The sequence below is a fragment of the Saccoglossus kowalevskii genome, chromosome 13, assembly GCF_978046115.1.
Source record: "Saccoglossus kowalevskii chromosome 13, keSacKowa6.1, whole genome shotgun sequence".
In the NCBI taxonomy this organism is placed as follows: Eukaryota; Metazoa; Hemichordata; class Enteropneusta; family Harrimaniidae; genus Saccoglossus; species Saccoglossus kowalevskii.
The window spans coordinates 26824265-27381480 of NC_140653.1; the positions used below are offsets into that span (position 1 = coordinate 26824265).

Here is a 557216-nt window from a genome sequence, read left to right on the forward strand (position 1 = left end):
TCGAATAGAACATATATCAAACACCTAGTATCGCTACAACCAGTTGGCTTTTTATACCATTAGTAGCCATTTTTGTATTTGGTTCATTACATCAAAATGCGTGCAGAATATTTTAATCTCAGTCGACGGTCTCGGTCTTTCCTAATTATTAGCAACGAGGAGAGCTGCAACTGTCTAATATGTTAAGACTATTGACGACGATTTGAACAAAACAAGTCCATCGTGACATAAATGAAGAGCCATCTCCGGCGATTTTTGAACCCACAGCCTCCGAATAACTTTTTCAACTAGAAGTCCGACGCGATATCCGTTGCGCCACGGAGACACTGCATATCGCCTGCTTCGTATGCAAGGTATTTTTATTTTTTACATCACAACACCAAACACCTTGTATCGCTACAACCAGTTGGCTTTTTATACCATTGGTAGCCATTTTTTTTATATTGGTTCATTCCATCAAAATGCGTGCAGAATATTTTAATCTCAGTCGACGGTCTCAGTCTTTCCTAATTATTAGTACCGAGGAGAGCTACAACTGTCCAATATATTAAGACTGTGAACGACGATTTGAACAAAACAAGTCCATCGTGACTTAAAAGAAGAGCCATCCCCGGTGGGATTCGAACCCACAGCCTCCGAATAACTTTTTCAACTAGAATTCCGACTCGCTATCCGTTGCGCCACGGAGACACTGCATAACGCCTGCTTCGTATGCAAGGTAATTTTTATTTTTTACATCACAACGTTTGACCAGATCACACTGTTCCTTTCGATCTTGACTCATAATTGAATACACAATATGTATTTTGAATAACAAAATTTATATTTTATTATAACGTATTATGTACACGAAATTAGAATGACTAACCACGAATAAATGCTTTTCTCAAACAGAATATGAAGCTTCGCAAATGACTAATGGACACAGAGTACGATCTAAATCAGTAATTCCATTAAATGACAAATCTGATGACACGTCTTTACAAGGTGTACTACATATTTCTATTTCACTTTGATAGATGTCTGTCAGGATACCACTGGAATGTGTACTGCAATTTTGTATCTTCGTATCACTACAATGCCTTGGTGTACTACTAGATTGTGGAACACTAATATATTCACTGAGGGAAGGCGTTGCTGGTAGGACATCAAGTCGAGTGTCCACTGATTTTCCTCGACTTCGCACGGACGGAAAACGCGTCGTCGATTCTTTCAACTTTTGTATTGGTGCTTGATGGTGCTTAGCATATAACACGGCATCTCTTTTCCGTTTTTGCCTCCGTTTTTGAATCCGACGATTCTGAAACCACTTCTGAAAAGTGAATAAAATAGATTATTGTATAATATAATGAACAACAAGAAACTGTTCGCTTACATTATAACATACTTTGGTGCATACATAATGCTCTCACTTACCATAATTGACTTTTCCGATAAGTTGGTAATTATGGCGATACGCTTGCGCATGTCGCGATTTAGATACTCTGTAGTAGTTGTAAATATTACTTCTAATAAAACCGACTGTGTCTCGCTGTAGATATGGCGACTTGATTTCCTGCCAACATAACTACCTGTAAAAATAAAAAAAAAACATATTTGTGTCTGTAGCAATCGTGATACAACATTACGTGACCTAAACCACTATAATCCATTTTGAAGTTAATTCGGTGAGACATAATTATTTAAAGTAGAGCACATTTACTTACCTTTGCTGTGCGATTTACCATCTACGAAACCGCAGACATTCTTCCAATCAAACCGACCAGCAATATCTAACACCGGTAATAAGTTCAACATAACATTGGCTGTAAAATGGGTGTTGTCAATATGTAATGCCATAGTATTCTTTATACGATACGCATGGGACGAGAAAGCGTGTAGCAATGATACACATGTGGTACGTTTTGGTTGATTTATAGTTTCGAATTCCTATACCAATTTTCGCATTTGTAAGGATATTCAAGAACACTTTGTCAATGGATTGCCGCCCCCTTCTGTAAAATACCGTCTGTTTACTTGCGCTACAAATGTGTTAACTCGCAGTGTTGTTATGCCAATTAACACTCCATATAACGTGAAAAGACACAGGAACTCGGATGTGTAAAGCTGTTAATTATTGAACTTGCCGGCATTCACCGAGTGATGGCGCTTCGACAAAACAAAAAAACGTGTACTGGCTGCGGCGATTTTGTTGTGTTTAAAAATGAGTATACCATTTCAAAATGTGTATGGAATTATAAATCTCATCCGACGCTCTTCTCTATTTGGTGTTCTTTAATTATTGACACTTAGGTAAGATACTGCTGTTTAATTCGGACAGAACACTGAGGTTAAATTGAACAAAACAAGCCAATAGAGAACTGCTTTTCTTTCAAAAATGCCGGCTTTCTAATATCATGGCAAATGTGTTAACTGTTGGCAAATGTGTTAACAATTGGAATGCTAATTAATAATCCGCGGGTCGTGAAAACTCACTAACTCTGTGATTGTTCTGGTTGATTATGTTTCAACTCATCAACATTTGCCGAGTGACGGCGCTTCAATAACATGTTAAAGAGCATTCAACGTCATTCCATGTAGACGTTGGGGATAGGCAAGGACATGTATGTTGATGGAATTAGGTAATAATTTTATATTTCGGTTGATCTTACAAAGGCTCCTGTAGAACATATATCAAACACCTAGTATCGCTACAACCAGTTGGCTTTTTATACCATTAGTAGCCATTTTTGTATTTGGTTCATTACATCAAAATGCGTGCAGAATATTTTAATCTCAGTCGACGGTCTCGGTCTTTCCTAATTATTAGCACCGAGGAGAGCTACAACTGTCTAATATGTTAAGACTATTGAAGACGATTTGAACAAAACAAGTCCATCGTGACTAAAAAGAAGAGCCATCTCCGGTGGGATTCGAACCCACAGCCTCCGAATAACTTTTTCAACTAGAAGTCCGATGCGCTATCCGTTGCGCCACGGAGACACTGCATATCGCCTGCTTCGTATGCAAGGTATTTTTATTTTTTACATCACAACGTTTGACCAAATCACACTGTTCCTTTCGATCTTGACTCATAATTGAATACACAATATGTATTTTTTATTTATATTTATTATAACGTATTATGTACACGAAATTAAAATGACTAACCACGAATAAATGCTTTTCTCAAACAGAATATGAAGCTTCGCAAATGACAAATGGACACAGAGTACGATCTAAATCAGTAATTCCATTAAATGACAAATCTGATGACACGTCTTTACAAGGTGTACTACATATTTCTATTTCACTTTGATAGACGTCTGTCAGGATACCACTGGAATGTGTACTGCAATTTTGTATCTTCGTATCACTACAATGCCTTGGTGTACTACTGGATTGTGGAACACCAAGTCGAGTGTCCACTGATTTTCCTCGACTTCGCACGGACGGAAAACGCGTCGTCGATTCTTTCAACTTTTGTATTGGTGCTTGATGGTGCTTAGCATATAATACGGCATCTCTTTTCCGGTCTTGCCTCCGTTTTTGACTCCGACGATTCTGAAACCACTTCTGAAAAGTGAATAAAATAGATTATTGTATAATGAACAACAAGAAACTGTTCGCTTATATTATAACATACTTTGGTGCATACATAATGCTCTCACTTACCATAATTGACTTTTCCGATAAGTTGGTGATTATGGCGATACCCTTGCGCATGTCGCGATTTAGATACTCTGTAGTAGTTGTAAATATTACTTCTAATAAAACCGACTGTGTCTCGCTGTAGATATAGCGACTTGATTTCCTGCCAACATAACTACCTGTAAAAATAAAAAAAAAAAACATATTTGTGTCTGTAGCATTCGTGATACAAGATTACGTGACCTAAACCACTATAATCCATTTTGAAGTTAATTCGGTGAGACATAATTATTTAAAGTAGAGCACATTTACTTACCTTTGCTGTGCGATTTACCATCTACGTAACCGCAGACATTCTTCCAATCAAACCGATCAGCAATATCTAACACCGGTAATAAGTTCAACATAACATTGGCTGTAAAATGGGTGTTGTCAATATGTAATGCAATAGTTTTCTTTATACGATACGCATGGGACGAGAAAGCGTGTAGCAATGATACACATGTGGTATGTTTTGGTTGATTTATAGTTTCGAATTCCTATACCAATTTTCGCATTTGTAAGGATATTCAAGAAAACTTTGTCAATGGATTGCCGCCTCCTTCTGTAAAATGCCGCCTGTTTAATTGCGCTAAAAACGTGTTAACTCGCAGTGTTGTTATGCCAATTAACACTCCAAATAACGTGAAAAGACACTGGAACTCGGATGTGTGAAGCTGTTAATGATTGAACTTGCCGGCATTCACCGAGTGATGGCGCTTTGACAAAACAAAAAAACGTATACTGACTGCGGCGATTTTGTTGTGTTTATTAATGAGTATACCATTTCAAAATCGCTTTATTTTACATAAGCTCGAATAGAACATATATCAAACACCTAGTATCGCTACAACCAGTTGGCTTTTTATACCATTAGTAGCCATTTTTGTGTTTGGTTCATTACATCAAAATGCGTGCAGAATATTTTAATCTCAGTCGACGGTCTCGGTCTTTCCTAATTATTAGCACCGAGGAGAGCTGCAACTGTCTAATATGTTAAGACTATTGACGACGATTTGAACAAAACAAGTCCATCGTGACATAAATGAAGAGCCATTTCCGGCGATTTTTGAACCCACAGCCTCCGAATAACTTTTTCAACTAGAAGTCCGACGCGATATCCGTTGCGCCACGGAGACACTGCATATCGCCTGCTTCGTATGCAAGGTATTTTTATTTTTTACATCACAACACCAAACACCTTGTATCGCTACAACCAGTTGGCTTTTTATACCATTGGTAGCCATTTTTTTTTATATTGGTTCATTACATCAAAATGCGTGCAGAATATTTTAATCTCAGTCGACGGTCTCGGTCTTTCCTAATTATTAGCACCGAGGAGAGCTACAACTGTCTAATATGTTAAGACTATTGACGACAATTTGAACAAAACATGTCCATCGTGACTTAAAAGAAGAGCCATCCCCGGTGGTATTCGAACCCACAGCCTCCGAATAACTTTTTCAACTAGAATTCCGACTCGCTATCCGTTGCGCCACAGAGACACTGCATAACGCCTGCTTCGTATGCAAGGTAATTTTTATTTTTTACATCACAACGTTTGACCAGATCACACTGTTCCTCTCGATCTTGACTCATAATTGAATACACAATATGTATTTTGAATAACAAAATTTATATTTTATTATAACGTATTATGTACACGAAATTAGAATGACTAACCACGAATAAATGCTTTTCTCAAACAGAATATGAAGCTTCGCAAATGACTAATGGACACAGAGTACGATCTAAATCAGTAATTCCATTAAATGACAAATCTGATGACACAAGGTGTACTACGTATTTCTGTTTCACTTTGATAGACGTCTGTCAGGATACCACTGGAATGTGTACTGCAATTTTGTATCTTCGTATCACTACAATGCCTTGGTGTACTACTGGATTGTGTAACACTAATATATTCACTGAGGGAAGGCGTTGCTGGTAGGACATAAAGTCGAGTGTGCACTGATTTTCCTCGACTTCGCACGGACGGAAAACGCGTCGTCGATTCTTTCAACTTTTGTATTGGTGTTTGATGGTGCTTAGCATATAACACGGCATCTCTTTTCCGTTTTTGCCTCCGTTTTTGACTCCGACGATTCTGAAACCACTTCTGAAAAGTGAATAAAATAGATTATTGTATAATATAATGAACAACAAGAAACTGTTCGCTTACATTATAACATACTTTGGTGCATACATAATGCTCTCACTTACCATAATTGACTTTTCCGATAAGTTGGTAATTATGGCGATACGCTTGCGCATGTCGCGATTTAGATACTCTGTAGTAGTTGTAAATATTACTTCTAATAAAACCGACTGTGTCTCGCTGTAGATATAGCGACTTGATTTCCTGCCAACATAACTACCTGTAAAAATAAAAAAAACATATTTGTGTCTGTAGCAATCGTGATACAACATTACGTGACCTAAACCACTATAATCCATTTTGAAGTTAATTCGGTGAGACATAATTATTTAAAGTAGAGCACATTTACTTACCTTTGCTGTGCGATTTACCATCTACGAAACCGCAGACATTCTTCCAATCAAACCGACCAGCAATATCTAACACCGGTAATAAGTTCAACATAACATTGGCTGTAAAATGGGTGTTGTCAATATGTAATGCCATAGTATTCTTTATACGATACGCATGGGACGAGAAAGCGTGTAGCAATGATACACATGTGGTACGTTTTGGTTGATTTATAGTTTCGAATTCCTATACCAATTTTCGCATTTGTAAGGATATTCAAGAAAACTTTGTCAATGGATTGCAGCCTCTTCTGTAAAATGCCGTCTGTTTACTTGCGCTACAAATGTGTTAACTCGCAGTGTTGTTATGCCAATTAACACTCCATATAAAGTTAAAAGACACTGGAACTCGGATGTGTAAAGCTGTTAATGATTGAACTTGCCGGCATTCACCGAGTGATGGCGCTTCGACAAAACAAAAAAACGTATACTGACTGCGGCGAATTTGTTGTGTTTAAAAATGAGTATACCATTTCAAAATCGCTTGATTTTACATAAGCTCGAATAGAACATATATCAAACACCTAGTATCGCTACAACCAGTTGGCTTTTTATACCATTAGTAGCCATTTTTGTATTTGGTTCATTACATCAAAATGCGTGCAGAATATTTTAATCTCAGTCGACGGTCTCGGTCTTTCCTAATTATTAGCAACGAGGAGAGCTGCAACTGTCTAATATGTTAAGACTATTGACGACGATTTGAACAAAACAAGTCCATCGTGACATAAATGAAGAGCCATCTCCGGCGATTTTTGAACCCACAGCCTCCGAATAACTTTTTCAACTAGAAGTCCGACGCGATATCCGTTGCGCCACGGAGACACTGCATATCGCCTGCTTCGTATGCAAGGTATTTTTATTTTTTACATCACAACACCAAACACCTTGTATCGCTACAACCAGTTGGCTTTTTATACCATTGGTAGCCATTTTTTTTATATTGGTTCATTCCATCAAAATGCGTGCAGAATATTTTAATCTCAGTCGACGGTCTCAGTCTTTCCTAATTATTAGTACCGAGGAGAGCTACAACTGTCCAATATATTAAGACTGTGAACGACGATTTGAACAAAACAAGTCCATCGTGACTTAAAAGAAAAGCCATCCCCGGTGGGATTCGAACCCACAGCCTCCGAATAACTTTTTCAACTAGAATTCCGACTCGCTATCCGTTGCGCCACGGAGACACTGCATAACGCCTGCTTCGTATGCAAGGTAATTTTTATTTTTTACATCACAACGTTTGACCAGATCACACTGTTCCTTTCGATCTTGACTCATAATTGAATACACAATATGTATTTTGAATAACAAAATTTATATTTTATTATAACGTATTATGTACACGAAATTAGAATGACTAACCACGAATAAATGCTTTTCTCAAACAGAATATGAAGCTTCGCAAATGACTAATGGACACAGAGTACGTACGATCTAAATCAGTAATTCCATTAAATGACAAATCTGATGACACGTCTTTACAAGGTGTACTACATATTTCTATTTCACTTTGATAGATGTCTGTCAGGATACCACTGGAATGTGTACTGCAATTTTGTATCTTCGTATCACTACAATGCCTTGGTGTACTACTAGATTGTGGAACACTAATATATTCACTGAGGGAAGGCGTTGCTGGTAGGACATCAAGTCGAGTGTCCACTGATTTTCCTCGACTTCGCACGGACGGAAAACGCGTCGTCGATTCTTTCAACTTTTGTATTGGTGCTTGATGGTGCTTAGCATATAACACGGCATCTCTTTTCCGTTTTTGCCTCCGTTTTTGAATCCGACGATTCTGAAACCACTTCTGAAAAGTGAATAAAATAGATTATTGTATAATATAATGAACAACAAGAAACTGTTCGCTTACATTATAACATACTTTGGTGCATACATAATGCTCTCACTTACCATAATTGACTTTTCCGATAAGTTGGTAATTATGGCGATACGCTTGCGCATGTCGCGATTTAGATACTCTGTAGTAGTTGTAAATATTACTTCTAATAAAACCGACTGTGTCTCGCTGTAGATATGGCGACTTGATTTCCTGCCAACATAACTACCTGTAAAAATAAAAAAAAAACATATTTGTGTCTGTAGCAATCGTGATACAACATTACGTGACCTAAACCACTATAATCCATTTTGAAGTTAATTCGGTGAGACATAATTATTTAAAGTAGAGCACATTTACTTACCTTTGCTGTGCGATTTACCATCTACGAAACCGCAGACATTCTTCCAATCAAACCGACCAGCAATATCTAACACCGGTAATAAGTTCAACATAACATTGGCTTTAAAATGGGTGTTGTCAATATGTAATGCCATAGTATTCTTTATACGATACGCATGGGACGAGAAAGCGTGTAGCAATGATACACATGTGGTACGTTTTGGTTGATTTATAGTTTCGAATTCCTATACCAATTTTCGCATTTGTAAGGATATTCAAGAACACTTTGTCAATGGATTGCCGCCCCCTTCTGTAAAATACCGTCTGTTTACTTGCGCTACAAATGTGTTAACTCGCAGTGTTGTTATGCCAATTAACACTCCATATAAGGTGAAAAGACACAGGAACTCGGATGTGTAAAGCTGTTAATTATTGAACTTGCCGGCATTCACCGAGTGATGGCGCTTCGACAAAACAAAAAAACGTGTACTGGCTGCGGCGATTTTGTTGTGTTTAAAAATGAGTATACCATTTCAAAATGTGTATGGAATTATAAATCTCATCCGACGCTCTTCTCTATTTGGTGTTCTTTAATTATTGACACTTAGGTAAGATACTGCTGTTTAATTCGGACAGAACACTGAGGTTAAATTGAACAAAACAAGCCAATAGAGAACTGCTTTTCTTTCAAAAATGCCGGCTTTCTAATATCATGGCAAATGTGTTAACTGTTGGCAAATGTGTTAACAATTGGAATGCTAATTAATAATCCGCGGGTCGTGAAAACTCACTAACTCTGTGATTGTTCTGGTTGATTATGTTTCAACTCATCAACATTTGCCGAGTGACGGCGCTTCAATAACATGTTAAAGAGCATTCAACGTCATTCCATGTAGACGTTGGGGATAGGCAAGGACATGTATGTTGATGGAATTAGGTAATAATTTTATATTTCGGTTGATCTTACAAAGGCTCCTGTAGAACATATATCAAACACCTAGTATCGCTACAACCAGTTGGCTTTTTTATACCATTAGTAGCCATTTTTGTATTTGGTTCATTACATCAAAATGCGTGCAGAATATTTTAATCTCAGTCGACGGTCTCGGTCTTTCCTAATTATTAGCACCGAGGAGAGCTACAACTGTCTAATATGTTAAGACTATTGAAGACGATTTGAACAAAACAAGTCCATCGTGACTAAAAAGAAGAGCCATCTCCGGTGGGATTCGAACCCACAGCCTCCGAATAACTTTTTCAACTAGAAGTCCGATGCGCTATCCGTTGCGCCACGGAGACACTGCATATCGCCTGCTTCGTATGCAAGGTATTTTTATTTTTTACATCACAACGTTTGACCAAATCACACTGTTCCTTTCGATCTTGACTCATAATTGAATACACAATATGTATTTTTTATTTATATTTATTATAACGTATTATGTACACGAAATTAAAATGACTAACCACGAATAAATGCTTTTCTCAAACAGAATATGAAGCTTCGCAAATGACAAATGGACACAGAGTACGATCTAAATCAGTAATTCCATTAAATGACAAATCTGATGACACGTCTTTACAAGGTGTACTACATATTTCTATTTCACTTTGATAGACGTCTGTCAGGATACCACTGGAATGTGTACTGCAATTTTGTATCTTCGTATCACTACAATGCCTTGGTGTACTACTGGATTGTGGAACACCAAGTCGAGTGTCCACTGATTTTCCTCGACTTCGCACGGACGGAAAACGCGTCGTCGATTCTTTCAACTTTTGTATTGGTGCTTGATGGTGCTTAGCATATAATACGGCATCTCTTTTCCGTTCTTGCCTCCGTTTTTGACTCCGACGATTCTGAAACCACTTCTGAAAAGTGAATAAAATAGATTATTGTATAATGAACAACAAGAAACTGTTCGCTTATATTATAACATACTTTGGTGCATACATAATGCTCTCACTTACCATAATTGACTTTTCCGATAAGTTGGTGATTATGGCGATACCCTTGCGCATGTCGCGATTTAGATACTCTGTAGTAGTTGTAAATATTACTTCTAATAAAACCGACTGTGTCTCGCTGTAGATATAGCGACTTGATTTCCTGCCAACATAACTACCTGTAAAAATAAAAAAAACAAACATATTTGTGTCTGTAGCATTCGTGATACAAGATTACGTGACCTAAACCACTATAATCCATTTTGAAGTTAATTCGGTGAGACATAATTATTTAAAGTAGAGCACATTTACTTACCTTTGCTGTGCGATTTACCATCTACGTAACCGCAGACATTCTTCCAATCAAACCGATCAGCAATATCTAACACCGGTAATAAGTTCAACATAACATTGGCTGTAAAATGGGTGTTGTCAATATGTAATGCAATAGTTTTCTTTATACGATACGCATGGGACGAGAAAGCGTGTAGCAATGATACACATGTGGTATGTTTTGGTTGATTTATAGTTTCGAATTCCTATACCAATTTTCGCATTTGTAAGGATATTCAAGAAAACTTTGTCAATGGATTGCCGCCTCCTTCTGTAAAATGCCGCCTGTTTAATTGCGCTAAAAACGTGTTAACTCGCAGTGTTGTTATGCCAATTAACACTCCAAATAACGTGAAAAGACACTGGAACTCGGATGTGTGAAGCTGTTAATGATTGAACTTGCCGGCATTCACCGAGTGATGGCGCTTTGACAAAACAAAAAAACGTATACTGACTGCGGCGATTTTGTTGTGTTTATTAATGAGTATACCATTTCAAAATCGCTTTATTTTACATAAGCTCGAATAGAACATATATCAAACACCTAGTATCGCTACAACCAGTTGGCTTTTTATACCATTAGTAGCCATTTTTGTGTTTGGTTCATTACATCAAAATGCGAGCAGAATATTTTAATCTCAGTCGACGGTCTCGGTCTTTCCTAATTATTAGCACCGAGGAGAGCTGCAACTGTCTAATATGTTAAGACTATTGACGACGATTTGAACAAAACAAGTCCATCGTGACATAAATGAAGAGCCATTTCCGGCGATTTTTGAACCCACAGCCTCCGAATAACTTTTTCAACTAGAAGTCCGACGCGATATCCGTTGCGCCACGGAGACACTGCATATCGCCTGCTTCGTATGCAAGGTATTTTTATTTTTTACATCACAACACCAAACACCTTGTATCGCTACAACCAGTTGGCTTTTTATACCATTGGTAGCCATTTTTTTTATATTGGTTCATTCCATCAAAATGCGTGCAGAATATTTTAATCACAGTCGACGGTCTCAGTCTTTCCTAATTATTAGTACCGAGGAGAGCTACAACTGTCCAATATATTAAGACTATGAACGACGATTTGAACAAAACAAGTCCATCGTGACTTAAAAGAAGAGCCATCCCCGGTGGGATTCGAACCCACAGCCTCCGAATAACTTTTTCAACTAGAATTCCGACTCGCTATCCGTTGCGCCACAGAGACACTGCATAACGCCTGCTTCGTATGCAAGGTAATTTTTATTTTTTACATCACAACGTTTGACCAGATCACACTGTTCCTTTCGATCTTGACTCATAATTGAATACACAATATGTATTTTGAATAACAAAATTTATATTTTATTATAACGTATTATGTACACGAAATTAGAATGACTAACCACGAATAAATGCTTTTCTCAAACAGAATATGAAGCTTCGCAAATGACTAATGGACACAGAGTACGATCTAAATCAGTAATTCCATTAAATGACAAATCTGATGACACAAGGTGTACTACGTATTTCTGTTTCACTTTGATAGACGTCTGTCAGGATACCACTGGAATGTGTACTGCAATTTTGTATCTTCGTATCACTACAATGCCTTGGTGTACTGCTGGATTGTGTAACACTAATATATTCACTGAGGGAAGGCGTTGCTGGTAGGACATAAAGTCGAGTGTGCACTGATTTTCCTCGACTTCGCACGGACGGAAAACGCGTCGTCGATTCTTTCAACTTTTGTATTGGTGTTTGATGGTGCTTAGCATATAACACGGCATCTCTTTTCCGTTTTTGCCTCCGTTTTTGACTCCGACGATTCTGAAACCACTTCTGAAAAGTGAATAAAATAGATTATTGTATAATATAATGAACAACAAGAAACTGTTTGCTTACATTATAACATACTTTGGTGCATACATAATGCTCTCACTTACCATAATTGACTTTTCCGATAAGTTGGTAATTATGGCGATACGCTTGCGCATGTCGCGATTTAGATACTCTGTAGTAGTTGTAAATATTACTTCTAATAAAACCGACTGTGTCTCGCTGTAGATATAGCGACTTGATTTCCTGCCAACATAACTACCTGTAAAAATAAAAAAAAACATATTTGTGTCTGTAGCAATCGTGATACAACATTACGTGACCTAAACCACTATAATCTATTTTGAAGTTAATTCGGTGAGACATAATTATTTAAAGTAGAGCACATTTACTTACCTTTGCTGTGCGATTTACCATCTACGAAACCGCAGACATTCTTCCAATCAAACCGACCAGCAATATCTAACACCGGTAATAAGTTCAACATAACATTGGCTGTAAAATGGGTGTTGTCAATATGTAATGCCATAGTATTCTTTATACGATACGCATGGGACGAGAAAGCGTGTAGCAATGATACACATGTGGTACGTTTTGGTTGATTTATAGTTTCGAATTCCTATACCAATTTTCGCATTTGTAAGGATATTCAAGAACACTTTGTCAATGGATTGCCGCCCCCTTCTGTAAAATGCCGTCTGTTTACTTGCGCTACAAATGTGTTAACTCGCAGTGTTGTTATGCCAATTAACACTCCATATAACGTGAAAAGACACAGGAACTCGGATGTGTAAAGCTGTTAATGATTGAACTTGCCGGCATTCACCGAGTGATGGCGCTTCGACAAAACAAAAAAACGTGTACTGGCTGCGGCGATTTTGTTGTGTTTAAAAATGAGTATACCATTTCAAAATGTGTATGGAATTATAAATCTCATCCGACGCTCTTCTCTATTTGGTGTTCTTTAATTATTGACACTTAGGTAAGATACTGCTGTTTAATTCGGACAGAACACTGAGGTTAAATTGAACAAAACAAGCCAATAGAGAACTGCTTTTCTTTCAAAAATGCCGGCTTTCTAATATCATGGCAAATGTGTTAACTGTTGGCAAATGTGTTAACAATTGGAATGCTAATTAATAATCCGCGGGTCGTGAAAACTCACTAACTCTGTGATTGTTCTGGTTGATTATGTTTCAACTCATCAACATTTGCCGAGTGACGGCGCTTCAATAACATGTTAAAGAGCATTCAACGTCATTCCATGTAGACGTTGGGGATAGGCAAGGACATGTATGTTGATGGAATTAGGTAATAATTTTATATTTCGGTTGATCTTACAAAGGCTCCTGTAGAACATATATCAAACACCTAGTATCGCTACAACCAGTTGGCTTTTTTTATACCATTAGTAGCCATTTTTGTATTTGGTTCATTACATCAAAATGCGTGCAGAATATTGTAATCTCAGTCGACGGTCTCGGTCTTTCCTAATTATTAGCACCGAGGAGAGCTACAACTGTCTAATATGTTAAGACTATTGAAGACGATTTGAACAAAACAAGTCCATCGTGACTAAAAAGAAGAGCCATCTCCGGTGGGATTCGAACCCACAGCCTCCGAATAACTTTTTCAACTAGAAGTCCGATGCGCTATCCGTTGCGCCACGGAGACACTGCATATCGCCTGCTTCGTATGCAAGGTATTTTTTATTTTTTACATCACAACGTTTGACCAGATCACACTGTTCCTTTCGATCTTGACTCATAATTGAATACACAATATGTATTTTGAATAACAAAATTTATATTTTATTATAACGTATTATGTACACGAAATTAGAATGACTAACCACGAATAAATGCTTTTCTCAAACAGAATATGAAGCTTCGCAAATGACTAATGGACACAGAGTACGATCTAAATCAGTAATTCCATTAAATGACAAATCTGATGACACGTTTTTACAAGGTGTACTACATATTTCTATTTCACTTTGATAGATATCTGTCAGGATACCACTGGAATGTGTACTGCAATTTTGTATCTTCGTATCACTACAATGCCTTGGTGTACTACTAGATTGTGGAACACTAATATATTCACTGAGGGAAGGCGTTGCTGGTAGGACATCAAGTCGAGTGTCCACTGATTTTCCTCGACTTCGCACGGACGGAAAACGCGTCGTCGATTCTTTCAACTTTTGTATTGGTGCTTGATGGTGCTTAGCATATAACACGGCATCTCTTTTCCGTTTTTGCCTCCGTTTTTGAATCCGACGATTCTGAAACCACTTCTGAAAAGTGAATAAAATAGATTATTGTATAATATAATGAACAACAAGAAACTGTTCGCTTACATTATAACATACTTTGGTGCATACATAATGCTCTCACTTACCATAATTGACTTTTCCGATAAGTTGGTAATTATGGCGATACGCTTGCGCATGTCGCGATTTAGATACTCTGTAGTAGTTGTAAATATTACTTCTAATAAAACCGACTGTGTCTCGCTGTAGATATAGCGACTTGATTTCCTGCCAACATAACTACCTGTAAAAATAAAAAAAAACATATTTGTGTCTGTAGCAATCGTGATACAACATTACGTGACCTAAACCACTATAATCCATTTTGAAGTTAATTCGGTGAGACATAATTATTTAAAGTAGAGCACATTTACTTACCTTTGCTGTGCGATTTACCATCTACGAAACCGCAGACATTCTTCCAATCAAACCGACCAGCAATATCTAACACCGGTAATAAGTTCAACATAACATTGGCTGTAAAATGGGTGTTGTCAATATGTAATGCCATAGTATTCTTTATACGATACGCATGGGACGAGAAAGCGTGTAGCAATGATACACATGTGGTACGTTTTGGTTGATTTATAGTTTCGAATTCCTATACCAATTTTCGCATTTGTAAGGATATTCAAGAACACTTTGTCAATGGATTGCCGCCCCCTTCTGTAAAATGCCGTCTGTTTACTTGCGCTACAAATGTGTTAACTCGCAGTGTTGTTATGCCAATTAACACTCCATATAACGTGAAAAGACACAGGAACTCGGATGTGTAAAGCTGTTAATGATTGAACTTGCCGGCATTCACCGAGTGATGGCGCTTCGACAAAACAAAAAAACGTGTACTGGCTGCGGCGATTTTGTTGTGTTTAAAAATGAGTATACCATTTCAAAATGTTTTTGGAATTATAAATCTCATCCGACGCTCTTCTCTATTTGGTGTTCTTTAATTATTGACACTTAGGTAAGATACTGCTGTTTAATTCGGACAGAACACTGAGGTTAAATTGAACAAAACAAGCCAATAGAGAACTGCTTTTCTTTCAAAAATGCCGGCTTTCTAATATCATGGCAAATGTGTTAACTGTTGGCAAATGTGTTAACAATTGGAATGCTAATTAATAATCCGCGGGTCGTGAAAACTCACTAACTCTGTGATTGTTCTGGTTGATTATGTTTCAACTCATCAACATTTGCCGAGTGACGGCGCTTCAATAACATGTTAAAGAGCATTCAACGTCATTCCATGTAGACGTTGGGGATAGGCAAGGACATGTATGTTGATGGAATTAGGTAATAATTTTATATTTCGGTTGATCTTACAAAGGCTCCTGTAGAACATATATCAAACACCTAGTATCGCTACAACCAGTTGGCTTTTTTTATACCATTAGTAGCCATTTTTGTATTTGGTTCATTACATCAAAATGCGTGCAGAATATTGTAATCTCAGTCGACGGTCTCGGTCTTTCCTAATTATTAGCACCGAGGAGAGCTACAACTGTCTAATATGTTAAGACTATTGAAGACGATTTGAACAAAACAAGTCCATCGTGACTAAAAAGAAGAGCCATCTCCGGTGGGATTCGAACCCACAGTCTCCGAATAACTTTTTCAACTAGAAGTCCGATGCGCTATCCGTTGCGCCACGGAGACACTGCATATCGCCTGCTTCGTATGCAAGGTATTTTTTATTTTTTACATCACAACGTTTGACCAGATCACACTGTTCCTTTCGATCTTGACTCATAATTGAATACACAATATGTATTTTGAATAACAAAATTTATATTTTATTATAACGTATTATGTACACGAAATTAGAATGACTAACCACGAATAAATGCTTTTCTCAAACAGAATATGAAGCTTCGCAAATGACTAATGGACACAGAGTACGATCTAAATCAGTAATTCCATTAAATGACAAATCTGATGACACGTTTTTACAAGGTGTACTACATATTTCTATTTCACTTTGATAGATGTCTGTCAGGATACCACTGGAATGTGTACTGCAATTTTGTATCTTCGTATCACTACAATGCCTTGGTGTACTACTAGATTGTGGAACACTAATATATTCACTGAGGGAAGGCGTTGCTGGTAGGACATCAAGTCGAGTGTCCACTGATTTTCCTCGACTTCGCACGGACGGAAAACGCGTCGTCGATTCTTTCAACTTTTGTATTGGTGCTTGATGGTGCTTAGCATATAACACGGCATCTCTTTTCCGTTTTTGCCTCCGTTTTTGAATCCGACGATTCTGAAACCACTTCTGAAAAGTGAATAAAATAGATTATTGTATAATATAATGAACAACAAGAAACTGTTCGCTTACATTATAACATACTTTGGTGCATACATAATGCTCTCACTTACCATAATTGACTTTTCCGATAAGTTGGTAATTATGGCGATACGCTTGCGCATGTCGCGATTTAGATACTCTGTAGTAGTTGTAAATATTACTTCTAATAAAACCGACTGTGTCTCGCTGTAGATATGGCGACTTGATTTCCTGCCAACATAACTACCTGTAAAAATAAAAAAAAACATATTTGTGTCTGTAGCAATCGTGATACAACATTACGTGACCTAAACCACTATAATCCATTTTGAAGTTAATTCGGTGAGACATAATTATTTAAAGTAGAGCACATTTACTTACCTTTGCTGTGCGATTTACCATCTACGAAACCGCAGACATTCTTCCAATCAAACCGACCAGCAATATCTAACACCGGTAATAAGTTCAACATAACATTGGCTGTAAAATGGGTGTTGTCAATATGTAATGCCATAGTATTCTTTATACGATACGCATGGGACGAGAAAGCGTGTAGCAATGATACACATGTGGTACGTTTTGGTTGATTTATAGTTTCGAATTCCTATACCAATTTTCGCATTTGTAAGGATATTCAAGAACACTTTGTCAATGGATTGCCGCCCCCTTCTGTAAAATACCGTCTGTTTACTTGCGCTACAAATGTGTTAACTCGCAGTGTTGTTATGCCAATTAACACTCCATATAACGTGAAAAGACACAGGAACTCGGATGTGTAAAGCTGTTAATTATTGAACTTGCCGGCATTCACCGAGTGATGGCGCTTCGACAAAACAAAAAAACGTGTACTGGCTGCGGCGATTTTGTTGTGTTTAAAAATGAGTATACCATTTCAAAATGTGTATGGAATTATAAATCTCATCCGACGCTCTTCTCTATTTGGTGTTCTTTAATTATTGACACTTAGGTAAGATACTGCTGTTTAATTCGGACAGAACACTGAGGTTAAATTGAACAAAACAAGCCAATAGAGAACTGCTTTTCTTTCAAAAATGCCGGCTTTCTAATATCATGGCAAATGTGTTAACTGTTGGCAAATGTGTTAACAATTGGAATGCTAATTAATAATCCGCGGGTCGTGAAAACTCACTAACTCTGTGATTGTTCTGGTTGATTATGTTTCAACTCATCAACATTTGCCGAGTGACGGCGCTTCAATAACATGTTAAAGAGCATTCAACGTCATTCCATGTAGACGTTGGGGATAGGCAAGGACATGTATGTTGATGGAATTAGGTAATAATTTTATATTTCGGTTGATCTTACAAAGGCTCCTGTAGAACATATATCAAACACCTAGTATCGCTACAACCAGTTGGCTTTTTTATACCATTAGTAGCCATTTTTGTATTTGGTTCATTACATCAAAATGCGTGCAGAATATTTTAATCTCAGTCGACGGTCTCGGTCTTTCCTTATTATTAGCACCGAGGAGAGCTACAACTGTCTAATATGTTAAGACTATTGAAGACGATTTGAACAAAACAAGTCCATCGTGACTAAAAAAAAGAGCCATCTCCGGTGGGATTCGAACCCACAGCCTCCGAATAACTTTTTCAACTAGAAGTCCGATGCGCTATCCGTTGCGCCACGGAGACACTGCATATCGCCTGCTTCGTATGCAAGGTATTTTTATTTTTTACATCACAACGTTTGACCAAATCACACTGTTCCTTTCGATCTTGACTCATAATTGAATACACAATATGTATTTTTTATTTATATTTATTATAACGTATTATGTACACGAAATTAAAATGACTAACCACGAATAAATGCTTTTCTCAAACAGAATATGAAGCTTCGCAAATGACAAATGGACACAGAGTACGATCTAAATCAGTAATTCCATTAAATGACAAATCTGATGACACGTCTTTACAAGGTGTACTACATATTTCTATTTCACTTTGATAGACGTCTGTCAGGATACCACTGGAATGTGTACTGCAATTTTGTATCTTCGTATCACTACAATGCCTTGGTGTACTACTGGATTGTGGAACACCAAGTCGAGTGTCCACTGATTTTCCTCGACTTCGCACGGACGGAAAACGCGTCGTCGATTCTTTCAACTTTTGTATTGGTGCTTGATGGTGCTTAGCATATAATACGGCATCTCTTTTCCGTTCTTGCCTCCGTTTTTGACTCCGACGATTCTGAAACCACTTCTGAAAAGTGAATAAAATAGATTATTGTATAATGAACAACAAGAAACTGTTCGCTTATATTATAACATACTTTGGTGCATACATAATGCTCTCACTTACCATAATTGACTTTTCCGATAAGTTGGTGATTATGGCGATACCCTTGCGCATGTCGCGATTTAGATACTCTGTAGTAGTTGTAAATATTACTTCTAATAAAACCGACTGTGTCTCGCTGTAGATATAGCGACTTGATTTCCTGCCAACATAACTACCTGTAAAAATAAAAAAAACAAACATATTTGTGTCTGTAGCATTCGTGATACAAGATTACGTGACCTAAACCACTATAATCCATTTTGAAGTTAATTCGGTGAGACATAATTATTTAAAGTAGAGCACATTTACTTACCTTTGCTGTGCGATTTACCATCTACGTAACCGCAGACATTCTTCCAATCAAACCGATCAGCAATATCTAACACCGGTAATAAGTTCAACATAACATTGGCTGTAAAATGGGTGTTGTCAATATGTAATGCAATAGTTTTCTTTATACGATACGCATGGGACGAGAAAGCGTGTAGCAATGATACACATGTGGTATGTTTTGGTTGATTTATAGTTTCGAATTCCTATACCAATTTTCGCATTTGTAAGGATATTCAAGAAAACTTTGTCAATGGATTGCCGCCTCCTTCTGTAAAATGCCGCCTGTTTAATTGCGCTACAAACGTGTTAACTCGCAGTGTTGTTATGCCAATTAACACTCCAAATAACGTGAAAAGACACTGGAACTCGGATGTGTGAAGCTGTTAATGATTGAACTTGCCGGCATTCACCGAGTGATGGCGCTTTGACAAAACAAAAAAACGTATACTGACTGCGGCGATTTTGTTGTGTTTATTAATGAGTATACCATTTCAAAATCGCTTTATTTTACATAAGCTCGAATAGAACATATATCAAACACCTAGTATCGCTACAACCAGTTGGCTTTTTATACCATTAGTAGCCATTTTTGTGTTTGGTTCATTACATCAAAATGCGTGCAGAATATTTTAATCTCAGTCGACGGTCTCGGTCTTTCCTAATTATTAGCACCGAGGAGAGCTGCAACTGTCTAATATGTTAAGACTATTGACGACGATTTGAACAAAACAAGTCCATCGTGACATAAATGAAGAGCCATTTCCGGCGATTTTTGAACCCACAGCCTCCGAATAACTTTTTCAACTAGAAGTCCGACGCGATATCCGTTGCGCCACGGAGACACTGCATATCGCCTGCTTCGTATGCAAGGTATTTTTATTTTTTACATCACAACACCAAACACCTTGTATCGCTACAACCAGTTGGCTTTTTATACCATTGGTAGCCATTTTTTTTATATTGGTTCATTCCATCAAAATGCGTGCAGAATATTTTAATCTCAGTCGACGGTCTCAGTCTTTCCTAATTATTAGTACCGAGGAGAGCTACAACTGTCCAATATATTAAGACTATGAACGACGATTTGAACAAAACAAGTCCATCGTGACTTAAAAGAAGAACCATCCCCGGTGGGATTCGAACCCACAGCCTCCGAATAACTTTTTCAACTAGAATTCCGACTCGCTATCCGTTGCGCCACAGAGACACTGCATAACGCCTGCTTCGTATGCAAGGTAATTTTTATTTTTTACATCACAACGTTTGACCAGATCACACTGTTCCTTTCGATCTTGACTCATAATTGAATACACAATATGTATTTTGAATAACAAAATTTATATTTTATTATAACGTATTATGTACACGAAATTAGAATGACTAACCACGAATAAATGCTTTTCTCAAACAGAATATGAAGCTTCGCAAATGACTAATGGACACAGAGTACGATCTAAATCAGTAATTTCATTAAATGACAAATCTGATGACACAAGGTGTACTACGTATTTCTGTTTCACTTTGATAGACGTCTGTCAGGATACCACTGGAATGTGTACTGCAATTTTGTATCTTCGTATCACTACAATGCCTTGGTGTACTACTGGATTGTGTAACACTAATATATTCACTGAGGGAAGGCGTTGCTGGTAGGACATAAAGTCGAGTGTCCACTGATTTTCCTCGACTTCGCACGGACGGAAAACGCGTCGTCGATTCTTTCAACTTTTGTATTGGTGTTTGATGGTGCTTAGCATATAACACGGCATCTCTTTTCCGTTTTTGCCTCCGTTTTTGACTCCGACGATTCTGAAACCACTTCTGAAAAGTGAATAAAATAGATTATTGTATAATATAATGAACAACAAGAAACTGTTCGCTTACATTATAACATACTTTGGTGCATAAATAATGCTCTCACTTACCATAATTGACTTTTCCGATAAGTTGGTAATTATGGCGATACGCTTGCGCATGTCGCGATTTAGATACTCTGTAGTAGTTGTAAATATTACTTCTAATAAAACCGACTGTGTCTCGCTGTAGATATAGCGACTTGATTTCCTGCCAACATAACTACCTGTAAAAATAAAAAAAACATATTTGTGTCTGTAGCAATCGTGATACAACATTACGTGACCTAAACCACTATAATCTATTTTGAAGTTAATTCGGTGAGACATAATTATTTAAAGTAGAGCACATTTACTTACCTTTGCTGTGCGATTTACCATCTACGAAACCGCAGACATTCTTCCAATCAAACCGACCAGCAATATCTAACACCGGTAATAAGTTCAACATAACATTGGCTGTAAAATGGGTGTTGTCAATATGTAATGCCATAGTATTCTTTATACGATACGCATGGGACGAGAAAGCGTGTAGCAATGATACACATGTGGTACGTTTTGGTTGATTTATAGTTTCGAATTCCTATACCAATTTTCGCATTTGTAAGGATATTCAAGAACACTTTGTCAATGGATTGCCGCCCCCTTCTGTAAAATGCCGTCTGTTTACTTGCGCTACAAATGTGTTAACTCGCAGTGTTGTTATCCCAATTAACACTCCATATAACGTGAAAAGACACAGGAAATCGGATGTGTAAAGCTGTTAATGATTGAACTTGCCGGCATTCACCGAGTGATGGCGCTTCGACAAAACAAAAAAACGTGTACTGGCTGCGGCGATTTTGTTGTGTTTAAAAATGAGTATACCATTTCAAAATGTGTATGGAATTATAAATCTCATCCGACGCTCTTCTCTATTTGGTGTTCTTTAATTATTGACACTTAGGTAAGATACTGCTGTTTAATTCGGACAGAACACTGACGTTAAATTGAACAAAACAAGCCAATAGAGAACTGCTTTTCTTTCAAAAATGCCGGCTTTCTAATATCATGGCAAATGTGTTAACTGTTGGCAAATGTGTTAACAATTGGAATGCTAATTAATAATCCGCGGGTCGTGAAAACTCACTAACTCTGTGATTGTTCTGGTTGATTATGTTTCAACTCATCAACATTGGCCGAGTGACGGCGCTTCAATAACATGTTAAAGAGCATTCAACGTCATTCCATGTAGACGTTGGGGATAGGCAAGGACATGTATGTTGATGGAATTAGGTAATAATTTTATATTTCGGTTGATCTTACAAAGGCTCCTGTAGAACATATATCAAACACCTAGTATCGCTACAACCAGTTGGCTTTTTTATACCATTAGTAGCCATTTTTGTATTTGGTTCATTACATCAAAATGCGTGCAGAATATTTTAATCTCAGTCGACGGTCTCGGTCTTTCCTAATTATTAGCACCGAGGAGAGCTACAACTGTCTAATATGTTAAGACTATTGACGACGATTTGAAACAAGTCCATCGTGACTAAAAAGAAGAGCCATCTCCGGTGGGATTCGAACCCACAGCCTCCGAATAACTTTTTCAACTAGAAGTCCGATGCGCTATCCGTTGCGCCACGGAGACACTGCATATCGCCTGCTTCGTATGCAAGGTATTTTTATTTTTTACATCACAACGTTTGACCAGATCACACTGTTCCTTTCGATCTTGACTCATAATTGAATACACAATATGTATTTTTTATTTATATTTTATTATAACGTATTATGTACACGAAATTAAAATGACTAACCACGAATAAATGCTTTTCTCAAACAGAATATGAAGCTTCGCAAATGACTAATGGACACAGAGTACGATCTAAATCAGTAATTCCATTAAATGACAAATCTGATGACACGTCTTTACAAGGTGTACTACATATTTCTATTTCACTTTGATAGACGTCTGTCAGGATACCACTGGAATGTGTATTGCAATTTTGTATCTTCGTATCACTACAATGCCTTGGTGTACTACTGGATTGTGGAACACCAAGTCGAGTATCCACTGATTTTCCTCGACTTCGCACGGACGGAAAACGCGTCGTCGATTCTTTCAACTTTTGTATTGGTGCTTGATGGTGCTTAGCATATAACACGGCATCTCTTTTCCGTTTTTGCCTCCGTTTTTGACTCCGACGATTCTGAAACCACTTCTGAAAAGTGAATAAAATAGATTATTGTATAATGAACAACAAGAAACTGTTCGCTTACATTATAACATACTTTGGTGCATACATAATGCTCTCACTTACCATAATTGACTTTTCCGATAAGTTGGTAATTATGGCGATACGCTTGCGCATGTCGCGATTTAGATACTCTGTAGTAGTTGTAAATATTACTTCTAATAAAACCGACTGTGTCTCGCTGTAGATATAGCGACTTGATTTCCTGCCAACATAACTACCTGTAAAAATAAAAAAAACATATTTGTGTCTGTAGCAATCGTGATACAACATTACGTGACCTAAACCACTATAATCCATTTTGAAGTTAATTCGGTGAGACATAATTATTTAAAGTAGAGCACATTTACTTACCTTTGCTGTGCGATTTACCATCTACGAAACCGCAGACATTCTTCCAATCAAACCGACCAGCAATATCTAACACCGGTAATAAGTTCAACATAACATTGGCTGTAAAATGGGTGTTGTCAATATGTAATGCCATAGTATTCTTTATACGATACGCATGGGACGAGAAAGCGTGTAGCAATGATACACATGTGGTACGTTTTGGTTGATTTATAGTTTCGAATTCCTATACCAATTTTCGCATTTGTAAGGATATTCAAGAACACTTTGTCAATGGATTGCCGCCCCCTTCTGTAAAATGCCGTCTGTTTACTTGCGCTACAAATGTGTTAACTCGCAGTGTTGTTATCCCAATTAACACTCCATATAACGTGAAAAGACACAGGAAATCGGATGTGTAAAGCTGTTAATGATTGAACTTGCCGGCATTCACCGAGTGATGGCGCTTCGACAAAACAAAAAAACGTGTACTGGCTGCGGCGATTTTGTTGTGTTTAAAAATGAGTATACCATTTCAAAATGTGTATGGAATTATAAATCTCATCCGACGCTCTTCTCTATTTGGTGTTCTTTAATTATTGACACTTAGGTAAGATACTGCTGTTTAATTCGGACAGAACACTGACGTTAAATTGAACAAAACAAGCCAATAGAGAACTGCTTTTCTTTCAAAAATGCCGGCTTTCTAATATCATGGCAAATGTGTTAACTGTTGGCAAATGTGTTAACAATTGGAATGCTAATTAATAATCCGCGGGTCGTGAAAACTCACTAACTCTGTGATTGTTCTGGTTGATTATGTTTCAACTCATCAACATTGGCCGAGTGACGGCGCTTCAATAACATGTTAAAGAGCATTCAACGTCATTCCATGTAGACGTTGGGGATAGGCAAGGACATGTATGTTGATGGAATTAGGTAATAATTTTATATTTCGGTTGATCTTACAAAGGCTCCTGTAGAACATATATCAAACACCTAGTATCGCTACAACCAGTTGGCTTTTTTATACCATTAGTAGCCATTTTTGTATTTGGTTCATTACATCAAAATGCGTGCAGAATATTTTAATCTCAGTCGACGGTCTCGGTCTTTCCTAATTATTAGCACCGAGGAGAGCTACAACTGTCTAATATGTTAAGACTATTGACGACGATTTGAAACAAGTCCATCGTGACTAAAAAGAAGAGCCATCTCCGGTGGGATTCGAACCCACAGCCTCCGAATAACTTTTTCAACTAGAAGTCCGATGCGCTATCCGTTGCGCCACGGAGACACTGCATATCGCCTGCTTCGTATGCAAGGTATTTTTATTTTTTACATCACAACGTTTGACCAGATCACACTGTTCCTTTCGATCTTGACTCATAATTGAATACACAATATGTATTTTTTATTTATATTTTATTATAACGTATTATGTACACGATATTAAAATGACTAACCACGAATAAATGCTTTTCTCAAACAGAATATGAAGCTTCGCAAATGACTAATGGACACAGAGTACGATCTAAATCAGTAATTCCATTAAATGACAAATCTGATGACACGTCTTTACAAGGTGTACTACATATTTCTATTTCACTTTGATAGACGTCTCTCAGGATACCACTGGAATGTGTATTGCAATTTTGTATCTTCGTATCACTACAATGCCTTGGTGTACTACTGGATTGTGGAACACCAAGTCGAGTATCCACTGATTTTCCTCGACTTCGCACGGACGGAAAACGCGTCGTCGATTCTTTCAACTTTTGTATTGGTGCTTGATGGTGCTTAGCATATAACACGGCATCTCTTTTCCGTTTTTGCCTCCGTTTTTGACTCCGACGATTCTGAAACCACTTCTGAAAAGTGAATAAAATAGATTATTGTATAATGAACAACAAGAAACTGTTCGCTTACATTATAACATACTTTGGTGCATACATAATGCTCTCACTTACCATAATTGACTTTTCCGATAACTTGGTGATTATGGCGATACCCTTGCGCATGTCGCGATTTAGATACTCTGTTGTAGTTGTAAATATTACTTCTAATAAAACCGACTGTGTCTCGCTGTAGATATAGCGACTTGATTTCCTGCCAACATAACTATCTGTAAAAATAAAAAAAAACATATTTGTGTCTGTAGTAATTGTGATACAACATTACGTGACCTAAACCACTATAATCCATTTTGAAGTTAATTCGGTGAGACATAATTATTTAAAGTAGAGCACATTTACTTACCTTTGCTGTGCGATTTACCATCTACGTAACCGCAGACATTCTTCCAATCAAACCGATCAGCAATATCTAACACCGGTAATAAGTTCGACATAACATTGGCTGTAAAATGGGTGTTGTCAATATGTAATGCAATAGTATTCTTTATACGATACGCATGGGACGAGAAAGCGTGTAGCAATGATACACATGTGGTATGTTTTGGTTGATTTATAGTTTCGAATTCCTATACCAATTTTCGCATTTGTAAGGATGTTCAAGAAAACTTTGTCAATGGATTGCCGCCTCCTTCTGTAAAATGCCGCCTGTTTAATTGCGCTACAAACGTGTTAACTCGCAGTGTTGTTATGCCAATTAACACTCTTAATAACGTGAATAGACACTGGAACTCGGATGTGTGAAGCTGTTAATGATTGAACTTGCCGGCATTCACCGAGTGATGGCGCTTCGACAAAACAAAAAAACGTATACTGGCTGCGGCGATTTTGTTGTGTTTATTAATGAGTATACCATATCAAAATGTGTATGGAATTATAAATCTCATCCGACGCTCTTCTCTCATTGGTGTTCTTTAATTTTTGACACTTAGGTAATATACTGCTGTTTAATTCGGACAGAACACTGACGTTAAATTGAACAAAACAAGCCAATAGAGAACTGCTTTTTTTTCAAAAATGCCGGCTTTCTAATATCATGGCAAATGTGTTAACTGTTGGCAAATGTGTTAACAATTGGAATGCTAATTAATAATCCGCGGGTCGTGAAAACTCACTAACTCTGTGATTGTTCTGGTTGATTATGTTTCAACTCACCAACATTTGCCGAGTGACGGCGCTTCAATAACATGTTAAAGAGCATTCAACGTCATTCCATGTAGACGTTTGGGATAGGCAAGGACATGTATGTTGATGGAATTAGGTAATAATTTTATATTTCGGTTGATCTTACAAAGGCTCCTGTAGAACATATATCAAACACATAGTATCGCTACAACCAGATGGCTTTTTATACCATTAGTAGCCATTTTTGTATTTGGTTCCTTACATCAACATGCGTGCAGAATATTTTAATCTCAGTCGACGGTCTCGGTCTTTCCTAATTATTAGCACCGAGGAGAGCTACAACTGTATAATATGTTAAGATTATTGACGACGATTTGAACAAAACAAGTCCATCGTGACTTAAAAGAAGAGACATCTCTGGTGGGATTCGAACCCACAGCCTCCGAATAACTTGTTCAACTAGAAGTCCGACGCGCTATCCGTTGCGCCACGGAGACACTGCATACCGCCTGATTCGTATGCAAGATATTTTTATTTGTTACATCACAACACCAAACACCTTGTATCGCTACAACCAGTTGGCTTTTTATACCATTGGTAGCCAATACCTGTAAAAATAAAAAAAAAAAAACATATTTGTGTCTGTGGCATCCTATACCAATTGTCGCATTTGTAAGGATATTCAAGAAAACTGTGTCAATGGATTGCCGCCTCCTTCCGTAAAATGCCGCCTGTTTAATTGCGCTACAAATGTGTTAACTCGCAGTGTTGTTATGCCAATTAACACTCCATATAACGTGAAAAGACACTGGAACTCGGATGTGTGAATCTGTTAATGATTGAACTTGCCGGCATTCACCGAGTGATGGCGCTTCGACAAAACAAAAAAACGTATATTGGCTGCGGCGATTTTGTTGTGTTTATTAATGAGTATACCATTTCAAAATGTGTATGGAATTATAAATCTCATCCGACGCTCTTCTCTATTTGGTGTTCTTTAATTATTGACACTTAGTAAAATACTGCTGTGTAATTCGGACAGAACAGTGACGTTAAATTGAACAAAACAATCCAACAGAGAACTGCTTTTCTTTCAAAAATGCCGGCTTTCTAATATCATGGCAAATGTGTTAACTTTTGGCAAATGTGTTAACAATTGGAATGCTAATTAATAATCCGCGGGTCGTGAAAACTCACTAACTCTGTGATTGTTCTGGTTGATTATGTTTCAACTCATCAACATTGGCCGAGTGACGGCGCTTCAATAACATGTTAAAGAGCATTCAACGTCATTCCATGTAGACGTTGGGGATAGGCAAGGACATGTATGTTGATGGAATTAGGTAATAATTTTATATTTCGGTTGATCTTACAAAGGCTCCTGTAGAACATATATCAAACACCTAGTATCGCTACAACCAGTTGGCTTTTTTATACCATTAGTAGCCATTTTTGTATTTGGTTCATTACATCAAAATGCGTGCAGAATATTTTAATCTCAGTCGACGGTCTCGGTCTTTCCTAATTATTAGCACCGAGGAGAGCTACAACTGTCTAATATGTTAAGACTATTGACGACGATTTGAAACAAGTCCATCGTGACTAAAAAGAAGAGCCATCTCCGGTGGGATTCGAACCCACAGCCTCCGAATAACTTTTTCAACTAGAAGTCCGATGCGCTATCCGTTGCGCCACGGAGACACTGCATATCGCCTGCTTCGTATGCAAGGTATTTTTATTTTTTACATCACAACGTTTGACCAGATCACACTGTTCCTTTCGATCTTGACTCATAATTGAATACACAATATGTATTTTTTATTTATATTTTATTATAACGTATTATGTACACGAAATTAAAATGACTAACCACGAATAAATGCTTTTCTCAAACAGAATATGAAGCTTCGCAAATGACTAATGGACACAGAGTACGATCTAAATCAGTAATTCCATTAAATGACAAATCTGATGACACGTCTTTACAAGGTGTACTACATATTTCTATTTCACTTTGATAGACGTCTGTCAGGATACCACTGGAATGTGTATTGCAATTTTGTATCTTCGTATCACTACAATGCCTTGGTGTACTACTGGATTGTGGAACACCAATATATTCACTGAGGGAAGGCGTTGCTGGTAGGACATCAAGTCGAGTGTCCACTGATTTTCCTCGACTTCGCACGGACGGAAAACGCGTCGTCGATACTTTCAACTTTTGTATTGGTGCTTGATGGTGCTTAGCATATAACACGGCATCTCTTTTCCGTTCTTGACTCCGTTTTTGACCCCGACGATTCTGAAACCACTTCTGAAAAGTGAATAAAATAGATTATTGTATAATGAACAACAAGAAACTGTTGGCTTACATTATAACATACTTTGGTGCATACATAATGCTCTCACTTACCATAATTGACTTTTCCGATAAGTTGGTAATTATGGCGATACGCTTGCGCATGTCGCGATTTAGATACTCCGTAGTAGTTGTAAATATTACTTCTAATAAAACCGACTGTGTCTCGCTGTAGATATAGCGACTTGATTTCCTGCCAACGTAACTACCTGTAAAAATAAAAAAAAACACATATTTGTGTCTGTAGCAATCGTGATACAACATTACGTGACCTAAACCACTATAATCCATTTTGAAGTTAATTCGGTGAGACATAATTATTTAAAGTAGAGCACATTTACTTACCTTTGCTGTGCGATTTACCATCTACGTAACCGCAGACATTCTTCCAATCAAACCGACCAGCAATATCTAACACCGGTAATAAGTTCAACATAACATTGGCTGTAAAATGGGTGTTGTCAATATGTAATGCCATAGTATTCTTTATACGATACGCATGGGACGAGAAAGCGTGTAGCAATGATACACATGTGGTATGTTTTGGTTGATTTATAGTTTCGAATTCCTATACCAATTTTCGCATTTGTAAGGATATTCAAGAAAACTTTGTCAATGGATTGCCGCCCCCTTCTGTAAAATGCCGTCTGTTTACTTGCGCTACAAATGTGTTAACTCGCAGTGTTGTTATGCCAATTAACACTCTATATAACGTGAAAAGACACAGGAACTCGGATGTGTAAAGCTGTTAATGATTGAACTTGCCGGCATTCACCGAGTGATGGCGCTTCGACAAAACAAAAAAAAACGTCTACTGGCTGCGGCGATTTTGTTGTGTTTATTAATGAGTATACCATTTCAAAATGTGTATGGAATTATAAATCTCATCCGACGCTCTTCTCTCGTTGGTGTTCTTTAATTATTGACACATAGGTAAGATACTGCTGTTTAATTCGGACAGAACACTGACGTTAAATTGAACAAAACAATCCAATAGAGAACTGCTTTTCTTTCAAAGATGCCGGCTTTCTAATATCATGGCAAATGTGTTAACTTTTGGCAAATGTGTTAACAATTGGAATGCTAATTAATAATCCGCGGATCGTGAAAACTCACTAACTCTGTGATTGTTCCGGTTGATTATGTTTCAACTCACCAACATTTACCGAGTGACGGTGCTTCAACAACATGTTAAAGAGCATTCAACGTCATTCCATGTAGACGTTGGGGATAAGCAAGGACATGTATGTTGATGGAATTAGGTAATTATTTTTATATTTCGGTTGATCTTACAAAGGCTCGTGTAGAACACATATCAAACACCTAGTATCGCTACAATCAGTTGGCTTTTTATACCATTAGTAGCCATTTTTGTATTTGGTTCATTACATCAAAATCCGTGTAGAATATTTTAATCTCAGTCGTCGGTCTCGGTCTTTCTAATTATTAGCACCGAGGAGAGCTATAACTGTCCAATATGTTAAGACCATTGACGACGATTTTAACAAAACAAATCCATCGTGACTTAAAAGAAGAACCATCTCCGGTGGGATTCGAACCCACAGCCTCCCAATAACTTTTTCAACTAGAAGTCCGACGCGCTATCCGTTGCGCCATGGAGACACAGCATACCGCCTGCTTCATATGCAAGATATTTTTATTTGTTACATCACAACACCAAACACCTTGTATCGCTACAACCAGTTGGCTTTTTATACCATTAGTAGCCATTTTTGTATTTGGTTCATTACATCAAAATGCGTGCAGAATATTTTAATCTCAGTCGACGGTCTCGGTCTTTCCTAATTATTAGCACCGAGGAGAGCTACAACTGTCTAATATGTTAAGACTATTGACGACAATTTGAACAAAACATGTCCATCGTGACTTAAACGAAGAGCCATCTTCGGTGGGATTCGAACCCACAGCCTCCGAATAACTGTTTCAACTAGAAGTCCGACGCGCTATCCGTTGCGCCACGGAGACACTGCATATCGCCTGCTTCGTATGCAAGGTATTTTTATTTTTTACATCACAACGTTTGACAAGATCACACTGCTCCTTTCGATCTTGACTCATAATTGAATACACAATATGTATTTTTTATTTATATTTTATTATAACGTATTATGTACACGAAATTAAAATGACTAACCAAGAATAAATGCTTTTCTCAAACAGAATATGAAGCTTCGCAAATGACTAATGGACACAGAGTACGATCTAAATCAGTAATTCCATTAAATGACAAATCAGATGACACGTCTTTACAAGGTGTACTACATATTTCTATTTCATTTTGATAGTCGTCTGTCAGGATACCACTGGAATGTGTACTGCAATTTTGTATCTTCGTATCACTACAATGCCTTGGTGCACTACTGGATTGTGGAACACCAATATATTCACTGAGGGAAGGCGTTGCTGGTAGGACATCAAGTCGAGTGTCCACTGATTTTCCTCGACTTCGCACGGACGGAAAACGCGTCGTCGATTCTTTCAACTTTTGTATTGGTGCTTGATGGTGCTTAGCATACAACACGGCATCTCTTTTCCGTTCTTGCCTCCGTTTTGGACCCCGACGATTCTGAAACCACTTCTGAAAAGTGAATAAAATAGATTATTGTATAATGAACAACAAGAAACTGTTCGCTTACATTATAACATACTTTGGTGCATACATAATGCTCTCACTTACCATAATTGACTTTTCCGATAAGTTGGTAATTATGGCGATACGCTTGCGCATGTCGCGATTTAGATACTCCGTAGTAGTTGTAAATATTACTTCTAATAAAACCGACTGTGTCTCGCTGTAGATATAGCGACTTGATTTCCTGCCAACGTAACTACCTGTAAAAATAAAAAAAACACATATTTGTGTCTGTAGCAATCGTGATACAACATTACGTGACCTAAACCACTATAATCCATTTTGAAGTTAATTCGGTGAGACATAATTATTTAAAGTAGAGCACATTTACTTACCTTTGCTGTGCGATTTACCATCTACGTAACCGCAGACATTCTTCCAATCAAACCGACCAGCAATATCTAACACCGGTAATAAGTTCAACATAACATTGGCTGTAAAATGGGTGTTGTCAATATGTAATGCCATAGTATTCTTTATACGATACGCATGGGACGAGAAAGCGTGTAGCAATGATACACATGTGGTATGTTTTGGTTGATTTATAGTTTCGAATTCCTATACCAATTTTCGCATTTGTAAGGATATTCAAGAAAACTTTGTCAATGGATTGCCGCCCCCTTCTGTAAAATGCCGTCTGTTTACTTGCGCTACAAATGTGTTAACTCGCAGTGTTGTTATGCCAATTAACACTCCATATAACGTGAAAAGACACAGGAACTCGGATGTGTAAAGCTGTTAATGATTGAACTTGCCGGCATTCACCGAGTGATGGCGCTTCGACAAAACAAAAAAAAACGTCTACTGGCTGCGGCGATTTTGTTGTGTTTATTAATGAGTATACCATTTCAAAATGTGTATGGAATTATAAATCTCATCCGACGCTCTTCTCTCGTTGGTGTTCTTTAATTATTGACACATAGGTAAGATACTGCTGTTTAATTCGGACAGAACACTGACGTTAAATTGAACAAAACAATCCAATAGAGAACTGCTTTTCTTTCAAAGATGCCGGCTTTCTAATATCATGGCAAATGTGTTAACTTTTGGCAAATGTGTTAACAATTGGAATGCTAATTAATAATCCGCGGATCGTGAAAACTCACTAACTCTGTGATTGTTCCGGTTGATTATGTTTCAACTCACCAACATTTACCGAGTGACGGTGCTTCAATAACATGTTAAAGAGCATTCAACGTCATTCCATGTAGACGTTGGGGATAAGCAAGGACATGTATGTTGATGGAATTAGGTAATTATTTTTATATTTCGGTTGATCTTACAAAGGCTCGTGTATAACACATATCAAACACCTAGTATCGCTACAATCAGTTGGCTTTTTATACCATTAGTAGCCATTTTTGTATTTGGTTCATTACATCAAAATCCGTGTAGAATATTTTAATCTCAGTCGTCGGTCTCGGTCTTTCTAATTATTAGCACCGAGGAGAGCTATAACTGTCCAATATGTTAAGACCATTGACGACGATTTTAACAAAACAAATCCATCGTGACTTAAAAGAAGAACCATCTCCGGTGGGATTAGAACCCACAGCCTCCGAATAACTTTTTCAACTAGAAGTCCGACGCGCTATCCGTTGCGCCATGGAGACACAGCATACCGCCTGCTTCATATGCAAGATATTTTTATTTGTTACATCACAACACCAAACACCTTGTATCGCTACAACCAGTTGGCTTTTTATACCATTAGTAGCCATTTTTGTATTTGGTTCATTACATCAAAATGCGTGCAGAATATTTTAATCTCAGTCGACGGTCTCGGTCTTTCCTAATTATTAGCACCGAGGAGAGCTACAACTGTCTAATATGTTAAGACTATTGACGACAATTTGAACAAAACATGTCCATCGTGACTTAAACGAAGAGCCATCTTCGGTGGGATTCGAACCCACAGCCTCCGAATAACTGTTTCAACTAGAAGTCCGACGCGCTATCCGTTGCGCCACGGAGACACTGCATATCGCCTGCTTCGTATGCAAGGTATTTTTATTTTTTACATCACAACGTTTGACAAGATCACACTGCTCCTTTCGATCTTGACTCATAAATGAATACACAATATGTATTTTTTATTTATATTTTATTATAACGTATTATGTACACGAAATTAAAATGACTAACCAAGAATAAATGCTTTTCTCAAACAGAATATGAAGCTTCGCAAATGACTAATGGACACAGAGTACGATCTAAATCAGTAATTCCATTAAATGACAAATCTGATGACACGTCTTTACAAGGTGTACTACATATTTCTATTTCATTTTGATAGACGTCTGTCAGGATACCACTGGAATGTGTACTGCAATTTTGTATCTTCGTATCACTACAATGCCTTGGTGCACTACTGGATTGTGGAACACCAATATATTCACTGAGGGAAGGCGTTGCTGGTAGGACATCAAGTCGAGTGTCCACTGATTTTCCTCGACTTCGCACGGACGGAAAACGCGTCGTCGATTCTTTCAACTTTTGTATTGGTGCTTGATGGTGCTTAGCATACAACACGGCATCTCTTTTCCGTTCTTGCCTCCGTTTTGGACCCCGACGATTCTGAAACCACTTCTGAAAAGTGAATAAAATAGATTATTGTATAATGAACAACAAGAAACGGTTCGCTTACATTATAACATACTTTGGTGCATACATAATGCTCTCACTTACCATAATTGACTTTTCCGATAAGTTGGTAATTATGGCGATACGCTTGCGCATGTCGCGATTTAGATATACCGTAGTAGTTGTAAATATTACTTCTAATAAAACCGACTGTGTCTCGCTGTAGATATAGCGACTTGATTTCCTGCCAACGTAACTACCTGTAAAAATAAAAAAAACACATATTTGTGTCTGTAGCAATCGTGATACAACATTACGTGACCTAAACCACTATAATCCATTTTGAAGTTAATTCGGTGAGACATAATTATTTAAAGTAGAGCACATTTACTTACCTTTGCTGTGCGATTTACCATCTACGTAACCGCAGACATTCTTCCAATCAAACCGACCAGCAATATCTAACACCGGTAATAAGTTCAACATAACATTGGCTGTAAAATGGGTGTTGTCAATATGTAATGCCATAGTATTCTTTATACGATACGCATGGGACGAGAAAGCGTGTAGCAATGATACACATGTGGTATGTTTTGGTTGATTTATAGTTTCGAATTCCTATACCAATTTTCGCATTTGTAAGGATATTCAAGAAAACTTTGTCAATGGATTGCCGCCCCCTTCTGTAAAATGCCGTCTGTTTACTTGCGCTACAAATGTGTTAACTCGCAGTGTTGTTATGCCAATTAACACTCCATATAACGTGAAAAGACACAGGAATTCGGATGTGTAAAGCTGTTAATGATTGAACTTGCCGGCATTCACCGAGTGATGGCGCTTCGACAAAACAAAAAAAAACGTCTACTGGCTGCGGCGATTTTGTTGTGTTTATTAATGAGTATACCATTTCAAAATGTGTATGGAATTATAAATCTCATCCGACGCTCTTCTCTCGTTGGTGTTCTTTAATTATTGACACATAGGTAAGATACTGCTGTTTAATTCGGACAGAACACTGACGTTAAATTGAACAAAACAATCCAATAGAGAACTGCTTTTCTTTCAAAGATGCCGGCTTTCTAATATCATGGCAAATGTGTTAACTTTTGGCAAATGTGTTAACAATTGGAATGCTAATTAATAATCCGCGGATCGTGAAAACTCACTAACTCTGTGATTGTTCCGGTTGATTATGTTTCAACTCACCAACATTTACCGAGTGACGGTGCTTCAACAACATGTTAAAGAGCATTCAACGTCATTCCATGTAGACGTTGGGGATAAGCAAGGACATGTATGTTGATGGAATTAGGTAATTATTTTTATATTTCGGTTGATCTTACAAAGGCTCGTGTATAACACATATCAAACACCTAGTATCGCTACAATCAGTTGGCTTTTTATACCATTAGTAGCCATTTTTGTATTTGGTTCATTACATCAAAATCCGTGTAGAATATTTTAATCTCAGTCGTCGGTCTCGGTCTTTCTAATTATTAGCACCGAGGAGAGCTATAACTGTCCAATATGTTAAGACCATTGACGACGATTTTAACAAAACAAATCCATCGTGACTTAAAAGAAGAACCATCTCCGGTGGGATTCGAACCCACAGCCTCAGAATAACTTTTTCAACTAGAAGTCCGACGCGCTATCCGTTGCGCCATGGAGACACAGCATACCGCCTGCTTCATATGCAAGATATTTTTATTTGTTACATCACAACACCAAACACCTTGTATCGCTACAACCAGTTGGCTTTTTATACCATTAGTAGCCATTTTTGTATTTGGTTCATTACATCAAAATGCGTGCAGAATATTTTAATCTCAGTCGACGGTCTCGGTCTTTCCTAATTATTAGCACCGAGGAGAGCTACAACTGTCTAATATGTTAAGACTATTGACGACAATTTGAACAAAACATGTCCATCGTGACTTAAACGAAGAGCCATCTTCGGTGGGATTCGAACCCACAGCCTCCGAATAACTGTTTCAACTAGAAGTCCGACGCGCTATCCGTTGCGCCACGGAGACACTGCATATCGCCTGCTTCGTATGCAAGGTATTTTTATTTTTTACATCACAACGTTTGACAAGATCACACTGCTCCTTTCGATCTTGACTCATAATTGAATACACAATATGTATTTTTTATTTATATTTTATTATAACGTATTATGTACACGAAATTAAAATGACTAACCAAGAATAAATGCTTTTCTCAAACAGAATATGAAGCTTCGCAAATGACTAATGGACACAGAGTACGATCTAAATCAGTAATTCCATTAAATGACAAATCTGATGACACGTCTTTACAAGGTGTACCACATATTTCTATTTCATTTTGATAGACGTCTGTCAGGATACCACTGGAATGTGTACTGCAATTTTGTATCTTCGTATCACTACAATGCCTTGGTGCACTACTGGATTGTGGAACACCAATATATTCACTGAGGGAAGGCGTTGCTGGTAGGACATCAAGTCGAGTGTCCACTGATTTTCCTCGACTTCGCACGGACGGAAAACGCGTCGTCGATTCTTTCAACTTTTGTATTGGTGCTTGATGGTGCTTAGCATACAACACGGCATCTCTTTTCCGTTCTTGCCTCCGTTTTGGACCCCGACGATTCTGAAACCACTTCTGAAAAGTGAATAAAACAGATTATTGTATAATGAACAACAAGAAACTGTTCGCTTACATTATAACATACTTTGGTGCATACATAATGCTCTCACTTACCATAATTGACTTTTCCGATAAGTTGGTAATTATGGCGATACGCTTGCGCATGTCGCGATTTAGATACTCCGTAGTAGTTGTAAATATTACTTCTAATAAAACCGACTGTGTCTCGCTGTAGATATAGCGACTTGATTTCCTGCCAATATAACTACCTGTAAAAATAAAAAAAAACATATTTTTGTCTGTAGCAATCGTGATACAACATTACGTGACCTAAACCACTGTAATCCATTTTGAAGTTAATTCGGTGAGACATAATTATTTAAAGTAGAGCACATTTACTTACCTTTGCTGTGCGATTTACCATCTACGTAACCGCAGACATTCTTCCAATCAAACCGACCAGCAATATCTAACACCGGTAATAAGTTCAACATAGCATTGGCTGTAAAATGGGTGTTGTCAATATGTAATGCCATAGTATTCTTTATACGATACGCATGGGACGAGAAAGCGTGTAGCAATGACACACATGTGGTATGTTTTGGTTGATTTATAGTTTCGAATTCCTATACCAATTTTCGCATTTGTAAGGATATTCAAGAAAACTTTGTCAATGGATTGCCGCCCCCTTCTGTAAAATGCCGGCTGTTTACTTGCGCTACAAATGTGTTAACTCGCAGTGTTGTTATGCCAATTAACACTCCATATAACGTGAAAAGACACTGGAACTCGGATGTGTAAAGCTGTTAATGATTGAACTTGCCGGCATTCACCGAGTGATGGCGCTTCGACAAAACAAAAAAACGTATACTGGCTGCGGCGATTTTGTTGTGTTTATTAATGAGTGTTCCATTTCAAAATGTGTATGGAATTATAAATCTCATCCGACGCTCTTCTCTATTTGGTGTTCTTTAAGTATTGACACTTAGATAAGATACTGCTGTTTAATTCGGACAGGAACACTGACGTTAAATTGAACAAAACAATCCAATAGAGAACTGCTTTTCTTTCAAAAATGCCGGCTTTCTAATATCATGGCAAATGTGTTAACTTTTGGCAAATGTGTTAACAATTTGAATGCTAATTAATAATCCGCGGATCGTGAAAACTCACTAACTCTGTGATTGTTCTGGTTGATTATGTTTCAACTCATCAACATTTGCCGAGTGACGGCGCTTCAATAACATGTTAAAGAGCATTCAACGTCATTCCATGTAGACGTTGGGGATAGGCAAGGACATGTATGTTGATGGAATTAGGTAATTATTTTTATATTTCGGTTGATCTTACAAAGGCTCGTGTAGAACACATATTAAACACCTTGTATCGCTACAACCAGTTGGCTTTTTATACCATTGGTAGCCATTTTTTTATATTGGTTCATTCCATCAAAATGCGTGCAGAATATTTTAATCTCTGTCGACGGTCTCGGTCTTTCCTAAATATTAGTACCGAGGAGAGCTACAACTGTCCAATATGTTAAGACTATTGACGACAATTTGAACAAAACATGTCCATCGTGACTTAAACGAAGAGCCATCTTCGGTGGGATTCGAACCCACAGCCTCCGAATAACTGTTTCAACTAGAAGTCCGACGCGCTATCCGTTGCGCCACGGAGACACTGCATATCGCCTGCTTCGTATGCAAGGTATTTTTATTTTTTACATCACAACGTTTGACAAGATCACACTGCTCCTTTCGATCTTGACTCATAATTGAATACACAATATGTATTTTTTATTTATATTTTATTATAACGTATTATGTACACGAAATTAAAATGACTAACCAAGAATAAATGCTTTTCTCAAACAGAATATGAAGCTTCGCAAATGACTAATGGACACAGAGTACGATCTAAATCAGTAATTCCATTAAATGACAAATCTGATGACACGTCTTTACAAGGTGTACCACATATTTCTATTTCATTTTGATAGACGTCTGTCAGGATACCACTGGAATGTGTACTGCAATTTTGTATCTTCGTATCACTACAATGCCTTGGTGCACTACTGGATTGTGGAACACCAATATATTCACTGAGGGAAGGCGTTGCTGGTAGGACATCAAGTCGAGTGTCCACTGATTTTCCTCGACTTCGCACGGACGGAAAACGCGTCGTCGATTCTTTCAACTTTTGTATTGGTGCTTGATGGTGCTTAGCATACAACACGGCATCTCTTTTCCGTTCTTGCCTCCGTTTTGGACCCCGACGATTCTGAAACCACTTCTGAAAAGTGAATAAAATAGATTATTGTATAATGAACAACAAGAAACTGTTCGCTTACATTATAACATACTTTGGTGCATACATAATGCTCTCACTTACCATAATTGACTTTTCCGATAAGTTGGTAATTATGGCGATACGCTTGCGCATGTCGCGATTTAGATACTCCGTAGTAGTTGTAAATATTACTTCTAATAAAACCGACTGTGTCTCGCTGTAGATATAGCGACTTGATTTCCTGCCAATATAACTACCTGTAAAAATAAAAAAACACATATTTGTGTCTGTAGCAATCGTGATACAACATTACGTGACCTAAACCACTGTAATCCATTTTGAAGTTAATTCGGTGAGACATAATTATTTAAAGTAGAGCACATTTACTTACCTTTGCTGTGCGATTTACCATCTACGTAACCGCAGACATTCTTCCAATCAAACCGACCAGCAATATCTAACACCGGTAATAAGTTCAACATAGCATTGGCTGTAAAATGGGTGTTGTCAATATGTAATGCCATAGTATTCTTTATACGATACGCATGGGACGAGAAAGCGTGTAGCAATGACACACATGTGGTATGTTTTGGTTGATTTATAGTTTCGAATTCCTATACCAATTTTCGCATTTGTAAGGATATTCAAGAAAACTTTGTCAATGGATTGCCGCCCCCTTCTGTAAAATGCCGGCTGTTTACTTGCGCTACAAATGTGTTAACTCGCAGTGTTGTTATGCCAATTAACACTCCATATAACGTGAAAAGACACTGGAACTCGGATGTGTAAAGCTGTTAATGATTGAACTTGCCGGCATTCACCGAGTGATGGCGCTTCGACAAAACAAAAAAACGTATACTGGCTGCGGCGATTTTGTTGTGTTTATTAATGAGTGTTCCATTTCAAAATGTGTATGGAATTATAAATCTCATCCGACGCTCTTCTCTATTTGGTGTTCTTTAAGTATTGACACTTAGATAAGATACTGCTGTTTAATTCGGACAGGAACACTGACGTTAAATTGAACAAAACAATCCAATAGAGAACTGCTTTTCTTTCAAAAATGCCGGCTTTCTAATATCATGGCAAATGTGTTAACTTTTGGCAAATGTGTTAACAATTTGAATGCTAATTAATAATCCGCGGATCGTGAAAACTCACTAACTCTGTGATTGTTCTGGTTGATTATGTTTCAACTCATCAACATTTGCCGAGTGACGGCGCTTCAATAACATGTTAAAGAGCATTCAACGTCATTCCATGTAGACGTTGGGGATAGGCAAGGACATGTATGTTGATGGAATTAGGTAATTATTTTTATATTTCGGTTGATCTTACAAAGGCTCGTGTAGAACACATATTAAACACCTTGTATCGCTACAACCAGTTGGCTTTTTATACCATTGGTAGCCATTTTTTTATATTGGTTCATTCCATCAAAATGCGTGCAGAATATTTTAATCTCAGTCGACGGTCTCGGTCTTTCCTAAATATTAGCACCGAGGAGAGCTACAACTGTCTAATATGTTAAGACTATTGACGACAATTTGAACAAAACATGTCCATCGTGACTTAAACGAAGAGCCATCTTCGGTGGGATTCGAACCCACAGCCTCCGAATAACTGTTTCAACTAGAAGTCCGACGCGCTATCCGTTGCGCCACGGAGACACTGCATATCGCCTGCTTCGTATGCAAGGTATTTTTATTTTTTACATCACAACGTTTGACAAGATCACACTGCTCCTTTCGATCTTGACTCATAATTGAATACACAATATGTATTTTTTATTTATATTTTATTATAACGTATTATGTACACGAAATTAAAATGACTAACCAAGAATAAATGCTTTTCTCAAACAGAATATGAAGCTTCGCAAATGACTAATGGACACAGAGTACGATCTAAATCAGTAATTCCATTAAATGACAAATCAGATGACACGTCTTTACAAGGTGTACTACATATTTCTATTTCATTTTGATAGTCGTCTGTCAGGATACCACTGGAATGTGTACTGCAATTTTGTATCTTCGTATCACTACAATGCCTTGGTGCACTACTGGATTGTGGAACACCAATATATTCACTGAGGGAAGGCGTTGCTGGTAGGACATCAAGTCGAGTGTCCACTGATTTTCCTCGACTTCGCACGGACGGAAAACGCGTCGTCGATTCTTTCAACTTTTGTATTGGTGCTTGATGGTGCTTAGCATACAACACGGCATCTCTTTTCCGTTCTTGCCTCCGTTTTGGACCCCGACGATTCTGAAACCACTTCTGAAAAGTGAATAAAATAGATTATTGTATAATGAACAACAAGAAACTGTTCGCTTACATTATAACATACTTTGGTGCATACATAATGCTCTCACTTACCATAATTGACTTTTCCGATAAGTTGGTAATTATGGCGATACGCTTGCGCATGTCGCGATTTAGATACTCCGTAGTAGTTGTAAATATTACTTCTAATAAAACCGACTGTGTCTCGCTGTAGATATAGCGACTTGATTTCCTGCCAACGTAACTACCTGTAAAAATAAAAAAAACACATATTTGTGTCTGTAGCAATCGTGATACAACATTACGTGACCTAAACCACTATAATCCATTTTGAAGTTAATTCGGTGAGACATAATTATTTAAAGTAGAGCACATTTACTTACCTTTGCTGTGCGATTTACCATCTACGTAACCGCAGACATTCTTCCAATCAAACCGACCAGCAATATCTAACACCGGTAATAAGTTCAACATAACATTGGCTGTAAAATGGGTGTTGTCAATATGTAATGCCATAGTATTCTTTATACGATACGCATGGGACGAGAAAGCGTGTAGCAATGATACACATGTGGTATGTTTTGGTTGATTTATAGTTTCGAATTCCTATACCAATTTTCGCATTTGTAAGGATATTCAAGAAAACTTTGTCAATGGATTGCCGCCCCCTTCTGTAAAATGCCGTCTGTTTACTTGCGCTACAAATGTGTTAACTCGCAGTGTTGTTATGCCAATTAACACTCCATATAACGTGAAAAGACACAGGAATTCGGATGTGTAAAGCTGTTAATGATTGAACTTGCTGGCATTCACCGAGTGATGGCGCTTCGACAAAACAAAAAAAAACGTCTACTGGCTGCGGCGATTTTGTTGTGTTTATTAATGAGTATACCATTTCAAAATGTGTATGGAATTATAAATCTCATCCGACGCTCTTCTCTCGTTGGTGTTCTTTAATTATTGACACATAGGTAAGATACTGCTGTTTAATTCGGACAGAACACTGACGTTAAATTGAACAAAACAATCCAATAGAGAACTGCTTTTCTTTCAAAGATGCCGGCTTTCTAATATCATGGCAAATGTGTTAACTTTTGGCAAATGTGTTAACAATTGGAATGCTAATTAATAATCCGCGGATCGTGAAAACTCACTAACTCTGTGATTGTTCCGGTTGATTATGTTTCAACTCACCAACATTTACCGAGTGACGGTGCTTCAATAACATGTTAAAGAGCATTCAACGTCATTCCATGTAGACGTTGGGGATAAGCAAGGACATGTATGTTGATGGAATTAGGTAATTATTTTTATATTTCGGTTGATCTTACAAAGGCTCGTGTATAACACATATCAAACACCTAGTATCGCTACAATCAGTTGGCTTTTTATACCATTAGTAGCCATTTTTGTATTTGGTTCATTACATCAAAATCCGTGTAGAATATTTTAATCTCAGTCGTCGGTCTCGGTCTTTCTAATTATTAGCACCGAGGAGAGCTATAACTGTCCAATATGTTAAGACCATTGACGACGATTTTAACAAAACAAATCCATCGTGACTTAAAAGAAGAACCATCTCCGGTGGGATTAGAACCCACAGCCTCCGAATAACTTTTTCAACTAGAAGTCCGACGCGCTATCCGTTGCGCCATGGAGACACAGCATACCGCCTGCTTCATATGCAAGATATTTTTATTTGTTACATCACAACACCAAACACCTTGTATCGCTACAACCAGTTGGCTTTTTATACCATTAGTAGCCATTTTTGTATTTGGTTCATTACATCAAAATGCGTGCAGAATATTTTAATCTCAGTCGACGGTCTCGGTCTTTCCTAATTATTAGCACCGAGGAGAGCTACAACTGTCTAATATGTTAAGACTATTGACGACAATTTGAACAAAACATGTCCATCGTGACTTAAACGAAGAGCCATCTTCGGTGGGATTCGAACCCACAGCCTCCGAATAACTGTTTCAACTAGAAGTCCGACGCGCTATCCGTTGCGCCACGGAGACACTGCATATCGCCTGCTTCGTATGCAAGGTATTTTTATTTTTTACATCACAACGTTTGACAAGATCACACTGCTCCTTTCGATCTTGACTCATAAATGAATACACAATATGTATTTTTTATTTATATTTTATTATAACGTATTATGTACACGAAATTAAAATGACTAACCAAGAATAAATGCTTTTCTCAAACAGAATATGAAGCTTCGCAAATGACTAATGGACACAGAGTACGATCTAAATCAGTAATTCCATTAAATGACAAATCTGATGACACGTCTTTACAAGGTGTACTACATATTTCTATTTCATTTTGATAGACGTCTGTCAGGATACCACTGGAATGTGTACTGCAATTTTGTATCTTCGTATCACTACAATGCCTTGGTGCACTACTGGATTGTGGAACACCAATATATTCACTGAGGGAAGGCGTTGCTGGTAGGACATCAAGTCGAGTGTCCACTGATTTTCCTCGACTTCGCACGGACGGAAAACGCGTCGTCGATTCTTTCAACTTTTGTATTGGTGCTTGATGGTGCTTAGCATACAACACGGCATCTCTTTTCCGTTCTTGCCTCCGTTTTGGACCCCGACGATTCTGAAACCACTTCTGAAAAGTGAATAAAATAGATTATTGTATAATGAACAACAAGAAACGGTTCGCTTACATTATAACATACTTTGGTGCATACATAATGCTCTCACTTACCATAATTGACTTTTCCGATAAGTTGGTAATTATGGCGATACGCTTGCGCATGTCGCGATTTAGATATACCGTAGTAGTTGTAAATATTACTTCTAATAAAACCGACTGTGTCTCGCTGTAGATATAGCGACTTGATTTCCTGCCAACGTAACTACCTGTAAAAATAAAAAAAACACATATTTGTGTCTGTAGCAATCGTGATACAACATTACGTGACCTAAACCACTATAATCCATTTTGAAGTTAATTCGGTGAGACATAATTATTTAAAGTAGAGCACATTTACTTACCTTTGCTGTGCGATTTACCATCTACGTAACCGCAGACATTCTTCCAATCAAACCGACCAGCAATATCTAACACCGGTAATAAGTTCAACATAACATTGGCTGTAAAATGGGTGTTGTCAATATGTAATGCCATAGTATTCTTTATACGATACGCATGGGACGAGAAAGCGTGTAGCAATGATACACATGTGGTATGTTTTGGTTGATTTATAGTTTCGAATTCCTATACCAATTTTCGCATTTGTAAGGATATTCAAGAAAACTTTGTCAATGGATTGCCGCCCCCTTCTGTAAAATGCCGTCTGTTTACTTGCGCTACAAATGTGTTAACTCGCAGTGTTGTTATGCCAATTAACACTCCATATAACGTGAAAAGACACAGGAATTCGGATGTGTAAAGCTGTTAATGATTGAACTTGCCGGCATTCACCGAGTGATGGCGCTTCGACAAAACAAAAAAAAACGTCTACTGGCTGCGGCGATTTTGTTGTGTTTATTAATGAGTATACCATTTCAAAATGTGTATGGAATTATAAATCTCATCCGACGCTCTTCTCTCGTTGGTGTTCTTTAATTATTGACACATAGGTAAGATACTGCTGTTTAATTCGGACAGAACACTGACGTTAAATTGAACAAAACAATCCAATAGAGAACTGCTTTTCTTTCAAAGATGCCGGCTTTCTAATATCATGGCAAATGTGTTAACTTTTGGCAAATGTGTTAACAATTGGAATGCTAATTAATAATCCGCGGATCGTGAAAACTCACTAACTCTGTGATTGTTCCGGTTGATTATGTTTCAACTCACCAACATTTACCGAGTGACGGTGCTTCAACAACATGTTAAAGAGCATTCAACGTCATTCCATGTAGACGTTGGGGATAAGCAAGGACATGTATGTTGATGGAATTAGGTAATTATTTTTATATTTCGGTTGATCTTACAAAGGCTCGTGTATAACACATATCAAACACCTAGTATCGCTACAATCAGTTGGCTTTTTATACCATTAGTAGCCATTTTTGTATTTGGTTCATTACATCAAAATCCGTGTAGAATATTTTAATCTCAGTCGTCGGTCTCGGTCTTTCTAATTATTAGCACCGAGGAGAGCTATAACTGTCCAATATGTTAAGACCATTGACGACGATTTTAACAAAACAAATCCATCGTGACTTAAAAGAAGAACCGTCTCCGGTGGGATTCGAACCCACAGCCTCAGAATAACTTTTTCAACTAGAAGTCCGACGCGCTATCCGTTGCGCCATGGAGACACAGCATACCGCCTGCTTCATATGCAAGATATTTTTATTTGTTACATCACAACACCAAACACCTTGTATCGCTACAACCAGTTGGCTTTTTTATACCATTAGTAGCCATTTTTGTATTTGGTTCATTACATCAAAATGCGTGCAGAATATTTTAATCTCAGTCGACGGTCTCGGTCTTTCCTAATTATTAGCACCGAGGAGAGCTACAACTGTCTAATATGTTAAGACTATTGACGACAATTTGAACAAAACATGTCCATCGTGACTTAAACGAAGAGCCATCTTCGGTGGGATTCGAACCCACAGCCTCCGAATAACTGTTTCAACTAGAAGTCCGACGCGCTATCCGTTGCGCCACGGAGACACTGCATATTGCCTGCTTCGTATGCAAGGTATTTTTATTTTTTACATCACAACGTTTGACAAGATCACACTGCTCCTTTCGATCTTGACTCATAATTGAATACACAATATGTATTTTTTATTTATATTTTATTATAACGTATTATGTACACGAAATTAAAATGACTAACCAAGAATAAATGCTTTTCTCAAACAGAATATGAAGCTTCGCAAATGACTAATGGACACAGAGTACGATCTAAATCAGTAATTCCATTAAATGACAAATCTGATGACACGTCTTTACAAGGTGTACCACATATTTCTATTTCATTTTGATAGACGTCTGTCAGGATACCACTGGAATGTGTACTGCAATTTTGTATCTTCGTATCACTACAATGCCTTGGTGCACTACTGGATTGTGGAACACCAATATATTCACTGAGGGAAGGCGTTGCTGGTAGGACATCAAGTCGAGTGTCCACTGATTTTCCTCGACTTCGCACGGACGGAAAACGCGTCGTCGATTCTTTCAACTTTTGTATTGGTGCTTGATGGTGCTTAGCATACAACACGGCATCTCTTTTCCGTTCTTGCCTCCGTTTTGGACCCCGACGATTCTGAAACCACTTCTGAAAAGTGAATAAAATAGATTATTGTATAATGAACAACAAGAAACTGTTCGCTTACATTATAACATACTTTGGTGCATACATAATGCTCTCACTTACCATAATTGACTTTTCCGATAAGTTGGTAATTATGGCGATACGCTTGCGCATGTCGCGATTTAGATACTCCGTAGTAGTTGTAAATATTACTTCTAATAAAACCGACTGTGTCTCGCTGTAGATATAGCGACTTGATTTCCTGCCAATATAACTACCTGTAAAAATAAAAAAAAACATATTTGTGTCTGTAGCAATCGTGATACAACATTACGTGACCTAAACCACTGTAATCCATTTTGAAGTTAATTCGGTGAGACATAATTATTTAAAGTAGAGCACATTTACTTACCTTTGCTGTGCGATTTACCATCTACGTAACCGCAGACATTCTTCCAATCAAACCGACCAGCAATATCTAACACCGGTAATAAGTTCAACATAGCATTGGCTGTAAAATGGGTGTTGTCAATATGTAATGCCATAGTATTCTTTATACGATACGCATGGGACGAGAAAGCGTGTAGCAATGACACACATGTGGTATGTTTTGGTTGATTTATAGTTTCGAATTCCTATACCAATTTTCGCATTTGTAAGGATATTCAAGAAAACTTTGTCAATGGATTGCCGCCCCCTTCTGTAAAATGCCGGCTGTTTACTTGCGCTACAAATGTGTTAACTCGCAGTGTTGTTATGCCAATTAACACTCCATATAACGTGAAAAGACACTGGAACTCGGATGTGTAAAGCTGTTAATGATTGAACTTGCCGGCATTCACCGAGTGATGGCGCTTCGACAAAACAAAAAAACGTATACTGGCTGCGGCGATTTTGTTGTGTTTATTAATGAGTGTTCCATTTCAAAATGTGTATGGAATTATAAATCTCATCCGACGCTCTTCTCTATTTGGTGTTCTTTAAGTATTGACACTTAGATAAGATACTGCTGTTTAATTCGGACAGGAACACTGACGTTAAATTGAACAAAACAATCCAATAGAGAACTGCTTTTCTTTCAAAAATGCCGGCTTTCTAATATCATGGCAAATGTGTTAACTTTTGGCAAATGTGTTAACAATTTGAATGCTAATTAATAATCCGCGGATCGTGAAAACTCACTAACTCTGTGATTGTTCTGGTTGATTATGTTTCAACTCATCAACATTTGCCGAGTGACGGCGCTTCAATAACATGTTAAAGAGCATTCAACGTCATTCCATGTAGACGTTGGGGATAGGCAAGGACATGTATGTTGATGGAATTAGGTAATTATTTTTATATTTCGGTTGATCTTACAAAGGCTCGTGTAGAACACATATTAAACACCTTGTATCGCTACAACCAGTTGGCTTTTTATACCATTGGTAGCCATTTTTTTATATTGGTTCATTCCATCAAAATGCGTGCAGAATATTTTAATCTCTGTCGACGGTCTCGGTCTTTCCTAAATATTAGTACCGAGGAGAGCTACAACTGTCCAATATGTTAAGACTATTGACGACAATTTGAACAAAACATGTCCATCGTGACTTAAACGAAGAGCCATCTTCGGTGGGATTCGAACCCACAGCCTCCGAATAACTGTTTCAACTAGAAGTCCGACGCGCTATCCGTTGCGCCACGGAGACACTGCATATCGCCTGCTTCGTATGCAAGGTATTTTTATTTTTTACATCACAACGTTTGACAAGATCACACTGCTCCTTTCGATCTTGACTCATAATTGAATACACAATATGTATTTTTTATTTATATTTTATTATAACGTATTATGTACACGAAATTAAAATGACTAACCAAGAATAAATGCTTTTCTCAAACAGAATATGAAGCTTCGCAAATGACTAATGGACACAGAGTACGATCTAAATCAGTAATTCCATTAAATGACAAATCTGATGACACGTCTTTACAAGGTGTACCACATATTTCTATTTCATTTTGATAGACGTCTGTCAGGATACCACTGGAATGTGTACTGCAATTTTGTATCTTCGTATCACTACAATGCCTTGGTGCACTACTGGATTGTGGAACACCAATATATTCACTGAGGGAAGGCGTTGCTGGTAGGACATCAAGTCGAGTGTCCACTGATTTTCCTCGACTTCGCACGGACGGAAAACGCGTCGTCGATTCTTTCAACTTTTGTATTGGTGCTTGATGGTGCTTAGCATACAACACGGCATCTCTTTTCCGTTCTTGCCTCCGTTTTGGACCCCGACGATTCTGAAACCACTTCTGAAAAGTGAATAAAATAGATTATTGTATAATGAACAACAAGAAACTGTTCGCTTACATTATAACATACTTTGGTGCATACATAATGCTCTCACTTACCATAATTGACTTTTCCGATAAGTTGGTAATTATGGCGATACGCTTGCGCATGTCGCGATTTAGATACTCCGTAGTAGTTGTAAATATTACTTCTAATAAAACCGACTGTGTCTCGCTGTAGATATAGCGACTTGATTTCCTGCCAATATAACTACCTGTAAAAATAAAAAAACACATATTTGTGTCTGTAGCAATCGTGATACAACATTACGTGACCTAAACCACTGTAATCCATTTTGAAGTTAATTCGGTGAGACATAATTATTTAAAGTAGAGCACATTTACTTACCTTTGCTGTGCGATTTACCATCTACGTAACCGCAGACATTCTTCCAATCAAACCGACCAGCAATATCTAACACCGGTAATAAGTTCAACATAGCATTGGCTGTAAAATGGGTGTTGTCAATATGTAATGCCATAGTATTCTTTATACGATACGCATGGGACGAGAAAGCGTGTAGCAATGACACACATGTGGTATGTTTTGGTTGATTTATAGTTTCGAATTCCTATACCAATTTTCGCATTTGTAAGGATATTCAAGAAAACTTTGTCAATGGATTGCCGCCCCCTTCTGTAAAATGCCGGCTGTTTACTTGCGCTACAAATGTGTTAACTCGCAGTGTTGTTATGCCAATTAACACTCCATATAACGTGAAAAGACACTGGAACTCGGATGTGTAAAGCTGTTAATGATTGAACTTGCCGGCATTCACCGAGTGATGGCGCTTCGACAAAACAAAAAAACGTATACTGGCTGCGGCGATTTTGTTGTGTTTATTAATGAGTGTTCCATTTCAAAATGTGTATGGAATTATAAATCTCATCCGACGCTCTTCTCTATTTGGTGTTCTTTAAGTATTGACACTTAGATAAGATACTGCTGTTTAATTCGGACAGGAACACTGACGTTAAATTGAACAAAACAATCCAATAGAGAACTGCTTTTCTTTCAAAAATGCCGGCTTTCTAATATCATGGCAAATGTGTTAACTTTTGGCAAATGTGTTAACAATTTGAATGCTAATTAATAATCCGCGGATCGTGAAAACTCACTAACTCTGTGATTGTTCTGGTTGATTATGTTTCAACTCATCAACATTTGCCGAGTGACGGCGCTTCAATAACATGTTAAAGAGCATTCAACGTCATTCCATGTAGACGTTGGGGATAGGCAAGGACATGTATGTTGATGGAATTAGGTAATTATTTTTATATTTCGGTTGATCTTACAAAGGCTCGTGTAGAACACATATTAAACACCTTGTATCGCTACAACCAGTTGGCTTTTTATACCATTGGTAGCCATTTTTTTATATTGGTTCATTCCATCAAAATGCGTGCAGAATATTTTAATCTCAGTCGACGGTCTCGGTCTTTCCTAAATATTAGTACCGAGGAGAGCTACAACTGTCCAATATGTTAAGACTATTGACGACAATTTGAACAAAACATGTCCATCGTGACTTAAACGAAGAGCCATCTTCGGTGGGATTCGAACCCACAGCCTCCGAATAACTGTTTCAACTAGAAGTCCGACGCGCTATCCGTTGCGCCACGGAGACACTGCATATCGCCTGCTTCGTATGCAAGGTATTTTTATTTTTTACATCACAACGTTTGACAAGATCACACTGCTCCTTTCGATCTTGACTCATAATTGAATACACAATATGTATTTTTTATTTATATTTTATTATAACGTATTATGTACACGAAATTAAAATGACTAACCAAGAATAAATGCTTTTCTCAAACAGAATATGAAGCTTCGCAAATGACTAATGGACACAGAGTACGATCTAAATCAGTAATTCCATTAAATGACAAATCTGATGACACGTCTTTACAAGGTGTACCACATATTTCTATTTCATTTTGATAGACGTCTGTCAGGATACCACTGGAATGTGTACTGCAATTTTGTATCTTCGTATCACTACAATGCCTTGGTGCACTACTGGATTGTGGAACACCAATATATTCACTGAGGGAAGGCGTTGCTGGTAGGACATCAAGTCGAGTGTCCACTGATTTTCCTCGACTTCGCACGGACGGAAAACGCGTCGTCGATTCTTTCAACTTTTGTATTGGTGCTTGATGGTGCTTAGCATACAACACGGCATCTCTTTTCCGTTCTTGCCTCCGTTTTGGACCCCGACGATTCTGAAACCACTTCTGAAAAGTGAATAAAATAGATTATTGTATAATGAACAACAAGAAACTGTTCGCTTACATTATAACATACTTTGGTGCATACATAATGCTCTCACTTACCATAATTGACTTTTCCGATAAGTTGGTAATTATGGCGATACGCTTGCGCATGTCGCGATTTAGATACTCCGTAGTAGTTGTAAATATTACTTCTAATAAAACCGACTGTGTCTCGCTGTAGATATAGCGACTTGATTTCCTGCCAATATAACTACCTGTAAAAATAAAAAAAAACATATTTGTGTCTGTAGCAATCGTGATACAACATTACGTGACCTAAACCACTGTAATCCATTTTGAAGTTAATTCGGTGAGACATAATTATTTAAAGTAGAGCACATTTACTTACCTTTGCTGTGCGATTTACCATCTACGTAACCGCAGACATTCTTCCAATCAAACCGACCAGCAATATCTAACACCGGTAATAAGTTCAACATAGCATTGGCTGTAAAATGGGTGTTGTCAATATGTAATGCCATAGTATTCTTTATACGATACGCATGGGACGAGAAAGCGTGTAGCAATGACACACATGTGGTATGTTTTGGTTGATTTATAGTTTCGAATTCCTATACCAATTTTCGCATTTGTAAGGATATTCAAGAAAACTTTGTCAATGGATTGCCGCCCCCTTCTGTAAAATGCCGGCTGTTTACTTGCGCTACAAATGTGTTAACTCGCAGTGTTGTTATGCCAATTAACACTCCATATAACGTGAAAAGACACTGGAACTCGGATGTGTAAAGCTGTTAATGATTGAACTTGCCGACATTCACCGAGTGATGGCGCTTCGACAAAACAAAAAAACGTATACTGGCTGCGGCGATTTTGTTGTGTTTATTAATGAGTGTTCCATTTCAAAATGTGTATGGAATTATAAATCTCATCCGACGCTCTTCTCTATTTGGTGTTCTTTAAGTATTGACACTTAGATAAGATACTGCTGTTTAATTCGGACAGGAACACTGACGTTAAATTGAACAAAACAATCCAATAGAGAACTGCTTTTCTTTCAAAAATGCCGGCTTTCTAATATCATGGCAAATGTGTTAACTTTTGGCAAATGTGTTAACAATTTGAATGCTAATTAATAATCCGCGGATCGTGAAAACTCACTAACTCTGTGATTGTTCTGGTTGATTATGTTTCAACTCATCAACATTTGCCGAGTGACGGCGCTTCAATAACATGTTAAAGAGCATTCAACGTCATTCCATGTAGACGTTGGGGATAGGCAAGGACATGTATGTTGATGGAATTAGGTAATTATTTTTATATTTCGGTTGATCTTACAAAGGCTCGTGTAGAACACATATTAAACACCTTGTATCGCTACAACCAGTTGGCTTTTTATACCATTGGTAGCCATTTTTTTATATTGGTTCATTCCATCAAAATGCGTGCAGAATATTTTAATCTCAGTCGACGGTCTCGGTCTTTCCTAAATATTAGTACCGAGGAGAGCTACAACTGTCCAATATGTTAAGACTATTGACGACAATTTGAACAAAACATGTCCATCGTGACTTAAAAGAAGAGCCATCTCCGGTGGGATTCGAACCCACAGCCTCCGAATAACTGTTTCAACTAGAAGTCCGACGCGCTATCCGTTGCGCCACGGAGACACTGCATATCGCCTGCTTCGTATGCAAGGTATTTTTATTTTTTACATCACAACGTTTGACCAGATCACACTGTTCCTTTCGATCTTGACTCATAATTGAATACACAATATGTATTTTGTATTTATATTTTATTATAACGTATTATGTACACGAAATTAAAATGACTAACCACGAATAAATGCTTTTCTCAAACAGAATATGAAGCTTCGCAAATGACTAATGGACACAGAGTACGATCTAAATCAGTAATTCCATTAAATGACAAATCTGATGACACGTCTTTACAAGGTGTACTACATATTTCTATTTCACTTTGATAGACGTCTGCCAGGATACCACTGGAATGTGTACTGCAATTTTGTATCTTCGTATCACTACAATGCCTTGGTGTACTACTGGATTGTGGAACACCAATATATTCACTGAGGGAAGGCGTTGCTGGTAGGACATCAAGTCGAGTGTCCACTGATTTTCCTCGACTTCGCACGGACGGAAAACGCGTCGTCGATTCTTTCAACTTTTGTATTGGTGCTTGATGGTGCTTAGCATACAACACGGCATCTCTTTTCCGTTCTTGCCTCCGTTTTGGACCCCGACGATTCTGAAACCACTTCTGAAAAGTGAATAAAATAGATTATTGTATAATGAACAACAAGAAACTGTTCGCTTACATTATAACATACTTTGGTGCATACATAATGCTCTCACTTACCATAATTGACTTTTCCGATAAGTTGGTAATTATGGCGATACGCTTGCGCATGTCGCGATTTAGATACTCCGTAGTAGTTGTAAATATTACTTCTAATAAAACCGACTGTGTCTCGCTGTAGATATAGCGACTTGATTTCCTGCCATCATAACTACCTGTAAAAATAAAAAAACCCACATATTTGTGTCTGTAGCAATCGTGATACAACATTACGTGACCTAAACCACTATAATCCATTTTGAAGTTAATTCGGTGAGACATAATTATTTAAAGTAGAGCACATTTACTTACCTTTGCTGTGCGATTTACCATCTACGTAACCGCAGACATTCTTCCAATCAAACCGACCAGCAATATCTAACACCGGTAATAAGTTCAACATAACATTGGCTGTAAAATGGGTGTTGTCAATATGTAATGCCATAGTATTCTTTATACGATACGCATGGGACGAGAAAGCGTGTAGCAATGATACACATGTGGTATGTTTTGGTTGATTTATAGTTTCGAATTCCTATACCAATTTTCGCATTTGTAAGGATATTCAAGAAAATTTTGTCAATGGATTGCCGCCCCCTTCTTTAAAATGCCGTCTGTTTACTTGCGCTACAAATGTGTTAACTCGCAGTGTTGTTATGCCAATTAACACTCCATATAACGTGAAAAGACACAGGAACTCGGACGTGTAAAGCTGTTAATGATTGAACTTGCCGGCATTCACCGAGTGATGGCGCTTCGACAAAACAATAAAAACGTCTACTGGCTGCGGCGATTTTGTTGTGTTTATTAATGAGTATACCATTTCAAAATGTGGATGGAATTATAAATCTCATCCGACGCTCTTCTCTATTTGGTGTTCTTTAATTATTGACACTTAGATAAGATACTGCTGTTTAATTCGGACAGAACACTGACGTTAAATTGAACAAAACAATCCAATAGAGAACTGCTTTTCTTTCAAAAATGCCGGCTTTCTAATATCATGGCAAATGTGTTAACTTTTGGCAAATGTGTTAACAATTGGAATGCTAATTAATAATCCGCGGGTCGTGAAAACTCACTAACTCTGTGATTGTTCTGGTTGATTATGTTTCAACTCATCAACATTTGCCGAGTGACGGCGCTTCAATAACATGTTAAAGAGCATTCAACGTCATTCCATGTAGACGTTGGGGATAGGCAAGGACATGTATGTTGATGGAATTAGGTAATTATTTTTATATTTCGGTTGATCTTACAAAGGCTCGTGTAGAACACATATTAAACACCTTGTATCGCTACAACCAGTTGGCTTTTTATACCATTGGTAGCCATTTTTTTATATTGGTTCATTCCATCAAAATGCGTGCAGAATATTTTAATCTCAGTCGACGGTCTCGGTCTTTCCTAAATATTAGTACCGAGGAGAGCTACAACTGTCCAATATGTTAAGACTATTGACGACAATTTGAACAAAACATGTCCATCGTGACTTAAACGAAGAGCCATCTTCGGTGGGATTCGAACCCACAGCCTCCGAATAACTGTTTCAACTAGAAGTCCGACGCGCTATCCGTTGCGCCACGGAGACACTGCATATCGCCTGCTTCGTATGCAAGGTATTTTTATTTTTTACATCACAACGTTTGACAAGATCACACTGCTCCTTTCGATCTTGACTCATAATTGAATACACAATATGTATTTTTTATTTATATTTTATTATAACGTATTATGTACACGAAATTAAAATGACTAACCAAGAATAAATGCTTTTCTCAAACAGAATATGAAGCTTCGCAAATGACTAATGGACACAGAGTACGATCTAAATCAGTAATTCCATTAAATGACAAATCTGATGACACGTCTTTACAAGGTGTACTACATATTTCTATTTCACTTTGATAGACGTCTGTCAGGATACCACTGGAATGTGTACTGCAATTTTGTATCTTCGTATCACTACAATGCCTTGGTGTACTACTGGATTGTGGAACACCAATATATTCACTGAGGGAAGGCGTTGCTGGTAGGACATCAAGTCGAGTGTCCACTGATATTCCTCGACTTCGCACGGACGGAAAACGCGTCGTCGATTCTTTCAACTTTTGTATTGGTGCTTGATGGTGCTTAGCATACAACACGGCATCTCTTTTCCGTTCTTGCCTCCGTTTTGGACCCCGACGATTCTGAAACCACTTCTGAAAAGTGAATAAAATAGATTATTGTATAATGAACAACAAGAAACTGTTCGCTTACATTATAACATACTTTGGTGCATACATAATGCTCTCACTTACCATAATTGACTTTTCCGATAAGTTGGTAATTATGGCGATACGCTTGCGCATGTCGCGATTTAGATACTCCGTAGTAGTTGTAAATATTACTTCTAATAAAACCGACTGTGTCTCGCTGTAGATATAGCGACTTGATTTCCTGCCAATATAACTACCTGTAAAAATAAAAAAAAACATATTTGTGTCTGTAGCAATCGTGATACAACATTACGTAACCTAAACCACTGTAATCCATTTTGAAGTTAATTCGGTGAGACATAATTATTTAAAGTAGAGCACATTTACTTACCTTTGCTGTGCGATTTACCATCTACGTAACCGCAGACATTCTTCCAATCAAACCGACCAGCAATATCTAACACCGGTAATAAGTTCAACATAGCATTGGCTGTAAAATGGGTGTTGTCAATATGTAATGCCATAGTATTCTTTATACGATACGCATGGGACGAGAAAGCGTGTGGCAATGATACACATGTGGTATGTTTTGGTTGATTTATAGTTTCGAATTCCTATACCAATTTTCGCATTTGTAAGGATATTCTAGAAAACTTTGTCAATGGATTGCCGCCCCCTTCAGTAAAATGCCGGCTGTTTACTTGTGCTACAAATGTGTTAACTCGCAGTGTTGTTATGCCAATTAACACTCCATATAACGTGAAAAGACACTGGAACTCGGATGTGTAAAGCTGTTAATGATTGAACTTGCCGGCATTCACCGAGTGATGGCGCTTCGACAAAACAAAAAAACGTATACTGGCTGCGGCGATTTTGTTGTGTTTATTAATGAGTGTACCATTTCAAAATGTGTATGGAATTATAAATCTCATCCGACGCTCTTCTCTATTTGGTGTTCTTTAATTATTGAAACTTAGATAAAATACTGATGTTTAATTCGGACAGAACACTGACGTTAAATTGAACAAAACAATCCAATAGAGAACTGCTTTTCTTTCAAAAATGCCGGCTTTCTAATATCATGGCAAATAGGTTAACTTTTGACAAATGCGTTAAGAATTGGAATGCTAATTAATAATCCGCGGATCGTGAAAACTCACTAACACTGTGATTGTTCCGGTTGATTATGTTTCAACTCACCAATATTTACCGTGTGACGGTGCTTCAATAACATGTTAAAGAGCATTCAACGTCATTCCATGTAGACGTTGGGGATAAGCAAGGACATGTATGTTGATGGAATTAGGTAATTATTTTTATATTTCGGTTGATCTTACAAAGGCTCGTGTAGAACACATATTAAACACCTTGTATCGCTACAACCAGTTGGCTTTTTATACCATTGGTAGCCATTTTTTTATATTGGTTCATTCCATCAAAATGCGTGCAGAATATTTTAATCTCAGTCGACGGTCTCGGTCTTTCCTAAATATTAGTACCGAGGAGAGCTACAACTGTCCAATATGTAAAGACTATTGACGACAATTTGAACAAAACATGTCCATCGTGACTTAAAAGAAGAGCCATCTCCGGTGGGATTCGAACCCACAGCCTCCGAATAACTGTTTCAACTAGAAGTCCGACGCGCTATCCGTTGCGCCACGGAGACACTGCATATCGCCTGCTTCGTATGCAAGGTATTTTTGTTTTTTACATCACAACGTTTGACCAGATCACACTGTTCCTTTCGATCTTGACTCATAATTGAATACACAATATGTATTTTGTATTTATATTTTATTATAACGTATTATGTACACGAAATTAAAATGACTAACCACGAATAAATGCTTTTCTCAAACAGAATATGAAGCTTCGCAAATGACTAATGGACACAGAGTACGATCTAAATCAGTAATTCCATTAAATGACAAATCTGATGACACGTCTTTACAAGGTGTACTACATATTTCTATTTCACTTTGATAGACGTCTGCCAGGATACCACTGGAATGTGTATTGCAATTTTGTATCTTCGTATCACTACAATGCCTTGGTGTACTACTGGATTGTGGAACACCAATATATTCACTGAGGGAAGGCGTTGCTGGTAGGACATCAAGTCGAGTGTCCACTGATTTTCCTCGACTTCGCACGGACGGAAAACGCGTCGTCGATTCTTTCAACTTTTGTATTGGTGCTTGATGGTGCTTAGCATACAACACGGCATCTCTTTTCCGTTCTTGCCTCCGTTTTGGACCCCGACGATTCTGAAACCACTTCTGAAAAGTGAATAAAATAGATTATTGTATAATGAACAACAATAAACTGTTCGCTTACATTATAACATACTTTGGTGCATACATAATGCTCTCACTTACCATAATTGACTTTTCCGATAAGTTGGTAATTATGGCGATACGCTTGCGCATGTCGCGATTTAGATACTCCGTAGTAGTTGTAAATATTACTTCTAATAAAACCGACTGTGTCTCGCTGTAGATATAGCGACTTGATTTCCTGCCATCATAACTACCTGTAAAAATAAAAAAACCCACATATTTGTGTCTGTAGCAATCGTGATACAACATTACGTGACCTAAACCACTATAATCCATTTTGAAGTTAATTCGGTGAGACATAATTATTTAAAGTAGAGCACATTTACTTACCTTTGCTGTGCGATTTACCATCTACGTAACCGCAGACATTCTTCCAATCAAACCGACCAGCAATATCTAACACCGGTAATAAGTTCAACATAACATTGGCTGTAAAATGGGTGTTGTCAATATGTAATGCCATAGTATTCTTTATACGATACGCATGGGACGAGAAAGCGTGTAGCAATGATACACATGTGGTATGTTTTGGTTGATTTATAGTTTCGAATTCCTATACCAATTTTCGCATTTGTAAGGATATTCAAGAAAATTTTGTCAATGGATTGCCGCCCCCTTCTTTAAAATGCCGTCTGTTTACTTGCGCTACAAATGTGTTAACTCGCAGTGTTGTTATGCCAATTAACACTCCATATAACGTGAAAAGACACAGGAACTCGGACGTGTAAAGCTGTTAATGATTGAACTTGCCGGCATTCACCGAGTGATGGCGCTTCGACAAAACAATAAAAACGTCTACTGGCTGCGGCGATTTTGTTGTGTTTATTAATGAGTATACCATTTCAAAATGTGGATGGAATTATAAATCTCATCCGACGCTCTTCTCTATTTGGTGTTCTTTAATTATTGACACTTAGATAAGATACTGCTGTTTAATTCGGACAGAACACTGACGTTAAATTGAACAAAACAATCCAATAGAGAACTGCTTTTCTTTCAAAAATGCCGGCTTTCTAATATCATGGCAAATGTGTTAACTTTTGGCAAATGTGTTAAGAATTTGAATGCTAATTAATAATCCGCGGATCGTGAAAACTCACTAACACTGCGATTGTTCCGGCTGATTATGTTTCAACTCACCAACATTTACCGTGTGACGGTGCTTCAATATCATGTTAAAGAGCATTCAACGTCATTCCATGTAGACGTTGGGGATAAGCAAGGACATGTATGTTGATGGAATTAGGTAATTATTTTTATATGTCGGTTGATCTTACAAAGGCTCGTGTAGAACACATATCAAACACCTAGTATCGCTACAATCAGTTGGCTTTTTATACCATTAGTAGCCATTTTTGTTTTTGGTTCATTACATCAAAATCCGTGCAGAATATTTTAATCTCAGTCGACGGTCTCGGTCTTTCCTAATTATTAGTACCGAGGAGTGCTACAACTGTCCAATATGTTAAGACTATTGACGACAATTTGAACAAAACATGTCCATCGTGACTTAAAAGAAGAGCCATCTCCGGTGGGATTCGAACCCACAGCCTCCGAATAACTGTTTCAACTAGAAGTCCGACGCGCTATCCGTTGCGCCACGGAGACACTGCATATGGCCAGCTTTGTATGCAAGGTATTTTTATTTGTTACATCACAACGTTTGACCAGATCACACTGTTCCTTTCGATCTTGACTCATAATTGAATACACAATATGTATTTTTTATTTATATTTTATTATAACGTATTATGTACACGAAATTAAAATGACTAACCAAGAATAAATGCTTTTCTCAAACAGAATATGAAGCTTCGCAAATGACTAATGGACACAGAGTACGATCTAAATCAGTAATTCCATTAAATGACAAATCTGATGACACGTCTTTACAAGTTGTACTACATATTTCTATTTCACTTTGATAGACGTCTGTCAGGATACCACTGGAATGTGTACTGCAATTTTGTATCTTCGTATCACTACAATGCCTTGGTGTACTACTGGATTGTGGAACACCAATATATTCACTGAGGGAAGGCGTTGCTGGTAGGACATCAAGTCGAGTGTCCACTGATATTCCTCGACTTCGCACGGACGGAAAACGCGTCGTCGATTCTTTCAACTTTTGTATTGGTGCTTGATGGTGCTTAGCATACAACACGGCATCTCTTTTCCGTTCTTGCCTCCGTTTTGGACCCCGACGATTCTGAAACCACTTCTGAAAAGTGAATAAAATAGATTATTGTATAATGAACAACAAGAAACTGTTCGCTTACATTATAACATACTTTGGTGCATACATAATGCTCTCACTTACCATAATTGACTTTTCCGATAAGTTGGTAATTATGGCGATACGCTTGCGCATGTCGCGATTTAGATACTCCGTAGTAGTTGTAAATATTACTTCTAATAAAACCGACTGTGTCTCGCTGTAGATATAGCGACTTGATTTCCTGCCAATATAACTACCTGTAAAAATAAAAAAAAACATATTTGTGTCTGTAGCAATCGTGATACAACATTACGTAACCTAAACCACTGTAATCCATTTTGAAGTTAATTCGGTGAGACATAATTATTTAAAGTAGAGCACATTTACTTACCTTTGCTGTGCGATTTACCATCTACGTAACCGCAGACATTCTTCCAATCAAACCGACCAGCAATATCTAACACCGGTAATAAGTTCAACATAGCATTGGCTGTAAAATGGGTGATGTCAATATGTAATGCCATAGTATTCTTTATACGATACGCATGGGACGAGAAAGCGTGTAGCAATGATACACATGTGGTATGTTTTGGTTGATTTATAGTTTCGAATTCCTATACCAATTTTCGCATTTGTAAGGATATTCTAGAAAACTTTGTCAATGGATTGCCGCCCCCTTCAGTAAAATGCCGGCTGTTTACTTGTGCTACAAATGTGTTAACTCGCAGTGTTGTTATGCCAATTAACACTCCATATAACGTGAAAAGACACTGGAACTCGGATGTGTAAAGCTGTTAATGATTGAACTTGCCGGCATTCACCGAGTGATGGCGCTTCGACAAAACAAAAAAACGTATACTGGCTGCGGCGATTTTGTGGTGTTTATTAATGAGTGTACCATTTCAAAATGTGTATGGAATTATAAATCTCATCCGACGCTCTTCTCTATTTGGTGTTCTTTAATTATTGAAACTTAGATAAAATACTGATGTTTAATTCGGACAGAACACTGACGTTAAATTGAACAAAACAATCCAATAGAGAACTGCTTTTCTTTCAAAAATGCCGGCTTTCTAATATCATGGCAAATAGGTTAACTTTTGACAAATGCGTTAAGAATTGGAATGCTAATTAATAATCCGCGGATCGTGAAAACTCACTAACACTGTGATTGTTCCGGTTGATTATGTTTCAACTCACCAATATTTACCGTGTGACGGTGCTTCAATAACATGTTAAAGAGCATTCAACGTCATTCCATGTAGACGTTGGGGATAAGAAAGGACATGTATGTTGATGGAATTAGGTAATTATTTTTATATTTCGGTTGATCTTACAAAGGCTCGTGTAGAACACATATCAAACACCTAGTATCGCTACAATCAGTTGGCTTTTTATACCATTAGTGGCCATTTTTGTTTTTGGTTCATTACATCAAAATCCGTGCAGAATATTTTACTCTCAGTCGACGGTCTCGGTCTTTCCTAATTATTAGTACCGAGGAGAGCTTCAACTGTCCAATATGTTATGACTATTGACGACAATTTGAACAAAACATGTCCATCGTGACTTAAAAGAAGAGCCATCTCCGGTGGGATTCGAACCCACAGCCTCCGAATAACTGTTTCAACTAGAAGTCCGACGCGCTATCCGTTGCGCCACGGAGACACTGCATATCGCCTGCTTCGTATGCAAGGTATTTTTATTTTTTACATCACAACGTTTGACCAGATCACACTGTTCCTTTCGATCTTGACGCATAATTGAATACACAATATGTATTTTGTATTCATATTTTATTATAACGTATTATGTACACGAAATTAAAATGACTAACCACGAATAAATGCTTTTCTCAAACAGAATATGAAGCTTCGCAAATGACTAATGGACACAGAGTACGATCTAAATCAGTAATTCCATTAAATGACAAATCTGATGACACGTCTTTACAAGGTGTACTACATATTTCTATTTCACTTTGATAGACGTCTGTCAGGATACCACTGGAATGTGTACTGCAATTTTGTATCTTCGTATCACTACAATGCCTTGGTGTACTACTGGATTGTGGAACACCAATATATTCACTGAGGGAAGGCGTTACTGGTAGTACATCAAGTCGAGTGTCCACTGATTTTCCTCGACTTCGCACGGACGGAAAACGCGTCGTCGATTCTTTCAACTTTTGTATTGGTGCTTGATGGTGCTTAGCATACAACACGGCATCTCTTTTCCGTTCTTGCCTCCGTTTTGGACCCCGACGATTCTGAAACCACTTCTGAAAAGTGAATAAAATAGATTATTGTATAATGAACAACAATAAACTGTTCGCTTACATTATAACATACTTTGGTGCATACATAATGCTCTCACTTACCATAATTGACTTTTCCGATAAGTTGGTAATTATGGCGATACGCTTGCGCATGTCGCGATTTAGATACTCCGTAGTAGTTGTAAATACTACTTCTAATAAAACCGACTGTGTCTCGCTGTAGATATAGCGACTTGATTTCCTGCCAACATAACTACCTGTAAGAATAAAAAAAACCACATATTTGTGTCTGTAGCAATCGTGATACAACATTACGTGACCTAAACCACTATAATCCATTTTGAAGTTAATTCGGTGAGACATAATTATTTAAAGTAGAGCACATTTACTTACATTTGCTGTGCGATTTACCATCTACGTAACCGCAGACATTCTTCCAATCAAACCGACCAGCAATATCTAACACCGGTAATAAGTTCAACATAACATTGGCTGTAAAATGGGTGTTGTCAATATGTAATGCCATAGTATTCTTTATACGATAAGCATGGGACGAGAAAGCGTGTAGCAATGATACACATGTGGTATGTTTTGGTTGATTTATAGTTTCGAATTCCTATACCAATTTTCGCATTTGTAAGGATATTCAAGAAAACTTTGTCAATGGATTGCCGCCCCCTTCTTTAAAATGCCGTCTGTTTACTTGCGCTACAAATGTGTTAACTCGCAGTGTTGTTATGCCAATTAACACTCCATATAACGTGAAAAGACACCGGAACTCGGATGTGTAAAGCTGTTAATGATTGAACTTGCCGGCATTCACCGAGTGATGGCGCTTCGACAAAACAATAAAAACGTCTACTGGCTGCGGCGATTTTGTTGTGTTTATTAATGAGTGTTCCATTTCAAAATGTGTATGGAATTATAAATCTCATCCGACGCTCTTCTCTATTTGGTGTTCTTTAAGTATTGACACTTAGATAAGATACTGCTGTTTAATTCGGACAGGAACACTGACGTTAAATTGAACAAAACAATCCAATAGAGAACTGCTTTTCTTTCAAAAATGCCGGCTTTCTAATATCATGGCAAATGTGTTAACTTTTGGCAAATGTGTTAACAATTTGAATGCTAATTAATAATCCGCGGATCGTGAAAACTCACTAACACTGCGATTGTTCCGGCTGATTATGTTTCAACTCACCAACATTTACCGTGTGACGGTGCTTCAATAACATGTTAAAGAGCATTCAACGTCATTCCATGTAGACGTTGGGGATAAGCAAGGACATGTATGTTGATGGAATTAGGTAATTATTTTTATATGTCGGTTGATCTTACAAAGGCTCGTGTAGAACACATATCAAACACCTAGTATCGCTACAATCAGTTGGCTTTTTATACCATTAGTAGCCATTTTTGTTTTTGGTTCATTACATCAAAATCCGTGCAGAATATTTTAATCTCAGTCGACGGTCTCGGTCTTTCCTAATTATTAGTACCGAGGAGTGCTACAACTGTCCAATATGTTAAGACTATTGACGACAATTTGAACAAAACATGTCCATCGTGACTTAAAAGAAGAGCCATCTCCGGTGGGATTCGAACCCACAGGCTCCGAATAACTGTTTCAACTAGAAGTCCGACGCGCTATCCGTTGCGCCACGGAGACACTGCATATGGCCAGCTTCGTATGCAAGGTATTTTTATTTGTTACATCACAACGTTTGACCAGATCACACTGTTCCTTTCGATCTTGACTCATAATTGAATACACAATATGTATTTTGTATTTATATTTTATTATAACGTATTATGTACACGAAATTAAAATGACTAACCACGAATAAATGCTTTTCTCAAACAGAATATGAAGCTTCGCAAATGACTAATGGACACAGAGTACGATCTAAATCAGTAATTCCATTAAATGACAAATCTGATGACACGTCTTTACAAGGTGTACTACATATTTCTATTTCACTTTGATAGACGTCTGTCAGGATACCACTGGAATGTGTACTGCAATTTTGTATCTTCGTATCACTACAATGCCTTGGTGTACTACTGGATTGTGGAACACCAATATATTCACTGAGGGAAGGCGTTGCTGGTAGGACATCAAGTCGAGTGTCCACTGATTTTCCTCGACTTCGCACGGACGGAAAACGCGTCGTCGATTCTTTCAACTTTTGTATTGGTGCTTGATGGTGCTTAGCATACAACACGGCATCTCTTTTCCGTTCTTGCCTCCGTTTTGGACCCCGACGATTCTGAAACCACTTCTGAAAAGTGAATAAAATAGATTATTGTATAATGAACAACAAGAAACTGTTCGCTTACATTATAACATACTTTGGTGCATACATAATGCTCTCACTTACCATAATTGACTTTTCCGATAAGTTGGTAATTATGGCGATACGCTTGCGCATGTCGCGATTTAGATACTCCGTAGTAGTTGTAAATATTACTTCTAATAAAACCGACTGTGTCTCGCTGTAGATATAGCGACTTGATTTCCTGCCAATATAACTACCTGTAAAAATAAAAAAAAACATATTTGTGTCTGTAGCAATCGTGATACAACATTACGTGACCTAAACCACTGTAATCCATTTTGAAGTTAATTCGGTGAGACATAATTATTTAAAGTAGAGCACATTTACTTACCTTTGCTGTGCGATTTACCATCTACGTAACCGCAGACATTCTTCCAATCAAACCGACCAGCAATATCTAACACCGGTAATAAGTTCAACATAGCATTGGCTGTAAAATGGGTGTTGTCAATATGTAATGCCATAGTATTCTTTATACGATACGCATGGGACGAGAAAGCGTGTAGCAATGATACACATGTGGTATGTTTTGGTTGATTTATAGTTTCGAATTCCTATACCAATTTTCGCATTTGTAAGGATATTCAAGAAAACTTTGTCAAGGGATTGCCGCCCCCTTCTGTAAAATGCCGGCTGTTTACTTGTGCTACAAATGTGTTAACTCGCAGTGTTGTTATGCCAATTAACACTCCATATAACGTGAAAAGACACTGGAACTCGGATGTGTAAAGCTGTTAATGATTGAACTTGCCGGCATTCACCGAGTGATGGCGCTTCGACAAAACAAAAAAACGTATACTGGCTGCGGCGATTTTGTTGTGTTTATTAATGAGTGTACCATTTCCAAATGTGTATGGAATTATAAATCTCATCCGACGCTCTTCTCTATTTGGTGTTCTTTAATTATTGACACTTAGATAAAATACTGATGTTTAATTCGGACAGAACACTGACGTTAAATTGAACAAAACAATCTAATAGAGAACTGCTTTTCTTTCAAAAATGCCGGCTTTCTAATATCATGGCAAATGTGTTAACTTTTGGCAAATGTGTTAACAATTGGAATGCTAATTAATAATCCGCGGATCGTGAAAACTCACTAACACTGTGATTGTTCCGGTTGATTATGTTTCAACTCACCAACATTTACCGTGTGACGGTGCTTCAATAACATGTTAAAAAGCATTCAACGTCACTCCATGTAGACGTTGGGGATAAGCAAGGACATGTATGTTGATGGAATTAGGTAATTATTTTTATATTTCGGTTGATCTTACAAAGGCTCGTGTAGAACACATATTAAACACCTTGTATCGCTACAACCAGTTGGCTTTTTATACCATTGGTAGCCATTTTTTTATATTGGTTCATTCCATCAAAATGCGTGCAGAATATTTTAATCTCAGTCGACGGTCTCGGTCTTTCCTAAATATTAGTACCGAGGAGAGCTACAACTGTCCAATATGTTAAGACTATTGACGACAATTTGAACAAAACATGTCCATCGTGACTTAAAAGAAGAGCCATCTCCGGTGGGATTCGAACCCACAGCCTCCGAATAACTGTTTCAACTAGAAGTCCGACGCGCTATCCGTTGCGCCACGGAGACACTGCATATCGCCTGCTTCGTATGCAAGGTATTTTTATTTTTTACATCACAACGTTTGACCAGATCACACTGTTCCTTTCGATCTTGACTCATAATTGAATACACAATATGTATTTTGTATTTATATTTTATTATAACGTATTATGTACACGAAATTAAAATGACTAACCACGAATAAATGCTTTTCTCAAACAGAATATGAAGCTTCGCAAATGACTAATGGACACAGAGTACGATCTAAATCAGTAATTCCATTAAATGACAAATCTGATGACACGTCTTTACAAGGTGTACTACATATTTCTATTTCACTTTGATAGACGTCTGCCAGGATACCACTGGAATGTGTACTGCAATTTTGTATCTTCGTATCACTACAATGCCTTGGTGTACTACTGGATTGTGGAACACCAATATATTCACTGAGGGAAGGCGTTGCTGGTAGGACATCAAGTCTAGTGTCCACTGATTTTCCTCGACTTCGCACGGACGGAAAACGCGTCGTCGATTCTTTCAACTTTTGTATTGGTGCTTGATGGTGCTTAGCATACAACACGGCATCTCTTTTCCGTTCTTGCCTCCGTTTTGGACCCCGACGATTCTGAAACCACTTCTGAAAAGTGAATAAAATAGATTATTGTATAATGAACAACAATAAACTGTTCGCTTACATTATAACATACTTTGGTGCATACATAATGCTCTCACTTACCATAATTGACTTTTCCGATAAGTTGGTAATTATGGCGATACGCTTGCGCATGTCGCGATTTAGATACTCCGTAGTAGTTGTAAATATTACTTCTAATAAAACCGACTGTGTCTCGCTGTAGATATAGCGACTTGATTTCCTGACATCATAACTACCTGTAAAAATAAAAAAACCCACATATTTGTGTCTGTAGCAATCGTGATACAACATTACGTGACCTAAACCACTATAATCCATTTTGAAGTTAATTCGGTGAGACATAATTATTTAAAGTAGAGCACATTTACTTACCTTTGCTGTGCGATTTACCATCTACGTAACCGCAGACATTCTTCCAATCAAACCGACCAGCAATATCTAACACCGGTAATAAGTTCAACATAACATTGGCTGTAAAATGGGTGTTGTCAATATGTAATGCCATAGTATTCTTTATACGATACGCATGGGACGAGAAAGCGTGTAGCAATGATACACATGTGGTATGTTTTGGTTGATTTATAGTTTCGAATTCCTATACCAATTTTCGCATTTGTAAGGATATTCAAGAAAATTTTGTCAATGGATTGCCGCCCCCTTCTTTAAAATGCCGTCTGTTTACTTGCGCTACAAATGTGTTAACTCGCAGTGTTGTTATGCCAATTAACACTCCATATAACGTGAAAAGACACAGGAACTCGGACGTGTAAAGCTGTTAATGATTGAACTTGCCGGCATTCACCGAGTGATGGCGCTTCGACAAAACAATAAAAACGTCTACTGGCTGCGGCGATTTTGTTGTGTTTATTAATGAGTATACCATTTCAAAATGTGGATGGAATTATAAATCTCATCCGACGCTCTTCTCTATTTGGTGTTCTTTAATTATTGACACTTAGATAAGATACTGCTGTTTAATTCGGACAGAACACTGACGTTAAATTGAACAAAACAATCCAATAGAGAACTGCTTTTCTTTCAAAAATGCCGGCTTTCTAATATCATGGCAAATGTGTTAACTTTTGGCAAATGTGTTAACAATTGGAATGCTAATTAATAATCCGCGGGTCGTGAAAACTCACTAACTCTGTGATTGTTCTGGTTGATTATGTTTCAACTCATCAACATTTGCCGAGTGACGGCGCTTCAATAACATGTTAAAGAGCATTCAACGTCATTCCATGTAGACGTTGGGGATAGGCAAGGACATGTATGTTGATGGAATTAGGTAATAATTTTATATTTCGGTTGATCTTACAAAGGCTCCTGTAGAACATATATCAAACACCTAGTATCGCTACAACCAGTTGGCTTTTTTATACCATTAGTAGCCATTTTTGTATTTGGTTCATTACATCAAAATGCGTGCAGAATATTTTAATCTCAGTCGACGGTCTCGGTCTTTCCTAATTATTAGCACCGAGGAGAGCTACAACTGTCTAATATGTTAAGACTATTGACGACAATTTGAACAAAACATGTCCATCGTGACTTAAAAGAAGAGCCATCTTCGGTGGGATTCGAACCCACAGCCTCCGAATAACTGTTTCAACTAGAAGTCCGACGCGCTATCCGTTGCGCCACGGAGACACTGCATATCGCCTGCTTCGTATGCAAGGTATTTTTATTTTTTACATCACAACGTTTGACAAGATCACACTGCTCCTTTCGATCTTGACTCATAATTGAATACACAATATGTATTTTTTATTTATATTTTATTATAACGTATTATGTACACGAAATTAAAATGACTAACCAAGAATAAATGCTTTTCTCAAACAGAATATGAAGCTTCGCAAATGACTAATGGACACAGAGTACGATCTAAATCAGTAATTCCATTAAATGACAAATCTGATGACACGTCTTTACAAGGTGTACTACATATTTCTATTTCACTTTGATAGACGTCTGTCAGGATACCACTGCAATGTGTACTGCAATTTTGTATCTTCGTATCACTACAATGCCTTGGTGTACTACTGGATTGTGGAACACCAATATATTCACTGAGGGAAGGCGTTGCTGGTAGGACATCAAGTCGAGTGTCCACTGATTTTCCTCGACTTCGCACGGACGGAAAACGCGTCGTCGATTCTTTCAACTTTTGTATTGGTGCTTGATGGTGCTTAGCATACAACACGGCATCTCTTTTCCGTTCTTGCCTCCGTTTTGGACCCCGACGATTCTGAAACCACTTCTGAAAAGTGAATAAAATAGATTATTGTATAATGAACAACAAGAAACTGTTCGCTTACATTATAACATACTTTGGTGCATACATAATGCTCTCACTTACCATAATTGACTTTTCCGATAAGTTGGTAATTATGGCGATACGCTTGCGCATGTCGCGATTTAGATACTCCGTAGTAGTTGTAAATATTACTTCTAATAAAACCGACTGTGTCTCGCTGTAGATATAGCGACTTGATTTCCTGCCAATATAACTACCTGTAAAAATAAAAAAAAACATATTTGTGTCTGTAGCAATCGTGATACAACATTACGTAACCTAAACCACTGTAATCCATTTTGAAGTTAATTCGGTGAGACATAATTATTTAAAGTAGAGCACATTTACTTACCTTTGCTGTGCGATTTACCATCTACGTAACCGCAGACATTCTTCCAATCAAACCGACCAGCAATATCTAACACCGGTAATAAGTTCAACATAGCATTGGCTGTAAAATGGGTGTTGTCAATATGTAATGCCATAGTATTCTTTATACGATACGCATGGGACGAGAAAGCGTGTGGCAATGATACACATGTGGTATGTTTTGGTTGATTTATAGTTTCGAATTCCTATACCAATTTTCGCATTTGTAAGGATATTCTAGAAAACTTTGTCAATGGATTGCCGCCCCCTTCAGTAAAATGCCGGCTGTTTACTTGTGCTACAAATGTGTTAACTCGCAGTGTTGTTATGCCAATTAACACTCCATATAACGTGAAAAGACACTGGAACTCGGATGTGTAAAGCTGTTAATGATTGAACTTGCCGGCATTCACCGAGTGATGGCGCTTCGACAAAACAAAAAAACGTATACTGGCTGCGGCGATTTTGTTGTGTTTATTAATGTGTGTTCCATTTCAAAATGTGTATGGAATTATAAATCTCATCCGACGCTCTTTTCTATTTGGTGTTCTTTAAGTATTGACACTTAGATAAGATACTGCTGTTTAATTCGGACAGGAACACTGACGTTAAATTGAACAAAACAATCCAATAGAGAACTGCTTTTCTTTCAAAAATGCCGGCTTTCTAATATCATGGCAAATGTGTTAACTTTTGGCAAATGTGTTAACAATTTGAATGCTAATTAATAATCCGCGGATCGTGAAAACTCACTAACACTGCGATTGTTCCGGCTGATTATGTTTCAACTCACCAACATTTACCGTGTGACGGTGCTTCAATAACATGTTAAAGAGCATTCAACGTCATTCCATGTAGACGTTGGGGATAAGCAAGGACATGTATGTTGATGGAATTAGGTAATTATTTTTATATTTCGGTTGATCTTACAAAGGCTCGTGTAGAACACATATCAAACACCTAGTATCGCTACAATCAGTTGGCTTTTTATACCATTAGTAGCCATTTTTGTTTTTGGTTCATTACATCAAAATCCGTGCAGAATATTTTAATCTCAGTCGACGGTCTCGGTCTTTCCTAAATATTAGTACCGAGGAGAGCTACAACTGTCCAATATGTTAAGACTATTGACGACAATTTGAACAAAACATGTCCATCGTGACTTAAAAGAAGAGCCATCTCCGGTGGGATTCGAACCCACAGCCTCCGAATAACTGTTTCAACTAGAAGTCCGACGCGCTATCCGTTGCGCCACGGAGACACTGCATATCGCCTGCTTCGTATGCAAGGTATTTTTGTTTTTTACATCACAACGATTGACCAGATCACACTGTTCCTTTCGATCTTGACTCATAATTGAATACACAATATGTATTTTGTATTTATATTTTATTATAACGTATTATGTACACGAAATTAAAATGACTAACCACGAATAAATGCTTTTCTCAAACAGAATATGAAGCTTCGCAAATGACTAATGGACACAGAGTACGATCTAAATCAGTAATTCCATTAAATGACAAATCTGATGACACGTCTTTACAAGGTGTACTACATATTTCTATTTCACTTTGATAGACGTCTGCCAGGATACCACTGGAATGTGTATTGCAATTTTGTATCTTCGTATCACTACAATGCCTTGGTGTACTACTGGATTGTGGAACACCAATATATTCACTGAGGGAAGGCGTTGCTGGTAGGACATCAAGTCGAGTGTCCACTGATTTTCCTCGACTTCGCACGGACGGAAAACGCGTCGTCGATTCTTTCAACTTTTGTATTGGTGCTTGATGGTGCTTAGCATACAACACGGCATCTCTTTTCCGTTCTTGCCTCCGTTTTGGACCCCGACGATTCTGAAACCACTTCTGAAAAGTGAATAAAATAGATTATTGTATAATGAACAACAATAAACTGTTCGCTTACATTATAACATACTTTGGTGCATACATAATGCTCTCACTTACCATAATTGACTTTTCCGATAAGTTGGTAATTATGGCGATACGCTTGCGCATGTCGCGATTTAGATACTCCGTAGTAGTTGTAAATATTACTTCTAATAAAACCGACTGTGTCTCGCTGTAGATATAGCGACTTGATTTCCTGCCATCATAACTACCTGTAAAAATAAAAAAACCCACATATTTGTGTCTGTAGCAATCGTGATACAACATTACGTGACCTAAACCACTATAATCCATTTTGAAGTTAATTCGGTGAGACATAATTATTTAAAGTAGAGCACATTTACTTACCTTTGCTGTGCGATTTACCATCTACGTAACCGCAGACATTCTTCCAATCAAACCGACCAGCAATATCTAACACCGGTAATAAGTTCAACATAACATTGGCTGTAAAATGGGTGTTGTCAATATGTAATGCCATAGTATTCTTTATACGATACGCATGGGACGAGAAAGCGTGTAGCAATGATACACATGTGGTATGTTTTGGTTGATTTATAGTTTCGAATTCCTATACCAATTTTCGCATTTGTAAGGATATTCAAGAAAATTTTGTCAATGGATTGCCGCCCCCTTCTTTAAAATGCCGTCTGTTTACTTGCGCTACAAATGTGTTAACTCGCAGTGTTGTTATGCCAATTAACACTCCATATAACGTGAAAAGACACAGGAACTCGGACGTGTAAAGCTGTTAATGATTGAACTTGCCGGCATTCACCGAGTGATGGCGCTTCGACAAAACAATAAAAACGTCTACTGGCTGCGGCGATTTTGTTGTGTTTATTAATGAGTATACCATTTCAAAATGTGGATGGAATTATAAATCTCATCCGACGCTCTTCTCTATTTGGTGTTCTTTAATTATTGACACTTAGATAAGATACTGCTGTTTAATTCGGACAGAACACTGACGTTAAATTGAACAAAACAATCCAATAGAGAACTGCTTTTCTTTCAAAAATGCCGGCTTTCTAATATCATGGCAAATGTGTTAACTTTTGGCAAATGTGTTAAGAATTTGAATGCTAATTAATAATCCGCGGATCGTGAAAACTCACTAACACTGCGATTGTTCCGGCTGATTATGTTTCAACTCACCAACATTTACCGTGTGACGGTGCTTCAATATCATGTTAAAGAGCATTCAACGTCATTCCATGTAGACGTTGGGGATAAGCAAGGACATGTATGTTGATGGAATTAGGTAATTATTTTTATATGTCGGTTGATCTTACAAAGGCTCGTGTAGAACACATATCAAACACCTAGTATCGCTACAATCAGTTGGCTTTTTATACCATTAGTAGCCATTTTTGTTTTTGGTTCATTACATCAAAATCCGTGCAGAATATTTTAATCTCAGTCGACGGTCTCGGTCTTTCCTAATTATTAGTACCGAGGAGTGCTACAACTGTCCAATATGTTAAGACTATTGACGACAATTTGAACAAAACATGTCCATCGTGACTTAAAAGAAGAGCCATCTCCGGTGGGATTCGAACCCACAGCCTCCGAATAACTGTTTCAACTAGAAGTCCGACGCGCTATCCGTTGCGCCACGGAGACACTGCATATGGCCAGCTTTGTATGCAAGGTATTTTTATTTGTTACATCACAACGTTTGACCAGATCACACTGTTCCTTTCGATCTTGACTCATAATTGAATACACAATATGTATTTTTTATTTATATTTTATTATAACGTATTATGTACACGAAATTAAAATGACTAACCAAGAATAAATGCTTTTCTCAAACAGAATATGAAGCTTCGCAAATGACTAATGGACACAGAGTACGATCTAAATCAGTAATTCCATTAAATGACAAATCTGATGACACGTCTTTACAAGGTGTACTACATATTTCTATTTCACTTTGATAGACGTCTGTCAGGATACCACTGGAATGTGTACTGCAATTTTGTATCTTCGTATCACTACAATGCCTTGGTGTACTACTGGATTGTGGAACACCAATATATTCACTGAGGGAAGGCGTTGCTGGTAGGACATCAAGTCGAGTGTCCACTGATATTCCTCGACTTCGCACGGACGGAAAACGCGTCGTCGATTCTTTCAACTTTTGTATTGGTGCTTGATGGTGCTTAGCATACAACACGGCATCTCTTTTCCGTTCTTGCCTCCGTTTTGGACCCCGACGATTCTGAAACCACTTCTGAAAAGTGAATAAAATAGATTATTGTATAATGAACAACAAGAAACTGTTCGCTTACATTATAACATACTTTGGTGCATACATAATGCTCTCACTTACCATAATTGACTTTTCCGATAAGTTGGTAATTATGGCGATACGCTTGCGCATGTCGCGATTTAGATACTCCGTAGTAGTTGTAAATATTACTTCTAATAAAACCGACTGTGTCTCGCTGTAGATATAGCGACTTGATTTCCTGCCAATATAACTACCTGTAAAAATAAAAAAAAACATATTTGTGTCTGTAGCAATCGTGATACAACATTACGTAACCTAAACCACTGTAATCCATTTTGAAGTTAATTCGGTGAGACATAATTATTTAAAGTAGAGCACATTTACTTACCTTTGCTGTGCGATTTACCATCTACGTAACCGCAGACATTCTTCCAATCAAACCGACCAGCAATATCTAACACCGGTAATAAGTTCAACATAGCATTGGCTGTAAAATGGGTGTTGTCAATATGTAATGCCATAGTATTCTTTATACGATACGCATGGGACGAGAAAGCGTGTAGCAATGATACACATGTGGTATGTTTTGGTTGATTTATAGTTTCGAATTCCTATACCAATTTTCGCATTTGTAAGGATATTCAAGAAAACTTTGTCAAGGGATTGCCGCCCCCTTCTGTAAAATGCCGGCTGTTTACTTGTGCTACAAATGTGTTAACTCGCAGTGTTGTTATGCCAATTAACACTCCATATAACGTGAAAAGACACTGGAACTCGGATGTGTAAAGCTGTTAATGATTGAACTTGCCGGCATTCACCGAGTGATGGCGCTTCGACAAAACAAAAAAACGTATACTGGCTGCGGCGATTTTGTTGTGTTTATTAATGAGTGTACCATTTCCAAATGTGTATGGAATTATAAATCTCATCCGACGCTCTTCTCTATTTGGTGTTCTTTAATTATTGACACTTAGATAAAATACTGATGTTTAATTCGGACAGAACACTGACGTTAAATTGAACAAAACAATCTAATAGAGAACTGCTTTTCTTTCAAAAATGCCGGCTTTCTAATATCATGGCAAATGTGTTAACTTTTGGCAAATGTGTTAACAATTGGAATGCTAATTAATAATCCGCGGATCGTGAAAACTCACTAACACTGTGATTGTTCCGGTTGATTATGTTTCAACTCACCAACATTTACCGTGTGACGGTGCTTCAATAACATGTTAAAAAGCATTCAACGTCACTCCATGTAGACGTTGGGGATAAGCAAGGACATGTATGTTGATGGAATTAGGTAATTATTTTTATATTTCGGTTGATCTTACAAAGGCTCGTGTAGAACACATATTAAACACCTTGTATCGCTACAACCAGTTGGCTTTTTATACCATTGGTAGCCATTTTTTTATATTGGTTCATTCCATCAAAATGCGTGCAGAATATTTTAATCTCAGTCGACGGTCTCGGTCTTTCCTAAATATTAGTACCGAGGAGAGCTACAACTGTCCAATATGTTAAGACTATTGACGACAATTTGAACAAAACATGTCCATCGTGACTTAAAAGAAGAGCCATCTCCGGTGGGATTCGAACCCACAGCCTCCGAATAACTGTTTCAACTAGAAGTCCGACGCGCTATCCGTTGCGCCACGGAGACACTGCATATCGCCTGCTTCGTATGCAAGGTATTTTTATTTTTTACATCACAACGTTTGACCAGATCACACTGTTCCTTTCGATCTTGACTCATAATTGAATACACAATATGTATTTTGTATTTATATTTTATTATAACGTATTATGTACACGAAATTAAAATGACTAACCACGAATAAATGCTTTTCTCAAACAGAATATGAAGCTTCGCAAATGACTAATGGACACAGAGTACGATCTAAATCAGTAATTCCATTAAATGACAAATCTGATGACACGTCTTTACAAGGTGTACTACATATTTCTATTTCACTTTGATAGACGTCTGCCAGGATACCACTGGAATGTGTACTGCAATTTTGTATCTTCGTATCACTACAATGCCTTGGTGTACTACTGGATTGTGGAACACCAATATATTCACTGAGGGAAGGCGTTGCTGGTAGGACATCAAGTCGAGTGTCCACTGATTTTCCTCGACTTCGCACGGACGGAAAACGCGTCGTCGATTCTTTCAACTTTTGTATTGGTGCTTGATGGTGCTTAGCATACAACACGGCATCTCTTTTCCGTTCTTGCCTCCGTTTTGGACCCCGACGATTCTGAAACCACTTCTGAAAAGTGAATAAAATAGATTATTGTATAATGAACAACAATAAACTGTTCGCTTACATTATAACATACTTTGGTGCATACATAATGCTCTCACTTACCATAATTGACTTTTCCGATAAGTTGGTAATTATGGCGATACGCTTGCGCATGTCGCGATTTAGATACTCCGTAGTAGTTGTAAATATTACTTCTAATAAAACCGACTGTGTCTCGCTGTAGATATAGCGACTTGATTTCCTGCCATCATAACTACCTGTAAAAATAAAAAAACCACATATTTGTGTCTGTAGCAATCGTGATACAACATTACGTGACCTAAACCACTATAATCCATTTTGAAGTTAATTCGGTGAGACATAATTATTTAAAGTAGAGCACATTTACTTACCTTTGCTGTGCGATTTACCATCTACGTAACCGCAGACATTCTTCCAATCAAACCGACCAGCAATATCTAACACCGGTAATAAGTTCAACATAACATTGGCTGTAAAATGGGTGTTGTCAATATGTAATGCCATAGTATTCTTTATACGATACGCATGGGACGAGAAAGCGTGTAGCAATGATACACATGTGGTATGTTTTGGTTGATTTATAGTTTCGAATTCCTATACCAATTTTCGCATTTGTAAGGATATTCAAGAAAATTTTGTCAATGGATTGCCGCCCCCTTCTTTAAAATGCCGTCTGTTTACTTGCGCTACAAATGTGTTAACTCGCAGTGTTGTTATGCCAATTAACACTCCATATAACGTGAAAAGACACAGGAACTCGGACGTGTAAAGCTGTTAATGATTGAACTTGCCGGCATTCACCGAGTGATGGCGCTTCGACAAAACAATAAAAACGTCTACTGGCTGCGGCGATTTTGTTGTGTTTATTAATGAGTATACCATTTCAAAATGTGGATGGAATTATAAATCTCATCCGACGCTCTTCTCTATTTGGTGTTCTTTAATTATTGACACTTAGATAAGATACTGCTGTTTAATTCGGACAGAACACTGACGTTAAATTGAACAAAACAATCCAATAGAGAACTGCTTTTCTTTCAAAAATGCCGGCTTTCTAATATCATGGCAAATGTGTTAACTTTTGGCAAATGTGTTAACAATTGGAATGCTAATTAATAATCCGCGGGTCGTGAAAACTCACTAACTCTGTGATTGTTCTGGTTGATTATGTTTCAACTCATCAACATTTGCCGAGTGACGGCGCTTCAATAACATGTTAAAGAGCATTCAACGTCATTCCATGTAGACGTTGGGGATAGGCAAGGACATGTATGTTGATGGAATTAGGTAATAATTTTATATTTCGGTTGATCTTACAAAGGCTCCTGTAGAACATATATCAAACACCTAGTATCGCTACAACCAGTTGGCTTTTTTATACCATTAGTAGCCATTTTTGTATTTGGTTCATTACATCAAAATGCGTGCAGAATATTTTAATCTCAGTCGACGGTCTCGGTCTTTCCTAATTATTAGCACCGAGGAGAGCTACAACTGTCTAATATGTTAAGACTATTGACGACAATTTGAACAAAACATGTCCATCGTGACTTAAAAGAAGAGCCATCTTCGGTGGGATTCGAACCCACAGCCTCCGAATAACTGTTTCAACTAGAAGTCCGACGCGCTATCCGTTGCGCCACGGAGACACTGCATATCGCCTGCTTCGTATGCAAGGTATTTTTATTTTTTACATCACAACGTTTGACAAGATCACACTGCTCCTTTCGATCTTGACTCATAATTGAATACACAATATGTATTTTTTATTTATATTTTATTATAACGTATTATGTACACGAAATTAAAATGACTAACCAAGAATAAATGCTTTTCTCAAACAGAATATGAAGCTTCGCAAATGACTAATGGACACAGAGTACGATCTAAATCAGTAATTCCATTAAATGACAAATCTGATGACACGTCTTTACAAGGTGTACTACATATTTCTATTTCACTTTGATAGACGTCTGTCAGGATACCACTGGAATGTGTACTGCAATTTTGTATCTTCGTATCACTACAATGCCTTGGTGTACTACTGGATTGTGGAACACCAATATATTCACTGAGGGAAGGCGTTGCTGGTAGGACATCAAGTCGAGTGTCCACTGATTTTCCTCGACTTCGCACGGACGGAAAACGCGTCGTCGATTCTTTCAACTTTTGTATTGGTGCTTGATGGTGCTTAGCATACAACACGGCATCTCTTTTCCGTTCTTGCCTCCGTTTTGGACCCCGACGATTCTGAAACCACTTCTGAAAAGTGAATAAAATAGATTATTGTATAATGAACAACAAGAAACTGTTCGCTTACATTATAACATACTTTGGTGCATACATAATGCTCTCACTTACCATAATTGACTTTTCCGATAAGTTGGTAATTATGGCGATACGCTTGCGCATGTCGCGATTTAGATACTCCGTAGTAGTTGTAAATATTACTTCTAATAAAACCGACTGTGTCTCGCTGTAGATATAGCGACTTGATTTCCTGCCAATATAACTACCTGTAAAAATAAAAAAAAAACATATTTGTGTCTGTAGCAATCGTGATACAACATTACGTGACCTAAACCACTGTAATCCATTTTGAAGTTAATTCGGTGAGACATAATTATTTAAAGTAGAGCACATTTACTTACCTTTGCTGTGCGATTTACCATCTACGTAACCGCAGACATTCTTCCAATCAAACCGACCAGCAATATCTAACACCGGTAATAAGTTCAACATAGCATTGGCTGTAAAATGGGTGTTGTCAATATGTAATGCCATAGTATTCTTTATACGATACGCATGGGACGAGAAAGCGTGTAGCAATGATACACATGTGGTATGTTTTGGTTGATTTATAGTTTCGAATTCCTATACCAATTTTCGCATTTGTAAGGATATTCAAGAAAACTTTGTCAATGGATTGCCGCCCCCTTCTGTAAAATGCCGGCTGTTTACTTGTGCTACAAATGTGTTAACTCGCAGTGTTGTTATGCCAATTAACACTCCATATAACGTGAAAAGACACTGGAACTCGGATGTGTAAAGCTGTTAATGATTGAACTTGCCGGCATTCACCGAGTGATGGCGCTTCGACAAAACAAAAAAACGTATACTGGCTGCGGCGATTTTGTTGTGTTTATTAATGAGTGTTCCATTTCAAAATGTGTATGGAATTATAAATCTCATCCGACGCTCTTTTCTATTTGGTGTTCTTTAAGTATTGACACTTAGATAAGATACTGCTGTTTAATTCGGACAGGAACACTGACGTTAAATTGAACAAAACAATCCAATAGAGAACTGCTTTTCTTTCAAAAATGCCGGCTTTCTAATATCATGGCAAATGTGTTAACTTTTGGCAAATGTGTTAACAATTTGAATGCTAATTAATAATCCGCGGATCGTGAAAACTCACTAACACTGCGATTGTTCCGGCTGATTATGTTTCAACTCACCAACATTTACCGTGTGACGGTGCTTCAATAACATGTTAAAGAGCATTCAACGTCATTCCATGTAGACGTTGGGGATAAGCAAGGACATGTATGTTGATGGAATTAGGTAATTATTTTTATATGTCGGTTGATCTTACAAAGGCTCGTGTAGAACACATATCAAACACCTAGTATCGCTACAATCAGTTGGCTTTTTATACCATTAGTAGCCATTTTTGTTTTTGGTTCATTACATCAAAATCCGTGCAGAATATTTTAATCTCAGTCGACGGTCTCGGTCTTTCCTAATTATTAGTACCGAGGAGTGCTACAACTGTCCAATATGTTAAGACTATTGACGACAATTTGAACAAAACATGTCCATCGTGACTTAAAAGAAGAGCCATCTCGGGTGGGATTCGAACCCACAGGCTCCGAATAACTGTTTCAACTAGAAGTCCGACGCGCTATCCGTTGCGCCACGGAGACACTGCATATGGCCAGCTTCGTATGCAAGGTATTTTTATTTGTTACATCACAACGTTTGACCAGATCACACTGTTCCTTTCGATCTTGACTCATAATTGAATACACAATATGTATTTTTTATTTATATTTTATTATAACGTATTATGTACACGAAATTAAAATGACTAACCAAGAATAAATGCTTTTCTCAAACAGAATATGAAGCTTCGCAAATGACTAATGGACACAGAGTACGATCTAAATCAGTAATTCCATTAAATGACAAATCTGATGACACGTCTTTACAAGGTGTACTACATATTTCTATTTCACTTTGATAGACGTCTGTCAGGATACCACTGGAATGTGTACTGCAATTTTGTATCTTCGTATCACTACAATGCCTTGGTGTACTACTGGATTGTGGAACACCAATATATTCACTGAGGGAAGGCGTTGCTGGTAGGACATCAAGTCGAGTGTCCACTGATATTCCTCGACTTCGCACGGACGGAAAACGCGTCGTCGATTCTTTCAACTTTTGTATTGGTGCTTGATGGTGCTTAGCATACAACACGGCATCTCTTTTCCGTTCTTGCCTCCGTTTTGGACCCCGACGATTCTGAAACCACTTCTGAAAAGTGAATAAAATAGATTATTGTATAATGAACAACAAGAAACTGTTCGCTTACATTATAACATACTTTGGTGCATACATAATGCTCTCACTTACCATAATTGACTTTTCCGATAAGTTGGTAATTATGGCGATACGCTTGCGCATGTCGCGATTTAGATACTCCGTAGTAGTTGTAAATATTACTTCTAATAAAACCGACTGTGTCTCGCTGTAGATATAGCGACTTGATTTCCTGCCAATATAACTACCTGTAAAAATAAAAAAAAACATATTTGTGTCTGTAGCAATCGTGATACAACATTACGTAACCTAAACCACTGTAATCCATTTTGAAGTTAATTCGGTGAGACATAATTATTTAAAGTAGAGCACATTTACTTACCTTTGCTGTGCGATTTACCATCTACGTAACCGCAGACATTCTTCCAATCAAACCGACCAGCAATATCTAACACCGGTAATAAGTTCAACATAGCATTGGCTGTAAAATGGGTGTTGTCAATATGTAATGCCATAGTATTCTTTATACGATACGCATGGGACGAGAAAGCGTGTAGCAATGATACACATGTGGTATGTTTTGGTTGATTTATAGTTTCGAATTCCTATACCAATTTTCGCATTTGTAAGGATATTCTAGAAAACTTTGTCAATGGATTGCCGCCCCCTTCAGTAAAATGCCGGCTGTTTACTTGTGCTACAAATGTGTTAACTCGCAGTGTTGTTATGCCAATTAACACTCCATATAACGTGAAAAGACACTGGAACTCGGATGTGTAAAGCTGTTAATGATTGAACTTGCCGGCATTCACCGAGTGATGGCGCTTCGACAAAACAAAAAAACGTATACTGGCTGCGGCGATTTTGTGGTGTTTATTAATGAGTGTACCATTTCAAAATGTGTATGGAATTATAAATCTCATCCGACGCTCTTCTCTATTTGGTGTTCTTTAATTATTGAAACTTAGATAAAATACTGATGTTTAATTCGGACAGAACACTGACGTTAAATTGAACAAAACAATCCAATAGAGAACTGCTTTTCTTTCAAAAATGCCGGCTTTCTAATATCATGGCAAATAGGTTAACTTTTGACAAATGCGTTAAGAATTGGAATGCTAATTAATAATCCGCGGATCGTGAAAACTCACTAACACTGTGATTGTTCCGGTTGATTATGTTTCAACTCACCAATATTTACCGTGTGACGGTGCTTCAATAACATGTTAAAGAGCATTCAACGTCATTCCATGTAGACGTTGGGGATAAGAAAGGACATGTATGTTGATGGAATTAGGTAATTATTTTTATATTTCGGTTGATCTTACAAAGGCTCGTGTAGAACACATATCAAACACCTAGTATCGCTACAATCAGTTGGCTTTTTATACCATTAGTGGCCATTTTTGTTTTTGGTTCATTACATCAAAATCCGTGCAGAATATTTTACTCTCAGTCGACGGTCTCGGTCTTTCCTAATTATTAGTACCGAGGAGAGCTTCAACTGTCCAATATGTTATGACTATTGACGACAATTTGAACAAAACATGTCCATCGTGACTTAAAAGAAGAGCCATCTCCGGTGGGATTCGAACCCACAGCCTCCGAATAACTGTTTCAACTAGAAGTCCGACGCGCTATCCGTTGCGCCACGGAGACACTGCATATCGCCTGCTTCGTATGCAAGGTATTTTTATTTTTTACATCACAACGTTTGACCAGATCACACTGTTCCTTTCGATCTTGACGCATAATTGAATACACAATATGTATTTTGTATTCATATTTTATTATAACGTATTATGTACACGAAATTAAAATGACTAACCACGAATAAATGCTTTTCTCAAACAGAATATGAAGCTTCGCAAATGACTAATGGACACAGAGTACGATCTAAATCAGTAATTCCATTAAATGACAAATCTGATGACACGTCTTTACAAGGTGTACTACATATTTCTATTTCACTTTGATAGACGTCTGTCAGGATACCACTGGAATGTGTACTGCAATTTTGTATCTTCGTATCACTACAATGCCTTGGTGTACTACTGGATTGTGGAACACCAATATATTCACTGAGGGAAGGCGTTACTGGTAGGACATCAAGTCGAGTGTCCACTGATTTTCCTCGACTTCGCACGGACGGAAAACGCGTCGTCGATTCTTTCAACTTTTGTATTGGTGCTTGATGGTGCTTAGCATACAACACGGCATCTCTTTTCCGTTCTTGCCTCCGTTTTGGACCCCGACGATTCTGAAACCACTTCTGAAAAGTGAATAAAATAGATTATTGTATAATGAACAACAATAAACTGTTCGCTTACATTATAACATACTTTGGTGCATACATAATGCTCTCACTTACCATAATTGACTTTTCCGATAAGTTGGTAATTATGGCGATACGCTTGCGCATGTCGCGATTTAGATACTCCGTAGTAGTTGTAAATATTACTTCTAATAAAACCGACTGTGTCTCGCTGTAGATATAGCGACTTGATTTCCTGCCAACATAACTACCTGTAAGAATAAAAAAACCCACATATTTGTGTCTGTAGCAATCGTGATACAACATTACGTGACCTAAACCACTATAATCCATTTTGAAGTTAATTCGGTGAGACATAATTATTTAAAGTAGAGCACATTTACTTACATTTGCTGTGCGATTTACCATCTACGTAACCGCAGACATTCTTCCAATCAAACCGACCAGCAATATCTAACACCGGTAATAAGTTCAACATAACATTGGCTGTAAAATGGGTGTTGTCAATATGTAATGCCATAGTATTCTTTATACGATAAGCATGGGACGAGAAAGCGTGTAGCAATGATACACATGTGGTATGTTTTGGTTGATTTATAGTTTCGAATTCCTATACCAATTTTCGCATTTGTAAGGATATTCAAGAAAACTTTGTCAATGGATTGCCGCCCCCTTCTTTAAAATGCCGTCTGTTTACTTGCGCTACAAATGTGTTAACTCGCAGTGTTGTTATGCCAATTAACACTCCATATAACGTGAAAAGACACCGGAACTCGGATGTGTAAAGCTGTTAATGATTGAACTTGCCGGCATTCACCGAGTGATGGCGCTTCGACAAAACAATAAAAACGTCTACTGGCTGCGGCGATTTTGTTGTGTTTATTAATGAGTGTTCCATTTCAAAATGTGTATGGAATTATAAATCTCATCCGACGCTCTTCTCTATTTGGTGTTCTTTAAGTATTGACACTTAGATAAGATACTGCTGTTTAATTCGGACAGGAACACTGACGTTAAATTGAACAAAACAATCCAATAGAGAACTGCTTTTCTTTCAAAAATGCCGGCTTTCTAATATCATGGCAAATGTGTTAACTTTTGGCAAATGTGTTAACAATTTGAATGCTAATTAATAATCCGCGGATCGTGAAAACTCACTAACACTGCGATTGTTCCGGCTGATTATGTTTCAACTCACCAACATTTACCGTGTGACGGTGCTTCAATAACATGTTAAAGAGCATTCAACGTCATTCCATGTAGACGTTGGGGATAAGCAAGGACATGTATGTTGATGGAATTAGGTAATTATTTTTATATGTCGGTTGATCTTACAAAGGCTCGTGTAGAACACATATCAAACACCTAGTATCGCTACAATCAGTTGGCTTTTTATACCATTAGTAGCCATTTTTGTTTTTGGTTCATTACATCAAAATCCGTGCAGAATATTTTAATCTCAGTCGACGGTCTCGGTCTTTCCTAATTATTAGTACCGAGGAGTGCTACAACTGTCCAATATGTTAAGACTATTGACGACAATTTGAGCAAAACATGTCCACCGTGACTTAAAAGAAGAGCCATCTCCGGTGGGATTCGAACCCACAGGCTCCGAATAACTGTTTCAACTAGAAGTCCGACGCGCTATCCGTTGCGCCACGGAGACACTGCATATGGCCAGCTTCGTATGCAAGGTATTTTTATTTGTTACATCACAACGTTTGACCAGATCACACTGTTCCTTTCGATCTTGACTCATAATTGAATACACAATATGTATTTTGTATTTATATTTTATTATAACGTATTATGTACACGAAATTAAAATGACTAACCACGAATAAATGCTTTTCTCTAACAGAATATGAAGCTTCGCAAATGACTAATGGACACAGAGTACGATCTAAATCAGTAATTCCATTAAATGACAAATCTGATGACACGTCTTTACAAGGTGTACTACATATTTCTATTTCACTTTGATAGACGTCTGTCAGGATACCACTGGAATGTGTACTGCAATTTTGTATCTTCGTATCACTACAATGCCTTGGTGTACTACTGGATTGTGGAACACCAATATATTCACTGAGGGAAGGCGTTGCTGGTAGGACATCAAGTCGAGTGTCCACTGATTTTCCTCGACTTCGCACGGACGGAAAACGCGTCGTCGATTCTTTCAACTTTTGTATTGGTGCTTGATGGTGCTTAGCATACAACACGGCATCTCTTTTCCGTTCTTGCCTCCGTTTTGGACCCCGACGATTCTGAAACCACTTCTGAAAAGTGAATAAAATAGATTATTGTATAATGAACAACAAGAAACTGTTCGCTTACATTATAACATACTTTGGTGCATACATAATGCTCTCACTTACCATAATTGACTTTTCCGATAAGTTGGTAATTATGGCGATACGCTTGCGCATGTCGCGATTTAGATACTCCGTAGTAGTTGTAAATATTACTTCTAATAAAACCGACTGTGTCTCGCTGTAGATATAGCGACTTGATTTCCTGCCAATATAACTACCTGTAAAAATAAAAAAAAACATATTTGTGTCTGTAGCAATCGTGATACAACATTACGTGACCTAAACCACTGTAATCCATTTTGAAGTTAATTCGGTGAGACATAATTATTTAAAGTAGAGCACATTTACTTACCTTTGCTGTGCGATTTACCATCTACGTAACCGCAGACATTCTTCCAATCAAACCGACCAGCAATATCTAACACCGGTAATAAGTTCAACATAGCATTGGCTGTAAAATGGGTGTTGTCAATATGTAATGCCATAGTATTCTTTATACGATACGCATGGGACGAGAAAGCGTGTAGCAATGATACACATGTGGTATGTTTTGGTTGATTTATAGTTTCGAATTCCTATACCAATTTTCGCATTTGTAAGGATATTCAAGAAAACTTTGTCAAGGGATTGCCGCCCCCTTCTGTAAAATGCCGGCTGTTTACTTGTGCTACAAATGTGTTAACTCGCAGTGTTGTTATGCCAATTAACACTCCATATAACGTGAAAAGACACTGGAACTCGGATGTGTAAAGCTGTTAATGATTGAACTTGCCGGCATTCACCGAGTGATGGCGCTTCGACAAAACAAAAAAACGTATACTGGCTGCGGCGATTTTGTTGTGTTTATTAATGAGTGTACCATTTCCAAATGTGTATGGAATTATAAATCTCATCCGACGCTCTTCTCTATTTGGTGTTCTTTAATTATTGACACTTAGATAAAATACTGATGTTTAATTCGGACAGAACACTGACGTTAAATTGAACAAAACAATCCAATAGAGAACTGCTTTTCTTTCAAAAATGCCGGCTTTCTAATATCATGGCAAATGTGTTAACTTTTGGCAAATGTGTTAACAATTGGAATGCTAATTAATAATCCGCGGATCGTGAAAACTCACTAACACTGTGATTGTTCCGGTTGATTATGTTTCAACTCACCAACATTTACCGTGTGACGGTGCTTCAATAACATGTTAAAAAGCATTCAACGTCACTCCATGTAGACGTTGGGGATAAGCAAGGACATGTATGTTGATGGAATTAGGTAATTATTTTTATATTTCGGTTGATCTTACAAAGGCTCGTGTAGAACACATATTAAACACCTTGTATCGCTACAACCAGTTGGCTTTTTATACCATTGGTAGCCATTTTTTTATATTGGTTCATTCCATCAAAATGCGTGCAGAATATTTTAATCTCAGTCGACGGTCTCGGTCTTTCCTAAATATTAGTACCGAGGAGAGCTACAACTGTCCAATATGTTAAGACTATTGACGACAATTTGAACAAAACATGTCCATCGTGACTTAAAAGAAGAGCCATCTCCGGTGGGATTCGAACCCACAGCCTCCGAATAACTGTTTCAACTAGAAGTCCGACGCGCTATCCGTTGCGCCACGGAGACACTGCATATCGCCTGCTTCGTATGCAAGGTATTTTTATTTTTTACATCACAACGTTTGACCAGATCACACTGTTCCTTTCGATCTTGACTCATAATTGAATACACAATATGTATTTTGTATTTATATTTTATTATAACGTATTATGTACACGAAATTAAAATGACTAACCACGAATAAATGCTTTTCTCAAACAGAATATGAAGCTTCGCAAATGACTAATGGACACAGAGTACGATCTAAATCAGTAATTCCATTAAATGACAAATCTGATGACACGTCTTTACAAGGTGTACTACATATTTCTATTTCACTTTGATAGACGTCTGCCAGGATACCACTGGAATGTGTACTGCAATTTTGTATCTTCGTATCACTACAATGCCTTGGTGTACTACTGGATTGTGGAACACCAATATATTCACTGAGGGAAGGCGTTGCTGGTAGGACATCAAGTCGAGTGTCCACTGATTTTCCTCGACTTCGCACGGACGGAAAACGCGTCGTCGATTCTTTCAACTTTTGTATTGGTTCTTGATGGTGCTTAGCATACAACACGGCATCTCTTTTCCGTTCTTGCCTCCGTTTTGGACCCCGACGATTCTGAAACCACTTCTGAAAAGTGAATAAAATAGATTATTGTATAATGAACAACAATAAACTGTTCGCTTACATTATAACATACTTTGGTGCATACATAATGCTCTCACTTACCATAATTGACTTTTCCGATAAGTTGGTAATTATGGCGATACGCTTGCGCATGTCGCGATTTAGATACTCCGTAGTAGTTGTAAATATTACTTCTAATAAAACCGACTGTGTCTCGCTGTAGATATAGCGACTTGATTTCCTGCCATCATAACTACCTGTAAAAATAAAAAAAACCACATATTTGTGTCTGTAGCAATCGTGATACAACATTACGTGACCTAAACCACTATAATCCATTTTGAAGTTAATTCGGTGAGACATAATTATTTAAAGTAGAGCACATTTACTTACCTTTGCTGTGCGATTTACCATCTACGTAACCGCAGACATTCTTCCAATCAAACCGACCAGCAATATCTAACACCGGTAATAAGTTCAACATAACATTGGCTGTAAAATGGGTGTTGTCAATATGTAATGCCATAGTATTCTTTATACGATACGCATGGGACGAGAAAGCGTGTAGCAATGATACACATGTGGTATGTTTTGGTTGATTTATAGTTTCGAATTCCTATACCAATTTTCGCATTTGTAAGGATATTCAAGAAAATTTTGTCAATGGATTGCCGCCCCCTTCTTTAAAATGCCGTCTGTTTACTTGCGCTACAAATGTGTTAACTCGCAGTGTTGTTATGCCAATTAACACTCCATATAACGTGAAAAGACACAGGAACTCGGACGTGTAAAGCTGTTAATGATTGAACTTGCCGGCATTCACCGAGTGATGGCGCTTCGACAAAACAATAAAAACGTCTACTGGCTGCGGCGATTTTGTTGTGTTTATTAATGAGTATACCATTTCAAAATGTGGATGGAATTATAAATCTCATCCGACGCTCTTCTCTATTTGGTGTTCTTTAATTATTGACACTTAGATAAGATACTGCTGTTTAATTCGGACAGAACACTGACGTTAAATTGAACAAAACAATCCAATAGAGAACTGCTTTTCTTTCAAAAATGCCGGCTTTCTAATATCATGGCAAATGTGTTAACTTTTGGCAAATGTGTTAACAATTGGAATGCTAATTAATAATCCGCGGGTCGTGAAAACTCACTAACTCTGTGATTGTTCTGGTTGATTATGTTTCAACTCATCAACATTTGCCGAGTGACGGCGCTTCAATAACATGTTAAAGAGCATTCAACGTCATTCCATGTAGACGTTGGGGATAAGCAAGGACATGTATGTTGATGGAATTAGGTAATTATTTTAATATTTCGGTTGATCTTACAAAGGCTCGTGTAGAACACATATTAAACACCTTGTATCGCTACAACCAGTTGGCTTTTTATACCATTGGTAGCCATTTTTTTATATTGGTTCATTCCATCAAAATGCGTGCAGAATATTTTAATCTCAGTCGACGGTCTCGGTCTTTCCTAATTATTAGTACCGATGAGAGCTACAACTGTCCAATATGTTAAGACTATTGACGACAATTTGAACAAAACATGTCCATCGTGACTTAAAAGAAGAGCCATCTCCGGTGGGATTCGAACCCACAGCCTCCGAATAACTGTTTCAACTAGAAGTCCGACGCGCTATCCGTTGCGCCACGGAGACACTGCATATCGCCTGCTTCGTATGCAAGGTATTTTTATTTTTTACATCACAACGTTTGACCAGATCACACTGTTCCTTTCGATCTTGACTCATAATTGAATACACAATATGTATTTTGTATTTATATTTTATTATAACGTATTATGTACACGAAATTAAAATGACTAACCACGAATAAATGCTTTTCTCAAACAGAATATGAAGCTTCGCAAATGACTAATGGACACAGAGTACGATCTAAATCAGAAATTCCATTAAATGACAAATCTGATGACACGTCTTTACAAGGTGTACTACATATTTCTATTTCACTTTGATAGACGTCTGCCAGGATACCACTGGAATGTGTACTGCAATTTTGTATCTTCGTATCACTACAATGCCTTGGTGTACTACTGGATTGTGGAACACCAATATATTCACTGAGGGAAGGCGTTGCTGGTAGGACATCAAGTCGAGTGTCCACTGATTTTCCTCGACTTCGCACGGACGGAAAACGCGTCGTCGATTCTTTCAACTTTTGTATTGGTGTTTGATGGTGCTTAGCATATAACACGGCATCTCTTTTCCGTTCTTGCCTCCGTTTTTGACCCCGACGATTCTGAAACCACTTCTGAAAAGTGAATAAAATAGATTATTGTATAATGAACAACAAGAAACTGTTCGCTTACATTATAACATACTTTGGTGCATACATAATGCTCTCACTTACCATAATTGACTTTTCCGATAAGTTGGTAATTATGGCGATACGCTTGCGCATGTCGCGATTTAGATACTCCGTAGTAGTTGTAAATATTACTTCTAATAAAACCGACTGTGTCACGCTGTAGATATAGCGACTTGATTTCCTGCCAACATAACTACCTGTAAAAATAAAAAAAAAAACATATTTGTGTCTGTAGCAATCGTGATACAACATTACGTGACCTAAACCACTATAATCCATTTTGAAGTTAATTCGGTGAGACATAATTATTTAAAGTAGAGCACATTTACTTACCTTTGCTGTGCGATTTACCATCTACGTAACCGCAGACATTCTTCCAATCAAACCGACCAGCAATATCTAACACCGGTAATAAGTTCAACATAACATTGGCTGTAAAATGGGTGTTGTCAATATGTAATGCCATAGTATTCTTTATACGATACGCATGAGACGAGAAAGCGTGTAGCAATGATACACATGTGGTATGTTTTGGTTGATTTATAGTTTCGAATTCCTATACCAATTTTCGCATTTGTAAGGATATTCAAGAGAACTTTGTCAATGGATTGCCGCCCCCTTCTTTAAAATGTCGTCTGTTTACTTGCGCTACAAATGTGTTAACTCGCAGTGTTGTTATGCCAATTAACACTCCATATAACGTGAAAAGACACTGGAACTCGGATGTGTAAAGCTGTTAATGATTGAACTTGCCGGCATTCACCGAGTGATGGCGCTTCGACAAAACAAAAAAACGTATACTGGCTGCGGCGATTTTGTTGTGTTTATTAATGAGTGTACCATTTCCAAATGTGTATGGAATTATAAATCTCATCCGACGCTCTTCTCTATTTGGTGTTCTTTAATTATTGACACTTAGATAAAATACTGATGTTTAATTCGGACAGAACACTGACGTTAAATTGAACAAAACAATCCAATAGAGAACTGCTTTTCTTTCAAAAATGCCGGCTTTCTAATATCATGGCAAATGTGTTAACTTTTGGCAAATGTGTTAACAATTGGAATGCTAATTAATAATCCGCGGATCGTGAAAACTCACTAACACTGTGATTGTTCCGGTTGATTATGTTTCAACTCACCAACATTTACCGTGTGACGGTGCTTCAATAACATGTTAAAAAGCATTCAACGTCACTCCATGTAGACGTTGGGGATAAGCAAGGACATGTATGTTGATGGAATTAGGTAATTATTTTTATATTTCGGTTGATCTTACAAAGGCTCGTGTAGAACACATATTAAACACCTTGTATCGCTACAACCAGTTGGCTTTTTATACCATTGGTAGCCATTTTTTTATATTGGTTCATTCCATCAAAATGCGTGCAGAATATTTTAATCTCAGTCGACGGTCTCGGTCTTTCCTAAATATTAGTACCGAGGAGAGCTACAACTGTCCAATATGTTAAGACTATTGACGACAATTTGAACAAAACATGTCCATCGTGACTTAAAAGAAGAGCCATCTCCGGTGGGATTCGAACCCACAGCCTCCGAATAACTGTTTCAACTAGAAGTCCGACGCGCTATCCGTTGCGCCACGGAGACACTGCATATCGCCTGCTTCGTATGCAAGGTATTTTTATTTTTTACATCACAACGTTTGACCAGATCACACTGTTCCTTTCGATCTTGACTCATAATTGAATACACAATATGTATTTTGTATTTATATTTTATTATAACGTATTATGTACACGAAATTAAAATGACTAACCACGAATAAATGCTTTTCTCAAACAGAATATGAAGCTTCGCAAATGACTAATGGACACAGAGTACGATCTAAATCAGTAATTCCATTAAATGACAAATCTGATGACACGTCTTTACAAGGTGTACTACATATTTCTATTTCACTTTGATAGACGTCTGCCAGGATACCACTGGAATGTGTACTGCAATTTTGTATCTTCGTATCACTACAATGCCTTGGTGTACTACTGGATTGTGGAACACCAATATATTCACTGAGGGAAGGCGTTGCTGGTAGGACATCAAGTCGAGTGTCCACTGATTTTCCTCGACTTCGCACGGACGGAAAACGCGTCGTCGATTCTTTCAACTTTTGTATTGGTTCTTGATGGTGCTTAGCATACAACACGGCATCTCTTTTCCGTTCTTGCCTCCGTTTTGGACCCCGACGATTCTGAAACCACTTCTGAAAAGTGAATAAAATAGATTATTGTATAATGAACAACAATAAACTGTTCGCTTACATTATAACATACTTTGGTGCATACATAATGCTCTCACTTACCATAATTGACTTTTCCGATAAGTTGGTAATTATGGCGATACGCTTGCGCATGTCGCGATTTAGATACTCCGTAGTAGTTGTAAATATTACTTCTAATAAAACCGACTGTGTCTCGCTGTAGATATAGCGACTTGATTTCCTGCCATCATAACTACCTGTAAAAATAAAAAAAACCACATATTTGTGTCTGTAGCAATCGTGATACAACATTACGTGACCTAAACCACTATAATCCATTTTGAAGTTAATTCGGTGAGACATAATTATTTAAAGTAGAGCACATTTACTTACCTTTGCTGTGCGATTTACCATCTACGTAACCGCAGACATTCTTCCAATCAAACCGACCAGCAATATCTAACACCGGTAATAAGTTCAACATAACATTGGCTGTAAAATGGGTGTTGTCAATATGTAATGCCATAGTATTCTTTATACGATACGCATGGGACGAGAAAGCGTGTAGCAATGATACACATGTGGTATGTTTTGGTTGATTTATAGTTTCGAATTCCTATACCAATTTTCGCATTTGTAAGGATATTCAAGAAAATTTTGTCAATGGATTGCCGCCCCCTTCTTTAAAATGCCGTCTGTTTACTTGCGCTACAAATGTGTTAACTCGCAGTGTTGTTATGCCAATTAACACTCCATATAACGTGAAAAGACACAGGAACTCGGACGTGTAAAGCTGTTAATGATTGAACTTGCCGGCATTCACCGAGTGATGGCGCTTCGACAAAACAATAAAAACGTCTACTGGCTGCGGCGATTTTGTTGTGTTTATTAATGAGTATACCATTTCAAAATGTGGATGGAATTATAAATCTCATCCGACGCTCTTCTCTATTTGGTGTTCTTTAATTATTGACACTTAGATAAGATACTGCTGTTTAATTCGGACAGAACACTGACGTTAAATTGAACAAAACAATCCAATAGAGAACTGCTTTTCTTTCAAAAATGCCGGCTTTCTAATATCATGGCAAATGTGTTAACTTTTGGCAAATGTGTTAACAATTGGAATGCTAATTAATAATCCGCGGGTCGTGAAAACTCACTAACTCTGTGATTGTTCTGGTTGATTATGTTTCAACTCATCAACATTTGCCGAGTGACGGCGCTTCAATAACATGTTAAAGAGCATTCAACGTCATTCCATGTAGACGTTGGGGATAAGCAAGGACATGTATGTTGATGGAATTAGGTAATTATTTTAATATTTCGGTTGATCTTACAAAGGCTCGTGTAGAACACATATTAAACACCTTGTATCGCTACAACCAGTTGGCTTTTTATACCATTGGTAGCCATTTTTTTATATTGGTTCATTCCATCAAAATGCGTGCAGAATATTTTAATCTCAGTCGACGGTCTCGGTCTTTCCTAATTATTAGTACCGATGAGAGCTACAACTGTCCAATATGTTAAGACTATTGACGACAATTTGAACAAAACATGTCCATCGTGACTTAAAAGAAGAGCCATCTCCGGTGGGATTCGAACCCACAGCCTCCGAATAACTGTTTCAACTAGAAGTCCGACGCGCTATCCGTTGCGCCACGGAGACACTGCATATCGCCTGCTTCGTATGCAAGGTATTTTTATTTTTTACATCACAACGTTTGACCAGATCACACTGTTCCTTTCGATCTTGACTCATAATTGAATACACAATATGTATTTTGTATTTATATTTTATTATAACGTATTATGTACACGAAATTAAAATGACTAACCACGAATAAATGCTTTTCTCAAACAGAATATGAAGCTTCGCAAATGACTAATGGACACAGAGTACGATCTAAATCAGAAATTCCATTAAATGACAAATCTGATGACACGTCTTTACAAGGTGTACTACATATTTCTATTTCACTTTGATAGACGTCTGCCAGGATACCACTGGAATGTGTACTGCAATTTTGTATCTTCGTATCACTACAATGCCTTGGTGTACTACTGGATTGTGGAACACCAATATATTCACTGAGGGAAGGCGTTGCTGGTAGGACATCAAGTCGAGTGTCCACTGATTTTCCTCGACTTCGCACGGACGGAAAACGCGTCGTCGATTCTTTCAACTTTTGTATTGGTGTTTGATGGTGCTTAGCATATAACACGGCATCTCTTTTCCGTTCTTGCCTCCGTTTTTGACCCCGACGATTCTGAAACCACTTCTGAAAAGTGAATAAAATAGATTATTGTATAATGAACAACAAGAAACTGTTCGCTTACATTATAACATACTTTGGTGCATACATAATGCTCTCACTTACCATAATTGACTTTTCCGATAAGTTGGTAATTATGGCGATACGCTTGCGCATGTCGCGATTTAGATACTCCGTAGTAGTTGTAAATATTACTTCTAATAAAACCGACTGTGTCACGCTGTAGATATAGCGACTTGATTTCCTGCCAACATAACTACCTGTAAAAATAAAAAAAAAAACATATTTGTGTCTGTAGCAATCGTGATACAACATTACGTGACCTAAACCACTATAATCCATTTTGAAGTTAATTCGGTGAGACATAATTATTTAAAGTAGAGCACATTTACTTACCTTTGCTGTGCGATTTACCATCTACGTAACCGCAGACATTCTTCCAATCAAACCGACCAGCAATATCTAACACCGGTAATAAGTTCAACATAACATTGGCTGTAAAATGGGTGTTGTCAATATGTAATGCCATAGTATTCTTTATACGATACGCATGAGACGAGAAAGCGTGTAGCAATGATACACATGTGGTATGTTTTGGTTGATTTATAGTTTCGAATTCCTATACCAATTTTCGCATTTGTAAGGATATTCAAGAGAACTTTGTCAATGGATTGCCGCCCCCTTCTTTAAAATGTCGTCTGTTTACTTGCGCTACAAATGTGTTAACTCGCAGTGTTGTTATGCCAATTAACACTCCATATAACGTGAAAAGACACTGGAACTCGGATGTGTAAAGCTGTTAATGATTGAACTTGCCGGCATTCACCGAGTGATGGCGCTTCGACAAAACAAAAAAACGTATACTGGCTGCGGCGATTTTGTTGTGTTTATTAATGAGTGTACCATATCAAAATGTGTATGGAATTATAAATCTCATCCGACGCTCTTCTCTATTTGGTGTTCTTTAATTATTGACACTTAGATAAGATACTGCTGTTTAATTCGGACAGAACACTGACGTTAAATTGAACAAAACAATCCAATAGAGAACTGCTTTTCTTTCAAAAATGCCGGCTTTCTAATATCATGGCAAATGTGTTAACTTTTGGCAAATGTGTTATCAATTGGAATGCAAATTAATAATCCGCGGATCGTGAAAACTCACTATCTCTGTGATTGTTCCGGTTGATTATGTTTCAACTCACCAACATTTACCGTGTGACGGTGCTTCAATAACATGTTAAAGAGCATTCAACGTCACTCCATGTAGACGTTGGGGATAAGCAAGGACATGTATGTTGATGGAATTAGGTAATTAATTTTATATTTCGGTTGATCTTACAAAGGCTCGTGTAGAACACATATTAAACACCTTGTATCGCTACAACCAGTTGGCTTTTTATACCATTGGTAGCCATTTTTTTTATATTGGTTCATTCCATCAAAATGCGTGCAGAATATTTTAATCTCAGTCGACGGTCTCGGTCTTTCCTAATTATTAGTACCGAGGAGAGCTACAACTGTCCAATATGTTAAGACTATTGACGACAATTTGAACAAAACATGTCCATCGTGACTTAAAAGAAGAGCCATCTCCGGTGGGATTCGAACCCACAGCCTCCGAATAACTGTTTCAACTAGAAGTCCGACGCGCTATCCGTTGCGCCACGGAGACACTGCATATCGCCTGCTTCGTATGCAAGGTATTTTTATTTTTTACATCACAACGTTTGACCAGATCACACTGTTCCTTTCGATCTTGACTCATAATTGAATACACAATATGTATTTTGTATTCATATTTTATTATAACGTATTATGTACACGAAATTAAAATGACTAACCACGAATAAATGCTTTTCTCAAACAGAATATGAAGCTTCGCAAATGACTAATGGACACAGAGTACGATCTAAATCAGTAATTCCATTAAATGACAAATCTGATGACACGTCTTTACAAGGTGTACTACATATTTCTATTTCACTTTGATAGACGTCTGTCAGGATACCACTGGAATGTGTACTGCAATTTTGTATCTTCGTATCACTACAATGCCTTGGTGTACTACTGGATTGTGGAACACCAATATATTCACTGAGGGAAGGCGTTGCTGGTAGGACATCAAGTCGAGTGTCCACTGATTTTCCTCGACTTCGCACGGACGGAAAACGCGTCGTCGATTCTTTCAACTTTTGTATTGGTGCTTGATGGTGCTTAGCATATAACACGGCATCTCTTTTCCGTTCTTGCCTCCGTTTTTGACCCCGACGATTCTGAAACCACTTCTGAAAAGTGAATAAAATAGATTATTGTATAATGAACAACAATAAACTGTTCGCTTACATTATAACATACTTTGGTGCATACATAATGCTCTCACTTACCATAATTGACTTTTCCGATAAGTTGGTAATTATGGCGATACGCTTGCGCATGTCGCGATTTAGATACTCCGTAGTAGTTGTAAATATTACTTCTAATAAAACCGACTGTGTCTCGCTGTAGATATAGCGACTTGATTTCCTGCCAACATAACTACCTGTAAAAATAAAAAAACCCACATATTTGTGTCTGTAGCAATTGTGATACAACATTACGTGACCTAAACCACTATAATCCATTTTGAAGTTAATTCGGTGAGACATAATTATTTAAAGTAGAGCACATTTACTTACCTTTGCTGTGCGATTTACCATCTACGTAACCGCAGACATTCTTCCAATCAAACCGACCAGCAATATCTAACACCGGTAATAAGTTCAACATAACATTGGCTGTAAAATGGGTGTTGTCAATATGTAATGCCATAGTATTCTTTATACGATACGCATGGGACAAGAAAGCGTGTAGCAATGATACACATGTGGTATGTTTTGGTTGATTTATAGTTTCGAATTCCTATACCAATTTTCGCATTTGTAAAGATATTCAAGAAAACTTTGTCAATGGATTGCCGCCCCCTTCTTTAAAATGCCGTCTGTTTACTTGCGCTACAAATGTGTTAACTCGCAGTGTTGTTATGCCAATTAACACTCCATATAACGTGAAAAGACACAGGAACTCGGATGTGTAAAGCTGTTAATGATTGAACTTGCCGGCATTCACCGAGTGATGGCGCTTCGACAAAACAATTAAAACGTCTACTGGCTGCGGCGATTTTGTTGTGTTTATTAATGAGTATACCATTTCAAAATGTGGATGGAATTATAAATCTCATCCGACGCTCTTCTCTCGTTGGTGTTCTTTAATTATTGACACATAGGTAAGATACTGCTGTTTAATTCGGACAGAACACTGACGTTAAATTGAACAAAACAATCCAATAGAGAACTGCTTTTCTTTCAAAAATGCCGGCTTTCTAATATCATGGCAAATGTGTTAACTTTTGGCAAATGTGTTAACAATTGGAATGCTAATTAATAATCCGCGGATCGTGAAAACTCACTAACACTGTGATTGTTCCGGTTGATTATGTTTCAACTCACCAACATTTACCGTGTGACGGTGCTTCAATAACATGTTAAAAAGCATTCAACGTCACTCCATGTAGACGTTGGGGATAAGCAAGGACATGTATGTTGATGGAATTTGGTAATTATTTTTATATTTCGGTTGATCTTACAAAGGCTCGTGTAGAACACATATTAAACACCTTGTATCGCTACAACCAGTTGGCTTTTTATACCATTGGTAGCCATTTTTTTATATTGGTTCATTCCATCAAAATGCGTGCAGAATATTTTAATCTCAGTCGACGGTCTCGGTCTTTCCTAATTATTAGTACCGAGGAGAGCTACAACTGTCCAATATGTTAAGACTATTGACGACAATTTGAACAAAACATGTCCATCGTGACTTAAAAGGAGAGCCATCTCCGGTGGGATTCGAACCCACAGACTCCGAATAACTGTTTCAACTAGAAGTCCGACGCGCTATCCGTTGCGCCACGGAGACACTGCATATCGCCTGCTTCGTATGCAAGGTATTTTTATTTTTTACATCACAACGTTTGACCAGATCACACTGTTCCTTTCGATCTTGACTCATAATTGAATACACAATATGTATTTTGTATTCATATTTTATTATAACGTATTATGTACACGAAAATAAAATGACTAACCACGAATAAATGCTTTTCTCAAACAGAATATGAAGCTTCGCAAATGACTAATGGACACAGAGTACGATCTAAATCAGTAATTCCATTAAATGACAAATCTGATGACACGTCTTTACAAGGTGTACTACATATTTCTATTTCACTTTGATAGACGTCTGTCAGGATACCACTGGAATGTGTACTGCAATTTTGTATCTTCGTATCACTACAATGCCTTGGTGTACTACTGGATTGTGGAACACCAATATATTCACTGAGGGAAGGTGTTGCTGGTAGGACATCAAGTCGAGTGTCCACTGATTTTCCTCGACTTCGCACGGACGGAAAACGCGTCGTCGATTCTTTCAACTTTTGTATTGGTGCTTGATGGTGCTTAGCATACAACACGGCATCTCTTTTCCGTTCTTGCCTCCGTTTTGGACCCCGACGATTCTGAAACCACTTCTGAAAAGTGAATAAAATAGATTATTGTATAATGAACAACAATAAACTGTTCGCTTACATTATAACATACTTTGGTGCATACATAATGCTCTCACTTACCATAATTGACTTTTCCGATAAGTTGGTAATTATGGCGATACGCTTGCGCATGTCGCGATTTAGATACTCCGTAGTAGTTGTAAATATTACTTCTAATAAAACCGACTGTGTCTCGCTGTAGATATAGCGACTTGATTTCCTGCCAACATAACTACCTGTAAAAATAAAAAAACCCACATATTTGTGTCTGTAGCAATCGTGATACAACATTACGTGACCTAAACCACTATAATCCATTTTGAAGTTAATTCGGTGAGACATAATTATTTAAAGTAGAGCACATTTACTTACCTTTGCTGTGCGATTTACCATCTACGTAACCGCAGACATTCTTCCAATCAAACCGACCAGCAATATCTAACACCGGTAATAAGTTCAACATAACATTGGCTGTAAAATGGGTGTTGTCAATATGTAATGCCATAGTATTCTTTATACGATACGCATGGGACGAGAAAGCGTGTAGCAATGATACACATGTGGTATGTTTTGGTTGATTTATAGTTTCGAATTCCTATACCAATTTTCGCATTTGTAAGGATATTCAAGAAAACTTTGTCAATGGATTGCCGCCCCCTTCTTTAAAATGCCGTCTGTTTACTTGCGCTACAAATGTGTTAACTCGCAGTGTTGTTATGCCAATTAACACTCCATATAACGTGAAAAGACACAGGAACTCGGATGTGTAAAGCTGTTAATGATTGAACTTGCCGGCATTCACCGAGTGATGGCGCTTCGACAAAACAATAAAAACGTCTACTGGCTGCGGCGATTTTGTTGTGTTTATTAATGAGTATACCATTTCAAAATGTGGATGGAATTATAAATCTCATCCGACGCTCTTCTCTCGTTGGTGTTCTTTAATTATTGACACATAGGTAAGATACTGCTGTTTAATTCGGACAGAACACTGACGTTAAATTGAACAAAACAATCCAATAGAGAACTGCTTTTTTTCAAAAATGCCGGCTTTCTAATATCATGGCAAATGTGTTAACTTTTGGCAAATGTGTTAACAATTGGAATGCTAATTAATAATCCGCGGATCGTGAAAACTCACTAACACTGTGATTGTTCCGGTTGATTATGTTTCAACTCACCAACATTTACCGTGTGACGGTGCTTCAATAACATGTTAAAAAGCATTCAACGTCACTCCATGTAGACGTTGGGGATAAGCAAGGACATGTATGTTGATGGAATTAGGTAATTATTTTTATATTTCGGTTGATCTTACAAAGGCTCGTGTAGAACACATATTAAACACCTTGTATCGCTACAACCAGTTCGCTTTTTATACCATTGGTAGCCATTTTTTTATATTGGTTCATTCCATCAAAATGCGTGCAGAATATTTTAATCTTAGTCGACGGTCTCGGTCTTTCCTAATTATTAGTACCGAGGAGAGCTACAACTGTCCAATATGTTAAGACTATTGACGACAATTTGAACAAAACATGTCCATCGTGACTTAAAAGAAGAGCCATCTCCGGTGGGATTCGAACCCACAGCCTCCGAATAACTGTTTCAACTAGAAGTCCGACGCGCTACCCGTTGCGCCACGGAGACACTGCATATCGCCTGCTTCGTATGCAAGGTATTTTTATTTTTTACATCACAACGTTTGACCAGATCACACTGTTCCTTTCGATCTTGACTCATAATTGAATACACAATATGTATTTTGTATTTATATTTTATTATAACGTATTATGTACACGAAATTAAAATGACTAACCACGAATAAATGCTTTTCTCAAACAGAATATGAAGCTTCGCAAATGACTAATGGACACAGAGTACGATCTAAATCAGTAATTCCATTAAATGACAAATCTGATGACACGTCTTTACAAGGTGTACTACATATTTCTATTTCACTTTGATAGACGTCTGCCAGGATACCACTGGAATGTGTACTGCAATTTTGTATCTGCGTATCACTACAATGCCTTGGTGTACTACTGGATTGTGGAACACCAATATATTCACTGAGGGAAGGCGTTGCTGGTAGGACATCAAGTCGAGTGTCCACTGATTTTCCTCGACTTCGCACGGACGGAAAACGCGTCGTCGATTCTTTCAACTTTTGTATTGGTGCTTGATGGTGCTTAGCATATAACACGGCATCTCTTTTCCGTTCTTGCCTCCGTTTTTGACCCCGACGATTCTGAAACCACTTCTGAAAAGTGAATAAAATAGATTATTGTATAATGAACAACAAGAAACTGTTCGCTTACATTATAACATACTTTGGTGCATACATAATGCTCTCACTTACCATAATTGACTTTTCCGATAAGTTGGTAATTATGGCGATACGCTTGCGCATGTCGCGATTTAGATACTCCGTAGTAGTTGTAAATATTACTTCTAATGAAACCGACTGTGTCTCGCTGTAGATATAGCGACTTGATTTCCTGCCAACATAACTACTTGTAAAGATAAAAAAAACCCACATATTTGTGTCTGTAGCAATCGTGATACAACATTACGTGACCTAAACCACTATAATCCATTTTGAAGTTAATTCGGTGAGACATAATTATTTGAAGTAGAGCACATTTACTTACCTTTGCTGTGCGATTTACCATCTACGTAACCGTAGACATTCTTCCAATCAAACCGACCAGCAATATCTAACACCGGTAATAAGTTCAACATAACATTGGCTGTAAAATGGGTGTTGTCAATATGTAATGCCATAGTATTCTTTATACGATACGCATGGGACGAGAAAGCGTGTAGCAATGATACACATGTGGTATGTTTTGGTTGCTTTATAGTTTCGAATTCCTATACCAATTTTCGCATTTGTAAGGATATTCAAGAAAACTTTGTCAATGGATTGCCGCCCCCTTCTGTAAAATGCCGTCTGTTTACTTGCGCTACAAATGTGTTTACTGGCAGTGTTGTTATGCCAATTAACACTCCATATAACGTGAAAAGACTCAGGAACTCGGATGTGTAAAGCTGTTAATGATTGAACTTGCCGGCATTCACCGAGTGATGGCGCTTCGACAAAACAATAAAAACGTCTACTGGCTGCGGCGATTTTGTTGTGTTTATTAATGAGTGTTCCATTTCAAAATGTGTATGGAATTATAAATCTCATCCGACGCTCTTCTCTATTTGGTGTTCTTTAAGTATTGACACTTAGGTAAGATACTGCTGTTTAATTCGGACAGAAGACTGACGTTAAATTGAACAAAACAAGCCAATAGAGAACTGCTTTTCTTTCAAAAATGCCGGCTTTCTAATATCGTGGCAAATGTGTTAACTATTGGCAAATGTGTTAACAATTGGAATGCTAATTAATAATCCGCGGGTCGTGAAAACTCACTAACTCTGTGATTGTTCTGGTTGATTATGTTTCAACTCACCAACATTTGTCGAGTGACGGTGCTTCAATAACATGTTAAAGAGCATTCAACATCATTCCATGTAGACGTTGGGGATAAGCAAGGACATGTATGTTGATGGAATTAGGTAATTATTTTTATATTTCGGTTGATCTTACAAAGGCTCGTGTAGAACACGTATCAAACACCTAGTATCGCTACAATCAGTTGGCTTTTTATACCATTAGTAGCCATTTTTGTATTTGGTTCATTACATCAAAATCCGTGTAGAATATTTTAATCTCAGTCGACGGTCTCGGTCTTTCTAATTATTAGCACCGAGGAGAGCTACAACTGTCCAATATGTTAAGACCATTGAGGACAATTTGAACAAAACATGTCCATCGTGACTTAAAAGAAGAGCCATCTCCGGTGGGATTCGAACCCACAGCCTCCGAATAACTGTTTCAACTAGAAGTCCGACGCGCTATCCGTTGCGCCACGGAGACACTGCATATCGCCTGCTTCGTATGCAAGGTATTTTTATTTTTTACATCACAACGTTTGACCAGATCACACTGTTCCTTTCGATCTTGACTCATAATTGAATACACAATATGTATTTTTTATTTATATTTTATTATAACGTATTATGTACACGAAATTAAAATGACTAACCACGAATAAATGCTTTTCTCAAACAGAATATGAAGCTTCGCAAATGACTAATGGACACAGAGTACGATCTAAATCAGTAATTCCATTAAATGACAAATCTGATGACACGTCTTTACAAGGTGTACTACATGTTTCTATTTCACTTTGATAGACGTCTGTCAGGATACCACTGGAATGTGTACTGCAATTTTGTATCTTCGTATCACTACAATGCCTTGGTGTACTACTGGATTGTGGAACACCAATATATTCACTGAGGGAAGGCGTTGCTGGTAGGACATCAAGTCGAGTGTCCACTGATTTTCCTCGACTTCGCACGGACGGAAAACGCGTCGTCGATTCTTTCAACTTTTGTATTGGTGCTTGATGGTGCTTAGCATATAACACGGCATCTCTTTTCCGTTCTTGCCTCCGTTTTTGACCCCGACGATTCTGAAACCACTTCTGAAAAGTGAATAAAATAGATTATTGTATAATGAACAACAAGAAACAGTTCGCTTACATTATAACATACTTTGGTGCATACATAATGCTCTCACTTACCATAATTGACTTTTCCGATAAGTTGGTAATTATGGCGATACGCTTGCGCATGTCGCGATTTAGATACTCCGTAGTAGTTGTAAATATTACTTCTAATAAAACCGACTGTGTCTCGCTGTAGATATAGCGACTTGATTTCCTGCCAACATAACTACCTGTAAAAATAAAAAAACCCACATATTTGTGTCTGTAGCAATCGTGATACAACATTACGTGACCTAAACCACTATAATCCATTTTGAAGTTAATTCGGTGAGACATAATTATTTAAAGTAGAGCACATTTACTTACCTTTGCTGTGCGATTCACCATCTACGTAACCGCAGACATTCTTCCAATCAAACCGACCAGCAATATCTAACACCGGTAATAAGTTCAACATAACATTGGCTGTAAAATGGGTGTTGTCAATATGTAATGCCATAGTATTCTTTATACGATACGCATGGGACGAGAAAGCGTGTAGCAATGATACACATGTGGTATGTTTTGGTTGATTTATAGTTTCGAATTCCTATACCAATTTTCGCATTTGTAAGGATATTCAAGAAAACTTTGTCAATGGATTGCCGCCCCCTTCTTTAAAATGCCGTCTGTTTACTTGCGCTACAAATGTGTTAACTCGCAGTGTTGTTATGCCAATTAACACTCCATATAACGTGAAAAGACACAGGAACTCGGATGTGTAAAGCTGTTAATGATTGAACTTGCCGGCATTCACCGAGTGATGGCGCTTCGACAAAACAATAAAAACGTCTACTGGCTGCGGCGATTTTGTTGTGTTTATTAATGAGTATACCATTTCAAAATGTGGATGGAATTATAAATCTCATCCGACGCTCTTCTCTCGTTGGTGTTCTTTAATTATTGACACATAGGTAAGATACTGCTGTTTAATTCGGACAGAACACTGACGTTAAATTGAACAAAACAATCCAATAGAGAACTGCTTTTTTTCAAAAATGCCGGCTTTCTAATATCATGGCAAATGTGTTAACTTTTGGCAAATGTGTTAACAATTGGAATGCTAATTAATAATCCGCGGATCGTGAAAACTCACTAACACTGTGATTGTTCCGGTTGATTATGTTTCAACTCACCAACATTTACCGTGTGACGGTGCTTCAATAACATGTTAAAAAGCATTCAACGTCACTCCATGTAGACGTTGGGGATAAGCAAGGACATGTATGTTGATGGAATTAGGTAATTATTTTCGATATTTCGGTTGATCTTACAAAGGCTCGTGTAGAACACATATTAAACACCTTGTATCGCTACAACCAGTTCGCTTTTTATACCATTGGTAGCCATTTTTTTATATTGGTTCATTCCATCAAAATGCGTGTAGAATATTTTAATCTCAGTCGACGGTCTCGGTCTTTCCTAATTATTAGTACCGAGGAGAGCTACAACTGTCCAATATGTTAAGACTATTGACGACAATTTGAACAAAACATGTCCATCGTGACTTAAAAGGAGAGCCATCTCCGGTGGGATTCGAACCCACAGCCTCCGAATAACTGTTTCAACTAGAAGTCCGACGCGCTACCCGTTGCGCCACGGAGACACTGCATATCGCCAGCTTCGTATGCAAGGTATTTTTATTTTTTACATCACAACGTTTGACCAGATCACACTGTTCCTTTCGATCTTGACTCATAATTGAATACACAATATGTATTTTGTATTTATATTTTATTATAACGTATTATGTACACGAAATTAAAATGACTAACCACGAATAAATGCTTTTCTCAAACAGAATATGAAGCTTCGCAAATGACTAATGGACACAGAGTACGATCTAAATCAGTAATTCCATTAAATGACAAATCTGATGACACGTCTTTACAAGGTGTACTACATATTTCTATTTCACTTTGATAGACGTCTGCCAGGATACCACTGGAATGTGTACTGCAATTTTGTATCTGCGTATCACTACAATGCCTTGGTGTACTACTGGATTGTGGAACACCAATATATTCACTGAGGGAAGGCGTTGCTGGTAGGACATCAAGTCGAGTGTCCACTGATTTTCCTCGACTTCGCACGGACGGAAAACGCGTCGTCGATTCTTTCAACTTTTGTATTGGTGCTTGATGGTGCTTAGCATATAACACGGCATCTCTTTTCCGTTCTTGCCTCCGTTTTTGACCCCGACGATTCTGAAACCACTTCTGAAAAGTGAATAAAATAGATTATTGTATAATGAACAACAAGAAACTGTTCGCTTACATTATAACATACTTTGGTGCACACATAATGCTCTCACTTACCATAATTGACTTTTCCGATAAGTTGGTAATTATGGCGATACGCTTGCGCATGTCGCGATTTAGATACTCCGTAGTAGTTGTAAATATTACTTCTAATAAAACCGACTGTGTCACGCTGTAGATATAGCGACTTGATTTCCTGCCAACATAACTACCTGTAAAAATAAAAAAAAAAATATTTGTGTCTGTAGCAATCGTGATACAACATTACGTGACCTAAACCACTATAATCCATTTTGAAGTTAATTCGGTGAGACATAATTATTTAAAGTAGAGCACATTTACTTACCTTTGCTGTGCGATTTACCATCTACGTAACCGCAGACATTCTTCCAATCAAACCGACCAGCAATATCTAACACCGGTAATAAGTTCAACTTAACATTGGCTGTAAAATGGGTGTTGTCAATATGTAATGCCATAGTATTCTTTATACGATACGCATGGGACGAGAAAGCGTGTAGCAATGATACACATGTGGTATGTTTTGGTTGATTTATAGTTTCGAATTCCTATACCAATTTTCGCATTTGTAAGGATATTCAAGAAAACTTTGTCAATGGATTACCGCCCCCTACTGTAAAATGCCGGCTGTTTACTTGTGCTACAAATGTGTTAACTCGCAGTGTTGTTATGCCAATTAACACTCCATATAACGTGAAAAGACACTGGCACTCGGATGTGTAAAGCTGTTAATGATTGAACTTGCCGGCATTCACCGAGTGATGGCGCTTCGACAAAACAAAATAACGTATACTGGCTGCGGCGATTTTGTTGTGTTTATTAATGAGTATACCATTTCAAAATGTGTATGGAATTATAAATCTCATCCGACGCTCTTCTCTATTTGGTGTTCTTTAATTATTGACACTTAGATAAAATACTGCTGTTTAATTCGGACAGAACACTGACGTTAAATTGAACAAAACAATCCAATAGAGAACTGCTTTTCTTTCAAAAATGCCGGCTTTCTAATATCATGGCAAATGTGTTAACTTTTGGCAAATGTGTTAACAATTTGAATGCTAATTAATAATCCGCGGATCGTGAAATCTCACTAACTCTGTGATTGTTCTGGTTGATTATGTTTCAACTCATCAACATTTGCCGAGTGACGGCGCTTCAATAACATGTTAAAGAGCATTCAACGTCATTCCATGTAGACGTTGGGGATAGGCAAGGACATGTATGTTGATGGAATTAGGTAATAATTTTATATTTCGGTTGATCTTACAAAGGCTCCTGTAGAACATATATCAAACACCTAGTATCGCTACAACCAGTTGGCTTTTTTATACCATTAGTAGCCATTTTTGTATTTGCTTCATTACATCAAAATGCGTGCAGAATATTTTAATCTCAGTCGACGGTCTCGGTCTTTCCTAATTATTAGTACCGAGGAGAGCTACAACTGTCCAATATGTTAAGACTATTGACGACAATTTGAACAAAACATGTCCATCGTGACTTAAAAGAAGAGCCATCTGCATATCGCCAGCTTCGTATGCAAGGTATTTTTATTTTTTACATCACAACGTTTGACCAGATCACACTGTTCCTTTCGATCTTGACTCATAATTGAATACACAATATGTATTTTTTATTTATATTTTATTATAACGTATTATGTACACGAAATTAAAATGACTAACCACGAATAAATGCTTTTCTCAAACAGAATATGAAGCTTCGCAAATGACTAATGGACACAGAGTACGATCTAAATCAGTAATTCCATTAAATGACAAATCTGATGACACGTCTTTACAAGGTGTACTACATATTTCTATTTCACTTTGATAGACGTCTGTCAGGATACCACTGGAATGTGTACTGCAATTTTGTATCTTCGTATCACTACAATGCCTTGGTGTACTACTGGATTGTGGAACACCAATATATTCACTGAGGGAAGGCGTTGCTGGTAGGACATCAAGTCGAGTGTCCACTGATTTTCCTCGACTTCGCACGGACGGAAAACGCGTCGTCGATTCTTTCAACTTTTGTATTGGTGCTTGATGGTGCTTAGCATATAACACGGCATCTCTTTTCCGTTCTTGCCTCCGTTTTTGACCCCGACGATTCTGAAACCACTTCTGAAAAGTGAATAAAATAGATTATTGTATAATGAACAACAAGAAACTGTTCGCTTACATTATAACATACTTTGGTGCATACATAATGCTCTCACTTACCATAATTGACTTTTCCGATAAGTTGGTAATTATGGCGATACGCTTGCGCATGTCGCGATTTAGATACTCCGTAGTAGTTGTAAATATTACTTCTAATAAGACCGACTGTGTCTCGCTGTAGATATAGCGACTTGATTTCCTGCCAACATAACTACCTGTAAAGATAAAAAAACACATATTTGTGTCTGTAGCAATCGTGATACAACATTACGTGACCTAAACCACTATAATCCATTTTGAAGTTAATTCGGTGAGACATAATTATTTAAAGTAGAGCACATTTACTTACCTTTGCTGTGCGATTTACCATCTACGTAACCGCAGACATTCTTCCAATCAAACCGACCAGCAATATCTAACACCGGTAATAAGTTCAACATAACATTGGCTGTAAAATGGGTGTTGTCAATATGTAATGCCATAGTATTCTTTATACGATACGCATGGGACGAGAAAGCGTGTAGCAATGATACACATGTGGTATGTTTTGGTTGATTTATAGTTTCGAATTCCTATACCAATTTTCGCATTTGTAAGGATATTCAAGAAAACTTTGTCAATGGATTGCCGCCCCCTTCTGTAAAATGCCGGCTGTTTACTTGTGCTACAAATGTGTTAACTCGCAGTGTTGTTATGCCAATTAACACTCCATATAACGTGAAAAGACACTGGCACTCGGATGTGTAAAGCTGTTAATGATTGAACTTGCCGGCATTCACCGAGTGATGGCGCTTCGACAAAACAAAAAAACGTATACTGGCTGCGGCGATTTTGTTGTGTTTATTAATGGGTATACCATTTCAAAATGTGTATGGAATTATAAATCTCATCCGACGCTCTTCTCTATTTGGTGTTCTTTAATTATTGACACTTAGATAAAATACTGCTGTTTAATTCGGACAGAACACTGACGTTAAATTGAACAAAACAATCCAATAGAGAACTGCTTTTCTTTCAAAAATGCCGGCTTTCTAATATCATGGCAAATGTGTTAACTTTTGGCAAATGTGTTAACAATTTGAATGCTAATTAATAATCCGCTGATCGTGAAAACTCACTAACACTGTGATTGTTCCGGCTGATTATGTTTCAACTCACCAACATTTAGCGTGTGACGGTGTTTCAATAACATGTTAAAGAGCATTCAACGTCATTCCATGTAGACGTTGGGGATAAGCAAGGACATGTATGTTGATGGAATTAGGTAATTATTTTTATATTTCGGTTGATCTTACAAAGGCTCGTGTACAACACATATCAAACACCTAGTATCGCTACAATCAGTTGGCTTTTTATACCATTAGTAACCATTTTTGTATTTGGTTCATTACATCAAAATCCGTGTAGAATATTTTAATCTCAGTCGACGGTCTCGGTCTTTCTAATTATTAGCACCGAGGAGAGCTATAACTGTCCAATATGTTAAGACCATTGACGAGGATTTTAACAAAACAAATCCATCGTGACTTAAAAGAAGAAGCATCTTGGGTGGGATTCGAACCAACAGCCTCCGAATAACTTTTTCAACTAGAAGTCCGACACGCTATCCGTTGCGCCATGGAGACACAGCATACCGCCTACTTCATATGCAAGATATTTTTATTTGTTACATCACAACACCAAACACCTTGTATCGCTACAACCAGTTGGCTTTTTATACCATTGGAAGCCATTTTTTTATATTGGTTCATTCCATCAAAATGCGTGCAGAATATTTTAATCTCAGTCGAAGGTCTCGGTCTTTCCTAATTATTAGTACCGAGGAGAGCTACAACTGTCCAATATGTTAAGACTATTGACGACAATTTGAACAAAACATGTCCATCGTGACTTAAAAGAAGAGCCATCTCCGGTGGGATTCGAAACCACAGCCTCAGAATAACTGTTTCAACTAGAAGTCCGACGCGCTATCCGTTGCGCCACGGAGACACTGCATATCGCCAGCTTCGTATGCAAGGTATTTTTATTTTTTACATCACAACGTTTGACCAGATCACACTGTTCCTTTCGATCTTGACTCATAATTGAATACACAATATGTATTTTTTATTTATATTTTATTATAACGTATTATGTACACGAAATTAAAATGACTAACCACGAATAAATGCTTTTCTCAAACAGAATATGAAGCTTCGCAAATGACTAATGGACACAGAGTACGATCTAAATCAGTAATTCCATTAAATGACAAATCTGATGACACGTCTTTACAAGGTGTACTACATATTTCTATTTCACTTTGATAGACGTCTGTCAGGATACCACTGGAATGTGTACTGCAATTTTGTATCTTCGTATCACTACAATGCCTTGGTGTACTACTGGATTGTGGAACACCAATATATTCACTGAGGGAAGGCGTTGCTGGTAGGACATCAAGTCGAGTGTCCACTGATTTTCCTCGACTTCGCACGGACGGAAAACGCGTCGTCGATTCTTTCAACTTTTGTATTGGTGCTTGATGGTGCTTAGCATATAACACGGCATCTCTTTTCCGTTCTTGCCTCCGTTTTGGACCCCGACGATTCTGAAACCACTTCTGAAAAGTGAATAAAATAGATTATTGTATAATGAACAACAAGAAACTGTTCGCTTACATTATAACATACTTTGGTGCACACATAATGCTCTCACTTACCATAATTGACTTTTCCGATAAGTTGGTAATTATGGCGATACGCTTGCGCATGTCGCGATTTAGATACTCCGTAGTAGTTGTAAATATTACTTCTAATAAAACCGACTGTGTCTCGCTGTAGATATAGCGACTTGATTTCCTGCCAACATAACTACCTGTAAAAATAAAAAAAACACATATTTGTGTCTGTAGCAATCGTGATACAACATTACGTGACCTAAACCACTATAATCCATTTTGAAGTTAATTCAGTGAGACATAATTATTTAAAGTAGAGCACATTTACTTACCTTTGCTGTGCGATTTACCATCTACGTAACCGCAGACATTCTTCCAATCAAACCGACCAGCAATATCTAACACCGGTAATAAGTTCAACATAACATTGGCTGTAAAATGGGTGTTGTCAATATGTAATGCCATAGTATTCTTTATACGATACGCATGGGACGAGAAAGCGTATAGCAATGATACACATGTGGTATGTTTTGGTTGATTTATAGTTTCGAATTCCTATACCAATTTTCGCATTTGTAAGGATATTCAAGAAAACTTTGTCAATGGATTGCCGCCCCCTTCTGTAAAATGCCGTCTGTTTACTTGCGCTACAAATGTGTTAACTCGCAGTGTTGTTATGCCAATTAACACTCCATATAACGTGAAAAGACACAGGAACTCGGATGTGTAAAGCTGTTAATGATTGAACTTGCCGGCATTCACCGAGTGATGGCGCTTCGACAAAACAAAAAAAACGTCTACTGGCTGCGGCGATTTTGTTGTGTTTATTAATGAGTATACCATTTCAAAATGTGTATGGAATTATAAATCTCATCCGACGCTCTTCTCTTGTTGGTGTTCTTTAATTATTGACACATAGGTAAGATACTGCTGTTTAATTCGGACAGAACACTGACGTTAAATTGAACAAGACTCCAATAGAGAACTGCTTTTCTTTCAAAAATGCCGGCTTTCTAATATCATGGCAAATGTGTTAACTTTTGGCAAATGTGTTAACAATTTGAATGCTAATTAATAATCCGCGGATCGTGAAAACTCACTAACTCTGTGATTGTTCCGGTTGATTATGTTTCAACTCACCAACATTTACCGAGTGACGGTGCTTCAACAACATGTTAAAGAGCATTCAACGTCATTCCATGTAGACGTTGGGGATAAGCAAGGACATGTATGTTGATGGAATTAGGTAATTATTTTTATATTTCGGTTGATCTTACAAAGGCTCGTGTAGAACACGTATCAAACACCTAGTATCGCTACAATCAGTTGGCTTTTTATACCATTAGTAGCCATTTTTGTATTTGGTTCATTACATCAAAATCCGTGTAGAATATTTTAATCTCAGTCGACGGTCTCGGTCTTTCTAATTATTAGCACCGAGGAGAGCTATAACTGTCCAATATGTTAAGACCATTGACGACGATTTTAACAAAACAAATCCATCGCGACTTAAAAGAAGAAGCATCTCCGGTGGGATTCGAACCCATAGCCTCCGAATAACTTTTTCAACTAGAAGTCGACGCGCTATCCGTTGCGCCATGGAGACACAGCATACCGCCTGCTTCATATGCAAGATATTTTTATTTGTTACATCACAACACCAAACACCTTGTATCGCTACAACCAGTTGGCTTTTTATACCATTGGAAGCCATTTTTTTATATTGGTTCATTCCATCAAAATGCGTGCAGAATATTTTAATCTCAGTCGAAGGTCTCGGTCTTTCCTAATTATTAGTACCGAGGAGAGCTACAACTGTCCAATATGTTAAGACTATTGACGACAATTTGAACAAAACATGTCCATCGTGACTTAAAAGAAGAGCCATCTCCGGTGGGATTCGAACCCACAGCCTCCGAATAACTGTTTCAACTAGAAGTCCGACGCGCTATCCGTTGCGCCACGGAGACACTGCATATCGCCAGCTTCGTATGCAAGGTATTTTTATTTTTTACATCACAACGTTTGACCAGATCACACTGTTCCTTTCGATCTTGACTCATAATTGAATACACAGTATGTATTTTTTATTTATATTTTATTATAACGTATTATGTACACGAAATTAAAATGACTATCCACGAATAAATGCTTTTCTCAAACAGAATATGAAGCTTCGCAAATGACTAATGGACACAGAGTACGATCTAAATCAGTAATTCCATTAAATGACAAATCTGATGACACGTCTTTACAAGGTGTACTACATATTTCTATTTCACTTTGATAGACGTCTGTCAGGATACCACTGGAATGTGTACTGCAATTTTGTATCTTCGTATCACTACAATGCCTTGGTGTACTACTGGATTGTGGAACACCAATATATTCACTGAGGGAAGGCGTTGCTGGTAGGACATCAAGTCGAGTGTCCACTGATTTTCCTCGACTTCGCACGGACGGAAAACGCGTCGTCGATTCTTTCAACTTTTGTATTGGTGCTTGATGGTGCTTAGCATATAACACGGCATCTCTTTTCCGTTCTTGCCTCCGTTTTTGATCCCGACGATTCTGAAACCACTTCTGAAAAGTGAATAAAATAGATTATTGTATAATGAACAACAAGAAACTGTTCGCTTACATTATAACATACTTTGGTGCACACATAATGCTCTCACTTACCATAATTGACTTTTCCGATAAGTTGGTAATTATGGCGATACGCTTGCGCATGTCGCGATTTAGATACTCCGTAGTAGTTGTAAATATTACTTCTAATAAAACCGACTGTGTCTCGCTGTAGATATAGCGACTTGATTTCCTGCCAACATAACTACCTGTAAAGATAAAAAAAACCCACATATTTGTGTCTGTAGCAATCGTGATACAACATTACGTGACCTAAACCACTATAATCCATTTTGAAGTTAATTCGGTGAGACATAATTATTTGAAGTAGAGCACATTTTCTTACCTTTGCTGTGCGATTTACCATCTACGTAACCGCAGACATTCTTCCAATCAAACCGACCAGCAATATCTAACACCGGTAATAAGTTCAACATAACATTGGCTGTAAAATGGGTGTTGTCAATATGTAATGCCATAGTATTCTTTATACGATACGCATGGGACGAGAAAGCGTGTAGCAATGATACACATGTGGTATGTTTTGGTTGATTTATAGTTTCGAATTCCTATACCAATTTTCGCATTTGTAAGGATATTCAAGAAAACTTTGTCAATGGATTGCCGCCCCCTTCTGTAAAATGCCGGCTGTTTACTTGTGCTACAAATGTGTTAACTCGCAGTGTTGTTATGCCAATTAACACTCCATATAACGTGAAAAGACACTGGCACTCGGATGTGTAAAGCTGTTAATGATTGAACTTGCCGGCATTCACCGAGTGATGGCGCTTCGACAAAACAAAAAAACGTATACTGGCTGCGGCGATTTTGTTGTGTTTATTAATGGGTATACCATTTCAAAATGTGTATGGAATTATAAATCTCATCCGACGCTCTTCTCTATTTGGTGTTCTTTAATTATTGACACTTAAGTAAAATACTGCTGTTTAATTCGGACAGAACACTGACGTTAAATTGAACAAAACAATCCAATAGAGAACTGCTTTTCTTTCAAAAATGCCGGCTTTCTAATATCATGGCAAATGTGTTAACTTTTGGCAAATGTGTTAACAATTTGAATGCTAATTAATAATCCGCGGATCGTGAAAACTCACTAACACTGTGATTGTTCCGGTTGATTATGTTTCAACTCACCAACATTTACCGTGTGACGGTGCTTCAATAACATGTTAAAGAGCATTCAACGTCATTCCATGTAGACGTTGGGGATAAGCAAGGACATGTATGTTGATGGAATTAGGTAATTATTTTTATATTTCGGTTGATCTTACAAAGGCTCGTGTAGAACACATAGCAAACACCTAGTATCGCTACAATCAGTTGGCTTTTTATACCATTAGTAGCCATTTTTGTATTTGGTTCATTACATCAAAATCCGTGTAGAATATTCAAATCTCAGTCGACGGTCTCGGTCTTTCTAATTATTAGCACCGAGGAGAGCTATAACTGTCCAATATGTTAAGACCATTGACGACGATTTTAACAAAACAAATCCATCGTGACTTAAAAGTAGAAGCATCTCCGGTGGGATTCGAACCCACAGCCTCCGAATAACTTTTTCAACTAGAAGTCCGACGCGCTATCCGTTGCGCCATGGAGACACAGCATACCGCCTACTTCATATGCAAGATATTTTTATTTGTTACATCACAACACCAAACACCTTGTATCGCTACAACCAGTTGGCTTTTTATACCATTGGAAGCCATTTTTTTTATATTGGTTCATTCCATCAAAATGCGTGCAGAATATTTTAATCTCAGTCGAAGGTCTCGGTCTTTCCTAATTATTACTACCGAGGAGAGCTACAACTGTCCAATATGTTAAGACTATTGACGACAATTTGAACAAAACATGTCCATCGTGACTTGAAAGAAGAGCCATCTCCGGTGGGATTCGAACCCACAGCCTCCGAATAACTGTTTCAACTAGAAGTCCGACGCGCTATCCGTTGCGCCACGGAGACACTGCATATCGCCAGCTTCGTATGCAAGGTATTTTTATTTTTTACATCACAACGTTTGACCAGATCACACTGTTCCTTTCGATCTTGACTCATAATTGAATACACAATATGTATTTTTTATTCATATTTTATTATAACGTATTATGTACACGAAATTAAAATGACTAACCACGAATAAATGCTTTTCTCAAACAGAATATGAAGCTTCGCAAATGACTAATGGACACAGAGTACGATCTAAATCAGTAATTCCATTAAATGACAAATCTGATGACACGTCTTTACAAGGTGTACTACATATTTCTATTTCACTTTGATAGACGTCTGTCAGGATACCACTGGAATGTGTACTGCAATTTTGTATCTTCGTATCACTACAATGCCTTGGTGTACTACTGGATTGTGGAACACCAATATATTCACTGAGGGAAGGCGTTGCTGGTAGGACATCAAGTCGAGTGTCCACTGATTTTCCTCGACTTCGCACGGACGGAAAACGCGTCGTCGATTCTTTCAACTTTTGTATTGGTGCTTGATGGTGCTTAGCATATAACACGGCATCTCTTTTCCGTTCTTGCCTCCGTTTTTGACCCCGACGATTCTGAAACCACTTCTGAAAAGTGAATAAAATAGATTATTGTATAATGAACAACAAGAAACTGTTCGCTTACATTATAACATACTTTGGTGCATACATAATGCTCTCACTTACCATAATTGACTTTTCCGATAAGTTGGTAATTATGGCGATACGCTTGCGCATGTCGCGATTTAGATACTCCGTAGTAGTTGTAAATATTACTTCTAATAAAACCGACTGTGTCTCGCTGTAGATATAGCGACTTGATTTCCTGCCAACATAACTACCTGTAAAGATAAAAAACACATATTTGTGTCTGTAGCAATCGTGATACAACATTACGTGACCTAAACCACTATAATCCATTTTGAAGTTAATTCGGTGAGACATAATTATTTAAAGTAGAGCACATTTACTTACCTTTGCTGTGCGATTTACCATCTACGTAACCGCAGACATTCTTCCAATCAAACCGACCAGCAATATCTAACACCGGTAATAAGTTCAACATAACATTGGCTGTAAAATGGGTGTTGTCAATATGTAATGCCATAGTATTCTTTATACGATACGCATGGGACGAGAAAGCGTGTAGCAATGATACACATGTGGTATGTTTTGGTTGATTTATAGTTTCGAATTCCTATACCAATTTTCGCATTTGTAAGGATATTCAAGAAAACTTTGTCAATGGATTGCCGCCCCCTTCTGTAAAATGCCGGCTGTTTACTTGTGCTACAAATGTGTTAACTCGCAGTGTTGTTATGCCAATTAACACTCCATATAACGTGAAAAGACACTGGCACTCGGATGTGTAAAGCTGTTAATGATTGAACTTGCCGGCATTCACCGAGTGATGGCGCTTCGACAAAACAAAAAAACGTATACTGGCTGCGGCGATTTTGTTGTGTTTATTAATGGGTATACCATTTCAAAATGTGTATGGAATTATAAATCTCATCCGACGCTCTTCTCTATTTGGTGTTCTTTAATTATTGACACTTAGATAAAATACTGCTGTTTAATTCGGACAGAACACTGACGTTAAATTGAACAAAACAATCCAATAGAGAACTGCTTTTCTTTCAAAAATGCCGGCTTTCTAATATCATGGCAAATGTGTTAACTTTTGGCAAATGTGTTAACAATTTGAATGCTAATTAATAATCCGCTGATCGTGAAAACTCACTAACACTGTGATTGTTCCGGCTGATTATGTTTCAACTCACCAACATTTAGCGTGTGACGGTGTTTCAATAACATGTTAAAGAGCATTCAACGTCATTCCATGTAGACGTTGGGGATAAGCAAGGACATGTATGTTGATGGAATTAGGTAATTATTTTTATATTTCGGTTGATCTTACAAAGGCTCGTGTAGAACACATATCAAACACCTAGTATCGCTACAATCAGTTGGCTTTTTATACCATTAGTAACCATTTTTGTATTTGGTTCATTACATCAAAATCCGTGTAGAATATTTTAATCTCAGTCGACGGTCTCGGTCTTTCTAATTATTAGCACCGAGGAGAGCTATAACTGTCCAATATGTTAAGACCATTGACGAGGATTTTAACAAAACAAATCCATCGTGACTTAAAAGAAGAAGCATCTTGGGTGGGATTCGAACCCACAGCCTCCGAATAACTTTTTCAACTAGAAGTCCGACACGCTATCCGTTGCGCCATGGAGACACAGCATACCGCCTACTTCATATGCAAGATATTTTTATTTGTTACATCACAACACCAAACACCTTGTATCGCTACAACCAGTTGGCTTTTTATACCATTGGAAGCCATTTTTTTTATATTGGTTCATTCCATCAAAATGCGTGCAGAATATTTTAATCTCAGTCGAAGGTCTCGGTCTTTCCTAATTATTAGTACCGAGGAGAGCTACAACTGTCCAATATGTTAAGACTATTGACGACAATTTGAACAAAACATGTCCATCGTGACTTAAAAGAAGAGCCATCTCCGGTGGGATTCGAAACCACAGCCTCCGAATAACTGTTTCAACTAGAAGTCCGACGCGCTATCCGTTGCGCCACGGAGACACTGCATATCGCCAGCTTCGTATGCAAGGTATTTTTATTTTTTACATCACAACGTTTGACCAGATCACACTGTTCCTTTCGATCTTGACTCATAATTGAATACACAATATGTATTTTTTATTTATATTTTATTATAACGTATTATGTACACGAAATTAAAATGACTAACCACGAATAAATGCTTTTCTCAAACAGAATATGAAGCTTCGCAAATGACTAATGGACACAGAGTACGATCTAAATCAGTAATTCCATTAAATGACAAATCTGATGACACGTCTTTACAAGGTGTACTACATATTTCTATTTCACTTTGATAGACGTCTGTCAGGATACCACTGGAATGTGTACTGTAATTTTGTATCTTCGTATCACTACAATGCCTTGGTGTACTACTGGATTGTGGAACACCAATATATTCACTGAGGGAAGGCGTTGCTGGTAGGACATCAAGTCGAGTGTCCACTGATTTTCCTCGACTTCGCACAGACGGAAAACGCGTCGTCGATTCTTTCAACTTTTGTATTGGTGCTTGATGGTGCTTAGCATATAACACGGCATCTCTTTTCCGTTCTTGCCTCCGTTTTGGACCCCGACGATTCTGAAACCACTTCTGAAAAGTGAATAAAATAGATTATTGTATAATGAACAACAAGAAACTGTTCGCTTACATTATAACATACTTTGGTGCACACATAATGCTCTCACTTACCATAATTGACTTTTCCGATAAGTTGGTAATTATGGCGATACGCTTGCGCATGTCGCGATTTAGATACTCCGTAGTAGTTGTAAATATTACTTCTAATAAAACCGACTGTGTCTCGCTGTAGATATAGCGACTTGATTTCCTGCCAACATAACTACCTGTAAAAATAAAAAAAACACATATTTGTGTCTGTAGCAATCGTGATACAACATTACGTGACCTAAACCACTATAATCCATTTTGAAGTTAATTCAGTGAGACATAATTATTTAAAGTAGAGCACATTTACTTACCTTTGCTGTGCGATTTACCATCTACGTAACCGCAGACATTCTTCCAATCAAACCGACCAGCAATATCTAACACCGGTAATAAGTTCAACATAACATTGGCTGTAAAATGGGTGTTGTCAATATGTAATGCCATAGTATTCTTTATACGATACGCATGGGACGAGAAAGCGTGTAGCAATGATACACATGTGGTATGTTTTGGTTGATTTATAGTTTCGAATTCCTATACCAATTTTCGCATTTGTAAGGATATTCAAGAAAACTTTGTCAATGGATTGCCGCCCCCTTCTGTAAAATGCCGTCTGTTTACTTGCGCTACAAATGTGTTAACTCGCAGTGTTGTTATGCCAATTAACACTCCATATAACGTGAAAAGACACAGGAACTCGGATGTGTAAAGCTGTTAATGATTGAACTTGCCGGCATTCACCGAGTGATGGCGCTTCGACAAAACAAAAAAAAACGTCTACTGGCTGCGGCGATTTTGTTGTGTTTATTAATGAGTATACCATTTCAAAATGTGTATGGAATTATAAATCTCATCCGACGCTCTTCTCTTGTTGGTGTTCTTTAATTATTGACACATAGGTAAGATACTGCTGTTTAATTCGGACAGAACACTGACGTTAAATTGAACAAGACTCCAATAGAGAACTGCTTTTCTTTCAAAAATGCCGGCTTTCTAATATCATGGCAAATGTGTTAACTTTTGGCAAATGTGTTAACAATTTGAATGCTAATTAATAATCCGCGGATCGTGAAAACTCACTAACTCTGTGATTGTTCCGGTTGATTATGTTTCAACTCACCAACATTTACCGAGTGACGGTGCTTCAACAACATGTTAAAGAGCATTCAACGTCATTCCATGTAGACGTTGGGGATAAGCAAGGACATGTATGTTGATGGAATTAGGTAATTATTTTTATATTTCGGTTGATCTTACAAAGGCTCGTGTAGAACACGTATCAAACACCTAGTATCGCTACAATCAGTTGGCTTTTTATACCATTAGTAGCCATTTTTGTATTTGGTTCATTACATCAAAATCCGTGTAGAATATTTTAATCTCAGTCGACGGTCTCGGTCTTTCTAATTATTAGCACCGAGGAGAGCTATAACTGTCCAATATGTTAAGACCATTGACGACGATTTTAACAAAACAAATCCATCGCGACTTAAAAGAAGAAGCATCTCCGGTGGGATTCGAACCCATAGCCTCCGAATAACTTTTTCAACTAGAAGTCCGATGCGCTATCCGTTGCGCCATGGAGACACAGCATACCGCCTGCTTCATATGCAAGATATTTTTATTTGTTACATCACAACACCAAACACCTTGTATCGCTACAACCAGTTGGCTTTTTATACCATTGGAAGCCATTTTTTTTATATTGGTTCATTCCATCAAAATGCGTGCAGAATATTTTAATCTCAGTCGAAGGTCTCGGTCTTTCCTAATTATTAGTACCGAGGAGAGCTACAACTGTCCAATATGTTAAGACTATTGACGACAATTTGAACAAAACAAATCCATCGCGACTTAAAAGAAGAAGCATCTCCGGTGGGATTCGAACCCATAGCCTCCGAATAACTGTTTCAACTAGAAGTCCGACGCGCTATCCGTTGCGCCACGGAGACACTGCATATCGCCAGCTTCGTATGCAAGGTATTTTTATTTTTTACATCACAACGTTTGACCAGATCACACTGTTCCTTTCGATCTTGACTCATAATTGAATACATAATATGTATTTTTTATTTATATTTTATTATAACGTATTATGTACACGAAATTAAAATGACTAACCACGAATAAATGCTTTTCTCAAACAGAATATGAAGCTTCGCAAATGACTAATGGACACAGAGTACGATCTAAATCAGTAATTCCATTAAATGACAAATCTGATGACACGTCTTTACAAGGTGTACTACATATTTCTATTTCACTTTGATAGACGTCTGTCAGGATACCACTGGAATGTGTACTGCAATTTTGTATCTTCGTATCACTACAATGCCTTGGTGTACTACTGGATTGTGGAACACCAATATATTCACTGAGGGAAGGCGTTGCTGGTAGGACATCAAGTCGAGTGTCCACTGATTTTCCTCGACTTCGCACGGACGGAAAACGCGTCGTCGATTCTTTCAACTTTTGTATTGGTGCTTGATGGTGCTTAGCATATAACACGGCATCTCTTTTCCGTTCTTGCCTCCGTTTTTGACCCCGACGATTCTGAAACCACTTCTGAAAAGTGAATAAAATAGATTATTGTATAATGAACAACAAGAAACTGTTCGCTTACATTATAACATACTTTGGTGCACACATAATGCTCTCACTTACCATAATTGACTTTTCCGATAAGTTGGTAATTATGGCGATACGCTTGCGCATGTCGCGATTTAGATACTCCGTAGTAGTTGTAAATATTACTTCTAATAAAACCGACTGTGTCTCGCTGTAGATATAGCGACTTGATTTCCTGCCAACATAACTACCTGTAAAAATAAAAAAAACACATATTTGTGTCTGTAGCAATCGTGATACAACATTACGTGACCTAAACCACTATAATCCATTTTGAAGTTAATTCAGTGAGACATAATTATTTAAAGTAGAGCACATTTACTTACCTTTGCTGTGCGATTTACCATCTACGTAACCGCAGACATTCTTCCAATCAAACCGACCAGCAATATCTAACACCGGTAATAAGTTCAACATAACATTGGCTGTAAAATGGGTGTTGTCAATATGTAATGCCATAGTATTCTTTATACGATACGCATGGGACGAGAAAGCGTATAGCAATGATACACATGTGGTATGTTTTGGTTGATTTATAGTTTCGAATTCCTATACCAATTTTCGCATTTGTAAGGATATTCAAGAAAACTTTGTCAATGGATTGCCGCCCCCTTCTGTAAAATGCCGTCTGTTTACTTGCGCTACAAATGTGTTAACTCGCAGTGTTGTTATGCCAATTAACACTCCATATAACGTGAAAAGACACAGGAACTCGGATGTGTAAAGCTGTTAATGATTGAACTTGCCGGCATTCACCGAGTGATGGCGCTTCGACAAAACAAAAAAAAAACGTCTACTGGCTGCGGCGATTTTGTTGTGTTTATTAATGAGTATACCATTTCAAAATGTGTATGGAATTATAAATCTCATCCGACGCTCTTCTCTTGTTGGTGTTCTTTAATTATTGACACATAGGTAAGATACTGCTGTTTAATTCGGACAGAACACTGACGTTAAATTGAACAAGACTCCAATAGAGAACTGCTTTTCTTTCAAAAATGCCGGCTTTCTAATATCATGGCAAATGTGTTAACTTTTGGCAAATGTGTTAACAATTTGAATGCTAATTAATAATCCGCGGATCGTGAAAACTCACTAACTCTGTGATTGTTCCGGTTGATTATGTTTCAACTCACCAACATTTACCGAGTGACGGTGCTTCAACAACATGTTAAAGAGCATTCAACGTCATTCCATGTAGACGTTGGGGATAAGCAAGGACATGTATGTTGATGGAATTAGGTAATTATTTTTATATTTCGGTTGATCTTACAAAGGCTCGTGTAGAACACGTATCAAACACCTAGTATCGCTACAATCAGTTGGCTTTTTATACCATTAGTAGCCATTTTTGTATTTGGTTCATTACATCAAAATCCGTGTAGAATATTTTAATCTCAGTCGACGGTCTCGGTCTTTCTAATTATTAGCACCGAGGAGAGCTATAACTGTACAATATGTTAAGACCATTGACGACGATTTTAACAAAACAAATCCATCGCGACTTAAAAGAAGAAGCATCTCCGGTGGGATTCGAACCCATAGCCTCCGAATAACTTTTTCAACTAGAAGTCGACGCGCTATCCGTTGCGCCATGGAGACACAGCATACCGCCTGCTTCATATGCAAGATATTTTTATTTGTTACATCACAACACCAAACACCTTGTATCGCTACAACCAGTTGGCTTTTTATACCATTGGAAGCCATTTTTTTTATATTGGTTCATTCCATCAAAATGCGTGCAGAATATTTTAATCTCAGTCGAAGGTCTCGGTCTTTCCTAATTATTAGTACCGAGGAGAGCTACAACTGTCCAATATGTTAAGACTATTGACGACAATTTGAACAAAACATGTCCATCGTGACTTAAAAGAAGAGCCATCTCCGGTGGGATTCGAACCCACAGCCTCCGAATAACTGTTTCAACTAGAAGTCCGACGCGCTATCCGTTGCGCCACGGAGACACTGCATATCGCCAGCTTCGTATGCAAGGTATTTTTATTTTTTACATCACAACGTTTGACCAGATCACACTGTTCCTTTCGATCTTGACTCATAATTGAATACACAATATGTATTTTTTATTTATATTTTATTATAACGTATTATGTACACGAAATTAAAATGACTATCCACAAATAAATGCTTTTCTCAAACAGAATATGAAGCTTCGCAAATGACTAATGGACACAGAGTACGATCTAAATCAGTAATTCCATTAAATGACAAATCTGATGACACGTCTTTACAAGGTGTACTACATATTTCTATTTCACTTTGATAGACGTCTGTCAGGATACCACTGGAATGTGTACTGCAATTTTGTATCTTCGTATCACTACAATGCCTTGGTGTACTACTGGATTGTGGAACACCAATATATTCACTGAGGGAAGGCGTTGCTGGTAGGACATCAAGTCGAGTGTCCACTGATTTTCCTCGACTTCGCACGGACGGAAAACGCGTCGTCGATTCTTTCAACTTTTGTATTGGTGCTTGATGGTGCTTAGCATATAACACGGCATCTCTTTTCCGTTCTTGCCTCCGTTTTTGACCCCGACGATTCTGAAACCACTTCTGAAAAGTGAATAAAATAGATTATTGTATAATGAACAACAAGAAACTGTTCGCTTACATTATAACATACTTTGGTGCACACATAATGCTCTCACTTACCATAATTGACTTTTCCGATAAGTTGGTAATTATGGCGATACGCTTGCGCATGTCGCGATTTAGATACTCCGTAGTAGTTGTAAATATTACTTCTAATAAAACCGACTGTGTCTCGCTGTAGATATAGCGACTTGATTTCCTGCCAACATAACTACCTGTAAAAATAAAAAAAACACATATTTGTGTCTGTAGCAATCGTGATACAACATTACGTGACCTAAACCACTATAATCCATTTTGAAGTTAATTCGGTGAGACATAATTATTTAAAGTAGAGCACATTTACTTACCTTTGCTGTGCGATTTACCATCTACGTAACCGCAGACATTCTTCCAATCAAACCGACCAGCAATATCTAACACCGGTAATAAGTTCAACATAACATTGGCTGTAAAATGGGTGTTGTCAATATGTAATGCCATAGTATTCTTTATACGATACGCATGGGACGAGAAAGCGTGTAGCAATGATACACATGTGGTATGTTTTGGTTGATTTATAGTTTCGAATTCCTATACCAATTTTCGCATTTGTAAGGATATTCAAGAAAACTTTGTCAATGGATTGCCGCCCCCTTCTGTAAAATGCCGTCTGTTTACTTGCGCTACAAATGTGTTAACTCGCAGTGTTGTTATGCCAATTAACACTCCATATAACGTGAAAAGACACAGGAACTCGGATGTGTAAAGCTGTTAATGATTGAACTTGCCGGCATTCACCGAGTGATGGCGCTTCGACAAAACAAAAAAAAAACGTCTACTGGCTGCGGCGATTTTGTTGTGTTTATTAATGAGTATACCATTTCAAAATGTGTATGGAATTATAAATCTCATCCGACGCTCTTCTCTTGTTGGTGTTCTTTAATTATTGACACATAGGTAAGAAACTGCTGTTTAATTCGGACAGAACACTGACGTTAAATTGAACAAGACTCCAATAGAGAACTGCTTTTCTTTCAAAAATGCCGGCTTTCTAATATCATGGCAAATGTGTTAACTTTTGGCAAATGTGTTAACAATTTGAATGCTAATTAATAATCCGCGGATCGTGAAAACTCACTAACTCTGTGATTGTTCCGGTTGATTATGTTTCAACTCACCAACATTTACCGAGTGACGGTGCTTCAACAACATGTTAAAGAGCATTCAACGTCATTCCATGTAGACGTTGGGGATAAGCAAGGACATGTATGTTGATGGAATTAGGTAATTATTTTTATATTTCGGTTGATCTTACAAAGGCTCGTGTAGAACACGTATCAAACACCTAGTATCGCTACAATCAGTTGGCTTTTTATACCATTAGTAGCCATTTTTGTATTTGGTTCATTACATCAAAATCCGTGTAGAATATTTTAATCTCAGTCGACGGTCTCGGTCTTTCTAATTATTAGCACCGAGGAGAGCTATAACTGTCCAATATGTTAAGACCATTGACGACGATTTTAACAAAACAAATCCATCGCGACTTAAAAGAAGAAGCATCTCCGGTGGGATTCGAACCCATAGCCTCCGAATAACTTTTTCAACTAGAAGTCCGTTGCGCTATCCGTTGCGCCATGGAGACACAGCATACCGCCTGCTTCATATGCAAGATATTTTTATTTGTTACATCACAACACCAAACACCTTGTATCGCTACAACCAGTTGGCTTTTTATACCATTGGAAGCCATTTTTTTTATATTGGTTCATTCCATCAAAATGCGTGCAGAATATTTTAATCTCAGTCGAAGGTCTCGGTCTTTCCTAATTATTAGTACCGAGGAGAGCTACAACTGTCCAATATGTTAAGACTATTGACGACAATTTGAACAAAACATGTCCATCGTGACTTAAAAGAAGAGCCATCTCCGGTGTGATTCGAACCCACAGCCTCCGAATAACTGTTTCAACTAGAAGTCCGACGCGCTATCCGTTGCGCCACGGAGACACTGCATATCGCCAGCTTCGTATGCAAGGTATTTTTATTTTTTACATCACAACGTTTGACCAGATCACACTGTTCCTTTCGATCGTGACTCACAATTGAATACACAATATGTATTTTTTATTTATATTTTATTATAACGTATTATGTACACGAAATTAAAATGACTAACCACGAATAAATGCTTTTCTCAAACAGAATATGAAGCTTCGCAAATGACTAATGGACACAGAGTACGATCTAAATCAGTAATTCCATTAAATGACAAATCTGATGACACGTCTTTACAAGGTGTACTACATATTTCTATTTCACTTTGATAGACGTCTGTCAGGATACCACTGGAATGTGTACTGCAATTTTGTATCTTCGTATCACTACAATGCCTTGGTGTACTACTGGATTGTGGAACACCAATATATTCACTGAGGGAAGGCGTTGCTGGTAGGACATCAAGTCGAGTGTCCACTGATTTTCCTCGACTTCGCACGGACGGAAAACGCGTCGTCGATTCTTTCAACTTTTGTATTGGTGCTTGATGGTGCTTAGCATATAACACGGCATCTCTTTTCCGTTCTTGCCTCCGTTTTTGACCCCGACGATTTTGAAACCACTTCTGAAAAGTGAATAAAATAGATTATTGTATAATGAACAACAAGAAACTGTTCGCTTACATTATAACATACTTTGGTGCACACATAATGCTCTCACTTACCATAATTGACTTTTCCGATAAGTTGGTAATTATGGCGATACGCTTGCGCATGTCGCGATTTAGATACTCCGTAGTAGTTGTAAATATTACTTCTAATAAAACCGACTGTGTCTCGCTGTAGATATAGCGACTTGATTTCCTGCCAACATAACTACCTGTAAAAATAAAAAAAACACATATTTGTGTCTGTAGCAATCGTGATACAACATTACGTGACCTAAACCACTATAATCCATTTTGAAGTTAATTCAGTGAGACATAATTATTTAAAGTAGAGCACATTTACTTACCTTTGCTGTGCGATTTACCATCTACGTAACCGCAGACATTCTTCCAATCAAACCGACCAGCAATATCTAACACCGGTAATAAGTTCAACATAACATTGGCTGTAAAATGGGTGTTGTCAATATGTAATGCCATAGTATTCTTTATACGATACGCATGGGACGAGAAAGCGTATAGCAATGATACACATGTGGTATGTTTTGGTTGATTTATAGTTTCGAATTCCTATACCAATTTTCGCATTTGTAAGGATATTCAAGAAAACTTTGTCAATGGATTGCCGCCCCCTTCTGTAAAATGCCGTCTGTTTACTTGCGCTACAAATGTGTTAACTCGCAGTGTTGTTATGCCAATTAACACTCCATATAACGTGAAAAGACACAGGAACTCGGATGTGTAAAGCTGTTAATGATTGAACTTGCCGGCATTCACCGAGTGATGGCGCTTCGACAAAACAAAAAAAAACGTCTACTGGCTGCGGCGATTTTGTTGTGTTTATTAATGAGTATACCATTTCAAAATGTGTATGGAATTATAAATCTCATCCGACGCTCTTCTCTTGTTGGTGTTCTTTAATTATTGACACATAGGTAAGATACTGCTGTTTAATTCGGACAGAACACTGACGTTAAATTGAACAAGACTCCAATAGAGAACTGCTTTTCTTTCAAAAATGCCGGCTTTCTAATATCATGGCAAATGTGTTAACTTTTGGCAAATGTGTTAACAATTTGAATGCTAATTAATAATCCGCGGATCGTGAAAACTCACTAACTCTGTGATTGTTCCGGTTGATTATGTTTCAACTCACCAACATTTACCGAGTGACGGTGCTTCAACAACATGTTAAAGAGCATTCAACGTCATTCCATGTAGACGTTGGGGATAAGCAAGGACATGTATGTTGATGGAATTAGGTAATTATTTTTATATTTCGGTTGATCTTACAAAGGCTCGTGTAGAACACGTATCAAACACCTAGTATCGCTACAATCAGTTGGCTTTTTATACCATTAGTAGCCATTTTTGTATTTGGTTCATTACATCAAAATCCGTGTAGAATATTTTAATCTCAGTCGACGGTCTCGGTCTTTCTAATTATTAGCACCGAGGAGAGCTATAACTGTCCAATATGTTAAGACCATTGACGACGATTTTAACAAAACAAATCCATCGCGACTTAAAAGAAGAAGCATCTCCGGTGGGATTCGAACCCATAGCCTCCGAATAACTTTTTCAACTAGAAGTCCGACGCGCTATCCGTTGCGCCATGGAGACACAGCATACCGCCTGCTTCATATGCAAGATATTTTTATTTGTTACATCACAACACCAAACACCTTGTATCGCTACAACCAGTTGGCTTTTTGTACCATTGGAAGCCATTTTTTTATATTGGTTCATTCCATCAAAATGCGTGCAGAATATTTTAATCTCAGTCGACGGTCTCGGTCTTTCCTAATTATTAGTACCGAGGAGAGCTACAACTGTCCAATATGTTAAGACTATTGACGACAATTTGAACAAAACATGTCCATCGTGACTTAAAAGAAGAGCCATCTCCGGTGGGATTCGAACCCACAGCCTCCGAATAACTGTTTCAACTAGAAGTCCGACGCGCTATCCGTTGCGCCACGGAGACACTGCATATCGCCAGCTTCGTATGCAAGGTATTTTTATTTTTTACATCACAACGTTTGACCAGATCACACTGTTCCTTTCGATCTTGACTCATAATTGAATACACAATATGTATATTTTATTTATATTTTATTATAACGTATTATGTACACGAAATTAAAATGACTAACCACGAATAAATGCTTTTCTCAAACAGAATATGAAGCTTCGCAAATGACTAATGGACACAGAGTACGATCTAAATCAGTAATTCCATTAAATGACAAATCTGATGACACGTCTTTACAAGGTGTACTACATATTTCTATTTCACTTTGATAGACGTCTGTCAGGATACCACTGGAATGTGTACTGCAATTTTGTATCTTCGTATCACTACAATGCCTTGGTGTACTACTGGATTGTGGAACACCAATATATTCACTGAGGGAAGGCGTTGCTGGTAGGACATCAAGTCGAGTGTCCACTGATTTTCCTCGACTTCGCACGGACGGAAAACGCGTCGTCGATTCTTTCAACTTTGTATAATGAACAACAAGAAACTGTTCGCTTACATTATAACATACTTTGGTGCATACATAATGCTCTCACTTACCATAATTGACTTTTCCGATAAGTTGGTAATTATGGTGATACGCTTGCGCATGTCGCGATTTAGATACTCCGTAGTAGTTGTAAATATTACTTCTAATAAAACCGACTGTGTCTCGCTGTAGATATAGCGACTTGATTTCCTGCCAACATAACTACCTGTAAAAATAAAAAAAAAACATATTTGTGTCTGTAGCAATCGTGATACAACATTACGTGACCTAAACCACTATAATCCATTTTGAAGTTAATTCGGTGAGACATAATTATTTAAAGTAGAGCACATTTACTTACCTTTGCTGTGCGATTTACCATCTACGTAACCGCAGACATTCTTCCAATCAAACCGACCAGCAATATCTAACACCGGTAATAAGTTCAACATAACATTGGCTGTAAAATGGGTGTTGTCAATATGTAATGCCATAGTATTCTTTATACGATACGCATGGGACGAGAAAGCGTATAGCAATGATACACATGTGGTATGTTTTGGTTGATTTATAGTTTCGAATTCCTATACCAATTTTCGCATTTGTAAGGATATTCAAGAAAACTTTGTCAATGGATTGCCGCCCCCTTCTGTAAAATGCCGTCTGTTTACTTGCGCTACAAATGTGTTAACTCGCAGTGTTGTTATGCCAATTAACACTCCATATAACGTGAAAAGACACAGGAACTCGGATGTGTAAAGCTGTTAATGATTGAACTTGCCGGCATTCACCGAGTGATGGCGCTTCGACAAAACAAAACAAAAACGTCTACTGGCTGCGGCGATTTTGTTGTGTTTATTAATGAGTATACCATTTCAAAATGTGTATGGAATTATAAATCTCATCCGACGCTCTTCTCTTGTTGGTGTTCTTTAATTATTGACACATAGGTAAGATACTGCTGTTTAATTCGGACAGAACACTGACGTTAAATTGAACAAGACTCCAATAGAGAACTGCTTTTCTTTCAAAAATGCCGGCTTTCTAATATCATGGCAAATGTGTTAACTTTTGGCAAATGTGTTAACAATTTGAATGCTAATTAATAATCCGCGGATCGTGAAAACTCACTAACTCTGTGATTGTTCCGGTTGATTATGTTTCAACTCACCAACATTTACCGAGTGACGGTGCTTCAACAACATGTTAAAGAGCATTCAACGTCATTCCATGTAGACGTTGGGGATAAGCAAGGACATGTATGTTGATGGAATTAGGTAATTATTTTTATATTTCGGTTGATCTTACAAAGGCTCGTGTAGAACACGTATCAAACACCTAGTATCGCTACAATCAGTTGGCTTTTTATACCATTAGTAGCCATTTTTGTATTTGGTTCATTACATCAAAATCCGTGTAGAATATTTTAATCTCAGTCGACGGTCTCGGTCTTTCTAATTATTAGCACCGAGGAGAGCTATAACTGTCCAATATGTTAAGACCATTGACGACGATTTTAACAAAACAAATCCATCGCGACTTAAAAGAAGAAGCATCTCCGGTGGGATTCGAACCCATAGCCTCCGAATAACTTTTTCAACTAGAAGTCCGACGCGCTATCCGTTGCGCCATGGAGACACAGCATACCGCCTGCTTCATATGCAAGATATTTTTATTTGTTACATCACAACACCAAACACCTTGTATCGCTACAACCAGTTGGCTTTTTATACCATTGGAAGCCTTTTTTTTATATTGGTTCATTCCATCAAAATGCGTGCAGAATATTTTAATCTCAGTCGACGGTCTCGGTCTTTCCTAATTATTAGTACCGAGGAGAGCTACAACTGTCCAATATGTTAAGACTATTGACGACAATTTGAACAAAACATGTCCATCGTGACTTAAAAGAAGAGCCATCTCCGTTGGGATTCGAACCCACAGCCTCCGAATAACTGTTTCAACTAGAAGTCCGACGCGCTATCCGTTGCGCCACGGAGACACTGCATATCGCCAGCTTCGTATGCAAGGTATTTTTATTTTTTACATCACAACGTTTGACCAGATCACACTGTTCCTTTCGATCGTGACTCATAATTGAATACACAATATGTATTTTTTATTTATATTTTATTATAACGTATTATGTACACGAAATTAAAATGACTAACCACGAATAAATGCTTTTCTCAAACAGAATATGAAGCTTCGCAAATGACTAATGGACACAGAGTACGATCTAAATCAGTAATTCCATTAAATGACAAATCTGATGACACGTCTTTACAAGGTGTACTACATATTTCTATTTCACTTTGATAGACGTCTGTCAGGATACCACTGGAATGTGTACTGCAATTTTGTATCTTCGTATCACTACAATGCCTTGGTGTACTACTGGATTGTGGAACACCAATATATTCACTGAGGGAAGGCGTTGCTGGTAGGACATCAAGTCGAGTGTCCACTGATTTTCCTCGACTTCGCACGGACGGAAAACGCGTCGTCGATTCTTTAACTTTGTATAATGAACAACAAGAAACTGTTCGCTTACATTATAACATACTTTGGTGCATACATAATGCTCTCACTTACCATAATTGACTTTTCCGATAAGTTGGTAATTATGGTGATACGCTTGCGCATGTCGCGATTTAGATACTCCGTAGTAGTTATAAATATTACTTCTAATAAAACCGACTGTGTCTCGCTGTAGATATAGCGACTTGATTTCCTGCCAACATAACTACCTGTAAAAATAAAAAAAAAACATATTTGTGTCTGTAGCAATCGTGATACAACATTACGTGACCTAAACCACTATAATCCATTTTGAAGTTAATTCGGTGAGACATAATTATTTAAAGTAGAGCACATTTACTTACCTTTGCTGTGCGATTTACCATCTACGTAACCGCAGACATTCTTCCAATCAAACCGACCAGCAATATCTAACACCGGTAATAAGTTCAACATAACATTGGCTGTAAAATGGGTGTTGTCAATATGTAATGCCATAGTATTCTTTATACGATACGCATGGGACGAGAAAGCGTGTAGCAATGATACACATGTGGTATGTTTTGGTTGATTTATAGTTTCGAATTCCTATACCAATTTTCGCATTTGTAAGGATATTCAAGAAAACTTTGTCAATGGATTGCCGCCCCCTTCTGTAAAATGCCGTCTGTTTACTTGCGCTACAAATGTGTTAACTCGCAGTGTTGTTATGCCAATTAACACTCCATATAACGTGAAAAGACACAGGAACTCGGATGTGTAAAGCTGTTAATGATTGAACTTGCCGGCATTCACCGAGTGATGGCGCTTCGACAAAACAAAAAAAAAACGTCTACTGGCTGCGGCGATTTTGTTGTGTTTATTAATGAGTATACCATTTCAAAATGTGTATGGAATTATAAATCTCATCCGACGCTCTTCTCTTGTTGGTGTTCTTTAATTATTGACACATAGGTAAGATACTGCTGTTTAATTCGGACAGAACACTGACGTTAAATTGAACAAGACTCCAATAGAGAACTGCTTTTCTTTCAAAAATGCCGGCTTTCTAATATCATGGCAAATGTGTTAACTTTTGGCAAATGTGTTAACAATTTGAATGCTAATTAATAATCCGCGGATCGTGAAAACTCACTAACTCTGTGATTGTTCCGGTTGATTATGTTTCAACTCACCAACATTTACCGAGTGACGGTGCTTCAACAACATGTTAAAGAGCATTCAACGTCATTCCATGTAGACGTTGGGGATAAGCAAGGACATGTATGTTGATGGAATTAGGTAATTATTTTTATATTTCGGTTGATCTTACAAAGGCTCGTGTAGAACACGTATCAAACACCTAGTATCGCTACAATCAGTTGGCTTTTTATACCATTAGTAGCCATTTTTGTATTTGGTTCATTATATCAAAATCCGTGTAGAATATTTTAATCTCAGTCGACGGTCTCGGTCTTTCTAATTATTAGCACCGAGGAGAGCTACAACTGTCCAATATGTTAAGACCATTGACGACAATTTGAACAAAACATGTCCATAGTGACTTAAAAGAAGAGCCATCTCCGGTGGGATTCGAACTCACAGCCTCCGAATAACTGTTTCAACTAGAAGTCAGACGCGCTATCCGTTGCGCCACGGAGACACAGCATACCGCCTGCTTCATATGCAAGATATTTTTATTTGTTACATCACAACACCAAACACCTTGTATCGCTACAACCAGTTGGCTTTTTATACCATTGGTAGCCATTTTTTTATATTGGTTCATTCCATCAAAATGCATGCAGAATATTTTAATCTCAGTCGACGGTCTCGGTCTTTCCTAATTATTAGTACCGAGGAGAGCTACAACTGTCCAATATGTTAAGACTATTGACGACAATTTGAACAAAACATGTCCATCGTGACTTAAAAGAAGAGCCATCTCCGGTGGGATTCGAACCCACAGCCTCCGAATAACTGTTTCAACTAGAAGTCCGACACGCTATCCGTTGCGCCACGGAGACACTGCATATCACCAGCTTCGTATGCAAGGTATTTTTATTTTTTACATCACAACGTTTGACCAGATCACACTGTTCCTTTCGATCGTGACTCATAATTGAATACACAATATGTATTTTTTATTTATATTTTATTATAACGTATTATGTACACGAAATTAAAATGACTAACCACGAATAAATGCTTTTCTCAAACAGAATATGAAGCTTCGCAAATGACTAATGGACACAGAGTACGATCTAAATCAGTAATTCCATTAAATGACAAATCTGATGACACGTCTTTACAAGGTGTACTACATATTTCTATTTCACTTTGATAGACGTCTGTCAGGATACCACTGGAATGTGTACTGCAATTTGTATCTTCGTATCACTACAATGCCTTGGTGTACTACTGGATTGTGGAACACCAATATATTCACTGAGGGAAGGCGTTGCTGGTAGGACATCAAGTCGAGTGTCCACTGATTTTCCTCGACTTCGCACGGACGGAAAACGCGTCGTCGATTCTTTCAACTTTTGTATTGGTGCTTGATGGTGCTTAGCATATAACACGGCATCTCTTTTCCGTTCTTGCCTCCGTTTTTGACCCCGACGATTCTGAAACCACTTCTGAAAAGTGAATAAAATAGATTATTGTATAATGAACAACAAGAAACTGTTCGCTTACATTATAACATACTTTGGTGCATACATAATGCTCTCACTTACCACAATTGACTTTTCCGATAAGTTGGTAATTATGGCGATACGCTTGCGCATGTCGCGATTTAGATACTCCGTAGTAGTTGTAAATATTACTTCTAATAAAACCGACTGTGTCTCGCTGTAGATATAGCGACTTGATTTCCTGCCAACATAACTACCTGTAAAGATAAAAAAAAAAACACATATTTGTGTCTGTAGCAATCGTGATACAACATTACGTGACCTAAACCACTATAATCCATTTTGAAGTTAATTCGGTGAGACATAATTATTTAAAGTAGAGCACATTTACTTACCTTTGCTGTGCGATTTACCATCTACGTAACCGCAGACATTCTTCCAATCAAACCGACCAGCAATATCTAACACCGGTAATAAGTTCAACATAACATTGGCTGTAAAATGGGTGTTGTCAATATGTAATGCCATAGTATTCTTTATACGATACGCATGGGACGAGAAAGCGTGTAGCAATGATACACATGTGGTATGTTTTGGTTGATTTATAGTTTCGAATTCCTATACCAATTTTCGCATTTGTAAGGATATTCAAGAAAACTTTGTCAATGGATTGCCGCCCCCTTCTGTAAAATGCCGGCTGTTTACTTGTGCTACAAATGTGTTAACTCGCAGTGTTGTTATGCCAATTAACACTCCATATAACGTGAAAAGACACTGGCACTCGGATGTGTAAAGCTGTTAATGATTGAACTTGCCGGCATTCACCGAGTGATGGCGCTTCGACAAAACAAAAAAACGTATACTGGCTGCGTCGATTTTGTTGTGTTTATTAATGAGTATACCATTTCAAAATGTGTATGGAATTATAAATCTCATCCGACGCTCTTCTCTATTTGGTGTTCTTTAATTATTGACACTTAGATAAAATACTGCTGTTTAATTCGGACAGAACACTGACGTTAAATTGAACAAAACAATCCAATAGAGAACTGCTTTTCTTTCAAAAATGCCGGCTTTCTAATATCATGGCAAATGTGTTAACTTTTGGCAAATGTGTTAACAATTTGAATGCTAATTAATAATCCGCGGATCGTGAAAACTCACTAACACTGTGATTGTTCCGGTTGATTATGTTTCAACTCACCAACATTTACCGTGTGACGGTGCTTCAATAACATGTTAAAGAGCATTCAACGTCATTCCATGTAGACGTAGGGGATAAGCAAGGACATGTATGTTGATGGAATTAGGTAATTTTTTTTATATTTCGGTTGATCTTACAAAGGCTCGTGTAGAACATATATCAAACACCTAGTATCGCTACAATCAGTTGGCTTTTTATACCATTAGTAGCCATTTTTGTATTTGGTTCATTACATCAAAATCCGTGCAGAATATTTTAATCTCAGTCGACGGTCTCGGTCTTTCTAATTATTAGCACCGAGGAGAGCTATAACTGTCCAATATGATAAGACCATTGACGACGATTTTAACAAAACAAATCCATCGTGACTTAAAAGAAGAAGCATCTCCGGTGGGATTCGAACCCATAGCCTCCGAATAACTTTTTCAACTAGAAGTCCGACGCGCTATCCGTTGCGCCATGGAGACGCAGCATACCGCCTGTTTCATATGCAAGATATTTTTATTTGTTACATCACAACACCAAACACCTTGTATCGCTACAACCAGTTGGCTTTTTATACCATAGGAAGCCATTTTTTATATTGGTTCATTCCATCAAAATGCGTGCAGAATATTTTAGTCTCAGTCGACGGTCTCGGTCTTTCCTAATTATTAGTACCGAGGAGAGCTACAACTGTCCAATATGTTAAGACTATTGACGACAATTTGAACAAAACATGTCCATCGTGACTTAAAAGAAGAGCCATCTCCGGTGGGATTCGAACCCACAGCCTCCGAATAACTGTTTCAACTAGAAGTCCGACGCGCTATCCGTTGCGCCACGGAGACACTGCATATCGCCAGCTTCGTATGCAAGGTATTTTTATTTTTTACATCACAACGTTTGACCAGATCACACTGTTCCTTTCGATCGTGACTCATAATTGAATACACAATATGTATTTTTTATTTATATTTTATTATAACGTATTATGTACACGAAATTAAAATGACTAACCACGAATAAATGCTTTTCTCAAACAGAATATGAAGCTTCGCAAATGACTAATGGACACAGAGTACGATCTAAATCAGTAATTCCATTAAATGACAAATCTGATGACACGTCTTTACAAGGTGTACTACATATTTCTATTTCACTTTGATAGACGTCTGTCAGGATACCACTGGAATGTGTACTGCAATTTTGTATCTTCGTATCACTACAATGCCTTGGTGTACTACTGGATTGTGGAACACCAATATATTCACTGAGGGAAGGCGTTGCTGGTAGGACATCAAGTCGAGTGTCCACTGATTTTCCTCGACTTCGCACGGACGGAAAACGCGTCGTCGATTCTTTCAACTTTGTATAATGAACAACAAGAAACTGTTCGCTTACATTATAACATACTTTGGTGCATACATAATGCTCTCACTTACCATAATTGACTTTTCCGATAAGTTGGTAATTATGGTGATACGCTTGCGCATGTCGCGATTTAGATACTCCGTAGTAGTTGTAAATATTACTTCTAATAAAACCGACTGTGTCTCGCTGTAGATATAGCGACTTGATTTCCTGCCAACATAACTACCTGTAAAAATAAAAAAAAACACATATTTGTGTCTGTAGCAATCGTGATACAACATTACGTGACCTAAACCACTATAATCCATTTTGAAGTTAATTCGGTGAGACATAATTATTTAAAGTAGAGCACATTTACTTACCTTTGCTGTGCGATTTACCATCTACGTAACCGCAGACATTCTTCCAATCAAACCGACCAGCAATATCTAACACCGGTAATAAGTTCAACATAACATTGGCTTTAAAATGGGTGTTGTCAATATGTAATGCCATAGTATTCTTTATACGATACGCATGGGACGAGAAAGCGTATAGCAATGATACACATGTGGTATGTTTTGGTTGATTTATAGTTTCGAATTCCTATACCAATTTTCGCATTTGTAAGGATATTCAAGAAAACTTTGTCAATGGATTGCCGCTCCCTTCTGTAAAATGCCGTCTGTTTACTTGCGCTACAAATGTGTTAACTCGCAGTGTTGTTATGCCAATTAACACTCCATATAACGTGAAAAGACACAGGAACTCGGATGTGTAAAGCTGTTAATGATTGAACTTGCCGGCATTCACCGAGTGATGGCGCTTCGACAAAACAAAAAAAAACGTCTACTGGCTGCGGCGATTTTGTTGTGTTTATTAATGAGTATACCATTTCAAAATGTGTATGGAATTATAAATCTCATCCGACGCTCTTCTCTTGTTGGTGTTCTTTAATTATTGACACATAGGTAAGATACTGCTGTTTAATTCGGACAGAACACTGACGTTAAATTGAACAAGACTCCAATAGAGAACTGCTTTTCTTTCAAAAATGCCGGCTTTCTAATATCATGGCAAATGTGTTAACTTTTGGCAAATGTGTTAACAATTGGAATGCTAATTAATAATCCGCGGATCGTGAAAACTCACTAACTCTGTGATTGTTCCGGTTGATTATGTTTCAACTCACCAACATTTACCGAGTGACGGTGCTTCAACAACATGTTAAAGAGCATTCAACGTCATTCCATGTAGACGTTGGGGATAAGCAAGGACATGTATGTTGATGGAATTAGGTAATTATTTTTATATTTCGGTTGATCTTACAAAGGCTCGTGTAGAACACGTATCAAACACCTAGTATCGCTACAATCAGTTGGCTTTTTATACCATTAGTAGCCATTTTTGTATTTGGTTCATTACATCAAAATCCGTGTAGAATATTTTAATCTCAGTCGACGGTCTCGGTCTTTCTAATTATTAGCACCGAGGAGAGCTACAACTGTCCAATATGTTAAGACCATTGACGACAATTTGAACAAAACATGTCCATCGTGACTTAAAAGAAGAGCCATCTCCGGTGGGATTCGAACCCACAGCCTCCGAATAACTGTTTCAACTAGAAGTCCGACGCGCTATCCGTTGCGCCACGGAGACACAGCATACCGCCTGCTTCATATGCAAGATATTTTTAATTGTTACATCACAACACCAAACACCTTGTATCGCTACAACCAGTTGGCTTTTTATACCATTGGTAGCCAATTTTTTATATTGGTTCATTCCATCAAAATGCATGCAGAATATTTTAATCTCAGTCGACGGTCTCGGTCTTTCCTAATTATTAGTACCGAGGAGAGCTACAACTGTCCAATATGTTAAGACTATTGACGACAATTTGAACAAAACATGTCCATCGTGACTTAAAAGAAGAGCCATCTCCGGTGGGATTCGAACCCACAGCCTCCGAATAACTGTTTCAACTAGAAGTCCGACGCGCTATCCGTTGCGCCACGGAGACACTGCATATCGCCTGCTTCGTATGCAAGGTATTTTTATTTTTTACATCACAACGTTTGACCAGATCACACTGTTCCTTTCGATCTTGACTCATAATTGAATACACAATATGTATTTTTTATTTATATTTTATTATAACGTATTATGTACACGAAATTAAAATGACTAACCACGAATAAATGCTTTTCTCAAACAGAATATGAAGCTTCGCAAATGACTAATGGACACAGAGTACGATCTAAATCAGTAATTCCATTAAATGACAAATCTGATGACACGTCTTTACAAGGTGTACTACATATTTCTATTTCACTTTGATAGACGTCTGTCAGGATACCACTGGAATGTGTACTGCAATTTTGTATCTTCGTATCACTACAATGCCTTGGTGTACTACTGGATTGTGGAACACCAATATATTCACTGAGGGAAGGCGTTGCTGGTAGGACATCAAGTCGAGTGTCCACTGATTTTCCTCGACTTCGCACGGACGGAAAACGCGTCGTCGATTCTTTCAACTTTTGTATTGGTGCTTGATGGTGCTTAGCATATAACACGGCATCTCTTTTCCGTTCTTGCCTCCGTTTTTGACCCCGACGATTCTGAAACCACTTCTGAAAAGTGAATAAAATAGATTATTGTATAATGAACAACAAGAAACTGTTCGCTTACATTATAACATACTTTGGTGCATACATAATGCTCTCACTTACCATAATTGACTTTTCCGATAATTTGGTAATTATGGCGATACGCTTGCGCATGTCGCGATTTAGATACTCCGTAGTAGTTGTAAATATTACTTCTAATAAAACCGACTGTGTTTCGCTGTAGATATAGCGACTTGATTTCCTGCCAACATAACTACCTGTAAAAATAAAAAAAACACATATTTGTGTCTGTAGCAATCGTGATACAACATTACGTGACCTAAACCACTATAATCCATTTTGAAGTTAATTCGGTGAGACATAATTATTTAAAGTAGAGCACATTTACTTACCTTTGCTGTGCGATTTACCATCTACGTAACCGCAGACATTCTTCCAATCAAACCGACCAGCAATATCTAACACCCGTAATAAGTTCAACATAACATTGGCTGTAAAATGGGTGTTGTCAATATGTAATGCCATAGTATTCTTTATACGATACGCATGGGACGAGAAAGCGTGTAGCAATGATACACATGTGGTATGTTTTGGTTGATTTATAGTTTCGAATTCCTATACCAATTTTCGCATTTGTAAGGATATTCAAGAAAACTTTGTCAATGGATTGCCGCCCCCTTCTGTAAAATGCCGGCTGTTTACTTGTGCTACAAATGTGTTAACTCGCAGTGTTGTTATGCCAATTAACACTCCATATAACGTGAAAAGACACAGGAACTCGGATGTGTAAAGCTGTTAATGATTGAACTTGCCGGCATTCACCGAGTGATGGCGCTTCGACAAAACAAAAAAACGTATACAGGCTGCGTCGATTTTGTTGTGTTTATTAATGAGTATACCAATTCAAAATGTGTATGGAATTATAAATCTCATCCGACGCTCTTCTCTATTTGGTGTTCTTTAATTATTGACACTTAGATAAAATACTGCTGTTTAATTCGGACAGAACACTGACGTTAAATTGAACAAAACAATCCAATAGAGAACTGCTTTTCTTTCAAAAATGCCGGCTTTCTAATATCATGGCAAATGTGTTAACTTTTGGCAAATGTGTTAAGAATTTGAATGCTAATTAATAATCCGCGGATCGTGAAAACTCACTAACACTGTGATTGTTCCGGTTGATTATGTTTCAACTCACCAACATTTACCGTGTGACGGTGCTTCAATAACATGTTAAAAAGCATTCAACGTCATTCCATGTAGACGTTGGGGATAAGCAAGGACATGTATGTTGATGGAATTAGGTAATTTTTTTTATATTTCGGTTGATCTTACAAAGGCTCGTGTAGAACATATATCAAACACCTAGTATCGCTACAATCAGTTGGCTTTTTATACCATTAGTAGCCTTTTTTTGTATTTGGTTCATTCCATCAAAATGCGTGCAGAATATTTTAGTCTCAGTCGACGGTCTCGGTCTTTCCTAATTATTAGTACCGAGGAGAGCTACAACTGTCCAATATGTTAAGACTATTGACGACAATTTGAACAAAACATGTCCATCGTGACTTAAAAGAAGAAGCATCTCTGGTGGGATTCGAACCCATAGCCTCCGAATAACTTTTTCAACTAGAAGTCTGACGCGCTATCCGTTGCGCCATGGAGACACAGCATACCGCCTGTTTCATATGCAAGATATTTTTATTTGTAACATCACAACACCAAACACCTTGTATCGCTACAACCAGTTGGCTTTTTATACCATAGGAAGCCATTTTTTATATTGGTTCATTCCATCAAAATGCGTGCAGAATATTTTAATCTCAGTCGACGGTCTCGGTCTTTCCTAATTATTAGTACCGAGGAGAGCTACAACTGTCCAATATGTTAAGACTATTGACGACAATTTGAACAAAACATGTCCATCGTGACTTAAAAGAAGAGCCATCTCCGGTGGGATTCGAACCCACAGCCTCCGAATAACTGTTTCAACTAGAAGTCCGACGCGCTATCCGTTGCGCCACGGAGACACTGCATATCGCCAGCTTCGTATGCAAGGTATTTTTATTTTTTACATCACAACGTTTGACCAGATCACATTGTTCCTTTCGATCTTGACTCATAATTGAATACACAATATGTATTTTTTATTTATATTTTATTATAACGTATTATGTACACGAAATTAAAATGACTAGCCACGAATAAATGCTTTTCTCAAACAGAATATGAAGCTTCGCAAATGACTAATGGACACAGAGTACGATCTAAATCAGTAATTCCATTAAATGACAAATCTGATGACACGTCTTTACAAGGTGTACTACATATTTCTATTTCACTTTGATAGACGTCTGTCAGGATACCACTGGAATGTGTACTGCAATTTTGTATCTTCGTATCACTACAATGCCTTGGTGTACTACTGGATTGTGGAACACCAATATATTCACTGAGGGAAGGCGTTGCTGGTAGGACATCAAGTCGAGTGTCCACTGATTTTCCTCGACTTCGCACGGACGGAAAACGCGTCGTCGATTCTTTCAACTTTTGTATTGGTGCTTGATGGTGCCTAGCATATAACACGGCATCTCTTTTCCGTTCTTGCCTCCGTTTTTGTCCCCGACGATTCTGAAACCACTTCTGAAAAGTGAATAAAATAGATTATTGTATAATGAACAACAAGAAACTGTTCGCTTACATTATAACATACTTTGGTGCATACATAATGCTCTCACTTACCATAATTGACTTTTCCGATAAGTTGGTAATTATGGCGATACGCTTGCGCATGTCGCGATTTAGATACTCCGTAGTAGTTGTAAATATTACTTCTAATAAAACCGACTGTGTCTCGCTGTAGATATAGCGACTTGATTTCCTGCCAACATAACTACCTGTAAAAATTAAAAAAAAACATATTTGTGTCTGTAGCAATCGTGATACAACATTACGTGACCTAAACCACTATAATCCATTTTGAAGTTAATTCGGTGAGACATAATTATTTAAAGTAGAGCACATTTACTTACCTTTGCTGTGCGATTTACCATCTACGTAACCGCAGACATTCTTCCAATCAAACCGACCAGCAATATCTAACACCCGTAATAAGTTCAACATAACATTGGCTGTAAAATGGGTGTTGTCAATATGTAATGCCATAGTATTCTTTATACGATACGCATGGGACGAGAAAGCGTGTAGCAATGATACACATGTGGTATGTTTTGGTTGATTTATAGTTTCGAATTCCTATACCAATTTTCGCATTTGTAAGGATATTCAAGAAAACTTTGTCAATGGATTGCCGCCCCCTTCTGTAAAATGCCGGCTGTTTACTTGTGCTACAAATGTGTTAACTCGCAGTGTTGTTATGCCAATTAACACTCCATATAACGTGAAAAGACACAGGAACTCGGATGTGTAAAGCTGTTAATGATTGAACTTGCCGGCATTCACCGAGTGATGGCGCTTCGACAAAACAAAAAAACGTATACTGGCTGCGTCGATTTTGTTGTGTTTATTAATGAGTATACCATTTCAAAATGTGTATGGAATTATAAATCTCATCCGACGCTCTTCTCTATTTGGTGTTCTTTAATTATTGACACTTAGATAAAATACTGCTGTTTAATTCGGACAGAACACTGACGTTAAATTGAACAAAACAATCCAATAGAGAACTGCTTTTCTTTCAAAAATGCCGGCTTTCTAATATCATGGCAAATGTGTTAACTTTTGGCAAATGTGTTAAGAATTTGAATGCTAATTAATAATCCGCGGATCGTGAAAACTCACTAACACTGTGATTGTTCCGGTTGATTATGTTTCAACTCACCAACATTTACCGTGTGACGGTGCTTCAATAACATGTTAAAGAGCATTCAACGTCATTCCATGTAGACGTTGGGGATAAGCAAGGACATGTATGTTGATGGAATTAGGTAATTTTTTTTATATTTCGGTTGATCTTACAAAGGCTCGTGTAGAACATATATCAAACACCTAGTATCGCTACAATCAGTTGGCTTGTTATACCATTAGTAGCCTTTTTTGTATTTGGTTCATTACATCAAAATCCGTGCAGAATATTTTAATCTCAGTCGACGGTCTCGGTCTTTCTAATTATTAGCACCGAGGAGAGCTATAACTGTCCAATATGATAAGACCATTGACGACGATTTTAACAAAACAAATCCATCGTGACTTAAAAGAAGAAGCATCTCTGGTGGGATTCGAACCCATAGCCTCCGAATAACTTTTTCAACTAGAAGTCTGACGCGCTATCCGTTGCGCCATGGAGACACAGCATACCGCCTGTTTCATATGCAAGATATTTTTATTTGTAACATCACAACACCAAACACCTTGTATCGCTACAACCAGTTGGCTTTTTATACCATAGGAAGCCATTTTTTATATTGGTTCATTCCATCAAAATGCGTGCAGAATATTTTAATCTCAGTCGACGGTCTCGGTCTTTCCTAATTATTAGTACCGAGGAGAGCTACAACTGTCCAATATGTTAAGACTATTGACGACAATTTGAACAAAACATGTCCATCGTGACTTAAAAGAAGAGCCATCTCCGGTGGGATTCGAACCCACAGCCTCCGAATAACTGTTTCAACTAGAAGTCCGACGCGCTATCCGTTGCGCCACGGAGACACTGCATATCGCCAGCTTCGTATGCAAGGTATTTTTATTTTTTACATCACAACGTTTGACCAGATCACATTGTTCCTTTCGATCTTGACTCATAATTGAATACACAATATGTATTTTTTATTTATATTTTATTATAACGTATTATGTACACGAAATTAAAATGACTAACCACGAATAAATGCTTTTCTCAAACAGAATATGAAGCTTCGCAAATGACTAATGGACACAGAGTACGATCTAAATCAGTAATTCCATTAAATGACAAATCTGATGACACGTCTTTACAAGGTGTACTACATATTTCTATTTCACTTTGATAGACGTCTGTCAGGATACCACTGGAATGTGTACTGCAATTTTGTATCTTCGTATCACTACAATGCCTTGGTGTACTACTGGATTGTGGAACACCAATATATTCACTGAGGGAAGGCGTTGCTGGTAGGACATCAAGTCGAGTGTCCACTGATTTTCCTCTACTTCGCACGGACGGAAAACGCGTCGTCGATTCTTTCAACTTTTGTATTGGTGCTTGATGGTGCTTAGCATATAACACGGCATCTCTTTTCCGTTCTTGCCTCCGTTTTTGTCCCCGACGATTCTGAAACCACTTCTGAAAAGTGAATAAAATAGATTATTGTATAATGAACAACAAGAAACTGTTCGCTTACATTATAACATACTTTGGTGCATACATAATGCTCTCACTTACCATAATTGACTTTTCCGATAAGTTGGTAATTATGGCGATACGCTTGCGCATGTCGCGATTTAGATACTCCGTAGTAGTTGTAAATATTACTTCTAATAAAACCGACTGTGTCTCGCTGTAGATATAGCGACTTGATTTCCTGCCAACATAACTACCTGTAAAAATTAAAAAAAAACATATTTGTGTCTGTAGCAATCGTGATACAACATTACGTGACCTAAACCACTATAATCCATTTTGAAGTTAATTCGGTGAGACATAATTATTTAAAGTAGAGCACATTTACTTACCTTTGCTGTGCGATTTACCATCTACGTAACCGCAGACATTCTTCCAATCAAACCGACCAGCAATATCTAACACCGGTAATATGTTCAACATAACATTGGCTGTAAAATGGGTGTTGTCAATATGTAATGCCATAGTATTCTTTATACGATACACATGGGACGAGAAAGCGTGTAGCAATGATACACATGTGGTATGTTTTGGTTGATTTATAGTTTCGAATTCCTATACCAATTTTCGCATTTGTAAGGATATTCAAGAAAACTTTGTCAATGGATTGCCGCCCCCTTCCGTAAAATGCCGTCTGTTTACTTGCGCTACAAATGTGTTAACTCGCAGTGTTGTTATGCCAATTAACACACCATATAACGTGAAAAGACACAGGAACTCGGATGTGTAATGCTGTTGATGATTGAACTTGCCGGTATTCACCGAGTGATGGCGCTTCGACAAAACAAAAAAAAAAACGTCTACTGGCTGCGGCGATTTTGTTGTGTTTATTAATGAGTATACCATTTCAAAATGTGTATGGAATTATAAATCTCATCCGACGCTCTTCTCTCGTTGGTGTTCTTTAATTATTGATACATAGGTAAGATACTGCTGTTTAATTCGGACAGAACACTGACGTTAAATTGAACAAAACAATCCAATAGAGAACTGCTTTTCTTTCAAAAATGCCGGCTTTCTAATATCATGGCAAATGTGTTAATTTTTGGCAAATGTGTTAATAATTGGAATGCTAATTAATAATCCGCGGATCGTGAAAACTCACTAACTCTGTGATTGTTCCGGTTGATTATGTTTCAACTCACCAACATTTACCGAGTGACGGTGCTTCAACAACATGTTAAAGAGCATTCAACGTCATTCCATGTAGACGTTGGGGATAAGCAAGGACATGTATGTTGATGGAATTAGGTAATTATTTTTATATTTCGGTTGATCTTACAAAGGCTCGTGTAGAACACGTATCAAACACCTAGTATCGCTACAATCAGTTGGCTTTTTATACCATTAGTAGCCATTTTTGTATTTGGTTCATTACATCAAAATCCGTGTAGAATATTTTAATCTCAGTCGACGGTCTCGGTCTTTCTAATTATTAGCACCGAGGAGAGCTACAACTGTCCAATATGTTAAGACCATTGAGGACAATTTGAACAAAACATGTCCATCGTGACTTAAAAGAAGAGCCATTTCCGGTGGGATTCGAACCCACAGCCTCCGAATAACTGTTTCAACTAGAAGTCCGACGCGCTATCCGTTGCGCCACGGAGACACTGCATATCGCCTGCTTCGTATGCAAGGTATTTTTATTTTTTACATCACAACGTTTGACCAGATCACACTGTTCCTTTCGATCTTGACTCATAATTGAATACACAATATGTATTTTTTATTTATATTTTATTATAACGTATTATGTACACGAAATTAAAATGACTAACCACGAATAAATGCTTTTCTCAAACAGAATATGAAGCTTCGCAAATGACTAATGGACACAGAGTACGATCTAAATCAGTAATTCCATTAAATGACAAATCTGATGACACGTCTTTACAAGGTGTACTACATATTTCTATTTCACTTTGATAGACGTCTGTCAGGATACCACTGGAATGTGTACTGCAATTTTGTATCTTCGTATCACTACAATGCCTTGGTGTACTACTGGATTGTGGAACACCAATATATTCACTGAGGGAAGGCGTTGCTGGTAGGACATCAAGTCGAGTGTCCACTGATTTTCCTCGACTTCGCACGGACGGAAAACGCGTCGTCGATTCTTTCAACTTTTGTATTGGTGCTTGATGGTGCTTAGCATATAACACGGCATCTCTTTTCCGTTCTTGCCTCCGTTTTTGACCCCGACGATTCTGAAACCACTTCTGAAAAGTGAATAAAATAGATTATTGTATAATGAACAACAAGAAACAGTTCGCTTACATTATAACATACTTTGGTGCATACATAATGCTCTCACTTACCATAATTGACTTTTCCGATAAGTTGGTAATTATGGCGATACGCTTGCGCATGTCGCGATTTAGATACTCCGTAGTAGTTGTAAATATTACTTCTAATAAAACCGACTGTGTCTCGCTGTAGATATAGCGACTTGATTTCCTGCCAACATAACTACCTGTAAAAATAAAAAAACACATATTTGTGTCTGTAGCAATCGTGATACAACATTACGTGACCTAAACCACTATAATCCATTTTGAAGTTAATTCGGTGAGACATAATTATTTAAAGTAGAGCACATTTACTTACCTTTGCTGTGCGATTTACCATCTACGTAACCGCAGACATTCTTCCAATCAAACCGACCAGCAATATCTAACACCGGTAATATGTTCAACATAACATTGGCTGTAAAATGGGTGTTGTCAATATGTAATGCCATAGTATTCTTTATACGATACACATGGGACGAGAAAGCGTGTAGCAATGATACACATGTGGTATGTTTTGGTTGATTTATAGTTTCGAATTCCTATACCAATTTTCGCATTTGTAAGGATATTCAAGAAAACTTTGTCAATGGATTGCCGCCCCCTTCCGTAAAATGCCGTCTGTTTACTTGCGCTACAAATGTGTTAACTCGCAGTGTTGTTATGCCAATTAACACACCATATAACGTGAAAAGACACAGGAACTCGGATGTGTAATGCTGTTGATGATTGAACTTGCCGGTATTCACCGAGTGATGGCGCTTCGACAAAACAAAAAAAAAAACGTCTACTGGCTGCGGCGATTTTGTTGTGTTTATTAATGAGTATACCATTTCAAAATGTGTATGGAATTATAAATCTCATCCGACGCTCTTCTCTCGTTGGTGTTCTTTAATTATTGATACATAGGTAAGATACTGCTGTTTAATTCGGACAGAACACTGACGTTAAATTGAACAAAACAATCCAATAGAGAACTGCTTTTCTTTCAAAAATGCCGGCTTTCTAATATCATGGCAAATGTGTTAATTTTTGGCAAATGTGTTAATAATTGGAATGCTAATTAATAATCCGCGGATCGTGAAAACTCACTAACTCTGTGATTGTTCCGGTTGATTATGTTTCAACTCACCAACATTTACCGAGTGACGGTGCTTCAACAACATGTTAAAGAGCATTCAACGTCATTCCATGTAGACGTTGGGGATAAGCAAGGACATGTATGTTGATGGAATTAGGTAATTATTTTTATATTTCGGTTGATCTTACAAAGGCTCGTGTAGAACACGTATCAAACACCTAGTATCGCTACAATCAGTTGGCTTTTTATACCATTAGTAGCCATTTTTGTATTTGGTTCATTACATCAAAATCCGTGTAGAATATTTTAATCTCAGTCGACGGTCTCGGTCTTTCTAATTATTAGCACCGAGGAGAGCTACAACTGTCCAATATGTTAAGACCATTGAGGACAATTTGAACAAAACATGTCCATCGTGACTTAAAAGAAGAGCCATTTCCGGTGGGATTCGAACCCACAGCCTCCGAATAACTGTTTCAACTAGAAGTCCGACGCGCTATCCGTTGCGCCACGGAGACACTGCATATCGCCTGCTTCGTATGCAAGGTATTTTTATTTTTTACATCACAACGTTTGACCAGATCACACTGTTCCTTTCGATCTTGACTCATAATTGAATACACAATATGTATTTTTTATTTATATTTTATTATAACGTATTATGTACACGAAATTAAAATGACTAACCACGAATAAATGCTTTTCTCAAACAGAATATGAAGCTTCGCAAATGACTAATGGACACAGAGTACGATCTAAATCAGTAATTCCATTAAATGACAAATCTGATGACACGTCTTTACAAGGTGTACTACATATTTCTATTTCACTTTGATAGACGTCTGTCAGGATACCACTGGAATGTGTACTGCAATTTTGTATCTTCGTATCACTACAATGCCTTGGTGTACTACTGGATTGTGGAACACCAATATATTCACTGAGGGAAGGCGTTGCTGGTAGGACATCAAGTCGAGTGTCCACTGATTTTCCTCGACTTCGCACGGACGGAAAACGCGTCGTCGATTCTTTCAACTTTTGTATTGGTGCTTGATGGTGCTTAGCATATAACACGGCATCTCTTTTCCGTTCTTGCCTCCGTTTTTGACCCCGACGATTCTGAAACCACTTCTGAAAAGTGAATAAAATAGATTATTGTATAATGAACAACAAGAAACAGTTCGCTTACATTATAACATACTTTGGTGCATACATAATGCTCTCACTTACCATAATTGACTTTTCCGATAAGTTGGTAATTATGGCGATACGCTTGCGCATGTCGCGATTTAGATACTCCGTAGTAGTTGTAAATATTACTTCTAATAAAACCGACTGTGTCTCGCTGTAGATATAGCGACTTGATTTCCTGCCAACATAACTACCTGTAAAAATAAAAAAACACATATTTGTGTCTGTAGCAATCGTGATACAACATTACGTGACCTAAACCACTATAATCCATTTTGAAGTTAATTCGGTGAGACATAATTATTTAAAGTAGAGCACATTTACTTACCTTTGCTGTGCGATTTACCATCTACGTAACCGCAGACATTCTTCCAATCAAACCGACCAGCAATATCTAACACCGGTAATATGTTCAACATAACATTGGCTGTAAAATGGGAGTTGTCAATATGTAATGCCATAGTATTCTTTATACGATACGCATGGGACGAGAAAGCGTGTAGCAATAATACACATGTGGTATGTTTTGGTTGCTTTATAGTTTCGAATTCCTATACCAATTTTCGCATTTGTAAGGATATTCAAGAAAACTTTGTCAATGGATTGCCGCCCCCTTCTGTAAAATGCCGTCTGTTTACTTGCGCTACAAATGTGTTAACTCGCAGTGTTGTTATGCCAATTAACACTCCATATAACGTGAAAAGACACAGGAACTCGGATGTGTAAAGCTGTTAATGATTGAACTTGCCGGCATTCACCGAGTGATGGCGCTTCGACAAAACAAAAAAAACGTCTACTGGCTGCGGCGATTTTGTTGTGTTTATTAATGAGTATACCATTTCAAAATGTGTATGGAATTATAAATCTCATCCGACGCTCTTCTCTCTTTGGTGTTCTTTAATTATTGACACTTAGGTAAGATACTGCTGTTTAATTCGGACAGAAGACTGACGTTAAATTGAACAAAACAAGCCAATAGAGAACTGCTTTTCTTTCAAAAATGCCGGCTTTCTAATATCGTGGCAAATGTGTTAACTATTGGCAAATGTGTTAACAATTGGAATGCTAATTAATAATCCGCGGGTCGTGAAAACTCACTAACTCTGTGATTGTTCTGGTTGATTATGTTTCAACTCACCAACATTTGTCGAGTGACGGTGCTTCAATAACATGTTAAAGAGCATTCAACGTCATTCCATGTAGACGTTGGGGATAAGCAAGGACATGTATGTTGATGGAATTAGGTAATTTTTTTTATATTTCGGTTGATCTTACAAAGGCTCGTGTAGAACACATATCAAACACCTAGTATCGCTACAATCAGTTGGCTTTTTATACCATTAGTAGCCATTTTTTTATATTTGTTCATTCCATCAAAATGCATGCAGAATATTTTAATCTCAGTCGACGGTCTCGGTCTTTCCTAATTATTCGTACCGAGGAGAGCTACAACTGTCCAATATGTTAGACTATTGACGACAATTTGAACAAAACATGTCCATCGTGACTTAAAAGAAGAGCCATCTCCGGTGGGATTCGAACCCACAGCCTCCGAATAACTTTTTCAACTAGAAGTCCGACGCGCTATCCGTTGCGCCACGGAGACACTGCATATCGCCTGCTTCGTATGCAAGGTATTTTTATTTTTTACATCACAACGTTTGACCAGATCACACTGCTCCTTTCGATCTTGACTCATAATTGAATACACAATATGTATTTTTTATTTATATTTTATTATAACGTATTATGTACACGAAATTAAAATGACTAACCACGAATAAATGCTTTTCTCAAACAGAATATGAAGCTTCGCAAATGACTAATGGACACAGAGTACGATCTAAATCAGTAATTCCATTAAATGACAAATCTGATGACACGTCTTTACAAGGTGTACTACATATTTCTATTTCACTTTGATAGACGTCGGTCAGGATACCACTGGAATGTGTACTGCAATTTTGTATCTTCGTATCACTTCAATGCCTTGGTGTACTACTGGATTGTGGAACACCAATATATTCACTGAGGGAAGGCGTTGCTGGTAGGACATCAAGTCGAGTGTCCACTGATTTTCCTCGACTTCGCACGGACGGAAAACGCGTCGTCGATTCGTTCAACATTTGTATTGGTGCTTGATGGTGCTTAGCATATAACACGGCATCTCTTTTCCGTTCTTGCCTCCGTTTTTGACTCCGACGATTCTGAAACCACTTCTGAAAAGTGAATAAAATAGATTATTGTATAATGAACAACAAGAAACTGTTCGCTTACATTATAACATACTTTGGTGCATACATAATGCTCTCACTTACCATAATTGACTTTTCCGATAAGTTGGTAATTATGGCGATACGCTTGCGCATGTCGCGATTTAGATACTCCGTAGTAGTTGTAAATATTACTTCTAATAAAACCGACTGTGTCTCGCTGTAGATATAGCGACTTGATTTCCTGCCAACATAACTACCTGTAAAAATTAAAAAAAAACATATTTGTGTCTGTAGCAATCGTGATACAACATTACGTGACCTAAACCACTATAATCCATTTTGAAGTTAATTCGGTGAGACATAATTATTTAAAGTTGAGCACATTTACTTACCTTTGCTGTGCGATTTACCATCTACGTAACCGCAGACATACTTCCAATCAAACCGACCAGCAATATCTAACACCGGTAATAAGTTCAACATAACATTGGCTGTAAAATGGGTGTTGTCAATATGTAATGCCATGGTATTCTTTATACGATACACATGGGACGAGAAAGCGTGTAGCAATGATACACATGTGGTATGTTTTGGTTGATTTATAGTTTCGAATTCCTATACCAATTTTCGCATTTGTAAGGATATTCAAGAAAACTTTGTCAATGGATTGCCGCCCCCTTCCGTAAAATGCCGTCTGTTTACTTGCGCTACAAATGTGTTAACTCGCAGTGTTGTTATGCCAATTAACACTCCATATAACGTGAAAAGACACAGGAACTCGGATGTGTAATGCTGTTGATGATTGAACTTGCCGGTATTCACCGAGTGATGGCGCTTCGACAAAACAAAAAAAAAACGTTTACTGGCTGCGGCGATTTTGTTGTGTTTATTAATGAGTATACCATTTCAAAATGTGTATGGAATTATAAATCTCATCCGACGCTCTTCTCTCGTTGGTGTTCTTTAATTATTGATACATAGGTAAGATACTGCTGTTTAATTCGGACAGAACACTGACGTTAAATTGAACAAAACAATCCAATAGAGAACTGCTTTTCTTTCAAAAATGCCGGCTTTCTAATATCATGGCAAATGTGTTAATTTTTGGCAAATGTGTTAATAATTGGAATGCTAATTAATAATCCGCGGATCGTGAAAACTCACTAACTCTGTGATTGTTCCGGTTGATTATGTTTCAACTCACCAACATTTACCGAGTGACGGTGCTTCAACAACATGTTAAAGAGCATTCAACGTCATTCCATGTAGACGTTGGGGATAAGCAAGGACATGTATGTTGATGGAATTAGGTAATTATTTTTATATTTCGGTTGATCTTACAAAGGCTCGTGTAGAACACGTATCAAACACCTAGTATCGCTACAACCAGTTGGCTTTTTATACCATTGGTAGCCATTTTTTTTATATTGGTTCATTCCATCAAAATGCGTGCAGAATATTTTAATCTCAGTCGACGGTCTCGGTCTTTCCTAATTATTAGTACCGAGGAGAGCTACAACTGTCCAATATGTTAAGACTATTGACGACAATTTGAACAAAACATGTCCATCGTGACTTAAAAGAAGAGCCATCTCCGGTGGGATTCGAACCCACAGCCTCCGAATAACTGTTTCAACTAGAAGTCCGACGCGCTATCCGTTGCACCACGGAGACACTACATATCGCCTGCTTCGTATGCAAGGTATTTTTAATTTTTACATCACAACGTTTGACCAGATCACACTGTTCCTTTCGATCTTGACTAATAATTGAATACACAATATGTATTTTTTATTTATATTTTATTATAACGTATTATGTACACGAAATTAAAATGACTAACCACGAATAAATGCTTTTCTCAAACAGAATATGAAGCTTCGCAAATGACTAATGGACACAGAGTACGATCTAAATCAGTAATTCCATTAAATGACAAATCTGATGACACGTCTTTACAAGATGTACTACATATTTCTATTTCACTTTGATAGACGTCTGTCAGGATACCACTGGAATGTGTACTGCAATTTTGTATCTTCGTATCACTACAATGCCTTGGTGTACTACTGGATTGTGGAACACCAATATATTCACTGAGGGAAGGCGTTGCTGGTAGGACATCAAGTCGAGTGTCCACTGATTTTCCTCGACTTCGCACGGACGGAAAACGCGTCGTCGATTCTTTCAACTTTTGTATTGGTGCTTGATGGTGCTTAGCATATAACACGGCATCTCTTTTCCGTTCTTGCCTCCGTTTTTGACCCCGACGATTCTGAAACCACTTCTGAAAAGAGAATAAAATAGATTATTGTATAATGAACAACAAGAAACAGTTCGCTTACATTATAACATACTTTGGTGCATACATAATGCTCTGACTTACCATAATTGACTTTTCCGATAAGTTGGTAATTATGGCGATACGCTTGCGCATGTCGCGATTTAGATACTCCGTAGTAGTTGTAAATATTACTTCTAATAAAACCGACTGTGTCTCGCTGTAGATATAGCGACTTGATTTCCTGCCAACATAACTACCTGTAAAAATTAAAAAAAAACATATTTGTGTCTGTAGCAATCGTGATACAACATTACGTGACCTAAACCACTATAATCCATTTTGAAGTTAATTCGGTGAGACATAATTATTTAAAGTTGAGCACATTTACTTACCTTTGCTGTGCGATTTACCATCTACGTAACCGCAGACATACTTCCAATCAAACCGACCAGCAATATCTAACACCGGTAATAAGTTCAACATAACATTGGCTGTAAAATGGGTGTTGTCAATATGTAATGCCATGGTATTCTTTATACGATACACATGGGACGAGAAAGCGTGTAGCAATGATACACATGTGGTATGTTTTGGTTGATTTATAGTTTCGAATTCCTATACCAATTTTCGCATTTGTAAGGATATTCAAGAAAACTTTGTCAATGGATTGCCGCCCCCTTCCGTAAAATGCCGTCTGTTTACTTGCGCTACAAATGTGTTAACTCGCAGTGTTGTTATGCCAATTAACACTCCATATAACGTGAAAAGACACAGGAACTCGGATGTGTAATGCTGTTGATGATTGAACTTGCCGGTATTCACCGAGTGATGGCGCTTCGACAAAACAAAAAAAAAACGTTTACTGGCTGCGGCGATTTTGTTGTGTTTATTAATGAGTATACCATTTCAAAATGTGTATGGAATTATAAATCTCATCCGACGCTCTTCTCTCGTTGGTGTTCTTTAATTATTGATACATAGGTAAGATACTGCTGTTTAATTCGGACAGAACACTGACGTTAAATTGAACAAAACAATCCAATAGAGAACTGCTTTTCTTTCAAAAATGCCGGCTTTCTAATATCATGGCAAATGTGTTAATTTTTGGCAAATGTGTTAATAATTGGAATGCTAATTAATAATCCGCGGATCGTGAAAACTCACTAACTCTGTGATTGTTCCGGTTGATTATGTTTCAACTCACCAACATTTACCGAGTGACGGTGCTTCAACAACATGTTAAAGAGCATTCAACGTCATTCCATGTAGACGTTGGGGATAAGCAAGGACATGTATGTTGATGGAATTAGGTAATTATTTTTATATTTCGGTTGATCTTACAAAGGCTCGTGTAGAACACGTATCAAACACCTAGTATCGCTACAACCAGTTGGCTTTTTATACCATTGGTAGCCATTTTTTTTATATTGGTTCATTCCATCAAAATGCGTGCAGAATATTTTAATCTCAGTCGACGGTCTCGGTCTTTCCTAATTATTAGTACCGAGGAGAGCTACAACTGTCCAATATGTTAAGACTATTGACGACAATTTGAACAAAACATGTCCATCGTGACTTAAAAGAAGAGCCATCTCCGGTGGGATTCGAACCCACAGCCTCCGAATAACTGTTTCAACTAGAAGTCCGACGCGCTATCCGTTGCACCACGGAGACACTACATATCGCCTGCTTCGTATGCAAGGTATTTTTAATTTTTACATCACAACGTTTGACCAGATCACACTGTTCCTTTCGATCTTGACTAATAATTGAATACACAATATGTATTTTTTATTTATATTTTATTATAACGTATTATGTACACGAAATTAAAATGACTAACCACGAATAAATGCTTTTCTCAAACAGAATATGAAGCTTCGCAAATGACTAATGGACACAGAGTACGATCTAAATCAGTAATTCCATTAAATGACAAATCTGATGACACGTCTTTACAAGATGTACTACATATTTCTATTTCACTTTGATAGACGTCTGTCAGGATACCACTGGAATGTGTACTGCAATTTTGTATCTTCGTATCACTACAATGCCTTGGTGTACTACTGGATTGTGGAACACCAATATATTCACTGAGGGAAGGCGTTGCTGGTAGGACATCAAGTCGAGTGTCCACTGATTTTCCTCGACTTCGCACGGACGGAAAACGCGTCGTCGATTCTTTCAACTTTTGTATTGGTGCTTGATGGTGCTTAGCATATAACACGGCATCTCTTTTCCGTTCTTGCCTCCGTTTTTGACCCCGACGATTCTGAAACCACTTCTGAAAAGAGAATAAAATAGATTATTGTATAATGAACAACAAGAAACAGTTCGCTTACATTATAACATACTTTGGTGCATACATAATGCTCTGACTTACCATAATTGACTTTTCCGATAAGTTGGTAATTATGGCGATACGCTTGCGCATGTCGCGATTTAGATACTCCGTAGTAGTTGTAAATATTACTTCTAATAAAACCGACTGTGTCTCGCTGTAGATATAGCGACTTGATTTCCTGCCAACATAACTACCTGTAAAAATAAAAAAACACATATTTGTGTCTGTAGCAATCGTGATACAACATTACGTGACCTAAACCACTATAATCCATTTTGAAGTTAATTCGGTGAGACATAATTATTTAAAGTAGAGCACATTTACTTACCTTTGCTGTGCGATTTACCATCTACGTAACCGCAGACATTCTTCCAATCAAACCGACCAGCAATATCTAACACCGGTAATATGTTCAACATAACATTGGCTGTAAAATGGGAGTTGTCAATATGTAATGCCATAGTATTCTTTATACGATACGCATGGGACGAGAAAGCGTGTAGCAATGATACACATGTGGTATGTTTTGGTTGATTTATAGTTTCGAATTCCTATACCAATTTTCGCATTTGTAAGGATATTCAAGAAAACTTTGTCAATGGATTGCCGCCCCCTTCTGTAAAATGCCGTCTGTTTACTTGCGCTACAAATGTGTTAACTGGCAGTGTTGTTATGCCAATTAACACTCCATATAACGTGAAAAGACACAGGAACTCGGATGTGTAAAGCTGTTAATGATTGAACTTGCCGGCATTCACCGAGTGATGGCGCTTCGACAAAACAAAAAAAACGTCTACTGGCTGCGGCGATTTTGTTGTGTTTATTAATGAGTATACCATTTCAAAATGTGTATGGAATTATAAATCTCATCCGACGCTCTTCTCTCTTTGGTGTTCTTTAATTATTGACACTTAGGTAAGATACTGCTGTTTAATTCGGACAGAAGACTGACGTTAAATTGAACAAAACAATCCAATAGAGAACTGCTTTTCTTTCAAAAATGCCGGCTTTCTAATATCATGGCAAATGTGTTAACTTTTGGCAAATGTGTTAATAATTGGAATGCTAATTAATAATCCGCGGATCGTGAAAACTCACTAACTCTGTGATTGTTCCGGTTGATTATGTTTCAACTCACCAACATTTACCGAGTGACGGTGCTTCAACAACATGTTAAAGAGCATTCAACGTCATTCCATGTAGACGTTGGGGATAAGCAAGGACATGTATGTTGATGGAATTAGGTAATTATTTTTATATTTCGTTTGATCTTACAAAGGCTCGTGTAGAACACGTATCAAACACCTAGTATCGCTACAATCAGTTGGCTTTTTATACCATTAGTAGCCATTTTTGTATTTGGTTCATTACATCAAAATCCGTGTAGAATATTTTAATCTCAGTCGACGGTCTTGGTCTTTCTAATTATTAGCACCGAGGAGAGCTACAACTGTCCAATATGTTATGACCATTGACGACAATTTGAACAAAACATGTCCATCGTGACTTAAAAGAAGAGCCATCTCCGGTGGGATTCGAACCCACAGCCTCCGAATAACTGTTTCAACTAGAAGTCCGACGCGCTATCCGTTGCGCCACGGAGACACAGCATACCGCCTGCTTCATATGCAAGATATTTTTATTTGTTACATCACAACACCAAACACCTTGTATCGCTACAACCAGTTGGCTTTTTATACCATTGGTAGCCATTTTTTTTATATTGGTTCATTCCATCAAAATGCGTGCAGAATATTTTAATCTCAGTCGACGGTCTCGGTCTTTCCTAATTATTAGTACCGAGGAGAGCTACAACTGTCCAATATGTTAAGACTATTGACGACAATTTGAACAAAACATGTCCATCGTGACTTAAAAGAAGAGCCATCTCCGGTGGGATTCGAACCCACAGCCTCCGAATAACTGTTTCAACTAGAAGTCCGACGCGCTATCCGTTGCACCACGGAGACACTACATATCGCCTGCTTCGTATGCAAGGTATTTTTAATTTTTACATCACAACGTTTGACCAGATCACACTGTTCCTTTCGATCTTGACTAATAATTGAATACACAATATGTATTTTTTATTTATATTTTATTATAACGTATTATGTACACGAAATTAAAATGACTAACCACGAATAAATGCTTTTCTCAAACAGAATATGAAGCTTCGCAAATGACTAATGGACACAGAGTACGATCTAAATCAGTAATTCCATTAAATGACAAATCTGATGACACGTCTTTACAAGGTGTACTACATATTTCTATTTCACTTTGATAGACGTCTGTCAGGATACCACTGGAATGTGTACTGCAATTTTGTATCTTCGTATCACTACAATGCCTTGGTGTACTACTGGATTGTGGAACACCAACATATTCACTGAGGGAAGGCGTTGCTGGTAGGACATCAAGTCGAGTGTCCACTGATTTTCCTCGACTTCGCACGGACGAAAAACGCGTCGTCGATTCTTTCAACTTTTGTATTGGTGCTTGATGGTGCTTAGCATATAACACGGCATCTCTTTTCCGTTTTTGCCTCTGTTTTTGACCCCGACGATTCTGAAACCACTTCTGAAAAGTGAATAAAATAGATTATTGTATAATGAACAACAAGAAACTGTTCGCTTACATTATAACATACTTTGGTGCATACATAATGCTCTCACTTACCATAATTGACTTTTCCGATAAGTTGGTAATTATGGCGATACGCTTGCGCATGTCGCGATTTAGATACTCCGTAGTAGTTGTAAATATTACTTCTAATAAAACCGACTGTGTCTCGCTGTAGATATAGCGACTTGATTTCCTGCCAACATAACTACCTGTAAAAATAAAAAAAACACATATTTGTGTCTGTAGCAATCGTGATACAACATTACGTGACCTAAACCACTATAATCCATTTTGAAGTTAATTCGGTGAGACATAATTATTTAAAGTAGAGCACATTTACTTACCTTTGCTGTGCGATTTACCATCTACGTAACCGCAGACATTCTTCCAATCAAACCGACCAGCAATATCTAACACCGGTAATAAGTTCAACATAACATAGGCTATAAAATGGGTGTTGTCAATATGTAATGCCATAGTATTCTTTATACGATACGCATGGGACGAGAAAGCGTATAGCAATGATACACATGTGGTATGTTTTGGTTGATTTATAGTTTCGAATTCTTATACCAATTTTCGCATTTGTAAGGATATTCAAGAAAACTTTGTCAATGGATTGCCGCCCCCTTCTGTAAAATGCCGTCTGTTTACTTGCGCTACAAATGTGTTAACTCGCAGTGTTGTTATGCCAATTAACACTCCATATAACGTGAAAAGACACAGGAACTCGGATGTGTAATGCTGTTGATGATTGAACTTGCCGGTATTCACCGAGTGATGGCGCTTCGACAAAACAAAAAAAAAACGTCTACTGGCTGCGGCGATTTTGTTGTGTTTATTAATGAGTATACCATTTCAAAATGTGTATGGAATTATAAATATCATCCGACGCTCTTCTCTCTTTGGTGCTCTTTAATTATTGACACTTAGGTAAGATACTGCTGTTTAATTCGGACAGAAGACTGACGTTAAATTGAACAAAACAAGCCAATAGAGAACTGCTTTTCTTTCAAAAATGCCGGCTTTCTAATATCGTGGCAAATGTGTTAACTATTGGCAAATGTGTTAACAATTGGAATGCTAATTAATAAACCGCGGGTCGTGAAAACTCACTAACTCTGTGATTGTTCTGGTTGATTATGTTTCAACTCACCAACATTTGTCGAGTGACTGTGCTTCAATAACATGTTAAAGAGCATTCAACGTCATTCCATGTAGACGTTGGGGATAAGCAAGGACATGTATGTTGATGGAATTAGGTAATTATTTTTTTATTTTGGTTGATCTTACAAAGGCTCGTGTAGAACACTTATCAAACACCTAGTATCGCTACAATCAGTTGGCTTTTTATACCATTAGTAGCCATTTTTGTTTTTGGTTCATTACATCAAAATCCGTGCAGAATATTTTAATCTCAGTCGACGGTCTCGGTCTTTCCTAATTATTAGTACCGAGGAGAGCTACAACTTTCCAATATGTTAAGACTATTGACGACAATTTGAACAAAACATGTCCATCGTGACTTAAAAGAAGAGCCATCTCCGGCGGGATTCGAACCCACAGCCTCCGAATAACTGTTTCAACTAGAAGTCCGACGCGCTATCCGTTGCGCCACGGAGACACTGCATATCGCCTGCTTCGTATGCAAGGTATTTTTATTTTTTACATCACAACGTTTGACCAGATCACACTGTTCCTTTCGATCTTGACTCATAATTGAATACACAATATGTATTTTGTATTCATATTTTATTATAACGTATTATGTACACGAAATTAAAATGACTAACCACGAATAAATGCTTTTCTCAAACTGAATATGAAGCTTCGCAAATGAATAATGGACACAGAGTACGATCTAAATCAGTAATTCCATTAAATGACAAATCTGATGACACGTCTTTACAAGGTGTACTACATATTTCTATTTCACTTTGATAGACGTCTGCCAGGATACCACTGGAATGTGTACTGCAATTTTGTACTACTGGATTGTGGAACACCAATATATTCACTGAGGGAAGGCGTTGCTGGTAGGACATCAAGTCGAGTGTCCACTGATTTTCCTCGACTTCGCACGGACGGAAAACGCGTCGTCGATTCTTTCAACATTTGTATTGGTGCTTGATGGTGCTTAGCATATAACACGGCATCTCTTTTCCGTTCTTGCCTCCGTTTTTGACCCCGACGATTCTGAAACCACTTCTGAAAAGTGAATAAAATAGATTATTGTATAATGAACAACAAGAAACTGTTCGCTTACATTATAACATACTTTGGTGCATACATAATGCTCTCACTTACCATAATTGACTTTTCCGATAATTTGGTAATTATGGCGATACGCTTGCGCATGTCGCGATTTAGATACTCCGTAGTAGTTGTAAATATTACTTCTAATAAAACCGACTGTGTTTCGCTGTAGATATAGCGACTTGATTTCCTGCCAACATAACTACCTGTAAAAATAAAAAAAACACATATTTGTGTCTGTAGCAATCGTGATACAACATTACGTGACCTAAACCACTATAATCCATTTTGAAGTTAATTCGGTGAGACATAATTATTTAAAGTAGAGCACATTTACTTACCTTTGCTGTGCGATTTACCATCTACGTAACCGCAGACATTCTTCCAATCAAACCGACCAGCAATATCTAACACCGGTAATAAGTTCAACATAACATTGGCTGTAAAATGGGTGTTGTCAATATGTAATGCCATAGTATTCTTTATACGATACACATGGGACGAGAAAGCGTGTAGCAATGATACACATGTGGTATGTTTTGGTTGATTTATAGTTTCGAATTCCTATACCAATTTTCGCATTTGTAAGGATATTCAAGAAAACTTTGTCAATGGATTGCCGCCCCCTTCTGTAAAATGCCGCCTGTTTACTTGCGCTATAAATGTGTTAACTCGCAGTGTTGTTATGCCAATTAACACTCCATATAACGTGAAAAGACACAGGAACTCGGATGTGTAATGCTGTTGATGATTGAACTTGCCGGTATTCACCGAGTGATGGCGCTTCGACAAAACAAAAAAAAAACGTCTACTGGCTGCGGCGATTTTGTTATGTTTATTAATGAGTATACCATTTCAAAATGTGTATGGAATTATAAATCTCATCCGACGCTCTTCTCTCGTTGGTGTTCTTTAATTATTGATACATAGGTAAGATACTGCTGTTTAATTCGGACAGAACACTGACGTTAAATTGAACAAAACAATCCAATAGAGAACTGCTTTTCTTTCAAAAATGCCGGCTTTCTAATATCATGGCAAATGTGTTAACTTTTGGCAAATGTGTTAATAATTGGAATGCTAATTAATAATCCGCGGATCGTGAAAACTCACTAACTCTGTGATTGTTCCGGTTGATTATGTTTCAACTCACCAACATTTACCGAGTGACGGTGCTTCAACAACATGTTAAAGAGCATTCAACGTCATTCCATGTAGACGTTGGGGATAAGCAAGGACATGTATGTTGATGGAATTAGGTAATTATTTTTATATTTCGGTTGATCTTACAAAGGCTCGTGTAGAACACGTATCAAACACCTAGTATCGCTACAATCAGTTGGCTTTTTATACCATTGGTAGCCATTTTTGTATTTGGTTCATTACATCAAAATCCGTGTAGAATATTTTAATCTCAGTCGACGGTCTCGGTCTTTCTAATTATTAGCACCGAGGAGAGCTACAACTGTCCAATATGTTAAGACCATTGACGATAATTTGAACAAAACATGTCCATCGTGACTTAAAAGAAGAGCCATCTCCGGTGGGATTCGAACCCACAGCCTCCGAATAACTGTTTCAACTAGAAGTCCGACGCGCTATCCGTTGCGCCACGGAGACACAGCATACCGCCTGCTTCATATGGAAGATATTTTTATTTGTTACATCACAACACCAAACACCTTGTATCGCTACAACCAGTTGGCTTTTTATACCATTGGTAGCCATTTTTTTTATATTGGTTCATTCCATCAAAATGCGTGCAGAATATTTTAATCTCAGTCGACGGTCTCGGTCTTTCCTAATTATTAGTACCGAGGAGAGCTACAACTGTCCAATATGTTAAGACTATTGACGACAATTTGAACAAAACATGTCCATCGTGACTTAAAAGAAGAGCCATCTCCGGTGGGATTCGAACCCACAGCCTCCGAATAACTGTTTCAACTAGAAGTCCGACGCGCTATCCGTTGCGCCACGGAGACACTGCATATCGCCTGCTTCGTATGCAAGGTATTTTTATTTTTTACATCACAACGTTTGACCAGATCACACTGTTCCTTTCGATCTTGACTCATAATTGAATACACAATATGTATTTTTTTATTTATATTTTATTATAACGTATTATGTACACGAAATTAAAATGACTAACCACGAATAAATGCTTTTCTCAAACAGAATATGAAGCTTCGCAAATGACTAATGGACACAGAGTACGATCTAAATCAGTAATTCCATTAAATGACAAATCTGATGACACGTCTTTACAAGGTGTACTACATATTTCTATTTCACTTTGATAGACGTCTGTCAGGATACCACTGGAATGTGTACTGCAATTTTGTATCTTCGTATCACTACAATGCCTTGGTGTACTACTGGATTGTGGAACACCAACATATTCACTGAGGGAAGGCGTTGCTGGTAGGACATCAAGTCGAGTGTCCACTGATTTTCCTCGACTTCGCACGGACGGAAAACGCGTCGTCGATTCTTTCAACTTTTGTATTGGTGCTTGATGGTGCTTAGCATATAACACGGCATCTCTTTTCCGTTCTTGCCGCCGTTTTTGACCCCGACGATTCTGAAACCACTTCTGAAAAGTGAATAAAATAGATTATTGTATAATGAACAACAAGAAACTGTTCGCTTACATTATAACATACTTTGGTGCATACATAATGCTCTCACTTACCATAATTGACTTTTCCGATAAGTTGGTAATTATGGCGATACGCTTGGCGCATGTCGCGATTTAGATACTCCGTAGTAGTTGTAAATATTACTTCTAATAAAACCGACTGTGTCTCGCTGTAGATATAGCGACTTGATTTCCTGCCAACATAACTACCTGTAAAAATAAAAAAACACATATTTGTGTCTGTAGCAATCGTGATACAACATTACGTGACCTAAACCACTATAATCCATTTTGAAGTTAATTCGGTGAGACATAATTATTTAAAGTAGAGCACATTTACTTACCTTTGCTGTGCGATTTACCATCTACGTAACCGCAGACATTCTTCCAATCAAACCGACCAGCAATATCTAACACCGGTAATATGTTCAACATAACATTGGCTGTAAAATGGGTGTTGTCAATATGTAATGCCATAGTATTCTTTATACGATACGCATGGGACGAGAAAGCGTGTAGCAATGATACACATGTGGTATGTTTTGGTTGCTTTATAGTTTCGAATTCCTATACCAATTTTCGCATTTGTAAGGATATTCAAGAAAACTTTGTCAATGGATTGCCGCCCCCTTCTGTAAAATGCCGTCTGTTTACTTGCGCTACAAATGTGTTAACTGGCAGTGTTGTTATGCCAATTAACACTCCATATAACGTGAAAAGACACAGGAACTCGGATGTGTAAAGCTGTTAATGATTGAACTTGCCGGCATTCACCGAGTGATGGCGCTTCGACAAAACAAAAAAAACGTCTACTGGCTGCGGCGATTTTGTTGTGTTTATTAATGAGTATACCATTTCAAAATGTGTATGGAATTATAAATCTCATCCGACGCTCTTCTCTCTTTGGTGTTCTTTAATTATTGACACTTAGGTAAGATACTGCTGTTTAATTCGGACAGAAGACTGACGTTAAATTGAACAAAACAAGCCAATAGAGAACTGCTTTTCTTTCAAAAATGCCGGCTTTCTAATATCATGGCAAATGTGTTAACTTTTGGCAAATGTGTTAATAATTGGAATGCTAATTAATAATCCGCGGATCGTGAAAACTCACTAACTCTGTGATTGTTCTGGTTGATTATGTTTCAACTCACCAACATTTACCGAGTGACGGTGTTTCAACAACATGTTAAAGAGCATTCAACGTCATTCCATGTAGACGTTGGGGATAAGCAAGGACATGTATGTTGATGGAATTAGGTAATTATTTTTATATTTCGGTTGATCTTACAAAGGCTCGTGTAGAACACGTATCAAACACCTAGTATCGCTACAATCAGTTGGCTTTTTATACAATTAGTAGCCATTTTTGTATTTGGTTCATTACATCAAAATCCGTGTAGAATATTTTAATCTCAGTCGACGGTCTCGGTCTTTCTAATTATTAGCACCGAGGAGAGCTACAACTGTAATGTTGTTGATGATTGAACTTGCCGGTATTCACCTAGTGATGGCGCTTCGACAAAACAAAAAAAAAACGTCTACTGGCTGCGGCGATTTTGTTGTGTTTATTAATGAGTATACCATTTCAAAATGTGTATGGAATTATAAATCTCATCCGACGCTCTTCTCTCGTTGGTGTTCTTTAATTATTGATACATAGGTAAGATACTGCTGTTTAATTCGGACAGAACACTGACGTTAAATTGAACAAAACAATCCAATAGAGAACTGCTTTTCTTTCAAAAATGCCGGCTTTCTAATATCATGGCAAATGTGTTAATTTTTGGCAAATGTGTTAATAATTGGAATGCTAATTAATAATCCGCGGATCGTGAAAACTCACTAACTCTGTGATTGTTCCGGTTGATTATGTTTCAACTCACCAACATTTACCGAGTGACGGTGCTTCAACAACATGTTAAAGAGCATTCAACGTCATTCCATGTAGACGTTGGGGATAAGCAAGGACATGTATGTTGATGGAATTAGGTAATTATTTTTATATTTCGGTTGATCTTACAAAGGCTCGTGTAGAACACGTATCAAACACCTAGTATCGCTACAACCAGTTGGCTTTTTATACCATTGGTAGCCATTTTTTTTATATTGGTTCATTCCATCAAAATGCGTGCAGAATATTTTAATCTCAGTCGACGGTCTCGGTCTTTCCTAATTATTAGTACCGAGGAGAGCTACAACTGTCCAATATGTTAAGACTATTGACGACAATTTGAACAAAACATGTCCATCGTGACTTAAAAGAAGAGCCATCTCCGGTGGGATTCGAACCCACAGCCTCCGAATAACTGTTTCAACTAGAAGTCCGACGCGCTATCCGTTGCACCACGGAGACACTACATATCGCCTGCTTCGTATGCAAGGTATTTTTAATTTTTACATCACAACGTTTGACCAGATCACACTGTTCCTTTCGATCTTGACTAATAATTGAATACACAATATGTATTTTTTATTTATATTTTATTATAACGTATTATGTACACGAAATTAAAATGACTAACCACGAATAAATGCTTTTCTCAAACAGAATATGAAGCTTCGCAAATGACTAATGGACACAGAGTACGATCTAAATCAGTAATTCCATTAAATGACAAATCTGATGACACGTCTTTACAAGATGTACTACATATTTCTATTTCACTTTGATAGACGTCTGTCAGGATACCACTGGAATGTGTACTGCAATTTTGTATCTTCGTATCACTACAATGCCTTGGTGTACTACTGGATTGTGGAACACCAATATATTCACTGAGGGAAGGCGTTGCTGGTAGGACATCAAGTCGAGTGTCCACTGATTTTCCTCGACTTCGCACGGACGGAAAACGCGTCGTCGATTCTTTCAACTTTTGTATTGGTGCTTGATGGTGCTTAGCATATAACACGGCATCTCTTTTCCGTTCTTGCCTCCGTTTTTGACCCCGACGATTCTGAAACCACTTCTGAAAAGAGAATAAAATAGATTATTGTATAATGAACAACAAGAAACAGTTCGCTTACATTATAACATACTTTGGTGCATACATAATGCTCTGACTTACCATAATTGACTTTTCCGATAAGTTGGTAATTATGGCGATACGCTTGCGCATGTCGCGATTTAGATACTCCGTAGTAGTTGTAAATATTACTTCTAATAAAACCGACTGTGTCTCGCTGTAGATATAGCGACTTGATTTCCTGCCAACATAACTACCTGTAAAAATAAAAAAACACATATTTGTGTCTGTAGCAATCGTGATACAACATTACGTGACCTAAACCACTATAATCCATTTTGAAGTTAATTCGGTGAGACATAATTATTTAAAGTAGAGCACATTTACTTACCTTTGCTGTGCGATTTACCATCTACGTAACCGCAGACATTCTTCCAATCAAACCGACCAGCAATATCTAACACCGGTAATATGTTCAACATAACATTGGCTGTAAAATGGGAGTTGTCAATATGTAATGCCATAGTATTCTTTATACGATACGCATGGGACGAGAAAGCGTGTAGCAATGATACACATGTGGTATGTTTTGGTTGATTTATAGTTTCGAATTCCTATACCAATTTTCGCATTTGTAAGGATATTCAAGAAAACTTTGTCAATGGATTGCCGCCCCCTTCTGTAAAATGCCGTCTGTTTACTTGCGCTACAAATGTGTTAACTGGCAGTGTTGTTATGCCAATTAACACTCCATATAACGTGAAAAGACACAGGAACTCGGATGTGTAAAGCTGTTAATGATTGAACTTGCCGGCATTCACCGAGTGATGGCGCTTCGACAAAACAAAAAAAACGTCTACTGGCTGCGGCGATTTTGTTGTGTTTATTAATGAGTATACCATTTCAAAATGTGTATGGAATTATAAATCTCATCCGACGCTCTTCTCTCTTTGGTGTTCTTTAATTATTGACACTTAGGTAAGATACTGCTGTTTAATTCGGACAGAAGACTGACGTTAAATTGAACAAAACAATCCAATAGAGAACTGCTTTTCTTTCAAAAATGCCGGCTTTCTAATATCATGGCAAATGTGTTAACTTTTGGCAAATGTGTTAATAATTGGAATGCTAATTAATAATCCGCGGATCGTGAAAACTCACTAACTCTGTGATTGTTCCGGTTGATTATGTTTCAACTCACCAACATTTACCGAGTGACGGTGCTTCAACAACATGTTAAAGAGCATTCAACGTCATTCCATGTAGACGTTGGGGATAAGCAAGGACATGTATGTTGATGGAATTAGGTAATTATTTTTATATTTCGTTTGATCTTACAAAGGCTCGTGTAGAACACGTATCAAACACCTAGTATCGCTACAATCAGTTGGCTTTTTATACCATTAGTAGCCATTTTTGTATTTGGTTCATTACATCAAAATCCGTGTAGAATATTTTAATCTCAGTCGACGGTCTTGGTCTTTCTAATTATTAGCACCGAGGAGAGCTACAACTGTCCAATATGTTATGACCATTGACGACAATTTGAACAAAACATGTCCATCGTGACTTAAAAGAAGAGCCATCTCCGGTGGGATTCGAACCCACAGCCTCCGAATAACTGTTTCAACTAGAAGTCCGACGCGCTATCCGTTGCGCCACGGAGACACAGCATACCGCCTGCTTCATATGCAAGATATTTTTATTTGTTACATCACAACACCAAACACCTTGTATCGCTACAACCAGTTGGCTTTTTATACCATTGGTAGCCATTTTTTTTATATTGGTTCATTCCATCAAAATGCGTGCAGAATATTTTAATCTCAGTCGACGGTCTCGGTCTTTCCTAATTATTAGTACCGAGGAGAGCTACAACTGTCCAATATGTTAAGACTATTGACGACAATTTGAACAAAACATGTCCATCGTGACTTAAAAGAAGAGCCATCTCCGGTGGGATTCGAACCCACAGCCTCCGAATAACTGTTTCAACTAGAAGTCCGACGCGCTATCCGTTGCACCACGGAGACACTACATATCGCCTGCTTCGTATGCAAGGTATTTTTAATTTTTACATCACAACGTTTGACCAGATCACACTGTTCCTTTCGATCTTGACTAATAATTGAATACACAATATGTATTTTTTATTTATATTTTATTATAACGTATTATGTACACGAAATTAAAATGACTAACCACGAATAAATGCTTTTCTCAAACAGAATATGAAGCTTCGCAAATGACTAATGGACACAGAGTACGATCTAAATCAGTAATTCCATTAAATGACAAATCTGATGACACGTCTTTACAAGGTGTACTACATATTTCTATTTCACTTTGATAGACGTCTGTCAGGATACCACTGGAATGTGTACTGCAATTTTGTATCTTCGTATCACTACAATGCCTTGGTGTACTACTGGATTGTGGAACACCAACATATTCACTGAGGGAAGGCGTTGCTGGTAGGACATCAAGTCGAGTGTCCACTGATTTTCCTCGACTTCGCACGGACGAAAAACGCGTCGTCGATTCTTTCAACTTTTGTATTGGTGCTTGATGGTGCTTAGCATATAACACGGCATCTCTTTTCCGTTTTTGCCTCTGTTTTTGACCCCGACGATTCTGAAACCACTTCTGAAAAGTGAATAAAATAGATTATTGTATAATGAACAACAAGAAACTGTTCGCTTACATTATAACATACTTTGGTGCATACATAATGCTCTCACTTACCATAATTGACTTTTCCGATAAGTTGGTAATTATGGCGATACGCTTGCGCATGTCGCGATTTAGATACTCCGTAGTAGTTGTAAATATTACTTCTAATAAAACCGACTGTGTCTCGCTGTAGATATAGCGACTTGATTTCCTGCCAACATAACTACCTGTAAAAATAAAAAAAACACATATTTGTGTCTGTAGCAATCGTGATACAACATTACGTGACCTAAACCACTATAATCCATTTTGAAGTTAATTCGGTGAGACATAATTATTTAAAGTAGAGCACATTTACTTACCTTTGCTGTGCGATTTACCATCTACGTAACCGCAGACATTCTTCCAATCAAACCGACCAGCAATATCTAACACCGGTAATAAGTTCAACATAACATAGGCTATAAAATGGGTGTTGTCAATATGTAATGCCATAGTATTCTTTATACGATACGCATGGGACGAGAAAGCGTATAGCAATGATACACATGTGGTATGTTTTGGTTGATTTATAGTTTCGAATTCTTATACCAATTTTCGCATTTGTAAGGATATTCAAGAAAACTTTGTCAATGGATTGCCGCCCCCTTCTGTAAAATGCCGTCTGTTTACTTGCGCTACAAATGTGTTAACTCGCAGTGTTGTTATGCCAATTAACACTCCATATAACGTGAAAAGACACAGGAACTCGGATGTGTAATGCTGTTGATGATTGAACTTGCCGGTATTCACCGAGTGATGGCGCTTCGACAAAACAAAAAAAAAACGTCTACTGGCTGCGGCGATTTTGTTGTGTTTATTAATGAGTATACCATTTCAAAATGTGTATGGAATTATAAATATCATCCGACGCTCTTCTCTCTTTGGTGCTCTTTAATTATTGACACTTAGGTAAGATACTGCTGTTTAATTCGGACAGAAGACTGACGTTAAATTGAACAAAACAAGCCAATAGAGAACTGCTTTTCTTTCAAAAATGCCGGCTTTCTAATATCGTGGCAAATGTGTTAACTATTGGCAAATGTGTTAACAATTGGAATGCTAATTAATAATCCGCGGGTCGTGAAAACTCACTAACTCTGTGATTGTTCTGGTTGATTATGTTTCAACTCACCAACATTTGTCGAGTGACTGTGCTTCAATAACATGTTAAAGAGCATTCAACGTCATTCCATGTAGACGTTGGGGATAAGCAAGGACATGTATGTTGATGGAATTAGGTAATTATTTTTTTATTTTGGTTGATCTTACAAAGGCTCGTGTAGAACACTTATCAAACACCTAGTATCGCTACAATCAGTTGGCTTTTTATACCATTAGTAGCCATTTTTGTTTTTGGTTCATTACATCAAAATCCGTGCAGAATATTTTAATCTCAGTCGACGGTCTCGGTCTTTCCTAATTATTAGTACCGAGGAGAGCTACAACTTTCCAATATGTTAAGACTATTGACGACAATTTGAACAAAACATGTCCATCGTGACTTAAAAGAAGAGCCATCTCCGGCGGGATTCGAACCCACAGCCTCCGAATAACTGTTTCAACTAGAAGTCCGACGCGCTATCCGTTGCGCCACGGAGACACTGCATATCGCCTGCTTCGTATGCAAGGTATTTTTATTTTTTACATCACAACGTTTGACCAGATCACACTGTTCCTTTCGATCTTGACTCATAATTGAATACACAATATGTATTTTGTATTCATATTTTATTATAACGTATTATGTACACGAAATTAAAATGACTAACCACGAATAAATGCTTTTCTCAAACTGAATATGAAGCTTCGCAAATGAATAATGGACACAGAGTACGATCTAAATCAGTAATTCCATTAAATGACAAATCTGATGACACGTCTTTACAAGGTGTACTACATATTTCTATTTCACTTTGATAGACGTCTGCCAGGATACCACTGGAATGTGTACTGCAATTTTGTACTACTGGATTGTGGAACACCAATATATTCACTGAGGGAAGGCGTTGCTGGTAGGACATCAAGTCGAGTGTCCACTGATTTTCCTCGACTTCGCACGGACGGAAAACGCGTCGTCGATTCTTTCAACATTTGTATTGGTGCTTGATGGTGCTTAGCATATAACACGGCATCTCTTTTCCGTTCTTGCCTCCGTTTTTGACCCCGACGATTCTGAAACCACTTCTGAAAAGTGAATAAAATAGATTATTGTATAATGAACAACAAGAAACTGTTCGCTTACATTATAACATACTTTGGTGCATACATAATGCTCTCACTTACCATAATTGACTTTTCCGATAATTTGGTAATTATGGCGATACGCTTGCGCATGTCGCGATTTAGATACTCCGTAGTAGTTGTAAATATTACTTCTAATAAAACCGACTGTGTTTCGCTGTAGATATAGCGACTTGATTTCCTGCCAACATAACTACCTGTAAAAATAAAAAAAACACATATTTGTGTCTGTAGCAATCGTGATACAACATTACGTGACCTAAACCACTATAATCCATTTTGAAGTTAATTCGGTGAGACATAATTATTTAAAGTAGAGCACATTTACTTACCTTTGCTGTGCGATTTACCATCTACGTAACCGCAGACATTCTTCCAATCAAACCGACCAGCAATATCTAACACCGGTAATAAGTTCAACATAACATTGGCTGTAAAATGGGTGTTGTCAATATGTAATGCCATAGTATTCTTTATACGATACACATGGGACGAGAAAGCGTGTAGCAATGATACACATGTGGTATGTTTTGGTTGATTTATAGTTTCGAATTCCTATACCAATTTTCGCATTTGTAAGGATATTCAAGAAAACTTTGTCAATGGATTGCCGCCCCCTTCTGTAAAATGCCGCCTGTTTACTTGCGCTATAAATGTGTTAACTCGCAGTGTTGTTATGCCAATTAACACTCCATATAACGTGAAAAGACACAGGAACTCGGATGTGTAATGCTGTTGATGATTGAACTTGCCGGTATTCACCGAGTGATGGCGCTTCGACAAAACAAAAAAAAAACGTCTACTGGCTGCGGCGATTTTGTTATGTTTATTAATGAGTATACCATTTCAAAATGTGTATGGAATTATAAATCTCATCCGACGCTCTTCTCTCGTTGGTGTTCTTTAATTATTGATACATAGGTAAGATACTGCTGTTTAATTCGGACAGAACACTGACGTTAAATTGAACAAAACAATCCAATAGAGAACTGCTTTTCTTTCAAAAATGCCGGCTTTCTAATATCATGGCAAATGTGTTAACTTTTGGCAAATGTGTTAATAATTGGAATGCTAATTAATAATCCGCGGATCGTGAAAACTCACTAACTCTGTGATTGTTCCGGTTGATTATGTTTCAACTCACCAACATTTACCGAGTGACGGTGCTTCAACAACATGTTAAAGAGCATTCAACGTCATTCCATGTAGACGTTGGGGATAAGCAAGGACATGTATGTTGATGGAATTAGGTAATTATTTTTATATTTCGGTTGATCTTACAAAGGCTCGTGTAGAACACGTATCAAACACCTAGTATCGCTACAATCAGTTGGCTTTTTATACCATTGGTAGCCATTTTTGTATTTGGTTCATTACATCAAAATCCGTGTAGAATATTTTAATCTCAGTCGACGGTCTCGGTCTTTCTAATTATTAGCACCGAGGAGAGCTACAACTGTCCAATATGTTAAGACCATTGACGATAATTTGAACAAAACATGTCCATCGTGACTTAAAAGAAGAGCCATCTCCGGTGGGATTCGAACCCACAGCCTCCGAATAACTGTTTCAACTAGAAGTCCGACGCGCTATCCGTTGCGCCACGGAGACACAGCATACCGCCTGCTTCATATGGAAGATATTTTTATTTGTTACATCACAACACCAAACACCTTGTATCGCTACAACCAGTTGGCTTTTTATACCATTGGTAGCCATTTTTTTTATATTGGTTCATTCCATCAAAATGCGTGCAGAATATTTTAATCTCAGTCGACGGTCTCGGTCTTTCCTAATTATTAGTACCGAGGAGAGCTACAACTGTCCAATATGTTAAGACTATTGACGACAATTTGAACAAAACATGTCCATCGTGACTTAAAAGAAGAGCCATCTCCGGTGGGATTCGAACCCACAGCCTCCGAATAACTGTTTCAACTAGAAGTCCGACGCGCTATCCGTTGCGCCACGGAGACACTGCATATCGCCTGCTTCGTATGCAAGGTATTTTTATTTTTTACATCACAACGTTTGACCAGATCACACTGTTCCTTTCGATCTTGACTCATAATTGAATACACAATATGTATTTTTTTATTTATATTTTATTATAACGTATTATGTACACGAAATTAAAATGACTAACCACGAATAAATGCTTTTCTCAAACAGAATATGAAGCTTCGCAAATGACTAATGGACACAGAGTACGATCTAAATCAGTAATTCCATTAAATGACAAATCTGATGACACGTCTTTACAAGGTGTACTACATATTTCTATTTCACTTTGATAGACGTCTGTCAGGATACCACTGGAATGTGTACTGCAATTTTGTATCTTCGTATCACTACAATGCCTTGGTGTACTACTGGATTGTGGAACACCAACATATTCACTGAGGGAAGGCGTTGCTGGTAGGACATCAAGTCGAGTGTCCACTGATTTTCCTCGACTTCGCACGGACGGAAAACGCGTCGTCGATTCTTTCAACTTTTGTATTGGTGCTTGATGGTGCTTAGCATATAACACGGCATCTCTTTTCCGTTCTTGCCGCCGTTTTTGACCCCGACGATTCTGAAACCACTTCTGAAAAGTGAATAAAATAGATTATTGTATAATGAACAACAAGAAACTGTTCGCTTACATTATAACATACTTTGGTGCATACATAATGCTCTCACTTACCATAATTGACTTTTCCGATAAGTTGGTAATTATGGCGATACGCTTGGCGCATGTCGCGATTTAGATACTCCGTAGTAGTTGTAAATATTACTTCTAATAAAACCGACTGTGTCTCGCTGTAGATATAGCGACTTGATTTCCTGCCAACATAACTACCTGTAAAAATAAAAAAACACATATTTGTGTCTGTAGCAATCGTGATACAACATTACGTGACCTAAACCACTATAATCCATTTTGAAGTTAATTCGGTGAGACATAATTATTTAAAGTAGAGCACATTTACTTACCTTTGCTGTGCGATTTACCATCTACGTAACCGCAGACATTCTTCCAATCAAACCGACCAGCAATATCTAACACCGGTAATATGTTCAACATAACATTGGCTGTAAAATGGGTGTTGTCAATATGTAATGCCATAGTATTCTTTATACGATACGCATGGGACGAGAAAGCGTGTAGCAATGATACACATGTGGTATGTTTTGGTTGCTTTATAGTTTCGAATTCCTATACCAATTTTCGCATTTGTAAGGATATTCAAGAAAACTTTGTCAATGGATTGCCGCCCCCTTCTGTAAAATGCCGTCTGTTTACTTGCGCTACAAATGTGTTAACTGGCAGTGTTGTTATGCCAATTAACACTCCATATAACGTGAAAAGACACAGGAACTCGGATGTGTAAAGCTGTTAATGATTGAACTTGCCGGCATTCACCGAGTGATGGCGCTTCGACAAAACAAAAAAAACGTCTACTGGCTGCGGCGATTTTGTTGTGTTTATTAATGAGTATACCATTTCAAAATGTGTATGGAATTATAAATCTCATCCGACGCTCTTCTCTCTTTGGTGTTCTTTAATTATTGACACTTAGGTAAGATACTGCTGTTTAATTCGGACAGAAGACTGACGTTAAATTGAACAAAACAAGCCAATAGAGAACTGCTTTTCTTTCAAAAATGCCGGCTTTCTAATATCATGGCAAATGTGTTAACTTTTGGCAAATGTGTTAATAATTGGAATGCTAATTAATAATCCGCGGATCGTGAAAACTCACTAACTCTGTGATTGTTCTGGTTGATTATGTTTCAACTCACCAACATTTACCGAGTGACGGTGTTTCAACAACATGTTAAAGAGCATTCAACGTCATTCCATGTAGACGTTGGGGATAAGCAAGGACATGTATGTTGATGGAATTAGGTAATTATTTTTATATTTCGGTTGATCTTACAAAGGCTCGTGTAGAACACGTATCAAACACCTAGTATCGCTACAATCAGTTGGCTTTTTATACAATTAGTAGCCATTTTTGTATTTGGTTCATTACATCAAAATCCGTGTAGAATATTTTAATCTCAGTCGACGGTCTCGGTCTTTCTAATTATTAGCACCGAGGAGAGCTACAACTGTAATGTTGTTGATGATTGAACTTGCCGGTATTCACCTAGTGATGGCGCTTCGACAAAACAAAAAAAAAACGTCTACTGGCTGCGGCGATTTTGTTGTGTTTATTAATGAGTATACCATTTCAAAATGTGTATGGAATTATAAATCTCATCCGACGCTCTTCTCTCGTTGGTGTTCTTTAATTATTGATACATAGGTAAGATACTGCTGTTTAATTCGGACAGAACACTGACGTTAAATTGAACAAAACAATCCAATAGAGAACTGCTTTTCTTTCAAAAATGCCGGCTTTCTAATATCATGGCAAATGTGTTAATTTTTGGCAAATGTGTTAATAATTGGAATGCTAATTAATAATCCGCAGATCGTGAAAACTCACTAACTCTGTGATTGTTCCGGTTGATTATGTTTCAACTCACCAACATTTACCGAGTGACGGTGCTTCAACAACATGTTAAAGAGCATTCAACGTCATTCCATGTAGACGTTGGGGATAAGCAAGGACATGTATGTTGATGGAATTAGGTAATTATTTTTATATTTCGGTTGATCTTACAAAGGCTCGTGTAGAACACGTATCAAACACCTAGTATCGCTACAATCAGTTGGCTTTTTATACAATTAGTAGCCATTTTTGTATTTGGTTCATTACATCAAAATCCGTGTAGAATATTTTAATCTCAGTCGACGGTCTCGGTCTTTCTAATTATTAGCACCGAGGAGAGCTACAACTGTCCAATATGTTAAGACCATTGAGGACAATTTGAACAAAACATGTCCATCGTGACTTAAAAGAAGAGCCATCTCCGGTGGGATTCGAACCCACAGCCTCCGAATAACTGTTTCAACTAGAAGTCCGACGCGCTATCCGTTGCGCCACGGAGACACTGCCTATCGCCTGCTTCGTATGCAAGGTATTTTTATTTTTTACATCACAACGTTTGACCAGATCACACTGTTCCTTTCGATCTTGACTCATAATTGAATACACAATATGTATTTTTTATTTATATTTTATTATAACGTATTATGTACACGAAATTAAAATGACTAACCACGAATAAATGCTTTTCTCAAACAGAATATGAAGCTTCGCAAATGACTAATGGACACAGAGTACGATCTAAATCAGTAATTCCATTAAATGACAAATCTGATGACACGTCTTTACAAGGTGTACTACATATTTCTATTTCACTTTGATAGACGTCTGTCAGGATACCACTGGAATGTGTACTGCAATTTTGTATCTTCGTATCACTACAATGCCTTGGTGTACTACTGGATTGTGGAACACCAATATATTCACTGAGGGAAGGCGTTGCTGGTAGGACATCAAGTCGAGTGTCCACTGATTTTCCTCGACTTCGCACGGACGGAAAACGCGTCGTCGATTCTTTCAACTTTTGTATTGGTGCTTGATGGTGCTTAGCATATAACACGGCATCTCTTTTCCGTTCTTGCCTCCGTTTTTGACCCCGACGATTCTGAAACCACTTCTGAAAAGTGAATAAAATAGATTATTGTATAATGAACAACAAGAAACAGTTCGCTTACATTATAACATACTTTGGTGCATACATAATGCTCTCACTTACCATAATTGACTTTTCCGATAAGTTGGTAATTATGGCGATACGCTTGCGCATGTCGCGATTTAGATACTCCGTAGTAGTTGTAAATATTACTTCTAATAAAACCGACTGTGTCTCGCTGTAGATATAGCGACTTGATTTCCTGCCAACATAACTACCTGTAAAAATAAAAAAACACATATTTGTGTCTGTAGCAATCGTGATACAACATTACGTGACCTAAACCACTATAATCCATTTTGAAGTTAATTCGGTGAGACATAATTATTTAAAGTAGAGCACATTTACTTACCTTTGCTGTGCGATTTACCATCTACGTAACCGCAGACATTCTTCCAATCAAACCGACCAGCAATATCTAACACCGGTAATATGTTCAACATAACATTGGCTGTAAAATGGGAGTTGTCAATATGTAATGCCATAGTATTCTTTATACGATACGCATGGGACGAGAAAGCGTGTAGCAATGATACACATGTGGTATGTTTTGGTTGCTTTATAGTTTCGAATTCCTATACCAATTTTCGCATTTGTAAGGATATTCAAGAAAACTTTGTCAATGGATTGCCGCCTCCTTCTGTAAAATGCCGTCTGTTTACTTGCGCTACAAATGTGTTAACTGGCAGTGTTGTTATGCCAATTAACACTCCACATAACGTGAAAAGACACAGGAACTCGGATGTGTAAAGCTGTTAATGATTGAACTTGCCGGCATTCACCGAGTGATGGCGCTTCGACAAAACAAAAAAAACGTCTACTGGCTGCGGCGATTTTGTTGTGTTTATTAATGAGTATACCATTTCAAAATGTGTATGGAATTATAAATCTCATCCGACGCTCTTCTCTCTTTGGTTTTCTTTAATTATTGACACTTAGGTAAGATACTGCTGTTTAATTCGGACAGAAGACTGACGTTAAATTGAACAAAACAAGCCAATAGAGAACTGCTTTTCTTTCAAAAATGCCGGCTTTCTAATATCATGGCAAATGTGTTAACTTTTGGCAAATGTGTTAATAATTGGAATGCTAATTAATAATCCGCGGATCGTGAAAACTCACTAACTCTGTGATTGTTCTGGTTGATTATGTTTCAACTCACCAACATTTACCGAGTGACGGTGTTTCAACAACATGTTAAAGAGCATTCAACGTCATTCCATGTAGACGTTGGGGATAAGCAAGGACATGTATGTTGATGGAATTAGGTAATTATTTTTATATTTCGGTTGATCTTACAAAGGCTCGTGTAGAACACGTATCAAACACCTAGTATCGCTACAATCAGTTGGCTTTTTATACCATTAGTAGCCATTTTTGTATTTGGTTCATTACATCAAAATCCGTGTAGAATATTTTAATCTCAGTCGACGGTCTCGGTCTTTCTAATTATTAGCACCGAGGAGAGCTACAACTGTAATGCTGTTGATGATTGAACTTGCCGGTATTCACCTAGTGATGGCGCTTCGACAAAACAAAAAAAAAACGTCTACTGGCTGCGGCGATTTTGTTGTGTTTATTAATGAGTATACCATTTCAAAATGTGTATGGAATTATAAATCTCATCCGACGCTCTTCTCTCGTTGGTGTTCTTTAATTATTGATACATAGGTAAGATACTGCTGTTTAATTCGGACAGAACACTGACGTTAAATTGAACAAAACAATCCAATAGAGAACTGCTTTTCTTTCAAAAATGCCGGCTTTCTAATATCATGGCAAATGTGTTAATTTTTGGCAAATGTGTTAATAATTGGAATGCTAATTAATAATCCGCGGATCGTGAAAACTCACTAACTCTGTGATTGTTCCGGTTGATTATGTTTCAACTCACCAACATTTACCGAGTGACGGTGCTTCAACAACATGTTAAAGAGCATTCAACGTCATTCCATGTAGACGTTGGGGATAAGCAAGGACATGTATGTTGATGGAATTAGGTAATTATTTTTATATTTCGGTTGATCTTACAAAGGCTCGTGTAGAACACGTATCAAACACCTAGTATCGCTACAATCAGTTGGCTTTTTATACAATTAGTAGCCATTTTTGTATTTGGTTCATTACATCAAAATCCGTGTAGAATATTTTAATCTCAGTCGACGGTCTCGGTCTTTCTAATTATTAGCACCGAGGAGAGCTACAACTGTCCAATATGTTAAGACCATTGAGGACAATTTGAACAAAACATGTCCATCGTGACTTAAAAGAAGAGCCATCTCCGGTGGGATTCGAACCCACAGCCTCCGAATAACTGTTTCAACTAGAAGTCCGACGCGCTATCCGTTGCGCCACGGAGACACTGCATATCGCCTGCTTCGTATGCAAGGTATTTTTTATTTTTTACATCACAACGTTTGACCAGATCACACTGTTCCTTTCGATCTTGACTCATAATTGAATACACAATATGTATTTTTTATTTATATTTTATTATAACGTATTATGTACACGAAATTAAAATGACTAACCACGAATAAATGCTTTTCTCAAACAGAATATGAAGCTTCGCAAATGACTAATGGACACAGAGTACGATCTAAATCAGTAATTCCATTAAATGACAAATCTGATGACACGTCTTTACAAGGTGTACTACATATTTCTATTTCACTTTGATAGACGTCTGTCAGGATACCACTGGAATGTGTACTGCAATTTTGTATCTTCGTATCACTACAATGCCTTGGTGTACTACTGGATTGTGGAACACCAATATATTCACTGAGGGAAGGCGTTGCTGGTAGGACATCAAGTCGAGTGTCCACTGATTTTCCTCGACTTCGCACGGACGGAAAACGCGTCGTCGATTCTTTCAACTTTTGTATTGGTGCTTGATGGTGCTTAGCATATAACACGGCATCTCTTTTCCGTTCTTGCCTCCGTTTTTGACCCCGACGATTCTGAAACCACTTCTGAAAAGTGAATAAAATAGATTATTGTATAATGAACAACAAGAAACAGTTCGCTTACATTATAACATACTTTGGTGCATACATAATGCTCTCACTTACCATAATTGACTTTTCCGATAAGTTGGTAATTATGGCGATACGCTTGCGCATGTCGCGATTTAGATACTCCGTAGTAGTTGTAAATATTACTTCTAATAAAACCGACTGTGTCTCGCTGTAGATATAGCGACTTGATTTCCTGCCAACATAACTACCTGTAAAAATAAAAAAACACATATTTGTGTCTGTAGCAATCGTGATACAACATTACGTGACCTAAACCACTATAATCCATTTTGAAGTTAATTCGGTGAGACATAATTATTTAAAGTAGAGCACATTTACTTACCTTTGCTGTGCGATTTACCATCTACGTAACCGCAGACATTCTTCCAATCAAACCGACCAGCAATATCTAACACCGGTAATATGTTCAACATAACATTGGCTGTAAAATGGGAGTTGTCAATATGTAATGCCATAGTATTCTTTATACGATACGCATGGGACGAGAAAGCGTGTAGCAATGATACACATGTGGTATGTTTTGGTTGCTTTATAGTTTCGAATTCCTATACCAATTTTCGCATTTGTAAGGATATTCAAGAAAACTTTGTCAATGGATTGCCGCCTCCTTCTGTAAAATGCCGTCTGTTTACTTGCGCTACAAATGTGTTAACTGGCAGTGTTGTTATGCCAATTAACACTCCACATAACGTGAAAAGACACAGGAACTCGGATGTGTAAAGCTGTTAATGATTGAACTTGCCGGCATTCACCGAGTGATGGCGCTTCGACAAAACAAAAAAAACGTCTACTGGCTGCGGCGATTTTGTTGTGTTTATTAATGAGTATACCATTTCAAAATGTGTATGGAATTATAAATCTCATCCGACGCTCTTCTCTCTTTGGTGTTCTTTAATTATTGACACTTAGGTAAGATACTGCTGTTTAATTCGGACAGAAGACTGACGTTAAATTGAACAAAACAAGCCAATAGAGAACTGCTTTTCTTTCAAAAATGCCGGCTTTCTAATATCATGGCAAATGTGTTAACTTTTGGCAAATGTGTTAATAATTGGAATGCTAATTAATAATCCGCGGATCGTGAAAACTCACTAACTCTGTGATTGTTCTGGTTGATTATGTTTCAACTCACCAACATTTACCGAGTGACGGTGTTTCAACAACATGTTAAAGAGCATTCAACGTCATTCCATGTAGACGTTGGGGATAAGCAAGGACATGTATGTTGATGGAATTAGGTAATTATTTTTATATTTCGGTTGATCTTACAAAGGCTCGTGTAGAACACGTATCAAACACCTAGTATCGCTACAATCAGTTGGCTTTTTATACCATTAGTAGCCATTTTTGTATTTGGTTCATTACATCAAAATCCGTGTAGAATATTTTAATCTCAGTCGACGGTCTCGGTCTTTCTAATTATTAGCACCGAGGAGAGCTACAACTGTAATGCTGTTGATGATTGAACTTGCCGGTATTCACCTAGTGATGGCGCTTCGACAAAACAAAAAAAAAACGTCTACTGGCTGCGGCGATTTTGTTGTGTTTATTAATGAGTATACCATTTCAAAATGTGTATGGAATTATAAATCTCATCCGACGCTCTTCTCTCGTTGGTGTTCTTTAATTATTGATACATAGGTAAGATACTGCTGTTTAATTCGGACAGAACACTGACGTTAAATTGAACAAAACAATCCAATAGAGAACTGCTTTTCTTTCAAAAATGCCGGCTTTCTAATATCATGGCAAATGTGTTAATTTTTGGCAAATGTGTTAATAATTGGAATGCTAATTAATAATCCGCGGATCGTGAAAACTCACTAACTCTGTGATTGTTCCGGTTGATTATGTTTCAACTCACCAACATTTACCGAGTGACGGTGCTTCAACAACATGTTAAAGAGCATTCAACGTCATTCCATGTAGACGTTGGGGATAAGCAAGGACATGTATGTTGATGGAATTAGGTAATTATTTTTATATTTCGGTTGATCTTACAAAGGCTCGTGTAGAACACGTATCAAACACCTAGTATCGCTACAATCAGTTGGCTTTTTATACAATTAGTAGCCATTTTTGTATTTGGTTCATTACATCAAAATCCGTGTAGAATATTTTAATCTCAGTCGACGGTCTCGGTCTTTCTAATTATTAGCACCGAGGAGAGCTACAACTGTCCAATATGTTAAGACCATTGAGGACAATTTGAACAAAACATGTCCATCGTGACTTAAAAGAAGAGCCATCTCCGGTGGGATTCGAACCCACAGCCTCCGAATAACTGTTTCAACTAGAAGTCCGACGCGCTATCCGTTGCGCCACGGAGACACTGCATATCGCCTGCTTCGTATGCAAGGTATTTTTTATTTTTTACATCACAACGTTTGACCAGATCACACTGTTCCTTTCGATCTTGACTCATAATTGAATACACAATATGTATTTTTTATTTATATTTTATTATAACGTATTATGTACACGAAATTAAAATGACTAACCACGAATAAATGCTTTTCTCAAACAGAATATGAAGCTTCGCAAATGACTAATGGACACAGAGTACGATCTAAATCAGTAATTCCATTAAATGACAAATCTGATGACACGTCTTTACAAGGTGTACTACATATTTCTATTTCACTTTGATAGACGTCTGTCAGGATACCACTGGAATGTGTACTGCAATTTTGTATCTTCGTATCACTACAATGCCTTGGTGTACTACTGGATTGTGGAACACCAATATATTCACTGAGGGAAGGCGTTGCTGGTAGGACATCAAGTCGAGTGTCCACTGATTTTCCTCGACTTCGCACGGACGGAAAACGCGTCGTCGATTCTTTCAACTTTTGTATTGGTGCTTGATGGTGCTTAGCATATAACACGGCATCTCTTTTCCGTTCTTGCCTCCGTTTTTGACCCCGACGATTCTGAAACCACTTCTGAAAAGTGAATAAAATAGATTATTGTATAATGAACAACAAGAAACAGTTCGCTTACATTATAACATACTTTGGTGCATACATAATGCTCTCACTTACCATAATTGACTTTTCCGATAAGTTGGTAATTATGGCGATACGCTTGCGCATGTCGCGATTTAGATACTCCGTAGTAGTTGTAAATATTACTTCTAATAAAACCGACTGTGTCTCGCTGTAGATATAGCGACTTGATTTCCTGCCAACATAACTACCTGTAAAAATAAAAAAACACATATTTGTGTCTGTAGCAATCGTGATACAACATTACGTGACCTAAACCACTATAATCCATTTTGAAGTTAATTCGGTGAGACATAATTATTTAAAGTAGAGCACATTTACTTACCTTTGCTGTGCGATTTACCATCTACGTAACCGCAGACATTCTTCCAATCAAACCGACCAGCAATATCTAACACCGGTAATATGTTCAACATAACATTGGCTGTAAAATGGGAGTTGTCAATATGTAATGCCATAGTATTCTTTATACGATACGCATGGGACGAGAAAGCGTGTAGCAATGATACACATGTGGTATGTTTTGGTTGCTTTATAGTTTCGAATTCCTATACCAATTTTCGCATTTGTAAGGATATTCAAGAAAACTTTGTCAATGGATTGCCGCCTCCTTCTGTAAAATGCCGTCTGTTTACTTGCGCTACAAATGTGTTAACTGGCAGTGTTGTTATGCCAATTAACACTCCACATAACGTGAAAAGACACAGGAACTCGGATGTGTAAAGCTGTTAATGATTGAACTTGCCGGCATTCACCGAGTGATGGCGCTTCGACAAAACAAAAAAAACGTCTACTGGCTGCGGCGATTTTGTTGTGTTTATTAATGAGTATACCATTTCAAAATGTGTATGGAATTATAAATCTCATCCGACGCTCTTCTCTCTTTGGTGTTCTTTAATTATTGACACTTAGGTAAGATACTGCTGTTTAATTCGGACAGAAGACTGACGTTAAATTGAACAAAACAAGCCAATAGAGAACTGCTTTTCTTTCAAAAATGCCGGCTTTCTAATATCATGGCAAATGTGTTAACTTTTGGCAAATGTGTTAATAATTGGAATGCTAATTAATAATCCGCGGATCGTGAAAACTCACTAACTCTGTGATTGTTCTGGTTGATTATGTTTCAACTCACCAACATTTACCGAGTGACGGTGTTTCAACAACATGTTAAAGAGCATTCAACGTCATTCCATGTAGACGTTGGGGATAAGCAAGGACATGTATGTTGATGGAATTAGGTAATTATTTTTATATTTCGGTTGATCTTACAAAGGCTCGTGTAGAACACGTATCAAACACCTAGTATCGCTACAATCAGTTGGCTTTTTATACCATTAGTAGCCATTTTTGTATTTGGTTCATTACATCAAAATCCGTGTAGAATATTTTAATCTCAGTCGACGGTCTCGGTCTTTCTAATTATTAGCACCGAGGAGAGCTACAACTGTAATGCTGTTGATGATTGAACTTGCCGGTATTCACCTAGTGATGGCGCTTCGACAAAACAAAAAAAAAACGTCTACTGGCTGCGGCGATTTTGTTGTGTTTATTAATGAGTATACCATTTCAAAATGTGTATGGAATTATAAATCTCATCCGACGCTCTTCTCTCGTTGGTGTTCTTTAATTATTGATACATAGGTAAGATACTGCTGTTTAATTCGGACAGAACACTGACGTTAAATTGAACAAAACAATCCAATAGAGAACTGCTTTTCTTTCAAAAATGCCGGCTTTCTAATATCATGGCAAATGTGTTAATTTTTGGCAAATGTGTTAATAATTGGAATGCTAATTAATAATCCGCGGATCGTGAAAACTCACTAACTCTGTGATTGTTCCGGTTGATTATGTTTCAACTCACCAACATTTACCGAGTGACGGTGCTTCAACAACATGTTAAAGAGCATTCAACGTCATTCCATGTAGACGTTGGGGATAAGCAAGGACATGTATGTTGATGGAATTAGGTAATTATTTTTATATTTCGGTTGATCTTACAAAGGCTCGTGTAGAACACGTATCAAACACCTAGTATCGCTACAATCAGTTGGCTTTTTATACAATTAGTAGCCATTTTTGTATTTGGTTCATTACATCAAAATCCGTGTAGAATATTTTAATCTCAGTCGACGGTCTCGGTCTTTCTAATTATTAGCACCGAGGAGAGCTACAACTGTCCAATATGTTAAGACCATTGAGGACAATTTGAACAAAACATGTCCATCGTGACTTAAAAGAAGAGCCATCTCCGGTGGGATTCGAACCCACAGCCTCCGAATAACTGTTTCAACTAGAAGTCCGACGCGCTATCCGTTGCGCCACGGAGACACTGCATATCGCCTGCTTCGTATGCAAGGTATTTTTTATTTTTTACATCACAACGTTTGACCAGATCACACTGTTCCTTTCGATCTTGACTCATAATTGAATACACAATATGTATTTTTTATTTATATTTTATTATAACGTATTATGTACACGAAATTAAAATGACTAACCACGAATAAATGCTTTTCTCAAACAGAATATGAAGCTTCGCAAATGACTAATGGACACAGAGTACGATCTAAATCAGTAATTCCATTAAATGACAAATCTGATGACACGTCTTTACAAGGTGTACTACATATTTCTATTTCACTTTGATAGACGTCTGTCAGGATACCACTGGAATGTGTACTGCAATTTTGTATCTTCGTATCACTACAATGCCTTGGTGTACTACTGGATTGTGGAACACCAATATATTCACTGAGGGAAGGCGTTGCTGGTAGGACATCAAGTCGAGTGTCCACTGATTTTCCTCGACTTCGCACGGACGGAAAACGCGTCGTCGATTCTTTCAACTTTTGTATTGGTGCTTGATGGTGCTTAGCATATAACACGGCATCTCTTTTCCGTTCTTGCCTCCGTTTTTGACCCCGACGATTCTGAAACCACTTCTGAAAAGTGAATAAAATAGATTATTGTATAATGAACAACAAGAAACAGTTCGCTTACATTATAACATACTTTGGTGCATACATAATGCTCTCACTTACCATAATTGACTTTTCCGATAAGTTGGTAATTATGGCGATACGCTTGCGCATGTCGCGATTTAGATACTCCGTAGTAGTTGTAAATATTACTTCTAATAAAACCGACTGTGTCTCGCTGTAGATATAGCGACTTGATTTCCTGCCAACATAACTACCTGTAAAAATAAAAAAACACATATTTGTGTCTGTAGCAATCGTGATACAACATTACGTGACCTAAACCACTATAATCCATTTTGAAGTTAATTCGGTGAGACATAATTATTTAAAGTAGAGCACATTTACTTACCTTTGCTGTGCGATTTACCATCTACGTAACCGCAGACATTCTTCCAATCAAACCGACCAGCAATATCTAACACCGGTAATATGTTCAACATAACATTGGCTGTAAAATGGGAGTTGTCAATATGTAATGCCATAGTATTCTTTATACGATACGCATGGGACGAGAAAGCGTGTAGCAATGATACACATGTGGTATGTTTTGGTTGCTTTATAGTTTCGAATTCCTATACCAATTTTCGCATTTGTAAGGATATTCAAGAAAACTTTGTCAATGGATTGCCGCCTCCTTCTGTAAAATGCCGTCTGTTTACTTGCGCTACAAATGTGTTAACTGGCAGTGTTGTTATGCCAATTAACACTCCACATAACGTGAAAAGACACAGGAACTCGGATGTGTAAAGCTGTTAATGATTGAACTTGCCGGCATTCACCGAGTGATGGCGCTTCGACAAAACAAAAAAAACGTCTACTGGCTGCGGCGATTTTGTTGTGTTTATTAATGAGTATACCATTTCAAAATGTGTATGGAATTATAAATCTCATCCGACGCTCTTCTCTCTTTGGTGTTCTTTAATTATTGACACTTAGGTAAGATACTGCTGTTTAATTCGGACAGAAGACTGACGTTAAATTGAACAAAACAAGCCAATAGAGAACTGCTTTTCTTTCAAAAATGCCGGCTTTCTAATATCATGGCAAATGTGTTAACTTTTGGCAAATGTGTTAATAATTGGAATGCTAATTAATAATCCGCGGATCGTGAAAACTCACTAACTCTGTGATTGTTCTGGTTGATTATGTTTCAACTCACCAACATTTACCGAGTGACGGTGTTTCAACAACATGTTAAAGAGCATTCAACGTCATTCCATGTAGACGTTGGGGATAAGCAAGGACATGTATGTTGATGGAATTAGGTAATTATTTTTATATTTCGGTTGATCTTACAAAGGCTCGTGTAGAACACGTATCAAACACCTAGTATCGCTACAATCAGTTGGCTTTTTATACCATTAGTAGCCATTTTTGTATTTGGTTCATTACATCAAAATCCGTGTAGAATATTTTAATCTCAGTCGACGGTCTCGGTCTTTCTAATTATTAGCACCGAGGAGAGCTACAACTGTAATGCTGTTGATGATTGAACTTGCCGGTATTCACCTAGTGATGGCGCTTCGACAAAACAAAAAAAAAACGTCTACTGGCTGCGGCGATTTTGTTGTGTTTATTAATGAGTATACCATTTCAAAATGTGTATGGAATTATAAATCTCATCCGACGCTCTTCTCTCGTTGGTGTTCTTTAATTATTGATACATAGGTAAGATACTGCTGTTTAATTCGGACAGAACACTGACGTTAAATTGAACAAAACAATCCAATAGAGAACTGCTTTTCTTTCAAAAATGCCGGCTTTCTAATATCATGGCAAATGTGTTAATTTTTGGCAAATGTGTTAATAATTGGAATGCTAATTAATAATCCGCGGATCGTGAAAACTCACTAACTCTGTGATTGTTCCGGTTGATTATGTTTCAACTCACCAACATTTACCGAGTGACGGTGCTTCAACAACATGTTAAAGAGCATTCAACGTCATTCCATGTAGACGTTGGGGATAAGCAAGGACATGTATGTTGATGGAATTAGGTAATTATTTTTATATTTCGGTTGATCTTACAAAGGCTCGTGTAGAACACGTATCAAACACCTAGTATCGCTACAATCAGTTGGCTTTTTATACAATTAGTAGCCATTTTTGTATTTGGTTCATTACATCAAAATCCGTGTAGAATATTTTAATCTCAGTCGACGGTCTCGGTCTTTCTAATTATTAGCACCGAGGAGAGCTACAACTGTCCAATATGTTAAGACCATTGAGGACAATTTGAACAAAACATGTCCATCGTGACTTAAAAGAAGAGCCATCTCCGGTGGGATTCGAACCCACAGCCTCCGAATAACTGTTTCAACTAGAAGTCCGACGCGCTATCCGTTGCGCCACGGAGACACTGCATATCGCCTGCTTCGTATGCAAGGTATTTTTTATTTTTTACATCACAACGTTTGACCAGATCACACTGTTCCTTTCGATCTTGACTCATAATTGAATACACAATATGTATTTTTTATTTATATTTTATTATAACGTATTATGTACACGAAATTAAAATGACTAACCACGAATAAATGCTTTTCTCAAACAGAATATGAAGCTTCGCAAATGACTAATGGACACAGAGTACGATCTAAATCAGTAATTCCATTAAATGACAAATCTGATGACACGTCTTTACAAGGTGTACTACATATTTCTATTTCACTTTGATAGACGTCTGTCAGGATACCACTGGAATGTGTACTGCAATTTTGTATCTTCGTATCACTACAATGCCTTGGTGTACTACTGGATTGTGGAACACCAATATATTCACTGAGGGAAGGCGTTGCTGGTAGGACATCAAGTCGAGTGTCCACTGATTTTCCTCGACTTCGCACGGACGGAAAACGCGTCGTCGATTCTTTCAACTTTTGTATTGGTGCTTGATGGTGCTTAGCATATAACACGGCATCTCTTTTCCGTTCTTGCCTCCGTTTTTGACCCCGACGATTCTGAAACCACTTCTGAAAAGTGAATAAAATAGATTATTGTATAATGAACAACAAGAAACAGTTCGCTTACATTATAACATACTTTGGTGCATACATAATGCTCTCACTTACCATAATTGACTTTTCCGATAAGTTGGTAATTATGGCGATACGCTTGCGCATGTCGCGATTTAGATACTCCGTAGTAGTTGTAAATATTACTTCTAATAAAACCGACTGTGTCTCGCTGTAGATATAGCGACTTGATTTCCTGCCAACATAACTACCTGTAAAAATAAAAAAACACATATTTGTGTCTGTAGCAATCGTGATACAACATTACGTGACCTAAACCACTATAATCCATTTTGAAGTTAATTCGGTGAGACATAATTATTTAAAGTAGAGCACATTTACTTACCTTTGCTGTGCGATTTACCATCTACGTAACCGCAGACATTCTTCCAATCAAACCGACCAGCAATATCTAACACCGGTAATATGTTCAACATAACATTGGCTGTAAAATGGGTGTTGTCAATATGTAATGCCATAGTATTCTTTATACGATACGCATGGGACGAGAAAGCGTGTAGCAATGATACACATGTGGTATGTTTTGGTTGCTTTATAGTTTCGAATTCCTATACCAATTTTCGCATTTGTAAGGATATTCAAGAAAACTTTGTCAAAGGATTGCCGCCCCCTTCTGTAAAATGCCGTCTGTTTACTTGCGCTACAAATGTGTTAACTGGCAGTGTTGTTATGCCAATTAACACTCCATATAACGTGAAAAGACACAGGAACTCGGATGTGTAAAGCTGTTAATGATTGAACTTGCCGGCATTCACCGAGTGATGGCGCTTCGACAAAACAAAAAAAACGTCTACTGGCTGCGGCGATTTTGTTGTGTTTATTAATGAGTATACCATTTCAAAATGTGTATGGAATTATAAATCTCATCCGACGCTCTTCTCTCTTTGGTGTTCTTTAATTATTGACACTTAGGTAAGATACTGCTGTTTAATTCGGACAGAAGACTGACGTTAAATTGAACAAAACAAGCCAATAGAGAACTGCTTTTCTTTCAAAAATGCCGGCTTTCTAATATCATGGCAAATGTGTTAACTTTTGGCAAATGTGTTAATAATTGGAATGCTAATTAATAATCCGCGGATCGTGAAAACTCACTAACTCTGTGATTGTTCTGGTTGATTATGTTTCAACTCACCAACATTTACCGAGTGACGGTGTTTCAACAACATGTTAAAGAGCATTCAACGTCATTCCATGTAGACGTTGGGGATAAGCAAGGACATGTATGTTGATGGAATTAGGTAATTATTTTTATATTTCGGTTGATCTTACAAAGGCTCGTGTAGAACACGTATCAAACACCTAGTATCGCTACAATCAGTTGGCTTTTTATACCATTAGTAGCCATTTTTGTATTTGGTTCATTACATCAAAATCCGTGTAGAATATTTTAATCTCAGTCGACGGTCTCGGTCTTTCTAATTATTAGCACCGAGGAGAGCTACAACTGTAATGCTGTTGATGATTGAACTTGCCGGTATTCACCTAGTGATGGCGCTTCGACAAAACAAAAAAAAAACGTCTACTGGCTGCGGCGATTTTGTTGTGTTTATTAATGAGTATACCATTTCAAAATGTGTATGGAATTATAAATCTCATCCGACGCTCTTCTCTCGTTGGTGTTCTTTAATTATTGATACATAGGTAAGATACTGCTGTTTAATTCGGACAGAACACTGACGTTAAATTGAACAAAACAATCCAATAGAGAACTGCTTTTCTTTCAAAAATGCCGGCTTTCTAATATCATGGCAAATGTGTTAATTTTTGGCAAATGTGTTAATAATTGGAATGCTAATTAATAATCCGCGGATCGTGAAAACTCACTAACTCTGTGATTGTTCCGGTTGATTATGTTTCAACTCACCAACATTTACCGAGTGACGGTGCTTCAACAACATGTTAAAGAGCATTCAACGTCATTCCATGTAGACGTTGGGGATAAGCAAGGACATGTATGTTGATGGAATTAGGTAATTATTTTTATATTTCGGTTGATCTTACAAAGGCTCGTGTAGAACACGTATCAAACACCTAGTATCGCTACAATCAGTTGGCTTTTTATACAATTAGTAGCCATTTTTGTATTTGGTTCATTACATCAAAATCCGTGTAGAATATTTTAATCTCAGTCGACGGTCTCGGTCTTTCTAATTATTAGCACCGAGGAGAGCTACAACTGTCCAATATGTTAAGACCATTGAGGACAATTTGAACAAAACATGTCCATCGTGACTTAAAAGAAGAGCCATCTCCGGCGGGATTCGAACCCACAGCCTCCGAATAACTGTTTCAACTAGAAGTCCGACGCGCTATCCGTTGCGCCACGGAGACACTGCATATCGCCTGCTTCGTATGCAAGGTATTTTTATTTTTTACATCACAACGTTTGACCAGATCACACTGTTCCTTTCGATCTTGACTCATAATTGAATACACAATATGTATTTTTTATTTATATTTTATTATAACGTATTATGTACACGAAATTAAAATGACTAACCACGAATAAATGCTTTTCTCAAACAGAATATGAAGCTTCGCAAATGACTAATGGACACAGAGTACGATCTAAATCAGTAATTCCATTAAATGACAAATCTGATGACACGTCTTTACAAGGTGTACTACATATTTCTATTTCACTTTGATAGACGTCTGTCAGGATACCACTGGAATGTGTACTGCAATTTTGTATCTTCGTATCACTACAATGCCTTGGTGTACTACTGGATTGTGGAACACCAATATATTCACTGAGGGAAGGCGTTGCTGGTAGGACATCAAGTCGAGTGTCCACTGATTTTCCTCGACTTCGCACGGACGGAAAACGCGTCGTCGATTCTTTCAACTTTTGTATTGGTGCTTGATGGTGCTTAGCATATAACACGGCATCTCTTTTCCGTTCTTGCCTCCGTTTTTGACCCCGACGATTCTGAAACCACTTCTGAAAAGTGAATAAAATAGATTATTGTATAATGAACAACAATAAACAGTTCGCTTACATTATAACATACTTTGGTGCATACATAATGCTCTCACTTACCATAATTGACTTTTCCGATAAGTTGGTAATTATGGCGATACGCTTGCGCATGTCGCGATTTAGATACTCCGTAGTAGTTGTAAATATTACTTCTAATAAAACCGACTGTGTCTCGCTGTAGATATAGCGACTTGATTTCCTGCCAACATAACTACCTGTAAAAATAAAAAAAACACATATTTGTGTCTGTAGCAATCGTGATACAACATTACGTGACCTAAACCACTATAATCCATTTTGAAGTTAATTCGGTGAGACATAATTATTTAAAGTAGAGCACATTTACTTACCTTTGCTGTGCGATTTACCATCTACGTAACCGCAGACATTCTTCCAATCAAACCGACCAGCAATATCTAACACCGGTAATATGTTCAACATAACATTGGCTGTAAAATGGGAGTTGTCAATATGTAATGCCATAGTATTCTTTATACGATACGCATGGGACGAGAAAGCGTGTAGCAATAATACACATGTGGTATGTTTTGGTTGCTTTATAGTTTCGAATTCCTATACCAATTTTCGCATTTGTAAGGATATTCAAGAAAACTTTGTCAATGGATTGCCGCCCCCTTCTGTAAAATGCCGTCTGTTTACTTGCGCTACAAATGTGTTAACTGGCAGTGTTGTTATGCCAATTAACACTCCATATAACGTGAAAAGACACAGGAACTCGGATGTGTAAAGCTGTTAATGATTGAACTTGCCGGCATTCACCGAGTGATGGCGCTTCGACAAAAAAAAAAAAAAATCCTACTGGCTGCGGCGATTTTGTTGTGTTTATTAATGAGTATACCATATCAAAATGTGTATGGAATTATAAATCTCATCCGACGCTCTTCTCTCTTTGGTGTTCTTTAATTATTGACACTTAGGTAAGATACTGCTGTTTAATTCGGACAGAAGACTGACGTTAAATTGAACAAAACAAGCCAATAGAGAACTGCTTTTCTTTCAAAAATGCCGGCTTTCTAATATTGTGGCAAATGTGTTAACTATTGGCAAATGTGTTAACAATTGGAATGCTAATTAATAATCCGCGGGTCGTGAAAACTCACTAACACTGTGATTGTTCTGGTTGATTATGTTTCAACTCACCAACATTTGTCGAGTGACGGTGCTTCAATAACATGTTAAGGAGCATTCAACGTCATTCCATGTAGACGTTGGGGATAAGCAAGGACATGTATGTTGATGGAATTAGGTAATTATTTTTATATTTCGGTTGATCTTACAAAGGCTCGTGTAGAACACATATCAAACACCTAGTATCGCTACAATCAGTTGGCTTTTTATACCATTAGTAGCCATTTTTGTTTTTGGTTCATTACATCAAAATCCGTGCAGAATATTTTAATCTCAGTCGACGGTCTCGGTCTTTCCTAATTATTAGTACCGAGGAGAGCTACAACTGTCCAATATGTTAAGACTATTGACGACAATTTGAACAAAACATGTCCATCGTGACTTAAAAGAAGAGCCATCTCCGGCGGGATTCGAACCCACAGCCTCCGAATAACTGTTTCAACTAGAAGTCCGACGCTCTATCCGTTGCGCCACGGAGACACTGCATATCGCCTGCTTCGTATGCAAGGTATTTTTATTTTTTACATCACAACGTTTGACCAGATCACACTGCTCCTTTCGATCTTGACTCATAATTGAATACACAATATGTGTTTTTTATTTATATTTTATTATAACGTATTATGTACACGAAATTAAAATGACTAACCACGAATAAATGCTTTTCTCAAACAGAATATGAAGCTTCGCAAATGACTAATGGACACAGAGTACGATCTAAATCAGTAATTCCATTAAATGACAAATCTGATGACACGTCTTTACAAGGTGTACTACATATTTCTATTTCACTTTAATAGACGTCTGTCAGGATACCACTGGAATGTGTACTGCAATTTTGTATCTTCGTATCACTACAATGCCTTGGTGTACTACTGGATTGTGGAACACCAATATATTCACTGAGGGAAGGCGTTGCTGGTAGGACATCAAGTCGAGTGTCCACTGATTTTCCTCGACTTCGCACGGACGGAAAACGCGTCGTCGATTCTTTCAACATTTGTATTGGTGCTTGATGGTGCTTAGCATATAACACGGCATCTCTTTTCCGTTCTTGCCTCCGTTTTTGACCCCGACGATTCTGAAACCACTTCTGAAAAGTGAATAAAATAGATTATTGTATAATGAACAACAAGAAACTGTTCGCTTACATTATAACATACTTTGGTGCATACATAATGCTCTCACTTACCATAATTGACTTTTCCGATAATTTGGTAATTATGGCGATACGCTTGCGCATGTCGCGATTTAGATACTCCGTAGTAGTTGTAAATATTACTTCTAATAAAACCGACTGTGTTTCGCTGTAGATATAGCGACTTGATTTCCTGCCAACATAACTACCTGTAAAAATAAAAAAAACACATATTTGTGTCTGTAGCAATCGTGATACAACATTACGTGACCTAAACCACTATAATCCATTTTGAAGTTAATTCGGTGAGACATAATTATTTAAAGTAGAGCACATTGACTTACCTTTGCTGTGCGATTTACCATCTACGTAACCGCAGACATTCTTCCAATCAAACCGACCAGCAATATCTAACACCCGTAATACGTTCAACATAACATTGGCTGTAAAATGGGTGTTGTCAATATGTAATGCCATAGTATTCTTTATACGATACGCATGGGACGAGAAAGCGTGTAGCAATGATACACATGTGGTATGTTTTGGTTGATTTATAGTTTCGAATTCCTATACCAATTTTCGCATTTGTAAGGATATTCAAGAAAACTTTGTCAATTGATTGCCGCCCCCTTCTGTAAAATGCCGGCTGTTTACTTGCGCTTCAAATGTGTTAACTCGCAGTGTTGTTATGCCAATTAACACTCCATATAACGTGAAAAGACACAGGAACTCGGATGTGTAAAGCTGTTAATGATTGAACTTGCCGGCATTCACCGAGTGATGGCGCTTCGACAAAACAAAAAAAACGTCTACTGGCTGCGGCGATTTTGTTGTGTTTATTAATGAGTATACCATTTCAAAATGTGTATGGAATTATAAATCTCATCCGACGCTCTTCTCTCTTTGGTGTTCTTTAATTATTGACACTTAGGTAAGATACTGCTGTTTAATTCGGACAGAAGACTGACGTTAAATTGAACAAAACAAGCCAATAGAGAACTGCTTTTCTTTCAAAAATGCCGGCTTTCTAATATCATGGCAAATGTGTTAACTTTTGGCAAATGTGTTAATAATTGGAATGCTAATTAATAATCCGCGGATCGTGAAAACTCACTAACTCTGTGATTGTTCTGGTTGATTATGTTTCAACTCACCAACATTTACCGAGTGACGGTGTTTCAACAACATGTTAAAGAGCATTCAACGTCATTCCATGTAGACGTTGGGGATAAGCAAGGACATGTATGTTGATGGAATTAGGTAATTATTTTTATATTTCGGTTGATCTTACAAAGGCTCGTGTAGAACACGTATCAAACACCTAGTATCGCTACAATCAGTTGGCTTTTTATACCATTAGTAGCCATTTTTGTTTTTGGTTCATTACATCAAAATCCGTGCAGAATATTTTAATCTCAGTCGACGGTCTCGGTCTTTCCTAATTATTAGTACCGAGGAGAGCTACAACTGTCCAATATGTTAAGACTATTGACGACAATTTGAACAAAACATGTCCATCGTGACTTAAAAGAAGAGCCATCTCCGGCGGGATTCGAACCCACAGTCTCCGAATAACTGTTTCAACTAGAAGTCCGACGCGCTATCCGTTGCGCCACGGAGACACTGCATATCGCCTGCTTCGTATGCAAGGTATTTTTATTTTTTACATCACAACGTTTGACCAGATCACACTGCTCCTTTCGATCTTGACTCATAATTGAATACACAATATGTGTTTTTTATTTATATTTTATTATAACGTATTATGTACACGAAATTAAAATGACTAACCACGAATAAATGCTTTTCTCAAACAGAATATGAAGCTTCGCAAATGACTAATGGACACAGAGTACGATCTAAATCAGTAATTCCATTAAATGACAAATCTGATGACACGTCTTTACAAGGTGTACTACATATTTCTATTTCACTTTGATAGACGTCTGTCAGGATACCACTGGAAAATGTACTGCAATTTTGTTTCTTCGTATCACTACAATGCCTTGGTGTACTACTGGATTGTGGAACACCAATATATTCACTGAGGGAAGGCGTTGCTGGTAGGACATCAAGTCGAGTGTCCACTGATTTTCCTCGACTTCGCACGGACGGAAAACGCGTCGTCGATTCTTTCAACATTTGTATTGGTGCTTGATGGTGCTTAGCATATAACACGGCATCTCTTTTCCGTTCTTGCCTCCGTTTTTGACCCCGACGATTCTGAAACCACTTCTGAAAAGTGAATAAAATAGATTATTGTATAATGAACAACAAGAAACTGTTCGCTTACATTATAACATACTTTGGTGCATACATAATGCTCTCACTTACCATAATTGACTTTTCCGATAATTTGGTAATTATGGCGATACGCTTGCGCATGTCGCGATTTAGATACTCCGTAGTAGTTGTAAATATTACTTCTAATAAAACCGACTGTGTTTCGCTGTAGATATAGCGACTTGATTTCCTGCCAACATAACTACCTGTCAAAATAAAAAAAACACATATTTGTGTCTGTAGCAATCGTGATACAACATTACGTGACCTAAACCACTATAATCCATTTTGAAGTTAATTCGGTGAGACATAATTATTTAAAGTAGAGCACATTTACTTACCTTTGCTGTGCGATTTACCATCTACGTAACCGCAGACATTCTTCCAATCAAACCGACCAGCAATATCTAACACCCGTAATAAGTTCAACATAACATTGGCTGTAAAATGGGTGTTGTCAATATGTAATGCCATAGTATTCTTTATACGATACGCATGGGACGAGAAAGCGTGTAGCAATGATACACATGTGGTATGTTTTGGTTGATTTATAGTTTCGAATTCCTATACCAATTTTCGCATTTGTAAGGATATTCAAGAAAACTTTGTCAATTGATTGCCGCCCCCTTCTGTAAAATGCCGGCTGTTTACTTGCGCTTCAAATGTGTTAACTCGCAGTGTTGTTATGCCAATTAACACTCCATATAACGTGAAAAGACACAGGCACGCGGATGTGTAAAGCTGTTAATGATTGAACTTGCCGGCATTCACCGAGTGATGGCGCTTCGACAAAACAAAAAAAAAACGTCTACTGGCTGCGGCGATTTTGTTGTGTTTATTAATGAGTATACCATTTCAAAATGTGTATGGAATTATAAATCTCATCCGACGCTCTTCTCTCGTTGGTGTTCTTTAATTATTGATACATAGGTAAGATACTGCTGTTTAATTCGGACAGAACACTGACGTTAAATTGAACAAAACAATCCAATAGAGAACTGCTTTTCTTTCAAAAATGCCGGCTTTCTAATATCATGGCAAATGTGTTAATTTTTGGCAAATGTGTTAATAATTGGAATGCTAATTAATAATCCGCGGATCGTGAAAACTCACTAACTCTGTGATTGTTCCGGTTGATTATGTTTCAACTCACCAACATTTACCGAGTGACGGTGCTTCAACAACATGTTAAAGAGCATTCAACGTCATTCCATGTAGACGTTGGGGATAAGCAAGGACATGTATGTTGATGGAATTAGGTAATTATTTTTATATTTCGGTTGATCTTACAAAGGCTCGTGTAGAACACGTATCAAACACCTAGTATCGCTACAATCAGTTGGCTTTTTATACAATTAGTAGCCATTTTTGTATTTGGTTCATTACATCAAAATCCGTGTAGAATATTTTAATCTCAGTCGACGGTCTCGGTCTTTCTAATTATTAGCACCGAGGAGAGCTACAACTGTCCAATATGTTAAGACCATTGAGGACAATTTGAACAAAACATGTCCATCGTGACTTAAAAGAAGAGCCATCTCCGGCGGGATTCGAACCCACAGCCTCCGAATAACTGTTTCAACTAGAAGTCCGACGCGCTATCCGTTGCGCCACGGAGACACTGCATATCGCCTGCTTCGTATGCAAGGTATTTTTATTTTTTACATCACAACGTTTGACCAGATCACACTGTTCCTTTCGATCTTGACTCATAATTGAATACACAATATGTATTTTTTATTTATATTTTATTATAACGTATTATGTACACGAAATTAAAATGACTAACCACGAATAAATGCTTTTCTCAAACAGAATATGAAGCTTCGCAAATGACTAATGGACACAGAGTACGATCTAAATCAGTAATTCCATTAAATGACAAATCTGATGACACGTCTTTACAAGGTGTACTACATATTTCTATTTCACTTTGATAGACGTCTGTCAGGATACCACTGGAATGTGTACTGCAATTTTGTATCTTCGTATCACTACAATGCCTTGGTGTACTACTGGATTGTGGAACACCAATATATTCACTGAGGGAAGGCGTTGCTGGTAGGACATCAAGTCGAGTGTCCACTGATTTTCCTCGACTTCGCACGGACGGAAAACGCGTCGTCGATTCTTTCAACTTTTGTATTGGTGCTTGATGGTGCTTAGCATATAACACGGCATCTCTTTTCCGTTCTTGCCTCCGTTTTTGACCCCGACGATTCTGAAACCACTTCTGAAAAGTGAATAAAATAGATTATTGTATAATGAACAACAAGAAACAGTTCGCTTACATTATAACATACTTTGGTGCATACATAATGCTCTCACTTACCATAATTGACTTTTCCGATAAGTTGGTAATTATGGCGATACGCTTGCGCATGTCGCGATTTAGATACTCCGTAGTAGTTGTAAATATTACTTCTAATAAAACCGACTGTGTCTCGCTGTAGATATAGCGACTTGATTTCCTGCCAACATAACTACCTGTAAAAATAAAAAAAACACATATTTGTGTCTGTAGCAATCGTGATACAACATTACGTGACCTAAACCACTATAATCCATTTTGAAGTTAATTCGGTGAGACATAATTATTTAAAGTAGAGCACATTTACTTACCTTTGCTGTGCGATTTACCATCTACGTAACCGCAGACATTCTTCCAATCAAACCGACCAGCAATATCTAACACCGGTAATATGTTCAACATAACATTGGCTGTAAAATGGGAGTTGTCAATATGTAATGCCATAGTATTCTTTATACGATACGCATGGGACGAGAAAGCGTGTAGCAATAATACACATGTGGTATGTTTTGGTTGCTTTATAGTTTCGAATTCCTATACCAATTTTCGCATTTGTAAGGATATTCAAGAAAACTTTGTCAATGGATTGCCGCCCCCTTCTGTAAAATGCCGTCTGTTTACTTGCGCTACAAATGTGTTAACTGGCAGTGTTGTTATGCCAATTAACACTCCATATAACGTGAAAAGACACAGGAACTCGGATGTGTAAAGCTGTTAATGATTGAACTTGCCGGCATTCACCGAGTGATGGCGCTTCGACAAAACAAAAAAAAAATCCTACTGGCTGCGGCGATTTTGTTGTGTTTATTAATGAGTATACCATATCAAAATGTGTATGGAATTATAAATCTCATCCGACGCTCTTCTCTCTTTGGTGTTCTTTAATTATTGACACTTAGGTAAGATACTGCTGTTTAATTCGGACAGAAGACTGACGTTAAATTGAACAAAACAAGCCAATAGAGAACTGCTTTTCTTTCAAAAATGCCGGCTTTCTAATATTGTGGCAAATGTGTTAACTATTGGCAAATGTGTTAACAATTGGAATGCTAATTAATAATCCGCGGGTCGTGAAAACTCACTAACACTGTGATTGTTCTGGTTGATTATGTTTCAACTCACCAACATTTGTCGAGTGACGGTGCTTCAATAACATGTTAAGGAGCATTCAACGTCATTCCATGTAGACGTTGGGGATAAGCAAGGACATGTATGTTGATGGAATTAGGTAATTATTTTTATATTTCGGTTGATCTTACAAAGGCTCGTGTAGAACACATATCAAACACCTAGTATCGCTACAATCAGTTGGCTTTTTATACCATTAGTAGCCATTTTTGTTTTTGGTTCATTACATCAAAATCCGTGCAGAATATTTTAATCTCAGTCGACGGTCTCGGTCTTTCCTAATTATTAGTACCGAGGAGAGCTACAACTGTCCAATATGTTAAGACTATTGACGACAATTTGAACAAAACATGTCCATCGTGACTTAAAAGAAGAGCCATCTCCGGCGGGATTCGAACCCACAGCCTCCGAATAACTGTTTCAACTAGAAGTCCGACGCTCTATCCGTTGCGCCACGGAGACACTGCATATCGCCTGCTTCGTATGCAAGGTATTTTTATTTTTTACATCACAACGTTTGACCAGATCACACTGTTCCTTTCGATCTTGACTCATAATTGAATACACAATATGAATTTTTTATTTATATTTTATTATAACGTATTATGTACACGAAATTAAAATGACTAACCACGAATAAATGCTTTTCTCAAACAGAATATGAAGCTTCGCAAATGACTAATGGACACAGAGTACGATCTAAATCAGTAATTCCATTAAATGACAAATCTGATGACACGTCTTTACAAGGTGTACTACATATTTCTATTTCACTTTGATAGACGTCTGTCAGGATACCACTGGAATGTGTACTGCAATTTTGTATCTTCGTATCACTACAATGCCTTGGTGTACTACTGGATTGTGGAACACCAACATATTCACTGAGGGAAGGCGTTGCTGGTAGGACATCAAGTCGAGTGTCCACTGATTTTCCTCGACTTCGCACGGACGGAAAACGCGTCGTCGATTCTTTCAACTTTTGTATTGGTGCTTGATGGTGCTTAGCATATAACACGGCATCTCTTTTCCGTTCTTGCCTCCGTTTTTGACCCCGACGATTCTGAAACCACTTCTGAAAAGTGAATAAAATAGATTATTGTATAATGAACAACAAGAAACTGTTCGCTTACATTATAACATACTTTGGTGCATACATAATGCTCTCACTTACCATAATTGACTTTTCCGATAAGTTGGTAATTATGGCGATACGCTTGCGCATGTCGCGATTTAGATACTCCGTAGTAGTTGTAAATATTACTTCTAATAAAACCGACTGTGTCTCGCTGTAGATATAGCGACTTGATTTCCTGCCAACATAACTACCTGTAAAAATAAAAAAAACACATAGTTGTGTCTGTAGCAATCGTGATACAACATTACGTGACCTAAACCACTATAATCCATTTTGAAGTTAATTCGGTGAGACATAATTATTTAAAGTAGAGCACATTTACTTACCTTTGCTGTGCGATTTACCATCTACGTAACCGCAGACATTCTTCCAATCAAACCGACCAGCAATATCTAACACCGGTAATAAGTTCAACATAACATTGGCTATAAAATGGGTGTTGTCAATATGTAATGCCATAGTATTCTTTATACGATACGCATGGGACGAGAAAGCGTATAGCAATGATACACATGTGGTATGTTTTGGTTGATTTATAGTTTCGAATTCCTATACCAATTTTCGCATTTGTAAGGATATTCAAGAAAACTTTGTCAATGGATTGCCGCCCCCTTCTGTAAAATGCCGTCTGTTTACTTGCGCTACAAATGTGTTAACTCGCAGTGTTGTTATGCCAATTAACACTCCATATAACGTGAAAAGACACAGGAACTCGGATGTGTAAAGCTGTTAATGATTGAACTTGCCGGCATTCACCGAGTGATGGCGCTTCGACAAAACAAAAAAAAAACGTCTACTGGCTGCGGCGATTTTGTTGTGTTTATTAATGAGTATACATTTCAAAATGTGTATGGAATTATAAATCTCATCCGACGCTCTTCTCCATTTGGTGTTCTTTAATTATTGACACTTAAGTAAGATACTGCTGTTTAATTCGGACAGAACACTGACGTTAAATTGAACAAAACAAGCCAATAGAGAACTGCTTTTCTTTCAAAAATGCCGGCTTTCTAATATCATGGCAAATGTGTTAACTTTTGGCAAATGTGTTAATAATTGGAATGCTAATTAATAATCCGCGGATCGTGAAAACTCACTAACTCTGTGATTGTTCCGGTTGATTATGTTTCAACTCACCAACATTTACCGAGTGACGGTGCTTCAACAACATGTTAAAGAGCATTCAACGTCATTCCATGTAGACGTTGGGGATAAGCAAGGACATGTATGTTGATGGAATTAGGTAATTATTTTTATATTTCGGTTGATCTTACAAAGGCTCGTGTAGAACACGTATCAAACACCTAGTATCGCTACAATCAGTTGGCTTTTTATACCATTAGTAGCCATTTTTGTATATGGTTCATTACATCAAAATCCGTGTAGAATATTTTAATCTCAGTCGACGGTCTTGGTCTTTCTAATTATTAGCACCGAGGAGAGCTACAACTGTCCAATATGTTAAGACCATTGACAACAATTTGAACAAAACATGTCCATCGTGACTTAAAAGAAGAGCCATCTCCGGTGGGATTCGAACCCACAGCCTCCGAATAACTGTTTCAACTAGAAGTCCGACGCGCTATCCGTTGCGCCACGGAGACACAGCATACCGCCTGCTTCATATGCAAGATATTTTTATTTGTTACATCACAACACCAAACACCTTGTATCGCTACAACCAGTTGGCTTTTTATACCATTGGTAGCCATTTTTTTTATATTGGTTCATTCCATCAAAATGCGTGCAGAATATTTTAATCTCAGTCGACGGTCTCGGTCTTTCCTAATTATTAGTACCGAGGAGAGCTACAACTGTCCAATATGTTAAGACTATTGACGACAATTTGAACAAAACATGTCCATCGTGACTTAAAAGAAGAGCCATCTCCGGTGGGATTCGAACCCACAGCCTCCGAATAACTGTTTCAACTAGAAGTCCGACGCGCTATCCGTTGCGCCACGGAGACACTGCATATCGTCCGCTTCGTATGCAAGTAGTTGTAAATATTACTTCTAATAAAACCGACTGTGTTTCGCTGTAGATATAGCGACTTGATTTCCTGTCAACATAACTACCTGTAAAAATAAAAAAAACACTTTTATTTCACTTTGATAGACGTCGGTCAGGATACCACTGGAATGTGTACTGCAATTTTGTATCTTCGTATCACTTCAATGCCTTGGTGTACTACTGGATTGTGGAACACCAATATATTCACTGAGGGAAGGCGTTGCTGGTAGGACATCAAGTCGAGTGTCCACTGATTTTCCTCGACTTCGCACGGACGGAAAACGCGTCGTCGATTCGTTCAACATTTGTATTGGTGCTTGATGGTGCTTAGCATATAACACGGCATCTCTTTTCCGTTCTTGCCTCCGTTTTTGACTCCGACGATTCTGAAACCACTTCTGAAAAGTGAATAAAATAGATTATTGTATAATGAACAACAAGAAACTGTTCGCTTACATTATAACATACTTTGGTGCATACATAATGCTCTCACTTACCATAATTGACTTTTCCGATAAGTTGGTAATTATGGCGATACGCTTGCGCATGTCGCGATTTAGATACTCCGTAGTAGTTGTAAATATTACTTCTAATAAAACCGACTGTGTCTCGCTGTAGATATAGCGACTTGATTTCCTGCCAACATAACTACCTGTAAAAATTAAAAAAAAACATATTTGTGTCTGTAGCAATCGTGATACAACATTACGTGACCTAAACCACTATAATCCATTTTGAAGTTAATTCGGTGAGACATAATTATTTAAAGTAGAGCACATTTACTTACCTTTGCTGTGCGATTTACCATCTACGTAACCGCAGACATTCTTCCAATCAAACCGACCAGCAATATCTAACACCGGTAATATGTTCAACATAACATTGGCTGTAAAATGGGAGTTGTCAATATGTAATGCCATAGTATTCTTTATACGATACGCATGGGACGAGAAAGCGTGTAGCAATAATACACATGTGGTATGTTTTGGTTGCTTTATAGTTTCGAATTCCTATACCAATTTTCGCATTTGTAAGGATATTCAAGAAAACTTTGTCAATGGATTGCCGCCCCCTTCTGTAAAATGCCGTCTGTTTACTTGCGCTACAAATGTGTTAACTGGCAGTGTTGTTATGCCAATTAACACTCCATATAACGTGAAAAGACACAGGAACTCGGATGTGTAAAGCTGTTAATGATTGAACTTGCCGGCATTCACCGAGTGATGGCGCTTCGACAAAACAAAAAAAAACGTCTACTGGCTGCGGCGATTTTGTTGTGTTTATTAATGAGTATACCATTTCAAAATGTGTATGGAATTATAAATCTCATCCGACGCTCTTCTCTCTTTGGTGTTCTTTAATTATTGACACTTAGGTAAGATACTGCTGTTTAATTCGGACAGAAGACTGACGTTAAATTGAACAAAACAAGCCAATAGAGAACTGCTTTTCTTTCAAAAATGCCGGCTTTCTAATATCGTGGCAAATGTGTTAACTATTGGCAAATGTGTTAACAATTGGAATGCTAATTAATAATCCGCGGGTCGTGAAAACTCACTAACTCTGTGATTGTTCTGGTTGATTATGTTTCAACTCACCAACATTTGTCGAGTGACGGTGCTTCAATAACATGTTAAAGAGCATTCAACGTCATTCCATGTAGACGTTGGGGATAAGCAAGGACATGTATGTTGATGGAATTAGGTAATTTTTTTCATATTTCGGTTGATCTTACAAAGGCTCGTGTAGAACACATATCAAACACCTAGTATTGCTACAATCAGTTGGCTTTTTATACCATTAGTAGCCATTTTTTTATATTGGTTCATTCCATCAAAATGCATGCAGAATATTTTAATCTCAGTCGACGGTCTCGGTCTTTCCTAATTATTAGTACCGAGGAGAGCTACAACTGTCCAATATGTTAGACTATTGACGACAATTTGAACAAAACATGTCCATCGTGACTTAAAAGAAGAGCCATCTCCGGTGGGATTCGAACCCACAGCCTCCGAATAACTTTTTCAACTAGAAGTCCGACGCGCTATCCGTTGCGCCACGGAGACACTGCATATCGCCTGCTTCGTATGCAAGGTATTTTTATTTTTTACATCACAACGTTTGACCAGATCACACTGCTCCTTTCGATCTTGACTCATAATTGAATACACAATATGTATTTTTTATTTATATTTTATTATAACGTATTATGTACACGAAATTAAAATGACTAACCACGAATAAATGCTTTTCTCAAACAGAATATGAAGCTTCGCAAATGACTAATGGACACAGAGTACGATCTAAATCAGTAATTCCATTAAATGACAAATCTGATGACACGTCTTTACAAGGTGTACTACATATTTCTATTTCACTTTGATAGACGTCGGTCAGGATACCACTGGAATGTGTACTGCAATTTTGTATCTTCGTATCACTTCAATGCCTTGGTGTACTACTGGATTGTGGAACACCAATATATTCACTGAGGGAAGGCGTTGCTGGTAGGACATCAAGTCGAGTGTCCACTGATTTTCCTCGACTTCGCACGGACGGAAAACGCGTCGTCGATTCGTTCAACATTTGTATTGGTGCTTGATGGTGCTTAGCATATAACACGGCATCTCTTTTCCGTTCTTGCCTCCGTTTTTGACTCCGACGATTCTGAAACCACTTCTGAAAAGTGAATAAAATAGATTATTGTATAATGAACAACAAGAAACTGTTCGCTTACATTATAACATACTTTGGTGCATACATAATGCTCTCACTTACCATAATTGACTTTTCCGATAAGTTGGTAATTATGGCGATACTCTTGCGCATGTCGCGATTTAGATACTCCGTAGTAGTTGTAAATATTACTTCTAATAAAACCGACTGTGTCTCGCTGTAGATATAGCGACTTGATTTCCTGCCAACATAACTACCTGTAAAAATTAAAAAAAAACATATTTGTGTCTGTAGCAATCGTGATACAACATTACGTGACCTAAACCACTATAATCCATTTTGAAGTTAATTCGGTGAGACATAATTATTTAAAGTAGAGCACATTTACTTACCTTTGCTGTGCGATTTACCATCTACGTAACCGCAGACATTCTTCCAATCAAACCGACCAGCAATATCTAACACCGGTAATAAGTTCAACATAACATTGGCTGTAAAATGGGTGTTGTCAATATGTAATGCCATAGTATTCTTTATACGATACACATGGGACGAGAAAGCGTGTAGCAATGATACACATGTGGTATGTTTTGGTTGATTTATAGTTTCGAATTCCTATACCAATTTTCGCATTTGTAAGGATATTCAAGAAAACTTTGTCAATGGATTGCCGCCCCCTTCCGTAAAATGCCGTCTGTTTACTTGCGCTACAAATGTGTTAACTCGCAGTGTTGTTATGCCAATTAACACTCCATATAACGTGAAAAGACACAGGAACTCGGATGTGTAATGCTGTTGATGATTGAACTTGCCGGTATTCACCGAGTGATGGCGCTTCGACAAAACAAAAAAAAAACGTTTACTGGCTGCGGCGATTTTGTTGTGTTTATTAATGAGTATACCATTTCAAAATGTGTATGGAATTATAAATCTCATCCGACGCTCTTCTCTCGTTGGTGTTCTTTAATTATTGATACATAGGTAAGATACTGCTGTTTAATTCGGACAGAACACTGACGTTAAATTGAACAAAACAATCCAATAGAGAACTGCTTTTCTTTCAAAAATGCCGGCTTTCTAATATCATGGCAAATGTGTTAATTTTTGGCAAATGTGTTAATAATTGGAATGCTAATTAATAATCCGCGGATCGTGAAAACTCACTAACTCTGTGATTGTTCCGGTTGATTATGTTTCAACTCACCAACATTTACCGAGTGACGGTGCTTCAACAACATGTTAAAGAGCATTCAACGTCATTCCATGTAGACGTTGGGGATAAGCAAGGACATGTATGTTGATGGAATTAGGTAATTATTTTTATATTTCGGTTGATCTTACAAAGGCTCGTGTAGAACACGTATCAAACACCTAGTATCGCTACAACCAGTTGGCTTTTTATACCATTGGTAGCCATTTTTTTTATATTGGTTCATTCCATCAAAATGCGTGCAGAATATTTTAATCTCAGTCGACGGTCTCGGTCTTTCCTAATTATTAGTACCGAGGAGAGCTACAACTGTCCAATATGTTAAGACTATTGACGACAATTTGAACAAAACATGTCCATCGTGACTTAAAAGAAGAGCCATCTCCAGTGGGATTCGAACCCACAGCCTCCGAATAACTGTTTCAACTAGAAGTCCGACGCGCTATCCGTTGCACCACGGAGACACTACATATCGCCTGCTTCGTATGCAAGGTATTTTTAATTTTTACATCACAACGTTTGACCAGATCACACTGTTCCTTTCGATCTTGACTAATAATTGAATACACAATATGTATTTTTTATTTATATTTTATTATAACGTATTATGTACACGAAATTAAAATGACTAACCACGAATAAATGCTTTTCTCAAACAGAATATGAAGCTTCGCAAATGACTAATGGACACAGAGTACGATCTAAATCAGTAATTCCATTAAATGACAAATCTGATGACACGTCTTTACAAGATGTACTACATATTTCTATTTCACTTTGATAGACGTCTGTCAGGATACCACTGGAATGTGTACTGCAATTTTGTATCTTCGTATCACTACAATGCCTTGGTGTACTACTGGATTGTGGAACACCAATATATTCACTGAGGGAAGGCGTTGCTGGTAGGACATCAAGTCGAGTGTCCACTGATTTTCCTCGACTTCGCACGGACGGAAAACGCGTCGTCGATTCTTTCAACTTTTGTATTGGTGCTTGATGGTGCTTAGCATATAACACGGCATCTCTTTTCCGTTCTTGCCTCCGTTTTTGACCCCGACGATTCTGAAACCACTTCTGAAAAGTGAATAAAATAGATTATTGTATAATGAACAACAAGAAACAGTTCGCTTACATTATAACATACTTTGGTGCATACATAATGCTCTCACTTACCATAATTGACTTTTCCGATAAGTTGGTAATTATGGCGATACGCTTGCGCATGTCGCGATTTAGATACTCCGTAGTAGTTGTAAATATTACTTCTAATAAAACCGACTGTGTCTCGCTGTAGATATAGCGACTTGATTTCCTGCCAACATAACTACCTGTAAAAATAAAAAAACACATATTTGTGTCTGTAGCAATCGTGATACAACATTACGTGACCTAAACCACTATAATCCATTTTGAAGTTAATTCGGTGAGACATAATTATTTAAAGTAGAGCACATTTACTTACCTTTGCTGTGCGATTTACCATCTACGTAACCGCAGACATTCTTCCAATCAAACCGACCAGCAATATCTAACACCGGTAATATGTTCAACATAACATTGGCTGTAAAATGGGAGTTGTCAATATGTAATGCCATAGTATTCTTTATACGATACGCATGGGACGAGAAAGCGTGTAGCAATGATACACATGTGGTATGTTTTGGTTGATTTATAGTTTCGAATTCCTATACCAATTTTCGCATTTGTAAGGATATTCAAGAAAACTTTGTCAATGGATTGCCGCCCCCTTCTGTAAAATGCCGTCTGTTTACTTGCGCTACAAATGTGTTAACTGGCAGTGTTGTTATGCCAATTAACACTCCATATAACGTGAAAAGACACAGGAACTCGGATGTGTAAAGCTGTTAATGATTGAACTTGCCGGCATTCACCGAGTGATGGCGCTTCGACAAAACAAAAAAACGTCTACTGGCTGCGGCGATTTTGTTGTGTTTATTAATGAGTATACCATTTCAAAATGTGTATGGAATTATAAATCTCATCCGACGCTCTTCTCTCTTTGGTGTTCTTTAATTATTGACACTTAGGTAAGATACTGCTGTTTAATTCGGACAGAAGACTGACGTTAAATTGAACAAAACAATCCAATAGAGAACTGCTTTTCTTTCAAAAATGCCGGCTTTCTAATATCATGGCAAATGTGTTAACTTTTGGCAAATGTGTTAATAATTGGAATGCTAATTAATAATCCGCGGATCGTGAAAACTCACTAACTCTGTGATTGTTCCGGTTGATTATGTTTCAACTCACCAACATTTACCGAGTGACGGTGCTTCAACAACATGTTAAAGAGCATTCAACGTCATTCCATGTAGACGTTGGGGATAAGCAAGGACATGTATGTTGATGGAATTAGGTAATTATTTTTATATTTCGTTTGATCTTACAAAGGCTCGTGTAGAACACGTATCAAACACCTAGTATCGCTACAATCAGTTGGCTTTTTATACCATTAGTAGCCATTTTTGTATTTGGTTCATTACATCAAAATCCGTGTAGAATATTTTAATCTCAGTCGACGGTCTTGGTCTTTCTAATTATTAGCACCGAGGAGAGCTACAACTGTCCAATATGTTAAGACCATTGACGACAATTTGAACAAAACATGTCCATCGTGACTTAAAAGAAGAGCCATCTCCGGTGGGATTCGAACCCACAGCCTCCGAATAACTGTTTCAACTAGAAGTCCGACGCGCTATCCGTTGCGCCACGGAGACACAGCATACCGCCTGCTTCATATGCAAGATATTTTTATTTGATACATCACAACACCAAACACCTTGTATCGCTACAACCAGTTGGCTTTTTATACCATTGGTAGCCATTTTTTTTATATTGGTTCATTCCATCAAAATGCGTGCAGAATATTTTAATCTCAGTCGACGGTCTCGGTCTTTCCTAATTATTAGTACCGAGGAGAGCTACAACTGTCCAATATGTTAAGACTATTGACGACAATTTGAACAAAACATGTCCATCGTGACTTAAAAGAAGAGCCATCTCCGGTGGGATTCGAACCCACAGCCTCCGAATAACTGTTTCAACTAGAAGTCCGAAGCGCTATCCGTTGCACCACGGAGACACTACATATCGCCTGCTTCGTATGCAAGGTATTTTTAATTTTTACATCACAACGTTTGACCAGATCACACTGTTCCTTTCGATCTTGACTAATAATTGAATACACAATATGTATTTTTTATTTATATTTTATTATAACGTATTATGTACACGAAATTAAAATGACTAACCACGAATAAATGCTTTTCTCAAACAGAATATGAAGCTTCGCAAATGACTAATGGACACAGAGTACGATCTAAATCAGTAATTCCATTAAATGACAAATCTGATGACACGTCTTTACAAGGTGTACTACATATTTCTATTTCACTTTGATAGACGTCTGTCAGGATACCACTGGAATGTGTACTGCAATTTTGTATCTTCGTATCACTACAATGCCTTGGTGTACTACTGGATTGTGGAACACCAACATATTCACTGAGGGAAGGCGTTGCTGGTAGGACATCAAGTCGAGTGTCCACTGATTTTCCTCGACTTCGCACGGACGAAAAACGCGTCGTCGATTCTTTCAACTTTTGTATTGGTGCTTGATGGTGCTTAGCATATAACACGGCATCTCTTTTCCGTTTTTGCCTCCGTTTTTGACCCCGACGATTCTGAAACCACTTCTGAAAAGTGAATAAAATAGATTATTGTATAATGAACAACAAGAAACTGTTCGCTTACATTATAACATACTTTGGTGCATACATAATGCTCTCACTTACCATAATTGACTTTTCCGATAAGTTGGTAATTATGGCGATACGCTTGCGCATGTCGCGATTTAGATACTCCGTAGTAGTTGTAAATATTACTTCTAATAAAACCGACTGTGTCTCGCTGTAGATATAGCGACTTGATTTCCTGCCAACATAACTACCTGTAAAAATAAAAAAAAACACATATTTGTGTCTGTAGCAATCGTGATACAACATTACGTGACCTAAACCACTATAATCCATTTTGAAGTTAATTCGGTGAGACATAATTATTTAAAGTAGAGCACATTTACTTACCTTTGCTGTGCGATTTACCATCTACGTAACCGCAGACATTCTTCCAATCAAACCGACCAGCAATATCTAACACCGGTAATAAGTTCAACATAACATAGGCTATAAAATGGGTGTTGTCAATATGTAATGCCATAGTATTCTTTATACGATACGCATGGGACGAGAAAGCGTATAGCAATGATACACATGTGGTATGTTTTGGTTGATTTATAGTTTCGAATTCTTATACCAATTTTCGCATTTGTAAGGATATTCAAGAAAACTTTGTCAATGGATTGCCGCCCCCTTCTGTAAAATGCCGTCTGTTTACTTGCGCTACAAATGTGTTAACTCGCAGTGTTGTTATGCCAATTAACACTCCATATAACGTGAAAAGACACAGGAACTCGGATGTGTAAAGCTGTTAATGATTGAACTTGCCGGCATTCACCGAGTGATGGCGCTTCGACAAAACAAAAAAAACGTCTACTGGCTGCGGCGATTTTGTTGTGTTTATTAATGAGTATACCATTTCAAAATGTGTATGGAATTATAAATCTCATCCGACGCTCTTCTCTCGTTGGTGTTCTTTAATTATTGATACATAGGTAAGATACTGCTGTTTAATTCGGACAGAAGACTGACGTTAAATTGAACAAAACAAGCCAATAGAGAACTGCTTTTCTTTCAAAAATGCCGGCTTTCTAATATCATGGCAAATGTGTTAATTTTTGGCAAATGTGTTAATAATTGGAATGCTAATTAATAATCCGCGGATCGTGAAAACTCACTAACTCTGTGATTGTTCCGGTTGATTATGTTTCAACTCACCAACATTTACCGTGTGACGGTGCTTCAACAACATGTTAAAGAGCATTCAACGTCATTCCATGTAGACGTTGGGGATAAGCAAGGACATGTATGTTGATGGAATTAGGTAATTATTTTTATATTTCGGTTGATCTTACAAAGGCTCGTGTAGAACACGTATCAAACACCTAGTATCGCTACAATCAGTTGGCTTTTTATACCATTAGTAGCCATTTTTGTATTTGGTTCATTACATCAAAATCCGTGTAGAATATTTTAATCTCAGTCGACGGTCTTTCTAATTATTAGCACCGAGGAGAGCTACAACTGTCCAATATGTTAAAACCATTGAGGACAATTTGAACAAAACATGTCCATCGTGACTTAAAAGAAGAGCCATCTCCGGTGGGATTCGAACCCACAGCCTCGAATAACTGTTTCAACTAGAAGTCCGACGCGCTATCCGTTGCGCCACGGAGACACTGCATATCGCCTGCTTCGTATGCAAGGTATTTTTATTTTTTACATCACAACGTTTGACCAGATCACACTGTTCCTTTCGATCTTGACTCATAATTGAATACACAATATGTATTTTTTATTTATATTTTATTATAACGTATTATGTACACGAAATTAAAATGACTAACCACGAATAAATGCTTTTCTCAAACAGAATATGAAGCTTCGCAAATGACTAATGGACACAGAGTACGATCTAAATCAGTAATTCCATTAAATGACAAATCTGATGACACGTCTTTACAAGGCGTACTACATATTTCTATTTCACTTTGATAGACGTCTGTCAGGATACCACTGGAATGTGTACTGCAATTTTGTATCTTCGTATCACTACAATGCCTTGGTGTACTACTGGATTGTGGAACACCAATATATTCACTGAGGGAAGGCGTTGCTGGTAGGACATCAAGTCGAGTGTCCACTGATTTTCCTCGACTTCGCACGGACGGAAAACGCGTCGTCGATTCTTTCAACTTTTGTATTGGTGCTTGATGGTGCTTAGCATATAACACGGCATCTCTTTTCCGTTCTTGCCTCCGTTTTTGACCCCGACGATTCTGAAACCACTTCTGAAAAGTGAATAAAATAGATTATTGTATAATGAACAACAAGAAACAGTTCGCTTACATTATAACATACTTTGGTGCATACATAATGCTCTCACTTACCATAATTGACTTTTCCGATAAGTTGGTAATTATGGCGATACGCTTGCGCATGTCGCGATTTAGATACTCCGTAGTAGTTGTAAATATTACTTCTAATACAACCGACTGTGTCTCGCTGTAGATATAGCGACTTGATTTCCTGCCAACATAACTACCTGTAAAAATAAAAAAACACATATTTGTGTCTGTAGCAATCGTGATACAACATTACGTGACCTAAACCACTATAATCCATTTTGAAGTTAATTCGGTGAGACATAATTATTTAAAGTAGAGCACATTTACTTACCTTTGCTGTGCGATTTACCATCTACGTAACCGCAGACATTCTTCCAATCAAACCGACCAGCAATATCTAACACCGGTAATATGTTCAACATAACATTGGCTGTAAAATGGGAGTTGTCAATATGTAATGCCATAGTATTCTTTATACGATACGCATGGGACGAGAAAGCGTGTAGCAATAATACACATGTGGTATGTTTTGGTTGCTTTATAGTTTCGAATTCCTATACCAATTTTCGCATTTGTAAGGATATTCAAGAAAACTTTGTCAATGGATTGCCGCCCCCTTCTGTAAAATGCCGTCTGTTTACTTGCGCTACAAATGTGTTAACTGGCAGTGTTGTTATGCCAATTAACACTCCATATAACGTGAAAAGACACAGGAACTGGGATGTGTAAAGCTGTTAATGATTGAACTTGCCGGCATTCACCGAGTGATGGCGCTTCGACAAAACAAAAAAAACTTCTACTAGCTGCGGCGATTTTGTTGTGTTTATTAATGAGTATACCATTTCAAAATGTGTATGGAATTATAAATCTCATCCGACGCTCTTCTCTCTTTGGTGTTCTTTAATTATTGACACTTAGGTAAGATACTGCTGTTTAATTCGGACAGAAGACTGACGTTAAATTGAACAAAACAAGCCAATAGAGAACTGCTTTTCTTTCAAAAATGCCGGCTTTCTAATATCGTGGCAAATGTGTTAACTATTGGCAAATGTGTTAACAATTGGAATGCTAATTAATAATCCGCGGGTCGTGAAAACTCACTAACACTGTGATTGTTCCGGTTGATTATGTTTCAACTCACCAACATTTACCGTGTGACGGTGCTTCAACAACATGTTAAAGAGCATTCAACGTCATTCCATGTAGACGTTGGGGATAAGCAAGGACATGTATGTTGATGGAATTAGGTAATTATTTTTATATTTCGGTTGATCTTACAAAGGCTCGTGTAGAACACATATCAAACACCTAGTATCGCTACAATCAGTTGGCTTTTTATACCATTAGTAGCCATTTTTGTTTTTGGTTCATTACATCAAAATCCGTGCAGAATATTTTAATCTCAGTCGACGGTCTCGGTCTTTCCTAATTATTAGTACCGAGGAGAGCTACAACTGTCCAATATGTTAAGACTATTGACGACAATTTGAACAAAACATGTCCATCGTGACTTAAAAGAAGAGCCATCTCCGGCGGGATTCGAACCCACAGCCTCCGAATAACTGTTTCAACTAGAAGTCCGACGCGCTATCCGTTGCGCCACGGAGACACTGAATATCGCCTGCTTCGTATGCAAGGTATTTTTATTTTTTACATCACAACGTTTGACCAGATCACACTGCTCCTTTCGATCTTGACTCATAATTGAATACACAATATGTATTTTTTATTTATATTTTATTATAACGTATTATGTACACGAAATTAAAATGACTAACCACGAATAAATGCTTTTCTCAAACAGAATATGAAGCTTCGCAAATGACTAATGGACACAGAGTACGATCTAAATCAGTAATTCCATTAAATGACAAATCTGATGACACGTCTTTACAAGGTGTACTACATATTTCTATTTCACTTTGATAGACGTCGGTCAGGATACCACGGGAATGTGTACTGCAATTTTGTATCTTCGTATCACTTCAATGCCTTGGTGTACTACTGGATTGTGGAACAGCAATATATTCACTGAGGGAAGGCGTTGCTGGTAGGACATCAAGTCGAGTGTCCACTGATTTTCCTCGACTTCGCACGGACGGAAAACGCGTCGTCGATTCTTTCAACATTTGTATTGGTGCTTGATGGTGCTTAGCATATAACACGGCATCTCTTTTCCGTTCTTGCCTCCGTTTTTGACTCCGACGATTCTGAAACCACTTCTGAAAAGTGAATAAAATAGATTATTGTATAATGAACAACAAGAAACTGTTCGCTTACATTATAACATACTTTGGTGCATACATAATGCTCTCACTTACCATAATTGACTTTTCCGATAAGTTGGTAATTATGGCGATACGCTTGCGCATGTCGCGATTTAGATACTCCGTAGTAGTTGTAAATATTACTTCTAATAAAACCGACTGTGTCTCGCTGTAGATATAGCGACTTGATTTCCTGCCAACATAACTACCTGTAAAAATTAAAAAAAAACATATTTGTGTCTGTAGCAATCGTGATACAACATTACGTGACCTAAACCACTATAATCCATTTTGAAGTTAATTCGGTGAGACATAATTATTTAAAGTAGAGCACATTTACTTACCTTTGCTGTGCGATTTACCATCTACGTAACCGCAGACATTCTTCCAATCAAACCGACCAGCAATATCTAACACCGGTAATAAGTTCAACATAACATAGGCTATAAAATGGGTGTTGTCAATATGTAATGCCATAGTATTCTTTATACGATACGCATGGGACGAGAAAGCGTATAGCAATGATACACATGTGGTATGTTTTGGTTGATTTATAGTTTCGAATTCTTATACCAATTTTCGCATTTGTAAGGATATTCAAGAAAACTTTGTCAATGGATTGCCGCCCCCTTCTGTAAAATGCCGTCTGTTTACTTGCGCTACAAATGTGTTAACTCGCAGTGTTGTTATGCCAATTAACACTCCATATAACGTGAAAAGACACAGGAACTCGGATGTGTAAAGCTGTTAATGATTGAACTTGCCGGCATTCACCGAGTGATGGCGCTTCGACAAAACAAAAAAAACGTCTACTGGCTGCGGCGATTTTGTTGTGTTTATTAATGAGTATACCATTTCAAAATGTGTATGGAATTATAAATCTCATCCGACGCTCTTCTCTCGTTGGTGTTCTTTAATTATTGATACATAGGTAAGATACTGCTGTTTAATTCGGACAGAAGACTGACGTTAAATTGAACAAAACAAGCCAATAGAGAACTGCTTTTCTTTCAAAAATGCCGGCTTTCTAATATCATGGCAAATGTGTTAATTTTTGGCAAATGTGTTAATAATTGGAATGCTAATTAATAATCCGCGGATCGTGAAAACTCACTAACTCTGTGATTGTTCCGGTTGATTATGTTTCAACTCACCAACATTTACCGTGTGACGGTGCTTCAACAACATGTTAAAGAGCATTCAACGTCATTCCATGTAGACGTTGGGGATAAGCAAGGACATGTATGTTGATGGAATTAGGTAATTATTTTTATATTTCGGTTGATCTTACAAAGGCTCGTGTAGAACACGTATCAAACACCTAGTATCGCTACAATCAGTTGGCTTTTTATACCATTAGTAGCCATTTTTGTATTTGGTTCATTACATCAAAATCCGTGTAGAATATTTTAATCTCAGTCGACGGTCTTTCTAATTATTAGCACCGAGGAGAGCTACAACTGTCCAATATGTTAAAACCATTGAGGACAATTTGAACAAAACATGTCCATCGTGACTTAAAAGAAGAGCCATCTCCGGTGGGATTCGAACCCACAGCCTCGAATAACTGTTTCAACTAGAAGTCCGACGCGCTATCCGTTGCGCCACGGAGACACTGCATATCGCCTGCTTCGTATGCAAGGTATTTTTATTTTTTACATCACAACGTTTGACCAGATCACACTGTTCCTTTCGATCTTGACTCATAATTGAATACACAATATGTATTTTTTATTTATATTTTATTATAACGTATTATGTACACGAAATTAAAATGACTAACCACGAATAAATGCTTTTCTCAAACAGAATATGAAGCTTCGCAAATGACTAATGGACACAGAGTACGATCTAAATCAGTAATTCCATTAAATGACAAATCTGATGACACGTCTTTACAAGGTGTACTACATATTTCTATTTCACTTTGATAGACGTCTGTCAGGATACCACTGGAATGTGTACTGCAATTTTGTATCTTCGTATCACTACAATGCCTTGGTGTACTACTGGATTGTGGAACACCAATATATTCACTGAGGGAAGGCGTTGCTGGTAGGACATCAAGTCGAGTGTCCACTGATTTTCCTCGACTTCGCACGGACGGAAAACGCGTCGTCGATTCTTTCAACTTTTGTATTGGTGCTTGATGGTGCTTAGCATATAACACGGCATCTCTTTTCCGTTCTTGCCTCCGTTTTTGACCCCGACGATTCTGAAACCACTTCTGAAAAGTGAATAAAATAGATTATTGTATAATGAACAACAAGAAACAGTTCGCTTACATTATAACATACTTTGGTGCATACATAATGCTCTCACTTACCATAATTGACTTTTCCGATAAGTTGGTAATTATGGCGATACGCTTGCGCATGTCGCGATTTAGATACTCCGTAGTAGTTGTAAATATTACTTCTAATACAACCGACTGTGTCTCGCTGTAGATATAGCGACTTGATTTCCTGCCAACATAACTACCTGTAAAAATAAAAAAACACATATTTGTGTCTGTAGCAATCGTGATACAACATTACGTGACCTAAACCACTATAATCCATTTTGAAGTTAATTCGGTGAGACATAATTATTTAAAGTAGAGCACATTTACTTACCTTTGCTGTGCGATTTACCATCTACGTAACCGCAGACATTCTTCCAATCAAACCGACCAGCAATATCTAACACCGGTAATATGTTCAACATAACATTGGCTGTAAAATGGGAGTTGTCAATATGTAATGCCATAGTATTCTTTATACGATACGCATGGGACGAGAAAGCGTGTAGCAATAATACACATGTGGTATGTTTTGGTTGCTTTATAGTTTCGAATTCCTATACCAATTTTCGCATTTGTAAGGATATTCAAGAAAACTTTGTCAATGGATTGCCGCCCCCTTCTGTAAAATGCCGTCTGTTTACTTGCGCTACAAATGTGTTAACTGGCAGTGTTGTTATGCCAATTAACACTCCATATAACGTGAAAAGACACAGGAACTGGGATGTGTAAAGCTGTTAATGATTGAACTTGCCGGCATTCACCGAGTGATGGCGCTTCGACAAAACAAAAAAAACTTCTACTAGCTGCGGCGATTTTGTTGTGTTTATTAATGAGTATACCATTTCAAAATGTGTATGGAATTATAAATCTCATCCGACGCTCTTCTCTCTTTGGTGTTCTTTAATTATTGACACTTAGGTAAGATACTGCTGTTTAATTCGGACAGAAGACTGACGTTAAATTGAACAAAACAAGCCAATAGAGAACTGCTTTTCTTTCAAAAATGCCGGCTTTCTAATATCGTGGCAAATGTGTTAACTATTGGCAAATGTGTTAACAATTGGAATGCTAATTAATAATCCGCGGGTCGTGAAAACTCACTAACACTGTGATTGTTCCGGTTGATTATGTTTCAACTCACCAACATTTACCGTGTGACGGTGCTTCAACAACATGTTAAAGAGCATTCAACGTCATTCCATGTAGACGTTGGGGATAAGCAAGGACATGTATGTTGATGGAATTAGGTAATTATTTTTATATTTCGGTTGATCTTACAAAGGCTCGTGTAGAACACATATCAAACACCTAGTATCGCTACAATCAGTTGGCTTTTTATACCATTAGTAGCCATTTTTGTTTTTGGTTCATTACATCAAAATCCGTGCAGAATATTTTAATCTCAGTCGACGGTCTCGGTCTTTCCTAATTATTAGTACCGAGGAGAGCTACAACTGTCCAATATGTTAAGACTATTGACGACAATTTGAACAAAACATGTCCATCGTGACTTAAAAGAAGAGCCATCTCCGGCGGGATTCGAACCCACAGCCTCCGAATAACTGTTTCAACTAGAAGTCCGACGCGCTATCCGTTGCGCCACGGAGACACTGAATATCGCCTGCTTCGTATGCAAGGTATTTTTATTTTTTACATCACAACGTTTGACCAGATCACACTGCTCCTTTCGATCTTGACTCATAATTGAATACACAATATGTATTTTTTATTTATATTTTATTATAACGTATTATGTACACGAAATTAAAATGACTAACCACGAATAAATGCTTTTCTCAAACAGAATATGAAGCTTCGCAAATGACTAATGGACACAGAGTACGATCTAAATCAGTAATTCCATTAAATGACAAATCTGATGACACGTCTTTACAAGGTGTACTACATATTTCTATTTCACTTTGATAGACGTCGGTCAGGATACCACGGGAATGTGTACTGCAATTTTGTATCTTCGTATCACTTCAATGCCTTGGTGTACTACTGGATTGTGGAACAGCAATATATTCACTGAGGGAAGGCGTTGCTGGTAGGACATCAAGTCGAGTGTCCACTGATTTTCCTCGACTTCGCACGGACGGAAAACGCGTCGTCGATTCTTTCAACATTTGTATTGGTGCTTGATGGTGCTTAGCATATAACACGGCATCTCTTTTCCGTTCTTGCCTCCGTTTTTGACTCCGACGATTCTGAAACCACTTCTGAAAAGTGAATAAAATAGATTATTGTATAATGAACAACAAGAAACTGTTCGCTTACATTATAACATACTTTGGTGCATACATAATGCTCTCACTTACCATAATTGACTTTTCCGATAAGTTGGTAATTATGGCGATACGCTTGCGCATGTCGCGATTTAGATACTCCGTAGTAGTTGTAAATATTACTTCTAATAAAACCGACTGTGTCTCGCTGTAGATATAGCGACTTGATTTCCTGCCAACATAACTACCTGTAAAAATTAAAAAAAAACATATTTGTGTCTGTAGCAATCGTGATACAACATTACGTGACCTAAACCACTATAATCCATTTTGAAGTTAATTCGGTGAGACATAATTATTTAAAGTAGAGCACATTTACTTACCTTTGCTGTGCGATTTACCATCTACGTAACCGCAGACATTCTTCCAATCAAACCGACCAGCAATATCTAACACCGGTAATAAGTTCAACATAACATTGGCTGTAAAATGGGTGTTGTCAATATGTAATGCCATAGTATTCTTTATACGATACACATGGGACGAGAAAGCGTGTAGCAATGATACACATGTGGTATGTTTTGGTTGATTTATAGTTTCGAATTCCTATACCAATTTTCGCATTTGTAAGGATATTCAAGAAAACTTTGTCAATGGATTGCCGCCCCCTTCCGTAAAATGCCGTCTGTTTACTTGCGCTACAAATGTGTTAACTCGCAGTGTTGTTATGCCAATTAACACACCATATAACGTGAAAAGACACAGGAACTCGGATGTGTAATGCTGTTGATGATTGAACTTGCCGGTATTCACCGAGTGATGGCGCTTCGACAAAACAAAACAAAAAACGTCTACTGGCTGCGGCGATTTTGTTGTGTTTATTAATGAGTATACCATTTCAAAATGTGTATGGAATTATAAATCTCATCCGACGCTCTTCTCTCGTTGGTGTTCTTTAATTATTGATACATAGGTAAGATACTGCTGTTTAATTCGGACAGAACACTGACGTTAAATTGAACAAAACAATCCAATAGAGAACTGCTTTTCTTTCAAAAATGCCGGCTTTCTAATATCATGGCAAATGTGTTAATTTTTGGCAAATGTGTTAATAATTGGAATGCTAATTAATAATCCGCGGATCGTGAAAACTCACTAACTCTGTGATTGTTCCGGTTGATTATGTTTCAACTCACCAACATTTACCGAGTGACGGTGCTTCAACAACATGTTAAAGAGCATTCAACGTCATTCCATGTAGACGTTGGGGATAAGCAAGGACATGTATGTTGATGGAATTAGGTAATTATTTTTATATTTCGGTTGATCTTACAAAGGCTCGTGTAGAACACGTATCAAACACCTAGTATCGCTACAATCAGTTGGCTTTTTATACCATTAGTAGCCATTTTTGTATTTGGTTCATTACATCAAAATCCGTGTAGAATATTTTAATCTCAGTCGACGGTCTCGGTCTTTCTAATTATTAGCACCGAGGAGAGCTACAACTGTCCAATATGTTAAGACCATTGAGAACAATTTGAACAAAACATGTCCATCGTGACTTAAAAGAAGAGCCATCTCCGGTGGAATTCGAACCCACAGCCTCCGAATAACTGTTTCAACTAGAAGTCCGACGCGCTATCCGTTGCGCCACGGAGACACTGCATATCGCCTGCTTCGTATGCAAGGTATTTTTATTTTTTACATCACAACGTTTGACCAGATCACACTGTTCCTTTCGATCTTGACTCATAATTGAATACACAATTTGTATTTTTTATTTATATTTTATTATAACGTATTATGTACACGAAATTAAAATGACTAACCACGAATAAATGCTTTTCTCAAACAGAATATGAAGCTTCGCAAATGACTAATGGACACAGAGTACGATCTAAATCAGTAATTCCATTAAATGACAAATCTGATGACACGTCTTTACAAGGTGTACTACATATTTCTATTTCACTTTGATAGACGTCTGTCAGGATACCACTGGAATGTGTACTGCAATTTTGTATCTTCGTATCACTACAATGCCTTGGTGTACTACTGGATTGTGGAACACCAATATATTCACTGAGGGAAGGCGTTGCTGGTAGGACATCAAGTCGAGTGTCCACTGATTTTCCTCGACTTCGCACGGACGGAAAACGCGTCGTCGATTCTTTCAACTTTTGTATTGGTGCTTGATGGTGCTTAGCATATAACACGGCATCTCTTTTCCGTTCTTGCCTCCGTTTTTGACCCCGACGATTCTGAAACCACTTCTGAAAAGTGAATAAAATAGATTATTGTATAATGAACAACAAGAAACAGTTCGCTTACATTATAACATACTTTGGTGCATACATAATGCTCTCACTTACCATAATTGACTTTTCCGATAAGTTGGTAATTATGGCGATACGCTTGCGCATGTCGCGATTTAGATACTCCGTAGTAGTTGTAAATATTACTTCTAATAAAACCGACTGTGTCTCGCTGTAGATATAGCGACTTGATTTCCTGCCAACATAACTACCTGTAAAAATAAAAAAACACATATTTGTGTCTGTAGCAATCGTGATACAACATTACGTGACCTAAACCACTATAATCCATTTTGAAGTTAATTCGGTGAGACATAATTATTTAAAGTAGAGCACATTTACTTACCTTTGCTGTGCGATTTACCATCTACGTAACCGCAGACATTCTTCCAATCAAACCGACCAGCAATATCTAACACCGGTAATATGTTCAACATAACATTGGCTGTAAAATGGGAGTTGTCAATATGTAATGCCATAGTATTCTTTATACGATACGCATGGGACGAGAAAGCGTGTAGCAATAATACACATGTGGTATGTTTTGGTTGATTTATAGTTTCGAATTCCTATACCAATTTTCGCATTTGTAAGGATATTCAAGAACACTTTGTCAATGGATTGCCGCCCCCTTCTGTAAAATGCCGTCTGTTTACTTGCGCTACAAATGTGTTAACTCGCAGTGTTGTTATGCCAATTAACACTCCATATAACGTGAAAAGACACTGGAACTCGGATGTGTAAAGCTGTTAATGATTGAACTTGCCGGCATTCACCGAGTGATGGCGCTTCGACAAAACAAAAAAAACGTCTACTGGCTGCGGCGATTTTGTTGTGTTTATTAATGAGTATACCATTTCAAAATGTGTATGGAATTATAAATCTCATCCGACGCTCTTCTCTCTTTGGTGTTCTTTAATTATTGACACTTAGGTAAGATACTGCTGTTTAATTCGGACAGAAGACTGACGTTAAATTGAACAAAACAAGCCAATAGAGAACTGCTTTTCTTTCAAAAATGCCGGCTTTCTAATATCGTGGCAAATGTGTTAACTATTGGCAAATGTGTTAACAATTGGAATGCTAATTAATAATCCGCGGGTCGTGAAAACTCACTAACTCTGTGATTGTTCTGGTTGATTATGTTTCAACTCACCAACATTTGTCGAGTGACGGTGCTTCAATAACATGTTAAAGAGCATTCAACGTCATTCCATGTAGACGTTGGGGATAAGCAAGGACATGTATGTTGATGGAATTAGGTAATTATTTTATATTTCGGTTGATCTTACAAAGGCTCGTGTAGAACACATATCAAACACCTAGTATCGCTACAATCAGTTGGCTTTTTATACCATTAGTAGCCATTTTTTTATATTGGTTCATTCCATCAAAATGCATGCAGAATATTTTAATCTCAGTCGACGGTCTCGGTCTTTCCTAATTATTAGTACCGAGGAGAGCTACAACTGTCCAATATGTTAGACTATTGACGACAATTTGAACAAAACATGTCCATCGTGACGTAAAAGAAGAGCCATCTCCGGTGGGATTCGAACCCACAGCCTCCGAATAACTGTTTCAACTAGAAGTCCGACGCGCTATCCGTTGCGCCACGGAGACACTGCATATCGCCTGCTTCGTATGCAAGGTATTTTTATTTTTTACATCACAACGTTTGACCAGATCACACTGCTCCTTTCGATCTTGACTCATAATTGAATACACAATATGTATTTTTTATTTATATTTTATTATAACGTATTATGTACACGAAATTAAAATGACTAACCACGAATAAATGCTTTTCTCAAACAGAATATGAAGCTTCGCAAATGACTAATGGACACAGAGTACGATCTAAATCAGTAATTCCATTAAATGACAAATCTGATGACACGTCTTTACAAGGTGTACTACATATTTCTATTTCACTTTGATAGACGTCGGTCAGGATACCACTGGAATGTGTACTGCAATTTTGTATCTTCGTATCACTTCAATGCCTTGGTGTACTACTGGATTGTGGAACACCAATATATTCACTGAGGGAAGGCGTTGCTGGTAGGACATCAAGTCGAGTGTCCACTGATTTTCCTCGACTTCGCACGGACGGAAAACGCGTCGTCGATTCTTTCAACATTTGTATTGGTGCTTGATGGTGCTTAGCATATAACACGGCATCTCTTTTCCGTTCTTGCCTCCGTTTTTGACTCCGACGATTCTGAAACCACTTCTGAAAAGTGAATAAAATAGATTATTGTATAATGAACAACAATAAACTGTTCGCTTACATTATAACATACTTTGGTGCATACATAATGCTCTCACTTACCATAATTGACTTTTCCGATAAGTTGGTAATTATGGCGATACGCTTGCGCATGTCGCGATTTAGATACTCCGTAGTAGTTGTAAATATTACTTCTAATAAAACCGACTGTGTCTCGCTGTAGATATAGCGACTTGATTTCCTGCCAACATAACTACCTGTAAAAATTAAAAAAAAACATATTTGTGTCTGTAGCAATCGTGATACAACATTACGTGACCTAAACCACTATAATCCATTTTGAAGTTAATTCGGTGAGACATAATTATTTAAAGTAGAGCACATTTACTTACCTTTGCTGTGCGATTTACCATCTACGTAACCGCAGACATTCTTCCAATCAAACCGACCAGCAATATCTAACACCGGTAATAAGTTCAACATAACATTGGCTGTAAAATGGGTGTTGTCAATATGTAATGCCATAGTATTCTTTATACGATACACATGGGACGAGAAAGCGTGTAGCAATGATACACATGTGGTATGTTTTGGTTGATTTATAGTTTCGAATTCCTATACCAATTTTCGCATTTGTAAGGATATTCAAGAAAACTTTGTCAATGGATTGCCGCCCCCTTCCGTAAAATGCCGACCGTTTACTTGCGCTACAAATGTGTTAACTCGCAGTGTTGTTATGCCAATTAACACTCCATATAACGTGAAAAGACACAGGAACTCGGATGTGTAATGCTGTTGATGATTGAACTTGCCGGTATTCACCGAGTGATGGCGCTTCGACAAAACAAAAAAAAAACGTTTACTGGCTGCGGCGATTTTGTTGTGTTTATTAATGAGTATACCATTTCAAAATGTGTATGGAATTATAAATCTCATCCGACGCTCTTCTCTCGTTGGTGTTCTTTAATTATTGATACATAGGTAAGATACTGCTGTTTAATTCGGACAGAACACTGACGTTAAATTGAACAAAACAATCCAATAGAGAACTGCTTTTCTTTCAAAAATGCCGGCTTTCTAATATCATGGCAAATGTGTTAATTTTTGGCAAATGTGTTAATAATTGGAATGCTAATTAATAATCCGCGGATCGTGAAAACTCACTAACTCTGTGATTGTTCCGGTTGATTATGTTTCAACTCACCAACATTTACCGTGTGACGGTGCTTCAATAACATGTTAAAGAGCATTCAACGTCATTCCATGTAGACGTTGGGGATAAGCAAGGACATGTATGTTGATGGAATTAGGTAATTATTTTTATATTTCGGTTGATCTTACAAAGGCTCGTGTAGAACACGTATCAAACACCTAGTATCGCTACAATCAGTTGGCTTTTTATACCATTAGTAGCCATTTTTGTATTTGGTTCATTACATAAAATCCGTGTAGAATATTTTAATCTCAGTCGACGGTCTCGGTCTTTCTAATTATTAGCACCGAGGAGAGCTACAACTGTCCAATATGTTAAGACCATTGAGGACAATTTGAACAAAACATGTCCATCGTGACTTAAAAGAAGAGCCATCTCCGGTGGGATTCGAACCCACAGCCTCCGAATAACTGTTTCAACTAGAAGTCCGACGCGCTATCCGTTGCGCCACGGAGACACTGCATATCGCCTGCTTCGTATGCAAGGTATTTTTATTTTTTACATCACAACGTTTGACCAGATCACACTGTTCCTTTCGATCTTGACTCATAATTGAATACACAATATGTATTTTTTATTTATATTTTATTATAACGTATTATGTACACGAAATTAAAATGACTAACCACGAATAAATGCTTTTCTCAAACAGAATATGAAGCTTCGCAAATGACTAATGGACACAGAGTACGATCTAAATCAGTAATTCCATTAAATGACAAATCTGATGACACGTCTTTACAAGGTGTACTACATATTTCTATTTCACTTTGATAGACGTCTGTCAGGATACCACTGGAATGTGTACTGCAATTTTGTATTTTCGTATCACTACAATGCCTTGGTGTACTACTGGATTGTGGAACACCAATATATTCACTGAGGGAAGGCGTTGCTGGTAGGACATCAAGTCGAGTGTCCACTGATTTTCCTCGACTTCGCACGGACGGAAAACGCGTCGTCGATTCTTTCAACTTTTGTATTGGTGCTTGATGGTGCTTAGCATATAACACGGCATCTCTTTTCCGTTCTTGCCTCCGTTTTTGACCCCGACGATTCTGAAACCACTTCTGAAAAGTGAATAAAATAGATTATTGTATAATGAACAACAAGAAACAGTTCGCTTACATTATAACATACTTTGGTGCATACATAATGCTCTCACTTACCATAATTGACTTTTCCGATAAGTTGGTAATTATGGCGATACGCTTGCGCATGTCGCGATTTAGATACTCCGTAGTAGTTGTAAATATTACTTCTAATAAAACCGACTGTGTCTCGCTGTAGATATAGCGACTTGATTTCCTGCCAACATAACTACCTGTAAAAATAAAAAAACACATATTTGTGTCTGTAGCAATCGTGATACAACATTACGTGACCTAAACCACTATAATCCATTTTGAAGTTAATTCGGTGAGACATAATTATTTAAAGTAGAGCACATTTACTTACCTTTGCTGTGCGATTTACCATCTACGTAACCGCAGACATTCTTCCAATCAAACCGACCAGCAATATCTAACACCGGTAATATGTTCAACATAACATTGGCTGTAAAATGGGAGTTGTCAATATGTAATGCCATAGTATTCTTTATACGATACGCATGGGACGAGAAAGCGTGTAGCAATAATACACATGTGGTATGTTTTGGTTGCTTTATAGTTTCGAATTCCTATACCAATTTTCGCATTTGTAAGGATATTCAAGAAAACTTTGTCAATGGATTGCCGCCCCCTTCTGTAAAATGCCGTCTGTTTACTTGCGCTACAAATGTGTTAACTGGCAGTGTTGTTATGCCAATTAACACTCCATATAACGTGAAAAGACACAGGAACTCGGATGTGTAAAGCTGTTAATGATTGAACTTGCCGGCATTCACCGAGTGATGGCGCTTCGACAAAACAAAAAAAACGTCTACTGGCTGCGGCGATTTTGTTGTGTTTATTAATGAGTATACCATTTCAAAATGTGTATGGAATTATAAATCTCATCCGACGCTCTTCTCTCTTTGGTGTTCTTTAATTATTGACACTTAGGTAAGATACTGCTGTTTAATTCGGACAGAAGACTGACGTTAAATTGAACAAAACAAGCCAATAGAGAACTGCTTTTCTTTCAAAAATGCCGGCTTTCTAATATCGTGGCAAATGTGTTAACTATTGGCAAATGTGTTAACAATTGGAATGCTAATTAATAATCCGCGGGTCGTGAAAACTCACTAACTCTGTGATTGTTCTGGTTGATTATGTTTCAACTCACCAACATTTGTCGAGTGACGGTGCTTCAATAACATGTTAAGGAGCATTCAACGTCATTCCATGTAGACGTTGGGGATAAACAAGGACATGTATGTTGATGGAATTAGGTAATTATTTTTATATTTCGGTTGATCTTACAAAGGCTCGTGTAGAACACATATCAAACACCTAGTATCGCTACAATCAGTTGGCTTTTTATACCATTAGTAGCCATTTTTGTTTTTGGTTCATTACATCAAAATCCGTGCAGAATATTTTAATCTCAGTCGACGGTCTCGGTCTTTCCTAATTATTAGTACCGAGGAGAGCTACAACTGTCCAATATGTTAAGACTATTGAGGACAATTTGAACAAAACATGTCCATCGTGACTTAAAAGAAGAGCCATCTCCGGCGGGATTCGAATCCACAGCCTCCGAATAACTGTTTCAACTAGAAGTCCGACGCGCTATCCGTTGCGCCACGGAGACACTGCATATCGCCTGCTTCGTATGCAAGGTATTTTTATTTTTTACATCACAACGTTTGACCAGATCACACTGCTCCTTTCGATCTTGACTCATAATTGAATACACAATATGTGTTTTTTATTTATATTTTATTATAACGTATTATGTACACGAAATTAAAATGACTAACCACGAATAAATGCTTTTCTCAAACAGAATATGAAGCTTCGCAAATGACTAATGGACACAGAGTACGATCTAAATCAGTAATTCCATTAAATGACAAATCTGATGACACGTCTTTACAAGGTGTACTACATATTTCTATTTCACTTTGATAGACGTCTGTCAGGATACCACTGGAATGTGTACTGCAATTTTGTATCTTCGTATCACTACAATGCCTTGGTGTACTACTGGATTGTGGAACACCAATATATTCACTGAGGGAAGGCGTTGCTGGTAGGACATCAAGTCGAGTGTCCACTGATTTTCCTCGACTTCGCACGGACGGAAAACGCGTCGTCGATTCTTTCAACATTTGTATTGGTGCTTGATGGTGCTTAGCATATAACACGGCATCTCTTTTCCGTTCTTGCCTCCGTTTTTGACCCCGACGATTCTGAAACCACTTCTGAAAAGTGAATAAAATAGATTATTGTATAATGAACAACAAGAAACTGTTCGCTTACATTATAACATACTTTGGTGCATACATAATGCTCTCACTTACCATAATTGACTTTTCCGATAATTTGGTAATTATGGCGATACGCTTGCGCATGTCGCGATTTAGATACTCCGTAGTAGTTGTAAATATTACTTCTAATAAAACCGACTGTGTTTCGCTGTAGATATAGCGACTTGATTTCCTGCCAACATAACTACCTGTAAAAATTAAAAAAAACACATATTTGTGTCTGTAGCAATCGTGATACAACATTACGTGACCTAAACCACTATAATCCATTTTGAAGTTAATTCGGTGAGACATAATTATTTAAAGTAGAGCACATTTACTTACCTTTGCTGTGCGATTTACCATCTACGTAACCGCAGACATTCTTCCAATCAAACCGACCAGCAATATCTAACACCCGTAATAAGTTCAACATAACATTGGCTGTAAAATGGGTGTTGTCAATATGTAATGCCATAGTATTCTTTATACGATACACATGGGACGAGAAAGCGTGTAGCAATGACACACATGTGGTATGTTTTGGTTGATTTATAGTTTCGAATTCCTATACCAATTTTCGCATTTGTAAGGATATTCAAGAAAACTTTGTCAATGGATTGCCGCCCCCTTCCGTAAAATGCCGACCGTTTACTTGCGCTACAAATGTGTTAACTCGCAGTGTTGTTATGCCAATTAACACTCCATATAACGTGAAAAGACACAGGAACTCGGATGTGTAATGCTGTTGATGATTGAACTTGCCGGTATTCACCGAGTGATGGCGCTTCGACAAAACAAAAAAAAAACGTTTACTGGCTGCGGCGATTTTGTTGTGTTTATTAATGAGTATACCATTTCAAAATGTGTATGGAATTATAAATCTCATCCGACGCTCTTCTCTCGTTGATGTTCTTTAATTATTGATACATAGGTAAGATACTGCTGTTTAATTCGGACAGAACACTGACGTTAAATTGAACAAAACAATCCAATAGAGAACTGCTTTTCTTTCAAAAATGCCGGCTTTCTAATATCATGGCAAATGTGTTAATTTTTGGCAAATGTGTTAATAATTGGAATGCTAATTAATAATCCGCGGATCGTGAAAACTCACTAACTCTGTGATTGTTCCGGTTGATTATGTTTCAACTCACCAACATTTACCGAGTGACGGTGCTTCAACAACATGTTAAAGAGCATTCAACGTCATTCCATGTAGACGTTGGGGATAAGCAAGGACATGTATGTTGATGGAATTAGGTAATTATTTTTATATTTCGGTTGATCTTACAAAGGCTCGTGTAGAACACGTATCAAACACCTAGTATCGCTACAATCAGTTGGCTTTTTATACCATTAGTAGCCATTTTTGTATTTGGTTCATTACATCAAAATCCGTGTAGAATATTTTAATCTCAGTCGACGGTCTTGGTCTTTCTAATTATTAGCACCGAGGAGAGCTACAACTGTCCAATATGTTAAGACCATTGACAACAATTTGAACAAAACATGTCCATCGTGACTTAAAAGAAGAGCCATCTCCGGTGGGATTCGAACCCACAGCCTCCGAATAACTGTTTCAACTAGAAGTCCGACGCGCTATCCGTTGCGCCACGGAGACACAGCATACCGCCTGCTTCATATGCAAGATATTTTTATTTGTTACATCACAACACCAAACACCTTGTATCGCTACAACCAGTTGGCTTTTTATACCATTGGTAGCCATTTTTTTTATATTGGTTCATTCCATCAAAATGCGTGCAGAATATTTTAATCTCAGTCGACGGTCTCGGTCTTTCCTAATTATTAGTACCGAGGAGAGCTACAACTGTCAAATATGTTAAGACTATTGACGACAATTTGAACAAAACATGTCCATCGTGACTTAAAAGAAGAGCCATCTCCGGTGGGATTCGAACCCACAGCCTCCGAATAACTGTTTCAACTAGAAGTCCAACGCGCTATCCGTTGCGCCACGGAGACACTGCATATCGCCTGCTTCGTATGCAAGTAGTTGTAAATATTACTTCTAATAAAACCGACTGTGTTTCGCTGTAGATATAGCGACTTGATTTCCTGCCAACATAACTACCTGTAAAAATAAAAAAAACACATATTTGTGTCTGTAGCAATCGTGATACAACATTACGTGACCTAAACCACTATAATCCATTTTGAAGTTAATTCGGTGAGACATAATTATTTAAAGTAGAGCACATTTACTTACCTTTGCTGTGCGATTTACCATCTACGTAACCGCAGACATTCTTCCAATCAAACCGACCAGCAATATCTAACACCGGTAATAAGTTCAACATAACATTGGCTGTAAAATGGGTGTTGTCAATATGTAATGCCATAGTATTCTTTATACGATACACATGGGACGAGAAAGCGTGTAGCAATGATACACATGTGGTATGTTTTGGTTGATTTATAGTTTCGAATTCCTATACCAATTTTCGCATTTGTAAGGATATTCAAGAAAACTTTGTCAATGGATTGCCGCCCCCTTCTGTAAAATGCCGCCTGTTTACTTGCGCTATAAATGTGTTAACTCGCAGTGTTGTTATGCCAATTAACACTCCATATAACGTGAAAAGACACAGGAACTCGGATGTGTAATGCTGTTGATGATTGAACTTGCCGGTATTCACCGAGTGATGGCGCTTCGACAAAACAAAAAAAAAACGTCTACTGGCTGCGGCGATTTTGTTATGTTTATTAATGAGTATACCATTTCAAAATGTGTATGGAATTATAAATCTCATCCGACGCTCTTCTCTCGTTGGTGTTCTTTAATTATTGATACATAGGTAAGATACTGCTGTTTAATTCGGACAGAACACTGACGTTAAATTGAACAAAACAATCCAATAGAGAACTGCTTTTCTTTCAAAAATGCCGGCTTTCTAATATCATGGCAAATGTGTTAACTTTTGGCAAATGTGTTAATAATTGGAATGCTAATTAATAATCCGCGGATCGTGAAAACTCACTAACTCTGTGATTGTTCCGGTTGATTATGTTTCAACTCACCAACATTTACCGAGTGACGGTGCTTCAACAACATGTTAAAGAGCATTCAACGTCATTCCATGTAGACGTTGGGGATAAGCAAGGACATGTATGTTGATGGAATTAGGTAATTATTTTTATATTTCGGTTGATCTTACAAAGGCTCGTGTAGAACACGTATCAAACACCTAGTATCGCTACAATCAGTTGGCTTTTTATACCATTAGTAGCCATTTTTGTATTTGGTTCATTACATCAAAATCCGTGTAGAATATTTTAATCTCAGTCGACGGTCTCGGTCTTTCTAATTATTAGCACCGAGGAGAGCTACAACTGTCCAATATGTTAAGACCATTGACGATAATTTGAACAAAACATGTCCATCGTGACTTAAAAGAAGAGCCATCTCCGGTGGGATTCGAACCCACAGCCTCCGAATAACTGTTTCAACTAGAAGTCCGACGCGCTATCCGTTGCGCCACGGAGACACAGCATACCGCCTGCTTCATATGCAAGATATTTTTATTTGTTACATCACAACACCAAACACCTTGTATCGCTACAACCAGTTGGCTTTTTATACCATTGGTAGCCATTTTTTTTATATTGGTTCATTCCATCAAAATGCGTGCAGAATATTTTAATCTCAGTCGACGGTCTCGGTCTTTCCTAATTATTAGTACCGAGGAGAGCTACAACTGTCCAATATGTTAAGACTATTGACGACAATTTGAACAAAACATGTCCATCGTGACTTAAAAGAAGAGCCATCTCCGGTGGGATTCGAACCCACAGCCTCCAAATAACTGGTTCAACTAGAAGTCCGACGCGCTATCCATTGCGCCACGGAGACACTGCATATCGCCTGCTTCGTATGCAAGGTATTTTTATTTTTTACATCACAACGTTTGACCAGATCACACTGTTCCTTTCGATCTTGACTCATAATTGAATACACAATATGTATTTTTTTATTTATATTTTATTATAACGTATTATGTACACGAAATTAAAATGACTAACCACGAATAAATGCTTTTCTCAAACAGAATATGAAGCTTCGCAAATGACTAATGGACACAGAGTACGATCTAAATCAGTAATTCCATTAAATGACAAATCTGATGACACGTCTTTACAAGGTGTACTACATATTTCTATTTCACTTTGATAGACGTCTGTCAGGATACCACTGGAATGTGTACTGCAATTTTGTATCTTCGTATCACTACAATGCCTTGGTGTACTACTGGATTGTGGAACACCAACATATTCACTGAGGGAAGGCGTTGCTGGTAGGACATCAAGTCGAGTGTCCACTGATTTTCCTCGACTTCGCACGGACGGAAAACGCGTCGTCGATTCTTTCAACTTTTGTATTGGTGCTTGATGGTGCTTAGCATATAACACGGCATCTCTTTTCCGTTCTTGCCTCCGTTTTTGACCCCGACGATTCTGAAACCACTTCTGAAAAGTGAATAAAATAGATTATTGTATAATGAACAACAAGAAACTGTTCGCTTACATTATAACATACTTTGGTGCATACATAATGCTCTCACTTACCATAATTGACTTTTCCGATAAGTTGGTAATTATGGCGATACGCTTGCGCATGTCGCGATTTAGATACTCCGTAGTAGTTGTAAATATTACTTCTAATAAAACCGACTGTGTCTCGCTGTAGATATAGCGACTTGATTTCCTGCCAACATAACTACCTGTAAAAATAAAAAAAACATATTTGTGTCTGTAGCAATCGTGATACAACATTACGTGACCTAAACCACTATAATCCATTTTGAAGTTAATTCGGTGAGACATAATTATTTAAAGTAGAGCACATTTACTTACCTTTGCTGTGCGATTTACCATCTACGTAACCGCAGACATTCTTCCAATCAAACCGACCAGCAATATCTAACACCGGTAATATGTTCAACATAACATTGGCTGTAAAATGGGTGTTGTCAATATGTAATGCCATAGTATTCTTTATACGATACGCATGGGACGAGAAAGCGTGTAGCAATGATACACATGTGGTATGTTTTGGTTGCTTTATAGTTTCGAATTCCTATACCAATTTTCGCATTTGTAAGGATATTCAAGAAAACTTTGTCAATGGATTGCCGCCCCCTTCTGTAAAATGCCGTCTGTTTACTTGCGCTACAAATGTGTTAACTGGCAGTGTTGTTATGCCAATTAACACTCCATATAACGTGAAAAGACACAGGAACTCGGATGTGTAAAGCTGTTAATGATTGAACTTGCCGGCATTCACCGAGTGATGGCGCTTCGACAAAACAAAAAAAACGTCTACTGGCTGCGGCGATTTTGTTGTGTTTATTAATGAGTATACCATTTCAAAATGTGTATGGAATTATAAATCTCATCCGACGCTCTTCTCTCTTTGGTGTTCTTTAATTATTGACACTTAGGTAAGATACTGCTGTTTAATTCGGACAGAAGACTGACGTTAAATTGAACAAAACAAGCCAATAGAGAACTGATTTTCTTTCAAAAATGCCTGCTTTCTAATATCATGGCAAATGTGTTAACTTTTGGCAAATGTGTTAATAATTGGAATGCTAATTAATAATCCGCGGATCGTGAAAACTCACTAACTCTGTGATTGTTCTGGTTGATTATGTTTCAACTCACCAACATTTACCGAGTGACGGTGCTTCAACAACATGTTAAAGAGCATTCAACGTCATTCCATGTAGACGTTGGGGATAAGCAAGGACATGTATGTTGATGGAATTAGGTAATTATTTTTATATTTCGGTTGATCTTACAAAGGCTCGTGTAGAACACGTATCAAACACCTAGTATCGCTACAATCAGTTGGCTTTTTATACCATTAGTAGCCATTTTTGTATTTGGTTCATTACATCAAAATCCGTGTAGAATATTTTAATCTCAGTCGACGGTCACGGTCTTTCTAATTATTAGCACCGAGGAGAGCTACAACTGTCCAATATGTTAAGACCATTGAGGACAATTTGAACAAAACATGTCCATCGTGACTAAAAAGAAGAGCCATCTCCGGCGGGATTCGAACCCACAGCCTCCGAATAACTGTTTCAACTAGAAGTCCGACGCGCTATCCGTTGCGCCACGGAGACACTGCATATCGCCTGCTTCGTATGCAAGGTATTTTTATTTTTTACATCACAACGTTTGACCAGATCACACTGTTCCTTTCGATCTTGACTCATAATTGAATACACAATATGTATTTTTTATTTATATTTTATTATAACGTATTATGTACACGAAATTAAAATGACTAACCACGAATAAATGCTTTTCTCAAACAGAATATGAAGCTTCGCAAATGACTAATGGACACAGAGTACGATCTAAATCAGTAATTCCATTAAATGACAAATCTGATGACACGTCTTTACAAGGTGTACTACATATTTCTATTTCACTTTGATAGACGTCTGTCAGGATACCACTGGAATGTGTACTGCAATTTTGTATCTTCGTATCACTACAATGCCTTGGTGTACTACTGGATTGTGGAACACCAATATATTCACTGAGGGAAGGCGTTGCTGGTAGGACATCAAGTCGAGTGTCCACTGATTTTCCTCGACTTCGCACGGACGGAAAACGCGTCGTCGATTCTTTCAACTTTTGTATTGGTGCTTGATGGTGCTTAGCATATAACACGGCATCTCTTTTCCGTTCTTGCCTCCGTTTTTGACCCCGACGATTCTGAAACCACTTCTGAAAAGTGAATAAAATAGATTATTGTATAATGAACAACAAGAAACAGTTCGCTTACATTATAACATACTTTGGTGCATACATAATGCTCTCACTTACCATAATTGACTTTTCCGATAAGTTGGTAATTATGGCGATACGCTAGCGCATGTCGCGATTTAGATACTCCGTAGTAGTTGTAAATATTACTTCTAATAAAACCGACTGTGTTTCGCTGTAGATATAGCGACTTGATTTCCTGCCAACATAACTACCTGTAAAAATAAAAAAAACACATATTTGTGTCAGTAGCAATCGTGATACAACATTACGTGACCTAAACCACTATAATCCATTTTGAAGTTAATTCGGTGAGACATAATTATTTAAAGTAGAGCACATTTACTTACCTTTGCTGTGCGATTTACCATCTACGTAACCGCAGACATTCTTCCAATCAAACCGACCAGCAATATCTAACACCCGTAATAAGTTCAACATAACATTGGCTGTAAAATGGGTGTTGTCAATATGTAATGCCATAGTATTCTTTATACGATACGCATGGGACGAGAAAGCGTGTAGCAATGATACACATGTGGTATGTTTTGGTTGATTTATAGTTTCGAATTCCTATACCAATTTTCGCATTTGTAAGGATATTCAAGAAAACTTTGTCAATTGATTGCCGCCCCCTTCTGTAAAATGCCGGCTGTTTACTTGCGCTTCAAATGTGTTAACTCGCAGTGTTGTTATGCCAATTAACACTCCATATAACGTGAAAAGACACAGGCACTCGGATGTGTAAAGCTGTTAATGATTGAACTTGCCGGCATTCACCGAGTGATGGCGCTTCGACAAAACAAAAAAACGTATACTGGCTGCGGCGATTTTGTTGTGTTTATTAATGAGTATACCATTTCAAAATGTGTATGGAATTATAAATCTCATCCGACGCTCTTCTCTATTTGGTGTTCTTTAATTATTGACACTTAAGTAAGATACTGCTGTTTAATTCGGACAGAACACTGACGTTAAATTGAACAAGACTCCAATAGAGAACTGCTTTTCTTTCAAAAATGCCGGCTTTCTAATATCATGGCAAATGTGTTAACTTTTGGCAAATGTGTTAATAATTGGAATGCTAATTAATAATCCGCGGATCGTGAAAACTCACTAACTCTGTGATTGTTCCGGTTGATTATGTTTCAACTCACCAACATTTACCGAGTGACGGTGCTTCAACAACATGTTAAAGAGCATTCAACGTCATTCCATGTAGACGTTGGGGATAAGCAAGGACATGTATGTTGATGGAATTAGGTAATTATTTTTATATTTCGGTTGATCTTACAAAGGCTCGTGTAGAACACGTATCAAACACCTAGTATCGCTACAATCAGTTGGCTTTTTATACCATTAGTAGCCATTTTTGTATTTGGTTCATTACATCAAAATCCGTGTAGAATATTTTAATCTCAGTCGACGGTCTTCGTCTTTCTAATTATTAGCACCGAGGAGAGCTACAACTGTCCAATACGTTAAGACCATTGACGACAATTTGAACAAAACATGTCCATCGTGACTTAAAAGAAGAGCCATCTCCGGTGGGATTCGAACCCACAGCCTCCGAATAACTGTTTCAACTAGAAGTCCGACGCGCTATCCGTTGCGCCACGGAGACACTGCATATCGCCTGCTTCATATGCAAGATATTTTTATTTGTTACATCACAACACCAAACACCTTGTATCGCTACAACCAGTTGGCTTTTTATACCATTGGTAGCCATTTTTTTTATATTGGTTCATTCCATCAAAATGCGTGCAGAATATTTTAATCTCAGTCGACGGTCTCGGTCTTTCCTAATTATTAGTACCGAGGAGAGCTACAACTGTCCAATATGTTAAGACTATTGACGACAATTTGAACAAAACATGTCCATCGTGACTTAAAAGAAGAGCCATCTCCGGTGGGATTCGAACCCACAGCCTCCGAATAACTGTTTCAACTAGAAGTCCGACGCGCTATCCGTTGCGCTATTGGTTGCGCCACGGAGACACTACATATCGCCTGCTTCGTATGCAAGGTATTTTTAATTTTTACATCACAACGTTTGACCAGATCACACTGTTCCTTTCGATCTTGACTCATAATTGAATACACAATATGTATTTTTTATTTATATTTTATTATAACGTATTATGCACACGAAATTAAAATGACTAACCACGAATAAATGCTTTTCTCAAACAGAATATGAAGCTTCTAAATGACTAATGGACACAGAGTACGATCTAAATCAGTAATTCCATTAAATGACAAATCTGATGACACGTCTTTACAAGGTGTACTACATATTTCTATTTCACTTTGATAGACGTCTGTCAGGATACCACTGGAATGTGTACTGCAATTTTGTATCTTCGTATCACTACAATGCCTTGGTGTACTACTGGATTGTGGAACACCAACATATTCACTGAGGGAAGGCGTTGCTGGTAGGACATCAAGTCGAGTGTCCACTGATTTTCCTCGACTTCGCACGGACGGAAAACGCGTCGTCGATTCTTTCAACTTTTGTATTGGTGCTTGATGGTGCTTAGCATATAACACGGCATCTTTTTTCCGTTCTTGCCTCCGTTTTTGACCCCGACGATTCTGAAACCACTTCTGAAAAGTGAATAAAATAGATTATTGTATAATGAACAACAAGAAACTGTTCGCTTACCTTATAACATACTTTGGTGCATACATAATGCTCTCACTTACCATAATTGACTTTTCCGATAAGTTGGTAATTATGGCGATACGCTTGCGCATGTCGCGATTTAGATACTCCGTAGTAGTTGTAAATATTACTTCTAATAAAACCGACTGTGTCTCGCTGTAGATATAGCGACTTGATTTCCTGCCAACATAACTACCTGTAAAAATAAAAAAAACACATATTTGTGTCTGTAGCAATCGTGATACAACATTACGTGACCTAAACCACTATAATCCATTTTGAAGTTAATTCGGTGAGACATAATTATTTAAAGTAGAGCACATTTACTTACCTTTGCTGTGCGATTTACCATCTACGTAACCGCAGACATTCTTCCAATCAAACCGACCAGCAATATCTAACACCGGTAATAAGTTCAACATAACATTGGCTGTAAAATGGGTGTTGTCAATATGTAATGCCATAGTATTCTTTATACGATACGCATGGGACGAGAAAGCGTATAGCAATGATACACATGTGGTATGTTTTGGTTGATTTATAGTTTCGAATTCCTATACCAATTTTCGCATTTGTAAGGATATTCAAGAAAACTTTGTCAATGGATTGCCGCCCCCTTCTGTAAAATGCCGTCTGTTTACTTGCGCTACAAATGTGTTAACTCGCAGTGTTGTTATGCCAATTAACACTCCATATAACGTGAAAAGACACAGGAACTCGGATGTGTAATGCTGTTGATGATTGAACTTGCCGGTATTCACCGAGTGATGGCGCTTCGACAAAACAAAAAAAAACGTCTACTGGCTGCGGCGATTTTGTTGTGTTTATTAATGAGTATACCATTTCAAAATGTGTATGGAATTATAAATCTCATCCGACGCTCTTCTCTCTTTGGTGTTCTTTAATTATTGACACTTAGGTAAGATACTGCTGTTTAATTCGGACAGAAGACTGACGTTAAATTGAACAAAACAAGCCAATAGAGAACTGCTTTTCTTTCAAAAATGCCGGCTTTCTAATATCGTGGCAAATGTGTTAACTATTGGCAAATGTGTTAACAATTGGAATGCTAATTAATAATCCGCGGGTTGTGAAAACTCACTAACTCTGTGATTGTTCTGGTTGATTATGTTTCAACTCACCAACATTTGTCGAGTGACGGTGCTTCAATAACATGTTAAAGAGCATTCAACGTCATTCCATGTAGACGTTGGGGATAAGCAAGGACATGTATGTTGATGGAATTAGGTAATTATTTTTTTATTTTGGTTGATCTTACAAAGGCTCGTGTAGAACACTTATCAAACACCTAGTATCGCTACAATCAGTTGGCTTTTTATACCATTAGTAGCCATTTTTGTTTTTGGTTCATTACATCAAAATCCGTGCAGAATATTTTAATCTCAGTCGACGGTCTCGGTCTTTCCTAATTATTAGTACCGAGGAGAGCTACAACTGTCCAATATGTTAAGACTATTGACGACAATTTGAACAAAACATGTCCATCGTGACTTAAAAGAAGAGCCATCTCCGGCGGAATTCGAACCCACAGCCTCCGAATAACTGTTTCAACTAGAAGTCTGACGCGCTATCCGTTGCGCCACGGAGACACTGCATATCGCCTGCTTCGTATGCAAGGTATTTTTATTTTTTACATCACAACGTTTGACCAGATCACACTGTTCCTTTCGATCTTGACTCATAATTGAATACACAATATGTATTTTGTATTCATATTTTATTATAACGTATTATGTACACGAAATTAAAATGACTAACCACGAATAAATGCTTTTCTCAAACTGAATATGAAGCTTCGCAAATGACTAATGGACACAGAGTACGATCTAAATCAGTAATTCCATTAAATGACAAATCTGATGACACGTCTTTACAAGGTGTACTACATATTTCTATTTCACTTTGATAGACGTCTGCCAGGATACCACTGGAATGTGTACTGCAATTTTGTATCTTCGTATCACTACAATGCCTTGGTGTACTACTGGATTGTGGAACACCAATATATTCACTGAGGGAAGGCGTTGCTGGTAGAACATCAAGTCGAGTGTCCACTGATTTTCCTCGACTTCGCACGGACGGAAAACGCGTCGTCGATTCTTTCAACATTTGTATTGGTGCTTGATGGTGCTTAGCATATAACACGGCATCTCTTTTCCGTTCTTGCCTCCGTTTTTGACCCCGACGATTCTGAAACCACTTCTGAAAAGTGAATAAAATAGATTATTGTATAATGAACAACAAGAAACTGTTCGCTTACATTATAACATACTTTGGTGCATACATAATGCTCTCACTTACCATAATTGACTTTTCCGATAATTTGGTAATTATGGCGATACGCTTGCGCATGTCGCGATTTAGATACTCCGTAGTAGTTGTAAATATTACTTCTAATAAAACCGACTGTGTTTCGCTGTAGATATAGCGACTTGATTTCCTGCCAACATAACTACCTGTAAAAATAAAAAAAAAAACATATTTGTGTCTGTAGCAATCGTGATACAACATTACGTGACCTAAACCACTATAATCCATTTTGAAGTTAATTCGGTGAGACATAATTATTTAAAGTAGAGCACATTTACTTACCTTTGCTGTGCGATTTACCATCTACGTAACCGCAGACATTCTTCCAATCAAACCGACCAGCAATATCTAACACCCGTAATAAGTTCAACATAACATTCGCTGTATAATGGGTGTTGTCAATATGTAATGCCATAGTATTCTTTATACGATACGCAAGGGACGAGAAAGCGTGTAGCAATGATACACATGTGGTATGTTTTGGTTGATTTATAGTTTCGAATTCCTATACCAATTTTCGCATTTGTAAGGATATTCAAGAAAACTTTGTCAATGGATTGCCGCCCCTTCTGTAAAATGCCGGCTGTTCACTTGTGCTACAAATGTGTTAACTCGCAGTGTTGTTATGCCAATTAACACTCCATATAACGTGCAAAGACATAGGCACTCGGATGTGTAAAGCTGTTAATGATTGAACTTGCCGGCATTCACCGAGTGATGGCGCTTCGACAAAACAAAAAAACGTATACTGGCTGCGGCGATTTTGTTGTGTTTATTAATGAGTATACATTTCAAAATGTGTATGGAATTATAAATCTCATCCGACGCTCTTCTCTATTTGGTGTTCTTTAATTATTGACACTTAAGTAAGATACTGCTGTTTAATTCGGACAGAACACTGACGTTAAATTGAACAAAACAAGCCAATAGAGAACTGCTTTTCTTTCAAAAATGCCGGCTTTCTAATATCATGGCAAATGTGTTAACTTTTGGCAAATGTGTTAATAATTGGAATGCTAATTAATAATCCGCGGATCGTGAAAACTCACTAACTCTGTGATTGTTCCGGTTGATTATGTTTCAACTCACCAACATTTACCGAGTGACGGTGCTTCAACAACATGTTAAAGAGCATTCAACGTCATTCCATGTAGACGTTGGGGATAAGCAAGGACATGTATGTTGATGGAATTAGGTAATTATTTTTATATTTCGGTTGATCTTACAAAGGCTCGTGTAGAACACGTATCAAACACCTAGTATCGCTACAATCTGTTGGCTTTTTATACCATTAGTAGCCATTTTTGTATTTGGTTCATTACATCAAAATCCGTGTAGAATATTTTAATCTCAGTCGACGGTCTCGGTCTTTCTAATTATTAGCACCGAGGAGAGCTACAACTGTCCAATATGTTAAGACCATTGACGATAATTTGAACAAAACATGTCCATCGTGACTTAAAAGAAGAGCCATCTCCGGTGGGATTCGAACCCACAGCCTCCGAATAACTGTTTCAACTAGAAGTCCGACGCGCTATCCGTTGCGCCACGGAGACACAGCATACCGCCTGCTTCATATGCAAGATATTTTTATTTGTTACATCACAACACCAAACACCTTGTATCGCTACAACCAGTTGGCTTTTTATACCATTGGTAGCCATTTTTTTTATATTGGTTCATTCCATCAAAATGCGTGCAGAATATTTTAATCTCAGTCGACGGTCTCGGTCTTTCCTAATTATTAGTACCGAGGAGAGCTACAACTGTCCAATATGTTATGACTATTGACGACAATTTGAACAAAACATGTCCATCGTGACTTAAAAGAAGAGCCATCTCCGGTGGGATTCGAACCCACAGCCTCCGAATAACTGTTTCAACTAGAAGTCCGACGCGCTATCCGTTGCACCACGGAGACACTGCATATCGCCTGCTTCGTATGCAAGGTATTTTTATTTTTTACATCACAACGTTTGACCAGATCACACTGTTCCCTTCGATCTTGACTCATAATTGAATACACAATATGTATTTTTTTATTTATATTTTATTATAACGTATTATGTACACGAAATTAAAATGACTAACCACGAATAAATGCTTTTCTCAAACAGAATATGAAGCTTCGCAAATGACTAATGAACACAGAGTACGATCTAAATCAGTAATTCCATTAAATGACAAATCTGATGACACGTCTTTACAAGGTGTACTACATATTTCTATTTCACTTTGATAGACGTCTGTCAGGATACCACTGGAATGTGTACTGCAATTTTGTATCTTCGTATCACTACAATGCCTTGGTGTACTACTGGATTGTGGAACACCAACATATTCACTGAGGGAAGGCGTTGCTGGTAGGACATCAAGTCGAGTGTCCACTGATTTTCCTCGACTTCGCACGGACGGAAAACGCGTCGTCGATTCTTTCAACTTTTGTATTGGTGCTTGATGGTGCTTAGCATATAACACGGCATCTCTTTTCCGTTCTTGCCTCCGTTTTTGACCCCGACGATTCTGAAACCACTTCTGAAAAGTGAATAAAATAGATTATTGTATAATGAACAACAAGAAACTGTTCGCTTACATTATAACATACTTTGGTGCATACATAATGCTCTCACTTACCATAATTGACTTTTCCGATAAGTTGGTAATTATGGCGATACGCTTGCGCATGTCGCGATTTAGATACTCCGTAGTAGTTGTAAATATTACTTCTAATAAAACCGACTGTGTCTCGCTGTAGATATAGCGACTTGATTTCCTGCCAACATAACTACCTGTAAAAATAAAAAAAACACATATTTGTGTCTGTAGCAATCGTGATACAACATTACGTGACCTAAACCACTATAATCCATTTTGAAGTTAATTCGGTGAGACATAATTATTTAAAGTAGAGCACATTTACTTACCTTTGCTGTGCGATTTACCATCTACGTAACCGCAGACATTCTTCCAATCAAACCGACCAGCAATATCTAACACCGGTAATAAGTTCAACATAACATTGGCTGTAAAATGGGTGTTGTCAATATGTAATGCCATAGTATTCTTTATACGATACGCATGGGACGAGAAAGCGTATAGCAATGATACACATGTGGTATGTTTTGGTTGATTTATAGTTTCGAATTCCTATACCAATTTTCGCATTTGTAAGGATATTCAAGAAAACTTTGTCAATGGATTGCCGCCCCCTTCTGTAAAATGCCGTCTGTTTACTTGCGCTACAAATGTGTTAACTCGCAGTGTTGTTATGCCAATTAACACTCCATATAACGTGAAAAGACACAGGAACTCGGATGTGTAATGCTGTTGATGATTGAACTTGCCGGTATTCACCGAGTGATGGCGCTTCGACAAAACAAAAAAAAAACGTCTACTGGCTGCGGCGATTTTGTTGTGTTTATTAATGAGTATACCATTTCAAAATGTGTATGGAATTATAAATCTCATCCGACGCTCTTCTCTCTTTGGTGTTCTTTAATTATTGACACTTAGGTAAGATACTGCTGTTTAATTCGGACAGAAGACTGACGTTAAATTGAACAAAACAAGCCAATAGAGAACTGCTTTTCTTTCAAAAATGCCGGCTTTCTAATTTCGTGGCAAATGTGTTAACTATTGGCAAATGTGTTAACAATTGGAATGCTAATTAATAATCCGCGGGTTGTGAAAACTCACTAACTCTGTGATTGTTCTGGTTGATTATGTTTCAACTCACCAACATTTGTCGAGTGACGGTGCTTCAATAACATGTTAAAGAGCATTCAACGTCATTCCATGTAGACGTTGGGGATAAGCAAGGACATGTATGTTGATGGAATTAGGTAATTATTTTTTTATTTTGGTTGATCTTACAAAGGCTCGTGTAGAACACTTATCAAACACCTAGTATCGCTACAATCAGTTGGCTTTTTATACCATTAGTAGCCATTTTTGTTTTTGGTTCATTACATCAAAATCCGTGCAGAATATTTTAATCTCAGTCGACGGTCTCGGTCTTTCCTAATTATTAGTACCGAGGAGAGCTACAACTGTCCAATATGTTAAGACTATTGACGACAATTTGAACAAAACATGTCCATCGTGACTTAAAAGAAGAGCCATCTCCGGCGGAATTCGAACCCACAGCCTCCGAATAACTGTTTCAACTAGAAGTCTGACGCGCTATCCGTTGCGCCACGGAGACACTGCATATCGCCTGCTTCGTATGCAAGGTATTTTTATGTTTTACATCACAACGTTTGACCAGATCACACTGTTCCTTTCGATCTTGACTCATAATTGAATACACAATATGTATTTTGTATTCATATTTTATTATAACGTATTATGTACACGAAATTAAAATGACTAACCACGAATAAATGCTTTTCTCAAACTGAATATGAAGCTTCGCAAATGACTAATGGACACAGAGTACGATCTAAATCAGTAATTCCATTAAATGACAAATCTGATGACACGTCTTTACAAGGTGTACTACATATTTCTATTTCACTTTGATAGACGTCTGCCAGGATACCACTGGAATGTGTACTGCAATTTTGTATCTTCGTATCACTACAATGCCTTGGTGTACTACTGGATTGTGGAACACCAATATATTCACTGAGGGAAGGCGTTGCTGGTAGAACATCAAGTCGAGTGTCCACTGATTTTCCTCGACTTCGCACGGACGGAAAACGCGTCGTCGATTCTTTCAACATTTGTATTGGTGCTTGATGGTGCTTAGCATATAACACGGCATCTCTTTTCCGTTCTTGCCTCCGTTTTTGACCCCGACGATTCTGAAACCACTTCTGAAAAGTGAATAAAATAGATTATTGTATAATGAACAACAAGAAACTGTTCGCTTACATTATAACATACTTTGGTGCATACATAATGCTCTCACTTACCATAATTGACTTTTCCGATAATTTGGTAATTATGGCGATACGCTTGCGCATGTCGCGATTTAGATACTCCGTAGTAGTTGTAAATATTACTTCTAATAAAACCGACTGTGTTTCGCTGTAGATATAGCGACTTGATTTCCTGCCAACATAACTACCTGTAAAAATAAAAAAAAAACACATATTTGTGTCTGTAGCAATCGTGATACAACATTACGTGACCTAAACCACTATAATCCATTTTGAAGTTAATTCGGTGAGACATAATTATTTAAAGTAGAGCACATTTACTTACCTTTGCTGTGCGATTTACCATCTACGTAACCGCAGACATTCTTCCAATCAAACCGACCAGCAATATCTAACACCCGTAATAAGTTCAACATAACATTCGCTGTATAATGGGTGTTGTCAATATGTAATGCCATAGTATTCTTTATACGATACGCATGGGACGAGAAAGCGTGTAGCAATGATACACATGTGGTATGTTTTGGTTGATTTATAGTTTCGAATTCCTATACCAATTTTCGCATTTGTAAGGATATTCAAGAAAACTTTGTCAATGGATTGCCGCCCCTTCTGTAAAATGCCGGCTGTTCACTTGTGCTACAAATGTGTTAACTCGCAGTGTTGTTATGCCAATTAACACTCCATATAACGTGCAAAGACATAGGCACTCGGATGTGTAAAGCTGTTAATGATTGAACTTGCCGGCATTCACCGAGTGATGGCGCTTCGACAAAACAAAAAAACGTATACTGGCTGCGGCGATTTTGTTGTGTTTATTAATGAGTATACATTTCAAAATGTGTATGGAATTATAAATCTCATCCGACGCTCTTCTCTATTTGGTGTTCTTTAATTATTGACACTTAAGTAAGATACTGCTGTTTAATTCGGACAGAACACTGACGTTAAATTGAACAAAACAAGCCAATAGAGAACTGCTTTTCTTTCAAAAATGCCGGCTTTCTAATATCATGGCAAATGTGTTAACTTTTGGCAAATGTGTTAATAATTGGAATGCTAATTAATAATCCGCGGATCGTGAAAACTCACTAACTCTGTGATTGTTCCGGTTGATTATGTTTCAACTCACCAACATTTACCGAGTGACGGTGCTTCAACAACATGTTAAAGAGCATTCAACGTCATTCCATGTAGACGTTGGGGATAAGCAAGGACATGTATGTTGATGGAATTAGGTAATTATTTTTATATTTCGGTTGATCTTACAAAGGCTCGTGTAGAACACGTATCAAACACCTAGTATCGCTACAATCTGTTGGCTTTTTATACCATTAGTAGCCATTTTTGTATTTGGTTCATTACATCAAAATCCGTGTAGAATATTTTAATCTCAGTCGACGGTCTCGGTCTTTCTAATTATTAGCACCGAGGAGAGCTACAACTGTCCAATATGTTAAGACCATTGACGATAATTTGAACAAAACATGTCCATCGTGACTTAAAAGAAGAGCCATCTCCGGTGGGATTCGAACCCACAGCCTCCGAATAACTGTTTCAACTAGAAGTCCGACGCGCTATCCGTTGCGCCACGGAGACACAGCATACCGCCTGCTTCATATGCAAGATATTTTTATTTGTTACATCACAACACCAAACACCTTGTATCGCTACAACCAGTTGGCTTTTTATACCATTGGTAGCCATTTTTTTTATATTGGTTCATTCCATCAAAATGCGTGCAGAATATTTTAATCTCAGTCGACGGTCTCGGTCTTTCCTAATTATTAGTACCGAGGAGAGCTACAACTGTCCAATATGTTATGACTATTGACGACAATTTGAACAAAACATGTCCATCGTGACTTAAAAGAAGAGCCATCTCCGGTGGGATTCGAACCCACAGCCTCCGAATAACTGTTTCAACTAGAAGTCCGACGCGCTATCCGTTGCACCACGGAGACACTGCATATCGCCTGCTTCGTATGCAAGGTATTTTTATTTTTTACATCACAACGTTTGACCAGATCACACTGTTCCTTTCGATCTTGACTCATAATTGAATACACAATATGTATTTTTTTATTTATATTTTATTATAACGTATTATGTACACGAAATTAAAATGACTAACCACGAATAAATGCTTTTCTCAAACAGAATATGAAGCTTCGCAAATGACTAATGAACACAGAGTACGATCTAAATCAGTAATTCCATTAAATGACAAATCTGATGACACGTCTTTACAAGGTGTACTACATATTTCTATTTCACTTTGATAGACGTCTGTCAGGATACCACTGGAATGTGTACTGCAATTTTGTATCTTCGTATCACTACAATGCCTTGGTGTACTACTGGATTGTGGAACACCAACATATTCACTGAGGGAAGGCGTTGCTGGTAGGACATCAAGTCGAGTGTCCACTGATTTTCCTCGACTTCGCACGGACGGAAAACGCGTCGTCGATTCTTTCAACTTTTGTATTGGTGCTTGATGGTGCTTAGCATATAACACGGCATCTCTTTTCCGTTCTTGCCTCCGTTTTTGACCCCGACGATTCTGAAACCACTTCTGAAAAGTGAATAAAATAGATTATTGTATAATGAACAACAAGAAACTGTTCGCTTACATTATAACATACTTTGGTGCATACATAATGCTCTCACTTACCATAATTGACTTTTCCGATAAGTTGGTAATTATGGCGATACGCTTGCGCATGTCGCGATTTAGATACTCCGTAGTAGTTGTAAATATTACTTCTAATAAAACCGACTGTGTCTCGCTGTAGATATAGCGACTTGATTTCCTGCCAACATAACTACCTGTAAAAATAAAAAAATACATATTTGTGTCTGTAGCAATCGTGATACAACATTACGTGACCTAAACCACTATAATCCATTTTGAAGTTAATTCGGTGAGACATAATTATTTAAAGTAGAGCACATTTACTTACCTTTGCTGTGCGATTTACCATCTACGTAACCGCAGACATTCTTCCAATCAAACCGACCAGCAATATCTAACACCGGTAATATGTTCAACATAACATTGGCTGTAAAATGGGTGTTGTCAATATGTAATGCCATAGTATTCTTTATACGATACGCATGGGACGAGAAAGCGTGTAGCAATGATACACATGTGGTATGTTTTGGTTGCTTTATAGTTTCGAATTCCTATACCAATTTTCGCATTTGTAAGGATATTCAAGAAAACTTTGTCAATGGATTGCCGCCCCCTTCTGTAAAATGCCGTCTGTTTACTTGCGCTACAAATGTGTTAACTCGCAGTGTTGTTATGCCAATTAACACTCCATATAACGTGAAAAGACACAGGAACTCGGATGTGTAAAGCTGTTAATGATTGAACTTGCCGGCATTCACCGAGTGATGGCGCTTCGACAAAACAAAAAAAACGTCTACTGGCTGCGGCGATTTTGTTGTGTTTATTAATGAGTATACCATTTCAAAATGTGTATGGAATTATAAATCTCATCCGACGCTCTTCTCTCTTTGGTGTTCTTTAATTATTGACACTTAGGTAAGATACTGCTGTTTAATTCGGACAGAAGACTGACGTTAAATTGAACAAAACAAGCCAATAGAGAACTGCTTTTCTTTCAAAAATGCCGGCTTTCTAATATCATGGCAAATGTGTTAACTTTTGGCAAATGTGTTAATAATTGGAATGCTAATTAATAATCCGCGGATCGTGAAAACTCACTAACTCTGTGATTGTTCTGGTTGATTATGTTTCAACTCACCAACATTTACCGAGTGACGGTGCTTCAACAACATGTTAAAGAGCATTCAACGTCATTCCATGTAGACGTTGGGGATAAGCAAGGACATGTATGTTGATGGAATTAGGTAATTATTTTTATATTTCGGTTGATCTTACAAAGGCTCGTGTAGAACACGTATCAAACACCTAGTATCGCTACAATCAGTTGGCTTTTTATACCATTAGTAGCCATTTTTGTATTTGGTTCATTACATCAAAATCCGTGTAGAATATTTTAATCTCAGTCGACGGTCTCGGTCTTTCTAATTATTAGCACCGAGGAGAGCTACAACTGTCCAATATGTTAAGACCATTGACGACAATTTGAACAAAACATGTCCATCGTGACTTAAAAGAAGAGCCATCTCCGGTGGGATTCGAACCCACAGCCTCCGAATAACTGTTTCAACTAGAAGTCCGACGCACTATCCGTTGCGCCACGGAGACACTGCATATCGCCTGCTTCGTATGCAAGGTATTTTTATTTTTTACATCACAACGTTTGACCAGATCACACTGTTCCTTTCCATCTTGACTCATAATTGAATACACGATATGTATTTTTTATTTATATTTTATTTTAACGTATTATGTACACGAAATTAAAATGACTAACCACGAATAAATGCTTTTCTCAAACAGAATATGAAGCTTCGCAAATGACTAATGGACACAGAGTACGATCTAAATCAGTAATTCCATTAAATGACAAATCTGATGACACGTCTTTACAAGGTGTACTACATATTTCTATTTCACTTTGACAGACGTCTGTCAGGATACCACTGGAATGTGTACTGCAATTTTGTATCTTCGTATCACTACAATGCCTTGGTGTACTACTGGATTGTGGAACACCAATATATTCCCGGAGGGAAGGCGTTGCTGGTAGGACATCAAGTCGAGTGTCCACTGATTTTCCTCGACTTCGCACGGACGGAAAACGCGTCGTCGATTCTTTCAACTTTTGTATTGGTGCTTGATGGTGCTTAGCATATAACACGGCATCTCTTTTCCGTTCTTGCCTCCGTTTTTGACTCCGACGATTCTGAAACCACTTCTGAAAAGTGAATAAAATAGATTATTGTATAATGAACAACAAGAAACTGTTCGCTTACATTATAACATACTTTGGTGCATACATAATGCTCTCACTTACCATAATTGACTTTTCCGATAAGTTGGTAATTATGGCGTTACGCTTGCGCATGTCGCGATTTAGATACTCCGTAGTAGTTGTAAATATTACTTCTAATAAAACCGACTGTGTCTCGCTGTAGATATAGCGACTTGATTTCCTGCCAACATAACTACCTGTAAAAATTAAAAAAAAACATATTTGTGTCTGTAGCAATCGTGATACAACATTACGTGACCTAAACCACTATAATCCATTTTGAAGTTAATTCGGTGAGACATAATTATTTAAAGTAGAGCACATTTACTTACCTTTGCTGTGCGATTTACCATCTACGTAACCGCAGACATTCTTCCAATCAAACCGACCAGCAATATCTAACACCGGTAATAAGTTCAACATAACATTGGCTGTAAAATGGGTGTTGTCAATATGTAATGCCATAGTATTCTTTATACGATACACATGGGACGAGAAAGCGTGTAGCAATGATACACATGTGGTATGTTTTGGTTGATTTATAGTTTCGAATTCCTATACCAATTTTCGCATTTGCAAGGATATTCAAGAAAACTTTGTCAATGGATTGCCGCCCCCTTCTGTAAAATGCCGCCTGTTTACTTGCGCTATAAATGTGTTAACTCGCAGTGTTGTTATGCCAATTAACACTCCATATAACGTGAAAAGACACAGGAACTCGGATATGTAATGCTGTTGATGATTGAACTTGCCGGTATTCACCGAGTGATGGCGCTTCGACAAAACAAAAAAAAAACGTCTACTGGCTGCGGCGATTTTGTTGTGTTTATTAATGAGTATACCATTTCAAAATGTGTATGGAATTATAAATCTCATCCGACGCTCTTCTCCCGTTGGTGTTCTTTAATTATTGATACATAGGTAAGATACTGCTGTTTAATTCGGACAGAACACTGACGTTAAATTGAACAAAACAATCCAATAGAGAACTGCTTTTCTTTCAAAAATGCCGGCTTTCTAATATCATGGCAAATGTGTTAACTTTTGGCAAATGTGTTAATAATTGGAATGCTAATTAATAATCCGCGGATCGTGAAAACTCACTAACTCTGTGATTGTTCCGGTTGATTATGTTTCAACTCACCAACATTTACCGAGTGACGGTGCTTCAACAACATGTTAAAGAGCATTCAACGTCATTCCATGTAGACGTTGGGGATAAGCAAGGACATGTATGTTGATGGAATTAGGTAATTATTTTTATATTTCGGTTGATCTTACAAAGGCTCGTGTAGAACACGTATCAAACACCTAGTGTCGCTACAATCAGTTGGCTTTTTATACCATTAGTAGCCATTTTTGTATTTGGTTCCTTACATCAAAATGCATGCAGAATATTTTAATCTCAGTCGACGGTCTCGGTCTTTCTAATTATTAGTACCGAGGAGAGCTACAACTGTCTAATATGTTAAGACCATTGACGACAATTTGAACAAAACATGTCCATCGTGACTTAAAAGAAGAGCCATCTCCGGTGGGATTCGAACCCACAGCCTCCGAATAACTGTTTCAACTAGAAGTCCGACGCGCTATCCGTTGCGCCACGAAGACACAGCATACCGCCTGCTTCATATGCAAGATATTTTTATTTGTTACATCACAACAACAAACACCTTGTATCGCTACAACCAGTTGGCTTTTTATACCATTGGTAGCCATTTTTTTTATATTGGTTCATTCCATCAAAATGCGTGCAGAATATTTTAATCTCAGTCGACGGTCTCGGTCTTTCCTAATTATTAGTACCGAGGAGAGCTACAACTTTCCAATATGTTAAGACTATTGACGACAATTTGAACAAAACATGTCCATCGTGACTTAAAAGAAGAGCCATCTCCGGTGGGATTCGAACCCACAGCCTCCGAATAACTGTTTCAACTAGAAGTCCGACGCGCTATCCGTTGCGCCACGGAGACACTGCATATCGCCTGCTTCGTATGCAAGGTATTTTTATTTTTTACATCACAACGTTTGACCAGATCACACTGTTCCTTTCCATCTTGACTCATAATTGAATACACGATATGTATTTTTTATTTATATTTTATTATAACGTATTATGTACACGAAATTAAAATGACTAACCACGAATAAATGCTTTTCTCAAACAGAATATGAAGCTTCGCAAATGACTAATGGACACAGAGTACGATCTAAATCAGTAATTCCATTAAATGACAAATCTGATGACACGTCTTTACAAGGTGTACTACATATTTCTATTTCACTTTGATAGACGTCTGTCAGGATACCACTGGAATGTGTACTGCAATTTTGTATCTTCGTATCACTACAATGCCTTGGTGTACTACTGGATTGTGGAACACCAATATATTCACTGAGGGAAGGCGTTGCTGGTAGGACATCAAGTCGAGTGTCCACTGATTTTCCTCGACTTCGCACGGACGGAAAACGCGTCGTCGATTCTTTCAACATTTGTATTGGTGCTTGATGGTGCTTAGCATATAACACGGCATCTCTTTTCCGTTCTTGCCTCCGTTTTTGACCCCGACGATTCTGAAACCACTTCTGAAAAGTGAATAAAATAGATTATTGTATAATGAACAACAAGAAACTGTTCGCTTACATTATAACATACTTTGGTGCATACATAATGCTCTCACTTACCATAATTGACTTTTCCGATAATTTGGTAATTATGGCGATACGCTTGCGCATGTCGCGATTTAGATACTCCGTAGTAGTTGTAAATATTACTTCTAATAAAACCGACTGTGTTTCGCTGTAGATATAGCGACTTGATTTCCTGCCAACATAACTACCTGTAAAAATAAAAAAACAACACATATTTGTGTCTGTAGCAATCGTGATACAACATTACGTGACCTAAACCACTATAATCCATTTTGAAGTTAATTCGGTGAGACATAATTATTTAAAGTAGAGCACATTTACTTACCTTTGCTGTGCGATTTACCGTCTACGTAACCGCAGACATTCTTCCAATCAAACCGACCAGCAATATCTAACACCCGTAATAAGTTCAACATAACATTGGCTGTAAAATGGGTGTTGTCAATATGCAATGCCATAGTATTCTTTATACGATACGCATGGGACGAGAAAGCGTGTAGCAATGATACACATGTGGTATGTTTTGGTTGATTTATAGTTTCGAATTCCTATACCAATTTTCGCATTTGTAAGGATATTCAAGAAAACTTTGTCAATGGATTGCCGCCCCCATCTGTAAAATGCCGGCTGTTTACTTGTGCTACAAATGTGTTAACTCGCAGTGTTGTTATGCCAATTAACACTCCATATAACGTGAAAAGACACTGGCACTCGGATGTGTAAAGCTGTTAATGATTGAACTTGCCGGCATTCACCGAGTGATGGCGCTTCGACAAAACAAAAAAACGTATACTGGCTGCGGCGATTTTGTTGTGTTTATTAATGAGTATACCATTTCAAAATGTGTATGGAATTATAAATCTCATCCGACGCTCTTCTCTATTTGGTGTTCTTTAATTATTGACACTTAAGTAAGATACTGCTGTTTAATTCGGACAGAACACTGACGTTAAATTGAACAAGACACCAATAGAGAACTGCTTTTCTTTCAAAAATGCCGGCTTTCTAATATCATGGCAAATGTGTTAACTTTTGGCAAATGTGTTAATAATTGGAATGCTAATTAATAATCCGCGGATCGTGAAAACTCACTAACTCTGTGATTGTTCCGGTTGATTATGTTTCAACTCACCAACATTTACCGAGTGACGGTGCTTCAACAACATGTTAAAGAGCATTCAACGTCATTCCATGTAGACGTTGGGGATAAGCAAGGACATGTATGTTGATGGAATTAGGTAATTATTTTTATATTTCGGTTGATCTTACAAAGGCTCGTGTAGAACACGTATCAAACACCTAGTATCGCTACAATCAGTTGGCTTTTTATACCATTAGTAGCCATTTTTGTATTTGGTTCATTACATCAAAATCCGTGTAGAATATTTTAATCTCAGTCGACGGTCTCGGTCTTTCTAATTATTAGCACCGAGGAGAGCTACAACTGTCCAATATGTTAAGACCATTGACGACAATTTGAACAAAACATGTCCATCGTGACTTAAAAGAAGAGCCATCTCCGGTGGGATTCGAACCCACAGCCTCCGAATAACTGTTTCAACTAGAAGTCCGACGCGCTATCCGTTGCGCCACGAAGACACAGCATACCGCCTGCTTCATATGCAAGATATTTTTATTTGTTACATCACAACACCAAACACCTTGTATCGCTACAACCAGTTGGCTTTTTATACCATTGGTAGCCATTTTTTTTATATTGGTTCATTCCATCAAAATGCGTGCAGAATATTTTAATCTCAGTCGACGGTCTCGGTCTTTCCTAATTATTAGTACCGAGGAGAGCTACAACTTTCCAATATGTTAAGACTATTGACGACAATTTGAACAAAACATGTCCATCGTGACTTAAATGAAGAGCCATCTCCGGTGGGATTCGAACCCACAGCCTCCGAATAACTGTTTCAACTAGAAGTCCGACGCGCTATCCGTTGCGCCACGGAGACACTGCATATCGCCTGCTTCGTATGCAAGGTATTTTTATTTTTTACATCACAACGTTTGACCAGATCACACTGTTCCTTTCCATCTTGACTCATAATTGAATACACGATATGTATTTTTTATTTATATTTTATTATAACGTATTATGTACACGAAATTAAAATGACTAACCACGAATAAATGCTTTTCTCAAACAGAATATGAAGCTTCGCAAATGACTAATGGACACAGAGTACGATCTAAATCATTAATTCCATTAAATGACAAATCTGATGACACGTCTTTACAAGGTGTACTACATATTTCTATTTCACTTTGATAGACGTCTGTCAGGATACCACTGGAATGTGTACTGCAATTTTGTATCTTCGTATCACTACAATGCCTTGGTGTACTACTGGATTGTGGAACACCAACATATTCACTGAGGGAAGGCGTTGCTGGTAGGACATCAAGTCGAGTGTCCACTGATTTTCCTCGACTTCGCACGGACGGAAAACGCGTCGTCGATTCTTTCAACTTTTGTATTGGTGCTTGATGGTGCTTAGCATATAACACGGCATCTCTTTTCCGTTCTTGCCTCCGTTTTTGACCCCGACGATTCTGAAACCACTTCTGAAAAGTGAATAAAATAGATTATTGTATAATGAACAACAAGAAACTGTTCGCTTACATTATAACATACTTTGGTGCATACATAATGCTCTCACTTACCATAATTGACTTTTCCGATAAGTTGGTAATTATGGCGTTACGCTTGCGCATGTCGCGATTTAGATACTCCGTAGTAGTTGTAAATATTACTTCTAATAAAACCGACTGTGTCTCGCTGTAGATATAGCGACTTGATTTCCTGCCAACATAACTACCTGTAAAAATTAAAAAAAAAACATATTTGTGTCTGTAGCAATCGTGATACAACATTACGTGACCTAAACCACTATAATCCATTTTAAAGTTAATTCGGTGAGACATAATTATTTAAAGTAGAGCACATTTACTTACCTTTGCTGTGCGATTTACCATCTACGTAACCGCAGACATTCTTCCAATCAAACCGACCAGCAATATCTAACACCGGTAATAAGTTCAACATAACATTGGCTGTAAAATGGGTGTTGTCAATATGTAATGCCATAGTATTCTTTATACGATACACATGGGACGAGAAAGCGTGTAGCAATGATACACATGTGGTATGTTTTGGTTGATTTATAGTTTCGAATTCCTATACCAATTTTCGCATTTGCAAGGATATTCAAGATAACTTTGTCAATGGATTGCCGCCCCCTTCTGTAAAATGCCGCCTGTTTACTTGCGCTATAAATGTGTTAACTCGCAGTGTTGTTATGCCAATTAACACTCCATATAACGTGAAAAGACACAGGAACTCGGATGTGTAATGCTGTTGATGATTGAACTTGCCGGTATTCACCGAGTGATGGCGCTTCGACAAAACAAAAAAAAAACGTCTACTGGCTGCGGCGATTTTGTTGTGTTTATTAATGAGTATACCATTTCAAAATGTGTATGGAATTATAAATCTCATCCGACGCTCTTCTCTCGTTGGTGTTCTTTAATTATTGATACATAGGTAAGATACTGCTGTTTAATTCGGACAGAACACTGACGTTAAATTGAACAAAACAATCCAATAGAGAACTGCTTTTCTTTCAAAAATGCCGGCTTTCTAATATCATGGCAAATGTGTTAACTTTTGGCAAATGTGTTAATAATTGGAATGCTAATTAATAATCCGCGGATCGTGAAAACTCACTAACTCTGTGATTGTTCCGGTTGATTATGTTTCAACTCACCAACATTTACCGAGTGACGGTGCTTCAACAACATGTTAAAGAGCATTCAACGTCATTCCATGTAGACGTTGGGGATAAGCAAGGACATGTATGTTGATGGAATTAGGTAATTATTTTTATATTTCGGTTGATCTTACAAAGGCTCGTGTAGAACACGTATCAAACACCTAGTGTCGCTACAATCAGTTGGCTTTTTATACCATTAGTAGCCATTTTTGTATTTGGTTCCTTACATCAAAATGCATGCAGAATATTTTAATCTCAGTCGACGGTCTCGGTCTTTCTAATTATTAGTACCGAGGAGAGCTACAACTGTCCAATATGTTAAGACTATTGACGACAATTTGAACAAAACATGTCCATCGTGACTTAAAAGAAGAGCCATCTCCGGTGGTATTCGAACCCACAGCCTCCGAATAACTGTTTCAACTAGAAGTCCGACGCGCTATCCGTTGCGCCACGGAGACACTGCATATCGCCTGCTTCGTATGCAAGGTATTTTTATTTTTTACATCACAACGTTTGACCAGATCACACTGTTCCTTTCCATCTTGACTCATAATTGAATACACGATATGTATTTTTTATTTATATTTTATTATAACGTATTATGTACACGAAATTAAAATGACTAACCACGAATAAATGCTTTTCTCAAACAGAATATGAAGCTTCGCAAATGACTAATGGACACAGAGTACGATCTAAATCAGTAATTCCATTAAATGACAAATCTGATGACACGTCTTTACAAGGTGTACTACATATTTCTATTTCACTTTGATAGACGTCTGTCAGGATACCACTGGAATGTGTACTGCAATTTTGTATCTTCGTATCACTACAATGCCTTGGTGTACTACTGGATTGTGGAACACCAATATATTCACTGAGGGAAGGCGTTGCTGGTAGGACATCAAGTCGAGTGTCCACTGATTTTCCTCGACTTCGCACGGACGGAAAACGCGTCGTCGATTCTTTCAACATTTGTATTGGTGCTTGATGGTGCTTAGCATATAACACGGCATCTCTTTTCCGTTCTTGCCTCCGTTTTTGACCCCGACGATTCTGAAACCACTTCTGAAAAGTGAATAAAATAGATTATTGTATAATGAACAACAAGAAACTGTTCGCTTACATTATAACATACTTTGGTGCATACATAATGCTCTCACTTACCATAATTGACTTTTCCGATAATTTGGTAATTATGGCGATACGCTTGCGCATGTCGCGATTTAGATACTCCGTAGTAGTTGTAAATATTACTTCTAATAAAACCGACTGTGTTTCGCTGTAGATATAGCGACTTGATTTCCTGCCAACATAACTACCTGTAAAAATAAAAAAAACACATATTTGTGTCTGTAGCAATCGTGATACAACATTACGTGACCTAAACCACTATAATCCATTTTGAAGTTAATTCGGTGAGACATAATTATTTAAAGTAGAGCACATTTACTTACCTTTGCTGTGCGATTTACCGTCTACGTAACCGCAGACATTCTTCCAATCAAACCGACCAGCAATATCTAACACCCGTAATAAGTTCAACATAACATTGGCTGTAAAATGGGTGTTGTCAATATGCAATGCCATAGTATTCTTTATACGATACGCATGGGACGAGAAAGCGTGTAGCAATGATACACATGTGGTATGTTTTGGTTGATTTATAGTTTCGAATTCCTATACCAATTTTCGCATTTGTAAGGATATTCAAGAAAACTTTGTCAATGGATTGCCGCCCCCTTCTGTAAAATGCCGGCTGTTTACTTGTGCTACAAATGTGTTAACTCACAGTGTTGTTATGCCAATTAACACTCCATATAACGTGAAAAGACACTGGCACTCGGATGTGTAAAGCTGTTAATGATTGAACTTGCCGGCATTCACCGAGTGATGGCGCTTCGACAAAACAAAAAAACGTATACTGGCTGCGGCGATTTTGTTGTGTTTATTAATGAGTATACCATTTCAAAATGTGTATGGAATTATAAATCTCATCCGACGCTCTTCTCTATTTGGTGTTCTTTAATTATTGACACTTAAGTAAGATACTGCTGTTTAATTCGGACAGAACACTGACGTTAAATTGAACAAGACACCAATAGAGAACTGCTTTTCTTTCAAAAATGCCGGCTTTCTAATATCATGGCAAATGTGTTAACTTTTGGCAAATGTGTTAATAATTGGAATGCTAATTAATAATCCGCGGATCGTGAAAACTCACTAACTCTGTGATTGTTCCGGTTGATTATGTTTCAACTCACCAACATTTACCGAGTGACGGTGCTTCAACAACATGTTAAAGAGCATTCAACGTCATTCCATGTAGACGTTGGGGATAAGCAAGGACATGTATGTTGATGGAATTAGGTAATTATTTTTATATTTCGGTTGATCTTACAAAGGCTCGTGTAGAACACGTATCAAACACCTAGTATCGCTACAATCAGTTGGCTTTTTATACCATTAGTAGCCATTTTTGTATTTGGTTCATGACATCAAAATCCGTGTAGAATATTTTAATCTCAGTCGACGGTCTCGGTCTTTCTAATTATTAGCACCGAGGAGAGCTACAACTGTCCAATATGTTAAGACCATTGACGACAATTTGAACAAAACATGTCCATCGTGACTTAAAAGAAGAGCCATCTCCGGTGGGATTCGAACCCACAGCCTCCGAATAACTGTTTCAACTAGAAGTCCGACGCGCTATCCGTTGCGCCACGAAGACACAGCATACCGCCTGCTTCATATGCAAGATATTTTTATTTGTTACATCACAACACCAAACACCTTGTATCGCTACAACCAGTTGGCTTTTTATACCATTGGTAGCCATTTTTTTTATATTGGTTCATTCCATCAAAATGCGTGCAGAATATTTTAATCTCAGTCGACGGTCTCGGTCTTTCCTAATTATTAGTACCGAGGAGAGCTACAACTTTCCAATATGTTAAGACTATTGACGACAATTTGAACAAAACATGTCCATCGTGACTTAAATGAAGAGCCATCTCCGGTGGGATTCGAACCCACAGCCTGCGAATAACTGTTTCAACTAGAAGTCCGACGCGCTATCCGTTGCGCCACGGAGACACTGCATATCGTCTGCTTCGTATGCAAGGTATTTTTATTTTTTACATCACAACGTTTGACCAGATCACACTGTTCCTTTCCATCTTGACTCATAATTGAATACACGATATGTATTTTTTATTTATATTTTATTATAACGTATTATGTACACGAAATTAAAATGACTAACCACGAATAAATGCTTTTCTCAAACAGAATATGAAGCTTCGCAAATGACTAATGGACACAGAGTACGATCTAAATCATTAATTCCATTAAATGACAAATCTGATGACACGTCTTTACAAGGTGTACTACATATTTCTATTTCACTTTGATAGACGTCTGTCAGGATACCACTGGAATGTGTACTGCAATTTTGTATCTTCGTATCACTACAATGCCTTGGTGTACTACTGGATTGTGGAACACCAACATATTCACTGAGGGAAGGCGTTGCTGGTAGGACATCAAGTCGAGTGTCCACTGATTTTCCTCGACTTCGCACGGACGGAAAACGCGTCGTCGATTCTTTCAACTTTTGTATTGGTGCTTGATGGTGCTTAGCATATAACACGGCATCTCTTTTCCGTTCTTGCCTCCGTTTTTGACCCCGACGATTCTGAAACCACTTCTGAAAAGTGAATAAAATAGATTATTGTATAATGAACAACAAGAAACTGTTCGCTTACATTATAACATACTTTGGTGCATACATAATGCTCTCACTTACCATAATTGACTTTTCCGATAAGTTGGTAATTATGGCGTTACGCTTGCGCATGTCGCGATTTAGATACTCCGTAGTAGTTGTAAATATTACTTCTAATAAAACCGACTGTGTCTCGCTGTAGATATAGCGACTTGATTTCCTGCCAACATAACTACCTGTAAAAATTAAAAAAAAACATATTTGTGTCTGTAGCAATCGTGATACAACATTACGTGACCTAAACCACTATAATCCATTTTGAAGTTAATTCGGTGAGACATAATTATTTAAAGTAGAGCACATTTACTTACCTTTGCTGTGCGATTTACCATCTACGTAACCGCAGACATTCTTCCAATCAAACCGACCAGCAATATCTAACACCGGTAATAAGTTCAACATAACATTGGCTGTAAAATGGGTGTTGTCAATATGTAATGCCATAGTATTCTTTATACGATACACATGGGACGAGAAAGCGTGTAGCAATGATACACATGTGGTATGTTTTGGTTGATTTATAGTTTCGAATTCCTATACCAATTTTCGCATTTGTAAGGATATTCAAGAAAACTTTGTCAATGGATTGCCGCCCCCTTCTGTAAAATGCCGCCTGTTTACTTGCGCTATAAATGTGTTAACTCGCAGTGTTGTTATGCCAATTAACACTCCATATAACGTGAAAAGACACAGGAACTCGGATGTGTAATGCTGTTGATGATTGAACTTGCCGGTATTCACCGAGTGATGGCGCTTCGACAAAACAAAAAAAAAACGTCTACTGGCTGCGGCGATTTTGTTGTGTTTATTAATGAGTATACCATTTCAAAATGTGTATGGAATTATAAATCTCATCCGACGCTCTTCTCTCGTTGGTGTTCTTTAATTATTGATACATAGGTAAGATACTGCTGTTTAATTCGGACAGAACACTGACGTTAAATTGAACAAAACAATCCAATAGAGAACTGCTTTTCTTTCAAAAATGCCGGCTTTCTAATATCATGGCAAATGTGTTAACTTTTGGCAAATGTGTTAATAATTGGAATGCTAATTAATAATCCGCGGATCGTGAAAACTCACTAACTCTGTGATTGTTCCGGTTGATTATGGTTCAACTCACCAACATTTACCGAGTGACGGTGCTTCAACAACATGTTAAAGAGCATTCAACGTCATTCCATGTAGACGTTGGGGATAAGCAAGGACATGTATGTTGATGGAATTAGGTAATTATTTTTATATTTCGGTTGATCTAACAAAGGCTCGTGTAGAACACGTATCAAACACCTAGTGTCGCTACAATCAGTTGGCTTTTTATACCATTAGTAGCCATTTTTGTATTTGGTTCATTACATCAAAATGCATGCAGAATATTTTAATCTCAGTCGACGGTCTCGGTCTTTCTAATTATTAGTACCGAGGAGAGCTACAACTGTCCAATATGTTAAGACTATTGACGACAATTTGAACAAAACATGTCCATCGTGACTTAAAAGAAGAGCCATCTCCGGTGGTATTCGAACCCACAGCCTCCGAATAACTGTTTCAACTAGAAGTCCGACGCGCTATCCGTTGCGCCACGGAGACACTGCATATCGCCTGTTTCGTATGCAAGGTATTTTTATTTTTTACATCACAACGTTTGACCAGATCACACTGCTCCTTTCGATCTTGACTCATAATTGAATACACAATATGTATTTTTTATTTATATTTTATTATAACGTATTATGTACACGAAATTAAAATGACTAACCACGAATAAATGCTTTTCTCAAACAGAATATGAAGCTTCGCAAATGACTAATGGACACAAAGTACGATCTAAATCAGTAATTCCATTAAATGACAAATCTGATGACACGTCTTTACAAGGTGTACTACATATTTCTATTTCACTTTGATAGACGTCTGTCAGGATACCACTGGAATGTGTACTGCAATTTTGTATCTTCGTATCACTACAATGCCTTGGTGTACTACTGGATTGTGGAACACCAATATATTCACTGAGGGAAGGCGTTGCTGGTAGGACATCATGTCGAGTGTCCACTGATTTTCCTCGACTTCGCACGGACGGAAAACGCGTCGTCGATTCTTTCAACATTTGTATTGGTGCTTGATGGTGCTTAGCATATAACACGGCATCTCTTTTCCGTTCTTGCCTCCGTTTTTGACCCCGACGATTCTGAAACCACTTCTGAAAAGTGAATAAAATAGATTATTGTATAATGAACAACAAGAAACTGTTCGCTTACATTATAACATACTTTGGTGCATACATAATGCTCTCACTTACCATAATTGACTTTTCCGATAAGTTGGTAATTATGGCGATACGCTTGCGCATGTCGCGATTTAGATACTCCGTAGTAGTTGTAAATATTACTTCTAATAAAACCGACTGTGTCTCGCTGTAGATATAGCGACTTGATTTCCTGCCAACATAACTACCTGTAAAAATAAAAAAACACATATTTGTGTCTGTAGCAATCGTGATACAACATTACGTGACCTAAACCACTATAATCCATTTTGAAGTTAATTCGGTGAGACATAATTATTTAAAGTAGAGCACATTTACTTACCTTTGCTGTGCGATTTACCGTCTACGTAATCGCAGACATTCTTCCAATCAAACCGACCAGCAATATCTAACACCCGTAATAAGTTCAACATAACATTGGCTGTAAAATGGGTGTTGTCAATATGCAATGCCATAGTATTCTTTATACGATACGCATGGGACGAGAAAGCGTGTAGCAATGATACACATGTGGTATGTTTTGGTTGATTTATAGTTTCGAATTCCTATACCAATTTTCGCATTTGTAAGGATATTCAAGAAAACTTTGTCAATGGATTGCCGCCCCCATCTGTAAAATGCCGGCTGTTTACTTGTGCTACAAATGTGTTAACTCGCAGTGTTGTTATGCCAATTAACACTCCATATAACGTGAAAAGACACTGGCACTCGGATGTGTAAAGCTGTTAATGATTGAACTTGCCGGCATTCACCGAGTGATGGCGCTTCGACAAAACAAAAAAACGTATACTGGCTGCGGCGATTTTGTTGTGTTTATTAATGAGTATACCATTTCAAAATGTGTATGGAATTATAAATCTCATCCGACGCTCTTCTCTATTTGGTGTTCTTTAATTATTGACACTTAAGTAAGATACTGCTGTTTAATTCGGACAGAACACTGACGTTAAATTGAACAAGACACCAATAGAGAACTGCTTTTCTTTCAAAAATGCCGGCTTTCTAATATCATGGCAAATGTGTTAACTTTTGGCAAATGTGTTAATAATTGGAATGCTAATTAATAATCCGCAGATCGTGAAAACTCACTAACTCTGTGATTGTTCTGGTTGATTATGTTTCAACTCACCAACATTTACCGAGTGACGGTGCTTCAACAACATGTTAAAGAGCATTCAACGTCATTCCATGTAGACGTTGGGGATAAGCAAGGACATGTATGTTGATGGAATTAGGTAATTATTTTTATATTTCGGTTGATCTTACAAAGGCTCGTGTAGAACACGTATCAAACACCTAGTATCGCTACAATCAGTTGGCTTTTTATACCATTAGTAGCCATTTTTGTATTTGCGTGTAGAATATTTTAATCTCAGTCGACGGTCTCGGTCTTTCCTAATTATTAGTACCGAGGAGAGCTACAACTGTCCAATATGTTAAGACTATTGACGACAATTTGAACAAAACATGTCCATCGTGACTTAAAAGAAGAGCCATCTCCGGTGGGATTCGAACCCACAGCCTCCGAATAACTGTTTCAACTAGAAGTCCGACGCGCTATCCGTTGCGCCACGGAGACACTGCATATCGCCTGCTTCGTATGCAAGGTATTTTTATTTTTTACATCACAACGTTTGACCAGATCACACTGCTCCTTTCGATCTTGACTCATAATTGAATACACAATATGTATTTTTTATTTATATTTTATTATAACGTATTATGTACACGAAATTAAAATGACTAACCACGAATAAATGCTTTTCTCAAACAGAATATGAAGCTTCGCAAATGACTAATGGACACAAAGTACGATCTAAATCAGTAATTCCATTAAATGACAAATCTGATGACACGTCTTTACAAGGTGTACTACATATTTCTATTTCACTTTGATAGACGTCTGTCAGGATACCACTGGAATGTGTACTGCAATTTTGTATCTTCGTATCACTACAATGCCTTGGTGTACTACTGGATTGTGGAACACCAATATATTCACTGAGGGAAGGCGTTGCTGGTAGGACATCATGTCGAGTGTCCACTGATTTTCCTCGACTTCGCACGGACGGAAAACGCGTCGTCGATTCTTTCAACATTTGTATTGGTGCTTGATGGTGCTTAGCATATAACACGGCATCTCTTTTCCGTTCTTGCCTCCGTTTTTGACCCCGACGATTCTGAAACCACTTCTGAAAAGTGAATAAAATAGATTATTGTATAATGAACAACAAGAAACTGTTCGCTTACATTATAACATACTTTGGTGCATACATAATGCTCTCACTTACCATAATTGACTTTTCCGATAAGTTGGTAATTATGGCGATACGCTTGCGCATGTCGCGATTTAGATACTCCGTAGTAGTTGTAAATATTACTTCTAATAAAACCGACTGTGTCTCGCTGTAGATATAGCGACTTGATTTCCTGCCAACATAACTACCTGTAAAAATAAAAAAACACATATTTGTGTCTGTAGCAATCGTGATACAACATTACGTGACCTAAACCACTATAATCCATTTTGAAGTTAATTCGGTGAGACATAATTATTTAAAGTAGAGCACATTTACTTACCTTTGCTGTGCGATTTACCGTCTACGTAATCGCAGACATTCTTCCAATCAAACCGACCAGCAATATCTAACACCCGTAATAAGTTCAACATAACATTGGCTGTAAAATGGGTGTTGTCAATATGCAATGCCATAGTATTCTTTATACGATACGCATGGGACGAGAAAGCGTGTAGCAATGATACACATGTGGTATGTTTTGGTTGATTTATAGTTTCGAATTCCTATACCAATTTTCGCATTTGTAAGGATATTCAAGAAAACTTTGTCAATGGATTGCCGCCCCCATCTGTAAAATGCCGGCTGTTTACTTGTGCTACAAATGTGTTAACTCGCAGTGTTGTTATGCCAATTAACACTCCATATAACGTGAAAAGACACTGGCACTCGGATGTGTAAAGCTGTTAATGATTGAACTTGCCGGCATTCACCGAGTGATGGCGCTTCGACAAAACAAAAAAACGTATACTGGCTGCGGCGATTTTGTTGTGTTTATTAATGAGTATACCATTTCAAAATGTGTATGGAATTATAAATCTCATCCGACGCTCTTCTCTATTTGGTGTTCTTTAATTATTGACACTTAAGTAAGATACTGCTGTTTAATTCGGACAGAACACTGACGTTAAATTGAACAAGACACCAATAGAGAACTGCTTTTCTTTCAAAAATGCCGGCTTTCTAATATCATGGCAAATGTGTTAACTTTTGGCAAATGTGTTAATAATTGGAATGCTAATTAATAATCCGCGGATCGTGAAAACTCACTAACTCTGTGATTGTTCCGGTTGATTATGTTTCAACTCACCAACATTTACCGAGTGACGGTGCTTCAACAACATGTTAAAGAGCATTCAACGTCATTCCATGTAGACGTTGGGGATAAGCAAGGACATGTATGTTGATGGAATTAGGTAATTATTTTTATATTTCGGTTGATCTTACAAAGGCTCGTGTAGAACACATATCAAACACCTAGTATCGCTACAATCAGTTGGCTTTTTATACCATTAGTAGCCATTTTTGTATTTGGTTCATTACATCAAAATCCGTGTAGAATATTTTAATCTCAGTCGACGGTCTCGGTCTTTCTAATTATTAGCACCGAGGAGAGCTACAACTGTCCAATATGTTAAGACCATTGACGACAATTTGAACAAAACATGTCCATCGTGACTTAAAAGAAGAGCCATCTCCGGTGGGATTCGAACCCACAGCCTCCGAATAACTGTTTCAACTAGAAGTCCGACGCGCTATCCGTTGCGCCACGAAGACACAGCATACCGCCTGCTTCATATGCAAGATATTTTTATTTGTTACATCACAACACCAAACACCTTGTATCGCTACAACCAGTTGGCTTTTTATACCATTGGTAGCCATTTTTTTATATTGGTTCATTCCATCAAAATGCGTGCAGAATATTTTAATCTCAGTCGACGGTCTCGGTCTTTCCTAATTATTAGTACCGAGGAGAGCTACAACTTTCCAATATGTTAAGACTATTGACGACAATTTGAACAAAACATGTCCATCGTGACTTAAAAGAAGAGCCATCTCCGGTGGGATTCGAACCCACAGCCTCCGAATAACTGTTTCAACTAGAAGTCCGACGCGCTATCCGTTGCGCCACGGAGACACTGCATATCGCCTGCTTCGTATGCAAGGTATTTTTATTTTTTACATCACAACGTTTGACCAGATCACACTGTTCCTTTCCATCTTGACTCATAATTGAATACACGATATGTATTTTTTATTTATATTTTATTATAACGTATTATGTACACGAAATTAAAATGACTAACCACGAATAAATGCTTTTCTCAAACAGAATATGAAGCTTCGCAAATGACTAATGGACACAGAGTACGATCTAAATCAGTAATTCCATTAAATGACAAATCTGATGACACGTCTTTACAAGGTGTACTACATATTTCTATTTCACTTTGATAGACGTCTGTCAGGATACCACTGGAATGTGTACTGCAATTTTGTATCTTCGTATCACTACAATGCCTTGGTGTACTACTGGATTGTGGAACACCAATATATTCACTGAGGGAAGGCGTTGCTGGTAGGACATCAAGTCGAGTGTCCACTGATTTTCCTCGACTTCGCACGGACGGAAAACGCGTCGTCGATTCTTTCAACATTTGTATTGGTGCTTGATGGTGCTTAGCATATAACACGGCATCTCTTTTCCGTTCTTGCCTCCGTTTTTGACCCCGACGATTCTGAAACCACTTCTGAAAAGTGAATAAAATAGATTATTGTATAATGAACAACAAGAAACTGTTCGCTTACATTATAACATACTTTGGTGCATACATAATGCTCTCACTTACCATAATTGACTTTTCCGATAATTTGGTAATTATGGCGATACGCTTGCGCATGTCGCGATTTAGATACTCCGTAGTAGTTGTAAATATTACTTCTAATAAAACCGACTGTGTTTCGCTGTAGATATAGCGACTTGATTTCCTGCCAACATAACTACCTGTAAAAATAAAAAAAACACATATTTGTGTCTGTAGCAATCGTGATACAACATTACGTGACCTAAACCACTATAATCCATTTTGAAGTTAATTCGGTGAGACATAATTATTTAAAGTAGAGCACATTTACTTACCTTTGCTGTGCGATTTACCGTCTACGTAACCGCAGACATTCTCCCAATCAAACCGACCAGCAATATCTAACACCCGTAATAAGTTCAACATAACATTGGCTGTAAAATGGGTGCTGTCAATATGCAATGCCATAGTATTCTTTATACGATACGCATGGGACGAGAAAGCGTGTAGCAATGATACACATGTGGTATGTTTTGGTTGATTTATAGTTTCGAATTCCTATACCAATTTTCGCATTTGTAAGGATATTCAAGAAAACTTTGTCAATGGATTGCCGCCCCCTTCTGTAAAATGCCGGCTGTTTACTTGTGCTACAAATGTGTTAACTCGCAGTGTTGTTATGCCAATTAACACTCCATATAACGTGAAAAGACACTGGCACTCGGATGTGTAAAGCTGTTAATGATTGAACTTGCCGGCATTCACCGAGTGATGGCGCTTCGACAAAACAAAAAAACGTATACTGGCTGCGGCGATTTTGTTGTGTTTATTAATGAGTATACCATTTCAAAATGTGTATGGAATTATAAATCTCATCCGACGCTCTTCTCTATTTGGTGTTCTTTAATTATTGACACTTATGTAAGATACTGCTGTTTAATTCGGACAGAACACTGACGTTAAATTGAACAAGACACCAATAGAGAACTGCTTTTCTTTCAAAAATGCCGGCTTTCTAATATCATGGCAAATGTGTTAACTTTTGGCAAATGTGTTAATAATTGGAATGCTAATTAATAATCCGCGGATCGTGAAAACTCACTAACTCTGTGATTGTTCCGGTTGATTATGTTTCAACTCACCAACATTTACCGAGTGACGGTGCTTCAACAACATGTTAAAGAGCATTCAACGTCATTCCATGTAGACGTTGGGGATAAGCAAGGACATGTATGTTGATGGAATTAGGTAATAATTTTTATATTTCGGTTGATCTTACAAAGGCTCGTGTAGAACACATATCAAACACCTAGTATCGCTACAATCAGTTGGCTTTTTATACCATTAGTAGCCATTTTTGTTTTTGGTTCATTACATCAAAATCCGTGCAGAATATTTTAATCTCAGTCGACGGTCTCGGTCTTTCCTAATTATTAGTACCGAGGAGAGCTACAACTGTCCAATATGTTAAGACTATTGACGACAATTTGAACAAAACATGTCCATCGTGACTTAAAAGAAGAGCCATCTCCGGCGGGATTCGAACCCACAACCTCCGAATAACTGTTTCAACTAGAAGTCCGACGCGCTATCCGTTGCGCCACGGAGACACTGCATACCGCCTGCTTCGTATGCAAGGTATTTTTATTTTTTACATCACAACGTTTGACCAGATCACACTGTTCCTTTCCATCTTGACTCATAATTGAATACACGATATGTATTTTTTATTTATATTTTATTATAACGTATTATGTACACGAAATTAAAATGACTAACCACGAATAAATGCTTTTCTCAAACAGAATATGAAGCTTCGCAAATGACTAATGGACACAGAGTACGATCTAAATCAGTAATTCCATTAAATGACAAATCTGATGACACGTCTTTACAAGGTGTACTACATATTTCTATTTTACTTTGACAGACGTCTGTCAGGATACCACTGGAATGTGTACTGCAATTTTGTATTTTCGTATCACTACAATGCCTTGGTGTACTACTGGTTTGTGGAACACCAATATATTCCCGGAGGGAAGGCGTTGCTGGTAGGACATCAAGTCGAGTGTCCACTGATTTTCCTCGACTTCGCACGGACGGAAAACGCGTCGTCGATTCTTTCAACTTTTGTATTGGTGCTTGATGGTGCTTAGCATATAACACGGCATCTCTTTTCCGTTCTTGCCTCCGTTTTTGACTCCGACGATTCTGAAACCACTTCTGAAAAGTGAATAAAATAGATTATTGTATAATGAACAACAAGAAACTGTTCGCTTACATTATAACATACTTTGGTGCATACATAATGCTCTCACTTACCATAATTGACTTTTCCGATAAGTTGGTAATTATGGCGATACGCTTGCGCATGTCGCGATTTAGATACTCCGTAGTAGTTGTAAATATTACTTCTAATAAAACCGACTGTGTCTCGCTGTAGATATAGCGACTTGATTTCCTGCCAACATAACTACCTGTAAAAATAAAAAAAAAACATATTTGTGTCTGTAGCAATCGTGATACAACATTACGTGACCTAAACCACTATAATCCATTTTGAAGTTAATTCGGTGAGACATAATTATTTAAAGTAGAGCACATTTACTTACCTTTGCTGTGCGATTTACCATCTACGTAACCGCAGACATTCTTCCAATCAAACCGACCAGCAATATCTAACACCGGTAATAAGTTCAACATAACATTGGCTGTAAAATGGGTGTTGTCAATATGTAATGCCATAGTATTCTTTATACGATACACATGGGACGAGAAAGCGTGTAGCAATGATACACATGTGGTATGTTTTGGTTGGTTTATAGTTTCGAATTCTTATACCAATTTTCGCATTTGTAAGGATATTCAAGAAAACTTTGTCAATGGATTGCCGCCCCTTCTGTAAAATGCCGGCTGTTTACTTGTGCTACAAATGTGTTAACTCGCAGTGTTGTTATGCCAATTAACACTCCATATAACGTGAAAAGACACTGGCACTCGGATGTGTAAAGCTGTTAATGATTGAACTTGCCGGCATTCACCGAGTGATGGCGCTTCGACAAAACAAAAAAACGTATACTGGCTGCGGCGATTTTGTTGTGTTTATTAATGAGTATACCATTTCAAAATGTGTATGGAATTATAAATCTCATCCGACGCTCTTCTCTATTTGGTGTTCTTTAATTATTGACACTTATGTAAGATACTGCTGTTTAATTCGGACAGAACACTGACGTTAAATTGAACAAGACACCAATAGAGAACTGCTTTTCTTTCAAAAATGCCGGCTTTCTAATATCATGGCAAATGTGTTAACTTTTGGCAAATGTGTTAATAATTGGAATGCTAATTAATAATCCGCGGATCGTGAAAACTCACTAACTCTGTGATTGTTCCGGTTGATTATGTTTCAACTCACCAACATTTACCGAGTGACGGTGCTTCAACAACATGTTAAAGAGCATTCAACGTCATTCCATGTAGACGTTGGGGATAAGCAAGGACATGTATGTTGATGGAATTAGGTAATAATTTTTATATTTCGGTTGATCTTACAAAGGCTCGTGTAGAACACATATCAAACACCTAGTATCGCTACAATCAGTTGGCTTTTTATACCGTGTCTCGCTGTAGATATAGCGACTTGATTTCCTGCCAACATAACTACCTGTAAAAATAAAAAAAACACATATTTGTGTCTGTAGCAATCGTGATACAACATTACGTGACATAAACCACTATAATCCATTTTGAAGTTAATTCGGTGAGACATAATTATTTAAAGTAAAGCACATTTACTTACCTTTGCTGTGCGATTTACCATCTACGTAACCACAGACATTCTTCCAATCAAACCGACCAGCAATATCTAACACCGGTAATATGTTCAACATAACATTGGCTGTAAAATGGGTGTTGTCAATATGTAATGCCATAGTATTCTTTATACGATACGCATGGGACGAGAAAGCGTGTAGCAATGATACACATGTGGTATGTTTTGGTTGCTTTATAGTTTCGAATTCCTATACCAATTTTCGCATTTGTAAGGATATTCAAGAAAACTTTGTCAATGGATTGCCGCCCCCTTCTGTAAAATGCCGTCTGTTTACTTGCGCTACAAATGTGTTAACTGGCAGTGTTGTTATGCCAATTAACACTCCATATAACGTGAAAAGACACAGGAACTCGGATGTGTAAAGCTGTTATTGATTGAACTTGCCGGCATTCACCGAGTGATGGCGCTTCGACAAAACAAAAAAAACGTCTACTGGCTGCGGCGATTTTGTTGTGTTTATTAATGAGTATACCATTTCAAAATGTGTATGGAATTATAAATCTCATCCGACGCTCTTCTCTCTTTGGTGTTCTTTAATTATTGACACTTAAGTAAGATACTGCTGTTTAATTCGGACAGAAGACTGACGTTAAATTGAACAAAACAAGCCAATAGAGAACTGCTTTTCTTTCAAAAATGCCGGCTTTCTAATATCATGGCAAATGTGTTAACTTTTGGCAAATGTGTTAATAATTGGAATGCTAATTAATAATCCGCGGATCGTGAAAACTCACTAACTCTGTGATTGTTCTGGTTGATTATGTTTCAACTCACCAACATTTACCGAGTGACTGTGCTTCAACAACATGTTAAAGAGCATTCAACGTCATTCCATGTAGACGTTGGGGATAAGCAAGGACATGTATGTTGATGGAATTAGGTAATTATTTTTATATTTCGGTTGATCTAACAAAGGCTCGTGTAGAACACGTATCAAACACCTAGTATCGCTACAATCAGTTGGCTTTTTATACCATTAGTAGCCATTTTTGTTTTTGGTTCATTACATCAAAATCCGTGCAGAATATTTTAATCTCAGTCGACGGTCTCGGTCTTTCCTAATTATTAGTACCGAGGAGAGCTACAACTGTCCAATATGTTAAGACTATTGACGACAATTTGAACAAAACATGTCCATCGTGACTTAAAAGAAGAGCCATCTCCGGCGGGATTCGAACCCACAACCTCCGAATAACTGTTTCAACTAGAAGTCCGACGCGCTATCCGTTGCGCCACGGAGACACTGCATACCGCCTGCTTCGTATGCAAGGTATTTTTATTTTTTACATCACAACGTTTGACCAGATCACACTGTTCCTTTCCATCTTGACTCATAATTGAATACACGATATGTATTTTTTATTTATATTTTATTATAACGTATTATGTACACGAAATTAAAATGACTAACCACGAATAAATGCTTTTCTCAAACAGAATATGAAGCTTCGCAAATGACTAATGGACACAGAGTACGATCTAAATCAGTAATTCCATTAAATGACAAATCTGATGACACGTCTTTACAAGGTGTACTACATATTTCTATTTCACTTTGACAGACGTCTGTCAGGATACCACTGGAATGTGTACTGCAATTTTGTATTTTCGTATCACTACAATGCCTTGGTGTACTACTGGTTTGTGGAACACCAATATATTCCCGGAGGGAAGGCGTTGCTGGTAGGACATCAAGTCGAGTGTCCACTGATTTTCCTCGACTTCGCACGGACGGAAAACGCGTCGTCGATTCTTTCAACTTTTGTATTGGTGCTTGATGGTGCTTAGCATATAACACGGCATCTCTTTTCCGTTCTTGCCTCCGTTTTTGACTCCGACGATTCTGAAACCACTTCTGAAAAGTGAATAAAATAGATTATTGTATAATGAACAACAAGAAACTGTTCGCTTACATTATAACATACTTTGGTGCATACATAATGCTCTCACTTACCATAATTGACTTTTCCGATAAGTTGGTAATTATGGCGATACGCTTGCGCATGTCGCGATTTAGATACTCCGTAGTAGTTGTAAATATTACTTCTAATAAAACCGACTGTGTCTCGCTGTAGATATAGCGACTTGATTTCCTGCCAACATAACTACCTGTAAAAATAAAAAAAAAACATATTTGTGTCTGTAGCAATCGTGATACAACATTACGTGACCTAAACCACTATAATCCATTTTGAAGTTAATTCGGTGAGACATAATTATTTAAAGTAGAGCACATTTACTTACCTTTGCTGTGCGATTTACCATCTACGTAACCGCAGACATTCTTCCAATCAAACCGACCAGCAATATCTAACACCGGTAATAAGTTCAACATAACATTGGCTGTAAAATGGGTGTTGTCAATATGTAATGCCATAGTATTCTTTATACGATACACATGGGACGAGAAAGCGTGTAGCAATGATACACATGTGGTATGTTTTGGTTGGTTTATAGTTTCGAATTCTTATACCAATTTTCGCATTTGTAAGGATATTCAAGAAAACTTTGTCAATGGATTGCCGCCCCTTCTGTAAAATGCCGGCTGTTTACTTGTGCTACAAATGTGTTAACTCGCAGTGTTGTTATGCCAATTAACACTCCATATAACGTGAAAAGACACTGGCACTCGGATGTGTAAAGCTGTTAATGATTGAACTTGCCGGCATTCACCGAGTGATGGCGCTTCGACAAAACAAAAAAACTTATACTGGCTGCGGCGATTTTGTTGTGTTTATTAATGAGTATACCATTTCAAAATGTGTATGGAATTATAAATCTCATCCGACGCTCTTCTCTATTTGGTGTTCTTTAATTATTGACACTTAAGTAAGATACTGCTGTTTAATTCGGACAGAACACTGACGTTAAATTGAACAAGACTCCAATAGAGAACTGCTTTTCTTTCAAAAATGCCGGCTTTCTAATATCATGGCAAATGTGTTAACTTTTGGCAAATGTGTTAATAATTGGAATGCTAATTAATAATCCGCGGATCGTGAAAACTCACTAACTCTGTGATTGTTCCGGTTGATTATGTTTCAACTCACCAACATTTACCGAGTGACGGTGCTTCAACAACATGTTAAAGAGCATTCAACGTCATTCCATGTAGACGTTGGGGATAAGCAAGGACATGTATGTTGATGGAATTAGGTAATTATTTTTATATTTCGGTTGATCTTACAAAGGCTCGTGTAGAACACGTATCAAACACCTAGTATCGCTACAATCAGTTGGCTTTTTATACCATTAGTAGCCATTTTTGTATTTGGTTCATTACATCAAAATCCGTGTAGAATATTTTAATCTCAGTCGACGGTCTCGGTCTTTCTAATTATTAGCACCGAGGAGAGCTACAACTGTCCAATATGTTAAGACCATTGACGACAATTTGAACAAAACATGTCCATCGTGACTTAAAAGAAGAGCCATCTCCGGTGGGATTCGAACCCACAGCCTCCGAATAACTGTTTCAACTAGAAGTCCGACGCGCTATCCGTTGCGCCACGGAGACACAGCATACCGCCTGCTTCATAGGCAAGATATTTTTATTTGTTACATCACAACACCAAACACCTTGTATCGCTACAACCAGTTGGCTTTTTATACCATTGGTAGCCATTGTTTTTATATTGGTTCATTCCATCAAAATGCGTGCAGAATATTTTAATCTCAGTCGACGGTCTCGGTCTTTCCTAATTATTAGTACCGAGGAGAGCTACAACTGTCCAATATGTTAAGACTATTGACGACAATTTGAACAAAACATGTCCATCGTGACTTAAAAGAAGAGCCATCTCCGGTGGGATTCGAACCCACAGCCTCCGAATAACTGTTTCAACTAGAAGTCCGACGCGCTATCCGTTGCGCCACGGAGACACTGCATATCGCCTGCTTCGTATGCAAGGTATTTTTATTTTTTACATCACAACGTTTGACCAGATCACACTGTTCCTTTCGATCTTGACTCATAATTGAATACACAATATGTATTTTTTATTTATATTTTATTATAACGTATTATGTACACGAAATTAAAATGACTAACCAACGAATAAATGCTTTTCTCAAACAGAATATGAAGCTTCGCAAATGACTAATGGACACAGAGTACGATCTAAATCAGTAATTCCATTAAATGACAAATCTGATGACACGTCTTTACAAGGTGTACTACATATTTCTATTTCACTTTGATAGACGTCTGTCAGGATACCACTGGAATGTGTACTGCAATTTTGTATCTTCGTATCACTACAATGCCTTGGTGTACTACTGGATTGTGGAACACCAATATATTCACTGAGGGAAGGCGTTGCTGGTAGGACATCAAGTCGAGTGTCCACTGATTTTCCTCGACTTCGCACGGACGGAAAACGCGTCGTCGATTCTTTCAACTTTTGTATTGGTGCTTGGTGGTGCTTAGCATATAACACGGCATCTCTTTTCCGTTCTTGCCTCCGTTTTTGACCCCGACGATTCTGAAACCACTTCTGAAAAGTGAATAAAATAGATTATTGTATAATGAACAACAAGAAACTGTTCGCTTACATTATAACATAGTTTGGTGCATACATAATGCTCTCACTTACCATAATTGACTTTTCCGATAAGTTGGTAATTATGGCGATACGCTTGCGCATGTCGCGATTTAGATACTCCGTAGTAGTTGTAAATATTACTTCTAATAAAACCGACTGTGTCTCGCTGTAGATATAGCGACTTGATTTCCTGCCAACATAACTACCTGTAAAAATAAAAAACACATATTTGTGTCTGTAGCAATCGTGATACAACATTACGTGACCTAAACCACTATAATCCATTTTGAAGTTAATTCGGTGATACATAATTATTTAAAGTAAAGCACATTTACTTACCTTTGCTGTGCGATTTACCATCTACGTAACCGCGGACATTCTTCCAATCAAACCGACCAGCAATATCTAACACCGGTAATATGTTCAACATAACATTGGCTGTAAAATGGGTGTTGTCAATATGTAATGCCATAGTATTCTTTATACGATACGCATGGGACGAGAAAGCGTGTAGCAATGATACACATGTGGTATGTTTTGGTTGATTTATAGTTTCGAATTCCTATACCAATTTTCGCATTTGTAAGGATATTCAAGAAAACTTTGTCAATGGATTGCCGCCCCCTTCTGTAAAATGCCGTCTGTTTACTTGCGCTACAAATGTGTTAACTCGCAGTGTTGTTATGCCAATTAACACTCCATATAACGTTAAAAGACACTGGCACTCGGATGTGTAAAGCTGTTAATGATTGAACTTGCCGGCATTCACCGAGTGATGGCGCTTCGACAAAACAAAAAAACGTATACTGGCTGCGGCGATTTTGTTGTGTTTATTAATGAGTATACCATTTCAAAATGTGTATGGAATTATAAATCTCATCCGACGCTCTTCTCTCTTTGGTGTTCTTTAATTATTGACACTTAAGTAAGATACTGCTGTTTAATTCGGACAGAACACTGACGTTAAATTGAACAAGACTCCAATAGAGCACTGCTTTTCTTTCAAAAATGCCGGCTTTCTAATATCATGGCAAATGTGTTAACTTTTGGTAAATGTGTTAACAATTGGAATGCTAATTAATAATCCGCGGATCGTGAAAACTCACTAACTCTGTGATTGTTCCGGTTGATTATGTTTCAACTCACCAACATTTACCGAGTGACGGTGCTTCAACAACATGTTAAGGAGCATTCAACGTCATTCCATGTAGACGTTGGGGATAAGCAAGGACATGTATGTTGATGGAATTAGGTAATAATTTTTATATTTCGGTTGATCTTACAAAGGCTCGTGTAGAACACATATCAAACACCTAGTATCGCTACAATCAGTTGGCTTTTTATACCATTAGTAGCCATTTTTGTATTTGCGTGCAGAATATTTTAATCTCAGTCGACGGTCTCGGTCTTTCCTAATTATTAGTACCGAGGAGACCTACAACTGTCCAATATGTTAAGACTATTGACGACAATTTGAACAAAACATGTCCATCGTGACTTAAAAGAAGAGCCATCTCCGGTGGGATTCGAACCCACAGCCTCCGAATAACTGTTTCAACTAGAAGTCCGACGCGCTATCCGTTGCGCCACGGAGACACTGCATATCGCCTGCTTCGTATGCAAGGTATTTTTATTTTTTACATCACAACGTTTGACCAGATCACACTGTTCCTTTCGATCTTGACTCATAATTGAATACACAATATGTATTTTTTATTTATATTTTATTATAACGTATTATGTACACGAAATTAAAATGACTAACCACGAATAAATGCTTTTCTCAAACAGAATATGAAGCTTCGCAAATGACTAATGGACACAGAGTACGATCTAAATCAGTAATTCCATTAAATGACAAATCTGATGACACGTCTTTACAAGGTGTACTACATATTTCTATTTCACTTTGATAGACGTCTGTCAGGATACCACTGGAATGTGTACTGCAATTTTGTATCTTCGTATCACTACAATGCCTTGGTGTACTACTGGATTGTGGAACACCAATATATTCACTGAGGGAAGGCGTTGCTGGTAGGACATCAAGTCGAGTGTCCACTGATTTTCCTCGACTTCGCACGGACGGAAAACGCGTCGTCGATTCTTTCAACTTTTGTATTGTTGCTTGGTGGTGCTTAGCATATAACACGGCATCTCTTTTCCGTTCTTGCCTCCGTTTTTGACCCCGACGATTCTGAAACCACTTCTGAAAAGTGAATAAAATAGATTATTGTATAATGAACAACAAGAAACTGTTCGCTTACATTATAACATACTTTGGTGCATACATAATGCTCTCACTTACCATAATTGACTTTTCCGATAAGTTGGTAATTATGGCGATACGCTTGCGCATGTCGCGATTTAGATACTCCGTAGTAGTTGTAAATATTACTTCTAATAAAACCGACTGTGTCTCGCTGTAGATATAGCGACTTGATTTCCTGCCAACATAACTACCTGTAAAAATAAAAAAAAACACATATTTGTGTCTGTAGCAATCGTGATACAACATTACGTGACCTAAACCACTATAATCCATTTTGAAGTTAATTCGGTGAGACATAATTATTTAAAGTAAAGCACATTTACTTACCTTTGCTGTGCGATTTACCATCTACGTAACCGCAGACATTCTTCCAATCAAACCGACCAGCAATATCTAACACCGGTAATATGTTCAACATAACATTGGCTGTAAAATGGGTGTTGTCAATATGTAATGCCATAGTATTCTTTATACGATACGCATGGGACGAGAAAGCGTGTAGCAATGATACACATGTGGTATGTTTTGGTTGATTTATAGTTTCGAATTCCTATACCAATTTTCGCATTTGTAAGGATATTCAAGAAAACTTTGTCAATGGATTGCCGCCCCCTTCTGTAAAATGCCGTCTGTTTACTTGCGCTACAAATGTGTTAACTCGCAGTGTTGTTATGCCAATTAACACTCCATATAACGTGAAAAGACACAGGAACTCGGATGTGTAAAGCTGTTAATGATTGAACTTGCCGGCATTCACCGAGTGATGGCGCTTCGACAAAACAAAAAAAACGTCTACTGGCTGCGGCGATTTTGTTGTGTTTATTAATGAGTATACCATTTCAAAATGTGTATGGAATTATAAATCTCATCCGACGCTCTTCTCTCTTTGGTGTTCTTTAATTATTGACACTTAGGTAAGATACTGCTGTTTAATTCGGACAGAAGACTGACGTTAAATTGAACAAAACAAGCCAATAGAGAACTGCTTTTCTTTCAAAAATGCCGGCTTTCTAATATCATGGCAAATGTGTTAACTTTTGGCAAATGTGTTAATAATTGGAATGCTAATTAATAATCCGCAGATCGTGAAAACTCACTAACTCTGTGATTGTTCTGGTTGATTATGTTTCAACTCACCAACATTTACCGAGTGACGGTGCTTCAACAACATGTTAAAGAGCATTCAACGTCATTCCATGTAGACGTTGGGGATAAGCAAGGACATGTATGTTGATGGAATTAGGTAATTATTTTTATATTTCGGTTGATCTTACAAAGGCTCGTGTAGAACACGTATCAAACACCTAGTATCGCTACAATCAGTTGGCTTTTTATACCATTAGTAGCCATTTTTGTATTTGCGTGTAGAATATTTTAATCTCAGTCGACGGTCTCGGTCTTTCCTAATTATTAGTACCGAGGAGAGCTACAACTGTCCAATATGTTAAGACTATTGACGACAATTTGAACAAAACATGTCCATCGTGACTTAAAAGAAGAGCCATCTCCGGTGGGATTCGAACCCACAGCCTCCGAATAACTGTTTCAACTAGAAGTCCGACGCGCTATCCGTTGCGCCACGGAGACACTGCATATCGCCTGCTTCGTATGCAAGGTATTTTTATTTTTTACATCACAACGTTTGACCAGATCACACTGTTCCTTTCGATCTTGACTCATAATTGAATACACAATATGTATTTTTTATTTATATTTTATTATAACGTATTATGTACACGAAATTAAAATGACTAACCACGAATAAATGCTTTTCTCAAACAGAATATGAAGCTTCGCAAATGACTAATGGACACAGAGTACGATCTAAATCAGTAATTCCATTAAATGACAAATCTGATGACACGTCTTTACAAGGTGTACTACATATTTCTATTTCACTTTGATAGACGTCTGTCAGGATACCACTGGAATGTGTACTGCAATTTTGTATCTTCGTATCACTACAATGCCTTGGTGTACTACTGGATTGTGGAACACCAATATATTCACTGAGGGAAGGCGTTGCTGGTAGGACATCTAGTCGAGTGTCCACTGATTTTCCTCGACTTCGCACGGACGGAAAACGCGTCGTCGATTCTTTCAACTTTTGTATTGGTGCTTGGTGGTGCTTAGCATATAACACGGCATCTCTTTTCCGTTCTTGCCTCCGTTTTTGACCCCGACGATTCTGAAACCACTTCTGAAAAGTGAATAAAATAGATTATTGTATAATGAACAACAAGAAACTGTTCGCTTACATTATAACATACTTTGGTGCATACATAATGCTCTCACTTACCATAATTGACTTTTCCGATAAGTTGGTAATTATGGCGATACGCTTGCGCATGTCGCGATTTAGATACTCCGTAGTAGTTGTAAATATTACTTCTAATAAAACCGACAGTGTCTCGCTGTAGATATAGCGACTTGATTTCCTGCCAACATAACTACCTGTAAAAATAAAAAAAACACATATTTGTGTCTGTAGCAATCGTGATACAACATTACGTGACCTAAACCACTATAATCCATTTTGAAGTTAATTCGGTGAGACATAATTATTTAAAGTAAAGCACATTTACTTACCTTTGCTGTGCGATTTACCATCTACGTAACCGCAGACATTCTTCCAATCAAACCGACCAGCAATATCTAACACCGGTAATATGTTCAACATAACATTGGCTGTAAAATGGGTGTTGTCAATATGTAATGCCATAGTATTCTTTATACGATACGCATGGGACGAGAAAGCGTGTAGCAATGATACACATGTGGTATGTTTTGGTTGATTTATAGTTTCGAATTCCTATACCAATTTTCGCATTTGTAAGGATATTCAAGAAAACTTTGTCAATGGATTGCCGCCCCCTTCTGTAAAATGCCGTCTGTTTACTTGCGCTACAAATGTGTTAACTCGCAGTGTTGTTATGCCAATTAACACTCCATATAACGTGAAAAGACACAGGAACTCGGATGTGTAAAGCTGTTAATGATTGAACTTGCCGGCATTCACCGAGTGATGGCGCTTCGACAAAACAAAAAAAACGTCTACTGGCTGCGGCGATTTTGTTGTGTTTATTAATGAGTATACCATTTCAAAATGTGTATGGAATTATAAATCTCATCCGACGCTCTTCTCTCTTTGGTGTTCTTTAATTATTGACACTTAGGTAAGATACTGCTGTTTAATTCGGACAGAAGACTGACGTTAAATTGAACAAAACAAGCCAATAGAGAACTGCTTTTCTTTCTAAAATGCCGGCTTTCTAATATCATGGCAAATGTGTTAACTTTTGGCAAATGTGTTAATAATTGGAATGCTAATTAATAATCCGCAGATCGTGAAAACTCACTAACTCTGTGATTGTTCTGGTTGATTATGTTTCAACTCACCAACATTTACCGAGTGACGGTGCTTCAACAACATGTTAAAGAGCATTCAACGTCATTCCATGTAGACGTTGGGGATAAGCAAGGACATGTATGTTGATGGAATTAGGTAATTAGTTTTATATTTCGGTTGATCTTACAAAGGCTCGTGTAGAACACGTATCAAACACCTAGTATCGCTACAATCAGTTGGCTTTTTATACCATTAGTAGCCATTTTTGTATTTGCGTGTAGAATATTTTAATCTCAGTCGACGGTCTCGGTCTTTCCTAATTATTAGTACCGAGGAGAGCTACAACTGTCCAATATGTTAAGACTATTGACGACAATTTGAACAAAACATGTCCATCGTGACTTAAAAGAAGAGCCATCTCCGGTGGGATTCGAACCCACAACCTCCGAATAACTGTTTCAACTAGAAGTCCGACGAGCTATCCGTTGCGCCACGGAGACACTGCATATCGCCTGCTTCGTATGCAAGGTATTTTTATTTTTTACATCACAACGTTTGACCAGATCACACTGTTCCTTTCGATCTTGACTCATAATTGAATACACAATATGTATTTTTTATTTATATTTTATTATAACGTATTATGTACACGAAATTAAAATGACTAACCACGAATAAATGCTTTTCTCAAACAGAATATGAAGCTTCGCAAATGACTAATGGACACAGAGTACGATCTAAATCAGTAATTCCATTAAATGACAAATCTGATGACACGTCTTTACAAGGTGTACTACATATTTCTATTTCACTTTGATAGACGTCTGTCAGGATACCACTGGAATGTGTACTGCAATTTTGTATCTTCGTATCACTACAATGCCTTGGTGTACTACTGGATTGTGGAACACCAATATATTCACTGAGGGAAGGCGTTGCTGGTAGGACATCAAGTCGTGTGTCCACTGATTTTCCTCGACTTCGCACGGACGGAAAACGCGTCGTCGATTCTTTCAACTTTTGTATTGGTGCTTGGTGGTGCTTAGCATATAACACGGCATCTCTTTTCCGTTCTTGCCTCCGTTTTTGACCCCGACGATTCTGAAACCACTTCTGAAAAGTGAATAAGATAGATTATTGTATAATGAACAACAAGAAACTGTTCGCTTACATTATAACATACTTTGGTGCATACATAATGCTCTCACTTACCATAATTGACTTTTCCGATAAGTTGGTAATTATGGCGATACGCTTGCGCATGTCGCGATTTAGATACTCCGTAGTAGTTGTAAATATTACTTCTAATAAAACCGACTGTGTCTCGCTGTAGATATAGCGACTTGATTTCCTGCCAACATAACTACCTGTAAAAATAAAAAAACACATATTTGTGTCTGTAGCAATCGTGATACAACATTACGTGACCTAAACCACTATAATCCATTTTGAAGTTAATTCGGTGAGACATAATTATTTAAAGTAGAGCACATTTACTTACCTTTGCTGTGCGATTTACCATCTACGTAACCGCAGACATTCTTCCAATCAAACCGACCAGCAATATCTAACACCGGTAATATGTTCAACATAACATTGGCTGTAAAATGGGTGTTGTCAATATGTAATGCCATAGTATTCTTTATACGATACGCATGGGACGAGAAAGCGTGTAGCAATGATACACATGTGGTATGTTTTGGTTGATTTATAGTTTCGAATTCCTATACCAATTTTCGCATTTGTAAGGATATTCAAGAAAACTTTGTCAATGGATTGCCGCCCCCTTCTGTACAATGCCGTCTGTTTACTTGCGCTACAAATGTGTTAACTCGCAGTGTTGTTATGCCAATTAACACTCCATATAACGTGAAAAGACACAGGAACTCGGATGTGTAAAGCTGTTAATGATTGAACTTGCCGGCATTCACCGAGTGATGGCGCTTCGACAAAACAAAAAAAACGTCTACTGGCTGCGGCGATTTTGTTGTGTTTATTAATGAGTATACCATTTCAAAATGTGTATGGAATTATAAATCTCATCCGACGCTCTTCTCTCTTTGGTGTTCTTTAATTATTGACACTTAGGTAAGATACTGCTGTTTAATTCGGACAGAAGACTGACGTTAAATTGAACAAAACAAGCCAATAGAGAACTGCTTTTCTTTCAAAAATGCCGGCTTTCTAATATCATGGCAAATGTGTTAACTTTTGGCAAATGTGTTAATAATTGGAATGCTAATTAATAATCCGCAGATCGTGAAAACTCACTAATTCTGTGATTGTTCTGGTTGATTATGTTTCAACTCACCAACATTTACCGAGTGACGGTGCTTCAACAACATGTTAAAGAGCATTCAACGTCATTCCATGTAGACGTTGGGGATAAGCAAGGACATGTATGTTGATGGAATTAGGTAATTATTTTTATATTTCGGTTGATCTTACAAAGGCTCGTGTAGAACACGTATCAAACACCTAGTATCGCTACAATCAGTTGGCTTTTTATACCATTAGTAGCCATTTATGTATTTGGTTCATTACATCAAAATCCGTAGAATATTTTAATCTCAGTCGACGGTCTCGGTCTTTCTAATTATTAGCACCGAGGAGAGCTACAACTGTCCAATATGTTAAGACCATTAACGACAATTTGAACAAAACATGTCCATCGTGACTTTAAAGAAGAGCCATCTCCGGTGGGATTCGAACCCACAGCCTCCGAATAACTGTTTCAACTAGAAGTCCGACGCGCTATCCGTTGCGCCACGGAGACACTGCATATCGCCTGCTTCGTATGCAAGGTATTTTTATTTTTTACATCACAACGTTTGACCAGATCACACTGTTCCTTTCCATCTTGACTCATAATTGAATACACGATATGTATTTTTTATTTATATTTTATTATAACGTATTATGTACACGAAATTAAAATGACTAACCACGAATAAATGCTTTTCTCAAACAGAATATGAAGCTTCGCAAATGACTAATGGACACAGAGTACGATCTAAATCAGTAATTCCATTAAATGACAAATCTGATGACACGTCTTTACAAGGTGTACTACATATTTCTATTTCACTTTGATAGACGTCTGTCAGGATACCACTGGAATGTGTACTGCAATTTTGTATCTTCGTATCACTACAATGCCTTGGTGTACTACTGGATTGTGGAACACCAATATATTCACTGAGGGAAGGCGTTGCTGGTAGGACATCAAGTCAAGTGTCCACTGATTTTCCTCGACTTCGCACGGACGGAAAACGCGTCGTCGATTCTTTCAACATTTGTATTGGTGCTTGATGGTGCTTAGCATATAACACGGCATCTCTTTTCCGTTCTTGCCTCCGTTTTTGACCCCGACGATTCTGAAACCACTTCTGAAAAGTGAATAAAATAGATTATTGTATAATGAACAACAAGAAACTGTTCGCTTACATTATAACATACTTTGGTGCATACATAATGCTCTCACTTACCATAATTGACTTTTCCGATAATTTGGTAATTATGGCGATACGCTTGCGCATGTCGCGATTTAGATACTCCGTAGTAGTTGTAAATATTACTTCTAATAAAACCGACTGTGTTTCGCTGTAGATATAGCGACTTGATTTCCTGCCAACATAACTACCTGTAAAAATAAAAAAAACACATATTTGTGTCTGTAGCAATCGTGATACAACATTACGTGACCTAAACCACTATAATCCATTTTGAAGTTAATTCGGTGAGACATAATTATTTAAAGTAAAGCACATTTACTTACCTTTGATGTGCGATTTACCATCTACGTAACCGCAGACATTCTTCCAATCAAACCGACCAGCAATATCTAACACCGGTAATATGTTCAACATAACATTGGCTGTAAAATGGGTGTTGTCAATATGTAATGCCATAGTATTCTTTATACGATACGCATGGGACGAGAAAGCGTGTAGCAATGATACACATGTGGTATGTTTTGGTTGATTTATAGTTTCGAATTCCTATACCAATTTTCGCATTTGTAAGGATATTCAAGAAAACTTTGTCAATGGATTGCCGCCTCCTTCTGTAAAATGCCGTCTGTTTACTTGCGCTACAAATGTGTTAACTCGCAGTGTTGTTGTGCCAATTAACACTCCATATAACGTGAAAAGACACAGGAACTCGGATGTGTAAAGCTGTTAATGATTGAACTTGCCGGCATTCACCGAGTGATGGCGCTTCGACAAAACAAAAAAAACGTCTACTGGCTGCGGCGATTTTGTTGTGTTTATTAATGAGTATACCATTTCAAAATGTGTATGGAATTATAAATCTCATCCGACGCTCTTCTCTCTTTGGTGTTCTTTAATTATTGACACTTAAGTAAGATACTGCTGTTTAATTCGGACAGAACACTGACGTTAAATTGAACAAGACTCCAATAGAGAACTGCTTTTCTTTCAAAAATGCCGGCTTTCTAATATCATGGCAAATGTGTTAACTTTTGGCAAATGTGTTAACAATTGGAATGCTAATTAATAATCCGCGGATCGTGAAAACTCACTAACTCTGTGATTGTTCTGGTTGATTATGTTTCAACTCACCAACATTTACCGAGTGACGGTGCTTCAACAACATGTTAAAGAGCATTCAACGTCATTCCATGTAGACGTTGGGGATAAGCAAGGACATGTATGTTGATGGAATTAGGTAATTATTTTTATATTTCGGTTGATCTAACAAAGGCTCGTGTAGAACACGTATCAAACACCTAGTATCGCTACAATCAGTTGGCTTTTTATAACATTAGTAGCCATTTTTGTATTTGGTTCATTACATCAAAATCCGTGTAGAATATTTCAATCTCAGTCTACGGTCTCGGTCTTTCTAATTATTAGCACCGAGGAGAGCTACAACTGTCCAATATGTTAAGACCATTGACGAGAATTTGAACAAAACATGTCCATCGTGACTTAAAAGAAGAGCCATCTCCGGTGGGATTCGAACCCACAGCCTCCGAATAACTGTTTCAACTAGAAGTCCGAACCCACAGCCTCCGAATAACTTTTTCAACTAAAAGGCCGACGAGCTATCCGTTGCGCCATGGAGACACAGCATACCGCCTGCTTCATATGCAAGATATTTTTATTTGTTACATCACATCACCAAACACCTTGTATCGCTACAACCAGTTGGCTTTTTATACCATTGGTAGCCATTTTTTTATATTGGTTCATTCCATCAAAATGCGTGCAGAATATTTTAATCTCAGTCGACGGTCTCGGTCTTTCCTAATTATTAGTACCGAGGAGAGCTACAACTGTCCAATATGTTAAGACTATTGACGACAATTTGAACAAAACATGTTCATCGTGACTTAAAAGAAGAGCCATCTCCGGTGGGATTCGAACCCACAGCCTCCGGATAACTGTTTCAACTAGAAGTCCGACGCGCTATCCATTGCGCCACAGAGACACTGTATATCGCCTGCTTCGTATGCAAGGTATTTTTATTTTTTACATCACAACGTTTGACCAGATCACACTGTTCCTTTCCATCTTGACTCATATTTGAATACACGATATGTATTTTTTATTTATATTTTATTATAACGTATTATGTACACGAAATTAAAATGACTAACCACGAATAAATGCTTTTCTCAAACAGAATATGAAGCTTCGCAAATGACTAATGGACACAGAGTACGATCTAAATCAGTAATTCCATTAAATGACAAATCTGATGACACGTCTTTACAAGGTGTACTACATATTTCTATTTCACTTTGACAGACGTCTGTCAGGATACCACTGGAATGTGTACTGCAATTTTGTATCTTCGTATCACTACAATGCCTTGGTGTACTACTGGATTGTGGAACACCAATATATTCCCGGAGGGAAGGCGTTGCTGGTAGGACATCAAGTCGAGTGTCCACTGATTTTCCTCGACTTCGCACGGACGGAAAACGCGTCGTCGATTCTTTCAACTTTTGTATTGGTGCTTGATGGTGCTTAGCATATAACACGGCATCTCTTTTCCGTTCTTGCCTCCGTTTTTGACTCCGACGATTCTGAAACCACTTCTGAAAAGTGAATAAAATAGATTGTTGTATAATGAACAACAAGAAACTGTTCGCTTACATTATAACATACTTTGGTGCATACATAATGCTCTCACTTACCATAATTGACTTTTCCGATAAGTTGGTAATTATGGCGATACGCTTGCGCATGTCGCGATTTAGATACTCCGTAGTAGTTGTAAATATTACTTCTAATAAAACCGACTGTGTCTCGCTGTAGATATAGCGACTTGATTTCCTGCCAACATAACTACCTGTAAAAATAAAAAAAAAACATATTTGTGTCTGTAGCAATCGTGATACAACATTACGTGACCTAAACCACTATAATCCATTTTGAAGTTAATTCGGTGAGACATAATTATTTAAAGTAGAGCACATTTACTTACCTTTGCTGTGCGATTTACCATCTACGTAACCGCAGACATTCTTCCAATCAAACCGACCAGCAATATCTAACACCGGTAATAAGTTCAACATAACATTGGCTGTGAAATGGGTGTTGTCAATATGTAATGCCATAGTATTCTTTATACGATACACATGGGACGAGAAAGCGTGTAGCAATGATACACATGTGGTATGTTTTGGTTGGTTTATAGTTTCGAATTCTTATACCAATTTTCGCATTTGTAAGGATATTCAAGAAAACTTTGTCAATGGATTGCCGCCCCCTTCTGTAAAATGCCGTCTGTTTACTTGCGCTATAAATGTGTTAACTCGCAGTGTTGTTATGCCAATTAACACTCCATATAACGTGAAAAGACACAGGAACTCGGATGTGTAATGCTGTTGATGATTGAACTTGCCGGTATTCACCGAGTGATGGCGCTTCGACAAAACAAAAAAAAAAACGTCTACTGGCTGCGGCGATTTTGTTGTGTTTATTAATGAGTATACCATTTCAAAATGTGTATGGAATTATAAATCTCATCCGACGCTCTTCTCTCGTTGGTGTTCTTTAATTATTGATACATAGGTAAGATACTGCTGTTTAATTCGGACAGAACACTGACGTTAAATTGAACAAAACAATCCAATAGAGAACTGCTTTTCTTTCAAAAATGCCGGCTTTCTAATATCATGGCAAATGTGTTAACTTTTGGCAAATGTGTTAACAATTGGAATGCTAATTAATAATCCGCGGATCGTGAAAACTCACTAACTCTGTGATTGTTCCGGTTGATTATGTTTCAACTCACCAACATTTACCGAGTGACGGTGCTTCAACAACATGTTAAAGAGCATTCAACGTCATTCCATGTAGACGTTGGGGATAAGCAAGGACATGTATGTTGATGGAATTAGGTAATTATTTATATATTTCGGTTGATCTTACTAAGGCTCGTGTAGAACATATATCAAACACCTAGTATCGCTACAATCAGTTGGCTTTTTATACCATTAGTAGCCATTTTTGTATTTGGTTCATTACATCAAAATCCGTGTAGAATATTTTAATCTCAGTCGACGGTCTCGGTCTTTCTAATTATTAGCACCGAGGAGAGCTACAACTGTCCAACATGTTAAGACCATTGACGACGATTTTAACAAAACAAATCCATCGTGACTTAAAAGAAGAACCATCTCCGGTGGGATTCGAACCCACAGCCTCCGAATAACTTTTTCAACTAGAAGTCCGACGCGCTATCCGTTGCGCCACGAAGACACAGCATACCGCCTGCTTCATATGCAAGATATTTTTATTTGTTACATCACAACACCAAACACCTTGTATCGCTACAACCAGTTGGCTTTTTATACCATTGGTAGCCATTTTTTTTATATTGGTTCATTCCATCAAAATGCGTGCAGAATATTTTAATCTCAGTCGACGGTCTCGGTCTTTCCTAATTATTAGTACCGAGGAGAGCTACAACTTTCCAATATGGTAAGACTATTGACGACAATTTGAACAAAACATGTCCATCGTGACTTAAAAGAAGAGCCATCTCCGGTGGGATTCGAACCCACAGCCTCCGAATAACTGTTTCAACTAGAAGTCCGACGCGCTATCCGTTGCGCCACGGAGACACTGCATATCGCCTGCTTCGTATGCAAGGTATTTTTATTTTTTACATCACAACGTTTGACCAGATCACACTGTTCCTTTCCATCTTGACTCATATTTGAATACACGATATGTATTTTTTATTTATATTTTATTATAACGTATTATGTACACGAAATTAAAATGACTAACCACGAATAAATGCTTTTCTCAAACAGAATATGAAGCTTCGCAAATGACTAATGGACACAGAGTACGATCTAAATCAGTAATTCCATTAAATGACAAATCTGATGACACGTCTTTACAAGGTGTACTACATATTTCTATTTCACTTTGACAGACGTCTGTCAGGATACCACTGGAATGTGTACTGCAATTTTGTATCTTCGTATCACTACAATGCCTTGGTGTACTACTGGATTGTGGAACACCAATATATTCCCGGAGGGAAGGCGTTGCTGGTAGGACATCAAGTCGAGTGTCCACTGATTTTCCTCGACTTCGCACGGACGGAAAACGCGTCGTCGATTCTTTCAACTTTTGTATTGGTGCTTGATGGTGCTTAGCATATAACACGGCATCTCTTTTCCGTTCTTGCCTCCGTTTTTGACTCCGACGATTCTGAAACCACTTCTGAAAAGTGAATAAAATAGATTGTTGTATAATGAACAACAAGAAACTGTTCGCTTACATTATAACATACTTTGGTGCATACATAATGCTCTCACTTACCATAATTGACTTTTCCGATAAGTTGGTAATTATGGCGATACGCTTGCGCATGTCGCGATTTAGATACTCCGTAGTAGTTGTAAATATTACTTCTAATAAAACCGACTGTGTCTCGCTGTAGATATAGCGACTTGATTTCCTGCCAACATAACTACCTGTAAAAATAAAAAAAACATATTTGTGTCTGTAGCAATCGTGATACAACATTACGTGACCTAAACCACTATAATCCATTTTGAAGTTAATTCGGTGAGACATAATTATTTAAAGTAGAGCACATTTACTTACCTTTGCTGTGCGATTTACCATCTACGTAACCGCAGACATTCTTCCAATCAAACCGACCAGCAATATCTAACACCGGTAATAAGTTCAACATAACATTGGCTGTGAAATGGGTGTTGTCAATATGTAATGCCATAGTATTCTTTATACGATACACATGGGACGAGAAAGCGTGTAGCAATGATACACATGTGGTATGTTTTGGTTGGTTTATAGTTTCGAATTCTTATACCAATTTTCGCATTTGTAAGGATATTCAAGAAAACTTTGTCAATGGATTGCCGCCCCCTTCTGTAAAATGCCGTCTGTTTACTTGCGCTATAAATGTGTTAACTCGCAGTGTTGTTATGCCAATTAACACTCCATATAACGTGAAAAGACACAGGAACTCGGATGTGTAATGCTGTTGATGATTGAACTTGCCGGTATTCACCGAGTGATGGCGCTTCGACAAAACAAAAAAAAAAACGTCTACTGGCTGCGGCGATTTTGTTGTGTTTATTAATGAGTATACCATTTCAAAATGTGTATGGAATTATAAATCTCATCCGACGCTCTTCTCTCGTTGGTGTTCTTTAATTATTGATACATAGGTAAGATACTGCTGTTTAATTCGGACAGAACACTGACGTTAAATTGAACAAAACAATCCAATAGAGAACTGCTTTTCTTTCAAAAATGCCGGCTTTCTAATATCATGGCAAATGTGTTAACTTTTGGCAAATGTGTTAATAATTGGAATGCTAATTAATAATCCGCGGATCGTGAAAACTCACTAACTCTGTGATTGTTCCGGTTGATTATGTTTCAACTCACCAACATTTACCGAGTGACGGTGCTTCAACAACATGTTAAAGAGCATTCAACGTTATTCCATGTAGACGTTGGGGATAAGCAAGGACATGTATGTTGATGGAATTAGGTAATTATTTTTATATTTCGGTTGATCTTACAAAGGCTCGTGTAGAACACGTATCAAACACCTAGTATCGCTACAATCAGTTGGCTTTTTATACCATTAGTAGCCATTTTTGTATTTGGTTCATTACATCAAAATCCGTGTAGAATATTTTAATCTCAGTCGACGGTCTCGGTCTTTCTAATTATTAGCACCGAGGAGAGCTACAACTGTCCAATATGTTAAGACCATTGACGACAATTTGAACAAAACATGTCCATCGTGACTTAAAAGAAGAGCCATCTCCGGTGGGATTCGAACACACAGCCTCCGAATAACTTTTTCAACTAGAAGTCCGACGCGCTATCCGTTGCGCCACGGAGACACAGCATACCGCCTGCTTCATATGCAAGATATTTTTATTTGTTACATCACAACACCAAACACCTTGTATCGCTACAACCAGTTGGCTTTTTATACCATTGGTAGCCATTTTTTATATTGGTTCATTCCATCAAAATGCATGCAGAATATTTTAATCTCAGTCGACGGTCTCGGTCTTTCCTAATTATTAGTACCGAGGAGAGCTACAACTGTCCAATATGTTAAGACTATTGACGACAATTTGAACAAAACATGTCCATCGTGACTTAAAAGAAGAGCCATCTCCGGTGGGATTCGAACCCACAGCCTCCGAATAACTGTTTCAACTAGAAGTCCGACGCGCTATCCGTTGCGCCACGGAGACACTACATATCGCCTGCTTCGTGTGCAAGGTATTTTTATTTTTTACATCACAACGTTTGACCAGATCACACTGCTCCTTTCGATCTTGACTCATAATTGAATACACAATATGTATTTTTTATTTATATTTTATTATAACGTATTATGTACACGAAATTAAAATGACTAACCACGAATAAATGCTTTTCTCAAACAGAATATGAAGCTTCGCAAATGACTAATGGACACAGAGTACGATCTAAATCAGTAATTCCATTAAATGACAAATCTGATGACACGTCTTTACAAGGTGTACTACATATTTCTATTTCACTTTGACAGACGTCTGTCAGGATACCACTGGAATGTGTACTGCAATTTTGTATCTTCGTATCACTACAATGCCTTGGTGTACTACTGGATTGTGGAACACCAATATATTCCCGGAGGGAAGGCGTTGCTGGTAGGACATCAAGTCGAGTGTCCACTGATTTTCCTCGACTTCGCACGGACGGAAAACGCGTCGTCGATTCTTTCAACTTTTGTATTGGTGCTTGATGGTGCTTAGCATATAACACGGCATCTCTTTTCCGTTCTTGCCTCCGTTTTTGACTCCGACGATTCTGAAACCACTTCTGAAAAGTGAATAAAATAGATTATTGTATAATGAACAACAAGAAACTGTTCGCTTACATTATAACATACTTTGGTGCATACATAATGCTCTCACTTACCATAATTGACTTTTCCGATAATTTGGTAATTATGGCGATACGCTTGCGCATGTCGCGATTTAGATACTCCGTAGTAGTTGTAAATATTACTTCTAATAAAACCGACTGTGTTTCGCTGTAGATATAGCGACTTGATTTCCTGCCAACATAACTACCTGTAAAAATAAAAAAAAAACATATTTGTGTCTGTAGCAATCGTGATACAACATTACGTGACCTAAACCACTATAATCCATTTTGAAGTTAATTCGGTGAGACATAATTATTCAAAGTAGAGCACATTTACTTACCTTTGCTGTGCGATTTACCATCTACGTAACCGCAGACATTCTTCCAATCAAACCGACCAGCAATATCTAACACCCGTAATAAGTTCAACATAACATTGGCTGTAAAATGGGTGTTGTCAATATGTAATGCCATAGTATTCTTTATACGATACGCATGGGACGAGAAAGCGTGTAGCAATGATACACATGTGGTATGTTTTGGTTGATTTATAGTTTCGAATTCCTATACCAATTTTCGCATTTGTAAGGATATTCAAGAAAACTTTGTCAATGGATTGCCGCCCCCTTCTGTAAAATGCCGGCTGTTTACTTGTGCTACAAATGTGTTAACTCGCAGTGTTGTTATGCCAATTAACACTCCATATAACGTGAAAAGACACTGGCACTCGGATGTGTAAAGCTGTTAATGATTGAACTTGCCGGCATTCACCGAGTGATGGCGCTTTGACAAAACAAAAAAACGTATATTGGCTGCGGCGATTTTGTTGTGTTTATTAATGAGTATACCATTTCAAAATGTGTATGGAATTATAAATCTCATCCGACGCTCTTCTCTATTTGGTGTTCTTTAATTATTGACACTTAAGTAAGATACTGCTGTTTAATTCGGACAGAACACTGACGTTAAATTGAACAAGACTCCAATAGAGAACTGCTTTTCTTTCAAAAATGCCGGCTTTCTAATATCATGGCAAATGTGTTAACTTTTGGCAAATGTGTTAACAATTGGAATGCTAATTAATAATCCGCGGATCGTGAAAACTCACTAACTCTGTGATTGTTCCGGTTGATTATGTTTCAACTCACCAACATTTACCGAGTGACGGTGCTTCAACAACATGTTAAAGAGCATTCAACGTCATTCCATGTAGACGTTGGGGATAAGCAAGGACATGTATGTTGATGGAATTAGGTAATAATTTTTATATTTCGGTTGATCTTACAAAGGCTCGTGTAGAACACATATCAAACACCTAGTATCGCTACAATCAGTTGGCTTTTTATACCATTAGTAGCCATTTTTGTATTTGGTTCCTTACATCAAAATCCGTGTAGAATATTTTAATCTCAGTCGACGGTCTCGGTCTTTCTAATTATTAGCACCGAGGAGAGCTATAACTGTCCAATATGTTAAGACCATTGACGACGATTTTAACAAAACAAATCCATCGTGACTTAAAATCAGAACCATCTCCGGTGGGATTCGAACCCACAGCCTCCGAATAACTTTTTCAACTAAAAGTCCGACGAGCTATCTGTTGCGCCATGGAGACACAGCATACCGCCTGCTTCATATGCAAGATATTTTTATTTGTTACATCACATCACCAAACACCTTGTATCGCTACAACCAGTTGGCTTTTTATACCATTGGTAGCCATTTTTTTATATTGGTTCATTCCATCAAAATGCGTGCAGAATATTTTAATCTCAGTCGACGGTCTCGGTCTTTCCTAATTATTAGTACCGAGGAGAGCTACAACTGTCCAATATGTTAAGACTATTGACGACAATTTGAACAAAACATGTCCATCGTGACTTAAAAGAAGAGCCATCTCCGGTGGGATTCGAACCCACAGCCTCCGAATAACTGTTTCAACTAGAAGTCCGACGCGCTATCCGTTGCGCCACGGAGACACTGCATATCGCCTGCTTCGTATGCAAGGTATTTTTATTTTTTACATCACAACGTTTGACCAGATCACACTGTTCCTTTCGATCTTGACTCATAATTGAATACACAATATGTATTTTTTATTTATATTTTATTATAACGTATTATGTACACGAAATTAAAATGACTAACCACGAATAAATGCTTTTCTCAAACAGAATATGAAGCTTCGCAAATGACTAATGGACACAGAGTACGATCTAAATCAGTAATTCCATTAAATGACAAATCTGATGACACGTCTTTACAAGGTGTACTACATATTTCTATTTCACTTTGATAGACGTCTGTCAGGATACCACTGGAATGTGTACTGCAATTTTGTATCTTCGTATCACTACAATGCCTTGGTGTACTACTGGATTGTGGAACACCAATATATTCACTGAGGGAAGGCGTTGCTGGTAGGACATCTAGTCGAGTGTCCACTGATTTTCCTCGACTTCGCACGGACGGAAAACGCGTCGTCGATTCTTTCAACTTTTGTATTGGTGCTTGGTGGTGCTTAGCATATAACACGGCATCTCTTTTCCGTTCTTGCCTCCGTTTTTGACCCCGACGATTCTGAAACCACTTCTGAAAAGTGAATAAAATAGATTATTGTATAATGAACAACAAGAAACTGTTCGCTTACATTATAACATACTTTGGTGCATACATAATGCTCTCACTTACCATAATTGACTTTTCCGATAAGTTGGTAATTATGGCGATACGCTTGCGCATGTCGCGATTTAGATACTCCGTAGTAGTTGTAAATATTACTTCTAATAAAACCGACTGTGTCTCGCTGTAGATATAGCGACTTGATTTCCTGCCAACATAACTACCTGTAAAAATAAAAAAAACACATATTTGTGTCTGTAGCAATCGTGATACAACATTACGTGACCTAAACCACTATAATCCATTTTGAAGTTAATTCGGTGAGACATAATTATTTAAAGTAAAGCACATTTACTTACCTTTGCTGTGCGATTTACCATCTACGTAACCGCAGACATTCTTCCAATCAAACCGACCAGCAATATCTAACACCGGTAATATGTTCAACATAACATTGGCTGTAAAATGGGTGTTGTCAATATGTAATGCCATAGTATTCTTTATACGATACGCATGGGACGAGAAAGCGTGTAGCAATGATACACATGTGGTATGTTTTGGTTGATTTATAGTTTCGAATTCCTATACCAATTTTCGCATTTGTAAGGATATTCAAGAAAACTTTGTCAATGGATTGCCGCCCCCTTCTGTAAAATGCCGTCTGTTTACTTGCGCTACAAATGTGTTAACTCGCAGTGTTGTTATGCCAATTAACACTCCATATAACGTGAAAAGACACAGGAACTCGGATGTGTAAAGCTGTTAATGATTGAACTTGCCGGTATTCACCGAGTGATGGCGCTTCGACAAAACAAAAAAAACGTCTACTGGCTGCGGCGATTTTGTTGTGTTTATTAATGAGTATACCATTTCAAAATGTGTATGGAATTATAAATCTCATCCGACGCTCTTCTCTCTTTGGTGTTCTTTAATTATTGACACTTAGGTAAGATACTGCTGTTTTATTCGGACAGACGACTGACGTTAAATTGAACAAAACAAGCCAATAGAGAACTGCTTTTCTTTCAAAAATGCCGGCTTTCTAATATCATGGCAAATGTGTTAACTTTTGGCAAATGTGTTAATAATTGGAATGCTAATTAATAATCCGCAGATCGTGAAAACTCACTAACTCTGTGATTGTTCTGGTTGATTATGTTTCAACTCACCAACATTTACCGAGTGACGGTGCTTCAACAACATGTTAAAGAGCATTCAACGTCATTCCATGTAGACGTTGGGGATAAGCAAGGACATGTATGTTGATGGAATTAGGTAATTATTTTTATATTTCGGTTGATCTTACAAAGGCTCGTGTAGAACACGTATCAAACACCTAGTATCGCTCCAATCAGTTGGCTTTTTATACCATTAGTAGCCATTTTTGTATTTGCGTGTAGAATATTTTAATCTCAGTCGACGGTCTCGGTCTTTCTAATTATTAGCACCGAGGAGAGCTACAACTGTCCAATATGTTAAGACCATTGACGACAATTTGAACAAAACATGTCCATCGTGACTTTAAAGAAGAGCCATCTCCGGTGGGATTCGAACCCACAGCCTCCGAATAACTGTTTCAACTAGAAGTCCGACGCGCTATCCGTTGCGCCACGGAGACACTGCATATCGCCTGCTTCATATGCAAGATATTTTTATTTGTTACATCACAACACCAAACACCTTGTATCGCTACAACCAGTTGGCTTTTTATACCATTGGTAGCCATTTTTTTTATATTGGTTCATTCCATCAAAATGCGTGCAGAATATTTTAATCTCAGTCGACGGTCTCGGTCTTTCCTAATTATTAGTACCGAGGAGAGCTACAACTGTCCAATATGTTAAGACTATTGACGACAATTTGAACAAAACATGTCCATCGTGACTTAAAAGAAGAGCCATCTCCGGTGGGATTCGAACCCACAGCCTCCGAATAACTGTTTCAACTAGAAGTCCGACGCGCTATCCGTTGCGCCACGGAGACACTGCATATCGCCTGCTTCGTATGCAAGGTATTTTTATTTTTTACATCACAACGTTTGACCAGATCACACTGTTCCTTTCCATCTTGACTCATATTTGAATACACGATATGTATTTTTTATTTATATTTTATTATAACGTATTATGTACACGAAATTAAAATGACTAACCACGAATAAATGCTTTTCTCAAACAGAATATGAAGCTTCGCAAATGACTAATGGACACAGAGTACGATCTAAATCAGTAATTCCATTAAATGACAAATCTGATGACACGTCTTTACAAGGTGTACTACATATTTCTATTTCACTTTGACAGACGTCTGTCAGGATACCACTGGAATGTGTACTGCAATTTTGTATCTTCGTATCACTACAATGCCTTGGTGTACTACTGGATTGTGGAACACCAATATATTCCCGGAGGGAAGGCGTTGCTGGTAGGACATCAAGTCGAGTGTCCACTGATTTTCCTCGACTTCGCACGGACGGAAAACGCGTCGTCGATTCTTTCAACTTTTGTATTGGTGCTTGATGGTGCTTAGCATATAACACGGCATCTCTTTTCCGTTCTTGCCTCCGTTTTTGACTCCGACGATTCTGAAACCACTTCTGAAAAGTGAATAAAATAGATTGTTGTATAATGAACAACAAGAAACTGTTCGCTTACATTATAACATACTTTGGTGCATACATAATGCTCTCACTTACCATAATTGACTTTTCCGATAAGTTGGTAATTATGGCGATACGCTTGCGCATGTCGCGATTTAGATACTCCGTAGTAGTTGTAAATATTACTTCTAATAAAACCGACTGTGTCTCGCTGTAGATATAGCGACTTGATTTCCTGCCAACATAACTACCTGTAAAAATAAAAAAAAAACATATTTGTGTCTGTAGCAATCGTGATACAACATTACGTGACCTAAACCACTATAATCCATTTTGAAGTTAATTCGGTGAGACATAATTATTTAAAGTAGAGCACATTTACTTACCTTTGCTGTGCGATTTACCATCTACGTAACCGCAGACATTCTTCCAATCAAACCGACCAGCAATATCTAACACCGGTAATAAGTTCAACATAACATTGGCTGTGAAATGGGTGTTGTCAATATGTAATGCCATAGTATTCTTTATACGATACACATGGGACGAGAAAGCGTGTAGCAATGATACACATGTGGTATGTTTTGGTTGGTTTATAGTTTCGAATTCTTATACCAATTTTCGCATTTGTAAGGATATTCAAGAAAACTTTGTCAATGGATTGCCGCCCCCTTCTGTAAAATGCCGTCTGTTTACTTGCGCTATAAATGTGTTAACTCGCAGTGTTGTTATGCCAATTAACACTCCATATAACGTGAAAAGACACAGGAACTCGGATGTGTAATGCTGTTGATGATTGAACTTGCCGGTATTCACCGAGTGATGGCGCTTCGACAAAACAAAAAAAAAACGTCTACTGGCTGCGGCGATTTTGTTGTGTTTATTAATGAGTATACCATTTCAAAATGTGTATGGAATTATAAATCTCATCCGACGCTCTTCTCTCGTTGGTGTTCTTTAATTATTGATACATAGGTAAGATACTGCTGTTTAATTCGGACAGAACACTGACGTTAAATTGAACAAAACAATCCAATAGAGAACTGCTTTTCTTTCAAAAATGCCGGCTTTCTAATATCATGGCAAATGTGTTAACTTTTGGCAAATGTGTTAATAATTGGAATGCTAATTAATAATCCGCGGATCGTGAAAACTCACTAACTCTGTGATTGTTCCGGTTGATTATGTTTCAACTCACCAACATTTACCGAGTGACGGTGCTTCAACAACATGTTAAAGAGCATTCAACGTTATTCCATGTAGACGTTGGGGATAAGCAAGGACATGTATGTTGATGGAATTAGGTAATTATTTTTATATTTCGGTTGATCTTACAAAGGCTCGTGTAGAACACGTATCAAACACCTAGTATCGCTACAATCAGTTGGCTTTTTATACCATTAGTAGCCATTTTTGTATTTGGTTCATTACATCAAAATCCGTGTAGAATATTTTAATCTCAGTCGACGGTCTCGGTCTTTCTAATTATTAGCACCGAGGAGAGCTACAACTGTCCAATATGTTAAGACCATTGACGACAATTTGAACAAAACATGTCCATCGTGACTTAAAAGAAGAGCCATCTCCGGTGGGATTCGAACACACAGCCTCCGAATAACTTTTTCAACTAGAAGTCCGACGCGCTATCCGTTGCGCCACGGAGACACAGCATACCGCCTGCTTCATATGCAAGATATTTTTATTTGTTACATCACAACACCAAACACCTTGTATCGCTACAACCAGTTGGCTTTTTATACCATTGGTAGCCATTTTGTATATTGGTTCATTCCATCAAAATGCATGCAGAATATTTTAATCTCAGTCGACGGTCTCGGTCTTTCCTAATTATTAGTACCGAGGAGAGCTACAACTGTCCAATATGTTAAGACTATTGACGACAATTTGAACAAAACATGTCCATCGTGACTTAAAAGAAGAGCCATCTCCGGTGGGATTCGAACCCACAGCCTCCGAATAACTGTTTCAACTAGAAGTCCGACGCGCTATCCGTTGCGCCACGGAGACACTACATATCGCCTGCTTCGTGTGCAAGGTATTTTTATTTTTTACATCACAACGTTTGACCAGATCACACTGCTCCTTTCGATCTTGACTCATAATTGAATACACAATATGTATTTTTTATTTATATTTTATTATAACGTATTATGTACACGAAATTAAAATGACTAACCACGAATAAATGCTTTTCTCAAACAGAATATGAAGCTTCGCAAATGACTAATGGACACAGAGTACGATCTAAATCAGTAATTCCATTAAATGACAAATCTGATGACACGTCTTTACAAGGTGTACTACATATTTCTATTTCACTTTGACAGACGTCTGTCAGGATACCACTGGAATGTGTACTGCAATTTTGTATCTTCGTATCACTACAATGCCTTGGTGTACTACTGGATTGTGGAACACCAATATATTCCCGGAGGGAAGGCGTTGCTGGTAGGACATCAAGTCGAGTGTCCACTGATTTTCCTCGACTTCGCACGGACGGAAAACGCGTCGTCGATTCTTTCAACTTTTGTATTGGTGCTTGATGGTGCTTAGCATATAACACGGCATCTCTTTTCCGTTCTTGCCTCCGTTTTTGACTCCGACGATTCTGAAACCACTTCTGAAAAGTGAATAAAATAGATTATTGTATAATGAACAACAAGAAACTGTTCGCTTACATTATAACATACTTTGGTGCATACATAATGCTCTCACTTACCATAATTGACTTTTCCGATAATTTGGTAATTATGGCGATACGCTTGCGCATGTCGCGATTTAGATACTCCGTAGTAGTTGTAAATATTACTTCTAATAAAACCGACTGTGTTTCGCTGTAGATATAGCGACTTGATTTCCTGCCAACATAACTACCTGTAAAAATAAAAAAAAAACATATTTGTGTCTGTAGCAATCGTGATACAACATTACGTGACCTAAACCACTATAATCCATTTTGAAGTTAATTCGGTGAGACATAATTATTTAAAGTAGAGCACATTTACTTACCTTTGCTGTGCGATTTACCATCTACGTAACCGCAGACATTCTTCCAATCAAACCGACCAGCAATATCTAACACCCGTAATAAGTTCAACATAACATTGGCTGTAAAATGGGTGTTGTCAATATGTAATGCCATAGTATTCTTTATACGATACGCATGGGACGAGAAAGCGTGTAGCAATGATACACATGTGGTATGTTTTGGTTGATTTATAGTTTCGAATTCCTATACCAATTTTCGCATTTGTAAGGATATTCAAGAAAACTTTGTCAATGGATTGCCGCCCCCTTCTGTAAAATGCCGGCTGTTTACTTGTGCTACAAATGTGTTAACTCGCAGTGTTGTTATGCCAATTAACACTCCATATAACGTGAAAAGACACTGGCACTCGGATGTGTAAAGCTGTTAATGATTGAACTTGCCGGCATTCACCGAGTGATGGCGCTTTGACAAAACAAAAAAACGTATATTGGCTGCGGCGATTTTGTTGTGTTTATTAATGAGTATACCATTTCAAAATGTGTATGGAATTATAAATCTCATCCGACGCTCTTCTCTATTTGGTGTTCTTTAATTATTGACACTTAAGTAAGATACTGCTGTTTAATTCGGACAGAACACTGACGTTAAATTGAACAAGACTCCAATAGAGAACTGCTTTTCTTTCAAAAATGCCGGCTTTCTAATATCATGGCAAATGTGTTAACTTTTGGCAAATGTGTTAACAATTGGAATGCTAATTAATAATCCGCGGATCGTGAAAACTCACTAACTCTGTGATTGTTCCGGTTGATTATGTTTCAACTCACCAACATTTACCGAGTGACGGTGCTTCAACAACATGTTAAAGAGCATTCAACGTCATTCCATGTAGACGTTGGGGATAAGCAAGGACATGTATGTTGATGGAATTAGGTAATAATTTTTATATTTCGGTTGATCTTACAAAGGCTCGTGTAGAACACATATCAAACACCTAGTATCGCTACAATCAGTTGGCTTTTTATACCATTAGTAGCCATTTTTGTATTTGGTTCCTTACATCAAAATCCGTGTAGAATATTTTAATCTCAGTCGACGGTCTCGGTCTTTCTAATTATTAGCACCGAGGAGAGCTATAACTGTCCAATATGTTAAGACCATTGACGACGATTTTAACAAAACAAATCCATCGTGACTTAAAATCAGAACCATCTCCGGTGGGATTCGAACCCACAGCCTCCGAATAACTTTTTCAACTAAAAGTCCGACGAGCTATCCGTTGCGCCATGGAGACACAGCATACCGCCTGCTTCATATGCAAGATATTTTTATTTGTTACATCACATCACCAAACACCTTGTATCGCTACAACCAGTTGGCTTTTTATACCATTGGTAGCCATTTTTTTATATTGGTTCATTCCATCAAAATGCGTGCAGAATATTTTAATCTCAGTCGACGGTCTCGGTCTTTCCTAATTATTAGTACCGAGGAGAGCTACAACTGTCCAATATGTTAAGACTATTGACGACAATTTGAACAAAACATGTCCATCGTGACTTAAAAGAAGAGCCATCTCCGGTGGGATTCGAACCCACAGCCTCCGAATAACTGTTTCAACTAGAAGTCCGACGCGCTATCCGTTGCGCCACGGAGACACTGCATATCGCCTGCTTCGTATGCAAGGTATTTTTATTTTTTACATCACAACGTTTGACCAGATCACACTGTTCCTTTCGATCTTGACTCATAATTGAATACACAATATGTATTTTTTATTTATATTTTATTATAACGTATTATGTACACGAAATTAAAATGACTAACCACGAATAAATGCTTTTCTCAAACAGAATATGAAGCTTCGCAAATGACTAATGGACACAGAGTACGATCTAAATCAGTAATTCCATTAAATGACAAATCTGATGACACGTCTTTACAAGGTGTACTACATATTTCTATTTCACTTTGATAGACGTCTGTCAGGATACCACTGGAATGTGTACTGCAATTTTGTATCTTCGTATCACTACAATGCCTTGGTGTACTACTGGATTGTGGAACACCAATATATTCACTGAGGGAAGGCGTTGCTGGTAGGACATCTAGTCGAGTGTCCACTGATTTTCCTCGACTTCGCACGGACGGAAAACGCGTCGTCGATTCTTTCAACTTTTGTATTGGTGCTTGGTGGTGCTTAGCATATAACACGGCATCTCTTTTCCGTTCTTGCCTCCGTTTTTGACCCCGACGATTCTGAAACCACTTCTGAAAAGTGAATAAAATAGATTATTGTATAATGAACAACAAGAAACTGTTCGCTTACATTATAACATACTTTGGTGCATACATAATGCTCTCACTTACCATAATTGACTTTTCCGATAAGTTGGTAATTATGGCGATACGCTTGCGCATGTCGCGATTTAGATACTCCGTAGTAGTTGTAAATATTACTTCTAATAAAACCGACTGTGTCTCGCTGTAGATATAGCGACTTGATTTCCTGCCAACATAACTACCTGTAAAAATAAAAAAAACACATATTTGTGTCTGTAGCAATCGTGATACAACATTACGTGACCTAAACCACTATAATCCATTTTGAAGTTAATTCGGTGAGACATAATTATTTAAAGTAAAGCACATTTACTTACCTTTGCTGTGCGATTTACCATCTACGTAACCGCAGACATTCTTCCAATCAAACCGACCAGCAATATCTAACACCGGTAATATGTTCAACATAACATTGGCTGTAAAATGGGTGTTGTCAATATGTAATGCCATAGTATTCTTTATACGATACGCATGGGACGAGAAAGCGTGTAGCAATGATACACATGTGGTATGTTTTGGTTGATTTATAGTTTCGAATTCCTATACCAATTTTCGCATTTGTAAGGATATTCAAGAAAACTTTGTCAATGGATTGCCGCCCCCTTCTGTAAAATGCCGTCTGTTTACTTGCGCTACAAATGTGTTAACTCGCAGTGTTGTTATGCCAATTAACACTCCATATAACGTGAAAAGACACAGGAACTCGGATGTGTAAAGCTGTTAATGATTGAACTTGCCGGTATTCACCGAGTGATGGCGCTTCGACAAAACAAAAAAAACGTCTACTGGCTGCGGCGATTTTGTTGTGTTTATTAATGAGTATACCATTTCAAAATGTGTATGGAATTATAAATCTCATCCGACGCTCTTCTCTCTTTGGTGTTCTTTAATTATTGACACTTAGGTAAGATACTGCTGTTTTATTCGGACAGACGACTGACGTTAAATTGAACAAAACAAGCCAATAGAGAACTGCTTTTCTTTCAAAAATGCCGGCTTTCTAATATCATGGCAAATGTGTTAACTTTTGGCAAATGTGTTAATAATTGGAATGCTAATTAATAATCCGCAGATCGTGAAAACTCACTAACTCTGTGATTGTTCTGGTTGATTATGTTTCAACTCACCAACATTTACCGAGTGACGGTGCTTCAACAACATGTTAAAGAGCATTCAACGTCATTCCATGTAGACGTTGGGGATAAGCAAGGACATGTATGTTGATGGAATTAGGTAATTATTTTTATATTTCGGTTGATCTTACAAAGGCTCGTGTAGAACACGTATCAAACACCTAGTATCGCTCCAATCAGTTGGCTTTTTATACCATTAGTAGCCATTTTTGTATTTGCGTGTAGAATATTTTAATCTCAGTCGACGGTCTCGGTCTTTCTAATTATTAGCACCGAGGAGAGCTACAACTGTCCAATATGTTAAGACCATTGACGACAATTTGAACAAAACATGTCCATCGTGACTTTAAAGAAGAGCCATCTCCGGTGGGATTCGAACCCACAGCCTCCGAATAACTGTTTCAACTAGAAGTCCGACGCGCTATCCGTTGCGCCACGGAGACACTGCATATCGCCTGCTTCGTATGCAAGGTATTTTTATTTTTTACATCACAACGTTTGACCAGATCACACTGTTCCTTTCCATCTTGACTCATAATTGAATACACGATATGTATTTTTTATTTATATTTTATTATAACGTATTATGTACACGAAATTAAAATGACTAACCACGAATAAATGCTTTTCTCAAACAGAATATGAAGCTTCGCAAATGACTAATGGACACAGAGTACGATCTAAATCAGTAATTCCATTAAATGACAAATCTGATGACACGTCTTTACAAGGTGTACTACATATTTCTATTTCACTTTGATAGACGTCTGTCAGGATACCACTGGAATGTGTACTGCAATTTTGTATCTTCGTATCACTACAATGCCTTGGTGTACTACTGGATTGTGGAACACCAATATATTCACTGAGGGAAGGCGTTGCTGGTAGGACATCAAGTCAAGTGTCCACTGATTTTCCTCGACTTCGCACGGACGGAAAACGCGTCGTCGATTCTTTCAACATTTGTATTGGTGCTTGATGGTGCTTAGCATATAACACGGCATCTCTTTTCCGTTCTTGCCTCCGTTTTTGACCCCGACGATTCTGAAACCACTTCTCAAAAGTGAATAAAATAGATTATTGTATAATGAACAACTAGAAACTGTTCGCTTACATTATTACATACTTTGGTGCATACATAATGCTCTCACTTACCATAATTGACTTTTCCGATAATTTGGTAATTATGGCGATACGCTTGCGCATGTCGCGATTTAGATACTCCGTAGTAGTTGTAAATATTACTTCTAATAAAACCGACTGTGTCTCGCTGTAGATATAGCGACTTGATTTCCTGCCAACATAACTACCTGTACAAATAAAAAAAACACATATTTGTGTCTGTAGCAATCGTGATACAACATTACGTGACCTAAACCACTATAATCCATTTTGAAGTTAATTCGGTGAGACATAATTATTTAAAGTAAAGCACATTTACTTACCTTTGCTGTGCGATTTACCATCTACGTAACCGCAGACATTCTTCCAATCAAACCAACCAGCAATATCTAACACCGGTAATATGTTCAACATAACATTGGCTGTAAAATGGGTGTTGTCAATATGTAATGCCATAGTATTCTTTATACGATACGCATGGGACGAGAAAGCGTGTAGCAATGATACACATGTGGTATGTTTTGGTTGATTTATAGTTTCGAATTCCTATACCAATTTTCGCATTTGTAAGGATATTCAAGAAAACTTTGTCAATGGATTGCCGCCCCCTTCTGTAAAATGCCGCCTGTTTACTTGCGCTATAAATGTGTTAACTCGCAGTGTTGTTATGCCAATTAACACTCCATATAACGTGAAAAGACACAGGAACTCGGATGTGTAAAGCTGTTAATGATTGAACTTGCCGGCATTCACCGAGTGATGGCGCTTCGACAAAACAAAAAAAACGTCTACTGGCTGCGGCGATTTTGTTGTGTTTATTAATGAGTATACCATTTCAAAATATGTATGGAATTATAAATCTCATCCGACGCTCTTCTCTCTTTGGTGTTCTTTAATTATTGACACTTAAGTAAGATACTGCTGTTTAATTCGGACAGAACACTGACGTTAAATTGAACAAGACTCCAATAGAGAACTGCTTTTCTTTCAAAAATGCCGGCTTTCTAATATCATGGCAAATGTGTTAACTTTTGGCAAATGTGTTAACAATTGGAATGCTAATTAATAATCCGCGGATCGTGAAAACTCACTAACTCTGTGATTGTTCTGGTTGATTATGTTTCAACTCACCAACATTTACCGAGTGACGGTGCTTCAACAACATGTTAAAGAGCATTCAACGTCATTCCATGTAGACGTTGGGGATAAGCAAGGACATGTATGTTGATGGAATTAGGTAATTATTTTTATATTTCGGTTGATCTAACAAAGGCTCGTGTAGAACACGTATCAAACACCTAGTATCGCTACAATCAGTTGGCTTTTTATACCATTAGTAGCCATTTTTGTATTTGGTTCATTACATCAAAATCCGTGTAGAATATTTTAATCTCAGTCGACGGTCTCGGTCTTTCTAATTATTAGCACCGAGGAGAGCTACAACTGTCCAATATGTTAAGACCATTGACGACAATTTGAACAAAACATGTCCATCGTGACTTAAAAGAAGAGCCATCTCCGGTGGGATTCGAACCCACAGCCTCCGAATAACTTTTTCAACTAGAAGTCCGACGCGCTATCCGTTGCGCCACGGAGACACAGCATACCGCCTGCTTCATATGCAAGATATTTTTATTTGTTACATCACAACACCAAACACCTTGTATCGCTACAACCAGTTGGCTTTTTATACCATTGGTAGCCATTTTTTATATTGGTTCATTCCATCAAAATGCATGCAGAATATTTTAATCTCAGTCGACGGTCTCGGTCTTTCCTAATTATTAGTACCGAGGAGAGCTACAACTGTCCAATATGTTAAGACTATTGACGACAATTTGAACAAAACATGTCCATCGTGACTTAAAAGAAGAGCCATCTCCGGTGGGATTCGAACCCACAGCCTCCGAATAACTGTTTCAACTAGAAGTCCGACGCGCTATCCGTTGCGCCACGGAGACACTACATATCGCCTGCTTCGTGTGCAAGGTATTTTTATTTTTTACATCACAACGTTTGACCAGATCACACTGCTCCTTTCGATCTTGACTCATAATTGAATACACAATATGTATTTTTTATTTATATTTTATTATAACGTATTATGTACACGAAATTAAAATGACTAACCACGAATAAATGCTTTTCTCAAACAGAATATGAAGCTTCGCAAATGACTAATGGACACAGAGTACGATCTAAATCAGTAATTCCATTAAATGACAAATCTGATGACACGTCTTTACAAGGTGTACTACATATTTCTATTTCACTTTGACAGACGTCTGTCAGGATACCACTGGAATGTGTACTGCAATTTTGTATCTTCGTATCACTACAATGCCTTGGTGTACTACTGGATTGTGGAACACCAATATATTCCCGGAGGGAAGGCGTTGCTGGTAGGACATCAAGTCGAGTGTCCACTGATTTTCCTCGACTTCGCACGGACGGAAAACGCGTCGTCGATTCTTTCAACTTTTGTATTGGTGCTTGATGGTGCTTAGCATATAACACGGCATCTCTTTTCCGTTCTTGCCTCCGTTTTTGACTCCGACGATTCTGAAACCACTTCTGAAAAGTGAATAAAATAGATTATTGTATAATGAACAACAAAAAACTGTTCGCTTACATTATAACATACTTTGGTGCATACATAATGCTCTCACTTACCATAATTGACTTTTCCGATAATTTGGTAATTATGGCGATACGCTTGCGCATGTCGCGATTTAGATACTCCGTAGTAGTTGTAAATATTACTTCTAATAAAACCGACTGTGTTTCGCTGTAGATATAGCGACTTGATTTCCTGCCAACATAACTACCTGTAAAAATAAAAAAAAAAACATATTTGTGTCTGTAGCAATCGTGATACAACATTACGTGACCTAAACCACTATAATCCATTTTGAAGTTAATTCGGTGAGACATAATTATTTAAAGTAGAGCACATTTACTTACCTTTGCTGTGCGATTTACCATCTACGTAACCGCAGACATTCTTCCAATCAAACCGACCAGCAATATCTAACACCCGTAATAAGTTCAACATAACATTGGCTGTAAAATGGGTGTTGTCAATATGTAATGCCATAGTATTCTTTATACGATACGCATGGGACGAGAAAGCGTGTAGCAATGATACACATGTGGTATGTTTTGGTTGATTTATAGTTTCGAATTCCTATACCAATTTTCGCATTTGTAAGGATATTCAAGAAAACTTTGTCAATGGATTGCCGCCCCCTTCTGTAAAATGCCGGCTGTTTACTTGTGCTACAAATGTGTTAACTCGCAGTGTTGTTATGCCAATTAACACTCCATATAACGTGAAAAGACACTGGCACTCGGATGTGTAAAGCTGTTAATGATTGAACTTGCCGGCATTCACCGAGTGATGGCGCTTTGACAAAACAAAAAAACGTATACTGGCTGCGGCGATTTTGTTGTGTTTATTAATGAGTATACCATTTCAAAATGTGTATGGAATTATAAATCTCATCCGACGCTCTTCTCTATTTGGTGTTCTTTAATTATTGACACTTAAGTAAGATACTGCTGTTTAATTCGGACAGAACACTGACGTTAAATTGAACAAGACTCCAATAGAGAACTGCTTTTCTTTCAAAAATGCCGGCTTTCTAATATCATGGCAAATGTGTTAACTTCTGGCAAATGTGTTAACAATTGGAATGCTAATTAATAATCCGCGGATCGTGAAAACTCACTAACTCTGTGATTGTTCCGGTTGATTATGTTTCAACTCACCAACATTTACCGAGTGACGGTGCTTCAACAACATGTTAAAGAGCATTCAACGTCATTCCATGTAGACGTTGGGGATAAGCAAGGACATGTATGTTGATGGAATTAGGTAATAATTTTTATATTTCGGTTGATCTTACAAAGGCTCGTGTAGAACACATATCAAACACCTAGTATCGCTACAATCAGTTGGCTTTTTATACCATTAGTAGCCATTTTTGTATTTGGTTCCTTACATCAAAATCCGTGTAGAATATTTTAATCTCAGTCGACGGTCTCGGTCTTTCTAATTATTAGCACCGAGGAGAGCTATAACTGTCCAATATGTTAAGACCATTGACGACGATTTTAACAAAACAAATCCATCGTGACTTAAAATCAGAACCATCTCCGGTGGGATTCGAACCCACAGCCTCCGAATAACTTTTTCAACTAAAAGTCCGACGAGCTATCCGTTGCGCCATGGAGACACAGCATACCGCCTGCTTCATATGCAAGATATTTTTATTTGTTACATCACATCACCAAACACCTTGTATAGCTACAACCAGTTGGCTTTTTATACCATTGGTAGCCATTTTTTTTATATTGGTTCATTCCATCAAAATGCGTGCAGAATATTTTAATCTCAGTCGACGGTCTCGGTCTTTCCTAATTATTAGTACCGAGGAGAGCTACAACTGTCCAATATGTTAAGACTATTGACGACAATTTGAACAAAACATGTCCATCGTGACTTAAAAGAAGAGCCATCTCCGGTGGGATTCGAACCCACAGCCTCCGAATAACTTTTTCAACTAGAAGTCCGACGCGCTATTCGTTGCGCCACGGAGACACTGCATATCGCCTGCTTCGTATGCAAGGTATTTTTATTTTTTACATCACAACGTTTGACCAGATCACACTGTTCCTTTCGATCTTGACTCATAATTGAATACACAATATGTATTTTTTATTTATATTTTATTATAACGTATTATGTACACGAAATTAAAATGACTAACCACGAATAAATGCTTTTCTCAAACAGAATATGAAGCTTCGCAAATGACTAATGGACACAGAGTACGATCTAAATCAGTAATTCCATTAAATGACAAATCTGATGACACGTCTTTACAAGGTGTACTACATATTTCTATTTCACTTTGATAGACGTCTGTCAGGATACCACTGGAATGTGTACTGCAATTTTGTATCTTCGTATCACTACAATGCCTTGGTGTACTACTGGATTGTGGAACACCAATATATTCACTGAGGGAAGGCGTTGCTGGTAGGACATCAAGTCGAGTGTCCACTGATTTTCCTCGACTTCGCACGGACGGAAAACGCGTCGTCGATTCTTTCAACTTTTGTATTGGTGCTTGATGGTGCTTAGCATATAACACGGCATCTCTTTTCCGTTCTTGCCTCCGTTTTTGACCCCGACGATTCTGAAACCACTTCTGAAAAGTGAATAAAATAGATTATTGTATAATGAACAACAAGAAACTGTTCGCTTACATTATAACATACTTTGGTGCATACATAATGCTCTCACTTACCATAATTGACTTTTCCGATAAGTTGGTAATTATGGCGATACGCTTGCGCATGTCGCGATTTAGATACTCCGTAGTAGTTGTAAATATTACTTCTAATAAAACCGACTGTGTCTCGCTGTAGATATAGCGACTTGATTTCCTGCCAACATAACTACCTGTAAAAATAAAAAAACACATATTTGTGTCTGTAGCAATCGTGATACAACATTACGTGACCTAAACCACTATAATCCATTTTGAAGTTAATTCGGTGAGACATAATTATTTAAAGTAGAGCACATTTACTTACCTTTGCTGTGCGATTTACCATCTACGTAACCGCAGACATTCTTCCAATCAAACCGACCAGCAATATCTAACACCGGTAATATGTACAACATAACATTGGCTGTAAAATGGGTGTTGTCAATATGTAATGCCATAGTATTCTTTATACGATACGCATGGGACGAGAAAACGTGTAGCAATGATACACATGTGGTATGTTTTGGTTGCTTTACAGTTTCGAATTCCTATACCAATTTTCGCATTTGTAAGGATATTCAAGAAAACTTTGTCAATGGATTGCCGCCCCCTTCTGTAAAATGCCGGCTGTTTACTTGTGCTACAAATGTGTTAACTCGCAGTATTGTTATGCCAATTAACACTCCATAGAACGTGAAAAGACACTGGCACTCGGATGTGTAAAGCTGTTAATGATTGAACTTGCCGGCATTCACCGAGTGATGGCGCTTCGACAAAACAAAAAAACGTATACTGGCTGCGGCGATTTTGTTGTGTTTATTAATGAGTATACCATTTCAAAATGTGTATGGAATTATAAATCTCATCCGACGCTCTTCTCTATTTGGTGTTCTTTAATTATTGACACTTAAGTAAGATACTGCTGTTTAATTCGGACAGAACACTGACGTTAAATTGAACAAGACTCCAATAGAGAACTGCTTTTCTTTCAAAAATGCCGGCTTTCTAATATCATGGCAAATGTGTTAACTTTTGGCAAATGTGTTAACAATTGGAATGCTAATTAATAATCCGCGGATCGTGAAAACTCACTAACTCTGTGATTGTTCCGGTTGATTATGTTTCAACTCACCAACATTTACCGAGTGACGGTGCTTCAACAACATGTTAAAGAGCATTCAACGTCATTCCATGTAGACGTTGGGGATAAGCAAGGACATGTATGTTGATGGAATTAGGTAATATTTTTTTATATTTCGGTTGATCTTACAAAGGCTCGTGTAGAACACATATCAAACACCTAGTATCGCTACAATCAGTTGGCTTTTTATACCATTAGTAGCCATTTTTGTATTTGGTTCATTACATCAAAATCCGTGTAGAATATTTTAATCTCAGTCGACGGTCTCGGTCTTTCTAATTATTAGCACCGAGGAGAGCTATAACTGTCCAATATGTTAAGACCATTGACGACGATTTTAACAAAACAAATCCATCGTGACTTAAAATCAGAACCATCTCCGGTGGGATTCGAACCCACAGCCTACGAATAACTTTTTCAACTAGAAGTCTGACGAGCTATCCGTTGCGCCATGGAGACACAGCATACCGCCTGCTTCATACGCAAGATATTTTTATTTGTTACATCACATCACCAAACACCTTGTATCGCTACAACCAGTTGCCTTTTTATACCATTGGTAGCCATTTTTTTATATTGGTTCATTCCATCAAAATGCGTGCAGAATATTTTAATCTCAGTCGACGGTCTCGGTCTTCCCTAATTATTAGTACCGAGGAGAGCTACAACTGTCCAATATGTTAAGACTATTGACGACAATTTGAACAAAACATGTCCATCGTGACTTAAACGAAGAGCCATCTCCGGTGGGATTCGAACCCACAGCCTCCGAATAACTGTTTCAACTAGAAGTCCGACGCGCTATCCGTTGCGCCACGGAGACACTGCATATCGCCTGCTTCGTATGCAAGGTATTTTTATTTTTTACATCACAACGTTTGACCAGATCACACTGCTCCTTTCGATCTTGACTCATAATTGAATACACAATATGTATTTTTTATTTATATTTCATTATAACGTATTATGTACACGAAATTAAAATGACTAACCACGAATAAATGCTTTTCTCAAACAGAATATGAAGCTTCGCAAATGACTAATGGACACAGAGTACGATCTAAATCAGTAATTCCATTAAATGACAAATCTGATGACACGTCTTTACAAGGTGTACTACATATTTCTATTTCACTTTGATAGACGTCTGTCAGGATACCACTGGAATGTGTACTGCAATTTTGTATCTTCGTATCACTACAATGCCTTGGTGTACTACTGGATTGTGGAACACCAATATATTCACTGAGGGAAGGCGTTGCTGGTAGGACATCAAGTCGAGTGTCCACTGATTTTCCTCGACTTCGCACGGACGGAAAACGCGTCGTCGATTCTTTCAACTTTTGTATTGGTGCTTGATGGTGCTTAGCATATAACACGGCATCTCTTTTCCGTTCTTGCCTCCGTTTTTGACCCCGACGATTCTGAAACCACTTCTGAAAAGTGAATAAAATAGATTATTGTATAATGAACAACAAGAAACTGTTCGCTTACATTATAACATACTTTGGTGCATACATAATGCTCTCACTTACCATAATTGACTTTTCCGATAAGTTGGTAATTATGGCGATACGCTTGCGCATGTCGCGATTTAGATACTCCGTAGTAGTTGTAAATATTACTTCTAATAAAACCGACTGTGTCTCGCTGTAGATATTGCGACTTGATTTCCTGCCAACATAACTACCTGTAAAAATAAAAAAACACATATTTGTGTCTGTAGCAATCGTGATACAACATTACGTGACCTAAACCACTATAATCCATTTTGAAGTTAATTCGGTGAGACATAATTATTTAAAGTAGAGCACATTTACTTACCTTTGCTGTGCGATTTACCATCTACGTAACCGCAGACATTCTTCCAATCAAACCGACCAGCAATATCTAACACCGGTAATATGTTCAACATAACATTGGCTGTAAAATGGGTGTTGTCAATATGTAATGCCATAGTATTCTTTATACGATACGCATGGGACGAGAAACGTGTAGCAATGATACACATGTGGTATGTTTTGGTTGCTTTACAGTTTCGAATTCCTATACCAATTTTCGCATTTGTAAGGATATTCAAGAAAACTTTGTCAATGGATTGCCGCCCCCTTCTGTAAAATGCCGGCTGTTTACTTGTGCTACAAATGTGTTAACTCGCAGTGTTGTTATGCCAATTAACACTCCATATAACGTGAAAAGACACTGGCACTCGGATGTGTAAAGCTGTTAATGATTGAACTTGCCGGCATTCACCGAGTGATGGCGCTTCGACAAAACAAAAAAACGTATACTGGCTGCGGCGATTTTGTTGTGTTTATTAATGAGTATACCATTTCAAAATGTGTATGGAATTATAAATCTCATCCGACGCTCTTCTCTATTTGGTGTTCTTTAATTATTGACACTTAAGTAAGATACTGCTGTTTAATTCGGACAGAACACTGACGTTAAATTGAACAAGACTCCAATAGAGAACTGCTTTTCTTTCAAAAATGCCGGCTTTCTAATATCATGGCAAATGTGTTAACTTTTGGCAAATGTGTTAACAATTGGAATGCTAATTAATAATCCGCGGATCGTGAAAACTCACTAACTCTGTGATTGTTCCGGTTGATTATGTTTCAACTCACCAACATTTACCGAGTGACGGTGCTTCAACAACATGTTAAAGAGCATTCAACGTCATTCCATGTAGACGTTGGGGATAAGCAAGGACATGTATGTTGATGGAATTAGGTAATAATTTTTATATTTCGGTTGATCTTACAAAGGCTCGTGTAGAACACATATCAAACACCTAGTATCGCTACAATCAGTTGGCTTTTTATACCATTAGTAGCCATTTTGTATTTGGTTCATTACATCAAAATCCGTGTAGAATATTTTAATCTCAGTCGACGGTCTCGGTCTTTCTAATTATTAGCACCGAGGAGAGCTATAACTGTCCAATATGTTAAGACCATTGACGACGATTTTAACAAAACAAATCCATCGTGACTTAAAATCAGAACCATCTTCGGTGGGATTCGAAACCACAGCCTACGAATAACTTTTTCAACTAGAAGTCTGACGAGCTATCCGTTGCGCCATGGAGACAAAGCATACCGCCTGCTTCATACGCAAGATATTTTTATTTGTTACATCACATCACCAAACACCTTGTATCGCTACAACCAGTAGCCTTTTTATACCTTTGGTAGCCATTTTTTTATATTGGTTCATTCCATCAAAATGCGTGCAGAATATTTTAATCTCAGTCGACGGTCTCGGTCTTCCCTAATTATTAGTACCGAGGAGAGCTACAACTGTCCAATATGTTAAGACTATTGACGACAATTTGAACAAAACATGTCCATCGTGACTTAAACGAAGAGCCATCTCCGGTGGGATTCGAACCCACAGCCTCCGAATAACTGTTTCAACTAGAAGTCCGACGCGCTATCCGTTGCGCCACGGAGACACTGCATATCGCCTGTTTCGTATGCAAGGTATTTTTATTTTTTACATCACAACGTTTGACCAGATCACACTGCTCCTTTCGATCTTGACTCATAATTGAATACACAATATGTACTTTTTATTTATATTTTATTATAACGTATTATGTACACGAAATTAAAATGACTAACCAAGAATAAATGCTTTTCTCAAACAGAATATGAAGCTTCGCAAATGACTAATGGACACAGAGTACGATCTAAATCAGTAATTCCATTAAATGACAAATCTGATGACACGTCTTTACAAGGTGTACTACATATTTCTATTTCACTTTGATAGACGTCTGTCAGGATACCACTGGAATGTGTACTGCAATTTTGTATCTTCGTATCACTACAATGCCTTGGTGTACTACTGGATTGTGGAACACCAATATATTCACTGAGGGAAGGCGTTGCTGGTAGGACATCAAGTCGAGTGTCCACTGATTTTCCTCGACTTCGCACGGACGGAAAACGCGTCGTCGATTCTTTCAACATTTGTATTGGTGCTTGATGGTGCTTAGCATATAACACGGCATCTCTTTTCCGTTCTTGCCTCCGTTTTTGACCCCGACGATTCTGAAACCACTTCTGAAAAGTGAATAAAATAGATTATTGTATAATGAACAACAAGAAACTGTTCCCTTACATTATAACATACTTTGGTGCATACATAATGCTCTCACTTACCATAATTGACTTTTCCGATAATTTGGTAATTATGGCGATACGCTTGCGCATGTCGCGATTTAGATACTCCGTAGTAGTTGTAAATATTACTTCTAATAAAACCGACTGTGTTTCGCTGTAGATATAGCGACTTGATTTCCTGCCAACATAACTACCTGTAAAAATAAAAAAAGACATATTTGTGTCTGTAGCAATCGTGATACAACATTACGTGACCTAAACCACTATAATCCATTTTGAAGTTAATTCGGTGAGACATAATTATTTAAAGTAGAGCACCTTTACTTACCTTTGCTGTGCGATTTACCATCTACGTAACCGCAGACATTCTTCCAATCAAACCGACCAGCAGTATCTAACACCCGTAATAAGTTCAACATAACATTGGCTGTAAAATGGGTGTTGTCAATATGTAATGCCATAGTATTCTTTATACGATACGCATGGGACGAGAAAGCGTGTAGCAATGATACACATGTGGTATGTTTTGGTTGATTTATAGTTTCGAATTCCTATACCAATTTTCGCATTTGTAAGGATATTCAAGAAAACTTTGTCAATGGATTGCCGCCCCCTTCTGTAAAATGCCGGCTGTTTACTTGTGCTACAAATGTGTTAACTCGCAGTGTTGTTATGCCAATTAACACTCCATATAACGTGAAAAGACACTGGCACTCGGATGTGTAAAGCTGTTAATGATTGAACTTGCCGGCATTCACCGAGTGATGGCGCTTCGACAAAACAAAAAAACGTATACTGGCTGCGGCGATTTTGTTGTGTTTATTAATGAGTATACCATTTCAAAATGTGTATGGAATTATAAATCTCATCCGACGCTCTTCTCTATTTGGTGTTCTTTAATTATTGACACTTAAGTAAGATACTGCTGTTTAATTCGGACAGAACACTGACGTTAAATTGAACAAGACTCCAATAGAGAACTGCTTTTCTTTCAAAAATGCCGGCTTTCTAATATCATGGCAAATGTGTTAACTTTTGGCAAATGTGTTAACAATTGGAATGCTAATTAATAATCCGCGGATCGTGAAAACTCACTAACTCTGTGATTGTTCCGGTTGATTATGTTTCAACTCACCAACATTTACCGAGTGACGGTGCTTCAACAACATGTTAAAGAGCATTCAACGTCATTCCATGTAGACGTTGGGGATAAGCAAGGACATGTATGTTGATGGAATTAGGTAATAATTTTTATATTTCGGTTGATCTTACAAAGGCTCGTGTAGAACACATATCAAACACCTAGTATCGCTACAATCAGTTGGCTTTTTATACCATTAGTAGCCATTTTGTATTTGGTTCATTACATCAAAATCCGTGTAGAATATTTTAATCTCAGTCGACGGTCTCGGTCTTTCTAATTATTAGCACCGAGGAGAGCTATAACTGTCCAATATGTTAAGACCATTGACGACGATTTTAACAAAACAAATCCATCGTGACTTAAAATCAGAACCATCTTCGGTGGGATTCGAAACCACAGCCTACGAATAACTTTTTCAACTAGAAGTCTGACGAGCTATCCGTTGCGCCATGGAGACACAGCATACCGCCTGCTTCATACGCAAGATATTTTTATTTGTTACATCACATCACCAAACACCTTGTATCGCTACAACCAGTAGCCTTTTTATACCATTGGTAGCCATTTTTTTATATTGGTTCATTCCATCAAAATGCGTGCAGAATATTTTAATCTCAGTCGACGGTCTCGGTCTTCCCTAATTATTAGTACCGAGGAGAGCTACAACTGTCCAATATGTTAAGACTATTGACGACAATTTGAACAAAAGATGTCCATCGTGACTTAAACGAAGAGCCATCTCCGGTGGGATTCGAACCCACAGCCTCCGAATAACTGTTTCAACTAGAAGTCCGACGCGCTATCCGTTGCGCCACGGAGACACTGCATATCGCCTGCTTCGTATGCAAGGTATTTTTATTTTTTACATCACAACGTTTGACCAGATCACACTGCTCCTTTCGATCTTGACTCATAATTGAATACACAATATGTATTTTTTATTTATATTTTATTATAACGTATTATGTACACGAAATTAAAATGACTAACCAAGAATAAATGCTTTTCTCAAACAGAATATGAAGCTTCGCAAATGACTAATGGACACAGAGTACGATCTAAATCAGTAATTCCATTAAATGACAAATCTGATGACACGTCTTTACAAGGTGTACTACATATTTCTATTTCACTTTGATAGACGTCTGTCAGGATACCACTGGAATGTGTACTGCAATTTTGTATCTTCGTATCACTACAATGCCTTGGTGTACTACTGGATTGTGGAACACCAATATATTCACTGAGGGAAGGCGTTGCTGGTAGGACATCAAGTCGAGTGTCCACTGATTTTCCTCGACTTCGCACGGACGGAAAACGCGTCGTCGATTCTTTCAACATTTGTATTGGTGCTTGATGGTGCTTAGCATATAACACGGCATCTCTTTTCCGTTCTTGCCTCCGTTTTTGACCCCGACGATTCTGAAACCACTTCTGAAAAGTGAATAAAATAGATTATTGTATAATGAACAACAAGAAACTGTTCCCTTACATTATAACATACTTTGGTGCATACATAATGCTCTCACTTACCATAATTGACTTTTCCGATAATTTGGTAATTATGGCGATACGCTTGCGCATGTCGCGATTTAGATACTCCGTAGTAGTTGTAAATATTACTTCTAATAAAACCGACTGTGTTTCGCTGTAGATATAGCGACTTGATTTCCTGCCAACATAACTACCTGTAAAAATAAAAAAAAACATATTTGTGTCTGTAGCAATCGTGATACAACATTACGTGACCTAAACCACTATAATCCATTTTGAAGTTAATTCGGTGAGACATAATTATTTAAAGTAGAGCACCTTTACTTACCTTTGCTGTGCGATTTACCATCTACGTAACCGCAGACATTCTTCCAATCAAACCGACCAGCAGTATCTAACACCCGTAATAAGTTCAACATAACATTGGCTGTAAAATGGGTGTTGTCAATATGTAATGCCATAGTATTCTTTATACGATACGCATGGGACGAGAAAGCGTGTAGCAATGATACACATGTGGTATGTTTTGGTTGATTTATAGTTTCGAATTCCTATACCAATTTTCGCATTTGTAAGGATATTCAAGAAAACTTTGTCAATGGATTGCCGCCCCCTTCTGTAAAATGCCGGCTGTTTACTTGTGCTACAAATGTGTTAACTCGCAGTGTTGTTATGCCAATTAACACTCCATATAACGTGAAAAGACACTGGCACTCGGATGTGTAAAGCTGTTAATGATTGAACTTGCCGGCATTCACCGAGTGATGGCGCTTCGACAAAACAAAAAAACGTATACTGGCTGCGGCGATTTTGTTGTGTTTATTAATGAGTATACCATTTCAAAATGTGTATGGAATTATAAATCTCATCCGACGCTCTTCTCTATTTGGTGTTCTTTAATTATTGACACTTAAGTAAGATACTGCTGTTTAATTCGGACAGAACACTGACGTTAAATTGAACAAGACTCCAATAGAGAACTGCTTTTCTTTCAAAAATGCCGGCTTTCTAATATCATGGCAAATGTGTTAACTTTTGGCAAATGTGTTAACAATTGGAATGCTAATTAATAATCCGCGGATCGTGAAAACTCACTAACTCTGTGATTGTTCCGGTTGATTATGTTTCAACTCACCAACATTTACCGAGTGACGGTGCTTCAACAACATGTTAAAGAGCATTCAACGTCATTCCATGTAGACGTTGGGGATAAGCAAGGACATGTATGTTGATGGAATTAGGTAATAATTTTTATATTTCGGTTGATCTTACAAATGCTCGTGTACAACACATATCAAACACCTAGTATCGCTACAATCAGTTGGCTTTTTATACCATTAGTAGCCATTTTTGTATTTGGTTCATTAAATCAAAATCCGTGTAGAATATTTTAATCTCAGTCGACGGTCTCGGTCTTTCTAATTATTAGCACCGAGGAGAGCTATAACTGTCCAATATGTTAAGACCATTGACGACGATTTTAATAAAACAAATCCATCGTGACTTAAAATCAGAACCATCTCCGGTGGGATTCGAACCCACAGCCTCAGAATAACTTTTTCAACTAGAAGTCCGACGAGCTATCCGTTGCGCCATGGAGACACAGCATACCGCCTGCTTCATATGCAAGATATTTTTATTTGTTACATCACATCACCAAACACCTTGTATCGCTACAACCAGTTGGCTTTTTATACCATTGGTAGCCATTTTTTTATATTGGTTCATTCCATCAAAATGCGTGCAGAATATTTTAATCTCAGTCGACGGTCTCGGTCTTTCCTAATTATTAGTACCGAGGAGAGCTACAACTGTCCAATATGTTAAGACTATTGACGACAATTTGAACAAAACATGTCCATCGTGACTTAAAAGAAGAGCCATCTCCGGTGGGATTCGAACCCACAGCCTCCGAATAACTTTTTCAACTAGAAGTCCGACGCGCTATTCGTTGCGCCACGGAGACACTGCATATCGCCTGCTTCGTATGCAAGGTATTTTTATTTTTTACATCACAACGTTTGACCAGATCACACTGTTCCTTTCGATCTTGACTCATAATTGAATACACAATATGTATTTTTTATTTATATTTTATTATAACGTATTATGTACACGAAATTAAAATGACTAACCACGAATAAATGCTTTTCTCAAACAGAATATGAAGCTTCGCAAATGACTAATGGACACAGAGTACGATCTAAATCAGTAATTCCATTAAATGACAAATCTGATGACACGTCTTTACAAGGTGTACTACATATTTCTATTTCACTTTGATAGACGTCTGTCAGGATACCACTGGAATGTGTACTGCAATTTTGTATCTTCGTATCACTACAATGCCTTGGTGTACTACTGGATTGTGGAACACCAATATATTCACTGAGGGAAGGCGTTGCTGGTAGGACATCAAGTCGAGTGTCCACTGATTTTCCTCGACTTCGCACGGACGGAAAACGCGTCGTCGATTCTTTCAACTTTTGTATTGGTGCTTGATGGTGCTTAGCATATAACACGGCATCTCTTTTCCGTTCTTGCCTCCGTTTTTGACCCCGACGATTCTGAAACCACTTCTGAAAAGTGAATAAAATAGATTATTGTATAATGAACAACAAGAAACTGTTCGCTTACATTATAACATACTTTGGTGCATACATAATGCTCTCACTTACCATAATTGACTTTTCCGATAATTTGGTAATTATGGCGATACGCTTGCGCATGTCGCGATTTAGATACTCCGTAGTAGTTGTAAATATTACTTCTAATAAAACCGACTGTGTCTCGCTGTAGATATAGCGACTTGATTTCCTGCCAACATAACTACCTGTAAAAATAAAAAAACACATATTTGTGTCTGTAGCAATCGTGATACAACATTACGTGACCTAAACCACTATAATCCATTTTGAAGTTAATTCGGTGAGACATAATTATTTAAAGTAGAGCACATTTACTTACCTTTGCTGTGCGATTTACCATCTACGTAACCGCAGACATTCTTCCAATCAAACCGACCAGCAATATCTAACACCGGTAATATGTTCAACATAACATTGGCTGTAAAATGGGTGTTGTCAATATGTAATGCCATAGTATTCTTTATACGATACGCATGGGACGAGAAAGCGTGTAGCAATGATACACATGTGGTATGTTTGGGTTGCTTTATAGTTTCGAATTCCTATACCAATTTTCGCATTTGTAAGGATATTCAAGAAAACTTTGTCAATGGATTGCCGCCCCCTTCTGTAAAATGCCGGCTGTTTACTTGCGCTACAAATGTGTTAACTGGCAGTGTTGTTATGCCAATTAACACTCCATATAACGTGAAAAGACACAGGAACTCGGATGTGTAAAGCTGTTAATGATTGAACTTGCCGGCATTCACCGAGTGATGGCGCTTCGACAAAACAAAAAAAAACGTCTACTGGCTGCGGCGATTTTGTTGTGTTTATTAATGAGTATACCATTTCAAAATGTGTATGGAATTATAAATCTCATCCGACGCTCTTCTCTCTTTGGTGTTCTTTAATTATTGACACTTAGGTAAGATACTGCTGTTTAATTCGGACAGAAGACTGACGTTAAATTGAACAAAACAAGCCAATAGAGAACTGCTTTTCTTTCAAAAATGCCGGCTTTCTAATATCGTGGCAAATTTGTTAACTATTGGCAAATGTGGGGATAAGCAAGGACATGTATGTTGATGGAATTAGGTAATAATTTTTATATTTCGGTTGATCTTACAAAGGCTCGTGTACAACACATATCAAACACCTAGTATCGCTACAATCAGTTGGCTTTTTATACCATTAGTAGCCATTTTTGTATTTGGTTCATTACATCAAAATCCGTGTAGAATATTTTAATCTCAGTCGACGGTCTCGGTCTTTCTAATTATTAGCACCGAGGAGAGCTATAACTGTCCAATATGTTAAGACTATTGACGACGATTTTAACAAAACAAATCCATCGTGACTTAAAAGCAGAACCATCTCCGGTGGGATTCGAACCCACAGCCCCCGAATAACTTTTTCAACTAGAAGTCCGACGAGCTATCCGTTGCGCCATGGAGACACAGCATACCGCCTGCTTCATATGCAAGATATTTTTATTTGTTACATCACATCACCAAACACCTTGTATCGCTACAACCAGTTGGCTTTTTATACCATTGGTAGCCATTTTTTTTATATTGGTTCATTCCATCAAAATGCGTGCAGAATATTTTAATCTCAGTCGACGGTCTCGGTCTTTCCTAATTATTAGTACCGAGGAGAGCTACAACTGTCCAATATGTTAAGACTATTGACGACAATTTGAACAAAACATGTCCATCGTGACTTAAAAGAAGAGCCATCTCCGGTGGGATTCGAACCCACAGCCTCCGAATAACTTTTTCAACTAGAAGTCCGACGCGCTATTCGTTGCGCCACGGAGACACTGCATATCGCCTGCTTCGTATGCAAGGTATTTTTATTTTTTACATCACAACGTTTGACCAGATCACACTGTTCCTTTCGATCTTGACTCATAATTGAATACACAATATGTATTTTTTATTTATATTTTATTATAACGTATTATGTACACGAAATTAAAATGACTAACCACGAATAAATGCTTTTCTCAAACAGAATATGAAGCTTCGCAAATGACTAATGGACACAGAGTACGATCTAAATCAGTAATTCCATTAAATGACAAATCTGATGACACGTCTTTACAAGGTGTACTACATATTTCTATTTCACTTTGATAGACGTCTGTCAGGATACCACTGGAATGTGTACTGCAATTTTGTATCTTCGTATCACTACAATGCCTTGGTGTACTACTGGATTGTGGAACACCAATATATTCACTGAGGGAAGGCGTTGCTGGTAGGACATCAAGTCGAGTGTCCACTGATTTTCCTCGACTTCGCACGGACGGAAAACGCGTCGTCGATTCTTTCAACTTTTGTATTGGTGCTTGATGGTGCTTAGCATATAACACGGCATCTCTTTTCCGTTCTTGCCTCCGTTTTTGACCCCGACGATTCTGAAACCACTTCTGAAAAGTGAATAAAATAGATTATTGTATAATGAACAACAAGAAACTGTTCGCTTACATTATAACATACTTTGGTGCATACATAATGCTCTCACTTACCATAATTGACTTTTCCGATAATTTGGTAATTATGGCGATACGCTTGCGCATGTCGCGATTTAGATACTCCGTAGTAGTTGTAAATATTACTTCTAATAAAACCGACTGTGTCTCGCTGTAGATATAGCGACTTGATTTCCTGCCAACATAACTACCTGTAAAAATAAAAAAACACATATTTGTGTCTGTAGCAATCGTGATACAACATTACGTGACCTAAACCACTATAATCCATTTTGAAGTTAATTCGGTGAGACATAATTATTTAAAGTAGAGCACATTTACTTACCTTTGCTGTGCGATTTACCATCTACGTAACCGCAGACATTCTTCCAATCAAACCGACCAGCAATATCTAACACCGGTAATATGTTCAACATAACATTGGCTGTAAAATGGGTGTTGTCAATATGTAATGCCATAGTATTCTTTATACGATACGCATGGGACGAGAAAGCGTGTAGCAATGATACACATGTGGTATGTTTGGGTTGCTTTATAGTTTCGAATTCCTATACCAATTTTCGCATTTGTAAGGATATTCAAGAAAACTTTGTCAATGGATTGCCGCCCCCTTCTGTAAAATGCCGGCTGTTTACTTGCGCTACAAATGTGTTAACTGGCAGTGTTGTTATGCCAATTAACACTCCATATAACGTGAAAAGACACAGGAACTCGGATGTGTAAAGCTGTTAATGATTGAACTTGCCGGCATTCACCGAGTGATGGCGCTTCGACAAAACAAAAAAAAACGTCTACTGGCTGCGGCGATTTTGTTGTGTTTATTAATGAGTATACCATTTCAAAATGTGTATGGAATTATAAATCTCATCCGACGCTCTTCTCTCTTTGGTGTTCTTTAATTATTGACACTTAGGTAAGATACTGCTGTTTAATTCGGACAGAAGACTGACGTTAAATTGAACAAAACAAGCCAATAGAGAACTGCTTTTCTTTCAAAAATGCCGGCTTTCTAATATCGTGGCAAATTTGTTAACTATTGGCAAATGTGTTAACAATTGGAATGCTAATTAATAATCCGCGGGTCGTGAAAACTCACTAACTCTGTGATTGTTCTGGTTGATTATGTTTCAACTCACCAACATTTGTCGAGTGACGGTGCTTCAATAACATGTTAAAGAGCATTCAACGTCATTCCATGTAGACGTTGGGGATAAGCAAGGACATGTATGTTGATGGAATTAGGTAATTATTTTTATATTTCGGTTGATCTTACAAAGGCTCGTGTAGAACACATATCAAACACCTAATATCGCTACAATCAGTTGGCTTTTTATACCATTAGTAGCCATTTTTGTATTTGGTTCATTACATCAAAATCCGTGTAGAATATTTTAATCTCAGTCGACGGTCTCGGTCTTTCTAATTATTAGCACCGAGGAGAGCTATAACTGTCCAATATGTTAAGACTATTGACGACGATTTTAACAAAACAAATCCATCGTGACTTAAAAGCAGAACCATCTCCGGTGGGATTCGAACCCACAGCCTCCGAATAACTTTTTCAACTAGAAGTCCGACGAGCTATCCGTTGCGCCATGGAGACACAGCATACCGCCTGCTTCATATGCAAGATATTTTTATTTGTTACATCACATCACCAAGCACCTTGTATCGCTACAATCAGTTGGCTTTTTATACCATTGGTAGCCATTTTTTTATATTGGTTCATTCCATCAAAATGCGTGCAGAATATTTTAATCTCAGTCGACGGTCTCGGTCTTTCCTAATTATTAGTACCGAGGAGAGCTACAACTGTCCAATATGTTAAGACTATTGACGACAATTTGAACAAAACATGTCCATCGTGACTTAAAAGAAGAGACATCTCTGGTGGGATTCGAACCCACAGCCTCCGAATAACTGTTTCAACTAGAAGTCCGACGCGCTATCCGTTGCGCCACGGAGACACTGCATATCGCCTGCTTCGTATGCAAGGTATTTTAATTTTTTACATCACAACGTTTGACCAGATCACACTGTTCCTTTCGATCTTGACTCATAATTGAATACACAATATGTATTTTTTATTTGTATTTTATTATAACGTATTATGTACACGAAATTAAAATGACTAACCACGAATAAATGCTTTTCTCAAACAGAATATGAAGCTTCGCAAATGACTAAAGGACACAGAGTACGATCTAAATCAGTAATTCCATTAAATGACAAATCTGATGACACGTCTTTACAAGGTGTACTACATATTTCTATTTCACTTTGACAGACGTCTGTCAGGATACCACTGGAATGTGTACTGCAATTTTGTATCTTCGTATCACTACAATGCCTTGGTGTACTACTGGATTGTGGAACACCAATATATTCCCTGAGGGAAGGCGTTGCTGGTAGGACATCAAGTCGAGTGTCCACTGATTTTCCTCGACTTCGCACGGACGGAAAACGCGTCGTCGATTCTTTCAACTTTTGTATTGGTGCTTGATGGTGCTTAGCATATAACACGGCATCTCTTTTCAGTTCTTGCCTCCGTTTTTGACTCCGACGATTCTGAAACCACTTCTGAAAAGTGAATAAAATAGATTATTGTATAATGAACAACAAGAAACAGTTCGCTTACATTATAACATACTTTGGTGCATACATAATGCTCTCACTTACCATAATTGACTTTTCCGATAAGTTGGTAATTATGGCGATACGCTTGCGCATGTCGCGATTTAGATACTCCGTAGTAGTTGTAAATATTACTTCTAATAAAACCGACTGTGTCTCGCTGTAGATATAGCGACTTGATTTCCTGCCAACATAACTACCTGTAAAAATAAAAAAACACATATTTGTGTCTGTAGCAATCGTGATACAACATTACGTGACCTAAACCACTATAATCCATTTTGAAGTTAATTCGGTGAGACATAATTATTTAAAGTAGAGCACATTTACTTACCTTTGCTGTGCGATTTATCATCTACGTAACCGCAGACATTCTTCCAATCAAACCGACCAGCAATATCTAACACCGGTAATAAGTTCAACATAACATTGGCTGTAAAATGGGTGTTGTCAATATGTAATGCCATAGTATTCTTTATACGATACACATGGGACGAGAAAGCGTGTAGCAATGATACACATGTGGTATGTTTTGGTTGATTTATAGTTTCGAATTCCTATACCAATTTTCGCATTTGTAAGGATATTCAAGAAAACTTTGTCAATGGATTGCCGCCCCCTTCTGTAAAATGCCGTCTGTTTACTTGCGCTACAAATGTGTTTACTCGCAGTATTGTTATGCCAATTAACACTCCATATAACGTGAAAAGACACAGGAACTGGGATGTGTAAAGCTGTTAATGATTGAACTTGCCGGCATTCACCAAGTGATGGCGCTTCGACAAAACAAAAAAAAAACGTCTACTGGCTGCGGCGATTTTGTTGTGTTTATTAATGAGTATACCATTTCAAAATGTGTATGGAATTATAAATCTCACCCGACGGTCTTCTCTATTTGGTGTTCTTTAATTATTGACACTTAGATAAAATACTGCTGTTTAATTCGGACAGAACACTGACGTTAAATTGAACAAAACAATCCAATAGAGAACTGCTTTTCTTTCAAAAATGACCGGCTTTCTAATATCATGGCAAATGTGTTAACTTTTGGCAAATGTGTTAACAATTGGAATGCTAATTAATAATCCGCGGATCGTGAAAACTCACTAACTCTGTGATTGTTCCGGTTGATTATGTTTCAACTCACCAACATTTACCGAGTGACGGTGCTTCAACAACATGTTAAAGAGCATTCAACGTCATTCCATGTAGACGTTGGGGATAAGCAAGGACATGTATGTTGATGGAATTAGGTAATTATTTATATATTTCGGTTGATCTTACAAAGGCTCGTGTAGAACATATATCAAACACCTAGTATCGCTACAATCAGTTGGCTTTTTATACCATTAGTAGCCATTTTTGTATTTGGTTCATTACATCAAAATCCGTGTAGAATATTTTAATCTCAGTCGACGGTCTCGGTCTTTCTAATTATTAGCACCGAGGAGAGCTACAACTGTCCAACATGTTAAGACCATTGACGACGATTTTAACAAAACAAATCCATCGTGACTTAAAAGAAGAACCATCTCCGGTGGGATTCGAACCCACAGCCCCCGAATAACTTTTTCAACTAGAAGTCCGACGCGCTATCCGTTGCGCCACGGAGACACAGCATACCGCCTGCTTCGTATGCAAGATATTTTTATTTGTTACATCACAACACCAAACACCTTGTATCGCTACAACCAGTTGGCTTTTTATACCATTGGTAGCCATTTATTTTATTGGTTCATTCCATCAAAATGCGTGCAGAATATTTTAATCTCAGTCGACGGTCTCGGTCTTTCCTAATTATTAGTACCGAGGAGAGCTACCTGCCTCCGTTTTTGACACCGACGATTCTGAAACCACTTCTGAAAAGTGAATAAAATAGATTATTGTATAATGAACAACAAGAAACTGTTCGCTTACATTATAACATACTTTGGTGCATACATAATGCTCTCACTTACCATAATTGACTTTTCCGATAAGTTGGTAATTATGGCGATACGCTTGCGCATGTCGCGATTTAGATACTCCGTAGTAGTTGTAAATATTACTTCTAATAAAACCGACTGTGTCTCGCTGTAGATATAGCGACTTGATTTCCTGCCAACATAACTACCTGTAAAAATAAAAAAAACACATATATGTGTCTGTAGCAATCGTGATACAACATTACGTGACCTAAACCACTATAATCCATTTTGAAGTTAATTCGGTGAGACATAATTATTTAAAGTAGAGCACATTTACTTACCTTTGCTGTGCGATGTACCATCTACGTAACGGCAGACATTCTTCCAATCAAACCGACCAGCAATATCTAACACCGGTAATAAGTTCAACATAACATTGGCTGTTAAATGGGTGTTGTCAATATGTAATGCCATAGTATTCTTTATACGATACGCATGGGACGAGAAAGCGTGTAGCAATGATACACATGTGGTATGTTTTGGTTGATTTATAGTTTCGAATTCCTATACCAATTTTCGCATTTGTAAGGATATTCAAAAAAACTTTGTCAATGGATTGCCGCCCCCTTCTGTAAAATGCCGTCTGTTTACTTGCGCTACAAATGTGTTAACTCGCAATGTTGTTATGCCAATTAACACTCCATATAACGTGAAAAGACACAGGAACTCGGATGTGTAAAGCTGTTAATGATTGAACTTGCCGGCATTCACCGAGTGATGGCGCTTCGACAAAACAAAAAAACGTTTACTGGCTGCGGCGATTTTGTTGTGTTTATTAATGAGTATACCATTTAAAAATGTGTATGGAATTATAAATCTCATCCGACGCTCTTCTCTATTTGGTGTTCTTTAATTATTGACACATAGGTAAGATACTGCTGTTTAATTCGGACAGAACACTGACGTTAAATTGAACAAAACAATCCAATAGAGAACTGCTTTTCTTTCAAAAATGACCGGCTTTCTAATATCATGGCAAATGTGTTAACTTTTGGCAAATGTGTTAACAATTGGAATGCTAATTAATAATCCGCGGATCGTGAAAACTCACTAACTCTGTGATTGTTCCGGTTGATTATGTTTCAACTCACCAACATTTACCGAGTGACGGTGCTTCAACAACATGTTAAAGAGCATTCAACGTCATTCCATGTAGACGTTGGAGATAAGCAAGGACATGTATGTTGATGGAATTAGGTAATTATTTTTATATTTCGGTTGATCTTACAAAGGCTCGTGTAGAACACGTATCAAACACCTAGTATCGCTACAATCAGTTGGCTTTTTATACCATTAGTAGCCATTTTTGTATTTGGTTCATTACATCAAAATCCGTGTAGAATATTTTAATCTCAGTCGACGGTCTCGGTCTTTCCTAATTATTAGCACCGAGGAGAGCTACAACTGTCCAATATGTTAAGACCATTGACGACAATTTGAACAAAACATGTCCATCGTGACTTAAAAGAAGAGCCATCTCCGGTGGGATTCGAACCCACAGCCTCCGAATAACTGTTTCAACTAGAAGTCCGACGCGCTATCCGTTGCGCCACGGAGACACAGCATACCGCCTGCTTCATATGCAAGATATTTTTATTTGTTACATCACAACACCAAACACCTTGTATCGCTACAACCAGTTGGCTTTTTATATCATTGGTAGCCATTTTTTTTATATTGGTTCATTCCGTCAAAATGCGTGCAGAATATTTTAATCTCTGTCGACGGTCTCGGTCTTTCCTAATTATTAGTACCGAGGAGAGCTACAACTGTCCAATATGTTAAGACTATTGACGACAATTTGAACAAAACATGTCCATCGTGACTTAAAAGAAGAGACATCTCTGGTGGGATTCGAACCCACAGCCTCCGAATAACTTTTTCAACTAGAAGTCCGACGCGCTATCCGTTGCGCCACGGAGACACAGCATACCGCCTGCTTCGTATGCAAGATATTTTTATTTGTTACATCACAACACCAAACACCTTGTATCGCTACAACCAGTTGGCTTTTTATACCATTGGTAGCCATTTTTTTTATTGGTTCATTCCATCAAAATGCGTGCAGAATATTTTAATCTCAGTCGACGGTCTCGGTCTTTCCTAATTATTAGTACCGAGGAGAGCTACCTGCCTCCGTTTTTGACACCGACGATTCTGAAACCACTTCTGAAAAGTGAATAAAATAGATTATTGTATAATGAACAACAAGAAACTGTTCGCTTACATTATAACATACTTTGGTGCATACATAATGCTCTCACTTACCATAATTGACTTTTCCGATAAGTTGGTAATTATGGCGATACGCTTGCGCATGTCGCGATTTAGATACTCCGTAGTAGTTGTAAATATTACTTCTAATAAAACCGACTGTGTCTCGCTGTAGATATAGCGACTTGATTTCCTGCCAACATAACTACCTGTAAAAATAAAAAAAACACATATATGTGTCTGTAGCAATCGTGATACAACATTACGTGACCTAAACCACTATAATCCATTTTGAAGTTAATTCGGTGAGACATAATTATTTAAAGTAGAGCACATTTACTTACCTTTGCTGTGCGATGTACCATCTACGTAACGGCAGACATTCTTCCAATCAAACCGACCAGCAATATCTAACACCGGTAATAAGTTCAACATAACATTGGCTGTTAAATGGGTGTTGTCAATATGTAATGCCATAGTATTCTTTATACGATACGCATGGGACGAGAAAGCGTGTAGCAATGATACACATGTGGTATGTTTTGGTTGATTTATAGTTTCGAATTCCTATACCAATTTTCGCATTTGTAAGGATATTCAAAAAAACTTTGTCAATGGATTGCCGCCCCCTTCTGTAAAATGCCGTCTGTTTACTTGCGCTACAAATGTGTTAACTCGCAATGTTGTTATGCCAATTAACACTCCATATAACGTGAAAAGACACAGGAACTCGGATGTGTAAAGCTGTTAATGATTGAACTTGCCGGCATTCACCGAGTGATGGCGCTTCGACAAAACAAAAAAACGTTTACTGGCTGCGGCGATTTTGTTGTGTTTATTAATGAGTATACCATTTAAAAATGTGTATGGAATTATAAATCTCATCCGACGCTCTTCTCTATTTGGTGTTCTTTAATTATTGACACATAGGTAAGATACTGCTGTTTAATTCGGACAGAACACTGACGTTAAATTGAACAAAACAATCCAATAGAGAACTGCTTTTCTTTCAAAAATGACCGGCTTTCTAATATCATGGCAAATGTGTTAACTTTTGGCAAATGTGTTAACAATTGGAATGCTAATTAATAATCCGCGGATCGTGAAAACTCACTAACTCTGTGATTGTTCCGGTTGATTATGTTTCAACTCACCAACATTTACCGAGTGACGGTGCTTCAACAACATGTTAAAGAGCATTCAACGTCATTCCATGTAGACGTTGGAGATAAGCAAGGACATGTATGTTGATGGAATTAGGTAATTATTTTTATATTTCGGTTGATCTTACAAAGGCTCGTGTAGAACACGTATCAAACACCTAGTATCGCTACAATCAGTTGGCTTTTTATACCATTAGTAGCCATTTTTGTATTTGGTTCATTACATCAAAATCCGTGTAGAATATTTTAATCTCAGTCGACGGTCTCGGTCTTTCCTAATTATTAGCACCGAGGAGAGCTACAACTGTCCAATATGTTAAGACCATTGACGACAATTTGAACAAAACATGTCCATCGTGACTTAAAAGAAGAGCCATCTCCGGTGGGATTCGAACCCACAGCCTCCGAATAACTGTTTCAACTAGAAGTCCGACGCGCTATCCGTTGCGCCACGGAGACACAGCATACCGCCTGCTTCATATGCAAGATATTTTTATTTGTTACATCACAACACCAAACACCTTGTATCGCTACAACCAGTTGGCTTTTTATATCATTGGTAGCCATTTTTTTATATTGGTTCATTCCGTCAAAATGCGTGCAGAATATTTTAATCTCTGTCGACGGTCTCGGTCTTTCCTAATTATTAGTACCGAGGAGAGCTACAACTGTCCAATATGTTAAGACTATTGACGACAATTTGAACAAAACATGTCCATCGTGACTTAAAAGAAGAGACATCTCTGGTGGGATTCGAACCCACAGCCTCCGAATAACTGTTTCAACTAGAAGTCCGACGCGCTATCCGTTGCGCCACGGAGACACTGCATATCGCCTGCTTCGTATGCAAGGTATTTTTTATTTTTTACATCACAACGTTTGACCAGATCACACTGTTCCTTTCGATCTTGACTCATAATTGAATACACAATATGTATTTTTTATTTGTATTTTATTATAACGTATTATGTACACGAAATTAAAATGACTAACCACGAATAAATGCTTTTCTCAAACTGAATATGAAGCTTCGCAAATGACTAATGGACACAGAGTACGATCTAAATCAGTAATTCCATTAAATGACAAATCTGATGACACGTCTTTACAAGGTGTACTACATATTTCTATTTCACTTTGACAGACGTCTGTCAGGATACCACTGGAATGTGTACTGCAATTTTGTATCTTCGTATCACTACAATGCCTTGGTGTACTACTGGATTGTGGAACACCAATATATTCCCTGAGGGAAGGCGTTGCTGGTAGGACATCAAGTCGAGTGTCCACTGATTTTCCTCGACTTCGCACGGACGGAAAACGCGTCGTCGATTCTTTCAACTTTTGTATTGGTGCTTGATGGTGCTTAGCATATAACACGGCATCTCTTTTCAGTTCTTGCCTCCGTTTTTGACTCCGACGATTCTGAAACCACTTCTGAAAAGTGAATAAAATAGATTATTGTATAATGAACAACAAGAAACTGTTCGCTTACATTATAACATACTTTGGTGCATACATAATGCTCTCACTTACCATAATTGACTTTTCCGATAAGTTGGTAATTATGGCGATACGCTTGCGCATGTCGCGATTTAGATACTCCGTAGTAGTTGCAAATATTACTTCTAATAAAACCGACTGTGTCTCGCTGTAGATATAGCGACTTGATTTCCTGCCAACATAACTACCTGTAAAAATAAAAAAACACATATTTGTGTCTGTAGCAATCGTGATACAACATTACGTGACCTAAACCACTATAATCCATTTTGAAGTTAATTCGGTGAGACATAATTATTTAAAGTAGAGCACATTTACTTACCTTTGCTGTGCGATGTACCATCTACGTAACGGCAGACATTCTTCCAATCAAACCGACCAGCAATATCTAACACCGGTAATAAGTTCAACATAACATTGGCTGTTAAATGGGTGTTGTCAATATGTAATGCCATAGTATTCTTTATACGATACGCATGGGACGAGAAAGCGTGTAGCAATGATACACATGTGGTATGTTTTGGTTGATTTATAGTTTCGAATTCCTATACCAATTTTCGCATTTGTAAGGATATTCAATAAAACTTTGTCAATGGATTGCCGCCTCCTTCTGTAAAATGCCGCCTGTATAATTACGCTACAAATGTGTTAACTGGCAGTGTTGTTATGCCAATTAACACTCCATATAACGTGAAAAGACATTGGAACTCGGATGTGTGAAGCTGTTAATGATTGATCTTGCCGGCATTCACCGAGTGATGGCGCTTCGACAAAACAAAAAAAACGTATACTGGCTGCGGCGATTTTGTTGTGTTTATTAATTGAGTATACCATTTCAAAATGTGTATGGAATTATAAATCTCATCCGACGCTCTTCTCTATTTGGTGTTCTTTAATTATTGACACTTAGATAAAATACTGCTGTTTAATTCGGACAGAACACTGACGTTAAATTGAACAAAACAATCCAATAGAGAACTGCTTTTCTTTCAAAAATGCCGGCTTTCTAATATCATGGCAAATGTGTTAACTTTTGGCAAATGTGTTAACAATTGGAATGCTAATTAATAATCCGCGGGTCGTGAAAACTCACTAACTCTGTGATTGTTCCGGTTGATTATGTTTCAACTCCCCAACATTTGCCGAGTGACAGCGCTTCAATAACATGTTAAAGAGCATTCAACGTCATTCTATGTAGACGTTGGGGATAGGCAAGGACATGTATGTTGATGGAATTAGGCAATACTTTTATATTTCGGTTGATCTTACAAAGGCTCGTGTAGAACATATATCAAACACCTAGTATCGCTACAACCAGTTAGCTTTTTATACCATTGGTAGCCATTTTTTATATTGGTTCATTCCATCAAAATGCGTGCAGAATATTTTAATCTCAGTCGACGGTCTCGGTCTTTCCTAATTATTAGTCCCGAGGAGAGCTACAACTGTCCAATATGTTAAGACTATTGACGACGATTTGAACAAAACAAGTCCATCGTGACTTAAAAGAAGAGCCATCCCGGTGGGATTCGAACCCACAGCCTCCGAATAACTTTTTCAACTAGAAGTCCGACGCGCTATCCGTTGCGCCACGGAGACACTGCATATCGACTGCATCGTATGCAAGGTATTTTTATTTTTTACATCACAACGTTTGACCAGCTCACACTGTTCCTTTCGATCTTGACTCATAATTGAATACACAATATGTATTTTGAATAACAAGATTTATATTTTATTATAACGTATTATGTACACGAAATTAAAATGAATAACCACGAATAAATGCTTTTCTCAAACAGAATATGAAGCTTCGCAAATGACTAATGGACACAGAGTACGATCTAAATCAGTAATTCCATTAAATGACAAATCTGATGACACGTCTTTACAAGGTTTACTACATATTGTTATTTCACTTTGATAGACGTCTGTCAGGATACCACTGGAATGTGTACTGCAATTTTGTATCTTCGTATCACTACAATGCCTTGGTGTACTACTGGATTGTGGAACACCAATATATTCACTGAGGGAAGGCGTTGCTGGTAGGACATCAAGTCGAGTGTCCACTGATTTTCCTCGACTTCGCACCGTCAGAAAACGCGTCGTCGATTCTTTCATCTTTTGTATTGGTGCTTTATGGTGCTTAGCATATAATACGGCATCTCTTTTCCGTTCTTGCCTCCGTTTTTGACTCCGACGATTCTGAAACCACTTCTGAAAAGTGAATAAAATAGATTATTATATAATGAACAACAAGAAACTGTTCGCTTACATTATAACATACTTTGCTGGTAGGACATCAAGTCGAGTGTCCACTGATTTTCCTCGACTTCGCACGGACGGAAAACGCGTCGTCGATTCTTTCAACTTTTGTATTGGTGCTTGATGGTGCTTAGCATATAACACGGCATCTCTTTTCCGTTCTTGCCTCCGTTTTTGACTCCGACGATTCTGAAACCACTTCTGAAAAGTAAATAAAATAGATTATTGTATAATGAACAACAAGAAACTGTTCGCTTACATTATAACATACTTTGGTGCATACATAATGCTCTCACTTACCATAATTGACTTTTCCGATAAGTTGGTAATTATGGCGATACGCTTGCGCATGTCGCGATTTAGATACTCTGTAGTAGTTGTAAATATTACTTCTAATAAAACCGACTGTGTCTCGCTGTAGATATAGCGACTTGATTTCCTGCCAACATAACTACCTGTAAAAATATAAAAAAAACATATTTGCGTCCGTAGCATTCTTGATACAACATTACGTGACTTAAACCACTATAATCCATTTTGAAGTTAATTCGGTGAGACATAATTATTTAAAGTAGAGCACATTTACTTACCTTTGCTGTGCGATTTACCATCTACGTAACCGCAGACATTCTTCCAATCAAACCGACAAGCAATATCTAACACCGGTAATACGTTCAACATAACATTAGCTGTAAAATGGTTGTTGTCAATATGTAATGCCATAGTATTCTTTATACGATACGCATGGGACGAGAAAGCGTGTAGCAATGATACACATGTGGTATGTTTTGGTTAATTTATAGTTTCGAATTCCTATACCAATTGTCGCATTTGTAAGGATATTCAAGAAAACTTTGTCAATGGATTGCCGCCTCCTTCAGTAAAATGCCGTCTGTTTAATTGCGCTACAAATGTGTTAACTCACAGTGTTGTTATGCCAATTAACACTCCATATAACGTGAAAAGACACTGGAACTCGGATGTGTGAAGCTGTGAATGATTGAACTTGCTGGCATTCACCGAGTGATGGCGCTTCGACAAAACAAAAAAAACGTATACTGACTGCGGCGATTTTGTTGTGTTTATTAATGAGTATAGCATTTCAAAATGTGTATGGAATTATAAATCTCACCCGACGCTCTTCTCTCTTTGGTGTTCTTTAATTATTGACACTTAGGAAAGATACTGCTATTTAATTCGAACAGAACACTGACGTTAAATTGAACAAAACAAGCCAATAGAGAACTGCTTTTCTTTCAAAAATGTCGGCTTTCTAATATCATGGCAAATGTGTTAACTATTGGCGAATATGTTAACAATTGGAATGCTAATTAATAATCCGCGGGTCGTAAAAACTCACTAACTCTGTGAGTGTTCGGGTTGATTATGTTTCAACACACCAACGTTTACCGAGTGACGGCGCTTCAATAACATGTTAAAGAGCATTCAACGTCATTCCATGTAGACGTTGGGGATAGGCAAGGACATGTATGTTGATGGAATTAGGTAATTATTTTATATTTCGGTTGATCTTACATAGGCTCGTGTAGAACATATATCAAACACCTAGTATCGCTACAACCAGTTGGCTTTTTATACCATTGGTAGCCATTTTTGTATTTGGTTCATTCCATCAAAATGCGTGCAGAATATTTTAATCTCAGTCGACGGTCTCGGTTTATCCTAATTATTAGCACCGAAGAGAGCTACAACTGTCTAATATGTTAAGACTATTGACGACGATTTGAACAAAACAAGTCCATCGTGACTTAAAAGTATATCCACTTCCGGTGGGATTCGAACCCACAGCCTCCGAATAAATTTTTCAACTAGAAGTCCGACACGCTATCCGTTGCGCCACGGAGACAATGCATACCGCCTGCTTCGTATGCAAGATATTTGTATTTGTTACATCACAACACCAAACACCAAGTATCGCTACAACCAGTTGGCTTTTTATACCATTGGTAGCCAATACCTGTAAAAATAAAAATAAAAAAACATATTTGTGTCTGTAGCATCCTATACCAATTTTCGCATTTGTAAGGATATTTAAGAAAACTTTGTCAATATATTGCCGCCTCCTTCTGTAAAATGCCGTCCGTTTAATTGCGCTACAAATGTGTTAACTCGCAGTGTTGTTATGCCAATTAATACTCCATATAACGTGAAAAGACACTGGAACTCGGATGTGTGAAGCTGTTAATGATTGAACTTGCCGCATTCACCGAGTGATGGCGCTTCGACAAAACAAAAAATCGTATACTGACTGCGGCGATTTTGTTGTGTTTATTAGTGAGTATACCATTTCAAAATGTGTATGGAATTATAAATCTCATCCGACGCTCTTCTTTCTTTGGTGTTCATTAATTATTGACACTTAGGTAAGATACTGCTGTTTAATTCGAACAGAACACTGACGTTAAATTGAACAAAACAAGCCAATAGAGAACTGCTTTTCTTTCAAAAATGCCGGCTTTCTAATATCGTGGCAAATGTGTTAACTATTGGCAAATGTGTTAACTATTGGCAAATGTTTATTCAAGTGGGCAAAATATAATGTACAGAAAGATTGACCGTAGAATATCGCTAAACTGAGAAGTAAGCAACCGACAGCCTGTATAAGAGGAGGGCTGTGATTGGCTGTTACTTACGCGAGATTTGAACGGGACTTACATATTTGAGTGTGTTTGCCACCTGACTCTGCCCGGTGACGTCATCATGTACGCTATAGAAGGAGATCTGTGATTCGTTGACTAAAATCGTCGATAGTGGTTCTCGTTGAAATCTCGTTACATAGGCATCGGGTCAGATGTATGTAGGGCGGAATTTTAAAAAAATCACAAAATCAAAGTAAAATAATAAAATAAAAAGGCATTAATAACAAAAGTAATAAAAAATAAAAATAAAATAAGTTTATAGCCAAAATAATTAAAGCCCGTACACTACATCAGATTTAAATCAGATTTGCACCTTCATTGAAAATCATTGATATGTAAATTTAATATATTATTATATAGGTACACACGTACATTCAGCAATTAATAATCGGCGATAATTATAAGATAGTTAATTAGTTTTGATCTGCCTGCTAAAGCGTATTAATTGCCATGGTTTTCTCGTACATCGCTCAAGTGTATTTTCGGCGCAATCTGGCGCTAATAAACGGCTTGATAACATAACATAAAAAACAGCGCATATAATCATAGTAAATAAACATATCGCCCCTAGTTGACAAGATTACAATTCCTGAATTGTGTATGGTATATTGATGACGCTGAAAGGATTCGATTATAAGCTATACTTAAGAGAATCATTTTTTTCAAATATCACTGTTAAAAGAAACGAGTTCGTATGAAATTGATCAAGGTAACACGTATTCCAACAATAAATTGCGATAGGAGATTGTACGTGCCTCGAGTTTGAAATTTTAGAAATTATGGAATAATGCCCCGTTATTGGTATATTGATGTATGTTTGCTGCAGGACTGGTTATTATATTTTCACTGTTGAAATATTCATTTATACAAGAACTGTATTATATTTATGTTATCTGTATCCATATCTACGGAGCTTGTCAGTGTAGGGCTAAGACTTTGCATTCAATTCAAGTCAATTCAATTCTAGGTGTATCACACACGCACGTTCAGTAGAAATGATCACGTGATCAAATGATCTATATTGCCATCTCTACAATGATTCGAGTGGAATAATTAGCAAATTCATCGTCGCTACCCCGCCCAGGTATTCAGCCTCTCTTAGAATAGTAATTGGCGTTTGTGCGCATTTCATCTGTATGCGAAATGATCCGCCATGTAACAATTTAAACAAAACAAGTCGAATACACGTAGTAGTGAAAAACATGCACAACCATTTGGAGGAAATCCCGAAGATAAATTATAAAAGGGAACTAATTTGGCTGTAATTATACCAACAATGGCACTATGATAGCGGTTGGTATGTAAATCAATGCAGTGAGCTCAGTCACCTTGCACCGAGGGATTCAATTCAACGTGCGGCTATGAAGACTTCAATGACTAGGTCGGGAATATTGATAATATCCAAGTATGGCTTTCTAAACCAATTGTAATATCCGTAACATGTGTCTTATCCGAGCCAATGACTTATTCATTTAAGTTCCGCTAGAACAAGATAATAGCGGTGATTATAAATTTTAGTCAATAACAACAAGTTGACTTCTCTCATAGACTGCTAGTTATAAACGTTTTCTTTATTCAAGAATTAGTAATAAAAGAATCGGATTATTTATGTGGTGATTAGTGCCGTATGATATATTATATATATATTGTATATATATATATATATATGTGCGTATATTACTAACTCTATACAGTACGCTGTAGATCTGATTGACCAGCGCCCCCAATTGACCATATTCAAACAAGTTCTGTGTTTTGTCTTATTTAATCTATTTGTTTTAAACAAACACTGTATTTTACACATCGAACACGACGCGGCTTTTTAAATACAGACGATCTCTGAATTACAATGGCGCAAATAAAGTTAATGACTATATTAATATATATTTGTACTAAGGGAACTGTTATGATTACCGTTGTATATTGTGTAAACACTGTAGTGGTCAACATTTAGGCGTATATTGAGACGTAATGAACTCACCAGGAACGCATAGTCATTTTAGCCATTGCGACCAACCCACTGAGAAGCCATAGAATTGTATTGATTTATATTAGAAAATCTGATTGCATTGTATTTCAAAGAGCACAAATACATTCCATCGTTCCAAAAATCGATTTTGTAACCATTTTCCGAGTTTTTATTGATCTACTTGCTTGATAGTTTTTCCCTGACGCGGTGTAACACACAAAGCCGGATATCCAGTCTGGTTAAAGTTGACGAACATTTTGGTACTGATATCTTTCAAGTTACACATCAATATTTTGCAGCGTTCTCGCAACGCCATCAGTTGTTTGGCTGAAATATAATCTAAGTAGCACCGATCGACGATGATGCGCATGTCTTTATCGAAGTTGTCATGACGATACACCGAATGTTGGTATAGAGTACTCCTATTGGTGTATGCCTTTTCTCGCACGGCAGTGATAACAGTTGTAACAACCGCACTCGCATCCACATGCCGGATGAAAAAAGGTAAGAACATTTTCTATGTTGGCGTATAGTTGTTCTTATTTCCGTTTCTCATTTGTAGAATTCCTATATATCACCTAGTTATAGTTTTTCATAACACGTGTTGCCAGTCGTCGATCAGGAGCACCACCATCACCACAGTGTGATTGGACCCGTTGTACTTCACAACAACTGTGCGATCATTTCTCCCTCAGATATGAGGTTACTTTCCAAGTATGCGTAGCCTAGACATTGTAAAGTCAGCAGGACATTTACAAGACATCTCAGTCAAAGAGGCCCCCATCTAGCGTGTGTGAATTGTAATCTTCGCTGCCATTGTTTACTCATATCATTGCTAATAGATTATTGTCGTTTGTTAGTTGGTGTTGTTTTAGTAATGTCGCGATCAACTTGACAGTAGTATGGTAGACTTCAATTAATGTCGATGCCGAACGGCGCTATACTTGATATTTCACGCTAGATCATCCCGAAATGCGCTATGTTTTGATGAATGTTTGTAAGCTGTGTAGAAATTTGCTCTACTGAATTAGGTCATATTGATTTAGAACTCGCATCTTTAGTGTTCATCACTAGGTCTGCCAGATTAAACTATATAGAAAACTACCATGTTCTCTCGAAACGTATGCGCATATGTCGTTGCCTTTAAGACTGAGGCGGAGGTTTAAGAACAAATAAAGCGTTCTACTTTCGCTAAAATCTAATCCGAAAACCTGAAGGTTTGTCATCACTTTTTTTAAAATTAAAACAAGCAATATACCTGAAACTCACTTACAGTTCAACCTCAACATAACGTGCAAGCTATAAGAATTGAATGGGACGATCCTTTTTTCGCGATCGTCTTACAACACCATCGCAAATGTATGGATGTCAGTAGCATTTCAGTTCCATAAACATGAATATAATGACATTCATATCACTATTATTGTTCAACACAATACAACAATAGGCCTGGTGCAAATACTGATGGACGTGCATGTACTCATTGTTTATGGTATAACGTTGTGTATTAGCATAAAACCATTTTAGTAATATAATTTGAGGCGGAAATTGGACCATTTGCACGGTTTTGACTTCCGGGCGCCACATTTTCGAGATCAATTCTTTCTCGAATTATTCTAAATATCAACTAAACACAATTGAATATTTGTCTTCCGGGTGCCTCTTGGTATTATTCCGCCAGCAACGATGCGGATAATGAGCCGAATGATCACACAGTCGGTGTACTGCCGCCAAATAATAGCAACAGTAAGTTGATATAAAGTTCATCCGCAAAAACTGCCAATTACTCTACTCTAACAGGGAATATGCTTACTGGATTAAAGTTCATTGTGGTTCAACAAAAAGGCGCGTCGTTACTCTTCTCAAATACAAGAGAGGCAGGCAATTCCCATGATCACTGGGTGGAATCCCTTTAATTAAGCCTAAAGGTTTTAAGTGTTTAATACTCAAGCTGGTCTCATTATAACTGTTGTCACTTACATATACTGTATCCCTTCATACAGTCTCCCCGTACGTCATAACTGCGCGCATGTATACTGTTCCTCTTCCCCTTTACGGTATAACGCATACGTTAACATATCGACTTCTGTAACAGTTGGGTCCCGATGTTTTTTTGTTTTGTTTTTCTCTCATTTTTTATGCTTTGTATAACATCAATGTGTTTAGCAACATTCTTATCTTAATACCGAACCCCTTTCACTTCTGCTTGGGTGAATGGACATAAATGGGATGTATTCAGAGCATGCTAAATAGGAATTGAATATAATTGTACAACAACGCGACATGTGGTCGTTGTGACAAAACATGCTGGTACAATGAGTGGCCTTGTCCCTGCATGCCTCGTATATTAAGTACAGACAGTGAACTTCAATTGTGAAGTAGTATGAATTGCGCAGCTTTCTAATAGTGTGTTATGATATTTTGATAACATTGCCTATGTTGTGAAATCAGCATATGTAATAATGATTTATGCCAGATTTGACTGTATGCAATAATTGATATACGCACGCTATTTTGTTCTCAAAATATGCGCAAATATTTACAAAGTTCACATGACGATCATAGGAAATTCATTACGTGTGTCAAAATAGCCAACTGGCTGTTTTCTCTAATTATATACTTGAATTTGTTTGAGAGTATTCAATACCACAATCTCATTTTTCAGTTCTGTGACAGAATTTCTGATTGATGTTATATTGCAATTTTATGGAGGATACCAAATTTATTTAGGTATAAATGTTTGTACTGTATTTCACTCACTTTCAGAGATTGCCTAAAAAGAGAGTTACACATATCCGATCGTGTTACACGTCAATATGGGGTACAAGGATTATAGTCCGAAACATGTTTTTGAACATTCAGAAAAAAAATCAGAATTAGATTAGATTCAATTTGTGTGTACAATGAATCCGATGATTGGACAATTAATGTACAAACAACCACTTATTGCTTTATGGTTTATCAATAGCTTGCGCAATTAGTGTACACTGTCGGAAACGTTGTTATGCACAATGGCCTGCATTGCTTTCGTTTTCTAACACACGTTGTGTTTCATTCATGTGTAACTACAGAGTTTCCTAGGCAGTTGACCCCCCCCCCATTATTGACACTATGATTTGAAGATTCGGTGCCTGAACTTTAATGCACAACAGTGTGTATCCAACATGTTTGTTTTGATGACACGCTCAAACTTAACCAAATCAATAACCTCGATCGTCCCCATAACACTATTAGTAAGCAACAATCATATAAGACAAGGGGCAAGACTAGGTTCCAGCCGATGATTCGGTTCCTTGATCAAATCTTTTGAAACGGGTTTAATATTTATATCAACCAATCAGACAAAAGGATATGTCATTTATCTGCTTCGTATTCACATAACAGGCTCTTGGTAGTTTACCTCCATTTTTTAATTGTGAGTAGTCCATTCACTTGGAGTGACCTAACAATCATAATCTTCTACGTAATTTACCTTTCATGTATGTTTACATGCTATGAATTATGAGATTTAATTTGGGCCTCCATTAAATCTGGTGATTGAAACATTTTACAGTAAGCTCGAGGGAATACACATTGTCTTCATATGGACAATTGTGGCAATTACGTAACAGACTTAACTTGATAGACTGATCCTGAATGTCGACTTTACAGGCCACATTTAACAACGTGGTTTTCTGTAGTTGACTGAACACACTTTCAAATCCATTTTTATGAAGCATGTAAAAGTAAAACTTAAATTTAATACGTGATACTATGGCGCGTCAAAGTGGCTTTCTCAGATTGTAGCTCTTACAGCAGACACGTTAAAGTCCAGTGCTAATTTTGTAATGGAAAATGTACATTCGTAACAAAATCAACGAGGTGACCTTGATGATGATAAGCAATTTACTTGTCATTTCTCTCAAAGAACTGTTGGCACATTCAGCATATTGACTTTTGTTACAGGCTACTTTGTCACTATAAAGTAAGTGAAAATGATGTTACTTTCATGTTACCCTTATTCACTTCTACATTTAAAAAAATTTAATATCTCTTTTAACTTTTTCATAGCGCACATAATATTCAAAAAGGGGTTATTTACATATCAGTCACGTAAGCATATGAGGATTGCATATAATGCGCTTTCAAAAAATATACAGTTTTATTTGGTTTAAAAAAATCTTCTATAAAATAATTAATGTAAATTTCTATCCTGAAAACTTATAAACGTTTTCTCATCCTTATAACATTATATGTAAAATAAAAAATATTAAAAATGCTATCGGAGGATACAGTTTAGACACAGTCACACGTGTGATATAACTCCAAGCTTTTTCTATATATAGTGTTATTTCCTGAAAAATAGTGGTTGTCAAGCTATATTGTAGTTAATAGCTCTAAGATCGTTATATTATATAAAAGGAGACTAATGTGGGATTAAGGTGCATGTAATCCATCAATAATTTGCTTCTTTTAAAGAAATAATCTATAGAAGTACATACAGAGCTCTCGTCGTTTTCAGTTGGTCGCCAGAGGTATTACTCAATCGTTTTAATCGAATAAGACGTGTCTGTGAAAATACTCAAATACAGAAAATATCATGGTTATATTAAAATTCGAACATAATTTGTAAACCATTAATTGTAAATCAGACCATGTTCTTTGGCTAAACTGTGCAGTTTTAGTGAAGTCGTAACGTCTGGCGGAGACAGTTCTTTCTGGACTATTGAAAATAAGGGCTCGAACCCACAACATTACCCACAGCAGGCAGACTCGATGGAGGTTATGGGAAAAAAAGATCAGAAGGGTTATTCAATTATTCATATCAAATAACAATGCACACACTTAACAAACGTTCAGTGCTGTGTACAACGACATTGCAATTGGTTGCCGAATTTTATTATGTTTTAGTGGTATAATTAAGAAACACTCATTTGTATGAGTTGGTTATTGGATATAACGCAATACTCGCGCTCGTGCAATTACAGTGTTATTAAGAAGGTTATTTTGAAATTGGCACAACACAAAATAATTCAGTGATAGTAAATTTTGAAAATAAGGACAAAAGGCATGTAAGGCAAAAAGCAACGTGTAAGCATTTTAAATACATACTATATAACTATCAAAAGAGATGAAAGTTTGATGAAAAACATTTTTCAAATTTATGAGTATTTTAGAGTACTGCAAATGGAGTTTATCAATTTGAGCCATAGGCTATTTTGGCGATAATATATCGGATGATATCAAATTTAAGGCAATCTCTCGTGTTTGTCGACGTCAAACTGAGGACCACATCGTGCTAACACAGTACATGCATATATTAAGGGCGACAGATTGCTCAGCTACGAACTATTGAGGGTAAAACACTATACATACATATACCACATACTGAGCATGTAGATCGGCGTGTTTTGTAAAGATTATGCCATTGTTCAATGAGTAATACAAAGCAGCGAAATATCCTAGCTGTGGAGGTCAAATCCGCGACTGCATGTCTCCGTTTTGAAGAAATAACAAGACTTGTCGGTTTTACAACTTTCAATCGACCGGAAATCACTAAATATCATGACCGAGATGTGTTGAACAGAATATCTTTGTTACACCAGATCTGACTTGCAGTATATTATAAGTACATATTTTATTACAAAAGAGAGCTTGGCCCATTTGTAAGAATCATTTAAAAACATACCAATTATAATTCGTTCGTTTAAAAACATCCTGGTTATTTTCTTCTACAAAATCAGCCTTGTCTTCAATTTTGTTTATTGTCTCTGGCGTACTCCTGCCATATATGAATTCTCTAACAGTTAAGGGAAACATATTTAAAATAAAGTACGACGGGGGCGTTCGCTTAAATAGTGAACTTGATTTTGTCTCGCCATTATTGCACACACCACTTTCTCTTCCTTGCTGACCATCAGAAATGAACGGATTTAGTACAATTTGGGGACGTTATGTTGAAATGAGTTTTTCGCGAATAGAGATTTACATTATCGTGCGATAGTGTAAATCTATGACGTCATAAAAACCTTTAATTCTGTTACTGGTGATTCATAATACACAAACATATGTGAGACCTAGTCTTTCGAACCTTATTGTTTAGGTAATACAGATTTCACAGCCCCGTCCTTGCTTCCATCGTGCGATAACGTACAGTAAGTTGCCCTTTACTCCTTAGTTATATAATAATAATAATAACTCAAAGCTGATATTTGTTGAACAATGAAGTCATTGAACCGTCGCCAATTTATGTGATCTATGCAGCACACGTTTACAATTTGTAGCTGCCAGATGCAGATCACTCAAAATACGTAATATCATGCAGATACTAGCAGAACGATAAAGATCCATTCATAGTATGTCGATTACAATAAATTGAATCATGACGTCCGATCATGTTTGTGTTTCGAACTCACGAACACGCCATAATGTGACATTATTTAATTATTATATGCTTACTCTGTATATGCTCAATAGGCAACTTATTTTTAAAAAAACGTTGAATGAAAAACAGTGAATGTATTTTTCCATAGACAAACAACAGGGACCTACCCCTTCAGAAACATTAGATAACATATAATAACAGTTAGCTTTTAGCTTAATAAATGCCATTTAACTTTTCTTATCTAATCAAATTGTCTCTCAATATGCAAGACACTGTTTGTTTCTTTCTATTTACTGAGTATATAGCATTTGAGGATGTAGTAGACGTTTTCTGGAAGTTAAATTCCCGCTATATATTGATATAGAAGAATTGCCTTAAACCATATCAAAATTCATGAAAATATTTCACACTTATTAAAAATCAATGTTGCGTTAGATGGGACTTTTACATAGGCACGTGATTGCTAAATGAGTGAATCTTTTATTAAATATTCAAAGGAGTACTGTGAAGAAATTAAGCAGGATATCACAAGTTGTTTTCTTGTAAAGTGTAGAATAAAATAATAAGCGAGTTTGTATAACATTTTTCCTAAAAGTCTGTGTGACTTTTGATTTATCATTCAGGCAGTCAAAATTCTTTAGTATCTGTGAATTTATCAAAAATGTCTTACTTTCTTTTGAATCTACAATCTCTTGATGGAGTGAGGGAATTTGATATATGTTGATCTCAGACTAATTTGCATATTGATAGATGAGTAACTTAGTTGCTGCATTAATTTTTGAATGGTCATGACATTTGCTGTTCCCATTGTTTGTTTTCCAGTAAAACGTAGATGATTGGCGAATCATTTAAAGATGTTATACTAATATTTTTATTCGACTGTGCAATGTATTAACAGTTCAACATACATGCAAATTTAGCCATTATTAAAATGATGGGTGTCAACTTTATAGGTGTTTTATGCGCGTTCCGTTTACAGCAGAACTCTGAAATTGTAGGGGAGTAATTAGACATTGCAATGGACTCTAGGCAAGTATAAAATGTTCATCTTTCTCCAAGACCTACATCTTTAAATATACATAAGCTGCGTTTCGCCATCTGCTTTTGTATTAATGTATGTAACCCTAAACCAAATTTACCTTTGTAGTAAAGACTAGTAAACAATTGGTAACACATCTTTTATGTGTGTGTATGTGCATGTGTGTGATAATATAATGCAACTAGAAGGCTTTGTATTTGAACAATTATTTCAGCTGTCTAGATAATGTTTTTATATTAGTGCATACCCTGACTATTTTAACATTTTACCCAAAAATGTATTCATCAAATACAAAAATGGGGACAATGAACTCATTGTTATATTATATCCTCGGAAATGTTATTTTGCTCTTACTCTTTGGCCATGCGTCATATTTTATACAGGAAATCAATTTGTTTATAAAATTGCTTTAGTTTCTGTAAACGTTCGGAAATATTAGAAGAAAATATAACCGTATTTTACATAATGGCAATGCTTCTCATATTTGCCTTTAAAACTAACATTAACTACAACAAGAAAGCTATCAGCGATTGCACATCAATCAGCATTGTTTCACAAGGAGTGTGAATCGGTTATCTATTGATTGGAGAACCATGGTGTACCAGTCACTTTTAACTGCAGTATTGCACAACACAATTTGACACTTAGACTACATACAAAAAATAACTTTGACAGAAACATTTCTAATATTAATATTAAACACCATTAAGAAAATGAAATTTGTCGGAAAAGTATAAAAGAACTAGGGATTTCAGCTTTGAAACTCTGAAAACAGTCGATTATCAATGATACATTGCAGACAAATTGAGGCAATTATAGTGCCATGAACATAAATACTTGTAATGCTATATGTTCCGAGGACTCAGTTGGATTAACTTTTAATATAGTTGCGTTATGTTTGGATTAAAACGCGACTATATAAAGGGTTGCAATTTGATTTAAGTTTAAACATAATTACATTGCAATTCAATAGAGAATTGTGTTTTAATTATGGTTTACATAAATAAAAATGCAACAAAGTAGTAAAATAACACCATATATTCTGTGACTTAGGGTTAGTAAAGGGGTAGGTATAGTACAGTTATATTAACAATAATATAAACGTATTAATACGTTGAATTAACTATTAATATAAATCATGTTTTCCCAGGAACTATGGAAAACGGAAAGTGTGCATGGGCTTCGGAAGTTTGTATATATCTGTATTTTGTCCTCGCAACGCTAGTAATGCAAGTACACGTAATAAATACACAGGTACAATGTTTGAATGACATATTTTGTTCTATCGTAGCGTATTTATGTGATTTTAGAAACCATACAAAACTCATACACATATAATTCAGAAGAATAGTTAAAAATAATCCGTCGACAAATTAGCATACACATAATGTTTCTAACTCTACACTAATACGTGATACTTTTGGCACTCTGATCCAATCATCATTATATAGCCGAAGCTTACGTAATTATAGAAGGGCGATTAATCAATCAACTCTCAGTACCTATATCCTAAATTTTCCGGATTGTAAAGTCAATTGGAACAATCATTGTTCCCCATAATCAATATGAGGTGAGTGAAAACGAACCTTACTCGTCAATTATAAACTGTTGTGTTTATTAGCAAAGACATCCCACGCCTTAGTACTAAGTAATATTCCATGTTTTATGAAATTGCATTGCGAGTTGATGTCCGAATAATTCTGAGTCCGTATAGAACTCTCTGGATATAGTAACGATTTCATTGGGTGGGGAAAATGTTTTATAGTGTTTTGAAATCTGTGAATGGGTGTCAAATGTCAGGATCGACCCCCTTCAGGCAGAAAGTGGAACTAGCATATATAATTTAAAGATGGAAACACTATTTACTCTATTTGTTATTTTCGCCACTAGTCACAGATTCACAATTGATTAACCAGAAAGTGTTCGTCTTCCCAGAGATAAGGATCCAAGTACATATCTCCGGGGCTCTGCAATGTATTTACGACTAAAAACCTCTAACGACATATTAAATCTAGATACCCACCGTTTCAATGAGTCTTGCCATATTTTCCATTTAAATATTAATTGAACTTATATTAAAATGTCAAACATCGTATATTCGAATATTCCTATTATTTGGTTATGGTATTTATTTATTAATTAAGTAGTCAACATAACATTATGACCCTGTTCAGTTTTGCGGATAAAACATTGTTTTATATAGGAGTAACAATGACAATATGCTGTATTTAAAATATCATAACATTCAAAATTAAACATTTTCATATGCAACAATCCTATACATTCCTCGCAGGTATACTTTGCAATTTGAGTAATTATTGACTGTATCAGATTCTAAATTTACTGTTTGTACTTGGGTGCAACGCTGTCAATCTGTAAACACTGCATCACTAGCAATAATCACAACTATACACAAATGATGGTTCCCCGTTCAGATTATTAAAATGGTTTCTAGCGAACAATATTTTTTTAATATAACTGACAGTGTTAATTATTAAAGTTGGCATTTTGACTCTAAGCTACATGCAAATGTTGGCCTTTATCGTATGTGAAGCGATGATATTAGAGTGTTCTAGTTATCTAGGTATTCATACAACATATAGACAACACGCGATATCGTTTGACCTCGTGGTAATTGTTAATGGTTTCTCACAAAGCCATTTTGTTTCTCCCGTAATAACTGCGAATAACCAAGTATTCATTTGACACAATTATTAATTACATTGACGTTTGCAATGGTGATTATAGTATTTGGCTCATCATATTAGCAACTACATAACACGTAAATGCAATCTTTGTATTCAAGTAATGTTAAGTAATTAGGTCTTGGTCTGTTTCTTGGCGAAGTGGTTTCAGAAATTTAACAATATAAGGTCATTATTATGCTACGTTCGTGTTCAGTTAGTTTAGATTTGTTTTATGTTATTTGTCCGACCTTTTCAAAATTCGCAATTTATATTGCGATGATGAATTTTGTTTTATAACACAACACACACATCCGTCATCCCGCATAACGCCTCATAAAACATATCCATTATGCAGCTCCATAAATTAAATAATATTTCTAAATCGTTTATCTCTGATTGCATCTATTCACAGATACATGTATATATATATGAATGTGTGTAAGTGTCTTTGCCCTTTGTACCACGAGCAAGGGTATGATTGTTTTGCTATGCAATTATTACTGGTAGATGTTATTGCAATGGTATCCTCGATCAAATGGTGACCGATATCTTGTTATTGTCCCTTTTAAAAGTGTGCAATTTCTCCGACAATGAGCCAACAACTATCACATTGGTTACATAGATAAATGAAACAGACAGGAAAAAATGGTACACTATTTAAGGGGGAAAACGAGTCTCGTGGCACTTTCAATATCAAAGAGATCTCGGCGGCCATTTCCGTCTAATGTCTATAGACAGTTGTTATATATTGTATTTGCGTATTGTGGCCGTGAGCTGCAAACGTTTTATGTTGGCAAATTGGTTTGTATTTTAAAATCCGTTTACTAATGAGCCAAATGACATTTGTGATACCAATAAAAAAGCACGGAATGATATGAAAGGTCACATGCTCTTTACAAATGGCATGATAAATAACATGCAAATTGGTAGAAATGAGTGATTGCTTGAAACTAAATTTATCCTCCAGCAGTGTATGTTTTACTCACTTGAGCATGGCCTATCATAAAATTACAGCCATTTATATTCATTTGGTATCACAAATTTCAGTATTACATGAAATAATATTCATCTGAAATAACCACCAAAAAGACAGTTTGTGTCGCTTTAAAATCTCTTCTTTTGATTTGAATGGGTGGAAACCAGGATGAGAATGAGATGATTGTGAATATGATTGCCCTATTAACTGAGCATATAACGAGTGATTGAAACTATTAAATCTATACATAACGTAAAGCCAGTCAGGATGATTGGGTACTATAATTTTGTATATTTGTACGCCAGTATTGAAAGCCTGCTTCCCATTTCAAATGATCACACATAACTACATCGCGGTAGAAAAAAATGACAGATAAACGTTCATGAGGAAATTGGAAACGTTTGGCTATCACAGTTTACATTGTGATATGTGTTTCTGAAAAGGTTCAAGTTAAGGATTCGAAACTCAATTCAAATGTATGAGAGTGTAATTGCAACTGACTACTACTACTGCTGGGACCGACTGACGAGGATCATGAAGTCTAACTATATGCTTCGGTTCGTGTGCAGGTCAATGTTAAATGCTTGTCAAACACACATCGATTTTAAAAGAGAGATCAAAAGTTGAGGTTTTGACAAAATTAAAAAAGCCGACTAATGTCTTATCAATACATACCAAATATGAAAACGAACTTTATGAATTCATTGATGAAAATAGTTTGATTTGTTTTGATTTTTTTCTACTATATATTTCAAAAATACCGATCCCAAAAATCTAAAGAAACAGTTCTAATGTTGTTTAAGGAATGTCCATAAATATCCAGAATGTGTCAACGTCTCTTTATGTTTGTACACCAAGATAATGATTTGGACTTCAAAATGTTGACTGTAAATAAAGTAATGGCGGCCATTTCTTGGAACTTTTTTATTATTTGTTTTGAATTTAAGTAAATCCTTTATCTCGAGTTTATGTGTGATATCATAGAGTGAACAATTATATATTGTGATTGATACTGTACTTGACTTTGAGTTTTACAAATAAATAAATTTCTTCTTTTTCTAAATATTTCATTTAATTTTCTGTTTGATATGTTCCTATTATATTCAAAAAATTCTTTTCCCGTAATACATTCTACAAATACTCAGTAATGCACAATTTTAATTCGGTTCAAACTCATTTTCATTAATAAATACATTGAAATCCGATGTTGCAAACAAAAAATATGGAGAAGCGGGTTATTTTCTTGTTGAATATTACGAATTTGCAGGCCTCGCCCGTCAACAAAACTGATCGCTCCCTTAATATAACATAAACTAATCCACATTTGAACAAAGATCGAAAATGGCGTCTTATACGTTAGACCATGTCACTGTGTCAGACCGTAGGTTTGTCATTTTCATTTAGATAATTCCATTTGTTTCTGTATATAACATATGTTTTCCACTAATGTTTATTGTCAGCGCAGTTTCCAAAGCTGGCAGAATATTTACAAAGTGGCTAGTACAGTGGAACATGCAATTAATTGGCTAGCTTGTCAGTAAACCACAACGAATAAAAGTGGTTTGTAGGTAAGCTTGAGGGATAGAAGTGGGCTTTGTTCGTAAATCAGGAGTAATGAATAAGTGGTCTGTGAGAGAAATATGGAAAGTGCTGGTGGATACCAGTAAACTGGTATTAAAACCGAATTTAGTTATAAATAGGAATAACTAACAAGTGACATATTTGTTGGCTGGTACATTATAATAGTATGCAGTCAAGCCAGAATCAAATCGTTTTTTTAGAAATTGAAACAAGCAGTTTCCTTGTTCTTTTGGGGGATTGCTGGAACTCTAGAAAGTAATTGCTTTTGTCATATTTTTTTACATATTTTAGTTGACTATATGGCTGTCATATACAATATCGTATACAGTCATATTTAAACTACTATAGATATTTCAAATATGCTGATATTTCTAGAAAAACACAGAAAATATTCACATTCAGAAGAAGGAAAATACGATATCGTTTGGACATATTTCCAATATTCAAATTATCCCATTTTCTCCATACAATCGAGGAACGATATGAATAATATACTCACTCCACGAATGAAGCGCGTCGAACACCTGACGATAGATCGTAGTAATTGTGTCACTGTACACATTCAATATTTAATCAACAAAATGCAAATATTGATCATGGTACGCAAAGTAGAAAGTGATCACCTGAGCATTATCACCTGGGCATTATAGTTGGTTCTCGAATGTGTGTAGTGAAAATAATAATATAAAAATAACTGTTCGAAATGTTTGGGTATTATTATTCGAAAATAACATCAAATACCTATTTTTTGTGGTCGCTAAGATTAAGATTAAATGAATATATGTTTTGTCAATGTGACCCGCTGTTTTGGTGGTTCGTTTAGTCCCCCGTAAACCATCACATATATCAGTGTATTTGCATAACATTATCAGCTGAAAAAATATGTATGTCGACTGTTTGTGTAAATATTATGTGTAACTCTCATCGACGTCGACGCGCTAACAATAATATCAATGTCTTTTGTCTTAAGCGTGCCTCTGTGCGTATATACAATTTTCGAAAATTCGGGATAATTAAAATAAACTCCCCACCGGCAATTATTGTGTCTGACAGGGTCAAATAACCGATTAAATAATCGACTTTTACATATACATTATTTTTAGATTTGACCATATTCACGCCGTTCAAACAATCATTCCAATCTTACTTGGAACAGAATGATTAGCCTAAACAATATGAATATGAGTTAAGCGTAACATTTTAAGGATTCCTTTAACGACACTGTCTGAATTTTATATGGTCATTAAATCTAATATACGGAATAGTATAGAGCTATCAAGTTCAGTAATAATTATTTGTAAGATTATTCGCAAAATACTGATCATTAAACAAAAGAACCTGTAATTAGCGTCTTGTGCCGGATTTTCAAAATGATTGCAAAAAAGATTCAGCTGAAGTTTGACAGTGGTGAAACTACAACGCTACCTGAAAAGACACCACAAACCGATAGTCATTCGAACTAATGGTGCGTATTAACTAGGAAACCTGACACTTTCTAAATAGTAAATCATTAGTCGTCCAACACGGCACATGCAATGTAATCGCAATACACCCACAAGACCATATCATGTAAAAGGAATGATTAAATGAAAAAAAACACGAGACTGATAGACCGTTATTATTTTAATCGATACTTCCGCTGTAGAACATAGATACTAAAAATAAAAGTGACAACTGATATGGAACATAAATGGCTCATTGACGTGGCATAGGCCAGTATCATTTTAATTGGAGGCAATATAGCAGAACGTGCATATTATAATTAGTTTTAATATTTCTGTATATTGTATATATATTACGAGAAATATATATTGCAAGTCACACACATCAATTGGCATACATATAATGTCCTCCCTAGTGTGTGAACTTTATACCCTTTGAACACCATGAGGTTTTCCTACCTTAACTAAATTTTGGCATAATGGTTTGAACTTTTTTTTGATATTTTCTATAATCTTTTTTTTAATATTATATAATATAATATATTATATAATGTTATATTATATAATATTAACAGTACATAATCCTTTATTGTCTATATGTCAAAGTATTGAAAAAAAGATGAAAAACGTTTATGTTGATTTGTTGATTTGTTGATTTGTAGCATAATTTGAAACTTTCACATCGGTTCATTGCAGAAAGCAGGTAAAATTTCAAATATAAGTGTATTTCTAATCGATTATATTAGGATACATATATGGTGGTTTAATTCAGGGTTGTTTTTGGAAAACAAATTAAACATTGCAGTACATTCGGAGTTTTCTTTTTTATTGTACAGTTTAAAAAATAGTATTTTAGACAACGCTATATATATTTAGATCTATCTTTGAAATGATGTTTCATGAATCATTTCAAATATAGGTGCATTCTCTTATTCATATGGATACATGTCATGAAAAACGTTCTTCTGCTAAAAGAAGATTTCTGTAATTAAAGTGGTGCATTTTTAATGTATGAAGTTATATGTGTCATATTTCAAATCCAAGATATTCAGATGAGATTTATTATGCAAATTGTCGAACATTATCAGGTATCTAGTACATTTGGTTGTGGGTGAATTTTCGGCATCTTAGAACTAGACTTTTCAACCTATGATTCGAATACCTCTTTCTTTAACAGCAAATTTTGTGTGAATAGGCTAGCTGAAAATAAACTGAAAACTGGAAATATTTTTATACCTGTATCTTAGCTCCCTTCCCTATAAATTTATATGACGACATTTGTTCCCACTGAGTTCAAGCGCACTTCGTCCGTACTAGTTTTGTTGAAGATATTCCGAAACGCAGGTTTTAAAAGCGCATTGCATGGCGTAATAATGAGCTCAGGCGACATCATGTAAATCATGAGACAAACATTTAAGTACTCAGTGCAGCATATTTAAATACCGAACATTCTGTGAATGCACAATTCGAGTTTACGAATGGCTGATTACATTTCACTTAACCAATTTTATCTTATATTCATTTCCTGTGTCTGTATAGTATGGCTAGAAGGTACATCAAATTATATGTTACAGTATCAGATCATTAAAGTGAGTGTTACAATGTAGGTATATTATTCTGATCAGAGTGAATGTCTATGTAATGCGTCATTGACTCTATTGGGAATGTTCTTGTATACGTATAGGATCATTGCCAAGACTATGTGCCGTGGATAGTTTATTCTATTGCAGTATGCCTCAGCAAAGTTTAATGACTTTGAAACATGACTATGGTGGATTTTCAGGTGAACGTAATTCTCATCGCTATACTAGTGTATCCTAATATACGACCTTCAGTCATGTGGTCGGATTTGTTTCATTACTACATATATACTCGCAATAGTCATTATAAATATTTGATCGATATGTATGTTACATATACGTCATCTTCGTCGTCGTAGACATTAGGGAATAATTATCTTTTCAAATCCATTTGATTGGGTTGTGTGACATAAGATAAAAACATTATATGACCAGTATGAATGATAACTTCTCATTAAATTCAATTTATTTGAAAAAAAACAAGTCACAATGATATACATATAATTAAGTTGTTAATATCATATTTAAATTTATGTCATTCATACTGAGACAAGATATCAAACAAACGACGCAAATATAATAATGTGTGTATGCCTGACATAAGTGTATAAATTTGTAGCACCTAGAACTAGTACGAAAATATCAGTGTATTTGAATCATCATCCGCTTTCAAATAAGTACGCCCCAATAACTGGATACGATGTGTGTTAAACCAACTGCAAGTATGTCAACGATGTAAAATGAGAACATGCCATATAAGCATATAAGCTCAAGAATAAATAAAATAATGCATATACATGTTGATACAAACACTATGGCAATGATGTAATAATTATATAATAATATATAATTATATTAAGATATATTTTCTGTTCAAAACGCATTGTAATTATTTGAACATTCCCCATAAACAGACAATGACGCAATACATATTTTTGAACAACTGTATTTCGGAAACTTAACTGCACAACTAATGTAATTACATATTATTGCAATCATTCATATTAGTTCATTGCATATATAGGAACATTAATGATACATTGTCACATTAACTGCATTGATGTATTGCAAATATGTTTAAAATCACCATGGATGGATTATCATTTGCGAATGTTTACTGTTGTGATGCATATATAAAGACCCTGCCAATGATATAGTATGTCAATATATAAGGATAAATTGTCAATGGCGCAACATGTATATCAAAACATGGCTCGTTTTCGAGTTTCAAAAACAAAGGGGACTGGAATAACAACTTCCTGTACATGCTGAAATGCACCTGTTCGACGACTATCAACTCACGCAAATAATACAGCAAATATAACACAGTAGAATACTCAATACTCTAATTAGTGAATTCCTGGAATTCTTAGGAAACCATTCGCGCAGAGCTTTATGAAGACAGCTCATACAGAAATACAAAAAGTACGTAAGTATGACAATATTGTATTGTTTATTGGCGTTTACGTAGTCTTTGGGATACAGTGCAAATTCTTTAAGCTATTAAACAATTATGAAATGGATTGGTGAGTTGTGGGACACTGGACCTCAATGACCTTGATATTAAAACTTGCAGTCGAACATACATTTACAGTAACGTCCCTATTTGAATCGAACTCGTCACGCTAATTATGGCACGGATAAATGAGCGATGGGATATTGAGCTACAATTATCTAGAGATCAAAATAGGCCGTCGAGCGACGATAAAAAAACTACCAGTGCGGAAAAGGCTCATTAAGGGAATATAGCCCCAAACGCCTACAAAACGACAACCCGTGTTCAATGTTTTTGAGATAAGAGGGAATTACCTAGTAACCAATAGAATACTGATGCTGATGTAAAAAAATACAATGTCTTGTTTGGTTTTAGGATTTTAGATTGTTTAAAATGCAAAATAGAGTTCTGTGAATTATGGTTTGTAAAACAAAATTGCGTATAAATGCTGGGATGTTGTGCCCTGTAACAGAGTAAATAATGTTTGCAAAGTCGTATGTATAAGAAGTTACATTTTGATTTCCAATAACAGCTACGAGTTGAGGTGAGTTGAAGTGTTCGCGAGAGTCGTTTGAAATTCGGGACGATTACTTCTCAAGCTACTGATATACGCACATAAATTAACGCTTTTCTGAATGTAGTGAAGAATTCAGACGCATTGGGAATTCGTCTCCACAATTCTCTAGTTGTTGTGTAGGTAATGGTTTGTAACCATGAATACAGATAACATTGCCGTGACATATGTAACATTTAATTTTTAATCTCACATAACTTTTACGTGAGAGAGGGTTTCTCTTGATTCGTGATTGATTTTTTTATTTTTGTTTTTGAGACTCATGTAAATTGTTTAATGTTGTTCCGGACAATGATGCCTCCGAAAACTGAAAAATCATTAATTGTTTTGTTTTTTTATATCGTGAAAATACACATGTTTGTGGCGCAACAATTAACTAATCTTCATTGACACTGTGTGGAGTTGTATGTATGTTGCATAATAATGAAGTAAAAATATGAGGCTTTTGTATTCAAAATTTATTTTTTCAATTGAGGGCAAACAATCCATCTTTTATATAAACATATATGAAAATATCTAATAATTTTGCTTGGCGACTATATGGCGAAAAATGACGTGTGTATTTTCCCTCGTGTATATAAATAATACAAAATTGAAAATATTTTAGTGGTGTTCATTGTTGTCTATGGAAAACGCTGATGAAATATTTCGAGCACAACATTTACTGTTGACTAATAATAGAGCGAATAACTATAGAGTTTGACATAGAGTGTTTTCAACGGTACATGCGCACAAGCCAGAAACTCTACTTTAGCTCCTCTGTTTCCTTAATTGTGGGTAAAAAAAGTGGAATGTTTCTAAACACATTACACAAATTAGCTAAATCACAGTCCCTCTATCATCGGTCTGGAAACGCTCATTATTCTATTGTACTAACCCTCGTAACGGGCAAATAAATCGTTGACACCTTACGCCAAGTTATCCCGAAAATAAACTCCCATTGATGTAGTCGTGCATATCATTAACCCACTGGAAGTTACTATCATACTTAGCGATTTGGGTCATTGCGCATGCGTCATTACCAGCACACGGATCACAACATTACCATGTGGAAGGCTTACAGCGATTTTGTCGAATTCGACGATGACAACATTGATTGGGATTTTGTTTTAAAAGACGTCATTGAGGAAGAAATCCATGAAGTGCATAAAGATAAACCATGTAGTTCAACCAGCGCTGAAAACATACCGGAGAAACCTTTTACGAAGGATGATTGCCACGCCCACACGCCTGTCAAAACTCCACAACTGATGTCTGAACGTAAACAAAATGTATCTATGAAATTAAACTCTTTATTACATCCCAAACAGAATTAAACCACCCCCATTAGTTTCAGAAGTAGTTTTTTAATCACCAAATAAAAATGGAATTGGAGAATCACCCCATTCCCTTGTAATCGGAACAGAAACTAGCGTTACAATTATACGACTGAGAGAATGATGTGATCCAAAATGGCGCCGTCGTGAATACAATGACGTACAAAACCATGACCCAAAAATTTTACATCTTGTGACATTAAACAGTATTTCAATTGATTGTGTTGCCGATATACATAGTTGTTGCAATTAATATGCCTGAAAAACAAAATAAGCAGAAAAAAAAATTACCGAAGTAAAATGTGTACAACATCGTAACTGGGACCGGTCATTTTGTTTTTAACGACGCCGTTTGCTTCTTAAAAATAAGTGTAATTGTTTGAACGAACAATCATCAAAATCGTATATTCAACATGACCATTGTGCTAAACGTATTTCAAATCTACCAAAAACACAAATGTTGTCATGTTGTCAAGAATGTCCCTCTATTACAAAAGGTGAAAAAGACATAATTTCACACAAGAAAACGTCGAGCATCAACATATTGTATACAACGAAACTTACTCTCCTTAAAAACACAGACGTTACGAATCAACTATGGTAAAAAATATTTGTATACGGTATCGAATATGTTCTGGAAAGGTTAAAAAATAGATCACAGCACTGAATGCGATGTATCTCAAAGCTATCAACAGTATAGTACCGCGCTTCGCGGAGAGCCGTTACAAGCGTTAGCCCGCTAATCCCGCCGATTCACACGTAAAACAATAGGCGTTTCCAGACCGGTGATAGAGGGACTGTGGCTAAATGAACTTGGTTTTCATTTTTTTTTTCATATATCCCCGTTTTTTATTTAAAGTTGGCCGGCATAAAAGGCGGTCATTATTACTATTCAGTGGAATAAAAGATCCATGTTTTTTTCCCAGCATGCTTGACATCTCCCGGTTATATGATCATGCGATAGTAAGATTTATTGTATAGTGTTATGTTAACTCATGAAGTGTGTATACTGTTTTGCCCACGCTTCAGATTTGCACTGAAAATGGAATAACCCTGTCACGTCTCATTCAAGTCAATATTATTGGTGATGGAAATAGACTTGAGAATTACATCATGGTAACATCATACATATAAAAACTACATAATAGTTAACAAATATTTAACTTTGGCAAATAGAATTAAATTTGATAATTACTGGAATCTGGTGTCCCCATTGAAGAATTATTTCATTGACACTTTGGAATTATAATGCCACTACGTATTTCTATCGATACATAACGTGCACTTGCGAAACATGCACTAAACAATAATGCCTATCATAATGAAATAGTCAAAAGTTGTTTACTATATACATAATATATTGTTTTTTGAATAGAAAATTTGTATTTGACATTTACTACGTCTCGGAGACTCAAATGTAGAGTGGTGTAAATAGTCAAATGGTGCAGGGAAATATATTGAAGGAATCCCTTATATTACATAAATTGTAAATTGCTTGATTAATTTATTTTCACTTTGGAATAGGCAATTTTATTTCATGTGAACATTTGATCATGCCCCCTTTTCCCTCTATGTGGTTCAATAACTATACATACTACGCGAACGCAATAATATATTTTGTAGTCAATGTTGCTTCACCGCTCTGCCATTCACTCGGCCATGCATTTGAAATACATTCATACTTAGTACCAAAGAAGCAGCCTGTGGCTCGAATTAATACGAAACTCTACAGGTAATCACTCGTGTCTGCTGACTTAAACCTAGGCGAACATTTCGCGGGATTATACATTTTATTATCGTTTTTCCTTATATTGATAATCAGAATGTCATCTTGTGGAGACGGCAATTAATAGTTGCTTTATTTGACTTATAATATAATTGCTGCAATAGTCACATACTCCTTGAAAGAAACAAATGTTATTTGTTATATTAATATATAGATGAGAGTATGGGGAATATCATGCTACTTGATAGTTTTAAAATAAGAAAACCCGAAGTGTAGATGAATCATTAAAAACACATCAATTCTAAAAAGAAATAGCTCATATGGTTACGTTGCTGGTCAGCCATATAGAAAATCGGACCAGATTTGAAAAGACTGAAAGCAGCGGTGAAAATGGGGTGAGGTAAAATTTAACAAAAACACTCAATAATATTCAATATTTTTATCACAATATTCGTGTAACACAGGAATAATTCAGAATGATAGACAACAATATAGTTCAATACAGCTATATGCATATATAAATAGAGACATGAATGCACACCGGTCAGTCTTACATACGCGACGCCACACATGAACAACGTGAAACCATAGTTTATTAGCTACATCACAATTTATACGTGGTATGGTTATCATCTCTTGCAGTATCCAATACTGCAGTGCTAAACGCGGCCTTTACCACGCACCAATACTCAGTTAGTAAGGAGTGCAGGTGAGGAAAACACAGACTTAACACGTCATTGCAAGTTCAGTATGCGATAAGAAAGAAAGAACTCTTCACATATATAATATTACATAATTAAACTGTTCAGGTAAATAATAAATTCTATGAATTAACAAACATCGTATAATGCCTGAAAGCCTAGAGCAAACTAGTATGCGTACAGGAATGCTCGGTATCTGAAATTTACCGACGTGTGTCAAGTTGTAGCAGTCCACCGTGGAGTTCACGAATTGGATCTTCGAACTCTACCTTCGTAACTGTAGCATTAGGATTTGTTCCCATTAAAAGCAGGTTTCGACAATAGTAGTATGTGAATCCGCTCACCAGATGGGCAAATTCTTGAGCAACAGCCTTTTTGAAACATGCTGTCCAACTTTAAATACCGACCAACATGCCACATGGCTTATTTTGTTAATCTGTTTTAAAAACCGATACTCATCCAATGAAGTCCAGTAGGCAATTATGGGCGGGGTGTGGGGCGTATAGCACAATCCACTTTTTGAATAGCTCTAAGCTATAAACCATACCTCATAGCGTGGGTTGTTATCAGTTTATACTATGATAATAATTAAATACTAAAATAAAACGCTCGTTTTCAACATACAATTTGTTATGAAAATAAATTAGTAAGATTGGAAACGCAAGTAAACAAAAATGTACTGTTGTTAAATAGTACATGTCGTGTGAATAGAAAAAAAATAAAATTCTCCCATGTGTTCTAAATTAGTTTTAAAAGTTGACTTTTTATTGATTTATTGATGTGTTGTGTCAAATATCAGGATGGGACAGGGTAGATCATCTTAATGGATGACACGTGTCGATCAGTTGGATCAGACATGTTATTCATAACTAATGACTTTGAACTCAACAGGAACTGTTGCAATGTAACCACCTAGTCTACACGTGCTGGGAACAACATACAGCATGGAAACTACCTCTGTGAATCAATTAAACTTGTTTGAACTTGTCTTGTCTTTGAAAATAGTAGAATGCATGCCGTGAATGCATGTAATTATTGAATATAGACACAAAATGCACTTGTTTGAAGTGTGTCAACACAGGACCATAGTTTGTATCAGATGTCTCAGAAGTTCATAGTCACTTGCGACAGTATATAATGAAATGGATTTGGGTATTCAGTGTGCATGATTGAAAATATATTGTGAATAAAATGACATATCAACTTGAATTATCACTACTTATCACACTATGAATTAATTATTGTTATACCATAGTATATTTCACTTCACTGTGTTCATTATATTGGGGAAAAATTCCACCTCAGTTAAATCTCTCATAAGTAAATTCCAATACATTTCACGTCTCAGACAGCTTACTGTGACTGCTCATTAAAGTCACTGACAAAGTTGACCAGTCACCAGTTGGAATCTGCAATCCTAGCTGTAATGATGATAGCTAATATATCAGTATAATTGGTTTTGGGTATATTGGAAAGCTTTCGATTGTAACTAACGTATGTATAATTTAACTCCATGCAGTAAGCGACAATGAAAGTCATTATAATTTCAAGACGGTAATGAATGTTCCCCGGTGATAGTGTTGTGTAAAACATTTTCGTTGGCCCTGTTGTTTGTTGGCATTTACGTATTATGTACAGGTTGGCAGCTAGGCACTACATCACATTCAAACTGGATTCGAGATTGGGAATGAATAAATACATCAAACGTTAAGAATATTTATAGATACTCCGAATTTTTTCCCCAGTATTGCATTTGTTAAATTGCGATGGATCTAAAACCCAAATGGTCAAAACTATGATGATCAAAACATGGTTCAAAAAGGTTGTTTGTTAACTGTAGTTGTTCGTCGTTGTATGACCATGGTCGACATGATTAATTATGAAATAGTTGTAGGTAATGTAATCTTGATATCCAATTCATCTCGTTTCAAGTTCATTTCAAACATTCAAACATTGTATTCACAATATCTAGTTTCTCCTAAATATCTAAAGCTTCGGCCATCATAAGTACACATGCATCTACAAATTTGTTTTCATAGGACGATTTAACTTATATCGCAACCTCTGTCGAGCAAAATTTAGGCTGTAGCGAGAGAATTATACAAGTATTAAATCATTGCTTAATTTATTACGAACATTGTCGTCATTATCATATTGTAATATGTGATGATGTGTGTGACAAACCCGAAAAATATATTAAACTCATTGTAAACTGAATTCAGATAGAGTTATCTTGAAAAGGAACGTGAGATATTTCTATATAATGAACTAATATTGATATACATCCAAATGTACACAAGCAATGGGCATTGAACACAACATATGGTGTAGACATGTAAGCATTTATGTTTTAAATTATATGTTAAGCGACTTGACGTAAGCAATAATAGTAAACACCATCCATCACGCAGCGCTGATGTTCCATCTGAAACTATTTTCTTGGTTGTTATTTGATTTATGGGTATACCGGTTATCCATACAAGTGAATGAGTAAGTAAGTTTTCAACAATCAAATGTGAACAGAGTCTTTGGGTAGATAGATCGACCTTATGGGCGTGTTTTATACCAAGATATGGAACGATGAACAAGAATATACTTATTGTTAAGAATATTAGTGTCACTAAAATTAAGTCCTCCACCAAATCGTTCAATTGTGATCGAAAACAAGATCCTATTAAAACGCGTGCTAGCTGGGAATATAACTGTTCGCTTTGAGGCTATTTCTAGGGTGTAAGTCCTAGATCATATTTCTCTTACTGATCCGTGTCATCACTTCGTTGATGTTGTGTGTTCTTGGACTTGGTGTTTCACTTCACATCCTCCAGGCACGTACAACATGGATATGTATTTATTCTAAGAATCAATGGTTGAATTGAGATTGAGATTAAATTTCAGCAATGCATATTCAGTAGCAAATTTGCATCACAATCAGTCAAAATTCATGTAGTCCAATTAGGTAGTTTGATATCTGATACCATTTTGTAATTAATCATATCTTTGCATATTAATTGTTTCAGGGATTCTTCCAACTTTTACAAGAAACTGTCAAACTGAGTTTGCTGTCTAAGTAGTTTAACATTGAATACCACGTGATAATTGTACTTACTACGGTTTGGTATAACGCGACACAATACAGTACCGAAGATATAAAATGAATGGGATTAAATGTATTGCAATATACAGTTATTCAACATTATTTGGATTCTAGGACAACTACCCGGACAAGTGCACACCACCCGAACCCCACCCGAAACTGTCCTCGAAATTCTACAAGATGATATTATCAATCTGCAGAATAATTGATTGACAGAACTTATGTCGTGCTTAGAGGACACATTATTCACATATATTAACGGGGGCAAATTGTGATGTCCTTTTTACTTCGTTTTAAATAATAAATAATTCAACTAAGCTAAACTCTTTGCATTAACACTCATATAATATCAATGATGCGCCTTCCATCAAGGTTCATTTGATTTTGCGATTAAATTCCAATGATATAATGATTTGAATTCATTTAATTCTCCGAGTCCCCATACTTTCACAACTATAATGCACTCTTCTACTTCCAGCATGTGGAATGTGCATTTTCCAGATCATTTGCCATGCCAGGTTTCAAGTTGTGATACTAGCAAACGAACTCAGGTACGACAAGCTCAGTGGCGTAGCAATATTGCCCAAGCAGCCCACCTTTGTCTTTATTTATAAACACATTTAATGTGCATTCTTCTGACGTACGCCACATTCCACCAATCACTCGATGTTCAAGATGGATCGTATATCTAGTAAATCGTCATACCTAATAGTCGCCTATTTGGCAAGATCATATGGATTGCCTTTAACATGTATAGGTTGAAATTGAAGCTCGATTTCTATTAGAAACAGCTGTGGAAATAAATACCTAAATTAACAATCAAGTAGATACAGGGGAATCCAATCAAATCAGGCTGACGTTGTTACAAAGTAATCTTGTTCATAGCAACAGATGAAAGCATTGTATGTTCTATCTGTTGAGCCTCGAATTAAGTCATTTATGAAAATTCAAATGAAATAGAGTAATATTACGTGGCGGGCTTTATGTTCATGATTTGTTTGTTCTATATGGGACAAGTGGTTATAAACGTTTCTCGGCACTTTTAAATGCGTGTTAGTCATGTATTTTATCATACAAAAAACAAGTATTATGTGAGCAAGGGTTGATTTTCATTATGCTTAAAATCTTACAGTTTTCGCTTAGCGCGCTTTATAATTTATTGAAAACAAACACTGTGTTACACGTGCTCTGTATTTGCCGTACGACCCGCATCGAACATAATACGGCACAATTTCCACGTCGCTTCAATTGCGTGGAACTCATTATGATGTATGTACGCAACAGAACTCTGCTATCTATAATTACCTATAGTACACCTTGGCAAGAGATAAGCAATTCACTTTAATTTGGTTTTCAAATTCATGAACGCTTGCACTGTGACTGTAAAAAACGTTTAATGTAAAAGTAATCTTGCGTTTTCTAATCAACATGAGTGGTACGTATCACAACACCCAATGAGGTAAATGGTTTAAAATACGCAATGGAAATAACAGTATCATCTCCATTATAACAAGTTCGTTGAAATTCGGAGAAGTTGACGGAAAAAATAATGTTGCGTATTACTGGATTCCAAAAAAAAAACAGAACGTGTTTGCGATTCTTACTGCTTTTTTGTTCGTGTCAAATGTTCGTGTTCTTTCGTGTTATATTATATCAACAGCGGTAAATAGTGCGTACTTCTGAGAAATGCAATAAAAATAACGCCTGCATACACAGACAGATAATGATTCGAACAAATATGGGTCGTGAGACGGGTGGTCATTATACAACTCGAGTTGTGTATTATGTTTATCCTACATGCCTCCAGAAAATGTGTTTTACATTAGAAAGATGAAAATGCTTACCGATGGCAAAATTCTTCAAATGAAGCTCAGAATTGAGTTGACACTACAAATAGAACTTCATCCCAATCAAACATAGACATCTACAGAATCAATCCCATCAGGTTCTCTGGGGCCCAATCATTTATTTGTATATCTTTCTAACGTTCAATTCGTTATCCTCCAACTTATTCTTTTATCTATCGCTATTGAGACATATGCATTATAATGTTCACGATAACACGTCTGGAACAGCTCATTCATTACTGGTCCTTGTAGCCAATTTCAGATCTAATCATTGTTCATGTCTTTCCAAATTCCATGTAGTGAAATTCTGCATCTCTAACATAATTGGTACGTATATAGGTAGGTCAATCAGAAATAGACAATTTTCAATGACCTATGATAGCAAATAGTACCGAATCCTGTTGTTGGATATTGCAGTATGAAATAAAACAATATTGTGAAAGTCAAAAATAAATGACAATTTCTTGTAATAATCGCCAACTACCTTATCTTAACAACTAGGATATTCGTATATAGCCAAGTATTTAAAATGATGTGCGGTTAAGGCTGAACAAAGAAAATCTTATTGAATGTGAATCATACTGAAAGTGGTATATCGTATTTGTCAAAAAGTACACCAACTATGACAAACAACAAACAAACCCCTTTATTAATATTCATTGCATGCCAAGACACTAACGTTAAAAAAATAATACTACTTATGTATCTTGATTCAAATATTAGGAACTAAAAACTACTATAGTTTAATTGCATTACGTGAAATACAATTGGGCACATGTTTCTTGTCATATGAAAGTGTTAATATTCTAATTACGTCAGATTACATGAACCAATGATAAAAATAAAATTCGCGATTTCTATGGTAAGACGGTAATTTTTATGTTGCGGAATACATTATATTTATTCCTGTATAATATTCCATGGGAACGAGAGCAAGAGGTGCACAAGTAAAGTCCACTAGTACTTTTAGAAGGTCAGTTGAAGAGGTAATTGTGTACATTGGCGTGGAACATTTTCATACTAACTACTTAATAGTACAATAATTGCCGCTGTCATATCTGCATATTTTGATCCAAAGTAATAAGTTTTAACTGAATTGATTCTCTTTTTGTGTTGACGTAAACAAATTATGAATTCATTGAATATACATGATTGTTGCATATTGTACACAACGTCATTTCTGAACCCATAAATTGCTTCGTGTATCGCAAACAATGTGCACATGATGTTACTATGGTTCCGACAACTAGTATTTCAATAGTATATAAATCAAACCATTTGTGAACATTTCCATATACTACTTTGAATACTACTTTGAATATACGAAGTTAGTGTGGTTGACCATGAATACTGAATTCTATTGATTACGAATTGATTAAAATACATATTCTCAGCTGGTTCCAATTTTCAGCTTATCATATTTAATTGCAGTCACCCAAACCCTCCTCTTCCCAACAATTATAAGTTCTTTATAAAAGTATACAAAGGATATGCAGGTGTATGTACAGTGTGTTCAATATATAAACAATAACATCCGTTTCCGGTTTGTTAATCCTAATTAAAAAGTAATCTAGCATTTATATATTCTGACTATTAAACACCAGCTCATATCAAATCGACATTGTCACAATATGAATGGATCAACCATTATATATTCAGCCTCAGCGCAAGCCAGACAATAATCGTACTCCATAACAAGTATTACAGTACTCCATATATACGTGTTTGGGTGGGTCTGATATTGTGATGAGTAGGTCAGCGACGTATAGGCTAGTACAAAGATGTTTTACGGATTGATTTACAACAATTTGCACCGATCGACTACAACGTGATATCGTCCGGAATGTATTGGTATGCTAGATAGGTGTTTAGCAGTTTAACATGCCACGCTTTGAGCTAGACTAAAATAATAAGGCGGATGTTATGACGTAATTGGCAAACTTTAAGGTAGCACGTGTTATTAAATACAAAATATTTATTGTTACCGGAAGCCTATAGTAATCGGTCGTTTTAGTATTTTTTGCCTTTGTTTTTGTTTGTTTTTACAAATACTTGTATAATTAGTAATTTAATGAAGGAGCAATATGCCTCTATTAGTCGTCATTGAGTCAGACCGATCATTGAGATTACATTTCATGCGATACTTTGTTCTACCTGTGAGAAGCTTACCGGATCCCAAAGGGGAAAACAATCATTCAAACTGCGATGTTTTAATGTTCGATTATCCGATTTGCGCGGCACTACTCAACGTCATAATTATCTCAAATAATAGCAAGAATGTCTTGGATAGATGACCCTTTTTTTAAAAGGTATTATATTATTTAATCAATTGGACGTTTGATAGACATACACCACAGGCGAGTCACCTATGTGAGCCTGCTTTCATTGTTTTATAATCAATGCAGTTTGCTTTTATGGCTGGTTATATTATTCGACATAATACTGTTATTACGTTCAGCTACTCAAGTAATTTATGAATGTTACTCATACTGATTTCAGGTAGCTGCGTATGACATGTCGCCCATTTGTATCCATGGGGAATGCTATAACGTTAATGAACCCTGTTTACGTGCATTAGCCCCATTATGTTTCTATCATAAGTACCTCCTCATAGACAAGGATCGCAACTACAATAATGCCGCATGCTGTTGCGTTCAACAAATTCCCCCCGTTCAAACCTGTATAAATCTTTCTGATTATAGACGTAACAGCAACGTTTGTTGTTATATGTCTACAACAGTGAAAATAGCCCGAATGTCTCTAGTAAATGACAGTGAATCGACGGCACCTGAACCTGAAGTCCAATACTGCTCGTAAGTGGAGATTAAATAAGAATCGTTCACAGTGAATGTGAACTTTGTGATTTTTTTAAATAGTAAAATGTAAGTGTTCATGTCACCAAGACAATGTCTAATTAATTACAGTGCAATGTATGTAGCACATTGATGTCTTAACTAACGCCATCAGTGAAAACGGATGGTCTGCCCGCTGTCGTTAACAATATTATACATATTTTTTCAAGTCAGACAATAAATGTTGCAAGTAACATTTACGAATGAACAAGTCGTCGCATTCCAGTTCTAGGCATGCATACACTCCTCATTACTGTATGAACGTAATAATGGCAGAACGACTGAAACATGTATACGTGGCGACTTTAGAAATGTATATCTGAAAGCTCTTATGTATCTCATAGATTCCTGACAGTTTTAGTTTGTGTTCATTTTCTTGGCGAGTGAGATGGGGGTTTGATGTCACGCGCGAATATTAAAACGCACTGTGTATCATTGTATCAGTGATGCCCTTCAAACATTGTGGGCAAAAAACTACACTTAATAACAGTGAGAGTGGTTATTATGGTAGAAATCACAGCGCTCTTAGTGTTCAGGCTCTTTAGATGTTGTTTCTGAACAAGACACTTGATTTATGTAGGTTGCTTTTCGTCTCGGTGTGCTCATCAATATGAAATCTTCCCCACACAAAACCAAATGTATCACGGGTATCAAAATAATGAACTACAATGGCATCAGTGAAGAGCGCATGCGTGAATATTGCCAGTTTATCATTATCATGATATTCACTATACAGGAGACACCGGTGAGACGGCGGGTAATGCAGCACAACTTATTGATTTCACTCCATAACTAAATTGAACCTCCCTCTCTTTTTTTCTCTGCGTTTCAGGCATTCGTATAATAATCACACACTATAAGCTCTACTCCCGCAATCAGCCCGACGTCTATGCTATACGCGATCCTCTCCGTTAAGTGTTGTTGCCGTGGTGACCCAGAGAACAACGTCAAGTGATATTCTGTCGCTTCTAGAAACAGTTTGTGAAACTGTGCTTGAAAAGTAAACGAGATACACAACTCGGCGGGTGGCAGTAACGAGTAACGAAGTGTTTGATTGCTGAGTGTACACATATCGACGATATCAGCTTGATTTATCAGTATTTCGCAGGTAGGCTTATTATGTTCCTATTCTGTTATATGGAGACGAAGATCGACGATTTACACGCGGATGAGCATTAGCCATTACTATAAAGTAATGAAAAACACACGATTGTTATTAATTGTACGTTATATTCATTATAATATATTCAAATCCTCTAGTACATACATACCGACTCCTCAAACCAATTTTCAGCAGCATTATACGTTTTAGGCCATTAGAACCACGATCTGGGATTTGATTAACACAGCTTTTGGGGTCTAATATACGAGCAATGTTTCGTTTACATGGTAAGCTGTGTTCGTTCTATTATGCGTGATTTGATTATCATGAAATGACGTCGTTTCTAATACAGTGTAGAACATTTGTCATAATTTGTCACTTAAAGCTCGCAGCGTGTATTTAATTTCATTACAGCGATGTAGTGTAAACATACATAACGATGTTGATGGACGTTGTAGCTAGGCAATGAATGAACAGAATTGTCATGCACTCTCAGTTACACGTGATGTTCCGTGCATTCAGCTCTGTACTGAGCTTTACGTGCTTGCATTGTGATTGTGGAAATGTGTTCATATAAATGGTAAACGATCGCTTCAGAAATGTGTTTTCACTTCACTAAACACATGTAGTGTTACCTAAATTGCTGACGTAATTATTCTGGTCTCAAGTACTCTCTAATGTTGCACGAATGAATGTGTTGATTCGTGAGGACGGACGTTGTTACATCAATTCTAAAACGCATTGTGTAGTAGTGATCTGGAAAGAAACCCTACCCCAAGATATATATATATATATATATATATATATATATATATATATATATATATATATTCGTGTCAGTCAAAATATGAGAAGTTGATAATCAGTGTATCCTTGAGGAAAAAAATACTCAAAACAGAATGTGTGTATTTATGATTGTTTGTCATTTAATCGGCATGATTGGTCACCATTAGGTTGATAAAATCAAAATGATATTTCATTCAATGTACATACGCATGACAAGCATTAATTGCCGTTATTGTATACCAAAACATTGATTGGATTGTGTTGGGGCCCGGTCCAAGTTTATGCACAAGATTATGCGCACCCAGTGGGACATTCAGTCAAACATCGTATATTTTTAGAGATATTTTTATATTGTAAGAGAAGAGTATCGCAATAGGAGGTCTAATCTTATTGTCGCAACCTTCGGCTATATCATGTTGTAACCTTAATGAACTGGTTCCAACGATCCCGCACGTTATATCTCAGTACATTTGTACATCTTTATGCCAAGCTTTTTTTGCTTAGAATTCCGCGCAGTACTTAATTCTGGATAGCAGATAGGTAGTCCCTGTCGATGTACTATGTGCGGCTAGTAAATGGGGAAAAGAATTGTTATAGCATATGAATTTAAACCTACGTATCAAGGTATATAATTATTGCCACTCTTTTTCAACCACTCTGAAATATGGCGTTGTATCCGTCACGTATCACATCGATGAGGCAGTGATGATAACTATAAACTATTTCTGATTATGTCTGGTTCACTCCAAAGTATTGTCGCCGAAATATGAAAGTAGGGTTTCAAGCAACGTGAGCTCAACCGTAACATTGCCCTCACTGAACTCAGAGACCTGCAAAATTCTTTCTGTAAACCATTTTATGAAATATATAATCTTATTTTTATCAACTGATCGCCTGGATTACATCGAACATTAGTGGCAATAAACGGCGATTCGACCTATTACGCCAGTATTTCCATTTGGATTAGGATAGAATTCCCGATAGCCACGTCTATCCGCGATTATTTCTTTTGCGGAACCTGCGCTAGTGCCACTATTTATAACGTGTGCGTTATAGCTATGACAACAAGGAAAGTTGCAAGAATATCTACTTCCAATTTCTGAACGCTTTACAATCTGAATAGAGAAGAAAAATTATTCTTCTTCTCGCGTGCTGCGTTTTTATGATTATAACTGAGTAGTCATTACGTAATTATGAAAATGCACACGTAGGCTGATGAGTGATTTTTCTGTGGCCGTTCATAGTTGTATTAGACGGAAATTGTTAACGAAATGTACTACGTGTACGTCATCGTGTACATAATTCTTAATGACTTTCATCATTGCGTTATGAATTGAAATTAAGTAAGGCAGAAGAACCACACAATGATATAGCGCTGTGCATTGCTATCACTCATTCATTGTTTGAGTTTTTTTAGTTAGTTTTGTTACTTACTTGATGCTTACAGAAACGGCAAACAATCAAGAAAGGAAACATAACTCTGGTATTTAACAACCGGGTATGACTTGACACTGCACTGTATAATGAGTTGGTCCAACACATTTGACAACTGATGTTACGGATGATATCAGTTTGAATATCCAGAAACAAGACACAGTATAAGTTAAACTAAGTATACGTGTGGAGTGTTTGCTGACCTGCCATGTAATGCGGCTTCTAAAATAAGTATGGACAACGATTATCCGCACTTATGTCTGACACGCACATACTTTTAACGATAATTTCAACGACTTTGGCTGTTCTACTGTGTTCTGTTCTCCTTGAACAAAATACCAGTTTTGTTCTATTATAATAGTAACTGATGGTACAATAGCGTTTTTAATCAAGAGTAACGCCAAGCATGTGAATAAACCATGACAGTATGCACTGTCTTTTCTGATTTCATGCCAAGTTACCTTTGCATATTTCCAGCTATAGTATGTATAGCCTGGTTTACTATCATTTTAACGTCCTTTTGCAATAAAACAATTGTCTTGCCACCTGCCCGGCAGCAGAATCTTCGCTTTATTATAATGTTAATATTTTAGAATCAATTACTGAGTATTTGACAAACATTTGCTTGTAAAATGGTTGCATTTATAATTTGCAGAATATGAGCGCTGTGAACAAGTACGTGTTCCCCGGACACCCACATTACATTCAGGTCACCGGAAGTTATTCCTATAAGTGTATATCATATCATGTATAATCCTAACAGATGTATCATATTAAAAATTTCGAAACCGCAACATATCAATAATCAAGTGACATGCACAGGATCCCAGACAGAGGCATCAGAAATTGACATCGTTTATGTAAAATATCGTAATTTTGTGAATGTTGAAATTATCGTATTGTAACTCTAAAATTACAGTGATTGTTTTTTATAGGCGCTAACAGGGGAAATAATCGAATAATGTTCCCATATTACCGGCAGTCCATGCATACTGCCAGGGACAAATGCACTATAAGAAATAACGAGGAGAGCAAACATTTCAACAGCGAGTGACGCAGAATATTGACAGCCATATACTTATTAACATTGTTAACACGACTTCCTTTTCTCTGTCACATCAGTCTTGATGTAAGCCGCGCTCCGTGAATCTTTAAAACTCATTTGTGTTTCATTCGTGAAATAATGAATCAGGTGAGAAGTATGCAGTGACAATTACCCGTGCTCTTCACTTCGTACAATGAACTTGACTAGCAATAGCCATGCGATAGAATTCATTCAGTTGCAAGACAAATTCACTCAATTAAATGTACAATGCTGTCACGGAGGTGTTGAAACGATGACACCTTTTAATTGATTGGATACAGGTTGAAAAAAACGTCTTATAATATTCACAAACGTGATTTGGAATATTTAAAGTTTGTGATTAATGAGAAAAATTATATTTGTGTATTCTCCCGGATATGTGAGCTGTTTTATTGTGACAAGGAGGGAGTGTGACAGATGAATGTCGAGAAGGTCACGTCGAACAATAGCAACCTTATTAGCATATTGTATTGGAAAAAAACAGATTCAAACAAACATTTTCAGCTTTAATGTAAGGTATACCAAAACTCGTGAATTATTATATTACCTATAACACGCACGGTATGTCACTAAAAAAGTGTGCAGTTTTGTTTATCTGAAGAGAAATTAATTAGACTATCACATTGAAACTAACAGTGAAAAAGAATCTAATAGTATACCGTAATAGTCTCAAACAAACAAATTCACTGTGTAAAAATGTTATTTCAGACATGCCTGAGCCGATCTCAACTTCACACATGCATCGTGCATCTACATGTGCACTCGTTTCACGATCGATTCAAAAAAACGAATGACGGTCATTTTTATACTTAAAATTCATCAAGATCAAGTGTTTGTACAATTGCAGAATTATATCTTAGTAGTATATATTAGCCCATTTCTTGCATACTAGCACACATTGAACTCAATAGGTCCACATGTTTTTCAGATCAGATTCAAAATGGCCGAATGAAAGAAATTTTGTATAAATGAATAATTAATTACAGCCATGTTTTCGACTTGCCTTGTCTGATTTCATTCAAACTTTACAACGTCATTATACATAATGTCAAACATATTATCATGCAATTGTTTTAGTTTCTGCTTCACAACGACTGACTCATTTCAGTGTTGATTAATAACTTGTCTGCAGCCGGGAAAAAGTTAAGATCTAACCCCAATATTCTTGCCCGACTTAAAACACTCAATGTTAAAACATTTGTCGACATCGCATTCATTTGGATTACAGCTTGGTAAAACGTGTAAAAGTTAATATTAGATCACAATGGAATAATCTGCACCCTTTTAGTAGTTTCAGATAATCCGTGATATGGTCAGGAATTATCGTCACGCCTATTTCCAACCGTTTGTGTTTGCACTGAAGCAATGGGAAGTAGAATTGTATTTCTTAATAACCACGTTAGTAATTTTCTATTACGCACGTGTGAATGGTGCACACCAGACAACACCATTTTTTATTATTTGAGCAATTTGTTTATTAAATTGCCGGAGTCACTGAGAATAACAGTTGAAGGATATAGATACCAAGGAACAGTGAACATTAACAGATGTGAAAGAGAAATCATATATAAGCGGTTGATTCACTGTTAATAGATGTCTACTGTAGTAGACAGTGGGAACGTGGCAACAATGGTCAAACAGTTACGCATTACTCAAATTGAAAGCTGTGCATTTACTATGTTTGCAATTGTTCCCGCAATAACACACGGGGATAACACATAAAAATTCAACGCACTTCCCCTATATTGTTGGTTAACAAGAGAAAATCAACCGACTTAGCGGCTACATAACCTGATGACATTTCCAATTACGCAAACAGATTGAATTGTAAAAGCGAGTGATGAAGTTTCGTAATGCCGTTTAGCCAACTCCGCCGTCCGTTTAGAGATCGAATGAGAGTAGTCATTTTCAATGATCATGGGGCAATCAGATTCGCTGATGACACGGCTGTACGCTCTGATGGCATTTTAGCTCCATTAGGTTCTGCAATCATGTAATATTATACAGCTTTTATCTTGCATGCATTTACCGTCGAATACGAAAAGGTTATTTGTCTTGCAGCCTGCTGATAAAATAAAATGACTACGTTAGGCAGAACACGCATTGATGATGTAATTGCGTATGTTGCTCCATCGAGCAATGAGTATGTCTATAATGTTTGTATAAAAGAGAAAACAAGGCTGATACTTTTAGTGTACGTAGCATATCATTGGGTTTCACGTAAATTACATAACGTTCTGTCTGAGTGATCTGGCGTTATCCAATTATCATTTGATACATGTCGTTAGCGAAGAACAAATATAAACTGCAAAATTTGATATTGAATTATAATGAGTTATATATTGAACTGTTATTATATCAAGAATTGCGTTTTTCCTCCATTTCTCTCTGTATCACCCAATAAATAATCACACCACTCATTTGTACTAAACGACGTTGGGGGAACTAGAAACAATTACTCCGATATAAGCATGTCTTAAAGAAATGTGCTTTTATAGTAATAACGTCGCAATATTTTGCTTCATATCAGCCGTCACATACTCGATATAATTGATTAATTTAAATAAGATTCGAGCATGTGGCTTATTTTGTACTATAAAAAGTAAAAGTTGTTATGCTGGCCAACTAATATCGCCGTCCGTCATATTGCGTATTTCAAAGTTCGAGGTTGTCCTGCAAGCTGTTCGACCTGTTGAGATCACGGGACAACAAATACGAAAGGCGTCGGAGGTCGTTTGGTTATTGGACAATATATATAGATTATTGCTTCATTCAAAGTTCAGGTTGTTTTATTTTGAAGTGGTATGTACCAACTTGACATCGAAATTGTCATTGCACGTACGTCCTCCCCCCCCCCCCCGTGTCCGTTTGGTGTGCAAATTATATCCACATCTGGATTACACTGCGTCTACGAAACTCATTTATTAAATCAATTTATCAAATAGGTAGACTTCGTATCATCTTGTGGTATCATTTTTGACATCAGCACATTGCGTTTTATGTGGCCATATATAGGAAAAAGGCAAAATAGTGTTCGTGATACTTAGTATATGTATATCTGGCAATCTATAGACTTTACTATTAATAAGGTTCATTGTGGCATCAGATACAGGAAATGCATTTTCAACATGAATTGTCGAAGACTGCATTTGTTCTGCTGCCTATATGTTTTCGTTTAAACATTCAATGGCTGTCCTTTCGTCGCAGACATCAATACATTTCTTTAAATGTACCGTATCTATGTAGAACACTTCATACCTTATGCACTCAGTGCGTGTAAAAGTTGCTATCATAATCACGAACGGCAAACAATCTTGTAGGGGACTCGACACTCGGTATATGACTGATTGATGTGTTGTACTTCGTACTAATCCGATTTTACAAAACAAAGAGTACATAAATGCGAGTGGTGAAGGGTGGGATTTGATTCGGATTGCATAACGTGCGTGTGCATATGTATGTACGTGAATCGTCAAATAGAGGTTACGTTTGTTTGATAATCGCACTGCAAGACAAGAACTCGGGTAGAACATGGATATGACTTCATTCTTTTATTTACTAGCACCACTGTCACAGTGTAACACGATATCGTTTTTAAGAGTCTGGAACAAGTAGAATAGTGTTCTAGGCTTCAAAAGCGTAATATTACCTAATTTCCTTTACCGTATAGTCAGATTGCGTTTCACTTAATTCGTCAAGTCTCTGGATGCATAGTTGCCAGCAATACCGATTACAAACACGGTACTTATATTACTTGGTGGGTAACACATCAACATCGTCTTACATGTACATGAGTGCATAGTGTCTCAGTCACATACGTGTATTTTTAATTCATTTTACAAATTTTGTTGCCAATCTGACTGATTCAGTTGTTAACCACAATAACCGCCCCAGAAGTCATCTCTCATGTGATGTTGTATGACTAAGCAAACGTCATATTTACAAATCGACCTAGATCGTTTGACCATCAACGCATGTTTTCCTTCTCGCGACAAAGGAAATTCCCAGGAAATAAGTGACGTGATTGGAAGTGAAGTACTCAAATACGTGTGTCATCACGTGAGTGCCGATGTTACTTGCTATATTTTCTGTAACCTTTTTGAGTGCCTTATTTTAATGTATCTGTTCATATTAGTTTCTAGTATTTTTTACCTTATGACTATAATATGTAATTGTCTACATGTCTTAAATCAAAATTTTAGAAAATTTTTAAAACAATTCTATTTCAGTTTACTTTAGCACTCACAAAATTACAACTTTTTCTTTAACTATTTATTAAATGTTAATGTAACTTTTCACTCTGTAAAAAAACGGGTACGTATAGTGCTTGAAATTGTGTTTTTACTAGTTAGCCGGCTTAGTTTTAACGCATATATCTTTCTGTATTGCACAAGAATCCCAAACATATTGATGGGGAAATCGAATCGTTAGTCTAAGATTAAACTCGGGAATATAATTTTAAGTTATACATTTACTTAACTCAACGGACGAATTTGTCAACTGTCCCTTTTAGTTGTTCGTGTGTTAACATACTAGTATATCGCGGGAGTAGAATATGTGTTGTTGGATCGATTAAACTATTCACGTATATTAAAGCGTATACCTTCCAAGGCCAGCAAGAATTGCTATGTTCGTGTCTCATATCGAGTCCGTGCGTGGAATCAGAATAGCTCCTCTCATCAGCTTTTTTTCATCAAAGCAACACCCGCTTATACATCAATACAGCGTACTGACGAAGTAAACAGTAAACTCGTTAAACAGCAATCCTTCATCATCAGCGAGGCTTCCGTAGCCACCAGTCATCGCTGACTGATGTAGTCCATGCAAAACATCTCCTATGTTTGTAAGCACCTTTACAAATTACCCGTCGATCTATTAGGTTTGACAGTTCAATTCGAACAGTAATTTGTACTGAATGTGCGTAGTTTCTCGGAATCGACAAACAGAGAAGCTTATGTTACTCTCAACTTTACTTGCAGCTAAGACTTGCTTACTTACACTATTTTGAAAATAACAAGCAGAGAAATTAACAATAAGATTACACGGCTCAAAATTCCAACAGCCTTGTGTATCGTGTAAAATACGGTACAAGTGAAGCACTTACTCCGCTGGTATACCACGTGATCATAATCAATACATTAACTCATTCACATTTCAGAGAAGAACACGAAAATAAACAACGAACAGTTTTTATATTGTAATTTGTGAGATATTTTACTTTTTAATCTGTGGGCTCTTTTCCAAAAAAACAAAAACAAAAGATTTCATGTTGTTAATTGAACGTTTTCTAGTAATAGCTGGAGATTGAATAGTCCTTTACAAAAGTTAGGTTGTTGTGTCTGAGTTATGCTGTTCCCTACGAGAATTCATCAGTAGAATAATTCATTGTATATCTTGCTGATTCATCCAATGTGTCGTGCAGCTTGAGTTAAATCACAATTCCTTTATCAACGGCAGCCCCACACATGATCACTGCCGCGCTCTACTATAAAATTCATAGCAAAATGACCGATAGTTTCAAAATTATTGCTCGTTTATATTCACGACGAACGATAAATGCAAGCTAATATACCCAGTGAATAACATACTCCATCATGTTATCCAACTACGGCAGCTTGGATTGTTAAATCAATTTAGTCTTGCCTAAGGTTCCGTATATTGGGAAATGTCTGCATCACTTAAATAAATAATGCCATCTGTGGTATTACAAAAAAAGACTGCGTTGCTCCGTCCTTGTTATCAGATTAAATCTCTTTTTTTTTATATCACCACCTTATAGTTTATCCGTGTCAATATTTACCCTTCACCTCCAGCAAGAATACATCGTCAAGTGTAAACACCGGCGTCAGAGTCTTTATAGTGACTTTGTTCAATATGATCTACGATTTGCACGCCGATTTATCATACGAGTGTCGCGCATGGGAAAGATGGAAATCTTAATTAATTGAGTTGAATTGATAACACTTAACTGTCAATTGGAAGTATGAATGTTAGGCTACTTCGCCAGTTCGTGGGTTATGGTCAATTGTAAAAAAATCGCGGGCTACAATAATTCGAAGTCATGCCAGAGCTATGCCCGAGTAATTAGCGTCTATTGAACAATTTCTAAATTTTCTTTGTAAAAATATATTGATCATATTGATATTGGTACTGGCAAAATTGTTTCTTTTTATTCTTCACTTACCTCGTCGTTAAAGTCAATGGGCAGATTTGATATGATTAATTTATTTATTCATAAAACACCGTATATACAACGTGCAAAATAAACATTCTTTCAGAAGTATCAGCATGTTTCATTTTGCGTGGAAAAATAGGGACACAGAATTGTCGACGGAGACTTAATGCCCATTTTAGGATTAACAAACAAATCAAACACAGACTGACGGAGGGTTGTGCTGAAATAAGGTCAAGGTCTCGCGTTATGATCATTAAATCCTTTCCAAATCTGCCTGTTCATGCCGAAACATTTATCTAAGGCTGGTTGTATTGAAATGATAATTTGAAGTTTATTATATGGAAGCATACATCAAGTTAGTCAATCTCACGACATTTTATCGATAATTGTCTTGCTGTTATGACCGTATTAAAAGGGATTATATAACACAGCCAAAAAGGGTCTGCAAGACAAAAAATAAATCAATACATTCAGGGATAGAGCATAGATGGAATGGGATTACACTCCTAAGTCATTTCGTAATCCTGTCTCCATCTGGCTGCATACCAGACAGATTTCTGTCCACTATAGCTAATTATGTACATTTTCAAAAGCGTAAGGACACCCAATCTTTTTAGTTGTAGTATTTTACTGTATGACAATACGTAATGCAATAGACGATTATTCGATTTGAAAAAAAAAAAATTTCTTACTGTATAATCCCTTTGCTAATGTTGTTTCTGTGTACCATTATTTGACTTTATCAGGTGCGTGGGTATAAATATTTTATAAAAGAAGTATGCCACAACTATATAAGAAATAAACGACACGATCATTGATGGTTATGTCTTCTCGAACATATACATATTTTTTTTTAAACGTACGGCCATCTTTTAAAATATTTCATTGTCGTAAAAGAAGATACAGGAATATATTTTCTAAATAATTGACGCCTTTGCCGTGACTGCAGTGAATTACATTGTTGCGTAATCATACAAGCGACTACTGGGTGAATATAAAAGTACGCTTATCAACACACATCACATTTCTATAATGTAAAGCATTGGATCACGCCTTTTGTAGAAACTCGCAACTTATATGCTGAGACTGGCTTCATTTGTGAATAATGTCTTCCGATGTATGATATCATTTTCACATTTCATAGACATTGGGATGGATTTACTACTTTTCCCTCATTATTTTGTGTGGATCATCATGCATGGATATTTTAATAAGCTTCTTCACTATGAAATCTGTTTAGGCGATATAATATTTGCTGACATAGAGCGTTTGTTTTGTTTTAGATCCGCCATCTCCCTCGGAAATCATGGACGGCCTACTCGAGAATTTCTCAGCCTCCGCAAAGACGAACTTTACTGGAAACCCTCATGCCAATTTATATGCAGCACTGGCTGTAGCTGTTCCTATCGTCTACGGATGTATATGCATTTTAGGAATCTTGGGGAACCTTTTGGTAATATTTGTAACAGTGAGATATAAATCAACTGGTTCAGTACCGAGCGTCTACGTCCTCAACTTGGCTGCTGCGGACTTACTCTTTATGATTGCTTTGGCGTTTTTAGCTTATCAGCATGCTTTTCATGAGTGGACAATCGGTCCAATCGTCTGCAAAATAGTTATAGCATTTGATGGTCTCAACCAATTCACAAGTGTATACACCCTGACATTAATGAGTATTGATCGTTACCTGGCTATCGCCCATGGCCTTAGATCAATAACATTCAGGACTGTTTATAACGCACGTATTATATGTTTCTTCATTTGGGTATTTTCTGCATTATGTGTCTTGCCATTGTGGATTTATGGTAACATTGTACCGGAAGCTAATGGAACCCTGTTGTGCAACACCAATTGGCCTTACGAACATTTTGAATCAGTGTATGTCTTTTACTCGTTTGGACTGGGTTTCGCCCTGCCTCTTACCATCATCGTCGCTTCTTATATATGTATGCTACGTTATCTTGTGATTACTAAGCGACCAAGTTCGACGCAGTCAAGCAAGAAGGAATCGAAGCGGGTCGCCATATTGGTTTTTGCCATCGTAGCTGCCTTTGTCGTCTGCTGGTTGCCCTTTTACGTTGTTCAACTAAGACTAGCACTATCTGATACAGCCCAGAGTGCACCTTCGGCGGCTTTGGTGGTTGCCTTCATTCTAAGTACTGGTCTCAGTTATTCAAATAGCTGCATAAACCCGGTTATTTACACCTTTATTGGGCGCAAGTTTAGGGCTGGATTTCTGCCATTTGCTAACACTATCTGTTGCCGTCGACGAAGAAGACGCGGGAGACGACGCGTGCGCAGAACGTTGAGCGGAAGTTCTGACACGACTTATGGTTCAAAACGCTCTTCCAATCAAAAGGTTTGGAGTTGGAGGGATAAATTCACGGCAAGTACGATGTGTTGTTTAAAAGGCAATGCACAATTTAATGAATTCATGTTGTTTGTACACGGAAATGTCATATGTTAAACCATTTCAGCTCATGCGTTTTGTACGTTCAGAGCAAACGTTGCAGTTGCAACATTTTTCTATAATAATGTACGCCATTTAGTCTGACTGACACAAGGTATTTGTCTTTTTGCAGGTCGTCGAATCGGTTACATATGATGAAACGACTGTGGTGGCCAACAATCACGATGAAAGCTCAGTCTGAAGTATATTAAGAAAATTATGGAAACGTTTATCGCTATGTCAGTCATGTATTTATTTTTTGTTTTAAATTATGTATGCTTTACATTTTAGCAGTGTTTATTAGCAACTCTATCAAAGTGATTATTTCCTAAATTTTAAATTCCGAGATTTATACATATCATAGCATGTCGTAAAGTTGTATTGTCCTAGTACAGAGACTACTTTATACGTAAAATGCAAAATAATGAACATGTATTTGGGCCGTGAAACAGAATACATTAAATACGGTAGTATGTTTTACTTAACCAAATAATTCGAACGAATCTCAGTTGATTGTTTATAGAGTTCTGTGAATTTCATGATAACCTCTGACTCCGCTAAACTGTTTTGAAATAATTCAACTGTCGCATGACCTGATAAGAATGAGGAAAATTGATTTTCTTGAGTCCAAGGTTTTTTCTTTTTCCGTAAATCAATGATCCTGCATTTGCGATTTGAAGTAATGCGCAAGTATGTGCATTGTAGAGATATCTGACACCTGAATGGATGGATTTGATGAAAGTGATTCTTAAGTGAGTAATATTTTTATTGGTGTAATAGGTGTGGTATATATATATATATACCACGCAATGGCGATTACATCTACTCAGTGCACTTTACACAACTAAGGACTAGTTGACAAAATAAGGAATGTAAATTGATGCTATTGATTAGCACTTTAGAGGCGAAAATCGAAAAATTATCATTCATTATATTCTGTCATTGCACTTTGTAAACGCAGCACTTAATAAGAACCACGATTCATGCGTTAGTGTCGACAATAGCATTCAAAGATTGTATATACTGACTTATAGAGAATGATATATTCTTTGTTTAACTAATATTAATAGTTTAATAATTGGTACCAACCTGTGGTTCAACCGAGTTTCAGTTGCACGGACACATTATTTCGTTGCAGTTATTTATAATAGCATCGCAATTATACCACAATTCGTTGAATGTAAGTGTGTTTTCTATCACTACCATCTCTCAAAAATGTTTAGTTAAATCCTCTTAGCGAGGCTTAAACTGCGAGTGTTATTATAAATCACACTTCTACATTACAGTGGGTGTCCTTTTGTACAATGTTTTAGTTTTGAGCTGACCCTTATGTATTTATCTCACATGTCATTTAGTAATGGATGTACCATTGAATGATGCCGACTCCTACTCGAACTTAAGATAACCCTTATATGGAGTGTTCTTTCCGGATTGCCCATTATAAGTGAATCTTTATCACATACTGGCATAGACAGACAACGTGGAAGAACCTTTTTTTAATTAACAGTATCCTTGTTCAATTCAATGTGATTATCCAAGTTATGATGTTGTTATATTTTAAATTTAATATATTGTTTCAAATTAACGTTTTTCTATTCGAAAATAATAAATAATGTACAGTGAGAGACCAGACTGATAAGCAGCTGATTTAGGTGCTAGTACTACTAGTAAACAGTACTCATTATTAAATGTGAATACAACTATTACAACGCACACACGACGAAACATTCCACGCGGTGCAACATTTTCTCTTAAAAATACACAATGTTTATATTTGCTGATAAATAAATCAAGTACTTTATTGGACCAATAAACCACTCTCCCGCCGCGCACACTAAATTTAATATATACGTATATATATATATACATTCAAACAACAAGGTAGTTTAATGCCGTTTGTCGCTTGTGCTACATCTGAGCTGTACGGCCATGGTAAGAAATAATGTTTCCATGTACGTTTCCACAATATGAGTTGTTATACAATGTATATCTATTAAATCCAACAAGGCTATAGTACGAAGAGAAAGTGAGGTCAAGAGAAAATAACTAGATTTATGTAGAACAGAACAAATCGTTTGTCAGTAATATTGTGATCGAAGTAGTTCATTCAGTTCAATGGTTTCATTCAAATCGTTTAACTATGTATATAACATGTTTTTATCCTTGCACAATGAATATATTATGTGGCTGTCATGTATGTTTATATCATTCATAGAATAGTGCGATTAGCGTGCTGACTTATGGTATAAACTGGGGTGAGTGACTGATTTCAATAGTTGGGTGCTTTTCATGGAACCGACCTTTGAAGCCGGTCACGTATTCATGATTATAATTCCAGATCGTAAACGTGCCGTCGTGAATTCGCTGAATGGTGAAAGGACCCATACTTGTATGCTATTGGCAATTTGGCTATACCACTGTGAAATACGCACACGGCAAACCTGTTTCTCGGCGGTATCGGCCACTGAATATAACTGAGCAGGATAGATGGTCGTGATATGTGCGACGTAAACGGTTGAACTTGAAAATTGATTACGACTCAGGAAGATATATGTCGGGTTCCATATGGTGAACAAGATGTGTCCACTTTTTCTCGAAACACATGACATCATTACATGGGGCTCATACAACTGCCTTTTACTGATTTGACTATGTACTATATAATGTACTCATCAAGTTTTGTTCTTGTGGCTTGTTTTTATTATTGTCAGTCATTTGTTTTGTGATCTTGTATATTTTCCTATACGACTTATGTGATCTAAGGTTGTGTATGTTATTTCCAAAATAAGAAAATGCCGTAGTAAGTGTAAATTCAATTTTGTTTAACGATTGAAGTAATCGGCATGCGATTTATTTGAATTGCAATTTGTAATAGTGATGTATATACTATATTAAACTTATCTAGAAATGTTTTCTCTCGTTGTTGTCTTTCTCGCAACACTGACGAAGTAGGAGTTCTTTCGCAAGCGCCCGGAGTCGACTGTGTCAGACCTTTCTTTTTTCGGGTAACAGTCTTTTATGCCGCCATTGTTATCATTGCAATGAATGAATCAGCTTCTAGACTAATCAGTAAAAAGCAAGAAGTCAAGCAAGAGGCAGAATAACTGTGAACTCTTTACTCACCCAGTGAAGAACTAGGTTTCACTTTCTAATGTTTCTGTTCAGATATCGATTACACTAAACTGTCACGTAATCTCGAGTTGATGAGATGCATGTGCTTAACTCGATTTTCTCTTAATTATCGTTTTTATGTTATCGCCAAGTGATTTTCAAGTACTCATTTATTGTCGGCCTGGTACGTGATACAAATTTTTGATTATTTTTTTCTCAAACTCTCTGTGGAATTGAAATAAAATAATAAGGTTAACAATGTTTATTTGGAAAATAATGTAGGTAGGGCGGGGATCGTCTGATATTCATTCCACAAGAATCTGGCATATTTTCTCGGTAAAACTGTCATGGTATATTACATGAAGTCTATAATCTCGTGATGTAATTGATAAAAGCAATTAAAATTATATATATATATATATATATAGTTTGGTTTTATTAGTTAAATATAAACATTGCAATCAAAAACATTGTTCTTCACCACTCGTATCAAGCCAGCAGACTTTCAAACTACAACTCAAACACCTCAGTAACCATACATTGCCATTGTGGTAGACGGTTCATCAAAGCTAACCCAAACGTCATTCGTTTTCGTGTACCGCAGGGAACTCTACTCAACTCATTGTTATTGAATTAGAACCCCTATCTCATCATTTTCAAGCATGTGCAAATGTTGCAAACCCAAGCAGATGACCCTAATATAATATAGTATCGGAAAGTAGATCTTCGAGCGGCAATTAGTGTTTATCGCGGCTGCAATCGCCGTTTTTAAAGCTACAACGGATGTCAGCGTCCATGGGGACTCGAATTACCTTACATTCACCCGCCGCGCTTAGCAATTGGGTTAACAACACCTTCGATCAAGGAATTTTATTCACTCACCAATATAAACCGTATGATTCCGCGTGTTAGCTCGGTTGCCCAACTGCGTTGATCATCAATTACAAACACACACTTGAGGGGTCTTGTGTTTATGACATGTGATTGACGAGAACAGCTGTTCTGCATATATGTTTTGGTTAGTTGAGTGCCCACGTACAAACCATGCAGTATTGTATAAGAAATCAATGTGTCTACTCAATCAGACACGATGTAGGCGTATATATATTGTCTAATCTGATGATTGACACATACCCATTTTTCCATAGACATTCAATTGTTATATATTTAACAAAAACTAACTCGAACCATATTAATAAAATATTTTTGTTCTTCATACAGTCTAAAAAAATTCACACATGTGAAAATATGAACAAAACAGAATAAACATGCGATTGAATTTCTAAATTCCCTTACATTAGTTATCAAGTGACTGGAAAATATACAGCTGTTATATCCGATCTTCGATGTTATTGCGACAACAGATAACATGTCGATTAATCGATTACATAAATGCTTCCAAGCATACACAATACTAGAAACTTTTAAATCATTGTTTGGAAAACTAAACAAAATCGATTGTTGGCCACATTGGCTACGGTGTTTAGAAATTTACACGTTTCAAAGTTTCTCTGAAATGTGCCTTGAATTTGTTTCACGGCAAAGTAATTCAATTAACGAAGGTCAAGGAGATATTTCCCAAATAGACCTCTAAGTAATTCACTATTAAGTGACATTGTGATTGATTAGATAAAATAACAGTCGATATTGACGCAAATAAAATATTTTGCAGGAGACATAACATTTAGTGAATCTACTCCACTGATATATACAACTGAGTATGAAATTCAAACCACGAGTTCATGCCTGTGGTTCACTACAATACTTTAGCATGTTTTAATCAAAGGACTTCTATAAATGCAGAATGACAGTGGAGTTGACCTTTAGAGAAAGGTGTTAATTGCGTTTTTTCTTTTTAATGTTTTCTCCTAATAGAACACATTTAGTGACAAATTCAATATAATGACGTTACATGTATGTTTATAGACAAGGTAAGGTATATCTGTGGACTGGTTCAACGATCATACGTAACTATTGGGAAAATCCCGGATGAAGATACTGGTCCGCGCCAATAGAGCCGTAATGATCATTTAAAAAAACACTTAGTCAAAGCAACATCGTACGCTTCTTATCTAGAGCTATATATTGAATTCCCGCCAGACTTTGTGACAAAAGTGATGATTTCAATCTGTTCCCATCACCAATTTGCCAGCCATTTTTTTCGAAGCGGCATTGTCTTTTTATCTGAAGAATGATTTGTCTTGACCACCAAATTAGGGGTTATCTCTAAGACGGAATTGCTATGTTACTGTCTCCGTAGAAACACGTTAGGCTATTCCTGATTTGTATTTCACTCAGTCACAATATTTCGCTTTCTAATATGCAACTTTAAAAAATTGTATGTGTTTTCCAAATCACACATTGGTCTCCACGATTATGTTTTAATAGCTACACAATAACAGCCTAACAATATTTTTTTTTACTTTTGCTTGAGTGATAGATAATAAAATCGCCTCATTGAATTAATTCAATAAACAATGGATTTTATGTTATTATTTAAATGGTGAAATGATGTTAATTTTCTGACACTAAACATGCATTGTACTGGGTATATTCTTAATGGATTAAAACGTTAAATGTTAAAGATGTTCTCAAGCAAAGTGGAAGTAAAATACCCAATCTTTACGTGGACCCAAGCCGCATAGGGGAATTTTACAACAGGTCCAACAGAACAATCCCTGAAGAACAGGATAACTAAACAGTACATTACACGACACAGTCAAGCCAGTGAGAGAAAGATATATACACTAGTGTATGTAAGCTGTTTCAAAAAGTGTGGGCATATCCTGCTCCACAGCTAATCATGTTGCACCTATTCTGTTCCTGTGTAACAATTTGTTTCTGTTTGAATCCTAAGACAAGTAACATTGATGCTATCTAATATCATTTTTGTAACATTGTTATTGTATTTAACCACAAGCTTGTTATATTTTAACATTTGAATGTTAAGGCTAGTCGTTTACTACAAACCCCTTGGATTAATAACTTGATTAAATACAAAAATGTCTTTTTGAAAAGTCTGCATATGTAATACAGGTTCGATTTGATGATAGTAACATTAAAATGATTTATTTTCTCATATAATTTTGTAGAAAGCTTACCTTTAGCGTCAAATTTAAGACACAGACCTAAATTTAAATTTAAATTATTCAATGTAAGTGATACATCTTATTCATAATTATGTCATTGTGGCGTAATCAATAATTCATTTTACTGGATATAATAAAGTAATCACGCCTTAATGACTTCCAGGTATTCAAAACTGAAAGAAAAGTTTCAAAAGTGAATGGGTGACATTCAGCTATGGTTTGGTCAAGGTTTATTGATTTGTTGACGAATGTGTGTATCTGGAGCCTGTATAAGTATTGTCGGTTCAAACAGACCTACATTGACTTTGCTGTCCTTAGATATATTTGAGTCATATAAATAAACATATATCCAAAATCGGAATTGTAGGTCACATACTCTCAACAGATGTTTTGCATGAACAATTATAAAATGTCTTGAATTGAAATAACACAGTACATGAATGGTAACTGAATATATATAACACGTTAATATTTAGTCGAATATATTATCTCGATATTATAATAATATAATACATGTGGTCTTATCAGTTTATTTAGTTATGTTTACATATACATATACATATAGTGTTAGATGATAATAAGAACAAAATAATTATTCAAAAAAGTGGCGAAGGTAAAAGTGTTTGAATTTGAAATTGTATAACGTGAATACAGTCTTAGATTTGTCCATTGGTTTCATTCAGCATCTATACTATCTGACCATGACAATTATCTTTCAATCTGATGGGGACAAAATTCGGTCAACGGTTCACGCTGTTCATACTCCCGTCGCAACAAATGCATTCCATTCGCCTTTATAAATAATTATACATTTCATAATCAAATTGAAACGATAGGTTTTTATTGACCGATTGAATAACCTTGGAACATTTTCAAAATACGTTGGCGCCTATGGTTATTGTTTACCTGGTTAGATTCAACTGCCATTGAAATTCATAAATTATAAATTAAGGAATACCTGTGCTGTGTCAAGAATACCACGGAGGTTCGGTTTGAAAAAAAAATGTGTGAAACTGTGGATGTAAGATTGTTATTAATTTTCTCGGGTAATACCAATACAGTAGTATGCATGAATAATCTAGAACACTATGTATCTTAGGAGTGGCTGTGACGACCATACTTATTTATTTATTTATTTATTTATTTATTTAATTCCTTTCCCTGCTATTATGCTACACATTATATTTTAGTCACGTATTGAATACAATTCGACGACGCTAATCTGTGACCAGATAATATATAATCAGTATCATCTCTTTCTTCAAGTTGACAAACAAATTTACAGAATGCGCTCAATAGAAACTAGTTATTAAAAAACTCGACTATCGAGCAAATACAGTAACAGTAGCAAGATAGCTTCAGGGTATCACAGGCCTTGTGAACATACTGCATTTGTTTTCTTATTCGCGTAAAGCAGTTGGTGTTAAATTAACAAATTGGCTTCAAGGTCTGACTCAGTCACCTTGCAACAAGATGCACAGATTTCGGTGCATTGCAAAGAGAATGGAAAATACAGTAAATCATCGATGAATAGGCTAGTATTTAAAGGGTGGTGGTCGTCGCGCCACGCATGCGCGAGATATGGGTCTCATATCAATAAAGATGGCGTCCGAACGAACTGAGACGTTACCAAGCTTCAACTCGGTAATTTCTTTGGTGATTGTAACGTATCGAAGGAGTCATCGATAATACTTAATGCACGTTTCGCCCCGGTCAAACCCGTGCTCGTGATTCCTTTTAGAAGAGCGCATTTAATTGTGGAAAAATCAAAGTTTACACAAAAATATGCATATGCGCGGCGCGACGATCACCGCCCTTTAATAATAAGCATTACATGGTTATTTCTGTAACAATTGTCAGTTCTGCATAGGACATCAGCGTGTAGTTCTCAAGCTGCGGTTATCACATATAACAAACCTACATGCTGCCATCGAGACATTCCTTAACTATTGCAATAATTGCCTGCATTGAACATTGCCTGAGCTAAGAACTTGAACTCTGTTCCGTTTTGTATTGTACAGATGTTCTGGATCATTTTGCATAGGTGAATAACTTACGTCTTCAATAATAAAAAGCGTTACTACAACCATAGGTGGGCTATTTGATGTATCATGACAACAAATACAACATTCAGCCTACTCATTAGCGCACCGAAATGGTATGACGTATACATACGGTATTCATAACAGAGTTATAGTGAGATAAAAAAAAATAACCTCACCAATGCATCAGTAGCATGTTTTTCATTTTAGTCAAATTAAGATTTGTTTAGCCATCTCAGTGAGGGGTCTTATTTATTGGAAGTTTGGAATTGAAATGATACAGCCGGTTTCATGCCGTGTTGTTGTGATAAGCCGCGCCCCGTGGCAGCTCAACTGTGACGAATGGATGTTTAATACATATGAATAGTACTAGTTCTCAATACAATTATCTGTACTTTTCATTGAGAATTATATATCCTTATTTCTTCCCGGATTGTGAAGTGAAAATTTGTAGGGGAGCCTTTCAGCATTTTCATGATTTGAAATGTCAGATTTCGATAATAAAATTAAGCCCTGGACAATTGGAGCGGTCATGCATGGTGGATGTTTAGAATGTATAATATTATGTTTTTACCGTCAACAGATGATATTGTAAAAACCAAAGTCAGTTTACTCTAAATTCCGATGTACTAGCAATAACGAGGAGGTGTTATGAAGAAGTAGTAACCAAACTGTCTAAATTATAGGATTGAAACCAAAAAATAAGATATGTCGTTGTTTCCCTCCTATTGTTTTCAATGGCTTTATCTGAAAACATCGTTTCGCCTGAACAAATCAACGGCGGAACAGAAAGAAGGCAATATTTGTTTTTGCGGCACTGGGCATAATACAAAAGAACTCTTCATGTACAAAAGATACAAAGCTTGAAACGTGCACATGGCTTTATAATAAAGACATTGATCGTGATTAGAAAGTGTGGCTTTGACATTTATGCTCATTCATAGCGAATTCTAGTGCGCTTGGCAATGACAAGAATATGGATGAAACCATGACAACCAGCTGCAATTTTCGGATGAGGAGGTGATTTGTTTGAAGGAAAAGAATTTGTAGCGGAATATGGCATTCGTAGTTCAAAGGCAATAGTCAGATTGGGCTGACAATTTCTCTAATGGCTATGCCCCTTGAACAGACGGCATAGAAATATAGAACACTTGTAAATGAAAAGGAATATTCGAAGCAGAATGCATGCATGGGTAATTATTTTAAAACTATACGTTTGTACGTGTGCAATCAACGTATATGTATTTTGAAAAACAATTCGGTAACTACAGTTTGAATATAACGTCCATTTGATCAATCATAAATACGTGCAGAAAGATGAGACAACTCAGTTAATGAGCCTAATGGTGCAGAAGAAATACACGAAACGCTGAATAGTTGGGGAAGCTCAAATGTGCTAATAGTGATGAAGCTAGTTTGCCATCCGCAATGGTTTGTAAATAATCGACTATATCTGAAAGTATTTGACTTTGATGTTCATTTTTACAATAACAGCAACCACTTATTTCAGACGAAAAAATTTGTTTGTGCTCGTGACATCATGATCTTTAATCTGCTGAGCGTGGTTTTGTAGAAAACATTGCTAACAGCGTTGTTGGGAATCATACATGAATTGAAGAAAAACACAAAATAAATACGTACGATTTAATTCAAGGTATGAATGCTGTTCTAACAATGGAATCACACGTCAGTTCAGCAAATGCACATTGGCGTTGACAGTTGACAGAAACAGCGCATATGGTAACGTCGCTTGGATTGTCTCTCGTAGTATCAGCCAACATCCTGTGAACAAGTGCTGCCAAACAACCAAATTAGATAAGGAAGCCCACAATTCGCTAGTATATACTATTTAAAGCTACAGTCAACTAGTCCTATATACAACACGTGTACAAAACATTCTTTGTTGTATTCACGCGACATTAAAATTAGACGCTCGACGACTATAGCTCTTTAAGTTGCAGGTATTAATTGCATCTGCGCAGTTTTGATATTGTTTTAATATTTTAATATTTGTTGCCCATGACAATAATAATTTGAGTGATATATTTAGGGTCCGAATTTCAAATTTATTTTAATGAACATATTCAGTTTGATATTACATGAAATATGTGTGTATTAGATTAAGGTGTTCCGGTACTTTTACAGGGTGAAATCTGTTCAGTTCTTTGTCATGGGACGCTAATTGGCAATACTGAATTTCACTGCTTATCGTGTGTCACTTATCTCGCGATTCAAAATAAAATATCAGTCTCAAACATTGACACCAGATGTCTAAATTTGTATATTTCGAAAGAAATTGTTGGTCGAAAAGTATCTATCAAACCCAGTAACTATAAATGAGGATGTATCCTCACGACATGGTAAAATTTTTACTACAAACCTTTTTCACCTTAGTGACTCAACACGTATAACTACATTGATGTGCATGTGCCTTTCAACAAGGTTCTTGTAGCCAAAGGAGACTACAGCTAAAGTGTTTAGGGAGCCTTCAGGTCAAACATAACGTAATTTAAGTCCATTAACGACTACAATGCCATAGCACTTTGCTAATGCTGTGTTCTTTGTGAACCTTATTTGGGCTGGTGAAAGTTCGGTTATACCAATCATACGTTCAACTGTGTAGGACAAGTGTCTGTGTTAATTAAATTCAAAGCTAACGCTCAATTAGAATTAAGTGTAAAACGCGTCGAGAGGTCACATGTTTCCCAGGCTGCCATGACGTGCTTGCAACATCGTTAGTAAAACAGGATAAATGAAATGACCTGTCATTTGTTTTGGGTTTATTATTATTATTATTATTATTATTATTATTATTATTATTATTATTATTATTAAGCCATATTGTACGACAATTTATACATAATATTATGTGAATGGCGAGTCTATTACGTATTTACCTCGTATGAAGTTATCATCGGACGTTAAGACGCGGCGTAATCGATATGGGTGTCATGCCAAATATATAACGTTTTTTACACAAAATTCGGCCACGTTGCATGATTGTGATGTTATACTTGTTAACAGGAAATCGGTAATTGTCGTGTGCGACGGTTGTTACTAACAAAATAATATCGGAAGCACTATTTATTTTCGCGGATAATTAAGTCACTCGAGAATAATGTTAGGTTATATAACCTTGTATTTATGACCGAAACAATAAAAACAGTATGTGGACAATTTGTTTTGAACCCATGAAGTCTACCACTTTAATATCCGTACTATATATTTGTAGATGGAGTGTAGAATTCAAGAAACTAATATTGGGGCATATGCTACGAATCTTGTAAACAAGCATAATAACACGATCACACGGCGGGGGATTCTTGAATCAAAATGCAAGTTTAGCTATGTGACTTTCGACGAAAGACGCGCAATTAGAAGTAAACATCATGGACAAGAACGTTACGCGATCTGCAATCGCATGTCATTAGGAAAAAAACGTGGGTTTATATTTTACATGAAGACGTTCAGGCACGCGAAAGGAGGTGTTAATTTAAATTAGCGGGTAAATTTGAAAGTTGGATACCCAACTTTTATTTGAGGGGATATCGAGCATATTTGCATCACAACTTACTACTCAGTGGTTAAAACTCACTGATGTGTGTTTGTAAGTGGGTACGGACGATCGCAATATTCGAATAAAATGGAACACGAGTATGGCCGTATCTCCGTATCACCTATTTTACATATTGACTGAGATGAGTTCTATGTGAATAATGCATGTGATATTACCGAGCCAGGAAACTATTAAAAAGTATACACATTACAAAGGCTTTAGTACAAACAAGATGTGTCCAAACAAATCAATATGTAGGTCATGCAATTCAAATCCATAATTCATAATATGCACATTATTATCAATCCACTGGAGACGGTAGTTTTGTTATTGTTAGACAGAAACGCAAGAAATTGGATTAAGCTATTTTTAGAACGAGCAAAATGCGTGGTATGTTGTCATTGTGTGATTTTGTCACAAATTTCGTTATCTTAATGTTAGCATTGTACACGCAATCACGTCGCATGAAAAGCCTGGCAGGTACGATGAGACAATGCGAAATGTCGTGTGTTAACACGAATTAGAAATATTACCATAACTTTACGTACGATTCGAAGAATATTTAATGCCGGGAACCTATATGAGATGATAATTTGAGAACTCAGCGATGCAGTATTATACAGTCAATGGTTTCTTAACTCGATAATTTGTTTCTGATATTTGATTTACAGAAAACAATAACGACGACGTCGTTTCGCATCAAGAGTAATTCAATGTCAATAAATTCGCTATTGATCGTTATGTTATATCGATTCAAAGTCGCAAAATCATCGTACATTCGTGTCAACGTCGATTCAGCTTTTGACATGGCGTCCTCTATACTTTCATTATGATATCAATGTAGTTCACGTTCTGTACCCGAAGGGGGAACGAGGCTCAGCAATTTTTTTTTTTTCAATTATCACATTTAACATTCCCGCGATACGTTGTTCGCAAATGTATCATAATACACTGTGGGTCTCGGGAGTCACGCTAAATTAAATCCAATCAACCTGAAAAAAGAAAACATCTTGAAAATAAGTGGGAAAAGCGCGCGCACACATATAGAACAGAACAAAAGGAAATGTCAGTGGAATTTCCTTTAGTGAGAAATGGGTCGAAACAGTTTCCATGTGAACCGGAAATGGATTCCGTCGGCTTACGGTGATCTTTGAAACTAATGCACCTGTAATATTCAAATAAGCTATCCAATTGAATATACCTCGTGAAATCTAATGATCCGAAGGAAATGTTTTCTTCTGTGTTGAAACTTTGTATACACCACTCGATCGCACTGAGCGTGGGCAGAATATTTGGTAATTAGCATGGTACTATTTACTATGTACATCTTCACATGCATTCATCCATACTACGTATGACTGACAGCCTAGGCATTTTGTTTTGTTTTTAAACAACAAAACGAACGGAAATGTTAAAAAATATCAATATTGCATCCACAAATTTGTCCTCTACTTGGAAGATTGTTCTCGTGAAAATATGATCGCTATAACGTAATTTTTGAGAGCCGTTATCGAGAACGTTACTGACCAAAAACATACAACTAAAAAATGCCTCTGGTTGCATCAAACATTCCTTCGGTATTTAATCGTAATATGAAAACGTTGATTAGATTTGATAGTAATTCAATACTATTAACAACTCTTGAATTGCGCAGTAATAACTAAGCAACCTAATTAAGCCATGTAACTGAGGGCCATCGTTATTATTTATGAATCGATACGCACTTCGAAAATAATCGGGAGTTTATATCTTCGTTATCTCTAACTGATGATGTATTTTTCTATGGTTCAACTCATACAATTTCCTCAACACGAACAGCAGCAGATTTTTTCTAGATTGTAATCAAAGTTCTGATTATATATTAAAAATATTTCGAAATACTAATAAAAGTCAGGTAACACGTCGGGTAATAGATTATACAAATATCATACCCAACAAAAACATTAAACAAATAATGTTTATTTCCAACCATCTAATTTGTGTATTTGTATTTGTGTTCAGTTTATTTCTATAATCCGGCTCATTTGGTTTTCCGTTTTGTAGTCATATGTGTATCTTATGTAATTTTAACGGTCAGCGGCCAAATTAACACGTATCGTTGACTTTCAGTAAGGGTCATTTGAAAAAAAAATAGAATGTCCGATTGCAAGGAAACTTTGAATATAAATTAATTGCATTGTTTTAATTCATAGTTAACATCATCGCAATATTATGCAGGAAAATAAATCAAATATGATCAGACCTGTTTGTACTATCGTGGAATTTGGTTAGCACGAGGTTAACTTTGCAATTCAAACATGACATCGCTGAAAATTGATCACAATGACCAACGATTATAACAGCGAATACGTTGAAATGGTGCAATGTAATTTGTGTTTCTCAATTATTACATTACAGCCTTGTGTCTATATATTCTAAACGCGTCACGTATACTCATAATTTAATTACGATTCGACTTGTACCGAAAACATAGCCAATACTTATTCCCATTTTCAGGATTATTTCCTCTTCATTTCAGATTCTTTGAGAAAGTTTTGCGGCGAATTTAACATGTTGGCTGCCACTCAGTCTATATCAATCGAATAGTTCGCCGACATGTTCTGGGAACAAAAACCCACAACAATGACGGGGTAATATAATTGTGAAGATTTGCAAAATCTCATATGTAGCGCAGATTAAATTGCAATCGCTCAACATGCACCAGTTAACATAGACATTTCACTGAGTTCAAGGTTATTAGCCAGAATCCATTAATAAAAAGAGGGGCGGTTCAAGTTTTTTCATAAATCCTAATAAGCGCAGTCGTCCGATATAAGCTGCGATTTGACGGATATAAAACACTCTATACAGGTTTCAGTTTGCGTTCGGGTTCAGGTTCATTACAAGGATGAATATTGAAGGAAGAAATGAAGTTATAAATAACGGCATGCGCACTAATGACCGTATGGAACTGAAATTGAACTCGGGGTGATTTTAGTGAATACAGTACAATATGGAATAAAATAAATAAGTATATTAGAAGCAGAAGTGAATAATCTGCTCATATATATATATATGTATAATACGTAATAATTTTTCAGTTCCATCGTTTTTTCTTTTATCTGTTTCACCGTTCTCAGGCATTGATTAGTTTAATAAGGAATGCATGTGTAGTATTCTGATCTTGGGATCTACTATATATTTCAATCGGCATACCAAAGCCATATGATGCGTGAATTCGTGAGAAATGTCATAAAAATCCTCGTTTACATGAAACACATCCTCGGGCATATTCACCCTGAATGGAGAATCGCGTTTGACGGAGCTACAATGTTTAACAGTTCTCGTTAATCGTCACGCATAGAAAGTCATATAGAAATATATTTTTTTTAATTGATAACAGTACAGCTAACACTTGTTATAATAAAATATATTATTGTGTAAACTTTGATCAACCTGTGTTGAATAACAGACACGCACTAGCTACAGACGTAACTTCATTGTCGGAACTCTACTGTTAATCGATCGTACAGCATAAATGTATTTAGTTGAACACTTCTGGCGGATGGAATAGTTCAAATTGCGGCACATACAAACAAAACATGCCATACACAGGTGGAGTCTTATTGTGGCGGAATAAGGACACATCAAAGGAGTTCGTGTTCACATAGAGACGATATTGAACGTGACATTTCAAAATATACAGCTTTCCTTTGTTGTATATTCAGAGATGGATGTTCGCTGATTTTCCCCTGTGAAGTGCGTCTTCACTTACTGGCGGTGCGCCATGAGTGTAACTAATGTCGCCTGCAGATCGTACGGGAACGCATTCATTGAAAGCACCAAATATTATTCGCACATGTTTCATATATTCCGAATTTGCCTTGCATATACTTTATTACATAGAACAGAATTTGAAAAATATTGATCACCATAATATCTAAAATTACCCTCGATGAAGGGACATTGACTCAATGTGTTGTGATTACCGTGTTTCCAGGATGGACCAACTTCATCATTGCATGTACAAGTTCGGCGTTATCCGCGTGTTTATGATTGTATATGACTCAATTTCATAGCATAATAGAATATTCATACAATTCATAAGCATCATACTATTTCCCGTATTTTAAAACAAGATGTTTTTTTTTCATTGACTAAAGGAAGGTGTGCGGGAAAGTTGGGTAGCCAACGTGAGACAGTTGTTTAATTAGCCTACCGTTGCCTAAAACTATAACTGCTTCGCAGTAATGATCCGCATACATTTTCAATACATTAATGAACCGATATTTTTGTAGATATGACGAGAATAGAATTTATGTTCAACCCTGTTCTAACCTATTTTAAAATTGGAATTTTCACCGCTGATTCCCGCGGCAATTCCCCGTCCGTTCTGACGTCGCGAAAAAAAAAACGAGTATTTGACGTCACGATTGTTGACTAGAGCAGAAAATATAATCATAAATAGGTTTCTCGAAAGTTGCGGCTAACGTATTTACCGCTATCTGATTTACCTACGTGATGTATTTAAGACTGCCTTAATATGTAGAATGTCTAGTTTGTTATGTGCCACTAATGCGGAGACGTCACATGGTAATCAAAGAAGAATAGAGATAGAATCGAATAAAACCAATATCGAATTATTGAATAAATGTATAATTTATAACATTATATTGGACCCACCACGATAAAAATTACTGTTTATTTCTAACCGGTATCCGTTCGTCCTACATAGTGAACTCACATTAACAGTGTAAGAATTGGAGGACGAGATACTGCCAAATGATGCATGCAGTTAAAATAGTTCGAAGAAAGCAAAGTGATATCAGGGTCTACTGTTTACAAGACCGGCAACCACAAATGTCTTGCTGAACAAGATGAAGCAGAAAGAGACATTCGACAATCAGACACGCTTCAAGGACTCCGGTGCACCTGGGCGTAACACTTAACTTGCCATGTACTAAATGACTGGTCTGATAACATTTTTCTGATAATATAACGGTACCAAGTACAACTTTTTAGATAGAAAAGAAATGATGTCAGTAAGTTAGTATATGGGATGAAGACCCGAGTCTGTTATATCATACTAAATGTAGCATAGAATGGGAACACCATCCTGGCGTATTTTTATAAAACTGTCACCGTATAAACAGTGTTGTTGTTGTTGTTGTTGTTGTTGTTGTTGTTGTTGTTGTTGTTGTTGTTGTTGTTGTTGTTGTTGTTGTTGTTGTTGTTGTTGTTGTCTGAGAATGTAATTGGATACTGTGAAATTGTCCCTTATATGCTCAGTAATTTTGATGCAACCGAAGGGCAGTAGTTGTTAGCTGAATAGCTCGAATAAGGATTGTATCGATGATTATATTATTAAGTTAACTTGGCATATGTCGAATAAATAAGAGAGACGTTCCTACCTGAGAATAATCACGTCTGGGCTACTGAGTAGTTATGTTCTAAAGTGGGACAGATATTTTGAAATGTATGCGTGTTTGAATTAGATAACGTAATAACTGACTAAAAGCTCTAGAGAGGTTCGAGCCGAATCGAATATGTCATGCTGTTCATGGTTTCATTATGATAGGTTAATGTCATTAGGATACTGTCAAAAAATTGAATTTTATCTTTATTTTATTCAAATATTTTATTTTTTAGTTCCATATATAGTGCAAGAGGTTAATATGTTGTAGAAATGTATGGCATGTACTTTTACTGCATATTACGAAATATTTGAGAAAATACCAGAATGTTCCTGACCAGACTATGACGTAGACATTTGTCAATGTAAAAATAGTAAGATCCCATCATGGTGCTTTTTAGCAAGTAATGCGCTGGGTCATGTACCATCAGTCATCAATCATTTGATGAAAAGTCGTTATGCAGTAGTCCCACTCGCTTGGTAAAGAGCATGTCAATTGACAAGCAGTTGGGATTGAGAGACAGAACCATGGTGTAGTTTGAGAGACGTGTTGTTAATCGATATCCCTTCGATGATGCAGAAGACACAGTCAGTAATAAGTCAATTTTCATGGGGTTATTGGATTATCTAAGGAGAACCTGGTGTATTGCCCAACGCCAAGATAAGTAGATTACTAAATAGAAGTCTCGACAAGTTTGGAGTATTTGGTTATAACGCGAGCCACACAGGACTATTACATCAGGGTCAGTAACCCGGGAAATGTATGCATTTTATGACGTCTTTCTTGGGCATTAGCATATGAAAGACTGTCATGCATTACATCTATATATTTGGTATAGCGATACTGAAAATATATAGGTTCATATACTTTTTTAAAGCAATTGTATTTCTGGTAGAAACGTCTTAGTAATTTTATAACAAATATCGTTATCTCGATTCATAATAAACGCGAATTCGTAACCCACTTCATACTGCGAAAAGGTCATTTTCATTTTTATTGTGATCACTTGGGTACCATTTCCTATATAGTCGATATCGTGATACAAAAAATGACAAAAACAATGTCACTGGATAAGTTTTTAGTTTTAATGCTGAGATTATTTCTTCAAATCACACAATCGCAATTTCAGTTTGAAGATATTTTACGTAATGCGAAGTTATCACCCATAATGCAATATATATTTGTGCAGTAGCATGTGCAGTGGTAATACTTAGGTTAGACTCTCACCACGTTTAGCGATTATGCTATATATAGGTATTCGCTACCAGAATGTCTCACTTGTCGTATTTTCAGGCAGTATTACATGCGTGAGAAAGTTATAGAAATCAATGCCACACCTTTATTCTCGACAACACAAGCTTCCAATATTTAACTATTAATTTATGTTCATTATTCTGTGTGAAAATATGGTTTATTGTCCACTGCGACGAACTTGAGGGAACAATCAATGTCACATATTTGACACATTTCACACTATTTTAATTAAGTCATCCAATGGAATCATTTTGCGGTAGTGAAGATACCATATGTGAGCAATACAATGTCACAATGTGTCATACTGTATAATTCAGCAGTCACTTTAACTCACACGTATTGTGTCTTACACATTCGATATATAGTTAAGTGCACTGGATACGCATGAACTAATACTCCCCAATGACGTCACTGATCCCATGAGCGATGCTAATTGCTGCGGTTCACTTGAACTGTGGCGATCATTTCACAGTTCAAACAAAGCAGAAATCTTGCCCAATTTCCGAAATAACTTTAATGAAATAGTGTGCGAAAATGGTTAGAAATGGTTAGAAATGTGTCATATTTTCCCAATCCAGTAGTTCATGTACAGATGTCTTTAGTGAATGTGCAAAAAAAACCGAAGTTATCAAAATTTAGATGTGGCAACCTAGGAGACATTTTAAGCATGCCACTGTGAACCTAATTACACATTCATTTTGCTCACCATTTTCATTAACAATTTATTTTAAAATTAAATGGTTATTTTATTTTTTCATTTATGTTTTGGTTATTACAATTTAATAATACATTTGTACTGCATTTTGATTTGATTTTTGGGATTATATAATAGTGCCACATACTCCTTGGCATAGCATTGGTCGCTTAGAGCCATTATCCCTTCACTGTCGGATTATGCCTGACATACGGTAAGATGTTGATGATAATATGTAGTTCTGATATATTGTTTCAAATGCAGACCATGATTTGTGGGGAAACGTGGTTTGCAATGATAAATTGCACATTGAAAAAAAAATAGTAGACAGTGACATTCTATGCCCGGAACACAACTATCACGGAAAAACAACACCAGCACCAGGTAACAGTGTAACTATCCATCCTACTAATCAAATTAGTATGGTCGAGTTCAAGTTGTGGTCAAAACGCTGAATCGGCGCCGTGAGTTCTACTACCACTGCAACGTCTATTAAGCTGACACGCATGTTTTACAGCAAAGCCGTCTGTAATAAATACATAAATAATGACATCACGCTTCAACACATTTGTGATTTCTCAGCGGTAAATTTAACGTACAACCAATCTACAATGAAAATAGAAAGCTTGTTATAATGGTCAATATTATTTTCTGTTGATTGATGGTATATTAAGATAATCCTCTTACTGACATTGTCAATTGCTCTTTCATAGCTTGAGATAGATTGATATGTAAACTCTTTGCTTGCCACCCCATGCCCCCCCCCCCTCACGTCTCCCAACATATTTAGACTATGACATTTTGCAATATGTTAGAACATTAGCATATAAATTAAACATTCGTAGAGGTGAAAATGAAACGTGTGGACAATTAAAACTATTTAGGCGTTAAATTCGCACCGTTGACAATGTTGGCAATATTTACCCACTTATTGTGTGTATTGTTTCTTTCTGATAATATGGCAATATTCCGTTTGAAAAATAGAGAAACATCATACGAGACAATTGTTCTTACCTATAATGTGTCAATGGTTCAGAAATGTAGGACTGGCATTTTTTGATGAAAATAGTGTTATTAATTGTTAGGTACGGCGAGCCATATGCAGCAAACAACTTTGTAATTGAAGGTTGTTGGCGCCTACTATTAAATATTTCAAGCTGAAAAATAATGTGTGCGTTCAATCAAGTTATTTGAGGTGACAGTTTACCTCGCCGATCTTATAATACCGGTAACACCTGAGCGAAGCGAAACAACTACTCGACGTAGACGTAAGAAGTACACATAAACAAATGCAGCTATATTTATATAGGTTTATTTTTTGTCTTAGCACTCTCTTGGGTAGGTGCTACTTAAAAAAGATACCGAGTTTAAACATAATAGAAAAAGAAAGTAGATATTAAAACTTGTTTATATAAGTACTAATTGTAAAGTCTCCCTTGTTATTTGTTATTTATTTCAGTTTAAGGCATATATTCACTGTGATTATGGATGCTTGTTTGGGTGTAATTTGCATGCCCTATTTCCACATTTCTTTTTTCCCAGAATTATAGCATCACTGGGTTACTCTCCATTATATATCTAAGTAAGAAAGTCTCATGTAGTATTTCTTAACCTATGTTCACACCTCGACAGTAAAGTGGGGTCTCGACAGTAAAGTGGGGTCACTACGTTGTTAAAAATCTATGAAGGTTGCATCAAGGGCTATAATGTAACTCGACGGATGACCCTGTACATTTGAGATGGCACTCCTACTTAATTGTAAAGTCTGATTTAAGTGTTGTAAACGTTTGAAATTACATATAGTTTTATTTAATTTGAATGCAGACATGTGTCTATTGGATTGATGATTTAATAATTGACTAAAAGCAGAAATATCGCTTTAAGGAGTAGTGAATAGCATTTAGGCATAAAGGATGTGGTATTGGTGTGTTACTCAATGCGTTTCCTGCTTTACCCTCGGTACCTCCCAACATTAACGATAATGCCACATGAGGGAGGTTATTGTATAAATATATTGACGTACACAAGGCGTTTGGCGCCAATTGTACATTACTATTAAACGATTGCACAATTGAAACACTATACAACTGGATATACTGTAACTGCATCATATCATAAAACAACATGAAATCTATGAAATTATTTTCTCGTCATTTTCGTTCCACCATTCCTGATTTGTTAAGTTGAAGGAATGCCCTATTTACTGACTGTAGTCTGAATGCGTGGTACTATTCTCATGTACATTGAATAGGATATACATGCTTCCAGTGTGAACTCGCAAACAAAACAATTGACATTCGATCCATACAATCATATCATAAATATTTCTATTTATCCTAATAATTACATTACATTATTATATATTTATATATTTATACAAGTTTATATATGAATAGTCTTAATAATGCTATATCTGTCAATCATTCTTTCTAATTGAACTTTTCCCTAAAACATATAGAATATATTAAGTTATTAAATACTCAAAAACAGTGATTACCTATCGAGGTCCATTATGTTTATTGTTGCGATTCAGTTTATATGGTCTTTTTGATTGCTCTGATCTTTTGTGATGTTCTCTGTTTCGAATCTCTTTTACTTTAGTTCATGTTTTTGGTAATGATGTTTCACGATTGTAATTGCTGTCGCATGACAGTTGACATGTAGGCATATTTTTAAAGATTGTGAGCACTGCAAATGAATTATCATTATTCCCATCATACTAGTGATAACACCGTATGTTAAATTTCATTCCCGGGTTCTTACAAAGTACCTAGATTTACGAACTTGTCTAAATGTAATTGCGAAACAACCAAGCACAATAAGGAGGTAATTGGCGATTCGAAAATCCGAAAATACAAGTATGTTAAAAAAAGAAAACTCAAAGGAAATATAACTGAACCGTTTGTTGAACAACAAGCATACAGCTATGTCCGTTGGCATGTTCTTTCAACTATTTCATATTAAAGATATTCATAAATATCATACAATGAGTGAGATGTTTTGTGAATTGATCGAGACATGTTGTGCCATTGTGTGAAACCAGATTTTTACTAATAAGTGCGGATGAGTGTCAAGTCGTGTCGCGCTGTGCTATTTCATATATGACGCCTAATATGACAGCCCAGTCGTCAGTAATCACGTATGGCATGAGTTTAATGGCCATGCTCATTCAGGTATTCAGTTGTTTGATATTATCTTTAGTAATATGTAACGTACATCTCAGAAATTATGTAACGTCAATTTAAAAAGTTATAACTCAATAATACCTTTTGAGTTTATAAAAAAAATGCACACAAATTATCATCAGACATAGTTACCAGATTATTATTTTTAATAAATAAATTAAAGATTAAATTCTGTTCAACATGTACTTACGTAATGGCTAATGCTTATATTTGACCTTTGTTATGAACATAATGTACATGTATTGTGGAATGTTGACATATAAAGAGTGGTGTGCGTAATATTAACTCTCTGGACTCCCTGGAACACTCAAATCCACTAGTTTCTTGTTAAGGAAAAGATTCGGAATCCTGCTATTGAAGACTGTCGCATTGACATTTTTTTTCAAACGTGTTACAACATGTTTATTTCTTCGGCTGGTTAAACACGCCTATTTTCGTTTTCTTTGTTTTGTTTGTACTAAATAAAACTTAACTTAATATTTGCCCACTATCTATGCACAGAAAATATTAATTACTTTGGCCAGAATAAAAGTAACTAAATGGTAGACGAGTCAGTAAAAAAGACTCAGAATACAATCTACTATACTGAGTCGAATTATGCATATGATAATCAAAGTTTGCGAAATCAATCGATAGTTGAGTGTAAAAGAAAGTAAATTCTTAGACGCTTGAAAATGGTCACATTCGATGATCTTACATGTAATATTACGTTGATATAAGATTCATAGATATTTTGTCAAAGTTCTAGATTTTGTTTTTCTAGTATGTATGTATCATATGCGTTACAATGTTGGAAAACAAAATTATGAATGGAGATTTATTTATTTAGTCATAGTTATAGAGAATAAGTGTATGGTATCGTACATTTCACTCAATCGTGGCAGCGACATTTCTATTAATAAAAACAATATTTTGCAATAGTAAATTGATTCCGTAAATTAGTAGTTAATGTATTCATGAAAATATCAAATGACATATTTAAATGTTCCTTGTATTTTAAATGCTTTTTATCTCAGCACTGAAACAGTAACATACGTGACATGTTAGAGTATTACGACTAACTTAATCGGATATGAGATGCATGAAACTTTCGTTTTATATAGCCCATACTCTTAATGTAGAATGCAACAACTTTCTTAAATTCGGGAGAACTGCCTGGGACATCATTTTCCCCTCTTTGTTGTGATAATGACAAATCTTTACAGTGATTTTAAATATTTAGTTTCTCCGTCTGGGTTGTATTAAATTGTTATAGGCGATTTTGTGATAGGCTTTCAGAAAATACTTTCCATTAATATTGTATTTAATTAAGAAATGTTTATGAAAGGTTGATAGTTATCTGAGCAAGGGGTGCGTTTTGAGAACTAATGCGAATCTCGGGTTGATTGAGCACTATGCCACATAATTCGTATCAGTAACTTCCTCTATCACTCAAGTTGAAATGGGACAACATTATAATCCCACTAAATCTCAGCAGTCAATGAAATAATCAAGAGACAATTTCCAAAACGCATTTTACTCTCTCAGGTCAGCGTCGCTATTAAAAGAAGTGTTTTTTGTCTGACTTATAGAATTATGGTTAGCAAGATTATAAAAGAAAACTCAGAGGAAATCTGCTTGGTAATGAAATCTATTAAGGATTGTATTATCGGTTGATCGGTTATGCGTTCTTTGCATACACTGAATACTGTATTAATGCCATTGTCAAGTAATACATATAAATGTACTAACATTGTTTATTTATTCATTCATTTTATGAATTTATTTAATGCCTCAAGAGACGTGGTGGATTCTGGGATGGCGCTTTAATGTCAAAGAACTAATCAAAATGTAGTTGCTTTTGCATTATGGAATTTGTTGGCATCTATAGATGTTTAATCACGATCAGCGTTTTGCTTTATCAAGATAATGAAAATTATGGTTGGTCACCTATCACATTTGAAAAAAAAATATTACAAAATATTGAGAGTACAAAAACAGTTGCAGTTATTTTTAAATATTTGACTTACATTTAACAAATTATAAATGCATTGCTTCAATTTGAATTGTCATTTGTCTTATTACAGTGAATAAATCCACATAATATAATGATGAACAAGTAATATTAAATTAATGTTGACTTTGTGTGTTGCTGATAAAAATCATCGAAAAAAGTACACAAATATTTCAAATAATCGTGATGATGACTGAGGGGCAATTGACTGAACATTCATCACATAATGCTTGCCAAGGGAGCGAGACGTTCTGTCTCATTTATGTCTTGTGTTATACCTATGATATTTCTATGCCACGAATTTGGTCTCATTAAACATTACATGTTAGATAACATGGTGTTTTCGAATGTCTTAGATTATTCGCGTGCTTTACTTGAATGGGTCTACAGAATGTCACAATTTGAACCTTGCTCTTTGATGGTGTAAGACGTTTTTTTTTTCAAAGATGAACGATTCATGCACTCTCACGTCGTCACAGCATGTGGAATAATGCTTTTTAACTTTCCAGTTTCTTTGATAATCGTTATTTGAAAACTCTCATATGTACTCAATAGCAGTATCGCCTAGTTGAAGCAGATTGATTTTCTAGACGCTTACCTTAATGCACACATTAACAATATATGTTTATTATGTATTGTAGTGTAGTGTAGTGTAGTGTAGTGTAGTGTAGTGTAGTGTAGTGTAGTGTAGTGTAGTGTAGTGTAGTGTAGTGTAGTGTAGTGTAGTGTAGTGTTGTGTAGTGTAGTGTAGTGGACAAATCGATGACGAAATCTCCATTTACTATTCATAACTTCAAAATGACTGTACAAATTTCCTAGCTCGGCAAGGATTTAAAAAAATAAATAGTTCCTAGAGTTTTGATTTGTTTCTTGTGACTTTTGGTGGTGTGTTTTTTAGATATTATATTTGTCGCCATGTGATATTTGATACATGCTGAGCATCTTGAGCTATTCAATGAGCTGTTTTACATGTTTAAATCATGATTTCAATGCGGTGGGGTTCCGGTAATTGGCAGCCAGGTCTGTCACAATCTGAATGAAATAAACGTGCACCTCCATCCGTGATGCTAGCAGCTCGTTTTAATGGCCTTGTAATATCCTGACTGTAACTTTGTCGTTATTTTTCCTTTTTAAAGTTGACAACCATTTCCATCTATAGATATGTGATGTGATAAATTATCATGATTATCATGCGTTGTTTAGTTCTGTGACTTTTTCTTTTTTAATTTAACACATTTTTGATACGTGGTGGATTATCATGTATTGTATGGTTAAACAAACAATATCATAATAAAAATAACTGCTTCACGCCATTTGTCCCATCAATTTCCTCATCATGTTCAAGAGGCTCGTTCCTGATCAAAAATGATCAGCATATCTACCTTTCGGCATCATAGGATACTAGACGCAAATTACCAGTGGAAGACAGACATTTTTCAGGGTCATATTCTGTATCCACAGGTTGTGGAGTGGTCGCAATTTTTGAGTGGAGGGTCGTGTATTTTGATGTTTACTCTCTGCTATCAAAACATGACAAATATGAAGAATGGTTTACAAGGATAATATTCTTTAGATTATCATATTACAGCCAGAAGCAGTCAGAAAGTAATTTTTATCAATGACCTTATTGGTGAACCTCACATGCTTCTTATCACATGCTTCAACCACAGACAGCCAAGAATTAGTTCGTCTTTCTCTGTTTCCAGTCTCTAACTCTGTACCATATATTCAACCACATTTCAGTATATAACATTGGGAAAATTAGATCTTTTTTAGTGTAATAAACAATGTGTTATATTTGACTTAATGTAATAAGATAATTAATCAAGTGAGATAAGTGATTAGTAGATTCTTTGTATAATGACCATTATTTGCCAAGATGATTCCACAATGTGGCCACATTCCGAAAGTAGCCAATATGTGATTGTGTAGTAAAGCACGATTGACTTTAATATTTATTCATCAATACCAGAACATGCAATCTTGGGACCAGTCATTATTGTTCAAGCTGTAGAGAGACTCAGGGATGGTTGTCTTTTACAGTGCTGGTGGGTTGTACAGTTGTCGTCACTTCCTCTCTGTATCGCGGCAATTAATTAATGGGCAGTCCCTTGAATCAAAAATCGTTTCTGTCAATTCTATCCGACGAGAAAATAAAACTAACTTGTGCCATCTTCGGAAGCGTCTAAACGGTTTCTGTGTTTATGGTGCTTGCAAATAAATGTCCATGGTTGTCAACTGTATCATTTCTTTGAGTGCTGATGTCATTTTGGGTTTCTTGAATGTAAATGGAGTAAGTTCATGGGACAAATGTTCTTGTTATTGTATTATTTTTCCTTACTGGATTATGCTCATTCGTGAGTTACCTTTAGCTTTGAAGTAATTCACCACACCTGGCTCACAAGAAACACAATGAATGAACCAAAATAGCGATATAGTGATATGCAGTTATGTAGGTATATAACATATTATATGAGATACTAGTATGCAGTTATTGCAGCTATATACCACAACACTAACAGAGGGTTGACAAATCCGTGTATCCAATATGGCGGGTGTCAATATTTGTATTATTATACGGAATAAAACTTGCATGATGTAAATCGATTTCTCTTATCACCATTGCCAATGTTATCTTATTTAATCACATTCGTAGATTTATTGTTTCTATATTAACACTTATAAAATGACTGTCACTTGTAATAGTGTTTATAATTTATAACCATCTAACATTTCAGACACTATATCGAAAACAGCATACTGGGACCACTCAAACAAAAGCGCGGCGACAAAAACGTTCCAGGTGAAATGAACATTTAATCCGACCTAGATAAATGTGCGGCACAGAAGGAAACATGAAATTACATTGATGACAAAAATAATGTCAATAAATTCTGAATGCAGTGTGAAATTTAGGTGATTACGCACCGACTGTAGCATGCGATATAGTATGTTGTTCGATAATCATTTCCCGGTTACAAGTATGTGTATAAAACACAACTAGTATTGGGCCCGTATAAGTATTGTCCGATTTGGTGAAAAGAAAATGTAACAGATGTTAGACCTGTGAGTCATCTAGTAAAGAAACCTTAACGTAAAGGTAGACGTTTATGTTTTTCTTATAACGACTGCGCAAGCTCGAGGCTTGAGTAGTTAATACACGATTATAATGGCCGGCAAATGCGGGAATGTGATAAATACATAATCATTGTGTTTTTTCTTCACCGTTGTTATTTCATGGTGTATCGTATTTCACATATCGCCATGCACGAACAGTTTTTGCTTAATTCAATGTTGCTAATTGCATGCGAGATATAACCGTACTGTGCGGAGGGTGATGGGTTGGTTGATACTAAAATATACGTTTTGTATTTCATCATGTATACCTAGCTTGGAGATTTTCCTGTTTCCGATGAATTACGTGACAGAAAATAGAATATTCTCTGTAATCCACAAAATGTACAGTATATCTGCCCTGGGTAGTGAGTTAGCTTCAATTTATCGGCTGTGCTGGGATAAACACGGATACGCCGTATTTATTCGACTGAGAAATTTAATCGTGTTTACCACCACCACTCCCTCCCTTATGCTCTTCAATATCGACAGGTCAAGTGTGGTTTTAAAATATATGACAATAACACGGAAAATATAGCTATCCGAATTCAATAATCAGTGTATAACCCGACATGGCATGCGCACTTGGATTTAGTATTCCATCTTATTATTAACGACATATTCGTAATAATCATAAATTCAATAACGAACTTGAAATTGGGAAAGTATCGCCTAAGGCAAAACTCCACTCAAATAACTAAGCTCTGCTGAACCGCGTCAACTCATTTATATAGTTTATAACCTTTGTGTTCAGTGACGTCATTCTCGAAAGAAATTCAAGGTATGGACGTTGATGGCACTCATGCAATTGTAGTTGGTATACTCGGGTATTACAAGCATGGACGTTAAGAAAGCAGAGTGTCATTACAGTGCTCAAATTACTTCAGACCGCTATAGTGCTTATAATATTTAATCTAGTCAGTACTGCGTTGTGTATTGTTGATATGTTTTGTATGGCTTACTCCTTTGATAAGCGAGTTAAAATGAAGCCTGTATGCACATGCTAGAGCGCATCATAAATGCATGATAATTAGAAGAAAAAAGTTACAACAATTAAAGACAGCACCATACATGGCATGAGCACGCAAATCGTGTATACAAAATGATCTTGAAAATAATAATCGAAAACCAACAGTGTTACTATATTTTAAATAAAATTGGTATGTAGATACAAAACGTGGGTCTAATATAAAAGGTGATTGAAAACACGACATTCGAGGACAAATTTTATTTCTTGATTTTGGAATGACTCTTTATTGTCTGGGGCACATATCGTTGTTAACTACCGTTTTAGACAAGTTAGACGGGTAACCCGACATAGTATATGGTGCTCATGTATCAAATATGTTTAGTCAAAGACGTCCGTTATCTGCACCACCATTCATTTTGAGGTTCGAAATACTAGCAAATATCTTTATAAAAATCGTCTGATCAAACCATATGCAAGCAGCTTCAGCTGACGACATAAATACCCGAGTCAATTTTTAATAGAAATAAACAGGATTCCGGGCAGAAGCAGTGTGCAAATATTCGCGGTTACATTTATATCTGCATAAAACGGCTTAGGGACAGAACTGAAAAAAATATGGAGGCCGATGAATAATAAATATAAAACATAATATGTTTGCATAATCCATCTACTCGGTCATGTCATTGCGAATAATGTTTACATTTGGATGACGGAAAGGTCAAGTTAGGGTGACTAGACGTGCAATTAATGATGGTGAGGGTGGAATGCGCACAGTTGAGTTGAAAGTCGCGTCGCGAACAAATTGGCTAACGGTAAGTTAGATAGGGAGTCCCAATCATGAAGTATAATAGTGCATTACGTGGTTTGAGAAATCTGCATGGCCTGCCACTGTGTCTGCACTATTACCAGCACAATATGTGGTGTGATAATTGTCACCAATTATCATCTTAGTCTTTTACACGATAAAAAAAAACTTATACAAAGCAAATAAATCGCTTGAGTTTATTTAAATATTTTTTTTTGTATCAACATAATTTTCCTCGCCATTCTGTTTAACATCTGATGTATTCATACATTTTATTCAATTTTATTTTTTACTATATTTTATTGCTTTAAATTTGTAACGAACGTGTCATTTCGCGATTACCAACAACCTAACAACATACCAGCAAATCAAAATAAATTGAAATATACAAAAAATAAATAAAATATCAAATGCATATTGAAACAAAAAACGAACTAACAAAAATAAAAAAATAAATTAATGTCGTATTTGAGGGATTTAGCAAAGGTTACCGGCTTGCATGTATATATACGAGACAACACTTGATTGGGATGCAGACAACACCACGGCGGATCTGACCCATGAATGATGAGCACAGATGATGAATCAGTGAATGAAGCCCGTAGGTCAAGTGACCAAATGAAACGTGTGATTCTTAATTCGTTCCACATTCATACGGTGGGTCACGTGATGTGATTGGGTAGATGTTTAAATGAAGAAGCGACTAAACTACATCGTAGTTTGACTGTATCATACGCCGATGATTAGTGAACATATGTTGTAGCACTGAAACAAGTACATACGTGGTAGCGCCAAATGTGGCGTGTCTGGTCGATACTAGTATATTTCTCTAGTACTTTTAATCAGATTGACTCCTCGGCTATGCATGTGTTTTTAACAAAATATTGAATAACTTGGAAAAGTATTGTTGATACTTGATTATACCACAATTACCTTATCAAATTAACAATAGCCGTGAGAAAACTTTCTTAATCCGTAATCAGTAGTTTTTTTTATTTGCGTGATTCTGTAATTTCAATGAATAAAAGACGTAATTCCGTACGTAAAGGCAAGTCATAAAACGTAATTTGCTGTTTCATTTCCCTGTACTTCGTACAAAGATAGCTTACGTTTACATACGCACATGGGAATTTTGACAATAAAGGTTGTAAATCGTACAAAGATTCTACAATATTCAATTTATAATCAATGTTGAAGCCTGACACAATGTCAGAAAAAAAAACATGACGATAGTGATCGTGGCACCACAGAGAACCAAAGTGATGTGAAGTCAATCATTGATGTTCATTTCAGCTTCTCGCGATATTTCAAATGAATCAGAAACTCAGAAAAATGGGTCATGTGACTTTTGACGAGGAAGCTGGAATCGCATTTGCGCTGAGCATATTCAAAAGTTGTTTTAAGCTGTTTATTTATTGACACATGCTCATGGTATAAGGGCATTATATTGTTTTTTCACATGATTATAAGTGACATTCTCCAACCCCATTATGTATCCATAAAATTGGTACTTAATTCTAAGTTTAATTTCACTAAAATCGCATAATTTTACAAAAACGTTTTTTTTTTAAAGCCAATAAACACTGCGGTTGCTATTGTGTCGATTTTGAAACATCGTTAATGAATAGATTGCATACAAAAACTTCTTATGTTTTACCTTTCCATCAAGTTGATTTAAGATTTATGCAAATTCGACAAATGGGGAAATATATTTTTGGGTTTTTTTTCATCAAATGTGCACAACATTTTTGTTCATGAAAGCTTGCATTCTGAGCATGTGATCATACATATTTGACGTCTGAAATTCAATGATAGACGAAAAACGCTATCATTCGTCACATCGAGATGTGCCAATGGCATGAAATTGTCTTTATCTTCAAAACAATTTGTTGGTGTTAGGTCATGGGCCAAGTTTTCAAATGAGAGACTTAATTATACTTGATACAAAAGTTATACTTCAGAAAACAATTAGCGCACCTGGATATTTAGGTATACGAGAACTCGTTTCCCAGATTCTAGGAAATGTGGTTCTTTTTCGACATTGGTTATGTGATTTTAGCAATTGTTGACCCTTGAACATCGTTTGTTAGCAATTAGGCTGAACAACACTTTTCATCAGTGGTGAATTTCGGGTACAAAAACAATGCTTTATATGCAATATCAAACACAACGCGGCGCGACAACCACAGATGTTTTAAGGTTTTATTTTCATCAATACTGAATTCATTCTAAAAAAGTTTTATGTACCAGTAATAGTTTATTATAAGTAGAGTAGGTTGTACCATGATAGTTGACATGGTGTAAGAAACAACAGTGTTATAGCTGAGCGAGCCTTCTCATTTCAGATTACATTACAAATGTATCCCCAAACATTGGACAGCTATGACGTCACAAATCAACGAAACATTACATACGAGTAGTTCCTACAAGTTCGGAACATTTAGAAAATGTATGGATGTTTATTTAGAACTGTTATGGATACAAAGCTTCCGCTATATACTGATAATTAGAGGAATTCGAAACTTAGATATTAAAAACTGTGCATTAAATTATTCATGTGATACTCCAATCATTGTGATGCCTACGTATGTCACGACTAACTCCTAGTATATGTAACAGAAATGGTTGGGTGTTTATCTTATGTCGAGTGCACGTATCAGCGTGAAAGTGGGTAAGCTTGCTAATGTGTGCTTTTACGAACGCAAGTCCCGTGATAATTAAATATTTAATTGAAGCAAATGGTTGAAGCGAATTCCAGTTGAACGCATGAGAGCTTGGTTCCGCCGGTTTATTTAGGATGAATAAATGATAAAACCAACAGTGTCACTATGTGTTCTGCCACTCCCACGCTCATGGAGTACCAAGCTCACTCGTATATATCAGTCGCGATGAAACCGATTATGCGTAAAATAATATAAAAAAAAAAGAACATATGATGATGTAAGCGAGATTCATACGAGATGATATTTTCAGATGATGGGAGCCTCGATGCCGAGTACAGTATGTTATAAATGTGAGTATTAAACCCAAATTAACGAGATAATTCCCTCGGCTTACGGACTTAGAAAAAATTATCGTTTAGAGGCGAATGTCATAACAATTTATTCTGTGGAAAAAAACGTATGCTATATATTGGCAATCAATACTTGTTCAATATGATTTTAATATCGGGGGATTACAATGCATTTGCGTCGTACGCAATATTATTTTGGATATCGATTAACGGAAAAAAATGTATTCTTCGGCGATCACTTGATAATGTAACATTGCACCCCTAACAGATATTTATTTCCATATACAATTATATGTATGACTCGCATTACGATCTACAGAGAACGTGATTTGGATTTATTTCATATCTCCCGAGGCTTTCAATCTGAATCTGGGTCGATGAGCTATTCGACTTATTACATAAATGTTGCATAACCTTGAAATGTCACGATTGTTAAGGGAAAACGTTCTGTATGATATCCTTGAAAGTATTTATAAATTCGACAATTCTATTTTAGTCAGTAATATAATCTTATATTATTTTAATGATGACAATGTAAAATAATCTTTCATAATTTCATGATAGTGAAATATAAGAAAAACGTTTTTCATGAATAGCGAATTAATAGACTAAATTAGGAGACTGCTTGATTTCTGAAACATTGTGGTTGTCGCATTGCGCTGTGTGCGGTATGGATTCCATGCGATGCGCGTAAAATACATACATACACGGTGATCATTGCTCTTTAACTACTAGTATTCTCGAACCTAACTACTGTAATTTTGTATAATCAAACAATATATTTTACACGCGTTGTGTACGTCGCTATGAGTCCCATATCGAACGCGACGCGGCGCGACGACCACTTCCCTTTAAAGGACTACGAGTATCTTCTGTTTGAACTTTCAGGAAATGAACACAAGGATGGTGAGATACAGACTTTATACAACAAAGTCCATCTCTCAGCTTTCAATTATGACCCCTGTAAATATTTTTTAAAGTTGACACTATATGTCGAATTATAAAGTGGAAAGAATATTTAGTTTGCTCAATAAATCCCTAAAATCAACTTTAGTCGTAGTTGCATTGCAATGATTCAAATAAGACCCATGACCAAACACATGACATTTCCAGTTTACCAGTCCCTACAGTTTATTCGAATGTATAATAAGTACATCAGAAAGGTATTTTTAAATGAAGTTGTCACGTATTTTGATAATTTGTCTTTTATTTTACTCACATTCATTAAAGAGCTGATCAGAAAATATATATCGGTTAGCGCCGCCTAGTGTTAAGAAAATCCTGGAATCCTAACGCACTGAATTATGGGACTAGTTTACAGGTCAAAATGGCGGCCCATTCTGTTTCCCAAAAACTAGAGCAAAGAATAAAAATACTGGAGAATCGTATATGTGGTCATGAGCAACGCGGATTTAAAACTAAAGACAATAAGAAGGTAAGAAGGGCACTACATTACGCTCATTGTCGAGTGTACAGTGCGTTTATTATTTTAATATACGTCCTTATTTTCAGGGCGGGGGGGGGGGGTGTTCATTGGTACAGCCATGGAGGTAAAAAGAGATTTAAATCTGTTTACCTCCATGGTACAGCTATGAACTACTAGTATCAGGTAGATTGGATGGGCAGATTATTTGAACCCTGGACACAGTACGTCCATTCCCTCCGCCCCTAATGCTATATTTCACTACTAGTTCCATGTGTATTTAACTGCTGTAATTTTGTATCAGCCCAGTCCCTCTAAAGATTAAAATGGAATATCTCATTGTAAGAATCGCAATAAATACTTCCTACCCTCCGGGCCTAGCTGTGGATCCGTAGCTGTATCTTGCGACTGACAACTGTTTTACTTTTTTTCTTTATTACTTTTAATTTTCAATAAATCAAACAGACGTTTGAATAATGATACATTTTTTCTTGGAGGTATCGAACTTGATACAGTTAAATCTTATAACTATCTGGGACTAGTCATTAGTGCCAATGGTAAATTTAAGGATGGCCTAAAAAACCTTAAACGTAAGGCTCAAAAAGCTCTGTTTTCAATGAAAGCAAAGCTTGGCTCAATACAAAACATAAGTATAAAAGTTTCAATTTCCCTTTTTGACAAACTCATCAGACCTATCCTCATTTATGGTTGTGATGTTTGGGGTGATGAGTTCTCCACTAAATCACCTATTGAAGACGTTCAATTAAGTTATTGTCGGTATCTACTGGGGGTGTCACAACACACACCAATTATGGCCATGTATAGCGAGTTAGGCAGATACCCCCTAGACGTATTTATAAAAAAACAAATAATTAAATATTACAGTCGGGCCATGAATTCTAATAATGCGTTACTCAAGGAAGCTTTTGTGGTTAACCAAAGCATTAAAAGTAAATGGTATCTAGAAGTGACATCATTATTAAACAATATCCAACTATATCATTCAGTTAACAACGGTGATAAACTAACCTCGGCACAAATGAAACAAATTGATTTAGGCATCAAGGATTTATTTCTAACAAGATGGAAAGGTGAGGTCTATAATGATAACCGCACCAAAGCAAATGAGAAAAACAAACTAAGAACATATCGGCTAATCAAATCAGATTTAAAACTTGAGCCATATTTAGTCAAGCTAAAAAACTTTGAACTGCGTAGTGTGCTTACCAAATTCCGTCTTAGTGACCATAGTCTCAAAATTGAAATGGGTCGTCATAAAAAAATCCCACTAAACAACAGGGTTTGTGACATGTGTAACAAAGGTCTAATTGAGGATGAAATGCATTTTCTGCTGGAATGCAACAAATATAATGAGTTGCGTGCCAAACTGTTCAATAAAGCTAAGGATATGATCCCAGCATTTGAAAATAAACCTGCAGAGAAAAAATTCATGGAATTGTTACAGAATGAAAACATTATTATACCAGTAGCACAGTTCATAAGTAAAAGCTTTAAAGTCAGGAAGCAGGGTCTTACTTGACATCTTAATGCCTGCTGTCAATTTTGTAATTTTATATTAGATTGTATTTTAGAGATTTTGTTTTATTTAGTAATTTAGTGATTGTATTTGTTATTTGTTTTTTAGTATATTGTGTTTTTGTTTTGTTTTTTATATATATATATTTCTCCTTGTACTTTGTGACCATTTTCTTTCCCTCCGGGGATTGTGTAAGAGTCAATAAGTAAATAAATAAATAAACTTGGACGTATTCTTTTCAAATCGACCCTCAGGGGGCTATGATTCCATAGCTACCTCCGGGCCATGATAATTACAGTTCGTACATGTATCAAACTATGGCTAGATTGGGCTGGGTGAAAAAAAAAAAAACATTTGAAAACAACATAAGGTTTATAATGACAGTCATCAAACCAACAACTGATGCTGGACTATATAACAGGGGTCGTGTTAACGCAAAGCACCAGAATTATTGGGATAATGGAAAAAATATGTATTTGCTTCTTAAATATTGATTGGTAGTTTGTTGATATTTGATGTTGTTATTGAGCTTATATTAGTAACAGTAGCATTGTGAGTGTCACGTTCTCAATTTCCTGTATAATGAGATGTCCCATCGCCAGTTTAACAGTCAATCATTTCCTAGAATCTTTTAGTTCAAATGTCCTTTATATCTTGTGTCTTGCAGTGATATTCTGAATGCATGATAACATGCAGCGAATTTGAACATTTTATCAGAACGTAACAAGGCTAGCTAGCCAACCAGTGTGAATGTTGCACAAACCCTTTAACCATTCTAGCCCAACTTCCTTCGAGATTGCTCACATCCCAAGAAGAGGCAAATAGTCTTCATCTGAGTGTCCTGGTCTGCACTCTTTGGCATACATAGCAATAATTGTAAAGAATTAGTCAATGATGAGTTCAAAATCAAAAACTGTATTCAAAACTAATTTTTTTTTTTGTTAAACGTTAAAAATAGAGTTAATTTATTAAATTAACAAATATACATGTATGTATGCATTAACTAGTAAAGTGTCAGATATCAATGAATAAAACCTTATTTGATAAATGTTTGACTAAACGCTGCGAGTTAAGAGTTGAAGTCATCTGAAACACGGTTCATTGTTTTGATTGACTGTCACATAGTTGGGTATGTAACCTTATTGCATCAACAGTGGTCACTAGGAACTGGGGATTTTGAAATAGCCTACCAGATGCGGTTATATGTTAGTTATATGTAAAGAATTTTTCACTTGCTGTAATACAGTTCTAGGTTTAGGATCAAAGGTTAACTTAACAAGAGGCACTATGGCAAGAAACGTTATGTATTTCAAAGCATAGTATTTCATTAATTGTCAAAAAGACCTCCTTATGGTAAATAATAATCCATTAATTTTTTGTTTATGTTTACATCTGGGAAATGTGGAGATAAAACCTATGCTGTGCTCTGCATAATTCTGTACACTGACTAGCACTGGCACTGAGTAGATACAATATAAGCTGTTCCATAACAATAGCCATTGCTAGACCAGTGATAGACGAGAGGTACTGGTGGTATAGATAAAATTACACACTATGAAAATTCTGTGTATATTCTTATTCCTTCTTTATTTTTTCTTATACCTAGTGTATTGATGCTCTATCATCGTTTTTGCAGTCCATGAACACTGCCACTGCTGGACGTGACAACATTAATTCTGCATGGAAGAGGTGTAAGTGTATGTCTTAATCAGTGTCATTATTTGTTGAAATGAAAATTTTTGATATGTGCTTCTCTGAAACTTGTGTCTTAATATTGATATACTGTTTAAATTTGTATTCACTGGAAGTTATTATTGCTCTTTTTTTCTTGACCTGATAAAAAAAAATGTTTAAATGATTAATCAGTGAAAAAAAATTGCTGGTATTGTCCAAATTTGTGGTTTTCATCAAAAGTTTAATTGCATCTAAAATATAAAGTAATTCACAGTAGATGTACTTATAGAGCGTTAGAAAAATACAGTGAAAGTAAGAAAGTGCTCACCTGCGCATGTGGAAGACGGCCATAGCGTGTTGTTGTTTACAAATAAGCATCTATGCATGTGCTTTTGTGTTTTTAGTATACTTTATCTTCACTTAGGACTCAATTCCCTCATGTGCACAGGTGACGATCCTCTTGGCTTTAAAGCGATACAAAAGCATCTTCATGCAGCACATGCTCAAATTTCATGTATACAAACAATGTATTTTTCATGCATTGTTACAGTAATGTTATACAAGACTTTTGCCAAACATCGCCTATTTATCACATTTTAGTTGCACATTTTTCATGCAACGTGAGCACCATAAATACACAACTAATCACCTTGTTGTGAATGCTATAAATATTCTAAATGCAATAAATGCATTGTTCCCTGCAGGGGAAAATGCAGGTAATGCAAGCTGAACTGTACAGTATTATAGAGTTGCATGTAGTTTTATTTATTTTATTTTCAAACAAGCATTTTTAGCATGTACCGTATAATTGCTAGCAATTATAGGTAAAAAATGGTAGATTGGCACAGTCTGGGCAGTGTATTTCGTTTTAAAGTTTAAATTAAACAAAAATATCGCGAAATGGAGTTGTTAATGCTAAATCTCTTGTAATCATAATCCCCAAATTTTGCAAACCTATTTTCTTTCAAGTTTTCTATTATAATTTAACTGAAAAAAATTCATCCTAGCCGGGCTAGTCTATGAAAATTGTAATAAAAGATTTATATTACTGCCCTTCTAAGAATTATGCAGACAGTGAGTCCCGTATGTGTAGTGGTATATTCTCAACACAGTCACATCCCCCATAAATGTAGTGGAATATTCTAAATAACTGTCAATTAACATAATGTTTGTAAATACGTTATTTGTTACAGTGCAAGAAATTGACCAATACTTGGACCCAGCTTTATCAGATACCATTACTATGGATGATGATTTGAAAACAGAAATTATCCTTGCAGGTAATTATTATTTGTTTTTCTTGATAACAAACATTCTTATGTACTTCAATACAACATACATTATAACTTTTCAGCACAAACATCTCACTTGTTCATACGTGTTCAGGAGATGGGGTAAATTACTGGGTGAGGAAATGAGAGCTTGGTTACTCACAGATCTGAACTAGTCTACAATGAGTCATCATAATAGACCATTTTCCGTTCACTGCAAGAATCGCGCGTTGTGCGTGAAATCGAATGTAAAAACAGGAGGTCATAGCGTCGTAGTGGCGTCAAACATCGCATGAGATTCGACAAACGCGAAAGTATTTTGGGGATATTTCCATGCTTAATAATGTGCTGTACACATTTGATGATAAGTAATTTCGATTAAGTGAGGGTATTTGAAAGCAATATTCCTTTGTCGAAAATCGGCCGGTCGATGTGAGCTACGATATAAAGAAATTTGAGTTCAAATCAAATCGTTCAATTTTTGCGGCAGACGTTCGACGCGTGTCTTTCATGCATCTCGCGAGATCTCGCAGTTGAACGGAAAATCACCTATTGGCATTTAGTGCTGAGCTAGATGAACCAGGAACTTTTGTGCTGAAAGTAAATGGTTGGACTACTCACCAACTTCTGAAATGTTCATTTAATAATACTTCACTTCATTGTAGTACTTTAGGTTTTCCTAGTTTTCTATGTGGATTCACTTGGTCTATATACTGCCAGACCATGACTCTATTTGTGATTTTGGCTCTGATATCAAATTATTTAAATTTGTTGGAAGTATTTAACCTACTTAACAGTCTGATTACAAAGATACAGTAATACATTTAAAATTAGTTCAAATTGTTCAACAAAATAAATAACATTTATAATATATCATCAGCTTATAAGGTATTGCAGTATTTATGCAAATTTGGTAAGCTCTTAATTGGTAATGCACAGCCCCATCTAACTTTCCATGGCAAAAACAAATTAAATAATTGACAATATGGGCAACTACTGTAATTTCATGAAAGACAAATGTTCACACATCAGGCGAAATCCTGCCAGTGAAATTTTGTGTAACTGAAAATTTCTCAACGCAAATTGTCAATAGCAAAAATTCCTGGTAACAAAAATTAAGCAATTTGCAGTATATTTTTCTATTCAATTTGTATAATCTAAAAAATAAAATGAGAAATGTTCATATAACTGTCTAAAAAAAGTTGCTGTGCTTCCCCAGTCATAAGCCCAGGGACATGAACATGTAAAATCAGCGAAAGTAAGGGGGGCGGGGGCTTATCCTCCAGGACCACCTCAGAAAAATGGAAGAATTTTTTGTTTAACTGTAACCATGTCACTAACTTCATTTCTTAGTTTTCAACCACAAGAAGATAAGATAAAACAGACTTGCGACGAAACAATCTCCAGGAGACAATGACATTGACACAAGTGAAAAACAAACATGGCGCCTAGCTGGGCATTCATTTCTATTATTGTTACTGTTAAAACCTTCAAAGTTCAAATCAGCATCACAGTTTTCTCCCTCAGAGACAGAATCCCCATAACGACTGACCCAGTTAAGAACATCTTGTCGTAAACAACTGTTTTAGATCATCTTTTGTAGTACGCCTGTCTTTCTGCACGTACGCGATCCATTCTCTGTGCAGGTGGTCTTTGAACAGTTTGTTTGCACTCACGTCCATCAACTGAACAATGGAAATATAACCAGCTGGGATAAAAACCATAATAGCTGGGCTATCATGTGTTGTCGTGCCCCGCCCAATGCCAACATGCGCTGTACATCATAGTGGTTTGAATAACAGTACCGATTATACCAAATCACCATTTTTTCAGTCATCCATCCATTTGGTGTCACCACTAATAAGATATTGCCTGGTACAGTCAGGTTTGCTATAACTTTTTTCTCTAAAAGTAAACAAAGAAATAAATTAATAAAAATATAAATCATATGGGTAATTTTATATAGCAATAATGGTTACACATGTATTTGATTTCTGTCTTATATTAAAATTAAATAAAAACATTCTGCTTATGAATTGATCAAAATAAATTACCTGAAAATGACAAATGCAGGGTCTTTGTGACTATTGGCACATGCTAAGAGACACACTGTAAAGCCTTGTTCTTTGTTCCTGTTGATGCGATTCGTACACTTTCCTCACTTGTAAGTGCCTGGATGTGCTCTTTGTAATTTAATTCATTTGTTTACATGTCTTCGTAGTATTGAACTTTTGATTTTTTTAAAAGTGTATATGAACACATTGTAAATGAACACGATAGTGAGCTCCACTGGAAACAAAACTGTTTTTGGCACCCTCTTAATTATGATTACAGTATATTAGGGAAGATTTTATGTTTGTTTGGCCAACCCAGCAGTTAAATAAATGACAATAAAAACTACCGCTAAACCCATTGACATTTTGATCAGTAAAATGCTGACACGTGTGGCAGCGTGACTTAATGTACTGCCAGCCATGTCAGTCGTTCTTTAACTATGTTTCGATTAGCTGAATATTAATGTAAAACTTAGTTTTTCAAGGAAGATATGTCACACTTACCAGCAAGTTCTCATAGTTGGCATGCCTTACTATGAACATTGTAATTGACTAGAGGTCATCAAGAAGGCAGAGGAATAGTCAACATGATAGAAATGCCATAGACATGACACACAATTGAAAGAAAGTGGCAAGTTTATGGTGTGACATCGCCAGATTACTGGCCCCATGGATTCACAGTCCATGAATTGATTGCTTTCAAATATATATGAGTTTTTCTCATAAAAACACAAACCAAACAGCCATGGAGGGGCTTATGCCTGGGGAAGTATGGTAAATGACATTGTTACAACTTTCTATGTTTCTAGGTCTACTCGCCACAATAGTTTTATTGGTGTAAATTATTTTGTGCACTTTGGTGAATTCAACAAGTTTCTTGATTGTCCACACACCACAAGGGTATTATTGGTCTATTTTGTACATTTTTTTAACTAGTTTGTGTATTCTTGTTTTATCTAACAGTCTTTCATAAATAACCACAAATATGGAAAATCATTTGAAATAGGTAAATAAAATGAGTGAATAGACCCCCCTCCCAAATTCTTATCTAATAAATTCAATTCAAATTGAAAATTATATCTTTTCAACTGATCTATTAGCAGGTCCAAGGTATGTGATCAATTAAACAAACATTATAAAATACAGTGATATTCACTAATGTTAACACAACCTTATTTAACTGCAGATGAACGAATAGTAGTACCCACTGGTGACGTTGTGCAATAATCATTCACTACATCCTAGCTCGTCTTCTTTGAGCATACGTGTTTCTCAAGGAGAGTATATTCTGCATTATAGTGCCATGCATTAGCTTGTTGACATCAAGCAACAATGGAATGAGTGGGCAACGGTAAAACAGACGCGACCACGCCTCACCCTTTATTCCCTAATTGACCTCTTGTATTGCTTTGACATGCATTTTGCCATGTAAAGAAACAACAACACAAGCACAACGCCAAAATCGTTTTTAGCCATGTTGTTTTCATACATGTACTAAGTAAATGAAGGCGCTGTTCCATTCGGCTCTGAACGAACTGGATCGAACTCGGGCGGATCAAACTCAGGCGGATCTCGGCTTTTGTTCGGCCAGACCGTGTAAACGCATTGGAAATAATCTCCTGTTAAGCAGTAGTTTGGCTCCGATAGAAAGCTGTCGTTTAATCGTAGCAATTATAAATAAAGTGCTACAATTGTTTTGATCTAAGTAAATACATGTAGTTATTTGTTGACAAACGTTCAGTATATATCCAGATACTTCATGCAGTGAGCTTCCAAGGGACTATTAAAAATGCAGAAAACCTCTCACTGACCCCTGTAAGCATAATATAAGTGCTTTGTTTTGTGTACGGTTTATGAGAAATCTTAACTAATAGAATTCTATGTTTAGAAGTACCACCTAAAATTAAAACAAAGCCATGCAAACGTCAAAATGCACAAATGGTCTTGAGTGATGAAATGAAAATTATGTTTAATTTAGAGATTAAATTCCAACATTTCAGGATTTGTTGCCAAAGCAACTATTTTTATTATCTCATTGTACATGTATTCATAATAATCAGTGGGAGATGTTCTGCATATACCTAGGGTTTTTTCTAAACCAGGGAACAAGGGCGCAGCGCCCTGATACTTTTGGCTGGAACTCTTACTGAATTGCAGATTGAATTTTCATGTCATGAATATATTTCTTGAGCCGCGCACTTCCATGCTGTCCTACAACATGAAATCTTTCTCAAATATATTTTTCTCCGTGAAAACTTCTCACAACACCAGCTGACAATGTGTCTGAATACCAAATACACTAAAATTACGCCAAAAATATTTCAACAGCAACAGATACATCGTTAAATGACGCAGAAACCTTTCGATATACCCTCCCACTTGGTCGCTCTGCTCCCTCTTATTATTTTTTTCTAGAAAAACAATTGTATACCAATAATACAACTTTAAATACCAATATTAAAGTAAACAATATATGTTACTATTCTATTTAGAATAGTAACAACTGGCTAAATTAGCCATCACCCACATTTTGGCATATGCTAAGTAGTCACTATTAATAGGCATATTTACTGTCTTGCTTTGTTTATAAAGCCAGGGGAAGGGAACATTTTATGGATGGAAAGTCATTCATTGTAGTTATTACATGCTTTAAATGGACAGGTTTTTTTTACATTGTTAGTTACATTGTTTTTTACAATATAACTTGTTTATTATTCAGGAATTTGAGTTTTTGACAAACTTACATGTAGAATTGTTATTGCTTATATTTTTCATCAGAATTTCTTACATTTTGGTTTATAGTAGATAATATTTGATAATCAATATTCTAAGTAACTATTAAAAATAGCTAGACGTTTCGAGCAATGGCTCTCTATTGATAGCATAGAAGTAAAGAGCCATTGCCATAGTTCGAAACGTCTAGCTGTTTTTAATAGTTACCTTGGACAACAATTACCAAATATTATCTACTATATATCATAGTTATTGGTCCAAGCAGTGTTTATATTAACTTATTATTATTTACTTTTACATTTTGGTTGTTTTTTCAGAGGAAGAGCATCTCAAGAAACAGGGAGAGCTTCTCGAGCAAGTTACGAAAATGAAAGATATACTAGATAGTGAACATTTGAAAGGTAAAATTGCACTGCACTTTACCCATACTTACATACCTCAGTTTCATAGACAACTTACAAAATGTTTTTAGGTTAATACCAATTATTATGAAAATGAAATAATTCTATGCAGTGTCGTGCCCACTTTATACGTGAATTGTACATGTTCCTATCAAGGTCTGGTAAGATGTACACTAGTTGACTCCCATGTGCGAAGCACATAATGGGAGTCTTTGCAGTTAGTGTGTGTGTGTGTATGTGTGTATCATGTTTTTCATTTGTGTTGAGTTTTGTTCCTTTACTTTGGAACACTATGTTTTTCATTTGTGTTGAGTTTTGTTCCTTTACTTTGGAACCATATTTAATTGCAGACTAGCTTCTGAGTTTGCCACTGGTGTTGTTATCTAGCACGACTGACGCCGATATATAGAGTATTTTTGGTAACCCCCTCATTGAGGCTCAAAGTTTTAAAGATTAGCATCTAGTGAAGTTTGCATATCATCAACTGTGCTTTCCCTAATTCTTGTTATTTCTCAGAAGGTGAACAAACAGACAACGTAAATTTGTTGTAATTGTCATGTGAAACGTAATCTCTTAGGAGAAAACAAAAAGAATATATTGCAATAATGAATAATGAACATTTCTACTAAAGGTCAACTCAGTTGTCATTCTGTATCATTTAAATTCCAGAAATTCATCGAATCTTGATTACCCTATGCAATTACATTATTACCTCATTGTTAGTAATCCCCCAAATATTTGATGGTCACCGATGGAATTGTTTGTTGGTTTTAGACATATAGAAGCCCCTTTTTACTCCACAATGCTAAACAATAATTACACACAGCACCAATTTGGTGACTTTGCGGTATAAAAATGTACTAGACTAATACTACATGTGAAAACATAATCTATTTTATTACATTCTGTGTGCATCTATCATTCATTGTACATAGGTTTTTTTTCGCCAGTAGGCTTTTTTGCGCCAGTTTCTATTCATTCCTCAGAATAAAAAAAAAAAAAAGTGAAAATTGTATTCCATTCAGTTTTGTTTAATGGTAAATTCCAACATAGCAACATGTATTAGTATTGTCCATGGAAATCAATACCGCAGGCCTTCATTAGGTAAAAAGACATAGACTGAATGCGACACCTGATCCATACTACTGATACTTGTCGTTGAGGGCAGTATAGACAAGTTTGTGGACAAGAAACTATGAATATATAATAACACTAGATGGAACATACCATATGTATGCCACTCTACTAATGCCTAGGTACAATTCTAGTATTGTCTAATTACCCATTCAGATTTATGCAAACATAACCTTCAATTCACCAATGACCGAATTGCTATTATATTCTTTCCTGCCAAAATGTTTAGTTAATTTTGGACCAAATGGACATTATTTTTCATTGCCTACAGATGTTGATCAAAAGGTGTTTTGAAAAAAAAAATTATATGCAGCTTTGATTTGTAAAAAGTGATGAAAGTTAACTTTTTCATTCAAAGAGTAAAATTTTGCAGTCATTTGAAGACTGAGTTTGGTTGATAGTCTTGTCTTAGACATGTACGGGCAGATAAGGCTAACATTGACAGTGTATCACTCTTGGGGAAATGGCAAAGTAAATGACTTTTGTTTGTTATTTAAAATTTCTCAATCATATAAAGCCAGACCATATTTGTATTATTTCGGGTCTAATTTTTCAAAAAATTAAATTGCCAAATTAGATGTGTCGTTGATTACCACTATTACAATGAAATAACAGAAATAGTCACGAAAAATATTCATTTTATTACAATATTATTGTATTTATATTTACCATCGGAATTGATGATGTAAATGTTATTAGGGTCTGTGGGAAAACAATCAAGTCCAGTTCTTTATCATTATTATTGATGTAAAGAAATCACAAAATCAAAGTAAAATAATAAAATAAAAAGTCATTAATAACAAAAGTAATAAAATTAAAATAAGTTTATAGCCAAAATAATTATAGCCCGTACACTACGTCAGATTTTAATCAGATTGGCACTATATTTAAATTTTTACAAAAAGATAATAGGTTTCAATTTGGAACTGTTACAGCCATTTTAATTATAAGCATTACAAAACTTCTTACTGAGTGAATGGTTATGCAAATTAGCCATTATCTCCACTTATGTTTTTCAGTTTAGCATTTAAGTTCAAATCTAAATAGCTCGCACAATTTTTGTTTATTTTGAGTGAAACTATCACACAATGTTTATCAGTTGTTTATTAACAAAAGGACGTCCAGGCGTATATGTAATATGTTTTGTTTTCATATTACAAAGTTGTCAAGCTGGATGCGTGCCGTATATTCAATCCCGGTCAGTAATTCACACATAGAATGTCATTTTCCGAGAATGCAAAGCTTTAAAAATAAGCCCAGACGTCCTTTTATTCGTAGACGTTGTCAAAATAGTCTGAAAATCTCAAGACAAACTGACAAAAACTGTGGGAGCTACTGTAAAGGGGGTAATTATTCACTGTGTTTTAATTTAGCTTATTTCGCTGACTGGAAAAATGCGCTAAATTAAAACACAGTGAATATGTAAAATTTAGCATAGAACACATTATCTAAATGACGAAACCGTGTATTTAAAACTCACTGAATATGCCTGAAATGGTAAATCAGTGAAATTTAAACCCAGTGAAAATTAGTCATTTTACAGTAATTAATTTTCAATCTCTCTAACCAACCACAAAACACGAACGGAGATAATGCCTGTTTTATGAAAGTGAGGTTAATCGTCCACAAAAATGGCTATTGCATCACGACGACATGCCAAAATCCATTATACACTGATGCTTGCTGATGTTCAATCGTCAGATGAAAAAATAAAATAAAAATATTTACAATACCAGGGAAACGAACGTAAAATCGTTCGTGGTGTCAAAACCTTGCGTGAAAACTGTCATGGCGTTGTGTTATCATTTCCACTTAGGGAAGGGCACAATGGATTACGTAAAGCTGATAAGATATTCATACAGTTATATAAACATAGCGATCGCCATTGGGTGGGTTGAGTCTAAATTTACCTTTCCTCAAACCTTTAAAAATATACTCTGTATGACGCAGTTTTTCACGAATCAGAATGCAGTGTTGTACCGACACAGTTCTCCAGGAATTCGCTGGGCTTCCTGGTAACGAAATACGGATTAAAGTGAATTATGTCTAAGTACAATCTGTTAGAATTGTTTTCGAAAAAAAAGCAGCATGATTTTTTAAAAAGAAAAACTAGTAGCTAGCAATGAATATGGAATACTAGTATGATATTTACTGCCATTCAGGGTTTGACAGGTTATTGTTGAAGCGTAGTTTACGCACAGTTACCATGATTTACCCATTTGCTTGATATTCACTACGGTTGATATTTACATTGTATTATATTTGTTGAAGACCAGTAGGAAATATTGAAATATAATTTATGTCTCTTTCAATTCAAGAAATGTATCTAAGAATGTAAAATTTTTGGCAGGATGGAATTCAAAGGTTTAAACATGACTATTAACAAAAGGTCCATTCCTTGTTATTAACATTTATGCTCCATTGTACGTTGTTTTTCAGTTACACCAAATATGTCAGAAAAAATGCAGTCATTATCACATATAAACATGGATCAAAAGGTAAGTAGTAATTTGATATCGTGCATGCAGTTTCCATGACAACTATGTCCAAGAGATGTGCTATACAATCAAGGTACTATTCACCAAAATAATTGTATGCCATTAAGAACCATCATTACTTTACATTATTCATTTTGCTTTGATTACTTGTTCCCAAAAATATTTTGTATAAATAGAATACAGTAGAGTTTCCCGGAAGTAAACTAGCTTATGTTTAAGTTGAGTCAATCATTTGAATATTTTATTTTATAAGCACTGCTTTTATATTCATGTAGCAAAATCTTTATGAAAAAAAACAAACCTAGTGATAAACCTAGGCTCATTTTACAAGGGTCTGTGTTGTGAATTGAATAATTAAGATAGCGAGACTATTATTTGTGTTGAAAATTACGATTTTCACATTTATTTATTAATTGATGAAATGCACTATAAACTTTCATCTGATAAAGTCAACTTAAACTAGAATGTCATGTAAGTTGGTTAAAATGTAGATTTTCTGAAGGGAAGCAATACAGCTTCAGTAATGTTTTCCAAAATCAACAACACAGGTTTAATCTGTGTGCCTATAAAGATTAACTCAAGACAAAGCAATGTTAGGATGTGTTATCAGTAGCTATCTGACACACAATTAGTGTTTCCAAACATTTGAGTGGTTTGTCTCCGCCCCTGTTTATTTCACAGATTACTCATTTGCATATGAATGTGTCGGACACAAGGTCACACAGCCACTGAAAAAAATCATTGATTTTGGTGTTTTCATCTGCCGATTTTATTGAACTATAGCTATCCCATTCTTTTATTTTGTTGGTTTCCAATAGCCTTACACATTTGGATGCTCCTACACATGTTAAAACAGACCTTGATGGGAAAACAAATCGCTTGTGCAGATAAACAAGGTTGAAAATCTTTGCTGTGACTTCATCAACGTTTTCTAGGAGTTTATGTTTTTCAAAATACATGGTCTTTAACAAAAAATAACGTATACTTATAGTCGTCGAATTAACACCAAATTTTCACGCCTTTAAGGTGACAATGAGAGGAACTTGAATGTGTCCAGACAAACTATTTCATGGATTATTTACCAATGTGTTGTGGTTTGAGTTAGGGGCAATGCGACTAAAACAGAAATTAAAATTCAGGACACTACTTTTTAAAACGCGTTGCTTGAATAAAACTGACCAGACACATTCAATTTACCAGACTATTGAACAACTAGGAAAAGTGAAAAAAAAAATTCTTATCACCAGCATAAATGCGTAATTATTTTTTTTACAAAAAAAGTAATTTTTCACTTTTGATTAAGTAACGCACCGTAGAATGCAGATACGGGCATGGCAAACACACTTGAAGTCTGGCGATTCTAAAAATATATACTTTCCTGGGTCTATTTGTAGTCATTTGGTCACAATTAGAAGATGAAAACAAGTATGCAAATAATAGTCCCGCTACCTTAAATGGCATCTGTTCATGTTGTCATGTTTGAGGTAAATCACTATTTAATTATATAATACCTTGTGAAATGATGGAATGTGTAAATTCACAAAATGTTTAACTAAAATTCATATCAAACCATTTTAATTTCATGGATTTTGTGAGTCTCTGAAAATCAGGGCAGGTATTTCATTTTTCCGGGATCCTACCAAATCAAGTGTCATTGGCTTTCACGTAAATGTCAAAAAATGATGAAAGCACATTAAATTTCTAGCAGTGAAAATTTAACAGTGTACCTATGTAATAAACTTTTGATTGAATATAATGGCTGACTGACATAACAATTGTTGTTTACATCTAGGAGGAACTTGAAAGCCTGAATGGAGATGCAAAGCAATTACTTGAGGCTTACAATCACATTGTATCCTTTGTAATTACCCACAATGCAGCATATTGGTGGGTTTTCCAGTAAAAAACCCTGTTATGGTAGGTACATGGTAAATAACCCACAATGCCATGCTAGGTACATTTTCTAAAAGTAGATTCTTTGCATACATGTATCAACACATCACATGTTTACCATATGCAGTCCTACCATAAACCACATATTACCCATACATCCATGTTTTGAGTCTAGGGTAAAGTAATCAGTCCTATTGTAGAAGGTACATGGTAAAGTACCCTCACTGACCTTTAATATTGATTCATCATAGGCCACATGCAGTGATTATTTCCTTTGTGTAGGAAATCCAACAATGCTTTTGAAAATAAATCTTTTATTCCATGCATCAACAATGATCCTTTTTCCTATTTACCGGTTACAAGTATTATAATTTCTAATGCCATTGAAATTCAGTGTAATGTAGTGTATTACTGTAGAATACTTTATTTTCGCTTGGAATTTATTTTCGCTATTTTCGCTGGAGGGATGATTCCGTGAAAATAAAATCTAGCGAATATACTTTTTTTCCTATATTTCACATTAAACTCATCAAAAATCAGTGAAAATAAATTCCATACAAAACGCCCAAAAAGCCTTTTCAGCGAAAATTAATTCCAGCGAAAATAAAGTATTCCACAGTATTAGAATTTTTCTAACTCACTCTTCTCATACTTGGTATGATGTAAGTAAATTATTATTAATTAAAAATGGCATCAACTTAAGCATTTTAAGTCACTTTAAGATCCACTCGATTATGGGGAATTCCTTACTCGCAGCAATTAACATTACCAGTAAACAAATATTTTTAATATCACAATATTACTAGCATTGTTTCTAGGCATAAGCAGGGTAAGGTATCGTAAGAGGATTCAAACACACAGAAAGAGGCAGGTCATATTGTTGTATACATTGTATTCCTTAATCCAGATAACTAGATTACTTTATTATCCAAACAATTTGTCCAGTGGGATGAAACCGTAACTCAGTATGAAATAGCCTCACAGAAGAAACCAGTAGATGAATAATGGAAATACGTTGACTGTACTTATTTATGCTGACCACCTTGTGTCTGCAGATTACATTTGTTTCAGCATACATGTAAATTATTTCTCACGAGATATCTTATTTCCATCATATGGTCACTCACATCTTATCCCAACCTACTGAAAGGAAAATAATTTATACATTATTGTTATTTGAGGACTTTACAAGTGAATGTCACTTGTACAGACTAATCGTTCGCTCTTTATTAGTAACCGATCATTTAATAATGAGGCATATTTTGCAACTTCCCAATCATTGATGTGGTTTCCTAAGCACAGGATCCTCATTACACTGCCACCCCTTCCTACACGAATGAATGGAAGAACCTATATATCAATATAGCCTTTGTAAATATGGTTCATTGTATTATACGCAGGGGATATTCATCACATGGGAACCATATTGTAGGCGATAAAATGCAATGCCATTGACGCTTCAATGTTTTGTGAACCTCTTTAAATTAATGTGTTTAATAGCAGTAGCAATTATACACGTACCAACAACGAATATAACCATCTTTGTGAACATGAGCATCTCAGCTTTTGATAACTGTGCCTTACAGTATGTGTATGATAAACATCAGAAAAGGTCTTGGTCTGAAGTCAAGTACCTTGTACAATTTTATGGTAAATTGGAAAGGGAACTGTTATTAGCAATGTCTGAAACTATTAGTACCGGGAAAAAAAATGGCATCAACAGGCAATGTGTTAATAAAATTATAGCAAATAATAAATAAAATCGAAAATACTGTATTTCATCAATGATGATTAAGTCAACTTGGGATTAAGATTAGATATTAGAGGTTATTAAAATTGTCACCTGCATCATATCATTACTAGAGTTGTTTTACATTTAACTCAAGCATCAGTAAATCTTGAAAACATGATTTTTGCATTTATATTAATTTTCCAATATTTAATTCTCTATTTAGAAGTGTATATGCATGTTTTCATTCATTGATATTGCAAAGGTCATGTGTATTCTTGTGATGGCATTGAGAATAAATCATTATCTATTTATTGTGCATGTGCATTGTAATTTGTGATGTGATTAGAAATCATGGATGCAAGTATTGAAGGCTTACTGCAATTTACATTTCTTGCTTTATTTGCATGGTTGGCTTCGTTGTGATGCTTGGGAACAGGATGCATTGTGGCAACTGTTGTGGCTTTATTTTTGAGCAATTCATTATTGTTCTGAAGATGCAAAGATCTCATATAACATTTTTAACAATTAAAGCGGGAGGCTTGTTCCCTGTGCGCGTGCGGGAATCGAGTCCCAAGCGATGATAACACGCGCTAAAAACGCAAAGGCTCATGGGTAGACACTTGTTTGTAAAGAATGACAGGCTATGGCCATCTGACGCATGCGTGGGCGACAACTCTCCCACTTAAAGTCATTCAGTTATACGATTGGTAATCATGGTTGAAAGTGCTAATTGCAAGAAATTATGTGTCTTGCTCGATCAGGTTTTTTCGGGATGATAAAAGACTACTTACAACCATGTACAATATGAATGAGCTTTATGTTTGAATGAGCTATGTATAGCGTGTAGTGAAAACAAAAGAATGGCACGTGCGCAGCTAGTGGTATTTCAAAATAAGTCTTTACCATTCTATCATTAGTGCTTTTACTTACATAAATAATGTGTCAGTGGTCAAAGCAAGTTGTATTTAAGAAAAACAGGATACGATAAATTGAATAACCCATAAATATGGTACTCTCCATTCTTGAATTTGTTGGTTTAAAACGGTTTGACAATATTTAATGTTCAAGCATACAACTGCCAGGGTGGTCATTTGGATGTCAACTGTAAACTGCATTCTGTTTTCGGGAAAAAACTATTTTAAAAATATATGTATGAGATTATGAAACAAATGTATATACCGGTATGTTGGGAATAGTCTTTTAGGAATGCAATGATATATGTCATTTTTAACTGTCAATTACTGTATTTGAAAAATACAATTTCTTGAAAAATAGTATTTACCGAAATTTTGACTAATTCTGCATATTTTCATTTCTGAATAAGGAAGCAATCCAATATTTTCAATTGAATTTATGATGACTGGCACTTTTTTAACATGACTCAGATGAGGAAGAAGATAAAATATGCCAATATGAGGTGAAGGGGTTGCATAGTTCTAACAGGTGTACAGGAATCTGATAGCCTGCAAATTCCGTCTACAATTTGAATGGCACTTGAAATTTGCAACTCAGTAGAAAAGATTGCTGTTCATATAACAAAATAAACTATAAATCAGACAAAGATTCCATTCATTATTTAAATTTGCAATCTGATTATGATGATTTTACTAGTGTTTTTGAAACAACAACAAAACTTTGTGAATCCATATGTACCAAAGACAGACGTGCTAAATTTTGAAAAATTAAAAACAAATTTCTCACATTTCTAGTACATTTGTATACCATCACAAAACACAAATTAATCTAAAAATAGCTTCTCAGAGTCCAACTTTAAGAACTAGCTTTGCGATATTAAATGTTCTTTCGATTTTATACTGTAGAATAATTTATTTTCGCTTGGAATTTATTTTCGCTGAAGGGATGATTCCGTGAAAATAAAATCCGGTGAATATACATTTTTTCCTATATCTTACATTAATCTCATCAAAAATCAGTGAAAATAAATTCCAAGCAAAACGCCCAAAAAGCCTTTTCAGCGAAAATAAATTCCAGCGAAAATAAAGTATTCCACAGTATTTCGCATCTCATTGTGAAGAAAACAGGCTGGATATGTATTTGATAAATGATTTCAATGGGATCTATTGTCAGAATACAATTCCAATAAAGTGATAAACAATTTTCTTTTCAGAGATTTTGTGTCATTTTTATTTCCAATTTTACATGTTTTATTTGGATACATTATTGTATTTTGTAATAATGAACCTCACCCCCAGGGTTTCAAATGGACACCCCTAGGATGAAAACAGGAAGACGTCCATTTGGGAGGCGTATACGAAATATGAACTTTCACTGAAAAAATACATGTTTGCCAAACTTGAAGAAAAATTCAATTTTGATGAAAAAATTAAATAAAGCATAATTTCAATGCTTACTTACAAATTGAAATATACAAGAATATAAGAAATAGACAAAAATATGTGCTTACATGCACACTGCGCTATTTTTTCAAATCCATTTGTTTTACCCTTGGAGATAAAAACTATAAAGATTATTATGTATTACCTCTAACAAATAAGTTTTAGGTTACATGATGTATAGTGGAAGCCATGTTAGTAACATATTTTGCATGGTACATTGCGCCCTCTGTGGGTGTCAATAGTCAATACATCGGCTATTAAATTAATTGTAATTTCTTGAAAGATGATCATGTTTGATCACCACTGATTTAATCGTTTGTCATTATATATTACATTTTTATTTTAAATTGGTATTTGTAGACATTGAAGGTCTAAAGGTGAGTGATTTTAAATTATCAATAACGCTGACACTGAGTATATTTTATGTGCCGTGTACTAGTATTTTCCTGACGTATAACTTAAATCGTGTGTATGACGTCATACATCCGTTCATTCTTGGGTTTCGTCCTTGCAAGTCGGAGGTTTGGATTGGGTAACCTTTTTACTACGAATTTGAGGGTGTACATGTCGAAAAATGTGTAGTTCTGCAACTAAAATGTGTATGTAGTGTTAGATACGTATATTAATAATTAGAAAAGGGTTTTATCCTTTTCAGATGCAATTTAACAACACTGATTATCAAGCTATGGCGAGTTTATAGGTTAAAGGTCGTACAAAACTAGCCAATCAAAACGCTTGTTTCTTCTTCCTTTCCGACTCCCGAGGCATTACATGTATTTAGATTTCAGGCTGGAAGGTGGTGGTTTGGTTTTGAGCTTCTCTTGGTTATTATGCTACAGTCGTCGTTCGACAGCGACGTTTAAGCCAAGTCATCGAACAGTTTGTCCACTCTGTGTGTTAGTATATCACTGTAACAAAAATGAGCGACGTCCAGGCAGTACAGATGGTAAAATCGGAACTTGAGACTGAAGACGCGAACGAGATTATCATCGAGGAGAAACAAGATGACGTGCAATACGACACGGTTCCTGGTACTTCCCCAAAACAACACGTGCATTTACAGGTTCCAAAAATACAGGAACTAGCGGAGGATGGGACGAGTTCGACTTATACGAGCGACGAGGAAGCGCTTTACCACACTGATGCGCAGAACGAAACCACCAAAGGGGAAGGCAAGAACGGGGAGGGCGGTCAAGATGACATATGGACTCCACCGGAAGAGGAACTCGTTCAAAAAATCATCAAACAGGTTGAATTTTATTTTTCCGATGCCAATATTATCAAAGACGCATTCCTGTTAAAACATGTGAGGAGGAATAAGGAAGGCTATGTCAGTCTCAAGTTAATTACATCATTCAAGAAAATGAAGTCGCTAACGAAAGATTGGAAAAGTGTGAGATTTAGCCTAGAGAAAAGTGATAAATTGGTTATAAACAAGGAAGGCACCAAGGTCAAACGTATAAACGCACTTCCAGAAAATGATGAAACCACACCTAGTAGGACTATAGTTGCAGTCAACCTTCCTATGCAGGAGCCCAGTATTGAAGCCGTCGCTGATTTGTTTTCCAAATGTGGTGATATTGCCCTTATACGAATTCTACGACCTGGTAAATCGCTACCGCAAGATGTGAAGAAACATCAAAACCAACATCCTGAGTTAGGTAAAACTGTCTGTGCTTTGGTAGAATTTGAAAAGTCTGAGTCTGCCAGAAAAGCCAAGGAATTGTTGAGTAATAAAGACGACTGGAGAAATGGCATGCATATCGCGGTTCTCAGTAAATCTACACCCAAGAAAACTGAGAAAACTCCAAAAGAGGCAAACAAAGAGGTACCATCACCAAGTAATGGACAGAAAACTGGGAATGAAAAGTCAGCAAAAGCAAATGCTGCGCAAAATGGTGAGGATGGTGATAGTGAAAATGAAGGAAAAAGTCGCAGAAGAAGAAAAAAGAAAAACAATCGATTGGAAGTGCTAGGAAAAAAAGGCGAAGGGTCTGGGTTTTCTAGCTCATCTGATGTTGAAGTTAGTTCACCTTCTCCATTTAAAGGAGACAAAAAAGGTACCCCTAGTCCTATCAAGCATCTACATATATCTCCTAAAAGCGGACAAAATCATTTAAGTCCTGGTGTGTCTCCGAAATCTAGCCCTCATTCCAGTCCTCGAACCAGCCCAAGATCACAGCGAAGAAATAAACCAGGTCAGTCTTCGTTTCTTAGTCCAAAAGCCAGTCCTCTCACCAGTCCGGAAGTAAAGCGTAAAACCGATTATTCATCCGACGGAAGTGGGTCATCAAGTCCATGGGTACAACGCAGACTGTTGGCTGCACAAGATCAGAATGTGCTGCGTAGCGAGGGGAATAGTCCACGCAGCAGTCCTTTAGTGAGTCGCAGAATGGTTGATCCTGCTATAAAACCATGTTTAGCAGACTTGGAAGGTGTTATCAGGCAACCAAAAGGACCAGATGGCAGCAAAGGTTTCTCTCTAGGAAGAGGAAAACCGTTAGTAAATTAACATTTAATTTTTTAACATATCTGCATGTTTATAAATGTCAATCTGCAGATAAACAAATTTGTGATGTTTATTTATGATCAAGAACACTTTATATCTACATGATATTCAATCAAGTTTCTGTATCATGTACACAGTATATTTTGTGTTAACGTGTAGAAAAATTGCACTAAAAGCTCTAGAATATTAATTTTATTTTTTTTAAGTGAACAAAAATGTATTGAATGCTTCAAGCATAATCATGTGATGATTTTTTAGGTTTCTGGTAAAAAGAAAAAAGAACATATCAAATAGCGATTATGTAAAAAAAAAAAATCATACACGTATGGTTACGTAAAACTATGCACTTACAAAGCAAAGTATTTAATGTTATTAATTAAATTAATGTTTTACCTATTAGTAGTGGATGCGCTTTCAGATTGTAGGATTTAATTCATAAGATTATTTTCTTGAGTTTGATGTTGACTCTTGCCATATGCTAGACTTAGCCTGAGAACATTTTGCAATCTGTTTACCCTATCTGCTAAAAACAAACTTGTAGCGGAGCTGGGTGCAGCTCTCAAAATTTTATCAGGTTATGGCTACACCTTGTTGCATGTGATTGTGTTCAAATATACATGGAACTGGTTTGTGAATGGGCATTATTTACATCTCTTTTGAATATTTGTGTACAGAATCATTATTATTCATATCTGTACATGTACTTCCTCTGCTTGAGGTCATGTATTTTTTTTCTATCTAACTATAAAAAAAACAAAGTGTTATCTGGAATGGTGTTTTTAAATCCGAGCTTTAGGCAGCTGGTGTAGTATAAATAGATGTTATATATATCTTAAAAGACGCATGTGACTAACACTTTCGACATGTGAATATCCTGAAATTATTCCCCGAGACTGGCTATTTGTAAGTCCAAAGTAAAAACTTGGTGCACTCGAACTATATATTATGAACCTCAATTATGAAAAATTTTCAATTCAAATTAAAAATCACAAAGTTGTAGTGTTCATAAAAACAAGGTTTGTAAAATTGGTAATTTATTTATTCTGCGAAATATCTAGAATCTATGTGTTTTAAAATTGTCTTTACCTTTTAGCTACATTCATCCTGGAAGTGCCACACCCTTGTGTGAAATGTACAATGTGTCACAATGATTGGCAAATTATCTTTTAACTAGTCTGTTTTAAGTTCCATGTATTTATTTTGATTATGCTTGTTATTTATTCAAATACAACTAAGGTCAGAAAAATGTTGTTTGAACACTTGTGAGTCAGATGGCACCCATTTGTGAGCCTGTCGATACCAAGCAACAGGTGGGCGACACCAACGAACTCTGCCAATAATCTTGGCATGTGCGCACTATGCACTGGTTGCGACTACAAGGAACAAACACATCTTTCAGCCATCTGTTATACTATCAACTAACAAACTAATAGATACTGCTCTAATCTATAGAAACTTGTAAATGTAGGTTGATAATTTAGTTAATTGGTGATAAAATTGTTTCTGACTTCGTTATGCATGTTCGAAAGGGCTTTGCGTACAATACACGGCTAATTAAATTTCTTGTTATGTTAACTGTATACCTAACTGTAATTGGCAACTAATAGTGTATCAAATTTGTACATGTACTGCCTCAGACTAGAATGATTCTCTATTTTACATGTTAGTAGGTTGTGCAGTATCATTCATTACAACAATATACTTTGGTCAGTGTACGTTTTCTTACTTTGTATAATCTGCAGAAAATCTCTTGTTAATTCATTTAAGCATATTGGTTTTGGATTTTGCATAGTTCACCAGAAATCTTCTCCAACAGAATCCTGAAATCAAATTTAAAAGACATTCCTAAAATAAAGTAATACTGTTTTGGCAACTAGAAATTTTGATGAATTAAATTTATAAAGACGACATTTTGTGAAGTTGCTGCGAACCTTTATCTAGAACCCATTGAAACTATCACTGCTACAAGATTCATTCACTGGCAACAGTTATTCACTTTTTGATGATCAAACATTTTCTCGTTTAGAGTACCCTTGCTAATCGGACAGTGTGCACTGGTTGTCATACTGTTTTACTTTCTTGTAAATTTCAGTGACTTGCCAAATTATCTAAATAGATGTCGGGCAATATATTTTACCAAAGGCATACATATTGTTAGCACATACATTGCATCAAGAATTTTGGAGTAAGCTGATACCATAATATTCGTCGGAATGATGAATTTTCTTTTAAAAGGTGGAAATATGATGTATCAATTAATTGGCTTCAATCTCATACAAGATTTATTTCAGTGTTATTAATCTGTTATGTATTCACTTTTAGTTAGCACCATAAAAGAGTGGAAATCCAATCTATTTATGTAATTCTTGCATCACGTTTCATGATTGCCATTATATTTTAGAGTTTTTATGTTGAAAATGCTTCACTGGGGTGCAAATAAAAAGTAGAATAGCCCAATATAACAGTTACATTCAATGTACTGGTATACTTTACATTTATTTGTAATGATTACTGTGTGTTGTACTAAATTCAAGCGCCATGTTTTCTCTCGTCGTATAAAAAAAAAATTTATTTTAATTTTCATAAAATCTTACAAGAAAGATGGCAATTCAAATAGAAGGGATCATCACTTGTGCACATGACTCTGTGTCCAAAGCGACGATAGCAAAAAACGCTAAAAAGGCTCATGATTAGACTTTTGTTTGTAAAAAAACTTTATGATATGCTGTCTGCTGCATTCACATGTATAAGAGCACAATGTTTCAGAATTTCATTCCCCTTTCACAGGTGCTGAGAAGTTTTCTGTATTTTTCTGAAAATTCTGTGTTTAGTATTGCATTATTTATGGCTTCGATACTTTTTACTTGAGTAGGTTTTGAACAAGATTATTTTGTAGAACAAGACACGGAAATATTCATTTTAGAGTTTTAATATGCACACTTGGTAACTGTCAGCTTGCACTTAAAATTTGGAAAACTCTAGAACCTAGTTATCAGTATTGTGTTTTAGAATCAAGTTATTATTTTTTTCATTTAAGACAAAGGTTTCCCATCCCTTTAAAGAAGCAAGAGTGCTTGAGCATAAAGCATTTATTTGCTGGTTTAGCTAAAATGTCTGCTCATTCATTTTTTTTTTCACATATAGCACATCTTTGTGCATTCAAGTGAAATTACAATTTTCAATTTTTGCCATATCTTATCAATGATACTTATTCCAACATGTCGGTACTGTAATGAAGTGCGTAATTAAGGTCTATTATTATGCATAGATGTACTATGTGCCTTCTTGTACTGTGAAAGCCATTTTTTTTTAATTGCAATATATTTTCAATGTGAACTTTTTTTTATTTACAATTCTTAGGAATATTAAATAATTTTTATTTTTTAAATCGGCAAAATTAGTGATAATTTGGAGTTCATCAACCCTTTGAACTCGTATATTTCCTGCTACAATTTTGGTGCAAATATTGTAAATTTTTATATTTTTTTTCTGGAATTTTTAATTATGGACCAAATTAAGATAATTTTATGTTGCCTACAATTCTTGATCGAAAATTTAATTTAATTTTGTGAATGGGGACAAAAGATATTTTGTCAGACGAAAGGTTAAAGGTTAAGAAATTAGTTTCCTGACAATGACTGCATCACAACCAGAGTATTAGTTATTTTTAAGATGTCTGCTTATTTAAAGTCTATCATAATATGGTGGAATTATTTGAATTGTACAAATTTTGTTAAACCCAAAATATGATTTTGCTGATATGTACTTTTTATTGTTTTTTCCCATTCTAATTTTAAAACCGACTGTAATTTTTGTATATTCTAAGTTTTTTGTTTTGTACAGAATCTGAAATGGTTCATGTGCTCAACATTATTGTTTTCATCGTTGACATGTTGCACTGCCAAAGAACTTTAAATGTTTAACACACAAACAAAATCATGATTGTAATGTTGAAAGCAGAAAATGGCTACTGCTTCAAAAGGTTGATTATTCAAATATATTATTTAAACCACCAATGGTAATTTGACACACAGTAACTTGGGGGCTGAAAAAATAATGAATACTAACTTTTAAAAAAAAAAATCTTCCGCTATACGTATATAAATAACCAAGTTGTGAAACATGGCACCGAGTAAATCGACACGTTGTTGGTTTCAAATGTTGATTTCTTACCTTAAAATGTGTATACTCATTTCCAGCCAATCAGGCGTGTCGTAACAGCGAGTATTTCCTTGATTTACCCAGAACTCTGTGCGAATCCCCCTTGATTCTGGCTGCTGGTCATTTTTGTTCATGAAATTGTCGGGTATCACCGGAAAACGCGGAATTTGTGCAGTTTTGAATCAAACCAAGTTAACGATTATGAACAATGGTTATCAACATAACACCCGATCCCCCTCTGCACTGTTTGTTTCGCATTTTAAGGTAAGAAATCTACATTTGAAACCGACAAGGTGTCGATTTACTTGGTGCCATGTTTCACAACTTGTTTATTTATATACGTATAGCGTAAAGTTGGTATTTATTAATTTTCAGTCCCCAACTGACTATGGTTTGACAGTTATTTTTATACTTGCGGTTACTCTATTATAACCACAGCACATAAAATGTAAATGCACATTGCCAATTACTGTGCTGCATTAATATATTAAAATCTAATAATTGCTGGCACAAGATGACATTAGATTTAATATAGTATGCTTTCTTTCTGGACAGTTGAATTACCAGTCATGGTTGGGGAGTACCTATTGAAATGGAAGGGGATATTTTATTTTTGCTAATGTTAATTTTTTTGTAGCCACATTTTTCATAATTTTACATTATATTATTTTTCTTTTAATTTTTTTCACCCTCCACCTTACCTATCAATTGGTAATCCCTGGCACAATATACTAAATGTTTCAACATACTGATGTCTGTAAGTGTTGTAAAAAATTTGAATGTCATCATTTATGTGTGGAACAATTTATAGAGACAAAGTTGCATCATTGCATTTGGGCATTAAATTAGAGTACTGTAGAATACTTTATTTCCGCTTGGAATTTATTTTCACTAAAGGGATGCTTCAGTGAAAATAAAATCCAGCAATTAAACTTTTTTTTTCCTATATTTCACATTCAACTCATCAAAAATCAGTGAAAATAAATTCCATACAAAATGCCCAAAAAAGCCTTTTCAGTGAAAATTAATTCCAGCTAAAATATAAGTATTTTACAGTATTTGTTTTTCATCTTTGGTTTCCTGAAATGAAATTATTTAAGGTAGAGATGCAATTTACCTGAAAGGTATTTTAATTAGTTAATTAGGAAACCAAGATGACCTTGACCCTTGTCCACAAAACTATGTTTTCGGAAAGCTTATTGTATAAATTTTAAAATTTTGTTAGTATTTTTTTTTATGGACACTGTAGTTCGAAATATGCACAAAAATATGCTTTTTTGGTCAAAAGTGATTTTAAAAAAAATAGCTCCTAAACCATGCTTCTGTTTCCTGTCAAAATTGGTTTGTGGGTACATCTGTTTACTATGAAGAAAGTGCCATCTTGAAAACTGTCCACCAGTTGTCAATTTTGCAGGGCAGCAGCCCAAATTTATGCATAAATGTTTATGCATAAATTAACACCCAGGCTAGTTGTCTGTACGATTGTTGTAACACTGTTCAACCAAAAACAATGCCCCGACGGCGTTTTGAAGATAAACACATTGTCAATCATTTGTGAAAAATTTCAAAACAAAAGGTCAAAGCATCTAGGAGCTTTTTTTTTTAAAGTTCTGGGATGTGCACTAAAAAGAAGCTGAGATAATTGCTAATTTGCATAACAATTCACTCAGTAAGAAGTTTGCTAATGCTCATAATTAAAATGGCTGTAACAGTTCCAAATTTAAATGTATTTTAGTTTTGTTAAAAGTTAAATATAGTGCATAATATGGAGATCCCGTCATTTCTTTTTTTCACCATGTTTCTTTTTTATTATTTATGTACAGCCTTGTTAAATCTTGCTAAGCATTCAAAAGAGAATGTTTGCACCTGTTATCTATATTTTAAAATCGTTTTTTGAGTATGTTCCACTATTCACAATTCTACAAAATTTTAACAGTCTATAGCCAAGACTGTTTGGATAATAAAAAGCAAAAAAAAATATTTCACTCCTAAGTGCCCACAAACCTGCATCTCTACCTTAAATGATACACTGATCTCATGCATTCATGATTTGCAACACAAATATGAAATCCTCTCATAATTTGATGGTCAATTTAGGGTAAGTGTCAATACTTATGTCCAGTAAACTCAATTATAAAATTACTGTTACAATTGTTTACATTTACGTCTGCAAAACTGCAAATAAAGTATCCTTTCTGAAAGTGTTTCCTGTGATTTTGATATTGCTGTGATAGTCTGACGAGCTGACACTCACAAAGCTAAAGTTGATTTTGTCGGGGCAGTTTTCTTCATTATTACTGATTCTTGTCTATAGTACATTGTATATCAAAATACCAAAGTTTATTTTAACTCTCTCTCTCTCAAAGATACAATCTCATCTAATTTTTTTCTTTTTAGTTGACTATTTTTCAGGTGAATGCCAATTGTCAATTTTTACTGTTAGTATTTTAGAACCGAAATTTTTGTTTGGATATTAAACTGAAGTTTTCTTTTAAAGGCGAAATGTTCACATGCTTTTGGCACTCTTAGCCTTTTCACCACCAGATTTTCTCACCCAAATTTTTTTTATATTCAATATTTCTGGAAATAAACCCGAATTTTGAAGTCAACAGACAAAATTTGAGTCAATTTTCAGTTTTTACTCAAAAAATTTGGCTATTTTTGTAAGGAAAGTGCAGACTATAAACAGGACTTGTGTGGATTTATGATGAAAAAAGGAAACTGGCGATGAAACTGTTAATGGCATTACAATTTCATAATTTGCATGTACCTAAGACTATTTCTATGTATTACATATAATGTGCACAATATTATTGGTGCTTTAAAATGGATGACTACTTGAGTTACCTGAATCATGATGCGAGCTCTCCAACATGGGATTACAGTATTATGATTTTTCATCTTGCTATATATAGTCTTGCCAATTTTACGTACATGTCTGTGTAATTTGTAACCTGACATGCCGTTGGACATGATCCTGTAACCATTGTGCTCTTCTGAAAATGGCTAATTTTTTTATTGGTGTCTTGAACAAAATGATTCTTAAAAAAGATTGTTAAATTATTCTGTAAGAAATCAAATAAATGTAAAGTTGACTTTATAAATAATGGGCACAATTATCTCTGTATATTTTTAATGATTTTGAATATAGCCTTTAAAGGACGGTGGTCGTCGTGCCGCGTCCAATTTGATACGAGACTCATAGCGACGTATACAACACATGTAAAATACATTGTTTATTTACATGCAATTCGAACACGCACTGCGCGACGACCACCACCACGCTTTAACCAATGGAAAAATTATGTCTATTGGGCCCAAAATTAACAAAAAGTATATAGAAACGCAGTAACTATTGCAAAATGTTGCACCAAATTTTGGACGAAAAAAAAAAAAATTCAAAAAGTTGAGGAGAATTTGTTTTACTCTTTTATTAGCTTTAGAAGGTGATTCTTGAAAGTTGTATTGGGAAGCTGGCACAAGCTTCAGATAATAGACTGCATAACATTGTTAACTTAATATTTCTTTTTCAAGATGAGAGATAGTGAAAACTTAGTTTTGCTTTTATACCAGTAGATTGTTTTGTACATGTTTTTGTTACACTGTAGTGTAGTAAATTTTGCATTTCGTTGACTTATTTTAATTTCATTTTATTATTCTTGGGCATCATTTTGTTTGCTAATAAAATTTTCGTCAGTCATGTGACCACTTACATTAATTCTACAGTCACTGTACTTTCTGTATTAGAGCATTTCCAGTTGTGCACATAACCTCAAAAAATGTATTTATTGTTTCCTGGATTATTAATATATGACGTATTTTGATTATACATTTGCGTAAATAGAAACAGCATGTCTATGTTTTACTAAACAAGCAAATAGTTAAACTGCACTAGATAGCATATGATATGATTCTGATGGTATAATGCTTACACTATATTTTATCAATCAATGAAAGTAAAATCCAGTGAAAAATTTTATTATTTCTATGCCATATGAAAAATTCGGAAAATCTAAATTACATGTATATCACACCAATTTTCTTCAGCCAAAATAAATTCCAAAAATTGATAAGTTCTTTCAAATTCTGTGTCCTCATCCCACCTATGAGGGCAGCAAACCATGTACAATATCTGCTACTATAAGCGATTTATTTCGAAGTGTAGCCATTATAACATTGTCATCTGTTATCTTTTTACTACATTCACCTGCACATATGTAATTTTATTGGAATAAATATGGCATAGAAAAGAGTAGATGTCTAAAAGTAATATGTATTTACAGTGTCCTTGTAATATCATTTAGGGCTTTCCCAAAAGTTTGTCAGCTTTCCTCAACCGAATTCTGCTTGTGCGTTTTTGACGTGTGTATATGAATAATTTTCAGTCAACAGGGAATTTTTTTCATGCTTGCTGTAAATTATTTTTTGAGGAAAACTGTCAAATAATATGCAAAATATAACATTTTAGCAGTTTCCATAGACCACTTGGATAACAAATTTCATCATTAAAAACCCTCTAAAAATAATATAAATTTTATTATACTTATTGCCATAAATAAATGTTTTGCAAAACACTACATGTATTTCTAATGTTTCACCCTATGTTACTGAGATAGTGAACAGAAAAAAAATGCTATTATTGTTCGTTTCTTTTTTTTCACACCAATTTTTTCTGAACGTATATGTTTGCATTTACTTCATCCTTGTGATATAAAATGTCACTCATGTAAATTATTTTAAATTTTTAGTAATATTTTACTTTGACCCAAAGACCCAGAATTTACTGTCAATACGGTAGGGTTTCATTTTTAGTAATAAGTGAAGGGCGATAGTTGTCACATGTGCGATGTATGTGTTGGTAAACATTGATTTTCCCACTTTTGACTTTTTAGGTATGATAGAGTTGCAGTTGTAACCTGAATACTTTATTTGCATACTAGTAAATATTCAATAATATATAAATAGTTGTATCCTAGGTAGGAGTTTCAAATGAACAAGCAAGAAACATGACAACCATGGCCACAATAATTAAATTAACTTGTACAATGTATATTTAGTTTAAGTTTATAAACTTAAAATAACTTTCCCTTTTTCAACCCAGTATATAAACAATGTAATGTACTAACTATTAAAGTTTGTTTTTTGGATAAAGCAGATTATTGTATGCAATATTTTTATGTCTGGTCAATAAATCAGAATAGTAATGGCTCATAACTATGTCTTTGTATATTGTATATTATATTTATTAATGATAAAGATCTTGCCTTTGACTGTTTTCCCACAGACCCTACCCATTTTCGCACCGTAAATTCAGACTGTATGTAAACCATATTGTAACAAAATGCGTGTATTTTTATGAGCATGTTTGTTTTTTCATTGTAAAATGTATCGTGGAAATCAATGACGACTCGTTTTGCATTTTTTCCTCAAAAAGACGTAATATTTCTCCGAGACCGGCACTGTGAACAAATTTTTTGTGGTTGGGAAGATGGTGACCATTTTAAACCCACCAAAAAATTATCTTTAATGAGGCGGTCTAGAGTATAAGCCCACCCGCTAATTTTCCCGATTTTACATGTTCAGGCCTCTGGGCTTATACTCGAAGAAGTACAATATTTATGTAAAGAAGGAAAATTGTAACAAATAATTGAGCAGACTGTCGGCTGATATAGCTCCGCTGTTTCAGATGCATAATGAGAAAGGAATGTTGAATCATTCTGAAGATAACATAGATACCGATATTCACCAGAATGAGAACATTTTAGTTATCACCACTAAATGAATTAATTTGACAATCTATCACTAAAATAGAACTAAAATTATCATCGTGAAAATCAACAAATCTGTCTCAAAAGTGAGGATTCTTGTAAATGCCACATGTAGTTCAAATAAATCTATTAAAGACCTCATTTGGGTCAACTACATCATGCAAATGTTGTACTTTACACAAATGATTTTCGTATAAACGCCAAGTATGCAACAATTGAATCTTGTAAAAACTACACTTGGTACAAAGAAATCTTGTAAACATCACATAAAAAAATTGTAAATTCCACATTTTACATAACCTATGTGCTAAAGTTGGGCATTTGCATAATTTTTACATGATTCCTTTTCACTAAGTGTGATGTTTACATGACTCCTTTTTACTAAGTGTGTTGTTTACATGACTCCTTTTTACTAAGTGTGATGTTTACATGACTCCTTTTCACTAAGTGTGATGTTTACATGACTCCTTTTTACTAAGTGTGATGTTTACATGACTCCTTTTTACTAAGTGTGATATTGACATGACTCCTTTTCACTAAGTGTGATGTTTACATGACTCCTTTTCACTAAGTGTGATGTTTACATGACTCCTTTTAATAAGTGTGATGTTTACATGACTCCTTTTCACTAAGTGTGATGTTTACATGACTCCTTTTTACTAAGTGTGATGTTTACATGACTCCTTTTTACTAAGTGTGCTGTTTACATGATTCCTTTTCACTAATTATGTTTACATGACTCATTTTTACTAAGTGTGATGTTTACATGACTCCTTTTTACTAAGTGTGGTGTTTACATGACTCCTTTTTACTAAGTGTGATGTTTACATGACTCCTTTTTACTAAGTGTGATGTTTACATGACTCCTTTTTACTAAGTGTGATGTTTACATGACTCTTTACTAAGTGCGATGTTTACACGATTCCTTTTCACTGAGTGTGATGTTTACATGATTACTTTTCACTAATTATGTTTACATGATTCCTTTTTACTAAGCGTGATGTTTACATGCTTCCTTTTTACTAAGTGTGATGTGTACACGCATGTGGCATATGTCTTAACAAGATTACTTCGTTTAAAGTTTGACATTTGCACAATTCTCTTTCTTTTTAGCAATTCCGTGTTCCTGTGTGTATGCCGTTTACAAAAATCATTTGTGTGAAGTGAATTGGTTTACAAATCTGAACATGTAAGAATAAATGAATGGCCTGAACAGTGGATTATCGATGAAACAATCAAAACTAAATTTTGAACATTGTGTCTGTGTTTAATATATAACAGTTATAAGGGCCTATAGTAATACTTCGTATCTAGGAGTATATGTGTTCATTTTGTGGGAATGGCGTCAAATTCGCTGCCAAGACAATTTTGCAAAACTTTGTGAAAATAAAAATCATTTAGACAAAAGGTTTTTCAAACCATAATAATAGATTAAAACCAAATATCAATGCCTTTCCAAAATTAATTATTATGGTCTTTATAATGACGAAAGAGTGGTTAAAAAATTCGGGTAAAAAATGACAATTTAAATTTTTTCTTGCATAGCATTCCAAAGTACATGTAGCTTGAAGTCTTTGCTGCATACAACATAAAACAATCTCATGTTTTCTAATAACAGGCAGGTTATGATGTCAGTGATGTGCAAAGCTTATGAGAAGGCAATGCTGTGACAAATTGACAGAAACTTGAATTGATCGATTCATTCACTTCAAAGTTGGACAAATTTTTCACACAATTGATCATTTGCACATGAAGATAAAATAATGCTGCTGTTTCTGCTATAATAAATATGCAGTTGAACCATTACAAGGGCATTATTGTCTCAGATTATGAGTCGTGCTGATCAGTGATTGAAATTTGTTAACAGAAACTTGAATGCTGGTTGGCAAAATGTAAAACAAATGGTGTCACACAATGGTGTGACGGCCTATTTTGTTGAGGGGCATTTTGTTTTTTACCCCAAGTTAAATAGATTTACTTGACCACTGCTTGGAGTCATTTCAGAATGTATATATGGGTACTAATTAAGATATTACATATGTAAATTTACTTGCTGTACAAGTGTGTATGAATAAAATGTATTTTTTTTCATATTTCATAAATATTTTTCAGGTTAAATCAACTTGTACAGTTTAAAATTGTAGTTGATATCACATTTCAAATACACTTCACATACAAAACTAAAATTAGCTGGTGGTAGCCAAGTATAGTAATGCCAAAAACATCTTATTATTTTGGATGACAATTGTTATTTAAACAGTCAACGTTTCCAGTTTTAAAAAAATATTTACATAATACAATATTCAAAACAAAACTGTGCATATGAAGGTAAATGCCACTTTTTTTTATCCTCAGGGTGGACATCTGGGCATTTTCACCGCCTGGCAACCATCACGGTGAAAGCAAAGGCCGAAAACGCCCAGAAAACCGTATTTTCGATAGTTGTTGAGATTCTATTAACCAGTATAACAAGATTACCCCTATATGTGCAACATATATGAATTTGGTTGCTCAGGATTACTCGAAAGTTGAGTTTGTGCCGTTTCCTCAGCTTCAGCCTTTTTCATCAGCTCTTCGACCGGTGTTCCACAGCAGCTTGCGCAGAGCCCATAGAAATATATGGTACAGTGGTGCACGCCTTAGAACTTAGAATGTTCTGTGACAAAGCTTCGCCTTGAGGATAGCTTGACATGGTCAGTGTTGGTTACAATTAAAGGGTGGTGATATAGTTGCGCCACACATGTGTGAAAAATGGGTCTCGTATAAACAAAGATGGCGACTTTGACTATTGCACAAACCAACAAGCACAAACTGCAAATATTACCAAGATTTAACGAGGTAATTTCTCTGGTGATTGGAAGATATCCAAGGAGTCATTGACAGTAATTAGTGCACAACACGCTTAGGTCAAAACTCGCACTCATCATTTCCAGTAAAAAGCGCATTGGATATTGTGGGAAAATCTATGTTGTACAAATGTTGTGAAAATCAATGCAGAAAATCAGTTTAAAATCTTGCCAGGCCTCGCCTGTAATCTGTTTTCTTTACAGAGAGAATTTTCCACACAGCAAAATATTTGAAAGTACATATTATTATAATAAATCACCGACAATGCCATCTATCACAGAGGCATAAAAATCAACAACAAAAATATCAGAAAATTGAGCAAAAATTTTCCCCCTGATCCAGCCAGGTCAACATTAAACTAACAAACTAAACAGGAATCAAATATCAGCAGCTCATATGGAAAATACTGACTCCTTTTATATATAACGTATACAATATTTAGAGTTGTCTGAATAAAGAAGGTCAAAGATCATACATGTGGGTACAGCCCAGCAGCAAAAACATTACTTGCCAAGTGATTAAAAATCATGAATATTCATGAGATAAAAATCGCTGAAATATGGAAATCTAAGTATCGGTAATCATGCAGTTGTGAGATCTTTGTTCTAGATTTTACATTTAAATAACATTTTTCTGGAATACAGTAATTTATATTTTCAGTGCATATTGAAGAACATCAACTGATATTCCAATGAGCATTTGTCACGGGTGATCAGTAACAAAATCTAGCAAGTATTGAATCATTTCAGATTTGAAATAAAGATACTTTTTTTTTCACCAATTTCAACATGATTGCATAAGTTCAAAGAAAGGGATATACATAATGATGAAATGTAATGTTATTAAATCTGAATAAATTACAGTTATAGAGTAATGCATGCTGCAAGAAATAAAAAGTTATGAGAAGAAAATCAATTTTCTTTTTAAGAAACCATGATATCATGGCTGAAAAATAAAAAAACTAAGACTGACACAAATTTAAATATTTATCTTACAGTCTTGTATATAATTTTATTTCAGATGATAGGGGAAGGGAGGATACAATAGACTTTATATTATGTATATTTACGGAAGTACCCCGGTACTAGTATATACATGTATACATACTGGTATATAGTGAAATCTGGCTATATACTACAGTCAAACCTGTGTATAGTGACCACCCAAGGTACTCAAAGAAAATGCCTTTTATAGACCGGTGGTGATTAGATTACTATTGATTAATGAAGACAAAAATGACATTAATTTCTCAGTTTATGGAGAAATTTGTCATCAGATATTTGAAAATCGAGAATAAATAAAAATATGCTTGTTTTTTTTTTTGATGAATTGAAAATTTAATTGTAGAAAATGAGTATGAAACACTATAATCATCATTTTGGCCTTTATACCAAGATTCATTTGAACAAAATTAGTGCCAATTTAAAAGAACAGTCACTGGTCACATTAGACATGTGGTCTTTATATGCAGATCACTTTACATTTTAAACTGCAATGGGACTGCACAAAGGTGGTCATTATGGACAGGTGGTCTTTATATACAGATCACTTTACATTGGTAACTGCATTGGGACTGCACAAAGGTGGTCACTATGGACAGGTGGTCTTTATATGCAGATCACTTTACATTGTAAAGTGCAATGGGACTGCACAAAGGTGGTCATTATGGGCAGGTGGTCTTTATATGCAGATCACTTTACATTGTAAACTGCATTGGGACTGCACAAAGGTGGTCACTACGGGCAGGTGGTCTTTATATGCAGATCACTTTACATTTTAAACTGCATTGGGACTGCACAAAGGTGGTCACTATGGACAGGTGGTCTTTATATGCAGATCACTTTACATTGTAAACTGCATTGGGACTGCACAAAGGTGGTCACTATGGGCAGGTGGTCTTTATATGCAGATCACTTTACATTTTAAACTGCAATGGGACTGCACAAAGGTGGTCATTATGGGCAGGTGGTCTTTATATGCAGATCACTTTACATTGTAAACTGCATTGGGACTGCACAAAGGTGGTCACTACAGGCAGGTGGTCTTTATATACAGATCACTTTACATTGTAAACTGCAATGGAACTGCACAAAGATGGTCACTATGGGCAGGTGGTCTTTATATACAGATCACTTTACATTGTAAACTGCATATATCAGGACTGCACAAAGGTGGTCACTATGGACAGGTGGTCTTTATATAGAGATCACTTTTCATTGTAAACTGCAATAGGACTGCACAAAGGTGGTCACTATGGACAGGTGGTCTTTATATACAGATCACTTCACATTGTAAACTGCAATGGGACTGCACAAGGGTGGTCACTATGGACAGGTGGTCTTTATAATCAGATCACTTTACACTGTAAACTGCATTGGGACTGCACAAAGGTGGTCACTATGGACAGGTGGTCTTTATATAGAGATCACTTTACATTGTAAACTGCAATGGGACTGCACAAAGGTGGTCACTATGAACAGGTGGTCTTTATATACAGATCACTTCACATTGTAAACTGCAATGGGACTGCACAAGGGTGGTCACTATGGACAGGTGGTCTTTATAATCAGATCACATTACACTGTAAACTGCATTGGGACTGACTGCACAAAGGTGGTCACTATGGACAGGTGGTCTTTATAAACAGATCACTTTACATTGTAAACTGCATTGGGACTGCACAAAGGTGGTCACTATGGACAGGTGGTCTTTATATACAGATCACTTTACATTGTAAACTGCAATGGGACTACACAAAGGTGGTCACTATAGGCAGGTGGTCTTTATAAGGTTGTTCACAAATCATCTAGTCTGAATCTTCATCATCACCGTAGTCATGTGACAAAGTCCGCTGAAGCCCTAGGAGAGAAAACGTAAAATCGTCATGATCACTTGGTCTAATTTTGGCTTTTTGCTGATAGCTACTGCTTGATTAATTCAGTGAATATGCAATATTAATCACAGAATTGATATTGTATTGTGTCTTTCACTCACTAGTATCTAATTTACAGCCTAGAAGTGAGAATCCATACAAAGTCATTTCCGTTCACCTTTTTTTATCTCTTTTATGTCATCATTACGGTGAAAAAAAAATTACAAATGCAGGCATGAATTTTAATGAATAGATAAATTTCTTTCAATTAAATGTTGAACTTCAAAATTGCACCGTGAGATCATGCTTCTTGATTTATCTCCATGTTTGGCAGTTACTGTATAACATATCTGATTCAAATATTCATGAAATGCGGGTAATACGTTTTAAATGTCATTGTTTTTTCATAATGTAAACCAGCTAATCAGAAAGAATAATTTAGCAAAATTCATGTCGCAAATGTGTATTAAGCATGACCTTAATAACACTGGCACACTAATATACTGTAAAAATGTTCAAAGTTACTCTGATTTTTAGGAACATTTTTCATGACAATACCCATTCGGATTTGTGTAGTGTTTTAATCTGATAACATGATTTTACGCTCATTTTAGCGGTTTAATTTAAAGCATCCGAAAACGGGTTTTTTAAAAAAGTACAAGTTGAATTAGAACATGTTCTGCTAAATAAAATAACACTGACATGAGAGCCATCAGTTTACTCTGATTAGTACACTACAATCCAAAGGAAAGCATATAAATATTTCTATTATAAATTGGTGAATATTGTTCCTTATTTGAAAAGCTTACCTCTGGTGGGTTGAAGCAGAGCAGCAGTTGAAGCATCTTTTGCAAGATCGTAAGCTAATTTCTTGTCATTGTTTCTGATGTCTGTTTTTACACCTACAAGTGATTAAAAATAACAGACAAGGTTTTCAGAAATGAAGTAACATTACCATTCATGTTCAGTATAAAAAAACATGGTCAACGAATTCTTCTTCTATGACATCAGACAAAAAATGTAAAGTGATTTTAAAATATTCTAAGATCTTTATGAAAAATTGAATAAGAATTTTAAAAAATAATATTAAATTTTCATTAGAAATTGAACATAAGTTGATAGAGAATTGAATAGGAATTTTAAAAATATTCTAAGATCTTCATAAGAAATTTAATCGAAATTTTACGAATATTATAGGCAATTTTATATTTCAAAAGCATAATTTTTATAAGAAATGTTGTAAGAGAATATCTATAAGAGTGAGAAAAACACATTTTAACTTTTATTAAATATTAACACACAATTTGCATAAAAGAACGTGTACAGCATGAGAATTACACACTATGTAAGAAACCTGTATGATGAGAAGAACACCATAAGTTTCAATAGAACACATTAAAGATATATACCTTTATTGAGAAGAGCTTGTACTACATTTGTATGGTTTTTCCAAGCTGCTGAATGAAGTGGTGTGTCACCCATTTTGTTCTGTAAATAAATGATACAGGACTTAAGGCTGATTTATATAGTACATATATAACAAATTATTCAAAGTGGTTGCAGAGGAATTTCTCTATATATTATCAATATCCTTAAGTTTGTCGACATAAGGATTACGGTACTGTAAACTACTATATTTTCGCATGGAATTTATTTTCGCTGGGATGATTCAGTGAAATATAATGCAATGAATATAACTTTTTTTCCTATATTTTACCTTTACCTTACCACAAATCTGTGAAAATAAATTCCATACAAAACACACAAAAATTCTTTTCAGCGAGTATTTTACAGTAAGAGTAATCAAAATGAAAATGTTGGGGGTTCGGGGTGCTTGTACATGAAACAACCTACAGCAGTATTATATTTTTTATGTATAAAGTATAATTTTTGTTTTACTTCAAGGGGCTATTTTTTTTTTTTTTTTATTTCCCCTCTTGATAGTTTTGTACATTACATAATACATGATATTAAAGAAAGCTTAGAAAGAACTCCCGTGTGCTGAGAGTATTGAAGACACAGTAAAAATTAATTCAAAATTACTTGTACTTGAGATATTGATGGAATAGCTGAAAACTAATTATGTAAATCAGGTAACTGATATGAACACATTTAAGTGTAAAACTAATAAGGTCTGCACAATGTACCAAGTTTCATTGAAATGTGATTAGAACCCAAAAAATATTAATTATTATGCTAATTAGAGAGTTAATATGAACAGATTTTAACCCAAAATTAATCAGGCTGCCTATTGTCCTAGAGCATTTATGTACCAAGTTTTATTCAAATGTGATGATCAATACTTGAGATATCAGTATTAATTAATTATGTTAATTAAGTGATTAAGAAGCATACATATTTACCAAAAACTAATATGGTGTATAGTCCTAGGTTCATTGAAATGTGATGGGTACTCTTTAAAAGTTTCATTGAAATCCAATGAATCGTTTGTAGACATCAGTGCAACAGCCAAAGAACAGCAAAAAATTAACTCATTATGCAAATTAGGTAATTAATAGGCACACTTATTTATCCCAAAATTAATCTGGTCTCTGCATAGTCCTAGAAAATGTCGCAAGTCTCATTGAAATGTGATGATTAGTACTTGAGATATCAGGTGAAAAGCTGAAAATTAACTAATTATGCTAATAAGGTGATTAATATGCACAAATATTTACCCAAAAACTAATTAGGTCTCTGCACAGTCCTCAAGTAATTATGTACCAAGTTTCATGGAAATGTGATCTTTACTACTCGAAATATCAAAAGCTGAAAATTAATTAATTATGCAAATTAGGTAATTAATATGTACTGATATTACCCTAAACACTACCAGGTCTGTGCAGTGTCATATGACATCTATGTACCAAGTTTTATTGAAATGTTATGATTAGTACTTGAGATATCAGTGGAAAAGCCGAAAATTGATTAATCATTATGTAAATTAGGTAATTAATAATAATAACAGATTTTTACCCAAAACTAATCAAATCTGCGCATTAGTTCAGAGCATCCATGTGCCAAGTTTCATTGAAATCCATTGAGTGGTTCTTCAAAAATCAGTGGAACAGTCATAGAACAACTTAAAATCAGTTAATTATTATGCAAATTAGGTAATTAATATTTATAGATTTTTACCCAAAACTAATCAAATTTGCGTATTGGTTCAGAGCATCCATGTGCCAAGTTTCATCAAAATCCAATGAGTGGTTCTTCAAATATCAGTGGAACAGTCATGGAACAGCTTGAAATCAGTTAATTATCATTCAAATTAGATAATTAATATTCATAGATTTTTACCCAAAACTAATCAAATCTGCGCACTACTTCAGAGCATCCATGTGCCAAGTTTCATCAAAATCCAATGAGTGGTTCTTCAGATATCAGTGGAACAGTTTTGGAACAGCTAAAAATCAGCTAATTATCATGCAAATTAGGTAATTAATATTCATAGATTTTTACCAAAACCTAATCAACTCTGCGCATTATCCCAGAGCATCTATGTACCAAGTTTCACCAAAATTTGATAAGTGGTTCTTGAGATAACGGTGGAACAAAAAAAGTGACATACATACATACATACATACATACATACATACATACATACATACATACATTTCTAATTTTTATTCGCAGGTATAAAAAAGATATTTACATTTCTGTTATTACATAACTAAAAAAGATAAAAATATAGGTTTACATGAAAACCAAGATATCAAATTCGAATAAATACGACGAGTAAGTATTGTTCAGGTAGGTAGTAAAGATACTATTTAAGTATTAATCGTTATAAATAATACAGCTCTCATTGTTATTAACAAATACGATGATGATAATGTTCATAAGGGTGTTATTTCAAATAATCCGCGTAGACGAGTATATCTTCTGCAATGGATGCCAGCGCATTGTTGTTACACCACCGATACTTGAACTGGTCAACGGTATGGTTGAGATAGTGGTAGTTGTACTCTGTGTTAATTCTCCATTTTAGTCTCGCCTTAAAGGCTTGAGTGACGTCCGTTTTCGGTAGTCCTTTCATTTTCTTTACCCGTGTCACGTGGATAGCTGCTTTCAATGAGACGAGTATGTAGCATAGTAATCTATGGTTCTGTGTTATGCTCTTGCCTCTAGTGGCGCCTAGTAGATACTGTGATAGTGGTATTCTTTCTCCGTCAAATAGATTTTGTATGATGCTGTTGAACAATTTGAAGAGTGGTTCAAGTCTTGTACACTCTACAAAAATATGGACGAGATCGTCTTTATCCTGGCAAAATGGACAGTTATCTGTTTGTTGTAAACCAGACTTAACCAGAAAACCTCCAGTAGGGTATGCCCCATGAAGAAGTCGCCACTGTAAATCTCCATCTTTTTTCGTTAGCGGTGCAATGTAGCAATCTTGAAATATTGGTTTGTCGGGATCAAGAGATAACAGATCACACCAAAGTGTGCCTGGGTGGGTGGGATCTTTTATCAGTTTTCGGGTATAGATTAGAAATTTATAAATTGTGCCCTTTTCTAATTTATACAGTGGACAGTTTATTAATATGTCATTATCGTCATCTCTATAGATTAATTCAAGAGAATATGTGGTAGTCGTGACATTCGTATTTGGCGCATTGTTAGTTTTTTGTAATATTTCTTTAAATTGAGCTGGGATTGCTTTGTGTATTACATTCAATGCGATATTAAGAACACGTTTGGAGTACATATTAATATGAGGATGGAGCAGTTCAGCTGAGCGCCATTCATTACCATCGATGAGATCACCAATTTTTGTGAAGCCGGCCTCGATAAAGTGTGTGAGATTCAATGGCGTTTTATGTAGATGGTGTAGGATTAGTTTATTGTGAAACAACGGTTCTTGACATAGATTATGCATATTAGATGGCGTATCTTTACGAATATATGTGACTGACCGCCAGGTTTTTAGTAAGTTACGATAGAAATCAGGCATATTATACGAATGTTGTGGGAATTCAGTAATAAACAATTGTTTGTCATATTTCAGGTGTTGGAACTTTCTAAGAAAGAAGTCAGTAAACATGAAACAAGGGTGACCTGGACTGAAGTAAAGATATCGCTGTATAAATTGCAGACGGTATGAAGTAATGCGCGTTGGTAGATGCGTCAGTCCTTGTCCACCCTCATTTATTGGTAAGTAGACAACTTCTGCATTTACCCAGTGTTTACCTTGCCAAAAAAAGTCAAGGAGCTTTCGTTGGACAGACTCAACAATATGTGTGGGCGGGCACAGACATATCAACCCATGAAGCAATTTGGATACTACAAGGTTATTAATTACAATAGCACGCCCTCTATAGGACATGACAGGTGCATATTTGCTCCACTGACCTAGCTTTACCTCAACTTTTTCTAAGATACCGGACCAGTTTTTATCCACGAACGTGGGATTATTTCCGATATAGATACCAAGGATTTTCAACCCGTTATTGTTCCAACCTATATTAAGTGGTTTGTCAGTTCTAGTTTTCCATGCACCAACCCATAAGCCCTGCGATTTACCATAGTTGATGCGCGAGTTGCTAGCTTTCTCGTAAATTGAAAGCCACTCCTGCAGTTTGGCAAAATCGGAGTTTTCGGTGATGAAAAAACTGATATCATCAGCATATGCAGTTTGGTTTACTTTTTGTTCAGGCATGTTATCAATTATGATACCGCGAATGCCGCTTTGGGTACGAATTTTGTGCAGGAGCGGCTCGATAGCAATACTGTACAATTGTCCTGACAGTGAACATCCCTGTCGGATACCACGCATAAACTGCACGGGACTGGTCAAAGAGTCATTTATGCGAACAAGACTTTGTGTGTCGGTGTATAAAAGTCGTATATACTTAATCAGCTCTGGGCCAAACCCAAATGCTTTTAAGGTTTCTAAAAGGTATCCGTGGTGCACCCGATCAAAAGCTTTTTCTTGATCGAGGGATACAATACCCAATGTTATATTTAGTTCATTACCATATGTAACGACGTCTCTGACGAGGTGTATATTGTCGTATATCTGTCGACCAGGAATGGAATAACTTTGGTCAGAATGAATAATATCACCTAAGACGGTTTTTAAACGGAGGGATAGTGCCTTTGTTAAGATCTTATAATCAGCGCACATCAAGCTCACTGGTCGCCAATTTTTTAAAAGATTGGTGTTCCCTTTCTTTGGTAGAAGCGTTATGACCGCTCGCCTACAAGAAATAGGAAGCTGATTAACCTCGATCGAAGCTTCAAATACCTGGTGAAGATCAGTGCCCAAAATGGGCCAAAAGTGTTTGTAATATTCAACGGGCAGACCATCTATTCCCGGAGTTTTGTTGCTAGAGATTAATTTCATTGCATTTGTCAGTTCCTCGTGAGTGATAGGTGCGTCACAATTTTCACGCTTGATACTGTTCAGTTGGGGTAGATCCGCCAAGATTACATTTTGGCACTCTGGTGAGACATTGTCTGGAGAGAAAAGATCGCTGTAGAAGTCCCATGCTAGTTTTCGCATTCCACTTTGTAGTTCAGTAACTTCGCCGTTCGGTTGTTTTAGCTGCGACATCATTTTCCTATTTCCTTTGTATTTCTCAAGATCAAAGAAAAACGATGTTGGGGCGTCGTTTTCATTTAACATTTTATAGCGTGATCTAATAGCGGCTCCTTTAGATTCTGTCATCATTAATTTTTCAAGAAGTGACTTTGTTTCGTCCAGCTTGTTGCTAAGTGCAGGATTGTTAGCTATTTCCTGTTCAATAGATTTAATTTCATCATTTAATTTGATTTTATTCTGTTTGTATGTATTTGCAAGTCTAGCAGAGTATTGTTTAGTCAGCTGTTGAATTTTAAGTTTACCAATGTCCCACCATACAGATAGAGACTCAAAGCGAGCTTTTTCTCGACGCCATTTTAACCAGTACTCATTTATTATATTACAGTATTCTTGATCCTGGAGGAGGCTGAGATTGAGATGCCATACAGGATTCCGAGTACTCGTGTGATTAAAAGATACAAGTATTTTAACAGGACAGTGATCAGACATATTACAGTGTGGTTGAATTGATGATGATTTGACTCTTGATACAATAGATTTCGAGATATAAAATGTATCAATCCGCGATTTACTCTCATGCCTTGACCACGTGAATTGTTTAGCGGTAGCATGAAGAGTACGCCATGCGTCTGCGAGCTTGAAACGACGGATAATGTGTTGCAAAGATGTTGAAGAGTGAGCATGTGGTTCAGAGCTGTCAGCTCTGTCTACATTAGCATTGAGAGTACAGTTAAAGTCCCCTCCCATTATAATGGGGTCATTATTCAATCTATTAATGAGACTTTTTACGTGTTGAAAAAATTCTACACGTTCTGGGCCATTGGTGGGTGCATAAACATTTATTAAATGAACCGGGAGACCGTTGATATCAACATGAACATGCAATAGTCGTCCTGTGATCACATTGTCAACATTTAAAATAGTGAAATTTCTGTTTGGGTTTAATAATATTGCCACCCCAGCTGAGTGTGTGTTTTCGTGACTAAAAATAATCGGTCCTCTCCAGACAACTTGCCAAGTAGATTCATCGGATTGGATGGTGTGTGTTTCTTGTAGAAAATAAAATGAACTAGGATGATTAATTTTGAGAAACTCGAAAAGTTGGTATCGTTTAAATGCGTCACGACATCCATGGACGTTCCATGTCAGCGCAGATACATCAGCCATGTACGAAACAGAGAACAAGACCAGGAAAAACCAATTCAATATCTTGTACACTTGTTACACACTCAGGCATAACATAGAATAGTTGAAACCCAACTATGAGAACCAGTTTCAAGTTTGATTTTAAAATATTAAACAATGCCTGATATAGGAAAAACACAGATAACGACGTTGTTGTCATGGTGACAATAGCTTGTACACTTGTTACACATTCAGGTGTAACATGGAATGGTTGAAACCCAACTATGAGAACCAGTTTCAAGTTTGATTTTAAAATATTAAAAGATACGTTATATAGACATAGCCCAGATAACGACGTTGTTGCCATGGTGAACATGGTTTGTACACTTGTTACACATTCAGGTGTAACATGGAATAGTTGAAACCCAACTATGAGAACCAGTTTCAAGTTTGATTTTAAAATATTAAACAGTGCCTGATATAGGAAAAACACAGATAACGACGTTGTTGTCATGGTGACAATAGCTTGTACACTTGTTACACATTCAGGTGTAACATGGAATAGTTGAAACCCAACTATGAGAACCAGTTTCAAGTTTGATTTTAAAATATTAAAAAATACGTTATATAGACACAGCCCAGATAACGACGTTGTTGCCATGGTGAACATGGTTTGTACACTTGTTACACACTCAGGTGTAACATAGAATAGTTGAAACCCAACTATGAGAACCAGTTTCAATTTTGATTTTAAAATATTAAAAGATGCGTGAGATAGACACAGCCCAGATAATGACGTTGTTGCCATGGTGAACATGGTTTGTACACTTGTTACACACTCGGGTGTAACATAGGAGAGTTGAAATTCAACTATGAGAACCAGTTTCAATTTTGATTTTAAAATATTAAACGATGCGTGATATAGACACAGCCCAGATAACGACGTTGCTGTCATGGTGACAATAGCTTGTACACTCGTTACACACTCAGGTGTAACATAGAATAGTTGAAAGTCAGCTGTGAAACCAAAAACTGTGTATATAGTATTAAGCAATGAGCAATGTAAAAAATTGCCACAGAGTACAAACATTGCTGCTACGGTGATAGTTGACACACCAGTTACAATCTTTGATGTAACATAAAAGAGTTGAACATCAACTCCGGAATTAATTTCCAGGCATGGTTTTACATTATTAAACCATGAACAGAGTAGACAATACCCGAAGAGCTCGGACGTTGTTGCTATGGTGAACATAGCTGGCAAAATTATCATACAAATAACGGAGGATAGTTGAATATCGACTGCAAGAGCAATCTGCATGTTTGATTTTATAATATCAACGACTGAGCAGTACAAATTATACCCAAGAAGCATTGTTGCCATAGTGACCATACCTGAAAGACTAGTAGCAGAGCAGAGTTTCATTTCAACTGTGAAAACACTCCCCAAAATCGATTTGATGATTATGACAAATAAGGATATTAAATAGCACAATGTAGGCAAGAAGACAGATGTTAAAATCTGACAAGCAATGACTATGAAGAACATATATCCAGTTATTGGAACAATAAATAATATAATAAAACTAAGACTCATATATGGATGAATATGAGAACAACAAATAGACCATTGATACGTCACAAGTGGAGAATCCATTATTATAGTTGATACAATTACTGTTTATCTCTTTTTGACCTTCTACTACAGGTAGTAGAAATACCACGCTTTTTATCGAGGATTTCATTGCTCCGTTTGTTTTCAACTGGTGTTCTTGTGATCCCAATATTTTTAGCGATTCTGCAGGATAGTCGTTGGATGCGGACCTTTTCCTTGGAAGGCAGGTCATTGTTTTTGCGGAAATCAGTTAGCGATCTTATTAGTAAGCGGAGGTCAGGACAAAACTGGCTTGCTTGTTCCATAAGATGTTTTGAGTTGTAGGACTCGTCTAGAAATTTCTGCAAAGAGTCATGTGGAAGTAGAGAAACTTCTAAATCAGCTGCACTCTCCTCCTGGAGAAATTGGGACACATCTGACACGTCAGAAGCGACAGACTCCACATCGTCCATGTCGTGAAAGGGAAAGGATGATGAGGTCTGCTTCCTGTCAAAGACATCAATGGGCGTTGCAGTGACAGCAGCGTAAGAGAGAGGAGAAGCGGAGAGGGTTTGTACCTCTGCCGCACCAGTGGTAGTTGTTGAGCCGTTTGGTTCAGATTCAGTTGAGCGAGTGGTTGTGTCAATTGTTTCAGTGGAATGCGGGTCTGTTTGAATGAGTGACGGTGTGGGTGTATTGTCATTGACACACTCATTTTGAGAGGCATCATTTGCATTAGAAAGGACTGAACGCGTGGCAGATTGTTTGTTTTGAGCTGGTTCAGATGACGTTGTGTCGATCGCTTCGTTTATATTTGTGTCTTTACTTATATTAACGTTTTGTATGGTATCGATTGTGTTGTTTTCACTATCTGTAAAATTATCGATTTGCATATCATTTGGGGGAGTGCTATCGTCATGGTTTGGGTTTTGATTTACGTTATTATCGTTTTGAATACCAGTTTGTGGGTTTGTATTGTTAGTGACTGCGGGTGTAGGTACAGGTGTTATAGTCTGAATACAGTTACGTTGAGTGTGGCCTTTTTTGTGGCATTTATAACAAATAATTTCGTCCGTTGACAAATAAATACGATAAGTACGCTCCTCAAAAACGATATTAAGAACACCTTCTAGTTTATCCTGATCGCACAGCATGTATACTTGTCTGCGAAAACTTTTAACATGTCTCAAATTGGGACTTTTGCAGCCTAGTGGGATTGTATTTATTTTGCTCACTACTTTACCATACCGTAAAAGTTGTTCTTGTAGTAGGTAATCGGGTATAAACGGGGGTACACCAGATAGCACGACTTTCGTTGCGGGTTTCACGAGTGGTTGTACAGTAATAAAAGTGTGCTCAATTCCACACCCAGATGCACACACAGATTCGGCAGACTCAAGTGAATTAAAGAAAACAATTACGCTGCCATTAGCACGAGAAGCTGCAACAATTTTTTCCGGACCACAAAGCTGTGAGAAAGCCTCAACATATTTTTCAATTTTAACGCCATCCAGTGACATGCATTTAACTCCATGTTTTCGTGTCAACCCGGCAAAGGGGTTGACACGTGTACTCGTCATGGAGGCGGCCATCTTGGCAGGCCTCTTGACGAGTAACACAAACAGAGAAAACTAAAACAACTGAGAACAAGGCAGATTTTTGCCAAAACAACCAAGAGAAGCACCAACCAAAAACGGGAAGGTTACAAAAAAGGTGCAGTGAAATAAAGTGTAATAACTGACCTATAAAAGGATGAAAAATCGATTTACCAGGAGAGCGACGTGAAGGCGTGTGTATGCTCATTTACATACATACATACATACATACAGACATACAGACATACAGACATACAGACATACAGACATACAGACATACAGACAGGGTAACTGCAAAGACTCCCTTTTGTGCTTCGCACACGGGAGTCAAAAATTAAATACAGATAGATTCCAAAACATGTAATGTGGTTTTACCTGTACATTCACTTGTATATTGGGTTTGGAAAGTAAACATGTTAAACATTCAATATGTCCACCATGAGCTGCCCAATGCAGAGCTGTGCAACCTGCTTTATCAAGACCATTCACTGAAACCTAAAATGAAATAACATGAGGTTATTACGAGAATATCTCAAAATATGCATGAAGACAGTACAGCTGGAGTATCGACCAATGCGCAGCGTGGCATACTGTCCGAGTGCATACTTTGAGGTATTCTCGTAATAACCTTATTATTATACATCTTTTCCTTCTAAGGATACATCATGGGAATGCCGAATCCAAAGAGTTTAGAACAGAATCAGCGAACTTGGAGCCCGGTCAAACCCTGTTGGCAGCCATGTTTGTTTTTATTATTAGAGGACGCTTATGCACGTAATCATTCCATATTTGGAATTCACATTTCTTTATATGGTGGGATGAAAATACCCCGTAAAATACTGCAAAATTATGCGGTATTTATGGCGTTACGGTGACAAGTGTATAATAATTTTTTTATTGAGCCATTAAAAAAAATGAAAAATCTTTGCATGGCATAGCAATAAATTCAGGTAAAGGGTATTAAGTATTCATCAGTCTCTGGATCTCCATACATCATGTCGTAATTCTGCATCCTACCTTATTAGGTAATGTTAATTCCATATATTAAATGATTATGCTGTATTTCAAAGAGGGTGGCCATTTTAAAAAACAAATTCCATAGCAACAATGTTTTTCATCATCTTTATCCATTCAGGGCTTCATACACCAATATGTTGGAATGATGAGTTGTATTAAGATTATAGTCTACTGTAATGTATGCACTCAGACAGCACACAGGGACATAAAGCTACGATATGCGTCAGTTAATGCTTTCAATGTTCTGTCTTCATCTATACTTCTCATTTTCAAAAAAAAAATGAAAAGAGGTGTTAATTTATAATCAACAAATTAATATGTTCCTGTTGGTACATATTCAAAGGAATCTCTCACATTATAAAAACACCAGACATCCCATAGAAAAGGAAGATATTTCAATCATGTCAGAATAAAGATAATTAGGTTCATGAAACTCAAAGGTTATCATTTTCTGGCAATGACTGGTACTGGCACACCTACTTGAACACATGATTTGCAGGGAAAGGAAAACAAATCAGATCAAATTAACTACCCTACATGTACACAACAAAGAGAACCAAAATAAACTTATTGGTTTAATTAATATAGAACACTATTCAGTGTAATTTTTACATATTTGATACTTCATGTCACAAGGATGAAAAACATGGAATAAAAAGATGGTGACATCGTACTCGGTTTGGAAATAATCAATGTACAAAAAAGAGTAAAAATAGCACGTTTTGTGTGTTTTAGGGCATTTTTGTATTGTTTTCCGTGAAACAGATATATCTCAATATTTCAAAATTTTGCAATGAAAATATTTAAGTTTCTTCTTTTTTCTTCAGTCCTTGTCTCATAAACTGGTTCATATACTTACTCCATTGGCCAGACATTCATTCATAAAATCCAGATTGCCTCGCTTTGCTGCTTCATGCAATGGAGTATCAATGGCTTCCGCACTCTCTTCAACTGTAATTATAATGGTGTTTCAGTAATTAAAATGTTTGATTTTCAGTGTTTCCACTAAATTATTTTTACCAAAAATTACAAAAATACTCATCAAATTTAGAGAATTGAATATATCATAATGAAATGAACAAATCTGAGAGAGGTCCACCTGATGTACCTATATGTATAATATCAAAGCAATTGGCTTTATGGTTTTCAACAAGATCTCAAAAATATCACTTTTTAAGAGGTGACATTTTCTCCAAAATGATGATTACCAAATATTTGCCAAAAATAGAGGTTGAAGTTATCGTCATAAAATGAAAACATCTGACAGAGGTCTACCTAAGGTACCTTATGTACCAAGTATCAAAGCATTTTTCACCAAAAATGACAAAAATATTCACCAAAAAAGAAATTGAAGATATCTCCACGAAATGTATAAATCTGATGGAGGTCCATCCAAGATACCTACATACCAAGTATCAAAGCAATTGAGCTGGTAGTTTTCAAGAAGAAGTCAAAAATGCAATTTTTGGCTGACGACAGCCGAACAATCAACTGTATGAAAGCTAGTACGCTATGTCATCTATGATGTCAGCAGAGCTAAAAATAAGATTCGTGATACACATGCTCATGTCCATTACAGATACAATTTCATCATTGTCAGAATACGTATACATATATATTTGATTACGGAGGAATTAAATAAACAACCAACTCACCATAGTTGCTTGGGATAAGACCAGATTTTCCACTACATCGTGCTTTATACCAATCAGAGTTGCTCTAGTTTATAAAAAAAAAATATATTCCTTGGTTAGTTTAAAGAGGAATTTCTTTTGTATAGTAAATTGTGTGAGACTGCCCAGCAAAGTGTATGTGAGAGTTTTCTTTGAAAACAAAAGAAGCGTCTCTTGGATAACTTCTGTAAGCATGTCCAATATGTATAAGTGACATTTGTCAATTAAGTTCCTTGCGACAACTAATGACAATGTCAGTTTTGAAATGTTTTTTCCCCGGAACTATGAAAAGCAATGAATTTGTCCTGGGAAAAATTTCAGATACATATACTTGTATAATTCTTTCTAACCATGTTATATTAAAATTACTATATTTAAATAAAGCAATATAAATACAGGATTGTATTTATAGTATGTGGGAGGGGTGCTGAAAAACTGATACAAATTAGTCAAAAAACATCAAAGACTTACCATATCTAGAATATATAAAGTTTCCCCTTCTTCAAAACTAAGCTCATCTGACTGAAAAACACAATTATTTCAAGAATGTATATGATTGCTCCATCACCTTCCAATCAGTATCTACATAAACTATTCTTGGCTCATACTGGAGTTCGGTAGTCACATTGATCGAAACAGCAAAATACCACACATTATTTCTGGTATTCAGCCTCAAATAACCATAAAAGACCCCGCTTGGTGTGAAAACACTGATACCTGACATAGTGCATAGTGCAGTGACACAGTGACCATATTGCGGTTAGGGACTATGTGACAGAACTGTGTGATCATGTTCCTATCGGAATGGCATTATGGCAATTTAATGCTCTATACTGGCATCAACCACGTCTGGTCAAACACAAGCACCCATGGACCTTAACCAAGATTCCCCCAAAGTCAAATTCGTTAGTGAATGAATCTCGTTCACTAGATTTAGCCATCCCATTGAGACTGTGGCACACTTGCCCATAGACTGGCGCAGTCGGGGCCATTAATTTGTTTTTGTAGTTCAAATAAAATACAAAAAATCGCGAAATGGAGGTGTGAGCGCGAAATCCCCTGTAACTGTGAAATCACCCCGACTAGTTTATTCTGCATGGCCCTCTATCGTCACTGCAGGAATCCGTCAATTTTTCAACGGGTAATTATGTTAATGATGTTCTAATTGACAATCATCTAAGCCAATCACAACGTCTATTCAACTGATCTCTGACCGAGAAGACGTCGGCTGGTTGTAGCAGCCGATTTTTTTTTAATTCTATGACTAGTACGAGTTACTTTTTTTACAAATTGTGATGAATTAGAAACGATGACTACGACAAACTCGAATTTCAACGTGTCGCCATGTTATGTCTGCAGTGTGACCTTTACTATGTTGACCTCATTTTGCACGTGTTTCCGCGCCCACCTGTGGGCATTCATGAATATTTAATAGCAATGAAATTCCTGCAGAATAAACCAGTCGGGGGTGATTTCGCGCTAACACCTTCATCTCGCGAATTTTTTTATTTTATTTAAACTACAAAAAACAAATTAATCGCCCTGACTGCGCCAGTCTAACTTGCCCAGGGTAGGGGGTCAATCCATTTTAATGTTCAACCCAAGGTTAGATTAGTAGTTTACCCCATATAAGGAAAACAGTGTGAACAATAGAATGAATACTGATTCATTTTTGGAGTACTGATATTTTCTGAACTACAAATTCTATTCTTTTCAGTGCTAGACATATATTGTATTGTGATATTTGTTGGATCATATTATGAATAATATTATCTTGCACAACACATTTCAGATGTGATGCAAATTTATTAAGAAATTAAATGTTCAAATGGATTTACCTGTTGTGCTTCATATCTATACATAGCTCGGAACACTTTGACAAGACCTAGGTATGAATAAACACAAAACTAGCAATTCAGACATCGATGAACTTCGAAACATGGAAAAATTGTACACTTTAACTTTTACCTGTGCACAGATCTGTAAAGTGAAGGTGTTCGTTTTCATTGGGACTATGTCACGGTGATCAACACCCCACCGTCAAGTCCCAATGCAACTATATCACCTCTATAATAACAGTACTGGTATCTAACCACTATAATTTCCACGTAAAAGACTACTAGATTGACTAAAGCTGCAGTTCTGTACATTTTTTATTTTTCCAACTAAACTGATAATATCAGTTGCCGACTGACACTACGGACCTATGGACGCCGACTTCCTTGTTTAATAATACAGGCGTTAACCCACGAAGATAGGTGGTGCGAATTCATTCCAGTAGTTGTGATTCACATCGCGGAGAAACATTCATACATTACCTGGTTTAGGGGCCAGTTTCGGTGGAGCAGGGCGCGACATTTTGAAATAAAAATAAAAAGACAGAAGTTAAGTACTCGGTGAATGACAATCTTTCACTGATGTCAAAACTTTACAGTACCGTCCCTTCCTTTTCCGGGTTTCGTCTTCAATCTCGATCGCGAATTGACATCTCGCGCATGACGTGATTCGGATCAGCTGGGGCAATCTGTGTGGGAAATGTAAACACGATGCGAAGTTACTGATTGAGGATTGATTTCCGATCATTGTTTTAACTCGAAGTCTGTTCCCAAGTTGAAATGGACGTTATTCACAAGTTTGGCGAGAAAAATCCAACTAAGGTAAACAGTTTTTTAAATTATAGAACATCAGAAAACATAAAATCACTTCACTGCGAATTGAAGATTACCATATATGTCTTTTCATTATCGTGAATTAATAATTTATGTGTTAATTTATGGTATATAATTTTTGATAATTGATTGATGTTTATAATAATAATAACTTTATTACACAACTAAATCATCAGAGGATTTATTCAGGTAAAGTAAATAATAAGACAAAAATAAACAAATGTAATAAAAACAAACAAACAAACAATAAAAAAAATAATAATAATAAAATTCGCTCACCGGACAATATTTATTATAATAGTCCAAATTGTCATGAAAAAGTCCCAAATTTTACTTGTCTGTGAAATTATTCATACATGATATGTCCGTGGTGAAATCTGTTGACCTACTTATATTAATTAAAACATGATTAATCTCAGACTCTGCTTGAACACACACATAATTGTATCTAGCACCCTCTATCACACTGTATAGTAAATTACTTTGTTTTCAGTTTCATCAATGTCCAATTGAAGGCAATTCTCACCACCAGAACCTATTTCTGCTTCAGAACTTCGTGAAACAGTGTAGGTTTACTTAGGTGCTGTGGTGTAAGGATACGATGGTTTGACAGCAATGATTGGCACACCACATTGTGTTTGATATGGGTCCCATGCAACATATACAATGTATATATAAAATATGGTGACTGCAGTATATTGCTTGAGATAATATGGCATACAAAACTACCATTGATATTCTTTATTTTTGCACTATTAAAGAATTTATTTCAGTTTATAGATTATTAGTATTTTATTTTTAAAGGGCAGTGGTTGGCATGCAGCAAATGCACAACATATGAGGCCCTACAGTAATCTTGGGATGATTGCAATGCAGGACATTTAAGAAGTCAAAGTCAGTATTTAATGCAAATTACAACTATATCAAAACTCACATTCATTCTTTCCACAATTGCCCATTACATAATCAGAAATGCAGAAAGGGAATACTAGAGCCATAATTAAACAGTTTGGTTGACACTGTATCAGTTTTTACTATGTTGTTGTTCAATTACATTATTTTTATCTCACAGAGAATAAAAACAGAAAATGGAAGAGAAGGAGAATCAGGCTACAAAACTGAGACTCTTGAAAAAGAAGATGACAGAAATGAGGTGTTTAAGAATGAATCAGACTATGACACAAAGTTTCCCAAGCATGTAACAAAAACAGAAATCTGGGGGAGAGGATTGGACAAAAGCGCAATAGATATTCATAATAAAATTATCAAAAGCCGATGTCTATGTGACATTCATGTTGAGATGGTGGTTCAGCTAATGGTGGTAGACATGAAAAGTGACAGTAGATATAACACATTGTTGAAGCTAACCAATGCCATTGTGTTATTCAGTGATGACTGTAGAATCACAGATAATGAAATGTGTCAACAAGTTTGCAATATCAGATTACAGATAGTAGGTGATGAAGAATATCTCAGTACTTTGGTGAGTTATTATTATTATTATTAAATCATAATTGCAGGATATAAAGTGGAAAAGTTTGTACATACCATATTAAAAGAACAATATTGTCACACGCAATGTAATATTACCGTAATTGGTATAGTACAGGTGTGATGGTTCAAATACCAAAATGGCAACAGTAACAGAAAGACTTCCCTGGCGGCAATGATAACATACGAACACGGAGCCAACAGATGAGGTTTCAACTGGTACTGGTATTATTATACTCTGCAAACATCAAGTACAATAACGCGGTAAAACTCCACTACTCCAATAACTAGATACTTAATCTCCAATACAATTCAACGAGATCTCTGATCTGACTCAGTGCTGAACAACTCCCCTATATATACCCACACTGTCTATAAATAGACCATTACATCAGCATACATAATGAGTCTGGAATTTACTATAAATTTCTAGAATGTTCCATTACCTTCTATTGCCTCCTACAGTGTTCTATTACCTATTCAACCAGTTTCTAAAAAAAATCTAGAATATTCCACCCAGACACAGTACGGTTCTAGAACATTCTCAGTGACACGGAAGTGGTAAATAAGTCGTATGCGACAAATATATATAAACAAACTAACTAAAAAAAAAAACAAATATATAAAAGACATAACAACTCAATGCTTTATAGTAGCACTGATATATACATAAGTTTACGGTATAGAACAGAAAACTTTGAGCATACTGGTAACTGTGTGTCAGATGATAAAAGCACTACAACGATCCTATTACATGCATGTCTGCAGTCACTCTTGAGTGAAAGCATTTCCAAAGGATTTTTAAAAAAAAAATCACTTCAGCAAAAACAAAGCATTCTACAATACTTTGTGCTTATAGCACTATATGTTTAGGCCAGACCAAATTAATAATGTGTTTCTGGTAACAATAAAAACAAAAGTAGGTTACAGTATGCAGGAATAGCTTTTTTTTATTACTTTTTATTTCATGGAAATTATTTAATCATTTTTAATTCATTGAGCTAAGTGCTGCTTGGCCCATACTGTTATATTTTTCAATAATACACCACACCTTGCACATACAAAGTTGACATTTTGGTTAAAAAATGTAGAATTTCAAGTAGAGTAGAGAAAAGTGTACCTACAAGTGCATATTTTCCAGATTTGGCCATAAGAAGATACAGAGTCAGCCTGAAAAATCTAGGCAATGTTGGGTTACTGGAAACGTATTATTTTTGTGTTATTTTGCTCTGTGGTCCAAGGCTAATGATGGCCAATTGAATTCCTAATATTTTCTGGAATCTAATATTTTGTTTTTTGGCGTAATTTTAACTGATGAATTGGCAAAAGTAATCACAATTTTAGGTTTAGCTGTAGTTTTCAAAGTTATGCTTGTGGTGGCAACATACGATTTTGATTTTTGTTGCTCAATTCAAAATCCTATTGTTGAAAACTAAGTGATTCCACCACAGGAATAACTTCGGCACTCACAGCTAAAATCTAAATTGTGATTACTTACCGCCAATTCATCGATTGAAATTATGGCAAAAACCAAAATATTAGAAATTCACTTGGCCGTCATTAGCCACGGACCCTCTACGTTTCAACACTTTTATACAATGAAAGACCACCATGCTTCATTCAAATTCAAAGTATATTAATATAACTATCATTTCCTCTAGAAACCATTTGGTAATGTCCCTTACCCAAGAGTCTATGCAGGTTTCTTTCAATCATTGGCAAATTTTATTTGTTGATCATATTGTGACTGGTTGTTTTCAACCAAAATTTGAAATTTATAAACATTTTATATTTTACCATGCCTTCTTGAATTTCACCATCAGTTGTGTAATTCCGAAAAAATTAATTTTTGAGAATCTCATTTTTTTCATAAATATTATTTTTACAGGATTCTGTAGACAGAAGGATTTAACCACGGTTACTAACCGTGATTTATCCATTCTGTGTACTATTCACATTTGGGGCCTACTTCTAAAGCATGGGAAAACAGTGGTATATGATCTATTTAATTCAGGCAATTGATATACTGGTATAATATAATACTTTTTGTTCTATTGGTAACAAATACTCTTATGTAAAGTACAGAGGTGTTTTTATACTCAAGTATTATTTTAAAAAAATCAGTATACAACAAATGTGTTTTTTGATGTATATGTGCTTCTATTGGAGATGCGCTTCTAATAGAGTGAATACTGCATAAATGTATACATGTAGACACAGGCTAATAAACTAAAACTGATGCAATGTTGACTCCCGTTAAATTAAAGTAGGACCTTTAACCATTACTTGTTTATTTTTCAAAGTAGAAATCAAATTCATTGTATTTCTTTATTTATTGCAGATATCTCTTCTTGGTTCATATGATGAGTTGATAGCATTCAGTAGCGGTAAAACAATTGCAGCTATTCTGCAGTGTACTGGTTTAAAGGTAACTATGACGACAGTGATGATTTAATTGATGAAGAAGAGTAGGATGATAATGATTTTGATGTAAATTTATCGATAATATTAGGCACAAAAAAAAAGTTTTTATTGAATTTTCAAATATTCTGCCCCAAAAAACATATATTTAGACCAGAAACATGAACATTTTGTGTGTAGGCCGTAAGAATCGTAGCACCTATTACGTACCAGAATACACAGGGTGTTGGCTATGTGGATGTTTCTTTGTTAAACGTAAATTTTGTTAGTACACAAGTTATCAGTGATATTTACCATTGTCTGATTTGCACGGTTTTGCTAAAGCCGGCCTTTCAAGATCATCCTTACGACTTGTGCATGATTGTGTTAAAACAAGTGATTTTGTGTTCTATTTCCTATGGAGACGCATCAGAACATATGCTGTTGTTTGATTTTGTTGACAGTGCATACAGGTTTATATTGTAGTAGAAATTCTGCCAAGATATACCGGTACTGGTGAGGAAATGTCTGAATAACTGAAGTTATTTTTTCTTTTTCTGTTATACTTTTATTTTTTGTTGTTGTATTTTTTGTATTTTAAATATATATATTTTGCATCTTTTAATCTTTATTGTATGTTAGTCCAGATCTCAATGGAAATAGGTTGACAATAAAGTTATTATTATTATGAATTTCATATAAAGTATACTTTTTTTCAGGGACTACCAGAATCATTTCTGAACAGTTTGTTGAGTGGTTTCAAGCATGGCAGCTTGAATGATAATTTTGGTCTTTTTTCAATGAATGCTTTGGAAGCAGTTCTTAGGAATTCACGCCATATCAACAATAATGACAACTACAAACTGAACAACCAATTGAGTACACCACTATGTCAAAAAAGAAATAAAGAAGCCCTACTAAATAATAGTAAGTTTTCATTCATCAGTGATTAATGATTTCACACTCATCCATCATGTTCATTATTTCTCACTTTTTCATTAGAATCATTATTTCTCACTAATTCATGGGTGATTCATTAATTATTTTTCAATTTGCCATCATGAAAATTATTTAATACTCTTTCATTGCTCATTTTTTCATTGATTCATCTAAAGTTATCTCACTATTAGTCACTGATTCATTGTCTTGCACATTCCTTGCTGTTCATTATTTATCATTCATTCATTCATTCATTCATTCATTCATTACTGGTTCATTATTTCTCATTCATTCATCACTGTTTCATTATTCCTTATTCATTTATCACTGGTTCATTATTTCTCATTTATTCATTACTGGTTCATTATTTTTCATTCATTCATCACTGGTACATTATTTCTCATTCATTCATTACTGGTTCATTAATTCTCATTCATTCGTCACTGTTTCATTATTTCTCATTCATTCGTCACTGTTTCATTATTTCTCATTCATTCATCACAAGTTCATTATTTCTCATTTATTCATCACTGTTTCATTATTTCTCATTCGTTCATTACTGGTTCATTATTTCTCATTCATTAATTACTGGTTCATTATTTCTCATTCATTCATCACTGCTTCATTATTTCTCATACATTCATCACTAGTTCATTATTTCTTTTTCTTTAATTACTGGTTCATTATTTTTCATTCATTCATCACTGTTCCATTATTTCTCATTTATTCTATCACTGGTTCATTATTTCTCATTCATTAACTACTGGTTCATTATTTTCATTCATTAATTACTGGGTTCATTATTTCTAATTCATTCATTACTGCTTCATTATTTCTCATACATTCATCACTGGTTCATTATTTCTCATTCTTTAATTATTGGTTCATTATTTCTCATATATTCATCACTGGTTCATTATTTCTCATTAATTCATTACTGGTTCATTAATTCTCATTCATTCATCACTGTTTCATTATTTCTCATTTATTCATCACTGGTTCATTATTTCCCATTCATTCATTACTGGTTCATTATTTCTCATTCATTAATTACTGGTTCATTATTTCTCATTCATTCATCACTGTTTCATTATTTCTCATTCATTCATCACTGTTTCATTATTTCTCATTTATTCATCACTGTTATATTATTTCTCATTCTTTAATTACTGGTTCATTATTTCTCATTCATTAATTACTGGTTTATTATTTCTCATTCATTCATTACTCATTCATTATTTCTATTACTCATTCATCACTTTGGTATAAAAAGAAAGTGTCATCTTCCAAACTACTATTAAGTTTATTCCTTTTTGTAATTTTAGTTGATGTTGATCCATACATACAGTTGTTAAAGATTCCACTACTAAACAGATGGCAAGTAATACTGAGTGATATACAGACAATGGATATGCAGAATAAAATTAATATTACTTCAATCATTGCAGTACTTGATTTGTACTCTGAAATGCTACTCCATCCAACTTACACTCAAACCATGGAATATCTAAAAACATTCTCCAAATTCACTACTATTCTTGAAGTTAAAAATTTACAACTATGTAAAAAAGTGTTGGACATTTTGAACCTAATTCTGAAGAAGAGTGAAAACAATGAAAACGAGCAATCATCATTTGGTTGCCAGGGACCAGCATGTGGTTGTCAAGGAACAATGTGGGGTAATCAAGGAATAGTATGTGGTAACCAGACAACAGTGTGTGGTAACCAAACAACAGTATGTAGTAACCAAGCAACAATGAGTGGTAACCAAGCAACAGTATGTGATAAGCAAGCAACAGTGAATGGTAACCAGACAACAGTGAGTGGTTACCAAGCAACAATGAGTGGTAAAAAAGCAACAGTATGTAGTAACCAAGCAACAGTGAGTGGTAACCAAGCAACAGTGAGTGGTAAACAAGCAACAGTATGTGGTAACCATGAATGCCAAACTCTTGCCAGTAATGTGATAAATTTATTAGTTATTGAGAAGAGAATATGGACACTCCCATACTCTCCCGGATTCATTGGTTTTGGTGGTGCTGTCTATATGGAAACTGATGATGACAATGATATTCCAGTGATATCAAAAGACATGTCTCTGTTAAGAAACATAGCTTCCCTTCTCCTCAGAAGTTGTTTGATCTGCTTTCTAAGCATAACCGGTAATTTAAACCTTTGAATTGTTCAAATGTCAAAATTTAGAAGACATTGCACGTAATGGTCCCGTTATCAAACAGGTTGCAACACAACGAATGCAACGCTTAATGAGCTTGGAATATTCTTAAACTTTTCAGATAATTCATGTACCATATTGAAAGTCTTGAAGGAATTGTCAACATTCATGCGTCAAAAGCTTGCTGTACAACATGGGCAGAGTCTGTCATCTTGGTTATTTCTCATCTTTCAAGATAACGATGACAGTTTAGTTTCCGCTATGCTGTTATCTTTGAAGATCTATAGTGTATCTTATAGAGCAAGGTGGGTGTATCGAATAATTATTCCCAATCACATTGCCACCAGGGGATATAGTGGTAATGTTCATACAGAGTCATATCAAGAGCACTATATGTATTGCAGATAGAAACATTCTCACAGTGTTTAATATTGAATACATTACACACTCTATCACATCAACATATGTCATGCATAACTATCATATCAGGAGCACTATTGCAGATAGAGACATTCAACCAGTGCTTTATTGAAGACACATGAACTAATCAACACCAACACCATATATGTATTGTTATTTGACTTCAATTAAAAATGCCTAAATATATCTAAAGCACTATCACAGATATTTGCATAATTTAGGCCCAAGGAATAATTGTAGTAGTATATTAATAATTAGTACTAAGTACTTCCTAATTAGACTCATCTGTCTAAAGCTTAAATGCATACCTGTATGCTATTTAATGTTTACATACCCAACACAATCACTTTAAAAAGTCATGCCTGGTTGTCGGGGGATCTGCAATCTCTGATTGCTTTGTTGTTGACCATAAAGTAATGAAAATTCAGTTTTACAGTCCCATAAATTCTGAATACAAGAAAGCATTAACAAAGAACTCATCTTATATTACAACCATATACATGGATATGAAAAATACATACTCTTACACATTTTATTTGCAGCCAGCAGTCACCAAGATGCAGTGCATTCAGAGATATCTGTTGTTTCTGTAATCCTCATCAGATATTCATCGCATTTCTGCAGATGATATCGTTTGACCATTCAGTGCTACTCGATTGGCTGATCTCGGAAGAAACAGAGTTTCTTGAATATTTTCTCAAATACCTTAAATTTCTGGTTCATGATTGGAAAGGCTTTCTCCGGGCTGAAATTGCAGTTGAGGATACAGAGAGGGGAGATGTTTTCATAACTAAAGACTGTGTTGCCAGATCGCAGGGATCATTTACAGGTCACGATGAAACAGTAACAGATGAACATGCATTGCAAAGTTATGCAGAATCTTTAGATAAATCAGAATCTAGATACAGGGGCATATCAGACAGGAAGGAAGTTCAAGGTGATCCAGAAGTCGTTTCAGATGAAATTCTTGATGCAAAGAAATCTACCAATAATTGTATACTCTATGACGTGGCAGCCAATCATAAAATAGATTTACATGCCACTAAGGTTGAAGGTCGAAGCTCCCCAGAGCACCAATCAGAAATCAGCTTTGCAACAAGTGATAAAATAAGATTCCAGGAGTCAATGCATGTAGAGCTTACAATGAGTTTACTGTACCAACTAAAAGCAGCTATTGAAAAACTGCAAAATAAACAGTTATTCCCCTACTCACCTAAAGTTCTCATAAAACTACTGAACAGGGCAGAAACTTTACACAGAAACACTACTGATTATGAATCCTTCTAACATTGTATTGTTTCCTATATTTAGTTGAATCCCCTGATTTGGAGTAAATTGTCTCATGAATCAAACTCAGTAGTCACTGTGTTCGTCAGTCGACCCAGGCATAAAAATTTATCTTGACAATTTTTTCCAATAATGAGTGTGCACATTTGTTTTATTTTAAAATTATCATAAAAATGCTATGTTTTTTTTTAATTCTGGCAAAAAACATGAAAACAAATTAGCTGTGACACGCACATTTGCAGTGAGATTCTGACTTGACCCCTAAAATCCTAAAATAATTTTTTTAGTTTTTGACACCAAGCGCCTGACTTATTTCTCAGGTTTATTAAGGGAATTAAGGCAGAAACAATTTGAACAAATGCACATATAGCTTTTTACAGAATGATAAATGTTATTGTTTGTGGTGCTAGATGTATTATAGTACTTCATATGTCAAAGACATCTAATATAATACCTGTAACAATATACAAATGTACACCCCAACAGAGGTGGACATCTTAAGTTCACGCTTGTAGTTCTGAATACACAAATATACAAGGTGAAAGAGTTAAAGAGCAGTGATTGAATTCTATTAAGTTTTATCATGGACGCCTTTTTACTTTTATGGTAGTTGTGATAAATTTAATTTCAAAAGCTCCAGCTTGACGAAGAAACATCCGGTGCCATCCTGTGCGCAGCTATACGCTACATTGCGTTCCAGTTCGCATTACATGTAGAATACTGAAACGAGCTGCACACAGAGCTGCACACTGCTTGAGTATAGGTTTATGTCAACACCATTCTCTTTCAACAAATACTCTGTACATAATATGTCAATATACTGTCAAAACACACAAAATACATAACAAAATCAAACAAAACGATGCCGTCACATGGCAAAGCTCACCGGAATCTCAGATTATTTCGGTTGACGAACTACACAATTGCAGATCGAATGTCTCGAAGCACGCTGGCGAAGCACGACAAGCTTGACTAAAAATCACGCGAAATCGCTACAAATCCTAGTTTTTCTCACGAATATTGCCGCGTATAGTGTCCCCCTGACAAGTTATTGGCGTAAATCAGGTAAATTGAGGAGGAAGGTACCCGGATGGAGGTTGACATACAATTATGGCAAAAGGTAGACATACAAAAATGTTAACCTCTAATACGGTAATCTGATTGGCTGCCATGGTCATGAGGTATAATAATACATTATATTTGTATGTACCCCAGGTAAACACTTATTGTGACATCACATGGATAAAGAATTAGTATAAATGTCAGAGGTCATGATATATGTGCTGGGTTTTCTTTGTAATATGTAATTTGTAACAACAAATGACCAGTATTCACTGGGTTTCAAATTTTGTTTATTTCGCTGACTGGAAAATGCGCTAAATTAAAACCCAGTGAATATGTAAAATTGAGCATAGAACACATTATCTAAATGATAAAACCGTGAATTTAAAACCTACTGATTATGCCTGAAATGCTAAATCAGTGAAATTTAAACCCAGTGAAAATTAATCATTTTACAGTACTGAATATCATGAATTTAAATATATACACAAGACACATAGTTTTAAATGTGTGCATAATTATTTTTATAAAACTTTGAAATCCGTCCCACGTCTCGCGTGAAGTTTTCCTTTAAATGAATTCTTCAAAAGTACTTGACCAATTACATTCATATTTCCAGCAATGATACGTGGGATGGTCCGCTGTCAGATTTGTTAAATTTGTGTCAAAATATGCAAATTTGGATTTTTAGTGAATATTTTTGTCATTTTTGGTAAAAAATGTTATTTTCGACAACTAGTCCTAAACCTTAAGTCTAATTGCTTTCATATTTGCAGCAAGGATACGTGGGGTGGTCCTCTGTCAGATTTGTTAAACTCCTCTCAAAATATGCAAATTTGGATTTTTAGTGAACATTTTTCTCATATTCTTGTTCCACGATAATGAAGACAGCGAAGCTATTTTGACCGTCAGGTCGCTTGTTTTGTTTCTTGCAGCTGAAAAAGAATTTGTCGGTATTATTCAAAAAATTAAAACACAAGCTGATACATGTAGCTGCGCACTTTGATTCACTCTTTGATTTGATTAACTTTGCAAGGAGTTTCTTTTTACTGTTATATACATTTAGAAGTGATTTAATATTATTCAGATTTTGTTCTATATTAACAATTGCTGTTTCATGCTCAGTTTTTAACACTTTGTTTAATGTGTTTGTAAGAGCAGTATTGCTGTGTTAACATTTTTATTTTATTTTTCCCGATATCCCACCTAGTTTGGACCTTTACATTGCAATCAAGTCTTTTTTTTTTCTAGCTGTGCCAGAAATCCTTCATTAGAGCAATGAATTCGTCATCTTCTAGTATACCAGTATTCATGCACCACACCGGGTTAAGATTGTTTATTTGACGATGTGTATTTTTTACGCTAACCAGCGAGTGATCAGATAAAAAGCAAATGACACATTACTTATTTCTATCGATTTTATTTGATTAGCCGTATGCTTGTTAACATAAAACCTATCGAGACGGGCCGGATTCTCCACATGGCCCATGTGTAGTTAGTGGTGTTGCCATGGAAATACCGCCATACATCAACTAATTTAAACAGTTTTGAAATCTCACCAAAAAGGCATGATATGCGTGAATCTGTCTCATTGTCGCCACTCCGGTCCCAATCCAGGTCGTGGTACAGTTTCTTATATAAGGATGTGAAGTCATGGCTGAAGAAAGTTCATTCAACTCTACTATAGAAGATGTACACCTCAGCTTCTGTCGCTTCATCCTAGGTGTATCAAAAAAACACTCCGACACTGGGAATTTATAGTAAGTTGGGTAGATATCCTATTGATATATTTATTAAAAAGCAGTTAATAAAATATACAAACCACCTAAACAAAACTAAAAACCCTATTATTAAGGAAGCCTTCCTAATTAACAAGACTGTAAAAAGTAATTGGTACATGAACTTGTCTCAGTACTGAAATCTACAAATACAAAACTATTAAATATTGACAATAATGAACTAAAATCATCACAAATGTTAAAGATATATGATAAAATGAAAAATGTATTTATAAAGCATTGAATTAACTCAATTAATTATGATAACAGACAAAACACTAATACAAAAAAACAAACTGAGGACATACAAAAAATTTAAAACAAACTTCATTTTGGAAAACTACTTAATTAAGCTAAAAAATAAAGAACTGAAAAGTACCCTAACTAAATTCAGACTGAGCAATCACAGTTTAGAAATTGAAAAAGGAAGACAGAATCAAAAGTAGCGACAGAATCTGCAAATTGTGTAATAAAAATGATATTGAAGATGAACATCACTTCCTCATAATATGCCCAGTATATAGTAAAGAGAGGGTCATTTTATACAATGAAGCTGAAAAAATTATTCCTGACTTTACAAATCTGACACCTAAAAATAAATTCATAAAAATAATGTCAAATAATACCTCAACAATTCCTCTGGCACAATATCTAAAAAAAACCAGCTTTGTTGTTAGACAGCAGCATCTACTTAGTCATTAACTATATATATATATATATATATATATATATATATATATATATATCTCTATTATGTGTTCATTGGGTTTTTGGTTTTATATTCAGCTTATAATTTTGTGTGGGTGTTTTATTTTATTTTATTATATATTTCTGTTACTAACTTCAATTTAGTCTGTTTTGGGTTGTCCTTTAAACTATTAGCCATTGTAATTTGATTCATTTTTATTTGTAATTTTCTTTTGTAACCTTTGACCTCCTCCAATAGGTTGTTATGAGTTAATAAATACATTACATACTTAGTACAAGAGGATTGTTGTTTAAAGTAATAATAAACCTTTTGAAAACTTTAAAACAATCTAACCTTTCAACGCCATTAGATGGAGAGTACATATTGATTATGTGATAAGATGTGCCATTTATTTTTACTTGTACGTGCAAAAGATGACCCGCAAATATCTCAGTCTGTTGCAGAATGTCAATTGTAGCTGTAGATGAAAATAAGATTGCAACACCAGTACTGTTTGGATTACCTAGTGAAAAAACTACCAGTCCTCGCCATACAAGTTTCCACATATTCTCATCAGTAAATTGTAACTCGATGTTCAATTAACACTTAACAGAACTTAGAGTTACGGGCAACATATATTTGTTTTACGTTGTAAAGTTCGGTTGACTGATAATTAAAATTTCCTAAAGTTCCTAAATTTGAAAGTTCAGGTGTGGTTTTTCAAAAGTGGTTTCTAAAATATTGGCGTCGTCTTTTGTGTAACCAAAGACACTAGTGTCTTTGGTGTAACTCAATGTTTTCGTAACTCGATGTCAAGTCAGCATCGTGGTGTTGATATAGCTATGTTGTCCACCACTCTAATGTGTGAATTAGGTAGAGGATTATATGTGTTACACGTCTGTGCTAAAACCATACACAGTACAATGCAACGTACAGGACAGATTTTCGTTTCATGTAACTTGTTGCAGCAAATTAATTCGCAGTATCTTTGATGTGTTTCTCTATATCCTGGCTTTATAAAAACATATGGTAAAAGGAAGTTTTGAATGAGATAAAAAATTTCATCACAGCCTTTCCACTAACAACAACTGTTAAATATATTAGCCATGTGGCAGATTTAAACAATGGCCACAAATGCCTGAACTTCCGTTCCATAATAGCTTGATTTCCTTGCAGTCATCAAACTTGTTTACGGTTTTCACACTGTATGTTTAAAATTTAATTTAATCTCAGCGAAATTTAAGAAAATCTCTCTGGACAACATATAGTAACCTTTTGATACATGTATTTTTTTTAGTGATCTTGAAGATGGCTGGACCGTTTTTTTTTTTTTTTTCCAATTCGATAAAATATAGCCGACTAGCAACCATTTTTAATGCCAAAATTCAGTCAAATTCGGTGCTTGTTTGTCCATCGTCATTTCTCAGAGATGGCTTGACCAATTTTGTTGAGACTTCTTACATTTGCCACTGAGACTGATGCACACTGATTTATTTTTTCAAGAAATCAATTAATGAGCTCATTTGCATATTTAATTATTAATTTGAACTCTTGAGAACTAATAGTCCAAATCAGACCAAACTTGGTAGAGACTTGATTTGTCAATATAAGATATATGCTATGCAATATTGAGTTACAATTTAATTAATGAGCATTTGCATATTTAATTAATTTTCCAAATGAGACCAATGTCGGTATAGACTTATTTGATATATCAATATACGATATGTGTTATGCAATATTGAGTTTCAACTTAACAAGCTCATTTGCATATTTAATTAATTTTGAATTTTTTTTAATATCTTGTGAACTAATTGTCCGAATGAGACTAACTTGGTATAGACTTACTTGATCTGTCAATATAAGATGTGTGCTATGCAATATTGACTTTAAACTTTATTAATGAGCTAATTTTAATATTTAATTAATTTTGATTTTTTGTTAATATCTTGTGAACTAATAGTCCAAACAAGACCAAACTTGTTATAGACTTACTTTATCTGTCAATATAAGATATGTGATATGCAATATTCAGTTTCAACTTAATTAATGGGCTCATTTGCATATTTAATTAATTTAAAGCAATCAGACTTACTGTTTTCAACAAGAATTTGAAAATATCACTTTTTACCAAAAATGACAACGATATTCATCAAAATTGGAGAATCAAAGATATCACAAAATGAACAAATCTGAAAGCAGTCTACATGTAGTACAGATATATATATGATATCAAAGCAATCAGACTTGCTGTTTTCAACAAGAAGTCAAAAATATCACTTTTCACCAAAAAGAACAAAAGTATTCATCAAATATTGAAGATATCATCATGAAATAAACAAATTTGAGAGAACTACATCTGTAGTACTTATATGTAATATCAAAACAATCAGACTTGTGGTTTTTAACAAGAAGTCCAAAACATCACTTTTTACCAAAAATGACAAAAATATTGATGAATTGAAGATATAACAAAATGAACAAATCTGAGAGAGGACCACATGTAGTACCTATATATGTAAAATCAAAGCAATCAGACTTGCAGTTTTTAACAAGAAGTCGAAAATATAACTTTTTTCCAAGAATGACAAAAATATTCAGCAAAATTAGAGAACTGAAGATATCATCATGAAATGAACAAATCTAAGAGAGGTCTACCCAAATATCAAAGAATTCAGGCTTGTAGTTTTCAAGCAGTTGAAAAAGTAAAAAGTTGACACGGAGAACGCCGATGGACAATCACTCATATGATGAGCTCTGCTCAATTAAGTCGACAGCGGAGCTAAAAAAATATGCTTTTGGTAACCCAACCTTGCCTAGATTTTTCAGGCCAACCCTGTAGCTTTTTATGTCAAAACCTGGAAAATATGCACTTGTAGGTACGCTTTTCTACTCTACTTCAAACATGCAAGATGTGGTAAATTATTGAAAAATACTCAATAGAATGTACAATGTTTTGATCTTGCTTAAGTGATTTTTTTTTCAAATCCTGTGGAAATGCTTTTACACAAGTGTGACTGTCGAACATGCATATAACTCACCAAAGTACTGAGATATTCTTCATCACCTACCATCATTAATCTGGTATTGCAAATTTTCATGACACATTTCATTATCTGTGATTCTGCAGTCATCACTGGATAACACAAGGGCATTGGTTAGCTTCAACAATTTGTTATATCTACTGTCACTGTTCATGTCTACCACCATTAGCTGAACCACCATCTCAACATGAATGTCACATAGACATCGGCTTTTGATAATTTTATTATGAATATCTATTGCGCTTTTGTCCAAGCCTCTCCCCAAGACTTCTGTTTTTGTTACATGCTTGGGAACATTTGTGTTGTGGTCTGATTCATTCTTAAACACCTCATTTCTGTCATCTTCTTTTTCAAGAGTCTCAGTTTTGTAGCCTGATTCTCCTCTGCTATTTTCTGTTTTTATTTTCTGTGAGATAAAAATAATGTAATTGAACAACAATATACCGATAGCAAAAACTAATAGTGTCAACCAAACTGTCTAATTATGGCTTTAGTATTCCCTTTCTGTATTTCTGCTTATTTAATGGTCAATTGTGGAAAGCATAAATGTGAGTTTTGATATAGTTTGATATAATTTGCATTAAATACCGACTTTGACTTTATAAACGTCCTGCATTGCAATCATCCCAAGATTACTATAGGGCCTCATATGTTGTGCATTTGCTGCATGCCAACCACTGCCCTTTAAAAATAAAATACTAATAATCTATAAACTGAAATAAATTCTTTAATAGTGCAAAAATAAAGAATATCAACGGTAGTTTTGTATGCCATATTATCTCAAGCAATATACTGCAGTCACCATATTTTATATATACATTGTATATGTTGCATGAGACCCATATCAAACACAATGTGGTGTGCCAATCATTGCTGTCAAACCATGATATCCTTACACCTCAGCACCTAAGTAAACCTACACTGTTTTACAAAGTTCTGAAGCAGAAATAGGCTCTGATTGTGAGAATTGCCTTGAATTGGGCATTGTTGAAACTGAAAACAAAGTAATTTACTATACAGTGCGATAGAGGGTGCTAAAAACAGTTTACATGTGTGTTTTTTAATATCAGTATAAGGCCAATGGTTACACAGATCAAGCTATTTGATTTCACCACTGACATATCAAACCAAATTCAATTCATGATAGTTCTACTACATGTTCTAATAATTTCACTGACAACGAAAATTTGGGACTTTTTCATGACAAGATGGACTATTATAATAAATATTGTCCGGTGAACGAATTTTGTTATTATTATGGGGGTGGTTCTTAAAGCATTCATAAAAGCCAATCAATTATCAAAAATTATGAGCCATAAATTAACACATAAATTATTAATTCACGATAATAAAAATAACTTATAATCTTCAATCCGACCCGAACCTAATAAAGGCCGTGTGTTTCTATATCCATAGCACTCTCGGTGCGATTTTTCAAGTTATGGGCTATGACATATACATTTTTTTTTAAATGCAGATGTTCTAAAAAAATGTGGTATTGAAATGGACATTATAGTTTCAGTTAGCACTATCAAATAGTAGCCCTGCGTACAGTGCTGTGTGTACGGGGACGCGTTCGGTTGATAGATGTCCCCACCACAGCCCTGCGTACCTCCATAGACAAAGTCCGGGCCGGGAGCGCACCGTAATTAGTGCGCAAGTTAAAAATAAGTAGTTTCCCAGTTGAAATCGGCTGAAATGACGATAGTTATCTGTAACAACCATTACAAAGTTATCTGAAACTGAAATGTCTTTAAAAAACGACTAGTAAAGACGGACACACGGCCTGAGAAATTATTCACCAAACGCCGTAGCTGCAGTTCTGTAGCTCGCTTGGTTTCGCTGTCGGTTATTTTGTTTGTCGTGGTGTTAACGCAGGGAAACCCTGGTTTCGCGTTAACACCACGACGAACAAAATAACCGACAGCGAAACCAAGCGAGCTATAGAACTGCAGCTACAAACGCCGCCATTTTTAATTTCATTTACGCGACAGAATGAGTTAGTTTTTAGGGCAAAGTAGCCGATTTCAATCACAATTGGACTCCGAACTGGATATATCTGGTAATCGATCATCATTTTTGGTAGCTGGGCATGTTATTTCATTAAAAAAGTTACATTTTTCAAAGTCCCGGACTTTGTCTATGGAAGTTCGCAGGGCTGTGGTGGGGACATCTATCAACCGAACGCGTCCCCGTACACACAGCACTGTACGCAGGGCTATATCAAATAGATGAAAATACATCTCAAATATAAATCATTGTGAAGTGATTTTGCCTCACAACAGATTTTTGTCGTGATCATGTTCTATAATTTACCTTAGTTGCATGTTTCTCGGTCAACTTGTGAATAACGTCCATTTCAACTGGACTTGGGAACATCACAGCCCCTCTATGATCCTTCGAGATCAAACAATCCCAATTCTCAATCAAAAATCAACGTAATCGTTACTTCACTTCGTTGTTTACATTTCACACTGATTGGCACAGCCGACCCCGAATCGCGTCCTGTGCGAGAGGTCAACTGGCGATCGAGAAAAGAAAGGAATGGAAAGGAAAGTTACTGTGAAGTTTTGACATCAGCGACTTTACCCTTCTTTTTTTTAGTTTTATTTCACAATATCGCGCCTTGCTCTCCGGAAACTGGCCTAAACCAGGTAATTTATGAATGTTTCTTCACGAGTTATAAATCTGATGTGAATCACGCCTATTTGAAATTGAATGAATCTTTCTGCCATCGTGGGGACAACGCCTCTATTTCTGTAAAATACTTTATTTTAGCTGGAATGAAATTTCACTGAAAATACTTTTCAGGTGCTTTGTATGGAATTCTTTTTCACTGATTTTGATAAGTTGAATGTAAAATATAAGAAAAAAGGTATATTCGTTGGATGTTATTTCCAAGGAATTGTCTCTTTAGCAAAAAATATATCGTCATTGTTTCTGTTCAAATCGGCCAGTATTTTGGGTGAGTTGCAGCATTTCTCTCCTTTTTTCGTCTACGTCATTCATGAGTATATAATGAGCAACTTTATAATAGTATTTCACGTTGCTAGTCTGTCTATAGTAGTCTGAGACTGTGAAAGTAAAAAGTTATAGTGTGCAATTTGTGCATGTAACGAAGTTTATATATGGATGTCTAATTAGTTAGTTTTGTGTTTATTCATACCTAGGTCTTGTCAAAGTGTTCCCAGCTATGTGTAGATATGAAGCACAACAGGTAAGCACATTTGAACATTTCATTTCTTAATACATTTTCATCACATTTCAGTCGCATTGTACAACATAATTATATTCAGAAAAAGTTCAAGGAAATTATGATGAAACAAGTATCACTCAGGTATTGAAGAATGTGAAATTTTTCCACCGGTTCAAAACTAGTGATAAGAAAATTTTCACTTGTCGGTGTAATAATTTCACTGGTCCTGAAATGATGTTTTAACATTATTTTTTTTTATTTTCTAACAAGTTACAGCTTATTTTATTTTTAATACATAAACATGTACATGAGTAAGTTGCTTTTCTGAAATAATCTCAGGTAATGAAGTTTTAGGTTGAGACAACTTATGTCCTGATATACGCCCTGAAGTTGATGAAGATAACAACCATTCAACAATCGCTGGGTCAGGATTATAATCAGCTAAATCTGGTCCTTCAGACATAACAACCAATTGGTTCTGAAAATTGTTATGATTTAGTCTAGTTCTGAGTTCAGTTTTTATAACATTCAATTTAGAAAAACCTCTCTCACAAACACTAGTACTAGGTGATAACATTAACAAATATTCCAATAATTTATTAACCGGTGCACTAATAACATAATTTGCACTCTGTAAGATTATTGAGTAATCCTTCCAAAAGTGTCTGTGACCTGTGTGTTTTGCAATAAAACTTCAAGTTTAGCCAATCATTAATTATTGTCTCTCTTTCTGATTCACTGAAATATGACTTGACTACTGTATTCTTCATGAGTTCATTAATATCTTCATTGCCATATGTAGCCAAGTCTTGTTTACCCATAGGCCACTGACGAAAGTTCAGGCACAACAACTGTTTAAAAGATGGTTAACTAAGTTTAATAAATCTGTTGTTTGTATATTTAGTGGTATTGTCAATCATTTTTTTGAAAAATTGTGTATTGTATGCAGCTGGTACAAAAATACTTTTAATTTCAATATCTCCAAATTTACGAGTTTCTGGTTCATAGCAGTAAATAAAATGTTTCATAATAATTTGATCAGGAAGTTCAATAATTAACAATGTGTGAGCATCTTCAGGAAAGATGACGATCTAATCGCTTTTACAGCGAGAGCGCAAGATATTTACATACACCTAACTCCCGCACCCGGTAAGTAATCACCGAATGACCGTTGTAGACGCAATAAAGTTACATACACACCTACGTGACAGTTAATCAAAACAACGGACCATGATTTCAGATGGCCCGTTCAACTATTACAACGTGTAAGCGTCCAGTCAAACATTCATCAAACAATCATGTTTTACTTATTTTTGATATCGGACACTTTATTATTTCATGCATACATATGCTGGTTAATTTAATAAATTCTCTTTTGAATGTTTCACGAAAATAATAAACCAAGTTGATACAAATATTTACAAACGCCCCTAATATATAATAAAATTATCTAAACTATCCTCGTGAGAACAGTTTAGTTTTGGATGTAGTTTCTGATTTCAACAATTATTGCTATTATGTCAAGGCGTTTAGATAAAGACACTGAGATAGAGATTATTCGCCTCTCGCGATAGATCGACGACGGAGAAAGTTGGACGAGGGCAACGGTTCAAAGGATTGTGCGGCATTTCTGTCGCATCGTTGGATACGTTCCGAGAGGAGTAGCGCGGGGGGGGGGGGGGCTTCTTCGACTGAATTTTACACAAGAACTAATTACAGTCTGCGTGAAAAAAACGGAGGACGTCATTACGTTCCGTAAGTTTCACGTAATAAACTCAGTTTTGAGACTACAAATATCAGGACTGTTTTTAGATTAAATTGTTATATGCAGACACCATTATTATTATTTTTATGTATAGTATAAAATCAATGGCCCGACGTATGCATGTTCCAAATCTCTTCCGTGTTGCGTTCACCTTGTAGTCGCCGAGCTATGGTAATTCGAACACTTTGCACGCTCCAGCGTTTTGATTGGTTAATTAGCAGCTTGACCTATCAGGTCAATAAACACTGGTTAATTAGCAACTTGACCTATCAGGATGCGCGAAAATTTAACTAAATTCCGCCTCATTGACCATAACTTGAAAATTGAGACTGACAGATATAAATGAATACCCCTTGCTAATAGATTATACAACCTTTGTGATCAGAACGAGGTAGAAGTATCACCTAATGATGTCATGCCAAAGATATACCCCCGAAAGAAATGTCTTATTTGAAATGGCAAAAACCAATATCCAAAACTTTAAAAATGTGTCACCAAAGACCCAATTCATAGCCTTGCTAAACAACAGTGGTCGTCAAACACTCCCTGTAGCAAGATACCTAATGAAGTGTTTTGAAATAAGACAGCAACCCCAGTGACAACCTTCGTGTACAGTTTAAGTTTGCATTTGTTTTCTATCTTTTTTATAGTATAATAATTTAGTCTTAATATTTTGTCTTTGTAATGTATTAGCTCAGTTTGTTTTGTTTTATTTTATTTGTATTTTTGTTGTTGTTAACCTTTTATTTTTTTCTTAAACATTTGTAACCATTGCCAATCCCTGATGTGGCATATCTGTTTGCGGCCTGGCAAACAGAGATTTGAAGTTTATTCAAAGGGGGCCCAGGAACTATGATCCACTGTACGCACTTCCTATGAGCGAGCGAGGGGGTGTATCGGCTGGTATCTAGTGTAAGAAATAGACAAGGGATGAAGGCTCCAGACAGCTCATATTTTTTTAAACTGGAAAAAACAGACGAACAGAATGTAAAATAAAATCTATAAAAAATACCAGGTTGAAGATTATTAGTTGCTCTTTCAAATTTCGCTAAAGCCTTACCTATATTTTACCTATATCTGCAGAATAAGTCAAGAAAATTATGCAAATTGACTCCATTTACGAATAATTAAAGGTTTGCCCGAACGCATGGCACAGTTGGAGGCGTGGCCTGTTCAGCATTTATCAACAACCAATCATAAGACTGGTTACGACATCGAGGTCACGACTCGGTTAGCCTTGCTTAACTGGTTCGTAACCGGTCTTGTGATTGGTTCTTCGCCGCCAACTGTGCAAGTTTCTGAAATTTAGACAATGAATACTCATTATTTTTGAAACATTATTTTTGAAACTTCCCTTGTGAATGAAAATTTAAGTACTAATGATACTAGTATTTGACCCTGTTCAACCAGCTTTGTTCACATAAAATACATAATGAGGCATTTAATAATTTAATAATATATTATTATTTGCAGGTGTGATTAAACAGTACCAGGAATATGTCAAACACAGAACAACGCCAGAGTGACGTCAGTTTGCATACTGAGCAACCATACCAATGTAAAGTTTGTGACAAGCATTTTACCAATATAAGAAGTCTGAAAACACACATGCGAGTGCATACTGGTGAACAGCTATACCAATGTAAAGAATGCAAGAAGCGGTTTACCCAGAATAGCCACCTGAAAACACACATAAGAGTGCATACTGCTGAGCCACCATACCAATATAAAGAATGCAACACGCGTTTTACCCACAAAATCAGTCTGAAAACACACATGAGAGTGCATACTGGTCAGCCAGCATACCAATGTAAAGAATGCAAAAAGCGTTTTACTCATAAAGGCAATCTGAAAACACACATGAAAGTGCATAGTGGTGAGAAACCATACCAATATAAAGAATGCAACAAGCGCTTCACCCAGAATAGCTACCTGAAAACACACATGAGAGTGCATACTGGTGAGCAACCATACCAATGTGGAGAATGCGACAAGCATTTCACTTGGAAATCTCAACTGAAAACACACATGAGGGTGCATACTGGTCAGCCACCATACCAATATAAAGCATACAACAAGCGTTTTACACAGAAAGGCCACCTGAAAAGACACATGAGAGTGCATACTGGTCAGCCAGCATACCAATGTAAAGAATGCAACAAGCGTTTTACCCAGAAAGGCCACCTGAAAACACACATGAGAGTGCATACTGGTGAGCGGCCATACCAATGTAAACAATGCAACAAGCGTTTTACCCAGAATAGCACTCTGAAAAGACACATGAGAGTGCATACTGGTCAGCCAGCATACCAATGTAAAGAATGCAAAAAGCGTTTTACTCTTAAATGCAATCTGAAAACACACATGAAAGTGCATAGTGGTGAGAAACCATACCAATGTAAACAATGCCACAACTATTTTACCCAGAAAGGCCACCTGAAAACACACATGAGAGTGCATACTGGTGAGCGGCCATACCAATGTAAACAATGCAACAAGCGTTTTACCCAGAATAGCACTCTGAAAAGACACATGAGAGTGCATACTGGTCAGCCAGCATGCCAAGGTAAAGAATGCAAAAAGCGTTTTACTCTTAAATGCAATCTGAAAACACACATGAAAGTGCATAGTGGTGAGAAACCATACCAATGTAAACAATGTCACAACTATTTTACCCAGAAAGGCCACCTGAAAACCCACATGAGGGTGCATACTGGTGAGCGGCCATACCAATGTAAACAATGCAACGAGCGTTTTACCCAGAGAAGTCACCTGACAGTACACATGAGAGTGCATACTGGTGAGAGGCCATATCAATGTAAACAGTGCAACGAGCATTTTACCCAGAGTAGTCACCTGACAGTACACACGAGGGTGCACACTGGTGAGCAGCCATACCAATGTAACGTTTGTGACAAGCGTTTTACCACTACAAGCAATCAGAAAGCGCACATGAGAGTGCATACTGGTCAGCAACTATACCAATGTAAAGAATGCAACAAGCATTTTACACAGAAATGCCACCTGAAAACACACATGAAAGTGCATACTCGTGAACCACCATACCAATATAAAGAATGCAACAAGTGTTTTACCCAGAATAGCCACCTGCAAACACACATGAAAGTGCATACTGGTGAACCACCATACCAATGTAAACAATGCAACAAGTGTTTTACCCAGAAAGGCCACCTGCAAACACACATGAGGGTGCATACTGGTCAGCCAGCATACCAATGTAAAGAATGCAACAATCATTTTACCCAGAAAGGCGACCTGAAAACACACATGAGAGTGCATACTGGTGAACCACCATACCAATGTAAACAATGCAACAAGTGTTTTACCCAGAAAGGCCACCTGAAAACACACATGAGAGTGCATACTGGTGAACCATTATACCAATGTAAACAATGCAACAAGCGTTTTACCCAGAAAGGCCACCTGCAAACACACATGAGGGTGCATACTGGTCAGCCAGCATACCAATGTAAAGAATGCAACAATCATTTTACCCAGAAAGGCGACCTGAAAACACACATGAGAGTGCATACTGGTGAACCACCATACCAATGTAAACAATGCAACAAGTGTTTTACCCAGAAAGGCCACCTGAAAACACACATGAGAGTGCATACTGGTGAACCATTATACCAATGTAAACAATGCAACAAGCGTTTTATCCAAAATAGTTACATGATAGCACACATGAGGGTGCATACTGGTGAGCGGCCATACCAATGTAAACAATGCAACAAGTGTTTTACCCAGAAAGGCCACCTGAAAACACACATGAGAGTGCATACTGGTGAACCATTATACCAATGTAAACAATGCAACGAGCGTTTTACCCAGAGTAGTCACCTGACAGTACACATGAGGGTGCATACTGGTGAGCGACCATACCAATGTAAACAATGCAACAAGCGTTTTACCCAGAGTAGTTACCTGAAAACACACATGAGAGTGCATACTGGTGAGCGGCCATACCAATGTAAACAATGCAACAAGCGTTTTACCCAGAGTAGTCACCTGACAGTACACATGAGGGTGCATACTGGTGAGCGACCATACCAATGTAAACAATGCAACAAGCGTTTTACCCAGAGTAGTTACCTGAAAACACACATGAGAGTGCATACTGGTGAGCGGCCATACCAATGTAAACAATGCAACAAGCGTTTTACCCAGAGTAGTCACCTGACATTACACATGAGGGTGCACACTGGTGAGAGGCCATACCAATGTAAACAATGCAACGAGCGTTTTACCCAGAGTAGTTATCTGAAAACACACATGAGAGTGCATACTGGTGAGCGGCCATACCAATGTAAACAATGCAACGGGCGTTTCACCCAGAGTAGTTATCTGAAAACACACAGGAGAGTGCATACTGGTGAGCAACCATACCAATGTGGAGAATGTGACAAGCATTTCACCTGGAAATCTCAACTGAAAACACACATGAGCGTGCATTCTGGTGAGCAACCGTACATATGTGAAGAATGTGACAAGTCTTATAAAAACAAATGCAGCCTGGAAACACACATGAAAGTGCATATTGTTCAGCAACGTCACAGTATTAGGAAGTTAGCAGAAACAGGGAATGGTGGACAAGTGCATATATTCCGTGTAATATTTATGTAGTGTACTACACTCCAGAATAATTTTGATCCTATAGACTTGAAATTGTGTAGCTTTTAGCAAATTCAATGCTAAGTGGATTGAAAAAAACTCATTTAAAAAATGTTTGAGTTTTAGATAACGGTACATTGCTTCAAAATGATGACAAGTATGATTAACACAGCAGTACACCAGGTTTCATGAAGGCTTACATTTTAGGGACATTTATAAAAATATTTCACTCCATTCAAATCTATCAGCTGTAGAAAGCATTTTGTAACCATTACCCATGAGTCTTTGCAGGGTTTCTCCAAACATTGGCCAAGGACTTCCTTGAATGCCTTATGCACATACCCTTGATTTACGAGAAGCAAAGGTTACTCTAGCAAAGAGGTTCACTGCCATGAAAAAAAGGGAAAGGTGCTTGCTCATTGTACCACCCTTTCAAGATGGGTTCTGGAGATGATTTTGCAAACTCAAATGCAACATTGGTGTACTGGAAGTCATTCAACACATTCATTTGTCATTAGCACTGAGACCTCAGTGCCTGACAGTGTTGGTTATCACAGACTGAGTTGAATCATTGTGAGTCAGATACAGTGATCTGCTACTGGACTTTCTGTTTTGGAGTAGCGCTTAGGGAAATACCAGGACACTGTCAGAGAGCTTACCTTTACCATGACGGCCCTTACATTGCCTATGTTCAGTTTTTGTTTTGTTTTGTGAAGTGTATTTAGGTCTTTGAATTGCAATGAGGCATCACTGTTCAAGTTATGTCTGCTCACTATGATATCTGTGTAGGTATTTCTTAAAAATAACATATAACATGCCTAATTGTGGAAGTATTTGCTGTAATGCCATAAGCCAGAGTTGCTTCTTTGACAGTCATTTTCAGGCCTATTTTAATCATACACATTCATGCTTTAATGCACTTCAGATCAATCATTATCTGTGCTACAGCACAGCACAGTACATTGCCTCTGTACCAACTTTAAATAATTACGTGATAGTGTATGATGAATACTGCCCTAACTTTCAATTATAATCTTAACTTAAAACTGAATGTGAATGTTGTCATTTTGCTACATGAAATCTCTCATTCAAACCTGGATGAATCGTTGTAACTAAATGAAAAACAAAATAAATTTCACCAGAATGCTATTCAAATTAGTGTTTGACAAATTAAAACAAGTTAGCATGACTGTTTCGCACGTTTTTTGTCATTATGGAGCCTTTGATTAAGTTGATTCCATGTTTAGCTATTGGAACAGGAGAAGATGTAACATTTGAGAGATTTGGATAAGTCATTCAGATTCCCAAAAATGAAATTATTCTGATTATATTTTAAATTTGTTTCATTTTGTGTAGCTAAATCCTAGCAGCCATGTTCGGCTATTGGAACAGAAGAAGATGCAACATTGGGGAAGCTTTGATATATAGCTTATTTATAAGTAAATAATTTCTTTTGCTGTTGTAATCAATACGAGTGGTTAGCTCGTGTTAGTAACACTATTTAAAGAAAGTGCTCGGCAAATGTAAGAACATGCGATTTACATCTTTTTCGTATCACTTTTCATTCTCTAGATAATTTTTCATTAATTTATGTAGTCCACTCATCTTGATTCTTCAGCAAAGGATTATGGGTAAAGTATGACATCATATCAACTGTTGTCAGAAATTGGGGAAATGATTTCATCTATAACTTCAAAAGTTGAACTTCAAATTGGTTGAAATTTAGAACATGGTAGCATGCATGTTCCGGTGCCAAACCTCCATATAAAAATAGTTGTCATGACAACAGAACTGTAAATGTTCATTTTTGTGTTTTTCACCAAATGCTCAAATTTCCTTATATTGTATGTCGGTTGTAAAGCTGATATATAACCTGTTGGCCGCAAAAAGGGAACAAAAAAGTGTCATTCCATATTTAATGATTAAAATAATGTTTTTCATTGTTTTTACGTTTTGGCAATATTTTAACTTTATGTGTATTTTCAACATTCTAATTTCCATTACTATAATTACTGTAAAACATGTTGAAAAAGCGGCATGCAATTTTAGCGAATTGTGGTAAAATGACGTAATAACGAAATGTTGATTTAGCGAATCTCTCTTGTCATTGTTGATTTCTTTGTCTGGCGGCCATTTTGAATTGATAATAAAGTCATTAGCGACATCTTGAATTAGCGAAAGACATGCTCGCGACACGTTTTACAGTAATAAAATCCGCCTATTTAGTATTAATCAGACAGATAGAATTCTTTTTTGAAATGTAATCCGTTATTCTACTTAAACTACAAACATTGATTACAATAAATAATGTTCCATGGCATATATTTTTTGTTACGAACAAGCGAAATACCTTCCCGGGTGTAACAGAAGAAGGTACTTTAGACAATTTATGAGTATATATTTATTCTTATTTCAGACAGGGTCCATATAAAATAACTCGCAAAACAATAATATTCCAGTACTGCACCAACTATGACTTCCAACGTATTTCACTAATAGATATTACTAGATACAATGTGATAGTAGAGGTATAAACGCGTTCAGTGAATAGTGATAGTAACTTTCTCGCCTTTCAAAACCAACACCATAATTGACAGCAATAAAAACGAGAACAGTAAGTTTTAAATAACAATTGCTTAACTTCTGTGTTACAGTTCACAAATCGTCGCAGCAACAGATTAGCACGAATACAAAACAAACGTCTCTGGTGATCAAGTCAATATCGAATTTAATTAAGATCATGAGTAAGTTTGTGACTCAAATAATTCAACAAATTCTAATTCTTGACTACAATAATAAACTGCTGGTAAATTTTCTCAATTTCTGACAATAGACTATGATGTCTATGATACTTTACCCATAATCCTTTGCTGAAGAATCAAGATGGCGGTCTACATAAATTGATGAAAAATTGAATATCTAGAGAATGAGAAGTGAAACTGTAAATTGCATGTTCTTGCATTTGCCGAGCTCTTTCATCGGGGAGTAGTATGATCCATTACTTCTGTTTTATGTTTGACAGAGTTAACCGTGGATGGTAATAGAAATGTGCCATGTTGGGTGATGATTTCTTTCCAAAATAAATGCTTATCTTTATTTAGAAGGTGATACGCAAGTTTGTTGGCAGTTATTTGAGACTATGATCTTTTGCAATTACTAGTATGTACAAATTTCTCTATGATATCTTGCCTCATGGGTTGAATCTATAAAAGTGGAAAATAGTTGACAACTATGCCAACACTTAGACACGGATTGTTTGTAATGGTAATTTTCACAATTTATATATAAGTCGTGGCTGTTATTTTAAGATTTTAATAGTTGTGCCAAATAAGCTCAAATTGAGAGCGTAACAGAAGGGAGAAATGTGTTTTTCTTTGCATTGTATTTTTTTAGTAATGTAGACACGTACGTGGCAAAAAAAGTAAATTTCAAAATAAAATGGACATTTTCCTTCCCCTGTTGTCTACCCAACATAAAATGATTTTTCGCTATTATATCCCCTTTTACCAATTCTGCATCCAGGTTAAAATTAGATAATCATCATTATTATACCCATTCTACCAATTCTGTTCCCGATTCTTTCCAGAATGAATAAAATCCATTTGCAGTCAATTTATTGTCTCTCTCTCTCTCTCTGTCTTCGAATACGAATGAACCTAAATGTCAGGAAGCGTATAAGTTCGGCGTTGTGCTATATATCGTATATCGCCCTCTACGACAGTATTACGTTGCCACGGGCGACCACAGTGCCGACATTTACAAGCTTGGTGGAAAGAGATAACGATTCGAAGATCACTCTGTATGACATTATTATTATTTCAACAAAAAATCCGATCCGGATTGAGATTTATTTAAATCCCCGTACGCCACGGTGCCGAAACCCGTGTGACAACAGTCGGAGGCGAGTCGACACGTGCCTAGTTGTTGTGTATCTCGGTCCACTTGGAAATCCAGATCCAATTGGCCACGTGCCGATCTTTGTTTGTTGAGACGCATTTAGTGGTACCGAAACTGATACCCAACAAATGTATGATTATCGAAGTGCTGGTACATATATGTTATTTTCAGTTTCAAGGTCATATATGGATATGTTCATATCCAACATCACCTGTTTAGAAAGCGTGAGTGATATCATTACTGACGATATAATTGGCGATAATTAATACAAAACGTTTCCTTCAAAGACAGCAACACCTCCTTCCAAATTAATTGTTTTCCTTTAAATTGACATTTTGCTTTTTACAGTGTTGTATCTTATATCTGTTAATTCTGTATTTTATAATTCAATTTTTTTGTTTGCAATTATTGTTCGTGTAATGTCTTTTCTTTGTTTTGTAACCATTTAAATTCCTTCCGCGAAGTTTTAAGCGTTCTTTAATAAATCAAAATTGATGCTCATGAAATTATAGAACCTAAGTTACAGTTTAATTTTCATAAAAGACGACCAATTTTTAATATCGGTAGTTGTCACCATCAAAAATGTATTGTTCATGAAAATATCGTTTCTATTCCATGTCAACTTGGAAGGTAGTACCACATTCCATGCTATCAAGGAACATGACCACTGGGAGACTATGTTAACTCGGAACGTGAATTCGGCACATGTCGACTGGATCCCCTTCGTACGTGAACGCGGCGCCATCAATCCAAACACCTCTGTCTCGAACCGGGTCGAGTTCGCCAGTGAGAACATGACTACTGTCTTTAACAAATATCAGACGACTGATTTGTTCTTGAACGTTTGTTTGTTGTCCATTTTCAATTTAAACTGAATTGGGTGTGCTTTCAGTAATTATTTACCAACCTTAATCGGGATCATTCGAGGGGAATTGCCAGTGGAAAATCCCACTACATCATAAATGATATCGATTAAGGCGCCTATGCGTATACGTCTTGCGGCGTTAACTAATTGCAGTTCAAAATAAAATGAACAGTTACGTGTATTTCAGCATAATGTGAACATAACACTGTCATAACACATAACTCACTAAAATCTGTCTATTAAACCATATAGTATATGAGGTAAACAAGCAAAATTATACTGATCAGAAATATATCAACGTATAAAGACTTTCTTTGTCAGATATTCAGCTTATAACGCATGTGTCGTTCTTTTCTATTAGAAATACATACTAATACACTAACGAGCATGCACACACATGTTATGCAAATTAGTTGAATAGAGCTTGCTTAAAGACCCGTGTGTACCCGGAGTCCCCGGCAGTGATATCGCACGCGCGCGGTGCGACCGTGACGCAAGTGTGTTGTTTCAAAGCAATAACACCTACAGCCACAACTACTGTAGTCGGGACAATTAATTTCTTCGTTGTCATTAATGTAAACTGCCCCTTGTCGGTCGGCATTGAAGACGCATTTATGCTTATATTATCAATTCATACGGGGCACTTGCATATAAATTAAGTATGAGCTCATTTGAATGCATTACAGATATATGTACGTGCGCTCGGCTCCGCATGCTTCATTCTGCGTGGTCGGTTGGGGTTTATGCATATAACCTTTATCTTCATCACTTGAACATTTCTTATTTTTCCCAACGAGAATGATGTGTGGTTGCTATGGCAACACAGAGTTGCTATATGTCGTCAGGAGATGTCTCTCGGTGGCTGACAAGTATGGCAGCGACTTAGTTAACATGCACACCTTATTATCGTGCATCTGCGTCAATAGAACAGACCATTATGAATACAAAACAAAGCTGCAGAAGGTATGCTCGGAGGGACTGATTTTTGAGCGCAGGTTGTATGGGTCTTGAAATCAACAACTACTTGTGAGTTACTTATACGCAAATCTTGTTCAACACGGAAAATACGCTGATAGCGTTCGAATAATTAACGCCAGGGGATCGTGTTTCTTACCCCTCGATACTAAATGGAATATTCCCCCATCCAATGTTTTTTCTTGCATTTGCTTGACGGCCTTATTCACGAATCTTGGGCCGACGTCAAAAGACACCCCGCTGGGGAAAATGGTTTGTGCCAGTCTTCCGTTCATTTCAGCGAATTAAGAATTCGGTCCAATAAGAAAAGGATTGGTTTCTTCATTATTATAATTCAGAAGAAGCTTTCCCATGAAAATACATTACGGTTATTCGACCTTACAAAAATCGTCCGCCCGTGACGCTTGCTTTGACTTATTCAATCGCAGACTGCTTCGCGTTTTCTACACAAAAACACTTCCACCATCATGGCGACAACTTAAACCGGAAGAGAATTCTTCAAAAGGACACAATATATCTTAATATTGGATGAGAAAATAGTCAGGACATAATGCATCATTGAAAATGGTGGAATCTTCACCACACGCAAACCACCTCCGTAAGTAGCCTATGTTTTCTTGATTTAGCACTAAACGTTATTTAATAATGCGGATTCTTCTTAAGATTAAAAAACGGTGTGATTTCGGGTTTAATATTTGGAAATAATTATATGGAACAGGCTTTCAGTGAGGCAAACATTCTGTCAAAAATAACATAATTGGAGGGAACGTATTTTTTTTCGAGACGGAATGAATTGATGCTTAGGAAGTCATTAAATATTCAAAAATCACGTGTCAAAGGCGACTTTAAAACCAAAGAATTAGGTTGCCTAATGAGACATGGATAGTAATTGTGTTCCATGACAAACCGCTGGATAATATTCAAATTCGCCACGATGTGATTACAGGCGACGTGTGTTTGATAATTGACTGGCGACGTGGAAACTGGGCCCCTTGAGTGAAACTGACCAACTCAAGGTAATAAAATAACGCGGTGAACAATCAACGTATGTCGATGTTGTGAATGAAAACTACATTACAAAATCAAATAAATCTACTGTACAGCATAATAAAATTAATGTATGTGGCGCCAAAACAACCTGAAAAGAACGCTGTTTCTATCTTAAGATTTGAAATTCCGGCTGCTATCGTAACGCGGCCGATTATTGCTAAACCATGGTAAATCAAACATTGATTATAATTATGAGGACGTTTCATTTAACCTCTTATAAATATTACTGTGTAATCATATAAAAATGTCCATCACGGAGGGAAATTAACGCGAGTCGTGTTTCAAAATGGCTTCTCACAAAACAAACCAGTCTACGTGCGTGTTTACCGATATTTCACACAGCAGGTTGTGACGACATCCTTGGCATTTGAACAAGTGGCAGCTTGCTCTCGAGAGATGCCGGCCTTATCAAATAACAATGCTTTCACATTTTTCTTCTGTTTATTTGATATCGCATTTATTAACATATATATCGCATGTAATATATATATATATATATATATGGATATAAGTTTTGCTATGTTGAAGACATGCGCGTTTATTCAGTTTTTCTGGGCCGTTTCTTGGTTCATTTTTTTCAACAACAAATCTGCAAACCAGAATTCATGATCGTACAGAACAATAAACCGGAACTTAACTAAACTCCATTTTTATCGTCTATTCTTAGAATAATTGTGTATTCTAGGCAAAAACATGAACGGCGGTGCAGTTCATGAATTAATTAAAGAGAAGCTTAGTAAAAGCGGTTATTTATAGAAATTATTTGCCGATCCTCCATGTGCGAAGTTTCAAGCAATTGGCTGGATTATATTGTCAAGTACGTGATCCGTTCTTGTCAAGAAGAGAATTTGAATTAGTAGTACCGAGAGAGGAAAAATGTCTGACGTCCATGAGCTCATTTGAATTTGTTGCTATGGCAGCGCACTTTTTTATACGAGTTATCGTGATGTAAACGGCCGGAGGCACACTTTACTGATCTCAGTCTTTCTAGTAACATTTTGTATCTCTTTTTTTTCTTTACACTCATAGTTTCTACGCCGGCTCTTGTCGGTGTTTGTGCCGCTGTTTTCACAGTTCTAATCGCGCTGCTAGTGGGTATATATCGCTGCTTTTGTCGTCGTAAAGGAACCGTACCCTTCCCGTCTATCAGAACACCGCATGACCAAAGGTCGGGTCGGATAGCCATTGCTGTGGGCAGCGCCACGACTAGGTCACCCCTGGTTACGCCAACTAGCGACCGAGATGTTACCTTCCCGGTGGACAGGAAAGCCTTCTCATCGAAATCGTACAGCAGTACGGTGACGTCATCGATCGACCCACAGACCATCAACACACGGTGGTACATTGAAAATGAAGGTGAGAAAAAACAACGTCGCCAAGATGAGGACAGTGTCATTGCCATGTTGAAAGAGAAGGGAGAAAATGAAGATTTTACGCAACTGGGATGCCTCTTCTTTTCCGTTGAGTATGATTTTGACAAGAACGCTTTTATGGTTACAATCCATAACGCTACGGACCTACCCGTTAAAGACCCGACGACTAATAGCACCGACCCTTACGTGAAACTCTGTCTGCTCCCGGAGAAAAAACACAAGGTGAAGACCCGAGTATTACGGAAGACACAATCCCCGGTCTACGAGGAGACATTCACGTTCTACGGATTGCACTACAATCAGCTCCAAGGAATCACACTACATTTTGTCATTCTTAGCTTTGACCGATTTTCCCGCGATGACGTCATCGGTGAGATCGTGGTACCATTGGCTAATATCGATATGAGTGAGACGGCTGCGCACCTGTCACGAGAAATTAAAGCACGAAGTCCAAAAGTAAGTTTCAGAGTGAGAACAAAAACCCTTCGTGAACGCCAGTGTTTGCGACCTTTCACATATACCCACGTAACTCTTGTTATACTTTTTTGTCGGCAATTTGTTCAAGCAATGGAAAATGATGTCCATTTGGTTCAAAATTAATAAACATATTACAGAACGATAACAGAATCGTTCGAAATGTTACACAGACTGCTTGGCAGTAAAAACCAAGACGTGCGAATGGTTCAAATCAAATACAATGTATAAACAAAAGAAAATGAACGTGAATGTTATACCCCTTTTCTATTGTTTTCTTAAATCTCGAGTAATCATTTATAGCTTGTAGCGTGAGATGCGCTTTAGTACTAATGTGTGTTGTCGGTAAGAGTGTTGTGTTGGTGATTTATTGGGGATGTGGGGGTGGTGTATAAGTTTCACGCATGCGCAGTATCCAAGTTAATTTCGTTCTTTTTGTTGTTGAGACATGGAGGAGTCGGAAGTGAGTACAACCAGTGAGCGTGAAGGCATCTTCTACTTTGCCAGAATTCAGAATAACAAGGATTAACTCGTGTATGAACATGGCCCGGGGGTCACAATAATCCTATATATTTCAATACGTTAAAGAACACTCTATACAAACCGAACCGCATCATGGTGTAATTACTGGTAGCTCTGTCGTACTCAGCAGATGTCCGCATAACCTTAAGTGAATTCATTAACACATAGAAGTTCGATAATATATTACTCGTTACACATAATTAAATTATATTTGAGAATCCGACCGTCATCGACCACCTGCTTTACGTACTACTATGAAACATGCTTGTCTTGAACATTCTGTAAATTTAATTTCCTCTCCATGAGCTCGACGATTGTTCGTCCGTATCCAATCGTATTATGTATTTTGCGAATATTTGATATGCGTAGCGACTTAAAGTTTTGTGTGTGTGTTGGTTTATGGTGATTCCCTATAATACCCATCATCGTACTATACAGTATAATCTTCCCGATAATACTCCATTTTCAAGTTATCTTTCCCACCCACCAGTTCTAAGCCCCACAAATAATAATTTTGTAGTTTCCTATAAGAACAATATATGTAATACATGTATAAAATCGTATGCGCGGCATGTGCTTGTCAGTGAGTAAACCTCCGAAGGCCCGGCGCGTCTTAAAGCGCCACGGTCGCCCGCGTCGTGTTTTATTATAGGCTCTACGTAACAGATACGTCACGTATCAAATGCGGCGCTCTGCGACAGAGAATCTTTAAATTCAGTACAATGAGTCAAATAAAAAGAGACACTCGGTGCGCTACCCCACTAAAACTCTCGTCATGGGCTTGTATCCCACCTTGTAGTGAGAAACCCACGTCATTGTTAAGGTGAGCCCCTCACACAATAAATCCGACTTGACGTGAAGTTGGCATACGACTCAAATGAACTGATGCATCTCCCTTACACTCGGCAAATGTTGAACGAAAGGAAAAGTCGATTAATTTCTGTAATGAACACGCGTGTGTCAATACCTTTGCCAACGCGATTCAGTATTGTGATCACTGACAATTACGCAATAACGTCCTGGTAATAGTATACATATGTGCACACTAATTCGATTGTCCCTGTTTTAATGTATGACATTAATAAACTAGAAACATGTTGGATAACGTAATTGTACACAATTTTAGAAGACACGATACTAATCTTATACAGTGTATAAAGCAAAAGGTCAATTTCATTTAATATTTACTGATACAGAAGTTCGGCTAACACTGACCCGTGTCGACGTCACTCGCAGTATTTACTTTAGATGTCGACGTTATAAAATTAAAAACACTGTAAACTGACGTATTTGTAGACAGCAATTTTCTAAGTTCGGTATCATTGAATACAGTGTCAGACATGTTGATAGCCGGGGCCTCTTTTATCGCCTGACATACGTTGCCTTTTCCGTTTGAACGAATCGTGCAGTCCAAGAAAATACCGTTTGAACGTAAATCACAATAAAGCACGAATTGAAATGTATATATTGATCGTATCTAAATATATCTAATCCTCGCAGAGTTACATGATTAAATGTCAAATAAAGGCTCGATGATATTTCTGTCCTGGCTAATTATTACTAACTAGTCACCGTGTATGACGTGATCACCACTTCCTTAGTGCCATGTTGTACGCGTATGTTGTCGTATTTCAAATGTGAATTTGCAGTGAAAAGAAATTGAAACACTGACGTGCAAAATACGAGGTCTTGTATTTGATAACACGCTGCCAAGCCTATACGGCTGCTGTAACTGTTCAAAACTTATTGTCATTTGATTTATTAGATTGTACTCCACAGACTATACGGTTGTTGTCGCAATTGGCCTACTCATAATTTTTGAGAAAGTTGGTCATAAATCGCATGACAATGTTCATTGGTTTATTATGTAAAATCATGGAGCTATTGTCCAATGGCACCATAAAATAGCAATATTTTGCATTTTTCGACACTTTTTGAAACCTCGATATTTTAAAAAATTCAGGAAAGCAAAAGGTACCTCATCATTAACAATATGTTATTTTTTCAGCCTTCGGCACCAGCTTACAATTTGAGATATGGCATAATATCTCTGCGATTGAACCTATGGTAAAAGCACTATAATACTCGAATTTTCTCGAAAATTAACCTGGTGACCCCCAACTTGTTTTAAGTAAATATTCTTATATTGTCCGGAAGTACAATTTATTGAAAAATTCTGGGTATTTGGAATCACGAGTAGGCTTCTACCTTGAAAGGGAGTTTATAAGTTTATTTATTAACACATAACACCCGGCCCCCAGGGGTTACAAATCAGAAAAATAACTTGGCTGGATGCAACAATTTGTTGTGTGTGTGTGTTTATTTTGTTATCTGCTAGCTGATTGAGATCACAGATAGGAAACGGAATTATAATCATGATGGCCGACCTTTGATGCAACGATTCTATTTAAACATAACCCGCCATGTGATGATTAAATATTGCTAGTGCGTCACTTCACCAACAGAAGTCATTAAATATAAATTATAACACGTCATTTATCATGAGTTTGGCAGAGTTCATTGTTTACTTCGAGGTATATTGAATTTCTATATATATAATTAATATAATTATGCATCATAACTATATTAATTAATTGGTTTTTCTATTTCAATGTACGTGTGTAAATTTCAGGAATACAATACGCCTAACGTTTTGTTTTGTTTGTTGTTGTGTATTTGTTTGATTTCACCATTGAAATTGTATCGTAGAAAATGAACAAAAATTACCCTAACAATTTAAAAAACTATTTGTATTTTCTCGATTCAATTATTTGCAACTGAGTCAACAATTCGATTTTTGTTTTTAATAAACCGACGAAGTGTATTTGTTTCAAAAGAAAATTCCATTTTAGAGGTGGCATGTCTACGGCTGCACGCCACTCCCTGGATCAATTGTGTTACATGAGTGGGCGATATTTATACTCGGTTATCAGCTGCCCACTCATGTGTAAGGAGACATGGGCGGAAACTCAAAAAATTGAGGTATACGCTCTAGCCGACAATATCACCCAAACTCTAGGCGGGTAATCAAATAAAGATTCAAATTTGCTCAAGTTTTATCTTGTGGTTTTTTAAGTCAACTGATTTATTGAGAGCTTGCAATTTTATTTTTTACGAGACCAAGGTTACATGTTGCAGAACTAATTTAGAGTCTTAGTCGGCCCTGTGCTGAAAATAAAAATACCAATTTAAAGCGGCAGGGTCGTCACCTGCGCACGCGCGGGAATTGAGTCCCAAGCGACGATAACAACACACGCTAAAAACGCAAAGGTTCATGGGTAGACGCCTGTTTGTAAACAACGACACGCTAAGGCCGTCTGACGCATGCGCAGGTGACGATTCCCCCCGATTTATTAAAGCGCCATGGCGTCGTGATCGATAAGGGTCCCATCCACACTGTACATTGTACACGCCGCTACGGCGCGGTATTCGAATTCAAACGCACACGTGCATCATTATAAATAGTGCTTGCGGGAATGAAGCAGACTGTACTCGCATGAGTACCATATGTACCATAATTACTCATTTTTAGATTTACTCGCCCAACGCCATCACTGTGTATCCTTCAAGCTGTTTTTTTTTTTTTTTTTTTTTTTTTTTTTTTTTATAAATTATTATATTCAAATATTATTTGTAGCTGCAAGAAGATTATTGTCGAATATATATTTCGACATTAACTATATGCCTTTATTAGTTTCTGCAAGTAAGATGAGTCTGTATATATGTAAATGCCGCGAACAGTGTGCTATATGACCACTGAAGCGTGCCATGAAGTGAGAATAGCCCCGTTTTATAAGTAGAATTATTTTAAGTAAATTATATTATGTTAATAAATTATCTTGGTTCAGTTATAATGGATAGTTTCCATGCTTCATGTGTTTCTTAATTTATTTCATTAAGCGTTAAATGAAAATAACTCTAACATGTGCAATATTAAAACACTACGTGACATGTTGAGCAGTAAACAGTGTATTGTATACGCGTTGCTAGTATACGTATCACGGTGCCCATATCGTCGCGGAACGACGACTGCGGCGCTGTAATTAAGACGCATCGTACAAGGGCCAAGGCAGGAATAATTGCCAAGAGTTACATCCAAGTTGTGATATATATAGCGTTTGCAAATTCGGTTATAACGCGTAGAAAATGGCATACATTCAACGTGTGTAAAATGCAAGTTGATTTGAAAGCGCGCTGAACGATGGTTGTACATGGTAATTAAATTCACTCACTGTGACTGCATGCAATATGTATAAGTCAACTGGCTAGTTTACATTTGCATGCTTCCTGGCCTGTGTTGTCAGATCGGACATAACATCAAACCTTACTGTTATCCGGTTTACCTAAACGTTCTCCTAAGGTGTTGATAGGTAGATCTTCTGGGGGTGCACAGGTCAAGTCAAAGGACTTTTTTCATAAAACCACAGGGTTGATAACATTCGAGGAACACAATACAAATGAACAGCAACATCAACTTGGGAAAAAACTTCTATCTCAAAATTTTAGAGAAGGAAAACAAACCTAAAACAGTTTTCACCAATTCCCTCAGACTGGTTATTTGTCAACTCTTAATGAAAAGTGAAATAAAGCAAATATAATGTAGTAAAAAATAAACTGTCCATACATTGCATTCAGTAATACATATATTTGCGTCATCAAGACTGCAATTTACAATGCCATTTCTAGGTCATAAACATGAATCGTATGCTACGGTATCGTAATTTCAATCACCGTGACCGCAGAAGCACAACTGATGTGCAGATATCGCCGAGTCAATCATGAGAAGGCAATAATTCCCTCGACAGGAAAGCTTGCATACAAAAACCTTTTCACAAAATCACAGCATTGGTATCCATACCATTTGTGAGCAAGTGCGGAGAAAATATAATTATTGCACTGTTATAATCTGTCACCGTTTCACCCCCCAGAGAGTGGTAACCCGCGTCGAGTCGCGCTAAAACATCCCGTGTCTGTATTCTAGCTTTTGTTCCAATTTAATGCTGAGGGATTATACGAATTGTGTGGGTGGAAACTGTATGACATGGCGGCGTTTATTGAATACGCGATACTGATCTATCTCTATGAAGACTGTTTATTGCTGACACCAAATTGAAGGCAATGAGGCAACCCGGGGAGACCGACTTAGAAAATTGCTCATTTGTGCGAATATTGAGGTTGTTAAAAACTACATATACTTAACCATAATAACATATTGTGTTTACAGCGCTGGCAAACAAGTTAAACAGTAGGGTTTTAACCTATGGGTACGCACGTATACTCAGACGCATAGCTGTATTTATAGTCCACGATTCTACTGCGTAATGCAATTTTATTACTTAACTCTAGGACAATTTCAACGTTTTAATTGGAATGAAACACACAGAAAAATAAATCGAACTTACTTTTCCCCAAAATGGCAACATTATTTTGTTTTGGTGGTGCCTGTTTTAATCTTTATACTAAGTATACTTTATACTACGAATTGCTCAAATCTTTCCCAACACAGATACTTATAATCTTTTTTGATTTTATGCTGGAACAAATATTTTGATTTGGACATGCATTTGGACAGTTTGTACTCGTTGGCATGCGGAACCGTCAAAATCGCCATCTTTGTTTCATAATATGAGACCCATATCTCGCACATGCGCGGCGCGACGACTTTAAAAACAAAATACTGTCTATAACAGTTAAAGCGCGGTGGTCGTCGCGCAGCGCGTGTTCGAATTTCATGTAAATAAACAATGTATTTTACACGCGTTGTATACGTTGCTATGAGTCCCATATCGAATACAGACCTAAACGAAAATGCTTACAATGCTGGGTTAGGTCAATTTGACGTCACAGAGCTAACATAAAATATAGTCTTAAATATTAAAATGACGTCACAGAGTTTATAGAAAATCAGCATACTCTAGTATTCCACAGTGGGGCTTGAAGGGGTTAAAATGGCGTCTTCCAGTTCCATTCAACGTATTTTTTTCCAATCCTGATATACTGACAAAAAGAGGAGATCAAACAACGTAATTGTGTAAAACTATTCTTCAAAATTATTTTCATCGTAGTATATAATAATGTGCAACTGAGTGTAGGTATATAAAACTTGTTCCCGTTAACCCGAATGTTTCTACTACACCATCATAAACATCAGATATTTGAGTAATGACGTCACCATTTGGTCGGTCGTACACGCGCAATGTTTACGTCCAGAAAAAACAACGTCGAGCTTTTCCGAACTGAATTGAGGAGTTCCCCATTCTATCCTATTTAGTATGTATATGCCGGCAACTCCGTGGAGACCCTCTATACTACGGCACCTTTTGAACTTTCGTCACACTGAAACGAACACATTTTCACGTTAGAAACGCCCGCCTTTACTTACGGTGCTTTTAATATTGTGAGCACGTATGCGTACGTATTCACAGAGGCTTTTTCTTTTTAAATACACCTCTCTAGGGAGTCAATTTTCAGACACTGTCACATCCGCCGAGTTAAGTGAACATAGAACAGGAAAGGTTTTTTTTTTCGTGTCATCTTAAAGCGGGAGGGTCGTCACCTGCGCACGCTAGTCTGGTTCCCTGCCCAAGTTTTCACCGCTGGGGGCTCAAAGAAAAACAGACGTTGAAATGGGGCAGGGAACCAGACTACTGCGCACGCGTGGGAATTTAGTTCCAATCGACGATAACAACACACTCTAAAAACGCAAAGGCTCGTGGGTAGACGCTCGTTTGTAAACAATGACACGCTATGGCCATCTGACGCATGCGCAGGTGACAACCCCCCTTTAAAAAATAATTTGCATTTCTTGAAAAAAAATAATGTATGATTAGTTCAAATACGGAGATGGAGACGTGTCTAGATGATGTATTTGTGAAAATGTTTCCAGAAACGCTACAAATTCGAAATTTAAAGTATCAGATAACGAGCTCTAAAATTGTGCAAAATTGATAATTGTTTATTTACTTTAAATCGTCCACGTTCACCAGACTGTCGCCATTGACATCATGACGTCATGTTAACATTAGATACATCATGAAGTGACCGTCTCTATTTGTGCAGACCTTATTAGCTCTTTACATGACACGTTATGTTTAAGCTGACGTCAACCCAACGCGGACATCATTAATGCGTAGGCATGAAACTGCTGAACAACTAATTACAAAAATCGACCGTCTGTTATAGATACAGCATTTATGCATTTATCTACATCCCCAAAAAGTAAACAAAACTAATAATTTAAATAATACATTATGGAAATAATAATTAAACACATTTTAGTGAATTTGTAATAATAGTTGTAATAATTGAAAGGGCATGGGCATTTTTCGTATTTCACGTTAATATCAAGACGAAACGTGCCACCACATACAAGCACGGTTTCATTACATCACAACTTTCAGCTTTGTGGGTTTTATTTATGTGTATTCATTTGGTACCTTAATTAAAAAATATGAAACGTAATCGTTATTATTCCACGTGTCAGACTCTTGCCCCAAGAGAAAAAACATTGAATGCCACTGTGAACATACGTTCATTTAAATAACATAAATAGAGAACGCAAATGTCGTTCTTACATAACTTCTCGCATAGTATGACGTCACGAGACAAATGTCTAAGGATTTTGATAATTAGCATGGCACTCAGAAAGCTCCAATGCCTAATACTGTATTCAGTTACCATACGAAGCGGAAGCTGGCTTTCATCGATTAGCTAGTCAAGGTGGAAATCCCATTAAATAACTGCGGGAAATCGCGTTATCTTTAAGAAGACAACTGTTAATCTCCTAAAAACACTCTTCCTTTCCAAGTCAAGTAAAGTGTATGACCCCCTCGTTTATAAATATGTCAACAAATGTTTAGAAATAGTAAAAATCCAGAAACAACAACAATATTTTTTTTCTTACGCACTTGCCCTTCCAGCAATCGTGTTCACACAAATCCCCTGTATCACGGCCCCATACATTATGAAATGACGTACATTGGACAAGGAAGTGATTTATGATTCCGGGAAGAATTCAAATAGGTCGTAAACAATTAAACGTATCTCAGTCAGAGTGCTGTTGAATGGCGGTTCAATTTTGAGTGATTACAAGCGTCAAAAATAGCTACTTCTGCAAAAGAAAAAGGTATACAAGTCTCAGTCAACTCCGTGAGATAGTGTCGCCGTATTACGCCTGTTGAATAAATTGAGCCCCCTAGCAGCAACGCGTTTCCGTGACGTCAACGTGACGCAATGTCGTTTAGACAACTCTGTTTGGTTTTGAAATCATATAATATAGTAAATCTTTATAACTTATTATTATTATTATTTTTTTGACGGTCGATCTCAGATCAAAAAAATTATCGGCACTGTGGACGGAGTCCATGTACATCATTGTACACCACAGTGCGCCGTCACTAGATGACGCGACTAATTTCAATGATGTAGTCAATGACCAGGCTAACCTCGCGCTGTAAATAAACCACGTACACAGTGAGGAACTACACTGAACAGGTCACACACTGTGAATATATACGAGTCGGCACGTAAGTTGTGGCGTAATTACAGCTGGTACATGAAACGTATCTGCCTACAGAAGACGTTATAAACTCAGCATGATGTGAGAAATGATATACGTCTAGCGAAGACGCCATGAACGGTGAAGCGCTAAGATTTCATGAAATATGTATTTAGATTAATTTTAGCATCGAAATGTAGGCATTAAAATCAAATATATGTTAGGTTTCATGAGTTAAATAATAATTGCGCGCATATTAAACACGGGTTTCTTCATTAAATCTCCATTAGAAAATCATGCGCGAGTCACGCATGCGTGTGCATCTTTCCAATACTTTCCTGTCCAGACAGACTTTGATTCTCAGTCGTCACGCTCCATACAAGACGTGTATTATTTATACAACGTATTTTTCTCTGGAAATTTTAAATTGGCGGGGGCTGGGTATAATCATTAAGTCATTCATTGAACTGATTTGTATGGGACTGAAATATATTCCACGTTGTACAATAATCTAAGGGTCTGTACATTTATTAAGGAATGTATTTAGAGCCGCATCAATTCCCGTGATTTTTTCAGCATTTCTGTAACGAATACGTAGCATCACACGTATGCACACTAATTGAAGCTGTTTTCAATCAGAATACTTGTTTTTTTTCTCTCCACAAATGTGTCTGAATTGTAAGATGATAGAAAAAAGGTGAAATGCCGCCCAATTTATAGAATTAAGATCATTAAAAGTTGAATCTACTAAAAGACACGTATTTTTTGCAGAATGTCGGACCTATGAACTCAAAATACAGTAGATTGCAATTAAATCTAAACGCAAATGATCGCGAACGTCTGTACGTGCTCACATCGTTTTGACCATATATGAGCAACAATATTTTTGAAAATTTTCATTCCATCAACGACACGTGATAGTCGAAAACTATTGTGGGAGTATCACAAGGTCAGATTAATCCGATAAGAATCAGACATAATCTAACCATGCGAACATAGCACGATGTCTAAGCAGATTCTTTTGAAAAAATCTTTCGACGTCTTGGATTCCATCAAATTAATTGGATGGCGACATAACGGTGTGTACACAGTGTGCTCTACGTGATATTTGTCTCATCGATATCTGTCCTAGAGGCCGCCCCTGAAAATATTTGATGCCAAAATCTGTCTAATAATTATTATTTCAACATTAGTCTGTAGTCACTGTGTTTATTCTGTTTTTCTATATACTGATAGAAATATGTGTATTTCTAAAGATCCAATAAAGTTATTATATTTGAATACTTTTGTAACGTGAACATTCCAAATTGTAAAAACGTTTATAAGCATGTCACTGATCATAAATGTCAGATATATCCTTCCATATAAAATAAACAAACTCACTCTTTTCTTTCGACATTTTACATCATTTAATGCGACGCTTGTACCTTGATCTCGTGTCTTCAGATAAATCTGTTGAAAATCATGATTGTATTATACCAAAAGCCGCTGAGTGTCGAACGTGACCCAGCAAAGATATATCTTTCTTTAATTTTGTTTTGCGTACTTTTATTATTTGCTTTGTTGAGAATAATTATAACAACAATATGATACAGTACAGTGAAGTCATCAAAGGCGTGTACATTTTTAATTGCTTATAAACTCAAATGCCAGTTACATATTGTACGAACGCGTGTAGTGACGTAATACGTTTTACTTGACGCGTGAATCGGGGGCGCCCACCTAATCCAATCCAATTTGAAAAAAAAATGATTCCAAATGAAAAATAATGTGGTTATAAATTTGTATTTTATAATACATAATGATAAACACGCTTTCGTAAATACAAATATAAAGGTCATATACGGTATGATCAGATTCCTGTTTAGATATTTTCATTATTTCATCGAACGAATAAGCAGAGGTGTGGTATAAGAACAATGTACAGCGTGTCAAACAACAGTATCAAAAATTACATGTCTTGAGATGATGTGATGGATAACCATGGCAACTATCAGCAAAGAGACGAACTAATCAGCTAACTACAGTGAGCGTCCATCAGGATAACCAAGATACTGTTTTGAGCATATCCGGCGGCAAAATAGATTGCATACAAAAAAAAACAATTCGTGTGAATTAATCACGTGCTTACACAGCTATGATTTGTAAGACTAATCTCCAAACGCATGCTATATTCCACATCAGTCGGATTGTTGTTATAACTACACTGGTGAAGCAGAATAATAATAACATACAAAAAATTACAGGTGTTTAATTGAAAACACGGAATAATATTGATTTGTATAAAAGTGACAGTCAAAAACACGGTAATCGAGGAAATTTGAAAATATATTGATTGCTAACACGTGACTAAAATGTATTGATTGTCATGATCATCGACCATGTGATACTATAAAAAAACATGCAATGCGCAACCGAGGCTGCGCAAGTTGTCATTCAAAGCCGACTAAAGACTCGCAGTCATTGTTTTGTTTCCCGTTTTTCACAAAAAACAAACAGAAAACGAGCTATCTCGGATATATTTAGGCTACTTATTTATTTAATCCATGAAATAAGCGTACATTGAAAATTTGAGATTAATCTGTGGGATTTATCCGAATATTTATACAGATGCGAATAATAACATAAACATAAACTGTGCAGCTACCCTGGTATTGTTTGTCGCTGCATGGCTCAATCCCCTATGCATTCTCCAGGCATTGACCGATTGTCGCCCGTTAATGGCGTACTCGCGGCATCCAGAAATGATAATATTTTGAACCTTGACTACTGAAGCTTCGATAGCTTGTTATCGTCGCTTGGGACTTGAATTCCCACGCGAGCGCAGGTGACGACCCTCCGCATAAATCTAAAATTCAGTCTTCAAATATACACCCAACCTATACAATTTTGTACCGAAATACTTAAGCACTAGAATCATAAATGAAGGTGTATGTCCTTTGCATTATGAATGTTTTAAATTGTATAAGTTTATGTTTAAAGGTAGATGGAATGGGATTTTAAAGTGGCTTAGCCAGCGTGACTCATCATTTTTGAGTTTGTAAGCAGTTTACTAGAGACTACCCATGATGCTCTGCTTTATTTTACATATTGCGATTTTCTCCGTCTATTTAAAAAATGTATTGTGAATAGATGTTAGATATAAAATATTGGTAAACATATACCCTCGTTACAGCACGTGTACAAAATGTTGTTGGTTCAATAGGATTTTTCAAGAGTTGTTTGTAACTCGCTGACTTGGATTTGAATTTTTAGGGGTGTTAGTCGGTTCGCTTATTCGACAAAAGAAAAATCGTCTCAAAAATATTTGTGAGTCCTTATTTCTAGATTTTTTTCTGTAATGTATTAGCTTATTTTTTTCAACCTTTTATTCTTTCTTAAAAATTAGCAACCCCTCCGGGAAATGTGTAAGTGTTATTATTATTATTCTAGCATTGTGGGTAAATCTGCAACCGATGACTTGGAGTAACGTTCTTGGTAAAGTGAGAAAGTCATACAGACAAACACACGGGCGGTCGTGTGTGAACGATTCCGCGTTGTACAAAACTAGCCACAACGTAGTCATGTATATTGTCAAAAAAAATATGTTTGGTTTGGCAGAGAACTTGAATGGAACACAATTTGAGGGATAAAATCAAGTCTCGTAGCTCTCGAGATTTCGGCGGCCATTTGCATCTGAGGTTTATTGATATGAGTAGAACAAGCAGATACAAATTGAATAAACTGTCCACGTTCTGTAATAGACGAGAATCCATTTAACGTTAAAATCAAGTTAAGATGTTTTTCCTCGTATAATGTATACGTGTATGTTCGTCTCTACCCCGGAGATCTATATTTATTGGCAGTCAGAGAATACAATCCACTATAGTAATTCAGAATGAGTTGAACCTTACTCATTTCAATGCAATGGTTTTAGAATGTATGCTTAACAATTTTTCCAACAATATTTGTAATCGTCAAATATGCTAGTCATGTAGATGGGGTCAGTGCCGCGGATGTCTGCGACATTCGCACGCATCTACAGTCTGGTTCGATCGGATTTCAATCCATTTGACCGACGTGGGTGTATGTGACCACTAGACGTGCGTAGCATTTGCAAACATCTCCAATATGTGGGTTTCTGTTTCGATAATTATTTGTACGTACGAACAAGTCATCAAGTCCGCTATTTTGTTTATTAGCTGGTCGGGTTAGTAACCCTGATTATAATTACATATACATCCAAATATCACATCTCCGATCGGACGATAAATTTTTGATACAAATCAAAAAAATGCGAAATCTTGATAATGTTGTAATCGTCTGGTGTTACAAATATGGGTTTGCAATAGCTGAACGCATGCGCCGTTGAACGAGCCTAAGTTGTTGACGTAATTGAACGCCGTGGAAGACATTGGCTGGTTCCCGCCTCAAATATCATGGCGCAAGACACTCCAGGAGCCACCGAGAGCAGATCCCAGGGCGCCCGCTTGCGACGGGCACAATATCTCCATTCTGTCTTAACGTCATGACTGCATATTATGTCGTCATACTTGGACCTATCGTGGTAGATATGTATTGTGTCTCTACCGCATAATATTTACCTATGTTTTGAGTTTTAGACGTCAATTTGTGGTGCTTTAAAATAAATCTCTTGTCGATTTGATTTGAATAAATGTTCTTCTGATGTTAACTAATGAATTTACTCACGGACAATTTCCCTCATTCCACATGAAGAAGCCAGAGGACTAACGTTTTTTGTTCCACCACAAACTTGATCATGGAAAATATGTACACCTCCAGATCGAGGCAATGTGCATTGTTGGTTTGTGATATGCGTAATATTTATAGCACCACAGCGGTCGACGCGCCGTGTACAACGCGAGTAAAATACTAGTCCTATACTAGCTTACACAAAAATTCAAAGTCCGCTGCTGTGGTTTGTGCTTTAAAAACCACACGGCTTGGCTAACACGAGATTTAATAACGAAAAAAAAATGTATCAATAATGCGTTAACTTAATGCAGTAACTCGTCTTCTTAATCTTTTGGCTATACGAATGACGCCACAAGAAATCCTGTATAGCGATCATTATTCATGACGAAACGATATCAATGTCTACAACGCATGCGTGTAGTAAACTCGATGGTGTCACGGGAACTTGCCTGTAATAGATCAAAAGCTATTTTCTGCTCAAATTCTCACCCGTTTCGTCGTAGTTACTAGCTAGTTACCGTGACGCCATAGTTATTATGTGTACTACCATGGAAGTGTTTTGTTACATTGCACAGCATACCAATCATAGCACGCTATCCAATGTACCGAAAGGCTAAGTAATAGTTTCAAGTACTCGAAAAAAACAAACAACTAACATCCAAATCCTGAGAATATACTAGGAGTATATATATATATATATGGATTTGTATGCTTTGAAGTAAGTTTACAAATTCAAGCCATATACTCTACTGTAATTCAGACGAATAACAGATCCTAGATGGACGGTTTTTGAGAATTAGATGTAAATGTGAAATTTGATGAACGTTGGCGACTAATAATATAGAGTGATACGTACAACATGACAGTCAGAACGATGCACACAAATAGATAATTAGATTAATCAGCATAGCATAGCAGAGTGATTCAAAAACCTTGTTTAATTTTACCAACTTAATGTTGTCTTGCAATATACAATCAGTCCGTGAGCACGCACTCGTGAGTAATGACCACATGTATATACGGCCATTCTCGTCGGTGTTTTTTTTTCAAAATGTAAGGCAAAAATGTAAATGCCTAGGACTGTAACATGGAATGAAAAGACACACATCGTTTGCATTTAGTAAAATAATGAGTAAATACATGCAAAAATCAACACTACGATAAAGACTTCTAAAATTCTTTAATTTTTAAACCCTGAAATCAACTGATTTTGACACACAAAAAAAATATTAAGAATAATTCATAACGAAATGTATTTTATACGCTTACCAATACTAAAACGAAACATATTTTGCTATATCCTTTACATTTTTGCTTTTTATTTGTTTTGAATCATGTACGAAAAAAGCTGAGTGAGATCACAAAGTGTGTAGTGTGTGTACTTTAATAGATATAATTTTACTTGGCAAAATACTCTATTTTTCTCCATTAAAATAAAAAAAATCACGGAGATACACGGAAAGTTTTTATTGTAATGTTAAATCTAGATTTTCTTTCAAAATATTTGCGATGTTTGATGAACACACCAAATCTAAAATCTAATAACCCAGTCATTATTTATCACTGGGAAACAAGCATGTAAATGTCGTTATCCCAAGACATGCGATTGTATCTTCGCATAATATTTCATTTTGCAGCTAACGTCATGTGTGTTATCAGACCAAGGCCACAATCTACCTCATCTCAAGGATCTAAATAGTGCGATAGGAATAATAATTACAATCAATGAATATATCAAAGAAAAATAAAATGAAAATTGATTACGTCTTAATACTACTCTTCCAGATACCTCGTAACCAAGGGCACGGTGATTTGTTGGTCTCGTTGTCATATCAACCTGCTGCTAATCGTTTAACAGTCGTTGTACTGAAAGCCCGCAATTTACCGAAGATGGACGTGACCGGACTGTCAGGTAATGCTCAGCTTTTACACATAGTCGGTTACATTTGGCTGCGATAAGGAGGTGCATCATTACCGTATTTCTATAGATGTGTGGGGGGTACAAAAACACAAGACTTCATTTGCGGGATTCGATTGAATATTTTTTTTTAAATATCAATTGTTAGATAAAATTAGTATAAACATTCATTCCATGGTCGATATACAACGTGTGTAAAAGTATACACTGGCTATTTATGTAAATTTCGAACGCTTTAAAAAAAATGAGTGTTATCTGCAAAGTGTAAACAATTTTCACTGATTTCTCTGTAATATTTTTATAATTTCCCCGTAGTGCGTTGTATATCGGCCATGGAATGAAGGTTTATAATAATTTTATCTAACAATTGATATTTAAAAAAAAATATTTGTTTGCTGATAATAGTCTTGGTAATTTTAACCTTTTCACTACCCTCTTTTCATCACAAATTTACAAAATAGTCCTGTTTATAGTCTGCACTTTCCTATTGGGACAAAAATAGCTATTTTTTGGAGTAAAACTGAAAATGTTGACTCCAAAATTAGGGTTCATTGCCAGAAATATTGAAACATGTAAAAAAATGCAGAAACATTTGGTGAGAAAGTCTGGTGGTGAAAAGGTTGAAAGTCCAATCGACTACATTTTTTTCACGACTTAGCAACATTTAAAAACATCCTTCCTACTACAGTGTGTGTGTGGTATGTTAGATACATACATGTATTTGTCTTGTCACGAACGAGGATAAAACAAAATGGCGGATTTGGTGATGTACTCGGACACAAATATCGCGCGACACAGAGCCCCACCAATTATACATTTCTAACGGAGCTGTCACCATCAGATATAATGGTCCTCCCCTAATAAGAACTACAGCACTGGTTTTCGCCACATATGACATTTGTTAATGTCAGCAGTGTTTACAGTACGACTGACAATAATCCCGTAATCCCCAAACAAATGCTAGATCGAGTCTGACAGTCATCATCACTTCCAATCGTGCAGTTATTTGGAAAAGTGAAAGAAGGACGTTCACATTCATACTTAGTTCATACTTAGTTTAGTTTCCAACTTATTTGGTACGCACGGCATATATCAGCCATAAATCGACCATGATAATTACCTAGTTGGGTTGCGTCACATATAATTAATCACCTGTGCGTATCTGTAAATCGCACGCGTTTTATGCTAGGGCGGTGGTGTCGCACCACGCATGCGCGAAATTTGTGTTGATTAACAAATTAATTTCCCCAAAATCCATCGCGCTCTACTAACAAATCTTTACGGCAGCAAGTACACATATGAGTTGGGATCTAAGTGAGATGAACCAATACTCAGCGCTTGAAGTTGTTTCTGTTTCTGTGCGCATTACATTGCGATAACTATTATCAACAAATTCCTTAATAGGGGAGCTAGCGCATATATGGCGCAACGACAACTGCCTTTAATTGTAGCAGTTAGCGTATGAAGAAATATGTGCCGTATATCAAATGCAACAGTACTCGCAAGACTTCAAATAAGATAACACAGTTTTAAACATATTACACATATCTATTCATAGCTGCAAATCTGTATTTAAAATCTGTTTGGGACTATATACTCAAGTCTCTCTTGTTTAGACCAGATAGAATCTATCCTCATAATTGTGTAGCTCTGCTTCATTGATTTCGCGGGGCGTGCCGTGAAAACGCGTGCGTATCCCTCTAATCCATTAACGTACTTTGACAGTAAATTTTCACACAATTATGAAACATGCTTGAGAATATAGCAAACTTTCGATTTATATATTTTTACCTCAGATCCATACGTCAAGATCCACTTAATGTACAGCAACCAGCGGCTTGCCAAGAAGAAGACACGTCTGAAGAAACGGACATTAAATCCCGTATTCAACGAATCTTTCCTCTTCGATGTCCCCATGGAAGGCCTGCAAAATGTCAGCTTGGAGTTTCAGATTCTCGACCACGACAGAGTCACGAAAAACGAGATCATTGGTCGGCTAGTGATCGGCGCCAAAGCGTGTGCAGAGGACGAAAAACGCCATTGGAAAGAGATCATGGAAAACCCACGAAAGCAAATTGCAGAATGGCACAAATTAATGGAATGATTTGACCAAGGAATTTGAAGATATCATATTTTTGTAGTTTGAGTTATTGTTTCCCCAAACATTGTATCCTCATTTAATATTTTGGAAGAGAGTACACCTGTTTACAATGTGCATAACCTTTGACCCTAAGACCTAAAGTCACGTGCTCGTTATTACCATACATATTGTTATAACTTAACGTTACATATCAATTGTTTTTACATTTAAAATGAAAGTTAAGACTTTAAGAATGAAATTTGAGATCATGGTTTAGCCGAGTCTACAATTGATGTATATTCAATCAAAAATTATTTGCCAAATTAGCTATCACTGAAACACTGAAATTAATTTAATGTTATATCTGTTACAGTTTAGCTTAATGTTAGGATTTATTCTAGTAGTGAATAAAAAACATAACATCGAAGTAGGCGTCAAACGGTCAAAGGTCAACTAAGATTTGGCGAGCTAAGATTTATCAAGAGAGACTCTACGCAAGCGCAAATCCGATCCGATACGATACGATATACATATATACATACGATATATATAAATATATATAATATATATTCAATAACTGTTATGTAAATCAGTGTTGTTTGCTCCCTAAAATATAAAACATTGATTTAAACGAAAATTAAAAATAACGAACACACTGACTGACCCGCTCTTTAGATCACACTCTCGCGTGTGTCACGTGACAATATAAGCGTTCCTGTTAAATACAAGCATTTTATTTCAGTTATAACTTTTACAATGTTTAATATTCTCTTCCACAAATGAACCCCACAAAGGAAAATATAACCGTTCGTCTCACCCAGCATATCCTCTTATTATTGTCTTGCATTTTCGCTAGGAATTGTGGGTAAATATGTAAGTGAGATTCATCCGTTTTTGTTTTTTAAAACAGTAGTCGAATGAGAGTTTTGATCTAGCATTAATCAGCTGCATGATTCACTATGTAATGTTTACATCTTGGTGTTACGCCGAAGCCGACTCGGAGCCGAGTACCAAGGGAAAACAATTAATTTGCTTTTTATTTAATTGTTTATCACATTTTCGATTGATGAGAGAACCAGAATTCTTTGTAATCTCGAATAGGCCAGTAAAATTGTTGTGTTACGTTAATTATATGCTGGTATATGGAAATGATAAGCTGATTGTTTTTAAATATTAACCAAAGTTAAGTTGTATTTCTGAGGTCCGCGTCGTTTGGGACAATTTGCACTATAAGAAGTGGTAGTCTGTTTGGAGATCAAGTGTACTGCGTTTCGTTTGCAAGTTTAAATTTCAGTCGTCAAATCATCTCGCGAAATGGTTCATTTTGAGTAAGGTGCAAAATGTGCGCAAATCAAAAAAAATGTCTCATAATGAAATGAATTTGATAACGAAAAGGTCACGCGAAGAATTGCATTCTGGAAAAACACACGGGGTATTTAGGGCGTTGAAGGAAAAGTCGTCGAGAAATGTGTTCTAAAACTTATATTCCATCATTATGCAAATTTCTGTTTCTAATATATTACCATCCTCATATGTATACACTAGTTTAAACAGATGAAACAACATGACTCCTTTTACAATCATAAACTATCCAAAGCTCCGTGGGCCAATACTTTCTGTGTGTAAGACACCCTTTGACATGGCTAAAATCAACCAATATTATATTAAAATGACCTTTCACACCGTACTCACGAGCCGTTACCATAGTAATGATTTCAGGGAGCAAATATTCATAATATACAACCGAGTTGTATTGTAGATAAATATAGAAATAATGTAAATGTTTATATTTAAAGTTTTTAATTACTGTGGAATAGTAGTTTTGCAATTATTGTATAAGACATGTACTTTATTTCATGTAACTTGTTTGTTATTTGACACATGGTTACCTGCCGTCTGCTCATCATTGTCGGCCATATTAACAGGAAGTTAACATTAACAGGAAGTGATGTCATCGCTACTAGTTTGTTAAACAGGCACGGAATATTTATAAGATAAATTATCTAGTCTATGAACATTGTCCGGAAGGTAGAATTGTTATAATCTAAATGATAATTGTGCTGTTGTTAATATTCCTAGACTACCTGTCGTCTACCCAAGGTTATCGGCCATCTTATTGGTGACCTCAAAACAAGTTAATGGAGATAATATTTTATGAAGATTTGTTTGTCAATATTTTTATTTTTACACAGTGTATATAAGAACGTTTCTCTAAGATTGAAATGATGCCAAATGAAAGCTATACTTTGTGAAAGAGTGGTGGAAATTCATTGACGAGTATGACAATATGCTATTAATAGTATTGTTTTACAATTTAATAACGCAAATGGGGTTGATCAGTTTCAGTCGGAGAACATACTTGTCGTTAACTCGTGGTCCAGTAGGTTATATACAAACTGAGAACTTCCAAGTCTTTCATATGTCTGTCACAACACTCGCTGAAAGTCTAGGAGATTATAACATGCGATTTCTAAAATGGCATCGTTATCGATAAGAATAAACAAAACATGAATTATTATTTATTTATATTTTAATCAACCTCCAAAACAAGCTTAATTACACACTATTTTAAGCAATGTAAAAGCCACTGTTATCCACGTAGTCGCGATTTTTTTATTTTCAGGCGTTTGTTAGATCTGTGATGCGTGTCCAATTGGGCGCGTGTGGTGACGATGTGGGTTAATATATTCAAAGGTTAATTTATGCAAGAACTTTGATACGACTTGAAATGATACACATCCTGCTGCGCTGCCTGATAAGGTAGCAGTGACAAGTCAGACGGCTAGACACATTAAAGAAATCGACAGCGACGTAAAAAACATTACGTATATGTCTACGTCCATGTCGCCATGGAAATAGAGACCGTGTCAATTTCTTTTGTTCACCATCACAATAATTACATTGCTTGTTAACTAGTCGTAAGAGCCGACAATATGTAAATATGTTTTTTTGATCCCAACTGTTAATTAACGTGTGGTTCCAGTGTGCTTGGTCGACTGTGTATCAATTCATTCACACGACAGTGTAACCCTGCCCTTTTCAAATCAGATATCCTTAATTTCATCCAAGATTGACATTTACAAATTTTAAGACAAGTTCGGTTCTTCCGTTGCATGCCATGGTTTAACGAAATGCCATTTCCAACCGTATTATAAAAACTTCAACAGTGTATATTGCTTCATATTGTAATCATGTTAATAAACAAAGTGGTATAAATGTTATCAGCTGCATATTGATGTGTACGTTTTATTTTTGACGCAAGAGAAGTTATTTCGTTTTACAACTATCACCTATTAACCCAACCGCGCCCTGTCATCTCACTACGATACACTCGATAAAGCCGTCGAACGGAACGAATTGTATCTATTATATCTCGCTGATTAGTACTCAACCTGCTAATAGAATAATCAATGGAAAGCCCTCAATGTATTGGCTAGCATAATCGTCAATAACTCGAATTCTGGTTTGTTTTTCTTTAGAAATTATTGCTAGACGCGAGGAAATAGCTCAAGCTGCATTTCAAAAAACAAATTATGAAAAGCGGTGGCCGTCGCGCAGCACTCGTACCATGGACGTACTAGAGACATTTCTGGAAATTTCACTCGAATTGAACATCGGATAACAAAATCGTCATCCGCTCACACTGGGTTTACTGGCAATATAAAATTAAAATTGATAACAAATGCAGAAGATCGGTACAAACATGCTCGTAAACTTGCCTAGAACATACGGATCTGCGTTAAACCCTTGATTTACAACTTAACATTGCACCAGCTCATGGGCAAGGCCTGTATTTTTTTACCCAATATAATATAAAATTTAAGATTCGAATCTTGTCGTGAAAAATCAAAACTAAGATCAGGCGGCAACTCAGCCAAGATGAAAGTACGTCTGCCTATTCATAAATTTAAGATGAGTACAATAGAAAGACAATGCGTCTTATCAGGTGTGAATCACCGTGCAGCGTCCATCTCTAGTACGTCCATGCTCGTACGAAGCTCGTACCAAAATCATTGTAGTTTATACGTGTTGTATACGTCACGTGGACGACTATAGAATACGACACTTAGAATATAGGACAGGGTAAGCAGTCATTTCATGTATGAATAATTCAAAATACCAAACTCTTCGCATCGCGTCGTGTTCGATAAAGGTCCAGCCATGGGTTTATCCACAGTGGTATACTTTTTGTGAACTACAGCAAATGTAGCCTACTTCAGAAAGCAATGTGAAATGTCGGTATTACGGCCAGTTCCTGTGGTACCAATCTTGAACAAAACCTTTTTCAAGCTCATTAATATATTGATTGTACGTATAAACACGGGGTATACACTCAAACCATCGATTAAAGTACAAGGCTTAAAGTCACGTGATGAGTAAAGTAGGAAGACATCCAAAACACAGTGATGTGGTTTAATTGCGCGCCCCGGGCGAAACGATTACAGCTTCTTTATAGTAGTTTGGAGAAGCTGTGGCGTCATGCCGGGACTCGTGTTTCAAAACCATGACAGGTGAATGATTCAAATCTCATTGAATGAGAACTCAGTTAATTAAGGATTTCATTAAACCTTCGCTGCAAAGTCATTTCGCATAATATACAGCCCAAACAAAGTCAGCGTGGACCTTCAGTTGCAAGAGACGATAGAATAATCGCGGCCAGAGATACACTTCGTAAATAGAAGAAGCAAACAAAATAAACATCGACCCGAGTATTGATTATTGAAATATCAATGTTAATTTATCTACTTTGAATTCTACAACATGACGATGAGATACAAATTGAACTAATACAGACAGAGTTTCCGAAGTATTTACCTGAAGTTCCGAAGAGCAATGAAGCAGAAAAGAAAGAGAACTGTCGAGAATTTAGAAAATAGAAGTTTGGAATGACAAATTCGATTACAACTTTTTTATCACAGTTTTTGCAGATTTGTTGTTTTAAAGATACCAGCATCAAAGCTATACATATTCAGTGAGGAACGGTACATTTTACTTCTGTAGACAGCAGACGATGAATCGATTCGAAGTATATATAACTACATATGATGTTCAAGACGAGAAAAGAAGATCGTGGCGATGATGATTATCCGAAGGCAATCAACGCATTAAACTTTCTACCCAGGAAAAATGAAGCATATGAAGTATATATTTTTTGAAATACAGCGCAGAAATCTGTCGAGTCGCGATACAGCTATTATACACTGCTTCGACAACTCACACAGACCGGTTAACTTGCTGACGAGACTGAGGAAATAAAGTTGCAAATCGTGTTTACTGAGACAAAGAGTACTACGAGATGACTTGACATTGCATGCACTTCAGTTTCAGGCATAGATGACTTCCATAAATTTGACAAACGTAAACGTCACCATTTGTACGTGAACGATTTAAAGGACAATCAAGGTTTAATTCAGAGTATATGGACAGGTCAGGACAGGATAAAATCAGAGGTTTTAGATGTGGTGGTTTAATTTTCGCATACGGGTTTGTGATGAATGAAAGTTGACTGATGTTTTTAACAAACCTACTTTTAAATCGCAAGAATTTAGCAACCATGTCTCTACAATCATGCAACCATAAGTCGTCATCCATTAAAGAACAAAACAAAGTCTACTACTCACACGTTCATATTGACGTACATGTTTAATTTGTTTCCATTAATGAAGTACCTGATACAATGGCGGAAATTAGTAGTCACTGCTAAACATGAGACGCTACAAAATTATCTCAAGTCATAATAACACGTTGTTGGTTGAATTATCTGAGGCAATGTCACATAAAACAGTAAAAAAAGATGAACTGCCTGTGCCAAACTGAGTCTTGCTACATGGCCAACAAATCAGTGGTGAAAACAACCTAACGGCAGAAAACCAAAAAAAAAAACCCTTTCTGAACTACAACGAGACGATTTGAGAGAAAATTGCCAGCTAAAGGTGCAGAAAAAAACAGATTGTAAAGTCTATACTGACAAACAAAATTACACAAAACCGTCAGATCTACAAGTCGGTGTTCTAGTATCAATAATACAAGAAAAGCAGAATTTGATGTCCGAGTGTTCATATCAAAAGTCGAGCTCTTGTTTTACAAATTGTATTGCAAAAACATACTCCTGTATGTTTTGGAAGCTTGTGTTGCAAGGAGGTAAAAACAAAACAAAAAAGCATGTTTAATACATATTGACTTGTTAAAACAGTAATACTTGCACATGAAATGTTCAATTTTCGCGCCATCTTCTAAATTTTGGCATATTAATTTATTCAATTGTATGACATAAGTGACGTCCACGGTCAAATGTAATTGGCTATTAAGGTCAGTGTAAATGTCATATGAATATTAAAATATTAAAACTAAGTGGGTGTAAGTAAAATTATGGATCAGATCAATGGAATATTTGTAAATATATTACATAATGATTTGGCAGACTGGTTCTTGAGATTCAGTAGAAACTATGCTCTGCAGCCCACCAACATCCACATTTTCCTCTTATTTGTACTGACGTTGGTCGTCATGGAAACACACTCTGTGAATGCCCAAGAGTGGTAACATACACTCCATGTGGTTAGGGATTTGCACCAAAATGAAAGCCAATGGGATTCTTCGGATTACCTTATCATTGATTTTTATTTTTTTTCAGGGCACTTTGCACATCGAAGCACATGATAAGAGATTTCACTAAAAAGCCTATCAAATTTACTGCGTAATGCCACACTGCAATGGTAATGAGGGTTGCATGACAAATATATACATGTTTCTGCTTTGAATTGCCAGACATCACATAAAAAGTAGGTTTTTGTGTTGAAAAGGATACTTGCAGACATATTTCAGACAATCATGATTGCGGAAATATAACCCAATTGGGCATGATTTTCTAATTTTTTTTTACAAATCTCAGACTAGAATTCTTTTTCAAGATATTATTGAGATCAGCCTTAGTGATAAAAAGAAATTGGTGCTCTTTTACTGATGGAAATACTTGCAGTTAGAAAGAGGCATTGCTTAGCAGCATATCTGAGGAAGTATTCTTTGGGCTGCATACTACAGATTGAGAACTCCCCAAAATATGGATTGTTTCTACACAGGCACACACAAATAATCATGAGCCATCAGGTACACAGTTAGTCCGAGATTGAGAAGTACTTTATCCAAGAACATATCAACTCAGTACCAGCAAGCCTCATAAGACTATTACACCATCATGATGTAAATACACATATTCAGTTTTACACAATTTTTTTATTGTTGATATATTGATTCATTTTTTGTATCCATAATTGTAGGTAAATTAAAGTTTCAAAACATTACCAGTATTTCTGAGTTCCCCGTGTTTCGAAAACAACTTTTAGCTTAATAACTACATTGCAGAATATCTTCCGACTATTAGATTTATAGAAATCTTAGAATTGAAAACTAACAGCACTATAAAAATATGATGGTCACATATATATTTGACTATCAAGTTCTAATCAGTAATAGCTATACAGAAATACATATCGAAACGAAAATAAAATGAAAGAAATGCCAGTAATAGCCATACAGAAATGCATATCGAAACGAAAATAAAATGGCAGAAATGCTTGAAAACTCTTCAACAACTCCTACATAAGTAAGCAAGGAGGCTGAATCTAACTTTACTTTGGTGGCGATTCTTTTACACTAGCCCCCAGCTTCTCTTTACCAGAGACTGATTTCCGTTTCACTTCTTCCTCTTTTTTAATTCTAACTTCTTCCATGACGAGGAGGGTTTCTTTCAAAATGTCAGACTCCTGTTGTTCCAGCTGTTCTACTTTCTTGGTCTGCTTTTTATGTTTCCGAACTGACTCTTCATGTACCTTGTCCAAACTGGTGAAGAATTCTGTACAGAACTCACTCAAAGTACTCAACCCTGTATATCAATAGTTTCATATAAACCATCAACCCATTGTCATCTTCTACAAAATTAGCTATATGTTCTGTCTGTGCATATATTAACTCTTTTACTGCCCTGGTCAACTTTTGTCACCCTCCACTAGGTAGCTTTATTTTGTCTATGTGTATTAACTAGATAATTTGCATATCATCAAACCCATTCACTGCCTTTGTCAACTTCTCTCACCTTCCATGATGTAGTTTTATGTTGCTTGTGCATATTAACTAGGTAATTTGCATATCATTATCAATAACCTGAAGACAAATTATTTGGAAAGTCTTCGCAAATTGCATCAAAAAAACGATGAACTTTGAAGATGCCACTAAAACTGAATGGCAGACATAATTCTACTTGTATTACGAACGATTATTATATTCCATGTATTTTCAACAAAACCCCCTAAGTTTCAAAATCACAGAGCAAACAAGAGCCCCCCCTTCGCACAGGGTACAATTATTGGCTTAGTTGGTATTAAGTTATAAATGTATGTTTAGTATAGAAACTACAGCTTACGTTCACTGTCACCCTGACCATCGTTAGATTCTGCCATCGGTGTTAGGGATTCAACAATACTGTGTAACTGTAGAAGGTGGAAAATGAAAAAATTTTCTGATAGCTGTTGCCATAACCAGCAAACTTAGACAACTGACAAACAAATAGGGCGTTCATGTTCTATAGCAAGATGACTGGATCACTAAATAACTGCATATGTCACAATCCAATATTATAATCGTATATAGTACACGAAAAACAACAAGAACATTTTAATCATATGCATCACTAGAACACTACCTATTAAAAAAAAGACAACAAACCTGGTGTGATTGGCTTTTGAACACTGACAAAAACTGTCGTAATGCGTCTTCTGATGCTGTGTCTTTTAGTTTGTCAAATGCCTCCAAGACTTCTATACAAGTGAAAAAAACGCGTGAAAAATGATAATATAGCTGATAAAAGATGCTGCTATGGCAAATAAAAGATTTCTTTGATAAGGGTACACAAGATTGATAATCTAATACAGTGATACCTGATGATCTGTCAAGCTTGCTCTGACAAATACCCTAACACAATAAGTGTCATTCCAAAAGCATGCTTAAAACCTGTTTTTCGACAAATCAGAATGCTTTATTGTCAGGCTGCATATAAACTAAATGCCCAGTTTTCTAATCTTATTTCAGCTCTTAGTCTTGACCCAATGAGGATCGCTTTGTAGGGAATTTATATCATATATAGTCTCCATGTATTGTATATTATTTGATCCTACTTCATGCTCAGAGTTGGATCATGAATATTCATAAGTTGGTCATTATGCAAACCTTTGAGTATATCGACCACATGCCACATTTTCAAATTGCAAAGTGTCTCACATAGCAGCCTTGACACTTTTCCCGGTGTTGGACTTTATTTGCAAAAACAGTCTCCATAAAATATCCAAGGACGCTAGACAAAACTAGATGGGATGAAAACTAGTCTGTTCAAAAACTCATTCATATGCATATTTCTACAAATGTATGTTCATATGTCACAATTCACATGACTTTGCACTCATAAATATTTGGTTAAAGAAACAGTGGTATTACAATTGATTATTCGGTGTTTTTCGATCCAGTGATCTATTTGGTAGCGAAAATAAATTACAGATAATTATGTCATCATGGACCTAGTCATTATAAATCCAGCAGAACACAGTTCAGAGCATATACAACCCAGTCTGAATCAAAAATGGAAATGCATGCAGTAATATTGCAGTGTGTTGACGAATATCATGAAATTCGTACATATTCATACAAAACAGTCCTGAAATAATAAATGTTGTTGTCATCTTTTTTGTACATATATATCATGTTAATTCAATATTGTATACACAATAACTCTCCCACCATCATTGGCAACTGTCAAATTGGCAATTGATCAAAGTTCATAAAGAAAATCATATTCTGTTTGATGGAAAATTGAAAGAAAATTGGGAAATAACTGGGAAGCATTGCTTCAACATTTTAGCTGTGAAGGCACACCACGTCATAAAAGGTAGGATTTAAAATATTAATACCACTAAAACTAATTCCATATTTGACTATAGATTTTAATTAAACAAACAAAAAACAACAACAAAATTGGATCATGGACAATATTTTGAGAATCTGAATCCTGGCATAAAATGTCGAAATGACATTGGTTAAAATATTACATGAAATCTAGTAAAATTATTTGGTGACATGTTGCATATTGTTATTAATAGAAATCCTATTATTGTTGTCCAAGTTTTCATTCAGATAATATTTATATTGATCAATGGGGCATTTACCTCCCATATATTTATATGCTTGGGTAACATATCCTAATTGACGCAAAATTGTTCATAGTTCGTCTACATATGCATTCTGATATTCAACTTTCTATACTGAAACTTCCTATAAGACATTCTTGTACATGAGGGGTTTAAAAACCTTATTCTAGCTTTGTTCAAGAACACATTTCATGAAAGCATTACCAATAACCCTATGCGTGTATACTACATGGACACCATGGCACACTTTATATTAAGTGAGACATGGTTTGGGTAACCCTAGAGCATCTGTATCAATGCACATGACTTAGTTGTGAGATTTCTGAATTAAGCAGCCAAATCCACCAAGATTTTATCTGACAATGCATAAAGTTTTCAAATAATTAATGGTTTGCGAGGTTTTGCTTGCCATTTTATAAAACTATATATAAAGGTTTCAAGGTTTCACTGTACATGTATATATTCTACTAGATTACAGTGGATAAAGCTCATAACTAGAACATCTACTGATCTACTGTAAATAAATATGCAAGACATGGTTTGTGTAGACCTTAGGGTCGCCATCAATGAATGTCAATTGCGGACACCATATACAAATGTATATTAGTGCCAGACATCCAAACGGCCACTTAGCTTCGGTGAATAGTTAGTTTCCTGGTTGCTATGTTACTGAGTTATTTGTGTGGCCATTTGCCTATAGAATGAGTGTTATGGATATTCTTGACTGCCATTTCACAGATATATCTTACACTGTGTGCAAGAATACAAAATTAAATGTATGTGTGTAAGAATAACATGTACACATTTCTTATTTAACAAACAAAAAATTAATATGTTTGGTAGAAAACTAAAGCTTGTATTATGTTATTATTGCTTGTATTATGTTATCATTGCTTGTATTATGTATCATTGCTATACATTATCAGATAAAAGAGTATTACTTATTATTAATGCGTATATCAGTCTTGAACATTTAGGTGTTAAATTTGGAAACAAAATCAATTCAACATTTCCTGTGTTGTTGGATTTGTGACGTAAAAATCAAAATATTTATACAAACAAGCTCAAACAAAGCACTTCACATGAAGTGTGTATCAACATTAAATATTCATTAACAATCAACTCAGTCTGACATAAGTGGGTTTCAGAATAGAGTGACATTCGCACTAATGAAACCGGGGTCACAGGGTTATAGGCTATGCAGCATTCAAACAAGTATAGACCATATCACTGCAAAATAACACAAAATAATTTTGCTACTCCATTGTAATTATATAAAAATGATTACTTACCATTCAGTGGCATACAGACCAATTCAATCAAGCTCTCTTCAAAAGACTTGTAAGCATTCCTAGAGTAAACAATTTCTTAAATTAACTTTTCACACCTTCTCACAATAATAGCCTCAGCCTAGACACACATGACATGACACAAAGTAAGTAAGATTGCAAGAATTACCAGTAATATGAGGTTATTACGAGGATACCTCAAAGTATGCATGAAGACAGTACAGCTGGAGTATCAGCCGACACGCAGCGGAGGTCGATGTGCAGCATACTGCCTGAGTGCATACTTTGAGGTATACATGTTTTCCTTCATAATAGGCTCTATATTATAAACAATTTTATGATGTAAGACGAATTTTAAGAAAGATGTTTGTGGACATTTTGACAATTTTCCTAGAAAGTGAGATTTCCTATCATATATAGTAATATTAAATTACATTTTACATATAATGTTAAGTGTCTGTTTAAAAAAGGGTTGATATAACATAGCATTGATGGGGGTAATAAATAATAATTAAAAACATGAATTTTAAATTACACTGTACCTGACTCCATTAAATAACGACTCGACATAGTGGGTCTGCAGTTCATATACAGATTTGTGATATTGGAGTTCTTCTTCAAGTGCCTTTACCTATAATTTACAATAAATACAAATATAATCAAATTAAACAATGTTACAACTCTAGAGATCATTATCTTCAAGGGAATAGTACAATGGTCTGCAAATAAAATCTTATACATGGATGAGGTGTATCTCCAGTAGCAGCATTTTATATTTCTGTGGTATCAATTGTTAACTTAACATTTACTTTCTTAACTTTCAAGGTATTGACTGTATTATCGATATCCTACCTTATTAGGAAATGCAAATTCCAAATAAGGACACTGTTAATTTAACATTCACTTTCTTACCTTACAAGGTATTGACTGGAATTATTGTTTCCTACCTTATTAAGAAATGCAAATTCCAAATAAGGACATTGTTAATTTAACATTCACTTTCTTACCTTACAAGGTATTCACTGGAGTATTTGTTTCCTACCTTATTAAGAAATGCAAATTCCAAATAAGGACACTGTTAATTTAACATTCACTTTCTTACCTTTCAAGGTATTCACTGGAGTATTTGTGTCCTACCTTGTTAAGAAATGCAAATTCCAAATAAGGACACTGTTAATTTAACATTCACTTTCTTACCTTACAAGGTATTGACTGGAATTATTGTTTCCTACCTTATTAAGAAATGCAAATTCCAAATAAGGACACTGTTAATTTAACATTTACTTTCTTAACTTACAAGGTATAAACTGGAGTATTTGTTTCCTACCTTATTAACAAATGCAAATTCCAAATAAGGACACTGTTAATTTAACATTTACTTTCTTAACTTACAAGGTATAAACTGGAGTATTTGTTTCCTATTTTATTAAGAAATGCAAATTCCAAATAAGGACACTGTTAATTTAACATTCACTTTCTTACCTTACAAGGTATTGACTGGAATTATTCTTTCCTACCTTGTTAAGAAATGCAAATTCCAAATAAGGACACTGTTAATTTAACATTTACTTTCTTAACTTACAAGGTATAAACTGGAGTATTTGTTTCCTAACTTATTAAAAAATGCAAATTCCAAATAAGGACACTGTTAATTTAACATTTACTTTCTTAACTTACAAGGTATAAACTGGAGTATTTGTTTCCTACCTTATTAAAAAATGCAAATTCCAAATAAGGACACTTATTTTCTTAACTTCCACAGTATTGACTGGAGTATTGATATCCTACATTATTAGGAAATGAAAACTCCAAGTAAGGACACTGCTAATTTAACATTTACTTTTTTAACCTTCGTGGTATTGACTGGAGTATCAATATCCTACCTTATTCATTCAGAAATAGAAACTCTGTCTTACCTTTTGATTACCAACTTCCAATGAGTAATTAACAGCCTTTATAAGTGCCTCTATTACAATGCGCCCCTATAGAAGTAAACAACCAAGCTTTAATAAAGTGCAGTTTAGAGATAATAAATGTCTCTATAAACCCTTGAAGGAACACTGTAAGCTTGCAAAACTGTAAAAGCGAATTGGATATGATTAGCAGATTTTACACCTGTAACCAACCAATGCTTACAGAGGGAGGGGCATCACTGTAACAAAGCTTTTCTAAGCGACCAGTGAGCTGATTGGTCACAGGAAAAATTATGCTTACAGCCTGTGGTAGGTTTGCCATTATTCACTAGTATAATAAATTGGCAAAATACATATTCTTTTTATTTTTTGTTCGCACTGATTCTCATCTTTATTTTGGCCTAAAACAGCTTATTCTACATACACATAGCCTTGGCAGCTGAGTGTGTCTAAAAATCAACAATTTAAAAAAATCAAAAATAGTTCACCAATTAAATTTGGATAATTTTTGGTAAATATACTAAAAGTCAGACAATAATCCAGAAAACGTTATGGAGTTATTGTATGATGGTAGGTGATAGAGATCATACCAGACACCTGACTTCTTTTTACCCTGTACTTCACTATGGGCAAACTTACAAAACATTCTACCTGCATCTCTACCTTAAGACACATGTACATACACAAAAGATGAATAATGTAATAAATGTTATAACCTCCAAAGTATTAACGTTGCACTCTGAGAGCATTCATATAGTTTTATTGTGGTCTAGAGAGTATTATGTGATATATTTGATGGTCTGAGTTTAAACAAATTGTGAAAAATATATACACTAAGCATTCAAATTTCAACATTTTCTGACACGCCTACTTGCTTGTTTGTGAATTCAATTTTTTTTGCTAACACCTTCAAATCCTGGTTAAATCCGTGTTTTTACCAGAGTAGCCTGACATGTAGGCATGAGTAGGCCCTCGCTGGCAAAACGGCATCAGACCTTGCCAGTGCCTGACAGAATAGTATTTGTTTCGTCTGCAAGATCAATACTGAGAATTTGTGAAGTTCACGCCTTCTTGCAATGAGTTTCAATGAATATTCATTTTGGTGGTAATGATAACACCGTCAATCAAAGCCGAGTTTGCATTGTCGGCAAAAATCACAGACTGTTTTCAACAAGATTGAGCGGAAATTTGCCAGCACCTAATCACATATTATGTCAACAAACAAATAAACTCTGTCGTGAATGGTTACTCGTTGATGGCTGTCACTATCTGACATTCCTGCAATATGATTGGTACCGACAAAAAATCGTCAGGGGTAGTGAAAAACTAGTTCGTTCTGTCAGGCATGTGTTGGGTTTAGAGCCCCACGAAGGATGCAAAACAAACATGCCAAATAACATGTCAAATGATTTCAGAATGCAACTTTAACAGTACATATAAACAATGTGTCAATCTCAGTACACAATCTCGAGTAATGAAAATTTATTTCTAGGTTTTATGCATTAAATTATTTATATATTATTTATTAATACAGCAATTTTTCTTTTTTCTTCTGACTGATACATACCTTGGTATATTTTGTTCAACCATTGCCTCATCACTATACCTTGGCAAATCCTGTCCAGTCAGTGTGTTTTAAAGTGCGCCCTCTTTGGCAATCGACAGAACTTAATTTGTTTTATTTCCATTGCCTTAAGCTACAGCACTTTTGACTAAGCGTATGTTTTAAGAGGTATGTCCAATCAGATCCACAAATTTCAACAAGATCTAATTCGCAGCCTTTCGCTAGAATCACACACAGGTTTGTGGGGGAATATGTTTACATCAAGTTTTGAAAGATGGCCCAGGTACTCCATAAGCAATAACGCCTTCCCTCTTCCATTGTCCTAGCTAAGTCAATAGGAAAATTCTGCACAATGATGGAATCGTCACTAAATATGTATTTGCAAAAATAAATGCTTTTAAATATTCGATGATAAATACTTATATGATATGATATACCTGTTGTTGTTGACTTTTCACAAAATTGGGCAATGATTTCATTATTTTCTCTGAGGTGAACTCGCCAAGAGCTGGTCTATGAAGTACTGCCTGTAAACAAAAACAGATACCCGGTAGTTAAAACACATTGAGAAAATAACTGCACCTTATTAATTATAGTTAATTTTCAAAATATTTTGTATCTTGCTATTCTGGGAATACAAAATTAGCTATTTTGACCCTCAATTTATTTTGCCATAACAGGAGGAGGTATTTTGCCGTAACATGGTAACAAGAATGCCTTCATTGAAATCACGCTCATTGTGAAATAATGTGTATATCTTTCTAATGGTTCCATCCCACAGTACAAGTACATTTACATGTATGTGTGAACTTTTAATGATTGTAACTGATTAATAATTCAGAAATTGTTTGTCATTTTCTGTATCTTTTAGTACTATATTGTTATTTTATAAACATTTGATAGTGTATTGAATGGAAATAATAATTGAAAACTCACCCATGGTGCTGCCGGGATAAGTATTGATAAACATAATAGATCATGACAACATCCATCAAGTAGTTGTTTACAATTAACCAATTGATGAGACAAGTGTTCTGAATTTAGTTCTAAATTTGAACTGGTCGGACACAGCTCCATTGACTGTTGTAAGCTATACAACTTATGATGTAAATGAAATAATTTTGATTCTAACTTCGCCTGTTGTGATAAAAAAGATTTGAAAATAGTTCAAATGAAGATTTTTCTGGTATAGAAATCTGACACAAATAGTCGCCAAAAACCTCTTGTGAGCTGGAGAGCTAGTCTCTACTGTTATCGCATCCACTGTACATGTTCACCTGACTTATGTTACCATGGTGATTGGAACAGTGGATCCAATGACAAAAGAGAATGGAAAGCTATGTGAGGGGGAAAAGAGTCTTATGGTTCTCTTGCTCTCAACAAGACAGCAATACACATCCGAAGCATATTGTGAAGATTTTGGTCACAAGCGATCATGAGAAAATATATTAGGCTGACAATGTTGTAGCAGTGTTTGGCTTCAATGTAACAGTGACCTCATGTGACCAACTATAGTTGCTGTGTTCATGTAACAAGATACTTCAGTGAAGCAGTGCGCTCTCGTGAAGTGATGAAGTGTCATTATTGTACATATAATTAAGATAATAAACCCCCTTGTTTACTTATAAACAAACTCTCGTCCTTTATTCATAATTTTAGTGCATAACTAATACCCAACACTCATTTCGCTGAAGAAATGACATCAAATATAAATGGTGGTGACAATCAATGCAGGCTTTCCAATAGTATTGTGTTAAGACCACTTATTTGTGAAATACTCACCACTTGTTTTAAATTAATATGATTTGTTGAACCTGAACAAACATCCAATACATTAATAGAATCTTGATATGTCTCTTTACAAAATGGATCCATAAACAATAACGGTTTAGATACATTGTCAGCACTGTAACACTGAGAATTGAAACAACATATGACAAATATGAACAAACTGTTTACTTGTTATGAAATGACAAAAACTGAACTACTAATAAGTATACTGATCAAATTCTTGTTCTTATTACCCCACAAAAAGCTCTGCTTAGTTGAACAAAGTTTTTTTCTGAAGGTCTAATATATTTTGTGGGATGAATGGAATTCATCTTAATCCTTTTAAGTGCCAGATATTTATTTCCCGTCAAAATTTCAGTGCAAATATTTTCACATTTTGTAAAATTTTTCATCATTATTTTGGACCATATGAACAATTTCACATATTGCTTTTAGTTTTTGATCAAAAGTTTTGTCAATTTGTGTCAACATTTCATTTCAAAATAATTTTGTAGATGGTGACAATAGTTTACAATGGTACTCAAAGGATTCAATTATTTCATATTTAGGCTAATCAAATATCACATGGTTGGAAAGTAACTGGTGTTTGTGATATAATCTCAAACTTTTGCTACAAACACTACCGGTATCATAGTCCATTCGTCGAGCTATTGTAAACAAAACTTCATTGGTATAATTCATGAAAATGTGATGGTTTAATTGTTAAAATCATTCATCTCAATGAATTAGAAATTAGTGATATTGGACTAAACATTAACACTATCACTGATGGAAACTGTGGTCATTTGCCACACAAGTTCCACAAGTGATGACAAATACATGTTCTGATTATGCTCTATAAAATGTATGGATATAGTTCAAACTATAGGGCTATATACTAATTTTCTGTTTTCTGCATCAAAATTTAGATTATCAATATTCACACCCACCATGAGACAAATAGTTAATACCTCAGTTCAATTAGTTTCTACAGTAAAAGTGCATTATTTTATTAATTTGCCTTGTAAAGCACACAATAGACATGTTCTTGTGATCGAATATTTTTTTGTTCACAATTAATTTAATTTAATTTCTATCACTAGAATGTTACTAATACAATAAACAAAAACTTGAATGATGAAATAATAACTCACACAGAACTATGACAGACCATCCAACCAGTCAGATAGTTCATTTACATATATTTACAGAAATAATAAATTACTCACCTCAATATTTTTATACAGCTTATGTCTACTAGATTCTATATTTTCAATTAAATTTGTTAATTGCGATCTTTCTAATGATACAACAGGTCCTCGAGTTTCAGTAGCAAGTAAGTCCCTGGAAAATCAAAACATCATATATTCACAGGCTTACATAAAAACCAATGGTGCAGTGTTAACAAGATACTTCTATATCATACTATGAATATTGGTACAACACAACATTATCATTGCATTATGGGAAAACACAATCAGAAAAAAGGTTGTTTCAGGCATACTTAAAAAAATCTTTCAAATTAAATTATAAAATAACTAATATCTTTCTTCACAATATTTAATAATAGCAGCAGGAGCTACTCAGGTCAAGCGCTATGATAACGTTTGTATATACACATACCAGGAGATCTCGGTTTTCAAACTTTTTCCCAAACCAAGACTAAAAAGCTGATAACAGTCACATATAATTATGATGCTAATAACTGCAGACTGTTATAAACTATTATCATTCATGGATTTATCTAACAGCACATATGGAAACAGTTAGCATGAACATTAGCTAATTAATATGCATATAATGTTATATACTTTTATTAAATATTTGTCTATATAAGCAGCAATTATGTACAAAGTTTCAACCTATTTGAGTATACAGCTGCCAATTTGTTCTTACAATGCATCATAACTGAACTTACTGTTTTGTAACAGTAAACAAATTATGTCATAATCAGCAGATCTTCACCAATATGCACCTAAGTTTACAATTGGCCAATCATTTACCTGAGTTGACCAGTCACAGCAGACATAGAATTCTCAACTTCTAACAATATTTTACTTCTTGAACTCAAACCTTCTGAGTGTAATAGTATCTGTTGAAGAGAAAAAGTAGTGAAATTTAGACTTGCTCAAAAGATCAGAATGTAGTGGGGAACTGTAATTCTTACTCAATATTTTTCATTATTTTTTACATTTCCTTCTTTTTTTACTTGCCCATTAATGAAAAATTTCGGAAACTCTTTTGTTTTGAAAATAATAAATAAATATTGCCATGACGGCCAATTTTTTTTTTAGTTTTTGAACCCTTTTATCATTGACTCCTTTTGTATCAATAAACAAAACATTTGATTCGCATGCATAAGTTGCTTTGCATAGTATGTGGGACCCACATGCACAGTCTTGAGTGCTGTACATACCCGGTAATCTACAGTGGTACATGCCTAGGATAAATTAAATACGCGTGTTTGTTTGTGGAGTCACTCCTCTATAAAGCTAACAGTATAATCTCTCCACAGTGATTTCCACGTACTGTACCTGTCTTTCAAGTTGTATAATTTGTGCTTTCAGTATCTGTACTCTTCTTTCTTCAAACTTTTCTTGTTTTTTATCTGTTATTAGCTGTGTATATAATGATCTATAAATACAAACATATAAATGTCTTATTGCAATATATACTGTAAAATACTTTATTTTCACTGAAGGAAAGATTCAGTGAAAGTAAAATCTAAAGAATATACCTTTTTTTTCTATATTTTGAATTCAAATTGTCAAAAATCAGTTAAAAAAATAAATCCCATACAAACCAATCAAAAAATCTTTTCTGCAAAAATTAATTCCAGCTAATATAAAGTATTTTACAGTGTTGTAGATGCTAGTACAATTAGAGGATATATATGTAGTAACTGCAGTAGTCATTAACAGTGCAGTCTCTTACATGTTGTGTGTTTAATTTACGCGAATGTGGCACCAACACAGTGTACAGCAATTTTCCCCCTACCTCGTTTCACACTCTTCAACCATCAAAATCCAAACACTGCGATAATGAATGAACAAATTTCTTCACAGTGCTACTGTGATTGTACTCTTCATACACACAGATGTTGCATACAGGTAGGGGTACAAATGTATTTAATTTCAAGAGTACAGTCACTGTACATAGTCAAATTATATGAATGTTTCATTATCTGAACTTATTTTCAATTTTAAAATATAGTAATTTAAATGATAAGACAACATGAATTGTAAGTACATGTCATGAACATACTGGTACTAGTAGTACAGTCAAACCTGTATATAGCGATCACACAAGGGATATCATTAAAATGGTCTTTATAGAAATGTGGTCATTATAAGGAAGTTGAATTGCTTTTTCAGGGATCGCCTACTCATACATTTGACATTATATTTGTCCAGAAAATATAAGATGTTGCTGTTGCAACAAAATAAACATTTATTCAAGCTGATCAAAATCAAATAAGCTTTACCTAAATGAGGAAATTGAAATTGTTTTATAAACCGAATTATTATTTTTGTCTCTAAAAAAGGACAAAACTGCAAAAACATTGCTGAAAGGGTGGTTGCATAAGACAGGTTGTCTTTAAACACAGATTGTTATGCCTTGATTGGGACTAAAAGTATTTTTGTTTTAATTTTATCAAGGTGAGCAATTCCCATAAAATTCAATTAAAGAAGATTACAGTAATCCTGCAGGAATCCGCTTATAGTGACATTCATGAAAGACATGCGCAACAGATCAAGCATATGGTCACGTGATGAAAACCACTCACGGCATGTACTACATCGTAGGAGAACTCAAACAACATACCAACAGACACAGGGGACCCTCTGCAAGCCTGGCGAATGGGTAAAATGTTTTTTTCTCACAGGCACCCACAGGAATCAAACTCAAAATCTCCCTGAATAGACATACTAACTACTAGTATTAGGACACACGTCAGGTCCCTTAATACAAAACTTAGTATAAGATGGGTTAATTCAGTTCATGATTTCAATACGTCAGTCAAGGATGGTCATTAGGAAGACTAAAAAAACTTGCATTAGTAGCTTATTGAAATTCCCCTATCTATGTAACCATGGTAACAATGATCAGGAGAGAATGAAACACCATTTGAAGGGCAAAAAACAAGTTCCCAACAAGATAGTCTGCAGCCATTTGTGTCTAAGATATATTATCTACTGGTAAAAGCAAAATAATGGTTGTTGAGTTTTAGAGACATCATAACTGTCTTGAGTCATCGCATTATAAGATTGTTTTTGAAGTATACATTCATAATCTTCTTAATTGCAAAATCACATGTACCATACTGGCAGAATATGTATGTTTTTAATCTGTTTTGTGCATTGCATCATTATTCAACAAAAAATACATTTGCAATGAACAAAAAACCTTGAATTAATGCCATGTTGTATTATCTAAAACATAATAATTTATTGAGAGTATTCATTTTGAAATGAACATATAGTCAAATGTTATTCTAATTTCAAGAAAAAAATGAATGCAAAATCTCTTAATAAACTCCCATTGTATTATAGATTGCAGCCATGGATGAATAAACCAGACATATTCTTTAAATTGTTCAAAGAAATAGAAAACATGAGGAATAATTTGTGAAGTGCTTTAAATTAGTTGTATAATTAAAATTGTTGTACTGGGCTATTTTGTATTTTTTGTCAGCATGTTGTCTATACTTAACAAAAAAATGAGTCAACCTCCTTGGTATCTAGATGTAACTAACAAAAAAATACAATTCATTAAAAATACCTTAATTCTTCAATCTCTTGTTTCAGTTTCTCATTTTCTTCCTTAAGCGTCTGTAAAAAAACACACAGTGTAATGAAATATTCAGAAAACATTTACATCAATGTTTATATTGAGTGATCTCCTTAATCAGAAATATTAAATCACACAATTACAATTATAAATTCTGCATCTTTAAATGTCTTTATCTGCACTTCCGAGGGGCGTTCAATAAATAATGCCCCTGACCCACTTCCAGTTGTCTGATCTAGATGAAATTTTACATGTGTAATGATTCAAATCTCTATGGGTTACGTTGCAAAAAACAGCTCTGAACTGATTGCGGTTTCTGATTTACAGGTGTTTTAACTGAGTCAGGTATGAAATGGAGCCAGTTGAATGTCACGCAGTGATCCGGTTTTTGAATTTGAAAGGTCGCACACCAAAGAAGACTTTCGATGAAATGAAAGAATCTTATGGTGATAATCCCCCATCATATGACCTTGTAAAACGCTGGCATCGTGAATTCAAACATGGCTGGAAGTTTGTGGAAACAGCTCCCAGACCTGGTCGTCCCTCTTCTGCCATTGATGATGCATCTGTTCGTGAAGTTGAGGCAGCCATTTTGACGCATTACTGTTCGCCAAATAGCCCAAAAGGTTAAGATTAGTACAGGGTCTGTGAAAACTATCATTCATGACCATTTGCATATGCATAAGGTGTCTGCCAGATGGATTCCCAGGTTGCTCACACCTTTCCAGAAGTAAGAACGTGTTGAGTGCTCACGGATGAATTTGGAGATGTGCCAAGAAGATGAGTCAAAGTTTTTCAAAAGACTGATTACACAGGATGAAACTTGGGTCATCACCAAGATCCAGAGACCAAAGCCCAGTCAATGCAGTGGAAGCACTTGGACTCACCACCTCCAAAGAAGGCAAGGGTCAAAGTATCCTCTTCTTACAGGACAACGCTCCGGTCCACAACTCGCATGTCGCCAGATCAGAAGCACGGGCGTGTGGCTATGAAATCCTCTCCCATCCCCCTTACTCCTTACTCTCCTGACCTTGCACCCTTTGACTTTCATCTTTTCCAAGCCATGAAGTTGTTTTTGAAAGGAAAGTGTTTTCCAGATGATGCAGCCTTGATTTCTGAAGTTACGACATGGTTTGAGGACCAACCTGGGGTGTTCTACAAAAACCGGAGCTGCATCAAAAGATGGAAGAAATGCATAACTCTGGGTGGTTCCTATGTAGAGGAAGACTAATAACTGTGCCAACTTTCATTAATCTCCTGCTATGGGAAATGGGTCAGGGGCATAATATCCAAGTTTGAACAAGCAGCCTGTCGGCTGAGATAGCTCCGCTGTTATCATTAGAAAATGAACAATATACATAGTATCAAGGCAATCAGACTTGCGGTTTTCAACAAGAATTCAAAAATATCACTTTTCACCTGAGAGAGGTCCAGATGTAGTACCTATATGTGTAATATCACAGGAATTGGAGTTGCAGTTTTCAACAAATATTCACCAAAATTAAAGAATTAAAGATATTATGACAAAATAGACAAATCTGAGAGAAGTCCACATGTGGTACATATATATGTAATATCGAAGCAACTGGACTTGTGGTTTTTAACAAGAAGTGGAAAATATCACTTTTTACCAAAATTACAAAAATCTTCACCAAAATTAGAGAATTGAAGATATCATCAAATATCATGAACAAATGTAAGAGAGGTATACCCAAGGTACATATACACCAAGTATCAAAGCATGCAGGCTTGTAGTTTGCAAGAAGAAGTCGAAAAAGTAAAAAGGTGACACGGACAACGACAGACGCTGATGGACAATCACTCATATGATAAGCTCCACTTGACAAAGTCGACAGCGGAGCTAATAAAAACTGTTAGAAACAAAAAAAACGATAGAAATTTCTTTTTCATATACAATGTACATTTCTCATAATCTATGTAAGGTACACAGTATAATTAGATTATAAGTGAATGAAAATAGTATTGGTTTCATTTGTTGTACTCTATTGTACTGGATGATGTTTGTAGGAATACGACTTTAAAAATGGGAGCTTCTTGACAAAATGTACTGAGTAGTAAGGCTGCTACTCAGTGATTTATTGGTTATTTGTTGTACCGTAATATCCCTAGTATGCAAATCTATAATTAATATTTTGATAATTCTATTATGTCATTTTTTTCAAATGTATATTTGGACTGCACAAAGGTGGTCACTATGGGCAGGTGGTCTTTATATACAGATCACTTTACAATGTAAACTGCATTGGGACTGCACAAAGGTGGTCACTATGGACAGGTGGTCTTTATATGCAGATCACTTTACATTGTAAACTGCAATGGGACTGCACAAAGGTGGTCACTATGGACAGGTGGTCTTTATATACAGATCACTTTACATTGTAAACTGCAATGGGGCTGCACAAAGGTGGTCACTATGGACAGGTGGTCTTTATATACAGATCACTTTACATTGTAAACTGCATTGGGACTGTACAAAGGTGGTCACTGTAGACAGGTGGTCTTTATAAACAGATCACTTTACATTGTAAATTGCATTGGGACTGCACAAAGGTGGTCACTATGGACAGGTGGTCTTTATATACAGATCACTTTACATTGTAAACTGCAATGGGACTGCACAAAGGTGGTCACTATGGACAGGTGGTCTTTATATACAGATCACTTTACATTGTAAACTGCATTGGGACTGTACAAAGGTGGTCACTGTAGACAGGTGGTCTTTATATACAGATCACTTTTCATTGTAAACTGCAATGGGACTGTACAAAGTTGGTCACTGTGGACAGGTGGTCTTTATATACAGATCACTCTTCATTGTAAACTGCAATGGGACTGCACAAAGGTGGTCACTATGGACAGGTGGTCTTTATATACAGATCACTTTTCATTGTAAACTGCATTGGGACTGTACAAAGGTGGTCACTGTGGACAGGTGGTCTTTATATACAGATCACTTTTCATTGTAAACTGCATTGGGACTGTACAAAGGTGGTCACTGTGGACAGGTGGTCTTTATATACAGATCACTTTTCATTGTAAACTGCCATGGGACTGCACAAAGGTGGTCACTGTGGACAGGTGGTCTATATATACAGATCACTTTACATTGTAAATTGCATTGGGACTGCACAAAGGTGGTCACCATGGACAGGTGGTCTTTATATACAAATCACTTTTCATTGTAAACTGCCATGGGACTACACAAAGGTGGTCACTGTGGGCAGGTGGTCTTTATAAAAGTTGTCACAACCACAGGCTTGGCCGTACCACACAGAAATGTACTTATTTTTTAAATGTATATACTTGTTCATCATTCCATATTTATACAATCAATTGATAGTATTTTCTGCTACAATAACATTTTTACCTTGTGCATAAATTAAATATTAAGACTTTAGAATATACACATAAAAATCACCAAATAATAAAAATCATCATTACCTGTATTTTATTAATTTCTCGTGACTTGGCACTATCAGTTCTTTGATTAGTTAAACCAGATGGCGCTGCAAAACTCTCATCAACACCCATCATTAGTCGAGAAGATGATGTGGAGGATTTTTTCTAAAAATACAAAATGACATAGATACTTGATACATTACATTCAATCAGGTAATAGCTGGTAATTTCCCAACATGTATATGAACAATTCTAACTACAGGACTGGAACATTTAGAGTAATCACTTTGAGTCAACTTTTTTTTTTTTTTTTTATAAAGTTTTTTTGTGCTAGGCGACAGTTCCAGACATTGAATGTCACTGGTGTCTCTCCAGCAAGTGCTAGTGCTGACACATAGTGCATTTTGCCACAGAAGTCATATTTATGTTTGGGACTACATGACAGGGCTGTGCGGCCATCTTCTTATCAAATGGCAATTTTATGCGCTATCCTGGCCTCAACCAGGCTCAGTCAAACACAAGCACCTGCGATCCTTCTCAAGGTTCCCCCAAATTCGCATTTTTTAGTGAATGAATCTCGGCCAGTGGAATTGGCCTTCTTATTGAGTCTGTGGCACACTACATGGTAGGGGTCGACCTTTTTGATGTTCAGCCTAAGGTAGGATTTGAACTTGAGTCAGATGCGACAACCACTATGCTACCAGTGACCGGTTTTTGAGTGTGAAAGTCAACTTCACAAAATAAAATCTACATAATTTTTTTTTCTTTTTCCTACACATTGTTGATCAAGTCTTTTAACCAATAGAAAAATTAAGTTTATCTGAAGCAAAATTATCAAAAAAATTATAAAAAATGAATAAAAACATGCAAAATGTAGCGGAACAAAATGTAGTGGCACAAGAAGTGTTAGAATCCACTTAAACTTACAGTAAATTCCATGAAGTTTAAATTTATAAGCTTATAGTAATGTACATTTGAGGTGAAGAAAATTTAAAAGTAAATTTCAGGCTAGTATTCGATTTAAATTTCTGTGAGGTACAGTATACAATAATAGCTTTTTCTGTTGTGATGGTACAAAGCAATTTAGTTTCTACATTATCATCATGTACATTCATTGTAAATCAACTTCTAAACATAACCCCCCCCCCCCCCTTTAGCTTTTTAAAAGGCTGCCTTTTTTTCACTGTAAGGATTTTTGAAGGATTAGGTTTTCAGATTTATATCCGACCAAATAACTAATATTTCATGAAAGAATTTGTTCATGTTGTCAAGCTCATATGTTTATTTGTTATTAATTATTAATTAAATTTTTAATTAGTCCCTCAAAAGAAATTGGTTTAAATTCCAAAATTCTCTGAGAATTGGAGCAAATATCACAAATGAACAGCATACACATAGTATTTAAATGAAACAGAAAATTAACATGCTAGGCATGCACGATATGTATTTGTTTATCCATGGAGGTAAAAAAAGAAGGAGCCTATTGTTTCCTTTGTGTACTATGATAGTTGGCAATTGTTTGCCAAGCAATCAATGTGCTGTCCGTTTTCCTGTTATCTGCATAATCCCTTAATGGGGATTACGTGGTTCAGAGTCTTCTGACAAACTTTGACAATCATCTGAATGAACTGCGCATGTGCAGAACCAGATAAAACAAACATGGCGTCGGGCGTAACACGAGTTCCTATCGAAATTTTCGATTTAGATTTTTCTGCGGAAGAATGGGCAGACTTGGCCGTAGTTGGGAATGAACTGGCTATTTTTCACCAGTCATTTTGTATATGTGGTGTTGAAGAGACAGAAAGCATGATTGCATGTGAAGACAACGACTGCACAGTGACATGGTTTCATTGCCAGTGTGCAGGGTTGACAGCAAAAACTAGCCGATGCACTGTTCAGCGTCCTACCATCGCACCAATTGTCGCGATTTTCGACAACTGCTCGCCATCGCTCGCCAGATTTGAAAGTTGTTTTCAAAAGCCAAGGATGCAAAGATTCTATAAAAAGTTAAATATTTTTGCGGAATTCTGCGGATCATATAAATAAAGTGTTTCAAAAGCTGACTTGTCAGAGAGCATAAAATATAGTCAATCTTCAACTACAAACAGGATTAAATGTCCAAGTGTCTAGTTTCCGGTGTGTAGTGTGAATAGTGACCTCTTGTTTTCAACAAAGGTCACTGTGCATGAGTAACAACCTCATTTATGGTCTGCGCAAGTGATATATATATATGACATACCCTGCTTAGACACTAAGCATGTTGCTTGGTGACATAGCACGGTACACATGTTATCATGTACACGATATTTCCTTTAAGTTGACATTGATGAGCATTTTGCTTCAAATAGTAAGCGGCATGCTTATTGGCTGACTGGAGAGAGTGTGTTGTAATTAGCTATGCTGCAGATAGCCATGGGAATGCAGTGAAAACAAATGGTGCAATGAAGCCAGATATTATCCCACACTATGGGATTCCTATTGGAGTTTATAATGACAGTTTAAACACATATAATATACTCAAATGAAGTTTTTATTCAATTATCTTTGGCATGTTTGTAATGGTGTTCAAATGTCAAAGGAAAATTGCACATTCAGTCATTTTGATGACAAAATTGGAACTCAAATTCATGGACCGTGACGTATTATGTCCATCCCAAACTCGAGATCTGGTTTATTATACACTACCGCAAAATCAAAAGATGACGCACCGTCCCTCTTTGTTATCTCTGAGTGAGAAAAGAAGGGAAACAACAAATATGGAATGACACCAGACACGTGGGTCAATACACAAGAAAAGTTTGTGTCGATGCACCCCCCCCCCCCCCCCGTTCTGGTTTCCAGCAAGAGAGGCTCGTACTTTGGCCCAGGAAAAGGAAGTGCGCACGATTTGTGTAACGCCATCGAAAACTATTCATACGGCTATTTTACAAGCTCACCTTCCCATATCTGTCGACATTTGACGATGCTTTCTTTCTGTTATCCATTTCCAGTGAGGGAATCGGAAAAATTGTTCTTAATTTCAAAAGATTGGACAGGTTGCTACTCGACCCTGCTTGGTCAGCTGATTGACAAGCGCCATTGTAGTAACGCGTAATAACTTTCGTTTTTATAGAGGGCGCTATCTAAATTTGACTCTAAAGTTCGCTGAACTGTGCGTCAGATCACGTGACCCGGCTGGGCTTGAGCGTAGAGGCGGGGACCAGCCAAACTCTAAAGGTGTCGAAAGGCAGTATTCTACCAGAATCTCCGCGCAGAAAATCTATTAATTATTATAGCCCCTATCCCCTAGCATTACTTTTCGTGACGCCTTCTAACAAATTGAGAGCTCGTATGAAATGATTTTTTTTTCATGGACATATAAAGATATCGTATGAAGGCACCACTTACGTTTGATCATTTCGTGGTAGCTCTTTGTACCGAAATTTAGTAACGAGGGAGCGCTATTTATTTATTTATTTATTTATTTATTGCTTCCCTTTTGTAACAGGGGCTCACTATGTAAACTAGGAGCTGCACCAAATGAAAAATACATTTCACTCAAAGACTTATGGATAAAAAACTTTTGATAGACAAAAAAAAATTAAGTTACATGAACTAAGATAACAAAATATAACAACAACAAAAAACATCTAAAAGTAGCAACAACAACAAAAAATAAGAAAACTAAAATATAAGAAGTACACTGGAAAAATATTAAATATTATCTGTATACCTCTTTCTATTACAATCGCATGGCGTGGCTTGGGTTGCCAATTGCTTTGTCAATTTTTTTGACAGCCGAACGACGAGGGCGCTTTTTTCAAATGAGTAAAATGATTAAACACATGGTAATGTATTGCGTGTACTCGAGGCCTTCCGGCTGTCTTTGAATAAACATGACCCAAGTGTTTAATTGGTACCGCGAAGGTCATTTAGTTCACTGCATTATTGCCATAAAAATAACCAAGTTTGACAAGAAAACTCATGGCCTTCTTTTTAAAACATACAAATATTATGATACAATTAATGTAGCAATACAATTTTTTTGAAGTTTGCTATTACTATAAAAGGGTATATTAGATAAAGCATTAGCGTAACAGATTACTCGTATTTTTAGATAAACGTGATAGGCACATAACGCAAATTCAGTGCAGAGTTAATACATGGACGTAAGTAGGCCGCTGTATACTTCATGCCTATAATATGTAAATGTAATTTAACTCAAGATCCTATAACGGATACGATATCAATAAAGTTATTAGTATTATTACATCGTTATGACATAGACAGTATACTATACTGTGTATCATGGTTATAAGTAGGTCATTTCGGACATGACGGATTACATGGGCTTAGAACCACTATTGTATTGTAGATGTTCAATTATTGTTATAGTTCTACGTTATATTTATATCTCTACGTAATTTGTTTAATACAGCGTTAATCTAGCTTATTTATTTATTTATTTATTTATTTATTTATTTATTTATTTATTTATTTATTTATTTATTTATTTATTTATTTATTTATTTATTTATTTATTTATTTATTTATTTATTTATTTATTTATTTATTTATTTATTTATTTATTTATTTATTTATTTATTTATTTATTTATTTATTTGTTTGTTTGTTTATTAATTTATTTATGTATTTATTTATTTATTTACGTGAGGCGTAGCTGAACACATTATCGCGCTTAGACCCCTCTCCGATTCTAATATGACGCTGTGGGGGAGGGGGTTCATTATTGTTGTTTTACATCAACGCTATCACAAATAAACAAAGTTTGTTGAATTATAAATAATTGACTTCAGAATAGAGGTTTACACAACCGTGTGTGTGAATGTAAGTTCATTGCATCATAAAAACTGTCCACTAATGCGCTCATACCGGTCCTTGCCCTGTTATCGTGTATTAGCATGCTTATTTGCGTGCCCTATATCGTGACATAGGGATAGTGTATGATAATAATAATAGACCAATGTACAGATTGAAGATACACCACATTTATCAACATCGCTTATGGTGTTCACAGCGGTTGTTGTCCCAACGCAACACGACCTATATTTTGATTTGCAGGGTGTGCCATTGCAGAGGACTGTAAACATCTTTCATTCTTCGTAGTAGTGAACTCACTCTTAGTTCTAATAATTTGTTATTTGTAAATTCACTGTATGAAATACATCATAATTATTCTGGCCACGCCCTGCAATTGACTATAATAACGGGAATGAGTCTAATTGTGGTGTAAGTGCATAGAGTAAAATATTCATCGATCTCGGCCCACTGAGGGCGCGAATTTATGGAACGGTATGTTGAACAAATTTTATTTTCACTGGCAGATAGAATGGAGACTACTAGTATATCTGTATCGAGTGAACTGTATTTTAAACGCGGTCTTTAACTCTGCTTACGAGTCATGTGATATATATATATATGTATATATATATATATATATATGTTCGACATGGGTCCCATGCGAATTATGCAATGCCTGACGACTGTGGTGCTACAAGCGACAGTGGGTGCATCATCAATACTAGTAATTCGGGATTTGTTTTTGCTTATAAATAATGGCATTATCCGAACGTGATATAGTTATTACTCGCTCAAAATGTCGGTGCAGAATGAAATAAAGAACGAATATGATGTCAGAAGAAAAATAATAGTAACGATAAAGTTACTGGAAACCACATGAAATTGTTAGATTGTTCATGTGTGGATGAACATATTGATCATTTCAGAATAACACACATCAATAAGTTGTTGTGTTTAAGCATTTTGATCGTTGTCATTGGAAATCATTTATTATTTGCATTATCGTAGTTTTCTTAAATACTGTGTTTGAGTATTTCTTACATATTTGATATACGCACATTTGTTTGCTTTAAACCACGCCTATAAATTGACATGTTGTTGACATAAGTCCGAACGTGATAGAAAACACCACTTTATTACCTAGCTCTATAACGTTAACTTTTGGCCAATTAGGGACATTTCCGCCTTGCGTTCAATATCCTACGAAGCCTGTAAATAGAACGGGCAACTATTTTAGCGGTACTTTTTACCGCGTTGTTGTGTTTAACGTTTGTATCCTTCAGTTTCTGTTTACTTAATGGATTACTAACTTTCTGGTAAATTCTCCGGTATATCAATGGATATACTGTATTGACGTAACTGTAGCTACTCCACGTGTTACACGTATTACTTACGCATACGTTTTCTAGTGATTGATTGATTGGTTTGCATAGCCTGGCATTTCTTACGTATTTTGGATATAACCCAGTCACGAATCATAACCCCACACACATTGAATACTGCGTTCAACGCGGATTATATCGTGGCATATGGATGGTGTAGTCGGGTAATCGATCAATATACAGGTTCGAGGTTGTCCTGCGCCAAATTTACAAAATTACACTGACACTAAACGCGTTAGACTGTCATGGGCACATACCTCAACTACCAGTGTACTGAAATTAATTCGTGAAATTATGTATGAGTTAAATCATGTGGTCACGTGGTGGTTACGGCACATAAACTACGCACACGAAGCGCGTGTGACATCAGCCTTGCGCATCAGCCTCATTATCAAGCAAGGAATCAATCACATTGCCTTGCTCACCAGTCTTGTTATCAATCAAGGAACCAATCACACAATATTTTGCTTTGAACGTGCGCAAACAAAGAAGGATTCTGAATTTTTCTGCGAGCTTTTTTGCATGAAACTGGTTGACATCAACAAGCTCGTATTTGATGCTATTTCTGAAGTCCGTATACAATTGATAGTCATTTCTATCTATTGACTGAGAACACGTTTTTTCTAACTAGATGTAATAAAGCCTGGGACAACCAACGGACCTAGCACCCCGGTTTTTTAGCTTCAATGGAACATATTCCGTATTATCCTTTGAAAATTATCCAGTCGACAGAAGACAGCACATCAAAATATTATTTAAATCAACATCCTTTGTGTCAAAAACGTTACCAATAAGCAACAGTCCTGTCCGTTAAAGCAATCACCTCAAATTCCATCAACACATGATCATATTGCACTAGGACACGGTTACTAGTAACCGTGATTGGGAGATGCATGAAAGAAGGGTCTAGACGCTATAATTTGTAATCGGCTTCGCCTTGCACATTATCTAGCAAAAGACCGTTCTCCTCGCTCAGTATGACGCAGTTGGGGAATTCAATGTTGTTCAATTATACCTGGGCTCTAGCGGGGATTTTCGATTACGTCTCGTCCATTAATCCTTATCCCCGTTCGAGCATTGGCACGAGAGGGCGCCGTCCGATTTGGGTGGTACGATTCGTAGTAAGTCGACCGTAAACCACCGTCAGAGCAACAGACAAGTTCTCAACGAAACTTACAAACATTACATACAGGCCCTAAAATTGTGTTGACATAATATTACAAAACAATTCAACCGACAACCAGTGTGGCATTACTAGTTTCTTGCTGGAGTGATTTGTACGCGTGATTGTATTGCCTTCTAAATTCCTCCATTTCAAACTGCGCATGCACGCACATTAAGTAACTTATCACTGTTAAAAGTTTTTGAAAATATCATGCGCAATAGTACTAGAGTGAAAGGTCAACTTGTCCTGCATGCTCCATGCATTTCGTAACGTGTTATGTTCACCTGAAAAAAAAACCTGACACGTGTCTAAAAAACACTTTTACATAAGATTTTCGATCATGTTTTTCAGCTCATAATGAAAGAATCAGTCAATTTATAACTACCATGTTGGCTATTGGAAAGCATTTTGTCACAGTGAAAAGACGAGTTTTTCATTGCTCGTGAATATTAGTTTATGTAAATGACTAATTTATGCAGTCGTGTCAAGCAACGTGCGTTCCCTTTATTTTGGACATATGGATCGTGTATATCGGGTCATCGATCAATTCACATATGCAAGAATGACGAATTTAATTACTATAGACTGGCAATACACGGTTTGCGAATAAGAACCGACACTGCCAGAGACGGTCTGAGATGAACACGAATCAATTTATTCACAGATTCACTAATTTTAAGGATTTCTAGAAATGTATAGGTTTCTCTCGCGATTTTGTGATCATATCTAAATCATGATTAGCGCGACTTCTTCAATTCGAGTGTGATCTTCGTCGCAAACTAGTATGCCATAATATTAGAAATCCTCGTGGTCACTAGATGGTTACAGCACATAAGCCACAAGTTGCAACATGTTGACAGCAAGATAAATCATGGTATATGATACACTGGTCATTTTTGTTGACAGTTATCAATGTTGCTTTCAGGCGAGCATCAAGCACTTCGACTGTGGTGCCGACGAGATTGTGTACGATAAACCAGTGCGTTGATATGACGTGTGATTTAACAACCAGACAGTGAACTTTGGAATATTCCATTGAACTTACGTACGTTTCAAAATATAATTATAATAAGATAAATACAACGAACATGTTTTATGCGTCCGGGTACGTCTGATTTGTATTTATAATCTCACTAATTAATTCCAACCATTGGGTTGTTAGCGTATGTACTCACTAACTTTTTAGTGCCAGCCTAATTAAGTTCGTCAGCCTGGCACAGGTAGGTGAATCCTAAATCAGTACATTGGTCGATTACCCGATATACACCATCCATATGTCATGAAATATAATAGTCCGCACGTACGCATGCTATAGTTATTCAAGCATTCCGCGAAGTAATAACCTTCGTTGAAACACAGTCCCTCAACACCTTGAGGGACTGTGGTTGAAAGCAGATTCAATGAGTTTTATTATGATTTTAAAGATAATTATCTTTCCTATAAAAGGGGTTCCGGAAGTATTATTACTATTAATTGATTGCATAATAGGCAAAGCATAGTGCATGTGATGAGGTTTAAAGTCACTGTGAATAACCATTACTATGAACTTGATTCTATATATCAATCTCATTTCCCCCGGGTTAATAGATAACTGGATACTCGCATGGATTGTGAGTGGGGTGCCCAGCAGCCAGTTGAATACTGAACCCAAGGCGATCGGCGTTGGGTGTTTTTTGGAACAAAAAATTGCGTTTTTCACTAAAAATTACACACTTTTTATAAAATGTCTAAACCTCTTTCAAATTGGACCGGGTCAAGGATCGGCGGTGCATACCCATGCATTGTAATTATGGGAGTAGCGCCACCCGACAGCGTATGTCGTTCGCAAACTCTTGAAATGTTCCAGACGAACGAAAAGTGATTTTCCCCGGGTGAATCAATGACTTTCTCTAATTCTGAATTTACAGAGCAAGGATACGTGCTATATGCTGATTAGTGTTGTGTGTGTATTAGTTTACAGGAGAATAATTGCAAATGGACCATACTTTGTCGAAGTTTGTCGGGAAAAACAACTTCAAACAGATCATTTTTGTCACAGTGTTTGCGCCTATCGACTATTATTTGCGGCGCCATTTGGCGTCGCACGTTTTGTGTTACAC

General features: G+C 36.6%; 8 protein-coding genes and 148 non-coding genes across 157 annotated transcripts; 6 read left to right on the forward strand and 150 right to left on the reverse strand.

The window, feature by feature from the left end:
- Positions 1–2897: 2897 nt before the first annotated feature.
- On the reverse strand, positions 2898–2982 carry TRNAR-UCU (transfer RNA arginine (anticodon UCU)). Its single transcript is given in 2 exon segments — positions 2898–2933; positions 2946–2982. It is a non-coding gene; the product is annotated as a tRNA-Arg (tRNA).
- A 6636-nt stretch (positions 2983–9618) lies between these two features.
- On the reverse strand, positions 9619–9703 carry TRNAR-UCU (transfer RNA arginine (anticodon UCU)). Its single transcript is given in 2 exon segments — positions 9619–9654; positions 9667–9703. It is a non-coding gene; the product is annotated as a tRNA-Arg (tRNA).
- Positions 9704–14094: 4391 nt separating this feature from the next.
- Positions 14095–14179, reverse strand: TRNAR-UCU (transfer RNA arginine (anticodon UCU)). Its single transcript is given in 2 exon segments — positions 14095–14130; positions 14143–14179. It is a non-coding gene; the product is annotated as a tRNA-Arg (tRNA).
- A 2208-nt stretch (positions 14180–16387) lies between these two features.
- On the reverse strand, positions 16388–16472 carry TRNAR-UCU (transfer RNA arginine (anticodon UCU)). The gene is given in 2 exon segments: positions 16388–16423; positions 16436–16472. It is a non-coding gene; the product is annotated as a tRNA-Arg (tRNA).
- Positions 16473–18679: 2207 nt separating this feature from the next.
- On the reverse strand, positions 18680–18764 carry TRNAR-UCU (transfer RNA arginine (anticodon UCU)). Its single transcript is given in 2 exon segments — positions 18680–18715; positions 18728–18764. It is a non-coding gene; the product is annotated as a tRNA-Arg (tRNA).
- A 4385-nt stretch (positions 18765–23149) lies between these two features.
- TRNAR-UCU (transfer RNA arginine (anticodon UCU)) lies at positions 23150–23234 on the reverse strand. The gene is given in 2 exon segments: positions 23150–23185; positions 23198–23234. It is a non-coding gene; the product is annotated as a tRNA-Arg (tRNA).
- A 2149-nt stretch (positions 23235–25383) lies between these two features.
- Positions 25384–25468, reverse strand: TRNAR-UCU (transfer RNA arginine (anticodon UCU)). The gene is given in 2 exon segments: positions 25384–25419; positions 25432–25468. It is a non-coding gene; the product is annotated as a tRNA-Arg (tRNA).
- A 2153-nt stretch (positions 25469–27621) lies between these two features.
- Positions 27622–27706, reverse strand: TRNAR-UCU (transfer RNA arginine (anticodon UCU)). The gene is given in 2 exon segments: positions 27622–27657; positions 27670–27706. It is a non-coding gene; the product is annotated as a tRNA-Arg (tRNA).
- A 1119-nt stretch (positions 27707–28825) lies between these two features.
- TRNAR-UCU (transfer RNA arginine (anticodon UCU)) lies at positions 28826–28910 on the reverse strand. The gene is given in 2 exon segments: positions 28826–28861; positions 28874–28910. It is a non-coding gene; the product is annotated as a tRNA-Arg (tRNA).
- Positions 28911–31469: 2559 nt separating this feature from the next.
- On the reverse strand, positions 31470–31554 carry TRNAR-UCU (transfer RNA arginine (anticodon UCU)). The gene is given in 2 exon segments: positions 31470–31505; positions 31518–31554. It is a non-coding gene; the product is annotated as a tRNA-Arg (tRNA).
- A 2558-nt stretch (positions 31555–34112) lies between these two features.
- TRNAR-UCU (transfer RNA arginine (anticodon UCU)) lies at positions 34113–34197 on the reverse strand. The gene is given in 2 exon segments: positions 34113–34148; positions 34161–34197. It is a non-coding gene; the product is annotated as a tRNA-Arg (tRNA).
- Positions 34198–36755: 2558 nt separating this feature from the next.
- Positions 36756–36840, reverse strand: TRNAR-UCU (transfer RNA arginine (anticodon UCU)). Its single transcript is given in 2 exon segments — positions 36756–36791; positions 36804–36840. It is a non-coding gene; the product is annotated as a tRNA-Arg (tRNA).
- A 2195-nt stretch (positions 36841–39035) lies between these two features.
- TRNAR-UCU (transfer RNA arginine (anticodon UCU)) lies at positions 39036–39120 on the reverse strand. Its single transcript is given in 2 exon segments — positions 39036–39071; positions 39084–39120. It is a non-coding gene; the product is annotated as a tRNA-Arg (tRNA).
- Positions 39121–41315: 2195 nt separating this feature from the next.
- TRNAR-UCU (transfer RNA arginine (anticodon UCU)) lies at positions 41316–41400 on the reverse strand. The gene is given in 2 exon segments: positions 41316–41351; positions 41364–41400. It is a non-coding gene; the product is annotated as a tRNA-Arg (tRNA).
- Positions 41401–43958: 2558 nt separating this feature from the next.
- Positions 43959–44043, reverse strand: TRNAR-UCU (transfer RNA arginine (anticodon UCU)). Its single transcript is given in 2 exon segments — positions 43959–43994; positions 44007–44043. It is a non-coding gene; the product is annotated as a tRNA-Arg (tRNA).
- Positions 44044–46238: 2195 nt separating this feature from the next.
- On the reverse strand, positions 46239–46323 carry TRNAR-UCU (transfer RNA arginine (anticodon UCU)). Its single transcript is given in 2 exon segments — positions 46239–46274; positions 46287–46323. It is a non-coding gene; the product is annotated as a tRNA-Arg (tRNA).
- Positions 46324–46602: 279 nt separating this feature from the next.
- On the reverse strand, positions 46603–46687 carry TRNAR-UCU (transfer RNA arginine (anticodon UCU)). The gene is given in 2 exon segments: positions 46603–46638; positions 46651–46687. It is a non-coding gene; the product is annotated as a tRNA-Arg (tRNA).
- Positions 46688–48882: 2195 nt separating this feature from the next.
- Positions 48883–48967, reverse strand: TRNAR-UCU (transfer RNA arginine (anticodon UCU)). Its single transcript is given in 2 exon segments — positions 48883–48918; positions 48931–48967. It is a non-coding gene; the product is annotated as a tRNA-Arg (tRNA).
- A 2195-nt stretch (positions 48968–51162) lies between these two features.
- TRNAR-UCU (transfer RNA arginine (anticodon UCU)) lies at positions 51163–51247 on the reverse strand. Its single transcript is given in 2 exon segments — positions 51163–51198; positions 51211–51247. It is a non-coding gene; the product is annotated as a tRNA-Arg (tRNA).
- Positions 51248–53442: 2195 nt separating this feature from the next.
- TRNAR-UCU (transfer RNA arginine (anticodon UCU)) lies at positions 53443–53527 on the reverse strand. Its single transcript is given in 2 exon segments — positions 53443–53478; positions 53491–53527. It is a non-coding gene; the product is annotated as a tRNA-Arg (tRNA).
- Positions 53528–55724: 2197 nt separating this feature from the next.
- TRNAR-UCU (transfer RNA arginine (anticodon UCU)) lies at positions 55725–55809 on the reverse strand. The gene is given in 2 exon segments: positions 55725–55760; positions 55773–55809. It is a non-coding gene; the product is annotated as a tRNA-Arg (tRNA).
- A 2194-nt stretch (positions 55810–58003) lies between these two features.
- On the reverse strand, positions 58004–58088 carry TRNAR-UCU (transfer RNA arginine (anticodon UCU)). The gene is given in 2 exon segments: positions 58004–58039; positions 58052–58088. It is a non-coding gene; the product is annotated as a tRNA-Arg (tRNA).
- A 2196-nt stretch (positions 58089–60284) lies between these two features.
- TRNAR-UCU (transfer RNA arginine (anticodon UCU)) lies at positions 60285–60369 on the reverse strand. Its single transcript is given in 2 exon segments — positions 60285–60320; positions 60333–60369. It is a non-coding gene; the product is annotated as a tRNA-Arg (tRNA).
- Positions 60370–62562: 2193 nt separating this feature from the next.
- On the reverse strand, positions 62563–62647 carry TRNAR-UCU (transfer RNA arginine (anticodon UCU)). Its single transcript is given in 2 exon segments — positions 62563–62598; positions 62611–62647. It is a non-coding gene; the product is annotated as a tRNA-Arg (tRNA).
- Positions 62648–64844: 2197 nt separating this feature from the next.
- Positions 64845–64929, reverse strand: TRNAR-UCU (transfer RNA arginine (anticodon UCU)). Its single transcript is given in 2 exon segments — positions 64845–64880; positions 64893–64929. It is a non-coding gene; the product is annotated as a tRNA-Arg (tRNA).
- A 2194-nt stretch (positions 64930–67123) lies between these two features.
- TRNAR-UCU (transfer RNA arginine (anticodon UCU)) lies at positions 67124–67208 on the reverse strand. The gene is given in 2 exon segments: positions 67124–67159; positions 67172–67208. It is a non-coding gene; the product is annotated as a tRNA-Arg (tRNA).
- Positions 67209–69404: 2196 nt separating this feature from the next.
- TRNAR-UCU (transfer RNA arginine (anticodon UCU)) lies at positions 69405–69489 on the reverse strand. Its single transcript is given in 2 exon segments — positions 69405–69440; positions 69453–69489. It is a non-coding gene; the product is annotated as a tRNA-Arg (tRNA).
- A 2194-nt stretch (positions 69490–71683) lies between these two features.
- Positions 71684–71768, reverse strand: TRNAR-UCU (transfer RNA arginine (anticodon UCU)). The gene is given in 2 exon segments: positions 71684–71719; positions 71732–71768. It is a non-coding gene; the product is annotated as a tRNA-Arg (tRNA).
- A 2196-nt stretch (positions 71769–73964) lies between these two features.
- TRNAR-UCU (transfer RNA arginine (anticodon UCU)) lies at positions 73965–74049 on the reverse strand. Its single transcript is given in 2 exon segments — positions 73965–74000; positions 74013–74049. It is a non-coding gene; the product is annotated as a tRNA-Arg (tRNA).
- Positions 74050–76243: 2194 nt separating this feature from the next.
- TRNAR-UCU (transfer RNA arginine (anticodon UCU)) lies at positions 76244–76328 on the reverse strand. The gene is given in 2 exon segments: positions 76244–76279; positions 76292–76328. It is a non-coding gene; the product is annotated as a tRNA-Arg (tRNA).
- A 2195-nt stretch (positions 76329–78523) lies between these two features.
- TRNAR-UCU (transfer RNA arginine (anticodon UCU)) lies at positions 78524–78608 on the reverse strand. The gene is given in 2 exon segments: positions 78524–78559; positions 78572–78608. It is a non-coding gene; the product is annotated as a tRNA-Arg (tRNA).
- Positions 78609–83081: 4473 nt separating this feature from the next.
- On the reverse strand, positions 83082–83166 carry TRNAR-UCU (transfer RNA arginine (anticodon UCU)). The gene is given in 2 exon segments: positions 83082–83117; positions 83130–83166. It is a non-coding gene; the product is annotated as a tRNA-Arg (tRNA).
- A 2197-nt stretch (positions 83167–85363) lies between these two features.
- TRNAR-UCU (transfer RNA arginine (anticodon UCU)) lies at positions 85364–85448 on the reverse strand. Its single transcript is given in 2 exon segments — positions 85364–85399; positions 85412–85448. It is a non-coding gene; the product is annotated as a tRNA-Arg (tRNA).
- A 2194-nt stretch (positions 85449–87642) lies between these two features.
- Positions 87643–87727, reverse strand: TRNAR-UCU (transfer RNA arginine (anticodon UCU)). The gene is given in 2 exon segments: positions 87643–87678; positions 87691–87727. It is a non-coding gene; the product is annotated as a tRNA-Arg (tRNA).
- Positions 87728–89924: 2197 nt separating this feature from the next.
- TRNAR-UCU (transfer RNA arginine (anticodon UCU)) lies at positions 89925–90009 on the reverse strand. The gene is given in 2 exon segments: positions 89925–89960; positions 89973–90009. It is a non-coding gene; the product is annotated as a tRNA-Arg (tRNA).
- A 2196-nt stretch (positions 90010–92205) lies between these two features.
- Positions 92206–92290, reverse strand: TRNAR-UCU (transfer RNA arginine (anticodon UCU)). The gene is given in 2 exon segments: positions 92206–92241; positions 92254–92290. It is a non-coding gene; the product is annotated as a tRNA-Arg (tRNA).
- A 2197-nt stretch (positions 92291–94487) lies between these two features.
- TRNAR-UCU (transfer RNA arginine (anticodon UCU)) lies at positions 94488–94572 on the reverse strand. The gene is given in 2 exon segments: positions 94488–94523; positions 94536–94572. It is a non-coding gene; the product is annotated as a tRNA-Arg (tRNA).
- A 2197-nt stretch (positions 94573–96769) lies between these two features.
- On the reverse strand, positions 96770–96854 carry TRNAR-UCU (transfer RNA arginine (anticodon UCU)). The gene is given in 2 exon segments: positions 96770–96805; positions 96818–96854. It is a non-coding gene; the product is annotated as a tRNA-Arg (tRNA).
- Positions 96855–99051: 2197 nt separating this feature from the next.
- On the reverse strand, positions 99052–99136 carry TRNAR-UCU (transfer RNA arginine (anticodon UCU)). The gene is given in 2 exon segments: positions 99052–99087; positions 99100–99136. It is a non-coding gene; the product is annotated as a tRNA-Arg (tRNA).
- A 2196-nt stretch (positions 99137–101332) lies between these two features.
- TRNAR-UCU (transfer RNA arginine (anticodon UCU)) lies at positions 101333–101417 on the reverse strand. Its single transcript is given in 2 exon segments — positions 101333–101368; positions 101381–101417. It is a non-coding gene; the product is annotated as a tRNA-Arg (tRNA).
- A 2196-nt stretch (positions 101418–103613) lies between these two features.
- TRNAR-UCU (transfer RNA arginine (anticodon UCU)) lies at positions 103614–103698 on the reverse strand. Its single transcript is given in 2 exon segments — positions 103614–103649; positions 103662–103698. It is a non-coding gene; the product is annotated as a tRNA-Arg (tRNA).
- Positions 103699–105895: 2197 nt separating this feature from the next.
- TRNAR-UCU (transfer RNA arginine (anticodon UCU)) lies at positions 105896–105980 on the reverse strand. Its single transcript is given in 2 exon segments — positions 105896–105931; positions 105944–105980. It is a non-coding gene; the product is annotated as a tRNA-Arg (tRNA).
- Positions 105981–113371: 7391 nt separating this feature from the next.
- On the reverse strand, positions 113372–113456 carry TRNAR-UCU (transfer RNA arginine (anticodon UCU)). Its single transcript is given in 2 exon segments — positions 113372–113407; positions 113420–113456. It is a non-coding gene; the product is annotated as a tRNA-Arg (tRNA).
- A 2195-nt stretch (positions 113457–115651) lies between these two features.
- Positions 115652–115736, reverse strand: TRNAR-UCU (transfer RNA arginine (anticodon UCU)). The gene is given in 2 exon segments: positions 115652–115687; positions 115700–115736. It is a non-coding gene; the product is annotated as a tRNA-Arg (tRNA).
- A 280-nt stretch (positions 115737–116016) lies between these two features.
- On the reverse strand, positions 116017–116101 carry TRNAR-UCU (transfer RNA arginine (anticodon UCU)). The gene is given in 2 exon segments: positions 116017–116052; positions 116065–116101. It is a non-coding gene; the product is annotated as a tRNA-Arg (tRNA).
- Positions 116102–118657: 2556 nt separating this feature from the next.
- On the reverse strand, positions 118658–118742 carry TRNAR-UCU (transfer RNA arginine (anticodon UCU)). Its single transcript is given in 2 exon segments — positions 118658–118693; positions 118706–118742. It is a non-coding gene; the product is annotated as a tRNA-Arg (tRNA).
- A 2558-nt stretch (positions 118743–121300) lies between these two features.
- Positions 121301–121385, reverse strand: TRNAR-UCU (transfer RNA arginine (anticodon UCU)). Its single transcript is given in 2 exon segments — positions 121301–121336; positions 121349–121385. It is a non-coding gene; the product is annotated as a tRNA-Arg (tRNA).
- Positions 121386–123943: 2558 nt separating this feature from the next.
- Positions 123944–124028, reverse strand: TRNAR-UCU (transfer RNA arginine (anticodon UCU)). Its single transcript is given in 2 exon segments — positions 123944–123979; positions 123992–124028. It is a non-coding gene; the product is annotated as a tRNA-Arg (tRNA).
- A 2559-nt stretch (positions 124029–126587) lies between these two features.
- Positions 126588–126672, reverse strand: TRNAR-UCU (transfer RNA arginine (anticodon UCU)). Its single transcript is given in 2 exon segments — positions 126588–126623; positions 126636–126672. It is a non-coding gene; the product is annotated as a tRNA-Arg (tRNA).
- Positions 126673–129229: 2557 nt separating this feature from the next.
- On the reverse strand, positions 129230–129314 carry TRNAR-UCU (transfer RNA arginine (anticodon UCU)). Its single transcript is given in 2 exon segments — positions 129230–129265; positions 129278–129314. It is a non-coding gene; the product is annotated as a tRNA-Arg (tRNA).
- Positions 129315–131754: 2440 nt separating this feature from the next.
- On the reverse strand, positions 131755–131839 carry TRNAR-UCU (transfer RNA arginine (anticodon UCU)). Its single transcript is given in 2 exon segments — positions 131755–131790; positions 131803–131839. It is a non-coding gene; the product is annotated as a tRNA-Arg (tRNA).
- Positions 131840–134278: 2439 nt separating this feature from the next.
- On the reverse strand, positions 134279–134363 carry TRNAR-UCU (transfer RNA arginine (anticodon UCU)). The gene is given in 2 exon segments: positions 134279–134314; positions 134327–134363. It is a non-coding gene; the product is annotated as a tRNA-Arg (tRNA).
- Positions 134364–136921: 2558 nt separating this feature from the next.
- On the reverse strand, positions 136922–137006 carry TRNAR-UCU (transfer RNA arginine (anticodon UCU)). Its single transcript is given in 2 exon segments — positions 136922–136957; positions 136970–137006. It is a non-coding gene; the product is annotated as a tRNA-Arg (tRNA).
- A 2076-nt stretch (positions 137007–139082) lies between these two features.
- TRNAR-UCU (transfer RNA arginine (anticodon UCU)) lies at positions 139083–139167 on the reverse strand. The gene is given in 2 exon segments: positions 139083–139118; positions 139131–139167. It is a non-coding gene; the product is annotated as a tRNA-Arg (tRNA).
- Positions 139168–139446: 279 nt separating this feature from the next.
- Positions 139447–139531, reverse strand: TRNAR-UCU (transfer RNA arginine (anticodon UCU)). Its single transcript is given in 2 exon segments — positions 139447–139482; positions 139495–139531. It is a non-coding gene; the product is annotated as a tRNA-Arg (tRNA).
- A 2558-nt stretch (positions 139532–142089) lies between these two features.
- On the reverse strand, positions 142090–142174 carry TRNAR-UCU (transfer RNA arginine (anticodon UCU)). Its single transcript is given in 2 exon segments — positions 142090–142125; positions 142138–142174. It is a non-coding gene; the product is annotated as a tRNA-Arg (tRNA).
- Positions 142175–144730: 2556 nt separating this feature from the next.
- TRNAR-UCU (transfer RNA arginine (anticodon UCU)) lies at positions 144731–144815 on the reverse strand. The gene is given in 2 exon segments: positions 144731–144766; positions 144779–144815. It is a non-coding gene; the product is annotated as a tRNA-Arg (tRNA).
- Positions 144816–147012: 2197 nt separating this feature from the next.
- On the reverse strand, positions 147013–147097 carry TRNAR-UCU (transfer RNA arginine (anticodon UCU)). The gene is given in 2 exon segments: positions 147013–147048; positions 147061–147097. It is a non-coding gene; the product is annotated as a tRNA-Arg (tRNA).
- A 2196-nt stretch (positions 147098–149293) lies between these two features.
- Positions 149294–149378, reverse strand: TRNAR-UCU (transfer RNA arginine (anticodon UCU)). The gene is given in 2 exon segments: positions 149294–149329; positions 149342–149378. It is a non-coding gene; the product is annotated as a tRNA-Arg (tRNA).
- A 2194-nt stretch (positions 149379–151572) lies between these two features.
- Positions 151573–151657, reverse strand: TRNAR-UCU (transfer RNA arginine (anticodon UCU)). Its single transcript is given in 2 exon segments — positions 151573–151608; positions 151621–151657. It is a non-coding gene; the product is annotated as a tRNA-Arg (tRNA).
- Positions 151658–153856: 2199 nt separating this feature from the next.
- On the reverse strand, positions 153857–153941 carry TRNAR-UCU (transfer RNA arginine (anticodon UCU)). The gene is given in 2 exon segments: positions 153857–153892; positions 153905–153941. It is a non-coding gene; the product is annotated as a tRNA-Arg (tRNA).
- Positions 153942–156140: 2199 nt separating this feature from the next.
- On the reverse strand, positions 156141–156225 carry TRNAR-UCU (transfer RNA arginine (anticodon UCU)). Its single transcript is given in 2 exon segments — positions 156141–156176; positions 156189–156225. It is a non-coding gene; the product is annotated as a tRNA-Arg (tRNA).
- A 2193-nt stretch (positions 156226–158418) lies between these two features.
- On the reverse strand, positions 158419–158503 carry TRNAR-UCU (transfer RNA arginine (anticodon UCU)). Its single transcript is given in 2 exon segments — positions 158419–158454; positions 158467–158503. It is a non-coding gene; the product is annotated as a tRNA-Arg (tRNA).
- A 280-nt stretch (positions 158504–158783) lies between these two features.
- TRNAR-UCU (transfer RNA arginine (anticodon UCU)) lies at positions 158784–158868 on the reverse strand. The gene is given in 2 exon segments: positions 158784–158819; positions 158832–158868. It is a non-coding gene; the product is annotated as a tRNA-Arg (tRNA).
- A 2197-nt stretch (positions 158869–161065) lies between these two features.
- TRNAR-UCU (transfer RNA arginine (anticodon UCU)) lies at positions 161066–161150 on the reverse strand. Its single transcript is given in 2 exon segments — positions 161066–161101; positions 161114–161150. It is a non-coding gene; the product is annotated as a tRNA-Arg (tRNA).
- A 2167-nt stretch (positions 161151–163317) lies between these two features.
- On the reverse strand, positions 163318–163402 carry TRNAR-UCU (transfer RNA arginine (anticodon UCU)). The gene is given in 2 exon segments: positions 163318–163353; positions 163366–163402. It is a non-coding gene; the product is annotated as a tRNA-Arg (tRNA).
- A 280-nt stretch (positions 163403–163682) lies between these two features.
- Positions 163683–163767, reverse strand: TRNAR-UCU (transfer RNA arginine (anticodon UCU)). Its single transcript is given in 2 exon segments — positions 163683–163718; positions 163731–163767. It is a non-coding gene; the product is annotated as a tRNA-Arg (tRNA).
- A 2930-nt stretch (positions 163768–166697) lies between these two features.
- On the reverse strand, positions 166698–166782 carry TRNAR-UCU (transfer RNA arginine (anticodon UCU)). Its single transcript is given in 2 exon segments — positions 166698–166733; positions 166746–166782. It is a non-coding gene; the product is annotated as a tRNA-Arg (tRNA).
- A 2193-nt stretch (positions 166783–168975) lies between these two features.
- TRNAR-UCU (transfer RNA arginine (anticodon UCU)) lies at positions 168976–169060 on the reverse strand. Its single transcript is given in 2 exon segments — positions 168976–169011; positions 169024–169060. It is a non-coding gene; the product is annotated as a tRNA-Arg (tRNA).
- Positions 169061–169340: 280 nt separating this feature from the next.
- On the reverse strand, positions 169341–169425 carry TRNAR-UCU (transfer RNA arginine (anticodon UCU)). Its single transcript is given in 2 exon segments — positions 169341–169376; positions 169389–169425. It is a non-coding gene; the product is annotated as a tRNA-Arg (tRNA).
- A 2197-nt stretch (positions 169426–171622) lies between these two features.
- Positions 171623–171707, reverse strand: TRNAR-UCU (transfer RNA arginine (anticodon UCU)). Its single transcript is given in 2 exon segments — positions 171623–171658; positions 171671–171707. It is a non-coding gene; the product is annotated as a tRNA-Arg (tRNA).
- Positions 171708–173874: 2167 nt separating this feature from the next.
- TRNAR-UCU (transfer RNA arginine (anticodon UCU)) lies at positions 173875–173959 on the reverse strand. Its single transcript is given in 2 exon segments — positions 173875–173910; positions 173923–173959. It is a non-coding gene; the product is annotated as a tRNA-Arg (tRNA).
- Positions 173960–174239: 280 nt separating this feature from the next.
- TRNAR-UCU (transfer RNA arginine (anticodon UCU)) lies at positions 174240–174324 on the reverse strand. The gene is given in 2 exon segments: positions 174240–174275; positions 174288–174324. It is a non-coding gene; the product is annotated as a tRNA-Arg (tRNA).
- Positions 174325–177251: 2927 nt separating this feature from the next.
- On the reverse strand, positions 177252–177336 carry TRNAR-UCU (transfer RNA arginine (anticodon UCU)). The gene is given in 2 exon segments: positions 177252–177287; positions 177300–177336. It is a non-coding gene; the product is annotated as a tRNA-Arg (tRNA).
- A 2925-nt stretch (positions 177337–180261) lies between these two features.
- TRNAR-UCU (transfer RNA arginine (anticodon UCU)) lies at positions 180262–180346 on the reverse strand. Its single transcript is given in 2 exon segments — positions 180262–180297; positions 180310–180346. It is a non-coding gene; the product is annotated as a tRNA-Arg (tRNA).
- Positions 180347–183272: 2926 nt separating this feature from the next.
- On the reverse strand, positions 183273–183357 carry TRNAR-UCU (transfer RNA arginine (anticodon UCU)). Its single transcript is given in 2 exon segments — positions 183273–183308; positions 183321–183357. It is a non-coding gene; the product is annotated as a tRNA-Arg (tRNA).
- Positions 183358–186283: 2926 nt separating this feature from the next.
- On the reverse strand, positions 186284–186368 carry TRNAR-UCU (transfer RNA arginine (anticodon UCU)). The gene is given in 2 exon segments: positions 186284–186319; positions 186332–186368. It is a non-coding gene; the product is annotated as a tRNA-Arg (tRNA).
- Positions 186369–189294: 2926 nt separating this feature from the next.
- TRNAR-UCU (transfer RNA arginine (anticodon UCU)) lies at positions 189295–189379 on the reverse strand. Its single transcript is given in 2 exon segments — positions 189295–189330; positions 189343–189379. It is a non-coding gene; the product is annotated as a tRNA-Arg (tRNA).
- A 2926-nt stretch (positions 189380–192305) lies between these two features.
- TRNAR-UCU (transfer RNA arginine (anticodon UCU)) lies at positions 192306–192390 on the reverse strand. The gene is given in 2 exon segments: positions 192306–192341; positions 192354–192390. It is a non-coding gene; the product is annotated as a tRNA-Arg (tRNA).
- Positions 192391–196866: 4476 nt separating this feature from the next.
- TRNAR-UCU (transfer RNA arginine (anticodon UCU)) lies at positions 196867–196951 on the reverse strand. The gene is given in 2 exon segments: positions 196867–196902; positions 196915–196951. It is a non-coding gene; the product is annotated as a tRNA-Arg (tRNA).
- Positions 196952–199147: 2196 nt separating this feature from the next.
- On the reverse strand, positions 199148–199232 carry TRNAR-UCU (transfer RNA arginine (anticodon UCU)). The gene is given in 2 exon segments: positions 199148–199183; positions 199196–199232. It is a non-coding gene; the product is annotated as a tRNA-Arg (tRNA).
- Positions 199233–203708: 4476 nt separating this feature from the next.
- TRNAR-UCU (transfer RNA arginine (anticodon UCU)) lies at positions 203709–203793 on the reverse strand. The gene is given in 2 exon segments: positions 203709–203744; positions 203757–203793. It is a non-coding gene; the product is annotated as a tRNA-Arg (tRNA).
- A 280-nt stretch (positions 203794–204073) lies between these two features.
- Positions 204074–204158, reverse strand: TRNAR-UCU (transfer RNA arginine (anticodon UCU)). Its single transcript is given in 2 exon segments — positions 204074–204109; positions 204122–204158. It is a non-coding gene; the product is annotated as a tRNA-Arg (tRNA).
- A 2025-nt stretch (positions 204159–206183) lies between these two features.
- TRNAR-UCU (transfer RNA arginine (anticodon UCU)) lies at positions 206184–206268 on the reverse strand. Its single transcript is given in 2 exon segments — positions 206184–206219; positions 206232–206268. It is a non-coding gene; the product is annotated as a tRNA-Arg (tRNA).
- A 2199-nt stretch (positions 206269–208467) lies between these two features.
- Positions 208468–208552, reverse strand: TRNAR-UCU (transfer RNA arginine (anticodon UCU)). Its single transcript is given in 2 exon segments — positions 208468–208503; positions 208516–208552. It is a non-coding gene; the product is annotated as a tRNA-Arg (tRNA).
- Positions 208553–210744: 2192 nt separating this feature from the next.
- On the reverse strand, positions 210745–210829 carry TRNAR-UCU (transfer RNA arginine (anticodon UCU)). Its single transcript is given in 2 exon segments — positions 210745–210780; positions 210793–210829. It is a non-coding gene; the product is annotated as a tRNA-Arg (tRNA).
- A 280-nt stretch (positions 210830–211109) lies between these two features.
- On the reverse strand, positions 211110–211194 carry TRNAR-UCU (transfer RNA arginine (anticodon UCU)). The gene is given in 2 exon segments: positions 211110–211145; positions 211158–211194. It is a non-coding gene; the product is annotated as a tRNA-Arg (tRNA).
- A 2189-nt stretch (positions 211195–213383) lies between these two features.
- TRNAR-UCU (transfer RNA arginine (anticodon UCU)) lies at positions 213384–213467 on the reverse strand. The gene is given in 2 exon segments: positions 213384–213418; positions 213431–213467. It is a non-coding gene; the product is annotated as a tRNA-Arg (tRNA).
- A 2194-nt stretch (positions 213468–215661) lies between these two features.
- Positions 215662–215746, reverse strand: TRNAR-UCU (transfer RNA arginine (anticodon UCU)). The gene is given in 2 exon segments: positions 215662–215697; positions 215710–215746. It is a non-coding gene; the product is annotated as a tRNA-Arg (tRNA).
- A 2188-nt stretch (positions 215747–217934) lies between these two features.
- Positions 217935–218018, reverse strand: TRNAR-UCU (transfer RNA arginine (anticodon UCU)). Its single transcript is given in 2 exon segments — positions 217935–217969; positions 217982–218018. It is a non-coding gene; the product is annotated as a tRNA-Arg (tRNA).
- Positions 218019–220212: 2194 nt separating this feature from the next.
- Positions 220213–220297, reverse strand: TRNAR-UCU (transfer RNA arginine (anticodon UCU)). Its single transcript is given in 2 exon segments — positions 220213–220248; positions 220261–220297. It is a non-coding gene; the product is annotated as a tRNA-Arg (tRNA).
- Positions 220298–222494: 2197 nt separating this feature from the next.
- On the reverse strand, positions 222495–222579 carry TRNAR-UCU (transfer RNA arginine (anticodon UCU)). Its single transcript is given in 2 exon segments — positions 222495–222530; positions 222543–222579. It is a non-coding gene; the product is annotated as a tRNA-Arg (tRNA).
- Positions 222580–224772: 2193 nt separating this feature from the next.
- Positions 224773–224857, reverse strand: TRNAR-UCU (transfer RNA arginine (anticodon UCU)). The gene is given in 2 exon segments: positions 224773–224808; positions 224821–224857. It is a non-coding gene; the product is annotated as a tRNA-Arg (tRNA).
- Positions 224858–227052: 2195 nt separating this feature from the next.
- On the reverse strand, positions 227053–227137 carry TRNAR-UCU (transfer RNA arginine (anticodon UCU)). Its single transcript is given in 2 exon segments — positions 227053–227088; positions 227101–227137. It is a non-coding gene; the product is annotated as a tRNA-Arg (tRNA).
- A 4476-nt stretch (positions 227138–231613) lies between these two features.
- On the reverse strand, positions 231614–231698 carry TRNAR-UCU (transfer RNA arginine (anticodon UCU)). Its single transcript is given in 2 exon segments — positions 231614–231649; positions 231662–231698. It is a non-coding gene; the product is annotated as a tRNA-Arg (tRNA).
- Positions 231699–231978: 280 nt separating this feature from the next.
- Positions 231979–232063, reverse strand: TRNAR-UCU (transfer RNA arginine (anticodon UCU)). The gene is given in 2 exon segments: positions 231979–232014; positions 232027–232063. It is a non-coding gene; the product is annotated as a tRNA-Arg (tRNA).
- A 1438-nt stretch (positions 232064–233501) lies between these two features.
- Positions 233502–233586, reverse strand: TRNAR-UCU (transfer RNA arginine (anticodon UCU)). The gene is given in 2 exon segments: positions 233502–233537; positions 233550–233586. It is a non-coding gene; the product is annotated as a tRNA-Arg (tRNA).
- Positions 233587–233866: 280 nt separating this feature from the next.
- On the reverse strand, positions 233867–233951 carry TRNAR-UCU (transfer RNA arginine (anticodon UCU)). Its single transcript is given in 2 exon segments — positions 233867–233902; positions 233915–233951. It is a non-coding gene; the product is annotated as a tRNA-Arg (tRNA).
- A 2193-nt stretch (positions 233952–236144) lies between these two features.
- On the reverse strand, positions 236145–236229 carry TRNAR-UCU (transfer RNA arginine (anticodon UCU)). The gene is given in 2 exon segments: positions 236145–236180; positions 236193–236229. It is a non-coding gene; the product is annotated as a tRNA-Arg (tRNA).
- A 2191-nt stretch (positions 236230–238420) lies between these two features.
- TRNAR-UCU (transfer RNA arginine (anticodon UCU)) lies at positions 238421–238505 on the reverse strand. Its single transcript is given in 2 exon segments — positions 238421–238456; positions 238469–238505. It is a non-coding gene; the product is annotated as a tRNA-Arg (tRNA).
- A 4849-nt stretch (positions 238506–243354) lies between these two features.
- On the reverse strand, positions 243355–243439 carry TRNAR-UCU (transfer RNA arginine (anticodon UCU)). The gene is given in 2 exon segments: positions 243355–243390; positions 243403–243439. It is a non-coding gene; the product is annotated as a tRNA-Arg (tRNA).
- Positions 243440–243719: 280 nt separating this feature from the next.
- TRNAR-UCU (transfer RNA arginine (anticodon UCU)) lies at positions 243720–243804 on the reverse strand. Its single transcript is given in 2 exon segments — positions 243720–243755; positions 243768–243804. It is a non-coding gene; the product is annotated as a tRNA-Arg (tRNA).
- Positions 243805–248280: 4476 nt separating this feature from the next.
- Positions 248281–248365, reverse strand: TRNAR-UCU (transfer RNA arginine (anticodon UCU)). Its single transcript is given in 2 exon segments — positions 248281–248316; positions 248329–248365. It is a non-coding gene; the product is annotated as a tRNA-Arg (tRNA).
- Positions 248366–248645: 280 nt separating this feature from the next.
- TRNAR-UCU (transfer RNA arginine (anticodon UCU)) lies at positions 248646–248730 on the reverse strand. The gene is given in 2 exon segments: positions 248646–248681; positions 248694–248730. It is a non-coding gene; the product is annotated as a tRNA-Arg (tRNA).
- Positions 248731–250924: 2194 nt separating this feature from the next.
- Positions 250925–251009, reverse strand: TRNAR-UCU (transfer RNA arginine (anticodon UCU)). Its single transcript is given in 2 exon segments — positions 250925–250960; positions 250973–251009. It is a non-coding gene; the product is annotated as a tRNA-Arg (tRNA).
- Positions 251010–253205: 2196 nt separating this feature from the next.
- Positions 253206–253290, reverse strand: TRNAR-UCU (transfer RNA arginine (anticodon UCU)). The gene is given in 2 exon segments: positions 253206–253241; positions 253254–253290. It is a non-coding gene; the product is annotated as a tRNA-Arg (tRNA).
- A 280-nt stretch (positions 253291–253570) lies between these two features.
- On the reverse strand, positions 253571–253655 carry TRNAR-UCU (transfer RNA arginine (anticodon UCU)). The gene is given in 2 exon segments: positions 253571–253606; positions 253619–253655. It is a non-coding gene; the product is annotated as a tRNA-Arg (tRNA).
- A 2193-nt stretch (positions 253656–255848) lies between these two features.
- Positions 255849–255933, reverse strand: TRNAR-UCU (transfer RNA arginine (anticodon UCU)). The gene is given in 2 exon segments: positions 255849–255884; positions 255897–255933. It is a non-coding gene; the product is annotated as a tRNA-Arg (tRNA).
- A 280-nt stretch (positions 255934–256213) lies between these two features.
- TRNAR-UCU (transfer RNA arginine (anticodon UCU)) lies at positions 256214–256298 on the reverse strand. The gene is given in 2 exon segments: positions 256214–256249; positions 256262–256298. It is a non-coding gene; the product is annotated as a tRNA-Arg (tRNA).
- A 2197-nt stretch (positions 256299–258495) lies between these two features.
- TRNAR-UCU (transfer RNA arginine (anticodon UCU)) lies at positions 258496–258580 on the reverse strand. The gene is given in 2 exon segments: positions 258496–258531; positions 258544–258580. It is a non-coding gene; the product is annotated as a tRNA-Arg (tRNA).
- Positions 258581–260771: 2191 nt separating this feature from the next.
- Positions 260772–260856, reverse strand: TRNAR-UCU (transfer RNA arginine (anticodon UCU)). The gene is given in 2 exon segments: positions 260772–260807; positions 260820–260856. It is a non-coding gene; the product is annotated as a tRNA-Arg (tRNA).
- Positions 260857–261136: 280 nt separating this feature from the next.
- TRNAR-UCU (transfer RNA arginine (anticodon UCU)) lies at positions 261137–261221 on the reverse strand. Its single transcript is given in 2 exon segments — positions 261137–261172; positions 261185–261221. It is a non-coding gene; the product is annotated as a tRNA-Arg (tRNA).
- Positions 261222–263417: 2196 nt separating this feature from the next.
- Positions 263418–263502, reverse strand: TRNAR-UCU (transfer RNA arginine (anticodon UCU)). The gene is given in 2 exon segments: positions 263418–263453; positions 263466–263502. It is a non-coding gene; the product is annotated as a tRNA-Arg (tRNA).
- A 2173-nt stretch (positions 263503–265675) lies between these two features.
- On the reverse strand, positions 265676–265760 carry TRNAR-UCU (transfer RNA arginine (anticodon UCU)). The gene is given in 2 exon segments: positions 265676–265711; positions 265724–265760. It is a non-coding gene; the product is annotated as a tRNA-Arg (tRNA).
- A 2190-nt stretch (positions 265761–267950) lies between these two features.
- TRNAR-UCU (transfer RNA arginine (anticodon UCU)) lies at positions 267951–268035 on the reverse strand. The gene is given in 2 exon segments: positions 267951–267986; positions 267999–268035. It is a non-coding gene; the product is annotated as a tRNA-Arg (tRNA).
- A 279-nt stretch (positions 268036–268314) lies between these two features.
- Positions 268315–268399, reverse strand: TRNAR-UCU (transfer RNA arginine (anticodon UCU)). Its single transcript is given in 2 exon segments — positions 268315–268350; positions 268363–268399. It is a non-coding gene; the product is annotated as a tRNA-Arg (tRNA).
- Positions 268400–270591: 2192 nt separating this feature from the next.
- On the reverse strand, positions 270592–270676 carry TRNAR-UCU (transfer RNA arginine (anticodon UCU)). Its single transcript is given in 2 exon segments — positions 270592–270627; positions 270640–270676. It is a non-coding gene; the product is annotated as a tRNA-Arg (tRNA).
- A 3385-nt stretch (positions 270677–274061) lies between these two features.
- TRNAR-UCU (transfer RNA arginine (anticodon UCU)) lies at positions 274062–274146 on the reverse strand. The gene is given in 2 exon segments: positions 274062–274097; positions 274110–274146. It is a non-coding gene; the product is annotated as a tRNA-Arg (tRNA).
- A 2190-nt stretch (positions 274147–276336) lies between these two features.
- On the reverse strand, positions 276337–276421 carry TRNAR-UCU (transfer RNA arginine (anticodon UCU)). The gene is given in 2 exon segments: positions 276337–276372; positions 276385–276421. It is a non-coding gene; the product is annotated as a tRNA-Arg (tRNA).
- Positions 276422–276701: 280 nt separating this feature from the next.
- On the reverse strand, positions 276702–276786 carry TRNAR-UCU (transfer RNA arginine (anticodon UCU)). The gene is given in 2 exon segments: positions 276702–276737; positions 276750–276786. It is a non-coding gene; the product is annotated as a tRNA-Arg (tRNA).
- A 2173-nt stretch (positions 276787–278959) lies between these two features.
- On the reverse strand, positions 278960–279044 carry TRNAR-UCU (transfer RNA arginine (anticodon UCU)). The gene is given in 2 exon segments: positions 278960–278995; positions 279008–279044. It is a non-coding gene; the product is annotated as a tRNA-Arg (tRNA).
- A 2178-nt stretch (positions 279045–281222) lies between these two features.
- On the reverse strand, positions 281223–281307 carry TRNAR-UCU (transfer RNA arginine (anticodon UCU)). The gene is given in 2 exon segments: positions 281223–281258; positions 281271–281307. It is a non-coding gene; the product is annotated as a tRNA-Arg (tRNA).
- A 2177-nt stretch (positions 281308–283484) lies between these two features.
- TRNAR-UCU (transfer RNA arginine (anticodon UCU)) lies at positions 283485–283569 on the reverse strand. The gene is given in 2 exon segments: positions 283485–283520; positions 283533–283569. It is a non-coding gene; the product is annotated as a tRNA-Arg (tRNA).
- A 2191-nt stretch (positions 283570–285760) lies between these two features.
- TRNAR-UCU (transfer RNA arginine (anticodon UCU)) lies at positions 285761–285845 on the reverse strand. The gene is given in 2 exon segments: positions 285761–285796; positions 285809–285845. It is a non-coding gene; the product is annotated as a tRNA-Arg (tRNA).
- Positions 285846–288441: 2596 nt separating this feature from the next.
- TRNAR-UCU (transfer RNA arginine (anticodon UCU)) lies at positions 288442–288526 on the reverse strand. Its single transcript is given in 2 exon segments — positions 288442–288477; positions 288490–288526. It is a non-coding gene; the product is annotated as a tRNA-Arg (tRNA).
- A 2197-nt stretch (positions 288527–290723) lies between these two features.
- Positions 290724–290808, reverse strand: TRNAR-UCU (transfer RNA arginine (anticodon UCU)). The gene is given in 2 exon segments: positions 290724–290759; positions 290772–290808. It is a non-coding gene; the product is annotated as a tRNA-Arg (tRNA).
- A 280-nt stretch (positions 290809–291088) lies between these two features.
- Positions 291089–291173, reverse strand: TRNAR-UCU (transfer RNA arginine (anticodon UCU)). The gene is given in 2 exon segments: positions 291089–291124; positions 291137–291173. It is a non-coding gene; the product is annotated as a tRNA-Arg (tRNA).
- A 2558-nt stretch (positions 291174–293731) lies between these two features.
- Positions 293732–293816, reverse strand: TRNAR-UCU (transfer RNA arginine (anticodon UCU)). The gene is given in 2 exon segments: positions 293732–293767; positions 293780–293816. It is a non-coding gene; the product is annotated as a tRNA-Arg (tRNA).
- A 2555-nt stretch (positions 293817–296371) lies between these two features.
- On the reverse strand, positions 296372–296456 carry TRNAR-UCU (transfer RNA arginine (anticodon UCU)). Its single transcript is given in 2 exon segments — positions 296372–296407; positions 296420–296456. It is a non-coding gene; the product is annotated as a tRNA-Arg (tRNA).
- A 2176-nt stretch (positions 296457–298632) lies between these two features.
- On the reverse strand, positions 298633–298717 carry TRNAR-UCU (transfer RNA arginine (anticodon UCU)). The gene is given in 2 exon segments: positions 298633–298668; positions 298681–298717. It is a non-coding gene; the product is annotated as a tRNA-Arg (tRNA).
- A 280-nt stretch (positions 298718–298997) lies between these two features.
- On the reverse strand, positions 298998–299082 carry TRNAR-UCU (transfer RNA arginine (anticodon UCU)). The gene is given in 2 exon segments: positions 298998–299033; positions 299046–299082. It is a non-coding gene; the product is annotated as a tRNA-Arg (tRNA).
- Positions 299083–301641: 2559 nt separating this feature from the next.
- TRNAR-UCU (transfer RNA arginine (anticodon UCU)) lies at positions 301642–301726 on the reverse strand. The gene is given in 2 exon segments: positions 301642–301677; positions 301690–301726. It is a non-coding gene; the product is annotated as a tRNA-Arg (tRNA).
- Positions 301727–304281: 2555 nt separating this feature from the next.
- TRNAR-UCU (transfer RNA arginine (anticodon UCU)) lies at positions 304282–304366 on the reverse strand. The gene is given in 2 exon segments: positions 304282–304317; positions 304330–304366. It is a non-coding gene; the product is annotated as a tRNA-Arg (tRNA).
- Positions 304367–306542: 2176 nt separating this feature from the next.
- Positions 306543–306627, reverse strand: TRNAR-UCU (transfer RNA arginine (anticodon UCU)). The gene is given in 2 exon segments: positions 306543–306578; positions 306591–306627. It is a non-coding gene; the product is annotated as a tRNA-Arg (tRNA).
- A 2192-nt stretch (positions 306628–308819) lies between these two features.
- TRNAR-UCU (transfer RNA arginine (anticodon UCU)) lies at positions 308820–308904 on the reverse strand. Its single transcript is given in 2 exon segments — positions 308820–308855; positions 308868–308904. It is a non-coding gene; the product is annotated as a tRNA-Arg (tRNA).
- A 278-nt stretch (positions 308905–309182) lies between these two features.
- On the reverse strand, positions 309183–309267 carry TRNAR-UCU (transfer RNA arginine (anticodon UCU)). Its single transcript is given in 2 exon segments — positions 309183–309218; positions 309231–309267. It is a non-coding gene; the product is annotated as a tRNA-Arg (tRNA).
- Positions 309268–311824: 2557 nt separating this feature from the next.
- On the reverse strand, positions 311825–311909 carry TRNAR-UCU (transfer RNA arginine (anticodon UCU)). Its single transcript is given in 2 exon segments — positions 311825–311860; positions 311873–311909. It is a non-coding gene; the product is annotated as a tRNA-Arg (tRNA).
- A 2555-nt stretch (positions 311910–314464) lies between these two features.
- TRNAR-UCU (transfer RNA arginine (anticodon UCU)) lies at positions 314465–314549 on the reverse strand. The gene is given in 2 exon segments: positions 314465–314500; positions 314513–314549. It is a non-coding gene; the product is annotated as a tRNA-Arg (tRNA).
- Positions 314550–317101: 2552 nt separating this feature from the next.
- On the reverse strand, positions 317102–317186 carry TRNAR-UCU (transfer RNA arginine (anticodon UCU)). Its single transcript is given in 2 exon segments — positions 317102–317137; positions 317150–317186. It is a non-coding gene; the product is annotated as a tRNA-Arg (tRNA).
- Positions 317187–319739: 2553 nt separating this feature from the next.
- On the reverse strand, positions 319740–319824 carry TRNAR-UCU (transfer RNA arginine (anticodon UCU)). The gene is given in 2 exon segments: positions 319740–319775; positions 319788–319824. It is a non-coding gene; the product is annotated as a tRNA-Arg (tRNA).
- Positions 319825–322378: 2554 nt separating this feature from the next.
- TRNAR-UCU (transfer RNA arginine (anticodon UCU)) lies at positions 322379–322463 on the reverse strand. Its single transcript is given in 2 exon segments — positions 322379–322414; positions 322427–322463. It is a non-coding gene; the product is annotated as a tRNA-Arg (tRNA).
- Positions 322464–324863: 2400 nt separating this feature from the next.
- Positions 324864–324948, reverse strand: TRNAR-UCU (transfer RNA arginine (anticodon UCU)). The gene is given in 2 exon segments: positions 324864–324899; positions 324912–324948. It is a non-coding gene; the product is annotated as a tRNA-Arg (tRNA).
- Positions 324949–327506: 2558 nt separating this feature from the next.
- Positions 327507–327591, reverse strand: TRNAR-UCU (transfer RNA arginine (anticodon UCU)). Its single transcript is given in 2 exon segments — positions 327507–327542; positions 327555–327591. It is a non-coding gene; the product is annotated as a tRNA-Arg (tRNA).
- A 2196-nt stretch (positions 327592–329787) lies between these two features.
- TRNAR-UCU (transfer RNA arginine (anticodon UCU)) lies at positions 329788–329872 on the reverse strand. Its single transcript is given in 2 exon segments — positions 329788–329823; positions 329836–329872. It is a non-coding gene; the product is annotated as a tRNA-Arg (tRNA).
- Positions 329873–331699: 1827 nt separating this feature from the next.
- Positions 331700–331784, reverse strand: TRNAR-UCU (transfer RNA arginine (anticodon UCU)). Its single transcript is given in 2 exon segments — positions 331700–331735; positions 331748–331784. It is a non-coding gene; the product is annotated as a tRNA-Arg (tRNA).
- Positions 331785–332064: 280 nt separating this feature from the next.
- TRNAR-UCU (transfer RNA arginine (anticodon UCU)) lies at positions 332065–332149 on the reverse strand. Its single transcript is given in 2 exon segments — positions 332065–332100; positions 332113–332149. It is a non-coding gene; the product is annotated as a tRNA-Arg (tRNA).
- A 1827-nt stretch (positions 332150–333976) lies between these two features.
- Positions 333977–334061, reverse strand: TRNAR-UCU (transfer RNA arginine (anticodon UCU)). The gene is given in 2 exon segments: positions 333977–334012; positions 334025–334061. It is a non-coding gene; the product is annotated as a tRNA-Arg (tRNA).
- A 279-nt stretch (positions 334062–334340) lies between these two features.
- TRNAR-UCU (transfer RNA arginine (anticodon UCU)) lies at positions 334341–334425 on the reverse strand. The gene is given in 2 exon segments: positions 334341–334376; positions 334389–334425. It is a non-coding gene; the product is annotated as a tRNA-Arg (tRNA).
- A 48738-nt stretch (positions 334426–383163) lies between these two features.
- On the forward strand, positions 383164–384324 carry LOC100366942 (somatostatin receptor type 2-like). Its single transcript, XM_002741684.1, has one exon. It carries the CDS (start codon positions 383164–383166, stop codon positions 384322–384324), a length of 1161 nt encoding a protein of 386 aa, XP_002741730.1.
- Positions 384325–417814: 33490 nt separating this feature from the next.
- Positions 417815–434218, forward strand: LOC100366786 (dynactin subunit 3-like). Of its 2 annotated transcripts, none has more exons than XM_085507153.1 (7): positions 417815–417960; positions 421092–421182; positions 422353–422439; positions 427535–427618; positions 431192–431250; positions 433043–433102; positions 434059–434218. In XM_085507153.1, exons 1-7 carry the CDS (start codon positions 417853–417855, stop codon positions 434146–434148), a joined length of 579 nt encoding a protein of 192 aa, XP_085363279.1. In that variant the 5' UTR covers positions 417815–417852; the 3' UTR covers positions 434149–434218. The 2 variants fall into 2 exon arrangements, with proteins under 2 accessions (XP_085363279.1, XP_002741729.1); XM_002741683.3 differs by having other exon boundaries at positions 421092–421176.
- A 3766-nt stretch (positions 434219–437984) lies between these two features.
- LOC100366636 (la-related protein 6-like) lies at positions 437985–449116 on the forward strand. Its single transcript, XM_085507154.1, has one exon. The coding sequence runs from the start codon at positions 438152–438154 to the stop codon at positions 439742–439744; it is 1593 nt and encodes a 530-aa protein (XP_085363280.1). The 5' UTR covers positions 437985–438151; the 3' UTR covers positions 439745–449116.
- A 3555-nt stretch (positions 449117–452671) lies between these two features.
- Positions 452672–471409, reverse strand: LOC100366488 (osteoclast-stimulating factor 1-like). The gene is made up of 9 exons (XM_085507155.1): positions 471256–471409; positions 470776–470822; positions 469409–469459; positions 468920–468983; positions 468124–468215; positions 466623–466742; positions 456799–456877; positions 456199–456291; positions 452672–455376 (listed from the first exon to the last, which is right to left on the reverse strand). Exons 1-9 carry the CDS (start codon positions 471293–471295, stop codon positions 455324–455326), a joined length of 639 nt encoding a protein of 212 aa, XP_085363281.1. The 5' UTR covers positions 471296–471409; the 3' UTR covers positions 452672–455323.
- Positions 471400–482781, forward strand: LOC144349975 (uncharacterized). The gene is made up of 7 exons (XM_085507381.1): positions 471400–471594; positions 472679–473089; positions 475439–475525; positions 476217–476424; positions 477762–478598; positions 478731–478914; positions 479572–482781. Exons 1-7 carry the CDS (start codon positions 471553–471555, stop codon positions 480314–480316), a joined length of 2514 nt encoding a protein of 837 aa, XP_085363507.1. The 5' UTR covers positions 471400–471552; the 3' UTR covers positions 480317–482781.
- A 10565-nt stretch (positions 482782–493346) lies between these two features.
- LOC144349974 (uncharacterized) lies at positions 493347–496496 on the forward strand. The gene has a single exon (XM_085507382.1). It carries the CDS (start codon positions 493347–493349, stop codon positions 496494–496496), a length of 3150 nt encoding a protein of 1049 aa, XP_085363508.1.
- Positions 496497–502432: 5936 nt separating this feature from the next.
- LOC100371563 (synaptotagmin-11-like) lies at positions 502433–526060 on the forward strand. The gene is made up of 4 exons (XM_078008334.2): positions 502433–502819; positions 504301–505100; positions 520618–520744; positions 522547–526060. Exons 1-4 carry the CDS (start codon positions 502786–502788, stop codon positions 522852–522854), a joined length of 1269 nt encoding a protein of 422 aa, XP_077864460.2. The 5' UTR covers positions 502433–502785; the 3' UTR covers positions 522855–526060.
- Positions 526061–530043: 3983 nt separating this feature from the next.
- On the reverse strand, positions 530044–550883 carry LOC102808904 (uncharacterized). Its single transcript, XM_085507165.1, has 15 exons — positions 550707–550883; positions 547813–547935; positions 544342–544391; positions 542094–542193; positions 541563–541651; positions 540789–540903; positions 539572–539703; positions 538726–538926; positions 538227–538316; positions 536229–536294; positions 534855–534943; positions 534316–534374; positions 531552–531643; positions 531250–531316; positions 530044–530712 (listed from the first exon to the last, which is right to left on the reverse strand). The coding sequence occupies exons 1-15, from the start codon at positions 550752–550754 to the stop codon at positions 530459–530461; spliced, it is 1575 nt and encodes a 524-aa protein (XP_085363291.1). The 5' UTR covers positions 550755–550883; the 3' UTR covers positions 530044–530458.
- Between the last annotated feature and the right edge of the window lie 6333 nt (positions 550884–557216).

Coding starts and splice junctions, on each gene's coding strand:
- LOC100366942 (XM_002741684.1), top strand. CDS start 383,164: ATGGACGGCCTACTCGAGAATTTCTCAGCCTCCGCAAAGACGAACTTT.
- LOC100366786 (XM_085507153.1), top strand. CDS start 417,853: ATGGCGGCCCATTCTGTTTCCCAAAAACTAGAGCAAAGAATAAAAATA. Junction 421,183..422,352: donor TGCATGGAAGAGGTGTAAGT/GTATGTCTTAAT, acceptor TATTTGTTACAG/TGCAAGAAATTGACCAATAC. Junction 433,103..434,058: donor TTGAGGCTTACAATCACATT/GTATCCTTTGTA, acceptor CCAGATAACTAG/ATTACTTTATTATCCAAACA.
- LOC100366636 (XM_085507154.1), top strand. CDS start 438,152: ATGAGCGACGTCCAGGCAGTACAGATGGTAAAATCGGAACTTGAGACT.
- LOC100366488 (XM_085507155.1), bottom strand. CDS start 471,295: ATGTCGCGCCCTGCTCCACCGAAACTGGCCCCTAAACCAG. Junction 468,216..468,919: donor TCTTATCCCAAGCAACTATG/GTGAGTTGGTTG, acceptor TTATAATTACAG/TTGAAGAGAGTGCGGAAGCC. Junction 456,292..456,798: donor ACAAGCTCTTCTCAATAAAG/GTATATATCTTT, acceptor AATCACTTGTAG/GTGTAAAAACAGACATCAGA.
- LOC144349975 (XM_085507381.1), top strand. CDS start 471,553: ATGGACGTTATTCACAAGTTTGGCGAGAAAAATCCAACTAAG. Junction 478,599..478,730: donor CTGCTTTCTAAGCATAACCG/GTAATTTAAACC, acceptor TAAACTTTTCAG/ATAATTCATGTACCATATTG. Junction 478,915..479,571: donor AGTGTATCTTATAGAGCAAG/GTGGGTGTATCG, acceptor TTTTATTTGCAG/CCAGCAGTCACCAAGATGCA.
- LOC144349974 (XM_085507382.1), top strand. CDS start 493,347: ATGTCAAACACAGAACAACGCCAGAGTGACGTCAGTTTGCATACTGAG.
- LOC100371563 (XM_078008334.2), top strand. CDS start 502,786: ATGGTGGAATCTTCACCACACGCAAACCACCTCC. Junction 502,820..504,300: donor ACCACACGCAAACCACCTCC/GTAAGTAGCCTA, acceptor TTACACTCATAG/TTTCTACGCCGGCTCTTGTC. Junction 520,745..522,546: donor GGACGTGACCGGACTGTCAG/GTAATGCTCAGC, acceptor TTTTTACCTCAG/ATCCATACGTCAAGATCCAC.
- LOC102808904 (XM_085507165.1), bottom strand. CDS start 550,754: ATGGATAACAGAAAGAAAGCATCGTCAAATGTCGACAGATATGGGAAG. Junction 541,652..542,093: donor TTATACAACTTGAAAGACAG/GTACAGTACGTG, acceptor TCTCTTCAACAG/ATACTATTACACTCAGAAGG. Junction 536,295..538,226: donor TGAAAAGTCAACAACAACAG/GTATATCATATC, acceptor TTACTTCTATAG/GGGCGCATTGTAATAGAGGC.